The following is a 576,716-nucleotide window of genomic DNA, read 5'->3' as shown; positions in this document are numbered from 1 at the left end:
CGAGGGTGAGGGCTGTGCACCTTCTCCCACTGGAGCAACAACACGGAGCTTTGCGGGGTTCCTCCCACCTGGCTTCGGGACGTCCCCCGCGCTTCTGCTCTTACCAATGTAGCCTCTGGAAAGCAGGCAGAGTCAGAAGTAGTAGGCAGCTGGCATCCTTCTCCTCCAGGTCAAACTCCTAATTTGAGGGTGCGCTTCTATGGGTTGGTTTTTGCTCTGGAGCCCAGCAAACGTGTCTGCAAATGCACACTACGTGCAGTTACCTTGGTGTTGTACGCGGGAAGCGCGGTTATACTTCTGTGCTTCTAGAGCACGGAAAAGCCTGGGTTTGCCCCACGTGGTGGCAGGTATTTGCCAAGATGTTTGTGAGAATAAGATGTAAAAACCCCCGTTTTTAAGGATTGGCAGATGGCAGATGTGTTGGCCAGAGGAACGCCGAGTAAAAATCTCTGGGATGCTTCAGCAACCTTTTAAATTTATTGCCAGGAAATGGGCGCTGCTCGCCTTCTCTGCATCTTTTCAAAAGGTCTCTTGTGAACGCAGTCTCTTGAGTTGGGGGCAGGTGTGGAGGGGTGCGGACCGGGATAAGGGAAGGTGCCCGCGCTCTGGCCGGGCCAGACGCCGCTAATAGGTAACCAGAATCGGACCACTTCTTCTGTGTTTACACTGGGCTGCGGTATAATTTTTAAATGAGTGAAAGAGCGATTCAAAGTGGCCTTTCTTGGCGCTGGTCCACCATCTCTCAAGGCCGTGAGTCACGTCTGGGGGATTTGAGTCTGGTGCAATTAAAAACCACTTACTCTATTCCACACGAGAAGGTGCTGACAATGGATGGGTCAGTCTGTGCGAGGATGAGACACAGTATCAGAAATGATATTTAGCTGTTTGGGCCAAGACCACAGATTTAGGGGATGAACTACGTGTGTGGTACGCCACACCCCTGAGAAGGGCTAGAATGAAAATGAAATGTGGACAAGGACAAGCGCTGGAGAGGATGGACAGTGACGAGAACTCTCCCGTATGGCTCCTTGGAAAGCCCAATGGCTCAGCCACTTTGGAAAACAGTTTTGCAATTTCCTTGGAAAGCCCAATGGCTCAGCCACTTTGGAAAAACAGTTTTGCGATTTCTTATTATGTTAGGTGTATGCTTACTTTAAGACCTAAAATTCCCACTCCTAGGTAGTTGACCCCAGAGAAATTAAAACTATTTTCTCGCTAAAGCCTCTCTGTGAATGTTTGCAGGGACCTGAGTCACAATCACCAAATGTCCTTTAATTGGCAAACGGTAAACATGTTGTGGTTCACCCATGCAACCGAGAATTAGTTGGCAGGAAAGAGAAATGAGCTTCTGATCTATGTAATAACGTGATTAAATCTCAGATGTATTATGTTATGTGAAAGAATCCAGACCCAAAAGGTTATATTCTGGAGAATGCCACTTATATGACATTCTGAAAAAAAGGCACACCTAGAGGGACAGAGAACAGATCAGTGGTTGCCAGGAGCGGGGGAAGGGGGCTGTCTTTAAAGGGACACGCGGGAAATTTGGGGGGTGATGGAATTGTTCTACGTTGATCGCAGTCGTGACTGCGTGACTATGTATGTAAGTCAAAACTCACAGAATCGTGAGCTGAAAAAGAGTGAGTTTATACCCCAATAGACCTGACTTTTAATAAAGTGTGTCGTTTATTGTCCCCCAGAATCTCCTATTTTTATATCTGGCAACGTAGCCTACCTATTGGTCTGGCAACCCAATTCATTCTGCTTCTTTGAAAATGACCCTTTGTTGCTTATCCCTGCCGAAAAGGCGGGCATAGGCTGTTGCTTCTTCCAGGTGATTCCACGCTCCGAGCCTTCACTTGAAAGAATCATGGTGGACATCCACTGTGGACGGAACCAGTAACATGTTCTCTTTTGAGACTCTGCTCTAAGACACATGGAAACCACAGTCCAGAGGGTGTAGATTTTGGCTTGTAGATATGTTTTGTTTGGCCCACATAATGTTTAAAGAAATCGAATTAATTGCCAACATTAAAAAATGGGAGATTTCACATAAAAATCCAGATTTCCAGCTTCTCTTCGAGAAGTGGGAGGATCTGGTAAAACGGGCCCAGATTCCCGCCTGGAGACAACGGCTGGAGCCGAGACTCTCGCCCGCTTCCCACCAGCGCGCCCCTTCTGTGTGTGCTGCTCTTCCCCCTCCCCAGAGAGGCCACGCCGTGGCTGTGTTTCTGCTGTTAGTCGGCCTCTGGAGGAGTGTTCAGGGAAGTATGAAATCTTTCTTGCCCCTTCCACTTCTATGAAAAGTGGGAAAGTGAATGGTAAGACCATGTTTTATAAGAAATGAGAATGGGTGTACTTTTGGAAAGTAAGCTTTCACCTAACGTCATAGGACAAGTAGCCCAAATGTGTGTGTGTTGGAAGAACACAGATTTAGCTCCCTTTCTGACACGCGTGTGGCTGTCTGTGCTCCCCCGTGTTACCTGCCTGGGCTCCAGACTCACCTGGGTTTGCACTAGGCTGCTAGTCTGATGGTGGAGTAGTGGGGGTTGCTGAGGTCCTCAAGGTGGAGGTAAGTAGGCACCAAGAGCGGCTAAGCATGGGCACTCCAGTGTCCAGGGAGGGGGTACTGAGAGCCTTAGAAATAAGAAGCAAGTCTGCCCAAGTTTTACAGTTGTGTGTGTGTGTGTGTGAGAGAGAGAGAGAGAGAGAAGGGACAGATGTCCAGAGGAGAGTGTCCGTGGACTCCCTCCGGTCACTTATAGTGAGGAAGCTGGGACCTAACCCATGTCCTACACTTGACACTTCTCAAACTTTAATGTGCACCTAAGTCCCGGGGCAGTTTGTGCAAAGGCCCGATCTGATTCAGTTGGTTGGTAGCAGGGCCGGAGATTTTGCCTTCATAACAAGATCCTAGATGATGTCAGTGCCGCTGATCAGCCGATTACATTTTGAACAGCAAAGCTCCAGACGATACTTCCATAGAACCGTCCAAGTTCACCTGCCTGAAGTCTGTTTTGGAGTCATCTGCTCTCGGTGCAAGAAGTACTTGGTAAAACCAGTTTTTATTTTCCTCACTCACCGAAGAAACTCACTCCTTTTGGACAGGGGTCTAGGGAGCAAGGGAGTGTGGGCTGGCAGTCTGGGAGGCAGGAATAATTCTGCAAACAAGTGCCTGGCGTTGTCGGAGGAGTCTGGGTCAGCCGCCCAGCAGAGAGACAGCGCAGCTGGCCTGCCTGGTCTTCGTGGCTCGACTCTGTGGCCTTAGGCACAACACAGAGTGTCTGCTTTCTCACCAGTCCAAGGAGGGGAGATTTTGACCTTGGAGGCCACTGTGAAAGATTTAATTAGCATTTGCGAAGGCCTGCAAGATCTATGGAGGAAAGGTTCTTCAGGAGAACAGAGTAATTTATAGTCACTATTCTCATTTCATTATGGCTTTCGCTGATATGCCAGGCAGCCCAGCCTACGAGAAGTCTCGGCAAGATCTATGGCTCCCTCATGGTTGGAAATGCCACACTGAGGAGGGTTACGGCTCTCTGAGGACCAAGATAAAATGTGCTCCTTCTTCACAACCCTTGATATTACCCAGGTGTCTACGATTTCAGGATTTAATACGATGATTTTTTTTCATGTAAAGAAGGAAGATTCTCCTTTCAGTGGTCTCCTCCTTCCAAACAGGGGGGACGGTGATGTCTGTTTAAAACTGATGCGGCGGGGGGGGGGCGCCTGGGTGGCTGAGTGGGTTGGGCCTCTGCCTTCAGCTCAGGTCATGATCCCGGGGTCCTGGGATTGAGCCCCACATCAGGCTCCCACATTGGAGCCTGCTGCCTCCCTCCCCTGCCAACTGCCTGCCTCTCTGCCTACTTGTGATCTCGGTCTGTCAAATAAATAAATAATAAAAATCTAAAAAAAAAGAAAAAAAAGAAAACCAATGGGCTCTGGTTTGAGAGAGAGATGTACTTCCGTGTTTCTTTCTTGGAATCGGCAGTCTAGAGAAATCCGGTCCAAAACAAATACAATGTGGGCCACAGGGGCAATATATACATTTCTCCCAACCGCACCGAAAAGAGAAGAAGAATCAGATTAAGTTAATTTTACGAATGCATTTTATTGGATCTAATGTTTCTAAACTCATTTTTCAATAGGTAGAGGATATAACAATTATTAATGAGAAATTCTGTCTTTGGGGGGGAACTGTCTTTGAAATTCGGCATATGCCACGCTTCGAGTGGGATCTTAAATTTTTCTTACAGGTGTCGACTTTCTGAGACTCACACTTGAAAAAGGAGTCTCGCCTGTCCAAGCTGTTCCAAAACTTTAATTTGTTCTATTAACCAAATTAAGGATCGATTTTTAACTTTAAAAGTCAATTATAGAATAAAATAACATTTAAAAAAATCAGTTCCTCGGTCACAACGGCCGCATTTTAAGGACTCCAGAGCCGCACGTGTCCAGGGACTATCTGCTGTCGGACAGGGCAGGGCTAGTCTTTTGGGTGGGGGCGGCCGCCGGGCTGGGGCTCCAGAGGTCCTGCCCTCGCCCCCATGGCTGGCAGCGTATGTCTGTCCTTCGTCAATGGGCTTGCCTGCGAGCTGATGAGTCCTGCGTGGTGAGAAGGCCTTCCTTCTGTCCATACACATTTTTTTTAAAAGATTTTATTTATTTATTTGACAGACAGAGATCACAAGTAGGCAGAGAGGCAAGCAGAGAGAGGAAGGGAAGCAGACTCCCTGCTGAGCAGAGAGCCCGATGTGGGGCTCGATCCCAGGACCCTGAGATCATGACCTGAGCCGAAGACAGAGGCTTTAACCCACTGAGCCACCCAGGCACCCCTGTCCATACACATTATTTGTCCTCTGCGGCTCACAGAGCTGCTGTACGTGGTCCATCTGTCCCTCAGAATGAGCCGCATTCCCCAGAGGGACCTTGCAGAGGTCCAAACCGGGCACCTTGAGACTCAAACAGCTTGCATCCACCCACTACTCCACTTATCCATTCAACAAATATTTACGCAGCCAGTTTCTGTGCCTTGCCCGCTAAGCCCCGGGACTGCTTCAGCCATGAGAAAGAACAGTGGGGTCACTGCCCTCATGGAACTTCATGTCTCCAAGCAGTAGCCACTCGGTGGATTCTCACAAATCATGAGTTGATCACAATACGGTATCTCTGAAGAAAAGCAGAGGTCTCCACGAGATCCTTAGGGAACCTAATCCAGTCTGGGGTTTCAGCAAATCTCCCTTTAAAAAAAAAAAAAAAGGATGTTTCCATTGGGACCGGAAGGGGTTACATGGTGCAGCTCTGGGAGACAGGGGCCTGTTCTTGGCAGAGGAGACCGTGTGCTCCAGAAAGCGCCGGAAGGTCAGGGTGGCTGGGGTGTGGCGAGCCAGGAAGGATGGAGGGATGAGTGATGGCTAGATCTGAAGAGCCTGGAAGCCTTTGGGAAGGAGTTCCATCTTTGTCCTGAGAGCAACTGGAAGGCCACCGAAAGGTTTCAAGAGGAATGATGGAACCAGGCTTGGATCTCTCCTTTGGCTTTGAGCAGATGCCATGCAATGCAGATCTTTCTTGGGATTATCCCGGTACATTCAGCCCCAGCCGGAAATGACTGTGGGGAAAAAACAAAATGGAACAAAATATGGCATCCTCCTCTCATTGTCCTGTTGGCCAGCTGTGGACTCCTGGGCTCTCTGAGGAAGAAATAGCTCCAGACAAACTGAGGACAGACATAGTCTGCAGGCTCCAAAGGAATGAACTAGTGTGACAGAATGAAACAAACAAACAAAAAAACCCAACACACAAAACCCTGGGTATCCCAGGTCAAATTTAAATTGACTCTGAAAGGGCTAAGACTCTATGATTATATGATCATTATGGGCACTACTGCTAATCATGCAGAATGCCCGGGCTCTCCCGTCCAGTAATCTCTAAGGTGGTTCTCTGAGGGTGGGAGGGTGTCTATCACATCCCGACAAAAGGAAATGAGCTTGATCCAACCGTTAAGGTTGGAGGTCAGGGGACTTGTTTAAACTTCATTCATTACACAAAGCCTCGTTGAGCGCTAAAGGGGGAAGCATTCAGGTAGGCTGTGCCATGAGTCGTCCTAGGTGTTGAGTGGAATTCGTTCCCTTAGCCCGTTACCTTTGGTGCCAATAATTAGGCTTGCTATTGCTCTTTAAGTGGCAAAAGCTCTTGTTTCCATTCACACGATCTGTAATAGTTATTAAGCATAAGACTAGCACAAGATGGGGTTTTGAAGAGATGTGAGACACAGTCTTTGCCCTCAAAAGACCCTCCTCACCCAGGAGTTCATGCAAAGGTGAGAAAAATAGTATTATCAGGCAGCAAGTGGTGAGGGCTCTATGAGTTCGCCATGTGAATGGTGGTCAGCGGACGGGGAGAACACTTCATTCGAGAGGAGTAGAAGGTTTGGGGCTTAAACAAGAATGGGACTAGGAGGGAGGGCAGGCAGAGCAGAGAGCTCATGTCTGGCTCTGAGGGTGGAGGGGAGGTATAAGAAATCTGAATTGCCAAGCAAGGATCCAAAAAGAGTGAGAGCGTGGGGAAGGGGGGTCGTCCAGAGAGATTACTGGACAAATGAGCCATTGACTGAAGTGGGGATTTTTCTGGATGGGTGATTACTTTGGGGGGAAATGTTGACTCTGGACTTGCTAGCATGAAGGATGAGATACCCAGCAAGGGGGTTGCCTCGTTCACAGGGCCAGTCTGAGCTGGAAAGGTGCACTCAGAAGTCACTTCCAAGGCTCCTTAAAATGAGATGGGATGAGTTCTCGAGAGCTGGAGCAGGCGCAAAGCCCCGTCAAGTGGATTCAGGCTTACACCTGCCCACGAGGAGGTGGCAGGAGGAAGAGGACCGAGCGGAGGGTCTGGAGCACAGGCCCCCGGTGGTACAGTGGGGCTAGAAGGCTCTCTGCAGAAAAGAGAGTGGAGCATGTTCCCTTCTTGGCCGCCACAGAGAAGCCAAGAAAAAGCCTTGAGAGTCAGGACTGAACATGACACTTGGACGGAAGTCATCGGCCGCCTAGAGAAAGCAGCCGTGAGAGCCAGTCAGCTTGGCAGGTGTTCGCAGTGGGCGATGATGACGTAAATGGAGGGAGGAAATTTTTGCTGTTGGTGTTTTTTTTTTGTTTGTTTTTGTTTTTTTTTTTTTTTTAAGTAGGCTCTATGCCCAGGGCACAGCCAAATGCGAGGCTTGAACTCGTGACCTTGAGATCAAGACTGAGCTGAGATTGAGAGTAGGACTCTTAACCAAAGGAGCCACCCAGGTGCCCCTAGACCAGAGGTTTTTAAACGAGGTGGAAAGTTCTAATCACCTGGAGGAAACCTGAGAAATAACGACTTCCTAGGCCCCACATGAGACCTCTGAGTCAGATCTCTACAGGTGAGCTCGGGAAACAGACTGCTCATGGGCGGCTCCACAGGAGCTGGTCCCCAGATCAGTGTCTGAGAACCCTGATAGGCGGTAAGAGGTGAGCAATAGCATGTCCTTGAGGGAGAGGGGCTGAGGCCGTTCTCTTGGTGGTTTGTTTTTCCTTTAATTTCATTTTTAGAATAGAGGAGGCCTGAGCTCTTTTTCCAGACCATGGAAGAAATAGTTTGATTGAAGACACAAGACAGAGTGGGACACGGGGCAGGGTCAGGCGTCCCCACAGAGAAGGAGCCAGGTGCAGGAAATGGGAGAGGTTCTCCAAGGCCGGCGTGGGGAGCAGCCTGAGGGGAGCTGGGGTGGTGGGATGTGGGGCAGACATTCAGGAGAAAATTCAAGTCAGTGAAGGGTAACCCCTGGATTCTTTTTTTTTTTTTTAAGATTTTTAAAATATATTTATTTGACAGAGAGAAAGAGAGACATTGGGAGAGGGAACACAAGTAGGGGGAATGGGAGAGGGAACCCAATGCGGGGCTCGATCCCAGGACCCCGGGGATCCTGACCTGAGCCAAAGGCAGATGCTAAACCGACTGAGCCACCCAGGCGCCCCTTCCCCATGGATTCTTCAACGGATTCGAAATGCAGCTTGGCAGATTTTTGAAAAACAGAGTCAGTGCCCCTAAGCCCGCCTCTTGTTGACTCCTCAGGAGTGTTGAGCAAGTCATATGTCACTTTCGTCACGCCAGCTACACCCGGGAAACACAGGTTATGAAAGTCTAGAATTATGAAATGACACCCGTAGTGTGGTTACACAGGAGCTTTATCTTTCGAAAGTTTCTAATTCACAGCTTCCGAGGGGATGTGTTCTGCCTGACAGTTGATACCCGGGTTTTGGGAAGACCGGGGCTAAGATCAGAAATGCCCCCAAGATCCTGTTTTGGATTCGGGCAGCATCACCTGTGAGTCCTGATGTCAGGGCGGAAGGGGACCCCTTGGGCGCTGTGCCCGCGAGCTGTGCTGAAAGTGGGTTCTCAGCTTTGTGGCAGGAAGTATTGGGTCACGGATCACATCTCACACCCTTTTCTCACTGGCGGGCCTGGCTCCGTGTGACATTGGGTCTGTCATCTTTTCTTTCTACCTCTCCTCCCTTCTACCCAGTGTCTGCCTAGTCCAGCTGTCACCGGTGGATTGTCTTTGTTTCCAGAGAAGCATATCTAGTGTGTTCTCACGATAATCATGAACTTAGTGGCCCAGGGAGTAAAACCACTATGATGTTTTGAGCTCTTCCTGTGTGCGTTTTACCTAACATGTCCCTTTGAAATGTGTGCTGGCCACATTTCTGCTTTACTATCCTATGACCATTAAGCAATCTTTTCTTACTGTAAAAGACAATACACATATTATTACTAATAATACTGCTCACTGTATGCTGGGAGCTGTTCTAAATATTTTAGTGTCTTGAGGCACTTGAAACTCACAAGAACCCTGTGAGGTAGTCGCTTTTTAAAATTTATTTATTTTTATTTCTGAGATTTTTATTTATTTATTTGACAGAAAGATACAGAAAGAGCAAAACTGGTCAGCAGGGAGAGGGAGAGGGAGAAGCAGGCTCTCCACTGAGCAGGTAGCCCCACGTAGGACTCCATCCCGGAACCCTGGAAACATGACCTGAGCCAAAGGCAGCCGCTTCACCAACTGAACCACCCAGGTGCCCCTGATGTAGTCATTTTGATCCCCATTTTATAGAGGGGGGGCTCGAGGCTTAGAGCAATGAGATGTGTGGCTCTAAAGTCACGCCATTACTGCGAGGTGGGGGAGGGATTCAAACTCACGTCCGTCTGATACAAAGCCAGAGCTCTGTAGCTGTAAATGACGCCATGCATGGAAATATACATGCAGAAATATACATACAGAAGGGGAAGCCATGCTTGGGCGTTCCAGCTGCTTGTCCTTTTGCTCTCTGAGGTCTCAGCACCATCTCGGACAGGCGTTCTCCGGATAATCTCAGCCGAAACCTCGGCCGGAGGGGCCAGGCTGCTCTTCTTCATCCTCCACGTGCTGCTGGAATTTGGAACAACCAGTTGCATTCACCCCCTCAAAGCCTGCAGTTCCTTCCCTGAGCTTGTGTAACAGAAGAGTGAGGCTGAGGCCAGCCCTGATGCATAGATCTCAGAGAGTCGATGGACAGGGAGGCCACTCATTCATTCATTCATTCTTTCATTCATTCATTCCAGAAACAGTCCACGCCACCCCGGTGTGCCGTGTTTGCGTTGTGGAGACAGAAGTGTGGGAATATGCAGTCCCCGGAGAAAACATTCACAGGCCACTGGGGTGATCTGCCTGTGACGGCTGGATGTTCAGAGGAGGGCCCTAACCCAGACAGCAAGGTGAGTGGGAGGTGTTACTTCCTGTGAACCCAACGTTACCCCATGCATGGCGTAGGGTGAAACCCACAGATGGCGGGCTTTCAGGATTTAGGGTAGAAAGCAGTACATTCCCATGGTGCAAGGCCCATACCTAGGGGATTATCTCTCTCACCCAGAGAGCAAAGTACGACAAGGGCAGTCTCCCCAACAGCCACATCTCGAGGTGGTGGCCACTGGGTAGCGTGCCAACACCAAAAAGCTTGGGACTGAGGCTCCAACTGGGGGTCCTTTCTGTAATCAGCCGGCCGAGTGACTTTAGACAAGGTATCTAGTCCTCTGAACTTCACCTTCTTGAGATAGAAAGCTGGAGATAAGACCTCTCTCTTTGGGTTCTTGGGAGCTTAAGGAGCCAATGAATGTCATGTTCAGCCTTACTTCTGGCACATTCGCAAGAGCTAGCACTGTTTTGCATAGGTGGTTCTCAGCCGGGGGTGATTTCTCCTTCAGGGGACATCTGGCATGCTCTGGAGACATTCTGACTGTCACTCTGGGGAGGAAGTAGTTCCAGCAAGTCGGGGGTAGAGGCCAGGGATGCCGCTAAGTGTCCAAGGACGAGGCACAGGACAACCCCACAGCAGAGAGTGACCTGGGCTAAGTGTCCATAGTGACAGAATCCAGAATGTTTATTCCGTGGATATGTTAATGCACACAGTCCCCAAAGGAGCCCCCTGCAGTAGTGCTGTTCCCATTCCCGTTTTAGATCAGGACATGCTGGAGAGACTTAAACACTCTGGAATTTAAGTGACTTCCTCAAGTATCACTAGCTGGGGAGAGCTGGGATTTGCACCCCGGGCTCCCGGGTCCAGAGTGCTCAGTGGAAGGGCTTACCCTAGGACACCTTCCATGGGGCGAGGTGGAAGGGCAGGGCAGGTCGGCTAGCCAGACGCTTCCTCTCCCCTGTGCCAGTGACTCCCGAGCTCCAGTGAGTGTCAGAATGACACGAAGAGCAAACCAACCTTGCAGATCCCAGGGCCCCACATCCAGGCCATGGTGCTGTGGCTGCGTTTGGGGCACGAGGCTCTCCCCCAGCCCTCGGGGAAGCCTTCATGGAGAGCAGTGGCGTGAAACCAGACTTACAGTCGTTTGGTTGTTTTCTGAATCTCAGCTTTTCAGGAGCTACTATGTGAAGAGTTTACCATAATTTCACGACATTGTCTCAAGAAAAAAAATAAGTGCAAAAGGTTTGGGGTGGGGATGACTAGTGTCTTCTCCTAAAGGACACCCCGTCCATATGAATCTGTTCCTAGCCTATCTCCAGGTGAGGGCAGGACTATGGCACTCGGCTGTTTCTTGTCGCCTTGAATGCTCGACACTGAATTGTTCCTTCCCCTTCCCACCCTCAGCCGTTGCTTCTTATGACATTGCCCTCCTTGCTGTCTCAGCATCACCCAGGCCCCAAACATCAAGCACCTGGAATTCGCCTTCCTTCCACGAATGTGGCCAAAATTCTTCTGTCGTTACGTTTCTCCTGTTGCTTTCCTCCTCTTCCTGGCCATCTTGGCTCTCATACAGGTCAAGTCTTTACCCCCACCCTGGGGAGGGGGACCAGACTCTGCAGAAACCTTCTATGTGTTCTGCCAGCCTCAAATCCTTGTCCTCTGATGCGCCTAGCCAGAGAAATCTTCTGAAAATGCCGCTTTATGTCCTTTGCGGATCTACGGATTCATTCACTGGTACTTAACTGGGCGCTCCACTGTGCCACGTGCAGGGCTGTAGAGACAAAGATGAACGTGACTCCAGGAGGTCCCGTTCTTCCTCCATGGTGCCCAGCTCAACCTCCACCCCTAACTCATCCCTGCATTGCTCTACACAGCCTCTCCCCTCTGTCCCCACACGCTCATTTCCCAGTCTGTGGCTTTGTCACGTTCCTCAAGACCCGAGGCATCTCCTCTCTCATCCACTTACCTAATTCCTATTCATCCCTCAGAACCCTGGTCATATCTTCTTTCCACAGTGAATGCCTCCTTAACCTTCCACTCCAGGACCATCTCTCTCTTCCCATCGTCTTTACCATATCCAAAGTCACCGTTATTTTTGGAACTGCTACTTAACATACACATATGGATTCATTTTTATGCATGTCTGCTAGGGGATAAAAGGTTGCAATCTGGAACAGTTTATTGTAAAGGATTTAGTGACTCTGGGCGGCATGGTGGGTACAGACACAAAATAGGTGTCAGTCTGCCAATTGTAGTTTTAAATTCCTGTGGATGGACCTTTTCAAGCCCAGATCTGCAGGCTGCGTGCCTGGCTTACCCACTTGGACCGAGCGTGGCTGTTCAGAATGGCCCAAACCCACAGAGGCCCCGGTTAGTATCTGCGTCTGGCAATAATTCCAAGAATTTCTGGATTTGTCCTCCTGTGATTCTTCCCAGAGTTCTCTGACGGCTCAAGGGAATGAGGAATACTTCAGCAATGGCTCATGTTTATCGACTGCCTTACTATGGGCCGAGCATTGCGTGATGTGCTTTACAGGCACTGTCTTGTCTGACGCTCAGAGTCCCCACAGAAGTCTGGGACCATCATCTCCATCTTCCACGTGAACAAACCGAGGCTAAGAGAGGTTCAGGGGTTTGGACGGCCTGATCGCAGCTGCCATCAGGGAAATCCAGGCCTGTTTTTATTCTTAACTGGTGACGCTTCTAGGCAATCCGGGGTTGGGTCTAAAAACTATGAAGGCCCCCAAGTCTTTCCAATTTCTACACGGATCCTGGAACTTAGAGCCTTTGTGATCTGCGGTACTCTGTATCAAAATGAGGATGATTTTAGCAATGACATGTTCCAGGTGAAAAGACATTGTGTCCTATTCAGTCAGAGAAGATTTAAAATAATTGCTGCTTGGTCATAAGCTCGGCTCTGGATGACCGAGAGGGTAGCGGGTAAATGGGCACGTGCACTAGTTACCATGTTTTCTAGGAAAACCGAGGGATGGACTGCTCCCTGGGACATTTCACTCTGGAAATGAATACGCCTGTCGGTTCTGTTTCAAGGCTGCTAATGAAATCCTTTCTTCTGGGCACGTGCTCCTTGTCCCGGGTAGTTTTCCCTCCTGCAGGTGGTCTGGAACGCATGATGCTGCTGCTTGGGGTTCCCCACTAGCAGTGAAGGAGGGGAAGGAACATCTCCTAGCCTGCTGGAGAACAGAGCTGTGTAGCTTAGAAACGTGGAATTCGTACCCATGACCACACGTGCCAATTTTCATGGTTCTTAAGCGTCTATTTGAAGAGGCAAACTTGATGGGGGAGTGATTGCATCCTTCGAAAAATTCGCTTTGGTTGTGTTTTATAAAAATCCCGATTCGGGGGACGCCTGGGTGGCTCAGTTGGTTGGACGACTGCCTTCGGCTCAGGTCATGATCCCGGAGTCCCGGGATCGAGTCCCGCATCGGGCTCCCGGCGCCGCGGGGAGTCTGCTTCTCTCTCTGACCTTCTCCTCGCTCATGATCTCTCTCACTGTCTCTCTCTCAAATAAATAAATAAAATCTTAAAAAAAAAAAATCCCGATTCGGAGAGGCGTGTAGTGGAGACAAAGCGAGCTAACATTTTGGTCCAGAAGGAAAGGCAGACTAGAAAGATGCTCTCAGTAATTCTGAATCTTCTGAGTCTTCTCTTTGGAGTCAGTTGTACTTTTTGTGTCATTTCTTATTAAAGTAATAGCAGACACCTTGATAGTAAAACTTCATTAAAGACGGACCGGTCCCTGAGTGAATCTTGAGCACTAAGAATAATAATAAAAAATGTTTCATTGAACCTGCTTTTAAGGTCTCCGATGTTTTAATTCCCCCAGTCTCTCAGAATGCAGCTGCTTGAAGAATGCCTCACATTTACAGTTTTTCTTAATCCTGTGAAACACCAAATCACTCTTACCCTTACCTTGTAACATTGAATAAGCCTTATCACTCTTGTGTTTTCCCAGTTGAGATACTTAGAATTATGTTGGGAAAACGTAACTTAGGTTCTGCCTCTTTCAGAATTTGCTCACGTGAGAAAAGCATTTTTTAGAAAAGATTTCACCAGAGGTCACATGTGTTTCTTCAGTCTCTCAGAAGATCCAAGCAGAATGGAATGGAACACTATTCCTCTCCTGGTCCCTTGCTTCCTTTTTGTTTACTGTCCAGTATGGGGATACTATTTTGGAATCTCCAGCATGAGGTCTGTGCCAATCGAGAATTACATCTGTTTGCTGGTAGAGATCTAGCTACTCTGCTTAAGCAAGTAAGTGTTTAATGCTCTTAACTAAAAGCACAAAGACAGGGCAGTGTTTGCTTAGTAAGAAACTCCACAGTGTCATCAGGAAACCAGGTGCATTCTATATTTCTGCTCCATTAGTTGGAGACATCTATGGTTAAGGACGCCTCATCAATGAAGGTGGCTGCTAGAGCACCAGTCATTAAATATGAGTTCTTATCAGGAAAGAGAAGGGAGGACTTCTTGAAAAACTCATATATTAAGTTCTACCTTATCTTTTTTTTTTTTTTAAGATTTTATTTATTTATTTTAGAGAGATCACAAGTAGTCAGAGAGGCAGGCAGAGAGAGACGGGGGGGGGGGGGCGGGGAAGCAGGCTCCCTGCTGAGCAGTGAGCCCGATGCGGGGCTCGATCCCAGGACCCTGAGATCATGACTTGAGCCGAAGGCGGAGGCTTAACCACTGAGCCACCCAGGTGCCCCAAGTTCTACTTTATCTTGTTGGTCACATGTGGGTGATATGTCATGTCATTTTTTCACCTAGGCACATGTCCAAGATTTTAGTAGTAAGGAAGAAAGGAAGAATGGATTACCACCAGCAGTACCTAGCACAAAGTTTGTGTTTTAGTCTGGTGATTCTCTAGTTGGGCTAGATGATGCTGCAGCAACAAATTAACCCCCAGATTTTGGTGACTTGATGTAGCAAAGATATTTCCCTTGCTCGCACAAAGCCCGATGTAAGTCCCGTGGCTCTGAGGTGTTCCTCCTGTCTGTGTGATGACGGCTTCCTTTTACGCCCCCCTACCCTCAGCATGTGGCGTCTGGGATGCTGAGGCAAGGAGAGATAAAATGGGGGTTCTCACGAGGGCTTTTCACTGTCCCCTCATGAAAGTGACCCACGTCACTTCTGCTTACAGTCCTTGGGCCACAACTAGTCGTACAGACCCTTCCTAACCCAACTGGGCTAGGAAGTACCGTCTTCCTTATGGCAATGAATTTGGCTATGCAGTTCAGTCCTATTTCCAAATGAAGCCAATCGGATTCAACAGGTCCCAAAACAAAGTAAAAGCCTGGTTTTCAGCAACCCTATGTCAAGTGTTTACTATGTTCCAAAGTATGGTGTCCAGTGTTCCGGGTACAGATATGAGTAAGACCGGAATTCCCTTTCAATGAACTTACTGTCTAATAAGGAAGACATTAGCACACCTGGAGAGTAATAATGGCAAAAATAAAAGTAAATGTTGGGGGCTCTGGAAATTGAAAGTTGGGAGGATTTCTAGCTGTTGCCCAGGGAAAGTTTTTTGGAGGAGGTGATAGGCAAATGGGTCCTTGAAAGATTAGTGGAATCAAGCTGGGGGAGGTGGTCCAGTCACTAGTATCTCCCTCAAGAAGTTTTCTGAATCAGTAGGAAGGCCAGGTCATAATTTCAAGGCTACCAGCTAGGTGGTCTTAGGAAAGTTTTTCCTTCTGTAAGATGAAAGAGTTGGATAAAGTGATCTCTTTTGGCTCTCTTACCTCGAATAACTCTAATGTGATTCTCTGTTTAGTAAAAAAAAAGTCTTTTATTTATTTATTTTTACATAATCTCTACACCCAACCTGGGGCTCACACTCATGACCCCGAGATCAAGGGTTGTATACTCCACGGACTGAGACACCCAGGCATCCCCCCGTCATCTCCAGTTCTTAAACCAACATCTCAAAAGCCTAATGATGTCTCCTGAGCACTTACAGACAATAAGGCCTTCCAAACAGCATCGTCAATGCTCATGGAAACATACCTGCAAAAGAAAGAAAAAAAACAGAAGAAAAATCTGTCAGGCAATATTCACTATTGTTCTCTCATTTTATTGCCATTTCTTCCGGGAGTTTTCATGCCTAGGCTTAAAGATTTGGTTTTGCTTCTTTTTCTTTTGAACATAGTTGCCAAGTAGAGCACGGGCTCTATTAGAGATATCTTTATCTCTTAGTAGACTACCTCGAGAGTTTTCTTCTATGTTATTTCAAAGTCTTCGGGCACATGAGCAAATACGATAACTGTGACATTCAGATCCATTCCTGTGCCTCCTTCTGACAAGCTATTTAAAGACCAAGTTTCCCTCACATACCAGTGAGGCTTAGTAGAAATGAAATAATACCATAGGAACTTTAATCTTGCGAGAGCGGGCATCAGGTTGCTTTTATTATAGTTTGTTCATTAAAAAATTAGAGCTCCAGTCTGCTGGACCCCAACCACACATCAGCCACTTTAACACATGCTTCAGATAGATTATTGACTCATTGCTCCCAGCAACTGATACTTATTTTGTAGATGATCAAACTGAAACTGAGCTGACATAACTTGGTTAAGGTCTCGTAACTAGAGAGTGGCTGAACCAGGAGCCACATTTAGTTTCTGTGAGTTGTGAGTCTTTGTTAACTAGGTAGTATGGTCTGTCTGCATGGCCAATAACAGAAAATGAACTGAAGTTCACGTAGGCATAAAGGTCGGATGTAACTAAAGCCCACACAGATCTTGCAAGCTTCAGATAGGGCAGGATCCAGGTGTCCACCGAGGTTCCCTCTTGCCTCCCTTGCTCTTGTCCTGTGTTGCCATCACCTACAGTTAGGTTCTCCAGATGGCAGTCTCCAGTGGCTATCAAAGGGGGTGACTTCAGTGCCCATAGAACTTTCTATTCCAGAATGTCCAGTGGAAGTTCAGTGGTACAATCTCACTGGCTTATTTTTCCTATGTGGCCATCCCTGACCCAATTGCAGCTGTGGGGGTGGACATTTCTGGTTGCTCAGTCTCAGTCACAGTCGGTGGGGGAGGGGGTGCTAGATTTCAGTCCTGTCGGAATTTCATGGACCGAGAGGGGTTGGTGTTCTCTGAAGGAAAGGTATCAAAGAAAGGTATCAAAAGAAGGCAAAATGGGTGCTGGGCAGGCAAAACCAAGCACTGTCCTCCACACTGAGTTTCTCTTTAAGGCATTATTTTTTCCCCCATCTGCCTCTAGAAGAGCGAACACTTTGCCATGTGGTGTTACCTCCCAAGAACACTTCACTTATGTCTTAGAAAAATAAATACACAGCCAATTTGCAGATTATACCTTCCTTAGTTCTGCTATAAATTATATGACTTGTTCTTGGCAAAGCTGGAAGTTGAAGCGGGCTTTTTCTCCTCGCCCTCACCAACTCAAAGAATGAGTGGCCTTCACTAGAGTGTGTGTCCAGGGATGAATTTGCCCATCGGAAGGGGATAGCTAAATTTATGGGAAGACTCACACCTTTGCAGACGGTTCCAAGCATTAGCGACAGGGTGAGGAGCCTATAGGCAAGCAGGAGATATTTTTCCTGCTGAAACTGGGCCAAACCTTAATTTACAGTATTTAAAAAATTCATGAATCTGGAGGAAACCCATTATGGTCACCTTAGTCACATTAGAATTCCCCAATTTTTCAGCACGTCCCAGGTGGTTTGAGAAGACCAAAATGTGTAGAATTCTAGCCGCAGGAAAAGACAAAACCAGAAATTCAAAAGCCTGGGTTCTAGGCTCGACTTGGACCCTCATCAGCAGGGTGGTCTCGGACTGGTCCCTTCGTGCCCCTCACTCTTGATTTCCTCCTCTATAAATGTAGGATTTGGTTTATATGGGTTATTAAATGCTGGGGGACCCGGGCAGTCCCCGTCAGATATCCATCAGAAACACAGTGCATGGGCCATTGGAACTGTTCCTGAGGCTCAGTCCTTTCAATATTGTTATTCCAGATCTTTCAGGAGTTTCTAATCCTGGCTATATATTTCGCCTGCTTGGCACTAAGCCCTTCTCTACCTAAGTGTGCTGTAGGGACAGATTGGCTTCACCAGCAAGGAAATCTGGTTGATTTTATTTTGAGAACTTTTAGGTTTTAAGACGTCACTTGGTAGAACTGAAGGCATCTCCACGTTTAGAAATTATGGATTCAAATAGTTCATTAAGACACTTTGATATTAGGACTCTAGAACGCCCTGTCAAGGATGCTGGTGTTTATTTAGTTTTTAGCTGGGCCCCTATCCTGATACTTTATGATTTGGGGAGCAACGTGCACCAGGCTTTCCTGTTATGTCCTAAAATCAAGTATTTTTAAAAACCTCATCTATTGGGAATTTGATTGTGAGGTTCTCATATATACTCATTCATTCTCCATTTGTTGAGTGCGTATTATCCACCAGGAGCCATGGAAGAAATGTACCGACACACATTTACATAAATGGCTTTGGCAGGCAAAAGCTCTTTTTGAAGACGAGGAGGCAAACTGGGAACTCATTTTTTTAAAGGCTGATCCAATAAAATTCAATGCCACCTATCAGTCCTAACTTTCCTGTTTCTTACAGCCTTTTATACTTGTTATTTTTTTACATTGAAATATAATTCACATAAAATAAAATTCATGATTTTTAATGTGGGCATGCTAGCAGTTTTTCATATGTTCAGTGTATTATGCAATCATCACCGCTGTCTTATTCCAGAACATTCCACCCCCCCCCCAAAACCCCATATCCATTAACAGTCAGTTCTGATCCCTGTTTTCTTACCCAACCCCCCAACCACTAGTCTACTTATTTTCTTTATGGATTTGCTTATTCTGGACATTTCATGTAACAAAATCAGGCTGTATATGGCCTGTTGTGTCTGGCTGCTTTTGCATGGTCCATCCATCCACGTTGTGGTGTGAATCAGGCTTCATCTCCTTACACTGCCAAGTGATGTTCTGGTGCATGGACTGACCACGTCTTCCTCATCCACTCACCATCCGATGGGCATTTGGGTCATTTACACTTTTTGTTACAATTTTAAAAGATTTTATTTATTTATTTGGGAGAGAGAGCGCGAGTGAGCACAAGCAGGGGGAGCAGCAGAGGGAGAGGGAGAAGCAGACTCCCTACTGAGCAGGAAGCCCGATGCGGGACTCGATTCCAGAACCCTGGGATCCAAGCCAAAGGCAGACGCTTAACCGAAGGAGCCCCCAGGCGCCCCTACCTACACCTTCTGGTTATTATCAACAATGGCTGCTATGAACATTTGTGCACGCTTTTTGCGTGAATGGACGTTTCAACTCTTTTGGGTCTACATCTAGGAGGGCACTGCTGGGTTCTGTGGGGATCCTGTTTCCCTTCTAAAGGAACTACCAGACCATTTTCCCAAAGTGGATTCACTTGGATGTTCCCTAACCATCCCGGGAGTTAGTTTTCCTCCCAGTTTCCCAGTGAGAACGCTAAGGCTGTGAGCTGACAGATGCTTCCCCAGGGCCCCAGTGTGGGGTTTATGTGTATAGTTGGCTTTCCCCGAGCCCCCATTCCGTCCCCGACGTGGTTCCCAATGAGGGTCCACAGAGGAGTCAAATACGGGGTCCGCGCGGCGTTGGCCCTCGAGTCTGCGGGACTTCTGTGGGAATCCTTGAAGACACGTCCAGCCATGTGAGTTGGTTCAGATGGAACCGGCCCAGAATCAAAGGACAGACGGAAACAGACAAGCCTCCATTCCCGAGGAGTTTTGGGGGATGTTCCTCCACTGGGGATGCAGCTTCCTAGTCTCCACACTGCACCATCATTTCGGGTTTGATTTTCTTTTCTTTTTTTTTTTTAAGATTTTTTTTTTTTTAAAGATTTTATTTATTTATTTGACAGAGAGAGATCACAAGCAGGCAGAGAGGCAGGCAGAGAGACAGGAGGAAGCAGGCTCCCTGCTGAGCAGAGAGCCCGATGCGGGACTCGATCCCAGGACTCCGAGATCATGACCTGAGCCGAAGGCAGCGGCTTAACCCACTGAGCCACCCAGGCGCCCCTTTTTAAGATTTTATTTATTTGACAGAGAGAGATCACAAGTAGGCAGAGAGGCAGGCAGAGAGAGAGAGAGAGAGAGAGGAGGAAGCAGGCTCCCTACCTAGCAGAAAGCCCGATGCGGAACTTGATCCCAGGACCCTGAGATCATGACATGAACCGAAGGCAGAGGCTTAACCCACTGAGCCACCCAGGCAGCCCTCGGGTTTGATTTTCTTAAAGGAGAGAATGTGTAAGCAGCTGGCATTGGCCGTGTCTCTGAAATGAATGATTTTATAGTGAAATCACGACTATGTGGGAGTTTGGGACTATGTTGAGAAAGAATAACAATCCTGACCGTATCTATTATTCTTCCCCTTTTCCTGCACTGGTGTGTGTGTGTGTATGTGTGTGTGTGTGTGTGTGTGTTACCGCATCTCCGACCACGGTCCCGTGGGCTGGGCCGGGTGAGTGCATGCTCTTCCCCTTCCAGGGACAGTAACCGCACCTCGGGGAGGTGGAGTGATCGGCTCTGGGTCACATGGGAGAGCCAGAAGAAGCCCTTCCCAAATACTGTCCCTTGGACTGGTGCCTGGACAGGACAGAGTTTCCACAAGGCACGAGGAAATGAGACGAGGAAGGGTAAGGTAGTGAGGTTTTCACATCACTAAACTTACTCCATTTTAAGAACTGTCTTTTATTCCAAAATTAAGTACCTCTTATTGGGATGTTGGTAAACTCTCTCTCTCTCTTTTTGTTTTTGCTATTCCATGAAATCTGCCTGAGTGGGGTCAGGCTGGCTTCCAGCCTTTCTGATTAATCATGTTGCTGTTTTCCCCCTGAGTACCTCATCCTGAGTAAAGTAAGAAAGATACCTTCTCACAGATCTTGCTATTTTTCCCACATGCAGGTGTCCCATGCAATTTTGGTATCTGGCCTCCCGGTTTTCTGCTGCATTTCGTGGATTCACAGACTGGCGGGCTCACCACGCAGGCAGAAATGACTTGTTCGGTCTTCTGGTTTCTAATTGTGAGTAAATACGTCTCACTGTTGGATTTGCTAATTATTGGGATTTTTCGGGGTGTGGGGTGGGGGGAGGAGGTTGGATCTGATGTTTCTAGCAAACTGTCATGGGCTATATTTGAAGGGCTGTAACAAGTACTCATTTTCTGCCTGATTCTCCATCTGGTGCAAAGCAAGGCTCAACCCAGACAGGTTAATTAACTTGCCCACATCCCATTCCAGTGAGAGGAACTGGAAGTGGAGAGCCTTCTATTCTAAATATTACTCATCAACTTTAAGCTGTAATCGTGGGAACAACGTGCGAGTTACCAGTGGAAAAATCCACTCGACTTTCTGGAAACCCTGAGCAAAAAGACACGGCAGGATCAGAGCAATGTCAAGGCGCTGAGCGCCAGCTGCCCCTCCCCTAAAGCAGCCTTCCCCCAACTTTTCCAACTAGAATCCACCCTGCTCCCCTTGCCGCTTCTCCCTGCTGCCTTTGGGATCTCTTGAGAAGAATTAGTCTTCTCTAGAAGGTGGTGTTTCATGTGTCTTCCAGCTACTTCTCATTCCCTTCTCCTCTATAGGTAACCATGTTCTCATGCCCACTTTTCAGATGGAAAGCCCAAGGCACAGAGACGTTAAGACACTCACCCAAGGTCACACAGGGCTGGGGTCTGTACCTCAGTCTGGCTCTGAGGCCTCTGTGCTGTCCTGCCCCCTCTGGTTCCGTGGCTTTCCTCCTTTTACCTACATACAGTGTATTTCTTTACCTAAGTGAAGTCAGTCACCTAAGCTATACAATACACTGGAATTTTCCAATGTACTTGGCTTTCGCTGGAGAGACCATTGCAAATGTCCTGGAAAGACCACGGGCTCTGGAGTCAAACAGCTGGACTCACTTGTTTCTGCAGACATTTCCTAGCGGCGTGACCTTGACTGGTCAGTGAGCGGAGACAGCCTCGACCGACTCATCTGTGTGATTGAGAGAATGCCGTGACGTGTCCTGCCAAGGAGTCCATCTGAGAGTGTGAGCTCCGGCTCAGGACGGCCTGGGGCACCCTCTCTGGGGTCAACAGGTGCATGCCCATTTGCCTCCCTTTGTCCCCTCTTCCGCCCCCCTTTCTCCTACTGAAACGCTCACATAGGCTTGGTGTTTTCTCCTGACTCCCACCACCTGCTTCTTTGCTGGAAGAGGGCAAGGATGCATCCCCCGAGAGGTCCATGGCACGGACTGATACATTCAGAAAGGGTGCGAGTGTCAAATGGCGTGCTTTCTCATGGGAAATTAGAAACGCCATCAGAGAGAGAGAGAGAGAGAGAGAGAGAGAGAGAGTCAGTCTACGGAACCCTGAATTGTCCCCCATGAGCATTTGCACCACGGGGAAGTGAGAAATGGAGTTGGTGGGATGGGCGTGGAACACGAGCCCCATTCCTCACATGTTGATTGATCAGGAGGAGGCCTGTGGGCTGGGGAGGCCGCCCCTGTGGTGTGGGCTCACCGCCCAAGGAGTCCAGGCCTGCCCGCTGCCCGTCTATCCAGAGCCCTCCCCAGAAAACCTGAGGAATTTACCAAACTCAATCAGATGTTCTTGCTTCTCCGCTTTTGTTTTGAGAAATGACTATGGGTCATAATTCTTCCTGTTACTAAGACTACATCATAGGCGGAGATGGCCTGGTATGCTCTATGCCTATAGATCCTTCTGTCCCCTGGGCCAACATGAGTATATTTAACGGAAAAACAAAGGTGCTGATGTGGAATGCCCAGCATTGAAAAAACGCTTTCATCCTTTCATCTAAAGGACAAAACAACAGTATTAAAGACAATTTTGAGAATAGGCTTAAAAAATCAGCCATGATTCTGCCAGCTTAAATTTCTATGATTATTTGCGTGCATTAGATTTTAACCTTCTCCCCCAATTGCAGACATTCTGCACGAGCAGAAGCATAGTGTGGGGGAAACTAGGTGTGTCTGGGGCCTAGATTTTGCAGCCGTGTTCTTTGTAATTGTCACTTTAATGGCTTTGGTGGGAGAGGGGAGCATAGGCTCCTCTTGGGAATGAAGAAAGTGACTCCTGGGTACAATGACAGTGATGTGACATCATGTGCTAACCCATGTCCCTGTTGGTGAGTCTTGCCAGTTTTGTGCAATTCTAGGTGGTGCTGGCAAGCAGCTAGGAACAGCTTAGAGCCACAAGACACTGAGACCTAAGTCTAGTATCTTCAACACACGAAAAGAACAAAACTAAGCCAAAGGTGGGCTGCTCAGAGCTGGTCTGTTGTCGCATGGAGACATCAGTGGCCTGGGCTGTTCTTGTTTTTCTGCTTTGCCATCCTTCCCGCCTTGCTTCCGAGTTCAAGGTTACAAGATGCCTGGTACACTGAGGCCCCAGGGTCTGCATTCCAGGTGAGAAGTGGGAAGAAGAGAGCAAGGCACTTCCCCACTTCTGCTGTCTGTTCTGTTTTGTTTCTTTTCTTAAAAGAAACAATATTTATTTGAGAGAGAGAGAGAGTGAGCCCACACAAGCTGGGGAGGGGCAGATGGGCAGAGGGAGAAGCAGACTCCCCACTGAATAGGGAGGCTGACATGGGGCTCCCTCCCAGGACCCCAAGATCACTCTCTGAGCGGAAAGCAGGTGGGCTGAGCCACCCAGGGGCTCCTGTCTATTCCCTTTTAAAGAGTCTCCCCAGAAGTTCAGTGTCAGAGCCCCTCAGCTGTGTGACCTTGGGCAAATTAGACAGACTCTCTGAAGCTCATTTCCTCATCTGTAAGCTGACAGCAGCAGCTCCCGCCTCCCCGTTATGTGGGAAAGAACGCGCAGATCCAGCCCTGGCGGGGATGGGAGGATTGTGTGAAAATCGCGCTTGCAGTCGGGTGCGGGCCGCACGAGCTCGGTGTTCCTGCTGCAGAAGATCGTGGCCTGAGAATGCAGAACCACCCCCTTTCCCCATCCCGAAGTGCTGCTGGGAGGCATGGAAAGCGGAACTGGACCCTGTAAGGTTCGTGTCAAAGGGAAGTTCGGGAACGGCGAGATTCTGGCCGGAGCTGGGAGCCATCCAGTCCGTCACCCTCCAGGCCTTCGCTGTCTGGGAGGGAGACCTCGTGTTGCGAAAATGGGCCACCGCTAAACTCAGGCTGGAAAATCCTAATGCAGGCAGTTCCTCAAAAATTCACGGGCCTCCAGGCCAGTGGACAACCCCCAGCCTGTGGATGGAATGGTCCAGAACTCAGTAATCAAAATAGTAAATCACATGAACACTGAGGCCGGGTCCCTATCTGTTTACCTCTGCATTCCAGTGCCTCACACCTGGAGGCGCCTGAGCAAAGATCTATTTATTAATTCTAGCCCCTAAGACCTAGGGCCAGTCTCCTGTGTGTCCTCCTGTGTGTCTATGTCCCAGATGTGCTGCTCAGCCCCCATGGGCGCCTGGAGCAAAGAAGGACTGCCCTTGTTTGAGGCACACATTTGAACAAAGATAGTTACCGTGGGATTACAGGTAACCTGAGCACTCACTCTGTGCAGGCCCTTAGTACTCTCCACGACTTTACTCATTTAATCTCCCTGCAGTAGTGGGTATTGTAGAAGAAGAAACAGAAGCTCAGAGAGGGTGAGTGATTTGCCCAAGGTCACAAAGCTATAGGGAAAAGCAGAAACTGGCCCAGGGTTACTAAATCGGGACATAGATTTTTTTCCTGGAAAATCACTGTGAAATCCTGCAAACGGATTGTTAAGCATCCTTTAGGGAACTTTATTTCAGCTGATTCACTGGTTCTTAAATGGCACACTGTAGGCAAATGATTTAGCATCTTCAATTCTCGGTTTCCTCATCTGAAGAAAGGGAAAATAATGGCGTCTACCTCCTAGGGTTTCTGGGAGGGTGAAATGAGGTGGGTGCGTCCGCCATGCCTGGTACACCGTGAATGTTCAGTGCATCTCAACCGTCATTAGTACTGCCAATTTTGTTAATTGGATGAGTAGTTCTTCATTTGTGATGGATATCACAATCATCAGTGGATGGTTCCTTTTCACAACGTAGAAGTCTAGGTCCCGAGTGGGGCATTTTGAAAAAGTTCCCCAAGTGATTCTGATTCATATTCCTGCATGACAATCACTGTCGAGTGTGGCCCCAATATCATTAAGGGACTGTTTCGTTCATGACGCCAGGCTATGTGCTAAGATGCCTCCTGAAAGCAAAGGTCGTGTAAAATGAGCACATTCCCATAGGAGCTGAGAGGCAGGGGCAGTCAGGAAGTCTTCGTGGAGATGGCCATGACAGGGCTGGGCTCAAGGCTTGGCAGGATTAGCTCTAAGATTGGTATCAGGGTGGTGATGGAGACAAGGGACAGAGGATGTCGGTGGTGACACTTGTGGCTGGAAGATAAGGTCTGTTCTGCGGGGACTTGGGAGGTGAGGCCTGGTGGTTGGTTGGAGTCAGAGAGCAGAGGGGCTTGAATTCCTGACCAAGAGGGTCTGTACTCTGATTGGAGAAGCAGGACCAACCACTGAGTGTTTCTAAGCCAGAGAGCCAAATGCTCAGAACTCTTCCCTCGGCAGACAGATCTGGTGCCCTCACAAATCAGAACGTGAAGAACCTGCAGGCAAGAAGCACACAAGACCAGAGCCTACTCCTGCCCTGCACCTGCTAGGTCTGGAAGGATACCCATGGCCCGTCAGAGTGAAGGGACAATTACACAACCTGGAGACTCATGGTTTGGTGGGGGAGGGGTGGTGAGGGGAAGAAGAAGTGAAGATGATTTTGAGATTTGAGCCTGGGTGATGGGAAGAGCCGTGCAGTGACCAGAGAAAGGGAAGTTGGGGTATGAGCTGGGTTGGGGGTGGTAACATGACAAGTTGATGTGCTGAGTTTGAATGTCCAGGAAGTAGGTACACATATTTGGGAGTTTGGCGGAAACATGCAATTCAAAGGAGAGACTGGAGCTACACACAAGCAAATAAACAAAAACAACACTGTGGGGGCATTGCCTGGAGTCTCCGCAGTAGGAGAACTCCGAGGGAGGGAGAGTAGAGCAAGGACTTTTAGCCTAGGGTCTGTGGACGGGCTTCTTGCATGGGGAGATGCCTGTAAACCCCTCAGCATTGAGCAGAACATTATGCCTAGGAAAGAGTCCACAATGTCATTGGCTTATTTACGCTAAACAAGATTAAGAACCACTGCTATATATAGAAAGAGGGGAACTGGCATTGTGCTCGTGGAACTTTCACATAATGGATACTGGGGAAAAAAGCCCGGCCAATCTTGGCATCACTGGCGGCCATAGCTCAGACCCTGTCCTGGTTGTCCTCACCGTGGCAGAGTTTTCCATCAGAGTTGTTTCAGAAATGTTTCTTCTTGCTAAGACAATTCGGCAGGGGGTGTGGGGGGGTCATCTTTATAGTACATGGTCTTGAGAAACTGAATAATCACCTATAGAAGAATGAATCTGGATCCCTACCTCACACTGTACACAAAGTTAACTCAAAATTAGTTAAAGATGGGAGTGCCCGGGGGGTCAGTCTTGTGAAGCATACGACCCTTAAATTCCGTTCAGGTCATGATCTCTGGGTCGTGAGATGGAGCCCCGTGTCATGCTCTGCACGCATCATGGAGTCTGCTCAGAGTCTCCCTTTCCCTCTCCTTCCTTCCCTACCCTGACTCATGCACTCTCTAAATAAATAAATAAATAAAATCTTTTTAAAAATTGGTTAAAGATGTAAATATAACAGTAAAATGATAAAACTCTCAAACACTTTTAACATGTAGATCTTTGTGACTTTTGATTAGACAATGATTTCCTAGATGTGGCCCATTAAAGCACAAGAACCAAAGAATGAATTGGATTTCATCAGACTTTAAGTTTTGTGCTTTAAGGACACTATCAAGAGAGCAAAAAGAGGGACGTCTGTGTGGCTCAGCTGGTTAAGCAGCTGCCCTCGGCTTAGGTCATGATCCCAAGGTCCTGGGATCGAGCCCGCATCAGGTTCTGGGCTCAGGGGGGAGCATCCTCCTCCTTTTGCCTCCTTCCCCTCCCCACTTGTGCTCTCTCTCTCTCTCTTCACTCACTGTCTCTCAAATAAATAAGTAAATGAAAATCTTTAAGAAAGCAAAAAGACAACCCATGGGATGGTAGAAGATATTTACAAACCATATATCTAAAAAGGGCCTACTGTCCAGAATATATGTAAAGAATTCTTACAACTCAACAAGAGAAAGACAACCCAAATAAAAATGGCAGAAGACTTGAATAAACATCTCCAAACGAAATACAAAAGTAGCCAAGAAGCACATGAAAAAAACTGCTCAGTATGATTAGTCATCAGGGGATTGCAAATCAAAGCACCATGAGATACCACTTTATACCCACTAGGACAGACAACCGCATGCATGCGTTGGCAAGGATGTAACGAAATTGGAATCCTCATACGAGGCAGGTGGGCACGTTGAATGGTACGGCCATTTTGGAAAACCAATTTGGCAGTTACTGAGAAGGTGAAATATGGAGTTAGCACATGACCCAACCATTCTACTTCTACGTATATACACAGGAGAATTGAAAACAGACGATCACCCCAAAGCTTGAATACAAACATTCGTAGCAGCATTACTCATAACAGCCAAAAAGTAGGAACAATCCAAATGGCCATCAACTGATGAATGAAGAAATGAAAAGTGCGATATCCATACCGTGAAGTATTTATTCCGCCGTCAGAGGAGTGGAGTATTGATAACTGCTCATGTGTGAATGATCCTTGACAACATTGTTAAGTAAAAGATGCCAGACACTAGAGGCCACATGTATGATTCCATTTAAATGAAACATCGCAGGGTGTCTGGTGGTGCCGTCAGTTAAGCGTCTGACTCTTGATTTTGACTCAGGTCATGATCTCGGGGTCGTGAGATCAAGCCCTGCATCCAGGCTCTACTCCCAGTGGCAGGGGGTTCTGCTTGGGTTTCTCTCTCTCTCTCTCCTTCTCCCTCTCCCCCTCCCCCCACACTCATGTGTACACACTTTCTTTCTCTCTAAATAAATACATAAATAAATAAATGAAATATCTGGAATGGGCAAATTCACGGAAACAAAAAAGTGGACTAGTGATTGCCAGGAGTTGGAGGAGGAGAGGAATGGGAAACGACGGCTAATGCATAGGGGGTTTACTCGGGGGTGATAGAAATGTTCTGAAATTCGATAGTGGAGACAGTTGCATAGCCTTGTGAATATACTAAAAATCACTGATGAGTTTTACGATATGTGAAATTGTATCTCAAAGAGATGTTCTTCTGTCTTCTCTAGTTCTGATTGTCCTTCAACGGGGTGGAAACACTATACATATTCCAAGAAGAAGGAATCACATGAACAAAGTCACAAAGATGGGAGAGACAGGTGTCAGGGAGTGCTACACGTGGATGGAACACAGGTGTGTGTACAGAGGAATCGGGATGGAGCTGAAAAGTTCAGTTGGGATCAGAATGTCAAGCCAGTCAGTCAGTGAGTATTGTGTGTGTGTGTGTGTGTGTGTGTGTGTGTGTGTGTGTGTGTGTGTGTATTTAAAAACACTACTTTGGGCATTTGAACAAAAAGACCTGCCTCTCCCCACGCACTGCCCAGCAGTCTAGCTCTGGTAGCATTAAACAAATACTTAATTCAATTTCAGTTACCCAGTCATTGAGTGAAGGACCGCAAGCTCAGGTGCTTGGGAAACAGGGGATGGGGGATCCCTGCTGTGAAGGGGTCCAGGGAAGCATTCTGGGGAAAGAGGAGGTTCAAGGCCAGTCGCTTTGGGCTGACCGTGAGGGCAGCTGGGAGCCATTTAAAGGGTTGGACCTGGAGGGAGAAGGGCTGTAGGAAGACTTAGCCAGTGGTCTTTTCAACTCAGCACCCAAGGCTCTTGGCAGTGCCAATCTTGCCAGATACCTGAGTTGTATCCTTCGGACGCTCCGGGACACAGGGTCCCCTGGAGCTCCACACCAGCCCCGATCAGAGCTACACACTTGGGGTGGAGACGCCCACTTCAGGAAACCCTGCCCCAGTTCCCCACCACTGGGTGAGCCTGACTTTGGGGTTGGGTCTGGACTCAGATCCTGGGTTAGCAACTTGCAAACTGTGGGACACGAGGCGAGGGTTACTCAGCCTCTCAGAGCCATTGAGGAAAGGCTTTTTAAATGGCACATGACACTGTTTACCTGAACATTGAATACAGGCCTTTCACCGCCTTATCTCACTCAGGTGAATTAGAGATTAGAGGCAACGAGGGGGGAGGGATTTGAGGGCAAAGGGGCCTTTAAAATTTTGTTTCTGAGCATCTTAACTCCTACCCCGTAGGAAGAAAAGAAGGAAGAACACCATGACTGCTTGGGGCCGTGGCTGGGCCTCCATGTCCACGTGAACTTGAAGCCTGACTCACTTGACAGACGCTCCTGGCTTCTGTGGCTTTGCTTCCTGCTTCTGGATCAAAATTTAGTTCGGCAAGCATTGGCCAAGGGCTGGCCAGGGGCCAGGCTCTGGAAGGTTCTGAGGGACACAGATGCGGCTCACATATGGGCCTGGGCTCAGTATGTGCCCGCTCTACTGAGGGACACGTTTGGATGCTGTTATGACATGACGTGAGGGCTATGGCGACTCAAGGGAGGGAAAGGCTAGTTCCAACTGACAGAAAGGAAGAGAATTCCAGCGGGTGAACATGTCCACACCGACTTACAAGCTCCTTCAAGGGGAAAACTCCCCTTCCCACATCAGAGCTGCCGAGATGTGCTTGGGACCTGTCGCTCTATGATGAACTCAGCTGACTCACTGACAAGTCCTGCAGCCCTCGGCTTCCTGGTGCCACCTGCACGTCAGTCCCGGAAACCTTCTTTGTGGCCAGGGCTTGTGAGACAGTCTGCTGCAATTTTTGCCTTTATTTAACAAACAAACAAACATACCGTGGCAAGGAAATCTCATGAAAACAGCAAACACCTGCCTGCCTCTTTCTACCTGCTCGTCTTGCTCCCCTGTGCTCCCGGAGGATTGTAAACGCCTTGAAGCCTTGACTTCCTCCGTGGAGAGCTGGAGTTTGGCCTGTGGCCTGGGCTCCTGGCACCTATTTTTTCCTAGGATTGTCTTTCTGGAAAAGAGGGTGGCCAAGCCAGCTGGGTTGAGCACGGGGCTTTGAAAAAGTGGGAGCTTGGCAATGGAGCATGGAGCGGCCCCCTGGCTGGGAGGAGTTGCCTCTGTTAGCCATTAGGGTGCAAGGGGTCAGTCACCTGGACTGCCCCCATTGTACTGGTTGCTGTGGGCTCCTATTGTTAAAAAAACAAAACAAAACAAAAAAACAGCAAAGTGGAGGTTTGCTTAAGGAACTTTTGTTCAATGGGAAAAAGTGCTACCTTGGAACAGGAAAGGCGTAGGCAGCGGTGGGAGAAAGGGTGGACTGTCTTCTTCACAGAGAGCCACCTGCTGGCCCTTCCCTGTAAGCACGGCTCCTGGAGCTGCCTCCCTGGGGGCAGAGCTCGCTTCTGGTTCTGGGCAGGGGGAAATGGCTCCTCAGCACAAGGGAAAGTCTCCTCTCCACCACAGTGTCCCGGGCGGCTGCCCACTTTGGTCTACCTCACTGTGGCTTTCAGGGACCTACGGGCCCTGCCTGTGGGCTTCCTGACCACCCCCTCCCTCATCCCAGTCCCACCAGCCCTGCTGCCCTCCTCAGGGCCTTTGCACTTCCTTCCCTAGGCTCCGAGTTCCTCTCTCCAGGATCTTCCCAGGCTGGCTCCTTCTCATGGCTCCTGTGTCAGCTCAAATAAGCATCTCTCAGAAAGGCCCATCTGGACTCCTCCGTCTCAAGCAGTCCCCAAATCAAGGCATTCTGCACCACACTTCTTGGCTTCATTTTACTCATGTGCTGTTTCTTGGCACCAAAAATGATCTCATTCATTCACCTCTTTTCACCCTTGTGTGTCATCCGTGTTAGGTCTCAGAGAGCAAGGCCTTGTCTGTCTGTTGCATCTCTGTTTCTCTGGCATTAAAGACCATACCTGGCTTGTGTTTGGTGTCCAGTAGGCATAGGTGGAAAAACATGGATAGAACTGAAAGCATAGAACCCGGAAAGGTAGACGCTTTGGAGCCCAGACTGGTCTGTCTGAGGCTGTGCTGGATTCCTCCTCATTCCCTAGAAAAGCCTATCGAAGGGCCTCTTTCTGTGTCTGGCACCCGTGTTCCTCTGGGACTGTATCTTCGTTGCCAGGAATTTGGTTCTTTCCACCTCCTGATGTTGCTCTGTCCCTTTCTTGGTTCAGTTTGTCCCCACATGCTTTAATGGCTCGAGCAGGGGCTGTGTGGATAGGGGAAGCCACCTTCCATCTTTGAGGAGCCAGCCACCGAGACTCCCCACGCCCAGCTTCCTCAAGGAGGCTCCCTCAGATTCCAGGGAGCACCTGCTCATTGGCCCAGACTCAGTCAAAGGTGTTCCCTTATTCCTTGCTTTAGTTTCCTCCGTGTGTGTATGTGTTGTGTGTGTGTTTACAGCCCTGGTGGTACAGCCCAGGGGTGTAAACACACACACACACACACACACACACACATACACACATGGAGTCTTTGTTCCCACTGACATCTAGAAAAAAGCAGCTTCAGCCATCGATTCAACACACCGTGAATGTCCAGTGACTTCTCCACATTCTTTGGGGGTTATTTTCTTGTAATCGCCCCTGGATCCCAATTCCTGCTTTCTTCTTTTGTGGCTCAGCTCTTTCTGTTTTTCTCTTCAGCACTGGACTCATCCTTGAAATGGAGCCCATCCTTGGGTTCTGCCAACACAAACAAAAACAAGCAAACAAACAGTCCCATTCATGCATGGGACATGGGATTCCTCCAGAGGAATATGGAGGGCCTGTGAATGCAACAGGATGTAGCTGTCCGTGGAGAATCATGGTCGTGGGGTGCCTGGGTGGCGCAGTTGACCATTGGTTCCAGCTCAGGTCATGATCTCAAGGTCTTGAGATCCAGCTCCCTGTTGAGCTCCCCATTTTCCTGGCCCCTCCTTCATCCACATTTCTTTTTCTCACCCTTTCCTTCTGGGTTTCTCCCCACTAATTCCAGTTCTTGGGATGAGTTGTGCAAGCTGTCCAATGCCACGCCAGCCTCTCTTCCCACACTCTACATATCCCAACCCGTCAAGGTGCTTGGCAGATCCTGATGGTTTCCTGTTTGCTCAGAGCCCTTCTCCTCAGAAGGCAACTGTGGTCTAAACATATTTTCCTCTTTGCAAGTGAGTTCTCCCAGCGAAGGCCAGTGGGAATCTGATAGCCGGGGTATCATCCAGAGAATGAACCCGAGAAGTACTCTTCAGGGGCTGGCTCGTTGCCTACTTCCTGATTGATTCTGAGATGCTAACTGGCTCGAGGATGCTGAGGAGGGGCTGAAACCCAACTGCTGAAGTTTCTAGAACAGCTTTATCTCCACAGGCCAGCCGGGAGTCCCTGAGACCCGTTTACCCTTTTCCTGGGAGTGCTCCCCCCGCCCCCACCTAGGGTGAACCAGCAGTTTTCATGAGCTTTTCTCAGCCCGGGACTTAATACAAAGAAACACGAAAGAATCTTTCCACTTTTCATCCCAGCAGAGGCCAAGCTGGGCGGGAGGCAGAGCACTCCTTGTTTCTCAAGAGGACCGTTCTGTGCAGTGAGCCCAGGAATGAAAAGGGGATCAGAGAGGCATAGAATGTGTGAGCTCGGTGGCCTTTGGAAAACCTGCAGAGACGCACCCCCTTCTCTGTAGCTGTGGGACTCCAAGTCCAGAGCAGTGAAGCCATGAACTCCCTCAGGGTCACACATTAAGGCTATGTGATTTATAGTCCACTGTTCAGTTTGAGGAGGAAGCAGGAGTCCCCTTGGGTGGCCCTGGCTCTTGGACAGGCCCACTTAAGGGATGTCGAGGCTGCTGGAGGGAACTCGCAGCTCTTCGAAGCAAGGAAAAATGAGTCAATGGCTCGTTCTTTTGAGCTGTCGAACTTGAAACGTCTCAGCGGTGTTTCAGTACTTGAGGTGGTAGGCACTTTTGGTGAGAAAGGTCAGGAAGGATCCAGAAGATGGCGATTAGGTTCTTTGAGCCATCTGTGGGGAGGAGGAGGACAAGGGCAGGAGGTGGGTTCCTTCCCCATGGTGAGATGGAGATGCGTAGACGGGTCAATCCACTGTCCTCTCCTTCCCACCTGGACTGCTGTGCCAATGGCATCCAGTTGACTTTTTCTTCCATGGAATGGCTGCTGGGTCAACGGGAATCGGAGGAAACAATTGGTGCATAAGATTGTGACAGAGACCGTCGTGGCCAGTTTAATTCTGCTCAACAAGTAGTTCTCAGGCACCCAGGGGGCGTTGCGTGCAAAGCCAGGTGTGTTGTGGGGAACAGGAGAAAGTGTTTCCAGTCCTGTTATACCCAGCACCAAACAATCTTACGAGGAAGCCGAGACCCATCTCGGTGGCGAAGGACAGAGCATGAGACTGACGAGCTCCACTGCCACCTGTCACGGTGCAGACAATATGTGTTCTGGAAAGGCATGAAGAAAAGGGGTCAGGGGAAGGGACCACGAGGCGGTGGAACCTCAGCTCGAGTGAAAGTGTGTGCATACCCTCCCCTGAGGCTCTGCCACAGCAGGTGCTCCACAGAGACCTCCATTACGGAGGGAGAGGAGGGCAGACAGAACAGCGGAGCGGATGCGGAGGAGAGCCTATGCCAGCAAGAACCAGCCCAACCTGGAATAGCAGAGAAGGTCTGCCGCCGACCTGCTGGCAGGGTGGGAGGGCTGGACTGTCTCTAGGCAGAGTCTGGACTTGCTCTGAGGTCCAAGGAACCACAGGAGAGGCAAGGGGCGGTGCTGTTTTCTTGTTTTAATGGAAGTGTAGTTGACACACGTTACGTTAGTTTCAGGTGGACGAGATAGGGATCGGACAGCTCTGCATTATGCTGTGTTTGCCCCAAGTGCAGCTGCCATCCGTCACCAAACAATGATTCTAATTCCATGAGCTTTACTCCCTGTGCTACACCTTTCATCCCCATGACTTACTCATTCCATAACTGGAAGCCTGTACCTCCTGTTTCCCTTCCTCCATTTCGCATCTCCCCCCACCCCCTCTGGCCACCATCAGTTTGTTTATGGGTCTGTTTTTGCTTTTTCTGTTCATCCACTTTTTTTTTTTCCAGATTCCACATATGAGTGACATCATGCGGTTTTCCTCTTTCTCTGACTTGTTTCCATTAGCATCACACTCAAGGTCCATCCATGGTGTTGCAAATGGCAAGAGCTCATTCTTTTTAATGGTTGAGTAATATTCCATTGTCTGTCTGTCTATCTCTCTATCTATGTCTGTATATCGCATCTTCTTTATCCATTCACCTGTTGATGGTCACTTTGGCCACTTCCATATTGACTATTGTAATTAATGTTCCAATAAACACAGGGGTGCACATATCCTTTCAAATTAGTGTTTTTATTTTCTTTGGGGTAAAAGTCCAATAGTGCAATTGCTGGGTCATAGGGTAATTCTATTTTTACCTTCTTGAAGACCCTCCATACTCTTCCAAGTGGCTGCACCAGCTGGCATTCCCACCAAAAGTACATGAAGGCTCCTTCTTCTCCACATTTTTGCCAACACTTGTTATTTCTTGGCTTTTTGAACCTTCTGACAGGTGCAAAGTGATAGCTCATTGTGGTTTTGATTTGCATTTCCCTGATGATGAGTGATGTTGAACATCTTTTCATGTGTCTGTTGGCCACCTGGGTGTCTCCTTTGGGGAAATGTCCATTCAGATCCTCTCAGGGGATGGTCTGGACAGCCTGCTGGCCTGTAGGTTAGGGAGATGTGGTGCTAGACTGGGCTCTGCCTTTTTGATCTCTTTGCCTCAGCTTTGTGACAAGCCATATGCAAGGTTGTACTGTGAATTCTCTACGTTCTAGAGGATACACCTTAGGGCAGCGGGCAGGGTGAGCACTTGGAAGAAGAGAACTCTTTGGTTTTAGGAAGTCAGGCCTGAGGACCTGGAACCAGGCTGGTGGTTAAAGGGAACATCAGGAAGAGAAGTTTTCTAGAGATTTGGAAGTGGCTCTCAGAACGCTTCTGGGATACACTCTGTGGAGACGGAGGAAATGTAGGAAAAGAGATGTCTTGGGGGCTGCTATTTGTAGCACGAGATGACTAAGAGATCTTGGAAGGACCCAAAAATATAGGATTAGAGGTTGGGTGGGCAAAGCAGGGTTGGAAAAAGAGGGGCCTTGGTGTCAGACAAGGGGTGGTTTTGAATCCCACCTCTAAGATCGACCAGCTGTGTGACTAGGGTAGGTGACCAATTCTTCTGGTTTGCCTGGGACTTTTCCAGTTTCAGCCCTGAAAATCCCATGTCCTGGGAAACTTCCCAGTCCCAAGTGAACTGGGACAGACTGGTAGGAAAGCTGCAAGTCACATGTCCTGGGAAGTCCCTTGGGATGGTTGAATCTACTCGACCGACCAAGGTTAGCCTCAGATTCCTTGTCAGCAAGGTGGGGAGAACAATGGCGCCTTCTTCCGAGCGTCGCATGGAGGAAGTGAGAAAGTACGTGTAAAGTACTCGGCAGAAGGATTGGCGCAAAAAGGTGATAAAACAAATATTTGTTGAAAAGGATGAGTTCAGGGAATCCAGCTGATGAAGCAGCTAGAGGCAGAGGGGATGGGTAAAATAACCTGGGGTGGCCATGGGCATTTGCAGACCTAGGCTGCTTTGTGTGCAGAACCTGTGGGTTGGGATTCTACCTGTATTTGTAAAAGAGGGTCTGCCAGAAAATTCACACTGTAAACAAGGGAAATGTTAGTCCATTGGAGAGGGCAAACCGTAGCAGTAGCATTTACCTTTTGGTAATGCTCATGTTAATTGTAAGTGAACGTGTTCCTTCACGAGAGGGTTCCTGAGGCTCCCGAAAGACATGCATCCCTGCTCTCTGACCCAGTTGGCACTGCGGCTGTGGGCGCACATGAAATAAAACCGCATTTTCTTCAGTATTCATCCATTCATTTATTCCCTTGTTCAGCAAGTATTTATTTAGTATTTTTCATGTCTTGGGCTCAAAGCCAGGCTCTATGGAAACTACGAAGAGATATGAGAAGTAGCCTGTGTTCTTACAAAATTTACAACCAAACTGTTCTATCATTATGCTTCTTTCCCTTGTTTAAGCTTGAACTGTAATTCCTTCTTTCTTCTTCTTCCCCCACTGCATCAGGGCCTTCTGACAGGCATGTATATGGTTTTTAAATTTTTTTGTAAAAGATTTTTAAAAAAATTTATTTATTTGACAGAGAGAGATCACAAGGAGGCAGAGAAGCAGGCAGAGAGAGAGGAGGAAGCAGGCTCCCTGCTGAGCAGAGAGCCCAGTGTGGGCTCGATCCCAGGACCTTGAGATCATGACCTGAGCCAAAGGCAGAGGCTTAACCCACTGAGCCACCCAGGCGCCCCAGTCATGTATATGATTTTACACTGCCTCTGAAGTCCTAGAATCCAGAAAAAGAGAAATCGGAAATTCTTCATTAGGACATCTTGAAGAGATGGGCTGGGGACAAGAAAAGTAGATTCGAGGAGAGAAGGTGCGGGAACTGAGAGGAAGGGGAGCAGGCGGGAGAAAGCAGCCGGGAAAGGAGCAAGGGGGAGGGAGAGTGGGGAAGGATGAGGATGGGGAGGGAAGGGAGCAGGGGGGACTAGGTGGGAGGGAGAGCAGAGGAGAAGAGAGCAGTAGTGACTGGGAGGAAGGGGGAGGGAGAGCAGAGGAGAGCAGAACAGAGGGGAGGGTGAGCAGAGGAGAGAGGAACGGAGGGGAGGGAAAGCAGGGGGAGGAGTGAGGGGGGAGAGAGAACTGCGGGGAGAGGAAGTGGGGGAGGGGGAGAGGCAGGGAGAGCAGAGGGGAGGAAGAGTAGAGGGGAAGGGTTGGAGGGGAAAAGAGGAAGCGGGGGGGGGGGTAGGGAAACAGCAGGGAGCAGTCCTCAGGGCTGGAGTGCAGGGTTTGCAGAGGGGAAGCGGGATAAGCAGCAGGAAGACAAGGTCGGAAAGGAGGAAGGACGGCAGGGCAGGCCGTGGGAGCAGGTGGGAAGGAGAACCTGAGGGTAGAACCTATGAGCTCAGGAGGAGGCTTAGGGGTTGTGCTCACTCAGCTAACCCCCTCAACCCCCCCCCCAACTGAACAACATGTTGAAATTACACACGTGAGGGGGTTTTTTTGTTTTGTTTTAATCACGATTTTTTTTCTTTAACCACAACTGAGAGGAAACCAGAGTATAGACCAGAGCAAGGTGACGAGGGTGGGGTCCACAGCCCCTGGGGCCAGGTCTGCCTGGGCTCCCCTCAGCCAGGGCTGTGTCTCCTGCTCCCGGGGTCACTAGCTGTAGCCCGGGCAGGGCAGGAGCAAGACACAGCTGTCCCCACCTGAAGCCCTGGCTCCCTCCTGACAGAGGCCACCCCCTCCGGGGGGAGGCAGCTCCTCTGAGCTTTGCACGCCACGGCTTCCCCAAACTGCTTCCTCCTCAGAACCGCTCTGGTGCAACCCTGACCCTCCCTTCCTCCCTGATCACCTGGAGAGGCAAAGCAGGGTCAGGCAAGAGCACTTGTGTCCTCCCCCAGCCTTCCGTTTCTCTTCAGAACTTCCTCTCCCTGTCTCTTTTCCTGGGTTCTAGATCCCTGAGGCTTGCCTCAGGCAGGAGATTTGGGACCAGAAGGCCTAACACACCCTGGGTCCGAGAGTCCAAGGAGGAAAAGTCGTGGTAAATAACCAGTTCCCTTTGCCTTGGACAAGGACCAGGATGGAAGGGCCTGCAGAGCGTAACTGTTAGCCAAGAGCTGCAGACCAAAAGGTTGAAACATTCCGTGATCCCAGCCAAGTGGTCAGATGGCTGGCTGCCTCAGTCAGCAAAACACCAAGGCTGGGTCTGGCCAGCCCAAGACTAGGTCGCCATTTTGGTGCATCTTGGCACCCCCACGCTGGTTTATCTCTTGGATTATGGTGTCAAGGGGCAACACCGGTGTGGACGGTGAGCTTGAAAGGAAGCCATGCTATCACATACCAATTTGAGGAGTTAAAAGAAAAAATATATATATATGTATATATATGCATACACACACACACACACACACACACACACACACACACACACACACAACATATATATATACCCAATCTGTTTGAAAGATGCTAAGCTAGCAAGTACAATTATTCCGGCAATTCTTTTCTGAACTTGGCTCTGCTCTACATCCCAGACCCCTTGCAATTCAGGTTCTCACGTTCCCATGCCTCATTTTTGCTATGCATCACGAGACCCCCGGGATGGTTTTAGGTGTGACTCAAGTGACCGGAGAGTCTGTCTTCGGATCGAACTCACGTAGATGGCATCTGCCCAGTGTTTCCAGAGGCTCAGGGAGAGCTGGAAGACGATTACAGTCAATTATGCTTTGTACATCATGTAATGGTTTGCAAGCACTTTCCCCACGCAGTAGTTCACCGAAGCCTGGAACAGCTCTGCCAGATGGATGGACTGACTAACCCCAAGTCTTAGGGCTAGCAGCAGATCCAGATTTCCTGTCCTAAATCATATGCTTCCCCATTAAACCTATTGCCTGTCAAGAATGCAAAAATAATCATGAATATGGACCAAGTTTTTGCTGGTTACCAGACACCACGTGAAATACACTACCATGCATCACCTCATTTACTTTTTCCAACAGTTACATGGAGGACATATGATAGTGCCCATTTTACAGATGAGAAAATGAGGGCTTAGAGGAGTTGAACGCGTTGCTCGCAGTAGAGTAGGGACCTGGATCCAGTCAGTTTGATCCCAGAGCTGGCGTTCTTTATGCCCCCACCTCAGACAGCAGGCCAGCGTGTTTCACTGTCTAACCAGTTTCTTTGTCTCTTTGTTTATAGCGTCCATGCTCTGGGATAACAGAAGTCATCCTAAGTCCTCTGCAGGCAAACACAATTAAGGCCTTCTGGGTTGGGGGGACAGGAGAACGGGAGGCTCTGGGGGGCATCAGGGAGCAGGGGGCTGGAATGGAGGCGAGGAGGTTCTTTCCCATTCCAATACGGCCACGGTGACAAGGACAGAAGGGCAGGACGGTGTCATGCTTGTGCAGGGACACAGGGCCACCGCCATCCCTTTCCAGCCATATGGGTCGTTGTGGTCCTTTTTATAGCGCCACATATGGTCCTTTCTTAATTGAATTTTTTCATAATAATTGATCTGACCTGTATCATTCCGTTAGCTTTAGCAAAACAAATTCTGACAGGTTTTGATATTAGAACTAAAAATATGTTTCCAACTAGCTGAGGAGCCATAAAGCAGGCTGAAATCATACTAATGATGATGCACAATCTGCTTGCTACCATAAAGTTCTATTATTTACATGTAGCAAACCATCCAGAGATAATGTGAGCCTTGAGTCTCCTTCTAGTTTTTGCTGATCTTCTCTAATTTACTGAATGGGGGCCAGGGGGAGGGTTGAAAAAAAGGCTCCCCAGGTCACCTTCCTGCGGGGCAATGATTCTGGAAGGGCTGACACTCTGTGTCTAATCGGAGCCTGTGCCCCTCCCCATAGCAGGCTCCAGGAACTCCAGTTTCTATCCAGACACTCAGGTGTCTCCTCTGGGTCTGACTCCTTGACTCTAGCACACTCCTGTGCTCTGAGCTCTGAGGGGACAAGGAGAGGAGCTACCACAGCAGGGGGCCATGGAGGAAGCCTGGACCCGTGGCCAGAGGGGTCTCCATACCGGTGAATAAAGCTCCTAAGAGTGTGGGACAGAGCCAGGGCTGGGAGGGGATGGGGAGCAGCCTAGCACGAGGGGTCCCCTTTTCCTCATGTGTCATGTTCACAGAGAGACTCTGAAGAGTTTGAGATGTGAGCTTGGCCTTCCAGTCATTATGAAAGTTTATTTGCCAAGGCAGGAAGTTAGAACATATTGCCTTCAGCAGTGCGTTAGCTGGACTTATTCCTGTTATGTACTTAGCCATATTTCATGTGGCCCATGGGGCACAGACAGAGGCTGATGAGTTACATAGGTGGAGGGCTGGGAGAGCAGATCGTAGGGCCTCTCCTTAAAGTCCCCACGCCCACAGTGGTAAGTTCATGGAAAGAGCTCACTAAAGAAGGGGGGAGTGGGGAACTTGGCTTCTCCTTTGGATTTGCAACTGAGTAACTGAATGTCCTGGGTTAGATCTTGGTAGGTTGACAGATTTCAAAGTGTGTTCTAGACGCTGTTGCTGCCGAACAACCTTGAAAAAGGGGTTCCGTGGTCAATTTGGGAAACTTTTCTTTTTTGAGAGTCATAACGCACATTTGTATAATCAAGCCTTCCAGAAGTCCCAGAGTTTAAAAATAAGCCTGATTAATTTTAATTTACCTAGTTCCTGCACCAAGAATTTACTGGGTGTCTATCAGGGCCGTGCCGTGTGCTTTATATAGGTGCATTTTATTTAATTATCACACCAGCCCTACAATATAGGCCTTGTTAGTGTCTTTTTACAGATGCGGAAACCAGGAGTTAGAGAAGCCCACTAACCTGCTCAGAATCAGAACGGAAGCCTTGTCACCTGACTCTGGAGCCTCGTTACTTGGCTGAAGTCCATCCTCCTCTTCCAAAGCAGGCTCCTGATCTCTTTTTTTCTTGTAAGTCAGTAAGACACATTTTCTGTACTTTTCCCTTTTGGTGGTTATTACCACAGCCTCAGTGGGTTCAATGTACTTCATATTTATTAGAAAGAGACTATTTTGGGGGCGCCTGGGTGGCTCAGTGGGTTGGGGCCTCTGCCTTCAGCTTAGGTCATGATCTCAGGGTCCCGGGATCTAGTCCTGCATCAGGCTCTCTGCTCGGTGGGGAGCCTGCTTCCCTTCCTCTCTCTCTGCCTGCCTCTCTGCCTACTTGTGATCTCTGTCTGTCAAATAAATAAATAAAATCTTTAAAAAGAAAAAAAAAAAGAAAGAGACTATTTCGGGGCACCTGGGTGGCTCAGTTGGTTGGGCAGCCAACTCTTGATTTCAGCTCAGGTCTTGATCTCAGGGTCCTGAGATGGAGCCCCGCCCTCCCCGGGGATCTGCTTTTTCCTTTGTCCCTCTTCCTCTGGCTCTCTCCCTGTTTGCACACATGCTTTCTCTCAAATAAATAAATAAAAATCTTTAAAAAGGACACTATTCCTGTTTCCCATTATCAACATCCTTCTAAATTAAAAAAAAAAAAGATTTAAAAACAATGTCAAATATACAAATGGCCAACAAGCAGAAAAAAAAAAGATGTTTGATGTCATTTGTCATCAGGGAAACACAAATTAAAACTTCAATATCATTTCATACCCGCTAGGATGGATATAATCCCAAAGCCCCCCAAACAGTACACATTGGCAAGGATGTGAAGGAATGGGAACGTTCCTACACCACTGGTGGGAGTGGGAAGTAGGGCAGCCACTTTGGAAAACAACCTTGCAGTTCCTCAAAGAGTTAAACATGGAATTGCCAGATGACCCAGCAATTCCACTCCTAGGCGTGTGCCCAGAGGAAATGCAAATACTGTCTCTGCACACAAGCTTGTACATTGATGTTCATAGCATTATTAGTCTTAATAGCCAAAACTACCCAAATGCCCATCAATTGTGTGGGATATCATTCAGCCATAGAAGGAACAAAGCACTATTATCCGCTATAAGATGGGTGATCCTTGAAATCATGACGTTAACTGAAAGAAACTGAACACCGAAGAACAAATATTATATCATTTCATTTATATGAAAGGTCCAGATTAGATGAATCTATAAAAACAAAGAGAAGATTAGGGGTTGCCTAAGGTTGGGCAACATGTGGGTTTTGCGGCTGCCTGATAGTTAATGGGTTTACCTTTTTTTTTTTTTTGTGCTGATGAGAATGTTCTAGAATTGATGGTGGTACAACTAAAAGTTCCATGAAATACTAAAAACCATTTTTTTTTTTACAATTTAAATAATGGAATTATATCTCAGTAAAGCTGTTAAAGCCACAGACTCCCCACAATATTGAAGACATTTTGAGAAAGAGATGATTAGTCTAGTGCCATGGTCTTTCCCATTCCACCTGTGTTGCACACAGGTGTGTATGTGCTCATATAGTTGCTCAAATACGAGAGCAGGAAGGCTAGTAGCAATTCTGTTTCTTCACTGGTCTTTCACTGATTCAATCATTGCTCATTCTTGTTTTAATGCATCCATCCAACGCACATCCAATATAGCTCCTCCATATGCCAGGCACTATGCTAGGATTTAGCCTTAAGTGGAGTAGACAAGATCTCGGTTCATCACTTTTTTTAAATTAAAATTTTTTCCCACCATAGCACATACTCTCCCCAATGCCCATACCCAGACACCCTATCCCTCCCACCCCCTCCCTTCCAGAACCCTCAGTTTGTTTCTTGAAATTAAGAGTCTCTTATGGTTTGTCTCCATCTCTGGTTTCATCTTGTTTCATTCTTCCCTTCCTTCCCCTATGATCCTATCTTGTTTCTAAAATTCCTCATATCAGTGAGATCATATGATAATTGCCTTTCTCTGATTGACCTATTTTGCTTAGCATAATACCCTCTAGTTCCATCTATGTCATTGCAAATGGCAAGATTTTATTTTTTGGTGGCTGCATAGTATTCCATTGTATATGTGCACCACATCTTCTTTTCCCATTCATCTATTGATGGACATCTGGGTTCTTTCCATAGTTTGGCTATTGTGGGCATTGCTGCTATAAACATTGGGGTGCACGTGTCCCTTCGGATCACTATATTTGTATCTTTAGGGTAAATACCCAGTAGCACAATTGCTGGGTCACAGGGTAGCTCTATTCTCAGGTTTTTGAGGAACCTCCATGCTGTTTTCCAGAGTGGCTGCACCAGCTTAAATTCCCACCAACAGTGTAGGAGGGTTCCCCATGTTAGGGGCATAGATATTTAAAATTGTTAAATCTTCTTGTGGGAGAGACCCTTTAAGTATGATATAGTATCCTTCCTCCTCTCTTATTATAGTTTTTGGCTTAAAATCTAACTTGCCTGATATAAAGATTGCCACCCCAGCTTGCTGTCCATTAGCATGGTAAAATTTTTTCCACCCCCTCACTTTAATCTGGAGGTGTCTTTGGGTCTAAAAGGAGTTTCTTGCAGACAGCATATTGATGGGTCTTGTTGTTTTATCCATTCTGACACCCTGTGCCTTTTGATTGGGGCCTTTAGCCTATTTACATGCAGGGTAACTATTGAAAGATATGAATTTAGTGCCATTGTATTGCCTGTAAGGAGACTGTTACTGTATATTGTTTGTTTCTTTCTGGTCTGTTACTTTAGGCTCTCTCTTTGCTTAGAGGACCCCTTTCAATATTTCCTGTAGGGCTGGTTTGGTGTTTGCAAATTCTTTTAGTTTTTGTTTGTCCTGGAAGCTTTTTAATCTCTCCTTCTATTTTCAGTGACAGCCTAGCTGGATTCAGTATTCTTGGCTGCAAAATTTTAAAGAAAGAAAAACTTATATGTGTACAAGAAATAAGGTTAAATACAATGAAGGGATTGAATATGACTATAAAAATGAAAATTAAAAAAATATTTTTAAAGAGGTATTGATAAGATAAAATAGTTAAAAACGTTAAAATAGGAAAGAGGAAAAATTTAAAAACAGAGTAAGAAAAAATGAAATCTAAAACATTTAACTTTGAAAGACTAAAGAATCATGGGGAAAAAACCATGAATTCTATGTGTTGCTTTCCCCTACTCTGGAGTTCCGCATCTCGTTGATCAGTGAATTTTGTCTTGGCTGGATGTTCTTGCTGATTTTCTGGGAGAGGGGCCTGTTAGGTGATTCTCAAATGTCTTTGCCTGAGGTGGAATTGTCCCTCCCTTGCCATGGGCCAGGCTAAGCAATCTGCTCGGGTTGGTGCTTGGGAGCTTTTGTTCCCTGAAAGCTTTCTGTAGAGCTCTGGAGGACAGGAATGAAAATGGCGGCCTCCCAATCTCCAGCCAGAGGAGATGAGAGCTCGGCCCTGCTCCTCAGTGTGCCCTCCAAGAAAAGCAGTCAGTCCCTCCCATCTCCCTGGTCTCCGGCTACACTCCAAGCTTACCCAGCCTGTGACGAAACGTATCTGTCTCTGGTGCTTGGCCCTGTTTGGAGTCTCCAGACCCAGCCAATTCTTGCTGCGCTCCTGTGCCACTACCCCTGGAGGATGAAGGTGAGTTTCCCCGGATCTGCCACTTGTGGGGTCCCTGCTCAAAGAGTGGTGGTCTGACTGTGCCTTGGATCACGGTTTAAGGTAACCCCGAGCTGAGAGCCCCTCCTCAGTTCTGTCTCTACTGCCTGCTTCCCCACTCTAATACCTGGGAGCTCTGCCACCCTCCAACACCCCCGATACTTCTGTGTCCCCCTGGGACCTGAGACCACACTGTCCCTGTGGGGGCTCCACCCCCTACTTAGCCTCTGGAGCGAGGTCCCTCCACAGAGTCAATTTCTAAAACTTCCGATTTTGTGCTCCATGGCTCTACCGCTTGCCGGGAGCTTGGCCCCTGAAGCTAGCTACGGTCTAGCTTCCCATCTATCACCTTGGATTCACTTCTCTGCACGTCATACCTTCCAGAAAGTGGTCGCTTTTCTGTTCCTAGAATTGTTCTCCTTTTGAGTTTGATCTCCTTTTGAGTTTGTAAGTGTTCATAATGGTTTGATAACTATCTAGCTGAATCCCTGGGACCAGAAGAAATTTAGTTCTCCTACTCCTCTACCATCTTGTTCCTCCAGTCCAAGATCTCGGTTCAAAAGGAGCTCTTAGTTGGCTTAGGGCAGCGCAAAAATGCACAGGCAATTGCAGTGCAGGGAAAATGCTGAGACACAGAGACTTGTTGCAAGGAAGATCATGAAGTGATCTTGAAAAAGTGATGCCTCAGCTCATTGCCAAAGGGTGACATGTTGGGCAATTTCTAAGGTCGCTAAATACTCAGAGCTGGAGCAGTCAGGGAGTGGGATGAGTTAGGGTTGGAGGTGTAGGTAGAGACCAGACAAAGAAGGGCCCAATGGTTACATTAAGGAGACTGTGTTAAAATCCAATGGAAGCCAGTGAAGGCTTTAGAATAGGGCAGTGGAATATTTTCAAATTATTGTAATGGAAATAGCCATACTTAATATGGTCCCAATATTTCTGTCCTCCCCCCAAATCATATGTTGAAATCCTAATGCTTGATGTGATGGTATTAAGAGGTGGGGGTGCCTGGGTGGCTCAGTCTGCTGAGTGTCCGATTGAGCATCATGGTTTCAGCTTAAGTCATGATCTCAGGGTCATGAGATCGAGCTCCATATGTGGCTCTCTGTTCCCATGGAGTTTGCTAGAGATTCTCTCTCCCTCTCCCTTTGCCCATCTCACTCTTGCTCTCTCTGTCTCTAAAATAAATAAATAAAACTTTAAGAAAAAAAAAAAAGAAAGGTCTTATAAAAGAGGCTCCAAAGAGATTCTGAGGACCTGGGAAGATATAAGCTCCCAAGTCTGGGCTTTTTTGTTACAACAACCAAACAGACTAAGATGATGCTGTTTTTGAGTCTCCAATATCTCATTCAAAGTATTTTTTACGTTGAGACTGACACTGTTTTACTATAGTGCAGCTCAGTTGTTGGGTGTGGAGGTTTTTATTTCCAATTTTGCCCCCGTATCCCTTCCCTTATCTTAGTCAATGAAGCAGTGGGTATCCTCATTTCTTATGCATTAACCCCCCATTCTGCTCTCCATTCTGGTTAGCATTGCCATGGACATTTTACTTGTTTCTTTGATGAGTTATTTCTGGGAATACCTGTCAAAGGGCTTGAGAATCTTTCAGCTCTGACTTGGTTCCACCATTGCACTTGCTAACCGGGCTGTCAGCTGACACCTGTCACTAGCACAAGAAGAGAGGGATCATTTCTTCATTTTTCTCTTTCCTTTTTTTGGAGCAGGGGCCTTTCTTTCTGTGCATACCATTTGCCTGCATCTGCAGGCTAATCGCCCTAAAGGCCGAACCAGTCATCATAGCTTAGGCATGACATGTCAAAAAAGTGAGAAAACCATAGAGAATTTGAGACTATTAGTCAGGGATGGAGTCCCTGGAGAAGCTAGGTGTCAGGACCACGAGTTCAACAAGATAAAACTGAGCTTAAATGACTAGCATTGTTGATGAAACTTTGCCAAGTTCCCTATAGTTTTCTGTCAGAATTAATTTTTCCCCCATGAGATCCAACTATTCCCAGCTCCCATTCCCCAATTTTGGAGACTTTTGTCCATCAAGAGAATCCTACAGGGAAAGGCACTGGTCTTCGGTATAATAAAAGACTATCTAAATGGAATATGGCATTAATGCCTTCCTCTGAAATACTATCAAAATAAAGATGACATTTAAACATTCTTGCTACTACAGCATATAAAAAGAGAATTGCCTCTTATTCTGTGGAGCCCTACAAGTAATAATATTTTTTTTATGCCAGCAATAGCAATTACTTCTGTTGGATTCAGGTTTGTCTTTAGCAGGAAAAGTTGGTTCCAGGAAGGTTCTGAAAGACATTGTCCTGGCTAATGTTCTTCATGTAGGATGGAGTCTTATGTAGCATGTTGGCTGAAACATTGTTTGATACTCCATGTTGGAACCCATTGTTCCCTCTTTGAGATTAGCAGGAACACTGGCGCAGGGGAGACTTTCAAGGAATACAAAGTATGCTATCCAGAGAGTCAGGAGACCAGAGTCTAGGCTCTACTCTGCCCCTCATTGCTTCATTCAGTATCTGTAGGGTCCTGGACAAACAGCTTTGTGAGTCCCCTGATACAGTCCACATGGATTTATTGTTGGAAAGGAATGAGAGGTGGTTTAGTACTTGCATGGGAAAGGAGGGTATATTCTTCCTGCAGGTTGTCTGAACCGCTGGGTTGGCATGTGGGTAGCGAGCGCCAGGGGCCACTCAAGCTAGGCTGGCCTGTTCAGGAGGCTGGGGGATTCACGAGTGGGAATGCTGCAGGAGGAGGTCGTGTGGGGCAGCAGGAAGGGCATAGTGTGGGAATCAGGAGGCAAGACCTGGAATGGCTCCTCTTCCCCTTTACTGGAATTGAGCATTTCAAACATCTTCCCTGGCTTTTAGGGAGGCATCCTCAGCCACTGAGGGGGTGAGCTGGTTCTGTGGTACCTGGGAATTACTTCTGGCTTGGGCATCTTGTGATTCTGTGACTTCTTTCTGAGGAAGTTGCAGCCGCAGCCTCTGTGTCCATATGGAGCTCTCATAGCCTTCAGTGGACCAGCCTCTTGAGTCTCATCCAAGCGACTGTCTGTGGAACTGAGGGGACTCTCCTATGCTGTTTAGATCACACCTATGCAGTATGGTTGTGATAGCCTATGATATCATGTGTCGTCAAGTGGAAACGCTTTAGAAGCCGAGGGAGAGAAAGGCAACATTCATATTTCTTTCAGTCTCCATATGGAGATACAGATAGGGAGGTGACTCATGGGTTTGGGGACCTGGGGGATGATCACGTAGTGGTGGAAGACTCTTCTTGTGACATAAATGGCAGCAATAAGTATTCAAAGATTAGGTAGCTGGAACTAAGGAAATGTTTCAGGTGGTCCTGGTAGAAGACCCAGGACCACTATTTTGTTGAAAATAAATTTGGATCTATTCTTAGCTCAGCAAGAGAGACGCAAGAGATACTTCAATCAATGTCTCTGGCTGACAAGAGTCAGGAGATTTAGTTTCATGTGAACATCTATTCCCTTTCGGACACCATGTTTACATTTCACTCTTGTACTCTGTCTTGATGGATGCATACATGTTATAAATATTGTCATTTTTTCAGGACCGAACAACCCTTCCTAATGCATGAGCTGGTCACAAAAGTAGTTGCTTAGTGCTTGCTGGTGTATGACTAGATCAATACAACGAAAACTCTCCTTTCATTCTGTTCTTTATTGTCATTCTGATTTCCTTCTCCATATGATTAGATTTTATTCAGGTCTCAGGAAATATTTGGAGCTCTTCAACCAGGTTTCTTTCTGGAGGGTAATGGTGGAAGAGGGGTGGGGAAGTTGGGTCATTTTGTTGCATCTAGATCCTTCCCTCTGAAGAAGATTTCAATGTAGAATTAATTGGGCCTTCAGAGGTGCTTGGGTGGCTCATTCGGTTGACTGCCCAACACTTAGTCTCAGCTCAGGTCTTGATCTCAGGGTCCTGGGTTCAAGCCCTGCCTTTGGCTCCATGCTGGGTGTGGGGCCTACTTAAAAATAATAATAATTAATTGGCCTTTCAAAGAAGAACCAGTACACCTTCACTTGTTTTCTACTCCTTGTTTCGATGAAACCAGCTCAACAGTACTAACCACAGGCTCTAAGATTTAAGGCCTGGTGTTGAATTTATAAACATTCCATCTTGAAAATGTTATTCTAGGTTGAAAGAGCTCAGTTCAACGAAGAGCACGGCTTCCAAAAGTTCTCACGACGCCCACCCACCTGGTTGTGCAATGTAGGAGGAGTTTGTACTCACAGATCGAGCCTTCTTTGTGAGCAAGAGTGACAAGTCACATTATTCCTTGGCCAAGGCTGTAGGTTCGTCCCTTCAGTACTCCAGCTAAACCGTGGTAGTAGGAGGCTTCAGTAATGTGGTTCAGGTCCCTGTGGTTTGTGTTTCTGAAGGTGGTTAGCAGTGGGGGGAGTCCCCGAGATTTACCAAATAGTCCCTGCATGCAGAAGTCAGTTGCTGATTCAGGGCAATGGGGATTGTATACTGTGATGGTTAATTTTATGTGTCAACTTGACTGGACTATGGGAAGCTCAAATAAGCTGGTAAGCATTATTCCTGGGTGTATCTGTGAGGGTGTTTTGGAAAAAGTTCCTATTTGAACCAATAAAGTGAGTAAAGGAAATTACCCCCACCAATGAGACTGGGCATCATATCATTCCTTGAGGACCTGAATAGAACAAAAAGGTGGAAGAAAGGAGAATTTATTCTCTGCTTTCGCTGGGACATCCATCCTCTCCCACCCTTGGACAATCAGTGGTCCTGGTTGTCAGGCTCTGGCTTAGTCTAGGACTTACACCATTGGTTCTCCTGGTTCGTGGGTCTTCAAGTTTGGACTAGAGCTAGACATTGGCATTCTTGGGCCTCCAGATTGCAGATGGGAGATGGTGGGGCTTCTTAGCCTCCATAATCCTGTGAGCCAACACTTACAGTCAATCATCTTTCTATGTATCTCTATATATCCTGTTGGTTTTGTTTCTCTGGAAAACACTGACTGATACACACACTAAAACATCTTCAAACTATGACTGCATTATTACTTTCATTAACATACAAGCATTTTTTTTCTGAGCATGAAAATGTGTCAGTCACTGGGGACACCTCCACCTCAAAGACATGGTCCGTTCCTCAAGGCACTCTCTCTCCAGTGCGGGAGGTTCATGAGCAACCCCAAAGTACGATAGTGGAATGGGAGCAGAGAAGGGGTCTGGGCAGACCCCCAGGATCAATCAGAGCTGAGCAACCCCTGGGGAACCTGCAAGGGTCAGCGAGGGAAAGAGCTGGGTTGGGTGATCTAAGCTTGGGGGCAATGTATGCAGAAGCACCTTGAAAAGAACATGTGGGGTGGTTCCAGTACAGGTGGTGTGTGTGTATTTTGACGTAAGGTGGGATGGGTAAGTGGTGAGAGCTGAATTTGGGGAGGGAAGCAGAGACCCAGTTATGAAGGTTCTGCCTTGTGTACAGTTTGGAGGACTTTGATTTTCTGCCTCTACTTATAACACAGGGAAGCTTCCAGAGGTTTAAGCATGAGAATGGCATCCACTCGGTAACTCAACAAATACTACCGGGTCCCCACCATGTTCCAGTGCGGTGTAAGGTGCTGAGGTCACAGCAATAAACAAGACCACGTCATGACAGATGTGGTCTGATGGGCATCTTCAAAGGAGCTGGGTGGCAGCAGCGGTGGGGGAGAGGCTGGGTTTGGGGACAAGTGAGAAATGAGAATCCCAGACCCTTGTTCTCTGACCTGTATCAAGCCTGCCGGGTATGTGTCCCTCATTCTCTTCAGCAGTCCCCAGGGCAGGGCAGGGCAGGGGAGGGCAGTAGCTTATCTGAAGTACTTAAAAAAAAAAAAAAAAAAGAAACCCTGGGACCTGGGTAAATAAATATAAATGAGAAGACGGATGAATCAGCCAGCTAGGACATTTATAGAAATAAAAGTCACAGTTTTTGTAGATTACATTACTAAAAGCCAGAAACACATGAAAGCGAAAGGAAGCCATGCAAAGAGTTTGGGAAGTGATTCCCGGACATGTCCATGAGGGAGCAAGCGAGTGACGGTGGGGGTATGTGTGCCTGGAGCACCGTAGCCAATGGGGTCCGATCTCACGCGGGCGTCAGCTTCCCATTTGCCCCGCTTGTAGGCTGCCCATTCTCCTGTGTGCAGGTGTTCATGGGAAGCGGCCGTAGTGTGCTGGGATGGATGCTGAAGGCGCAGGTAGCACAGTGGTGGCATCTGCTGCAGGAGTTCGTAATCCTCGAATACTTTACATTCATTCCTAGGCCTCAGACTCTATTTGCAGTAACACGTACAACACAACAGTCCTAAGGATTAGGTTAGGTCCAGGGTCCTCGGCTGTGGGGGATTTAGCACCCCCCAGGAGCATCAACTTGTGTCTGGCATCTCTGCTTGTCCCAGCTGGGAGGGGGACGCTGCTGGCCTCTAGTCTGTAGGCCAGGGATGCTGCTAAATGTTCTGCCATGCCCCACCCCCCACAGAAACTCTTCAGTCCAAAATGTCACCAGTGCTGAGACTGAGAAACTCTGCCTTGAGTTAATGCTATTTTAGAAAAAGAACTCCCGAGTTTCAGAGAAGTCGAATCACTTTTTTGGGGGGGGGGGATTATCAACCCAGTGCATGGCCCAGACAGACTCTAAATCAAGGTTTATCTGCTTCCAAAGCCCATGCTTTTTGATTTATGTTGGTCTGCCTTCCAGAGAGAGAGAGAGAACCCGAATCCCAGAGGCTCGCTGAAGAAAATGCTGCATCAGGACTGGCCATGCCTTCTGGCCCAGGACTTCAAAGGAGCTGGCTGGAACTGGAAGGAGGTGGGGAGCAAACACCTTTCCCATCTTTCCCTGGCTTCTCTCTCGTGGGCAAGTTGGGGCAGGCTCCGCGGGCACAGATCCTGGATCCGCATACCAGGGCTGGCAAGGTGCCCTCGGCTGGAAGCCCTGACTCCTTCCCAGTGCACAAGGACGCCCTTCTCTGCCAAAGCTGGCTGGTGGTTCTTTCTGGAATGGCAACTCTTCCCATCCCCCCAGGCCTGGACAATCTTCTGGCAGGCATATGTGTTGCAGAGTTACAGGTGGTGCAGACACGGTTTGGAAGGAATCCCAGCTGGGCCTCCTCCCAGGAGCCTCCTGATCACTCACCAGATCAGAACTGGCTGCTCTCAGAATCCCGGGAGTCCTAGCTGCTCCTCGGACCCAGCTTCAAGGGCGGCAAGAGCTTCTGAGAAGCTACGAGCATCTTGGAAGCTGCCGCTGCTCTGTCCTTTTGCCTCCTTAGGTTGGAAATATTTTTTCAATACCACTGAATTCCCCGTTTTTTTTTTTTTTTTCCTCCTTAAGCTGGGGAGTGAATACCATAATTAAAAGAGGAGGGCAAAGTACGAGGGGAAGAGGGACAGGCTCGAAACTGGGGGATCTATCCAGATACCTTTGGGTCTGTGCACTTGAGTCATTTTTTTGTGGGAGTCCAAGTGTACCCCAATTTTCTCCACATGCAGGACAGGCTCTCTTTGAGAATGTCAAGCTCTCTGTAACATCAAGTCTTCTGGTCTCCAGAGCTAACCACCTGCATGGGGGAGTATGCAGCGATCCAATATGCTGGTTCCGGGCTGTTTAATCCAACATTCATTTGATGTTGGTTGGAATTCACATGTGGACCAAGTATAGAAAAACTAAGTGATTCCAGCAGTTTAAGTCCAAAGGGAAACATTAGCCATTGGTATTACATAAATTTAAACAATACCGCATCTCAGTAATGTGTTTTTGGAGGCACTAACTAGTTTACTTGTTTATTCATAATTCATTTTTTCATTTATTCAACACACAGGTTCTGAGTACTTAACTATGATTAACGCTTTTAGTAGGTGCTGTAGAGACATGAATATACGTACGATAAAGTTCTTGCCATTGAAAAGCTTAAAATCTAATGAGGAAGGAAAGACAAAGCACGAGCTCACATTGTGGGATACACATATTGCAGGAGAAGCATGAAAAACTACAGTGGTTCTTTTCGGTCCTGGGCTATGAAATACTTCTGGTGTGGTGATGTGGCAGCAAATGTGGGCTACTTTTTTTTTTTTATTAGAATAATTGGAGAGGAAGAGAAAAATAGTCCTTTCATCTGAGGGGTTGGTAGGGTTTGGGGAAAATATGGCAAGCAGGTAGGCTTGGGTCCAAAGTAATTTCTTTCCTTAAAAACTTCTCGTCCTCTTCTCCTATGATCATCTTGGTTAACTCAACTAACATTGTATTGCATATCAGCCCTGGTCCAGATGTGGCCTGTAGACCCCGCTGGCCTACAAACTATGGCTATTCCACACTGAGATAAGGACAGAAATTGATGGCAAGTGTTTAGAAATGGTTCCAGCAATTTGACAGTCCTTTCAAATCTGTTGATGCTCATCATTATACAAAATTGGGGACCGTATTTTGTATAGGTTTCAAAAATTCCGTTTTGCTAGTAGTTTATTTTTATTATGCTTTCCAAAACATCTGTCACATACTGGAAACAAAATAATATAACAGCTCTTCCTTACCCGTGGTGGATTGGGAAGCAGTGGTCCCATACATCTGTCCTCCCACCAGACTAGAAGCTTCTTCAGGAAAGGAGCTCTCTGCCCCATGTTTGTACTTGGCCCCAAGCCTGTGAATACTGTGCGTACTCCTTCAGAATTCATGGAATGAAATGAAAACTTAAATGGGGTTTAGGTACATCATCAGTGAATTATTTTCAACTGTTAGAAAACCAATTTGGATTTCTGAGCTTAAAGTAGCGCGTGGATTCCTAAGTTCATTCCGTCTTAGGAATCAGCAGTGCCTGATTTTATGGCCCTAGCAATCTATTTAAGCTTCAAGGTCGTAGTTTTGAATGCTAATGTTCTCTTCTTTTGTGAATGTGTACCTGCTCCCTTGCCTTATGTCCTCCATGAGCTGCAAGGCTGAATCCTTAGCCCTCTCTGGTTAAATGTAGTATATTGGACCTTTTCCAGTTTTATATTTTTCTTAAAGGGCAGATGCAGGAACCTCCCGCATTATTGTTCTTCTTGTAATGGCCATTGTTTGACTGAGATCTCATTTATTCATTTGATCTACCACATACATCCCAAATGGTTATTATCTACCTAATTCCATTATGTACTTGACACTGTGCTAGGCATTGGGGACACAAAGAAGAGGAACATCTGTTCCCACTCTCAAGGACTTCCAGTCTGGTGAGGAGAGGGACACACAAATATGGAAGTGCACAAAGGAATTACAGGTACCAGGCTGAGAAAGAGAAGAGGCACAAGGTCTTTAGGAGAAACAAAAGCAAGATCGGGAGTGGTCCGCTCTATGTTGGAAGCTGGAAGAGGCTTCATGGAAGAGGGGTTTCTTTCTTTCTTTCTTTCTTTTTTAAGATTTTATTTATTTATTTGACAGAGATCACAAGTTGGCAGAAAGGCAGGCAGAGAGAGAAGAGAAAGCAGCCTCCCCGCTGAGCAGAGAACCCAATGTGGGGCTTGATCTCAGGAGCCTGAGCCGAAGGCAGAGGCTTAACCCACTGAGCTACCCAGGCGCCCTGGAAGAGGGGTTTCTTGAGTTGGGTTGGAAAGGTGAGAAGGTGTTTGTCAAGGAAGACCGCACTATTGGCCAAGAGCACTCAGGGAAGATGTATTGAGGGTGACCACAGATTGTCTAGCCCGGTTCAAACCCTGACCACGCCATTCCAGCTATGTGACGAGGCCCATTAGTTAGCGGACCTGGGCCCCAGGTTTCTTATAAGTAGGATGGGAATAATAATAGCCACGGCTTCATAGGGTTTTATGAATTCTAAAGGAGTGCTTTTACATACGAAGTGTTTGTTACAAACAACCGGTGTTTAGAGAACTCTATGCATTCCAGAATGAAGGCTCAGGCAAATAAACCCAAACAAGCCTGGAGAGTTTCACTGAGGATCATATCATAGGGAACCATCTGTATATGCTAAAGGAGTTTCTACTTAGTCCTGCAGATCAGGTGGAAGGACTGAACACCCTTCACAATGACTGACTCTATCAGATCCGTGTTTTAGAGGGTCAGTCTGGCTCAGAATAGTGAATGGAGGGGTGCACTGCCAATCAGAGTCAGCAGCAGCCCTCCAGAGACTCAGCAGCAGCCCTCTGGAGACTCAGCGCTCTTCCTGCAAAGACCTGTGGAATTCGTGGATGGGGAGAGGGAAAGAAATGGTCAGTGTCACTGAGATGAAACCCGAAGGACTGAGTGGTGTGGAGGCAGGACGTAGTGGACATAGTGTCGGATGACTTTGCCATCAGCCGGCAGGTGGTTGGTGGGGAGGTGGGGCTGAGAGCTTTCACGGAGCTAGAAGCTACCGGAGAAGGAGCCATTGTTGGTGGGGAGATGATGAGTTAAAGGTGTCTTGGCATCTGCATGGCATCCACGTGGAGTTTCCCAATAATTAACTGGATCTAGGGATATGGAGTCTGGTGACAAATGTGACCTGGCTCTGTAGAGCTGAAAGCCATCCTGCTTAGAGAAGGCAGTGGAATCTGTGCAAGTGGGTGAATGACTTGGGAAATTCTTTTTGTTGCAAGGGCAATGTTGAGCAGACATTGCCCCAAAATAATTTCTTTCTTTCTTTTTTTCCAGCCCCTAAGTAGGGCTTGAACTCACGACCCTGAGATCAAAGCCTGAGCAGAGATCAAGAGTTAGATGCTTAGCCTGGACAACCCTAGGGCCTGTGTGTCTCTTCCTATAATTTACATCATCCATGATGACCCCCCTCTAGGTATGGTCCTGCTACCACCATCATCACGGCCAACCTCATCATTGCAACCACCACCATCACCAATATCATTACGTCCCCGTTCTTGCCACTCTCACCAATGCCATCCTTGGCTAATATCCACTGGTCACTTACTATGTCCTGGCACGTGCCGAGGCTTCATGGGCATTCTTCTATGACCCGCCCAGCAGGCACTCCTAATATTCCCATGTTACAGGCAAGGAAATGGAAGCACGGACCGGTCACACGACTGGCCCCACTCATGCATCTAAGAAGTGGCAGGATTCAAACTCAGGTGCACTGGATTATCCCCAGCCTGTCGTTTCCTACCTGAAAACCCGTTCCGGAACCTGAGAGCACGTGACCCGTTGGGAGCTCAGGTACGGAATTTTATCAAGGATTTTGGAGAGTCTCAGAACATTCTGTGTTACCAGTTTTGTCTTATTCATATTCTTATATCAATTATTAAAGTGAGTCACTGATAGAAATGAGGCTTGCATCCTTCAGAGCTGAAGTACCGTGAACTGTGCCAAGCACTTGGTAGGCGTTATTTTATTTGGTTTTCTCAATCAATATCCCCATTCATCAGATGGAAATATCAAGGTTCAGACTGGTGAAGTAACTCGCAACAGCCAGTCAGTGGCGCAGCAGGGATCTGATCACAGAGCTGCATTTTCATGCCATTACTGAGAAATTGGAATAAAATTTTGGACAAAATTGGATAAAATTGGACAGTGAGCATGTAGGGGAAATGTCAGCTTCGCAAATGGCTCCATCTTCCTAAAGTGCTTATTGTAGTTGGGCCTGGTGTTCCAAAGCCTGGTGAGATGAGGCAGAGGCAGAGGAAACACCCAGAGGTGTTCCCTGAGCCGGGCTCTCAGAGCTGCCTGGGGTGGTGTGGGCTCTTCCCCCATGGTTTCCTAATGCACTTGTCCTCTCCCAGCTCAGGCTCACTCACAGCTCCTGGCCAACACCGTGTCTCTTTGCCTCCCACTAATGGGTAAAGTTGTCCACTTACTTGATCCTGACAATTATGGTTTTGAAAGAGGCTTCTGAATGTTTAATCATTGGGAATGCTTAGTCACGAAGAGAATGTCTAAGAGACTTGAAAAGCAAATAAATAATCCTGCCTTACCTCCCCTAGAAGGTGTGGTGGGGGCTGATGGGGTGATAATTTTTGAAATGGATTTGTCAGATACATGCAATATGTTATTAGATCTTGACTTGTGTGCCTTCTAAGTCAGGACGCCCTGGTATGGTCATTCTGAGAGCAGATGAAGAAGTCAAGGCTGGGCAGAGAGCGGCAGGGGAGGGACACCGGGGGCGTGTTGTCAATCAGACACAGAGGCTTTCTAGTTTTGCGAACTTGGACTAATGTTCTAACACCCCTAAGCCTTGGTTTCTTTATCTGAAAAAGCGGGGATACGGAGAGAAGCTCTTCGTAGGGCTCCCGAGACGGTTGCCAAGAGTGACCACAGAAGACACAATAGCTATTCTATTATTTTTCTTAATCACGGTCTTGATCTACCTGATAATCTCATTTACACAGACCAACTGGGTGAGCCCCGAGTTGTCCCCTGCTCTTTATTTAGCCCCATTGTTCAGATGGAAGGTTAGAAGGCTGCCCGGTTGCTGACCAGGGATTTTCTTCTGCCCATTAAAATGCTATCATTTACCCGGCACCAATCATGATGAACACAGGGGCGGGACACGGGCCTCACCCCGGGTTGTCCTGAGCCTGTCCCCCGCTTTAGTGACACAGGAGGCTAAGCAGGGGTTTCACCTTACTCAGGGAGAAAAGAGTCTGCTGGTTTTGCAAGTCCGGAATTCCGCAAATTGGCCAGAGGGCTGTCCCTCTCATCACCTCTGTCCTCAGGTCCTTCTGAGAAAAAAAGAAAGAAAGAAAGAAAGAAAGAAAACTAGAAAGAAAAGGAAAAAGCCCTCCACGTCTCTCTTTTCCCAGCCTGCTTCTTTAATTGGGCAGTTTAATTGAGTGTGGCCTGGCTTACCCAGTGGCTGTGCTGGGGTTTAAAGACTCAATCAGTTGTTTGCGCTAGCACTTGTCCTAGTTATTTGATACTTTCTGCTGTAGGTCAAAGTGACTAGACATTCTGGTTTTACAGGGACTGTCCCCACTGACATGGCTCAAAGTGGTTCTTTTTAGCCACTGTATGACGTAATGGGGCCCTTGATTATCCCCCTCTCTCCACACAGACTGGAGACACGAAGGGATTGCTCTTGCAAAATGTTAATTGGGAGGATTAAATATCATCCCTTTCCCCCCGCCCCTTTCTTTAAGTAGAGGTTGGAATTAAAATGGAGAAGGTCCAGGGTCGCCTGTAATTGCAATCTGAAAAAAACTGGGGATTCTGAAAAACCAATCTGTGATGTCATTTCTGTCGGAGAAGGCAATACAGATCTTGGTCAGACCTCCTTGGAGAGGCAGGAAAGTGGCCTCATCAGAGCAAGCTGAAAACAAAGCGTCAGACCCCCTCGGAACAGAGAGTGCAAGCCAGGGCTAAGGACACTCATTAGAGGAGTGCACTCCAGTCAGGGCCCAGAAGGCGGCCCGTGGAACACGGAGCTCCAGCCTTGAACACACCCTACAGGCTTTTGAGGGAACATTCCCACCGGATCTATGGAAAAGGTTCCATTTGACTTCCAGAATGTTAAATGGATTTTTAGCCAATCAGATGCTAATGTTCTAGGATTACAAGGGAGGTCAGTGCTCCTTGTGTCCGACTCCCAGATGAGGATATTTCAAAAGTGCTTACTTGGGTCAGGCCGGGCTGTCCCTGTAAAGAGATCTAAAAGATGCCACGAGAAACTCTGCCCATTTGCCAAGTTGCCGTTGTTCTTGATTGGGTTTCTCCCCAGAGCCTGTTTTTATCATTAGACTGAGGGGAACGATGGCAGGGCAAGGTGCTTGAGGGTTATCATTGGGTTGTCTACTTGCCTTTGAGAAGTGATGCGTTAATGGGTTCAGTTGTGGACAAGATAGGCCCCTGCCGTTTTAGAAAATGCTGTGTTATAGTGTGTGTGTGTGTGTGTGTGTGTGTGTGTGTGTGTGTGTGTGTTGGGGCGTCTGGCTCAGCCTAGTCATTAGAAGCTCATGAAAGGTTGAATTAATGGTAATTAATGGTAATCTTTGGGGGTACCTGGGTGGCTTAGTCGGTTAAGCATCTGACTCTTGGTTTTAGCCCAGGTGATGATCTCAGGGTTGTGGGACTGAGCCCCATGTGTCAGGCTCTGTGCTCAGTGTAGAGCCTGTCTGAGGTTCTCTCTCTCCCTCCCCTTCTGCCCCTACCTCCTCCCCCTCTCCTCCCCCCTCTCCCTTTGCCCTTCCTCCTGCTTCCTGCTTATATGCATGTGCAAGCATGCTTTCTCTTTCTCTCTCTTTATAAAAAAAAAAAAAAGTGGTAACCTTTGTATAACTTCTGATATACTTTCTTGGGCTGAACTTTTGGATCTCATGTCATAGGGGAAATGAGTCACTGCCTAATAATAACAATGATGAAAATTATTATTATGGCAGCTAATTTTACTCAGTGCTTACCAAGTGCCAGGGACTGTTCTAAGCATAGATAGATGGGCTTATATGTATAGTATGTATGTGTGTAACTACTCATTTAATATCTGACAACATATAATCTTTACAACATCCTTCCTGCTAGAAACTATTATTATCTTTGGTTTACAAATAGGGAAATCAAGGCACAATAAAATTGAGTGACTTGGCTCCCGCTACTGAAGCCCAAGTTAGATGTGACAATATTAAAGCATATAGCCAAAGCCTTGATTCACAAGTAGGAAAGTGTGTGTGTGTGTGTGTGTGTGTGTGTGTGTGTGTGTGTGTATATATATATATATATATATATATATATATATATATATATGAAATCCTGCCATTTGCAATTGTGTGGATGGACATTGAGGGCATTATGCTATGGGGATTAGGTCAGAGAAGTTTGACTGCCACAAGATCTCACTTATATGTGGACTCTACAAACATTAGATTCAGAGCCCCAGAGCAACTGTGTTTTGGGGCTGGGCAAAATAGGGGAAAGGGGCCCAAAAGGTACAACCTTCTAGTTATAACATGAACAGTCCTGGGGAACGTATGGTACAGCAAGGCCACTCAATGAACTCAGTGAACAGTACTGCCTTGTATATTTGAAAGTTGCTAAGAGAATAGGTCTGCAAAGTCTTCACAAGAACAAAATTCGCAGTGAGGTAAGGGGGTGGATGTTAACCTTATTGTGGAAATCATGTTGCAATGTCTGCATAGATCAAGTTACCATGTTGCACCTAAAACGAATCCAATGTTCTATGTCAATTACATCTCAGTAAAACTGGAAAAAGAAGTTTATAACTTTCCATCCAAATGATGACCCCGCCTACCATTCTCAAACTTTCCTGGGTCACTGAGGGTATATTGCCTCTTTGGTGAAGATTTTTTTTTTTTTTAACTTCATTGTTCTCCAGCGATACTCCAATACTTAACACAAAATTCTGCCAAAGTGAATATTCTGACTGTTTGTGGATGACTTGTTGTATGACTGTCCTCTCAAGTGTCTTTCAACGTGGGATATGTGCCTTTCCAGGGCTCTCCCTAGGCCATTCTACCGACACGGGGTGGGCGGGCCGCAGCTGGGGACCTAGGCCTTCAGCGTATTCCTCACTCCTACCCTGCTAAGATGATACCTCCCCGTCCCAAGAGGAACTGAAGACTCAGCGTGTCCAGCTCTGACCAGCTGGTTTGTTTCCGAAGGGTCTTTGTACAGAGCTTTGCTCAGAGAGTCTCGGTTACTGAAAAAGCCTATTTTGTTTTCTTTCTCAAAAACAGGCTGTTCAGCTGACACTGGGGTCAAGTCGGGGCCAGGCCTGGCCTCTGGTCTCTATGTCTCCCAGAAGGAACCAAAGCCTACCTTGTCCCTAAAGATGGGATTACCTATCTCTCCCTCCCTGCAGAGCCAAGGGGCACTCCAGGATGAGGCCAGTTCTCAAGAATTTTCAGCCTCTCTTGGGAATCTGAGACTTAGAGTGGCATCTTTTTCGTGGAAATAGGCGGTGTCTACCCATTGTCTCTGAAAATGTAGATTGTCTGACAGATGGCATAAAGCCCCGCCTCATCCCAGTCTCCCCTTCTTCTCCTTCTCCTTCTTCTCTTTCTCCTCCTCCTCTTCCTCCTCCTCCTTCTTCTTTTTCAAGATTTATTTATTTTAGAGAGAGAGAGCAAGCAGGGGGAGGGGCAGAGGGAGAGAGAATACCAAGCAGACTCCCTGCTGAGTGTAGAACCCAGCACAGAGTTTGGTCCCAAGGCCTCAAGGTCATGACCTGAGGCAAAACTAAGAGTTGGCTGCTTAACTGACTGAGTGACCCAGGCACCCCCAGATTTTGTCTTCTTTACCTGGTAGATGGCTTTCTGGTTCTAAGTCCAGATGAAAAAACAGCAACACCACCACAACAAAAAACATGCTTTCAGCAATCAGAAGAGATCGGACAATTATTTGGTCTGGCAATTTTCTTTTTCTCTCCTTTCTTCAATCATTCAAAAAAGGTAGACTCTAACAAGAAAAGTGTATAAAGCAGATGTACAATAATACAAATGATTATAAAGCAAATAATACCTAGGTTTCACTACCCTGGCCAAGAAATAGAACATTGCTGGCATTCTGCAAGTGTCCTGGGTTTTCTTCAGAGTCACAGCTCTGTCCCTCACTCCTGAAGGGAAGCACCACCTTCAATTTCACCTGATCTTCTGTGTGATGTGACTATCAGGTCACATTATCTCTAGCATTCTCTTTTTATAGATAGGCTCATAGTACATCTGTCATTTCATGTCAGTATATTTGTAAGATTTGTATTATCGTGTGCAGCCATCACTTTGCTCCTTTTCATTTCTCTTTAGTTTTCCCATGAAGTAATATGTCAGCATTGATGAATGCATGACCCACACATAGATTGCCCATTTTGGGTTACTACCACGGTGCTGTATAGACATACTTTACACCCATGCTGGACACATACTGGCACACCTCTCTCTAGTCTAGGATGCATACCTTGCATTGGGATTGCTGGGTCATGGGGACATGTATATAAGGTCAGACTTTTCATCCTCATCACACTCTGGCCAGCACTTGCCTTCGGCAGACCTTTTAGTCTTTTGCCAATCTGGTGGATGTGCATGTAGTGGTAGTCTACTGTGGTTTGCGTTTTCATTTCTCTGATTAGCAACGGTGTTGGACAATTTTCCACATGTTTTTGACCACTTGGATTCACTCTGGGAAGTGTCTATTTATGAATGTCTTTTGCTCATTGGTTTTTCTGTCTTTTTATACTTGATTTGTAGATATTCCTTTCCTATCCTAGAGTTGCATGTCTTTCAAATAATTTCTCTCATCCCATAGCTTGGTTTTTTCCACTTGCAAGATGATGTCTTATGCTAAACCAAAATTCTTTTCTCTTTTTAAAAAGATTTATTTATTTATTTATTTATTTATTTAACAGACAGAGATCACAAGTAGGCAGAGAGGCAGGCAGAGAGAGAGGGAAAAGCAGGTTCCCTGCTGAGCAGAGAGCCTGATGTGGGGCTCAATCCCAGGACCCTGAGATCATGACCTAAGCCGAAAGCAGAGGCTTTAACCCACTGAGCCACCCAGGCACCCCTAAACCAAATTCTTTTTTTTTTTTTTAAGATTTTATTTATTTATTTGACAGACAGAGATCACAAGTAGGCAGACAGAGAGAGGAGAAAGCAGGCTCCCCTTGGAGCAGAGAACCTGATGTGGGGCTCGATCCCAGGACCCTGAGATCATGACCAGAGCTGAAGGCAGATGCTTAACCCACTGAGCCAACCAGGCACCCCTAAACCAAAATTCTTTTTTTTTTTTTTTAAAGATTTTTATTTATTTATTTATTTGACAGAGAGAGCTCACAAGTAGACAGAGAGGCAGGCAGAGAGACAGAGGGAAGCAGGCTCCCTGCTGAGCAGAGAGCCCGATGCGGGACTTGATCCCAGGACCCTGAGATCATGACCTGAGCCCAAGGCAGGGCTTAACCCACTGAGCCACCCAGGTGCCCCCCTAAACCAAAATTCTTAATTCAAATGCTCATTTGTCCATCATCTGTGATATGGATATTACTTTTTGTATCTTGTTCAGGAAATCGTTCCCTGCCTGAAGATTTCTTTAGTTTTACTCTAAGAGCTTTATAGTTTTGTCTTTCATGTTTAGTTCTTTAATTCTTATGGAGTTGATTTTTACATATGGTGTGAGTTAGGGATCCACTGGCATTTTTTTTCCCCCATGAATACCCAATTGTCTCCCTACAGTGGGACAGACCATCCTTTCCCCCTCTGGTCACCCCACTGGTTGCTGTATGTACATGTGTCTGTTTCTGAGTTCTATTGTCTTATTTTTCTATCCTTGGGTCAAGATCCCACTGGTTTAGTTCTACAGCTTTAAAATAAGGCATGGCATCTGGTAGAGCAAATTCTCTCACGTTGCTTCTCTTCTTCAAGAGTGTTTTTGCTCTTCTTTCCCCTTTGCATCCCCTTTGATAACAATATGAGAGAGAGAGAGAGCGAGCGCCAAGCTTAAAATCATGCAGGCATCAGTGGGCCATGTCTCCTAAGATCCATTTTTCTTCTGGGATCAAGAATGGTTTCCTACTTCCTCTTTGGGTGCTGAGCGACCTGCATGTGTTTGGTACCATTATACTTCCAACTTCTACCTTAATGGTCTTAACCAGGACCCCTACGAGGTCCTGATATGCTAAAATATTACCACGGAATCATCAAAGGGAATCACAAATATGATTTGTCGAAAGTGTTTGGTGAAATTGGTGAAAATGTGGAATCTTGACTCCCCCCGTCTCTGAACACAAGGCCTGGGCATAATGCTCCCCACCTATACTTTTCTTTTGATCACCTGCAATACCCTTTGGCTGCTGTGAACCCTGCTCTGCTCATTGCCCGTTGCCTTCAGAAAAATGGATTCACACACCTGGTCAACCACGTGGTCCTTGCTGCCTCCCATGCTCCCTCCCTCTTTTCCTTCTAGTAAATTATTGATTTTTGCCATTAGTCTCATGAACTAGTTTTAAACCACTAAAACATCTGACTTTCCCCGAGACTCTGCTCTAGAGGAACTAGTGAATATAATTTTTTTTTTTAAGATTTTATTTATTTGACAGACAGAGACCACAAGGAGGCAGAGAGGCAGGCAGAGAGAGAGGAGGAAGCAGGCTCCCTGCCGAGCAGAGAGCCCGATGTGGGGCTCGATCCCAGGACCTGGAGATCATGACCTGAGCCGAAGGCAGTGGCTTAACCCACTAAGCCACCCAGGCGCCCCCTGAATATAATTTTTTAAAGATGATGAGTGACCAATTAATCTCTTCCTCCGTGATGAAGGAGGATGGAGAGGGGTGGGGGGCCGGGGGACATCACATGGCACCCTGATCCAGGGTACTCGATGGCCAGGATCTCTGTTCAGTGACATGAAGCCAGAGCTAGACTTAAGGGGACATTCTTGCTTTATGAAGAGTGTAAGCTCTATGCTTCCTGCTTCCCAAGCCAAGTGGAACCCAGGCTTACGTGTAGGAGTCTCTAACAAACCATTAGGACATCATTTATTCATACATTTCTCCCTCCCAGGCCATCTAGGGAGAAGAAAACGATGATTTGTTTTTTTCCTTTCAGTGAGGAAGATGAAAAACGAAACAAGCAAAACCAAACAAACATCTGAAATCCAGTCCCTAAAATGACGACTTAGAGTTTTGCCAACAAAACAAGGATAGGAGGGCGTGGCTATGGAATTAAGGCTGCAAGGGAAGCCGGCAGACTCCCAGCTCTCAGCTCTCAACCTGGCAAAGAGGTTGTAAAGCATTATTTTCCAAATTTTGTTATGAAAACAGTGCCTTTCATTTTCTGAATGTTACAATGTATTATAATATTGAATGTGCTTTTTAAAAATGGGGTTCCTTGTCCCCCCCAATATTGGCCCCTACTACCCATCACCCTCTGCTTGAGGATCAGCGAACAACACAGGTCAGTTGCCCTACTCATCACACCAGAACTCACAGCCAATTCTGGTGAAAGTTCTCGGGGTATGCTCCACAGGAAATCCAACAGCAATCTTTGCGATACTAATGAAGTAAAGTAGGGGAAGGTCGGTGTTTCTCTAAAAATATAACATGCATACCGTGGTCCAAGTTTCTTGAGACACTTAAAAATCATCACGTGGACATGAATTATGCTCTAAGGGATCTATGACATTCCAATTGGCTATTAATACGCTTATGAGTTTTGGCTGAATGAGATTTCTCATTTAAGCTCTCCCTAAGCCTTAGAAAGAAACTTCTGATTCTTGTTTCTTGTCCTGTGGCTAGAGAAGTAGATCACTGGCTAATGAAGGAAGAGGATACAAAGAGGAAAATTTGTCCCAAGTCAAGAAATAAGTCCAAACCAAGAATTCTTCACAATTCCTCGGGCCTAATATAGTGCAGGGTGTGTAGGCGATAATCAGTAAATATGTTTAGACAAACAGTTTCCTGCCTAGACACACATACTTGAGCGCTAGTCTTGCTGCTTTTGGGGGAAAATGTTGGATGCGGTAGCAGAGGTATAGTGAGGAGAAGACAGAGATCTTGATTTCAAAGGCTGTCTCTGCTACTTACTACATGACCTTGGAGAAATTACTTAACCTTCTGAGCCTCGATCGTATCATCTGTGAAACAGGAATTATAATACTTTGTAATATTATTTATAGGGATTATAAATAAAGTATGAGAAGTGCTGGGCACATACTTGTTTCTCATTAAGTGTTAGCTATTTTTATTGTGGATAATAAAAGAATAACAATATTAACTTCAGCATTTTTTTTTTTTTTTAGGGAAAATCTTCCCTGAGCTAGCTCCCTCTTAAATCCCTATAGCGTCTGGCTTTACCCCAAATTTCTGAAACATGTAGCCTTGGTGTGAACTCTGCACCCAGTCCCTTTTCTGTAATCCCCATAGACCCCAAGTTCAGCTGACCCCAAAGTGCCCGAGTCAGAGGGGAATTAATGGGATATTTGGCCAAGAACTCTAAATGGAGATCTTCCAAGGACAGAACATTCTGGAACCCATAGAGTTTTATATCTTCTTCTCACAGTGGCCAGGGTCAGAGCAAAGCTAGAAGAAAACTGGTCTAAGGAGACCCAGACCTAAAAAGGCTGAGAGCTATGTGTGTGTGTGTGTGTGTGTGTGTGTGTGTGTTGTCAATAATATGGACTGGTATCATATTTAGATTTCTTTTGGCAAACTGGCCAATCTTATTAGTGGTGATGTTAATTTGAAAAATGAAACAACTTTTAGTAGCTGAAAAGTAATAGTTTTAAAAATTCACTGTAATGATTTGAATGTCATTTTTAATATTATTATATTAATTTTATATGCTATGGCTCCAGTGAGAGTCATTGTCCCATTTTAAATTTGATCATCTTATTCACAAATACAGTTTTTAAAAACATGGAGAGCCATATAATTGATGAAACTATTCTCTTTTAAATTCCCTCAGGTTGTCAGGGGATGGGAGAGGATTTTTTCTTAAATTAACTTAATTAGAGGACAAGTTCTTCCTTTTTTTCATCTTTGGATCAGCAGAACCTACTTAGCATAGTGACTGACATACAAAAGGTAAAAAATAAAGGTTTGTGGGATAAACGGAAGAACAAACTATGAAGATACAGCATGGGGGTGGTAGGAAGACCTCCATTTGGGCCTTGGCTCAATCACTCATTTGCTGTGTGACCTAGACAAGTGACTTAACCTCTCTGAGGCACACTCTTTCAATGGTGAGGCAAAGCAATAACAATACCCAAGGGTTGTTCTGCTCCCCTCACAAGATTGGTATTGGAGTGCAAATGAAATTGTGGAGATGCTTTGTAAACCAGAATGATGATAAAAAAATATATAGGACTCTTTGCCTTTTTTTTTTTTTTTTTTTTACTTTATTTACGTATTTGACAGAGAGTAAAAGCAAGGGGGGCGGCAGGCTAAGGGAGAGGGAGAAGCAGGCTCCTTGCATGATGTGGGACTTGATCCCAGGGCCATGGGATCATGGCCTGAGCCAAAGGCCGACGCTTAACCAACTGAGCCACCCAGCCAACCCCATCTTTGCTGTTTTTTACATTTTTAGTTGAGTTGCCTATTTGTTTCTGAGAGGACAAACAAGTTGGGGATAGCTCATATTCTCACTTAGGCCAGGCTGTAGAGTGACTTAAATAATGGTAATAATATTGATAATATCATTTATTGAGCAGGTATTATAAGCTAGATATTGTGTTAACCACAGTGCATTATTTTTAATCTGCACAACAGCTCTATAATGCAGGAATTAGTATTATTTTACGGACAATAAAATGGGGCTCAAGTGGCATCCATCATTTGGTCGGTCTGACTCCCAAAATTCATACTCTTTCCACAATGTCATAATGTCCCTCACATTTGCTCATCCCGGTCTTGCACAGGCTGCTGGAAACCTAACCCTGATCGGCTTTTCTAGCCGCAGAAATCGGGAGCCTTCATCAAATGAAGCTCAAAACAGCCCCCTCCTGATTAAACTAGCCAGGGTCGATTCTGTGTCTGGCAAATAAAAACCATCTGAGATCAGGAGTCGTGACATTCAGTCTGTACAACGTCTCGGCCACTCCAAGACTTTTCCCTCAGGTGGGTCCCCTCCACGGTCCTGTGGCCTGAGCAAAGGGCATGGGAGCACTGTTTCTCAGAGTACTTCCTGACATTGTGCTGTAGCTTCTGACAGCCCACTGGTCATTTATTAACATTTTCAGGAGTTTTGCAGGCCACCGACATTACTGGTAGAAATCAATGATGGGGGATTTCTATCACAAGCAGGCAAATGCTCCAAATCAGGTCCCTCTTACCTTCTGGAAGGTTAAACATCTACCAACCCATCACTGTTCCCATACCTTGTCATTTGTACTTTTTGCTACAGGAAATGTGAAATGTGAAATGTGCTGCTAGGTTTCATTCAGGCCCGGAGCTTCTGGAGACTTCCGCTATGAATCAATCTCCCATCTGAAAAATAGGCTTTGTAAGAACTCTGCTGTTTTCCTTCCTAAGCCTAGAAGCCCCTTTCGTGGCTCTTGTCTCCAAAACTTCAGGATCCAGAACGAATGTCACCTTTTTGGGCCTCGAGGGGCTCCCCAGGCAGAATCAGTCACGCCACATTCGAGGCCCCTGCCGTGCTGGGACATGAATGGGCTCACCTCCATCCTGCCCTTTGTAAACAGATCCTCTGTGCTTGCACATGTTCTGCTCTATTCTAAAGGCTCATGTAACCCTCATAACTGCCCAAGAAGGCAAGTGCAATTATCAGGCCCACTTTACAGGTGAGGAAACAGAGGCACCGAGTTTAAGTAACTTGCATATGGTCACGAGTGTTTGAGCTTGCCTGGTCTGTCTCAGAGTCCTTGCTCTCAGTGCTCTTGCATCTGTATCCACCCCCCTGAAGATGATGAAGGTGTATGGTTTGTCTTCTAGTTTTGTGTGTTTTGAGGCCACGGTCTGGGTCTTACTCATTTTGGTGTCTGTGCCTACTTGACCCGCACGGGGCCCTTGACCCGCATGCCCTAGAGGGTGGATGGCTCTGTGGTTTCTCGGCTGTCTCCTTCTTTTGCAAATCCTTGCATGGAAATACACTTAACAAGGAATTGGGAGGGGAGCTGCTCTGGAAGACAGGTGCCACCCCTTGGACTTCTCTGTGCCCCTTGAGGCAGGCCCTCCAGCTCTGCCCAGACCCTCTGGCTCTCACAGCATGATTTTGTGGACCGCCGGCTTGGAGCACAGCCTCCAAGTTTCTATGCAGGAAATAAGGTCTCCATGTCAGCTGTCAGGGCTGAAGACTGAGTGCCGCCAGAGCTCATGTTGTGCCCGTGATTTAGGGGGAGCGGGGCCTGCAAGGAACGAAGAGGGAAAAACCTTTGCCAGCCCAGAGAGTCCCCCCTGTGAAGGACAGCCAGTGACTCTCTGAGGTGGGACAGACCCGCAAGAAGTTCAGCTGGTAGGAGGGGAGACAGAGACAGAGTTGGAAGGATGGGGCCCCACTTCCTGGGAATACTGGATTTGCTGGGCTGCGTGAGCCACAGGGCCCCCTTGCATCTTTGAACGAATGGGCCTCCCAAGGTTAGGCCTTGGCACCAGTGGTCCCCTGCACCTGGACTGGTGGGTCCAGGATCCTGCGTACACGTTGGTGTCTCTGGGAAGGCTTTTCTTTTCCCTGTGCTACTAAGTAGATCATCAGCATCTTTGGGGAATCCATCAGAGGGCCTAGGACAGCTGCTGATATAGCAGCACTCAGTAGCTGCTTGCGGAATACCCGAGCCAGTGCCAAGGATTGGGAATACCCTTCCTGTGATGGCCTGGAGGGAGCCACACTCTCTATTGCACATGCAGCTCAGCTCTCCACCAAGTGATGGCCCTGGGGACACGGCCACAGGTGCTGCTTGGAAAGCTTGCACCCAGAGCCCTACAACCTCCTTTTCTGGCAGATGGTGACTGGGATGGTGGGAGTCATGCTTGGCTCCCATGCATGGGAAACCGTGTGTGTGTGTGTGTTGGAGGATTGCTGACCTGTCCTTCTTGCTGATGTCCTGCCTCACCAGACATCTCTCTGTATGTCACATGATGATATCTCTATACATGGCTAAGGCCATGTTCACAATCCAGCACACTGTGCAGAAGAGCCTGTTCTCCAGAACGCACCCAGCCCAAGCAAAGCATGACAAGAGATGCCCAGTGACAAGCCCAGGAACAAAGCTCCAGTCAATTTGATCTGCAGTCAGCCAAAATTCTTTCCACCTTCCACCTCTGGGGTGTCTCCAGGACCCAAGGGTTGCCTCCCATGGGTCCATCGGACAGCAAGGGGGAGCAGACCGAGAAGGAGCCCAGGTAGACACAGCATGTACAACTGCTTGGCTTATTGTTGGCCTTGGTAATAGCAACCACATGGTTCTGCGGAGATCTTGCCATGCCTGGAGGGCTCAGGTCCTGTTCTTATCCAACAAGATCTCTGACTACAGCCAGGCTGAAAGTGACATGGTCTGCTTAGTAACGCTCAATATCCTCTTACAGGATCCTCTGACTCAGAACTCATAGACAGGATGTGATCTCAGCCCCTCACAAATCCTCATGCCCATGGGCATGGCTGTGGGCTTCCTCCAGTTTTAACTGGGGTGGAAAGAAATAGTAAGCATATGTGTGTAGTAGAGCAAGAGGAATGTCTCAGGGAGGGTCTTGGGGAGGCTCCGGGAGCTCCAGAGGACCGTTTCTTCTTCCTGACTGCTTGCCCTGTCATCCAGCCCTCAGTACTTTATGCAGCGGTGACCATCCAGGAGGCACCTGGCTGGCCTCCTTTTCTTTGGTCTCATAACCTCATCGCATCTTCTGTGCAGGTACCAGAGCCTCTGTACTCAAGACCTGCTTCATCGCATCCAGCATGTTCTGTCCAACCATGCCCCTCCTCCCCCCATCCATTCTGGTCCACAAAGTTGCCCACCACCCTCTCCGCATTCCTCCCTTCCCTACCTCCTCTCACTCCCCTCTCTTGCTTCTCCACGGTCAGCTGGTCAGTTTTCTTGTGGTTGAAACCATCTATCCTGTTAGTTACTCCAACTAAGACTTGAAGTCTATCCTTGCTGGAAAACCTGTGTGGCCCACAAGCCCTTCCTGGAAGTACCGCCAACCATCGTCATTGCCACGGCTACCATCATTAAGTAGCAAGTCCTTCACATCAGGCACTGGGCTAAGGACATCACAGGAACCCATCTTCAGAATCGTCCTACAAGGTGTGCACTATTATCACACCCACTTTACACATGAGACCACCAAGGATCGAAGAGATGAAGTGATTTGTCACAGGCCTCAGGGCGTTAAGCTTACATCAGGGATTTGGACTTAGATTTGTCTAATATCAAAACCTGAGCTCGTGATCATGATAAGACACAGTCTCCCTCATCAATCCCACGCTCTTCTTACCTTGAACCCCTTCAGTGTTTATGTATGTAGTTTGGGATCCATCCTTAGATGCTTGGATTATTAGAGATGAAGAGAGGTTTTTTTTTTAAGATTTATTTATTCATTTGAGAGAGACTGAGTGTGTGTATGTGAGCAGGGGGAGCGGCAGAGGGAGAGGGAAAATCTCAAGCAGATTCCCTGAGTGCAGAGCCTGACATGGGGTTTGATCTCATGACCCTGAAATCATGACCTGTGCTGAAATCAAGAGTTGGAAGATTACACTCTGGAGAAAAGTATGGAGGTTCCTCAAGATGTTAAAAATAGAGCTTCCCTATGACCCTGCAATTGTGCTACTGGGTATTTACCCCAAAGATACAGATGTAGTGAAAAGAAGGGCCACATGCACCCCAGTGTTCATAGCAGCAATGTCCATAATAGCCAAACTGTGGAAGGAGCCGAGATGCCCTTCAACAGATGAATTCATGAAGATGTGGTCCAGGTATACAAGGGAATATTACTCAGCCATCAAAAGGATGAATACCTACCATTTACATTCATGGATGGGACTGGAGGAGATTATGCTGAGTGAAATAAGCCAAGCAGAGAAAGACAATTATCATATGGTTTCACTCATGTGTGGAACATTAGGAATAGTGTGGAAGACCACAGGGGAAGGGAGGGAAAACTGAAGGGGCAGAAATCAGAGAGGAAGATAAACCATATGAGGCTACGGACTCCAGGAAACTAACTGAGGGTTTCAGAGGGGAGGGGGTTGGAGGGTGGGGTAACAGGGATGGGTATTAAGGAGGGCACATATTAAAATGAGCACTGGGTATTACACGCAAACAATGAATCATGGAACACTACATCAAAAACTAATGAGGTACATTTAAAAAAAGGAGTTGGAGGCTTAACTGACTGAGCCACCCAGGTGCTCCAACAAAGAGAGGTTTTGGAGATCAGATGGTACAAGGCAATCTTTAAAGTTTATTTATTTATTTTTTAAATTTAGTATTTGAGAACATTGAGGATGGAGGAGCAAAGAGACTGGTCTAAGTGGGTTAATGGAGGAAACAGAATCCTACGACCTGAACCTCCCGACCCATTACATAGTCCAGGGCTTGTACTAGAAGAGCAGGTGTCCTTCCTTCGTGGTCTTGGAAATTTGTTCTTCGCCTGCTTCAAAGTGACAGAGCCTGCCTTTTCGATTACAGTATTCATTCTTGAAGGATTAGGGGTCATAGTTTCTACTTTGAAAATATGTTTCCAGTTTCACGTAAGAAGTTGAAAGTTAGTCTTGAAGGAAAGCAAGCAACAAACAAGCTGTTTGGTGGAGAAAGGACACAAATGCTTACATGGCGGTCCTTGAACGGAAAATGCAGGAGAGGCTGGCAGGGAGGATCTGGTGCATGGTAAACCCTCAGTAAGCACTTGTCAAGCGAGTGAGTGAATGAATTAAGTCACGTCAAGAACTAGAGTTGAGTTTGGTCTGGGTGGTGGTTGGCGGGGAGGTGGTGTGTTACCAGGAATATGGATGAAGTTTTGCAACACAGGACAAATAACCAGCTTTGAATGCTGCTGACAAGCTGGTCTTTAAAGAAAATCGCAACACATGTGTACGAAGAGATGAGTCAGTGAGGAAGAGTTATAGAACCGGACAGGCATGGTGAAGAGATCATCAGCAGTCTCGGATTGCTCAGTGAATGTGCTTAACATCTGTACAGCAGCCCCTGGACCATCTCTGCCTACTGGCCGGGGGGATGGGCCTCTGTGTCACATGGTGGCCTCTGGCCATTGTTCATCCCAGGGCTCCGAAAGGTGTGATTCCTGCAACGGGTAAAATGCCAGGTGTTTTAGGCATGCTGCTCTATGGTGTTATCTGGCTCGGTGCTTTTCAAACTTTAATGAGCATATGAGTCACTCGAGCATCTTTTGAAAAGGCTGACCCTAATTTAATAGATCTTGCATGGAGCCCAGGAGTCTGTATTTCTGATGAACTATCAGGTGATGTGGAGGCTGCTGGTCTGACAGCCATACCTAGAGTCTCGTGGTTCTAGAGGCAGCATGGAGAAGCACGTGGGAATGCGTCCAAAGCTGTTCTCTGTTCTGTTCATGGCACCCTCCTCTGATTAAGGATCGACACTCCATGGCCCAGATTGCCAACAACAGGCTGGCCTCCCACTTGGCTGGTGACGATCCTTCCCTTGGGACTCTGGATCCAGAGGACCGTGGGGTTATTATGGGAACAGAAATCGAGAAGCATCCAAACTCGTGCTTCTTAGAAATGCACACCAGACATCCACCCCAGGAAGGCCTTAGTCACTCAGAAATTCATGTTTATTTCCAGGGACTGGTGCATTGGAGATCATCCCCAAATGCCAAATGAACCAACAAAGGAATCGGGAGGAGGCTCTCGACAAAGAATCTATAGTCACCCTACATCTTATTAAAAGTAATTCAATGACAGGATTAAGAACTGAGCCAGAAAATCACCTAAGTAAATAAAAAAGAGATGTCTTAAAGACCTTACGTGAACTCTTGGGCATATGACTCACAGGGACATCCTACCTCCTCCGTCAAAGCCTACTTGTGCTTTCATATTTGTAAATGAGAGTCAAATAGTTTATTATCAACATAAACAGAATGATGTGGCATCTCACCTTTTGTACAATTTCATCGTCTGCTACTCGTTTAAAAATAGCTTTATTGAGATATAATTCACATGTCATAAAACTTACCCTTTAAAGCTGTTGTTTGTACTTATCTTACAACTGACTTTACAAAGCCCGGCTGTCTGTGATGGATGAGTAAAGGCAGTTGAACATGAAGCAGGAGGGGCCGCAGGCAAACGAAAAGATAGGGCTCATGGAGAGAGACAAGACAAAAATAATACTGAAAGAAACCCAGAGAAGCCCCAAGAAAGCCCAGTAATCTGGAACTGTTTAGTTCAGGGGAAACCCCTCTCTAACAGGCTTCCAAATGTCCCAAGAGGATGACTGTATACAACCCAGTAAGTAATGGATGTTCACAAGGATGTCCTCGGGAAACCCCGAGTTATACTCCGTGTCCTCTGCTCAAAAAGGCAGAGATGCCTGTGATCCATTAACACATTCTCATGGCAGTGGTAATAGTAATATATATATATATATATAACGTATATATATATATATAAAGTTTTGGGTGTTTTAGAAGTAAGTCTTCAGCTCCGTCCACAATGAGTCAATCCAGGGGGTTTCAGAAAGTTGGTATTTTACGGTATGAGGGGAGATATGTGACCTGAAGAGCCATCACATGCACTGGGTGCTGGGGGCTCGTGGGAGGGAGTTCTCTCCATTACCAAGTGCATGAACAAGGATGCCCAGGCTTCTGGGAGCTTGACTTTCTCTTCCTGATGATTGCTGGCCCTGCCCTTTTTGGCTCCTGCTGCCTCCTGAGACCCTTCTGACCATAAAACTGAAACTTTTCTGGGTGGGAATCAGAAGGGTTCCAGTTCTGAGCTGCAAAGTGAACCCTGAAAGATAACCTCTCCAGTTTTCCTTTGGATTAAAAATCTGAAACTCATCTGCTCCCCCGAGCCTTCCCCAGCCGTGCTAGGGTATAGATACAGACATGCAATGCCATGATACCATCGTTCACAGCACCTTCACTCTGACTGTGCAATGTGTTTTCTGGTCTTCTGAGGGTCTGGGCCCTTGCACTATGAGACAAACCACTTTCTGACCCTTAATTTCCTCACCTATAACATGGGGATGAGAGTCCCTGCCCGGGTACCTCGCAGGGTCAGTCTGAGATTTGTTAAGAATTTTAAACAGTAGATACAATGTATTGAGTGCTTAGTATTTTTCCAGGCACCCTGTGAAGGGCTTGGCCTATATTACCTCATTCAATCCCTCCATGAACACTTGGATGTCGGTCATGTCATTGTCCCTATTTTACAGAGGAAGATGCTTACTCCCGTGGAGGTGACTGGCTCAAGATGACCATAGCCGAGACTGAGGTTTGGAAGGAGGGCTTCTAAATGCAGAAATTAAACATGGTCATGGCTACAAAAGTGTGTTGGAAGTTGTACAGATCTCAGAAATAGATGAGATCAAGGCTCTGAGGTTATCCGACAAGACCATGTTAGAGTCTGCCTCTGACCTCCACCTTCCTAACTCACCTTCCTGGCTGGCCCCTTTCCAGGCCACAGTGGATGCTAGGACCCTACCAGCCTCCCATGTTGCTTCTGATAGCTCCGGGCCATGAGCCTCTCTGACTATGGGATCTTGGGGATCGTCACTGGGATCTGAGCCTTTGCCATCACTGATTTTGACATATCACCGGTATTGGTCTGATCCTACCAGGAAGAGATGCGTCCCCCAAATCTTTGGTAAAGAAGCATCCATACTGTCTTCTCCTTGATTTCTTATCACTGGAGAAGTGATAGGAGATACTGTTGTTTCCCTGGGTATTCACTCTGCTGATTCTCGGTTTCCTTCCCTTGGTCGATTCTACTCATCTTTGCCTGGCTATGTGACTCGCTCTGAGGGTATCTCAGTTTTATCCAGGTTCATGCAGCCCGTAAGCACAAGTTACTTCTCCTACTACATTATATACTATACTCTGCATATATATCCCAAACACTCAGAATGGTTTCCTTTCCAGGCTCGGAGCCATAGCGTTTACCATGAAACGTGCTCAACGCTGCATTCACCGTCTTCTGACTTCCACTGGTCAAAACCTCCGATGACCCCACTCCTTCACCAGCACTGTCATGCAAGCCTGACATGCGAGGATCCTTCTGACTGTGGTGGCCTGTTCCTCTTGCAGCACTGTCACCGACAGGACGCCGTGAGCTCTCCACCTTCACCATCCCCATCCAGGACCACCACGCCGAGTTCTCTCCCTCCTGCCTTGCCCTTGATACACTTGCTCCTCCGACCAAGATCAGGAAGAGCTGGTGGTGTTCCCAGAGCCCACAGCACGAACCAAGGAAGCAAACAAGGCATCCAGATGATAGCATGAATTTCCCTCGAATCAGTAATTTATTGTGACCCAGAATGTTCGAAGAAATTAAGACCCGGCCTGATGCCATACTTTACAGACAAAAGAAAATGAACAGAAGTCTAAAACGAAATATGGTTTGGGACATGGACCAAACAAAATGGAAACAGCTTGCAGAGTGAAGAAGGCTCGATAAACTTCTTTATGTTTCGATGGGATTGCTTTTGCAGAATGCAAGGGCATGGCTTAAATTTTGTTTTTGAAACCTATCTGTGTTACATAACACAGTAACTGTGCCTTTTGCCTTGTCCTTGTATGAATGCAAGTACCCTGAGATCTTACATAATGTTCACGCTGCAGTTTAATGGAAAGCAGAAGCTGAAGGCATCTATCACAGCAAATAAAATGCCGGCGAAGGAGATTATTGTCCATACACATGAGGACAGGTCCTATCTTTCTTTGGAGGTGGCCACCAGGATCAGGAATTTGGGGAATGGCTAACCGGCTTCCAAAGTCCAGGCAGCCAGAAGTGAGCACAGCGTGGGCTCCTTCCCTGCAAATGCACCCTTCCTGCGTGGCCTGTTTGCTGCTTGTCCTGCTCTCTCCTGCTCTTCTCTTAGTCCCCTCATGCTCGCAGGGGCTAAAGGTTACTTGCTACCCCTTGGCCTTGGTCACAGTGCCCCTCCCTGAATAGATGACATCTTAGCAGGCTGCATGGGACCCTCCCAGGAGAGTTTACAGGGTTCCCCATGGAGCAGAACCTCTGCTGGTCTCCATTTCCTCAGCGTGGCTCCCGTGTCCTGCGTCATCGTGGCTGAAGCCTTGTCTGAGAGCCCTGGGATCTGAGGGGCTCATGCCAAGTTCCTCCTCCCTAACCCACTCTGAGCTTTGCCGTAGAGCTTCCGTCCCTTCACGAACCTCTGATTTTCTTTTTTAACATAGAAGGTTCTTCTTAAGTATTGACAGGTTTTCTTGCTCGCCTTCTTCTCTCTTCCTTCCTTCTTCTCCCTTCCTGTGCTCCAGTGTCAAAGTTCCGCACAGGCACCGATGGTGTGTGAATATTTGCTATCGAGTAGCATTGTCACTTTATAGTAGATTAAAAAAAATTTTTTTTTTTCTCGTAAATGGAAAGGGACCAGAGCTTGAAGTCCAGGAAACATCTAGAATCTGAGAATGTAACCTGAGTGGGGAAGGGGATGTAGAAGAACAGGGAACATGGTTTGGACTTTATCCCCCACCCCACCCCTTCTTTTCCTCTTCTGGGTTCTCTCCTCCTTTACAGCTATTATTTCACTCTCTAGCTTTTATTTATTTATTATTTATAAAGGAGCCCGATGTGGAGCTCAATCCCAGGACTCCAGGATCATGACCTGAGCCAGAAGCAGACGCTTAACCCATGAGCCCCCCAGGCGCCCCCCCAACCTCTAACTTTTAAAAGAGCCCCCTCTTCCATGCCTCTATGCAGTGCAGACTCCGTTCCAGCCCCAGGACAAAATCAAAACCCTTTCTAAAAAGCAAATGCAGACTAATTTTCACAGCAGGGGAAAGGCATTTAAGAAATTAATTCATTATGCTGCTTTTGACATTTCTACTTTCAAGGATAAATATTTCTTTAATTACGGCCTCTCGAGAAAGCATTTGCTAAGATGGACCCCTGTTTATGAAATAGAAGGTTTGCAGACCACCACGGTCAATAGTCCTTGAGGGATGATGATGAGAATGTAAGGAATACACAAAAAAATCTCAGAAGCACAACACAAAAATTTTGGAACTGTTTGGAGGGAGAGACACATACATTGAACAAATCTGTTGCTTGTTCCCGCTGCCGATGTGCCGGAGTTTAATCTCAGGTGTGTTTACACACACACCTGCCCAGAAGCGATCTGTGGCCACTGGGCTCACTGGCCTTGGGTTCTGCCTCTAGGACACTGGTTGCTGATTTAGTTTGGGGGCAGGGGATTGTGGTATTTTCTCACAGGGACTTTAGGATCTTATATCAAAGATGGATGGCATGTCCTGAGTTTGACATTGTCTTTAAAGAACTTCAGCAAGGCAGCTATAAATATATTTTTGGTCACCTTCATCATGAAGATTCCCATACCTATAAATAGGTTTGAAAAAAGAAAAGCATTTTGTCAGGAGGAGGCCTGAGAGGCACTCACTCTTCATTCTTGACCAAGTGGGTCTACGTCCTACATATGTCTTAACTCCTTGGCCTTGGCTTTCCTTTGTATCCAGAGTTAGCTGTTGGCTCTGAAGATCCTCATGATAATTTAGATCAATTTTTAGTCTATTTCTTTATTGTTATTTAGGAACTGCTAAGAAAACAGCCCATCAGGGCCAGATCCGCCCCCAAGATTATAGATCTGTATAGCGTTTGATTTGCCTCCTACTTCTCTCTATCTAAAGGCACCATGGCTTATCCCAGTGACAGATACCTTTTCAAACTCCAATCTGACAAATTTCTCTCTCTTTCTTTTGAAGTATAAAAGCAACAGACCCATAAAATCGATAGCTCCGTGCTATTTTCTTATAGTGCTATCATTCCAAAATCATTGAACAGATACTGTTCAAATTGAGGTTGTTTGATGTATTTCCTGCCTCAGATCTTCTGTTGGTCATCAGTGATTTTCTTTTTGGCCTTATTTGGCCTAGTTCTAGGGTCCAGCTAAAGAGAAACTTACTGTCAAAATAATGCTGAATTTTTTAGGAAGATAGTTCATTGTATCTCTTACAATGCAGAAAAAGAAAAAAGATTTCTGTATTACCGATGATGAAGCAAGAAAATGATCAAGACAAAAAAAAAAAATAGTCATGTGATCCCTAAATGGAAGATTACAGCTCAGGCTCCTACCTGAGTAGAATTTCTGACTATCTTGGGAAAGACTCAGGGTTCTGTACTGAAGGCCATAGCCATAGATAATTTGGTTGCAGTTGCTTTGAATAAATAATAGATTTTTACCTAAGGTGGTGGACATCTCTGCCAGCAATGACCAAATGAATCAGCACAGTAGGTCAGTAATGTTTCCATGGCCAAAGGTATTCAAGACACAAATTCACAAACATATCAGCAGCCAGAATCCAATCTTTTTCAAGGCTATTCCCCTGTGCCTCTTTCCCTGTATTATACCTACTTCTGTCCCATGGAAGGAGAGCCCTGATCACACAGTGGGAAAGAGCCATGACTTTTTCTTCCTTGGGTCCTGAGAACCATGTCAGTCTCTGGTTATATTTAGGAAGACAGAGGGGTTCTCATCCTGAAAGTCCAGACCTCATTCTAACAAGTTGATTCTTGTAATTTCAACTCTTTCACTGTTGAGAAATGGCATTTGTAATTTCTCACTGGGAAAAAAAAAAGTGGGGGGAGAAGGAAAGTTGAAGCTGTCCTGATGTTACTGCAGAACTGTGGGGGTCCTCATCCGTTCACCAAACCCTCTGTATTCTTCAGCAGTGATTGTGGGAGACTGAGCTCCAGATACCCTCCATTCCCCACGAATTCTCCCAGCTCTGGTCTTCTGTGAGTCTGAGATATTGCTCTAGGTTCCTCCTCCCCAACGTCCTCACACCTAAGAATCATCTTCTGTGGCTTTACAGTCGGGTCAATCCCTTTCTCTTCTCTGGGATGGCCAGTAACTGGTTAGAGGAGGTCAACGGACCCTCATCACGTCTTCAGAGAGCCTCGACTGAACGTGTTCTTGTTGGATTTCTAGTCGTTCTCCTGCAAACTTCTGAACCTCTCTCTTCCTAGAGATTGAGGCCTGAAGTTCATATCCATGATGAGAGTGGGCAGGTGTGGTCCATGGTCCAGGTGGGGCTCCTAGATCCAGGTGCTGCGCCATCATGTATTACGATCCACGTGTCTTCCAGGCAGGAGCTGAGATAGCTGTGAGCTTTTCTCTCTTTTATTTCCTTTGTTTGTTTCATTTGAAATATAACCCTGAACAATGACTTTTCTTTTCCAGTTTGATTTCAAGTATATTACATAGTTATAGAAAATATGAGCAAACACACACACACACATTTCCATGTATTCATAGAAGAAGGTAGAAATCACCCATAATCTTACCACCCAGGAGGAGCAACTATTGACCTGGGGTCTTTGTCTTTCATGTAGCTCTGTCTCTGTCAACAGCGGGGAATTTATTTCCTCTTTCTGCTGTTTCTTTCCAGGTTGAGGAACATTGTCTTGTCATGATACTCGCAGGCTCTGACCCCACCCCTGGCTTGACTCCTGGGGTACGTGGGGTGTTCCTGGACTGGCAAGTTTGGGAGAGCACCTGGGTATGAAGGGCCCACTTCCTCCTCTTTGCATATTGGAATGTGCTCCTGCCAAGGACATGTGGCCCCACTTGCTGTCCATCATGCAGCAAACTCAGGTGGTTCAATCTGGCTGACCAGGTGTTCGGGACTAGGAAATTCCTTCACATGAAGATGTACGTCCCAACATAGGAAAACTAGTTGTTGACCAGCCCTTGCAGCAGTGAACGTGAAGGTTGAGTCTTCGTCTGCCCTCCTCTTCTGGGTTTCTGGAACCTGGTGCAGAACTCAGCAGGGGAGAGAGCTGTTGGTTACCGTGCCCCTGGAGTACCAACATCTCACTCTCTCGCTCACCTTGAGGTGTGCCGGACGGGTTGAGGGGGGACCAGACGCAGCTGGTGCTAAAAACAGCCCCCGCCTCTCCCGTCCCTGGGAATCTAGTTGCACATGATGGCACAGAGAGAGCTTTGTTTTATCATTGGTGAAGGAGGGGAGAGTTTGGATTGATGGAGAAAAGCAGAAAAGCTGCTTTTGACTCACCTTTGATTCAAGGGTGATTATCTCACCCTTGCTCAAGCATTTGTTGGGGCTTGAACTTCTGTGGTCAGAGGGATGCGGGTCCAGATTACAGAACTGTTCAATAGAAAGTGCCAGTCCTTGGGCCTAGCAGAGCTGCTTTGGGCCCTAGCGACAAAAAGTGGTACAAGATTGGAGAGGGGAATTTTTGCTAATCTCTGAATCCAACTCAGTAGTATTTGGGTTCTCTGAGGATTGGAAGTGAGCCCTTGGTGCAGAAGAACCCATTTTGCCTGTAGGCAACAATGACAGTGATGTTTCATGGGTCAGAGGGTGTGGCCAGGTGGACCAGCACAGAAAGAACTGGGAAAACGCTGAGTCTGACCCGTGGTGGGAATACATGAGATGTTCCTTCAGAGGCACCCTGAAATGACTGGTGAAAATTTTGAGAGGGCCCGATTTCTAGAAAGAATTTTGATAGGAGCCTGAGTTTGGATGGCCCTCCATTTACCTGATAAAGTACATACCATGAGCCAAATACTCTTTTTGGTTCTAAGAGTGAGCAAGATAGACAAGGCTCTAATAGGAGAGAGGGGGAGACAGAGCTAATGATGATAATGGTAACGAAGAGGGTTACTTGGACTTGCTGAGGTCTGGGACATTTGTGCACAACTGCATGTGTAATACTTGCCTATGGTGTATATACAGCCGTATACGCATTGCCAACTTTTTAATGCACTTCATATATCATCATCGTTTTTTGTAATTAAATATTGTACCAGCACACCATTTTTAATATTTCCTGCAAAGGCTGTGTCCGCCCAGCTGTAATGTTGGACGGTCGTGAATCACATCATAACTTAGGATGTTTCATCCCGATGACCAGACTCCAGGCCCACCCTTTAATGTGCCTGAGATTTTCTCCTCATCCTTGGAAGCTGATCTCATCTGTGCTCACACAGTGCCCTTCCCTGTCTCTTCTGATGCTCAGCGGCCTTGACCATCCCTTTATATGCCTCAGTTTGGGCCTAGCCAGTGGCTGCCTGACCCCTCCTTCTACCCAAGCTGGGCAGGCCCTTGAGGCAGAGTGGGGGGAACAGCCCTTTCATTCACCTGCTTAATTTCTCCCAAAAGTTTCCAAGGCAGTGGCCATTGGGCCCCAGAGTATGGCCCCGTTTGGTGACATTATTCGGTTGCTCTTCCTAGCCTCCCTCCTCCTAGGGCTCAGATGTGCCCGAGGTCCTTAAGTTGCCAATGCCAGGGAGTAAACTTCTCTTGCCTTAGTGCCTAAGGATCCGAGCCTTTGCTCCAAGGCCTGGTTTGGTTCCTCTGGCTGAACTGCTTCCCAGGACACTTTTCAGCCCCCTTCCCCACCCCGTCCCAGGTGTGGACTCCCGTGCCACCCACCAGTGACCCTGACAAACCCAGCTTCTTCTCCACCCCAGTGGTGACCCCCGTTCAGCTCAGGTTCTCTTGCGGGTCCTCCAACCAATGCTCTAAACATACTCAGACCTCCCTGAACCCCCAGCATTAAATGTGACACGGCAAGCTGCTGTCCCTGCTCCAATAGCCTTATTAGGATTATTAATCATATATCCCTGATTGTTTCTTTTTTCTCATTTGTTTGTTTATTTATTTGCAAGAGAGAGAGTGAGAGAGAACAGAAGCAGGGAGGGAGTGGCAGGCAGAGGGAGAAGCAGGCTGCCTGCTGAGCAGGTAGCCTGATGTAGGGCTCGATCCCAGGACCCTGAGATCATGCCCTGAGCCAAAGGCAGATGCTTAACCCACTGAGGCACCCAGACGCCCCATCCCTGGTTGGTTCTTAGGCTAAAATTCTTCAAAGTAAAATTACTGAGCCCAAGAATGTGACCATTTTTAAGGATTTTGATCCACGCTGCTGCATTTGGCCTGAGGTACTGTGAGTGGACGAGGCCAGCTCTGGCATCAAACTCGGAAGGAATAGAGGCTCCGTTCTGTTTGGAGCAGGACGGCGTCCGGGGCACAGACCTTATGTAAAAGCATCCACATCAGACCTCTCTTTGGCCCACTAACACAAGCATCAAAACGAAACCCAAGGTCACTGGGGACAAAAGTCACAAACAAGTCTCTCATTTTCTCCTTCCTACTCAAGCACCACCACCCCCCAACCCCGCCTTGACTGCCCTGTGGTCACACAGTTTCCCAGGGCTTCTGTCCAGTCAGGTGGGATGGCTGCTCTCTGACCTCCCAGAGAGATGGTTCCAGAGGCTCCCTTAATCAGCCTGGGACCAGTGCCTTCGTTGGACTGGGCTGCTGAGGGATTCCTGAGTGTGTCATCAAAAGATCAGGCCCTTGGATTTCTTCATCCATCTTCCTTCCTTCCTTCCTTCCTTCCTTCCTTCCTTCCTTCCTTCCTTTCCTCCTTCCCCTCTTTCCTCCTTTCTTTCCTTCCTTCTTTCTCTCTTCCTTCCTCCTTCCTTTCCTCCTTCCCCCCTTTCCTTCTTTCTTTCTTTCTTTCTTTCTTTCTTTCTTTCTTTCTTTCTTTCTTGGGTTTATTTATTTATTTGAGAGAGAAGGTAGAGCACAAGTGGGTAGGGAGGGAGCAGAGGGAGAAGTAGACTCCCTGTTGGGCAGGGAGCCAGATGGGGCTCGATCCCAGGACCCTGAGATCATAACATGAGCCGAAGGCAGATGCTTAACCCACTGACCCACCCATGCGCCCCAAGGGATTCCTTCATTTTTCTGAAAAACATCTTCTAGTGATATTCTTTGGCAATAAGGGCTAGCACTTGAAGATGATGTTTGCTGACTGTGGGGGAGGGGAGGGCTGAAGCAGCGCCTTTCCACCCGCTGCCCCGAAATCCTGCCTGCCAGGGTGACCACCTGCAGCTGTGGCACTGAGCGTCCCAGGCAAATGGGGACAGTTGGTCTCCCTGTTCCCACATAAGTGCTGCGCTGAAAGTCCCCCCCCCTTTGGGACACCAACCAGTTAGGCAAGCAGAGGTTGGGGGTGCTTTCTCTGGGGGGGTCTGATTACAAGGCGGTTGAAATAACTAGGGGCTGAAAACTGGAGGCCCAGGGTTGAGGTCTTCTCTTCCTCTTGGGATGAACTCAGCCCGGAGATCTTGGGGAGCTAACCTTCCTCCCTGTGTTCCATTTTTCTCATCTGGCAAAGCTGGGGCATGAATTTGCCCTGCCTACCACCAAGAATGGCTACAAGGATCAGATGTGACATTCCCAGAGAAAGACCTTTGGAAAGGTGAAGAGCTGGGTCAGCCAAACGCGGTTTTATTGTTCTAAGGCATCGATGGTCAATGACACATGAGTTTCGGTGGTGACTTCTTCTATTTATTCCGAATTCCATTTCTCGGCCTCGCATTCGGCTCAGGGTAAATAGGCACACACTTCCGATGCTGTACTCTGTGACTGGGGCAGAATCCACGCTGGGGACCAGGAGACGGGTTTCTAGCCGAGCAGGAAGCAGCCTCAAGGAGCTGCTGGGAGAGGCCATCCCGGTGACAAGGCTGCGTGTTTACTTTTGGGGCCCACAGACACCTCCCCCACCTGTGGTCTTCTTCCCACTGCAGTCTCAAAGGAGAGAGGATGAGTTCGGAGTGAGGACGGATGAGGATTAATTCAATTCTGGCTGTCAAAGGACAAGCTTCTCCCAAGGGCATTCAGTAAATGACTTTCGAGAGCGGCAGAAGGGGTTGCATTGCGTTTTCTTTTTTCCTTCCCTTCCTTATTTTTTCCCGTTTTGTAAGAGCCCAATTTAGAAAAATGGGCCTTTTAGTGGGATGTGTTTTAGATGAGACACTCTGTGGAGCACAAAACACGATAGGCAATGGGAGTGACTTTTTGTGCTCGGCGTTTCTGGTGCCCACATTCGCCTGACTGTAGTTCACTACTTGAGAGAGAGGAAGAGAATGGAAAATGCTGTAGGCACTACAGAGGGCCCATTATCTCAAAATAATCCTTCCCTTTTAGAAAGTCACCGCAGCGAGGCCGGGGGCAGAGAACAGATGTGGCTTCTAGTCAAGAGTACTTAGAACCCAAACCAGAAAGCCGACTACGGGAAGAGTTGACGTCCAGGAGACAAAAAGGCCATCCTCGGTTCTAACTGAGCAATAGCATCTAGGCCCTCGCAATGCAGATGCTGTTGTCTGTAGCACAAAAGTCCTGATTTTCCCTTCAACAGAGCTCCGACTATTAAAATAGCATGTCTTGTGTGTAGTTCCTGCACATTCTTTCCATTTTTTTTTTTTTCTGTGTGAGTCAGAGTGCAGATTCTCGACAAGGCCGAAAAGAAAGAAAGCCGTCTAATTTACATGGGCACAAAGTATCCACATCTGGACAGAGTTAGAGTGAGCGGGAATTACTCGCATCATTGAAATATAGGCAGAGCTTCCTTCTCTTGACCATATGAGGCATTCCCATACAATTCCATGAAAGCAAAGCCTGAAAGTCTACTTCCTCTTAAAAGGGGCTAGCGTGATTCAACCATGACGGGAACTGACCGAAACTTACAGGAACTGACCCAGACCTGAAGGTTGACCCTGAGGGGCACGTGGCCACCAGCCTCTCAGCAACCCTCTGATGCCCCGCATTAAACATGACTGTTGGAGGATGCTAGAACATGCCGTGTCTGGGCCAGGCTGCCCACGTGGTCTGAGAGCTGTCCCACTTCCAAGCACGGTAGTGAGCAGCAGATGCTGGGAAAGCTGGATGGAAACCATTGATACATCAGGCCCTATGCTGGAGGGATCTTGTGCACATTAACACCAGCTCTGACCGGCATGGTTTCAGTTCTAATTAAGTGTGGAGGAAGGGAATATGAGCATCAGATCCCTGGGCACCGGGGAAGAGACTCTCTGAAGACATGGTGTCGGCACCAGGGGAAGGGACATAGCCGCCTTTCCCGGGGAGGCTGGGGTCTCTCCAGTACCTCCTTACTGGCATCAGAGGGAGAACCACACACATTTCACAACGGAGCGGATACCTTCACTGCTGTGTAAATGGTGGTAATACTGGTAACGACCTTCATAAGGACACCAGTAGGCAACTATAGAAGAGGATGTTGTCAGAGGGCTAACAAGGCAGCAAAGAAATACCATTTTACGGACTTGTTCTTGAAACGACTCACGGGAGTGTTAAGATGATGCTCAGCTCCATGGATTAGCTGCACCCCACTTTCTCCGCATTCGATTGGTTTCAGGGGACATCTGGCAGGGTTGTACGCATCTGGCCTTGATGTCTCCATCCTTCCATGGGTCGCCTGACAGCCTCCTGAAGCAGCAGGGCAGTATTACTGCCTTGACGTTTGGCCCCGTCAGAGTTCCTTCTAAGGAGGGTATCGATCTCGATTGAGGAAAAGTTCTTGTTCGTGACAAAAGTGAGACTCTGAGGCATGGTTTCACAGTGCTGAAGGGCAGGGAAGAGAGAGGAAGCCTGTTTTACATGGGATATGGGCTGGGGAGCCTGAGTAGCTCAGTCATTAAGTGTCCAACTCCTGGTTTCAGCTCAGGTCCTGATCTCAGGGTGGTGAGATGGAGCTCCGCGTTGGGCTCGGTCCTCAGCCTGGCTTCTCCTTGAGCTTCTCTCCCTCCCCTCCCCCTCCCCTCACGTTCTTTCCCTCTCTAAAATAAATAAATAAATTTTTACACCAGATATAGGCTGACAAATAAGTGAGTGAGAGGGAGAAGGCGGTTGGAGAGGGGGCGAGTGAGCGAAGACAGTGAGTGGAGCCTGGACGAGGTCCCAGCACTGTGGCTGTCATGGTGGAGGGAGACAAGAACAGAGACACCTGCCATCTGGCTGGAGGTTGAGTGTACCGCGGGAATGGAAATCTTGCTTCCCAAAGCCATGGCTTCAGTAAGCTGACCGGCATAAATGTAAATTACTCGAGTGTGTGAATTTGGGGGATCAAGGAACTGATGCGGTGTGCAGAAATGAGTGGGAAGACACCGCATCAGCTGAGGAAGCAGGAATGTGGAGGCAGAGACACAGTAAAGGCCTTTCGGTGAATTCTGATCTCCTCTCCTTCTTTTTCCTATCTTAAAACAAAACAAAACAAAAAACCCCCCAAAAAACCAGCCTACTGAGTTTTAGTTGGGAACATCCTCATCCTTGTAGAGAACACATTTCTAAGCCTTTTTTTGTGATGTTGCACGCATGCGTGACATAAGGGAGCCAGCGGATGTGGTAGAGATGTATGGTTGACTTCCAGGTTGTGTCATTGGAAGGAACAAATGTGAACTTCCCTAATTCTTTCCCCGTTTTTTTGCTGGCTGGTAAGTGAGGGAGCAGCCACCTCCAAGGTGATTACATGTTGAGGACGGTGAAGCTGTCATACCTGTCCTGGTTCGCCAATGTCTGGATTGTCGTCCTTGAGAAGAATCTTATCTGAGATGTCATAAATTGCAGAGCACTATTATTTTACAGAGTCTTAAGAAGAACACACATGATCAATTAAGCTACGACACGGTGCTAAGATGCTATTGATTACAAGACACAGTCCCATTTTAGAATTGTTCAAAAGTAAAAAAAAAAAAAGATTTTAAAACCATTAAAATGTAGTATATCTGTCTTGTTCAAGCAACTGCGCTGTGGGTTTTCTTGTGATGGTAGCTTATGCCGTATCTTACTTAACAAAGAATTTGCTATCAGCCCTGGAGTGTTGCCATAACAAAACCATAAAATAAGTCCTGGGTAGCAGGAAGCAAAGAAAAACACTGCAAACTGGAAATCTGATGAGTCTTGTTGTACCATGGCAAAATATTTGGAAAAATTGTCTGCAATGAAGTCTTGGAAGGCAAAATGTATGGTGCTAGATCCAGAAACTTTTGGGAAACTGGTTGGGAAAACTGGAACATTCATGTGTTCTAGAAGCTCCTTGACACTTTTAGATTGATGACTTCAGGCTATTGACAAGATGCGACTCCTACTTCAATAATGTTGGAGACCCAAGACCTTCCCAGTTACTTTCCACTAACACTTCTGGTCCAGATAGTGGAAGCTAGGTTGGAAGCAAAAATCAGATGAAGAATGTTGTCTTCCTACTCAAAGCTATGGTTTCAGATAATCCCAAGGGAACTATAGTGAATCAGAAGGATGGGAAGAGAGAGAGGGAGGGAAGGAGGGAGGGGGAAAATAAAGAGGAATAAATATAAGATTAGTTAAAAAAAAACAACTCTATTTGGATAATCTCTTTGGTTGTAGCTATACCCACATGTAATCAACTGGAACCAGATAGAAGCCTGTAATTCTTCCATTCCTAAAACCCCCAAATATGTCCCAAGTAAGAAGTGCCCCCCAAAAGCTGTATGGGTCCCAAGGAAGGTCTGCTCTCCAACACTTATTTCAGATGTGCCAAGCGAGAAGAATGGAGAAGGAAGAAGGTCTCCATGGACAGAGGCAGGATTGAATCAAGGAGATTCATTCAGTCAGAGGAGAGGAATTTTGGTCACTGCTATGGGCAAGTGAGCGCTGTCTTTTCCCATCTTCCCTTTTCCTACTGGGAGTTTTACCCTGCAGTTCCTCTGCCATTTGGTCCCCACCCTTGTGCAGTGGGTGTGTATGGGGGCGGGGGCAGAGAGCCCTCCACTAGGCCCCAGACTATGGAGAACACTGCTCCGCTCTGGGGAGCCCAGACTTGGAGCTGGATACAGGGCCCCGATGGGATGTGGGCTCTAACCCCTCAGGGATGAGGCAAGTCTGTTTCATGCCACTGTGGAAAGAAGGTGTGAGTGGATCTTTGAGGGGCTGGAGAGGGGGCAGTGGTGGAGACTATGGGAGCTCTCCAGCATCTGTCCTTGCCCCGACTTTATGGATGGAATTTCCTTTTCGTGGTTAGACCTATGATGGCCCAGCTCATGACTCCAATGCCAAGTGTCTTCTGCAGTGTGCAGCATGAGAAGTTCTAGGCCACGAGATGTGGGCAGACAAGCTGTGCGCCATTCCTGGCGTGTGCCTTGGTCAGGTGTGGGCACGTGCTCTGTTCCCCTCTCCTCTCCCTGAAGTCTGGGGGACAGATGTGGCCGGAGCTGGACCAGTTTTCTGGTCTGCCAGCCTCTGCACCATTACTGAGAGAGAATAGCCTCTGACTTTGTTGAACTTTAAGTCATAAAAGCAATAACCCAAAGCATGCCTAATCCATGAACTCAAGAGATCTCATGGAAGGCTTCTGAATTAGGGATTCAGTCAAACTTATCTACATCTCAAGGGGCAGATGAGGAGAGAAGAAAAGATCCAGATCTGTGGGCCGTCCACTTCCCAGAACAGGCCAGAAAACCTAGACCGGAAGTGGAAATGCTAATACTTCCCCAGCAGCCAAACGCCGGCTCTCTCTCCACCCAAAGATGTGGGTAATTTTTATATGGTCCGTCTTTGACACTATTGCCTATAAGCCAATATTTTACTTCTGTCAGGGCAAAGAAGAGAGACCAAAACACATTTATTTTTTCCCTCCAAACAGGAAAATGAATCCGATCACTTTTAAACCGAGAGAAATGCAAAAGAAACTTCTTTCTACATTTGTCAGTCAGTAGACTAAACCGGGAAGGTTCTGTTACGGGTTTCTTGAGAGAGATGATGCAAGCCAATCATTAACATTGCCCGGGGTTCTGCAAGAGTCCCAAGATTCTTCAAGATCGCTCGGGCGCCATCTTCCTATGGAAGTGCCCCAGATGCTGTGGCCGGGAGTAAATGGACAATAGACCTTGCTGTGTAGCCTCTAGCTAGGCTGTCAGAAGCTCTGATGAAGGGCAACTAAGCAGACGGACATTTAACAAATGCTGATCCAATCGCTAATTTCCTCAACCCCCTCACGGAAATATGGACGTTTTACATCCAAAGGAGTCTCGACCAATCGCTGGGTTCCCTTTAGGTTCGGGAATGATTGAACCAATCCCCCAGGGAGGGTGTGGCTGTGGGGCTGGAGGGTGGCTTCCGGCGCCCCCGCCTGCTGTCCCATGTCCCTTGCTGTCTTGAGAACTTGCACTGGGAACCTGTCAGGGGGAGGGTCTCACAATGTCGTGCTCCCAGTGGGGTTTTTCATCAGGTAGCTCAGGGAGCTCAGAGCTGAAGCCTTGATATACCCACTCCTTGTTGTATAAATCGGGGCACGCAGAGGTTGAGTAACTAACTGGCCCCTGGTCATACAGCTAGTAAAGGCCAGAGACAAGATTCAGACCCAAGGAGGTGGTCGCCTCAGGATTTGCTTGGAGGGAGAGCCCACACTTTGAACCACCGCGCTCTACACCGCTGTGACAGTGATCTGCTGGGACACTGTCTGCAGTCTCATCTCGGGCGGGGGTCAAAGTCTTCGCCAGGTCTTCTAAGAATGGACCCCACATTTAGAAGCTGATTCTAAGTATGATCCCCAGGGTGCGGGAATCTCCCATAAACAGGAATGGTTGCTGAAGGGGATTGAAAAAAACCCCTCTGTTTTCTTTAGAACAAGAACCTCCAAGTTACATGGGAAAGCACCACATGATTTTTGTGAATTGAAGTCAATTTGGCACCAGCAGAAATAACCTTAGGAAAAAAGTTTGTATACAGTATGTTCTTACGGAAACCGCATGGGAATGCAGAGTAAACTGTTAAAGATAGACCCTTCTTTCTGGGGCTGCGTTAGCTGTCTCTGGGTGGGGACAGCAAATTGCTTCGTTTATAAGCTTTGTACATCAAAAACTAGATCTGCTTACACTTTAAAACCAAAAGGAGGAGAAAGACTTATTTTTAGCTATCTGAAATTTAAACCAAACCCAACGTTGACATATGGATGTTTCAGGCGGCAAAATGTCAGAAGATTTCTCAGAGATGACACGAGACAATGTCTGATTACAGCTGTACAGGTTCTTTTCTTGTAACCCGTTTAATAGCTACTGGACCACTGGGCTAAAGATACTGGGTTTCTCAGAATTTGGGCAGGCTGCCAGGGATTGGAGTTGTCATGTGGGGACCCAGTTCAGTCCCATGAGAATGAGAATATCAGTCAGAGAAAGAATTTTTGGTGTTGTGGGTAGGTCCGTTGTGTGGCCAAAGGCTCTATCCTTGTAAGAGGTTTAATTTTCAAAAAATTTATTTGTGGGGGCGCCTGGGTGGCTCAGTGGGTTGGGGCCTCTGCCTTCGGCTCGGGTCATGATCCCAGGGTCCTGGGATCGAGCCCCACATCGGGCACTCTGCTCAGCAGAGAGTCTGCTTCCTCCTCTTTCTCTGCCTGCCTCTCTGCCTACTTGTGATCTCTGTCTGTCAAATAAATAAATAAAATCTTTAAAAATAGAAAAAAATTATTTGTGTGCGTGTGTGTGTGTGTGTGATAGATATTATACTTAATCATTTATGTAAATTCAAAAAAAGATCTTAATCTGAAGAAATTCATCCCCTCCTCAAATAACCACTCCACATTTTGGGGTGGACCTTTCCACCTCGATAGATTTGTAAATATTGACTAGGTGAATAGATTCGAGATACAGATTGTTATGTAGACATATCCATCTGTAGATTATTTTTACTCTATAAAAAATGGGCTGAGGGGCGCCTGGGTGGCTCAGTGGGTTAAGCCGCTGCCTTCGGCTCAGGTCATGATCCCAGGTCCTGGGTTCGAGCCCCACATCGGGCTTTCTGCTCAGCAGGGAGCCTGCTTCCTCCTCTCTGTCTGCCTCTCTGTTTACTTGTGATTTCTCTCTGTCAAATAAATAAATAAAATCTTTAAAAAAAAAAATGGGCTGAAACCATCCATACAACTGGGGAGCCTGCCTTTCTTCTATTTTGATGCTTTCCAATGTGATATTTCACTGAGCGTTTTTCCATGCCATTGAGTATCTCTCAGCGCCATTACTTTTATTTATATCCCATTTTGGTTCACACATGTCCTGCGCTTTACTCAACCCAGATCTGTCGTGGTAGAGGTCACCTGAAGATCAGCATGCCCTAATCCCTGGGATCTGTGACTGTGACACGACACCACAAAAGGAATTTTACAGATGGAATTAAGGTTGCCCGTTTTCAGGGAGGGAGATTATCCTGGGTTGTCAGCTGGTCCAATGTAATCACATGGGTAGTTCCTGGCCCAAGAGGGAGGCAGTGCCCCAGGTCACAGAGATGGGGGGAGGAGGGGTTTGCGGGGGCAGGGGGGGAGGGGTGGGTGTGGCAAGGAGTGGTTCTGTGGCTCAGAACATGGAGGACGGGAACCATGGACCCGCAGATGTGAGTGGTTTCTAGAATCTGGGAGTGCCCTTAGCTGAGGTCCAGCAAGAAAATGAGGAGCTCAGTTTTGCTATGGCAAGGAAACTGGGACCGATGCTCCCCTACGACCCCCAGGAGAGAGTACAGCCCCACTGATACCTTGACCTTAGCTCAGTGAGACTCAAAGTGGAGATCCTGCCCAGCCCGCTGGATGTACACAACTGAGATAATGAACTTGGGTTGTTCTAGCCCCAGAGCCGGTTGTAATATGTTAATTGCAAGAGCAATAGAAAGCTAATGCACCCGTTGTTGGCTTTCTATGACATTTTCAATGTTTCCTTGAGGAAATAATGCCATAATGAACATCTTTGTAGCTACAACTTGGTGTGTCTCTTTGGCTATTTCTTTAAGGTAAGTTTATTTAAGGGGAGCCCCTGGGTCAGTGGTATATGAAAATTTCAGGCTTTTGATGTGTGGTCCATTGTCAGATTTAAAGAACATTAGGGACGATGCTAGGGACAGATTGGGACAAAGGACTAAGGAAGGCCACCATACCTTTCTTTCAGCTATGGGTTCTGGTCATTGGTTTCCATAGTGTGTACAAGGTAACTATCTTCCTTGTAGCTGGGTATAGTGCCTTTGTGTTTTCTACATTGATTGAAATATTCCTATGTTAGTGGAATCATTGCCAACTCAAGAACTGTTTGAGAAGCTCTCTATAGTGAAGCTGCTCCCTAAAATTTGGAACTTTAGTCTAAGTGCATCAGATGACTCTTCGAATCAAAATGGAATTTGCTGTGCTCTTCAAATACCACTTGTGCTGGCATTAGGGAAGGGTGGGTGGTAGGTCAAATACCCATTACTGGGCAAACAACCAGAAGTGTGTTTGTTTTATGGGTTCTCTCCATATATATTAGTCAGAGTTGGTCAGAGGCTAACTACCTCTTTTACGAGCCTCGAGGGTGTCTGTGCTCAAATACATGTAACACATCAGAACTGAGAATTGTTGCTTGAGGGGCACCTGGGTGGCTCAGTCATTTAAGCATCTGCCTTCTGCTCGGGTCATGATCCCGGGGACTTGGGATTAAGTCCTGCATCCGTCTCCTTGCTCAGTGGGGAGCCTGCTTCTCTCTCTCTCTCCCCGCCTCAAATAAATAAATAAATTTTTTTTTTTTTAAAAAAGGAAAAGAATTGTTGCTTGGGAGGCTGCTGATAGAGGCAAATCATTTAAGAAAAAGTGTCACCTTGGCTGACTGGGTGTCACTTTAGCTGTGTCCCCAGCTCTATGCGAGTCCCCACCTTTCATGCTGAGGATGGCTTACAGTTTGAAACAACATCAGGTTTCAGATAATGTAGTTCACATTTTGGCTGTTTATTCTTCTCTGGAGCTAAGCACCGATCACAGTTTTGGGTTTTTTTTTTTTTTTTTTTTTTAATACAAAACACATGGGGATAAACCCTGAGGACTACTCAGTGATATTCATGTCTGAAATAATGAATGATAAATAAGTAGCCACATTAAGAAATTTCACTTTACAAAAGGACCCAATTCAGTGTCTTTTTTTTTTTTTTTAGAAGATTTTATTTATTTATTTGTCAGAGAGCGAGAATACAAGCAGGGCAAGCGGTAGGCAGAGGGAGAAGGAGAGCAGGATCCCCACTGAGCAGATAGCCTGATGCAGGGCTCCATTGCAGGACCCTGAGATCATGACATGAGCCAAAGGCAGACACTTAACTGACTGAGCCACCCAGGTGCCCCTCAGTGTTCTTTTAAATACTAAAAGTCTCTGGGGATCTAACATCACACTTAGTTTGCAGAACTCAGAAGTATACATAAGTAATGTATGGTAGGGGTACATCTCTCTTTTTCTCTCTGTCTTTATTTCTGTCTGTCTGTGTGTGTGCACACACAAGGATGTGTGTGTGTGTATGTGTGTGTGTGTGTGATTTTTCAGTTTGCATGATGTCGACCAGCTATTGGTTTTTGCAAATCAGAAACTTCATCAACGGTGAATCTCTCTCCTTTCTTAAAATTGGGACTCTAGTCAGTGACTGTGGAGACAATACCATTAGCAAGTTCAGATGTAGAAAGGCAGTCCAGTTGAATGGAACGGTTTTGAATTCCACTTCCCTAACATATAACAGATGTGTTTCTTGGGGGTATTTTCTTTAAACTCTCTGAGCCTCAGTTTACTGCTTTCTAAAATGGAGACAATATTCATCTTGCAGAAAGTTTATTACTTAGCTCACTGCTTGGTACAGGTTTGGGGTTCGGTGAAGAATGACATGTTAGTTTTCTATTATTTCATAGTAATATTCAGGTGCAGGGGGCCAAATCTGTATTTCTTTTTGGATCCAAGCCATGATAGCTGGAATGGCTTACATGTAGAAGGAAGAATATAATAAATGAACAGATGAATTAACAAGAGAAATGTGGGGTTTCTCTTTAATTCATCCTAAATTCTTGTCAGCCAGTGTGTGAAGTTGCTCTAATGGAAATAATTTATTAGATAGATCAAGCCTTCTTTCATACTTTTATATAACTTCATAAACAGTTGCTGGGGGGCACCTGGGTGGCTCAGTTGGTAAGTATTGCACTCTTGGCTACAGCTCAGGTCATGATCTCAGGATCATGAGAGTGAACCCCATGCTGGGCTCCACGCTCTGTGGAGAGTCTGCTTGAGATTCTCTCTCCCTCTGCCCCTCCCCCCACATGCATTCTTCCTCTTAAAAAAATCTTTAAAAAACCCTTACTTGTTTCTTTGTTTATATATGAACACTCTCAATTAAACACACAACTTTCCCATAAATATACAATCTTAATGCATCTAATAAACTTTCTTCTCCATGAAAGAGCATTTTTAATTGGATATTTGAAATTAGAGTGTCATTTGAACCCAAACAGTCTTGTCCTGTTCAAAAGTCTTCAGTGATCTCCCATGTTTTATAACCTAAATCTATACCATTTTTTTTCTGATTTTACCTCAGTACTTAACTCTTACCATATTATTTTTTATAATTCCAATAAGCTATAAGCTATCTTTTGTTGATCTCAAGTTGGTCTATACAACATCCAAATGCATTAATGCTTTAGTGAACCTCCCTTATTTTGTCTTTTCAATAATGTCCAACAATAGCCAGTTATATGGCCTCATTGCCTAAATCCATGGTAAGCATGTAGCCCAGACGTGACTGATCAGTGTATCTTATCCTCCTGACCACAGGGATTGGTTCAGGCATGGCACTTGGGCAAGTAACCAAGTTGGTCCAATCAGAGGCAATCTTGAGATGCCTGCTGGGGCCATGGAGGAGAGAGAATATGAGCCTACAGCCAATGTTAGTTGTTATTATTATTATTATTATTTTATTATTTGCAACATTTCAGAGCCTTCCTGAATACAAAGTCAACACAGGGAAAAGCAGAACTGACAGACGGAGAGAGATACTGTTCTGGTGGTGGCAGGTGAGTCCCTAAAGATGGACCCCTGTACTACTTTTCAATGACATGAGCCAAGGAATTCCCTCTCCATCCTGAGCCAATCTGAGTTAGATATTCTGACCAACACAAATGCTTTCTTGCTGGAAACCGTGGTTCTCACTTCCCAGATCCTCTCTCTCTCTCTCAACTTCTTTACTTGCTAAGGAACTACTTTCTTTGAAGTCTTCATTTAAGTTCCAGCTCCTTGATGATGCCTTAGCCAATGACCCAGGGACACTCTTCTTGTAACCACTTGAGAATTAGTACATATGTCCTTGGACAGTCATTCAGCTCTTTGAGTGTACATTCTGCTTCCTGAGCATTCCAGTATCTTGCATGTTTTTCAGTGAGTGTTGATTGGGATGACAGTGGAATGGAATCACCAGTATGCATCTTTTCTTAAATCTTGGCTTGAAGAATTATGCTAGAGAACACAGACGGGTCTCCTTCCCTTTCATTTTCTTTTTTTCTCAGCCAAATGCCTGAAAAGAAAAAAAAAACCCAGAGTTTAGTTACAAAGTCCTTCTACACATTCATGAGAACTATTATTATGTCTGTGGGCTCAGTCCACTGAGGTGAGATAACCCATCTTTTTGGGTCAATATGTCATCTGAGCAGTAAGCCAAGAAAATTGTCCAGACACTGCATTTAGTTGAGGACAAACTGTAAAGTTCTTATTATTTATGAATGTAATGCCAAGACAATCTAGTGATACATGGACTCAAATAGAAATCAATATATTATTATATTTTATACAATATGTTCCATTTTATCTCTAAAGCTCAGCTCTCTAGAACGTTCTGTTGGACCATGCTTCTGTCCTGAGGAGCCTCTCTGTAGTCCTGAGGCACTGCAGGTCTGAAATGGTCAGACAGCTCTTGGTCACCAAAGTACTGATGCCCAGAGCCTATGGAGAAGGAGCAGAATTTGCAGTAACCCCATTTTGGGGGGTATATGGATGCCTTTCATTGTGCAGGCTATTGAGATAAGAGAAGAACTAGTTTTTGTTTTTGTTTTTTGTTTTTCTAAAATCTCCAGGTGCTTTGCCTTTCCTTTAGCATCAGCTGATCAAAAAACACAGCCTCGGAGATCGTCATCAGTAATACAGACAGAGACAGTCAGTGACCCAGTAAATTCCAAGTGGGTGTGTCATCAAAAAGAACATGGGAGCAGGAGGGGTTTAAAAGTATTGGTTTTGCTTGTTACCATCAATACAACACAGATTCATTTATTAGTCATTTGCCTCTACGATTGTCACTTTTCAATCCCTACCACCTGCCACCCCATTGGTTATTAAAACCTGATCGTGTTGTCTTTGAGACATTACTCCATCTGTCCCTCTGTCCTCATTCTCATTGTCACTGGACTAGCTTTGGTCTCAATCAAACTACTGTCCCCTTAACTGGTCTTCTTTCCTTTGTGTTCTTTTTTCAATTCTTTCTTCATATTGACAAGTTTGTTTTGCTAGAACAATGAGATGATATATGGCCTCAAACCTTCTAAAGGTTCTTTATCTTTTATTTAACACATTCCAAACTCCTGGTCATGGTCCTTGGTATTTTCCATGATGTGGTTCCAAGCTAACTTTCACATTTTATTTGCTTACTTTTGTCGTGTAAGGACATGGTGTAGGTTGAGCATTGTTTTCTTTACTCAGTAGACACATTTGTGACTAAGTCCTATGAATCAATGAAATATTTTGATGTCAGTGCTATCCTACATTTTTCGAGAACTGTTATGTGATGAAGTGTTAGAGAAAAAGAAACATCAGGCTTAATCTAACAAAGAAATGTAATTCTTAAAAATACGCTATTAAATCTGCATCACTGAGCTACAAAAACAATACAAATTTAATCAATATCCTTTGAAATAAAATGTTACCAAGCACATTGAAAAACATTGCCAAAAGCATCTTCTGGTCTTGATTTTACTAATCAATTTTAATGGAAAAGTCTTTTCTCACCAAGGGTCTGTTAATATTTCCAGGAATCAGGTCCCCAAACTCTTCTTTCCTGGAAAGTGTTGCTCAACTGTGCATTTCTAATGTAACGAGCCCAGAGATTACAAGTGAAGACCAGCAGAGATAAGGAAAGCCATAGTCTGAGCAATCCCAAAGTAAATAAATAAAACTAAATCAGCTGTTAAAATAAAAGAGAGAGAGAGAGAGAGAGAGAGAGAGAGAGAGATTTTCCAGCTTGGTTAGCAGACACAAAGAGGATTTAAGTAGGCTTGAAACAAACCCATCACTTTTTGCTAAACAGCGACTGGGACGTGGAACAAGGGATTCTGGGGGTTGAGGGCAAGGAAAGAAGTTATCTTAGAAGACCACTCTTGTTACATAGATCTCAGCAGAACAGAGTAAAATCTGCTAATCCCATCTTTTTTTTTTTTTAAACCACAAGGATGGAGTGAACATCTTCCATACATTATATATATCACGTACATGCGTAGCCAACTCCTCATGCCTCGCTATTAAAATCACCTAACACCCTCCCTTTCCTCCAGGATCATGTATTTACACATGTCATCTCTGTTCATCTCTCGCCTCTCTGTGGAAACCCAGCAGAGCAATGTTGAGGGACCCAGTCAAGGTCACAGTGTGATGAAAGTGCTTGGGAGCTGGATGAGAACCCAAGATATCCATACAGTGCCACCCGCATGAGTTCACACGGCTGGGTAAGGCACATTGCAATTGCATGCATGTTTAAGTGATAGATCAGTGTTAAATGGTAACACATGTAGTACTTCCCACTGAAGATATGTTCTTGGCTAAGTCTGTTGGAAAATATTATATGAAGATTTCTCCATGACAAAAAAAAATTTTTTTTTTCGATCAAAGTTTAAACAAAAAAGAATAAGCTCGGAAACCCAGAATATTCCCACTCCCATTTTTCCAGGAATGGCAGTGGCCCTAGCAACCTCATTTTACCAAGACTTTAAGTAGGAAGGTAGAATTGCATAGTTCTGGTATTCTTTCTAGAGAGAATCATCAAATGTAAGCAAAACCATGCCCTGAAGTAGAAAGTAATGTAACAAAGCACATTCTCCTTGGAAAGAAACAAAAACCTTTGACAACATTGTGCATTCAGGTCTCATAAATGCCTAACCAGAGCATTCCCAGCACTGGGAGATGTGTAGGAACCACAGCAGCTGACCTAGGAACCCAATCCTTTGGCAGGCTGAGAAACACTGACGTCTGCTAAAAAGGCTTTTCAGAAATGCAATAGGACTCAAGCATTTGGGGAAGGTAAAAAGGTTCCTGAGTAATCTGTTGTGGGTATAAACTAATCCATTTCTAGCATTTGTGTAGGCAAGAATCAATCTAACCATTGAAAAATGGCTGGAGAAAATCTTAAGGAGAACCAATGGGATTAACCTTCAACATCTCCCAACAGGTTAAGGTCACACGGTGGGACAGGTGCTTAGTTCTCACCGACTATCTCCTGTTTCCACATCTCTCAGCCCCTTTGTAGGTAGATGGTCAATGGGCCAAAACATTTAAAAGTTGAGGTGCTGGGAGGCAGGACTGGCTCAGTCAGGAGAACATGCAACTCTTGATCTCAGGGTGGTGGGTTTAAGCCTCCCTTTGGGCATAGAGATTACTAAAATAAAATAAAATAAAATAAAATAAATATATTTTTAAAAAGCCAATGTACTACCTTGGGCTTTCTCTTCTGATGCCATGGTGACCTTGAAACTATGATTTCATAGCTATTTCATGCAAGCAGATTGAGTCCTGAGCTGCCTGGAAGGACCTCTGCATAGGCAGAGATTTTGTGGGGCAGAGAAATAGGTAAACCAGTGAGATTTAGGGAAGTGTTTGTTTCTACAGCACAGCCTATCTTATTCAGACCAATACACAGAAGATTGAAATCACTGTTGTCCTAGAGGAACTTGAGTAATTATCATTAACATCTCAGTTTCTTAGGATTCAACTCGTGTCTTTCTCACTCTTAGGACACAGGGACATATTGTAAAATCTCAGACAATCCTTTCACATGGACAGTAAAACCCTACATTTGGTATTAAATTTACATAAAAACAAACATCGGCTCTGAAATATTTGTCTATCTCTACTGGACACATGCCTTGTTCTTTACTTGAAAATAAATTCTCAGCTGTCTTTCTGTTTTGAAATTTTCTCAAATGCACTTTGATCTACTTGACATTCAGTGGACGGCATTCTTTCTTTCTGATAAACTATTCATCTACCATCTCTTTGAAAACATCCCTTCTTACCATAACAGCATTAGGGATTTTTTCTTTTCTTTTTTTTTTTCACTAAGCTGTTAATATGACATTTCTGATGTCAGACATATTCCATTACAACAGCTATTTTATAAAATCGGGCTTTACAAGCAGAGTATTCAACCACAGATGATTATCAAACAGAGATGGTGGTTACACGGCTTGTCCCTTTGGACCACACCCCATGAATGCTACAAGGATGACCCCTACAAGGAGCTACAAGGATGCACCGTGTCAAAGGTCCACCACACAAAGCCCCAGTGGCTGAGCTCTCACATCGTCCCTGTCTAAACACTAATTTGCATGCCTTTTGGGGTTTATTTCAAAATGAAATATTTAGCTTTTGAAAAAACCAGCTTCAATTTCTAGGAAATGCTCAATAGTGACAGTTAACTACTATGGTCGCCAGCTGAACAATATAAGTAGATAGAATATGTGACAACTTCTTGTTCATTTGATCTTTAGTTTGCTAACTAAAATTATCACACTTTGGGAGTCTCTTTTTAAAATTCTTTTTGGGGGCGCCTGGGTGGCTCAGTGGGTTAAGCCGCTGCCTTCGGCTCAGGTCATGATCTCAGAGTCCTGGGATCGAGCCCCACATCGGGCTCTCTGCTCAGCAGGGAGCCTGCTTCCTCCTCTCTCTCTGCCTGCCTCTCTGCCTGCTTGTGATCTCTGTCTGTCAAATAAATAAATAAATAAAAATCTTTAAAAAAAAATAAATAAAATTCTTTTTGCATGTCATTGACATACATGTGATGTTAGTTTCAGGTATACAACATACTGGTTCAATGATTCCGTATGTTATGTTGTGCTCACCACAATGCAGGAACCATCTGTCAGCACACACACTATTACAGAAGCGCTGATGATATTCCCTCTGCTCTACCTTCCTCCCCGTGACTGACTTACTCATTTGATAACTGGAAGCCAGTATTTCCCTCTCCCCTTCACCCATTTTGCCCATCCCCCCCCCACCCCACTTCCCTCTGGCACCCATCACTTTGTTCTCTGTATGTCTCAGTCTGATTCTGTTTTTTGTTTGTTTTGCATCCTGAATTCCACACATAAGTGAAATCATAGGGTGTTTGTCTGTGTCTGAGTGACTTATCTCCCTTAACACAATACCTTCTAGATCGATCTGTGTTGTCACAAATGGCAAGATCTCATTCTTTTTTATGGCTGAGTAATATTCCATTGTATATACACGCCACATCTTCTTTATCCATTCATCTGTTGATGGACACTGGAGCAGCCTCCATATTTTGGCTCTCTTCAACAATGCTGCAGTAAACAGAGAGGTGAATTAGTGCTTGAATTAACGTTTTCGTTTTCTGTGGGTAAATACCCTGTAGTAGAATTGCTCGATGGTATGTTATTTCTATTTTTAATTTTTTGAGGAAACTCCATACTGCCTTCCACAGTGCCTGTTTTTTAAATGACTCATCTCTTAACAAATCTTTGATTGGCACACAATGCAGCAAAGCACTAGGGGACAGAAGTTCATGGCACTGATGTGTCCTTGGGTATAAGAAATGTTTTTGTCCATTTGTTGCATCTTTACAAGTGTCCCAGTTGAGTGGTGGGTAGATTTCAAACCCTGACTCCCTGCTCCTTCACCACTGCCCAACCCCCCTTCAAAATATCATAACCACCCCTGTGTTGGTCTCCTTCTGGGCCAGAGATGACTAATTGGTGACATGAAGTGTGTTCGCAAACGAGGGCTGCGGGATGAGGGCATTTTCTGGGGGTCAGCCCTAAGTTTGGTGTTCCCGCTCTTTGATGTTTTTCCTTTAACTTCTCTGACCTCTGGGCTTTGATGTTTTTCCTTTAACTTCTCTGACCTGCTGTCTTCATCTTAGATCTCTGTTTAACATCTCAGGATGTATTTGTCTCCCTAGACTTTCAGCCGATCATCTGCTCTGACATAGACGCAAGGCTTATTCTTTCTCTTTCTCGGACCTGGACTTCTCATCCACCATCTGTTCTGATCTTGGCGACTCGACTGAGACTCAGAGCCAGGTCTGAATCCTTGGCTGTACACTCTTCTGCTGTCTACACCCTGACCTGACCCATGGAGACAAGACAAACATGGGCGATGCAATTGGAGACTGTGGCACAGAAAGGGGAGGTCCATGTGGATTATAGAGATGAGGGGAGATTTTGCAGGGGGCGGGGGGTGGGACTTAAAGGGTGGATTAACTCTGCCTTCCCTCTTCCCGTTGGTAGAAATGTTGCATGAGCCCACATGCAGTCAAAAGGAATTTCTTCAGCATGCTGTAATGTTGAGGCTCTTTGAATTCCCACCAATCTTTCTAGTTTCTGCCTATTACAGGATTTTTCTGTTATCAACTTCTTGTGCTTTGAGTTGGTTGGGCATAGGATTCTGTCCGTGTGTTCTCCCCTTCCGTCGCCCTCACTTGCTTATGCACATCTGTGCTTGCTTATTTTCCATCTTTTCAGGTCATAGTTTGTGGCCCAGAAAGCTCATCTCAGAGTTAGAGCAATCCAGCCAGCCGTGTCTGCCATATTGTGTGCAACCGTCCACGTTACATACCGAACAGTGAGGTCCAGGGTGGGTCTGGTCCAGAGCACAGGAAGGTTTCCAGGGCCAAGTGGCAAGCCTGCCCTGGCTCTGCCTGGTCTGATTCAGGCCTTGGAAGGGGAGGCAGAGAACTGTGCCAGGAGCTTTCTCTAAGAGCTCCTGTTCTTAGACCTGGCAGGCCTGGCTCAGTGACAGCGACATGTGTGGGGGGCAGGATATGTGCTCCTTTACCAGGGACTTTGGCAGCTCCTACAGTTGTGGGGGCAACTCCCGAGTCTTTCCACCCATGCTAGCTTCACTTGGGGGCTCCTCTCTTACCTCTCCTGGACCCAGCAGCTCCCTTCTCCCAATGAGCTTTGCATAGTGTGTCTACCCGGTGTAGCGAGTAGGAGATTTTTGGAGAAATTAAGACCCTGCATCCTGTCCGGAGCTTTGGAATCTTAGTCACAGGGAATTCTATAGGGTGAGAAGTACTTTGCTCTTAAGAAAAGCATGCCAGATCTTTTTATTTTTTCCCCTCATTTAAGGAAACCAGATGCAGAGGTTGGGGGCTGGGAGGTAAGTGAGATGGGCTGAGCCCTCGGGCTAGGCATCCTGGGTTGGTTCGGTGTCAGTAGAGACCAACTTTGGATGTCTTCTGACAGCAGAGTGACTCAGTCAAAGCTACTCTCCATCTTTAAAATTAGCAGCGATGGAGTTACATGTAGGAGAAAGTCCGAGACCAGGAAACTGGAGCCCAACTATAACTGTAAACCAGGTCCAGGTTCCTCACTTGGCTGTAAAATGAGAGCCATGGACGATGTTCCCAAAGTCCTGTCTGTGGGACCATCCTGGGATTTACGACGCTGGCTCTGGCTTCAGTGTACCTCTGAGACCACACTGTCCCTTGCTTTGTACACCCTGCTGGCAGCTGTCCCCTTGCCCTTTCAGCCTGGTTTGGCTGATATGTCCCGTTCTCTACCTTTGCCTCTGGCCCATCATGACAGAGAGCTTTTTTGTTCAACCAGAGCATAGATACCAACAGGGTCTCTGGAGGTATCCCAAGTAGATAAGGGAACTCCTCAATGGAACAGCCAGAGTGCCCCGTGTTCTTGACCAACCCCCCAGGACACTCTATTTTCCACACCACCTTCCAGAAATCAGTTTAAAAACTTCAACTGTGGAGCCTTGCTGCCTGGATGACATGAGCAAAATAACCTCGCTTCTCCCCTGTGCCCCTGCTTTGTACCTCAATTTTCTTGTCTATAAAATAAGCCAACACTATCCACCTCGTACACACAGTATGAGGATCCCATGGGCAAATATTTTGTGACGGGTTTAGAATAAGACCTGCTATGTGGTGAGTACTTGTAAAATACACATGGAGCCATGAAACACAGCAGGTATGCTACTTTAAAAAAATCAATGAACAGGTCCCCAAATGAAATAAGCTTATTTGGAAAATCTGGTTTGATCAAAGTCAAATACATTTTTCCGCCTTTCATACTCAAAATACTTAGTGCGATGCTCGGCAGGGGAATTTTGTAACTTCATTGGAGCCTGTGGAATTTTTCTTGACACTTCCCAAGTTTCCTTAACCGTGGAGTTGTTTTAATGGAATATGTAATACTGCTGCAGGGAGCACAGGTGTGTCTCCTGGAACACAGTTTGAGAAGTGCAGCTCTGGGTACGTAGACCCTGCTCCCCAGCATGCACAACTTTCATCCAAGGTCTCTTCTGCTGGCTTGGTCCTCAGGCTCTCCTGTACCATCATTCCGCTCATAATACCATCTTCTATTTATACTGTTCACATTTGTATGTGAACATACATGCCTCACTTGAGCAATTACTTCCTAATTTTAAAGATTGAGGATAGCTTAGACAAAATCCCTCTGTTTAAAGAAGCAACCAGGGGTGCCTGGGTGGCTCAGTGGGTTGAACCTCTGCCTTCAGCTCGGGTCATGGTCTCAGGGTCCTCGGATTGAGCCCCACGCCGGGCTTCCTGCTCGGCAGGGAGCCTACTTCCCCTTCTCTCTCAGCCTGCCTTTCTGCCTACTTGTGATCTCTCTCTCTGTGTCAAATCAATAAATAAAAATCTTTAAAAAAATAAATAAAAATTAAAAAAAATAAAGAAGCAACCAAAGATTAGTGTCTACTGACATTGAGTTAGCAATAGCAGCCCCAGCCCAAGGTCATGGCCCAGCTCACCTGTTTCTGCCTGTCGCTGAACTGGTGGCTGGCTGCTGGCTCTGGTAAGAAGGAGAGGTGTTCTCTGAGCTGCTGGGGTCATTGAGACCTATGCAGCTGTATCCATGGGGTTTAGGCTTGTGTTGTTTTTGTACAGGCTGGAAATCCTTCTCCTTATACTCCTGATATGACCTCTAAACAACAAAATGTTCTTACCTACCATGTGGCTTAGTATTTCACGGTCTTCTAGAGAGCCCATGTAGCGGGGGGCTACATCTCCCGGGAAAGTATGTGCCCATGTGTGTGCGGACTCTGCCTGAGGACAATGAGAACCACAGGGATTGGGTTAGGAATTAGAGCCTCCTGGGACAAGAACCTTGGGGGCCCCTTATTACCCAAACACGTTGACCCAGGAGACAGACACTTCCCAAACCAGACCAAGTCACCTCTTTCTCTCACCTGTCGGTGATATCTTCTGGCTTACTTGCTGGGACGCCCTCCCCAGCGCCACCCTGAGCTGTTTTGCCTCTGAATCTTTGCTTGAATAACCTGGTTTTCATAAATTCTGTCAGAAATCACAGGATCTTGAGCCCAGACTCAAGATGATGCCACATGCTTCCCCACTGCCTATCCCTTCTCTGCCCATCAGGAGATCCGGGGCCCCCTCTTCTGTTTACACAGGTCTCATATACTCTGTATTCAGTCCACCCCTCCTTCTGTCTGCACTCCATCCTGGCTCTTGAGGAAGACGTGATCTCCGCTCACAGAGAATAGCATATTTGAGGGCAGGGACTGTGCTGTTTTTATCCATCTCCCCAGACACATCTTAACAGGTTTGTTCCAAAAAAATTTTTTGCTAAGTCAACTAGTGTCTATAATGTGGATTCCTCGTTGTGTCGCAGGCAACAGACATATGTCTGCTAAGCGCTATTGAATCTGTGTTGATCAGGACTTAGTCTTCTCTAAGTGTTTGTGGGCAGAGGTGATTTTTCTTAGTCTCCTAAGCTCACTAGCTGTGAAACAGTGTGTACGTGCATAAGAATGGCATTCAAGTCCCTCCACGTCTGGGCTCATTATACCTTCAAGCTCATGGAGATGGGGTATAAACTCTCCAAATTCTCTTTGACAAATAACTGGGAGTAAAGTGGGGTTTCTCGCCCTCCACGTGGTTCACATTCCGCACTGGGTCATTCTTTGCTGTGGCTAGCTGTCCTATGCGGGCTTTTAGGACCCTCCCCATCTCTACCGAGCGGAGTCAGTAGAACCATGCCCCCCATCCCCGCCCCGGAGAGAACAGTAACCCGGGTCGTGTCGGGACATTGTGAGATGTGGAGAGCACAATCACTCCTGGTTGAGAACCGGTGATCTAGAGATCTGCAGGGTTTTTCTAGGAACTTAGGAGGTATCTCCCTCATCTGGAATCCACAACAAATGAACGTGGCCAGGGTTAGGCAAATGCTTTCTCAAAAAGCAGGAATAAGCAGTGCGTGGTCTAGGTCTCACTGGTGGAGTCAGAAATAGATCACAGCATGGGGGATGTTGGGGTAAACCAAAGAAAACCGAGAGGTAGTTAGATTGGTGCTGTTCAAAGCTGTCCCTGAACCACATTCTTCAGAGAAAGGACAGAACATGGAGTTTCCTGGGCCTTTCTCTGGACCCACTATAATGAAATTTAGATTGTTAACAATTTCCAGTGGGATTCTTAGGTACCCCCAATTTAAGAATGACTGCATTAGACAATGCTGCTTATTTATTTCTTTATCTTTTAAGACATTCTTTATTTTTAAATAAATAGAGATGGTGTATTAATAGCACACACATGCGCGTGCACACACACACACACAACCCTGGGCTTTGATATAATAAAAAGTAGTGTACCTTACCTTTGTTTTCTCTTTTCCACTTGAAACTTAATTGTCTCCTAAACCCTAACACAATCCATATGTTTGTGGGGAAAAAAAAAAAAAATCCCTTCCCCCCCCTTGAATGTGAGGCTGTTCGGGCACACTTGGTTGAATCTGTCCAATCCTGAGACTGGAGGTGGGGGGGGGGGGTTGGGTCCACATTGTTTTTTCAGCGCCGTGGGGGCACCCAGAACACGCATCGCCCCATTTTCCGCTCTGCTCGGTCTGTGCTGCTTCTTCCCGACCAGGAGGAGGTATTTTGGAAACTTAGAAGGAGACATAAAAAGGAAGGCAAGCTCAGATAAGTTGCTTTTTGGCAAAAGAATAGGATAAAATGCATTGTAATTGCTACTAAATTAGTTACCTTATCTGATTCAGAGCAGTGTTTTTATAAGCAAAGCCCTAAACTCTTCACCCCCAGCCCCCCCCGGGTATACTGAAATTAAAGTCACTGCAGCTCGGAAGCTAATGAACGCATTCATTTCGGTGCCGAGACTACATGCTATTGGCGGCCTTCGATACCTTCCCCCGCCCAGCAACAGGGCTCGGATATCAGGAGATCTGTAACGTCTTGCTGATTGCAACTTAGGGCTGTACCATGTCGTGGACCCTACAGTTTGGCACCAAAAGGCATCTGGCTATCGATCTGTGCACTAAGCTACATGGAGGATTTTCCTAGGGTTCATGACAGATTGGGAGCAGGAAGGTACCCGGACAAGGCATGGACCCCTAGAAAGAGCTCATTCAGTGTCCTTGCTTCCTGGAATCGAGATAATTAGTACCCAAGAGCTTGTGTGCCTAACAGGGAAAACAGACAATGATGCTAGGGGAGATCTTTATTGAAAAGACAGACCGACCTGGTGTTGCATTGGAACGGTGTCTCTGGTTCAAAAACAGCCCCATTGTCGCCACTGCTGAGCCGACAGGTCGAAATGTAAACACAGCTATATTCAGGAATGTGACACCACCGGAGGCCTTCCCTGACTTTCTGGCCACAGTCTCTCAGATTTACGTTTCTAGGGCCTTCCTTTCTTGCTGTATTAGCACACTTGTTCCTATTTGCTGAGCAGTTAGGCTGGTGTCTGTCTGTGTGTTTGCAGCTTACAGAGTTGTAGATAAAAGACCACATGGGGACCCAGAGACCCAAAGGCAGAGGGACGAAGTTTTCACAGACATTTGCCAAATGCTCCTTCCTTGTACTGATGCTTGAGTCTAGAGACTGGAGGGATCGCTCTTGTTAGCCCGGCTTGCCTAGCATTCTGGCATCCTACAATTTTGTACATTTCTTCAGGAAAAGGGAAAGAAAAACGGTAGGGTGGGGTTGGGGAGGGTGCTTTGTCTTTCAGTGTTTTGGTTGGAGAAACAGGGAGATGTGGTGTTTTATTCATAGGCAAATTCTTCCAGCAAATCTTTTGAAAGCTGGAAGGATTTTATAGATCTTCTCTACCACTCTATTCCCTCTATGTTAGCCTTGTCCCCAAATCAGAAAGTGTCCTCGGGAGATAGAATGGTGGGCCTCAATCCTTTACCCGCACCCTTTGCCGTGTGGCTTGGTTGTCCCTCCCACAAAGGCAGAGTAAAATTTCCCATGGTCTTGTGACCTGCTTTGGCCAATGGGGTGTGATGACCACACATCGGTTCTGTACTTGGGCCGTAAGAGGTATCACTTCTCCCATCTCTAGAAGAGCTTTCTCCTACATAGCTGCATCCTGTCTGCCTGGGGACCAGAGGGATACACAGGGAATCTATGACATTGACTCAGACCTACAACTCGGGGCAGAGCTGTCCAGCTGAGCCCAGCCTCCATGATCTATCCTCGCGGGCCTGTGAGCAAGGATAAATGATTATTGTCTTAATCAGTAACAAATGATAGCCAACCAATGCAATGTCCTTAATCCTTCTAATTTCCAAGTTCATACATCAATTATCAGCTTGATAGGTTTAGAAGCAAAGATAAATTCTCTAGCCCCCTTCAAAATGCTGCAATGCTGCAAGACCTGATTCTACACCTCAGCTTCGGTGACCCACTCTGCCAGAGACCAGCTCTTCTTTCTAATTACAAATGGTCTCTGGGGGAGAGATGATGTCTTCTGATCTCTGTGTCCAGAGCACGGAGCTTGCGCACGAGACAGTAGAGTCCAGGAGGAAAGGGCTTGGCTTTGGGATCCAACAATCTTGGAATTAAGTGAAGCTTTTGTCACTTAACAATGTTGTAGCTTTGGCGAGGCCGCCTAACTCCTCTGAATCTCCTTTTCCCCATCTGGTGAGGTCATTGGGAGAGTTAGTGAAGAGAGTGTTCAGAAAGTGCCCAGTACATATTCGGTGGTAAAGAAATGGCAGCTGTCCCGTGTGCAGAATAAATCGATGTGTGCAGATTTCTGGCCATGCTGGGGACCTGGCTCCCCCCCTACCCATTCCTTCCTGCCACATTCGGCACCTGCCCTGGGCTCTTTCCAGTGCCTGGTAGATCTGTACTGTCTTCTTTCCCTAGTCCCTACTCAGTAAACTCCTTTGTGCGTGGCTGTCCCAGGCAGAGGGTGCTGACCGTTATGTGGATGACCTCTAAAGATGAATCTGAGTTCTGTCTTCTCTCTGTACTCCCCCCTCCCCAACCAGTTTTTACATTGAAGTCTTCACCTCTCATGTGAGGATATTTGGAGATCCGGCTTTTGGGAGGTATGTAAGGCTCACGAGGTCATAAGGGTGGGGCCCGGATCCCAGGTGTTGGTGTCCTTCTAATGGGAGGAGGAGACACAAACTCATTCTCTCTCCTATTCACTCTCGTGCTCTGTCTGCATGTGCCCACAGGAGAGGCTAAGTGAGGCCACAGCAGGAAGGAGGTTCTCCGTCTGCAAGCCCGGGAGCAGGTCCTCATCAAAAACCAGGCATGCTGGCCCCTGATTCCGGGCGTCCAGCTCCCAGGGCTGTGAGCAAATGAACTTCTGTTGTTTCGACCACCCAGTCTGTGGTGTTTTGTTATGGGAGCCTGGGTGGACTAACGTTCCCTGTGTGGCTGATACTGTCCCTGATGCATTTTGCAGTGAAAGATTCTGAGGTTCAGCAAGATGCCACGACTCGCCCCGCTTCCACCTCCCGCAGTTGTGAGAGCTGTGTTCCCTCTCGTGGCCTCTCTCCAGAGCTTGTGCAGGGACACTCTGTGGTTCTGGGTCCCACGGGCTCTCAGCACCTCAGCTGCCGCGGGCCATGCTCGGACCCAGGGCAGGGAACCCTCAGCCAGCCGCCCATGGAAGGCCTGATGCCATGGGGGCAGAGCCCCGGCCCTCAGCTCCACTTTCAGAGGAGGAGAGAAGCAAGAATGTGCTTTTGGTTGGAGTGGGACTTCCAGAACAGCCCAGCAATACCAGACGGGAATCCACCTAGAAAAGATGATGCCCCCAAGAAACTTTCTTTTTTTTGGTAGTAATAAATTCTTTATAGTGTAAGTAATTCCATTCAATGCATATTTTATCAAGTCTCTGCCTGGCATCAGAAAAGTAGCTGGTTATATAATATTTATAAATATTAATAGAAGTACAACAGAATATTATTTCTGCAATACCTCTCAGTTTATCTTCCCTCAGTGATAAGTTGGTTTCTCTCCCCGCACTGTTTTCACCACGGAGGTCCCAGAGGAAGCCCCAGGGCAAAAAGCTTCTTGGAAAGGGACGAGTGGGAGATGTCGGGGGAAATTTCTGTCCCACAGAGAGGCTGGGTTCGCCGTTTTGCCCCCAGTGAGATGTGGAGACAGGAGAGAAAGCCGGGTGGGGAGGTGCCCAGGGCCCTACCTCCCTGCTCACTCCACTCCCAGATAACACCCTGAGCTAGCGGGCAGGAGAGGGAGGTAGTGCTGTGTGGTAGAAACATCTAGAAGGCTGATGGTGACAGAGACTTTTGTATCCAGTGGCCTGCTTTCCTCCACGTGGAGCGGGGTGCTCTGAGCCTCGGTGACAGATTTTTCTCAACCTCAGCACAGTGGACATTTTGGGCTGAGTTATTTTGTCACAGGGGGCTGTCCTGTGCATTTTGGGATGGCTAGCAGTATCTCGGGCCTCTACCTATCAGAGGCCAATAGTGTTTTTCCAATGGCGACAACCAGAACTGTCTATTATTACCAGAACTATTATCCAGTGTGTCCCGGGGGCAAAATTGTGCCTGCTCCCCATAGGGACCGCTGTCCTGGGGACACCCAGCATCTGACTCCAAGCTGCCATGACAGTGATGCTGTGGCTTAGCAGGGAGGAGGTCATGAGTAGGTGAATTGAGGGGGGCTCCTGATGCCCTAGGACATGCACATGGTGAGCAGGAAACCCAGAAATTGCAGATGGCCCCAACAACAGGACCCAGAGGGACCAGGAAGGGCAGGGGAAGCAGAGAGCTGGAAGTGATGGCTGGGTCTGTGGCGTGCGGTGTAGCAGTCTGGGGACCTCACTGCTGAGACAGCCAGGACCGAAGCAGGGCTGTGGGTCCCAGGCCCTCATTGTCCATTTATAATGACACCTTTTTGGTGCAAGGCGCTGGCAAGGGGAGGCACTCTAGATGACATCAAGGTGATTGAGCCATCCCCCTACCACCCCAGTATTCCAACCAGAGAAGGTAAGGTACCATTAACTAACAAATTCAAAAATCCCTCCCCAACCGCCCAGTGCAGTGGGAGAACTCCTCAGGAATTTTAGATCAGTAAAGAAACAATTAAAAAGCTGTATTTTCTGGGGCGCTTGGGTGGCTCAGTGGGTGAAGCCTCTGACTTTTGATCTCAGCGTTGTGAGTTCAAGTCCCACGTTGAGTTCCACGCTGGGCATGGATTCTACTTAAAAACCAAACCAAACCAAGCAAAACAAAACAACCCAAAACACTACATTTTCTTTGAACACCTGCAGAGCAGTGTGAGGGCGCGTGAGTCCATGGTGGGGTAATAATAGGAATAAGAACAACAACACGAGCATACATTAAGCGCCTGCTGCATGCTGAGCACCTTGCAAGAGTCAACTCATTGAGCTCCTGGCGAGCAGGTCTAGGAGGTAGATGTTTCTACTGTGGCCTTTTCCTTCCCTTTGAGGAAGAAGAGGTGCCTCTGAGGTCATCTCTTGGTCCGAGGCATTGTGGCTATAAAGCGATTGACGGAGCGTGGCTCCAAACCCAGACCAGGGGACTCTGGTGCCCACGTGCCCCTCTGCTCCACCACGCTGCCGCCTTATCGCCATGGTGTTTGTATCGATGGCCCAAGTTCATCATCTGTTCCTATTTCCTAGCTGTAGGATGAATGGTGCCTTTCTGCTTCTTTCCAGCAGCTAGGCTTTAAGAGAGCGTTTCTAGGATTTGATTCCTGTTGAGCACTGATTGCTTTATCTCTCAGTAGCTCACACTCTCTCAAGACGGAGAAGGAACTAAGGGAGCGTTTGTTGCGCTAAATTATTTGTGGCGAAGAATTTGCTGCACCCAGAGGAACAAAGGTCCATTTGTGTATAGGCCACACGGGTGTGTGTCACACTTAGTCACACTGAGTACCATAAGCAGAGCGCCATCGAGGTTAACCCCTGGCTCTAAGAAGTGGCCCCCAGCAACCATGCTTTGTAGCTAAAGTTACTGGATACTTCTTAGCGTGTCCCCTGCCATTCTTTCTACAACAGGGGAGGACGGCACATTTTCAAAGATCAACGTTAATTACATGAAAATGGGTCTTTTTGTTTGTAACAGCTATCATTTACACGGTCACCATAACAGGGACCTTCCTTAGCCATCAGCTCCTTGTCTGGGTTTGAAAAGTCTGTAGGACAATCATTGGATATCCACAATGGCCTTCTCCTTTCAGGAAGGCTGTCTTTAGAGTTTTGTGCAAAAAGATTTTTTTTTTTTTCTTTTGAATCATTGGTGTCGGCTAGCTTTAATGATGTTAGAAGTTAATTTTTATTTTCTATTTAAATGTGGGCTGTGGTAGGTTAAAGACGGCTGGAAGTTTCCCAGCACTCCCCCCATGGAGCGGTGGGTTCTAGGTCTCCACCCACATCTGGGTTGGCTTGTGATGTTTGACCAATAGGATCCAGGGAAAGTGATGCTGGGCCAGCTCTGGGCCTCGCCTTTAAGAGTTCTAGCAGCTTCTCCCTTGGCCCATCAAAACGCCACTGAGGCTCCCCGTGGGGAGTCTGACTGCCATGCTGTGAGAAACAGGAGCCATGTGGGGGGCCCTGGAGGGTGAGGTGCCAAGTGTGGAGACAGAGAGAGAGGTGGAGAGAGGAAGAGGGAGGGAGAAAAGGAGGGAGGCAGACACACAGACAGCTGAGGGAAGAGCCCATCCCAGAATCCTGGAAATGGAGCCTCAGCCCCAGCTAGAGTCCACGATGAGTCATCCCGCTGAGCTCTTCCCCATTTCTTCACCCACAAAAATGGAGAGCAAAAAAATGGTTGCTTTAAGCCCCCAGGTTTGGGGTAGTCTATTACACAGTAACAGAGAACCGACTTTCCAGCTACTACCTACCGACGCGCACCGCTGTTTCTGCACCGGTGTGGTCCACGCAGAAGTTGACCGCATCACCCTCCAGTTAAAAGGGAAGAAGAAAAGACCCGGCTCCACTGCCTTCCCTCAGCTTTAAAAGCTCCTGGTGGGGAAACCTCTCTGATGTTCTGTGGCGTCCAGCTGAGGTCCAGGACCAAGTATTCTCCACCACAAAGACCCCAGGCCTACTCCGTAAAAAGTCACTTAACTTTCAGAGAGTAAATAGTTTCCAAAAATGGAGTGGGGGGGCAGCGGGAGGGGAACGTTTCCCTGTGCAAATGATGGGAATTTTATGCTTAGTGAGAAAACTGGGGAAAGTAGTTAAAAGTCATTCCCCAAAGAATACGAGGACGGAGAAAAATGGAAAGAGAGAAAAACATCAACATCAGACCAGCACTTTACAGAGCGGTTCAAGGACCATTTGCATCAGAATTACATAGGACATTTGTTAAAAATAAAGGTTCCAGAGCTCCATTCTGGACCTACAGAATCAGGCTCCGTGGGGGTGGAAAGAGAAATTTTCAGCAGCTCTCCAGGTGGTTCTTGTGCTCATTGAAGTCTGAGAATGGTTGCCTTAGATTTGTTTTACAAACAAATTTCATGAAACATTTTCTGGGAAATCAATGCAAATTTCAGCTTTGATTTATTGCATCCTTCCTAACGCCTGCATGCACACACAAGCCTGTGTACACACACGTGCACACACACACACACTCACACACGGGGTGTGTAATCTTCTATGGGAATGGGAGGAAGAGGATGGAAGTGAGCTAATTGAAATCTTCATGTGTGGTTTTTAGACCTCAAGACCCACCCGCCCTCCATGTTGGCTTATCTTCTCCCCTTTAGCGTTTCTTTTATGCATGAGGCATCCTCCCCTCCCCACCACTTTCAGGTTTTCTGGCCACAAGGGAAATTCCCAGGTACAAGAACACTCAGTCCTCAGGCTCAGGAAAGACTCTGATGTGAATCTTTGAAGATGGAGGAACTGAAACATTAAAGGGTCCAGGTGCCAAGAGATTTGAGCTGGAGTCCCAAAGGGGAATTTGTTTTCAACACAAATACTAATAATACAGTAATTGTGCCGTGAATATTTACAGTGTGTTGAGTGCTCTGATCAGCATGGCCCTTGTTCTCTTGGGGGGGGGGGGTGTCAGGGTGGGTAAGTCAGGCCGAATATGGGGAAAGTGGGACCTGGGGAATTTGTGCTGAAAGTGGATTCCTTTGTCTCCTTCCGCCGGACAGCTTTTGGTTCCAGGCCTCATCCTCATTAGCCCTTCGGTCATGGAGCCTTCTGCAAGTGGTCTTACCCAACGGAGGAGGTAAAACTGAGAACCGATCAGAAGCTGGGAAAAGCATCAGGTTAAAAACGCCTGTTTTCATTCCTTAGACACCAAACAGCCCAGTGCTGTTTAAACATTACCCACTCTTCAAGATTTAGCTCAAACGCCAAATTCTCCATGAAGCACTGTCTGTGTTACAAATAGTATTATTATAGTCTTAGGTTTATCCCGATGAATGTTATCATATTACCTCCAGCAACATAGAAATATGTTTTCATATACTTTTCATATACTTCAAAATACCAGTTTGAAGATGCTACCCTTGTTACTACACTATTTATTAATACCTATAATAATACTGCTGCTATCCAGTTAAAACAGTATGAGCTGGAGAAGAGTAACACCCACAGGGAAGCCTGGGTGGCTCAGTCAGTTAAGCGTCTGCCTTTGGCTCAGGTCATGATCTCCAGGTACTGGAATTGAGCCCCACATCGGGCTCCTTGCTATCAGGAAGTTGGCTCCTCCCTCTCCATCTGCCACTCTCCCCCACTCATGCTGGCTCTCTCTCAAATAAATAAATAAAATCTTAAAAAAAAAAAAAGTAACTATCCCTACAGCAATGGCTGACAATTACTGAGCCCTTCCTGGGTGTACTGTCTAGCCTGCCGTAAGCACCACTGAACGCTTCCCAGCATTCCATAAGGGGGGCCTCAAGGTGCTCTCCCTGCAAATGAGACAAAGCTTCTGTCAGCCACTGAATGACCAGACCACAGTTTGCACCCACAGCCCCCTCCTCCTCATCAGCTGGTCTCGTTCCTCACTCCCTTGGGGCCAGACCCTCCTCTGTCCCCGCTTTGGTGCGAGCACTTGACTTTCTGCCTTTCATTATCATGATACAGGAGTTGCCAATGCCTGGAGAGCGGAATATGGTTTGCCTCCTAGAGCCTTAGCCCCGTGCCGTGGAAATGTCTGGTTAATATTCCACACTCTGGCAGGGTCAGGCTTGCGGACGGCAGCGGCCACCCGACCGCTCCTGCATTCAGGTCCAGGAGGGAGCTGATTATTTACAACTTATTCCTAGTGATGGCAGAAGGGAATCCCTACAGGATTTCCATGCCAGTTCCTTCCTGCGAGGACCAAGGCAGTTATCACCCAAACACTTACAAAGTGTCAATCAAATTTAAGATCAGTCCTATTAAGCTATATGATACTATGATATGATATAGAAAAATGTACGGTAAGCACCTGACATGTGCTGAGTGTTCTGCTAAACCCTTTGTGAAATCATCTCATACCCCTTACCACAGCTCTTTGAAGCATATTATTATCTTTTCCCTATTGATGAAAGTCGAAGAACTTGCCCAAAGTCGTGCAGCCAGTGAGTCACAGGGTTTGGATTTGAAACCCAGTTTGACTCCCAAGTCTGTGCTTTTCATCAGTTAATCACTCTTCTAGCCAACTGATTTTGCCCTTCCTTCCTCCTTGCTTTCTTTCCAAGAACACTTAATTGAATGCTTCCTCTGTATGAGGTGTGTCCGTTGAATGATGCAAAAGTGAGCAAGCAAGTCACTGTCCTTGCCCTGACAAGATACGGGGCAGAGTCAGGAGACAGAAGAAGCAATTATGGAACTCCTTGGGGAAGGCTATGATAGAGCCTGCAGTGTAGACTGAGAACAGAGGTGGGCTGGCCACGATGCCCGGGTACCACGCTTGGTTCTCGAAGTGCAGGTGAATCTTCTTGGCTACCCTCTGGGCTCCTTGTCAGCAGCCCCACTGTGTATGACGATGCTGTGTTTCAGAGAGATTGGAGCCCTGGCTCAAGGCCACACAGACAGCAAGTGGCAGGGCCGCTCTTCCAAGCCCCGTCTGTAATACCCAAGGCTAGTGTTTTCCTTAGTAGACCAAGTCACCAGGGGCTGATAGAAAGTAATTAAAATGGAATGGCTGCCTTTTCCTATGGTAGACAATGCATTTTCTACTAAATAAAATAGAGTTAAATTTTTCCTAGGCAAACCTCATCCCTCTACACATTTTAGAGGGGAAAAAAAGTCCCCAGGTCCTATGTTTCGATGATTTTTTCTATGAGGGCCATCGAGGAAAACTTAAGATAATCAACAGACCCCCTGATAGTTATTTCAAGTTCTACTCTAATGGAGTTCACTAGGCTAGTCGTTCCTTGGTTCATATTCATCTAGTTTTCGAGCCGGCCCGTGTTGGATTAATAGCCAAGAACCAGCTTCATTTTGGGCTATGATGAACTGATCAAAGACTAGTGCTCAATGCAAGAAACACCAAGGGGCTGACGTACTTGATTGTTGGTTCCTGGGTCTTCAGACCACCGCTGTTGACTCACTTCAAGTCTTGGGACATCTAACGTCTTGCTGGTCCTCCTAATTTTCTTTATTTTATTAAAATAAACACAATGGTGTGGATTGGCTTCAGAAGAAGGGTCAATGGTCCTGCTGTTCTAAGATTATTACATATGCCCTGGAATAGGAGATGAAGGTGGTTCAGAAGCAGGATTCTTCAAGGGTCTTGGAAAACTTCCACTTCTCTGAAAATGTATTTCACGGGAGTCCATCCCAGCTTCTGAACCATTGACGAGACCATCAACAGAGCAGCACAGTCCCCAATGTAAGTCTGTGCTCCTTGATCTGAACTAGCTTCTCCACCATCATAGCAGCTACATGGGTTTACGGAGCTGTCTTTGTGCCTCTTGAGCTACTGTAGTGGTGGCAGAGGGTCCAGGAAAGCTTTCCCCAGTAAAAGTCTCTGTTAAACTTCCGCCATCCCTCGCTTGCAGACTGCTTGTCTACCCGGTAACGTTCTCAAGCATCTCCACTCTTTGCACACACCTCATACTCTGAACCGCGCCCTGCATTTTACTGGTGTCCGATTACATTTTTAAAAACTGTCCTTGTGGACAGTGTTTGGATGTGAGACAATTAATTTCCTGTGTCATGTGTGGATTTTCAGAACAATGCCAGAGGGGCTAAGAATACGGTTTCTCTCTTGACTACAAAAAATGTTTTTAACATCTGCCCAAGGGCCAGAGTTTTATCTCTCCCAGTGTATTAAAAATCCTATGCTGGAGAGTCAGTGTTAAAGGAAGGATATTTAATTAGTCGAGTGCTTTTGAAATCATCTTTTTGAGTTCTGAGATACCGCTGAAGAGTAAAAAGCCCCAGCTGGCACCACCCTACTTACCTGAAAGCAATATTTATTTATTTATTTTTAAAGATTTTATTTATTTATTTGACAGAGAGAGATCACAAGTAGACGGAGAGGAAGGCAGAGAGAGAGAGAGAGAGAGGGAAGCAGGCTTCTTGCTGAGCAGAGAGCCCGAAGTGGGACTCGATCCCAGGACCCTGAGATCATGACCTGAGCCGAAGGCAGCGGCTTAACCCACTGAGCCACCCAGGCGCCCTGAAAGCAATATTTAAACAGAGAAGTCTGGCTTCCCTCTACCCCATCCTCTTTGCCCCACCCTGTCCACTATTTTTTCATTCGCTGAAAATGAAGTTGGCCGAGTAGTTGGCCGAGGTGGTAGGCTGCCAGTTCAACAGACTAGTGAAAGTTACTCTCATCAGACCAGAGTCCAAGCAAGTTCAAGCTCAGCAGAGCTAAGCCATCATTTCTCCTTCTCCTTAGTACTCAATAAAAACACTGAGTCACCCTAATATGTCTTAAAAAAAAAGGCATTGATCTTCTGTGTATGGAAAAGATGACTCTGAGCAACACTTATCACAGTTTCTTGTGAAAGACACTACACTGTGGAAGCGTTAAGCCAGAGCCTTGTTTGCCTTACGTGATACCAAATTAGGGATACGAGGGGTCACACTGCAAGTAAAAGTGTGCTATAAACACTGCTATAAACAGGTGACTCCCGGGCTACATGGATCCCTAAATGTGTCTTGCTTGACCTACACAGAACTAGCATTTAAAATTATCTCCAGCTTCTGAAAGTAGGGAGGCAAGAAAATCCAGGAGAACATCTTTACGATCTTGTGTTAGACACAATGTCCTTAAACAAAACACCAAGATCATGATCCATGAAAGGAAAAAAAATAGAAAAGCTGCACTTTGGCAAAATTAAAAACGTATGCTTTTGAGAGGCACTCTTAGAGCAATGAAAGATCAGACACAGAGTGGAAGAAGTACTTGAAAATCACATATCCGATAAAGGCTGTATATTCAGATTAATAAGGAAACCTCAACACTCAACAATTAAAAAAGTAAGTAAATAAATAAATAACCCTATAAAAAGAGGCAGAAGATGTAAATAGACACTTCACCAAAGATGTATGGACAGCAAATAAATACACAGAAAGATGCCTAACTGAATTAGTAGTTAGGGGAATGCATGATAAAAACCAGAGTGAGACACCACTGCAGATCTATGAAAATGACTAAAATGAAAAAGACTGATCATCCCAAGTGTTAGCAGGCATGCAGAGCAAATGAGCTCTCACACATTGCTGGGGCAGTTGGGCGGGCGGGGAGCAGAGGGGGGCGGGGAATATAAGGTGGTATAGCCATTCTGGAGAGAGTTTGCTTGTTTCTTAAATATGTATCTATTGCTGGACCCAGCTGTTCTGCTCCTAGGTATTTATCCAAGAGAAACAAAAGCACATGTCCAAAGACTTACTTTATTCTAGCCCCCCGCCCCCCCCCCCCCCCCCCCCCCCCCCCCCGCCAAACTAGAAACAATCCAAACATTTGTTAACAGATGAGTGGATAAACAAATTGAGGCATACACATATAATAGAATACTACTCACCCGTTTTAAGAAGGAATGAACTACTGATACACACATCATGAATGAGTCTCAGATAATTATGCTGAATGCAAAAAAAAAAAAAAAAAGACCCAAAAAGGTACATACTCTATGATTCCAATTATATAAAATTCCAGAGAATGCAAAAGAACCTGTGGGAGCAGAAAGCAGATCTGTGCTTGTCCGGGAATGGGGATGAGGGTGAGAAGGACGGATTATAAAGGCTCACAAAATAACTCTCAGGAGTGCTGGATGTGTTCACCATCTCCAGTATGGTTCTGATTCCCAAGTGAATGTGCTTACTAAGTTGTACATTTTAAATAGGTACAATTTATTGTATGTCAATTATATTGCAACACAACTGTTAAAAATGAGTAGATTCCATCTGAAATTTTCGGATGTTACATTTATCCCCAAAATTTCTTGGCTATGGGCCTGTATCCTGTAGGACACAAAGTGGCTGGAGCTGGGAGCCCTGCTCACATTCAACATGGCATCCCTCCGTAGTGCACCACACTCTCTTAAACAGCTTGGCTTCTCCTCTTGAATGAAGCTGCCTGCTTGGCCTTTGTAGGCCCTGAGTTAAGAACCCTCAGCCTTGCCATGCCTCTCGCAGGGAGTTCAGTCTTTAAACATTGTCTTTGCTTCCCACATGAAGTTCCCCTTAGATTTCTCTAGAGTGAGCCTGGTGTCAAAGATCACATGAGAGAAGGGACTCAAAAACTTCATGAGTGCGACACACTTCTCTGGGCTCCCACAAATGTTACCTTGCCTGCTCAGGAGGCTGATTTCAATACTTCAACGTCCATCAATGACCCTGGCTAGCGTGAACCAAAAGAATGCTTTATTGAAAGAGAAGAGTTGATAAAGCTTCTATAATCTTCTATGTCTAAAATCACAAGGCTCAAAAGTTGAGCAGGGCATTCCCCCACCTGACAATCAGCCTGTCCTTGGTTGAACATTTTCTACAAGCTGGGACTTGGCTGGCCTGATTCTGTCCCTAGTCCCCTGTGGCTGCTTTGAGAATCCCTATCTGCTTCCCCAGGGTCTCTGACAAAGTCTACTTGGACTCTCTAGATTTTGGCAGGAAGAGGCCAGGAATCCCTGTGCTGATGTGGGTAATAATTATAACACTTCCCATTAACCAGGGGCAGATTAGGACTTTCCTTCTTTTGAGATCGATGCCTTCTGATTATGGCATGGAGGCATGGCCATAAACAGCAGATGTGGAGACCCTAGCATGGGGTCGTTGTGTCTGCACACCTTGACACAGCCCAGCCCTTTGAAGCTCAGAGCTCTGCCTATATCATAGGTTAGCAGCATACCAAGTTGTTGAAAACTCTCCAACCCTCCTGTGGGTCTACAGGGGAATTCTATGACTCTTCCTCAAGGGACCACTCCCCATTTACTCTGGTGCTAATTTGCTGTTGGTTTTCTCTTGTAGAAGAGTCTCAAGCCCCAGCTATCTTCAGGCATCTTTGCCTTCAAGTCCCTAAGTCCTTAATTTTTGTTTTTAAGAGCTGATCAGGCTGTGTTGGCTACTGGGAAATGCCACACCATTTTGAAAGTCAAAGCTCCACAGTCATCTCAGTCTTCCAGAACTTGTCTTCCTCCAGAATCTGCCTTCTTCAATGGAAGAGTTTCACCTGAGGCTGGAGAACATCTTCAACTTTCTGTTGAAAGTGAAAGCTTCAAAAGAAGCTAAGTGCTGTTTATCTATAGAAATTTATGCTATTTCTACAAATGCAAACTGTATGACTCCACAGAGCTTGGAGACTGGGGATGGGAAGGGAGTAACTCAGCTTGAATCTACTTTTGGCCAGATCAAATTTAGAGAAAGAATGCCACTTTCATTATTACTGTGATGATGCTTCCTTTTTGAGGGAGTCACTGTTAGTGCCTTGAGAGGAGTGTCACTTTGTCAGCGTAAGTGTGCACAATTACACTCTCCATTCTACATTTATGGGTGGACAAAGGGGTGGTTTAAGGAAAGTTTTAAAATCCTAAGGATACACACACAAAATTAGAGATGATGACTTCAAATTAATCACAGTTGTGGCCAAGCCATATTTTCCAACAAAGCTGCCAGATGCCACTGTCTGTAATGTATCTGGAACTCCTCTTTTGTTATCTTTTTTTTTTCTTTAAGATTTATTTATTTTAGAAGGAGAGAGAGACAAAGAGAAAGAGAGATTGAGAGAGAGTGAAAGGAGAGCATGAGCAGGAGGGGCAGAGGGATAGAGAATCTCAAGCTGACTCCACACTCAGTGCCTGACGGGGCTCGATCCCATGACCTTGAGATTGTGACTTGAGCCAAAACCAAGAGTTGGACTCTCAACAGACTGAGCCACTCAGGCACCCCCTTTTTGCTACCTTTTCTAAAACCTGTATTAGATTACTTTGTTTTTTGTATTTTGATTTTGGGGACTGCTCTAGGTTGAATAGTGAACCCCCAAAATTCACATCCCCGGGAAGCCTAAGAATATGGCCTAATGCAGAAGGAATCTTTGCAGACATATTGAGATGAAGTCATACCGCCTTAGGTGGTTCCTACATCCTGTATAACTGGTATCCTTATAAGAAGGAGAGAAGGAAGAGACACAGAGACAGAGGAATACAGGGAAAATGACACATGACGATGAAGGCAGAGACCAGAGTGCCCTGTATACAAACTAAGGAATGTCAAGCATTGCTAGGGACTACCAGAGCTAGGAAGAAGCAAGCAAAGAGCCTTCCCTAGAGCCTTTAGGGAGAGACACAGCCCTGCCAGTACCTTGATTTTGGACTTCTAGCCCCCATAACTATAAGAGAAAACAGTTCCGTTGTTTAAACTACTCAGTGTGTGATACACGGTCTGGCAGCCCTAGGAAGGTAATACAGGAGCTGAGCTGGATGACTGAAGGAGTAATCAAGCTCAGTAGTTCTACTGCTGATCAAAAAACACCATGATTTCATGTGTGTGGTAGGGGTTCAGTCGGTTAAGTGCCCGACTCTTGGTTTTGGCTCAGGTCTTGATCCCATGGTCCTGAGATTGAGCCCTGCACTGGGCTCTGTGCTGGGCATGAAGTCTGCTTCAGATTCTCTCTCTCCCTCTCCTTCTGCTTCTTTACCCCCTAAAAAACAAGCAAACAAATAAACAGACATGCTATCATTAACCAAACACCACGGATTTTATCTTGCAGATTTGACACTGAACTTAACAGGTAATGGCTGCCTCTGGTGGTGAGCTCTCCAAGACTAGTATCTTCAGCACTACCTCATTGATTCTCAAGAAACTGTGCTATGGTATCTTATCTCCATTGCACGAGAGAAAGAGTCTGGGGAGTTAATGGATTAAGAAATTCATCTGTGATTTTGTAGCTGGTAATGGTCAGAATGGAAAGTTTATTCCTCCTTCCCTATACCACACTACATCTCCATGTCTGAGGTTGACTTCCAAAAATGTTGGAGCAAAGGACCAATCTTGGAACTCATTGTACCATGCCCCAAGGTGACAGATTTGCATAAAATTTCTCTTGCACAGTAAGCTCTGGTTTGTGTTGGTTTGTTTAAAAATTCTCTGTTACGACTTTGCAGCCACACCTCGTCTATGTGATGTTGGATTCTCTGCCTGTCTAACTTATATCACCACTCCTTTAGGAGAGGCTGGGACTTCTTTTCCAGCTTATACAGAACTGAAGAAGCTGTCAGCACTTCGTAAATAATCAGTATCCAAGCCAGCACAGTGATTCCTACAAATTATGACCCTCAGGCTCTGAAGACTAAGAAAAATGTTCAGTTGTGCAATTTTCCACTCTTTTAATTCTCGACAGTGTGGGTCGTGTTAGTCCTAGTTTAATATTATAATCCAAAAAATATTTGACTCTGAATGCAGAATGAGGCTCAGGAACCACCCAGGCCAGTGTAATCTTAGATGACTCATGGTAGCTGGTCGGGCTGTTTTGACCTTTCCTGTGTGTGCAGACTGGTGGGACTTTTGTCCCTCCACTGCCTACATGCACTCACCACACACATGGTAATAGAATAATGGTGCCATTTTCCTTTCTCTTCTTCCTAATATCTTGTGAAGAAGGACCGGCTCAGCCTTGCAGTTGAGGTGGACAGAAGATCACCTTGTGTGTGTGCTGACATTCCACTTAGAGTGGACTTGAGCTCTACTCAACAGTGACTCTTTATCAATCTCGGCCCCCACTCGAAGAAACGGCATGTCCCTTGGGTGTGTAGGGTGATTTACAAACTGTTCTTGAGACGTTGCAAGGCTCTTTCTCTACCTGCGGTGTCTGGGGGAGGCATGTACTAGGGTTTACAATGTGGCACTAAGGGAGGATGGCCTGGGTTTGGTTCTGAGGACCAGCTTTGGCTTGAACCCAATCTGAAAACTCCCTGCATGGTAGTCTATTCTGTAAGAAGCATTTCCAGACCAGACACTTGATTTCATGCCTCCTTCTTTAAAACCTTTTCTGTGAAATACAATCTTTTGATTTGTTCCATTTTTCAACCCTCCTTTTCTATAAAGCCAGTTGTATCTATTTTTTCTTTTGAGTATCAATTCCATCATCTCTTGTTTTGTCACTCTTTGTGTTCAAAATTTGTTAATATGCAGGTGCTTTCAAGGTAGACTTCAGAATCCTGGGCCTATCATTCAAGGCCCACCTACTCCTCAATCCCTTCCCAGTTTGTGTGACGTTCACTGATTCTATGAGATGCTCAGTTTGAGAGGCTCATTGAGAGAGAATGTAGGCAAGACGTGTGACCTAGACTCTGAGGCTAAGAGACACTTTGCAGAGGAAGTGATGTCTATGCTAAAACCTGACTGTGAATTGGAGTTACCCAGGTGAAAGACAGGGAAAGGTGTTCTTGGTGGGTGGAATGCCATGTGCGAAGCCCAAAGGGGAGACAGCATAGCACACTCGGGAGCTAAAGTCAGTGTGGCATAACTGGAAGGCAGAGTGGGTCGGCCAGGTGCTGGGAAGGTGAAGACCAAAGTCAGAAAGCAGGGACCAGCTCCTGTTGGACTTGAAAGTCTGGTGCATTAGACTTTGTTCTAAGGTCAGTGAGGAACCACTGTAGGTTTTAAGAGGCTGGGGAGGGTGTGGGGGGAAGACTGTTAAGACTGAGCTTTTAAAAAGATCATTCTTGCTTCCTTGAAGATGGTAGATCAGAAGACAGCAGGATAAACAGACTGGAAGCCCAACAGGAGGCTGTAATTCAGAAACGAGATGAAGTAGGAACATGGAGAGTACAAGAACTGTGAGCAAACTAGAGAAATATGGGGTCGGGCTGGTTCCGAATACGTCACCTGAAGGCATCATGTCATATACTCCCCTGCCAGGCCACCCTTGCTCCTCTCCATGGATACAAATCCTACCCACACCGAACTCTCTCTACGTGAAGCCTTCTCTGACCTTTAGCCCCCAGAATCCATATACATACTCGTAAGCTTTCCCCCCATGCCCCTTATTTCGTAGAGAGACCTAATTTACAAAGTCAGTTCTTATTTCCATCATGTATTTCTTTTCTCCAGGGGATGGCAAGCATTGGGAACAGAAACCATGTCGGTGGTACATCTTTCTATTCCCTCCTCCTTAGTAATTCCAACCTTATCTCATGCAACTTGGATGAACCATCACAATCTGTCCTGCTGACCACCTGTGACCTTGTTTTGCTTCAAAGCATTTGCAGGTTGTTCTCATGCACGTCTCATTTTGAAGGGCACATCTAGTGGGTCAGTCTAGTGATTCATGCACCCATCCGTCCATCCCCCCACCCAACCATCCATTCATTCATTTGTTGGCTACGTTATTCTTCATTCACTTAACACGTCCTTACTAGGTGTCTGCTATGTCCCAGGCACCATTCTAGGGCAGATTCTTTGCTTTTGACCAAACTCTCCATTTTTTCTTGGAAACTGAGTTTCTCAGCACAGAGCCAGGCCCATCTCCTGTTGGCCACAGTAAATGAGTACTGAATATACTGGAAATGTTTTTGTGCTCTAAGTACCACTTAGCACGTGGTACCCAGATGAGTCACAGCACAGGAGGGGGCTAAGGTGTGGAAAGACTCCTTTGGCTTCCCAGGTGGAGCACTAGCCTTCCTATGGTTGGCTAATATCCTGCCCACGGGACTCAGACCTTAGTATTTGAATGTGTACTGGGCTGAGTTAATCCCGTCCTGTTTTTTTAAATAGTTCCTGATATTTACCCAGTTGAAAGAGAATTAAAGAGCACCAGCTACTCCCTGAAGAATGTGGGAGTCCTAATGCAAAGTTCTTCATGTCAAGAAAACTCTTGGCTCTTGCCCCTGTCACTGTCCCAGCTCTGAGCCTGCCATTTCCCTGCCCTCCGCTCTCCCAAGAATGGGCACTAGACTCACTGTGGTTTGGGAGGGAAGCTTCTGAGTTTCTAGATTCTTCTGAACTTCACTTGCTTTAAGTGATTTTCACTGTACTGTTGCATCAAAGCCCTGTTTTTGGCAAAGAAGTTGCCATATACAATTAAAAATAATTTGCGGGGGGGGGGGCAGGATCTCTACCAGGAATTGAACAAACAATGTACTGTCTGAAGCTGGTTCCAAATTCCTAATGCATCTGCTTTGTACAGTCCCCATTTCATAAAACTACAATTCCTCGTTTGTCTGAGTTCTTTCTGCTTGTGCATTGCAAGGGTCACACCCCTTTATTTCTGGCCCCAGAGGCACCTTCCCAAGTTTGGGAGAGCCTCTCATTTGAAGTCACAGAAGGTCTAAATAATGTAGTTCTTGCAAGCATCCCAGCTTAGCACTCACAAGCTCCCCTACCACTTTTCTTGACCAGGACAGATGTTGGAAAACGTCTGAATCCTCCGTTCATTTCCTGGAGAGACTTCCCAGCCCTGATCCATTTTCTGTCCAAAGACACCATCTTGGATTCTGATACTTCCCCGAGTTTCTCTCTTGAAGCTCTCCAGCTGAGCAGATATGGCCGCCCAGCTGACATCAGATGTTTTATGGAATTATTTTATCTCAAGACGAATTTTGAGTCTATGGATCAGAAGTTTGACCGTGGTCCTGGGTCTTAATCTCAGCTGTGATCGTAAAAATTTTCCCAATTTGCATATGCCTCATTTAAACTTAGATATTTGATTTTGCTTGTTTGCTTTTGACACTGACTCTCTCTATCACTGGCTCACGTTAATTTGCCAGTAACAAAATCCTAGTCTAAACTGGCTTGCACACAAAAATGCACATTGGCTTACATAACTGGAACACATAAACTGGAACATTTAGGGGACATGTTCAGGCACAGCAAGATTCAGGGTTCTGAGAGGGATTTTTGGGACTCAGTTTCTCCCCATTTCTTGGCTCTGCTGTCTGTGAGCATTGACGTCAGTCTTATATTTCATGAGCAGGAGTGGTAGGCCTTCCCAGCAATAGCGAGCACAACCTCTTTTCCAGACGCCGTAGGGAAAGGTGGGTTTCTCTGCCCTAGATGTTCAGTAGAATCCTGAACCTGACTCTGGTTGACCCATAGCATCCCTGAACCAATCACTCTCAGTAGGGGTAGGCTGATGAGCACATGACATCCCTGAGGGGAGGAGATTGGACTAGAGTCCAGGCAGAGAACCCTGAACACAACAGAAAGAAGAGACACCCACCTCAGCTCCTAAGTCAGGTGGGAACCAGGACTCCTTTTCTCTTTCCTCGATGTCTGCCCAAGGATCCAGGGTTGGGTTTGAAGAAGAGCTCATGCTGTAAAACCATTCCATGCTCAGTCATGGGGTCTGCAGGACCATAATCGTACACATGTGTATATTATATTGACATTGCTTGACATGACTTCAGTTTCTGTGTGGTGGTTATTGTGACCTTTTCCCTCCGGTTTTTGTCTTCAGCTTTCTTTCCCTTTTGTGCTATATTTAAAAATGGGGCATTCTAGAGTACATTTTCAAAATTCTTCCTTTAAAAAGTTAATATGTCGCTTTGGATGCCGTTTGTAGAGGCTGAATAAACAAATGGGAAGTGGTCACTTTTATAAAGTTTATGTAATTCAACTGTTAGAAGAGATCTGTTAGCATTATCTGAAATGAGATGGAATTGAAAGGAAGCAGAGATTAGTGTACAAGATCCTGTGACTGTCTGAGATATTTGGCTTGGTACAAATTTACTATACAAAATACTTTGTATTGCCTCAACAAAATTCACCAGAATGTCCTTCTTCCATCTCCTTATTCCCCTAAACCTCACGTGCCAGACAAAGAGGACACCAAAGCTTATCTGTGGTTATTATTCTTAGTGCTACTTGATAGGCCTGAATTCCACACATGAAATTTAAAGAGAAGTCAGCGAACTCCTACTGCCTCTGTGATTATTAGTATTACAATTACTATTACTAAGAAGTGTATTAAAGATGGCACCCAATTATTGAGTGCTTACTATGTGTACTGACTAGAGGAAGTACTTAGACTTATCACTGACCGGTTCTGGGGTGGTCCTCACTTGGTTGGTGTGTAATGTGTCTACCGTCACCCTTTGGGGACCAGGCACAGTTTTGTGCAACAGTGAGGTCCCATGTTGCTGCTCCTCACATTTGGGACCTTCGTTCCCTATCAGTCCTCTCATAAATAAGTCATTGGTAAATGCTGCTACTTGCTCCTTCCCTTGTCATATTTGGGAAAGAAGAACTTGAGGATATTGATGAAGATGGGTTGGAAATGATAGCGCTATTGATAAAACCTACATTTCTTCTATGTCATGTCTTTTTTTTTTCCATTTTGAAAGCCTGGTGGCTTGTTTATTTATTTTTAGAAAGGGGGAGAGGCAGAGGGAAAGAGAGAATCTTAAGCAGATTCTATGCCCACCACAGAGCCCAATGTGGGGCTCCATCTCATGACCCTGAGATCATGATCTGAGCCTAAATCAAAAGTCGACTGCTTAACCAACTGAGCCACCCAGGTGATCCAGCTTCATGGCTAATATTATCTTCATCCCCCAATAAACCTACAGTAGACACCCCGCCCCCCATCTGAAGCTTCGCTTTCCCAGGCTTCAGTTACCTGTGGTCAATCACAGTCTTGAAGTAGATGATCCTTCTTCTGAAATACTGTCATAAGGTCACTAGTAGTCAATAGCTGCATAACAACACCTACGTCATTGTCCTCACTTCATCTCATCACATTAGTATTTTATTATCTCACATCATTACAAGAGGAAGGGTGAGTACAGTCCAATAAAATCTATGCCATGTCTTAATCACTGGAAAAAGAAGCAGGAATCAATCCATTCCTGGACGTTAGCATCTCGAGAAGAACAGGAGGCTCTCCATTAAGAACAGGCTCAAAGTTCCAAGGTATCAGCAGGAAAGGCTGTAGCCTTGCTCAAACCAGCTTGAGCAAGACAGAGAATTTGTTGGCTAACATCATTGAAAAGCTTCAGGCACAGCTAGGTTGTAGGCTTAAATGAAGTAATCAGACATCCATGTCTTTCCACTTTTCATCTCTGCTTTTCTCTCTTGGCTTCATACTCCAGAAGGTTCTCTTCTTCCAGGAACAGAATGGCCACCAGATGCTTCATACTTACAGTCTATCAGCTTTCAAGTCCAGTAGAAAGACAGTATCTCTTTCTTAAGACTTCTAGCACAAATCCTGAGAATGATACTTTGGTTTGAGTCACACGTGCACCTCCTGAATCCATTACTGAAAGAGGGAAAGAGAACTGGCCAGTCCTAGATCGTTTGCTGTCCTCTGGAGCATAGGAGTGGGATGAACACCTCCATGGAAATGCTGGAAATGTATAGAAAGGTGGTTTTCCGAAAGAAAGTCAGGGAGAAGGAGGATCGAAAGAACAGACCAGCAAGCAAACAAACCTGAATGTCCACCACCATTTCCTAGAACTCAATTTCTCCATCTGGAAGTAAATCCACCTCCTGAATGCTGTGCTCCCAGGTACCCAATGAGGTGACAAAGCAGGCAGAGAAGGTGTGGCATGTGGGCTACTTCCAAGGGCGGGTAAGGGGACAGAAGAGTGCTCTGGACACTCTGGGGGTCCAGTAGGCCTGGAGGCTCCTGTAACAGAGATGAGAGTGGTTCCTGATTAGGGAGATGGGTGGGAGAGAAGGAGATCGGTCCCGAGGAAAACCAGACTGATTCTCAGACATCCATTTGGGGGTGGCTATTAAGTAAGCTTTGTGGAACACTTGAAAGGCCCGCACTGTGCTGTGCCCCCGCTGGGCTGCATTCTCGATGTGTGACATTGAGAGGTCACACCCACCACCACCATGATGATTAGCAAATGAGAATGAAATGACAAATTGCAGCAGCGCTAAGGACAGTCAGGAACAGGAGGGATATGGGTGGCACTGAGTGAATGAGAGGTCTTCTGGAAGGACTTGCGTTCCTACACTTTACAGAAATCACTTTTTCATCAGTTGGGTAAAAATATTTAAAAGATTTGTGATTTATGTTTCAACCTGCTTAATAAAAAAAAGAAATATAACAAAACCTAAAGAAACATCTTGTGTTCCAGTAGCCGAAAAGCGATCCTTACCCCAGGAGTGGTTTTTAATAGACAAAGCCAAGAAACCTTTGGTTCAGAGCAGGGAATCCTGGGTACAGGATAATAGAATAAATTATAGGCCATCCAGAAAAATAAAACAGAGGGCCTTGGCCACGAGGGGAAACCCATGTTGTGGAGACACTCCGTATCTTATAGCTTGTAGCAAAATAAAAATTCTTAGGACTTTTCTAAACTCAGAAACTTAATTCAGTTTCATGGTAGAGAAAAATTCTTATTGATTTCAAATTAAAAAAAAAAAAAAACCAGGAAAGAGAAACAATAAGACACCCTATGTTTTGCTTTCCCGCGCTGCGATGAGCACCAGAGGGCTGGGCTTTGGGGGCTAACTGATGCCACCCGGCGGGAATGGGTGACCTTCAACATGGACCGGGGGCAGCACCTCTCTCTTCAAGTGGATATGGGCCAAAGCAGCCAGGCCCGCGTGCCTGTCAAAGATATAAGCTCATTATGGCATATGGGATTAGAGAGGGATCATGGAACCTCAGACATTTCCAAGAAAAATGAATAATCAAAGCCCAGGCCGTGGACAATCTGCCAATCATTAACCACCCCCCACCTTTCCATAATGATGGGCAGGCTGCCGGGGATGCAGGCTGCAGATGGGAAGCATGCTTTCCTGGGGTTTTGTTCTGTTCTCTGGGCTCCTCTTAAGCACCCAAAGTATCCATTTCCTGGCACCAGCAAAGATTTGGAGCATGGGGGTCCCATTCACTCTCTGCATTGCTTGCACAGCTGGCTGGACCCTGGAACTTGAAAGGGCCAGTGGGAACCCACTGTCCTATCTCTCCACCTCTGGCTTGCTAGAGGAGGCCTCCGCTGACCTGTCCCTCCTCGACTCTCAACTTCCCGACCCACTTCGAATACTGCTGCCTGATTCACAGTCTTAGAATGATGCCCTCTGTCTCACAAACGGACAAGGACGTCCCTTTCTTTCCAGGAGAGTCCTGGAATGCCTTCCTCTCAGACAGGCCCAAGTCCCCCATCCCGGCTAGCCTTCAAACATTTTGCTTGTGCCTTTCTTCAAGTCTTCGCCTCTCCCTTCCCTGGGCCTGAATGTTCCCTCTGCACCAGCCCCAACCTGCCTGTCACCTGCCCTATTCAGACGGCCCCAGCTCCCAGGGATTGCCCTTAGACAGATTGCTTGGGTCGTGCAGAATCTCCCCTGCTCCTTGGGACATCAACTGCATCCCACTTTCTCTTTCTTTTTAGCACATTTTTATATGCTTAAGTTGGTGAGACCATCAATTTCTTCCTCTTGTATTTCTCGGAAGGGTCAACACATAATAGATGTTTACAATTATTTATTGAGTAAGTGAACAGGTAAACCAAATGGTGTCAGAAAGCACTAAACACATTCTTGTTATTTGAGTAAAATAGAGGTTAGAAAAATGATAACCTACCCCCATTTTGGCTTTTTCCGGATCTGAACTTGATTGGCTGGTAGGTCAGGGTGCCTGCCCCTGACCTGTCTTGTTCTAATCCACCTCAGGAGAAGGTACTAGAAGTATGTGCCATCAGAACATTCCCGCTGGGGATGCCTGGGTGGCTCAGTGGGTTAAAGCCTCTGCCTTCGGCTAGGGTCATGATCCCAGGGTCCTGGGATCGAGCCCCGCTTCGGGCTCTCTGCTCGGCGGGGAGCCTGCTTCCCTCTCTCTCTCTGCCTGCCTCTCTGCCTACTTGTGATCTCTGTCAAATAAATAAATAAATAAAATCTTTAAAAAAAAAAAAAAAGAACATTCGCGCTATCCATCCTCGGCTTACAGACCTCTAGTGCTTTCTTATTGGTACAAAGTCAAGAGCAAACCCACACCTCAACTTCTTGGGGGTCTCGTGGCTCTTTGCTTTTATCAGCTCCCAGCAAGCTTAGCCCGCCCGCTTCCTACCTTATTCGACTTCCCAGTTCTGACCTCACTTGAGGGGAGGGCTGATGAGCCAGCCTTTGCCACATCCCTCCCTGCGGCACCAGGCTGCCTCCCCTACCTCCTGGGCACAGAGCCGGGGCCTTCTGAAGTTTTATCTTTAAAAAGCCGAGTAAAAACTCCTCTTCTGGCTGGAGGACCAAAGGGACAGGGGAGGGGGCAGAAATCTGATTCACCATTCAGGGTCCGTGACTTGTCGAGATTAAAAAAAATAAACAAAAGCAGGCAGATTTGAAGCATTAAAGACACATCAATGACTTCCAGCTTGTGCTCTTTTCTTTTGAACTCTCATCTTGTGAATGTTGTTGTGTCCCCACTCCTCAGTGCCTTTGCCCCCTTCTGGGGTCTGAGCCCACCCTTTGAGGGAAAACTCTGCTAGGGGATGGGAAGCCGGGGAAAGCACAGCTATCCCTGAGCCAAGTTGCCCCCCTCCCCAGTGGCTCAGCAAACCCATGTGCCCATTCCCTTCCTGCTGAAGGAGCTGGTGCCCCGCCTACAGGCTGCAGATTGGGGGGGTCTAGGGTGGCTGGGACATCCAGGAGCATGTGCCCCCCCCACCCCACTTGGTGGCCCCCGAATCACAGGTGAGGGGGTTGACAGCCTTGAAAGAGAAGGAGCACTGCCTGCTCTATACTTCCCTGAGGCTTCAGGGTCATGGGCAAGGCACGGCCCTGCTCATGGTGGCCTTGAGCATCTGTGAGAAAGGCAGAGGCCAAAAGAACATTTTTGTGAAAGGGATCAGAGATGTACATCTTCCTTAGATGGACAAGAAAACAGGGGCCCAACGCTGCCTGTAAAATCGTTCTTGGAGTTTCTCATTCACTCATTCATGCCATCTGCAAATGTTTCTCTAAGGCTTGCTAGGTGCGAGGCAGGGGATACAAGGATGCGTGCTGGTTAGAAGTGGAGCTAGGAACTCGGAGGCTCTCATTCCTGGTGGTACCGTGTCCCTGACACAATAGAACAAGGCTGTGTGTTCATTAATTACTTGACTTGACCATGTGCCCCACACCTACCTGATTCCAGGCAGTGTGTGCAGCTGTTGGGTGTAATTATACCATCCTGATGGATATAGGGGGCATGAGGTCTCTGAAGCCCAGGGAGGTTGCACAGCATGTGGGATCCCACAGCTAGGAAGGGGAGGACTTGAGCTGAGCAAGAGGTCCATTGCACTGTCCTGGGCTCGTCCACTTGCTTGTCCCCAGACTCCACCCTCCCCACCGAGGGCTGCTCTGCTTTTTACCACCACACCTTGGCAAATGCAGACCCCCCACTTGGTGGGCCCTCTTTTCTCCCTCCGTACCTGTGTGTTCTCACTTGTCGCCTAGAACTCCCATCTTGATTAGCTCAGACGTTGGGACTGCTTAGGGTTGATGCAATCTGGCCACCGATCTGTGAGCCAAGCTGGCTATTCAGGGAGACATCCTTCTGATGCATTTTCTTTCGTCAGGCTCGACTCACAAGCCCGGGTCAGACTGGCAGACAGTACCACGTTGCGAACAAATGTGTGTCACTGGCCCCTCAGGAAAAGAAGGAAGACCTTGACCTGTCTTCTTTCCTCTAGCCTGGAATAAATTGCTACTTGCCTGGGACGGGGTGGTTATTGGCTAATCCTGTGGCTGTGTCAGGGAGACGGGATAATCAGATATTGCAATGACTGGATTTACATTTTGTGGGTCATCAGCTTTCAGGGAATTAGAAGAAATATGCTTACCACCAATACTGTACTAATCATAATGTGATTTTCTTGCTGGTTTTTTTGCTGCTGGTCCTGTGGTCAGCAATTACCGCTCTGATAGGAGTTGAGGTGCTACAGAAAAACCCGGGAAGCCAGGGGATCCTGCCACTAACCAGATCAGTGAGTTTGAGACATTCAGCCTTTCACTTCAGAGTTCCATTCCCTCTTCTGTAAAACAAACACGTTGAATTAGATTTGGTCGGTTAACGCGTGTTGCATGCCTGCCATCGCTCTCTGCTCCTGGGCCCATAGCAGACATCACTAATCAATTGTGGCACTCTTTCCTTTGATCTCTGATGGCCCGGGATCCTTCTAAACCCAATACTCCAGCGGCGGCCCTCCATAGATTGGAGTTGGCACGAGATTGAAAATCTATTTGCTAGATGACCTCTGGCGCCTTGGCTCTCATGAGTTGCCTGGAGCAAATCGTGCTGGATGGGAAGCTGGATGGTGCAGAGTTTGTTGGTATTATCAAGCACTGAGCATCTGACCACTCAACTGAGGTTTTTTCTTTCTTTCTCATTCTTCTCCTTCAGTTCACTGATTACCCAGGCCAACGCGGCTGTTACAAACTATGGTAGGAATATGTCTATAGTCGTGGGTGGGTAGGCCCACGTGAATGGTGACAAGGGTGGTCTGGTCAGCAAGGCTCTATGCCTAAGACTTCGGCTTCTCTCTGAAGCCCTCATTCCTCGTGGAAATAGGCAGAAACTGGCAAGCTCACACCCGAATCCCTCTGACCCACAGTACTAGGCTGGGACGTGCCATTCTGCTACCGTGAGTGGGATTTGAAATAGGACCTTCCTTAGCAGATTCAAAGCCCTCTGGGAATCAGGGAGGGGGTGCTAGTTCCCTTTTGAATTCCCAGCCTGATTCCACCACTCATAGATTGTTTGAGCTCTGATGAGCTACTTGACCCCTTTCTGTCTCAGTTCTTCATTCCTTAAACAGGAAAATAACAACAGTTTATAGGTTAGGGGTTCATCCAGCAATCAGGTGAGATCACAGATCCAAGTACTTACAAGACCGCCTATTATCACATTGTTTTTGTTCTAGTAAAATCACAGCCTATGTAGTGCAGGACAACATGGGGCGCTAACATATGGGAATGAATTTCATTTTTCAATGACCATCAGAGGTGAGCATCTGCCTTTGAAGACAGACCCAAGAACCATTGGGAAGATGAATAGGACCGACTCTGTCCACAGGATGTTGGGGAACTGAAGGGGGCAGAGTCAGAACAGAGGGTCTGGAGCCATCTGCCTCTGAGCCACCAGAAATGGCTGAGGGGAATCATGTGACAAGGGAGGAAACTCGGCTCCATTTTTTGCGCTCCCGAAGTTTTAGCATTTATAATTAGAGTCATCCATTTGTTAAAGCCTATTCACGAATCCAGAAAACGCTTCTGTGGAGACACGGCACCTTGATCTCATCAGGTCCTCAAAACAGACTTGTGAGCTCAAGCTCAAGGCAGTCCTACCCCTGTATGATTACTGAGGGGAGGCTGAGGCCCAGAGAAGTTATGCAACTTGCCCAAGAATACACAGCTTGTGAAGGACAGAGCCTGGGCTCTGACTCCAGGCTCTGCTGTCTCCTCCACTCGCCCTGCTTCCTGTTCTCTCCAGGAACATATTTCAGTTGTGGGTTTCCCGGTGGTTTTTTTTCTCATCGGCATCAAGAAAAAGCAATTTTATCAATTTAACATAAACAGTGTGTCGATCTTCCTCAAATTCTTCAACCCACGTCAAATGTCGGCTTTATTTTGTGGCTACAAGAAACCATAAATGTAGAAATGAGCAAAACGAGTCCCACCAAAGGAGTCTGCAATGCATGCCCAGGCGTGATCGTGGAAAAAGAGGACAGGAACAGCATATAATGCTTAATGAAACGTGTTAAGGGACAGAACTGGGCTTTTATTCCAAACACGATCTTCATGTTGCTGCCAAACAAAATAAAACAAGTATGAAACAGGCACAAACCACTGTTGGGCGTGTTTCCCTAAAGACTTGGATACAATGTGAAACCAGGAGTTTGCATGTTGCCCTTTTACAAAAGAATACAGAGATATGTGCCTTCTAAGCAGACAGGACTTTCAGTTTTCTTTTCCAGGCTGGGGATACAATTGCAAGGGACCGTTATCAATTCGTCCCTCATTCCTCCCGGAGACCAGGACATGCAGGAAACCCATTTTGCAAAGCTGTACCAAGTCACGATGACTTGCAATGAGAAGTTCTGAGTCACCAGAAGCCCCCATGTCTTGGCCGAGTGTAGGCACACCGTTTGTTAGATAAATTGATTAAAAAACCCTCCTACTCCAAGCTGCTTTGAGTTGATGTTTGCTCCTTAAATCCAAAGAAGTTTTTATTGGCATGGTCCAGCTTTCTCTAACAGACACACAGGTTCAGTGGCTCATTCCGATGGCCAGGAAAATGTTCTTTATTTTAATGTTTAACATGGTGATTTACTGTGTGTTTAACGTGTTCCAGAATCGGCACAAAATTTTTACTGCTGGAGCTCACTGAAGCCGCACAACCATTTGGGTCAATACGTACAATTTAGCTCACACAGTCAGCATTGATACCATTGGAACCCAAGCTAACAGAGTAGAAACTAAGAATGAGAGTCGTAACAGGTGATCTGACCCAAGTTCACACAAACAGTCCATGCCAGAGCTGCTATCAGAACCTAGAACAGGGCACATCGATTAATGTTTCTTAGCTTTGGTTTCCTAACTGCGAAATGGGACAACAGTATCTGCAAAGAAGAAATGTTTTCAGACCTAAGGACACACACATAAAAGTGCCTAACACGGGGCCTGGAACTCAGTGCTTGTTAAATATTTATTTTAAATGACAGTAAGGCAAGGATTCCTTTTCTTTTTTTTCTTTTCTTTTTTTCTTTTTCTTTTTTTTTTTTGTAAGGCAAGGATTCTTTTTTTTTTTTTTTAAGATTTTATTTATTTATTTGACAGGAATAGAGATCACAGTAGGCAGGCAGAGAGAGAGGGGAAAGCAGGCTTTCTGCTGAGCAGAGATCCTGATGTGGGGCTTGATCCCAGGAGCCTGAGATCATGACCTGAGCTGAAGGCAGAGGCTTAACTCACTGAGCCACCCAGGTGCCCCAAGGCAAGGATTCTTAATTGGGGTTCATAGATGGGCTCCAGGAGATCTGATTACTCCCCCAAATTACACACAACATTTTACATATATATCAATGTCCATTTTGGGGTGGGGCAGGGAGAAAGTGTTTGCTTCCAAGGTTTTCACACCGGTCTGTGCTGCCTACCCACCCACACCCCCGCCCAAAGCAAAAAATATATACTTAAGGAAACTTAAGATTCTCCCTTACCTGAACTCACCTCTCGCTCAGTCCCGAGAAAGAAGAGTTTTGCCAAGTTGTGAGCCAGGTGGAGATTTCATGTGATCAGTAAAGAAGAGATCAGTAAAGAAGAGAAAGGCCTGACATCTGCCCGGGCCACCCCGCCCTCTGGGCTGTGGCCTGTGTCATTTCTCTCCCTTGGTGATCTGGGTGGCTCAAACTATTGACACTGGGCTGCCTCCTCCCGTGGAGACACTGGAGGAGAGGTGGGCCTTTTAGGCCTCCCTGTCCCAGGCAAGCAAACCCTTGCAAGGTACATGGTTCTGAGCCTCACTGGTCGGGGCATGGGGGCCCAAATCTAGGGTGTGTCATCTTTTTTTGCCGGATTTCCTTATCTTGACCTCTGGTGACTTATAAGCAGGAGACAATTTGGAGATTGAGATTCCTCCTGATATCTCTCTGCCTCTCAATAGAATAATTTAACTTTTTTTTTTAAGCACCTTTTGTGATTAGACACACACACAGCGACACATACACACACACATAGGAGCAAAGTCTCAGATGGAAGGCTTCCAACCATTTGACTGGCTTTAACTGATAAAGATCTAGGCAATTTTATTTCCTATTTTAGCTTCAAAATTTGGGAAAGGAATTTCATGAAGAAAATCATAATTTTTTTGTCTCTTTTTAACATACAATCCAAATAATAGCACGAAAAGTTTATTGAGCACTTACTTTAAGCTTGCAACTAAGTTAGTGTGTTACATACGTTATTATTATTCCCCCAAGCACCCCCATGAGACTGGACATGCTATTATTCCCATTTATAGATTAAGAAACCTTGGAGAGGAGAAAGAACCTATCCAAAGTCACCTGATGGGTGTCTTACTGGAAACTTCAATTGCTCAGTTGTCACTGACTTGCCTCACCAGACAGTAGGAAGTGTGTGGTGTGGGCATGGGCCACCATCAGTGAAGACACTTGGGTTTAATTTTCACCTCTCCCCCAGCAGGAAAAATCAGTTCTTAGTGTTTTCTCCCAACAAAGCAGGTATCCTGATAGCCGCCTCCCACTACATCAAGGAGGTGACGTCTTCCTGAGTGGACACACAGGCTCCCAAAAGACAAAAGGTTACTGAGCTTAATTCATATATTCTAGATTCTTAGAGGTCAGCCAGTGATGACCTACCTTCTGAACTCTGTGGCGAAGAAAATCCAGGTTGGTTACTCTCTATTGAGCCAGCAAGTGCTAGAAATTTCAGTTTCATTAACACCCTTTATCTTCTCACTTCCCTACTCATTAAATAATAGAATTGTTGTATTAGTCAGCTTGGGTTGCCATAACAAAGTAGCATGGGCCGGGAGGTTGAGACAACACACACTAATTTCTCGCCGTTCTGGGAAATCCAAGATCAAGATCCTGGCTGGTCTGGTTCCCGATAAGGACCTTCTTCTTGGCTTCTTGCTCTGTGCTTTCTCTTTCCTCCTCTTCGTATAAGGCCATGGATGCCATCGTGAGGTCTCCCACCTGCCATGAACCCATTTAATTCCAGTTGCCTCCCAAACACTTAATATCTGGGGGCATCTGGGTGGCTCCCTCCATTAAGTGGCCAGTTCTAAATTCTAATTTATGTCATGATCTCAGAGTCATGAGATTGAAGCCCATGTTGAGCTCCATGTTCAGTGTGGAGTCTGTTTGAGGATTTTCTCTCTCTCTTTATCTCCCTATGCCCCTCTTCTGGCACACACCCTCTGTCTCTAAATAGATTAAAAAAAAATCTTAAAAAGAAAAAAATGACAAAGACCTAATATCTTTAAGAACCATCACACAAATGTTTGGAGGCGACCCAACTCAGTCCATAACAATTGGGGCTTAAAACAACGAGGGACCAACATAGGGCTGTTGACATTATTTTACTAAGTAAATAATTATTTAATTAAAGTTAATTGAATTTGATTAATTAACATGGGAATAGCCTGGAGGAAGGCCCTTTAAACAAAATGTGTGAAGCTCTGTAAAACACTCAAGCCAGTGTCCTAATTCTTCACTTCACTCTGGACTGACGGGAACTTTGTCACGAAACGAATTTTGTGAGCCATTGCTGTTGAAAGGTTTTGCGTGAGTTTACAATTAAAGAGACAGGAAGTTTGCTTTGTTTTAAACAACTTGTGCAGTTTCCCTAATTTTTGAACTGTTGGGACTCTGCTCCGAGGTGAAGATATCAGGAACAGCCCCTGATGGACATTCCAAGCTAAGGCGGGTTATTCAGCCCCATTTCCAGGACATCCTAGTGGACAATTTTCGCTCTTTATCTCTTCATGTTGTATATCATCTTTGGTTATTCAGTGTAAAATGATAATTTCAATATTTGATGAATATCTAGACTCAGAGGTATTAACCCCTGGCAGCAAATGTCTATCCCAACTAACCATATGCCTATAATATGGTTATTCTTAAAGAATAACCGTATTATTTAATGTAGCTGGAGAATTTCAGTTAGGACTCATGACATCCTGGCTCCAGCTGGGACTTCAAATCGTGTTTCCAGAACACAAAGAACACTTGATAAAGCTGGAGAGAAATATTTTCTGAAAATATGTCACCAGGCAGCTTGGGAGTGATTTAACAGAACCATCCTACGGGGTATGAATTTAACCTTTGATCTCTGAAATGAAGGTCAGCAAATTTGTTTTTACTTTACATCTCTTATAATCAACTCAATGTCCGGGTAAAGCAGTCTCTGAAGAAGAGGCTGTGTTTGTGGATAAGTGACACATTCACCCTACAATTTTTAGCCACTTAACCCCCTCTTCCCTGAATTAAATTCTACTGTTTCCCTCAACGTTTTTTTTTTTTTTTTTTTTGTGAGAAGAAATAAAAAGATACTGGTTTTTATCTGTCCATTCACTTGCTGTCTTCTTGCCAATCCATACTTTTAACCAGGATGGGCAAAGTATAGCCCACGGGCTAAGTCCAACCCACTTTCTTTGTAAATAAAGTTTTATTGGAACACAACTAGGCTTATTCATGTAAGCATCTTTTCTGACTGCTTTCATGTGGCAATGACAGTGCTGAGTAGTTGCAACAGAGACTGTTAGTCCCACAAAGCCTAAAATATTTACTTTCTGGGCCTTCACACACGATGTTTGCCAACCCCTGCTTTAAATCAAAGAGAGAGGCTTGGAGTAGTGACATTGTGAAAATACATCCTTAGCCCAGATCCAACAATGGCTTGGAGGGTAAGTGAGGATGGACACCGGTTTCAATCCAAATATTCACTTCGCAGAATCAAAGCCAGAATAACACCAAGCTGATGAAAAGAACACTAGTTGGGCATGCATTGTAATGAGGTCTAGACACAGCCGCTAAATTTATCCCTCTGATTCTCCGGCAGCCAATCTAATAAAAATACGCTAGGGTAGAGATGAACCCAGGATCCTCAGCGAATGTCAGCCATTTGGGAATACAAGTTACTTCTCCGCAGCAGATGTGTGGCCCAAAGTTCATCACAAGTGTACTCGCAGGGAGAGCACAGCATGTGTTGTTCTGGGGGGGACCAGCACTGGCCTGTCCATGGGTAAAGGACACTGGCAAACAGTGGATGTGAGGCCCAGGCAAGAACTTAGAACAAAACAGTTTTAACCCTTTCTGGGCATGACTTCAGTTACTTTTTAAATAATGATGATTCTGTATAAGACATGCCTGTAGAAATTTAAGGACAAGAATGAAACGCATTCCTCGACCATCCTTGCCAGTCATCCTTCAGGGGCCCGCGGTTCCAAACTCCAACCTCCATGCCCCTGTCTCAGAGGTGACGTGCATAGACTCCCTCAGCTTCCCTCTCCAACCCAGCTAGCCGGGTTCTCATCTCGGGCCTGGATTTGTACTTCTTTCCTGGAAGAACAAGGGCACAGACCTGCGGCTGGGCTTGTGGGTGGCCAGATTTTCCTGCTTTCTAGAGGCCGCAGCTTTGCTTCTTCAGGTCCTCCCTTCTTATAGACTCTTTTCATCTTCCTAACATGCTTGGGTCTTACCTGTACTAAAAATATGAAAAATCGGGGGGTGCCTGGGTGGCTTAGTTGGTTAAGTGTCTGCCTTCGGCTCAGATCACCATCCCAGGGTCGAGGTCCCTGCTCAGTGTGGAGTCTGCCTCTCCCTCTCAGGCTTCTGCTCCTTCTGCTCCTCGCCTGACACTTGTGCCCTCTCTCTCACTCTCAAATTAATAAAATAGAAAGTTTTTTTAAAAATGAATAATCGGGGCACCTGGGTGGCTCAGTGGATTAAGCTTCTGCTTTCTGCTCAGGTCATGACCTCGGGGTCCTGGAATCGAGCCCCACATCAGGCTCTCTGCTCAGGGGGGAGCCTGCTTCCCTCTCTCTCTCTGCCTGCCCCTCTGCCTACTTGTGATCTCTTGTCTGTCAAATAGATAAATAAAATCTTTAAAAAAATGAAAAATCAAAGCCCAGAATACACCCCTTCCTCTACTTTGCTGTTCTCTTTTCTACTTGTCTTCCTGTTGTCTCTCTGTAAACAAGAATAGGGCTAGGTTATGATGACAAACAGCCCTCCGTCTGGTTGGCCTCATAAGAATATGTTGCCTCTTCGTGCCCACAGAAGAGCAGGTGTACTGAGAAACCATCGTCCACATGCTGGGAAGGGGAGCAGAATCAGGTACTGGTGAATTCATTGATGCTTTCCGTCAAGACCAAACTTCTGTAAAGAGGTGTGTGCCCGGTGTCATAACTTCCTCCGTGTTCACTCACTGCCCCTTGGCCCATATCTTCTGAAATCTGGCCTGTGTCACCATCACTACACTCAAATTCAGAAACAACCCTTTCTCATACTGGCCTCTTAGTTGTATAACTGAATGTATTTTCTGGGTTACTTCTTCCTTGGTTTCTACAGAATTTGACCCAAACTTCAGTCTCTTTCTTCCTGAATCCCCCTTTTGGCTTACATGACAGCATTTACAGCATTTTCCAGTTTCCCCATGTCCTTTTCAACCCCCTTTGTTTGCAGAATCCTTCACTCATTTCTCTTGCTCTCCCTTCCATTCCATGTAGGAAGTCCAGAGTCTGCAGTCTGTCTTTGCACTCCCTTGGGCTTCAGCCTTCTGCTCTAAGTAACTCCCCAGACCATCCGTCCGTCCATCCATCCATCCACTCACCCATCCATCCACCTACCCATCTCTCCATCTGTTCATCCATCTGTCCATCAATCCATCCCTCCCTCCTTCCCTTCCTCTTTCCCTCCCTCCCTCCATCTGTCCATCTATCCATTCCTTTCTCCTGAGTTCGGGCTTCACTTCAAATTTTCACCTGCCTTACACTTACACTTCTAAATTAATGTAAATGCAGGGGCGCCTGGGTGGCTCAGTGGGTTAAAGCCTCTGCCTTTGGCTCAGGTCATGATACCTGGGTCCTGGGATCGAGCCCCACATATGGGCTCTCTGCTCAGCAGGGAGCCTGCTTCCTCTTCTCTCTCTGCCTGCCTCTCTGCCTACTTGTGATCTTTGTCTGTCAAATAAATAAGTAAAATCTTTAAAAAAAATAAATTAATGTAAATGCATAGTTTCTCCAAAAACCAACCTTTCCCCTGACCTAAAAATTTCTGTTAGTGGAACCGTATCAGTTAGAATGCTATGTTATGCTACAGCTACAAGTGACAGAACAGCCCAAGTCAACTGGCCTAAAATATAAGGAAACTTATTATTCTAAGTAATGAGTATTATTCTAAGTAATAAGTAATGAGTAATTATTCTAAGTAATTATTCTAAGTATTATTCTAAGTAATAAGGAAACTTATTATTCTAAGTAATGAGTATTATTCTAAATAATGAGAATTCTTATTATTCTAAAGTAATGAGAAGTCTAGGTGCTCCTCTGGGCTCTAGCCTGCCCTGCGGGTCAGTCCTGACTTGTGTTAGCTCCTGTCATGGTGGGTAGTAGACATCCACAGCAGCCCCTGGGATCACATGCACCTACACCAGCCTTCAGAAAGAGAAGCCAACTCTTCTCTGAGCTTCTTTTTAAGAGTGATAAAACATTTTCCAGAAATCTCCCTAGAAGTCTTCCTTTTGGTTCTCTAAGGAAAAAATTAGTAACAGCTTTATTGAGATATAATGGGATCAAATATCAACCTATTTAAAGTGAACAATTCAATGGTTTTTACAGTCACAGAATTGACAACCATTGCCACAATCAATTTTAGAAGATTTATATTGCCCTTGAAGAAATCCTGTGTCCACTAATAGGGACTCTGACAACTACTAACCTACCTTCTTTCTTTATGTGGATCTGCCAATTCGGAACATGTCGTTTCAATGGAGTCATATAACAAGTGGTCTTCTGTGGGGGGGTTCTTTCGCTTAGTCAAACGTTTTGAGGCCTCTCCATGTTGTTCCATGAATCAGCATTTCATTCTCTTTTTATTGTCACATAATGTTCCATTGTATGGATGTACCACATTCTGTTTATCCATTCCCTACTTGGTACATATTTAGGTTGTTTCCACTCATTTGCTTCTTTTTGCCAAGAATTTTGCCATAAGCTCATGCCCAGTCTGCTTCCTGGCCAGAAAATGGAGCCACCTGAGTGTCCTGAACAATTCAATACTCACCCCCACCCCCTGGGGCCGATCATGGGTGCGTCTTCTCTGAAACAGTGGTCACTTAGAAGAAGGTGAATATTTGAACAAAATGTTGGAAGGGGGGGTGATGGGGAATGTGGGGTAGGAATGCAAAACAAAACAAAAAACGAGGGTGTGCAATGGGAAACAGCCAACATTTTTTTAACCCTGCAACTTTGGCTCTTTCTTTTTCCTGACCAGTGATATCCAGTAAGTAGCCAGGCCTTTTTTTTTTTTTTTTTTAAGATTTCTTTCTTTCTTTGAGAGAGAGAGAGAGAAATGATGAGCAAGGAGAGGGGCAGAAGGAGAGGGAGAGACAGAGAGAATCCCAAGCAGACTCTGTGTTGCTCACAGAGCCCCATGCAGGCCTTGATCTCATGACCCTGAGATCATGACCTGAGATGAAATCAAGAGTCGGACGCTTAACCGACTAAGCCACCCAGGCAGCCACCGTCCTTGTATATTTGATCTCTGCAACGCCTCCTTCTCTCTCCCCTTCCCTCCCACATCTACCGCTCCCTCTCCAAGCCCATTGTCATGTTACTGCCCATTTGCTTTCTTCCTGAGTTGCTTACCCCAGGCTTTCTGTTGTGTCTACCTTACATATCTTGGTGAGCACAAGCTTTTCACAGCATACATCTGCTAGAAACACCACAACCCCTGTTCAAAAGTCTTCCACAGCAACACTGCCTGAAAAACCAGGTTATTTCATCATTCACACATTTAAAGTTGCCTTCGTTGTAACTTCAAATATTTTTTCTTCTATGTGACAAATTCCTTTCTCTCTTTATGAAAAGCTGGCCCATTCTTTGAGGCATCCCAAGTAATAATAACAATAGCTAACATTGATTAAGTTGTTATATTTGCCTGCCCTGTTCTAATACTTATTGAGATTATTTCATTGATTTCTCATAAGAAATCTGTGAGGTCCCTCTCCCACTTCCTCTCCCACCCCCTCCCACTCTCTCACTCTTTCTCCCGTTTCTTTTTTTTTCTTTTTAAAAGATTTTATTTATTTATTTGACAGAGAGAGAGGGAACGCAAGCAGGGGGAGTGGGAGAGGGAGAAGCAGGCTTTCCAACGAACAGGGAGCCCGATGTAGGGCTTGATCCGTCCCCTGGGACCATGACCTGAGCAGAAGGCAGATGCTTAATGACTGAGCCACCCAGGTGCCCTCTTTCTCCCATTTCTTAAAGTAGACTTCAGACTCTCAGCCCATGTTTGTGGCGACTGAATGCTCGTCCCGTGGTGATGTGATCCTTGACTTGACAGGTGCTGCAGGACTGAAGGAAGTGGGGCCACAGGGACCTCAATGGAGCCATCTTTCCCTCAAGTCACACCTCCTGGTATACAGGGCTTGACGACCTTCTGGTGTCTGTGCTCCGCGTTTCCAAGGTCCGGGCTTGAGGAGACTCAATTCCAGGTGCCACCTGCCAGGTATGACATAGCAAAGACAAGCAACGATAGTAACAAGGACTCGGGCACTGGGATGAGTGCCCTATGTGCTCCCGTCTCAGGTCTTTCCTACTTCAACTCCCCATAAGCACCCTCATTTCATCAGTGGGGAAACTGGGGCCCAGAGAGAGTAAGCAACTTGGCCAATGTAGCACAGGCAGGAAACGCCAGAGGCAGAATTGCCAACCAGGTCTGCCTGACTCCAGACCCCTTCTTCTTCATCTCCCAGCCCCAACACGCCGCCTCCACAGTTGGCAGGCCTGGTTGGACCGTGGTCTGCAAGCAATTAGCCCCAGCAGCTCTCCAGCAAACTCAAGAAACAATCCAATCTGTAGAAGGGGAGGGGAGAGCCATATTAAAAGAGAAAGCTTTTTTCCTCCCCAGCTGGCTGAGGGGGAGCACTTTGCCACAGGCTGCTAAGGGCAAGGAAGGGGCGGAATATTCACTGAACGCTCATTCTCCCAATTGTTTGTCGGTGACATTGAGCTCACACTCCAGGGAAAATGCAGGGCCTGAATTTGAAATGTCGTCCAAAGCCATTCAGCTGGGGCTTTAAAAAGAGGCTTTTGTTGGTGAAAATCTCTTCACTGTCCTGACTCTCCCTGGGCTCGAGGGTTGCCTGATAAAATACAGGATAATCCGTTCAACTTGAATTTGAGATCAACAACGAATGTTTTAGTATAAGTATGTCCCATGCAATATTTGGGACATACTCATACAAAAACAGTATTCATTGTTTATCTGAAATTCAAATTTTTTATTTGCTGAATCTGGCAACCCCGCCTGGGCTTGGAGGAGAAGCCTGATCTCTTCTGCTTTGTGCTCAACCAGAATCCAACAGGGTATGTCATTCTTGTGAAGGAAACAGAATCTAGGGACACGTTTTAGAAAGCTGCATGCCTTTGCTTAGTCTATGGTTCTACTTTAAGGAGACTTTTTAAAAATGATGCAGGCTTTGTAGGTCCTAATAACGATAATAATCCTTTCAGGAACTGGGAGATGTCCTGAGGGTTTGGGGGGAATCAGCTTTCCACTGAAGTTTCAGGAAACTGCACAGTGCCATTCATATTTAATAAAGAGCAGCCAGGGTCACTGCCTTGGCGTTTTGCTCGGGAGCAGCGCTGGCCTCCCTGGACCCCTGGACGGGAGGGCCCCTTCCCAAGACCCCTCCCCGTGGAGGATCAGGTGCAGCAGAAGGGAAAGAGGGCAGGGGAGGGAGGAGGGCTCCCTCCACCGCAGAGCTCCCGGCTTCCCTCTCCGCTCTGAATCTGAGAGCACATTCTTGGCATCAAGATTCTCCTACTTGGACCCTTCTCTTTTCTTGGTTCCTGGCACAGTGAACTTGGCCATTCGCTGTAGGGATGGGCCCTTTCAGGGAGAGCCCCATCTAACTAGCAACAGGCCAGCTGTTAGAGCAGCCTCTTCCAAAAAGAAGACACCCTGGGAGGGAGAGGATTTGCCAAGCAGCTTAGTATCCCCGTGTTTCTAGGTGTTTAGTATATGTTTGTGGGTGTGCACAGTGGGGAGTCCAAGGACCCACTGTGTTCTGGACTCTGAGGCTGGCGGAGGGCCCGGGAGCCTGGGTGGGTCTGGATTCAGGGCAACTCAACGTGTTTTCATTGAGCTTCTAAGCCGGACGCCCTGCACTCGGCCTGTAAGAAATGTGGAGATAAGACTGATCTCTGCTTTCAAGGGACTTAAATAGGGGATAAGGCAAAGAGACAGCTGCTGTAACATGCAAAGCAAGGATAAGTAGCCTCAGAAGGGGAAAGGCCAGAGCTTTTAAGATGTTCAAGAGAGGGACACCTGGGTGGCTCAGTGGTTGGGCAGCTACCTTCGGCTCAGGTCATGATCCCAGTGTCCTGGGATCGAGTCCCACATCGGGCTCCTTGATCATCAGGGAGCCTGCTTCTCCCTCTGCCTCTGCCTGCCATTCTGTCTGCCTGTTCTTGCTCTCTCTCCCTCTCTCTCTCTGACAAATAAATAAATAGAATCTTTAAAAAAAAAAATGTTCAAGAGAGACTGAAAACATTTACTGGGAGAAGAGCCCAGAGAACCATGACCGAGGGGTTGACCTTTGAGAAGAGATTTGTCGGGTGGATGAGATGGCATCAGGTGGGGCTTGGAGGGGAGGACGTAATGGCCAATGAGTGTTTTGTTGGGTTTCGCGTGGGAATGCATACATTCCTAACATAGATCCAGAATGAATCACTCCTGGTGAGCATGATCATACCAGGGGTAGGACTCAAGGCAGACCAGCACAAGCAATTTTACTCTCATACTTCCTCACCCTGAGGTAGACTTGACTAGCATGGTATCCATGGTATCAGCTGATATTAGTGCCTGGCATGGACAGCCAGACCGCAACACCATGCCCACATGTCAGCCATCCCTGTAGGTGATTAACTAATAGTTTCCTACTCTGAATGAGTAATATTCCTGGACAACAGTATCATCTCGATCACCAGATTCAGAATATGGTCAAGTCAGAACATACAAGTCCACCTCGTCCACCCACCCACCTACATTCAGGCCTTCTTCTGTGGTGTTATAACGTAATTTGTCTACTCGTTTCTTCTCTCTGAGCTTTTTTTTTTTTTTAAGGTTTTATTTATTTATTAGAGAGAGAGAGAAGAGAGAACACAAGTGAGGGGAAGAGAGGGGGGAGGAAGAAGCAGAATCCCCACTGAGTAGGGAGCCCGATATGGGGCTTGATCCCAGGACCCTGAGATCATGACCTGAGCCAAAGGCAGATGCTTACCTGACTAAGCCACCCAGGCGAGCCCCCTTTTTTTGGACATACAGTTTTTGTCTATGTGTAGATTCAGTAAAAATGACCAATAAGACTCATGTATAACCAATTCCTGCTTTTGCTCCTCCTTTATGCTGTCAAAGTCTTGCACGAGTGGAATCCTATTGCAGTGAATTTCCCCATAACATGGGTGGTGAGTTTGTGAGTCCTGGTGCTGTTGTGAAGTCTTGTTATCACAGCAGGCTCTTGTGTAAGTATCACACAATTCCTCAGTCCAGAAGTCACGCAGACTAAGTTTTTGGTGGCCTCTGATCCATCTTTTTAGGTATTTTTGATCTTCAAGTGGAGTATTGATGTGATGATTGCTGTTGAGCACCTGTATTCTGTCAATTTACTTAATTAGAGACTGCCGGAAAATGGCTGCATTTTGTCATAAACTTGTGAAGAAGAAAAGGCCACGGCTCCTTTCAGAAAGCGATGGTAGGCTGTGGCAGTCCCTGAAAACTACTGGCATTTCCTTGGTGTGGAAACCACTTTCCCTGTCAACGAAGCCTCAAGAAAGGAGGAAAAGGTAGAGCTCCGAACAGGCCCAAGTAAGCGTTTTCTGATTTAGAAAAAGCAATCCCAGGGAAACACCGTCACACAGGACTCAACGGCTGAGCTCTCGTTTTAGCTCATCTTCAAGGGATTGAACGAGTTGTGTGTGTGTGTGTGTGTGTTTTTAAACTATCAACAAAAAGAAACAATCCCCTTAAAAGTAATCTCCTGGATATAACAAGGTACTTGGTTATAGGTACTGGCTGCCTTCTCCCAGGATGGCCCTGTGCTGAGGCTGGTCAGAGAGATGGGAGCGTGAGTGAGGGCTCTCCCAGCATCCTAGGTGCAATACTTACTCTCCATATTTCACTTTCCCTCTCTAGGGAGTCTGCTTTTCTTTCTCTCCCTCTGCCTCTCCCCCTGCTTGTGCTCTCTCTCTCTCTGTCTCAAGTGAATATAATAAAATCTTAAAAAAAAAAAAAAGAAAAGAAAAAAGGAAAGAAATGGTGGTCATAGTCCTCTTAGAAATGAACCCTTGACTCTGTCAACCAAGAGAAAATGTCACTGCAGTGTTAACATATTTGTGGTGACAATATTTATATACTTGCTATTTTATCTTCCCACATAAAAAAACCATTATTCCCCCTTAAATATCGACATCCAAGGTTAACTTGAGACCACAGAAAAGATCTTCCAAGATGACATTTCTTCTAAGTCCAGACTATGAAAAAGGAGCAAAGAATGACACTTTTTGTGTACTGGAGTTTTAACTGTCATATGGTACCAACTAGACCATATTTCTAATGTACATCAAGGAACAAATCAATCAGTCAACAAACAGTTATGAAGTACGTGAGAATGTGCTTTGCTCAGGAATGCATATTGGATCCTGAGGCAATTACCCTCCAGATTTAAGTAAACAAATTATAAGACAGAGTTTTTCTCTTTGGGGTCCATGACTTTGGGGCGATCACAAGAAGTTAGTTGGCAATTCAAAACCACGTGACTTTGTTTCTTTCGAACATGACAGGGGAGCGCAGCGAGGACTTTGTGAAGAAAGTTGGTTTTCAAACACAGGTAGGGTTGAGGTGACTCATTTTCTATAACTCGTGTAGGGACACACTAGGGACAAATGTCTTCCTAGCAGTCTCAGCTGCCATGTGGTATGAAACAGACTGTATTTCTCATATTTATCAGCTAACAAATTTATCTGTCAACAAGCATTCCTTGAGTATCTGCTTTGTGCAAGGACCAATGCTGGATCTTTTACATTTGTTTTTTAATTTTGGAACTTAATGACTTTCAAGAACATATGTGTTGAATATTTGAGGACAGACTTCCAACCTCTGTAATGTTCTGGGAGAAGCTGAGCCTCACTCCCTAGAGTCAACCTCCCCCTCTCTTCCCAGAGCCTCAGAGGTTCTGTATTTGGCAACCCCCATAGGAGAGATCATTTGGAAGCCCAAAGTGTAAGAATGATGGCATCCCGCTGAGCCTTTCCGCACTCATGGGAACTTGGCATCTGAGTAAAAGGGAAGTTGAGGCTGCGAAGCTAATGAATCTTGAAGGGCCATTTCCTTAAACTTTAAAGAAGCAAAGTTCCCAGCGTCAGACAGTGGAGTGGCTTTGGTTTAGAAGGAACTCATGCAGAATAACCCGGTAATTCCCAAAGGGAAAATACAGACTTGCTCCTTGTGCATTTCCACATCTGCTGGACCCGAGCCAGAATGAAGGGGTTGGCTCACCAAGGAAGGACAGATGTTGGGACGTGCCGTGGAGCCGCCATGTTTGCTGAGGCTAGGAGTGGCTGACACAAAGTGCACACAGCGAGGAAGGAAGATGTTTGGAAATCTTTTCCAGCTTAAAGCCCCAAGATTGCAAGGGTTTTCTTAGCCTTGTGGAATTCCTCTAACTGCCTGGGGATTTCTAGGTTTCTAAAAAGCTTGAGGTGGTAGTTAACCTAATACACAGTTGAAGGGAGCCAAGGCCATCTTTCCATTCCAGCTGTGCGGTAGGCTGTCTTCTTAAAAGGATCTTTAAAATCAGGCATGTAAAGGAATCCTTCTTTCTTGAACTAGGGCCTCTGAAACTGGGTCAATGGTTCTCATCCTCATCTTCCAGCTTGTTCTGCTGAAGCACAGTGTAAGCAAATAAATATCAATGAATTGCTTAATGATTTTCATAAGGCCCCATATTTTCAAGGCAAGGGGCTCTCCTGAAATGTTTGATCTACTCCATATGAATCTGTTTTCCAAATGGCCAGCACATGTCGAGGCCTGCTGTCCTCCGGGTTATAGGAAGATGCCTTTGATGGGTTAACCGCAGAGCAAGGGAGCTCTTTTCAAGTCCTTTTCAAAAGTTCCTTTGTCCTGCTGTGGATCTTGCCACTTGCATCAGATCAGCAGGAGACTGCTCCCGGCAAAGGGTTCTAGTACATTCTCGCTCTGATCTGGGTTGGGTCCCTGCGTAATGCCATCTGTAATCTGGAGTCCCGAAGGTTGAAGTGTAAGCACCAGGCAGTTAGCAAACAATTACCAAGCTCTAGGTGGGCCACTCCGTTTGCAGCACTGTCCACCCAACTCATGCCTGAATGAATTTGCTTAAAGCCAAATGAAATCATCGTCATTCTCAACCGTCTTGGGGGAGGACTGGTCTTGCTTCTAATGAAACCTCTGGGCAGCTGCCTGATGCGGCCTTCAGTGGGATATTACTACGTTTTAAGGCCTTCCATGTTCTATGGTCTCGTCTGTTTTTTTCCCAGGCTGGGCAGAAATGTTTGCATGATAGCTTTCCTGACACTTTGCACACATTTAGTAAAAGGGTGACTTGGCTTGGTTTATTTCTACAGATTTTTATACATATTTGGATCACAGTGTAATGAGTGGACATACATGGATATTATAAAGTTGTGAGGCCATATTAGAGAAACAAAGGGGGAAGAAAAAGGCAGTTGTGGTCACTACCCCCATGTGGATACAGCGCATTGGGGACACAGGAATCATTGAGGACCAAGATACTATATTTTGTCATTTTCTATAAAAACTAAACCTTTGGTGAGCAAAGGTTTAGCAAAAAACTGAACTACTTTAAAAAAGAAGATTTATTTATTTTATTAGAGAGAGAAAGACAGAGAGAGCGAGTAGGGGGAGAGGCGGAGCGAGAGGGAGAGAGAGACTTCCAAGCAGGCTCCCAGCCGAGCTTGGAGCCCAACACGGGTCTTGATCTCACAACTCTGAGATCATGACCTGACCTGAAACCAAGAGATGGATGCTTAACCAACGGAGCCACCAGGCACCCCCAAAGTTGAACTTTTAATTAAAAAAGTGTCATAACCATTTATAAAAACATAACCAAATGTACAATAGAGTACGATGAAAGAAAATAAAAATATCTTTTCCTCTTTGCTCTGTTTTGAATATTTTTTCATCGCTAATAATACCATTATTAGGTACCTCTTAACCCTAGATTTACTATATACTTCCAAGATAAACTTTATTTTCTCTTGACGGCTGTGATTCTGGGTATTGGAAAGCAACAACAGTGTCTTCTCCATACACTCTATAAACCGCTGGTAGCTTTGGCTCAGTCCAGTAAACATTTATCAAGTGGAGACTCTGTGGGGCCTGGCCTTTAAAAGCAGATAATGTTTCTTTTGCATGTTCTCTCTCTGCCTCTCCTGATATTAATTGAAATCCAGGGATGGCGAAAGCTCGTTTTCAGGCTGCTGGCATTTGGTTCTTTTAAACTGTTACTTCCCCCTCACGCAAGAGAGCCTTGATAATTTCAGACTAGCCTTCAGATTGTATTTCCTGTTCTGATTAACTGAATCACCATCCACACAGCCACCTAGTCAGTAAGCTAGAGAAGCTCCTCTTGACTACCGTCTTCCCACCTGCAGTCAGTCACAAGGTTCTGTCGATCTTCTGTCTTGCTCAGTGCAGAAGTCCACCCTCCCGCCTGGCTCGGCTATGGGCTCTTCTCCAACCTTCCACATCTGTACCTCTTACCTGGATTTGCCTCCAAATGACCTGCTGATGGTTCTCTCTGCCTGTGTCCTCTTTCCTTTCCTCATCCGTTCTTGTCCTTTCTTGAGCAGAGCTCAGATTGTTTGTGCTGGGATTAAAACGCAGTAACTAAGACGTCATGGAGTTATGATTCAAACCCATTGGCAAAGATTTTTTTTTTTTCAAATTATGATTAGGTGTTGGATGTTACTGAATGTTTTCCATTATCTCTTGTGATACATCAATGACATGAGTTATATGATTGATTTTTTTATGTTAAACAATCCTTGCCTGCCAAATAAAATATATTTTATATACTCTTTACACACATGCTCACTTTGGATTTCTTTTCTATATTTATTTAGTATTTTTGGATCTCTGTTTATATGTGAGATTGAGTCATATTCTGCCCTCGTCTGGCTTTGACATCAGGATTATAACGGTTTTATAAAATATGTTGAGGGGGACGCCTGGGTGGTGCAGGTGGTTGGGCACCTGACTCCTGGTTTCAGCTCAGGTCGTGATCTTGGTGTGGTGGGATCAAGCCCCACATGGGGTTCCACGCTCAGCACAGAGTCTGCTTGGGATTCTCTCTCCCTCCTACTCTGCTCCTCCTGCTCATGCTCTCTCTCTCTCTCTCCCCCTCTTTAAAATAAACTTAAAAATCTTAAAAAAAAAATATGTTGGGGACTTTTCCCTCCTTTCCTATCCCTTAGAATGGTTGCTTATTAGGGGTTGTTATTTCTCTCTTGAATTTCTGGAAAAAAATTGTTTGCAAAATCTTCTGGAGCTAGTACTGCCTGTGGTATATTTTTGACAGTTGAGTTAATTTTTTCCCCCTTATTGGTTATAGGTTTATTCAGTGTCAATTTCTTCACGAGTTAATTTCCATAATTTATGCTTTCTAAAAATTGTACAGTGTATCTAAAGTCTCAAATATATTGACCTAAAGTTGTCCATGTGATTATCTCATGATTTTTTAAATATTTACTCTTCCCATTTCAATGTCTCTTTTCATATCTACTACTGTTTGTTTCTGCCTCTTAAAAAAAAAATCAATCATGCCAGGAGTTTGTCTATTTAATTACTTTTTGGAAACAACCAGCTTTTCATTTGGTTGATCAGATGACCAACTGCTCACTCTTGACACCAGCACACGAGTCATTTGTAGGGAACTCAGATCCATGTTGAAGACCCATCCGTGACTGCCCAACCCACATCCAGGCTCTGGTGCCCCAGCTACTTCACCAGCTCCCCTCTCCACATTGAGCCCTTCTGCAATCCCCTCCAGCAACGTCAGATTCCTTCGGGGCCCCCAAATGTCGGCTCATTTCATGCTCTGTGCTTTTGCGCAGACTTATCTTTTCTTCCTCTCCCCACCCTCCCGAATTACTCATTTGGTCCAAGTTTTTAAATTCCAACTCAGGCTTTCCTCCTTTGCTCTGCTTTTGTGCCTTGTATGCACTCTTATCTTTTTGTCTCCACTTCTGGACCCCGAAATCCTTGAGGGTAGGAGCAATCTATTCTTCCTCCTTATTGCTGGTACTTTTAGCTTGTTTCTGTTACCCCAGGTCACTCCTTTTTCAAACAAGAGGCATAAAAGGGACAGACAAGGTTATACTACATCTTTCTCCTCTACTTTAAGAGAGGTCGGTATCCAACCACTCCAACTGAGATGCTAACTAAATTATCTTCCCTCTTCCTTCTTTGTCAATATGCACTTAGCATTGGCTCACCTATCTGCTCACATCTTTAACCTTCCAATTTTTTAAGGCCAATATTTTCCTCTTATAAGTTCCAAACTACTTTATGTCTGGCCATTTCAATGCACTTCAAATACCAGAACAGATTTGAGTCAGGTTATCTAATGACTTCTCATTGAGAGTTTATTTCTAAATGCGCTATTTAATGAAAAGGGGTGATAATATTTCACAAGCAACCCCACTATCTTCTTACTTAGGTGGCATTGTACAAGTAGGGAATTCAAAGAAACCTCCATTCGTGTGCATAGCTTTTCTCCTCTAGGAACTTATAAGAACCCAACTCTACTACTTCACACACTAGCCGGGATTTCAACCAGTGAGAGTGTAATCAGTACAAGAGTGATAATGACACGTGACCCCCCAGATTCTCATGAGGGCTAAATCATGGAGTTGGTGGCAAAATGCCTTGCCCAGGGCTCAGAATATTGTGAGACTCACTGCTTGCCTTGTAACCGTGCAGATGATCATTTCTCATTGACAGCCTTATGACCTGGGCATCCAGCGTTAGCCTAATTAAAGGAAATTCCACCTTCCGGGTGTGGGGGAGGTTCCTCTTGCTTTCCAAACTTTTGGGCCTGGAGCAATCAATACTCTTTGCCAATGCATTCAATTTCTGTGTTTTAATCCAAGGATGATGAATCAGACCCTGGGATCTGGCAGTTTTGAGTTGTACCTGGAGCAGGCTCACACTAGCCAGTTGGGACAGTTGGCCCCCTGATGTTCTTTTGTGACTAGCTTTGCAGCACCCTGAGGTGTCACAGCATTCAGCCCTGTTCCTCCTTTCTGCCTGCTCAGCACTAACTGGCAATACTTCTTACCCCAAATCAGGCCATCAGTGTTTCTACTCACAAGACATATTCAATTCTTGTGGTATCTTCATCCCTCTGCTAACTGTGGGGCGGGGGGGAAGGTGAGTAACCAAGCCTAAATGTTCAGCAGAAAGCATTTGCCAACATCCCTTTAAAATAATGGTCTCATCCTGCCGTTGGGAAGGAAACCTTTTCTGCACTCTTTCTCTGCCTCCGCCTGAACTGCTCAGGAACCTAAAGTCATTTGGTTTTGTTGTCACCCTCACAGCTCCCTGAGCATTGCCCATTCACTCTGCTGTCTAAATCAGGGGTGAGGAGAAGTCCCGAAGGGAAGCTTGGAGAGCCTGCAGCTGCCTTTGGCCTCCTCGGCTGAGCTCTGGCCTGTGCCTTGGCCCCACCCCAGGACTGACAGAGCCTCCACTCACTCTACATTTCCCCAGCATTTGCCAGCAAAACGGAAAGACTGCCCTTGTCAGTCCTGATGGCCTCTCCATGTTCTTTGGGCCTGAGTGAACTTGTTTGGGGCAGGAAGAGAGGGAGGGGAGCTGGGCCTGGGCCAGGGTCTGCACGCTTCCAGTCTGCCTCAAGTTGTCCAGAAAACGCTGACCTATATTCCAGTGACACATACCAGCTCCAAGGAGGACACAACTGCCCCCTCCTTCTCCTCCTTCCTCTGCCAGGAAGGCAGCCAGACCTGCACGTGCGGTTCTCCCTCATCAGCCTACTGGCACAACGGGGTGCCACGGGGGCTACTGCGGGGTCAGTCCCCATGGCCCACGCCTCAGGCCCTCCCCATGCTGCCTGCCCTCCAGGAGCCCGGCAGTACCCAGAAGGGCCCAGAAAAGTCCATCCCCTGGGTTTGTTCAAAATGATTCCCTTCCAGCCTTTGTTTTTGGAATGCTTTGCTGCATTTCTTTAGAGTAGGCAGATGGCAGGATGCTGGAGGTGTAAAACAGCTACGAAAACCAAGATGATTCAAACAGAAAGAATATGTATAACCCCTGCTGGACCATCCTGATAGGAAGCGGGAGAAGGGGCGTTTTGTTTTTTTGTTTCTTTTCCAGGATCTTTGAAGTTTGCGAGCTTTCCCACCCCTCCCCCCCACAATCCCCTTTTAGAAAGGAGGATGATATGTAAATGTGCCAATTTAAGGGCTTGGGCGGGGGGGGGGGGGGGGGGGGGGGGGGGGGGGGGGGGGGACCAGTGTCATTTTTTTTTGCATTCAGTTTATTTTGAGGACTAGCCTAAGTGAAAGACATCAGGGCAAGACCAGTCGCTTCGAGTAGAGGGCCAAAAGCGAAAACGGGACTCCGGGAGAGAAGAGCAGGCGCCGGGCAACCAGGGTCTGTGCCATCCAGAGTACAGGAACCGTGCCTAAAAGAGATAATTTCAAGTCGAGCTGTGGTTTACCACAGTGTCCTCGTGATCGGTCGAGTGGTCAGATGTCAGGGGTGACTGAAAATAAGTTCATTTTCCCACAGTGGAAGAGAAAAGGAAAAAAAAAAAAAAAAAACCAACAACAACAACAACAAGCACAGCCCAGCCCATAGGAAAAAAGCCCTTGCCCATCTTGGAGTTCGGCTGGAGCAGGCTTGAACATGGACCGTCACCCATGTGACTTCTGGGAAGAAAGCTGAACGAACAACGGTTATTACTCTTGATTAGCATAAAGTGTTGCCCATCCCCCCCTTCCCTAATGATCACAAATAACCTTTCACAGCGTGATCGCTTTGCCCTGTCGTTCGCTCCATTTGAAAGAGCATTCGGGAATGAGGGTTGAGTGTCTATAGGACGATGTCGCTGGTAGGGGGAGGGGAAGGATGGCGAGTGAAGGGTCCAGTGATCGCACAGTGCGGGTGTGGGAGTTGGGCACTGACCCAGGGTCTCTAGACCTTCCGGCTTCAGCCTCTGGTGGCGCCAGGCTTTACGGGTGGTGGTGGCTGCGGAGCCCTGTGTTCATGCTGTGTGTGCCGGAGGGCTCTGGGACTCAAAGCGTTAAAGTTTCATCTGCAATGGGAAAAATGGCTTAACCACAGATTCATCCTGTGTTGGCCTAGTTATGTGTCACTGTGTGTGCGTAATTTTTTTCCCCTTTTCAAATACTATTCTCTTTCATGAGCTCATCTCCTAAAATTTCTCCTTTCTAATTCAGCGAGAGGGATTCCATGGTTCCCCACCCAGAAGAGGGTGCTTTCTTCCATCACCCAGGCCAGAAAAGCACTGAAAATCTCAAAGGTGGAAACAAGAGAGCATCAAAGCACGGAATGGAAGACCAGAGGGCTTGATTTGGAAAGCACACCCCAGGCGGCCCCAGATCCCCCGTCCCAATGCCTTTTCTTTCTCTTGTCCTTTTGTTCATAATGCATGCGTTCTGACCCCATCTCCTCCACATCCCACTGAGCCCGCACCACCTTGAGCGATTCAGTGGCTGTAAACTCCCCTGCCGACTTTGTTTTGGCTGGAATTGCAACCCATATACGGGAGAATCAAGCAGAAACATCACAGGGCTAGCGGTGCGCCTCCGTGCAGTGGTGGCTGGTCAGGACAACGAGGTGACATCATGGCTATTCCAGGACTTTGGGTCCGCAGCGCAAGTGACTTCCCTGCTGCAAAGCAGTCAGAACCTGGACTTGAGACAAAAACAACTCTTCCTTCCCATAAATATCTGCTCTGGGGCCCAAAAATATTCTAAGTGCAACAGCTCAGAAATGGTCCCTTGCCTTGGAGACCCATCTGATTTTCCAAATCCAATCACAAACTTTTTAATAGCATGTCATGAACCTCTCAGCTCATTATTTCTCTTCAAAGCCCTCCAGTGTGCCAGCTTGGAGCCTGTGGAGTGTTGTTTGATGATGTGCTGCACCATACAGAAACGCACAGGACATACTAAAAATCCACCCTTCACTACGTGGGGCTTTCCCGCTAGGAATGCTGCCATATAATCGGGGATGTGTGATTTGCGGCAATTGCTCTGAATTGAGGATGCTTTGTTTTGTGTTTTTTTTTTTTTTAAACATGTCCAGTGTGTGATGTAGGTAATATAACAGATTTATCACATTTATAGAAGTCCCGTTTTTTTCTCTTCCTCTTCCGTCCCCTCTCCTCCCACCCCCTCGCATGGTTAGGATGTGGGGAGCCAAGAGTAAGAATATAGATGAACCCCCTAAAATAGCAATCACGGCTTTAACCATTCCTTGCAGCAGGAAATCAAGGCCCTGGATAACTTAACCATGCTTTTGAGATCTGCTGTTCCCTCTAATGCTGTTAAGTCATAAGCAGACAACCGTTTTACACGTGTAACTAGCCATGAAGGTTAGCATACAGAACGAGGTTACTGCTGTAATCAAATAAAGCTCACACAAGCTAATCGGACATGTGTTGTGACTAACTTTTTTTCACCGTATGGTAATTAGGCAGACATGATAGGCAGTCAACCCAAATAATCGTCCTTGGTACCGTTTTGCTGCGAATCAGGGTGAGATTAAGATGGTTTGGGGGCAGGGACAGGGGAACACCCGAATCCTAGTCTCAATTGGCCTCCTTCCCCACCCCCGCGGCCACACAGGGTAATAGATGTATAATGATACACACAAGAACTTTTCATTAATACCTATGGCTGTGGACATTAAAGCCCTTCGAATGGCCCAAGAAGATTCGCAGGAAAAATTATAAAGTGAAGTATGTTAAGGCTTGGTATATAATAAGAGTATTGGGAGTATAAGGGAAACAGAACTGATAGGAATATAAATATATACATTTATTATAGGACCTGATTATGGTTACAGGAAACCACATGGTTATGGAGAACCCCAGGAAGTCCCACAATCTATCATCCGTAAGCCAGGGAATCCAGAAAGCCAGTGGTATAATTCAGTTCAAGTCCAAAGTCCTGAGAATTAAGGAAGGACGGGGGGTGTCAAGCCCAGTCTGAGTCTGAAAGTCTGACAACTAGGGGCACTGGCATCTGAGGGCCAGAGACAGATGTCTCAGTTCAAGCAGAGGGAGCAAATTTGCCCTTCCTCCACTTTTTTGTTCAGTCAGGCCTTCAACGGATTGGATGATGCTCCCCTGTGTTAGTGAGGCTGATCTTTAGTTAGTGGACTGATTCACAGGTTAACCTCTTCCTGAACCGTCTTCATGGACACACCCAGAAATAATGCCAGCAGTCGGGGCATCCCCTAGCCCAGTCAGATTGACCCATTAAAATTAACCATCAAAATAAGTATATGTGGTAGGTAGAATCTTTAGCCCCTCAAGGTGACCATGTCCTAATCCCCAGATTCTGAGAATATGCTAGGCTCCATGACAAGGAGGAATTAAGTTTGCTACTTGCTACCCTTAAAAGAAGAACATTATCTTGATTACCTAGATGGACCCAATAAAATCCCAGGATCTTTTAAATGTGGAAGAAGGAGGCAGAAGAGTTATTCTCCAGGTGACTGATGGGCGAAGGCTCAGCCTGCCGTTGCTGGGTCTGCAGAAGGAAGGGGCTGTGAGCCACAGGATGCAGGAACCTCCAGCAGCAGCAAAAGGCAAGACAATGGGCTCTCCCAGAGCCTCAAGAAAGGAATCCAGTCTTATCGGCATGTTAACGGCAGTCCTGTGGGACCCATTTTGGATTTCTGACCTTCAGAACTGTAAGATAATAAATTTTTGTTGTTTTGAGCCACTAAGTTTGTGGGAAGCAGGCAATAGAGTCAAGGTAAAAGCTGGCAGGGTTCAGAGGCTGCCCCGAGGCCTCAGTTCCAGTGCTTCCAGACTCCCCACTGCCACTGCTGCCTCTGTGAATCATTATCGAACTTTCTATCTTTGTGTCCCTCTGGACTGCAAATTCTGGACAGAAACATCCAGCTGGGCTTCTGCAGCTCAGACAGAAGTGGGGCCCCTTTGGCTTTCACGGTGGCTAACAGGGCTCTACTTGCCACCAAGACACAGACAGCGAGGTTCTCCTAAGAAAGAAGATACTGGGGCCCACAGGACTCCCCAGATGACAAATGTCTACTACGCTTAGTCCATTCAGGGGGCCATAAGAGAGCACCATGGTCTGGGTAGCTTCTAAAACAGAAATGTATTTCTCACAGTTCGGAAGACCGGGAAGTCCAAGATCAAGGTGCTGGCAGGTCCAGTGTCTGGTGAGGACCTGCTTCCTGTCTCACCAATGGCCATCTTTTCACTGTTTTCATGTGGCAGGAGGGACAGAGGAACTCTCCAGGGTCTCTTTTATAAGGGCAATGGTTGCATTTATGGGGGTTCCACATTTATGACCTAGTTGTCTCCCCAAAGTCCCACCTCCAAATGCCATCGTACTGGGGATTGGGTCTCAGCACATAGTTAGGGGTGGGGTGGAGGACACAAACATTCTGTCCACAGCACTGAGCTTCCGTTCGCTTGTCCATACGATGCAGATAAGCATTTCTACAGATTCGATTCCATCCCAAATGCAAGGTATGTTTCAGCTGTGGGAAGCTACTAGAAGTTTCCCGAGCAGGAACGTGCCCCTTCATACCTCTGCTGTTCCTTCTGTCTGAAATGTCATCCTTCTGGATGTGTCTTGTGACCTTCTACTCAGGCTTCAGCACCTAGTGTGCTAGTCCTTCGCCTGTTCCCCTCTTCTATTCTTTGTCTTCCTCTGCTCTGCTCTGATCTGTACTGGAAGGGACTAACCCTGGTAGGTTGTGTTTTCGAGACTTCTGGCTGGGTTAGGCCAATAGGAGGCAGTAGCAGAAGATGTTAGGGCCGGAAGAAGATACCTATTATATCCCTTGTTCCTTGGGCAGTATCTTCGGTCCCAGCTGTGTTTCTTCTTTCTGGAGGGCCTGCCTTGGTTCTAACTTCTGCCAGGCAACCCTGAACCCTGAGCTTCATTAATACCAACTATTCTCTTTGTCCCTCTGGTCTAGAGAAGGTAGCACTGTGCTCCCTGCCGTCGCTAATCTGTGGCTTGTTTCTCTGTCTTGTTTGGCTTCTTAGCAATTCCATAACTCACCGTTCTTGCTCTTGTTTCTATGTCACAAATTATCCCCAAATTCAGGGGCTTAAAACAACCACTCTAAGGTTAGGAGTTTGGAAAGGCACAGCCAAGATGGTTTATCTCTTGTCCACTCTGTCTGGGCCTCAGTGGGGAAGACAAACACTGGGGGGGGGTGACACCTGGGGGCTGGAATGGTCAGAAGGTTATTGACGCACATGTCTGGTGCCGGGGCTGGGATGACTCAAAGGCTAGGACTGCCGACCAGAGCACCCACACAGGGCTCCCCAGGGGGCGGGACTTTCTGACAACACGACAGTCTGGGAGCGGTCAGTCCAAGTCCATAGGGGCTCAGGCTTCAAGGCCAGTGTTCTGTCAAACAACAAATGGAAGTCCCCTTTTATGTCCTGACTTGTACACCAGTCCACCATCACTTTCCCCCTTCTCTGTTAGCTGAAGCAGTTACCCATCTACCCAGACTCAAGGGGTGTGGAGAAGTTGAGGGCATAGACCACAGTCCTCAATGAGAAGATGGCAAAGAAGTTCGGGGTCATATTTTTAAACCACCATAACTAGGTTACCAATTTGCAGCATAAAACTGCTCTGTTCTCCTGACTTAGAATGTCTTCTGTCTCCCTAGCTGGGCCCTGAACATGCAGCTCTATTAAAATTCCTGAAATTCCCCTGTTTGGAATTGGTGGCTCCTACCTTCGTGCTACCATGATTCACCATAAAATTTGGATAAGCCATTCTAATGACTTACATGTTTCTGGCCTGTCGGATCCTAGAGGGGCCAAGACTTATGTAACTCAGTGTCTTCCCTTGCTAGCACATGCCTGGAGCATGGTGGGCAATGACGTATATTCAGTGAATGAACACGTTTTACTCGAACCCCACGAATCAGCAGAAACCTGCTGGACTCAACGCCTGGAGAAAATTGCTTGGCAGTATCCACAGCTATGCAAAGATTTTGATCCCCGATAAGGAGCAAAGGCCGTGAACTCCAATGCCTCCAAGGTTTCACATGTGAATAAGAGAAGCAGGTGGAAACCGAGGGTAGCAGGGATGAGACGGGCTGGTGGTGAGTGTTTGCCCCGTCTAGAAAGGCCACCCCGTATCCAGCCCTGGCCAGTTCGTGCTGCCTGTGAGGGAGACTGCGGCTCAGGGTTTTGAGAACTTCTGATTTTATAGGAGAAGCTAAAATCTTCATTTTTTTTTAAAGGAGAAAAGGATAGGAGTTTAATTATAGCTTTTACACACACATGGGAGTCTTAAAAAACTTTTAACTGAAGTATAGTTGACATGCAATATTATATCAGTTGTTATATTATTATATTATATTGATACATAATATAATATATAATATACACAATATATTAATATTAATGTAATATATAATATACACTATATAGTATATTAATATATAATATTATATTATATTAGTTTCTAGTATAGAACACAATGATTCAACAATTACATGCATTATGAGATGCATACCACTTTTTTTTTTTTCTTTTTTCTTTCTTTTTTTTTTTTTTTACAGCTTTATAAACATATATTTTTATCCCCAGGGGTACAGGTCTGCGAATCGCCAGGTTTACACACTTCACAACACTCACCATAGCACATACCCTCCCCGATATCCATAACCCCACCCCCTCTCCCAACCCCCTCCCCCCATCAACCCTCAGTTTGTTTTGTGAGATTAAGAGTCACTTATGCTTTGTCTCCCTCCCAATCCCATCTTGTTTCATTTACTCTTCTCCTACCCCCTCGACCCCCCAAGATGCATACCACTTTAAGTGTAGTTACTGTCACCATGCAAAATTATTACATGTTATTGACTATATTCCTCATGCTGTGTTTTTTTTTTTTTAAGATTTTGTTTATTTATTTGACAGACAGAGATCACAAGTAGGCAGAGAGGCAGGCAGAGAGAGAGAGGGAAGCAGGCTCCCTACTGAGCAGAGAGCCCGATGTGGGGCTTGATCCCAGGACCCTGGAATCATGACCTGAGCTGAAGGCAGAGGCTTTAACCCACTGAGCCACCCAGGCGCCACCCCACCCCATGCTGTGTTTTTTATTCTTGTGACTTACTTATTTTATAACCTGAAGTTTGTACCTCTTAGTCCCCTTCACCTGTGTTGCCTGTCCCCCTGACCCCCTCCTCTCTCATGACCATGAGTTTGTTCTCTGTATTTATGAGTCTGTTTCTGGTTTTGTTTTGTTGTTTGTTTCTTTGTTTATCCATTTGTTTTTTACATTCCACATATAAGGGAAATAAATAATATGGTATTTGTCTTTCTCTGATTTATTTCACCTGGGACCTAGAAAATATTATGCTAAGTAGAATCTTTTTTTTTTTTTAATATTTTATTTATTTGACAAAGAGAGAGATCACAAGTAGGCAGAGAGGCAGGCAGAGAGAGAGAGGGGGAAGCGGGCTTCCTGCTGAGCAGAGAGCCCGATGTGGGGCTCGATCCCAGGACCCTGAGATCATAACCCTGGCCGAAGGCAGAGGCTTAACCTACTGAGCCACCCAGGTGCCCCTATGCTAAGTAGAATCTTGATTTTTATGTAATCTCCTGAGTTTTTAAGTGTTGTGAAGTAATTCACTTGGGTGACCTGGGTGGTTCAGTCGGTTAAGCGTCTGCCTTTGGCTCAGGTCATGATCCCAGGGTCCTGGGATCGAGTGCTGCATGGGGCTCCCTGCTCGACGGGATCCTGCTTCTCCCTCTCCCTCTTCAGCTCCCCCAGCTTGTGCTCTCTCTTTCTCTCTCTGTCAAATAAATAAAGTCTTAAAAACAAAAGTTTTAAAACTCTTGTGTGGGCCAGCGTTCTGCAAGCCAAGACAAACATAACAAAGACAGGATTCATCTAAGACCATTCATTTGTGTTCTGATTTAGAGTCCTTGGGAATAATCCTCAGATAGCTTCATTAACCTGAACTTTAATGACCCGAGATCATCATCCTAAAAATAGGATTTATGAGAGAGGCATATAAGTTTGTTAACTAGTTAGACTCTCACGAGTCTAAAAAGAGGCAAAAATCTAATAGAATAATACAGTAAACTGCCCGTGAATTCGTTCAATGGCTTTATTCTGCCAGCCTTGATTGCTTTAAAAGCTGTAACCCTAACATTCACCAGAGCTTTCTCTTTGTTTTTTTTTTCTTTTTCTTTTTAAAGAGTTTATTTATTTGTTTGACAGACAGAGATCACAAGTAGGCAGAAAGGCAGGCAGAGAGAGAGGAAGGGAAGCAGGCTCCCTGCAAGAGCCTGATGCGGGGCTCGATCCCCGGACCCCGGGATCACCACCCAAGCAGAAGGCAGAGGCCTTAACCCACTGAGCCACCCAGGGGCCCTCAGAGCTTTTTCTTTTGAGGACAAACTATTTGCTCCCTATTTTGCAGTTGATTAAACCTTTGCATAGTCAAGGAAAAGAAGCAGATTGTTATCAAGAGATTAGGTCACTCCTCCGGCCCCTCATAAAGACGATGGGCAGGTTGATGCCTCTCACTTACGTACCTAAAAGAACAGAAAAGGACGGCACTAGGTCAGAAGTCCGAACACCTGCCTTCCTGCGTTTGGCTGTGCCGGTGAACTCCACGCAACGCTTGGAGCCTGGTGGGCACTCAGGAGTCACACAGGAAAGAATGAGGAGACAGCTGTGAGCCTTTGCACAACTCCTCTGAGCTCTTTGTGTCCCCCAGTTAACTTACATGCAACAGGAGACATTTGAAACAGTTACTTTACTTGGCCTCTCCTGGTGCATCTGCCCAGCACACGCTCGACATCACAGGAGACAGATTCTCCTTCCATTCCTCCGACCCCGCTCTAAAATTCTAGAAACAAGGGGTTCCACGTTGTGGAGAACACACCGGCTGGTTATGCAACTACCTGAGGGACACCTCTGTCCTCTATTTTTGCATTGGCGGGGAACAGACAGAAATCTGAAAATCCGTCAGCAGTCTCAGTCTGCACACACACGCCCGTGCACACAGCCGCTGTGAAGCTGGAGTACCACATTTTGGGATGTGACATCTTCTTGTGACTTACCTCTGTGTGTTTAGGGCAGATGCTATGGCACGGAAATGTCCGGACGCCCTTTTCTAAGATCCCTTCACTCCCTCTTTCAGGGAAGCTTTGTCTGATCTTTAGCATGAGCCAGGGACCCTCTGTCTGTCTTGCAACTCTCTGGCATCCCGCAGAGCTTTTCACCCCAACTTTGAAGCCTGCTGGAGACAACAGGCGGGAAATGCTTTATTTGGCTGCACTGAACGTCTTCTTCTAAGTCCACCCATCCCCGCCCATGTCAGCAGAGAGGAAGTTGAGAGTGACCAGTGGCCAGATGACTATCTGCGGGGAGGCATCCCCTGGTGAGCGCTGTGGGTCACCTCCAGCTGCCATAATTTTCCTCTTCCTCTCACCCCCCTCCCCAGACCCTGTCCCAGCTCTGCTCTCTCTCCTCGCTCTGTCCTGCTGGACCTTCTCTCTCTCTCCACCCCTCCTCGCAGCACACAGTAGACCCCTCGTATCTGATGCGCTCTTCTGATGGATCGGAGTCCCCTGCTCAGACCCGAAGTCTGGGCAGTCCTCTACGCTCCCGATCTGAAAGTCAGATTTTGGAAAGATTCCTGGGAGGAAAACCTTTGTTTTCACTTCTGTGCGTCCAGCTCCCAGCCTTCCATGGAGATGCCCAGACCTGCTGGGAGAAGAGATGGGCCCGGCGGCTTCACCTGCCCATGTCCTCTCCTTCTTGTCTGGTCTTTGCTGGAAGACACCATCCTGGGCCCTTTATGATGCTGGTGACTGCCTGTCAGCCGCGTCCTGCACGCTGCGAACATTTGCCCCTGTGAGCATTTACCCCGCTGCGCTGCCGTTGTTTCTCAAGGCATCTTCTCCCCCGTCTGGACTGCAGATATCTTAAGGCAAGACTGAGTCTGACTCACCATTTGGTACTCAGCCCCTAGCCCAGGCACCCGGTTGGTTCTTGCCTAATGCACTGCTTTTGTGTACTCTGTAGGTCTACACCTACGCAGAGGCCCATGGCTATGAGAAAATGCTGCTCAGATCACACAGGTTCGCGGCATGACGGCCTTCGGTTCAGACCATAGTCATGGTGGGAGCAGAAAGGAAGGGTCTCTAGCATGAGAACTCAGGGTCTTCTCATGCCTGGACCTGGAAGGCTCACCCAAAGCCCTCAGGCTGCCCTGAATTTTTCTGGAGCTTTGGCCTTATACAACCCGGGGGAAGAGAAAAGCAGCATTGAAGGAAATATTTGGGCCACGTCTTGGGGCACCCAACCTGAACCATCTCAAAAAAAGTGCTTCTCCTCTGCCGACCAGGCCATGGATAAGGTCCCCGCTGTGCTTCAGAGCCCCGGGCACGGGACAGGCTGGGGGCGTGGGGCCATCCCTGGGGTCGGGGCTAACCTCCCAGAAAGCTCTCCAAGCTGCTTCATCAGGGTTTGGCTTGAACATGACAGTGACCATCTGTCCGGCCCCAGCCCAGGAGGGAGCGTTAGAAACAGCAGCATGCTGACATTCAGACTGGAGGGAGTGGGGCGCCAAAGGCCCCATGGAAAGACCTTCCCCGGATTGTCCTCATGGCAGGCAGAGGTGGGAGCTGGGAACAGAGATCCTGATGGGCTCCGCTGTGCTGGGCACAGCAGTACCTATGTCTATAGACCTGTTTCTAGGGGATTCTGGAGGGCCTTTGGAAACTGGCACGAGCCTTGTCCTGAAAACCATGTGGCCCCCTTTCTTAATGTCTCTGATGCTCTCTTATTACCAAAGGAGTTATCAGAGAGCTCACTGCCCTTTCTCTGGCCTGGAATTCACTAGCATTCCATGAAAATATGACGGAGGCTTCAGAATTCGAAGCCAGGTTTCTGCCTTTCCAGGAAGAGGGAGCCTTAGTATCCGTACCCAGAAGAACAAGAAGCTTGCCTCCAGTGCCCTTGGCCCTTTGCTGCTCCTTGCCTCCTCTCTTCCAGGCCTGGATCTGTCCCCTGGGGCCTGGCTCTCTGCCAGTTGTCAGCTAATCCTTGCTAAGGTGTTAAGTGGAAAAGGTGCAAGGGTTATTAATCCTTGCAGGAGCTTTCCACATGAAACAAAACTTTGTTATTAAATCAAAGGGCATTAAAAAATCATCACCATAACATAAAAACCATTTCTTTATGCTCCGTATAAATCTTTACCTTTAGAAAAGAATGTCTTTACGATTACAACTTATATGGGATATTGGGGTGGGGTTTTTTTTTTTTTTTCCCACATAGAAGTACATTTCACACATTACTAAATGTCCCATTTTCATCCTCCTAAGAATCTGAGGGTAACTTTTGCAGCATCTGCTGGTCTCACGACGATCCCCCACCCCCAACACACAAAACCGACAGTCCTCCCTCTCTGTCTGCCTCCCCGCCAGTGAAGTGGGCCCGGGCAGGGGGCCTTTGCTTGGCTGTGACCTTGCCTCCACCTGTGCCTAGCCCCTGTCCCAGCTGAATGAGCAGGACTAGCCCCGGATTCAAGGTGAGTCCACCTGAGTCTTTCCCCCAGAAATTAATGCCAGGAAAAAAACCATGTCTTGGGCTCTTTTTGGGTAGCTGAACTCATGACTTGTTCATTTAGGAGCTGAGAAGGGCAGAGACGACGGTGCCTCCCTGAGGCCCTGGTTTCCAAGACTCACACCTGGATCTTTTGGTTAAGCCAGGCTGGGCTCGTTCTTATCACTCTCAAGCAAGAGTCCAAAATAGTGAGGCCACGCTGAACATCTGTGGTAGACTTCACTCACACTGACTCATTCAATCCCTTTGGTTACCTAATGGATTAGCTCAGAGATGTCGGGTAATTTTCCTAGGATAATCCACCTTAATGACTTTGGCACTGGGATTTGAACCCCAATCTGTCTGATGCTACAGTCTTTGGTCTTAACTATTGATTACCTTATGTGGGTGAGTGTGTTGTCCCAGGAATGGACGAGTAGAGGGAAGAATTCAGGAATATTCCTTTCAGGAATAAATTCCAACCAGTCTAATTTCAAGGGGGCAGAAAGAAGACATGATGAAGTGGAAGCCACCAGCTGCTCGCCCCCTTCAAATAACCCCATGTTGATGGGACACCTCTTTGGGTCCTAGACCCCGGCCCCCACGCCTGGGCTTGGTAGCTCCTCGAGGAGACCACCCTTTCTCCAACAGCAAGGGAAGCGAGTGTTGAAGCCAATTCCCCTCACGGATCCTCCTCAAAAAGGGCACCTTTTTGAAGGCTCTCCTCTAGCCACCCACCCATGCCTGGACCACCTTTCCTCGCTTCTAGGCAGTATCTCCAGAAGCTCTTCAAACTAGTGCTGGCCCATCTATAAAACGTCAGTTGGCCGTCTTCTACAGCCTGTCCTAATCTCGAGCATGCAGGACAAATCAAACGCCATCTCTGCTCCCCGAGAAAGCTCAGTGGCATCTGAGGCTACTCCCTAACGATACCACATGTCGGTACCAGATGAGAGACACACCAGCTGTCTGGGGGGCGCAGAGGAAGGGGGTAACTAACTCCATCTGCGGAACTGGACTCTGGAAGCTGAGACTTGGTGCCAACCTAAGAAAAGCGAACTCACAAGCTTTAGTCTACTGTGGCAAATCATCTGTTGGGAACGCACACTGAATTGCAAGGCTGTCTTCCCCCTCAGGGGCGCCACGATCTCAGCAACAGATCGGATGGGTTAAAAAAAACAGCAACAACCCATAGCACTAAGGATTCCCAGGCAGTCATTCAGGGGGTGTTGCCCTCAGCCAAAAGAGAGTCTTTGAGCAAAGGCCTCACTTCATGGTTCTCCAAACAACAGCACCATGCTTCAGAAACATCAGTCCAGTGGAAGAAAAGGATGACTTTCCATGTACTAGACGTCTTCAAAGATGGCGGCTACGAAGCACAACTACATGCAAAACCCATCTCCCTTCAGGATGGGCGCCGTGGAGCCACACTGTAGCTGGGCCAGAGAGGCAGCTCAGGGTAGAGAAGAGAGTTTCAGGAAATTCAGACAAAATGACTCCGTTGGGAATATTTTTTAATTCCAGGCAAGTGATCGGATAGGAAAACAGTCCATGTTCCCAGTGTAAAGACTTTCCATTCCGGTATTGATCTTGTGGCGATCCAGAAAGCCGTTTTCAGGGAAACGGTCACTCTTTCCCTTTACATCATGTTCATAAATGTGCAGGCAAATTAAATGTGTCATAGATGAAAACTGCCAACCAGAGTACCACCCGGCTGTCTCCTGTGAGCCGGGTTTATGGACCCAGTGTTCTCCAGCGAGCATCGCAAATCCACATCATGTTCCCGAGGGCTAAATTTGGAGCCCTGATTTAGCTGACAGATGTTTAAAATCACATTGAGTTGGACAACTCCCTGAGGAGGACACAGCTGCAGATGTGAAAGAGAGCAAGTTATTTCCAGTTAAGGTCGGCGGGAACTCAGCCTGCGAACCTTCCGTCTCCATCGCCTTCTTCAGAGCAGTTGAGATGGGGGAAGGAACGCTGGCGTGCTGATGCCACCCACCTTGGGCCAAACCTCAGCCTCTCCTTGAACCACTGCCAAGATAAATGCAGATGGTGCATGTTGGGTGAATTATGGGTGCCCCAGGCAGTCTTCGTTGAGTACAAAGGGGGACCGTCAACCCTCTAAAAAGTGTCACAAAGCCGCATTTTGGATCCCACTTTGTCCCTCTGGTGGTATCTTAAGCCTGCCAATGAGAATGATTTTGGAATTCTGTACTCTGAGATTGGTTACTCAGAGAAGTTGAAATTCATGCGCTGAATGAGGGACAGAGATGAAATCGTGCCATTCTCCTTCCCCTCCCTCCAAAACAATTTCGCCTTCCTTTCTTAAAAACAACAAATTTAAAATTATCCTAGAAACTTCTTAACAAAATCACATATTTTAGATTTGTTTCAAGACCCAGACTGAAACGGATTTGTTTAAAAAAAAAAAATGTCTGTGCATTTGATGTGGGAGACTAATGACCTCTGGTATTTTGTGTTTAAAAAAAAAATGTTTGATGTCTAAAATTTCCCTACTGAGCTTGTATTGTTCCTGGTCTCCTTCCGTGATCTTTCCATCCTACATCATTCCCCACATTCAAAATCGGTTCTTTCTTTACTCAACAGAGGTTCTGTCATAGTTATGAACTCATCCTGATGGCAGCCTCAAATCAATGCAGATCACATTATGATGTCAAAACTGATGCGATGTGGGGGCATCTGGGTGGCTCAGTGGGTTAAGCCGCTGCCTTCGGCTCAGGTCATGATCTCAGGGTCCTGGGATTGAGCCCCGCATCGGGCTCTCTGCTCAGCGGGGAGCCTGCTTCCTCCTCTCTCTCTGCCTGCCTCTCTGCCTGCTTGTGATCTCTGTCAAATAAATAAATAAAATCTTTAAAAAAAAAAAAACAAAAAACTGATGCGATGTGAATGTAAGTTAAATGATTGTAAAATGATTTGAGGGCAGAGCCCAGGAGACATCCTCATGCTGTCAGGGGAATAGCAGAAAGAGAGGAACAGAAGATGGGCTCTATTGGTATCAGGGAGTACTATGTGCCCAAGAACTTCTCTCCCAGCTTCGGGTTCTTCTAAAGTCATTCCTACCGACCATAAAGTGTCATCAGTGGAAATTGATGGACAATTGGCAGGGTGGCAGAGTGGGTTTGGCTTATAATTCTCATGTACTTTGTTCAACAGATGCTCTCTCAAGTGGGTGACAAACCGGAAGCAGAGCAGGTTCAGCCAGTGCCAATTAATCCTGGGAGCCTACTTTGTAGATGGTCAGGTTGGGAGGCCTCTCTCTTGGGGAATTCAGACATAGGATGAATAAGAAAGTCAGGACTAGACTCTGGGCCCTGTGGGAGAAATGCCGATGGGTTCCAGTGTCGAAATTTGTAAAGATCATACTTCCTGAATTCCTGGAGGAAGTACCTTTTTCTACATGACTCAGCCATGGATTGTAGATAGAAATCCAATGTATGGATTCCCATAGTCTGGATGGAAGGTTATTTACTAATCCATGGCCATGGAAAACCTCAGAAGAATTGGAAAGGGGCAAGTGATTAACCTCAAAGACAGAGATCTAGAACATTTAGTTTGTTACAGCAAACACTTATTATTCTTTTACATGAAAAAATTCAATAACATAATTGAATTGCTTGTGCATAAAGACAGTCCTCCTCCCAAAAGAAATTTCAGTGGTTGAAGGGTCAGTCAGGAAACTGTAATTGATAGACAAATTCTTTCACCTCGTGTCTGAGAAATCATAGTATTTCTGGGAGAATAAAATGCATCAATAGATACAGGTAGCACTTTGAGAAGTTGAAAGGAAGTCTGGAATGCAAAATGTTACTGCCTTTATTCTAGGTAAGACATAAATGGTAGTTTATAAATCTTGTTGACTGACTGTGATATTAATGGTAATTCCTAGAATAGAGTCTTTTGTGCACACATTTTCAGAAGACTTTGGACACTGAAGATAAATGTTTAGGACTATGCACTGAGGATTCTATTTAACAAAATCTAATTTGACTTTGGGAAAGCATAGTCTTTAAAGTCCAATTTGAACCCTGACTCCAAAACTCACTTATTCTGACGCCTGTGGGAAAATTAGTTAATTTCTCTGAACTTCAGTGTCCTTGGCTGTCAGCAGAGAATGTAATAATGCCTTCCTCCTATGGCTGTAGTGAGAAATATATAATATGATCAATATTCACTGTGTAACTCTGGTATGTATGGGAATCATGGCCACTCACTTCACTGGGCGATTTCTAAATGAAGGGCAATTATTAATTTAATGATCACAAATAAATATTTATTCTTTGTACCAATGAACAAACTGAGGTAATGGGGAAATGATTTACTCAAAGTTGCCAAGTGAATTAAGGTGATAGTTACGAACAAATCCCAGGCCCAAGATCTGGCCCTTAGGTCATGATAGAAACCATTGAATGAAATTCCGTAGCTATAACTCTTACCTTAGGAGTATTTGGGGCTTACAATGTCTGGATGTCTGAAAATATAGGCTCGTTTTCCCACCAGGGACCTAGGGATCCTTGGCACAGGGATTAGGAGGAAGTGAGGAAAGAAAGTGGAGTCTCTAGTGCTTGACTACTAGTGAGCTCATAACCCTCAAGCTAAAGAACATTCTGGATGTCCCAAGTTCTCCTGGACATTCATCCTCTAGTTTTGGTTCATTCTACATACAAATACATTTGGTTCAATTCTAAATACAAAGGTAACAGTCAACAATACCCTCACATAATGGTTCCTTCCTACTTAGCAATGAAGTACAGAGTGGAGCATACCAAATGATTTTAATCAGATCTATGAAAGGACTGATTTGGAAAAGTACCAAGGAGTTGGCTGAGAACAACGGGCTGGGAATCCCATCTGTGGGTCTCACCTTGGGACCGGTCCATAAAGTGAAGTTACCAAGACAAAGGAAAAAGGAGTTTCCAAAGATTCCCACCTCTCGTGGAGGGAGGACAATAATCCCCATTTCCAACTTGGCAGAAGCCATCACCTCAATATTTATAGGACATTAATTTTAATTTTAATCAAAGTCATAAAAATAGGTAGTTCCACAAATGAGAAAGAAATATAATGATCCCAGGGTCCTGACATGAGCCAGAAGTTTAAAATTTCTCTTCGCCAAATGCAACTGTGCCAAGGACTTTATCAACAAAAACTCATGGAAGGTTGTAATCCATAAAACAACCATATGAAGGTAGCTATTATTTTCCCATTTTGCAGATGATAAAACTAAGACTCCAAGAAGTTAAATGATGTGGCCACAGTCATAGAACAAGGCAGAGTTTGAATTGAAACTCATTTGGCTTTGAAACCATGCTCTTAAACACTAGCTCCTACTAACCTGTCTTCTGGAGAACACTGTACGTCTCATACCTCCACAGAAGGGTCCTTGGGCTGAATTAGACGAACAACAGTGCTTTCTTTAGCCTTAAATTTCTTTTCTTTTTAAAAATTTCTAATTAACTAATTAATTTATTTTTGAGAGAGACAGAGAGAGAGGAAAAGCAAGTAGGGGGAGAGCCAGAGGGAGAAGCAGACTCCGCACTGTGCAGGGAGCCCAACACGAGGCTCAATCCCAGGACCCTGGGATGATGACCTGAGTTGAAGACAGACGTTTAATTGACTGAGCCACCCAGGTGCCCAAGCCTCAAATTTCTATTCCCTTCATCCAACCTAGTTTCACTGCTTTACCAACTCATTGATACCGATGGAAAAGAGAGTTGACTTTGTTTTTTCTTTTTCAAGTAAAAATTTCTTTAAGGAAACCGGAGCAGGCCTTAAGGACATGGTGCTAAGTGAGATAAGTCAGACAAAGAAAGACAAAAACTGTATGATATCAATTATGTGAAATCTAAAATGCATAAAAATGGAGTAGAAGGGTGGTTACCAGGGGCTGGGGGGGCGTGCGGAGAATAAGGAAAATGTTATTTGAGGGTATAAACTTGCAACTAGCAGGTACATAAGACCTGAAGATCTAATGCACGATGTAGCAATTGTAGACAACAGTACTATATTATAGACATCCACCTCGCTAAGAGACTGAATCTTAATTATGACTACCAAGCAAAAAACTGACAATTGTGATATGCTAGAGATGTTAGCTAACACTGCAAGGGTAATCATATTGCAATATATAAATGTGTCAAGCCAGCATGTTGTACAATGTTATATCAAATAAAAATAAATGAGATTCAATAGAAAATGAATAAAATATATAAAAAAGGGAACCACAGCAGCCAAAAACACCCGTTTCACATTGAGGGAAAGATACTACATTCGCTTAGCAGAAAGTCAAAAAGAGCTCTTTTCATGGCTTTAAAAAAACTTATCGCAAAACGAACACACTGATAACACACTCTTACTGCTTTTAGGAAAATACAAATACTTAATGGGTCATAACCTTACTGGGTTGCTGCTGAAGCAAACTCCAACAGCTGAGGTAGGATTAGGAAATGGAGAGGTCAGAGGATGTGGGAAGGAGTTAGAGGAGAACTTGCCTCTCAATGCTGCTGTAGCAAACATAAGATACCAGTGACTTAAAACAACAGAGATTTCTTTCTCACCCAACCTCTATGTCCAACACGTGGCAGCCGAGGGTGGCTGAGCCTTCACCCCCTTATGACCTTGCCTGCCCAAGACAAGTCCGCCATTGCAGGACCGCTTAGATGACTACACATACAGGTGGTAGAGATTGCTTCTGCTTAAATGTTGTTATTCAAAGCAAGACATGTAGCCACCCCGAAGAGCAAGAAATCTTGGTGAACACTGGTAATTTATGTCTACTCCTGCCACGCTTTCCCTTCAGGATTATTGGAGGCATTAGATGTTCATTTTTACTGTTACCCTTGTTTCCCATACTCTTAGAGGCTAGGCATTAGATGCTTGTAAAAACGAGCAGCATTGGTTCTCCGGCATTCCGCAGCTCAGAGTTTGATGGAAGGAATACTGTTAAACCATGATCCGAAACACAACAGGGTAAGTGCCCAAGACTCAGCAGCTGTGCGCTGAGCAAAGAGAAGACGGATCACACCAATTCTTCCCGTATGAAGAGGGGTCTTCACCGGAAGCTTCCCTGTGAAGGTCATCCTTCAGGGTTGTGACAAATGCATGAGCTCACCTGCTGGAGGACAGGAAGGAAACAATCCAGATGGATATGAGAGCTTGGATAAAGGCTTGGAGCCCTGAGAATTGCTATGAACTGAGTGTTTCTTTCCCCCACCCAACATTCATATGTTGACATCAAATCCCGAGTGGGATGATGTTTGAAGGTGGGGGTCTTTGCAGGGTAAGGGGGTCATGGAGGTGGAGGGAGCCCTCATGAGTGGGATTCGTGGCCTGAAAAGAAGAGCCCAGAGAGCTAGCTCCTCCTTTTTCCAGGACGTGAAGATACAACAAGAAGCAGGCAGTTTGCAACCTAGAAGAGGGTCTCACCAGACCCCAACCATGCGAACACCCAGATCTCAGACTGCCAGCCTCGGGAACTGTGAGAAATCAATGTTGTTTTGTTTGTTTAGAAGACACTGGGTTATGGGTTTCAGTTAGAGCAGCATGAGCTAGGACAAGAGTGCATAGTGAGTATTTTCTGGGAAATACAAAGACCGTGAGTCCATACAGAGGATCTGTGGGAGATGACGGTGGATAGCTAGGCAGAGCCCAGACTAATGGAAACATTCTCCATCAATGTCATAGATGGGATTTGTTTTCTTATGGAAAGATTCCTGATGCTGTGCACATGCCTATCTTAGCCACAGAACAGTGTGGTGCGGTGGAAAGTTCCCTATCCATCTGTGTTCGATTAGTTTGTTAAATGAATGAACTCATTAGCTCTGTGACCTTTGGTATTGAGGGTGCCGCTACTGTCATGGGTAAATGAAGGGTTGAACCAGGTAAATTTTGAAATTCTTTCAAACATTGAATTCAAGGAACATGACTCAGAGACACACTCTCCAGGATGCCTCAGCCTGAGTAAAAAAACTGCCAAGCTAGTTTGACCAGATCATTTAATACACACACACACACACACACACACACACACCCAACCCCCTGCCCCATTTCCTCAAATACCATTCCTGGCACCCATAATTTGATAATAACTACAAAAGCATAATACTTATGCAAAGTATTTGAATTGAGGCATTCTCCAGCTTATCCTTTCGGCTTCAAAATTTGCAGTCCAGAGAGAAAAATGTATTTTCTACCTTCAAATCGCACATTGTCCAGGTCTTTTATGTCTCAGAATTGATGATTTGACTTGAAATACGTTTTTGCTCTTGCACTATTCACAGGTGCCAAGAAGGGATTCTGAGCTAGGTATTGAGTCTGTGACTTCCAGAAGGTCTAGCCTTGATACTTGATGTTTTATCAGGACATTGTGGGGTGCCTGCGGGGAGGGGCTTGGTCCGTGAAGCCCAACTCTTGATTTCGGTTCAGGTCATGATCTCAAGGTCATGGGATTGAGCCCCACATCGACCTCCACACTCAGCCGGGAGTGTGTTTGAGATTTTCTCTCTCTCCCTCTGCCCCTGCCCCTGCTCGGGCTCTCTCTCTCTCTCTCTCAATCTCTTTCAAACAAACAAACAAATAAACAAATAAATAAATAAAATATTTTAAAAAAAGCATTGTAATTATTGTACTTAATTCTGGACTACATGAAGTTTCCTCGTGTTAAAGTCTGATTTACCCGGGCTGCTCGAAGCCCTGTGGTGCGGTAGTTAAGATTGCACATTTCAGAGACAAACTGTTTAATCTCCTAGGGCCCAGGGACCTCAGCTGAGAAGTGGCAACTGTACAAGGTTTTTTATGAGGCAATGAGAGCAAAGCTCAGAGCAGTGCTGGGCACACGTAGGATTGTTAGTTATAGATATAATAATTATCAAGAAGTTGGTAGTGAGAGGCACCACCAGAGATGCAGAGATGACACAAAGAGAGCTGGAGTTGGAGCAGGTGGTGGGATGAGTCAGAGGCAGAAAAATCATGTGGAGGTGGGAAGAGGGGGTCTCTGAGTGCCTAGAACAATGTTATTCTTCAAAGACAATTCGAAAATCATAAAAGCCCAGTTTTCCTATATTTGGATTTGAAGAAGGGTTATTCTTCTTCCTATCAATACTGTTGGCAATAATAGTGTCACAGTCAGAAATGGATTTAGTGATGAGCTAACGAAACTTAACCTTCAGGCTTCCTCACTTGTGAGGACCCCTTCTAGATTTATTTTCATTTTAATGAGGGCTGCCCCTCCCAATATATAAGCTTCTGGCCCCCCAAAACTGGATCTCTCCTGATCACAGAGACTGGGCAATGGGAAAGTGTGGGTAGGGCACCTGCTTGGAGGTCAGAACAGTGGTTGCTGTCTGGGTAGGTTTAAGCAAATTACTTTAGCACCTGAGAACCGGGTGTCCTCATCTTTCCAAGGAGGATTATGAAAATGCCTTCTAGATAGGGCTGTTCCTCTTTGAAGATGAGATCATGTAGAACAGCACAGTAAGTATCAGTCATTATAACCGGTTTATCATTCCCTTTGGGGTGTGTGGAGGGTCTGGGTGTGCTCACTGGTGATCTGAGTAGGATTTGTCAGCCCTCCCTGTTGGACTAGCATGGTGCATCACTTTCCTTTGATTCCCTTTTCTGTCCTTTTCCCAGCATCTGGCAGCTCGTGGTAGAGACTTTCGCTTAGCAAACATCATGAAGACGGTAGACATGGTGGTCATGGCTATAGGACACTCTCCTGGCAGAAGACAGGCTGGTAAAATTTGGTTTGGGTAGGCAAACTCTGAGTGCTTGTTGACCAGGTTGAAGACTGTGAGTCAGGAAGACCCTCGGAGAGGCAGGCAGAGTCCCCTCCCAGGAAAGCTCACTCCCTCTGATGACAATGATCTGCTTCTCTACAAGAACCCCTGAGAAGGTGAATACTGGATCTGTAGCAGATCTGTGCAGAAAGCCCTACGAAGAAAGAACCTCAGGGCATGGAAAAACTCTCTCCAAGCTTGTGTTCTTCAGGGCTCTGGACCTCAGATGGTAATGTCTGGGTCATTGAGGAGGACTGCTCCCAAAATAACTCCCCTGATTTCAGGCCAAAACAGAGGACTTTTCTCCGTCTATGATTAATGCAGCATGTTGGGTGCCCAGCCATCCCAGAATACTTTGCACTCTTGGCATTTCTAGGTCCATTCCTTTAAAAAGTGGTCAGCCAGGCCAAGAGCCCCAAAGCTGGGAGTGAGGCTTGGTCTCCCAGACAGAAAGATTAGATTCTGGTCTTATTATGATTTTATCATGTCACATTTCAGACCCTAATTTCCAAGACAATCTTCTTTCTTTTAAACACACACACACACACTGTATGACAAATGACTTCCACTTTAAAAATACAACACCATGTGTGGCCACTAGAAGCTGCTTGGGGAAGGTAGCTGGCTAGTGGCCAGGTGCTGAGCTGAGCAGACCGGGGGCCCGAGAGCTGGACCACTTCTGCCCAAGCCATTTCTTCCTCCCACGGGTGATCTTTGCCCCGGCGCTCAGCCAGCCTGACATCATCTCAAGGTTGTGCTCTCTGGCTCTTCCTGTCCCATTCTCCTCTCCTTTCACAGATGTTGGACCGGCTCTCCATGCCTACATCTGCTCCCCGCACTTTATCATTCACAGGCATTTCCCTTCTGCATCTAATCTCATCTCAGTGTCTGCTCCGGAACGCCACACTGATGCACCACAAATTCTATTTTTAATGACTTACAAATCTCAGAGTGAAGACCCTGGTGGTTAGGCTGATATTTGAGGATATGTGGCTGCAAACCCAAGAAGCCCCATAGAAGCAATGCTATGTTTGATGAAGTGGTTGGGTTCCTGGAGGAAATACTGGTAATATCCACTCTAAACCTTACTGGGAAGGGAACCCACAAACTGAAGGAATGTGCCCAATATGGCCAGACCTTCACATTTTGGGTTTGAGTACCTTTTGAAAAAGATGACCATTGATGGAAAGGGGGGCATGAGAAGAAGGGGGGAAGAGAAGGGAAGTAGAGAATCTGGATATGGAGACTGGGAAGGGTAGACATGATCCAGTATCCTTGCAAGGGGCTCAAGGTCACACTTGGAAAAGATGAGAGCTGGACTCAGCATTCTCAGAGAAACTTAGATTTTTGTTTTTAAGTTTTTAAAAAATTTTTGTTTATTTTTGAGAGAGCGAGAGCACAAGAAGGGGGAGGGGCTAAGGAAGAGGGAGAAGTGGACTATCCACTGAGCAGGGAGCCCCAAACGGGGCTCGATCCCAGGACCCTGGGGTCATGACCTGAGCTGAAGGCAGTTGCTCAACCGACTGAGCCACCCAGGGGCTCCAAGAGAAACTTGGATCTTAAATACCTTGGGAAGGAAATGAAATTCTAGGGGCTTATAATCATAGGGAGAAGCTCCTGGTGTAAGATTTCTCATACCATGAATGGGTGGCAGTGGGATGCTCTGGGGATAGCACCATGTTTCGTTAAGTGCTTTTCGTAGACTTTGGAATTTTATTTTCATTTTTCTAGTAAAGCAGCATTAATGATATCGCTTTGCATATCTGCCACCAGTTCTGGGGTGGATTATTTCAATAGCTAACTTTAGCCTTGAGGGTCTCTCAGTGGTAGAGTTTTGTTTGGCACCTGATGGGACCATCCTTTGTCGGGCAGGACCGTTCTGCACCTTCCAGGCCATCCAATGTCCCTGGCCCGTGTCCACTAAATTCCAGGTGCGCCCCACCAACTAGTCATTGTGACAACTGGAAAACATTCCTTGTATTTCCAAATGCCCTCCGCTGGTTCAGGAATGTGGTACCACGTCTGGTTGAGAAAAAAAGCAATTGCCACTAAGCAGATAAAGTCATAATGGGACATGGGGTGGGGAGAGGGTTGACTCCATGGTTCCCACATGTTCGCTCTCTCTCTCTTTCACTGGAATAAAAGTTCCTGAAGGACAAGGACAACAATATGTCACTTTTGTCCCTTGCGCTCACCTGGCGCCTACCACCTAATGGCCGGTCGTGGCTATGGGACCAGGCATGCTGGGGTTTAAATTCCTTCTCAGACACTCGCAAGCTATTGTGACATTAGTCACTTCCGTGTTCTTCTCGGTAAAATGGAGATGAGAGTACCAACGAGGGGCGCCTGGGTGACTCGGTTGGTTAAGTGTTGGCTCAGGTGGTGATCTCGAGGTCATGGGATCGAGCCCCAGGTCCGGTTCCGCCACTCAGCAGGGAGTCTGCTTCAGATTCTCTCTCCCTCTACCCCTCCCCTGTTCATGCAGGCTCACTCGCTCTCTCTAAAATAAATAAATAAAATTTAAAAATCTAAAAAAAAAAAAAGTATCAATGAAATGATGTGTGTAAAGCTATAGGTATAGTGCCGGGGGAAAAAAGTCTTTGATGAATAGGATTTACTACTTCTACCACTAGTACTATTACTACAGTGTTGTTAGTGGCCTAAACCTATAGAAATCAGAAGCAGCAAACATTCTTTCTTTCCAGGAAGAGCTCCACTATCATTGCATAAATTGGAACTCTTTCTGTTACAAGTGACTTAAATAAACCGAGTTGGGCTGGCATAAGCCAAACAAGAATTTATAGATTCACATAATTTAAAAGGCCAGGGCAGGATTCAGAGCGCAAATGAGGGCTCCGGGTCAGAACTGATCTGCTCCTCCTGGCTCCGCCTTCCACTGTGCTGGCTTCATTCTCCCCCTTCCCGCGGGGGTCCAGCCAGCTCTACGCTTGCCCTACATGGCAGCCCCAGGGGGCTGATCTTCTCAAGTTGAAGTCCGCTAGGAAACTCCTGCAAGGCCCTGAGCCTCAATCTGATAGAATTCATTCATTTCGTGGGTATTCAACCCCAACTTGGCCACGTGAGCAGCCAAGCCCAGGGGAGGCACCCCTTTGCTCTGGTCTAGGAGCATGTGGCCTACGCCGGACGACGCGGACTCAGGATAGGAAAAGCAAGGGCACCCAGGCGAAGTCTTTGGAAGGAGAGACAGTGGATATCAGGGAGATAACTGACAAATGTCCACTAGACTCAAAGAGTCATTGGAGTCTGTAATTAGTGAAATTCAGGAAGGAAATTCTTTGGAGAGAAAGCAATATAATGCAAACTCCGGGTAAATCAAATAACTCAGTCTTGTTGGGCCCCTTGGAAAAAATATTTGGTAACTGTGAGATTGAATAAAATGTTTTCATGCACAAAATCCTAGTTTGGCATTCACAAGGGATGGGTATGAATTGACAGTTCTCTGAATAAAAGAGTATTCACAATGGGACCCACAAGACGGGATTCTGTATATGTACCTAGGATTAGGGTACGGAACTAAGGTTCTGTGCATGAAAGCATTTTATTTATTTATTTTTTTTTCCCTTCCTCCATTTCCTATTTTTTTTCACTGCTTGTTGGACGTTGTGGCAGAAAACCAAAGCCATGGTGACATTAGCCAGGTCTGGGTTGTCGTTCTCACTCACCATCAAACAGGGCCTGGCCTAGCTCGCTCCTGGAGGGTGTGTGTGCTGAAACAGGGGCCTCAGGGTTTGCTGGGTCGGATATACTATGTGGACGACTGCCCCGTGATGGGCCAACGATGGAAGGCACAAATGTCTGTGCAGCGTTCGCACAGGTCACACATTTCCAGAACCAGGCTGGGAGGACCCGAGAATTCTCAGTTTAAACTGCACCATGAAGGGCCCTGGGAGGAACCCAGGGGAGGCCTGTTTCTCCCTAAAGAGCTGCTTCTCCTGTAACTGGTTAACTTATTTACACGACAACAGAAATTGAGTAAGGTCCTATGACTAAAGCAGACGTTGACATCCTCATTAGAATCCTTCCTATTTCTGGTGAAGGACTGAGAAGAGGCCCCTAAGCCAGCTGAGGACAGAAGCCCTTCCAAACTCCGAGGCCATTTTTAGATTCTGGGACGGAGATGACATCTTTGACAAGAGGAGAGACGAGTCCAACAGACAGTGACGTCTGTTTCTACATACACAATCTCTATCAATTGGCCTTTGTACTCGTCGGTGAGTTTTCCACTGAGAGATGCCAATTAGACATGTCTGACCTCCACTGCCCCCCACCCCGCCCCCGTTGTCAGGATCTCCTTATCTCCTTTCTATCCAACTGAGGGTCAGATCTTGTCTTCTGGCTTGTCTCCACACCTTTGCTCTGAGGTCTTAGCTGGCTTTGCCTCAGTCTTCAGGTCAGACACCCCAAGGACAATTTAGAGGTCAAGCCTCGCTTGTCAGACACTGGTTTCCTTCAGCCTCTTTTGCTGTCTTGTGCCTCAGGGGTTCTGAGGAAGCTGGATTTGGGGGAGCACGAGTCTCCTTTGTGAGCTGTGACACTGTATTGAGAGTATTGACTGGTCCATGTTCCCCCAACCAGGTGTTTTATTCTACAGGATGAGGAAGCCCTTGGGACGTCCTGTCAGGTCATTTCCTGCTAGTGAGTGAGTGACCACAGTTTTCAAATACTAATTAATGTCTCACCACTGGACAGAGGGTAGGTGCCATCCCGACTCTCAGGCAAACCCCTTTCCAGATAACCCCAGTGGAGCCCACAGGAATGAGTTCATTTCCCAGAAGGGTTTCTTTACCTAAACAGCAACTCCTTGTTTGGGGGGAATAAAGTGAGAAATGCCTTTAGAGTGTCTCTCCTCAAGCTTCTAGAAAGCCCGGCTTCTGCATGCTGAGGGGGCTTCCAAGCTGTTCATACACGAGTTGCTCTGGGCAGGCTGGAAGCCTGTTTGATAGTCTGAGGTCTGGCAAAGATTTAGCTCGAAGAGGTCACCAAGAGGTCATGGTCTCCATGATTTCCTCTGTTATTTATCTCCGGCTTGTGGTATTGGAGCCTGCCTTTGATAGAAGGCCTTTCTACCACAACGGCAGCGAATCAAGCATTTCAGGGCTTTGGTTTGAGGTGAAGGGTTGGCTTCTAGCGCCGTGAAGTGTCACTGAGTAAATCTGAGAGTGTCTCATTCTGTCCTCCTCTGGTGAGCAACTTCATTTCTGGGGCTTCACCGGCGACGTTTCCCAGGAGAAACGGCTCAGGAGAGGAAGCGTCTTGGTGAAGTTGGCAGTTTTTCGTTTGAGTAATCTCATTCTCGGTTCCTTGGGAGACTCTTCTTTCGCCGTGAGAGGGAGAGGAGAGCCTTTCTCAGGCCTGCAGGGCGCATCTCTGCCCTCTGGACAGTTCGAGACTCCCCAGCCTGGCCACTGATGCCACCTGGTTCTGGATTTCTCTTCTCAGCGTCAGCAGAACTTCCGGGTGGCTCACGAGCCAGCCACAGGGACATCCCTGCTCTGGAAAGCTCCGCAGCCTCTCGGGTCCCCAGAGCACCGGGAGGATTTTCTCAGATCCTGTCATGTGTCCTGGTGTGCGCCCCGTCCTATTCCATGCTGATTTCAGACACCTGTTCTCACCCATCTGGGGCAGAAAAGCAGGGCTTGCATAGGATTTCGACCTGACGCGAGGGGCCTGAATCAAATACCCAGCACTTTGGCCCTGAAAATTGGTTGCATTACGCCCTCTGTTCTTGTTCCCTCAAACAGAGACATCCGGGCCCTTTCCGTGAGACGTGCCCCCCTCTGCCACTGAATGCGGACAGAGACGGTGTGCTGGGCTGTGCCCTGTCTATCCGAGGAAGGAATGGGCCACGAGCTGTCGCCACTGCCATCTGTGGGAGAGGACAGCTCTGGGCACCGCCAGAAGGGCAGTGCATAAGGACAGGGAGGCACCCAGTAAGGCAAGTCCCCAGAACATCTTGTCCCTTCTCATGGCAGTCGACCTGCCCGGCCACCCTGTCCCTCCAAGTCTGGATGCGTGCAGAACCGTTGGGCTAAACCGGACCAGAGAGCAGGGGTGTATTTCACAGGCCGTATTTCATGGCTCTGTTTTTCTAGATGAAACCCAGCTCGCGTAGTGACCCCGGGCGCCGAAGCCAATGTATTACGAAATTATGGCCACTCTTCACCGTGTGTCAGCATTCTCGATCTTTTCTTTCTGGTATTAAAAAAAAACAAAAACAAAAACAAAAAAATACTTCTTGGCTCGCTAAATTGAGATTACAAACCATGTCTGAGTCACAGCCCATATTTTGAAAAGCAACACGGTACTGGTACATAAAGCAGCACCCAGGAAACTTACGTGATCTAGGTCCCAAGGCCCTTCTCCTGAGAATTCTAGTTCAGCCTCAGGGCTTCAGGGCTGCATTTTATGCTCGCCTCACTCGAATTGGACCATGCTGAGGGCAGGAAATGTTGATCCCTGATCTACCCCCACGTGTTTTGAATGGAGGCCCCTTTGGTGGATGTTGGTTGAATAAATGAACCAATGGAAAAACAGGCCTGGTGATTTAGACTCGTGCCCCAGCGATTACTGCTGTATCTGGCATGCTTTTTAATTCTTTTTTTTTTTTTTTTTTGGTGGGGTCACATTTTACTTGAATATAGTTTCAAGCTTATAGAAATAAAGACCCCCATTTATTTATCTTTCACCTAAAGTTCTAGTTTAATCTCTTTTGCATATTCTCAATCTCCTTTCCATCCATCCGTTTACATATCTATCATCTATCAATTATCTATCATCTGTCTCTATCAATGATCTATCATCTATCTATTTATCTATGTGTCTATCACCTATCTATCAGCCTTAACTAATATTTTTTTTTCTTTTGAACCATCTAAGAGTTCATTGTAGACAAAATGACCCTTTACCGCTCAAGAAACGAATTCTTGCCATTTGCAAAGACATGGATGGAATTAGAGGCTATTATGCTAAGCGGAATAAGTCCATTAGAGAAAGACAATTATCATATGATCTCACTGATGGGAGGGATTTGAGAAACAAGACAGAGGATCAAGGGGGAAGAGAGGGAAAAATGAAATAAGATGAAACCAGAGAGGGAGACAAATCATGGAAGACTCTTCATCTCAGGAAACAAACTGAGGGTTGCTGGAGGGGCGGGGGTGGGAGAGATAGGGTGACTGGGGGATGGACACTGGGGAGGGTATGTGCTATGGTTGAGTTCTATGAATTGTGTAAGACTGCTAAACATAGACCTGTACCCCTGAAGCAAATAATACATTAGATGTTAGTAAAAAACAAATACTCAGTATGTATTTTCTAAGAATGCAAAATTCCCTCCTGCAAGTTACAGTGTGAGGCCCCCCAGACCAGAGGCTAACTGCCAGCTAACTAAACAGTGGGCAAGGCTAATCTCCAAGTGACTCCGTCCTCTCTCCCAGCCCCATCCAGCACACTTCCCCTTGGATCTGTATTACTGTCTCAGATTTTATAATGCAAATAATCAGATGGTCTCTAGTCTCAGCATTTGCCTTGAGATCCCATATGGAAGCAAGCTTAAATCTTCTAATCCGGGGATTCCCAAGGGCAGAAATTATCTGCCTGCTGCCTCTGAAGGTGCTGGGGAAATTCAAATCAAATGCAAATGTCCAGACCTCAGGCCCAGAGCTTCAGTTCACGTAGATGGAGGTCTGTGCCCAGGAATGTGCGTTCTACCACCTCCCCCTCCCCTAGATGGCCCCCGTCAGCCAGGGCTGGCAAGCACAGTTCTCATGGTCCCAGCTGGTGGTCACCCAGCCTCTGCAGGGGCAGTTCTCGGGGTGGTAGACAGAAGCCCCCAGAGACTTGCTCCATGCTGGGAATTTCTGCTTGTTGCAATTGCTTTCCTGATACTCCTCCCTTCACTTGCTCTCCCGCTGCTCCTGGTCCTGGCTCTGCCCTTCGAAGCACCTTAAAGCAAGGTCAACTGGCTGCCTGGCTGGCTCATCGTAAAGCCATGGAAAAAAATATAAAATAGAGAAAAAACAGCGAAAGTATAAAAGTCACTCAAAGTCCCACCGCCATGAACACCTTGTTAAGATTTCAGTCTAGTTCCTTTGGTCTTCATACATGTCTACATGTAAAGGCACATTCTACACACCGTGTGTTTTAAGAGAATCAAGATCATAATATGTTGGTCTGAATGTTGTGTATTTTGGGTTTCTTCTCTTAACAATATATCATAAGAATTATTCCAGATAGGCAAACTTTTCAAGTGACTGCATTTCACGTCTCTGTTTTGATCTGTCGGAATTTATTCAAACATATGTTTGTGTTGACTTAGGTTGTTTCCAGTTTTTCCGCTATGAAAACTAATACCGGAAGTGCACATATTGCAAGTAAGTCATTGTCTGCATCCTTGATGATTCCTTTGAGCTGGATTCTTAGAAGTGTGATGATTGAGTCAAAAAACATGCTTAAGAAACCACATTGGATACACACTGTCAGCTTACGACGCAAAGAGGCTGTGAACATTTTAACTCCTGTCCCTTTGAATCGCTTTTTAGAATTTAGTAATTTTTTAAAAGATGCCACTTTGCATTTCACCATGGTCTTTAACCCACATGCTTTTGTTTATTCATGAAGCAGAACGAGATTGTGTGTGTGTGTGTATATATATATATATATATATATATATATATATATGTAAGTGTGCACTATTTATACATACTTGTATATAAAGTATATATTTACACTCACGTACGCATGTATACACACATCCATACCCATGTGTATATATTCTGATTACTTAGGCAAAACATGTTTATATATACTGCTTTGTGTGGGTATTTTGTTCCTCTTTTTTGGCCGTTTCTGTTAAATCGGATGTTAAGTAGGAAAGAAATACAGTGAGACAGGGGGCCTCACTCTCATACATTTGTAAATGGCCTTCTCCCCCTTTTGCAAGAAATAAATTTCTTCTTCTTTCCTTTTTTAAAAAATCGTGATAAAATATACACAACATACAAGTTACCATGTTTAAGTGCTCAGTTCTGTGGTATTAAGTACACTGATGTTGTTCTATAACCATCACAGCACTAACCTGCAATTTTTCATCCTCCCTAACTAAAGCTCTACGTACGCTAAACCCTAGCCCCCCATTCCTTCCTCCCCGCCAGCGCCCAGCAACCACCGTCTGTCTGTATCTATGAATTGGACTCCTCTAGATACCTCTTCTAAGAGATATCCGACCTACTTCATGATTGGCTTCTTTCACTCAGTATAAGATCTTCATGTTTTCATCCAGGGGTAACTTGGGTCAGCATTTCCTTCCCTGCTGAGGTGCCATGATTCTCCATGGTATGCAGACACGGTGTGTTTATGCCTTCATCCATCATGGAAGGAAGGTTCTTCTACCTTTTGGCTCTTGTGAATCAGGCAACCATGAACTTGGCTGTATACACACTTATTTCAGTCCCCGCTTTCTCTCCTTCAGCATATATGCCCAGAAGAAGGATTGCTGGGGCGTGTGGTAATTCTATATTTCAGGTTTTGAGGACCCACTATGCCGTGTCCCACCGTGGCTGTCCCATACTACCTACGCTCCCACCGGCGGTGCACAAGGGTTCCAATTTCTCCGCATCCTCGCCAGTATGTGTTACTTTCTGGTATGTTTTGCCTTTGTTTGTTTGTTTGGTTTTTTGTTTGTTTGTTGCTAGTAGCCATCTAGTGGATGTCAGGTGGTATCTCATGGTGGTTATTTGCTTTTTCAATCAAATAAAATATGACAGCTTGCCCTGATTTGCAGCAGCTGGAGGGGAAAGTCCATCTGTCATTTGGTGGGGGTGGGAGGGGGTTTGCAGACACTGCTCTCCCCACTTCTAGAATCATGCCAGCCCTTGGTGCTAGGAAATTAGAGGAATGGTCCCTAATCCAACACCACCACAATGACCGGACAGCAACCTGTCTACACTCAGGGGCTCTTGCTTCCTGGGAAACTGTGTAGACCAAGTGGTCAGGGTTCTGGCTCTACAGATGGTCTGGCCACCTCCTTAAGGGTCTGCCACTAAGTAGGTTTTCCAGTTCCATCCCCGTCCCAATATGGACCCACCTTCTTTACTCATGAGAACCCTTCAATGAACTGGCTTTAAGGTACTCTGCATAATATTTCCCTTTTATTAATTTTCAAATTATTGATTATTTAAAACAGGGAGAGGACAGAACAAATGCAACATATTCCCTTGAACTCACAACTCAGTTTTAATACATGTTAACATTATGCCTTGTAAAAACGCTTATGTAAGCACGAAAGAGACACATGCAAACATATTTATTACAACGGTTGTAATAGTAAAAATTTAAAACAAATCAATGTCCATCAGTGAGGAAATGGACAAATAAAGTCATAGATTCATTAAATGGAAGAGTGTACATTAATGAATATGGATGAACTAGATCTAAGCATATTAACATGGAAAAATATTAAATACAGAACGGGAGAAGTTCTAAATAACATAAACAATATACTGTAATTAAAAAGCTGGGGCGCCTGGGTGGCTCAGTGGGTTAAGCCGCTGCCTTCGGCTCAGGTCATGATCCCAGGTCCTGGGTTCGAGCCCCACATCCGGCTTTCTGCTCAGCAGGGAGCCTGCTTCCTCCTCTCTCTCTGCCTGCCTCTCTGCCTACTTGTGATTTCTCTCTGTCAAATAAATAAATAAATAAAATCTTTAAAAAAAAAAAAAGCTAAGAGAACACGACCATATTTTTATGAAAACATAAAGTCAAAGTATAAATATGTGGGAGTAATAAACAATTTTAAAAACCATAGAAGTAATAAAAAATATATTAATAAAAATTTTAAAATATGGGAGTAGTCTCCTTGTGAGGGAAGGGAGAGACTAAGAGGGAACAGATAGGACTTTTAGCTGCATAATTTATAATGCTTAAAAAAAAAGAAAGAAAATGTCAAAATTTTAAACTTTTTTTTTTCAAAGACTTTTTATTTATTCCTTCGAGACGGAGAGAGAGAGCATGAGTAGGGGAGAGGGGCAGAAGGAGAGAGGCAGAGGGAGAGGGAGAAGCAAACTCCCCATTGAGCAGATAATACACTTCTATTATAAATCATTTTAAAGTAATGTTTTAATAATTGATCTGTAAACTTAGCTTTTTCTTTCTGAGAGTTTTATTTTTTTAATTTTTTTATTTTTAAAGATTTTATTTATTATTTGTTTGACAGAGAGAGATCACAAGTAGACAGAGAGGCAGGCAGAGAGAGAGGAGGAAGCAGGCTCCCTGCTGAGCAGAAAGCCGGATGTGGGGCTCGAACCCAGGACCTGGGATCATGACCTGAGCCGAAGGCAGCGGCTTAACCCACTGAGCCACCCAGGCGCCCTCTTTCTGAGAGTTTTAAATATTTATCTACATTTTCCTCTATTTTTTTTAAGGGGGAGTGCATATTGTTTATATTTACCCATCTGGAAATTATCATAATGCGTGGTATAAGGATAGAATCATATCTGATTTCTTTTTTCCCTCTCTCCCTTCCTTCCTTCCTACCTATCAAAGAGCTAGCCAAATTTCCTAAATCGTTTGTTAAATAATTTGTTCTTTCTCGTTGCTTTTGAATGCTCCTTTTAATCACACTGAGTGCTTTTACAGCCATTATTTCATTGATTTGTGTTAATTCTAGAATGAATGGTAAACTTTATTTATCTAATTTTATAATATGTCATAATAGCCGATAAGTCCCATGTTTATGACCTTCTTGCTCATAAACTATTAGCTATTTTTACCTGTTAATTTCTTGATGAACTTTAGAATTTTTTTGTGTGTTAACAATGTCCATTGTGATTATGTTTAATTCACAAATTAATTAGAGGAAAATGAAAAAACTAATAATATTTACTATTCCCTTTATGGACATGGTATATCTTCCTCCTTATTCAAATTTTTAAAAAATATCATTCAGCAAAATTTCAAAAACATTTCCTTTTATAAATTCTGGATATATCTTCTCAAATATATTCCTTTGTATTCTATGTTTTTTGTTAATAAAAATATATAAAGATATATTTACATTGATTATTATACCATCTAGGAAAACTATTGGTCTTTGAATATTTGTAATTCAGCCTTTCTAGCTACTTCTCATTAATTCCAGAAATTAGTTCACCTGAGTCTTTAGGAGTGTAATCATATTAATGGCAATCGTAACTATTTTGTCTTTTTTTTTTTAAGATTTTATTTATTTATGAGACAGAGAGAGAGTATGCAAACAGGGGGAGGAGCAGAAGGAGAGCGACAAGCAGACTTTATGCTGGGCCCTGAGCCCAAAGTGGGGCTCCATCTCAGGACCCTGAGATCAAGACCTGAGGCGAAACCAAGAGTCAGAAGCTTAACACACTGAGCCACCCCCCCACTTTTTGTCTCTCTTTCCCTGTGTTCATATTGTTTAAAATACGTTCTATGTCTTAAGGCATTCCCTAGAAATTTCAAAAAATTGATGTGAGGACTTCTTCCCAATTTAATGTGGATGGTTCCAGCGATTTGTTCTTTTTTTTTCTATGAGATGTATATATATTTTTTTGCATTAAAAATTTTTTTTCTTTTCAGTGTTCCAGATTTCATTGTTTGTGCACCACACCCAGTGCTCCATGAAATACGCGCCCTCCACAATACCCACCACCAGACAGTGATTTGTTCTTAATTGAGATGTTTGTTATGGTTTTAGAATAACCTATCCCTCTAAGGGGGCCCCCTTTTCTGAGTTTACCATAAGCCTTTACCAGTAATCTATGTTCCTTTTATGACATAAGTTTCACCATTTATTGAAATAATCTTTATTTTTATTTTTGCAACTAGGAACACGGATTTTTTTTATTTTGTATTATTTTTTCATTTTATTTATTTATTTATTATTATTTATTTTATTATTTTTTGTTTTTGTTATTTCAACACAGATTATCGAACGAATGGATTTCCTAATTATAAGCACATTCTCTTAGATCTTTCTTAGAACTTACTTTTCTCAAATGAGTGACACTTGCTGATTTTTTTTCTCCACCGTGGTCTTGGTACCACTGACATTTTGTTTTCTGACAACCTTCTGGTTTGCAGCAAATAGTCTGTTTTCCGAAGGGTAAATAAACACGGCCTATTGTAATGGTTAAAACAGTGTGTGAGTTTGAGGTTGTGACCCTCGGATAGAAGTGAGTGCTATACTAGGTCTAACTCTTGTCACCTTTAAATCAATTCTAATAAAAGAAGACCAAGAGAGTGAAAATGTAAGCCAAAAAGCCTTCATTGCCTATTGTTGGTAGGACATAAACCATTGAGCAGAATTTGCTGCCATGTGAGCTGTGCTGTTTGCATGGGGAAAACATCGCTTCCCCCACTCTGGCATGCAGTGTGCTCACACAAACACACCAACCCAGAAGAAATGGACCCTGGTGCATGCTGTCTTTCTAGAAGCTTCTCCTGGCTTTTTTAGAATGTAGTACTCATTGTCACTTAGATGGTTCCTTCTTTTAGTCATTGAATTATTCAACAAAAATTTATTTAAGGTCTACTCTATGACCTATTGTGTGCTAGGTTTTGGGGAAACACATTAGATAATTTAGACAGGATCCCTGTCTTTATAGAACTTGCTTACACAGCCATAAGACTCGAGGTTTTTTCATTCTCATTTTTTGTAACTTGTCAGAATTTAGAAATTGTTTCCCATTTCTTTTGCTACATGTTTTAGGTGCATAATACAGCTTTCTAAGGGCTGGTGGTCTGAATGTTCTCGAATTAGTATTCAGTATGTGCCAGGCAAAATCCTGGATACTGGGGATTCCATAGTGAAGGAGAAAGACAAAAATCTCTGCACCATGGAGTTTGCTATATTATAGTGAAACCCCAATTCCAAAGCTTTGCAAGATTTATTCAACTTCAATATGCTATGTATACCATACGCCACAACATGCTATGTATAGGCACTAAAAAGAAAAGAAAAGAAAAGGAAAGAAAAGAAAAAATGAAGCAAGCATTCTGAAAAGGCAGCAATGCAGAAGTTGGTGCGGGAAAGGAATTTCTGGTTCATAATTATTTAAATTGGGATTCACATAACCTCCCTCTCCAGGTAATCCAATTATCTGGAGTTCTAATAAATTCATATATATATATATATATATATATATATATATATATATATCTTCAGCTTTTCAGGTAGGATAGCACAAAACAGACACAGCAGGCTCCTGTAGTCTGGCATATTACTTTGCTTGAATTTTTGGCTTCGTAGGCAGAAACCTTTAAATAGTAGGCAAAATGATGAGAAGTGAAGCCCAAGTGTTTATTAGGCAGTTTCCAATGGCAGAGCAGAGCTCCCACATCTTCCCACCCTCCAAACCAGGACTTGCCAAAAACTAGCAGGCGGCACGAAGGAGGAACTTTCTGAGATAGCCTCTCACCTCTGAAGAGGAATGAAGGAGGGGGAGTGGAGAGAAGGTACTGTTGTGATTATCTCCTCTATTGTGGATAAGGCTGGTGCATTTTTTGTTCTGTGGGATCATTCTGTATCAGCAACATTTCCCTTTGGTACTTACTAAAATTAGAATAAGAAATGTTAATTAGTTGATTTCATTTATCCTCTGGATCAACAGATTTTTGCTGTGTACTTCCTATATCTCAGGCCCTGCTTTTGTGGGTCTTGTGGTTTGGGTGGCAAGTCGATGACGAATGAGGAAGTACACACGGGACTGGTATCACAAGGGGGGGGGAGATTCGATCGGCTCACGGGACATGGGGTGCTGGGTATGTTAATGAGCATGGTAATAAGCCGCAAGCGCATTTTTTCATTCACTCAAGAGCCAACAAAAATTTCTGATCACAAATGACTCCGCGCCCAGACTTACGGTGGCACCTGAAGATAGTCCCGGGAGGATTTCACAACATTGACCCGGTTTCCTAGCTGGGGTCTAACCGACTGAGCCTCCCAGGCACCCCATCTAACTGAGGGTTAGGTTAATTTAGATTAACCACCAATGCAGTAGTAGTTATGAGAAAGGATTATTTTCTCTTCCTTTTTTTTTTTTTTTTAAGATTTTTATTTATTTATTTGAGAGAGAAAGTGAGAGAGACCACAGAGGCAGAGGGAGAAGCAGACTCGCCACTGAGCAGAGAGCCCAATGTTGGACTTGGTCCCAGGACCCTGGGATCATGACCTGAACTGAAGGCAGATGCTTGACTGACTGGGCCACCCAGGCCTCTGCAAAGAGGATTATTTTCATTAATCATAGTTCAGTAATGATAATAGTAATAGGACCAGCTAAAATTTATTGAACGCATTCTAGGTTTAGAGCACATGCTAAAGCCTTTCCATGGATATCCTATAACCCTCAGAATAACCCTAAGGTAGGTAAAATTAATATCTCCATTTTACAGATGAATGCACTGAGACTTAGAGACAAAGAAACTGGTCCAAGATCACCCACCTAGTAGGTGGTGGATTTGAGAGGTCACAGAACCCATCACCATGTCATGGAACTTACCAGGAGTTAGGTTTCATTTTTAAACGAAGGCTAGGGACAGGAAATGAATCTGCATACTTAGCCAAACATGTTAAGAATGTGAAAATAACTCACTCCCAGTTTCTACAGTGTTTCGGAGTAAATAATCTCAAGGAGCCTGTCCAAGCATGCAACTTTTTGCCCACGCGCTTGCAGAAGAGAAGACAGTGCTCATTGCAGAGAACACTCATATTTTCCACCTGCCCTACTCCTGGTAATGACCTATCCTGGTTTCTTTTCAAGGACCGCATCTGAGCAAACCACCTTACCTCCCAAGCGACAAGAGAAAGTGGTCCATGGTTGGTCTCAGGTGAACACTACCATTCTGTTACATGAAGGTTTGCAGAAACCTAGAGCTTTTAATCTTCTGTGTTTCATCGTATCTGCTATCAACACACATGCTCACCTAACTGTCAACTCTCCCAAGCATTCTGTGTAAATGCAGAGGAACCTGGTCCTAACAAGAGCCTGGAGGCACCAGGAGGATCTGTTCCTCTTCCTTCTCCTCCCATTCATCATTGCTATTAAGCATTTATTAAGCATTTACTGTGTGCCCAGCACTTTGCTATAGTTGTGGGCATATTCCTGCTTCCCAGCAATCGTATGAAAGGTACGAGATATAATGTTTGAACTCACTTCTCAGACGATGAAGCAGACTGAGGGGTTTTTTAACTGCCTCAGGGTCACACAATGAGGAGCAACGCCTGGATTAAAACACGGATCTGTTGAACTCCAGAGGACACACTCTTAACTGCAAAGCTACATGGCTGGCCTTAAAGGATTTACAATAAGGCATAGGATCAAGGAACAATGGGCCAGATGTGTGGATCTAAGATAAGCCTGTATTTACATAAAGTGATAGGGCTGAGATTTAGAGGTTCTTAATCTGGGGTTCACAGACCTCTGAGTGTCCAAAAATAGATTGCAGAGGCCTGTAACTCTCTAGGACAGGAGTCAGCAATTTTTTTTCTTAAAGAACCAGATAAGCTTTGCAGGCCCTGTGGTCTGTTGCAATCATGCATCTCTACCACTGTAATGCAAAAATGGCCACAGACAATACAAATGAATGGGCAAGGCTGTGTGTCAATAAAACTTTATTTACAAAAATAGGCAGGGGGTCAGTAGGCTCTACAATGGTGTGCGAATTCTATGTGTCTCTGTGCATTTTCATTGTTATTAGAAGAGCCATACCTTTCTACAGCTTCTCATGAAGACTGAAAATCCGAGATGGCTATGAACTAGTCTAAATGATCTCCAAGCCCTTCTAAGCCCAGACATTCCCAGATTCTGTGATTCTACATGTGTTTTAAATCAACACTCTCTTAAAGACTCTTTCTCCCTCGCAGGTCTTAAGTGGATTATAATCACCCTCCGTGAAGAAGAAAACAAAGAACCTACCACATTCTCACCTTCCCAGTCTTACCTGGCCAGATGGTACCCGCAGGAACACAAACACATTCCCGCCTGGACTATGGCAGCTCAGTCCTGCCCCAGCCTGGTGTGAGGTTTGCTGGGGCATCTTCTTCTTCCCAGAGATCACATTCTACCTTCTTCTGAGCCTTCTCCACCAAAAGCCCTCACTTGTCTTGACCACCATGATATGCAGTTTGGACTCGTGGAGTCAGCCGGGTGAGCCCAAGATGATGCCTTGGATGAGTTTGACTGACGCATCTCTGCATCTGTTCAGGGACCCCCTCCCAAGAACACCTAATTCTTTCTCTTTGGATTCCCCAGCTTGTAGAGTATATTATCTACCACCTTTGATGACACAAACACGGAGCTTATCTTGCCTCCCACTCCATGAGACTTGTCTGCTCCCAACTGGACATTGCTGATGATGCTCCGTTGTGTCCGCCACAGAGCCTGGCACCATGCTTTATGTATACTTTTTGGGTTATTAGCACCGAGATTCCCCCAAAGCTCTAGCCAGTTTTAAATTCTTGCATTACTTCTGAAAATCAAAATGACGATGGTCCAGTCACCTCAAATAACAAACCCGATTGACAGCTTTAAATTTTAAGGGGTGAAAAAGAAAAAGATATATTAAAACAGGGAATCCCAAATACTATGAATCACAAAGTGAGTGCGCTTGGATCCCTGGTTTCTGAGAATGGAGGACTGGGCCCAGAGGAAAAAGCGGGAGAAAAAGCAGAAGGGGAGAAAGGCCAGAGGGCAAGAGAAGGACACCGCGAACGACGAGCCTGGCAGGTCCACAGGGGAAGGACAGGTGCGCGTCGGTCTGCACACTCGGCCAACTGCGCCTGCGCTGGAGCTCCGCATCGCCGGAATGCCGCTGTTTGTCAGAGCAAGCGACCCCAGAGGAAGGAAATAAGCCAGCAAATGAAAATCACGGGAAGATCCATCATTTAGCCAGGACTTGTGGAGACTTTATTCCATATCAGACGCTGGTATCTATCACACCAGGGTTGGTGTCAGCTCTCTGAAATGAAGCCACGTGGTGAGGACCATATCGCCAACTAGTACTTTGGTTCAGCTTTGGTGACCATGTTCATCGGGCAGCAGTGTGGTGCCCCGTAAATAGAAATGGGTTTTGGAGGCGTGGGCTCCTCTTCTGGCATATATCTTATATGTAAAGTACGTATATAGGTATATATATATGTACTTGGATGAGTATAAAATACCAGATAAATGTAAAATTGACCTTGTTCTTTTTACTTAACAAGGTAGTGGGTAGGCGGGGGGTGGGGATGATGGCATTTCGCACAGAAGGCTTGGTGACTCAAGGAAACGTCTTTTTTTTTCCCTCGGTAATATCTGGTCTGGGATTATTACTGCTTTCGCGATGTTTCTAGACATACTTCTCCCCTTCAGAAATGCCAGAGGTGAAAAATACTATTCCGCTGCTATAATTTGTCACCCTCGCTGCCTGAGCAAGAAAGATCTGCATAGATGGTTTAGTAATTAAGCTTTTCAACACTGCATCATAAAGTTTTATTCTGGTGAAGGCTATATTTATCAGCTAACAAGTGTTAAATCACCCCACTGCTCCAGCCGTTTCTCACTTAAATATGCTCCTTTCAAAACAGAGCAGCTTTCCTTGGCTGGCTTGATTTAATAAAAGTTCGTGTTTGGAAATGCCACAGTGCTGTGTGGTCCTCTGGGCTGACAATGGCTCCACATGCTACTGACCCTGACTTCCCAGGGGTTTGCCCGGGGTCCCCTGGCCATCTGAGTTTCGTGGCCTCTTGGGATGGCTTCCAGCACAAGATATTTTTCTACCCATTTCAATTTCTGAAAGGATAGAGGTGAAGGAAAATAAAGAACACAAGCAGTGGGTACGTTTTATTTCCTTATTTGAACAGCAGGAAATTGGCCTCTTCCTCGCAGAGACGGATCTACATGTAAAATGAGTTTTTAAAACGACTCAAAATAGCGAAGCAACGATCATCTACATACTAAGCAGGCTTGAGCCTTTTCCTGTAAGTGCCATGGTTTCTCAAAACAGATGCGGAATTATCAGGGAATTAGAGGGAGTAGATATTAAAAGTCATCAGTAATGATTTAGACGAATCTTTTCTCTAAGTAACTCCCCCCGCCTTCATAGGTCCTTCCTTGCTCTTTTCTTTGGAGGATGTGGGCTTGTGGGACGAATGGAACAATTGTTCTTAAGGCTTCAGGAGGCTTTTAATCCAATGGCTCCAGGATGGCATCAGTTAAACACAAGATAGTTAACACATCTGAATGTCTTTTCTGTCATGCTTCGAGGGTAAAACCCAAAGGAAGACAAATGTTAATCAAATATGGGCCAAAATGATGAAAGAAATCTCAATATCGGTCATCTTATCAACCCAGAAATCAAATGCAGTTCCCCGTTCCTTTAGTGAGAGGTAGCTGGTGTAGAAGGCGGGAATCAATTTCTGTCCAGCCAGCGAGTGACGGGAAGCAGGTGGGTCACTGAAGCATGTGTGTGATACGCTGAACCACTAAGTTGGCAAATATTGAACTATTTTAAGTGCATCTATTTTCCAGTTCAGTAAATTTTCTTGTTGTATTAAATTCATTAAACTCAACCCAGTCTAAATGCCACAGCACATCCCGGGGACCATAGGAAGGCAGTGGCACCCGCCAGCCAGCAGAGCAAGAGGTAAAGATCAATCTATATTCTCTCAGCTTCTATTTAATTTTTACCTTTCATGTTAGGGCTGAATTTTTATTTTAAGGTGGAAAACTATGACACGACTTGGAGAGTCAACTTGGATCTGGTTATTATGTGAAAACGTGAAGAGGGGTTTCTTTATCAGTGAATTGTCTTCCAAACCACAGTCCCAGAAACGACGACATCTATGACCTATGATTCAGGATCATTTAATTACCAGAGAGAGACAGAAATTACTCTCTGTTAGCCACAGTTTGGGAAAATCTTCTAGTTCAGCAATTGGCAAAAACACTGAATCAAGGACCAACTTGAAGATTAAAAACGAGGATTGGATGATAATTATTCTTTATTTAGAATGGAAATTTTCAAAAGAATAAAGGTTTTGGAACATGAACTATTACTTTGATTGGACCTGCTTCTTTGGGAGGGTCATTTGTTATTCTTAACCACTGTTTTCCTCTAACAAGGGGGAGTCATGGCAATTCAGAAACACTGTGAAAGGTGCACGGTACAAGGAATTTTCATTCTAGCGTGGGTTGTAACTGTCAAAATCATAAAATCAATTTAATACTCCATATGAGAAATTTTCCAGTAATTTCTCTCAACAAAATAGAAACCAAAATGATCGATAACAGAAACTTGTGAAGACAAAAACCCGAAGCTCATGTAGAGAACAAAGATACAGGTACTAAATGTGGTTCTTTAAAGCTTCTAAAATACACCGGGCAGAAGTGACACAGCCATCGAAGTTGGACTGGGTGAATGCATCCCCTCCACACACAAGGAAAGGTTTGAGATGAAGAGTCAACTGGCCATGGAAGTTGGCAGCAGCGTTTGTAACCTGAAGAGGTTAAAAAACAACAACAACAACACAAAAGGATTATGGTTGATGTTCTCTGCCCTCTTGCGCTGTGATGTCAGCACCCACCTGGGGAAGTCACCATGTCTCACAAAACTGAGACCCCCTAAGCCCCTCCCCTCACCCAAGGATTCATGCTGACCTTCTCAAACGTTGACATTTTCACTTAGTTGACAAACTTAACAGAAGTGTGTTGAACCAGAAAATGAGTAGGTCATGAGAGGCTTAATTAGTTGGAAGTACAGTTGTTTTTTTTTAATAAGGGGGAAATGATATTCATGAAATCATTTACCAGTGATAGAGTCCCTGCAACATGCCAGACAAGGGAAACCAAAAACAGAGGACGGGGTCCTTAGGGAGTTTCCAGTTCAGCCCAGAGTGTGGGCATCGGACAGCATCTAAGGGCTAAGACAGGGTGAGTAAGAGCGCGCTATGGGAACGCCTGTGACACCAGGTGTCTCTCTGGATAGAGAAGCCTTCAAAGGGGAGGGGATGGGTCACTTCACTTGAAGTGAATTATACCCTGATTTTATTATGTTCAATTGCAATTTGATTTTTCCCCAGCTTTATTGAAGTAAAATTGACAAATAAAAATTGTATATATTTAATGTGTACAACTTGATGTTTTGATATACATATGTATACATTGTAAAATCATCCAGAATCAAGCTAATATATCCTGCAGCTCACATAGTTACCATTCATCTTTCCTTCCTCCCTCCCTTCTTTCTGGTGAATCACTTTAGGATCTATTGTCTTAGTGAATTTCAGGTACACAGTACAGTATTGGTAACTAAGTCATGTTGCTGCATATTAGATCCCCAGAACGGACTCACCCTATGTAATGGGTGATTTGGACAAGCATTTCATTCCCCGCTCCCACCAGCTCCTGGCCTTCACTGTTCTACCCTCTGCTTCTATGAGTCTGACTAGTTTAGATTCTGCGTAGAAGTGAGCTCATGAAACATTTGTCTTTCCATAGCTAATAATCTTTAAATCAGCTGAGAAGACCTTTGAGTGGCTAAAACAGACAGCACAGAATGTAGATACTGAAACATAGACTTCAGTTTTCTGTCAGAGCCTTTAAATTCCTACTTTGTTTTATTTTAATTTTGTAAAGATTTTATTTACTTATTTACCTGAGAGAAAGAGACTGAGAGAGCACTTGTGTGAGCAGGGGGAGGAGCAGAGGGGGAGGGAGAGGGACAAGCAGGCTCCACGCTCAGTGTGGACCCTGATACAGGGCTCGACCTCATGACCCTGAGATCATGACCTGAGCTGAAATCAAGAATCAGATGTTTAACTAAGTCAGCCACACAGATACGTCTAAATTCCTACTTTGGATAGAATTTAAACAGGTTGGATTATTTGATTTGCCAGTGAAACACTACGGGAAGAAGAAGACTGTTAGGTACTTAAACATATTGATGATTTCAGAGTGCAATAGCTGATAATCTGAAAACAAGGGATGCCATATAAACATTCAAAAACCAGATAAGACTGGGCAGAAACTTGGCAGTCTGGGGCCACTGAATAGAGGGGCAAATAATGTTCTGACTCCTATTAGGCCATGAGGGTGTTGGCTTTGTTTTCCTGCAATCACCAGCACTCCTGATGATGGCCCCAATATTCAAGGACAAGTTCTAACATGCATAAAGTATTCCTTGTTAGCATTTCTTGAAAGTGTGCAACATGACAATGCTTTACACGTGTGCCCATTTAATAAACACGGCCTCCCTGTCAGTTACTACTGTTCTCATTTTATAGAGGAGAACTCTGAGACTCAGAGATTATCACCTGCCTGAGGACAGAGATCGACGAGGTGAAGAAACAGAGATTCGAACAGAGCAAGTGGACTCCAGAACTCACCCTTGCGACACGTTCAGAAACATTTCCATGAAGACTTGATTTAAATAAAACAAAAATGTTTGATAGTCACTGATAGTTTTACGCATCTGGAAAATTCATATAAACAGGGTAACTCATTCATACACCTATACACGTATGCACATAGGTATCATACAAAGTAATGCACGGTCACATATATGTATAATTTTTAAAACAAAGCAAAAACGTTTGATGGTCTCTTAGCTTAACGCATCTAGAAAATCACATAAATGGGATAACTCATTCACAGTATTCCTATATACATACATATGTGTGTGTCTATGTATAATTTATACACACACACACACATAAATCTCCATTTGTGGTAAAGCTTTGATACATTCCAGTTGACGTTCCTGTACAGATAACCAGCACTACTGCACATTAACCAGTATTAAGCAGGAGGGAGCCAAAGGGAGAAAGCCCTGCCCAGGGTGAGCGCACAGTGTATCAGTGCCCTGTGATTCCATTCCATGAGTGGTAAATGTCAGATGCCGGGTCACGTGGCTGTGGGAGGAAATCAATCCCACTGCATTTAGGTAGAATCGCCTCTTCTGCAACAACCTAAGGAGGAAACTTTGAAACACGAAGTGTGTGTTGGCAAGCTCCTCCCCCCAAGGGAAGGAGAGAGCGAGGCAGTGGGGGGAGCCCACGAGGGCCAAAGCCACAGTCTCTCGCAGCAACTCAGCCTTTGGCTCTGCCTGCCGCCGCAGGGAGGGACCAGACCACAATGACTGTGTCGGGAGAGCTGTCAGAGCTGAGCGCCCTTTGGGAAATCCAGATGGCCTCGGCCCACATGTGCACCAAGGCTGGTCAGAAAATCCTCTCGCCACCGGCACTGATGCTCTGGGGTGACTAAGGCAATGTTTCTCTCCGCTTAGGTGATGAGCGGACTGGACATATACATCGAAGCAGAAAAAGCAGTTTTCTTTCCAAGCTGTTTCATCCCGCGTCAATGTGTTGTGTGTCTTCTCCTCACCCGCAGAATGAAAACTCCTCCCTCCCCATGGACGACCTCCATGACCAAGTCTTACACAAGCCTGCTGTCTCGTCCTTTTGCTCACCTTTGCCACATAACCTGTCTACATTCACACTGAGCTTCACACACACCCTTCTTTGTCCTGTTTCTGTGACTTTGCACCAGCCGTCCTGCGGGGTGATGTTGTACCGCTCCCCCTCTTTGCTGCTGAGGAAATGGTCGCCCTTCTAGAAGAGCCCAGAAGTCACCTGCGCTGAGGTCTTCTTGCTCCGCTGGAGCAACACTTTACAACGTGTTATTTTATGACATTACTTGTTATTTTGCACTGTCATTATGTCCAGATTTGTCTCTCTTCCTATACTACGTGCTTCAAAGAGCAGGGGCTGGGCTGCACCAATCCTTGTGTCCAAGGCTGGGGATGGTGCCCAGCCTCTATGACGTGTGCAGTGGATGTTTATGGAGATAAAAAAGAAAAGACAATATTGTACACACCATTGATCAAATGAAAGTCTTCACAGGGAACCATCTACATGGAAAGTGTTGTTCAGAGGCTCCCACTAAGCAGGCAGAAGCTCAAACGGAAGAGACTGTAATTAGAATGTTCTCAATAGCGACACATACAGGGCTATCCTCGCATCTTGGACATCTGTGAACTGTTTCATGTGAACGTCTCGTGTGCCAAGTATGATGTGGAACCACACAAAGCCGCTGATTCTGTAGGTCAGCAACGTTAAATATTGTCCGTCTCCATATGGTTTAACCTAACGATTTCTTTGTATTGTGATTATTAGTGATAAAAAACACACCCAAGAAGTCCCTTTGGTGTAAGAATGAAATTAAAGATGACAAGAGAGAGGAGCAGACCAGAAGGCTAACGGCGACTTAAAAGTGGGGATTATCGGGGCGCCTGGGTGGCTCAGTGGGTTAAGCTGCTGCCTTCGGCTCAGGTCATGATCCCAGGTCCTGGGTTCGAGCCCCACATCGGGCTTTCTGCTCAGCAGGGAGCCTGCTTCCTCCTCTCTCTCTGCCTGCCTCTCTGCCTACTTGTGATTTCTCTCTGTCAAATAAATAAATAAAATCTTTAAAAAAAAAAAAGTGGGGATTATCAACGAAGTGAAGGTGATAATTAGCAAGAAATAATCCAGTGACACACTTGGCGACGTGCATTCTTCCTTCCATACCTAAGCTCACCGCTCAGACTGTCAGGCATCTACCCAAACAGAACAATCTTGCTGTGTGGCCTCAGACATGGCTTGACTTTGGGTTGATCCATTCTGGTTGGCTGTCCACAGTCCATGATTGGGTTCCTCAAAACCAGCCTTTCTGAAATATGACACTAAGTGACATCCACGTGGTGTAGCAAGAACGGAGGTCTCACCCATTCTAGTCCTAGATGCGCAACCAACCGAGTAAGAAGATATGGACAATATTTCAACAATTAGCCCAATGCTACTGCATTTCCTCACTTGTCACGGATGTAAATTATGCCGCATTTCACTGGATCTAAGGCACAGTCAACCGGAAGAGGCACCAATAATTTGGGCGCCAATGAGGAAGAAAAATGGTGGCAGCGTGACACAAAGCTGTTGTACTTATCTACAAGTAGCTCTTCTACAAAACTAGAAAGGACATACAAGAGGAATATGGTTAAGCCTTTCCAAAAAGGTCTTCACACATAGAGCGTGACTTCTCCACTCTAACTCAGACTTGTCCACATCCATGCTTTTCCCCATGTCACAGTCTGTCCTCTGCCTCCTAGAGCATTTCTTACATGAGTGCGCCCCTGAATTGTACTTTCTGGCTTTTTCTCTGAGTCACTGATACCTGTCTTGCAAGTTCCGGTCATGTACTTTCTCTGTGGTGAGAAAGAAAAGTTTCTAGACAGCAACCAGGACTCATACCCTCTTCTCGAATGGTCCTCAAATAATTTGTTAATTAAAATATCAAGGGGTTGCCTTGGTGGTCCCACTGTTAAACCACCCCAAACAGTCAAGTTCACGTGTGAAAACAACCTCCTGACGGTGTCCTGGTGTGTACCGACACCATGCCGTCTCACAAGCAATGAAATATGGAAACATAAAATTGGGTAAGGGGGTCAGATGATGGGCATTAAGGAGGGCACTTAATGGAATGAGTCCTGGGTGTTGTATGCAACTGATGAATCACTAAATTCTACCCCTGAAACTAATTTTTTAAAAATGGGGGAAGGGGAGAAGCATGGCAAGTACTTAACCTGAGTAAATGCATTACAAGTCCAAAGGTAATGAGTGGCAGGATCCTTGAAGCGGGGCCTTTTCTGGTCACAGGGTCCCGGGGTCCCAATACGACTGTCTTCAGCACTGCTAGTTTACACCCTCCACATTCTCAGTTTACCCAAAGGACCAGCCTCAGGGGAACCGACAGAGACAGACTGGCTATCTGAGGATCGATGTGTTCTTTTTCAAAGTGTAAACGTACGGATTCCAGGACCCCGTGGGGTTGTCTTCCCAGCCCATTCATCTCCTCACTTTCTGCAATCAGGGTGACCCCTGTGGCTCATGTCCTGACAGGCGTCACTGATGGATGGTGGCATTCTTCCCCACCGAGCCCAGACGTGGCCGCAGCATCCTTCTTAACTGGTGGCTTCAGGCAGATCAGCTGGAATTGGCACTTGGGAGGAATCCTATAAAGCCATCCTGGTTCCGAAGCCTGCAGAGCAACCACGTAATTACAAATAAGCAAATTAAATGTTCTTCATTGTTTGCTTTTTTTTCTCTTTTCTCATGAAGCCAGGATAGTCTGAAGCATTGCCTTTGTCCAGACCAGACATGTTTCAGAGCCAAGAATTAGGAGACCATCAGGAGCGATTTTCTCTAGATGATGCCGGACGCCTGCTTCTCGTTTCTTCTAATAACCTTCTAATAACCATCCGCAGCCCTGAATTCCTAACGTCCTTCCACATCCCTGTCCCTCCTTGGGTCACACTGGGGCTTTGACTGCTGTGTGAGAATAAGACAGGTGCTTTGGTTCCTCCCACAGTACTGCAAAACTGGTGCATCGTAACTATCAGGGCTCGTGGGAAAAGTAGGGTTGGAGCAGATGGTTCAAAATCTACCAAACTCGGACCGGAGCGCTAACACAAACAGTACGCATCACAGTGAAGTGACCAGCACAGTGGACGTTCTCCCAGTCTCTGCATCTAGGGACATCTCTGTACCCTGAAGTCTGGGGCTCAGGCTTCCTCCTCCAAGATATAGGTCCTGGAAAGGAGTTGCTCCTAAAAGACTTTTTTTTTTTTTTTTTTTTTAAGATTTTATTTTGAGAGAGAGAGAGAGAGAAGGGAGAGGTAGATACAGGTTTCCTGCTGATCAGGGAGCCTGATGCAGGGCTCCATCCCAGGACCTAAGCCGAAGGCAGCCACCCAACCAACTAAGCCACCCAGGCACCCCTGAAAGACACCACTTTGATCTAATTTTAAATTATTTAAAATATCCAGGATGCAGCCTTCTTCCTCATTTCACTGAGGGGGGAAGGTCTTTATGATCTCTTCATCAGCAGTAACAGCTTTGCTGAAGCCCTTACAATGGTGGAAAACCTAGCAGTTGTTAAGGCCACTGTGACAAGCACAGTTTGCCCTAGAGGAAGGCACCTCTGGAGGCTTTCAGGCTTTTTTTCTTCAGACCTCCTTATTTGCTAAGGCTTCCTCTTGGTTTGTGAGGAAATTCACCCAGATTGCTTGAAAACATAAACATGTCCAATACTATTCCCAAGGACACTGATTTCCTAGTTTTCAACTGCATTTGAAATAATTCATATTAAAATAAAATAAAAAAACCAACAAGGTGCTATAAAAGACTGAGTAATTTTTTGGCTTTCTTATGTTGCCTTACATTCCTGAGGGTCACGTTAATTGGACTTGGGTATGCCTGCATCTGCACAAACAGAGATGTCTGAGCCCTCCCTTGTGCTTTTGATAATCACACTGAATGTTTTAAAGTGATTTCTAACAATTCCAGGGTTGGAGGGTAGCTCTTGCCTCTGATTGTTCCCGGCGTGCGGGGAGAGCTTACGGACTCCTAGTCCCACACTAAGGACTGGGGCAAACCCTGAGTAACTGCCCTACGGAGGTATGGCCCACACTGGCAGTATGCACCACACGGAGGACTGAGATGGCATTGGCTTGATTCTTACATTTCCTCACTTCCTCTACTCTGCAGCCAGGACGAACTTGAACCCATGCCATGGTACGTAAACAGCAGAAATTGAATATTTGGTTAACTCATTCTTTTATGGCCCTGATGCAAAGCTCAAAGGTAGTGGTTCCCAAAAGTCAATTTATGGCAAGAAGAGAAAAAAATAAGAATTATGAGCTTTTTCATGGACTGAAATGTTTTCTATTTATAAATTGGTTATGAGGTTATATCTTTACTATTTCTTTCTGTTTTCTTTTCTTTTCCTTTCTTTTCTTTTTCTTTTTTTTTTCTTTTTAAATTCTTAATGGCAGAATGCAAAGATAGCAATATTATACTTGTTCCCAAAACATTCAGAGGGATTTTGCTGGTCCATGAAATAAAAACGCTTGGAACCACAGCTGTGGGGCGAGGCACTTGATGTGGCTCAGAGAACAGAGATGCTCAGCCCAAGGAATGTTTTCTATAAAGGGGGTGGGGGGCCGGGGGAGCCGAGGCCAGCTTGGAGAAACCACCAGTAATTTCAGGTAACACCGTATAACCTTGGTCTGGACTCGGTGAATGGATGAGTAACTTTTAAAAATGGAATAAAATCTTGTGTACGACTCATTTCCCAGAAACTTGTGCAATCCTCGTCTATCCACATACTCATCTAGCTAGGACTGGAATCTGGGATAATTCATCCTTCATCCGTTCACCTGTGGCTAAGTACTCAGGTAGTAAACTTCAGGCTTTAAAGGAAAATTGGGGTCGGGGGAAAAGGCTTCATCAAATGTGGAATAAATACCCACCTTCACAATGTATGAGGCTGGAGAGAAAGTGTGGCCTGTGTTGATTCTGTGTATACATTTCCCCACCCCTACCATGTTCCCGAGGCCCTGGGCTGAAGCGTGTATCATACGCCTGTTTACAAAAACAGGCAGGAACGTAAACAAACGAAGGAGAGACCACGGCTTGTGCGTATGTTAGTGGAAATGTCTGTTTACATATTTATAGACAGGGATCAAGCCCAGGTACTCTGAAAGGATGAGACCTCACTCATGGGTCAGTGGTGAAAAATATTATCAACCCCTCAACAGAGTTTTCCTTAAGAAAAAAATTCTATGGGCCAAACGTAAAATTTAATGTTTCTCTCTCTTTCTTTTATTTCTTTAAAAGTCCCTTTGGGCACTGATGAAAATGCTGTAAAATGTTGCTGCTTCCTCTACACTTAACTCACCAAATTGCAATTTGGTAAGAAATATTTGTTATTTAAAGGCCTTGTAAGTCCTCAAAAACAGTGAGCGACAAGGGTTGTTTTGTTGAGGATTTTTTTTTTTTTTTCGTTTTCATCGTCCCTGTATCTCCTTCTCCATGTTACGTGGCTGGTGTTGAATGAATATTTGCTGAAAGGATGTGTGCACGTGGGGCCACCAAAAACTAATTCAAACTTTTCAAAGTTTTAAATTCTGTGTTCAAATGGCCTTTAAACGTGGAGGTACATTTTTTTCCTCTCTGTGATAATAATTTTCTTTAGTTTTTAGTTTCTTTAATTTTCTTTAGACAAAGTCCATGATGCTTCCAGTTCTTGTCAAAGTAGCAGTGAGCCCGCACAGACATAAAGTCTAAATATTCCTTTAAATACCTTCCCTTCTTGGGACCCGGAGAAAGCATTCTAGAAAGCTCTAGGTATCAGGGAGGAAAGAAACCAAGTCTTCTGGCTGACTTAGCCAAGTTCTGTCTGTATCTTTTAAAAATGTTCTCATTGAACAGTCACCTCTCCGTGCTCAGATGTTGTGGCACAGCCCAAGGTCCTACACATATGGAATATACTTGCATGATTAAGACACTGATGATACCGATTATTTCTAAACCATACGTTGTGTATTACTGAGAAGAAGCGACACTGAGAACTGGGATAATAATGATAAATGGGAGGGCTGATGATTCCACTTAGTCTGTTTTTAGGTATATTTTCTTTAAAAAAAAAAAAAATCACGCTTCAGGGTGCCTGGGTGGCTCAGTGGGTTAAGCCTCTGCTATTGTCTCAGGTCCTGATCCTAGGGTCCTGGGATCGAGCCCCACATCGGGCTCTCTGCTCAGCTGGGAGCCTGCTTCTCTCTCTCTCTCTGCCTGTCTCTCTGCCTATTTGTGATCTCTCTCCCTGTCAAATAAATAAATAAAATCTTTTAAAAAAATTGCACTTCTTGTGGCCCCTGGTGTTGGAGGCTTTCTGTCTGTATCAGTCTATGCCTTAGTCCTTCGTGTTCATCAGGAACATATCAACAACCGTGTGCTTTCCTGCAGAGACCAGTGCATTGCTAATGGGTTTTTAGGCATCAGGTTCATCACGTACTCCTGCCTCTGCCCAACGCGTCTCTCCGGTGTTCAATGATACTTAATGGTGATTTCACGAAACTGTCGCTTTGTTGTGCTTCAGGGAAAGGTCTGCTCATGCAGCGGGCTCCTGGCTGCAGGGCTCTGGGTCTGGGACTATGCAGTGCCGCTGTAAAATTACTATTGGTCGGAACACCCTAGGTGTGAAGAAAGTAATGTGGTTTGGTCAATTCTCAGTGGAGCTTTTCTCTTTATTGGTATTTGTCTATTCTATTTTAATAAACGAAGGGGTAGTCGCAGGGAGAAGGAGCCGCAAATCAATTATATGAGCCACGTAGCAGCTTTAGTGGGGCTTGAATGGCGAAGGACGTACTTTGCCAAAATTGTATATTCAATTCCTGAGGTCTACATTGAATCTGTTCAGATCTATTCTACCCTTCAGAGTCCTGAAAACACTGGAGCCGTCTATTTCGACGAGGAGTTGTTCACAAGCACACAATCAAGAATGAGATACTGTTTTCTCTAGTGCTCTTGCAGTAATAACAGACAAAACAATGGTTGTATTACAGTCCCCTTTACAGTTTTTAATTTAATGGGAGACTGTCCTGCCCTTCAGCCAGGTTTAGTATGTTGATGCATTAACTCTTCAAATATGTGCAGTCGGCGAGCCTGTGGAGGGTGCTGGGGGTGGAGGAGGCACCATTTTTTAGGCAAAAGGTGATCTAAAAACTGGGATCCTTTTCTTTTCATCTAAATATAAATGTTGTGCCACAGCCTCTCAAAGGATCCAGTTACTCGGGATCCTAGGATACAGAGGACAAAAAACGCTTTTGATCTGTGAGTCTAGTCATGATGCTAAAATCATCCGTCCTACTCAAGGGGGCCTAATCACTACTTCTCCCCCATTTAACAGCAGCCCAGGTCCCCACCGTTCAATTCCTTCTTCATCCCTCCCCCAACTCTGTTTCCTTTCCTTTTCTTTTTTTTTTTTTAAAGATTTTATTTATTTATTTGACAGACAGAGATCACAAGTAGGCAGAGAAGCAGGCAGAGAGAGAGAGAGAGGAGGAAGCAGGCTCCCTGCTAAGCAGAAAGCCCGATGCGGGGCTCGATCCCAGGACCCTGGGATCACGACCTGAGCCGAAGGCAGAGGCTTTAACCCACTGAGCCACCCAGGCGCCCCTCCCTTCCTTTTCTTGATGACCTAGAAGCATGACCGTTATTTCTTTCTGGTCCTCACTTGTGCTGAATGAACCTACGGGCTTTTTGTTTGGGCTACGAGATTTTGGCGGAAAGAGTGCCGCCATTTTGATCTTCAGCTCCAGAAACAACCTCCCTTCCACTTCCACTGCTGTGAGATTAAAAGAGTCAATGCTCGTGCTCCTCAGGGAAACAATAATGGAAGACAAAAAAATGAGTGGTTTGAAAAGTCAGCTTAATTGAGGTATACATTATATATGGTGAAATTCACCCTTTATGTGTACTGTTCTATAAATTTTAACAATGTACACAGTCATGTCAACTACCACAACAATGATATAGAGAACATTTCTGTTTCCCCCTCAAAATTTCCCTTCTGCCCCTTTGTAGTTCATCTCTTTCTCCAAGTCAAGGCCCCTGGTGACCATTGATCAATTTTCTGTCCCTACAGTTTTGCCTGTTTCGGGAAGCTATACAGGTAGAATGATACAATAGATAGCCTTTGTGTATGGCTGCTTTCATTTGGAAAAAGCTTCTGAGATTCACTCATGTATTGCAAATAGTAGCAGGATGTTTCATTTTATTACAGACTAGCTTTTCACGTATGTAGTTAAAACTTTCTGCCCACGTACCAGGGGACGAATATTTGGGCTATTTCCAGTTTGGGGGCAATTCTTGATAAAGTTGCTATGAACATTTGCAAATAAGTTTTTATATGGATGTATGTCTTCATTTCTCTCCTGTAAATCCCTAAGAGTGGGGTCCTTGGGTCAGATGGCAAGTGTGTATTTAATTTTGTAGGAAACTGTGAAAGTGTTTTCCAAAGGGGCTGCTGCCATTCTGCATTCCCACAGCGAGAGGGGAGGATTCCATTTACATCCTCACCAGCACTTGGTACCTTCAGAGTTTTGGATCTGAGCCATTCCAATAGGTTGCTCAGAGGATCTCATTTTAGTTTTACTTTACATTTCCTTAATGACCAATGATGGTCAGCATTTTTGTGTGTGCTTACTTGCCACCTAATCTCTTTTTGTGTGTGGGGGGTAAAATACACAAGACATTAGTGGTAGCCACTGGCAAACACTTACCAGGTTTCTGTCTCTATGGATTGGCCTATCCAAGCGATTTCATGTAAGTGGAATCATTCACCATGTAGCCTTTGTGTCTGATTTCTTTTACTCAGAACAATGTTTTCTTTATTCTTTTTTTTTTTTAATTTATTTTTTTGACACAGAGAGAGATCACAAGTAGGCAGAGAGGCAGGCAGAGAGAGGGGGAAGCAGGCTCCCTGCTGAGCAGAGAGCGCAATAGGGGACTCAATCTCAGGACCCTGAGATCATGATCAGAACCGAAGGCAGAAGCTTAACCCACTGAGCCACCCAGGCGCCCCGAGGACAATGTCTTCAAGGTTTATCCACATTGTAGCATTTATCAATACATCATTGCCTTTTTTTTTTTTTGTCCTTTAAATGTTTAATATGTGTATTTCTATATAATTTCCCCTGGGTCCTCTGATTAGAAATATGTTGAAGACATGTTTCCCACCTAACGATTGATTTTTTTTTTAAGATTTATTTATTTATTTTAGAGCGTGAGAGAGCAGGAGGAGGGGCAGACCCAATGGGGGGCTCAATCCCAGGACCCCGAGATCATCACCTGAGTTGAAACCAAGAGTCAACGCTTAACTGACTACCCAAGTGCCCCCTTAATGACTGATTTTTTTTAATTTTTTATTTTTTTATTAACATATAATGTATTATTAGCCCCAAGGGTATAGGTCTGTGAATCGCCAGGTTTACCCTTCATAGCACATACCTTCCCCAATGTCTATAACCCCACCACCCTCTCCCTACTCCCCTCCCCCCAGCAACCCTCAGTTTATTTTGTGAGATTAAGAGTCTCTTATGGTTTGTCTCCCTCCTGATCCCATCTTGTTTCATTTATTCTTTTCCTACCCCCCAAATCCCCCACGTTGCATCTCCATTTCCTCATATCAGGGGGATCATATGATAGTTGTCTTTCTCTGACTGACTTATTTCGCTAAGCATAATACCCTCTAGTTCTATCCATGTCGTCGCAAACGGCAAGATTTCATTTCTTTTGATGGCTTCATAGTATTCCTTTGTATATATATACCACATCTTCTTTATCCATTCAGCTGTTGATGGACATCTAGGTTCTTTCCATAGTTTGGCTATTGTGGACATTGCTGCTATAAACATTCAGGTGCATGTGCCCCTTCGGATCACTACATTTGTATCTTTAGGGTAAATACCTGGTAGTGCAATTGCTGGGTCATAGGGTAGCTCTATTTTCAACTTTTTGAGGAACCTCCATGCTGTTTTCCAGGGTGGTTGCACCAGCTTGCATTCCCACCAACAGGGTAGGAGGGCTCCCCTTTCTCTGCATCCTCGCCAGCATCTGAATGACTGATTTTTTAATTGAGGTATAATTCATTATTTTTTATGCTTCAATGATAATCCATCTTATGGATATACAATATTTTGTTTATCCATTCATGTCCATGATGGACATTTGGCCTATCTCCACCTTTAGTTATTGTGACTAGGGCTCCTATGAACATTTGTGGACACAGTTTTGTTTGAACATTTTCAACTCTTTTGGTTATATAGGAGGGGCATATTTTGGTTATCTTGCAATTCTCTGTATAACTTATTGAGGAACTGCCAAACTGTTTTCCACAACATCCAAACCATTTTATATGCCCACCAGCAAGGTAGGAACATCCTAATTTCTCCACATCCTTACCAGCATTTCTACTTTTCCTTTTCTTTCTTTTTTTTTTTTAATTACATTCATCTTAGTGGTTATAAGATGGTCCCTCATTGTGGTTTTCATCTGCGTTTCCCTAATGACTAAGGACACTGGGCATCTTTTCCTATGTTTCTTGACCATTCATATCTCTTCTTTGGAGAAATGTCTATTCAAGTCCTTGACCCATTTTAAAATTAGATTGTTCGATTTTTTGCTGTTGAGTTGTAAGCGTTCTTTATATATTCTGGATTGTAGACTCTTATTAGATAAGTGATTTTCAAATATCTTCTCCTATCCTATGGGCTGTCTTTTTACTTTCTTGATAATCCTTTGATGTACCCAAGTTGTGAATTTTGATGAAGTCTGAATTACTTATATTTTCTCTTCTTGTTTATGCTTTCGGTGTAATATCTAAGAAACCACTGTGAAATACAAGGTTGTGAAGATTCTCCCTTATGTTTTCTTCTAAGAGTTTATGATTTTAGCTGGCAGAGTTAGGTTCTTAATCCACTTGGGGTAAGTTTTTACATGGAGTGTGACTTAAGGTTTCAACTTCATTCTTTTGTGTGTGGATGTCCAGTTGTCCCAGCACTATGTGTTGAAGATTCTTGTTTCGCACTGAATGTTTTTGGGAACCTTATCAGAAATCAATTGGCAATAAGTGTGGGTTTATTTTGGTTCTAGTCCATTAATCTGTATGTCTATTCTTATGCCGTTACCACATTACTTGGAGTAGGGTAGCTTTGTAGTAAGTTTGGAAATCAGAAAGTGTGAGTCCTCCAGCTTTGTTCTTTTTTTGAGATTGTTTTGGCTATTTGGGGTCCCTTGCAACTCTATATAAATTTCAGCATTTCTGCAAAGGCCATTGGGAATTTAATAGTGATTACAATAAGTCTGTCACTTTGGGTGATATTGCCATTATAAAGTCTCCTGGGGACATGGCTGGCTCAGTTAGTAGAGCACAGGACTCTTTATTTCAGGGTCATGAGTTCAAGCCCCACATTGGGCACAGAGTTTAGTTAAGAAACAATAATTAAGTCTCCCAATCTATGAGCATACAGTATATTTTCCTGTATTTAAGTCTTCTTTAATTTCTTTCAGCAATGTTTTACAGTTTTTTTTAAAGATTTTTTTTTTATTATTTGAGAGAGAGACAGTGAGAGAGAGCATGAGCGAGGAGAAGGTCACAGAGAGAAGCAGACTCCCCGTGGAGCCGGGAGCCCGATGCGGGACTCGATCCCGGGACTCCAGGATCATGACCTGAGCCGAAGGCAGTCGTCCAACCAACTGAGCCACCCAGGCATCCCTAAAGATTTTATTTATTTATTTGACAGAGAGAGATCACAAGTAGACAGAGAGGCAGGCAGAGAGAGAGAGAGAGAGGGAAGCAGGCTCCCTGCTGAGCAGAGAGCCCGATGCAGGACTCGATCCCAGGACCCTGAGATCATGACCTGAGCCGAAGGCAGCGGCTTAACCCACTGAGCCACCCAGGCGCCCCAGCAATGTTTTACAGTTTTCACTGTAGATCTCTTACATCTCCATGGTTAAATTCATACCTCTCCTCTAGTACATTGCTCTTCCAAATTTTTTGTCCATTTTTAGATAATTGGGCCATTTGTTTTCTTATTACCAAATTTGTGACAGGTCTTTATATAGTCTGGATGCTATTCTCATCAGATATATGTTTTTACAAATGGTTTCTCCAATTCTGTGTCTTAACCTTTCATTTTCTTAACAGTGTCTTTCATTGTTTTTAATTTTGATCAAGCCCAGTTTATCAATTTATTTTCTTATTGTTTGTGCTTTTTGAGTCTTATCTAAGAAATGTTTGCCAAATCCAAGATCATAAAATCTTCTCCTGTTTTCACATAGAAATTTTCTAGTTTTAAGGTTTTATGGTCTATGATCCACATTTAGTTAATTTTTGCCTAGAATGTGAAATGTGGACTTTTGAATCTAAAATGAAACATTTCAATTTCTATTTTGTTACTTACTAGTTGCGTCATATTAGACAAAACCTGCAACATTAACCCCAGTTTCTTCATTTGAAGCAAAGATAGTCATATTTACTTCCTGATCTGTCAGAATTGTTGTGAGGAGCAAATGAAAAGAAGTAGAAAAGTGCTTTCTAAAATCAGAGCATAAATGTTAACTATTATTTCTAGCTGACAGCAGCAAAAGAATGATGATAGAAGAATGTGTCATAATTGGGGGAAAGCCAGAATTCAAACAATTACTGGCAGTAGAGTGAGGTGTTTGAAAGCACTGGCTTTTCAACAGACCTGTGGCTGAATTCTGGTTTTGCCACCTCTTGGGGGAAGAACCTCACGGAAAGTACTAAGCCTCTACTTCCCAACTTCCATATCTGTGCAATGGGGAAGGAGTGGACACTCCACAGGGTGCTTGCAGGCTGAAGGGGAGTTAAGTACAAAGCCCAGTGAGCTACACAGACTAGGGGATTAATAAATGGCATTTTTTGTAGGGCGCCTGGGTGGCTCAGTCGGTTGAGCATCTGACTCTTGCTTTGGCTCAGATCATGATCTCCGAGTCATGAGACTGAGCCCTGTGTCAGGCTCTACACACAGCCAAGAGTCTGCTTGAGATTCTCTCTCTCCCCTCTCCCCCTCCCCCAACTGGTACAGCATTCTCTCTCTCTAAAATAAATAAATATATTTTTAAAAATAAATAAAAAATAAATGGCATTTTTGAGAGAGAATGACTATATAGAGAGACTATCTAATGAATATATATACACACATAGTATAATAAAATGATCATGTGGGCTGTCATGTTTATACAGGTGCTTTAGACCAAGGTACAAAGATCAAGGTGAAAAGAAAGAATGCACCTTGCATTCTCCCACCTCTGGGAAAGTACACCTGCTCTTGGAACATCATTCCAACATCATTCCCTTTGCTTGTCTGACTTCATTTTCTATGATTTATTTCTAGTGACATCTTCTCTTAGGAAGTTATGTGTTACCACTCTCCTCACACTGTCTGTTCAGGCACCTGGGTGGCTCAGTTGGTTAAGCATCTGCCTTCAGCTCAGGTCATGATCCCAAGGTCCTGGGATCGAGTCCTTCATTGGGATCCCTGCTCACTGGGAAGTCTGCTTCTCCCTCTGTCCTTCCCCACTGCTCATGATCTCTCTCTGTCTCTCTCTCTCTCAATCTCAAGTAAATAAATAAACAAATACAATCTTAAAAAAAAATTCTGTGTTCACAGAGTGTATTATACATACTTTTTTTATAGCAAACCACACTATCTCATGATTATCTGCTCTTCAGTCAGCTTTGTTGATTATACAGCCAGCTCCTTGAAGGAAGGGAGCTGTCTTTGAGCCTGTCAAATCCCACATAATGTCTGGCATAGGTTAAGAGCTCAATATAGGTGTGTGAAATGGAAACTTGCATATATATTATTAATTTCTAATGTGGACATAAATAGATTTTGGCAGCTGAACTTGCTTGTTAGTTTTATAGCATAATACTGATGTTGACCCTCAATAGATCTGGTAGACTTACCTTTTATGGAACAGTTCTGGAAGAGGGCCTACTTCTCTTGGAGTGTCCACACCCGTACGGTAACACCCGTCACCAAGTTTGAAGTAATAACATGGACGACAGATGAACAGATAGAGCATTTGTCCAGGAGAAATGACACAGCCCACCTTAAAACGTTTTCCATCAACGAATGCTGCTCAAAATAATTAGTTCTTCTGAAAAACCATGATACGGAATATACGGCAAGGTTGGTCTCAGGAGTACTTAAGAAAAAAGGATTTAATTAAATGCCCATCCGTTGAAACATTTAACAGTTTGCATAATATGGAATTTTGTGAAAAGAGGAAATAGCGGCTCATAGAAACTTCCATTAAACTGTGACTGTACCTCCCTAATTCCATGCTCAGAACTTCTCAGCCAATGATCTCACACACGTGCGGCCACCTCATAATAAACTGAAGCAATCATCAGTAACGAGCTGGTGACAAATAGGTAGGAGAGGACACAATGGAATGGTTCGGGATGACACCCGTTATGTGCCTTGCTCTTGAGGGACTGGGTCATGCCAGAGTGCACCGATCCCAAAGGGCCTCTTTGTCCCACTATACTTTACCAGAAACTCATGACCCATAGGCAAGAGCACTTTTATGGCCATAGTGTCATGCCAGGAAATGTTGACTCATGGCATAAATGGCAGAAGTGTGTTTAAGTACCAAACACTAAAGAATGTGCAGGTCAGTCTGGGAATAAACAGCAAGAAGCTGAAAAATGTATAACCTTAAAAAAAAAAAAACCAAAAAACTGACAAGAGTTCCTTGCATCCACAGAAATACACGTCTTTGGTCTCACCTTGCTCTGTTATTCAACAGTCCTAATGGTGTGACTAAGGGTCATAGCACCTGGCACTGAATCAGTCCTTCAGAAACATGCCTTGTCCAAGGCTATTGGCATAAGTGAAGAAGAGAACACAGAGGAGAGAGAGCAACTCTAAAAGGAGAGTAAGAAAAACAAAAAAGTAGGAGAGCAAGTGGCCATGAAGAGAGGTAGTCAAGGGGCACCTGGGTGGCTCAGTCATTAAGCATCTGTCTTCAGCTCAGGTCATGACCTCAGGGTACTGGGATCGAGTCCTACATTGGGCTCCCTGCTCAACGGGAGTCTGCTTCTGCCTCTCCCACTTCCCCTCCTCCTGCTTGTGTTCCCTCTCTCTCTGTGTCAAATAAATAAATAAAATCTTAAGAGAGAGATAGAGAAGTAGTCAAGAAAAGAAAGCAAGTGACAGGGACACTCGAGCTAAGCACCAAGGAAATGACCCCACATCCTCTCTTGTTCCTCTTGTTACCCATTTAGTAATACCTCCTGAGAACTTGCTTCGTCCTGGCCTCTGTGGTAAATGCTTTCTACCGTGTTGCCCCATTTCAATCCAACCACAACCCTAGGAGGCAGGTTCAGTCGTTACTGGTTACAGATGGGCCCTGGAGCTGGGAGCACCAGTCTACCCTGCTCAGAGTCCCACCATGAGCTGGGCTTTGAACTGAAATCTGTCTGAAGCCAGAGTCCAAGATCACACATAATCAAATCATTAAAAATCCAGAAATTATAAAGCACAAATATGGGAGAAAAATCACAGGACCAGTGGCAGCATGATTTTACCATGTACGCGAACTAGCAAGCAACACAGGGAACGTACTTGAACTGATAAGTACAATGGTTATTATTATTTTTTTTTTAGAGTACTTATCCCGGGAGGCCATATGCTTGAATCTGTCACATTTAAGAAAAGTGTCAAAACTGACCATCCATTTTATTCAAAAGATTTAAGTCGAAATGGCTTTGTTCCTAAAACATCAAATTCAAGCTCAAATTCGAAAGACCTGATCCAACCAATGACAGGTCGAAGAATGCACACCAGGCTCTGAAAGCCGGACTCTATCGTGTTGGAATAAGGGTGTAGTTTATAAGGTGACTGACTGCTTTCAAGAGGACAATCCTTGGGGTTTATAGTTTTGGCATTTTCATACAATCAGTCACTGCCTTCTATTTCCAACCCACACAAAACAAGATATCAAGGGCGATATAATGGAAAAATGCATATAAGAAAGAAAAAAAAATGAAAATATGAACTGTCATTTGACCTTCCTGGGTTGACTTAGACACCACGACACACCCGAGATCAATCTCACGGGACAAGAGTGTAAGTACTGGGGGATCTCGGGCTCTTCTGGGTGCATACCTGTCCCCCCACGGAACCCACACAACTAAGGAAAATTCTGGCTGTAAGCTGTTGTATATTTCTTCTTCTCTCTTTTATTCTTTCTATTACTGGTGAGGACTATGCCAACTGAGGTAGTGAGGAAGCCAGAATGGGGAATGGCACTAAAAAGGGCAAAGAGGGGGTGCCTGGGTGGCTCAGTGGGTTAAGCCGCTGCCTTCGGCTCAGGTCATGATCCCAGGTCCTGGGTTCAAGCCCCACATCGGGCTTTCTGCTCAGCAGGGAGCCTGCTTCCTCCTCTCTCTCTGCCTGCCTCTCTGCCTACTTGTGATCTCTCTCTGTCAAATAAATAAATAAAAATCTTAAAAAAAAAATAAAAAATAAAAAGGGCAAAGAGTTACTTGTTTAAGAGGAAAAAAAAGGGGGCGCCTGGGTGGCTCAGTGGGTTAAAGCCGCTGCCTTCGTCTCAGGTCATGATCCCGGGGTCCTGGGATCGAGCCCCGCATCGGGCTCTCTGCTCAGCAGGGAGCCTGCTTCCCTTTCTCTCTCTCTCTCTGCCTGCCTCTCTGCCTACTTGTGATTTCTGTCTGTTAAATAAATAAAATCTTAAAAAAAAAAAAAAGAGGAAAAAAAAAAGAAAGAGGATCGAGTCAAGAGTGAAGAATGTGAACAGGAAGCTGAAGGAAGGACAGAAGGGAAGAAAAGAGAATGAGAAAAGAGACTTCCAAAAGTGCTGGCGAGGACGACAAATGTTGGCTATTCTTTAAAGTTTCAAAAAACGTACTTGTAAAGATTGGAGTTACAGGCCCACCTTGGAGATACCGAGGGTTCGGTTCTAGACCACCACAGCGAGGATTGTAATAAAGCCAGTCAAATGAAATTCTTCTGGTTTCCCATGCATATAAAAGTTATGTTTACACTATACTGTAGTCAATTATGTGTGCAGGAGCACTATGTCTTTAAAAATGTACATACCTCGATTTAGAAATATATTATTGTTACAAAACGCTCGCCATCGTCTGAGCTTTCAGCAAGACATAGTCACTGAGCACAGGGCACCATTATAAATATCATAATAAGGAAAAAGTTTGAAATATTGTGAGAATTATCAGAAGGTGACACAGAGACAGGAAGTGAGCACATTCTGTTGGAGAAAAAAATGGCGCCGGTAGATTTGCTTGACCCAGAGTTGCCAGAAATCTTAAATTTGTAAAAAAACCACAGCATCTATGACATGCAATAAAGCCAAGTGCAATAAAATAAGATATGCCTGTATTTTAAATTTCTTTTGGTTGTGGAATTGTGTTTCCCTGACTGCAACACAAGACCAGGCCATGAGTAGTTCTTGATTTATGCAGGATATAGTAGAATAACCTTTATAGCAAGTACTCTAGACGGGGGACCCAGGGGAGGACTTTAGGTTGATTATAAATCCTCATAATTGTATGAAATTTCTGTGGTCACTTGTACATGTATACTTTGAAGTGATGAGAACCTTCATGCTCATAACTTTTATCAGATTCCTTTTTTTAAAGATTTATTTATTTGAAAGAGAGTGGGGGAGGGGCAGAGAGACTGTGGAGCCAACTCCCAGCTGAGCGTGGAGGCCGACTGGAGGCTCCATCTCACTACCCTGAGATCACGACCTGAGCAGAAATCACGGGTCCGAGGCTTAATTGCGCCACCCAGGGCTCCCCAGCTTTTATCAGATCCTTAAAGAGATCGTGATTCTTCTTACAAAATATGAACAGACAGCCATTGGGGAGAGAGAAGACACCCTCTCATGGCAAAAGACCAAGTTAAAAAAAAAAATGTAACCACAGAAGAAACCTGATTTCTAATTGTACTACAAAAGCTTCAGAAGTTAGTCCAGATCCATTTATTTTGCCCGAGATACCAATGTATTCCTTCCCTCCCCGTAAATTCCTCTCCTGATTTCCTTGGTATTTGAAAATAACATTCAGTGGTGAGAGTTTCTTTTGTTGGTTGGTTTGTTTTTAAAGAAAGTACTCCATGAATGTGCTAAATAAAGCAGGGGAAGAACCACTGGCATTTTTGGGGACTCAAGAAAGGTGGAGGGAAATCAGAGTTCAACTCACAAGCACATCATTCATGGTAGTTGGAACAAGGCATTACGAGAAGCCCAGAAATCAGGGGGGAAAGCACAGCAAATATCAGTGAGTATTAGGGTCATCAGACTGATCACCTGTGCCGTTGAGGTAGACGGAAAGACATCTCCAGTGATGACTCTCCTACTGAAAGCATTAGAGCATCACGCCGGTCACAGAAGCCTTCATGCAAAGCATCATGGCTTAGACATCCCATTCTACTAACTGGAAGGACATCTAAATTCTGGAGGGCAAAGAGCGCCCATGGGAGGACTGAGAACCATGAAAACCTGCCATTGCTTGGCTAAGTTTGTTCGAACCACCTACTCAAGTGTTTTAGGTGAACCAAACGGGAGGCACAGAGCAGCTCCCGAGTCTTTCACACGCGCCATCCTCCTTCATCTGCCTCATTCCTCCTGGCAGAGCAGCACCCACAAGAACACACCATTATCTTACTCAAGACCAAAAATTCAGCTCAGGGTCTCAGGAGAAGGCCGTCAGCAAATCAGTCATAGTCTTTTGGGGTTGGGGGAGCTGAGTCCCAGGCATGCCACCGGCATTTGTTAAATGCTTATTGAGTCAATGAGTAGCTAAATGAGTAAACTACAGACCTCTTTCCCCCGTCCCGTCACTGCGGTTCTGTAACTTTCATTCTAATCCCCAGCAACTGCGAAGATGATGTGGCAGGCCTGAGGGAGAATGAAGGACTCAGCTGGTGGGAAGACTGGCTTTGTCCCTCTGAGCCAAGGGACCTTTGGGAATTTATTTCATGGCTTTGAGGCCTCAGTTTTCTCATCACTAGACTGGATTAAAACTGGCAATCTTGTCAGGCTACTTTCAATGTTAAATGAGATCCCATGTTTGAAGGGCCCAGCTCCTGGTCTGCACACTATGGGCGCTCATGCTCCCTCTCTCTCTCTCCCTCCTCTCCCCTACCCTGCACAGTGCAGAGATCGCAAAAGAAGAGAAAAAAGAGAAAAAAATAAAATGAATGGAGACAAAGGATAGGGAATCCATGCCACCCACTGCTGCCTGGGGCGGGGGACGCCAGTTCTGTGGTCCCTTGAGGATTTCATAAAATAAGGGTTTGAAGAGCTCTATTATTTGTTCATCAGAAAGAGGGGCGGGGGGAGGGGGCTGAAAGGGGTGGGAGTGTGAAGAATTAGAGCCCTTTGGGGTGGAACAGGAGAGGGGGAGGAGGAAAAGAAAAGGAACACAGGGTAGGACCCAGACTGGAAGAAGACACGGATGGGATTTTCCCAGTATGGGGACTGCACCTCTGCTCAGAGGTGAATGGAAGTTCAAAACCAAAGGGTTGTTCCTCTTTCTTTTCTGTTCCTGTTCCTACACAATCTTCCCCTTCAGTCTACACGTGTAGGAGACCATACTCATGCACGGGCATCTGTGCGCTTGTTGAAAGTAGAGCATGTGTTCTGGGATGGCAAGGGAAGAGGGGGGCACACATTTATGTCAAATTTCCAAGGTTACAATGGAGCTTTGAAAAGCACTGGCGAGATGTTCTCTTGGGATTAATAACTGAAAAGTAGTTAAATCCTATTACGTCTTTGGACCTGTCATTCCTTATTCCTTTCTTTAAGGTGATATGGGAGATAATCTGTTTATCTATCCTCTATCTGTCATCTGTCTACCTACCTACCTACTGTCCATCTACCTATCACCTACCTACCTAGCTACCTACCTATCTATCATCTATCTAGCATCACCTTCTTCTATCTCACCATGTAGGCAAGATCTCTGCCATAAAGAATAATGTTACACTCTGTAGAATGATGCGCAAGGTACTATGGGCAGGGTAGGAATATTGGAAAATTCAAACTTCTAAGTTCTAATGAAACAACTTACTCCCTTTTAGACTTTGCAGCCAATGCAGATTTTGTGACAACAGAGTTATAAATGCACTGGGCTCATTTCAAGAGAGAACATCCAAATTGTAATAAAAATCATGGCTAGGGTTTGGATGTGGTTTGTGTTATGATATTTTTGATTAAATTTTGTGATATTGCACAACTTCGGATGGGTCATTTTGTGGTTAGGGCCTATCTATTTCTATTAACACATGACGTTTGAAGAAATAAATTGATTTTAACCCATCTTTTCAGCTCATTATTTTGTGGAAGTCACAAGAATATTTACAAATTGCAAAAGAACTTGCTGTGTAATACATCCAGCTTCAAATTATAGCAACAGGATGATGTCCCTGTTTTCTTTTTCAAGCCGACCTACAATTGAGTTACTAGCACTTAAAGACATTTGCTATCGAGATGGTTTTCTTTCTTTTTTTTTTTAAAGATTTTATTTATTTGACAGAGAGAGATCACAAGTGGTCAGAGAGGCAAGCAGAGAGAGAGAGAGGAGGAAGCAGGCTCCCTGCAGAGCAGAGAGCCCGATGTGGGACTCGATCCCAGGACCCTGAGATCATGACCTGAGCTGAAGGCAGAGGCTTAACCCACTGAGCCACCCAGGTGCCCCTCGAGATGGTTTTCAATGCTTTTAAAAGGAAAGAGTAAAGTCTTCTAAAGTGACCATGATACATTTAAGTAAATATTTTCCCCAAAGGTTCCCTGTATAATTGAACTTGAGAAGACACAGGTAAACACACAGGCACGCCATAGTATTTTAGAAAGTAATTTACCATTTCCTTTGATTTTGGAAAGCCCTACCTGTAAAATATACAGAATCTGTTGCATTTTCTCACAATACCCTTTTTCCTAAAAGTTTCCCAAGTTGGGTGCCCAACAGCCCTGATCAATCAGCTAACCAACGGGCTCGGAGCTCTTAGGGGGAGAAAAATCACTGCTGCTTTTCTCCTCTGCCTTGCTCTCCACTGTCCCCCAAACGGCTTTACAATTGAGTTTACAGATCAAAAGACTTTTTCTACAAATACAAACTTCTGTTGGTATATGCAGAGATTTCCGGAAAAGTCAACATTTACTTAGTGTGAAGAGCTTGGATCTGAGCTGGTGGAGGGATCAGCAGGTTTATCTAACCCAGAAAAACAACTCGAGCAGCTGAACTACACAGGTATTCATCTTGGTCCCCCCAAGGAGCTTGGCTGGCGGCAGTCAAAACCAAAGTGGGAACTTAATAAAAATGAAAATTGTGGTAGCAAAATACACTTACCAGGTTAATGTGACCTCTTGCAGAAAATTTGGGAGGTTAAAGTGGTTTCTATGTAACCACAGTCCTGACTTAGAAAAACCCCAGAGAAACAGCTGCATTTTGATCTACAACTTGCCTTGCCTGAATACGAAACCCCAGCTTTTCAAGGTGTGTGAGTCTTGTGATGCTGGATTTTGAACATGACCTCAGGGGAAAACTGTATGCAGCTCTCATTGAGAAATAACTGGGCTAATAAGACCCGTAGAAGTTTACGGTTACACATGGGGCAAACAAATATTGGCTCCAGGGATCCCACGGTTCTGTTCTTGGACTATGGAATGACAGAGAGGAGTAAAAGGGAGTACTGATGAAGAAGATTGTGTCCTCGCACCCATGTTCTCTTACCTGCGAATGTCTCCACTTCTGGCACTGGGTCGCAACTGGCCGAGGCAGCCCTGGCAAGACACCTTCCAGCTGCTGGAAGATGAGCCCCTGCACGTCCTCGGTGTCGTGCTCCAAGTGGGTGACTCCAAAGGGGACAGTGGTGTGAACCACAACGGAAGGCCCGACTTCAGACGACTCTAGTATAAGAGGAACACAAAGACACGGCTTGAAGCAGGTCAGAGGGAAACGTCTGTCAGCCTTTCAAATCAGGGTTAAGAATGAATCACAATAAGCAGACCATAAATAGTCCATAAATAGACCATAAATAGGGGGAAACAGATTCTAATCCCTAACCACCAAGTTAAACTATCTCTGAAATTCAAAATCAAGCTTCTCTGAAGAGGAGGACAGAGTCACGATGTATATTAGAGAAAAAATTTTCAGATCCTACCAGAGAACCAGAAGGAAGGGGAAAAGGAACATCTAGTAATTTCTGCCTCAGGTAAAATCACCATCTCTCATCCACTAAATTATAAGTTCCCCAGGGCAGGAGCTGTTTCTCAGGTATCGCTTATACTCTCCTTGAATTCTGAGAACAAAGTAGATGTTCAGTAAACGCTTCTTCATTGTCTGTTAAATGGATTGCAAAATATTTTGTTGAAATCATATAAGTGACAGAATAAAATATCTTTACCACGTTCAAAAAAAAAATCAAGCTTCTCTCTAAAAATGGGCTTGACTTCCGAACATTCTTTATCTTTGAAGCAGCACTAAGAGTAAAACCGTCCTCATTCATACCACGAACTACTTTCCATTTTTGTTTGCCATGGAGTTTATGTGTTTGTTTTGCAACATTTCCATGAATTCAAATAATGCACGTCACCTTCGTCTCTTTCACTCTTTGGTGGAATACAGAAAATCGAATGAAGTTTTAGGTTGAGAGCAAAGTGGCTGAGGCATTACAAAACACAGTCTTGACAGGGACGTTAAGAGTCTGCCTGTGGTTATGATTTTAAATCATGTAGAAGAGAAAGTTGAGGGGAGGCAATCATAGATCTAAAAATGCATGAAATAGGGGCGCCTGGGTGGCTCCGTCGGTGAAGCGTCTGCCTTCGGCTCAGGTCATGATCCCAGGGTCCTGGGATGGAGCCCCGCATCAGGCTCCATGCTCAGCAGGGAGTCTGCTTCTCCCTCTACCCGCCCCCCACTTGTGATCTCTATCTCTTTCAAATAAATAAATAAATCTTTAAAAACATAAAATGCATGACATAATAAGACAGTTGGTTCTCCCCCACCCCTCGCTGAAAGAAGAGAATATTGAAGTGTGTAAGGTCTGACAGGGGCTGGCAAGCCTGATTCTGAAAATTCTCATTTTGGACTGTCGAGGGTAAGACAACGATCTAGAGGAGCCAGGTGTGTTTGAACAATTTTACACACTAAAAATATTCCGTGGCACAACATTAAGCCACTAACTTGCTACAGGCCTGCTTACCTTCTTTCCATTTCAGAGTTTTTGTTTTGTTTCATTTTCCGTAAAATCAGAATCTTAGTACCGATCTCACAGATCTGTGGTGGGGATTATGGGACGAACAGCCAGGAAGAGCTCAGCACAATTTCTGGCACCGAGCAGGGGCTTCATCGATGGGACCCACGAAAACAGAAGCAATACTCCCGATATAGACAAAAGAAAAGGTCCCGTGGTCTTGCCTGAATGATAGCGCTTTTTTTTTTTTTTTAAGTGCTTCATTTTTTCCACTGCTCTCTGCCCAGAGAATCCTGGATTGTGAATTTTACAGCAGAACGCAGGGGAAGGGGGAGTCCCAAAATGCTGTGGGCATTTTAAAGTCAAGTGAAGGCTTCCAAATATTTTTATATGCACGAGGTGGGAGAGCTGACTTTGGAATCCATGAGGTAAATACAGTGTAAGGAGCCTGTCCCCACAGGGGCTGGAACAACGTGGAGGAGGACACGGAGGGACCACCTCTGAACATTCTGTGTTAAACCCGCCAGGCTAGATGTTAGCGGGACCTTGAACAGGGAAGGACCCAGGAGTTCAAACCCTCCAATCTTGTCACCCATGGGGGACAGGAAAGGCTCAGTCCACACAGCGTGCAACTCTTGGTCTCAGGGACCTTGAGTTCAAGCCCCATGTTAGGTGTAGCAATTACTTCAAAATAAAATCTTAAAAAAAAAAAAAAATCCGGTCACCCATCTCCCCCCAGGGAGTGTTATTTTGGTTCCCAAGTAATAGATTCAGGGAGGGTTCCTCCCAGCAAGGGGGTGTCAGCCCCATCCCCCTTCTGTTGGGGACCAAATCTTCCCAAAGACAGAGAAAACTACTGGGTCAACCTTCGGAAGCACAAGAGTTGGAGTTCAGAGCTGGCTTATGGATGGCAGCCTTCCAAGAAAAGTGAATGCTAGCCGCGTGCTGGGAATCTGAAGGTTGCACTGACCCAGCCATTTTGATGGGGGGCTGGGGGGAGGGTTGGGAGTGGGGGAGACTCATAAAATGACTGAGGGCCGTGATGGTGCCTTGCCAGGTTTCTCCCATTTACATCAGCCATCCACTCTAAGAAAAACAGTAAAAAAGGAAATTTAAGACCCAAAATGAAACCATTCTTGCATGACAATGAGAGAAAACCTGGCTCTTGTTTTTATTGGAATCAAACAAAAATTTTCCAGAATTTCGATTAAAAGTTGAATCGATGCAACCCGAAGCAATGAGTTTGAAGGGAACGCTCCCTTTGCCCCCTCCTCCCAACCCCCCAAATGAAAGGGTATCTTCAGAAGCTAGGGCCCCAAAATACAAACAGCCAGCCAGAGTTTAAACGTGACTCGGGTTTGGAAAGAGACCACGGGGAAGAGCTATGAGTAAGTGAGTAGGGTTCAGAGCGTCGAGTCATTATAGTCTCCGTATTTTTAGGTCCCTGGGAAGGTGGTAATAATGTTACCTTTCTTCTCCTTCTCTTTATTCAGCTTAATAAGCTCAGCACTTCACTTTTGGCATACGAAATGTTAAGTTCACGTTAAGACAACAAACGTTTCTGTCCACTGGGAGATCAGGGGCTTTAGTGGGAAGGTAAGTACTTGAACCTGAGCACCCTAACGGCCCAGTGGTCCTGGACAACTTAATCTCTGGGGCCTCACCTTCGCACATCAATTAAAAGGGAACATTACTACGTACCTTATAAGGCTGTCACAAGTGTTAAATGGGTGAGGACACATAAACCTTTCTTCAGATAAGAAGTGCTACCCAAATGCGACAGACCCCCCAGATCATACTCTTGCTTCGGCCTCTATGCCATAGCAAGAGCCGCTTCAGAAGGGGAAAACAGTGTCGGCTTCTCTCAAAGCTTGAAGACTGATGATTGTATCAACACCCCAGCAACCGTGGCAGACTATTCCTGGATACAGACACAGCAGTTTTTATATATTTGTTTATTGTGGTAAAATAGACATAATCTAAAATTCACCACTTTAATCTGTTTTAAGTATGCAGTAGTCTCGCATTAAGTACACCCACATTGCCCTACAACCATCACGGACGTGGGTACCCAGAGCTTTTTAATCTCTCCGCATCAAGTCTACACCCAGGAAATGCGGAGCCCCTCCATCCCCATTCCCCCAGCCCCTGTCAACCACCATTCTGTTCCTCTCTCTGATTCCCACTACTTGACGTGGCTCATAGACACGGAATGATATGACATCCTTTCAGGATGGGTTTATTTCATCTAGCATGATGTCTGTAAGGCTCACCTGTGTTGCAACAAGTGTCTGAACCCCCTTCCTCTTTAAGACCGAATAATATTCCAGGGTACGGATGGACCACGTTTTGCGTACTCAGTCATCTGTCCATCCATTTATGCGTTCTTCCGCCTTCTGGCTGTTTTGAATGAGGCTGATATGAACACGGGGCACCCATATGTATTTGAGGCCCTGCTTTCCCTTCTTTTGGGTGTGTGCCCAGGTGTGGGATGGCTGGACCATATGGCAATGCTATGTTTAAATGTCTGAGGAACCACCGTATCAATTTCCCACAGAGGCTGCCCCATTTCCTCATTCCCACCAGCAAGGTACAAGCGTCCAATTTCTCTGCATCCTCGTCAACACTTGTTATTTTGTTTTATTTGTTATAATAGCCATTAGTCTACAGTTTTGAATGGGGTCAAAGAGCTAAGAGTTGGTTAACAACAGCATGAGCCCCAGCGTTAGCAGTGGGGCAGAATTTCTGTCTACGGCCGATGGAATACCGAGCTCAATAAGGCCCTCCAGGGAAATACTTACAAAACTGTCCCCTGTCCCCCAAACAAAAACTGAAATTTATCTTAAAATAATACATGAGCTGCCTCAGAGCCACGGTCAGATCAATCATAAAAAGAACCACTAAGAGGTTAAACACACTGAAAGACACAATGCTACTTAAAACAAAATACATTTGTTTAAAGACTTTATCTCTTTAGAGAGCAAAAGCGCGAGGGGTGGAGAGGGGCAGGAGCAGAGGAGAGAGCGTCTCAACCAGGCTCCACGCCCAGCGCAGAGCCTGACGCTCCATCCCACGACCCTGAGACCATGACCTGAGCTGAAATCAAGAGTCAGACACTTCACAGACTGAGCCGCCCAGACGCCCCAATAAAACCATTTTTAAAAGAAATCCTGACTCAATTGTGTTGAGTCAAAGAATGTGATCTGTATGATACTTTAAGATCTCTGGAATGGCTTCAAACATCGTCAGTTTTCCTAAGTGTTACCTGTGTGCTTGAGTGGTTTTTAGTCATTGAATTAAATTTTAGTTAAGTCTGCTAGGACAATCTTATCAACTGTGTGGTTCTAATCAACTAAGTTCTTATGAATTGTCTGCCTGATCAATTAGTGAAAGAGGTATATTAAACATCTGTCCTGAATATGGTAAAATTCCCAGTTTCTCCTTTTAGTCCTGACAATGTTTGCTTCATACTGAAGCTGTTACCAGTTTCTGGCTATTTCCTGATGCCTTTTAACAATACACTGTGAACATCTTTACATTTAGAAATGCCTTGAAGTTTATTTTCTATTTTTTATTTGTTCCACTCTTCCAACATTTGTTTCTTTTTAAAATTTTTTTTAAAAATTGCCTTCTTTTTGTTTAAACCGCTTTTACCCTTTATTTCATTTTTCCTCTTTTCTAGTTTGGACATTATATACTTGGTTTCTGTTTTTAGGGATTACCCACAGACTTCAGCATCCAAATTAAAGTCAAAAGTTAATATGTTTATCCTTCTCCAGATTCATATAAGAACCTTTGACTACTTTAATTCTGATTTTATGTTTTATGGGGTTTTTTGTCTGTTTGTTTTTATTGTTTTTGTCCAGGATTCATGAATTCAGCTTTTTAAAAATAAATTCAGTGTTTGTATTTATCTATCCACAGCTTCCTTCACGGATCTCACAGCTTGTCTCTAGAGTTATTTTCCTTTTCCCAAAGTATCTCATGTTGAAGTTCCTTAATGAGATTCTGTTGAAGGCTTTTGATTTTCTAAAAATGTCTTTATTTCACTGACATTTGCGAAAGATAGTTTTCCTTGGCATGTAATATAATACATTGAAAATATTTGCTCTCAGCACTTTAAAGATACTGTTCATATAGGTTAGCTTGTACTAATGCTCTTAAGAAGTCAACTCCATTGGACTGCAGATCCTCTGAAGGTAATTTTCCTTTTATATGTGGATGTTTCTATTGTTTTCTCTTTGCCTTTGGGGTTCTGCAGTTTGACTTGGCTATCTTGAGATGTTTCTTTTTGCTTCTGTTCTTTGACTTCCTTGAGTTTTCTTAATCTGGAGACTCAGTTTTGTCATGAATTTTGGAAACAATTCTCCCTGTTCTTTCTATTCTATCTTCGTGGAACTTGGATTAGAAATAGAGCAGACGCTCTGACTCTGTCTTCATGTGTCTTGGGTTTCTTTTTAATATTTTCCATTTCTAACTCTCCATGCTAGATTCTATGTGATTTCCTCTGATTTACCTTTCAGTCTACTCTTCTCCCTTCATCTGTGTTTTTTTCTGATATTCCATTTGCCCCTTGAATTTCAAATTTAAATATTAAATTATTTAAATAATTAAATATTAAATAAGTAACTATTTAACTTAAATATTAAATTATTCTTCATCTGTAAAAGTTGTGTTTTTCAGATCCTCATGATCCATCTGGATTGTTTCTTTCTCTTTTATTTCTCTAAACGGGGTCAATGTGTTCTACTGTGTGTTTGGTTATTCCCCAGTCTGTGGTCTTTATGAGTCTGAGTCCCCTTTTCGTTGTGAGGGATGGCTATCACCACATGCTCATGATGGTGTCTTCCTTGTCGTTTTGTGATTTCTTTTTTTTTTTTTTCCTATTGTGAGCCTAAAGTTCCTAGCAACTGCATCTGAGAAATTCTCCGAGGCCTCAGCTTAAAGAGTGTTCCTTTGGAGATTTACTTTCGCTTCTGACAGATGCCTTGGGGGCAATACTGCCCATGACTGCTTTAACTAGAATTTTGGAATATACTGGCAGAATGAATTCTTGCATCAAATCTGCCTGACGGTGGTTATGTGGTCTGGCATCTCAGGGGAGACATTTCATCTCTTTTCTTGTTTTTTCCACCCCACTCAAGGACAGGCAAGCATCTCCATTGCCTTCTTCTGCCAGATAGGCTATATCAGATACAGAGAAGTTGTTTGTTTTTATTTTTAGAGAGAGAGCGTGCGACAGTGAGCACCAGCAGGGGGAGGGGCAAAGAAACAGAGAGAAAGAGCATCTCAAGCAGGTGCAGAGCCTGACCCGGGGCTCTATCTCATGGACCTGACATCATGACCTGGGCTAAAATCAAGAGGCAGATGTTTAGGGGCACCTGGGTGGCTCAGACGGTTGAGCGTCTGCCTTCGGCTCAGGTCATAATCTCAGGGTCCTGGGATCGAGCCCCCGCATCGGGCTCCCTGCTCAGCGGGGAGCCTGCTTCTCCCTCTCCCTCTGCCTGTTGCTCCCTCTGCTTGTGCTCTTTCTCTCTCTGTCAAGTAAATAAATAAAATCTTAAAAAAAAAAAACAAAAATGAGCAGGTTGGACACATAATCCACTGAGCCACTCAGGCGTCCCCAGTGTTGAGAAACTTTTAAATCTTGAAGAAACAGAGTGATTTTTCTTGGAAGACAAAAGTTATCAAAATTATCTCAACATAAAGAAAATCAGTATAAACCAAAATATATAAAAGAAATTGAAAACACAGTCAATACATTAATTTTTTAAAAATGGTTTCAAGATCTGGTTGCTTTACTTGTGGTTTGTTTGAAATTGTCAAGCGAGCATAATGTTTATTATAGACATACACATCATATTTACACATATAAATATATACACAATACTGCAAGTTATTTCTCTATTAATATTAACAGGCACGTTTTTTCATATTAGGAGGCATAATTAAGAAAAACATGATAATCTCAATATATATATAAAAGTCATTCACTAACATTTAATATCAATTTACTGGAAAAAAGATACAACATGAGAAAAGTTACTTTCTCAAAACCTGATAGAATATCTTTCTTAAGCTGATGATTTATATCATACTTTACAATGAAATGATACAGATATTTATCAGAGTAAAATCAGCATAAACGAAGGATGCTTAGAAAGACTGGTGGTAAATAACACTGCTCTGGTCAGTGCATTAAGGTAAAAAATAGAAATAAAATTTGTAATACTAGAAAGAAAGAAGAATCATGTAATTGAAAACAACAGTGACCCAACATGAAAGCCTTCAAATAAATTTAAATATTTTTTAAAGATTTATTTATTTATTTGACAGACAGAAATCACAAGTAGGCAGAGAGGCAGGCAGAGAGAGAGGAGGAAGCAGGCTCCCTGCTCAGTGGAGAGCCCAACGTGGGGCTCGATCCCAGGACCCTGGGACAGTAACCTGAGCCGAAGGCAGAGGCTTTAACCCACTGAGCCACCCAGGTACCCCAAATTTAAAGATTTTGATGTTAAATCGATTTCCCTATATACCCACAAGAATTAGTAAGAAAAAAATATTAATTAATTACACAAGAGTTTTTTGGAATTTGAAGAAAAATGACCCTAAAGGGAAAAATAAAGCAATGAGAATATTTCCATTTTTTTTGAGAAATCAATGAGTCAAGACTTGTTTTGCCATATATTTAAATATGCTCTAAAGTCACAGCAATTAAAAATGTCCAATACTGATGGATAAGGGTAGTCAGTGAATCAAAATAGATATCTCTGGGAACATATTCTAAAATATATTTAGATGTATCCAAAATAGTGGATAACAAACTTAAAACAATGGAGAAAGACGCATTTCTTATATCGTGCTAAAAAATCTGATATGTAGAAAAAATAACTTAGAATATTCCCCTCTCACTTCTGATCAAATTTGGGACAGTTTCTGCTTTCTTACCTATGTAACCACATGAAGAATGGACATTCTTCCGTTAGGTGGCAAGCTGAAACTCCCCGGGACACCTTTATCCACATACAAGATCTTAGAGACCTCTTTTATCTGATAAACCTCCCTTTTGGGCTGGATCGATCAAGGAACAGAGGTGGAGTCATGATGGACAGACGGGTCAGGCCAGTTCTAGGTCCCACCTCTCCCAGAGAAGGAAGGAGTGGCACATACTGTAGCTGCCGGCCAAGGGCAGCGAGGCAACAGTGAAAACCTGTCTTTAGTTCCTGATGCGAAGAGCACTCAAGTGGGCGTCTAGGGTGGTGTTCAGTGCTGCAGGAAGGACATGCATGGAGGCCTTCAGGGATTGACCCACAGTCTGACACGCTGGTGAACCATTACCTGCTAACTGGTGTGGCTCGGCGGTGAAATTCAGCAGAAGGATGGATGCACATGATGGACAGCAGACTAGACAAGGCGCGCAGGTGGCCATGTTACGGCTCTTCCCCCTGCACCCTCCTGGCAGTAAAAACTGGTGGCAAGTGTCCTTCTCCCCGCTCCAAGCGGCTCTGGCTCAACAACACTTGCCCCGTAGCCATAAACACTCCGATTACAAGTTAGCCTTTTCCTATAGCGCCAAGCCCAGCAGCAAATGTCACAGACGGTAAAACGAGCACATCCCCAAGTCCAACAAAGCAATCCAGCCCCAGCTCACCCTGAGGAGGAAAGACTAGCAGGGAAAGGGAAGGATGCTGAGGGGCGGGGAGGGGAAGTGGGCTAAGATGGGAAGATGTGCCCTTCTGAGGTCTTCTCCCTTTCTCCACCTTCCTGGCAGAGCCAACCCAAACAGGAACAGAGCACTCAGCCGCCAGAATTCCAGCTCCTTGAGGTCCCCAGGGGCCTCACTATCCTAAGGGACCACTTGCAGGTTTCATTTGCTCTTTAATAAGCCCGGTCTGTTTCTTATGGGTAGACGACAGAGACCCAGATTCTTCTGAGTGCCTACCCATGTCACAGGCCATTTCATCACCTCCTACCTGGGAGCCCGGCTCGTGGACACCTTCATTACCTCCAACTGTAACCACAGCTGTGATTGTGTAGGGAGTATCTCTATTCATCTGACACGGTTTTCTGGTTTTAACTGAAGAGGAAGGTTCTGGAATTAGAGATGGCTGAAATGACAATGGGCCAGGCAAGGGGGAAAAATGGGTTTACTCACAGTTCTCCCTCTACTTATTTCATTTTTATGCTATCATCTTTGAAGAAAGAGAGTTGTTTTATTTTCTTCCTTCCTCTTTCCCTGGAAGGGGGGACCGGAATAATGGGTAATAGCGATTGTTTTAAATACCCAAGGAAAAGCACTGAAGAGGTCTGAATGAACAGCTTTATCTGGGAGACATAAATGGCAGGAAGTGTAATTCAAGTATAATTGTGGATTTTTTTCCCCTCATTCCTACTGAAGGTGGTTACCTCACTCTTCCTAGGAAACTATCATCTATCATCTAAGATTTACAGAAATTTCTGGTGCTATGTCCCCACCTAAGGAACCAGTTAAGTTTTATTTAGTATGGATGAATCAGATCCCCTGCTCCATCCTGACAGCACACTGTTTCTGAAGGACATCTGTTGAACTTTGGATCTTGACTGAGAAATTTGTCTCTCACTGCCCAGCTATGTGACTGAAGGCCGGTCATACTGTCCCTGTGATTCCTCAGGTCAGTGTTGCCAAGGGATGACTCATGCGACATATTCATAGTTATTAGGAAAAGCAAAAACAATGAAATTCTTTGGTCAAATATTTTTGAAATGCCTGTTTTAAATAAAATTAAATAAGACTTCTTAGAGTCCCTAATAGGGTTACTCCCAATGTGATCCTTTAAAGGAAAAATAGCAGGAAATTATTTTTGGTGGTTTAAAACTTTTATTTAAATTCAGAAAATATAAAAAACAAAAAGGTTACTCAAACATGGTGAAAGGGTATAAAGAGAAAAATAAGTAAAGGTATTGCTTCTAACTTAGCCCTGGCAGTCTCACTCCCCAAGGTAATGGCTGTCAACAGTTTCCCATGTATCCTTCCAGAATTTTCTACACACGAGACTGCAGATCTACTTTCCTCTTCAAAATGGAAATAAGCTCTTGCTACGCCTATGGTTCTTGAACTTGCTTTTTTTCATTTGACCTATCTGGATGGCTTTTTAACCAGTTCATGTGGGTCTGCTTAATTTAATAGTATGGAATCACCCCGGTTTGTTACCGGTCATCCTCAGCTAGATATTCCTTTTCCTTTTTTCCAGTTTCTGTGACAAGCAATGAAAGGCCGTAATGAGCACATTTATTCATGTACCTTTGGTGCACTTACATGAGACCATCTCTAGGATAAACTGCTAGAAATAAGACTGCTGAGTCAAAGAGTAAGCACATTTAAAATTATTTCAGATACAGCCAAAACGTCCTCCAAAAGGGACACTCCCCCCAGTAGCATCGGAGAGGTCTCGCGTCTCCATACTCTTACTAACACCGAGTCAGTTGTGCTAATCAGCCAGGTTGCAATGTATCTGATTTACTGTTAGTGAATCACATGTTAGTGAATTACATGTGAATGTGGCATTTTTGCATATAAACCCAATTTGTATATTCTTTTCCACTGACGTGCCTTTGTCTTGCCCTTCTGGTAAACACGGTGCCAAGCTCAGGATACCTGCACAGATGAAGACCCTGTCAAACGGTGAATTCAGAAGCTGATGTGCAGGAAACGCGCCTCGTGTGTCATTTGGAAAACCCACGGGTGGAGGCCGACTCACTCCATCTCAGAGGGCTCGGGCTCCTGAATTTCCTCGGAGCCGTGGCTCGTGCCTCCCACTTCGCTGACGGGAAGCCTCAATCTCAGGGAACGATGCATCACGGGAGGAATCTGAGTATTAACGGGGCTGTATTTAATTGTTTATTTCCTAGCTTGTCTTCCCTCTGGACTGCGAGCTACTTGAACTTATGGATCCTCTTTTGGGATTGGGCTCAGGGTGGGCAATCCACATTTGTTGGATTACCCGAATGAACAGATGGATGGAGGAACAGTTACGTTGTCTGTCTGTCCGCACCCAGGGGGCATGGAGTGGGAAGGGAAACAGGATGGGGTCAGCTCTCCGAGACAAAGCTACAGCGCATTTGCCGTGAGTGTCTTTTGGAGCATATGTATGTATGGAGGCATGCATTTGCCTTTATTTAAATAAAGGGCAGAAGGGAAATGTTAAAAACCAACGCATATGTATGTTGGTAATCCTTGTTATCCAAGGCTACATATGTTTGGATGTCTTCTGTTTAGCAAGATACACAGACATCCTCTAAACAATCCCATATAAGAGGACCATACTGATAGGCATTTAGTTAAGTATAAACAAGTGTGTAAAACCCCACACGACGAACTGAACATAAAATGAGAATTACCCTCAAGTTCATACTTCCAATTTTAGAAGATGTTTCCCCAGAGCTCTGGTATAAGGAAATGTATACAAATTCAGGAAATAACCTCCCAGTAAACAATGGAAAATTGTTCACAGAAGAGTGTGTTCTGCCTTCTCCAGCCAGCTGAGAAAGTAAATGACAACATTCGCCGGTAATCCAAGCTACTTGAAAAATAAACAGTATATTGCCTATATATTCCACCATATTCCACCATATCCTGCTGGAAGCAAGACGTGGTCAGGGGTGGGAACAGGGGCTGGGCTGGACCACTAAGTATTAGGGAGGCATCCCCAAGTCCTGAGAGTGGAGAGGAGATGGGAGAACGCAAGTTTGAGGCAAATCTTAAAAGTCAACAAGGCTTTCTAGGAGGTAAGGCAATCGGTGGAAAGAGCTGACTTATACAGGAGTGGAGGATGGCCCCAAAGGCTGGGTGTGGAGGATGGGCAGGGAGGACTCCTAGTCCCAGGAGTTGGAAGAAAAAATACACATTGCTTACACAAATTCATTTTGCTATTTCTTTTCCTCTTGGACTGGCTTTGGGTCTTATAAAGGGGCTCAAACCAGTCATAAATGGTGAAAGACTTCTACTTGGTATTCTACTTACTAGACTCAAGAAGCCCAGGAACTTAAAGGAAGGTGTGGTAGAAGATAGTCAAATACTGGCCTCCAGGCTGGTTGGGAGGATTGTGCGTGGTGAACACCACCTGCTCTGCATCTCTTGGCTCTTCTGTGGCAACAGTGCCCAAATTTTGATTGATGGGATTACACCTCCCCTACTTTGAGCTCTGACAAAGGTGGCCTAGGCTGAAGGGATCAGTGAATCCATTCACCCTGATTGGTTTGGCAGGGGGTCCAGAAGCCAGACCAATCAGCCAATGAGATTCACTTCCAAGAATACTGGTGAGCTTTTGGAAAATGGGCTCTTTTTTGTAACTTGGCACTGAGATGCTTGGTACCACCTGGTAGTTCACCATAAAGAAATCTAAGTCAGCAGAAGGTAGAGACAAGAAACAGACAGAAGCGAAGTCTTTATGATGTTGGTTGAATCAATCCAGGCAGCTTTACTGTCTTAATGTAAAGTCCTACAGCTTCACCCCTAGATTTTTCAGGAACAATACCAATAAATCCCCCTGCCCCCTTTTTTTTGCAGGAGCCATCGGAGTTGGGTTTTCTGTCACTTACAAGCTTAACAATCTTAAATGCATGAAGTACACTGATCTAACACATGTGTCCTCACTCCTACAAACATATGTTTCCTTGAATCTTTCTTATATCTCCAGTATATCAAGGTTGGATTATAGAGCAGTTTCTTTAAAAAGTTTGACCAAGTAATTATGGGGAAAACTCTTCCTGGTCCTGCTCCATTCTTCTGAGATCCTGTTAAGCTTTAATTTTCTATGAGTCTGTACAAATGGAGGGCCAGTTGGCAGTGACAGCAAGAAGGAAAGCACTTCCTTTCCCTGGCCACTCCCTGCTGTCGCCACGGTACAGACTCCTGGTCCTCAGAGACTAAAACTAGGAATCCAACAGGACCAAGAGGGTGAAACACATTTTTTTTCATCTAAGCTTTCTCAGCAGCTGGGTTTGCTCTACACTTTAGGACCTGAACCTCCATCCCACTTTGGAGCTTAAACACCATGAGCTAGTTTGTAGGATGGTGAGAAAAGGTACCATAGTGTTGAAGGACCTCTTGGTCTAATTACAGCTCTGCTAGAATACCTACAATGGTTCACGGACCACAGATCTTGGATTCTCGCACTGAAATGGAGAAATGATTCTCAGGTGTCACAGCTCTGTACACACTAATAAGAGCTAAGTGAACATACCCAGAATTGAGACTACTTAGCCTTGTGAAGGTATATTAGGATGGATTCAAGTTTATTCTGAAAATAACATTACTCTTGCCTACATGTATTTTGATGGACATGATCTTGAAAGAACACCTCAAGATATGATCTTGAAAGAGCCTCTCCGGATTCCTAATAACACTCAAGTTACCCCATGAAGTGAGCCATGAGTGTGAACGTCATTTGTCATGTGAGCAGCGGTAGGGCAGCTAGATTTCCAAATTCTTGCGCGGCCGGGTGCTGGATAGCGGCTGGTGGTGGCGGTGCTGGGAGTGCACTGGTAGGGCTGGAGGCACACGTGGACCTTTGAGGGTCTGGAGAACCCAAATCTGGGAAGGCGGAAAGGGAAGGAGCAAGTGAAACCTCAAATAACATGTTTGGTGTTATAATCTCATCTGTAGGAAATGAATTTGAAAAGCCAGTTATTTTCAATATGACAGAAAGTATAGGTTGGGGAAGAATATACAAAAGAAAGGCCTCGTTTCCAGGTATGGCTGAATCTCGGTATGTAGAAGGGTGGGTGGTGGAACCAAAGAAGTCTCCGTGGGGAGATATCATTAGGATCTCCAGGATAGAGATGCTTACTTTTATCCGAAAAGTGAGATTTAGAGACAAAGGAAGTTCAGGCTGAAGTCGTGGTTCTACTTAGACCTCAGAGCTGTAGCTTCCTCATCCATAAAGTGGGGGGAAGTGTTTACCTCATAGAACGTCGTAAAGATGAGATGTGATAAAGCCTGGAAAGCACTTAGCGCAGCTTAATAAAGATTATGGGGATGGAGTCTTCAAAGGTCAAACAAACATCATTCTGGTTCTCCTTTTATTTCTTTGTCCTTTTCAAACTCCTGACCCAGTTGTTCTAAATTCAGGCTATAGAAAACTTCTCTTTGCTTTTTTTTTTTTTAAATAAAAATGAATTGTGATGGGGGAAAAGTATATGTTCTTTTTTGTAATTTAAGACCTAATCAGCACATACCCAAGCTGCTATGTGTGCATGTACTCACACAGCAAGAGGGAAGGGGGAGACCCATGGTATCCTCAAACCCTGATACATGTTGTATACGTCGGAACTCAAAACTCATACGTATTTCTACCTCAGGAGGGTCTGAGGTAAACTTTCCCCTACTCCCCCTTCTCAGGACTTGGGACTTTGACTTTCCCAATCACAGTTACTACTGAATTGGAAATTCTGATGATCTTTCAAATAATTCTGACCCTTTCAGAGGAAGCAATTTCTTAAAGCTTCCCAGTGTGGCAAACCAAGGAGGCAAGACTTCCAGATTCCACGGCAGAGGCAGATCATTGCAGATCCACAGAATCCCTGTTACAGGGCCCTCGGGAGGTTCTGTATGAGGGAAGTTTGCCACTTGGCTGATGACTCCTGTTTGAGTCCGGCGCTCGCCATCATTCCTCACCTGACTGCGTTTATTTCTGTGTCCGAAAAGCATATCTGGTTTTGTGCCAGAGACCAGTCTCTCCTGAGGCGTTCCTTTGGGCAAGCTATGGAAATAAGGAGGCTAAACCTCAGGAGGTTGATTTTAAATTACAGAATTGTTTCTGCCTTCTTTGAGGGAGCACATATGTTTATTATTGTACCTTTAAAACAAGGTACATTTTTATATTCCTGTCAGTGTCACTCAAGGATGGCCAAAGACCCAACTAGGATTACTGGTCAGGTGAGACCATGTGCCATAGAACCATGGATAGTTCAGCTCCACCAACATTACGTAGACTTCAAAATACATAGCCTGCAAAATTTTGCAAAACTAAAACAAGGAAAAAAGAGAATATCAGATTAAAAACACTGTTGAAATTTTACTTTCAAGGAATTCTAACTTATTATCATGTTAGGATACATTTTAATGGGGGGCATGGGTTTCTCAGTCGGTTTACCATCTGACCTTGGCTCAGGTCATGATCTCAGGGTCCTGGGACTGAGCCCCGGTTGAGCTCTGTGCTCAGCAGGGAGTCTGCGTGAGGATTCTGTCTCTCTGCCTCTGCCCCTCCTTACCCTCACTCACACACACACACACTCTCTCTCTCAAATAAATAAATAAACCTCTAAAAATATATATTAAAAAGAAACACACCATAGAATTACTTTAAAATGACCCAAACTTATAAAGTATATAGAAAAGTCATGATCATAACACGAAATTATTACAAAATGAGCATTTTCCTCTACTAACCATTAAAAGTCTTTGTAGAAAAGTGTCTGGGGGAGACAGGTGAGTAAGACACCAATAATTACCACCAAAATGAGATCTTAGCATAAACGAGGTAAATTAACATGTACAAAAAGCTTTTTTAAGTCAGTAAGATACATCATTGGTAGTATGCCACTGAAATGTGTCACATCCAGTCCACGGCTGTGAAAAGCCACAGGCCTCCTTCCACTTCCTTCTGTCCTCCACGCTGACCGTGGGGGCTCACGCTCCAGACGGCAGAACTACAAGATGACGGAGAGCTGCCTGATCTGCATGGGACTTTGTGTAAGCTACAATGTGTCAAGCACACTGCCTCTGTAGCTTTAAGATCTGGGGACACACCTGTTAATTACCCTGACTCCCACCTATTGCCTATTTTGAGTGCGGAACTTTTAAAATAAAATACCTTGGAAATGAACGGATTTAAAGCATCTCATACTTCAGATTTTTGTCTTTTGAACCCAGATTTTTGTCTTTTGTTGTTTTTCATGTTTTGATTAGATCTCATTAATTCATTCTTAATGTACCAAACCTTTAATTGAGAAGTGACGCTGTGTTAAGCAGCGTGCCAGGTGCCAGAGATACAAAGATGAGCAAAGCAAATCCAGTCTTTGCATTCACGGACCTCCCAACTTGAAGGAGAAACAGACTCTAAACCAATGCAATGTACAGTGACTGACAATTAAAATACAGGGAGCTATAAAAAGACAGTTGGAAAACCGAATGAAATGTAGGAATGACATTTTACACATTTACATGCACAGAGAGAACAGAGTGCACAATGGTCTTGAGCGGGCAACACCATGGCAGGAATGAGAGGTGTGTCAGGAGGGCTAAGTGAGCTAAGGGAGGGAGGAGTTAGTGAAATCGGGACGTGCTGGGTCAGGGGTGGGCCAGCTACGGTCCTTGGGCCGGTCACTTTTGTTGGTAAATAAAGTTTTATTGGAACATAGCTGTGTCCAATCCTTTTTATAACATCTGTAGCTTTCACTACACTAGCAGAGTTGAGTAGCTATAACAGAGACTGTATAGTTCACAAACTCTAAACTAGTCACTCTTTGGCCTTTACAGAAAAAATCTGTGACCCCTGTCCTAAATCACTCAGGACCTTGCAGGTCATGATAAGGATTTGAGATTGAATCCTGTGTGCACAGGGAAAGCAGCAGAGGGCTCTGACTTGGAAACGGAGTGTTGTGAACAGACATGTGTTTTAAGAGGACCATGCTGGCTCTGTGAAGAATGAACTGGAAAGAGGCAACACAGAGAGACTAGTTATAAAATAAGGTGGTGTCTTGGCGGTGACGGCGATGACGAGAAGGGAGTTCGATGTCTGTTTTGGAAGCAAGATCAGTAGGATTTGGTCATAGATCAGATACCGGGGTAGAGAAGCCAAAGAAACCAAGGACGATTCCTGATTTTTGGCTAAGGAGCTAGGAGAAGGGTGGCTCTGTTTTCTGAAACACAGAGGATTTGAGAAGGGACAAGTTCTGAATTTTGAAGGCAGGCAATCAAGAGCCAGTGTTGCACATGTTAAGTTTGATTATAACATATGTAGCTTTTTTTTTTTTTTTTAAAGGGAGTAATGCTAGGCCAGCAAGCATATTCTGAATTCTATTTCCTGTCTAGGGCTGGGATAATCTTTCCTCTATGTTCCTCGTATTAATTCTGTAAAAAAAATGCCATAAATTCCATAGATTCTGCCCATTTCAAGAAAGGGGCCATGTTTAGTGGGACGGCATACATTTCAGGATCTGCTTGGAAGAAGCTAATTCTTTGGCTAAGACCTCCCAAATTAAAAAAAAAAAAAAAAACAAACATCTATCTATCCTGAGACACAAGGAGATCTGCAGCCTGTTGCAGCTTTTATGGGCACGGCCAAAAGGAAACACAGAAGGATTTGGATAGTCCATTAATTGGGCCTATGCAGGACCCTAGAACAGGGGATTTGTCCTAACCGTCCCTCGGATGTCCAGACCCTCGCTGGAGTTCTTCTGTGGCCTGAAAGTCCCATTTTCCTCTGATGACAACCCCTGCTCCCTGCTGCACCTGCTGCAATGAACAGCTCTCCCCTACTACGCATTGTTACTTTGGCCTACTCAACCTCGTGCCCTCTATGGAATTTGGTGTGTGAAGTGGCATCATGATTGGACCCTTTTCCCAAATTGGGCAAGGTTTCCCCCCTAACCAGCAGACTGCTCTGCCTCTAAGAATATCACTTCATTACATAGTTGGGAAGTCAGGGTCAGCTTCAGATTTCCAACTTGTTCAAAAGGATCCCGGCAGTAGATGAAATAGATCTCTAGGCCCCAGGATTTGACCTAAAGCTTTTCTTGGGTTCATCTGGTGCATTAAAGGGAAGTTTCAGTCCTGACGTTATGAAATGTTGCATTTGAATAACCGACGCTAATCGGATGGGGAAGATTTTATTTATGATTGTGTCAGAATATTTCTGGCCCTTTCCGCAGAGGAAATTTATTGGTTTACTGTGGACACTCTTATCTCCTTTACTAATGGAATTATTCTTTCTGTTATATTTTGACAGAAAAAAAAAAAGAGATCGAATCTAGCTTTGGCAAAAGTTTTTAAATCAAAGGGACTATAATCTTTATGATACTGTTAGCTCCTCTTGAGAAGCCATTGTTATGAATATAGACAGTGGAAAAGGAAACAGACATTTTATTTTTGATAAAAAAGAGTAAATTAGGTTCAGTTGAGCTCAAGGTTCTAAAATGCCCTTCCCATCCTATTAAATAATGTAAGGATATATAACATCACCAACAAAGATTTCACCAGGCATATGTGTAATAGAAATCTATTTCAGTGAGGAAAACTCTATTTTAAATTCAAGGATGCTTCATTCTTACAAACATGAATTTGGAATATTTTATACTGAAGAATTCCCTTAGTCCCATAGATCGGTTATAAATATTAATGGGATTTCAAAATATTCTTTTCAGATCCCAATGTTTAATATTCATTCATATTAGGCAGGGAATTCAATGACCTGTCCTGTACACGGATTCTTCTCGTTATCTAAATGAGCACATATATGAAGTCTGTAGGGGCAATGGTCATTAAAACTGGCAGGGCCCACATATGGTCTTTAAAGGGCATATCAAAGCCTTCTCTGCTCACTCCATAGCAAGAAAGTCACTAGTAATAAACCAAAGGGCTTTTTAGGCAAAATTGACTGAATCACGTCACATCTGGGCACTGTGATGGATTGGTGCTTCTGGACAGAGTTAAAAATGCTAACTGATATAAAGCATTTATGAAACACGATGCGGCGATTTCCTGGGGTAGGACCCTGCAGTCTGACTCGAAAACCCGCTCTTATATTCGTCTTAGCCCTTTGATCTGCTGACGGCTAACTTCGGTGTCTTACTCTTCTAGGATATGCTAGAGTGCAAATTTTTTTTGTGAATAATTCGTATGCAAAAAGTCATCTGAGATTCCATAAAAAGACGGAAGAGTGCTTCTGACTTAATGTTCTCCCAGCTTAACACCTTCTTCAGGTAAAGATTGTTTACTGGCCCTAATGACGTGTGTGATTATTTTTAACAAAAGAAAATATAACTTCATTAAACTTGTGCTGTTGGCCATTTCTGTCTCATCTCTTTCTCAGAATCAAAGAAGTTTATGTAATGGATAGACCGATAGAACGTAAAATCATTTAGATGGGACAGCAACTGTAAAAATAGCATTTACTGCTCTACTTTGTGCCAGGCTTGGTACTAGGATTTTCAGACATACCATTGCACTCAGCCCCTGAAACACTCCTGGGAGACATTATTAACCTTATACCTATGGTACAGGTAAGCGAAACTCAGATTACAAAACTTGTTCATGGTCAGAGCTCTAAGGTTGAATCACGTGAAAAAGCTGCGATTCCATCATTTTTAATCCACAGAGATTAAAGTCACACAAATGACTCAAACTAACCACAAGAGTTGACTTATAATTCGGAGCTAGGTCTCTGTGAGTGCAAAGACCACTGCATCATGCTGGCTGGTACTGGTTGTTTTTGACCAACCATGAGAATAAAAACCAAGTCATGAATTATACAATAAAGAATTCCTCACTCCCCGAGCTTGGGTTCATACGAACTCATCATTTATGGTGAGGTTCCGATGCAAGACAGCATTTCACTGAATGCCATCAGGATACAAAACAGAGACATAATTGCTAAACTGTGGCAGGGAAATAACACATTTGCAGAAGCTTATCGCATATTTTCTAAGTTCAATATTTCAGCTGGAGCCCAGTTGTTCTCCATCCGAGTATGAAAAAGAAGCATCTTTCACAAAGAGAACAGTGGGATCCTTTGAAGCGTAACCTTGGAAATCAAGGTCTGTGTCACAGGGCATCATTCAAAACAGATGTACATTCTCTAGAGACCATGGTAAATCTGTTGCTGAGAATGCTTGTAGCTCTCTGGGGAGAGGGCTCCAGGTCTTACCGGCAATCCCTCTGATACGGTCCAGTCACCTAGTCCCAGTGTTCGAGGCGTGGTCCAGAGAGCCTCCCAAGGAGGCATCAGATCATTCTGATTGCCAAGAACTCACATGTGTTTTTCAAAGGCTTCCGGATTCAGAAATTACAAAGCTAGCTCATTCATTTTATATGATCCAAAGGGCAGTGCTAACAGAACCCTAGATGGTCTTAGGGGTCAACAATCGGCTGACTAGCTATTACTTTCCGTTGCCTGCTAAGAGGGTGACCAGGGCCGAGGGCTTAATTCTTAGTGTCAGTGAAACATTAGCTCTCAGGACCAGGGAAGGGCATCTCAGAGTTACACTGAGGACGACGGGCTCGGCAAATTACCGAGCTCCAGGTCCACACTCCCGCTACGCCACGATGTTCGTGTCTATGTCTTATTTTCAGTCTGGATTCAGACAGGAGGGACCGGCTGATGAACAGCGTGAGTGACGGATGGTGGCCTGTACCCTGCTACGGGGGAGAAGCTCTAATTCTGGAGAAAGCACACAGGTTCTGCAAACAGGGCATAACAATTCTTTAGCCCCCAAGGCATTTAGATTGACCTTGGGCGGAATTCTTGACGGGGAGGAAAATGGTGAAATCTCTTCTGAGGGATCTCTAGGCAAAGGGAAGGTCCCGCCTCTCTGGGTGGATGACATTACAGGCCCAGATAAAAATGGGCCAGAATTAAGACCTGTCGAGCGCTCTCCCAGCTTGGCGTCTACACGGCCTCCCAGGACCCGGGGTTCATGAGCTGTCGGAGTGCCGCGCGGCTCTCCAAGACTGTTCTCAACTTGCAGAGGTTCTGAGATGCCTCCGGGGTGATGCAAACCATGCACTGGTCTGGGAAGCAGAGCAGAGTATATCATCCCGAGCCTCGGCTTCCAATGCACAGTGTTGACAGCCTCACTTCAAACCACAGTAAGGATTAACCTCAGGATCCTTCGAAACAGTTCAGTCTCACAGAGACAGCCTTTTCCCAATTCCCCTTCCCCCCCCCCTCGGCGGGCTGACCTGGTCACAGGTATAACGAAAGCAGCAAGTTGGACTTGGCTTTGTTCAAAGTCCAGAGGATGAGAAGGTCTGTCTTGATTCCAAATCAAGACAAATTTGCGTTCTCGACGCAAAATGTGGGCTTGCCACCCTCCAAGGGCTGGCTCGGAAACTAACCTGAAGAAATCTCACAGTTCCTATCTAATTTCGAGCTAGTTATTTCCCAAAGCGCCTGGACTATGTTGACTTTACTCAACGAGTTCCCAATAAAAAGCCAGCACGGATTTAAAGCTGTTGCTCAATCCAGAGCTGTGTTGGGTTGTAGGGAGCTGTGGGAGCCGTCACAGAGTAAATCATCCAGCAAAGACGTTACAAATCCACGCCGTGATCCCTCAGGTCAAGCCAGAGGATTTCCATCATCCAGCTGGCTTTTTCCTCTTCCCCTTCTCTGCTCCTTGCCCTCCCCGTTGTCTCAGGACATCTGAAATTTTCTCCTCAATTAGGCAAAGCAATTTAGCCCTCCCTGTTTCCACTCCCAATTGGCATCTCCTCTCTTTCGGGTGCTCGGCAGACAAAAGAACCATCCCTTAAAAGGACTGGAATCACAAATAGCCAAAATTAGGTGTCATTACATTTAATATAACAGTTTTTCCATCAGACAATAGCTACCCACCTAGTTCCATGACCTTTGTTAGCAGAGAGGACAGAAAGACCATGGCAAGTCCCGCCTGCGCACCTCTGCAGAACTTTCCCCCTCTGCTGTACACTGGTCTTCTTTCTCACCTCCTTACACAGCCAATGCAGGGCTTTCCTCTGCTTTTCCTTTTGAAATCCGCAGCAGTGATGGCAGCCTCAGTTAGTTTCTCTGTTGCTTTCGTCTACGACGTGTCAATTTCAGATCCATACACCATGGCAGGATTCTTATTCCTGCTTCCCACCCCACAAACCATGGGTAAAACCACATTCAGTCACCATCACATCTGGCTCTTGTGTTTGAGACCCCGTCTTGCCCAACGTGAGGGTCTTTGGTGAGTCTCCGCGAGACAGCCACAACTTTAGGCCAACAGCCCAGGTGAAAAGGCAGAGTGCAAGGCAGGCAGACCATGGAGGTGGAAGGTTGAAAAAAAAAAAAAGGGACTGAGGATAGTCAATGTTTAAGACTCACCTCTTAGTGTGGCTGCTCCGTAAATTTATGATTTGTCATTGTTTGCAGTTACGGAAATACCAGGAAGCTATGGGCTCCAGACTTCCCTTACCCTTCTGCTCACTGCCTCCTGGACATTTCACGACTTACTTGTATGGAACCTTTTAGCAGTTCCAGGAGAAAGTTAAATAATAGGCTGGGCTAAAGTTCCTGATTTATTCATGGATTTAAATGTTGGATGGCTCCCACCTCTCCTTTCTTCCCCTAAAGAAAGAAGAGTATGGCTTCACGTTGACCAAAGGTCTTAAGTGTTCTTGTAAAGCTTATGATGTTGTCACAAGGCAACACAACTCTCTGGTTTTGATTACAGATGGGAGTTAATGGTCTCTCTGTTGCGTCCATCCATTTATACTTAGGAAGACTCTTCCTTGACTCCAAGTCACCAGTCCCAACAGAGCCTCTGTCTCTCCTGCCTTCAGAAGTCCTCATTAGAGTGGACCACGGACCTTCGCTTTGGGAGGGTGGGGACTAAGAGCCCCTAGCTCTTAGCACAGTGCCTGGCACACATTTGTAAGTAACTGCTCAAGAAATTGGGAATGGAAACATACAAATCAAATACTTGTGAGTTCAGTTATTCTGCAAGAAACGTCCATAAAATATTTTTCCCAGTAATACTCTCCACAGGATATATTTAAAGTTTGCTTTTGATGTTCTATATTTTGCTGCTTTTCCAATTTCCCTCCATCTCTGGCATTGATTTTCCTATGAGTTAATTTGCTTGGCAAGTGGGAGGGCACGTGCTAAGTTGGATGTAAATCGTTCCCCTTGAGGAGAGCTTGATAGGGAAACCAGAGGCTGAAAGGGATCTGCTGTTTGTTTTTACTTTGTGTGCAAGTGTTCTCCTTACAAGATGGGTTCGGTAATTTCATTCTCTGAAGAAAATCCTTTTTGTTTTGAGAATTGGCAAATATTATGTGAAATGAGATCAGTGTCTTTTATGATTTTTCCCTATTGATTTAAGTGACAACAAAAGACATTTAGTTTTACGTGTACGTGTATACACACATAGAAACACGCATGTAGTTTTTCTTTTTTTTTTTTTAATTTTATTTATCGGGGTGCCTGCGTGGCTCAGTGCCTGCGTGGCTCTGCCTTCAGCCTGGGTCATGATCTCAGGGTTCTGGGATTGAGCCCTGCATTGGGCTCTCTGCTTGGCAGGGAGATAAAATAAAATAAAATAAAATAAAATCTTTAAGATTTTATTTATTTATTTGACAGAGAGAGAGATCACAAGTAGGCAGAGTGGCAGGCAGAGAGAGGGGGAAGCAGGCTCCCCGCCGACCACAGAGCCCAATGTAGGGCTCGATCCCAGGAGTGGATGGAACAAACAGCTCTGTGAAGAACATTTCTGCATCTTTTATAAAGCAGCTGTTGGAGGCAACACATGTTACACTCGTGTTGGTACTCGAGGCTCCCTAACCATACAGTCTTGGCAGGTGTACATTCCATGTGATGAAGAAGTTTGCTCCTGTGTTTGTTTCCTTTGGGGATGAACTGAACTGATTCCTTTGATGAGTTATCGAAAGCCATGTAATCATAGTCCTTGGCCATCCACATTTCTAGAATTGCAGATTGTGTTAATCTCCTTGGGTTGCTGTCTATTGGCTATTTGACTCTCATTAACTCTCGTCCAGATGGTGAACACGGAAGGAGGCTAAAACTGTGACCAACAATTTTCAGGGTAACATATATCTTACTTATTAAGGCCACGCAGCCTCCTATCTGCACTGGTATCAGAGGGCTGTTTCGCCAAAGGGAGGCCTTCTCATCTATGCCCTTTGCTTTGGAAAATATGATATCCATGTGCAAGAATGGTAGTCTTAGTCATAATAACAGGTGCCAGAGATACTGTCTTATAACTTGCTAAGTGCTGTATGGAGCTCTTTCCATGTTCAAGCCATTTCATCCCCAAATCTTTGGGGCTGGTATTGTTTTCCTCATCATATTGACCAGTAAATAGATAGTACTTTGTCCAAAATCACACAGCTAGTAAGAGATAGAACTGAGTTGAATCTAAGAAGTTACTCTTGGCCAGGCTGACTCCAAATATAAGATCTTAAGAGGGCTCTCTGAGATCGTGTTGGGAGATATGAAATAATATCTACCTATCTATATCTATCTATCTATCTATCTATCTATCTATCTATCTATCTATCATCTCTCCCCTTGGTTCCTGGCGCAGAACTCTTAAAATCTTTGTAATTTCCCAAGTGATAAGAGCACTGAAAACATCTTCTACTCTAATCTTTGCTCTTTGATCCTAGTTCCTAACACAGAGCTCTTGTTATTTTGGAATTTCTTGGAATTTCTTGAGGGACAGCAGTATGTTTTGTTCTAATGAGGCAACCCTTGGGGGTTCCAGGCTGGCTTCAAACTTCTTCCATTTCTAAAAAAAAAATCAGTATTTTTCTATCGATGGCTTCCCTACCAGCCTTTGACTCCCCTTCCCTGGCCTGCGATTCCCTTCCAGGTCTGAGGCACACATGGTGATACCACATCAGGGTTTCCCAAGGGTGTCCGGGGACACCATTTCTGTCAGATATTAATAGGTATGGTGCTCAGATAAAATACCCCTGGTCAAATACCTTTGGGAAATTCTAGATTAAATGAAATGAGAAGGTGTTTTTTTTTTTTTTTAATAAGAATATCTTTTAATAGGGCAATTATGACTGGAAACTCTTTAAATTCTAGGTAAAGTTGGGAGCATTTTGCAAACTGATGTGATGACAGAACCCCTTCTCAAAGAGCTTATCAAGGACCTGGTGTTCCATTGAGCTCTTTCTGGGAAACACAAACCAAAGGACAGTGGCTCCTGCCCCTCACTATCGGTACCTGAAGCTGGGCCTAACATGTCTTGGAATTTAGTCCTCCTGCCTAAGGAGACTTGGCTTCTTGCTGTAGCTTTCTGTGTGTACTGCCTATCCCTGACATCTGACAAATGACTACTCCTTGACCTTTGTCCTGTCTGGGCCATGAATCCTTCATCCTCTGGCTCTCTTCAAGACCTAACAACAGACCGTGTTTTGTGGACTCAACCCTGCCACTTTTTATCTTGTTGCCGCCTTACCTCCACAGCACAAAGACTCTCCCCGTCATTAGTGGAGCGCGTGTGCGTACAGTGTTCTTTCTAGATTCGATCGCACGTTCCAGCGGCAGGGTGGGTGCAGGGTAGTGTTAGTAACATAAAGACACAACTCTTACTGGTCTATCTAAATATAGCGCCAATAAAACAGAGCAGAGTTATGCTATGTGGACATTTATATCGTGTCAAGTTCACTAGACACTCTTAGCACCCTGGCCCCAGATAGTGAGGGAAAAAAAAAAAACCTAGTTGAAAGGCAAGGCAGTTAGATTTTATGTTAGGGGATGCCATTACTGGAGGCCTCCCACAATTTAAAACTCGCATAATCCAAGATTAATTTTCCATAAAACTGGCGAAGAAAGGCAGACATTTGGGGCGCCTGGGTGGCTCAGTGGGTTAAGCCGCTGCCTTCAGCTCAGGTCATGATCCCAGGTCCTGGGTTCGAGCCCCGCATCGGGCTTTCTGCTCAGCAGGGAGCCTGCTTCCTCCTCTCTCTGCCTGCCTCTCTGCCTACTTGTGATTTCTCTCTGTCAAATAAATAAATAAAAATCTTAAAAAAAAAAAAAAAAAAAAGAAAGGCAGACATTTCTTGGCCGTCTGAAGAGGCCCTGCTGGAGCAAAAGCATGATTTCCGATCCCCCCAGCCTTCCCGCTGAAGCAGGAAGAGGTCTGAAGAGGTCTAAAGACCTCTGTGGTTGTTAATACCAAAAAAAAAAAATTTATTTCTCTTATTTAAGATGCTGCCCATCATGGAAGGATTTATGTATATGCTCGTGTGGTGCTCTTTGAATTCTGTGCAGCTCTTTAACGAATGGCGACCGCGGTGTACTCGGGGGGCATCACTCACTGCCCCCTCCATCTGCACGGTGATTTAATCGGTTAGGACATATGACTGCTGTTGCTTTCCATGTGCCTCTCACGGTAGAAAATATCACTCTGTCCTACAAATGGAAGCCAACTATTTCATCTGGCCTCACCCAAAGAAACCGGAATCTATAGGATGTTGGAACGATGGCTATCCTGAATTTACTGAAAGGTATTTTACTCTCCAAAATGTCACCTAGATTTAGGGGATTTTCAAAGATAACTTTGAATCTACACGATTCTTCTCTTTATGTGTCGACGTTAGAACTTTACCTCCCATCCACCATGTAACTTTACTTGAAAATGATGGGCGCTATGTACCACCGACCTAGCATCTGCTACTCCCTTCTTTCCTCCAAACAAAACCCTACTTTATTCAGGTATCTACCCCTCATATGACCTAAGGAAGATGATCCTAACAGCAATTCCAGGAATGAATCTTGATCCATCTCGTTCATCGTGGCAGTCCCAGCCCCTCCTGCCAGTGAATGATGGGTTTCAGACTGGTCAGGTAACCTAATTCTGACCTATGACATACAAGGTAAAGTCAGTGGACGGGGCTTGGGAAAGAATTCCTTGATTCTTAGAAAGAGACAGAAACAGAATGGTTCTTCTTCTCCCTGAGCACGTTGGTGGGTTTGGACGTGATTCCAACAGTTAGTGCATCTTGTTGTCAATCCTCTGAGGAAGAGTGAAGAGAGCAGAGAAGGATAATTCTAGATCCGTGAAGCTATTGCTCAGGTCTTGAACCGATCCTTCCTGCTGTCTCCTGACGTCTTCCTCTTAGATCATGTTTTGGTAAGCTTGGACTGGCATAACAGAATGCCATAGACCGCATGGTTTCAACAATAGAAATGTATCTCTCTTCCCTCCAAGAGTCTGGGAAATTCAAGATGAAGGTGCCAGGCAATTGGGTTTCTGGTAAAGCCTCCTTTCCTGGTTGCACAGAGCCTGCTTTCCCCCACCTTCTCACCGTCCTCATACCACCTACCCTTGGTATGTGCGCAAGGAGACAGAACTTTCATCCTCATTCTGTAAGGCCGCCAATCATCCTGGATCAGGATCCCACCCTTATGACCTCATTTAACCTTCATTACATCCTCAAAGCCCTATCTCCACATGTAACACACAGGAGATGAGGGCTTCAACACATGAATTTTGGAGGGATACAATTCAGTCCACAGCACATATTATAACAAATGACCTCATGTTGTCTAAACGAGTTTAAATTGGTTTTTGTTACGTATTACTGAATACTCCCTAACAAATATTTCATATCTTATGAAGCCGTACACGAAGGATAATGTCTAATTCATGACATATAACACGAGCAGGTCAAGGGCTATTTTTTTCTCAGAACAAAGCGGTTGCAGAGTTAAAAATGGTTAATCCATTGTTGTTACAGGACATTTCATGAACTGCTGATTGTACATATATGTGAGATCATGTTAACATAAACAGTCTAGCCCTGGGAGAGTTTTAAGTTATAAAGGAAACATTTTTCTAAGATCATGTGCTCTGATACAAAAACCATACTGCAGCCCGGTTCTATCATTCTAAAGTTCTGGCAGGCCAGGAGACATTAGTTGGTGATTTTATCAAGCAAGACTAACTAACGGCGTGGTGAAACCATTACTGCACCGTATAACACAACAACGCATTGAAATGACGAGCCCCTGCACGGATGTAATCGTTTCCAATCATCACGGCGTATTCTTGAAAAAGCAGTTATCTTAGGGCTCGCTCTCATCCTGAGAAGGAGGAGACACTTTCTCCTTTATTCCTGAGATGAGCATTATGTTTATTCTTGCAATTTGAATCCAATTTTAATAATGACCTTCAGCAAGAAGGGTGAAGTGTAGATTTTAGCCCATTCTAGGGAAGAGTTTATGAAACGTTTTAGCTGTTATTTTCATCCTATTGTACACACAGTAATTTTATGCAGTCTTCTGGAGGAAAATTAAATAAATAACATTATAGTGAAGTGAAGGATTTTCATAACATAGTAAAATTCACTTTTTATTTCTAGCCTGGGAAGTGGAAAGAGCAGCACTTAGCAAATTAAAAACAAAACAAACAAACAAACAAAACAAAAACAAGGCCAAACAAACAGAAAACAAACTCCACCAAGCCACAAAGGAGGAGAAATACTTCTGCATATAGATGGACCCACATTAAAGCAACAGAACTTGGGCCACTTTGAAATCTTAAAACTTCTGACACTATGTTCACGGACTCGGTAATACAAACCATGTGGTGAATGATTTTTCTGAAAAACTTTGCTGGTTTCACTGTGTATTTTATTATTGGCCAAATGTGACATTAAATTTTATCCCCTGTGGCTTGGAGTTAAATGCTTGCTCTGTTCAGAATGGCAACACTCAATTAAACAGCATTTTTCATGATCTACACCCACCATTGTTACTGTATTTAAGGGAAATAATGGGGGTACTGACCTATATTGCGTTTCTTATTATCAATGGAGATGAAGCGTATGCAAGGATTACTGGTGATGTACTGCCCAGCCCAAGGGACATCAATCTTCGTGCCAGCTTCATAAAAGAGGCCCAGAGCGTAGCGAGAGGAGTAGCTCACAGACTCCAGTTGCCGCCTTTGGCATTCACTAATTACTGTGGAAGAAACAGTACAGGGCATTAAACTTGAAAATATCATCTTTCCTTTGAGTGCATCGAATATAAAAGTCCTCTAAACCAGTTCCAACGGGGCCCCTTAACTGTCTCACTCACTATGGGTTTTTAAAGGTAGCGCCAAACAGCATCAGCTCTAATTTCTTTTGGCAGTGATTACTGACCTTGGCACAATTGTTTTTAACCAAACTGAAGGTCCAAACTCTTTAGAATGGCATTCAAGGCTCTCAAAATCTGGCACCAAGTTGCTTTTCCAGCTTTGGATCCCAGTTAGTACCCTGGGACTGTCTGGCATCATTATACATCATTATACGTCAGATACTGGGCACTTACTAGGTGTCTGAGTCCTTGCCACACACTTGATAAAGGCATTTCAGTCTGTCCTAACAACAGTTGAATAAAGTCAAGCATTTCTCGCAACTTCCAGGCCGGGAGGCTAATGCACCACCCCTGATGAACTCTTAAATTCTTCCATGTCATATAGGGATTTGTTTGTCAGTCATCTTTCTTGCAGTGGATTATAACAATTCCTTAAGCATGGTGACCACACCTTAGGCATCTCTGTCATAAGCCTCTACCCTACTCTGTTACATGCATCCCCAAAAATAAAAGGATAAGGGAATGAACAGAAAGGCAAACACAGACACACATAGTTAGTTAAAAAGCAGGAGGTAAATCATCAATCCCCAAATGGAAAAAGACCAGGAAAGGAATTAGGCAGGTCTGGGTTCCAATTCTGATTCCACTATGTGACATCAGTCAAATTACTTGTTCTAAAGTAGTCTATAGTCTCCTTGTCTGTAGGCAGCAGTAACAGTATGTCTTGAGGATCACATCAAATAACGGGTAGCACAGTGGTTGGCATAGGACACATGTTCACCAAATAGCCACTTTTTCTATTATAGAGAAGAAAATATTTGTTCCAACCGGGATGGGGAAGGAGGTAATTTCCCTCACTTCTCAGTCTCCATCTGTCTTCCTACCTGTCATGGAATTGCTTGTTCATATATGCACAGCATTAAGAATCTGGGTTTCACAGAAGGCCACAATTCTATCCTGAAGACTTAGGCTGGTTCAGATAGGAAACATATACAAATTTTTTGTGTAAATATAGAAAACTGTCCTAATGTATAACAGGAGGGATAGGCAGACCTCAGGGATGGGCAGTATTTTAGATAAACCTTAGGGAAGTGGCTTGAGGAGGTAGGGAGAAGGTAAGAAGGTTATTCAATGAATTATTTAAGCACGATAATAATCCTATACATTACTATAGCGTATTCTTGGTTACAGAATATTTTTAGAACTAAGACCTCACAGGATCTTCACAAAAGCCTTGCAAATTAGGTGTTTTTACCAACCTTATTTTCCATCCCTAGGAAGCCGATATTCAGAGGTTAATGAACTGACCCTGAGTCACACAGCTTCCAAGTGGTGTGGCCAATGAAACCAGAACTCCCGCACTGGAGTCACATATATATCCTCTTTATTCCATGCTCTCCCTTCCTGAGCTGTAATCTGAGCTCACAAAATGTGTTCTATGCAACTAATGAATCGTTGAACACTACAACAAAAACTTACGATGTCCTATGTGTTGGTTAACAGATCATAAAAATAAATAAATAAATAAATAAATAAATAAATAAATAAATAAATTTTTTTAAAAAATGAACTTTGGCATTTCTTTGTCCTCTGACATGAACAGTTATTTTTTACTGACTTAGAAGTAACGGCATCATCGTGCCCTCTAACCATCATTGTTTGCCTTATTAAAAGCCTGAACTACTTGATGAGCAAATGATCTGACACTGGCCTTGTTATACTCAGCGTCTCTTGGGGTTCATTTTATTATTTAATTTGCTGCTACAGTTACGGCTTGATGTTACGCTTTCTGCTTCCTGAGAGGGAGGAAGGGAAGGGTGAGATTCTTTATGGCAGTTGAGTACACACTGTGTACTTGCGGGCTTATGGCTCTTTCTCATTTTTTCAATTAAAAACCAAAGCAACAGGTGCCTGGGTGGCTCAGTGGGTTAAGCCTCTGCCTTCGGCTCAGGTCATGATCTCAGGGTTCTGGGATTGAGCCCCGCATAGGGCTCTCTGCTCAGCAGGGAGCCTGCTTCCCCCCCCTCCCTTTCTCTGCCTGCCTTTCTGCCTACTTGTGATCTCTCTCTCTCTCTCTCTCTGTCATATAAATAAATAAAATATTTTAAACAAACAAACAAAACAAAACAACCACCAAAGCAACAAAACCATGTCCTCAGCTGCGTGGTCATTGAAAGGGCCTGAAACTCTCTCTCTCTCTCTCTTTTTCTCGCTCTCTCTCTGACCCCAATTGAAAGGCCAACCAGGTTGAGAACCAAGATGGGCACATTTCGCCAGATTTCAGACAAGCTTGCCAAGTGGCATACCCCACTGGGGGGCCCTGTGAAGAGGTTAACTGGTCAGTCTCTATCCAGACCCAGAAATTAACCATAAACACCCTCACCTGCTCCTGGAGCCCCACGGTTCACTCCCAGGACAGGGGCGTAGGACTTCTGACAGAAAAAAACCCTCTGTTTCTGGACATGCGTGCTTATGAAATAGTTCATTGTCAGGGCCTGGAAAGTTTTACAATTGTTGTGGAGCCCAACAAAATGGTGTCATTTTGTTTGAAAAATATTCTTCTGCAGAATGTTGAGGGGAGCATCCCTAGGTCCCAAACACATATTTTTGGCAGGAACAATGATAGATTTTCTACTGTTATGTATTCAAAAGGGTCATATATCCCCCAAACAAGGCTTGGATAAAAATGTCGAATTTCAGTATAATCAGTCTTTACCTGGATTCACCATCATTGAATTCTGAACCAGTAGCGTTATCTAATTACATTGCATGGATGGTGATGTGTGGATACATGGGGAGACAGAGGACAGGGAGAGAGAGAGATAAAGACCTAAGCTGTACTCGGAATAACATCAAGTCTTTTCATTTTCTTGTTTCTTTATTATTTTTTAAAGATTTTATTTATTTATTTGATAGACAGAGATCACAAGTAGGCAGAGAGGCAGGCAGAGAGAGAGGAGGAAGCAGGCTCCTTGCTGAGCAGAGAGCCCAATGCGGGGCTCGATCCCAGGACCCTGGGATCATGACCTGAGCCAAAGGCAGAGGCTTTAACCCACTGAGCCACCCAAGCGCCCCCATTTTCTTGTTTCTTAACCTATAAAAGAAAGCTAAACATACGTATTCTGCCCATTTCCTATATACATATTTTAAAGATTTTATTTATTGATTTGAGAGAGATAGAATGGGAATGAGCCGGGGGTGGGGAGGGGAGAAGCAGACTCCCCATTGAGCAGGGATCCCGACACTGGATTTGATCCCGGGACCCTGACATCATGACCTGAGCTGAAGGCAGATGCTTAACCAACTGAGCGACCCAGGCGTCCCTATTTCCTCTATTTTTTCGGTATTCATTCATTCATTCATTCATTCATCGCCTACTTTATGCCAGGCACTGTTCTAGATATCAGGGACATGAAGCAGAAAGTTGAAGTCTGTGCTCTCATAGAGCTCACATTCTAGTGGGGGAGAGGCCAGTTATAATCTGAGAAGCAAGTCAGTGGCGTGTCAGCTGGTGAGAAGAACTATAAAGAAAAATGAAGCAAGATAAATGGATAAACGTGACAGGTCTGGGTGGTCAGGCTGTCAGGGATCTATGTCTCCTTGGAGGATTTTATTCTGATTGACATGGGTAGTTACTGCTGGGTATGAGCCAAAGACAGATATGACCCAGCCTCTGTTTCAGAGACTATCATTCTGGCTACAGATAAAGACTCCAAGAGAGGAAGTGGGGACAGCTACTGGAGTCACATTAGAATGGAGATAACAGAGAGGCGGGTCAGAAGTGGTTCCATCTTGGATGGGATATACATGTGTGTATGTTTGTGTTGTGTGTGTGTGTGTCTATCTGGGTGTGTATAAGTGCATTTACCTTATTTATTTTATACATGTGTATATGTATGTACATATATGCCACATATACACATACACATTTATAAATACATATCATGCAATTTTTAATTTTCATGCAGAAAAGTATGCCTTGTTGAATGTTCCTACAAACAGACCAGTATAACCCCCAGCTAGATGAAGAAACAGAACATTATGAGACCCCCAGAAGGGAATCCCTCAATACTAAGTTTGTGGTATTTACAGATGCTGTCGGATGTAGCTGTAGTTCATTCCCCACTGCCGGGATAGTTCTGCTGCCCTTTCTTTACCCCTTCTGCTGCAGATGGCCATGGGGACTGCTTGCACTATTCGGCGACAACAAGCGTCACGTGAGGAACATAGCATGTGTTTCTCTCGGGTCTGTACCTAGCGCTGGGACTCCTAAACACGGGGTTCCTTTCCACTCAGCTTTCCCAGATCCTGCCAGATGTTTTCTGAAGCGATGGTGCCCATCTGCACTACCCTCCCTCACCACCCCCCTGCCCCCACCGTGGACAGAAGTTCAGTGGCTCCCCGCCTTCCTTCCTATTTGCTACTACCTATCTGCCTTCCTAATTTGGGGGTGTAATGACATCACACTGTGCGGGCATTTATTTGCATTGCTAATGACTCATGTTTGGAAAACCTGCCTTGTTTATTTGGATATCCTTTTGCAATCACCTGTTCAAATCTTTGCTCATTGTTCTTCTTGGGTTGTCTGCCTTTTTCTTATTGCTATATAGGAGTTCTTTACATATTCTGGACAGAAGTCTTGTATGTGAATTGTAGGCTTTCTTCTCCATGGCCTGAATTTTTACTGTCTTATTCGTGTGATTTGATGAACAGAGTTTTAATTTAATTTAATTTTATTTTATTTATATTTTATTTATTTATTTATTTGTCAGAGAGAGAGAGAGTGCACAAGCAGGCAGAGGCAGAGAGAGAAGCAGGCTCCCCACCGAGGAGCCCAATGTGGGACTCGATCCTAGGACCCCGGGACCACAACCTGAGCCGAAGGCAGTGGCCCAACTGACTGAGCCACCCAGGCATCCCCAGAGTTTTAATTTTAATACAATTTACCATTTTCCCCATTTGTAGTGAGCACACTTGCGTCCTACTGAAGAACTCTTTGACCTACTCCAAAGCCTTGAAGATATTTTATTTATTTACTCTTTCTGAAAGCTTTATGGGTTTACCATGCATAGGGTTTTAGACATATTTGGAAGATAAAGCAGCCATGATCCCTGTGGGCTGGCAAAGGTGGTGTGAGGGAAAGAGATCAAATGGGGAATAGAAGGGACCCTACTTCTCACCCCCTCTAGTTAAACAAACAACAGCTTTCTTATGCTCTAATTTTTGAAGTTATGATGTATAAATAAATCACTAGAGGGGTGCCTGTGTGGCTCAGTCAGTTAAGTGTCTGACTTTTAGTTTCAGCTTAGATATACTAGGGTCTTAAGATGGAGCCTCGCATTGGGTTTTGCATTCAACAGAGTCTACTTGTCCTTCTCTCTCTGCTCCCTTCCTTGCTCTCTCTCACTCATAAATAAATATTTTTTTTAAAGATTGTATTTATTTATTTGACAGAGAGAGAGAGAGACAGCGAGGGAGGGAACACAAGCAGGGGGAGTGGGAGAGGGAGAAGCAGTCTCCCCGCAGAGCAGGGAGCCGGAAGCGGGGCTCAAACCCAGGACCCTGGGATCATGACCAGAGCCAAAGGCAGATGCTTAACTGATGGAGCCCCCCAGGCGCCCCAAACAAATAATTTTTTTTTAAAAACTCACTAGGTTGTAAGCAAATTCAGGCAAGGGCCATGCCTCAGAACTTTGTGTGTCCAGGCCCTCCCAACGATGACTGGTATAATTCAATAATTTATTAAATGAAGGCTCATCATCCTTATCTTAGAATATTTGGATAGTACACAAGGCATAAATAGGTGAAAGGGGAAATAATCACCATAATCCTCCCTGTCTGGAGAAAAAGCAACTATTATTAACATTTTGGTTATTTTTTTCTTCAATATTTTCCTGGCTTTTTTCTTTAAACATGGTCGTGCTGATAGTATACATACTATTTTGCAATACTGCATTTTTGTTTACCTTAGGACAAAAAATGTCATCATAAACATGATTTTTAAAGCCCCCACAAAATGTGATGGAATGGACTTCGTGTAATTGACTTAACACTTCTACTAAGGTTGGACATTTGTTTCCTTTTTTTTTTTTTTTGGTCTGTTATAATTAAAGCTGTCATGTGTATCTTTGTGCATTGATCTTTATCTGTGCTTTTGATCATTTCCTTAAGACAGAATATTGGAAGTGGAATTACTCTTACACTGATTTTCAGAAAGACTGTACCAGCTCATACTTTCGCTAGCAAAGTATGAAAGACCCATTTCCCTGTGTCTTTGCCCTGTTAGGTTATGATCTATTTTCTTCATAATTCAGCAGGAAAACTAGATCTTATTTTGGTTTTAACATGTATTTCTGACATACTGATGGGACTAAACAGTCTTCATCTATGTATTTTCTCTTTTGCAAATAATTGGTTCATGTTGTTTTGCTAACTGGTCTACTAGATTCTTCATGCTAATAAGTGGATTCTTACTAATGGGTGAGACATTACAGAGGTTCTCCATTTACTGCACGTTATAAAAGTTTGCCTCAGTGATGTTTACTTTCTTAGTATCATATACTATGATCTAATCATATGTATGTAGATAATCTGTCAGTTGTTTTCTCTCGCTCGCTCGCTCACTTGCATGTTTAAACATGGAGAGACCAGAACCGGGTTCGCACTGGTTATTCCTGCTTCCCCACACCCACCCCTGCCCTTCTCTGTTCTGCTACGGGCTCAGGGTTACTGCCGGATTCCCTTGAGCTCTGGTTTCTGGAAGGCTGTGGCCAAAGAGAGGTATAGGCAGGAGGCGGACTATACCTATACTATATAGGGAAGGAGACAGGTTGTACCATTAATTGCTTCTCTCCTGCCTGTCCTGCCAGGTGCTGGCGAGGCTGAGCTCCTCTATGGTTAACGTTCCTTTCAAGGAGCCCCCCTTCTGTGGTTCCATCCCACATGGGGCATTAGACGCCATGTTTTCTTCCAGCTTCGGAGCAGCAATGGCTCCCTGTTGCCACTGTCCCGAGATGCCACAATATTCTTTGCTGGTGGCCTTACTCTTAAACACTGTTCTAAATGCCCTTTCTTTAAACTCCTTCAGTGAAAACCTTTTCACCACCTATTTCTTGCTGGGACCATGACTGAAACACTATTAAAGCATGCTTTCTTCTCGTTTCTTCTAGCAAAGCACTCTAAAAGCAAAGCATGCTACATTCTCTTGGGGACGGTAGACATCTACCTCTTAAAGCCAAATCCCTGGGTGCAGGAGTATGTTGAGTGAGAATTTCTTGTGGTCAAGAAGGTCTGTGTTTTCATAGGCAAACAAAGGACTGCTTTCCACTCTCTTTCTCATAATCTAATGTTGACTTTTGGGCATGACAACAAATATTTCAATGTTAATAGCAGAACAGACATCTTCTAGCTCTCCCTTGGCGTTCATTATCAATTCATTATCAATATTGTAGTTCATGCTAAAATCTTGCTCAATTTGATGGCTGGTGTTCAAAGCCTTAACCTCCTAGACGTTTGGGGGCTTATAGCCAATTATGGAGGATTGCTAATTTCCTGATTTGCCACTCGATATAAAGAATTTCAGCTCAGGGATAGTTGAAATTAAGAAATCAGGGGCGCCTGGGTGGCTCAGTGGGTTAAGCCGCTGCCTTCGGCTCAGGTCATGATCTCAGGGTCCTGGGATCGAGTCCCACATCGGGCTCTCTGCTCAGCAAGAAGCCTGCTTCCCTCTCTCTCTCTCTCTGCCTGCCTCTCCGTCTACTTGTGATCTCTCTCTGTCAAATAAATAAATAAAATCTTTAAAAAAAAAAAAAGAAATTAAGAAATCAGAATTATATTCTGAGTATTTAAGGGCTGCATGGAGGACACTAGCTGCTCTTGGTTTATTTATTATTGCTTTTTTTTACTTAATTTTTAAAAAAGATTTTATTTATTTATTTGACAGAGAGAGAAAGAGAGGGAGAGGGAGAGGTGGCGCAAGTGGGGGTGCGGCACGGAGAGGGAGAAGCAGACTCCCTGCTGAGCAGGGAGCCCAGTGTGGGACTTGATCTCAGGACCCTGAGCTCATGATCTGAGCCAAACACAGTCACTTAACCAACTGAGCCACCCAGACACCCTTAAGTTTTCATTTTAATTCTAGGTGTACAATACAGTAATTCAGCACTTCTATTTCTTTTCTTATCTTTTATGTTGAATTCCAAGAAAGGCAAATTTTATGTGCCAGCTCAACTCCTAACACTAGGCTGGCTAGTCCTGTGGGTACCTGAAGCCAATAGCATTTTTGCCAGATGAGCTGGTTCCTTTTTATTCAAAGTGGCTATAGAAACAGGGCTGAAAGACCCGTTTTCTGTAAATGGTTCTTCTGGCAGCCCAAGACAGAGTTTGAACTTTTAACATTCACGAGTCCTGCCTTTCTAGGAAGAGCATCACCGACTCGGCTCTCATTTCACACCACCTGAAATAAACCGAATGTTCCCTCGGACTCTACAGGTGGAGAAGTCATGAAGCCTGGAAGCCCAGTTTCAAAAATAGTTTTGGCAAGCAATAAATCTTGGGTTTATTGGTGACAGACTTCAGCAGGTGTATAACAAAGCGGGATTTCCCTGGGGAAATATTCTTCTTATCCGGAGAGCACCTCTAGAATCAGAAAAATTGGGGTTTGAATTCTGGTTCTGACATTTATCCATGTGACCTTGGTCAAGTGAACTAATCCCTCCAAGCTCCTGTCGCCTGGTGAAGGGAGAATAATAATACTGCCTGCTTGAAAGGATTGTTAAGAAAATTAAATTAGGTGATAGTAAGTGCTCAGCAAAGTGCCAGCCACGTAATCATTGTACTGGAAAAACCCCACACTATCATTCTAGACTTCAAAAGCCTCAAGAGGTGCCTATGTGTGTATTAGACTTTAGAAAAGTGTTTTTAAAAAGCCTTTAGAGGTAACATCCTAATAGTTCAAGCATCTCAGGATATTACTAAGTTTAAGACAGCTCTCTGGCTAGTAAAATATAGTCCATATGCTTTGCCCATCAGAGTGGAGGGTCACAAACCAAAATTTTTCTGTGAAAAGTAAGTAGTAAAGATGCCAAAAGCATTTCGGACAAAAAAAATTTTTTTTAATGAACATAAATTGGGGAATTCTTTAGCTAGCAAATTCAGGGTGCTGAATGTTTAAAGATTTATCTTTTTTTATTAACATATAATGTATTATTTGCTTCAGGGGTACAGGTCTGTGAATCACCAGTCTTACACATTTCACAGCAGTCACCACAGCACATACCCTCCCCAGTGTCCATTGCCCTGACATCCCATCCCTCCCACCCTCCTCTCCTCCAGCAACATTTATCTTTTTTTTTTTTTAAAAGATTTTATTTATTTATTTGACAGAGAGAGAGATCACAAGTAAGCAGAGAGGCAGGCAGAGAGAGAGGAGGGAGCAGGCTCCCTGCTGAGCAGAGAGCCCAATTCGGGGCTCCATCCCAGGACCCTGAGACCATGACCTGATCCGAAGGCAGAGGCTTAACCCACTGAGCCACCCAGGCGCCCAACATTTATCTTTTGAGAGGAGTGAAAGCCCACGCTCTGAGTGGTCCTTCCTGTAGTCCACCTGTGTTAGAGTTTTTAAGTCCTAATCCTATCTCACAATTGTATAAAAACAAGAGGTGCCAAAGAGATAGGTTTCTCTGTATTGTCTTTTTGCCATTTGGCAGAAAAAAAAATTTTAAGAATGTTGTTTCTTTTTTTAAGATTTTATTCATTTATTTGAGAAAGAGAGAGTGAGAGAGCGAGAGAGAGCACGAGCACAGGAAGGCACAGAGAGAGAAGCAGACTACCCCCCCCCCGCCCCCCACCGAGTACGAAGCCTGATGGGGGGCTCGATCTCCAGACTCCAGGGATCATGAGCTGAGCTGAAGACAGACACTCACCCGACTGAGCCACCCGGGCACCCTTGATAGAAATATCTAGACAAAAATTTAGGATTGAGCTGGTTTTATACCCATGTGCTGAGGAGACTGCTAATCATACACAAATACAAACTTCAATGGGCACACTTCATCTAGTTAGGCAGAGCTAATTTTTGGACTCCTCAAAATGCATTCAAAAGCACAAGCATGTTAGGACAATTCGGTTCATATCTAAGAGAAGTTTGTCTTCATGTTTCCCCAGCTTTGGGGGACCCTAACAATCAAGGCATTAAGTGGAACCGAAGAGGGAAGAAAAGAACATAAAGATACCAGAAGTTTCTAGAGTATAATCATACTTAATTGATCCTGACTTGATTTTAGTTTGTTTCCAGTAAGGATAACAATAAACAAAAATGCTTTTAGGAGCAAGTTCTCAGGCGTCCGAGATTAAACAGGCGATCCTGGGCAGATTTCCACTCCCTGCGCCCTCCCCATCCCCAAAATCATAGAAAGACGATCTGTCCGGAAAAGAGACAATGTTTTCTCCCTGCTCTCTGCTTCTGCTGCCTTCCTGCAAGCCCCATCCCGATGGCCTTTGAAAGAGACTATTCTGCTGTCTAGACAGGCCTGTAGCTGGCTTTCCATGAAGCCTCTGCCTTTCCTGCAAGCGCACGGTCTCCACTGCTTTCCAAACTCAATACCCACTCTTCCCTTTATCTGGATGGAGGGCCTGTGAAACCAAAATAAGAGCCAATTGTTTCTATGGCAACGATTTCTAACCGCGGGATTAGAAAAATAAACATTTTCCCCCTGTGCTGGAGCTGTTTTCTGAAAGAATGTGGGGTCGTTTCCCTCTGGTGTGGTTTACTATAGGCCTACTGTGTGCCCACCCCTATGCCAGTCGCTGTGAAACACCTCTTAACAACGTTGTAGAGTCTGGGGACAGGAGGTGGACTGAGACCTAAGATAATTTTACCCTGATTAGTATCTGTTTTATCCTCGGGAGGCTTCTTTTGGGATTTCAGAACAGAAACGTAGCTGGCTTTCGTGCTGTCTTTGCGCAACGTATACAGTAAGTCTAAAAACCACAAGAGTAAGGCTGGAAAGCCTACCCTTATCTTCACGCGTTCTCAGCTTTTAGACTACTGTACCGTCATTCTTCTTATAGGAAAGGCGCTGAGTTTCGGATGAGAGAGAACATGAAAAATGTCACAGAATATCAGGCATATTTTTACAACCACTCTTCCCAGACTATCCATTTAATTACTTTACGCCCGTGCCATCCATGAGCAATACGGTCATTCTAAAATTCATGATAATAAAAACTGTATTACACGTCACCTCATATTTTTATTAGATACCTATTTTTTATATTTATGGCCAGAGCGACTTTACACCGAGGCAATGACTTGGAGAATTAATACTCCAGCTCAGAACTTGTATCGTTTTTAGAAATCAGAAAGCAATGTTTCAAGGGCCTGGAATCTGGGGTATTGAGGCAAAATGTCAGAATCTGGTGGTGTAAGCTCTAAGACACTGCGAAATATGTTCATCTTGTACTTGGCAAATCCACTAGCTTCTTTTCTGTTTACATAATAACAACTCCCCACAATGCTTCGCTAAAGCCAAAGCAAATAAACTGGATGTGGGGGAAAAAATGTGTAAGTGGCACCAGCCTTCATTTAGTGGGAGCTCATGGCATTCTCCTTGCTTTAAAATCAGCACACTCCTGGGGTGCTTGGGTGGCTCAGTCTGTTAAGCGTCTGCCTCCGGCTCAGGTCATGATCCCAGGGGCTCAGGTCAGGATCCCAGGGTTATAGGATTGAGCCCCACATCCAGCTCCCTGCTTGTCGGGAAGCCTGCTTCTCCCTCTCACCCTGCTGCTTCCCCTGCTTGTGCTCTCTCTCTGTCAAATAAAATAATAAAATCTTTTTAAAAAAAATCAGTACATTCCCATTACCAACACAACCTGCCGTCTGATGAAAACTTGATTACTTTTGATCTTCATATCAGTTTACCTTTTCCTTGCAGTACTTTTAAAATTTCTTACACCCATACACTGCTCTGTACGTTAGTAAAATAATGCCCTTTTTGCTTTGTTATCTCTGTTTTGTTTCCATTTTATGTATGCTGCTAAGCTAAATGTGTTCGCTGCCGGGTTTCTGTTATTTCTCCCTATTTCTCCTCTAACTTGTACGTCACCGCGAACGCTTAACGTCAACGATCAGACGAGAGGTCATCCTGAGCCACAAATTCGCATGTCTGAGCCTTGGCAAAAACCTTGATGTGTGGAAATAAGTGTATCTCGATATAATGTGATATACGCATTTCTCCTCACTGAGCTTTACTTTCCCTTTTTGTTCAGTAGTGAGGGGTGTGACCTCACTTACAGAGTGGTCATGAGGATTAGACTAAAAATTTTATATTGGACCTATTATGAAAATTACGGGTATATGAAATACCCAGCACAGAGTAGGGACAAATTAAAAAAAAAAAAAAGATCAACAATGATCACTTCGGTTGCCATCACAAGGAAAGGGATGAACAAGACAGACTTAACTGGTATAGGAAGGTATAACTCTTAAATCAGGAGGTTCACAAGTGGGAGCCACAAAGGAAGAATACAAAGAATTTCTCCCGTCTCATCTCTAGGAAGACATGTTTTTATAGCCCAAGGTATTTGCTTCTGATCTATGATGTAACTTTAGTTAAATACCATTTTATCACAAAGTCTACTCTAGGGGCACCTGGGTGGCTTAGTCGGTGAAGCATCTGCCTTCGGCTCAGGTTATGATCTCAGGGTCCTGGGATGGAGCCCTGTGTCGGGCTCCCTGCTGAGCAGGGAGCCTGCTTCTCCCTCTCCCTTAGCCCCTACCCCCTGCTCATGCTCTCTCTCATCCTCTCTCTCAAATAAATAAAATCTTAAAAAAAAAAAAAGAAAGTTTACTCTACCAAAAATTTTCCTTGCCTGATATCTGTTTTTACTAGGCCTCTATTATCAGTCGGAGTTAGTATCTAATTGAACACTAATGCCATTAACCAAAGCACCTCGATACCCTGAAACACAGTAAGTGTCCTCCTTCCTTGTCATGATCCATGGTTCTGTCACTTGTTGTAGAATCGAAACATCAATTCTTCCTTGGCTCTCCTGCCCTAATACATCTACCTCACACACCCGTTCACCCTAGCTTGCAGGTAAACGTGTCCACCTGCTAGGGTGTGATCGCCACCACAGGATGACAAATGGAATCTTGTCACCACGGTATTTAAAGAGCAAATTCCAAAGAGCAGAACTTTCTCCACACCTGTGTCTGCTTAGGGACACTGATATGGAGCTAGTCTCACACATGACAACGAAATTTAGAGTAAAATGACCGGGTCACCCTCTGAGATCTTTCCGGACATCTCTGGTTTCCCGATAGGTCTTGGGGATCTCAAGTGCATGAGAATTCAACTGTAGATCCTCTTTCCAAGCTCTCACCGCACCCACCCTGCCCCCGTTTCTAGCTTTGGCAGCAGACAGGCTGTCTGGCTCAGATGCACCCCGAGGGCTTCCGCTGGCCACCTGCTTTCCTCCACTGCGAGGCCCAGTCATCTCCTCGCCACGTGCCCGCCTTCTCACCAAACTGCCCTGCTGTCCCATCATAGGAAGATCTCTGGTGAGCTCACCCATTGCCTTCTCTCCCCTTTCCCTTTCTTTCTACATAGGAACGAGACACGGGCCCCTACCAGCGCAGCAGGATGGACTAAATCCTTGCCCCCTAATAAACTGAAAGTGGCTTTACTAGTAAGTGATGTAGGAACAAGCAAAGCCACACAGTCGGTATTGAAATCAGAAGGAAGAAAGGACCCTTCTTGTGAGAGGGTCCTGACATTCCCTTTGGGATCTCACGGAAGACCCCATCGACTTCCTCGTCTGGCATTTCCTCAATAACCGGGGTCCACTAGCCCTTCAACAATGGTACTGTTCTCTATTTTATTTGGACAAACGGAAGTACGTCTATTTCACTCACGATAAGTAAGTTTTTGTGGGCAAGACTGAGATCGCAGATGAGATCGCTTGTTCTGTGGGAAGATCCATTCCTAATTTGAAACAACGGATTACCAGCAGAGCGGTCACCTGAGAGCCGCCGGAGTGGGAACTCATTTAGGCTCGAGTTCCTCCCTCAGCACCAATGTCACTGTGCTTGTTTGTCCCCTTGCCTCAAGATTCAGGGACGTGGTGCAAAATGAGAAAATCAGAATAGGCAGCCCATAAAAAAATTAATTCCCCTCTATCTCAAAGAATGCATAGTGAGAAATTGAATTGAATGATGCAGCAGATAAAATATTTATTTCTCAGATGCAATATAGATGAGTCAATGTCATTCTGAGAAATTTAACTTTTTAATTTGCTAACTCGGTGTTTGTATTTTATTAGCAATCGCAAAAGAATAATCTATTATTCTCTTGCAAGTGTCAAAAAGATGACGTTGCGGGGATAGCGGCTGCATCTATTACTCCAGCAGGGCTGGGAAGAGCATGTAGTCTTTACTGTTCCTTGCCAGTCCCTGAATCCTGGCCACTATCCCTGTGGCGGCAGATACCGAGATAGAGTGGGCTTCTGAGTTTGCATACCGAGATAGAGTGGGCTTCTGAGTTTGCATAACAGTGCGTATAGCAATTCAGTGGTGTAAAATGCAGAATCTTCTGCTGCAAGACTTCAGAGTCGTTAACCGCACAATTAACATTGGTAAATATCACAGGTAAACAAACATAAAATCATACATTTACATTAGTAATATGAAAAGAACCCAGATGGCTTTGGTAAAGAACATAAAACTTTCTTTCTTTCTTTCTTTCAGGATTTTATTTATTTATTTGAGAGAGCATGAGCAAGAGAGAGAGCAGGAGCAGGGGGAAGGGCAGAAGGAGAGGGAAAAGCAGCTTCCCCGCTGAGCAGGGAGCCCAAGGCAGGGCTCTGTAGATCCCGGGATCCTGAGATCATGACCTGAGCCTAAGGCAGAGGCTTTACCTACAGACCATCCAGGTGCCCCAAAACTTGTGCTCTTGTTGGAAAAATTTTTCTCTGTTTTAATGGTCTTGGTAAAAATAGTACCCTACAGGCTAATGCACTTAGCACATAAAAAAACAATATTAACACCTTCCACTTTGCCAGAGATACCAACCCATTAATTACAAATCATTTATTAAACTTAATGAATTCTTTTATACCAGAAAATTCTCTTGGAACAAAATAATATCTGTATGGCTCATTAAAATCAGACAAAATTAGCTATGCTTGAGCTTCTTACTTTCTTGAATATAATTCAAAAAATATTCTTTAAAAAGCTCAAATACAACATAAGGTGTATTCTCCACATCTCTCTCTCTCATACATACACACACACACAGAAACCAATTTTTTATTTACTTCTAAACTTATTCATTCAACCCCCAGTAGAAGACAACTAAATAGTAACTACTACAGGGGGAAGAAATGAAATTTTATGTTCAGTACAGTGCCTGCTTTAATGTTCAAGAGCGAGATAAATTAAAGAAAGGGAATTTTTTGGTTTTTGTTTATTTAAATGTGAAAATATATTGTTACTTAAGCAGAATAATTTTTCACAATAAATATTTTTTTTCAATTCTAATAAAATGGTCACTTTCTAATAGCATTTTGAGGAAAAAGAAACTCTTCCCAGGCCAAGGTTTTGCTTTTTTATATTTGTTTTTAAATTTTTAAAAAATATTTTATTTATTTATCTGAGAGAGAGAGAGACACAGATAGCAAGAGAGAGCATGAGTGGGGAGGAGAGGGAGAAGCAGGAAGCACACGTGGGGGCTGGATCCCAGGACCCCAGGACCCCAGGATCATGACCTGAGCCAAAGGCAGACTCTTAACAGACTGAGCCACCCAGTTGCCCCTGTTTTGTTTTTTTTACACTGGGGAAAAACAGTGTGATAAAATGTAGTCCAATGTCTTTGTTTTTCTCATCTTCCTTTTTAACTCCTCCACTGTTCTTTCTTCCAGAGAATGAATGACACTGGAAGAACTTTCAGTCTGATCTGGGATAAATGGTCTCAAGGTATTTGACCTGCACTTTCTTGACAACCAGTGTGGCAGGTAGATTTTTTCCACTTAGTTGCAACAATACCCCTCACCCACCACTCTCTTCTTACATCCTTTCTATCAAAAGGTAGGGGCTCTATCCCCTTCTCTTGAATCTGAGAGGGTTTGGGCCTAAGGCAGAACTGACACTACGTGACTTTTGAGTGAAGTCAATAAAAAATAAAACAATTTATGCTTGGTTCTCCTGGACACTCAGTCTTGGAACCCAGCCACCATGTTAGGAAGAATCCCGGCCCACCTGAGGGGATGCATAGGTTTCTGGTCGTTAGCTCCAGCTTCCGCCAGCATCACCCTACAGACATGTGAGTGAAGATGCCCCAGAAGCTACTATACCCCAGCTCTTGAGTTTTTCCAGCTGAGACTCTAGACATTGTAGAGGAGAGGTAAGTTGTCCCCATTGTAACATGTCCAAATTTTTATTTTATTTTATTTTATTTTTAAAGATTTTATTTATTTACTTGAGAGAGAAGGAGTGAGAGAGAGAACATGAGAGGGGAGAGTGTCAGAAGGAGAAGCAGACTTCCTGCTGACCAGGGAGCCCGATGCAGGGCTGGATCCCAAGACTCCAGGATCATGACCTGAGCTGAAGGCAGTTGTTTAACCAACTGAGCCACCTAGGCACCCCCCTCCCCTTCTTCTTAAGATTTTATTTATTTGACAGACAGAGATAACAAGTAGGCAGAGAGGCAGCGGCCTGGGCTGAGGGGTGGGGAAGCAGGCTCCCCGCTGAGCAGAGAGCCCAATGTGGAGCTCAATCCCAGGACCCTGAGATCATGACCTGAGCCGAAGGCAAACACTTAACCCACTGAGTCACCCAGGCGCCCCCGTGTCCAAATTTTTAAACTGCAGATTTCTTGATGTGATATAATGGTTGTTTTGTCACTAAATTTGGGGGTGACTTGTCATACTGCAACAGAAAACAGTAACACCCAGAGAGGTCAATCGTCTTTTCATATGTTTACCAACCATTTGAATTACTTCTACACGTTGCCTGTTCATAAACTTTGCCCATTTGGATCTGAGAGAGAGAGGTTTCATTTTGCTCATATATTCTGCATATAATCCTACACTTGTCACACATATTGTAAATATAGTCGACCGGTTGCTTGTTAGGTGATGGAACAGTTTGAACCTCACGTAGTCAAATTCTTCAATTCCTTTCAAATTTTGGTATTTTGTGTCTCTTTGAAAGAAAAGCTTTCCCAATTGAAGGTTATAAAATTAAAAAAAAAAAAAAGAAGCTTCTATTTTCTTCCAGTACCTTTCCATCCCTACATATGATCAACCCTTTCCTTTCTGAAATGTATAACTTCAATTTCTTTTCTATGCAAACTTGCGTTACTCGCATCTCCTTATACCAACCCATCTCAGACTTTAACATGTCTGCAGATTACCTAAGGATCTTGTTCGAGGGCTGACTCTGAGTCCACCAAGCTGCTGGATGACGCAGACCACATTTTGAATAGGTAGATATGTCCTACGGTAAGTAGCAGTGACGATACTAGTCTCCGTGTCTTATTCATGACCTCAGTAAGAATTCTAATTACTCACCCCACTGATAAGGATGAAGAAACAAATTTAAATATATTAAGTCACCCGACCAAGTAGCAAATGGCGGAGCAAGACTTGGCCCCACATGAATAATTTCAAAGCCCTTGTTCTTAATATTTACTCTACACTCTCTGTCTTAAAACAAAGGTTAACGTCCATCTACCAGAGGCTGTTTTACAATGTGGATCATGTGTTCACCTATTTTAGAAAAATCTTCATCAAACTTTTTACATATTCATTTTACTATAATACATATACATATACATATATATGTGTGTGTGTGTGTGTGTGTGTGTGTGTGTGTGTGTGTATATACATATATATGTATATATATATATGGGCTTTAATATTTAGTTACTGAGAATAGGGTTTGGTAAACTACATCCCATAGTTTATCTGACTCCTGCCTGTTGTTGTATGGCCCTCCAGCTGACAATGGGTTTTAAATTTTTAAATGATTCCAAAACATCAAAGGAAGAACAGTACCCTGTGCCACAGGAAAATGATAGAACATTCAAGCGTAGTATCCATACATAAAGGTTCACTGGAACCAGCCATGCTCATGTGTTCTTTACTGGTCTCCGTGCTGCCTTCCTACTGCCAGAGCAAAGCAGGGTGGTTGAGGGATAGACTATAGGCTCTCTGACCCTTGTCCAGTGCAGGGGAGAGGGGCACCGCAAACCCACGGATGCAGTTATAATTGCACTGTGGTTCATGTGCCATGCTGCCCTGAGACGTCTTTTAACATTCTTTTTTAAGTAGTGCTGCATCCTCATCATGTCAGAACAAGAAGAGAAAAGCAGACTTCCCACGGCACGGATGGTGGGGTGTGGATGACTCTGTTATCAGATTAGTTGGCCAAGCCCTGCATTTATTGTGGGATGACACCATAGCTCAAGAAATACTGTCTTCATAGGAATCAGTGGGCCTAAACACTCAGCACAACTCACAGGGAAGCAACAGTCATAAAAATAAAATAAGAAGACTGTCTCAACATAGCGTTGTGATTTTATTTTTAAACGAAGACCAAAAGTGCAAAATGAGGCTTCAAGGAAAGTGAGTTTCTAGGTGGTTCACTCGTTCTCCAAGCAAGGAGAGCCGGTTTGTCGATGGGGAGTAAATTAAATCCGGTTTGGCTATAGCAGTCAAAGAAAATGTCCTGGGAAAATAAGCCTGTTTGAGACTATTGGCTTTTCAGGGAGAACGGCTGCTTGAAGAGGTCACAGTGTCAGAAGCAACACCGTTAGTCAACAGACCAACAAGGCAAAGGCTCTCGAGTGGCTTTCCTTGGCTCTCGATGCGTGGACCGTTGTCGCTGATACTGCTCAGTTGTGATTCTTGGACGACTCAGTCCTGCCTTTGCAGTGACTAAGGAATTGGCCTCTCCTAGCAGAGTGCGTCGTAAAACAAGAGGCAGGAATATCTTCAAAGAAACTGAGAGGTCCCTAACTGAGTTCCATCTGAAGGGGAATCTTCTAAGATGTGTTCCAGTTCATGGCAGTAAAAGTATTTCTTTTTAAGCAGAAAAAAAAAAAAAAAGATTTGGCTAAAATTTTTTTAAAAAGCATTTGAAGCCTATGGATACTCAATGTATTATTCACCAGCAGGTGCTTTGTGGGAAATATTCAAATCTATCACGTGCAGTTGAAACAGTGTTCATGGCGAGCTTTGTTTTCTTCGTTTACTTTTGTGGACTTAAGTATCATCAGCTCTTGTCACACTAGAATCTGAATATCCTATTTCTCTATCACATCGCAGACCGATGGCTAAAACCTGATGGTGATTTTTTTTTTTTTTTTGAGGGCCAAGGTTGAAATTTTTGTGAATGACATGAGGCACCGTGAACTTCGGTAAGGTTTTGGAAATGAGCTTTTGTTGCCGAATTGATAGTTTCTTAATGAATAAGACCTCAAATTACAAGGCAAAATAGCACGGAAGCGTGAAACTTACACTGTGGAAGAGTCATTTCAATGACAACTAATGTTTGAATCATGCGAAATGTCAAGCTGCTTTATCCATTTCCTGTGCTGTCACAAGTGAGACCGAGAAGCAAAGCCTCCATTTCCACGAAAACGTGTACCGGGTATATCTTCGGAGCTCAAATGACAGCTCCAGGGGTGTTTTTTGGACCCTGATTCACGTGCAAAAGAAATTTCCGCATTTCAAAATCCATATAGCGGTGCCATTGAAGAGCTTCCACCCACCCTCCAGTGGTAATTAATTTATTTCATGACATGCTAAAAAAAGCAAATACCAAGATAGGAATTGAGAAGAATTCTTTAAGTGCCTCCCTCAGAATGGATGTGTTCAATTACAGTCATAGGCTCGTGGATGGACACCGGTATGTGGCAGTGCCTCTCAGTATGAAAAGGCATTTTCAAAGATGAAATATGTGAAGCCTCCTTATGAATCAGCTGGACGTGTGCTGATGACAGGAAACACTAACTTTGAGCCCCAATCCCTTCTTCACAATCAAAGACTCCCATTCACCTATGAGTAGACTTACGTCACAGAAAACTCTACTTCGTCATTATTAAGCTTACATTTTCAATGTCGCCCACAAAAATTTGTGGAAATTTGTTCTCTCTCGTTCTGTAACTGTCTCCACAATACCCTTGATTTTGCCTCTTGGCCTGCAAAGCCTACCTTATTCACAATTTTGGCTCTTTGCAGAAAAATGTTGTCAATCCTTGACCTAGAATATTCTCTCGTGGCTCTTATTGTCACAGGTGCTGAGTAGAGACACTTCTCAAAATCATTTCATAAGCACATGTTTGCTGCGTGCTTACTATGTGCAGAGCTTTTTCTTTGTGGGAGAGGCACCACTGTTTCCAGTTCGTGGTGTGGAGAGATTGAAGTTCAGGACCTTTCCTAAGGATGCATGCAAGAAACAGGGAGAAGGAGAGGGAGAGGGGGACAGGCAGACTCTGGACTGAGTAGGGAGTCCTATGCAGACCCTGCGATCAGGACCCAAGTCGACATCAAGAGTCAGACACTTAACTGACTGAACCACTGAGGTGTCCCATGAACCACAATTTAAATCTGGTCTTCCAGGCTGCAAAGCCTAGGCTGTGTGACCTTGGGAAAGGTACTTAACCTCTAAACCTGTTTCTTCATCTATAAAATGGGGATTATAACTCCAGTACCACCTGGATCGTGCATAAGGTTTATTTAAGCATTAAATTAACCGATACATGGAAAAGATTTCAGGGGAGCAGTCGTGACCTGGGCTGGAGGTCAATCATAGGAAAGAGATCAATAAAATAGTTTACTATTTAGAAAGGATTGATAGTTTGCAATTCAGCGGACAATTGGAGCTTTTCACCTATTACTGAATCTGTGCTATTTGGTTGAGGCTTTCTTTGAAAAAGAGCCCAATAAATTAGAGGCATGCAAAAATTAAGCACTACATTTAAATCTGACCCATGCAGAGCCACTGAAGTAGTTAAGAAAGCCTGCTGGATTCATATTCACCCAGCTTATTCCCAGCTTTGCTCCTTTTCAGCTGTATGACCTTGGCCAAGTCACTTAACCTCTCTGATCCTCAGTATCTTCCTTTGAAAATGCGGATTATAAATAGTCCACCATAAAGAAACATAATGATTTTTTAAAAAATGTATCAAAAGTACCTAATATAAGGTTGGTTTAAGAGTGAGTTCAGTAAATGCTAGCTCATTTTCCCTGGGCCGTAGCCCTTGTACACTGATCCACAGATTAAAAAACAAAGTACAGCTACACTAAACAACCATAAAACGAACCAAGGTTAAAAAAAAAAACAAAAAACCCAAAACATCCAAACACAAAACTCAGCTTACTGATTGGGTGGTGGAGAACAGGAAGACTCTAAGAAAGCAAAACCGGAAAGTGCCTTACTAGAGTTGCCAGCTAAAATACAGTGCATCCAGTGAAATTCGAATTTCAGAAGAAGGATGAATTTTTCATTTTAGCATGTCACCAGTATTGCATGGGGGCATAATTTATACAAAATGAGTGATTAACTGTTCATCTAAAATTCAGATGCAACCTGCTGTCCAGTATTCTTGTTTCCTAAATCGGACTCCCTAGACACGACAAAATTTAGTAAGAGATCTCTTACCCTGGACAGCCAACAAGGCTCAGAATTCAAAAGTGCCTAATGTAATTCTCTAACTGCAAAGGCGACAGGGGCCAGCCAGCCTGACTCCCACCCTCTCCATCTCTGCCAAGCAAAGAGGGGGGCCTAGATCCAGAGATCCGAGGTGAGCAATTACCAGCCCAGTCCCCCTCCAAGGTATCCAGGCGCAGAGGCTCCCAGGCCCACAGTGACAGAAGCCCAATGTCCCCCTGGGTCCCTCTGCCCCAGGCTTTCCTCCGGGTGGGGCCCTGCGGTTACTGTGTGGTGACTCTCTGTCTCTGCTCCCCTGCCACGCCCTGCTTGGTCCACCTGGTGGTCGGGGTGGAGGGGAGAAACGGGTTTGGAGGAGGGGGAAGAAAAAAAAAAGGCTTAACTTCGCATTCCTCTCAGCTGATGTGTGCTTTGCCGCCCTGGCCTGCAAAACTTTAATTATTCCTTGGCTGCTGAGTGGCTGTGGACTGTCACTGGCAGGCCTGATTTAATGGCCTGCTTGCATGGAGTCCGACCGGGATCGCTTTTGCTGCACTTTCGAACAGCTCGTGACGGTGGCTGTTTTACGTTAAGGAGGAAACTCTGTGGTTAAACTGTAGCCTAGGTATTTTTAGAGCCGTTACCATGTTAACCGAATTTCGTACATTTCACCTGCAGGATATGCAGTAGCGTTTAAGGCCCTCCCTAAACTCTTAACAAAAAAAATATGATTTCACAGTTGTTAATACCGTGTTTAGGACCCACTCCATGTTCTCAGAAAAACTACTCACCAAACAACGTGGGTTGTTCAGAATGCCTTTTGGATGGGTGGTACTGAGCCACGGGGGGAGTATTTTTCCCTTGATGCATAAGGATTTGAAGGAACCTAACCAAAAGGCTAAAATTGGTTAGTTCTAAAGGTCAGAGCCTGAAGGCAGTGACCCATTCGTTAATCATTAAGCTTTTCTAAGCTGTCTCTGACCGAATGCTGGCTTTCTGCCACTTCTCTGGTCATTTTAAGCTGCAAATTCTTGTACTGTTTCAGTTTTTAAGTAGGTAGCAAAGGTTATGAGAAAGACATCACTTGTTAGTTATTTTTCCTTATCAAATGTCTTTAGGGTTTTGGAAGGCAGAGCTGTTCTGTGTTAAGGGAATCTTCTTGGGACCCCCAGCTACATAACACAGCCTTTAAAGATGGACCCCAGGGTCCTGAGGGGGGGGGTGGGGGTGGTGGCTGCACCAGCATCGGTGGGGGAGGGCTTCTAACTATTATTCCCATGTTAATTTGCTTCCAAAGAAGCAGGAAGTGAGTGAGAGGACACCCACGTGGTGATTAGGTATGCGTTCCCAAATCACTGCTATCCCTGGTGGTTTTCACCAGTGATCCCAGCACTGAAAGCTCAAGAAAAGGGAGCATAATGGCCACTACGTATTTATTATCTTCTGTCATCAGTTAAGAGCTGGAAGAGCTATAATACATTTTGAATGAAAGGTGAAGCCCAGTGAGGTTTAAGTGATATGACGTTTCATTCCCAAATTTAATGCCAGCTTATGCTCTGGTCTGTCTGAATTAAAGTTGATTTGTACACCAAAATACGAAACAAAACAAAACCTCCTATAAACAAAACTAAATGTTATGTAGCCAAGGGACATTAAGCTGCTAAAACACTTGTTCCAATATTGAACATGGAAGAGTTGTTTTCTATTTCTCAAGGGAAAAAAAATAACAGTCAGACCTTGCTTATCCCTAACCCAAACTTCCGGTAGGCTTAAGTATTTGGAATTGCTCCAAAGACTGGAGGGGGAGGAAGGAGAGGAATGGAGAGGGAGGCAAAGCGGGGGGGGGGGGGGGGGGGGGGGGGGGGGGGGGAGGTTGGGGGAGCTGTGGGGTGGGGGGGAGAAGGGAGAGAGAGGATGAGAACCAGCAGAAAGCAAGCAAGTCAGCTTTTAGAAGTAAACGTGAAGCCTTAGCAACACAGAAAGGAGACCTGGAGGTTACATCTGATTGGCTTACCGGCTAGGAGGAATGCTGCGCTCTGATTGGCTGGTGATGATGTCTCCAAATAACCAGCCTTTTTCAGGAAAGCAAATTTATGTGGCAGAAGGGCCAGGAGACAGAAGAAGCAGGCAAGAAAAAAAGAGGAGAGAACAGGGCAAAATAAATGGCAGATTATTTGTGACGGCAGTGATGACTGTGATTTAAAGGAGAAAAAGAATAACCTTGCCTCTTGATGGAACCGGGTCCAGTTCACCAAGTGCTTTTACGTGCAATCACTGACATTGTCTTTCCCAAGACCCGCAGGGCTCCCAGAAGTTACACCGCGCGCTCCAGGTCATTCAGGCACCAAGAAAAGCAGCCGAGGTTTTCTGGCCTTAAATGCAACACTTCGAATTCCATGGGAGGGGGCGGGGGCTGGAGATGGGTGGCGAGGTGAAGTTGCCTTCACGGTCGGGGCTGCAACTGCTCTGATGGCAGAAAAGAGAATCAGAAGCCACATCGGTCTGTAGTTTACAGGAGATGCAAAGGGGGTGAAGGGCTCTCTGCCCTTGGCCGCCGCAGACCTTGACAACACAGACGTGGGGAAGAGCTCTGTGGGTATTTATTTGGAAGGGTACAGAGTGGCGGTGTCCCGCGTTCTTGGGAGCTCGAGGGCAGCTCTGAACACATGTCACGGGGTGTAGCAGGGGCTTCTCGCGCTGGTCACGGGGACTCCGGCCCCTAGTCATTCTCCCCCACCTCCCCTTGAAAGCCGGTCCTTCCTGAGGCCAGGCGCACTCCATCACTCTCCATCCCGCTGCGCAAGCTGGGAACCGGAAAGTCATCTTTGTCTGACTTTCTCCCCACGCCTCCTTCCCCAGCAATCACAAAGATGCCATCTCCAAATCGTCCCTCGAACCAGGCTCCTCCTGTCCATCTGAACTACCACCTCCCGGGCCACAGCCCCCTGGAGGATTTCTCCCCTTTCTGGTGGCTCCCCATCCTCTCCACCTCCTGCCCCTCCCCATCCCTTCCAATCCCTTCCCCACACCCTGCCAGCTCCCCGCTTCAAAGATCCCCTGAGAATAAAACTGAAAAGCCTTCCTGGGATCCGGCCCCTGTTTACTTTGTGACGCTCTGCCTGGAATCGCCCACCCTAGTCACGGAGTCCTCGTTTTAGTAGAGAAAACACGGCCATCTCCCCAGCCCAAAGACTGCTGCGCTGCCCCTCTCCGTCCTGCCATCCTCAAGGGCCCCCTCTTTCTCCTGCTTCCCCGCACAAGGAGCACCTTCCCTGGGTTCTCACTTAACAGCACCTGCTGCTTGGCTGCCTCTGACTGTCACTCTGGAATTGCATACATTTATAACTGATTCCTTGTCTATCATTCTCTTTTTATCGGTCTAACCTCCTGGTCGTCATCAGGCTCCATGAAAGCAAAGAGCACATTTTTCCCCCTCACCCCTGGATCCCGAGAGCCCCCAGCAGTGGTCCGTGGGAGGGTGGGAGGTAGTGTTTGCTTACCAGGGCCTTACCATAGCCGGCAGGGCATATCACCTTGGCGCTGGGACACTCTGTGTCCTGTTTGTGCCGTGGCATTGGTTAATTCCTGTTGCCGTTGGGGGCACTGATGCAGCTGTCATCATAAGGGCAGTTTTGTGGGATCTCAACAGCATGATTTCTGGAGAAGGGACTAGAATCTTGTTTGGAGTGGTACTCGGGGATGGTATAAATTCACTCTCAAGGTCTCTCAGTAGTAAGTGATTGAAATCCATCCTAAATCAGAGCTGTACCAGATAGCTACCGTGTAGCACACAGGAAGTCCTGATTGTGGTGGGTTTCCCGGGAGGCACGTACTGAAAGGCAGTCATTCTTTTTTAGAGCCAGAAAAGTAGAGGTCCCCACTCCCGGAGGGCCAAGAAAACCGCGTTGCCTTCTTCACAGTCTGGGGAGCTCGCACACTGGCCATAAAAAGGTCTGTGTCTATTTTCGATTTGCCAAAGTCGTGCCTGTTGATGATGAACACACCTCAGTCAAGGACACCACTCTGTAGAGATTTTATCAAATCAGGATGGCATCGATATCTTGATCAATGCCTCGCTGCTTTAATTACGTTCACTTCGGTATTCTAGTTTGGGGGCTCTTAGCTGACCTGTTCTGGGTACCTTCGGAAATGAAGTTTACCATGGTGCCCTCTGGTGGCATCAAATGTGGCCACTTTTAAAACAAGCCTTATCTAGGGAGAATGCATCACTCTCCGTTACAGAAATGGAAGAAGCAACTTGAAATAAGAACATAACATAAACTATAAGAAGCGATCTCTTGTTTTCGGAGCGGGGGGTGGAGGGGTCCGCCAGAATTACGTGCCTGGGAACACCTGCTTGCTGGCCAGTTCCGAGGTGAAGCTTGCAGGAGCTGCAGAGGAAGGGCCATCATAAAAATGCACGGAATTCCACATCCATTAGAATGAAGGCCAGGAGCCACCGCATTTCAAATCACCTGGTTCCATGCAAGCTGACTAATTATGTATTATATTCAGAAGGTCAAAAGAAGGTTATAGCTCTGAAAGGATTTGCAGGAGTATTCATAAATAGTCATGAACTCAAGAGGAAAGTAGAATTTTGTTGCAGTTGACTAAGAACTAGCCCTGGGACCACTGTCCTTAGATTCCTTAACAGTCGACACAACCACAATGAGTCCGTCAGAATGCCCAGGGTCACAGCGTTTGCCACTTGAAACGGTGGTGACCATAAAATTTAGTGATTCCTTCATAAAGCAGCTCTCGATTGATCTCCACAAGGGGACAAAGGGATGGTCGCTTGGACGCAATCTGGATTACATAACACAGGGATCCTACTCAAGGAATTTAGATCGCTGGACCAGCCAACTACAGAAAGATGTCCATGGCATTTAGAAACAAAGCCCTTCTCTGAGGACTTATGGTTTTAACACAGAGAGAAGCAGTGTTATTCTGTGTCAATCAGATTCTCTATTTGTTCATCCGAATGCCCTAAATAAAACTACCATTCAAAATATAAATTGAAAAGAAAAAAAAAAACCACCAAAGTGTTTAAACAGCTAATCCATCGAATCTGCAAATCATTTACTGATTATTTTCTATTCAAATATATATCCTGGAAAGCAGGGTGAGGGTCAGAGTAATAGTGAGTTGTGCGTGCAATACACTTACATTTCATCAAGTGTGTTGCTTTTCTTACTGGGGGCCCTTCTCTGATACTTGGCATACCTCTGATTAAAACAAAACCAAAAGCAACTACAGGCTCAGCTAAAGCAGTAGTTCTCAAAGGAGTGGTACTGCCCCCTAGGGGGTGTTTGGGGACCACTTTCTGTGGGGAGGGTGTCTCAAAGTGTCTAAGTAATTATGGGGCTATTTCTGACATGCAGCACGCAGCAGCCATGGATACAAGGAGCGGTTAGGCATCACGCTAGATTTTCCCACCAAGCATTCATGTAGATAAAAAAACCCATAGGTAATTCTCCAACCTCAGGACCAAGTTCAGTTTTATATAAAAACAGTAATATTTTTTGCAAGGTTTTAATTTTTCACAAGTGCAAATCCCATGTAAATCGAGAGACAATTAAATTTTGTTTTGTTTGGAACTTGACGGAGAACAGCTCAGCATTTTTGTAAAACTGTGGCCACACACGGTATTTGAGTACTCCAAGAGCACCCGTGTAAGCCCCATTCTGATGGACTGCCCAACTCAGAAAGATTCTACAAATAGGTGTAAATGTCTGAGTCTTCCATTGTGTCTTCTCGCGTAGCCGTACCCGGGCATTTTCAATTATTACTAATATAGTCTTTGCTTCTTTATATTGTAGTTAGGTAATTATATTGATAGTTTTGAAGCCATGTGTATTGGTAAGTTATATTACCTATGGATTTCACTTTAGGATAGCAAAGGATATCATTAAAATTATTTGTCATTGAAAGAGGACATTGGGGTGATAGTGAAAAACACCAGTGTAAGGAACTCTGAAAAGCTTGTCCTCCATAAAAGCAATGAAAACCCTAGCAAAGATTGTCAACATGTACTTTGTAGAACTCTGGAAATTAACCACAGGCTTACAGCAATCAGGGGAGCTCTTAGTCCAGAAAAATGGCTGAATATCAGTAAAAACAGTGATACTTGTTTGATTTTTACCTTGCTCCATTCCCATCACGCTCCTCCCCAGCTCTGCAATAACCTGGAAAACCATCAACCTGAAATCATCATAAAAACCAGCAGCCTGGAAGCCAGAAGAGCGGCAGAACAAGGTAGGGAGAGCTCCTTCCATGCCTCATTCCTGGGGAACTGCCATATTTGACCTCTCTGGTGGTTTCCTGGGATATACTGCTCAGAACACCGTCTATATGTGACTTGACTCAGAGCTCATCCACGCATTGTAAACAGCCTCTCTCTTATTAGAAACAATTTTCAATTGTCTGTAGGAAAAAAGTCAGGGGCCATTGTTTCACATTACAGTTACAAGAGGCAGTAGATAACAGGCAAATAACAGGCTTACCAGAAGCTTAAAATGAAAAGCTACGCAAAGATACGTCCACGGGGGTAGTTGAAAAGCAAAGGCTTATTAATGGGAATCTAGAAGGCCAAGTGCATGTACAGGGATGTGAGCTTATACATGTCCAGGGAAGACTTGAAAAGGACCTCGACTCTCACTCCTGCCTCAGCTCGAGGCTCTGCACAACCAGAAGATAAAAGCAAAGGCAGACTTGCATAGTCCCTGTTAGGGTGCTGACGATGGGCCCCAAACCCACACAGGGTCCCTTGGCAGTGACTGAGGGGCTTATTGGCCCCGGGCATTTAAGGAAATCTTTGTCCACTCCTGAGACAAACACTGGCCAGCCAGAGACTCCAGGGGCCACCCATGACAAAGGAATCAGACTGTAAAGAATTCATTCAGAAAAATCAAACCAACCAACAACGAACAGCAACGACCCCAAACCATTGTGAGGTGGGAGAATCTGACTTCAAGAATTGCCATGCTGTAGTATTTAAAATGCAGGTTTTTGGGGCACCTGGGTGGCTCAGTGGGTTAAGCCTCTGCCTTCCACTCAGGTCATGATCTCAGGGTCCTGGGATCGAGCCCCGCATCAGGCTCCCTGCTCAGCGGGGAGCCTGCTTTCCCCTCCCTCTCTCTCTCTCTGCCTGCCTCTCTGCCTACTTGTGATCTCTCTCTCTGTCAAATAAATAAATAAAATCTTAAAAAAATAAATAAATAAAATAAAATGCAGGTTTTCAACAAAAAATTAGACATGCAAAGAAACAAAAATTGTGGCCCACACATAGGATGGAAGCCGTCAGGTACCCTTGACAAAATCCAGACATTGTAATTATTAGACAAAGATTTATTGTTTATTTATTTATTTTGAAAGATTTTATTCCTTTATTTAGAGGGAGCACAAGCAGGGGGAGAGGGAGAGAAGAGAAAGAATCTCAAGCAGACTCATGCTGAGTGTAAAGCCCGAAATGGGGCTTAATCTCAGGACTCTGAGATCATGACGTGAGCTAAAACCAAGAGTCAGACAATTAAATGACTGAGCCACCCAAGTGCCCCTAGAGAAAGATTTAAATGAGCTATTTTACTTGTGTTCAAAGAACTAAAGAAAATTATATCTTAAGAAATAAAGGAGGGGAGCCTGGGTAGCTCAGTTGGTTAAGCATCCGACTCTCGATTTCAGGTCAGGTCATGATCTCAGAGTTGTGAGATAGAGCCCCGAGTCAGGATCCTCACTCAGCAGAGAGTCTGCTGGAGACTTTCTCTCTCCCTTCCTGTTCTCTGCCCCTTACCCCTACTTGAGTTCTCTAGCACTCTCTCTTTCTCTAAAAAAGAAACAGAACGGGGACGCCTGGGTGGCTCAGTTGGTTAAGCAGCTGTCTTCGGCTCAGGTCATGATCCCAGCGTCCTGGGATCGAGTCCCACATCGGGCTCCTTGCTTGGCAGCGAGCCTGCTTCTCCCTCTGCCTCTGCCTGCCACTCTGTCTGCCTGTGCTCGCTCTCGCTTCTCTCTCTATGACAAATAAATAAATAAAATCTTAAAAAAAAAAAAAAGAAAAAAAAAAAGAAACAGAACGATTTCTCACCAAAGAAGACCAATCGAGAGATAGAAATTATAAGATAGAACCAAGTGGAAATTTTGGAGTTGAGAAGGAAAATAACAGAGGTGAAAATTTCACTAGAGGGGCTCATAGAAGATGTGAGCAGGCAGAAGAAAGAATCACTCACTGGGGAAATATGGACACCGGCTAGCTATTTGATGATATTAAGCAATCAGGGGACTGCATACTCGACATTTAGAAAATTCTTGTTTAATATTTGTGGGTGTGACAGCTACTATGGTTATGGTTTTGCAAGAACACCCTCATCTTTTAGAAGTCCACACTGGACTAGATGAGATAATAGGAAGACGACCTGAGATTTCCATGAAATAATTATGGGGGAGATCGGGACTAGAGCTAAAATAAGCTTGACCACACACTGACAATTACTGAGCCTGGATTCACTGTTCTGTGCTCTCTCCTTGCACACATTTTTGTACATATCTGTATCCAATTCAGTGATGGGGAACTTATTTTGATCTAATGAAGGGTTTTGCAGATTTGGGGCGGGGATTGGGCCAACTGAAAACATAAAATTTTCCATGATAATATATCATGAAAGTCTAATTTATAATTTACAAACTAGTCATTGGAAAGATGGTATTATTTACAATAAAACAGTTTTCTATGTAATTCTTTCAGATTTGTAATATCCATACCTTTCTCGTTGGGCAGTGAAACATAAGGCATGGTTGTAAGGCTTCCATGTGTTAGAGAAGAGCATGGAAGGGGGACTCTGATGACATTGCCTTCAACCGTGCTTCTGTTCCTGGGACTCTCTGAGGTCTGGGACAAACTGTTTAATTCCTGTAAGTCCTGGTGTCATCCTTAGGAGTTGGACTTCCCTTCTATACATTTTAGGCCTCTACTATCTCTTATATGTGACATTTTGGGGGACATTGTATTCTGTGAGAAAATATGAAAGGATTTTCAAAAAAAAATTAGAAAGGTAGGAGTTTAGAACTACTTCTAAATCCTTATGTCATGGGCCAAGTCATTCGAAATAAAAGAGTAATTTACCCAGAGGACGAAACCTCTGGTTTGAGTTAGAGAAAGGGGAAAACATGACTCACGTTTACAGGAAAGATCCGAAGATCCTAGTGGATCCCGTTACTTACCGGGAAGTAGTAAAAAGGTATTACAAAGGACAATTCAAGGCTGACAATGCAAGATGCGTGAGTAACCACAGCCAAGAAGCCATGCAACAGTGCAGAGACTCAACTTGCCTTTGCTCAGAGTCCATCTCGCTTATTCTTAGGTAATTCTAGTGAAGTGCAGGATTCTTGGGATTATCCAAAGGACAGACAGAAGTGTGCAGAAAGGGTCACAAAACAGGCAAAGCTAAGGGAACCAGGATCAGTTGGCTCAGGAGAAAGAATGCTGGAGTGCAGGGAAGTTGTAATAACCATCTTCAAATAGAAAAAGAAATATTATCCGGATGAAGATACATTGCTGTGTTCGTGAGCTGGGTAGAGTCGGGGTTTGCATTACAGAAGAAAGAGTTTTCGTTAGGCTTAGGGAAAACTCCCTGGTACCCGGGAAACTGGAAATGTTCCTTCGCTGAGGATCTCTGAACACAGGGAAGACGGCAACCTTGGGATGATTCTAGTGTAGCCTCTCCTTGAAATGGTGAGGATAACTAAAAGATGCATATCTAGTGACTTAACGTTCAAATCTCATAGACGTGGGTAAGAAATAATTGCTTTGCTGTGGACTGCAGATATAAATCTGGCAGACATAGATCAGGCCTCATTTCCTCCTCTGATTCTTTCAATTTCCTGCTCCCTTGAACTATCATCATTGTCCACATCAGAAAGTTCTTATTAAGTTCTAGGTGCACGTGGAATGTGCCAGCCCACTACCAATGGAAGGACACAATCTCTCCACTACCCTAGTCCCTCTCCCCATGAAGAAACACAGCATGGAAGGGATGGCTTACAGTTCTGGTTGCTGGTTTGGTCTGGTCTGTGATTCTCCTCTCCCGTGGCTACTGTGTCTTGGGTCCCTTTATGGTTGAGAGTGAGAAAAAGAGAGATGACCACGCTATATATATAACTGATGTGTTAGGCGAGAATTAATACCAGTACAGAGGAGGAGAGCAGCGTGACCATGAGTGAAGACAACAGGAGCAATCATCATAAGAGGAAAATGGAGGGAAAGCAGCAGGAGTTAGTGCAAATAAATGAAGCAAGGCCAACGCTACTTCCTTTAGTAGGTCAACAAATATTTATTAAGGGCCAGGAGCAAAATGCAAACAGAATGGCATATTCCTAGCCCTCATGCTGCCTACCACTGTCATCCTACAGCTGCAGGCCTAAGGGATGGGATCATAATGATTGGGGCTAAGGAGGATAGCCAGGTCCCTGCTCTGAAAGCCATTATTAGAGCCCTTGGGTTTCAGTATTAGCATTAACTCTGTATTATGTGGAAATCTGTGTTTGTGCATGAATGACACTGGTGATGTGCCTGGCAACATGGGTTAACATGGAGCATAAAAATGCTTCCATCTCAGAAAATCATTATTAGGAAGAACTTGGGCTTTGCTCTCCTCTCTACTGATTGGCTGGATTTTTTTGTGTTGCTTCCCTTACTCCCATTCCCTGTTTCCATCCCAGCCCTTTAAGGATGAAAAGTGAAGAAGGCAAGTTCTTAAAGAGACCGGACACATAAACCAGAAATGCACCTGCTAAGTGTGTTTAATACCTCAGCTAAGGATGTCTAGATAGTGGCCAGAATATATCTTAAAAAGATAATCACAGTGGTTTTATGGGGAGAAGAGTTGTTGAATTAGACGGCAGCACTTTTCTTCTCCTTTTCTTTTTTCTTCTTGTGTAATCTGTGAGGATTACGCAGGGAGATGAGACTTCTCCCTTTCCACATGTTAAACAGTGAATGATCCTTTTTCCAACGATCCTTTTTACATAACTTTTTTAAAATTTTGAAATACTTTTTTTGCTTATTGCTTACTTTTTGTAAGTCTCCTGGAATCTGAAAGGATTTGAGTTGGCTTATTAGTAAATTATGTTTCTCTATGAAAAGCGTGGTTTGTTCTTACTGTGGGTATGAGTGTTTTTTTAAGATATTATATTGAGAAAAGAAACCTTATTTGAAGACCCATTTCTGGAATATGATTTAAATTAGTAGGAAAATATAATCCAAATTATTAAAAAGTTACTTTATATCAAACTGTTCAACTGTTCAAGAAACTATCTGCTGTGTCTATTTTTTTTTTTTCACACATTTGGTGTGGGTAAGAACAAATAAAGATCTCTACACAATGTCCATTTGGTGCACCGAGGCCATCATGTCCATCAGAGAGGTCAGGAATGACTTCTCATTTTCAGGTATTACCGGTGAACTTTTTCACAGTAATGTGATTGGGAAGGTAGTTTAATTACCCTTATTTCCATCTGGTATCCAAAAATCAGGAAGAAGAACACGTGTGAAAGCACACATCTCAAGCCATTAGAGATGCACTTCTCCACCCTGTGCCGTAAGAACAAAGCCCATGCACTAACATTAGATGAATCACGACTCCTTTCTTGCTTCTGCGACAGCCATCGCATATATGAATCATTAATTTCAGTTTCAAATGATTTAAATAGAGCCCAGAAAGATTTTATGAGTCATCAGGGCCCCTGACGTACAGAGCCATTTTACATCTCATCTTCTCCACTTCCTTACAAGAAATTGGTTCTAGATTGCAGACCATCACTCCTTTATCTTAAAATGAATGCCACTCATGGTTTTCAAAGGATTAAGTAACAGAGCCGAATAACTCACTATGAACGTAAGATGTCCCTTACATTAAGCTTCTAAACAAAGTTGGTGGTAGTCAAGAAATTCTACACCTAGGTGTATAAAAACATTGCTGGTGGGGCTGAAATTCATTTTGATAGCTGATAGCTTTTCCAGATCTTTTTCTTTTTCACTTTTCAAGATACACTGCCCTGAGTCTGTGGGCTCAGTAGTTCTGGGTTCTACACTTTGAAGAACAGACTTTATTGATTTGACTTAATAAGCATTGTCATGTCAAAGGCCAGCATCACTTTTCTAAAACAGGGTTTTGTGTGTCATATAGGTTTTGTTACATTATAGCACAACAGCAGTCACAAACAATACATAAATGAGTAAGTGTGCCTGTATTCCAATAAAACTTGATTTATAAAAGCAGGGGTTAAGCCAGATTTGGCCCATGGCCATGGTTTGCCAACTTTGGGTCCATATGATGGCAATATTCATAAAACCATGGAGAATACAAGAAACTTTCTCTGCCAAGTTTGATAAAGGAGTAAAAATCCAAAGCCTCTCCTAAAATGTATTTTTTTCAGTTTTATTGAGATGAAGTGATGTATAACATTGTATTAGCTTTACATGTATAATCTAATGACTGATATACTATGTATATACCATGTTGACATTTATAGTGTTGAATATTGTGACATGATCACCACAACAAATTTAGGTAACATCCATCACCGGGCATAGCTGTGAATTTTTTTCTTGTGATGAAAACTTTTAAGATTCTCTGAGCAACTTTCAAATATACGACACAGTATTGTTAACTGTAGTCACCATTTCTGTTATAATTGGAAGTTTGTGCCTTTTGACGACCTTCATCTATTTCACCCAACCCCTAACCCTGACTCTGACAACCACCGATCTGGTCTCTGTATCTTTGAGTTTGGTTTTTCAAGATTGCACTTAGAAGTGAGATCACAAAGATCTTTCAATAAGCTATTAAAAACATTAATAATTTTATTCAAAAAAATTAAACTAGAGAACTTGAAATTTTGCTCATGATTTAATATTACAGTTAATTATTTTACTCTATAATTATTCTATTTCTTATATCTCATTTCTTTTTTTTTTTTTTCCATTGCAACTTCAGAAAAGAAAACTTGAGTTTGGACCATATCAGTCTAAAAGCTCCAAAGGGTTAAATTTACAGTCACCTGTTGTCCTCTCTCGACATTTTTCTACTAAGTTCAAACAAGAAAGGTGTTCTGAGAACTGAGGTTAAATTATAATTTTGCTTCCGGGAAGTCACAAGCTAAACTAGGCTTCACAAAAATATGATGAGGTCTAAGACATAAGGTCAGTGGTCAGAGCTAAAATGTATCAGTTTGAGATATTTAACAACACAGTATCACTAGCTCTTCGTAATGTATTGAGGTGGCTGAAGGGAATCTTTAGACTAGAATTGAAAGACATGCCAACATTCAGAGATACACAAGATTCCAACATCATTCTTCTATTGGAGCTCTCATGTGGCTAAGCTCAGCTTCCTTCCTCCAAGTTGGCTAACTTCTCATGATTCCAAGACCCAAGATTTCCTGCAATTCCCTCTGCTATTTCTCACCTAAGTCAATGAGTTCTGTAGGAGCTGGTCACCACACATCCTGCTGGTCAACCCTGCAGGAATCCCTGTGGCCTTATTCTGTTTGCTCCAAATAGTTTACATATTAGCATTTGATCACTGTCCCATGTTCTAGAATGCACATACTCGTATACATTCCCTTGCTTTCGAAAACGTTGAGTCCATTTCCTTGCTGGGCTGTGTTATACACGTTTGCTGTTATGCAGACCCTAATTTTGTGCCTTCATCATTGATTCCACACATCTGCCCACTGGCCCCTGGTTGACTCCCTCTCATGTTCACACTGGCTCGAACTCCGTGCTGGTTTTTTTTTTTGTTGTTGTTGTTGTTGTTTTTTTCACTCCATCCCTGCCAAAAACACAAACTCATTGTTTATGTAATTAGGTCAACAAACATGTATTGAGCATACCAAGTGCCAGGCCCTATGAAAAGAACAGGACAGAGATACAGTCCCTCATAGAGCACACAACTAATCGGGAAGACAGATAAGCCAGATTAATGGTGAAAACATGATGTGTGCATTAGATAATACTGAAGCACTGTAAAGGTAGAGCCAATTCTGTTTGCTTTCAGAAGAATTTAAAAAGATAGAATGGTAAGCTGGATCTTGAAGAAGACACAGAATTAATCCAGCCAGGAAAGGGGGCAAAGGTTTTCAAAGTAAAGCAAGAGTCTCATGCAAAGGTAGGAAGGTGTGTGGGCACACAGAACACTCTGGGAACTATAGGTAGCTCAGGATGGCCAAAGTGAAGGGTGTGGGAGACTCTTGCGGCTGTTAATGAGGCTGCAGAGATGAGCTTGGGTCCCATCACGCTTAGGAATCTGGACTTTGCTTATCCTATAGGTCGCTGGGTTCCGCTGATGAATTTTAAGTAGGATGTGATAAGATCAGATTTGCATTTGAGAAAATCCACTGGTGAGGAACAGAATGGAGCTAGGAGTGACTGAAGGGGACTAGTGAGGAGGCCACTGATGTAACTCGGAGAGGAGATGAGGAGGACCTGAAATGAGATAAGGAGCAGGGCAGGTAGAGCAAAGGGAAACCCAAAGAGAACACATAGGTTGATCTCGTGCCTGGCGCCATGTTTTACCTTCATGAAGTCCTCACAACAACATAAGGAAGGTGATGAATGAAACTACAAGCCCCTCCTTTTACAGATGCAGGAACTACCCTGGGTTTAAATAATTTGTTCAGGTTCCTAAGATGATGAAGCGGAGATCTGTACTCACATTTCTGTGTTCCAAGTGCACTTTATAAATATTTAGAACATACTACAACATTGATAGGAAAACCAGGCAAGGCAGACGTTTTAAGCAAGAGGGAATGATCATTAATATCAAATGCTGAGTTGAAAAAAAGAAAGACCTGAACATTAACAGATTTGGACAGTCACAGATGACCTTAGACAAGTCTTGAGATCAGATGGCATGGGGAAGAGAAACCGGGAAGGGCCGAGGGGGTTACACACTTATCTCAGCCACTCTCTCAAGACACTCAGCAATGATGAAAAGGAAGGGATTCTAAACATTCTGTGGTTTCTCAATTGCTCTGTGTAGATTTTGCCTCAAACTACTGAACTATTCAACATGGATAGAGAACGTAAGCCATGCTTAGAATAGGATCTGTCAGATAGTGGGCACTCTCTAAATATTTGTTGAATGAATAAATGTTCATCTTTAGCTCCGATTCTGAAGAGAAGATTAGAAATATTTAACATCTATGTTTTGGGCACAGATCTGTTGATGGACATCCCAGCCCCAAAGGAGAAATATTTACTCACTACTGTGTTTTAGGAATCTCTTATGTCCCCTTAAAGTTGGAAGAAACTGTGAGCTCCTGTCATTAAGAGGAAAATATGAAGTCAAATTCTCTTCCTGAGGTCACATGATAATACACGAAGGCAGAAGTTGAAGATAAAGATCTGGTTCCCCCCTCAAATCCCACTCAAATCCCATATCCTTCTGTAAATGTCTTCTTCTTGATCTTTGTTTCTGCACCCCCCCTTCACCAATCTAGATCTTATGTTCCACTTCTGTTAACAGCTTTTGCTGGCCTGTAGTTTCTAGCATTCTTCCCATGAGCAAACTGGAACTCCATTCCCAACACGACGTGACATTCATTCACTCATTTGATGAATAGCAGTCAAGCAATGCTTTTGGGATGGGAAAACAGCAGTGAGTGGCAGTGTGTTCCCCTGTTTTAGAGAGATGAGTCTCCTCGTAAGAATTTCTCATCTACTTGGTCTTACACTGACGTGATCTTACACCATCCTTGCTTCATACTTATGACCTTCCTTCTAGTAGCCGACCAAACGCTCACCGCTCTATTTGCAGCTTGGCCCAAACTATTAATTAAGCATCACTAAGGTAAAACAAGGGTAGGGGTGAATCACGTTTTCCATTTAGGTTGAAGGGCCTCTTCCTTCCTTTTTCAGATGTCTCCCTTTCTGTGCATCAGTGGTTTTCTTGGTGGGCAAATCAGACTCTTTTCTTTGTCACCAATTCTCATGTTCGGATATGTTTCAGACAATTTATCTGAGTGGATCTGACCCATTCTGTTTTCTGTTCCTTTGGCAGGTGCAGATAAAATTTCCTTATGTCAGTATCTTCCACTCATTGTTTGCATTTAATAGGTAAGCCACTGAGAATCCTGACCTTATTTTGGTCCTCTCATTTTATATTTTGAACCAAAAGAAAACAGTCTCCACGTCACATCTGTACCAAAGTTAAAGATATGCAAAAAAACTTTCTATCTGAAGAAATTAGTACAAATAACATAAGTCATTTGCTTATTTAGGCTGGTTCTCTATATCCATGCCTTCCACTTTATTGTTTATTTATTTTAGAGAGGAGGTAGGGGCAGGTGGAAAGGGAGAGAGAGAGAATCTCAAGCAGACTCAGTGCTGAGAATGGAGCCTGATGCAGGGCTTGACTTCAAGACCCTGAGATCATGACCAGAGTGGAAATCAAGAGTCAGGGGCTCAACTGACTGAGCCATCCAGGTGCCCCACATGCCTTCCACTTTAAGGAAACTGTAAGGAGCTTGGTATGTTTGTTTTGTTAGTTTGTTCTTGGCACCTGGTTACCAAGAAGCAAGTCATCTGAATCCACCCAGAGGAATACAGAGAAGGCTCCTAATTTGGTCTTCCATCAACCTGAGTACATCTTGTGAGGTTGCATCATTACTCCTGCAGCGGAGCCATGACATCCAGCCTTTTGCGAGCATAAGAAAAAGGATGGTCAGAAAGTCTTAGAGCTGAAGGGACGTTAGAGATTGGGAAATTCAAATCACATGATTTTGGAAGGAAAGCTGGGAAAGATGAGGTTATTCTTCAAAGACTGGTTAAAGGAATAGTTCTCATTTCCTTTGTTTGCTCTGCAACTGCTTACAGCAGGGGATCTCAAGGCGGTATCCACATGTGTCCGTGTATACACCACTTATCCCATCCATGCTGGTGATTAAGACTGCTGTTGATTTCAGAGGCGTGGCTTTGACAATGATGTCTTCTTAGTGTGAAATCCTAAAGTATATGTGCCTATTTTGTTTACTGCTTGTATGATAAAATCACCAAAGCAGAAGGGCTCTTTTGATGTGTCCAGTCCAATGCATCCACTGGCAACCTTGTGGACCTTGTTAACTTTACTCTAATGGCATATGGGGTGGGGGTTAGAGGTTGTAAGTAGTGAGAAGGCTATCTTGCTCAGAAATGACCCCTCCAGTCAACCTGCTCATTAGGGATTCATGTAGCTAACCAAACTTGCCCTTGAAATTGATGGAAATTAGCTCAGGAGATTGCTTCTGTGCCTCTCAGATCCACTGCAATGAGGACACTGAAGTTGGATCTTGGGCAAGGAGGACTACTTTTGAGAAATCAGGCTGTGGGTGGCTACAACTCTGGAGACAAGTAGAACGGAGACTGTAGAAGTATTAAAAATCCTTTCTGATTTTCTTTTTTTTTTCTCCTTCAAAATCTATTTATTTATTTTAGAGAGACACGGGGAGGGGGTGGAGAGAATGCCATGGGGGGAGGGGTTAGAGGGAGAGGAAGAGAGGAAACCCAAGCTGACTCCACACCGAGCATGGAGCCTGATATGGGGCTCAATCTCACCATCCTGAGACCATAACCTGAGCCGAACCCAAGAGTCAGACACTTAACTGACTGCGCCACCCTGGCGCCCTCCTCCCTGGTTTCCAATGCTGCCTCCAATGGAAGCACACAGACGTACCCAGTTGGAGAGCACACAGATGCTGTAAAGTGTGTGCTTGCCAGGTAGGCCATGCTCTGGGCATGGTAAGAAGGTCTCACTTGAACACAGACACTCCAGGGTACTGGAGCGGAACTAGAGGGTCAGTGGGGAAAGTTGATGAGCATATGGGCCAATGAACCTATAAGAGATGGTTTTGCGTGATGGAAAATATTTACTTCTCTTTGCCTGTTAATGACGTCGGCTCCTACTTCTCCCCAGATAAACAACCCATGATGGAAATAACATGAGCTCATTCCGAAGCTTGGGAAAGGTGTATAGCATTTGAAAGAACTGGAATTCAAGAGTGCATTGAGGTTTTGTTCACATTCAAACAATAGATTACTAATTTTGTCTTGACTGGCAGGACTGATGATTTCATAATCAAAATTTTAACAATGCCATGCCATTTATGAAGTGGAGTTGATCTGTGCTTTTTTTGAATGGTTTTCTTCCCCACCCCCTCTATCAGTAAGGTGACTGTAATGACACTGGTCTGAGTGCCTAGAGAAACACTCAAAGAACAAAAGTTGACTTCAGACACATTTATTAGTTATATGATTGAGCAAGTGTCTTGATGTTTCTTTTTTTTTTTTTTTTAAAGATTTTGTTTATCTATTTGACAGACAGAGATCACAAGTAGGCAGAGAAGCAGGCAGAGAGAGAGAGAGGAGGAAGCAGGCTCCCTGCTGAGCAGAGAGCCCGATGCAGGGCTCAATCCCAGGACCCTGAGATCATGACCTGAGCTGAAGGCAGGCTTTAACCCACTGAGCCACCCAGGCGCCCCTTGACTTGGTATTTCTAAGCCTCAGTTTTGCTCTCTCTAAAATGGCGATAATAGCGTTCCTGTCTCATTGGGTTGCTGAGTCTCATTAGGATTCAATGAAATGTGCACCACGACCCTTAGAATAGCGCCTGGTATATAGCAAGTAGTCAGTGTCAGCCACTACATTCTGTAAAGACAATCTGTTCCTGCTCTCAGACCAGAATGCAGATGAACTGTTTAATCTGAAAGTCAAGGACGAATAGAAGAGGACACATCATTAAAGCTTCAGGGGCAGCAGTTCTGGTCCTCCAGGTCTTCTCTCTGTGACTGACCTGACTTTTGAGTTCTTCTGTGGGTCTGACCTGTGAGGCTCCTCCTGCCTTGCTCTCACTAGACCTTCAGTGCTCTGACCACGGTTAGCATGACAAAGCCTGTCTGTGCCCTGGCGTGACCCTGACCTTGATTCCTATTTCTGTATTTACATCACACAACTCTACCTTATGAGTTGATGCACATTAAAAACTCCCACTCTCTTTTCCTTAGAGAAAATGCTACAGCGAATTCTAAGTAGGTGAAGGTTTCAAAATTATTCAATCGCCACCCGATAACCTGACCTCATTTTTCCTCTTAGCTCTGCGAAGAGAAATATGAGAATTATATTAATTGGCAAAGTCTGTTGGATTTTTTTTCCCAGGGCTTTTTTTTCCCTTTATATGCATTTCTATTTTTCAAATGTTTTACAACAAAGCTATGTCATTTTGCAATAAAAAACCACCACATATGCAAATATGTTACCCTTCTGACTAAAATTTGGTTTGTCTTATGTGTCCTGACTGAAAATTGGATTAAAAAAAAAAAAAGAATGGGGGCAATTTTATAAATACCCGCATGTCCCTTTATGGTAATAGAATTGCTGAATAACCCACCGAATTTTCTAGAACCCGGGAGACAGTGTACTGGGGCCCCAAGATTATCTTTCCCCAGTTAACATCTGGGGCTTCGTTGAGGGCAAAGATCATATCTTAAAGAATTTTATGTTTATTGTTTATAAACCAGATTCTCATCCTACATAGCTCCATGAGAATTTCCGCGAGGGAGGTTTGTGAATTCTTTCGTGGATTTCCCCGTGGGAATTCTCACAGAATTGCATAGGATGAGAATCTGGCCTTCCTAGACATTATGTCTGGAGAGAGGAGTGGGAGCTCTGTTAGGTTATTTTTATTTTCTGCTGAATTCTTCTGGGGGAAGTTGTACTCTTTGAATCAAGATCTTACATGTTTCAAGATTTCCAAAGGCTTTTGAACAGCAGGGTCTAAAGAATGTAGTTGCTGTTTGGTAGCCGAAAGCTTGGATTTGTACAATGTGGTTTGAGGAGATATTTCCCCAACCTTTCAAACCGACATTTCTTTTCTTATGTGTTTCCTACAGCAAATCTCGGTATAAAGTACCATCTTCAATTTGGAATTTGGACTTAAAAGCCTGTGAATAATGAAGTAGTTCTTTTATCAATGACAAGAATCCACATTTATGGGGCATTATTATCAGTAAAGCTTTACATAGAACAGCTGTAAATAGTCAACTATATTAATTTGACAGGGAAACACACTATGCTGTGGAAGATAATGCATGTTTTCCAAAAAGGTCAAAGTGCCAACAGTGCTGAATAAAAGGGGACTCTTGTTTCCTGAGACCACTTGGAGACCAGATCTCAAAGTAGGAGTTGCATATTTAAATATCTATGTTATTGCGACAATGCCCAGGACTCAGCCGTAACATCACTATCTACCCCGGAGAAGGGGAAAAAAGAAAGTGCATTAAGAATGCTTTTCACTGGGGCGCCTGGGTGGCTCAGTGGGTTAAGCCGCTGCCTTCGGCTCAGGTCATGATCTCAGAGTCCTGGGATCGAGCCCCGCATCGGGCTCTCTGCTCGGCAGGGAGCCTGCTTCCTCCTCTCTCTCTGCCTGCCTCTCTGCCTGCTTGTGATCTCTCTGTCAAATAAATAAATAAAATCTTAAAAAAAAAAAAAAAAAAGAATGCTCTTCAGGGACGCCTGCGTGGCTCAGTTGGTTAAGCAGCTGCCTTCGGCTCAGGTCATGATCCCAGCGTCCTGGGATCGAGTCCCGCATCGGGCTCCTTACTCAGCAGGGAGCCTGCTTCTCCCTCTGCCTCTGCCTGCCATTCTGTCTGGCTGTGCTCGCTCTCTCTCCCTCTCTCTCTGACAAATAAATAAAATCTTTAAAAAAAAAAAAAAGAATGCTCTTCATTTTCAGGGCACTGAGTGGCTCAATTGGTTGAGCGTTCAATTCTTGATTTCAACTCCACTTGGGATCGCAGGGTTGTGAGATTGAGCTCCACGTTGGGCCCCAGGCTGGGTGTGGAACATGTCTGGGATTTTCTCTCTCCCTCTCCATCTGCCCCTCCCTCTGCTTTCTCTCTCTCTCAAAAACAAAAAAAAAAGAAGAAAAAGAAAAAAGATCTTCATTTTCACTTCATGAAATTTCAAGTGCAGGACCTCAACTGGTTATGGTCTCTGGAATCTTTTACGATTTTTGGCTTTTTTGTTGCCCACATGATTTTATGGATTATACTTTCTTTTTAAGGTACAGATAGGAATACAATTTTCTGTGACAGTGCTGACATCCCTGACTCACTTTACTTTCATGTATTGTGTAATTACCCACATTCCCTTTGGAGTTAGTGATTGGAAATGAATATCCATGGGTTTTTAAGATACATAAGAAGATCCACAAAAAGATCCACATAAAATGAAGCTAAGGTTCAGTATCATCCAGTAGATTCAGGGCAACAATAAACTTGGTCTTTTTTTGTTGTTTTGTTTTGTTTTTAACTCCTTGTTGAAGGTGCAGAAATCAGCAGCCATGGTTTTGCCTTGATGAAGCTAATGATTCAAAAGAAATTTTTTATTGTCCACCTCGACGTGCAAGATGCCTCACACATTATCTCTTTTGCTTCTTGCTACAACCCTGGGAAGTAATGATAATTAATCCTGTTTCATAGTGGAAGAAATAGAGTCAGAGATAAAATGACTTTCCCCAGGTCAGTCAGCTGGTGTGTGGCATGTTCAGGAACACAGTCCAACCCTAAAACTGGGTTCTGCTCGCTATAACACAGCATGGGACCGAAACGGAGTACGTTAGCAGATTATTTTGGGGAGCTGGAGAAAGCATGCCTTGTGTCGTCCACCATAGGGTGCCATCCCTGTGCACACTGATTTCGTTATGCTGTTCCTGAAAACATGGCCTTGTGTCCTCAACTTCCTCCATTTAAAATGGTAGAGTTTCCGCCAAAGGCTTACAAAATCTGATTTAAGGCATCTCCTGAATGAGTGGCTAAAAAGGTTCTCATTTAAGATAAAGATCAGACAGACACTGTTCCTCATCTGGCTCCATTAGCAAGATTCTCACAGAATTGGGCAAGGAGGGAAAATGGCCAGGAGGTTAAGTTGGTGACATCTCCATTTAGCACTCTTGCCGAGGACTCCTGGGGTAGATGTGTACACACTGAAGCACAAAGTACACTTTGCATTTACGTGACTGGGCTAAAGGCTTTGCAGATGTTCTGAAGAACTTTAGGACTGATGGATTGAGGCAAATAATCTCTCAGACCCCTTGAAGCAGCCTTCCTAGAAAGGACTGTGTCCTTAAGCATATTAGGGGTACCCCCCTGAAAAGCAGTTTCCTAAGTGACTTTACTCTGAGAGGCTGGCGTCTTCTGTCCTGCTCTTCCACCCCTGATGGCTAAGCCCCAACTTCAGTAGAGTTGCTTAAATGCTCCATTGGCTGGGCTGCCAGAAGAGCACCGGGGTTACAGAGCCCCCAGATTCCTTAGGGCTCCCTGTAGTTCTGAATGTTCCTCAGAGTGTTTGCTAAGGGCTACTGCAGGGCAAGTGTGGCTCAAAATGGGGCTTCAGCAGCCCTCGCATGCACTGGCATACTACCTACTAAAAAGAGCGTCTTTGCTATGCAAGTGACATTTCAAGGAGGTCCCCTAGCTCTTCCTTCCAAGCTAACTCCTGCTTCTGCTACCTCAAAAGCCAGACTGAGGCCAGCCACTAGGGAACAGAACGCAAGAACTCTGCCTGAGGTCATTCATGTGGCCACCGCCAGAATTTAGGGGCAACGGCTCTGTGTGGGGGTGGGGCACACTCACTCTGTCAGGATCTGAGGACTCCAGTCCATCCAGAACTTTCTCTGCCCTCTCCCTGGAGGTCTGGAGGGGAGGGGAGCAGAGCAAAACCAGGCTGGACCCACTTTTACTTTTCCTCCAAGTCATTGTCTTTATTTTCCAGGCTCAATTCCTATTGCTTCTTATTCTTTTGCTTTTCTAAAGAGGTAGCAATGTGGGTGGGGGCGGGGATGGGCAGGCAGGAAAAAAAAAAAAAAAACCTATTCAAACATTCAGATGCCTTTTGAAAAAAAAAACCATTTAAGTTAATTGCTCTATTTTCTAATTTTGAGAAGTGTTTTCCTTGAGCTCCTGTTCCCGCACGCGGGCCACGTAATAGGAAGGACATCATACTGAGCCCGAAGGTCCCACCTCGGCCCTAGCTAGAGGTGTGGATTTAGCATCATTTGGTTAACTTTTTCATCATTCATAAAATGGTGGGTTAAAGCGATCTCACTGATTTTTGGAGAGAATTAAATGAGATAATGTCTAGGGGTGCCTGGGTGGCTCAGTGGGTTAAGCCGCTGCCTTCGGCTCGGGTCATGATCTCAGGGTCCTGGGATGGAGCCCCGCATCGGGCTCTCTGCTCAGTGGGGAGCCTGCTTCCTCCTCTCTCTCTGCCTGCCTCTCTGCCTGCTTGTGATCTCTCTGTCAAATAAATAAATAAAATCTTAAAAAAAAAATGAGATAATGTCTCAGTTAGACCCCGATGGAATGCCTAGTATATAGTAGGCACTTCTTTCATAAAACCAGTATGGTTATTATCATACCTAATAGTATGCCTAGCCCACACCTATCTTGTGGGTCACTACTGCGCCCTCTAAATCGGTAAGCCTTATAGACCATGAACTCTAAAGCTGGCTGAGGTGAACTGATTTTTAAAATCGCTATCTTAGTTTCTTGATCTGCTGGAAAAACAAATCACCACACACTCAGTGGCTTGAAACAACAGAAATGCATTCTCTCATCATTCCGGAGGCCCAGAGGTCCAAAATAGAGGTGTGGGCCGGGCGGCACGCTCTACCAAGGCTCTAGGGGAGAGCATTCTCCGGCTCTTCTAGCTTCTGGCGATTGCTGGTTTTCTGGGCTTGTGGTCACCTCACCCAACTCTGCCTCTGTCACCACAGACCCCCTTCCCCTATGTTTCTCTCATAAAGACATTTATGGACTCAGGGTTCACCTGGATCACCTCTTCACCTCAGCATCCTTAACTTACAGCTGTAACCCTTCTTTCCCAAATAAGGTAACATTCCCAGATTCCAGGATTAGCTTGTAGACTTTTTTTTTTTTTGGTAGGGGGACCCATTTCATCTCCACCACTAGCAGTTAGTGCTTAGGCGCTAATGCTGGTTTGAAATATAAGGGTGTGCTTGGGTTTGGCTGTGGTTTGCTACGGAGTGGGGAGGTACTTGTGTCCGAGCAGAACACCTCCTGAATGCCAGGCTACTCTTAATCACATCAGGTCTCTACCAGCAACCCCAAAAGAGAGAGAACTCTGTTGGGTAGGCTGAGGCCAGGCCCTGCGTGTGGTCCAGGCTGTCCCTGTGGCATCCGGTAAGAGCATGAGCCATGGGCTCCTCCTATCTCTCTGGATGAGGACGGTGCTGGTCTCTTGGGAACCAGGGGCTGAAGGCATAAGCCCACCCCCTCTCCAGCAGAGCAACCACCTGGAGATGTGACCAAACCGCTTCTCTAAGGATTCCCCCTTTAGTCCCTCACTGGCTTCCGGTGGGCAGGAGCATTGTTGATTCTGCTGATGACATTTCACCCCTATCTTATGATTCTGTGGGCTCTGTCCTTTCTGTGCAAATTCTTATTCACTTGGAACGAAAAGAAGCTGCTCTTTGTTCACCTCTGGAAGAAAAAAAAATACCTTTAATCAAAGGAGCAAACATTAACAATCAAGGACCCAACATATCTCTGGTTCCTCAAACTCCAAAAAGAAGTCATTCTTGTCTCTCATGCAGTCACTCTCCAGATGTCCCCGTGTCTTCAGAAAGTTGCTTGAATGGGCCCACTCTCGCCGCCATGTTCCCTTCGGCACTGCCACACAGGTGGAGTCGTGACATGGCTTCCTAATCCCGTCTCCCATCTCAAAACACCCTCCTTTCTGTGGAGTCTCACGGCACACGTAGGTCTTTGCCCCATTCCACACAAGATTTGAGACCCTTTAATGACTGTCCTATTGCCAAGCGATGGAAATTCTGATTTCTGAGTGTGGCATTCAAGGCTCCATCGGATTCCGTCAGAACCTATTGCTCCTGCCTTTGTCCTGCTCCAGCCAGTGTGGCCCGGGTGGTGTTTCTGCCATGTTTTCTCCGACCTTTGCTGCTGGCCACTCTTTCACCTAGAATGTGCTCTACCTTTCACTCCTGCTCCTTGCAGAAGACCTCACAAGACCCTCATACCCGTGTCTTCTTTACTGCTCCTGCCACAAGGTCCCCATAGCCTCATATTTCATCTTTTATGTACCTGCCTTGTCACCTCATATTGACTCGGTTCCACAAGGGGAGGTTTTTTTTTTTTTTTTATTTTTTTTATTTCTTTCTAGGTCTGACATGTCTGCCATCCTTCTTCATAAGTAGCTAACTCTTGATAAGGATAACGCTTCGGGAGGGAGGAGCTCTGCTTCTTTTTCATTAACTTCCGCTCTATTTGAAATCGTCACCTAAGTACTAAAAGACAGCTCCAAATACTAGAGGTGGCTTTCCTCAGGAGGAGTGAGTGTGGGCTCTTCCCTGATGCTTCATCTTGCTTCCGGCTCACACTGCCTTATTCATCGCGCCCGTGATTGTAAAACTATCTTATGTTGAAGGATGGGGCACATGAATTAGAAACCCAGAAGAAAAAAGTGGTTTTCAGTCGGGATATAATATTTTACCTCAGACAGTTGCTGCCTCAGAGCCCATGCATGGCATGTAGCGAATCACTGAACATACAGTCGGTCTTGTCAGTGTTTCTTTCCAGGAACTGGAAATGGAATTTTATGATGGCCCAGATCGCTTCGAATGCAACATGGGCGGCTTCCTCGTGCTTTCTTCCAGATGCCCGGAAATTCTGAGGATTAACTGATTAAACTTCATCGGGGTCTCCTGTTTCCTAATTGTGAGTAAACCCCAGAACGTATCGCTGCTCTGTAATAGCCATGCTCCTATGCCATGATTCAGCTTTCCTCATAAGTGGCATAGAAATCCCATAAAAGATATGATTAAAAAAAAAAAAAAGACAGTGGAAGTAATCACTTTCCTTCTCTTTTTTGCTTTCATATAGTTATTGCCAGTTTTCCAATTAGTTGCTTTTTATAAAGGGAACACTTTCCAAAGTGCCAGGGGGGCTGGGGATGAATCCAAAATCAGCGAATACTGATGCAGTTTTAAGGTAAGGCACGCTTTTGTCTTCATGCTTCCAGGCCACTTTACATGAAGATAATTCCTATTTTCCCTAATAGCACTGCTGAAGGCCTTGCATTGTGAAAAAGACAGACTGGTTCGGCCTGCCCTGGGTTTGCATTTGCCCTACACACACGCTGACACACGGCCTGTCAGCGTCTCTCTTACCCCGCGAGGGCACGCTCTATTTTTCTGCTCCCAAGACTATTATTAATAGATGCCGTGGTGAAACCCATGCCCTTAACACTTCTTTAGAAATACATCTCGCCAGCATGGACAAAGGCTGACTTTGTTAAGGTTCATTACTTAGCATTGGCCACATCTAGGAATGGCAACCGAGCTGCTTTATGGAACAAGGCGTGTGATGCTGAGCTTATGGGTTTAAGCCTCCCGAAGCCGGTCCTGCTTCTAACTGTAGTAGATTTACATCGGAAACAATGATTTCAAATGGAGAATTTTATGTCAGGGCTTGCAGTCTACTGAGGGAACCGTCCTGGCAATCTTGTATTTGTCTGTTAAACCCTGCTTGTGGGTCCATCTGTTTTCAGTCAATAGGATTGGGCATTGGCTCGGCACGTTCTCGTTCATTCCTTGGGTTCTTGTACTGTGGGACTTCGTGCAGTGCTGTCTGCAGCCGTGTGGACCTCCCCTGGTGAATATGCTCAGCTATTCGTTTTAGGATGTTTTAGGATCAAGAGCCCAGCTGGGCACCATGGTAGAGCATGGGCTGTCGAGTCAGGTGGCCTGGTTTCTCACTGGCTCGGCCAGGCACCACGTAAGTGTGTGACCTTGGGCCAATTACTTGTCCCTCCTGTGCCTCAGTGTTCTCCTCTGTCATATGACACCCCATCTCCTCCCCACCACCCAGCATTCTCCTTTACCCTATTGTACATTCCTTCCTAGCTCTATGGTCATCTGGTATGCGTGAACTTGTCTGTTTGTAACCCCGCACCCACCCAAACACACACAACCTGACTCCCTCCCCTGCAGTGGAAGGTCCGTGAGCGCTGGAACTTGGTCTTCTTCACCCAATACATGCAATGGTGCCCGGCACATCGGTCAACCTGCAGAAGATGCTGGAGGGACGAATGCTGGGACCACCGACTGGAGCACAGACATTGACGCTGGTGCTCCTGAAAGACTGACCAGCTTACGCAGAGAAAAACTGACCATCTGTCACTGGAATGGGGGACACGACTGATCAGGGAGTGGGAAAATGGGAGCTTGACTGCGAGTGGAAAGAAGATGGGGAGAGGGGGCATGACAACGGGTTCGTGGACGCGCATGGATGGCGAGTGCCTTAGAGGCGGGCGGCGAGCAAAGCACAAAGCCACACGGCCTGGAAGCAGAGCCTAACGGGAGGCCCCAGCTCCCTGCCTCTCGTGACTTGAGGCAGCCCACACCAATCGGCAAGGGTTCTGTCACAGCCTAAAACAAATGGACACACAATCGAAGGCAAATGTTAACAGTGAAGGAGGCTGCTGATCTAGCTGTACACATGGCTGATGCATTACCTGGGCGCTGACAGTCACACAATGAAGAGAGATACAAATGTTAATGCATGAATGCAGAGTAGGGAGAATGCACGGGACCTGATGCTCGTGTCCAGCGTCAGAGACAACCTTGGTCCTGGGCACAAAAGCCTCTGACATCGGGGCTGCTCTGAGATTTGGAGTGATGGTTGGAAATGTGTCTCCCTTCCCCTGCACTTTAAAAAGACGCACCTGCCGGGATTTAAGCTAGGTAGCGAGAATTTCCAGGACCTTCCAGCCTCCTACACACTGACCCTTCTCTACGCGGCTTTGGATCTGGTCGCTCTGTATACTGTCGTGATCAAGATGCTCAAATACATTGCCACGCGCTGTAAATCTGGGTGGTATCCACACCACAGTCATTAGCACCATGTTCCTGAAAGGTTTGAAGAGGAGGAGGGAACTGTGCATCTAACACTTCACCCCCGTCGACGCCTTCCCCGCAGTTCTTCAGAACAGATGGCAACGAGGCATTAGTTGTCTCGTGTTTTGTTTTGAAATGTTTCTTTGTAAAATAAACAATCCTGCAGGAGGGTTTTTATTGGATGGGGCATGCGACGGCACTTACAAGTGGAATGCCCTCACCCCCGAGCCCAAGCTGGACAAAAATAAAAAGTCACGGCAAACCAAACAAAAAGCACCAGAGTAAGAAGGGACCAGTGAAGCTCCAATCCCACCTGCAACTTACATTTCCGTCTCGATGTGTTTCACACATCGGATCCTCCTGTTTACCCACAAATTAATGTGTCATCGTGCGACACGCACTAGTATTTTGCATTTTGCAGCCTGTTGAAGGTGATTTAGACCAATGACCCCAGCAACAACTACGGAGTTGTGAATGCACTGAGCATGTGCGGCGATGCGGGGGTACAGACGTGTAAGATGTGCCCACCGCTCCCAGGGACTGGAAATCCGGTAAAGGGTTTGTCTTATAAAACGATAACTAAAACCACACAACGGTATTAAACTAAAACCACAAATCCGGTAAACGGTTTGTCTTATAAAATGATAGCAAAACCACACAATCCGGGAAAGGGTTTGTCTCATAAAACGATAACTAAAACCACACAACGGTACTAAAGGGACAAGCTGATTGGTTCAGACAACAGTTGAGACAGGAGGCCAGAGGAAGGAGAAATGCTTGGAGTAGAGAAGGAGACCTTTGTTGGAGGTATGAGATGAGGCTCGGCGAAGTGGAGATGGTAGGAAAGGCATTCCAAGTGTGACAGTAAAGCACAGAGACTGAAAAATACAAGTTACGTCTGAGGCGGGGGGGGGGGGCGGCGAATCATGGCGGGCATGATGAAGCTAGGAAGGGAGGAAGACCAAAAATAGGCCATGTGAGATAGCCCTGAAGACTGAAAAGTTCCAGAATCATCCCAAAACTAACTCAGAAGTTTCCCCTGTTGCCAAACAGAGGGCTCAAGTACTATACTTTGAATGTGACTCCAACCATTCCTTCACTCGGTCAGGTGTCCCTCCACTGCCGACGGAGGGACAAGGTGCTGTGGCTCCAAGAAGTTAGGATGGGGTCTAATAGGGAATACAGAGGAATACATGTGAATTGCAACAAAGGATGGGAGTCAGCCATGTCAACACTGCAGCCACTCTCCGGGTGCCAGGGTGGCTCCATCAGTTAAGTGTCTGACTCTTGGTTTCAGTTCAGGTCGTGATCTTGAGGTGGTAACGCTGAGCCCCATGCTGGGCTCTGTGCTTGGTGGGGAGTTTGCTTGAGACTCTCCCTCTGCCCCTCCCCTGCTCTCTCTCTTTCTCTCTCAAGTAAATAAATAAATCTTGAAGGAAAAAATTGGAGCAACTTTGGTAGTCCACTAACACCCCGTTTCAATGAACTGGGATCCTGGGAAGGATAAGGAGGGCCAGCATGGAAGTCAGGAAGGAACTCTTCGTCACTCCTGTCTTCAATACTGCAACACGGGACAACTTTAGCGACAAATCTGGGGGCTGCGGGTTGTGTGTCGATAATACTTTGCCCTCTTTCTTTGACTGCTGAGAAGAAAGGCAAAGAGGAGGTCGAGGGAAAACAGCCTTCACGATAGAAAGTCAGGCCTCCCGAATAAACAGCAAGAGAGAAAGAGGAAGAGAAAACGAGACATGCCTTTTGTGACTCCTGATCGCTACCATTCGCTCATAGCTGGCGCTCCCAGATCACGTATTCCTGGCCCAGCACTGCTCAGAGTGCTCTACAGGTATTAACTAAGTTATCACGGAGCTCCAGGAGACAGGCACTATGGTTTTCCCCCGTTTTATAGCTTCCTAGTGGTCGAGTAAATTTGCCCAAGGCACCAAAGTCAGTAAGAGTTGAGAATGGGAGATTCAAATTCAGCCACGGTCTTTTTTTTTTTTTTTTTCTTCTTAAAGAATTTATTTATTTCACAGAGAGAGAGAGAGATCGAAAGTAGGCAGAGAGGCAGGCAGAGGGGGGGGGGGAAGTAGGCTTCCTGTTTAGCAGACAGCCAGATGCGGGACTCAATCCTAGGACCCTGAGATCATGACCTGAGCCAAAGGCAGAGGCTTAACCCACTGAGCCACCCAGGCACCCAACAGTCTTAATCTGCTTGGCACACACAGCCTCCTCACACCGGCAGAGATCCCATGGGCCTGCGGGGAAAGGGAGTGCTTCACAAAGAGATCCAATAAAGATCGGTTAAATCTAAGAAAAGTTAGAACAGGGGGAGCAAATTGATGTGAAGAGCCCACATTTATCTGGTTTTGTTTTGTTTTTACATTTTTTGGTTTTCATTTCCTAACACTACAGTGGTTGGAATGGGACATAAACATGAATGGCTTCTTTTAGAGAACTGACAAAAGTAGCATTTAAAAATGGATCGAGGGGCACCTGGGTGGCTCAGTGGGTTAAGCCTCAGGTCATGATCTCAGGGTCCTGGGATCAAGCCCCGAATGGAGCTCTCTACTCAGCAGGGAGTCTGCTTCCCCCCCCTCTCTCTGCCTGCCTCTCTGCCCACTTGTGATCTCTCTCTCTGTCAAATAAATAAATAAAAATCTTTAAAAAAAATGGATTGAACGTCTCTATATGAGCCTGGCACTCGGCAGTGGTATGCTTATAATCACAATTTTACATTAAGAAGAAAAGACAAGAAAACCAAGAGACTCCTGTCAAGCACAGAGAGGTCTGTTCAATTTTACCACAATCGACACAGTCAGGGAGGACTGGAACACAGGCGAGTTGCACACATCCTCACTGTCACACTGTGTGTTCACGATAACCTCTAGCATATGGGCCTTGTGGATTCTCTGGGTTTGCCTTTCTTCTATTCGTCTGCGAGGGCACCAGAAGCTTGGCTGTGCACTGAGGGGATAAGGCTGTATTTCTTTGATGGGGTGGCTGGCTCGTAAGGGCATTTGGGAACCAGAACTCTTTGGGAAGGACATGGGGGAATCCATGCCTATGTGGAAAACCATAGCTCTCTTTCCAATATCCAATACTTAATATTCTCCTTGTGAACTACTCTTTCACACTTGAGTTATTTACTGACCTGACACATTCTAAGTTCGACTATCTAGAAAGCGAACTGCAAACTGCATCTCATTTCAAGTTGCAAGAACAGAGAGCTAGGGTGCCTGGGTGGCTCAGCCGGTTAAGCGTCTGCCTTCAGCTCAGGTCATGATCTCAGGGTCCTGGGATCAAGTCCTGCATTGGGCTCTCTGCTCAGCAGGGAGCCTGATTCCCGCCACCCCCCCGCCCCTGCCTGCCTCTCTGCCTAATTGTGATCTTTCTCTATCAAATAAATAAATAAATAAAATCTTTAAAAAGGAAAAAAAAAAAAAAAAAAAGAACAGAGAGCCATAATCCTCTCCAGACAGGGGCCAGAGATTTTATGATTTCTGTTAAATTTCGGAATGCCAAAGAAGAACATACTTAGAGTTTGATCGAAGTAAAGGCATGCATATCAACAAAAGGTTAGAACAGAGATCCATATTCTTAAACTCATTAAGGAGACAGATAAAAATGATGCTTATTGGATGTCTTCTATAGGCCCATCTTTTCCCATGCTTTACAGTGACCCACCTGGTTCTCACAGGGACCCATGGATTGTGTCCTCATTTTACACACGAAATTATTGAACTTAAGCATAGTTAGGTAAGTTCCCCCCAGGCCAAATAATTGACAAGTGGCAGAGTGAATTTAGACCCATCGATGCCTTTATTTTCTTTTTTTCTTCACCAAGTGGCCGCTGCTAGGAGAAAGTAGAGAAACTAACTCTTCATTCCTCCTAGAATTGTCACAAGGATCAAAACACCCTGAACAATAACAACGGAGGCTTTAGGTAGAAATAATGCAAATCAGAAAGGACAGAAACTGTCATTAGAGTCGGTAGAGCATGAAGTAAAATATTCCACTTCCAGGCATCGTCTTCCAGATCTCTTGCCCCTTGTCGGTTTCTGAGACACCAAGCAGGGAGGACACTGAATGTGTTTTCCTAGGAAAGGATTAGACTCCGACAGACAAGGAAATACAGTTCTGCGTTTCTCTGGATAGCGTCATAAAATGCACCCTCCTGCCAAGTGTTAAATGGCCGGCTGCCACGTGAAGGGCTCGCTTCTATTCATCTACTTTTCTCAAACGTTGTCTTTCGCAATAAGCGTGCTGGTCTAAATTTGATTCCGTTAACGACATTCTCCTTCAGCTTTCAAAACGGCTTAACTGGGTCCAGAAGCACAATTGAGGAATAATCTGACCGAGACTGATAAGAGCGTTCATGTGGTTTTGACCCTCAGAGAGGATGGCGGGAGGATATTATCCTTTCTACTTTGTGCCGTTCTCAGAGGACAGTCACATATGTGTAAACAAATGTGAAAGAGAAATAAAGGGGATAGCCAGATTGCCCATTACTTTACCCCTGGGGCATGTGGCTATTACAGAACTGGGGCAAATGCCAAGAGCACTGAATTCAAAGGGAGGCTCCCTGAGGTGAGTCATCTACTGAGGCGACATCAGAGGAACAGCGGGTCAGATCCTACTGGGTGATGAGGTTACACCATGGGCATCTGGTAGTCACTTTGGGAATTACATTAATTTGCAGCAACCTGAGTACGGCATGGCAAAGTGTCATCAAAGATTAAGGCCAACTGATTTCTATTCAGAACAGAAGGGGTGGTTGGTCATGTACTTTTCCCCTTCAGCCATCCGCTTACAAACATGGATGGCGGCCATAATAGGTCTGAAAGAGAAAGGATAAATATCTACTTTGCCAAGTAATATCCTGGGGTCTTGAGAGAGTGAATGCTGTCATTAATCTTCTCATCTACCAAGAAATCACTTCTTTTTAAAGATCAGGGTCCAAATGACCATTCTATATAGAAAGGCAAAGTAAGATGGTAGAAAAACAACCAGACTCGAAGATCAGGGAACCCATGTAAGAGCTGGGCCATACCACTTTCTAGCAGGGTAACCTTGAGCAGGGGACCAACGGATCTGCAGGCCTCAGTTAATCACATGTAACGTGGACATAAAACAGAACATAATCTCCTTATAAAGTTGCTCTATAATTAATTGAGATGATATGTAGAAAATCCATGTGTAACTTGAACAGTGCTATACAAAGTGGGGTCATTCCTGCTGTATTTAAAAGGTTAAAAAGCAGAAAAAAGAAAGGATTGCCTAGCAACGTTAGTCTAGAGTGCAGTTTTCTAAACAGGAATGTTGAACAGACGTGGAGTCTGAGCTGATCTGGGAAGGACAAGGGTGGCTGGACCCATTTGCTGAACTCAAGGTAATAAATGGATCAGGGTTTTGGTGTTTTCTTTAAGAAATCTTTGCCTAATCCCAAGCCACAGAGATTTTCCCTATATTGTCTTTTAGAAACTTTTTATTGTTAGTTTTTATATGTAGGGTCTATAATCCACTTTGAGTTAATTTCCCTATGTTGTGAGTTACAGATAGATTGGAGTGCTTTGTCTTTTCTTTTAAGCGTATAGCTATCCAAGTTGATCTGGCACAACTTAATGAAAAGATATTATTTCTTTTCTTCACTGGACTGCTTTTGCATCATTGTCAAAAATCAATTGTCTATACATGGGTGGAACTATTTCTATTAGGTTCTTTTAACCTACTTGTCTACTTTCCTGCTAATGTCATGCTGTTCTGATTATGGCAACTTTATGATATTCCTGATATCAGGAAATGCTAGCTCTCCAACTTTGTTCTTTTTTTTTTTTCAAGTTGTTTTCACTCTTCCAGGTTCTTGGAATTTACATATGGATTTTAGAATGTCAATTTCCACAAAAAAGCCTGTAGGGAATTTGACTGGGGCTGAATTGAATCTGCAGATCAATGTGGGGAAAATACTGAGTCTTCCAATCTGTGAAAAAGATATATCTATTTATTTAGGTCTTCTTTAGGTTTTTCAGTGATGCTTGTACAGGTTTTAGAGCATGGGTCCTGCATATTCTTTGTCAGATATATCCCTAAGTATGAAGATTTTTTCAACGCTATTGTACATGTATAATTTAAATTTTTTTTATTTCTGATTGTTCATTGTTAGTGTATAGAAATAGAATTAAATTTCGCATATTGCTCTTATACTTTGCAATTTTGCAAAATTCACTTATCAGTTCTGCTGCTGTTTTTGGATTTCACTGGATTTTCTATAGAGACACTTAGGTTGTCTGTGAGTAAATGCAATTTTACACCTTTCCTTCCATTCTAGATACATCATATTTCTCTTCCTTGCCTGACTGTAGCGGCTAAATCTCCAGTATAATGTTGGATAAAAGTAATGACAGCAGTCAATCTTGTCTTGTTCCCGATTTTAATGGTAAAGCCTTTGGTCTTTTATTATGAGACATGGTACTAGCTACAGGTTTTTCATAGATGCCGTTATCAGATTGAGGAAGTTCTCTTCTATTTCTGGTTGGCTAGAGATTTTATAAATAATGAATACTGCTTTTCATTAAATGCTTTTTCTACATCTGTTGAAATGATCATAGATTTTTTTCTTTTTTCTTTTTTTTTTTTTTTAAAGATTTTATTTATTTATTTGACAGAGAGAGATCACAAGTAGACGGAGAGGCAGGCAGAGAGAGAGAGAGAGAGGGAAGCAGGCTCCCTGCTGAGCAGAGAGCCCGATGCGGGCCTCGATCCCAGGACCCTGAGATCATGACCTGAGCCGAAGGCAGCGGCTTAACCCACTGAGCCACCCAGGCGCCCAATCATAGATTTTTTTTCTTAAAAGGTTTCTTTATATGGTTAATTATGAGGATTTTTAAAAAAATTAAATTAACCCTGCATTCATGAGATAATTCTCATTTGGTCATGATCTTCTTTTTTTAAATTTTTTTTAAAAAGATTTTATTTATTTATTTGACACAGAGAGAGACAGCGAGAGAGGCAACATATGCAGGGGGAGTGGGAAAGGGAGAAGCAGGCTTCCCATGGAGCAGGGAGCCTAGCATGGGACTCGATCCCAGGACCCTGGGATCATGACCTGAAAGGAAGGCAGATGCTTAACAACTAAGCTACCCAGGCACCCATGGTCATGATCCTTTTTATACATAGTTGTTACCATTTGCTATAATTTTGTTCAGAAATTTTGTCTTCCTGTTCATAGGGATATTGGTCTGTGGTTTTCCTTTCTTGTAATGTCTTTGTATGTTTTTGGTATAAGGTTAATAATGCTGGTCTCTGGGGCGCCTGGGTGGCTCAGTGGGTTAAGCCGCTGCCTTCGGCTCAGGTCATGATCCCAGGTCCTGGGTTCGAGCCCCACATCGGGCTTTCTGCTCAGCGGGAAGCCTGCTTCCTCCTCTCTCTCTGCCTGCTTCTCTGCCTACTTGTGATTTCTCTCTGTCAAATAAATAAATAAAATCTTTTAAAAAAAAAATAATGCTGGTCTCATGGGATGGGTTGGGAAGTATTCCTCCTACCTCAATTTTCTGGAAGAATTATGTGGGATTGATGTTACTTATTTCTTAAATTTTTGGTAGAATTTCCTCAATGAAACTTCCTGGCCCTCGAGTTTTCTTTGTGAGAAAGTTTTAAACTATAAATTCAATTTCTTTTGTGTGTCTAAGGCTACTCAGCTTTTCTTTTTCTACTTGAGTGGGCTTTGGTAGTTTGTGTCTTTGGTAGTTTGTGAAATGTGTCCATTCATCTAAGTTGTCACATTCACAGGCATAAGTTGCTCATAATATTCCTTTATTATCCTTTCCTATCTGTAGAATTTATAATGATGTTACCTCTCCCATTACTGATATTGATAATATGTGTCTTTTCTCCTATTTTCATCATCAGTCTGGCAAGAGATTTTTATTTGATCTTCTCAAAGAACCATCTTTTGGTCATATTGATTTCTCTATTGTTTCTTTTTCCTAGTTCACTAATTTCCATTTTGATCTTTATTATTTCCTTTCTTCTGCTAAGTTTGGCTTCATTTGCTCTTTGTTTTTTTAAGGTTGAAGCTGATATGAGACCATTCTTCTTTACCAATAGAGGCCTTTAGTGCTATAAATTTCCTCCTAAGCACTGTTTTAGTGGTATGCCCAAAATTCTGATACATTGCATTTTCATATTCATTCAGTTGAAAATACTTTATAATTTCCCTTTTGATTTTTCCCTTAACCCATAGGCTATTCAGAGTGTTATGTAGTTTCCAAATATTTGGAGCTTTTCCAGAGATATTTCTGTTATTGATTTCTAATAAAATTTCACTGTATGTAGTCAGAGAACATAGCTGGTATTACTTGAATCTGTCTAAATTTACTGAGATTGCTTTTATGTCCCAGGACATGGTCTTTCTCAGTAAATCTTCCATGTGTATTCTGTTGTTGTTGGCTGGAATGTTCTGTAAGTCAATTAGATAAATGTAATTGATAAGTGACATTCAATTGTACTACATCATTCATGATTTTGTGTTTGTGTTTCCTTTTCTTTTTTTCTTTTTGTATGTGTCTCCTTTCTATAAATTCTTGACAAAGGAAAATTGATGCCTCTGACAGTTACTGTGGATTTGCCCATTTCTCCTTGCAGCTCTATCAGGTTTTTTGTTTGTTTTGTTTTCACATATTTTGAATTCATTAGGTATATATACATTTAGGATTCCTTCATCTTCTTGAATTGGCCCCCTTATTATTATGAAATGACCCTCCTTTCCCTGTTAATATTTTTTGCTCTAAAATCCATTTTGTTTAATGATAATATAGTCACATCAGCTGTATCAGTTATACCAGCTTTTGATTAGTGTTAGCGTGAGAGGTATTTTTCATACTTTCTACTTTTAATATATTTATGTCTTTATATTTAAAATGTGCTTCTTTTGGCAGCATATAGTTGCATCTTGATCTTTTAAATTCAATTTAACAATCTCTACTTTTTAATTAGGACATTTAGACCATTTACATTTAATGTCATTATTAATGTGGTTGGATTTAGGTGTATCACTTGCTATTTGATTTCTATTTTCCCCATCTGTTCTTTGTTCCATCTCTTTTTTTTTCCCCCTGTCTTCTTTTGGATTCAGTGACTATTTTAATGATTCCTATTTTATCTCCTTTGCTGGCTTTTGAACTACAACTCTTGGTTTTGTTATTTTTATTGGCTATAAAGCACTTTTTAAAGTCAAAGTTTTCAAATCAAATACCAAGGAGGATATAAATCTGACCCCCTGCAAGGAGTACATGATTATATATCTCATCTTCAATTTTTGGAGAGGCACTAAAATGAATGGGCTGAAAAGATCAAGCTGAAATGAATGTTCACAATTCATAATATTTTAAATGGAGCTAAAAATGCCAGAATACATTTTACTGCTTTTAAACCAAATTCAATCATTGCTAGTACAGAGCTGAAGTGAGATTTTGGAGCCAGCTGAATATTCTTATTTTTAAATAATGTAGAGTTCTTAGTTAGTGCCATGCTGAATTTCTTGATAAGTTTTGAAAACCAGAAATTGTGTTTACCCAGGCAAAACCCTAATAACTAGCACTCAAAATAATTGACTAAAAACTCATGTTAATCTAGTGGTCACATGGAGGAAATTATTATTTCAGTAAAATAAGGGGAAACATTAGATTCAATATTACCTATTTCTGTGATTTTTTGCTGAACACATAGGTGGGTGCGATGAGTTTAGTTGGGGGCAAAACAAAGGAATTCCAAGAGGTCTGTGATATTAGTGTCAGCGACAGTTAACTGGAATCTCCCCGATCTGTGCTCGGGGAGATGTGCTATCCAGGATAAATCACTTAATCTCTCAGAATATGTTTCCTTATCTCAATATCTAAATATCATATTATCTATCTAATATTTAAATATCATAATTCAGGTATTATACAAATATCATAATATTTATTTTACAGGATATTGATGAAGATAAAAAGTGGCAACTTTATAGACAATTATCTATGATTAATTAAGCAGTAGCAAATGTAAATGTAAATGACCATTCCTATTATTTCCTTTGTGTTTCATTGGCAAAGAAGCAGAAATTAGGCAGTAAGGAATAGGACAGAATTCCATTCTTGGAGCCCTGATAGTCATATCAATAGCTCTGTGAACAAATGGTGGCTACTGTTATTAATAGTGTTATTAACAAGTCACTAATGAAGGGGATAAGTGAGGACTTAGGTCAAATACCCTTATTCAGTAGAGGCAATGAAATTTCACTTCAGCCATGCCACTCAGTGTTGCTATTTAATGCTTTCTGCTTTTATGCTCTCCCACCCAGAGTACGAGGACCTAGGTAATTGTACTGAAATGAAATTAGTATTTGTAATGCACTTCTAATTGTTTTAGTACAGGCTTGTTAGCTTTTCTCAGTTAACAATGAGTCTCTCGGAACTCTTCAGTGCAACGTGATTGCTTAACAAAAGCTTGGTGTTATCTGAAGTGTCTACTGACACTATTAAAAATCATTCTGGTCTTCTAGACTCCCTAGTTGATTAGATTATTCAGTAAGCTTCTGATTTGTCAATGTATTCTCTTTGATTGAGCTAGTTCTCTCATTTCCAAGCACATTGCACAGCTACCTTAAAACACAGATGCATAACTTTTGGAACACTGAGGTCATATTGGAAATCTTTTGCAAACCAAAGGGCTAATTCTCTGATGTTTACTTGCAGGAAACATCAATGTGTTATTGGATATAGTCATATCAAAGATAAGCCAGGTCTTGCCATTTGGAATCTCCCAATAGAGTAGGGCGAGTGTGTGTGTGTGTGTGTGTGTGTGTGTGTGTGTATGTGTGTATGTGTGTGTGTGTGTGAGAGAGAGAGAGAAAGAGAGAGAGAGAGAGAAAACGTGCACATATATTTAACAAGGTGATTCTGAAAAAGGGATAAGAACAGAGCCAAGGAAATCAAGTTAACAAGGCTTAATACAAAGGTGCTCATTAGATGAGATGTGAATTAGGAAACTTGGATTCTACCTTAGGTGGTATTCTATGAGGTCTTGGGGTTTAGGGGCATGACATTTTTCTCTGTATCTGAGTTCTTACCGTGCCAAGCATTATTTGCTACACATGTAGAACTATTTGCCACTATTACGCCAGTTCCTGGGTGACTCACTTAACATTTCTGGGTCTGTTTTCTTATTGATAAACTGTAGACAATAGTCATAATCCCTTACAGACTGTATTGTGTGGCTCAAATGAGACATTTTTCTGTAAACTGGAAAGCCTATAATGAAAATCAGAAGAGATACTGGTTGGGAACACAAGCTGTGGCATCAGAGGATTTGTTTAGAGTAACCGGGATCTCAGATCGTTGGTCATATTCTTTTTTTTTTTTTTTTAGATTTTTTAAATTTATTTGACAGAGATCACAAGGCAGAGAGGCAGGTGGGGGGGGGGAGCAGGCTCCCCGCTGAGCAGATAGCCTGATGCAGGACTCGATCCCAGTACCCTGGGATCATGACCTGAGCCAAAGGCAGAGGCTTTAACCCACTGAGCCATCCAGGTGCCCCCATTGGTCACATTCTTGAAGCTAATTATAGTCATTTCACCTGTGAAATGGGAGTAAAAAGCAGATCAAAATGGTAGACTGAATCTAGGAATCCCTATACCCTCCCAGCAAAATCTCATGAAATGATAGAACAGATATTTTAAAAAATAGTTATAAAACCACACAGTATGCAGAAATAAGGATTTGTACTATATAAGGGCCAGAGATTTCAAAGCACTCCTGAAACTAAAAATCTGGTGGAGACTAAGATTGGAGAAAAGCATGCCTCAAAACACAAGCAGGAGAGCTCCCTGTGGAGGATAGCATGGCTAAAAGTATGCTCTGTGCTAGTGCAAACAGATACGAGTCGCAGGGGCATGTCTGTGTAACTCATTGGCAAATGAAATTCTAATCAGCTGCCCTCTTACTCCCTTACCTCAACTCCCCATTGGCTGAAACAGGGAGGAGGGGTGTCACCAGAAGGCAAGTTTCCAGCACACCACAACAAGCATATGTCTTTCCTTGCCCCTTCATTCACGAGCACCTGTAAATAGATCCCGAACCTTCTCCTACCCCCCAGCACAGCACCCAAAGATTGTCAAACCGAAAATGAACAGACAAGAATCAAACTACCAAATATTTGGAGTAAACCAAAACCCACATGAAAAATATGAATAAAAGTAAAAAAAAAAAAAATACCCCCCAAAAGCCCACAAAGAAACAGAAGTAGTAGAACTAATAGAATACTTCAATATTTACATACGAATAACAACCTAGAAGGGAATCTGGAGGACAGCAGCTCCATAAAATCAAGAGGAGATGGTTATGAAAACCAAACGATGCAAGAATCCGGAATTTAAAATTTCTAGGTGGCATAGAAAGTGTCTCCAGAGGGTTAGAAAGCAAAAGGGACACAGCTGCAGTTCAAAAGGAAAAGAATATCAAGGGGCTGTAATATTGGGATGATAATAATAGGGCCCCCCCTTTGGTGTTGTTAAAGGATTAAAGAAGAGAAAGCATGTAAGATTGCTTAGTCCAGTGGGTACTGTATAATAAAGTTACAATAAAGAGTTATTTTTTATTATTGTTATCATTAAAGCCACACTGCCCAATTCCTAGTTACTAATGTTATGACTGTTATTATATTATCACAAGAATGAGGTCTCCCTCATTGATTTATCAGCAAAGTCCTAGACCTAGCCCTGATGAGCCTGTGGGATTGAGGCTGAGATCAAGACAGAGGCGGGGAGGAGCCAGGACACGGGATGCCAGGATCCTGGGGCAGGGCAATGACCCTCACCAGAGAATTCAGGGGAGGGACTATAGGAAGCAAGGTGTGAGTACGAGAAGGAAAGGGGCATGGAAAGGTGAAGAGGAATTCCTTACTTGAGACTCAGGTAGGGGAAGCTCCTGGGCTGGTGGTGTGGGCCTCGCCTGGGTCTGGCATGATAAGCCACTGTGCAAGTGGAATGAAATTGTGATAGTATCAGGGGCTGGGGGGAGGGGGCGGCCAACATGCATCTGATGCCACATAGGAGGCCAGCATTGGACTCATCCTACAGCTTCCGGAGCCCTGCCCACCAAAACATCCCAGTGGCTCTTATGGATCAGAGGCAACCTTGGGCCAGATGGGTCTCCCAGGATGGTTCTAAATTAGAACAAGAATTCCAGGCCTCCTGTCCTAGAGCAAATCCGCAGATGTAGGAAGGTTTTCTACTTTATTTCCATCAAGGTTACGAAACCACTCAGTTATAATTTCTTAATCAATCAAAGTTTCTAACACTTATATGAATATTGGCAGCAAAGTAATTTTCAGTTTGCTTGTGAGAAATATTGCCAAGCTACAGACCATCACATGCATCCAGAAAGTTCTAATGCAGACCAACCCCTAAGTGCCTCTTAAGAGAGTTGCTTCTTTAAAACTCTCTTTTGGGCTTCAAATTGATCTCTGTCCCTCAAAATTTTATCAATTGCCCCTATAGCCAAGTAAATGTCTTTACTTTTAAGAGGGATATGCAGGAGAGCTAGGGACCCATTTCTAGACATTTTATAAAGAACTCATCCAACGAAGTATTATACTTCATTACCAGTAAGTGCCCAATAATAAAATCGGTTTGCAGATACCATCTACATTTCCATATATTATTTATACAAGCTTGAGGTTTGTAATTTCAAGACCCAAAATGTTGATAGAAATTTGCATATTATTGAAATGGCATAATTTATTGATGAGGCACAAAAAATAAAAGAGGTGATGCTTACAGCAGTTTGGAGGCTAATGCATAATTTACAGCACAAAACAACTTCACGAACAAGAGTGAAAATTGCACATTAGGCCCTGCCTGAGAAAATTTCAGCTATAAAACTAAGGCATTTTAGCTCTAGTTTTTGTAACAAGGGTACCTTCTTGGGAAGCGGATAGACCGTTGGCTTTCAATCTTCGAGCGGTGTAAAGATGCACCAGTCTGCCTGAAGACAGAGGGGAGGCAGTCATCTTCCTGTCCATCTGCCTCTCCCATCCTCCTATTATACCAACCTTTCATTAACATTTGATGCAGAAAGGATAGCCATAAAAGATTGTCCCTAAAATTCCATATGGATGGGGCTGAATTTTGTGCCGAAAATTTGCGAGGCCCATCATCTTGTGGGGCTAAAATTACTCAAATGCATAGTTTGAGATCATTCATTTTAAAATCACTGGTTGGCAATGGTGAGGGCTGGTAGGAAGGATTCGATGTGCATCAGTGGGGAAGCTGGCCGTGGCAGCCTGGCCGTGCCCTCCTCCACAGGGGTCACAGAAGTCTCGGCCACTGTGGGCTGCAGGGTCTGCAGGAAGTGCTGGAACCCAGCCAGTCTGGGCTGCTCCCTGGAGGGTGCAAGGACTGTGCCGTACCTTTCCATGAGCCAAAGAGCTTTCTGCTGATCATGCTGCTCTCACAGTAGCGCCACACCTTGAACAGGTTGATGTTGTCGATCTGGCTCTCAAAGAGGAAGTCATTGATGGTCTTCAGCTCTGTCCCTGCCTGTGAAAGGCTCTGTGTGTTGGGATTTTGCTTAATGTTCCCACCCAACACAGTTACAAACTTCTCCAATAGATGCAGGATCTGTTTGACATACATGGTGCATGTACCACATGATGGTAAGAATTACTGCAATGATTGTACCCAGAGTTTAGGGAGTGCAATGATTGTACCCAGAGTTTAGGGAGAAATCCAATTCAAAGTTTACCCAGTGGGCCAATTTGCTACAGAGAATTTCTAGATCCCGGCATAATGGACTAAGTTGGACACTGCTGAAGGCTTCTCAGTTCTCATTCCCATGCCCTACTTTTAAAAAAAAAATTATATGTGTTTATTTGAGAGAGAGAGAAAAAAAAGAGAGAGTAGGGGGAGATGGAGAGTGACAAGTAGACTCTGTACAGAGCACGGAGCCTCACGCAGGGCTCCATCCAAAGACCCTGAGATCGTGACCTGAGCTGAAATCAAGAGTCAGGTGCTTAATTGACTGAGTCACCCAGGTGCCCCCCTCCCCCAAACACACACCCTGCTTTCTAATAAAACTTTGATTGCATTCAAATACCTAGTCATTCTGCATGTGACTCATGACTCATGCAAGGCTGACTTTATCTCCATTTTCAGGGACTGGGAGAAGGATTTTATTGAGCCTAAGCAAATCAAATACATCCCATTTCCTGAGTTCGTGGATGCTACTGAGGTTCAAATCGATTCAATGGGATATAAGGGAAGTCCGCTGGGGTGCTTCTGGAAACGGTTTCTTCACTCTAAGAACGAAACTCAGGAAAAGAAGGTCTTATTCCCTTTCCAGATTTGCCATATCTGGATGCGATGCCTGAAAATGCTGCATCCATCTTGCTTGATCCAGCCAGAGGCCAACATCAATCCACTGAAGATGATGGGGGGAGGGGGCGGGTCCTGGAAACCCTTGTGGCTTGGTAACTTTCAAGAGCAGCTGATTGAACCAGTCTTAATGACTGCCCCAACTCTGGACTTCTTGTAATACAAGCTAGTAAATTCCCTCCATATTTAAGTTAAGTTGAGTACAAACTGAGGCCCCTGCAGAACTATAGGCATCATAACTAACCTAGGCATTGTTTGCCTTTTTTTTTTTTTTTTTTTTTGCCTGCCTAGCATCTCTTCCCCATCCTAATGCCACTTTTTTTGGAAACCTGCTTATTACTGATGTGTTCAAGGTAATCTTGGTGGGAGAGTATGCTTCCCCCTACCGAACCAAAAAACATCAGATCCTTTTTCTTCTTTCTCCAGGAACATCAAGAGAATGGCCTGGTGATCTGAATTTTGGCCAAAAATATGTTTCACCCCTTGCCTTTAGTCTTAAACTGCCAAAGCAAGAATGTTAAGGACCACACACAATAGTATTGACTGCAGGTGTGCTGACCAGAGGTCCACTTGGGCCTCCCCCTCCTCTGCGGCTCACTGGGAGACCCCTGGTTTCTGCACCTTCCCAAACCCAGTCCTCCTGGCTCTTCGTAATTCTCTCAGCTGCCCGCCAAATACACATCCATGCTCTCCCAGGAAGTTCCTTTTGCTTAAGTGAACCAGAATTGATTTCTGTATCTTGCCAAGAACCACCACCGGGACTGGCTGAGATCACCTATTCTCTGTACCAAAACCCGCAAGTGAACTTGTCCTGATCTATACAAGTCAATCCAATCTGTTCTTAAGTGAAACACAGTAGCCTTCTCCCTGTTACATGTTATTTTATTTCTCCTTTCTCACATATCAAAAACCACTTTAACCTTAATAGAACGACACCACACTCCAAACTCTCCTCAGTCATAAAAGAACAGGCAGTTATTGTTACCATGGATGCTTTAAATCTCCGAGGCCTGCTAGGGGACATTTAGTAAGAACATGGAATCATAAGCTCCAGGTGTCGCTGGTGCCATTTAACGCCGTCTTTCACTTAGTGCTAGTACTGTAAGCTCCAACAATTCCAAGTGACTCTGTTGGACCGTAGAAAATATAACAAGTGTCTTTCTCTTTTCCTCAGAGCAATTTTCATCTCTGAAACCAGCAGAGATGTCTTGCCAGCAAGCTTGTTCACTGGTGAAAAGATTTTTGTGAGTTAGGACAGTTTCTAGGACCTACTCAAACACCACACACACACACACACACACACACACACACATACACACTAGAAAGGAATATAGAAGTACACGATCAGGGTCAACTTTTGGCCAAAGAATATCGTAGCAATATCTGTGGTTAAAAAAAAAAAAAAAAGAAGAAGAGGTTGTATACAGCACTGGCGTCTCTTAAAGCACTTGTAGAATCATGACTCGTCAGAGTTGGAAGATCCCCTACCGATTACCCAGCCAAACTCTCAATTTACAGATCAAGAAACCAATGTCTAAAGGAGTGGGAAGGAACAGGCCCAAAGCGACAGAGGTGTAACTCAGACCCAGACCCACCCCCCCACTGTATTCCAGTACAACACTCCACATCAACATCTCGTCTTACTGTTCCTTTCAAGAAGATATTCCGACTCTCTGGACTGTCCTTTCGGTACTGCCTTTCACAGATCCTGAGAAGATGTCATTTCCTGTCTGACAGTTTCTCCAAGTCTTCCTGGAAGAAGTGACCCCGTCTGCAGTCAAAGCTCTCTAGTTACTCTGACATCAGGGATTTGTTTGTGAGCCGCTTGCAAGATGGCTGACTATGGACATGCGTGTGCGTCTGTTACCCCTACTGGAGTATATATTCCCTGATGGCAAGGATTGTGTCTTCTTCATCCTCAATTTCATTTCTTTATGGCTCCTAACATTTTATATGTGATGTATGTTGGCTGAGTCACCCTGATGTGTACCCTAGCAACACATGCCTTCCCACAAATGGTTATGGGGACTCAGGGTGGAGCTCTCAGTTCCCTTTGGCACCCTGCCAAGCACACCCATGTACACCGTGCTCCAGCTTAAAGCAGCCATTAATGGCCAAGATTGCAGGTGTGGCGTTCGACTGGTAGAAGATATCATCTGTGGCTGGTACTTCTCCAATCAAAGCACTAAGGCAGACAAAGACAGTGACTTGTAGAGTCTGCCCAGACACGGATATAAAATGGTAATCATAATGTATCAATTCAAGATGCTTTCAGATGCAAAGAAAGAAAAGCCCCGTTCACTCTGACTCAGATAATAAGGAAATCAATTCTCTCACATAATGGGAGGTCAACAAGGAGGAAAGATTTCAAGTTTGAGTAATTCACTAGCCATAGCATGTCCCCTTGGGCTAAATTCTTTTTATCCCTCTCCTCTGTAAATCTTTGGTGTTGACTCTTTCCTAGGGCTGGTGTCTCTCCTCTTCATTAGGTATCTCCTGCTAGGAATGAGACCACACCCTTCCCTATTCCTGTCGGGCATGAGAAAGAAAATCCCTCCCGCAACCATGCAATAAAAATAGTTCCCTGTGGTCTGAATCTAGGTCACATGACCAACTAACTAGCCCCATTATGGACACTACAGGAGGGCTGGATCCTACCTAGTTTAGAAATCCAAGACTGAGTCTGAAACTGGGGATGCAGCTTCCCCTGAGTCTACAGGGCTGCTTGGGGAAAGGGTGGATAGCCAAATAAATACCAGTTCTGTTTAAAAAGAAAAAGGAGGGATGGACACTGGTAGGGAATCATCTGTGCACATGATCTCAGAATGACAATTCTTCAAAGTCTCCATGAGCACAAATATTTTTAAGTTAAGGGGAATTTGTACTGAATTTTGAGTTAAGAGAAAGAAAATCTGTTTCTTTTTTATAAATAAGTGTGTGTTATAAAAAATATATATTTCGGTGTTATCTTTCCATTGGATCAAATGAGTTCTATCCTGATCACTTAAGTATTGACAGATCAGGGAAAGACTCTTCTTCATCTTGGTAATGAACTTTGGGATCTCATGGCCATTAATAAACACCAAGACAGAACAATTTCTTTATCAGAAAGTTCACTTTAATTTTCCCTTTCGATTCTTCCAAGTTCCTATGTATGCAGCACATAAAGAGAGCTCTTCCTTCCTACCTACTTATATACAAGTTGGTGGGGATTCTTAGAAACTGTGCTATGCTGACCACAGTGATTATGGAAAGAGAGGGAGGCATTACAATGCTGGGAAGTGAGCATTTTTCTCCAGATTAAAAAGAAACCTTGATCCTGAAAGGCAAATTACCTCTGGGTCCTCCCAGTCTCCTGGCGTATCCTCAACACTCAGCATGTGAATGCCAAAAATCTAGGTGCTTCATGATTTAGGATGTTTGGAATTGAGTCTGTGTCCGCAAAAATGGTTATGCTCTCTTTAGTCCCTGCCTGCTTGACCAGCACAGTAGTGAGGGCTGCCTTTCCATGGTATGCAAAGTAATCCAGGGGTACGTCCTGGGGGGAAGAAATCGTTCTCGAAGCATGTGAAATATAATCAAACAGCTAAGATGGGTTGGGAGGCAACGGTTGCTCTCAACTGTTACTGTTTATTCCATGACTAATGAACACAGAAGGGAAGTAGGGAAACTTGACAGGTCTCAGTGGGGCTCCTGAGGACGACAGCCCCCAGCTATGATGCTTTCCTTTACTTGAAGCTTCTCGTGTGCAAGAATAGAGCTGGCGGGGTTACTAGACCCTACGGTGACACCCTCCCAAAAGTTTCTGTGCAACAGGAATGACAAGCATGCATGATATGACAAGAGGCTGGGAACAATTCTTTTGGAGCTCGGAAATCGTTCTGAAGCCCTTCAGCCCAGACAGGGATCCTCGTGTGTTCTCAATCATAGGATATAAAACTGAGAAGGGGGGCGCCTGAGTGGTTCCGTTGGTTAAGTGATTGCCTTCAGCTCAGGTCATGATCCTGGAGTCCCTGGATCGAGTCCTGCATCAGGCTCCCTGCTCACCAGGGAGTCTGCTTCTCCCTCTGACCCTCTCTCTTCTCATGCTCTCTCTCTCTCTCATTCTCTCAAATAAATAAATAAAACCTTCAAAGCTGAGAAGGGGCTGATTCTCTTCTATGTAGGAGAATACATCTGTAGGATCTTGCTGTTGTTTAGTTTTGGGGCGGGGTTACAGAAAAAGCGAAGAGTTTACTGCTGCAGAACACGACTCTCCTAAGTATATTTTGTATATATTATATCAAAACCTTCTTCACTGAGGAAGAGTGTCTATCCGTACGTGTTACTAAAGCGGGTTTCCCTTATATTCATGTCATGAGTGGACTGAACCATTCGCCTGACTATCACTGGATTTTCATGCTGGGAATCAGGTTTAAAATGAAAGGAAAAAAAATCCCCAATTGATTCCCCACTCCCACTTTTGATTCATATTAATCTAGAAAAGGCAGAACTCACTACCTATTCTTTCCTGAAGCCACGGAATTCTGACCTTCCTATCTGGCTTCCGTTCACAGGAGCCATGTCACAAGGAGCTCTGGTGCCCACGGGCTCTCTCTTCTCTCTCCTGTCTCCTGGATTTTGTGTCCCCCCTCCCTTGGCTCTCCGCCGCTCCTCCCAAGAGTTCTTTCTTGCTGGCCTCTGAGGCTGCCTCTTCCTTGGCCTGTACCAGGTTCCACAGGATTTTCTTCCCTTTTGTTTCTCCGTGCTTCCACACTCCTCCTGATCGCTCATCTTGCCCCCCCTCACGCCTTTAGCAATCACACGTGACACTTCTAGCTCCAGCACCCATGTGGGCCACAGATCCTCTTGGAGAGCTGGCCAGTGGACCACTCTCCTTTGGGTCCCGTGGACACGTCACATTGAACGAGGCCAAATCTCACCTCCGTATTTGCCCTCCATGTGCCATTCCCTACAAGGAGCCTGAAACTACCGTTCACAATCACTTAAAAGTTTAGAAACTTCCTTGTTCACCTCCCTCTCCTCCACTCCCATATCCAAGGCCTGAAGATTAGGTCTCTTTCCATCTTCTGTATCTTCTCCTCCAGGTTTCATTGTCTGTATCAGGTTCTTACCACTCATCTGAACTTGGCAATAATTTTCTCACCTTCAACCCTTCTAATGGGAGATTCCCCTAAAAATGCAATTCATTCTTTGCATTTTCCACACTGGCCAGAGTGACCTTTTGAAAATCCTTTCTAAGAATTTCCTTAAAATCCTTAAATCCTTGTATAATTCTTTGTAGTTTTCATAGTTAAGTTCAAACGTCTAATGAGCACGAAAGGTCCTTCCTGATCTGTTTAGGGAATACTAATCCCATCTCTCCACTGCCTTCCCCTCAGACCACCAAAGACTCTTTACCTTTCCTAGACACAGTTAAATAGTTGCGATTTGCAAATGTGCTTCCATTTATTCATACATCCAGGTCCCTATGGATGGAATAAAAGTTTCCTTAATGTTTAACTCATTGAACACCCGAAAGTCAGCTCAAGTGTACCATCTCTAAGAACCCATTTTGTTTTGTTTTCTCCCTCATTCTGATTTATATTCTTCTCCTCTTGAGTTATCTTGGTTTACTTTCTACTTTCCTTTTATTACTTAATAGTAATTCTTATTAACTCATGAACTCATGAAGGGCAAACACTGTTGTTATTCATCTTTTTGTCAACAGCTCTTGGTGTTCAAAAATGTTTGCCTAATGAATGAATGAATGAGAAAAGAATCCAGGTGCTCTGAGGAAGACAAGAGACATCTCTGACTTATGCTCTGCCCTAAATAATCCTACATTTCATACCAGAGTTAAGAAATTAGAAGACAATTACAAAATGGAAAAACGTCTAAGTAAATACAGAAAGTGGGTATGGTGACCAGTATCCAAAATCACATTATAAAATCCAATGTATTTTTCTTTTGCTGAATTTTTAAAAAAATGTGTTAGCCTTTCTGACACTAAACTCTTTGAAGAAGGCTGAAGCTTTTTGCTTCGAGGAGTGTAGGACACAAAAGCAGCATCAAGAACAAAAATTCCAATTCTTGAGTTTCAAAATAGGTCCTTGAAATTCATGGCAGAGTCAACAGTTTTGAAAGCCAGAGAGCTTTGGTTCACAAGAGCTGGGCTTTTTGAGAGGAAAAATATATTTGTAAGTTGCAGTAGAGTCTGGAAGACTTAAAATGTGGACATTATATCAAGAATCTCCGAGCAGGGGAAGCTATAGGACTTGATGTAAAAAGACAAAGAGGGGAAAACAACACCCTTTTTGGGACAAAGGGTGGGGCTCAGAGAGAGAAAGGCAAAAGGGAGAAGAGGATGACATCGGTGCTAGATACCACAGTCTCTCCATTCCCCACCCAGAGGAATCAGATGACAGAAATAATAATAATAATAATAACAACGAAGAAGAAGGAGAAGAAGAAGAAGAAAGAGGAGGAGGAGGAGGAGATTAAGTTGGAGAGGTGGGTTTTACAAAAGGGTCTCAGGGTAAAGCCTAAAAAACCTGTGCCTTTCAGAAAATTCCCACACTTCAGATGTCTTTGTAGATGGACCTGAGGTCAGGCTTGCAAAATTCTGCAAACCTCAGCAGGAGGAAGAGCAACTCAGAGATTGCACAGTCCTTTCGTGGCAGATCCAGAAGGACTGAGAGGGGTATGAGACTAGAAGTCCCGGGAGGACCACGACTATCAGAGGAAGCCAACATAACAGCTGTGCACGCCAAAGAAAACTGAGGTCAGTGAGGAAAGAGGAGGCACACGGACCAGTTGCCTCCTTGGAACTCAGACCATCCATCAGCCAGGAGAAGGAGAAGAAAAGGAGGGGAGGGACTCTTGAATGAGTAACAATGTTCACTGTTAATCGGCACTGAAGTATCCTTCAAGGCATCCTTCCTTTCTCCATTCTGTCTGTAAATCTCCTAGTTTGATCTGATTTTGTGTTTTTTCCCGAAAATTCTCTTGGATATCATCACTTCACTCTGTGTACTCACCTGTCTCTGCTACAGTTTATTTCTTAAAGGCGGGGGTCTCTTGTCTCTGTATCCCCCCATTACTCCTACAGTATTTTGTCAATAAATACTTGTGGGATTAAAAAAAGAAGAAGAGGGGCATCTGGGTGGCTTAGTGGGTTAAGCCTCTGCCTTCGGCTCAGGTCATGTTCTCAGGGTACTGGGATGGAGCTCTGCATTGGGCTCTCTGCTCGGCAGGGAGCCTGTTTTCCTCCTCTCTCTCTGCCTGCCTCTCTGCCTACTTGTGACCTGTCAAATACATAAATAAAATATAAAAAAAAAATAAAAGAAGAACAACATATTGGATATGGGTGGTGGTCTGGAATGATGACATAGATTTCACAGAGTTCCTGGAATACAGAAGCGGAAGTGGATGCGATTGCTGATGGACGGTGCACAGAGTGAGAAGAGAAGACGGCTTATCACAGAACCTGCAGAAATGCCAACTCTTCAGGGATGGACTGAGAAAGACGAACCCATGAAAGAATGGTTGGGGAAGGAAAGAAAATTAAGGAAGGGTCACATCCTGGAAGCCTGAGGCATAGAAAAATTCAAGAAAGGCATATTCAATAGAACCAAATAATTATAAATCGGTTAAGACCAAGAAATAACTATGGGATTTGATCATTGGGAGGCCACTGGTGACTTTCCCAGGGACATTTTGGTGGTATGGTAGGAGGAAATACATTCCAAATCAGTTCTGTAGATCCAACTTTTCCTATACGTGGTTGCTCCACAGACGCCTGAGAGGTAAGTACGAAGAAGCATCACCTTCAGCGTCCTCTCCTCTGCTCCACCTTCAGCGGGGCCTGTGTTCTTTAGGAGGCTGTTGGGGTTCCACTAATAATGCTTTCATATCCACATGGCTCTCTGTGTCTATTTTCAATGGTTAGAATTTAGAGAGGTCGGATATACAATTACAACCTTCAAATCTCCCACAAGGTCAACTCTTAGTGAAAGCTATAAAGCCTAACCAGCAATTGTTCAGAGCTCAAATAAACAGAGGTGGCTAAGTCCTCGAGGGCAACATACTAGAGGCAATTACGGCTCAATATGAATGGGTTTACCAAATTTCTTTCCCCTGTGACTGAAGAAGAAAGAGGTAGAACTTGTTCCCACATAGGCGGACGAATGTGGGGGTGCCCCTGGGGTTGACGGAGAACACCTGAGCCAGGAGCAAGGATAACCTGTGTCTATTTCCCTGAGCCTCAGCTGATCAAGTCCGGACATGTTTCCTGCAGCGGAACAATCTGATCTAGGTAAATACTCTTTTTAATTCAATGCAACCAATACTTAGGAAGAACTGCTCTCTGTCAGGCACTATTTTAGGAATTGAGAAAAAAGACTGAAAAAATAAAAACATAAAAATAAGTGACATGGCTTCTGTCCACAAAGAGTTCGCAGACTAGTTGCTAGAGAAACACAGAAAAATTCAGAGGCATTGTAAGAGCGGGGTGCGACGCGACAGGGTGCCATGGAGACAGAGGCGGCAACGCTGACACCACAAGTGCTACGGGTGTGGAAGTTAGTGCTGGCGGGTTGATGAGGGTGGAGGGATACCAAAGCAGATGGGGAAAACTCCATTGTTTTCTAGAAATTAAAGTTCTGTAGTAAGAAAAGTTCTAAACCTTCTAGGGCAACACATTCAAGTCATTTAAAATCTATGCAGGGAGGGAATTATTCCTTTAATTACTCCCACCTTGAAGGCCTTAGAATTCATATTAATCTGTCCCCTTTCTCTCTTTTCACGAAGGAGAACACTAGGAAGGGACCGTTAACGTGGTATTTACATTTCAGTTAGAAATCTCTCCGAATGACTCCGTTATTTTCCAGACACCAAAACAAAAAAACCTCCCCAAATCACTTTATCCCAATGCACGCACATTCATCATTTAGTCTTTTTTTGTTTTATGTTTATAAAGTGAATACTAATCTACCTCCATTAAAAAGGCTCCCAAGGGGCCTTAGACCCAGCGAACATGAGACAGTTTTAACTGAAGGGCTTACGGGATGGAAGAGGCTGGACAAGAAGTCAGCAAGAACATTCTTTGATAAAACAAGTCCTAATCAGAATTCTTAAAATATGGAAAGGGAATCATGTTTTCTTTACTGCCAGGGGACTCTCTGATTTCCCGTTTCGACTAAGTCAATTAGGAATGGTTATTTCCACGGCAATTTCTCCCCAGGCTAGGCCCTAAATCTCAAGTTACTCCAAAATGTGTTTCCAAGAGGGCTGGATAAACCCCCAAAGCTTTAGCAGAATTAAAGTTCTTACAGCTTTCCTGAAGTATACTTCCCGCTTGTTTTTGTTATTACGTTTTCCTTGATGAGTTATATATATACACATACATGTGTATGTATATGTGTATATACGTTTTGTTTTTTTTTCTTAAAGTTGGATTGCTATCTTGGGTAGTTGGTTAAGCGTCTGACTCTTGATTTCGGTTCAGGTCATGATCTCAGGGTGGTGGGTTCAAGCCCCATGCTGGGCTCCGTGCTCAGTGGGGAGTCAGCCTGAGACTCTCTGCACCCCTCACCCGCCCTGCTCCACTGATCACACTCTCTCTTTCTCTCAAAACAAAACAAAGCAAAAATTCAATGTACTACTATCTTGGTAATGGCTATGAAATCCATATTCAAACATTTTCAAATAATACGGAGAGATAGAAGATACAAAAATGCCTATGAGATTGGCTGAGAAGGAAAAGGGACCATGGGGAATATTTACAGACAAGGTACAACTAAGGTTCTACAACTTGCCCAATGCCAAGGAGCTATTTAACAGAAGAGCTGAGACTAGCGTCCCCGTGAAGGAACCAGGCCCTCTATCAGCCACGCTATAGGCAGGGCCATGCCCTACTCAACTCAAAGGACAGCATCCACATAGTACGGGCGCCAAGACACCCCGGACGCAGCGGGGACTGGGCCTGGAGCCAAGCCTAGTGGGGGGCTGTCCTGGAACCCACAGACTCAGAGCCCCCTAGCAGTGGCCTCGTCATTCATCTCGTTGGAGATGCCTGACTAGGTGCAAAGAAGTCAAGGTAGCCTGACAATTTTGTTCTCTGTATAGGATCAGTTTCCTCGGGAAGAGGGGGGCGGCCTCGGGGTTGGCCAGTGCACCTCACCATAATAACTCTTACAATTTCCAGTGTTTTCTCCGCCGTCTTCTTGCACAATACCAGTGGCTTTTAGAAAGATCCTACTGAGTCATCCTTGTAGGATTTATATAGCAAAAGCCTTCTAGGTGGTTTGATAAAAAGCACGCAAAATAAAGGCTGCCTCCCTCTCCACCCACAGTGAAAAAAAAAAAAAAAGCATAAGTTTTAGGAAAAATCCCAGCTGGAGCTAAAGTCTTTGAAGCCCCCGGGAAGCCTCAGGGGTTTTTCTTGCCCGCCCGGGGAACCGCGCTATGATGGCACAGTGGTGGCATGAGGATGTGACCCGAGGCAGCCCTCCCCAGTGACGCTCTTGCCCGACAGTGTGCTGGATATGTCACAGCACAGTGGTGGCACCCACCCCACCTAACACACAACAGTTGCTTTTATAAAGAGTTTGGGGACTTAAGTGGCTCAGGGAGGTCATACAGTGTACGGAAATCATCATAATCAGTGTTAGCTCATTATCGGAAACACTGGTCCTCCTCAGTGAGGAAAACATCAGCAGGGGGCTGAGAAGAATGTCCCCGACGAGGATGCAAATCATTAATGCAACAGTTTGCCCCCTGGGCCGCATGACCAAGCCAGCACCAGCTGTCCCAGCCCCACATCCATGGGAAACCTAGCAGATTGCCGAATGACTGCAGGGACACTCAAACCAACGCAGGGCATTGTCTCTGGCGGGAGACATCCTTTGTACCAGACAAAGGATGTGGGGTCTACGGGGTTTTTCCGGGGGACAGCTCGCAAGTTCTAGCAGAGGATTGACGTTTTAACTCAGACCCAGCCCATTGCACGAGACTAGAATGAGTTCCTGGTCATCCTGTCAGTCTTCAGGATCTAGATGTCTTCATCCACAAAGCCTCCTGACCAGTGGCAAAGGTCGTGAAGCTAGGTTTGACCTCGGAGGCGGCAGGCAGTGTGGGGGAGGTGTGCCACTGGCTGAGGCTGAGGGTCCGTCCGGCCACACACAAGGATCAGGGTGTGTGTCTTCCTCCCTCTATCCTGGAGGGTTTGGGGCCAGCCAGACTCTCTGAAAATAATATCCCCTTTTATATGCACCCTTCAGCCTCTTGCGTGTCTCTCCAGATGCCTCTCCAGAGCTCCCAGGACATCCATTAGCAGATGAATTGGAGGTAGCCTGTGGCCCTCTGGGCTAGTCTCGCCTTCGGGCCTGGCCCATTAGCCAAGCACATTTCAAGCTCTGTCCCCCGGCCATGGTGTCGCCCTCGTGCTCCAACCTAGGAGTCTGGCCACCTCCATGCCACAGAGGCCGGGCCCTGTGTGACAGCAAATCTGCCACGTGCCGTAGGAGACAGCTCTTTTCGTCCATTCTTTTGGGTAAATTCCAACTGGGAATCTGTTGTGAAGCAATGACCCTTGTGCCTCGTTCTTTCCTCTTCTGATAAGACCTTCCCTCTCTTTGGTTCTTCTCCAGCCTTGTAGCCCCAACACTTCCCACTGGACCCCTGGGTCCAGCCCCTCAGGAGACCCCCCCTGTCGTCCTCAAGTGACATGAGCCAGAACACTTCTCCATTCTCTGCCAAACGCCGACAGACTCTTGCGGGACAACTGTTTTATGGTAGGGACACACTAGCTGGTTGGCCGATTTTCTTTTTTCTATATAGATGTTTTGAGTTCCATGAGCTATAAGCCCCCTGGAAAATGGGACATTGCCTAATATGTCCATTCTCTCTCCCTATAGAGTACTGCACACAAAGGTTCAAAGGAAGAATCGTACATTATTTGTCTACGGATTAAGACAGAGGAAAAAAAAAAACCATAATAACACTCCTCACCCCAGCTTTGAAAAGAGCAAACGTTCTAGATTTGCCCTGCTTGATATTTTAGATAGGAGCCTCTGGCTAGAAGCCAAAGGGCACATTTCCCCAAGGAACAGGAGAACATGACTTATAAAAACAAGCCGTAAAAGACTTCTCCAGTGAGGAAGGAAGGCGGGGGCGGGGGGGGGGGGAGAAGAAAGGGAAGAGGGAGGAGAGAAAAGGGACAGGCAGGGAGGACTACATCGTAGCATGGGCCCTTAGATCTGTTAACTTTAACTTAATGCTTCCAATATTTTTTCATAAACCAGAAAGTCACTGTTCAATAGAAACATATGGTGTGAAACCTTCTTTCTTTCTTTCTTTCTTTTTTTTTTGGTTGAATGGTGGGTGTAAAGAGGAAAGGGGATCCAGTGGGGGTACTGCAAGGAAGGGAGCTGGGAGAAGAAAGGGGAAGGACCTTTTACAAAAAGATTCAAGATGGATAAGGGCTTTTTCTCTCCTTTTCCTTTTTTTTTTTAATTTGGCTATTTAAAAAGATGCATTTTATAGCTTCTCTGTTTTCCAGCAGTTCTGTCCTTTGATGGAAGCATGTGCTGATGTCAACAATGATTAAGTCCGTCAGTGAGTAAATCCGGCGTTCATTTTAAGAGACAGAACCACAAGACCAAATCCACCACCTTTTATTGGGAACGTCAGGGTCAAGGGAGAGAGGCAATTCATTCCTTTTCACCCTATCTGGAGCAGTTTGCTCTGTCTGTTCAGTACCGTATTGTGGCAGAAGGGTCTTGTGTAGTGTCTCGGGGAGGAGACCCCAAACACCCCGGGATCTTGCTCGTCAGTTCTGGTTAGAGTCAACACAGCCCAAGATACTGTTAAGAAATTCAAGGTTTTCAGTGATAGTTGGAAAGGAAAACAAATGACCGGGCCTGCTCTTCTCTGTGTTTCCACTGCTGGGAGGCAGACAAATAACATTTACTGTGGACCGGGACTGCCACGTGCCCTTGACTCCTTCCCAGCGCGACTGAAACTCTCAGGTCAGCCACTGTTCGGTGCCAGGCACCTGTGCCCCGACACAGCAATGAAAGGACACTTTCTCACCCGTGTTCTGGTGCTGGTTCAATGAAGAGTAGGGCCAGCACCTTGAGCAGTCGTTGCAGGGCATGAATGAGAAGGTTTGTGTTATCTGTTCACCTGCAGTTCCTTCTGACTGTCTTTCTGCAGAGCAGCATGCTCCTCATACTTTATGTCTTAGCTTAAATGTCACTGCCTCCAGGAAGTCCTCCCAGGTTACACATCTGAAGACACATCAAATCCCTGACTTGGCATTACATTCTGCTTACCATCATCAGGGCCCCTATCCCAATATGTAATTAATCTTACTATTGTCTATCTTTCCCACAGCAGGCAGCCTCCATAAAAAAGGACTGTTCCTACTTGGCTTCTGCTCTCTACCTGGCTTGTAGCTGCTGGTCCCACATACCACTTGAGTGAATGCAAGATAAACTAGAAACAGCCACTGCAGGCACAGAGGTACCCCTCTACATCCCTTTTTTCCTCTGCCGTTTGTGGGTTCACCCCCGTGTGGCATCTTGTCCGCCCCCCCACCGCCGAGACCAGGGATCCTGGATTGTTTCCGCTGCATTGCAGCTGACACAGGAGAGGAAAGCTGACTTTGCTCCCACTCTGTAGCAAAAGAACGTGGGCTGCTTTCCTCTCGTCTCAGGGGAGAGGCCTGTCTATTTTGGACCTGAGTGAAGGAAATGGAGGTGGGTGGAAATCGAAGATCTCGTGACTTCTGGGTCTGTGGAGGGGTGGAAAGACTTAATAATGGCAGGGAAGAAATGGTTCCCATGGTGCAAAGGAACTTGCTCTGACCATGCCCTCCCAACCCACCCTCCTTGGGGAGCTTCTGAAAATGCTGCTCCACCGTGGCCAGCTGCCCTTAGTGTCTGACTCATGGCAGCAGTCCGAAGTCCTCCTTGATCCTGAACTTCTAAGCTCAGGCTCTGCCCTCCAGGTTCAGGATCTCTCCAGAGCTCAGGTGGGCAGGAAGGGGTGCCAGTGCTCACGTTGAAGAGTGGGATCAGGCCCTCGGGGGCTTTCGGTTGGGTAACCTTCAAAATCAGAGACATTTAGGGTGCCTGGGTGGCTCAGTGTGTTAAGCCTCTGCCTTCGGCTCAGGTCATGATCCCAGGGGCCTGGGATCGAGTCCCGCATCGGGCTCTCTGCTCAGCAGGGAGCCTGCTTCTCCTCATCTCTCTCTGTCTGCCTCTCTGCCTACTTATGATCTCTGTCTGTCAAATAAATAAATAAAATCTTTAAAAAAAAAAATCAGAGACATTTCGACTGTCAATTCAGAGTCAAACCCAGGTGGAAACAGATGGTCTGACCATTGCTTTAAAGAACCCACAAAATTTAAAGTAAGCAGTGGGGTGCGGACTCTTGATTTAGGCTCAGGTCAGGATCTCAAGGTTGTGAGATCGAGCCCTGCAACTGGCTCTGTGCTCATTGGGGCGTCTGCTTGAGATTCTCTCTCTCCCTCTTTCGCAGCCCCTCCCTGCTCAAATAAATAAATAAAATCTATAAAAAATAAATATAAAGAAAACAGGCTTTCTCCATGAAAGTCAGCTTCTCTTGTACTTAGGTAACCATTCAATAATCACAGATCAAAGCACAGGTCCAATATTCCTAGCCCCTGGGAAGCCATCTCGGACTGTCTCTGTGCCTTTTACAGAACTTACCTACTCTGTGTCCTAGTCACATTCTTCTGTGTCTGGGACTGTGTCCAGATTGTGGTCCCACAGAGGCAACGGGTCTCATACACTTTTGTACCCTTCAGTCAAGATCCTAGTATCTTGTCAGAGGCTAGGAATACAGCAACTATGTACAATACATAGTTGTAGGATATATATTTGAATAAGGAATTCTGGAGTTTAAGGTGACCTTGACTAGTGGTCTGATATTTTATAAAGCCAAAGAAAGATAAAGTAATTGCCCAAGGTTAGCTACACAGTAGCAGATGGGATATACTCAAGTAAATATTATTTATGACTTGAAATTAAGTTGTCATGATAAAGATTTTTCAAAAGCTTTAAAATCTAAAACAGTCTGAAATACTTTCTAATTATAATGCTTAGACTTTTAAAAAAATCACAGGGTTTCAAAAGACCATGTTTTAAACTTCTGAGAATTTCAAATAATGATTGTCCTTTAAAAACCATTGGCTTTTCTATTACCTTAAAAAATATCTCTTGATGAATACTGATTTGGGTTAATTATTTGTGTATGTTGACAAACCATTGACCAGACATTGGGTATATAGACTGTATTAGATAAAATCTGACATGGGACTTCCTCTAGGTCTAAAATAGTATGACTCTACAAACTCTTCTTCTTTTTTTTTTTTTTTAAAGATTTTATTTATTTATTTGACAGAGAGAAAGAGAGTGAGCACAAGCCAGGGGAGCAGCAGGCAGAGGGAGAGAGAGAAGCCGGCTCCCTACTGAGCAGGGAGCTGGATGTGGGACTCGATCCCAGGACCCTGAATTATGACCTGAGCCCAAGGCAGACACTTATCCGACTGAGCCACTCAAGCGTCCCAGCTCTACAAACTCTTCTATGTTGATCCCATCCTTAATGACCTTTTATTGGATGTTTACAGTATCCCAAACATTATTGGGGAAATAGGCACGCACCGTTTTATAAATAAGACAGACAACCCCTGTCTTCAAGTCACAGACAGTCTAATGGAAGAGTCAGGCAAAAAACAAACAGAGAATATTTCAATGAATGCAAAGTACTGTCATGGAGGTGTGTACTTGATGTTGTGGGGGCATAAAAGGAACAGTAACCTCCATAGGAAGCATTAGAGGATGCTGTCTTCTAAATAACCTTTTAAATAAATTGGAGTTGGAAGCTGAGGATCAAGAACTTGTCAAGAATTCATCCAGAGTAAATGAAAATATTTGTTCTGTGAGGAAAAAAAAAAAAAAGACAAGAGGAAAGCCTGTAAAACCCAAGCAGTATCTCAAGGTGATGAATCTGTTCATTACATTCTTAATCTCCAGGTAGTGTGGTCTTGAACTATAGGGAGTTTATGTAAAAGTATACAATGGGTTCAATGGTATTAAATGATTAAAGTAAATACTTGCCACTTACATTTTCTTTTCCTGATAGATGGGAAACCGTATTGTCTATATTCAGGGTTTTCCTTTTTGGTACAGCTAATCAAAGAACTAACCTTTTGGGAAGAGACAGTGTTATGGGTTGAATTCATATGTTGAAGTCCTAAGCCCCAGTAACCTCACAAAGTGACCTTATGTGGAAATATGGTCAAGGCAGATGGAACTAGTTAAGATGAGGTCATAATGAAATAGAGTGAGCCCCTAATCCAATATGACTGGTATCCCCTTATAAGAGAGGGGAACTGTGGACACAGACATCCACATAGGGAGAATGTCATGTGACGTTGAGGGCAGAAACTAGGATGATGCTTCCACCAGGCAAGGAATGCCCAAGATGATTAGCAAACCACCATGAGCTAGGTGTTGTGAACTAAACGTTTATGTATCCCCCGAATTCACGTTGAAATCCTAACACCCAAGGTGAGGAAGCAAAACCCCCAGGAATGGGATTAATGCTCTCATAAAAGGCCCCTCCAAAGAGATTTCTTGACCCTTCTGCCACATGAGAAGACAGCCACCATCTGTGAACCAGGAAGCAGGCTCCCACCAGGTGGAAACTATGGGTGCCTTGATGTTTGGACTTCCCAGCCTCCAGAACTGTGAGAAAAAGATCCCCGTTGTTTATAAGGCACCCAGTTGGTGGTACTTTGTTAGAGCAACCTGAATGGACCAAGACACCAGGGAAGAGGCTGGAACAGACGCTTCCTCTGAACTCTCGAAGGAACCAACCCTGCCAACACCTTGATCTTGCACGTTCAGCCCCCAGAACCGTGAGACCTCAAAGCTGGTTGTTCAAGCGATGGTTATTTCAGACGGTAGCCCTAGCAAACTAATACAGACTGGAAATTCTTTTGAGGGACATCATTTTAGACTAGATTGTACACAATACTGAAACATTAACTCCCTGAAAAAGAACTAAGGGAGTTGAATGATGACTACCCCTTCTTCAGTTCTGTCTATAGTAACTCCCAAAGGGCACTCAGATATGTCACATGCACTTTTGTTTTGTTTTAACTTAACTTTAGGTCAGGCTAGTGTTTGGCTAGAAAATGAAAGATGGGTTTTACGTCGCTTTCTGCTAGGCTCCTAGCAAGCCACTTGTGGTTGTGCATGTGTTACTCTTTGGGAACTTAAATCTAGGTGGACTTGGAGCTCTCAAAATAATTGGCTTTTAGCAAGTGAATTCTTTCTTTAAGTTCTCTTGCAAAGGCACAATATGGACCATTATGTCAATCTAGTAAACTGTGAGGGTGTGGAACAATGGGGAAAAAAAAAAACACTGAATCGTGTGTCTGGGGACCAGAGTCCAGCCTCGGTTTGGGCCCCAACGAACTGTGTGGCCTTGGACTGGTGCTCATTTTTAAACTGCTATCAGCTCAAGCAAAACCTGGGTCAGAGCAGCTTTTGAAACTGGCCATGATCCACTAGTTGCAAAAAAAATTTTTTAATATAAAAAATATTTTTTAATTTTTTAAAAAATTTTTTAATATCCACTGTTTGCAAAAAATTTTTTTAATATCCATGCTTCAAATGGGAAAGAACTAGCAGAAAGCTTATAAGAATAGCACTGAAAACTGCTATCATCAGCAAGGAAAAGAAGTGAGGATGAGAAAAATATCCATTTTTTTTTTCATTTCACAAAAGAATCCCGGCTTATCGTTTTCCCCCTTCTCAGCATACAGAGGCAGCCTTAAAACGTGAGTTAACCAAAGCAAACGATTCCAAGCTAATATTTTGTTGTCTTTAAAGTTATAGCGGCATCAGATGATTTTATAGCCCACTGGGGCCAGAAGATTCGCTTGGAAGCCGAGTGTACCTACGTGAACAAGTTGTACTATATAAAGTGGCAAGTGATCTTAGACAATTACAGAAACCGTCCTGTCTCAGTTGGTACCCTGGAGACAGCCGATAATGCTGGCATACACTGCTAAAACTGTCAGCAATAAGACGTGAGGAAAACCCAAACCAGAACTTTTAACAAATTACGAGGTTGTGGAAAAGAGCAGAAACGTCTTGGTAATGACTTACATTAACAATACAGCTGCCTCCTCGAGCTCCCCGAGTCATAAAACACTAACAGCTAGGGGCTGAAAGGAAAACATGTGCACGTTACAAGGAAATGAAGATCAGAGAAACGGACTTTGCACGGGGGTGTGGTGGTTGCCAAGCTAAATGCGGAAGAGCCGCGGTTCCCCTAATGCGAAAAGAGTCAACCATGACACGCACACAGGGAAGGCGGCCGAGTGGGCTTGTTTATCTCATGCACAGGCCACAGTGAAAAAGGTGGTTCAGGTGGAAATGGCTGGGTTTGAACCACCAGCATAGTGATGGGGGCTATAGCTCGGTCTCCTCATTTGTCAACTATGGCCAATGGCTTCTGTAGAGAAAGCACTTTGAGGGCACCTGGGTGGCTCAGTGGGTTAAAGCCTCTGCCTTCAGCTCAGGTCATGATCCCAGGTTCCTGGGATCGAGCCCCACATTGGGCTCTCTGCTCCGTGGGGAGCCTGCTTTCCCCCCTCTCTCTGCCTGCCTCTCTGCCTACTTGTGATCTCTGTCAAATAAATAAATAAAATCTTAAAAAAAAAAAAAAAAAGAAAAGCACTTTGAAGAGTGCCTTGTGACTGAGCACTCTGGAAATGTTAGCTGTTACTACTCTCATTTCTACTGCCACTGCTAGGAATGAGCCCTCGTCAAACAAAACCAGACTCTTTTTTCCCCCCAAAACATGAATAAAACCAGAAAGTAGATCGGATACAGACAAACGACTTCAAGAGTCAGTTAGGCACAAGTCTCTATGTTCCCACATTGTTGGTTTATTCGTTTTATTACTGATTTATACAACAAATATTCATCAAGACCTGTACTAGGGCAGGGCGCCGTGGCCTAGGATTCTGACAATGAATAAGATATAGTCTCTGACCCCAGATATAGTCTCTGACTCACAACCTGGCTGGTGGAGAGCAGACAGACAAGACATTCGGAGGAATTACGTTTGAGGTAAGGGAGGGTACAGTGGGAGGACGAAGGAGGAAGCAGGAAGGAGGAAGGCTTGATCCAGACTGTCTGGGGCAGGGGTGGGGAGTGAGGGTGGGCAATGGTCAGGCAGCATTCCCTAGAGGTGATGCCTGGACAAAAATGTGAGGTGCCACTGTTTCAGTTAGAATAGAGACGGCCAATCAGATTGAGGGTAACAGCCAGAACACCTTGAATTCCCTACCACCATTGACAAAGAACTCAAAGTGTGCTTTTGAAGTCAATGCCTACCTTTGTTCTTTCTTCCATTGGTAGTTGTTTATAGAATCTTTATGTGCCATGATTTTATATTATCTCCTCTTGCAAAGGAAATGCTACTTTTATTTATTATTTATTATTTTTTGAGAGAGAGAGAGCGCGAGCCTGCAAGTGGGGCAGGCGGGGGAGGAGGGGATGGGGAGAGGGAGAGAGAGAGAATCTTAAGCGGGCTCAGCACTGAGCCTGACCTGGCTCCCGATCTCAGGATCTCACCATCTTGAGCCGAAATCAAGAGTTGGACGCTTAGGGCGCCTGGGGGGCTCAGTGGGTTAAAGCCTCTGCCTTCAGCTCGGGTCATGATCCCAGGGTCCTGGGATCGAGCCCCACGTCCGGCTCTCTGCTCAGCGGGGAGCCTGCTTCCTTCTTTCTCTCTGCCTGCCTCTCCGCCTACTTGTGATCTCTGTCTGTTAAATTAAAAAAAAAAAAAAGTCTTTAAAAGAGTTGGACGCTTAACTGACTGAGCATCCCATAGAGGAAATAGTACTTTTCACACTAACAGCATACATTTATAAAGGGTAACTTGCCACCATCACACTATGTAAGGTCCGTCTGGATGCATGAAGTCCTGCGGGGCCTTGGGCTGACTAATACTGACCCCTAGTAAGGTTGTCCAGACTCAGGGCCCTACGGCAGAGCCACTCCGGGCCCCGGTGTGTGCAACTGGGTTTCTGTTACACCACAGCTGGGCAGGAGGTAAACTCGATGGCTGTGGCATCTGCTGTCAGAGGGAGAGGAAAGAGGTGGGGGAAAGGAACTCACTGTGAGCAGAGAGAAGGCCAATGAGGCTACAGGTGAGGTCCTGTGAGAAATCCAAGACTGCCCCGCTCAGTACGCCATCAGGGGAGCAACATAAGCCAGAGAAAGGCGCCACTTCCCTTCCGAATTCAGGGAGAGAGCGACCTCAGAAGAAGTCCTGGACACCAAGACACAGAAATCAAGATTTTTTCTAATCCTGAAATTGACCACTGTTGATTTTCACATGCACTAGGACAGAGAGATGTTTTAGAAAGCCCTGGAGAAACTATCAGCAAAAGTGTACACATAGGGAATGTGCTTCCTGTTGTTCAATGCAGCTGTCTTCTTGTGGAACTCCCCTTTGAAAAATGAACAACAGACTTGAGGATCTTCAAAGAACAGAGTTCTGCTCCACCCTCCACATCTGAAAAATGGGAAAGAACATTTTCCGTCCTTTTTATTGAGTCGTGACCCTCAAAATGCATTTCCTTAATTCAAAGAGTCCCTCAAACATTTGGTAGTTTAAACAATTGGTTTAAAATATGTGAATAACTAGGCTTCATTTGTTGGGAATCAAGACCACTTGGAGAAAAAATAGAGAGAGATGCAAAGAATGTCTGAGAATCGTGGGTATTTCATTCCTTTTAAAAACCACACTTCACTTGCTCAATGAAAAAGAAAAAAAACCTTTTATTTTTAAAGCTTCTTTCAAGCTGAAATTGTCTATGTCCAAGCCGTAGCCTAGAGCAAAATTTTACAGCTGAGTAACAAACCTCTTAAAACAGGGATTTATAATGGAATTGCTGTCCGAGAGTTAATTACAGTGGGCTCCAGAAGGGTGTAATTTTTTTCATCAGTTTGGAGAGAACGCCAACCTGGTGTGACCATATTTACCCCAAACCTCAGACTCTATTAATTCATTCCACTGGGCTATACAGCAAAAGCCAGTGTCCAGGTCCCTCCTTTTTTTTTTTCCCCCACTTTATAGCCCTAGTTTGTCTAAAAGGTTTCAGAAAAAGAAAAGTTCTTTTAATAGAGGCCAGTATCAATAACAGAGGTTTTAAATTAGGACAGCCGAAGACCAAGAACGAAGTCCTGCCTGTTCTTAAGGGAAGAAACACAAACACACTCGTACTAAAAACGAAGTTTAAAAACCTGAAATCTTAATTATCTTTAGACTTCTCTTTGGACTTTGACAGGGTAAGGTTTTCGTTCCTAGGAGGTCTGTTTTCTGAAAGTGCACCTGCTGCTTCACCGATGACTACAGGAGTTAGCCTGTGACCAAGGGAACTGGGTGAGACCAGGCACCAAAGAGCAGAATTACCGGGGGGAATTTAAAAAATAGATCTCCTGAGTTCTAACGCTAGAGGTTTAGATTCAAGCAGCCTAGGGTACAGCCTGGGGGTGGCCAAGAGATTGAAAAGTTCCCTTGTGGATTTTAACAGGGGGTCAAAACTCAGAATCAGAGCTCTGTGCCCTTCTACAAAAAGTGGGGACCATGGACCAGCAGAGCCCCGTATCATCTGGAAAGGCAGAATCTCAGGCCATGCCCTATTAGAACCGGTATTTTAGCAGGACATTTGGGGGATTTCCCTAGGGCATTAAAGTTTGGGAATCAGGGCCCTACACTACAGCTATTGCAAACAACCTGCTGATAGTCTCAGACTCAGTCTTAGAGGAGTTCCAGAATACCCACCGAAAATATGATCTGCCCGACGTTCCACGCAATAAATACAGATAGGGCGTATTCTTTCATCCGATCAGAGTTGGAGGAGAACAAAAGGATGGCACTGATGAGTTGGGTGTCCCTAAAGCTTTCTGGGCTCTGGATCCAGGACACATGCAGTCGGAAAGTGGGACGACGGGAGGGAGAGGGAGACAGCGGTTGAAACGAGTGATGATTCATCCATGTTCATAATGGAGCAGCCATTAAATATTTTGAAAATCATCTCTGTTTTTCTGTTTTGGCACACCCCAGTATGTTTCTTGTCATCACCTGAAGCATGCCAGGCTCTTTCCATCAAAGGTCCTTGCCCTAGGCTCTACTTCCCCCTGGACGCTCTTTTCCACATCTGCACGGCCAGCGACTTCTTGGCATAAATAACCCAGCTTGTCACTTGGGCAGCAAAACCCTCCTTGGCTACCAGCTAGTGTAGCCACCCAGCATTTTATAACAACATCTTCCTTTTAATTCTCTCCATAGCACTTATTCCATCTTGTTTCTTGGTTTCCTTATTTGTTGGTTTATTCTCTCTCTCCCCTCTTTAAAATGCATTCTTCATGAGAATGGGGAACGTCTTAATTCAGTGCTCTGTCTGCATTCAGTCACTCATTCAACCAGTGCTTCTTGTTCACGGGCCATCTGTTATGTGCAGGGACAGTTCTAGATGCCGGGGATCAAGAGTGCCCGCCCTAGAAGAACTGTTCAATAAATCTTGATTGTTAACCTAACTCATGCTCTTCAACAAACATTTTTAAAAGACCATTATTGACTATTCAAAGTGCTCTGAGCTAGAGGATTACAAATGTAGTTTCTAACTATAAAGACTTCATATTCTAATATAAAAAACAATAAGATAACCTGAGAAGCATTAAAGTAACCTTCAGAACAAAAAGCTTTGGGAAGGACAGGGGTGAGTCAAGAATGCTACTTAGGAAAGAGTCAAGGGGAAGCAGTGTCTGGCGATCATTTTGAGAGGAGGTGACATTTCTAGAATACGCTTAAAGGGAAATCAGGTGGGACCAGGCAGAGAAATGATAGAACATTCTAGTCAGAGGACAAGGCTAAGCAAGAGATGTGAAAGAAGATGAAATGAGTGAAATGGTCAAGAGGTTCATGGGGCCAGAGGGAAAGTGGCATTCAGGTAGAAAGTGAAAGAAATGATACTGGAAAGTCAGGTGGGGGTACAACCCTGATAGGTGTACCACCAGCAGCATTTTAATCCGGTCTACCTTTCTGGCCAATAATTTTGCTGTATGCATTAGGAATTTTTAAATTGTTCATTCTCTTGGACTCAATATTCCCATTTTTAAGGTTTGTTTTTTTTTTTTAAAGAAAATAAGCATATATCTGGACAGTGATTTATGTTTAAAATGTTTGTGGATAAAGGGTTTATAAAGCCTTTCCCTATTTCCACATGAGAATTTGACCTTTATTTACCTGGTAACCTGATGAAAGGGCGCATCAAGTATGTTGACAACTAGTCAACATGACTTATAGTAAACCTGACCGTGGGCTGTGCTGAGTGGCATCTAGGCTATGGGAACTATAAATAACGGATAGGAACCATAGCTCTGAGCTGCTCTGAGCATGTGCTCTTATAACTGGACATGTCCTTTATAAGGACCCTGAAACTTGTCCCCGTGAAACTGTTGTCAGAGCTACTGGTTCCTTGGGGGGCATAAGGCTTCTAAACCAGGACAGTTCCTGTGCTTAACTCAATGTGCATTTCATTTCTTTGCACATGACCTTCTGTGGACCACTGCAAGGAGTAGCCATTTTTGCCCTTCCAGCAAGCTCTGTTCCCGTCCTACACAACTTTGAGTAGAATGGTGTCATGTGTGTTCTTTGTGATGCTGAATGTTGAAAACCAAGAAGAATTCTTGATGCTGAATGTACAAACCAGAGCTTTTTTTTTTAAAAAGATTTTATTTATTTATTTGACAGAGAGATCACAAGCAGGCAGACAGGCAGGCAGAGAGAGAGAAGAGGAAGCAGGCTCCCTGCTAAGCAGAGAGCCCGATGCGGGGCTTGATCCCAGGACCCTGGGATCATGACCTGAGCTGAAAGCAGAGGCGTTAACCCACTGAGCCACCCAGACGCCCCAAACCAGAGCTTTATAAGGTCAAAATTAGGGACAAGCTAAATGCCTAACAATAGAGGAATATACTCTACTCATAAAGTATAGTTCATTCAAATAAGCAAGAATAAACTATTGGCATTACTTCAAAATAAAAAGCTGCACAGCAAAGGAAATGATCAATGAAATGAAAAGGTAACCTACTGAATGGAAGAAGATATTTGCAAATCACCTATCAGATAAAGGGTTATTATCCAAAATATATAAAGAACTTATACAGCTCAACACTCTCAAAAATAATCCATTTAAAAATGGGCAAAATACATAAACAGCCACTTCTCCAAACATCCAGATGGCCAAAAGACACATGAAAGGATACTCAACATCACTGATCATCAGGGAAATGCAAACCGAAACTACAATGAGATAGCACCTCACACCTGTCAGAACGGCTGAAATAAAAAACCCAAGACATGAGTGTCAGTGAGAATGTAGAGAAAAGGGAACCATCGTGCACTGCTGGTGGGAATGTAAACTGGGAACCCACTGTGGAAAACAGTATGGAGGCTCCTCAAAAAGTTAAAAATAGGGATGCCTAGGCAGCTGAGTCAGTTAAGCGTCTGCCTTTGACTCAGGTCATGATCTTGAGGTCCTGGGATGGAGCCCCGAGTAGGGCTCCCTGCTCAGCAGGGAGTCTGCTTCTCCCTCAGCCCCTGCCTCTGCTTATGCACACACACTCTCTCTCTCTATCAAATAAATAAAATATTTTTTTAAAAAGTTAAAAAAAAAAAAAACAACTACCTCATGATCCAGTAATTGCACTACTGGGTATTTACCTAAAAATTACAAAATCACTAATTCAAAAGGATATATGCACTCTTACGTTTATAGCAACATTATTTACAACAGCCAAATTATGGAAATGACCCACGTGTTCATCACTAGATGAAGGCATAAAGAAGATGTGGTATATGGAATGGAATATTACTCAGTCATAAAAAAGAAGTAAATCTTGCCATTTGCAACAACATGGATGGATCCAGAGGGTATAATGCTAGGTGAAGTAAGTCGGTCAGAGAAAGACAAAGACCACATGATTTCATTCCTTTGTGGAATTTAAGAAACAAAACAAATGAGCAAAGTAAAAAGAGAGAGAGAGAGAAAGGTAAACCAAGAAACAGGCTCTTAACTGCAGAGAACACACTGATAGTCACCAGAGGGGAGGTGGTGGGGAATGGGGGAAATAGGAGATGGGGATTAAGGAGTGCACTTGTGATGGGCCCCGGCTGACATATGGAAGCGTTGAATCCCTATATTGTACCCTTGGAACTAATACTACACTGTACGTTAACTATACTAGACTTTAAAATAAAATTTGAAAAACAAATAGATCTACTTCATTCATAAAATGGAACATGAAGCAGCTCTAAAAGTTCATGTTTCTGAAGAATAGTATCAATGGGAAATAAATGTTCATAATATATATTAACTGAAAAAGTATAATATGAGAAGGAATATGTGGTGTGAACATGTAACACATGTTTGTATGAAACAGGAAGGAGATCCAACCAGAGTACAGGAAGAGAATAAGGCCACATAAAAAGTCATCTTCTATTTTGCCATCTTTTCCCTCCTCTCTTTTCCATGGTGCAACTAATTTTCCCAACTCAGATATTGGTGATTCATGCCATTTGGGCCATCACAGAGCTCAGTACCCTGGCCACAGTATCCAACTTATGACCAAGGTCAACTGATCAGGGTTTCTTATCCCCCTCTCCATAGTCACTGCCTGGGCATGCGGGCTCAGATGGAGTCAATTAGGATCATTCCTGCAGATCTCGAAGGTACAAATACTGGGACAATAAACTGGAACTCTTGATTTGTTTTTGGATGAAGAGATGAGAAAACAGTTGTGGCTAGCGCCCAGGTTCCTGCCGTGAGCAGGGGGGGAGCAACAGTCACCTTCCATCCTGCGGGCTGCCCAGGGAGGGACGGTCAACTTGTGTAAGAGTTAGACAATCACACAATCTCAGAAATCCAGAACAAGGAGAGGATGCGACACGTGTTTGTTAAATTTAGTTCAACGACAATACTTTTCTTTTTCCTCTCTTCTTTGAAAAAACCTGCTAGCACCAAGGTCTCTCAGGTCTGCTGGTATGATCTGGTCTTAGGACCCAGAAAAGAAATGCTGCTCTAAGGAGATAATGGATCAGGCCATGGACCATGACTTTCTTCTTTGTGCTTTGTTTCATTTTCTAGATTTTTTTACAGCTAAAAATTACGCTTAATATATATGTTGAACATAGCTTTTACACAATATGCATAGGCATATATGTATGGCCTACAAGATGGTAACATGCAAATGATTTCATGATTTTCCTCTTTAGGCTTAATAATGTGCCATAAGCATCCTTCCGTGCCAGCACACAGGGCTCTATGACTCTGTCATAATCACTCTTTACTACCCTCCTGTGAACTGACGGGTACAGTCATACCGATCTTGGCCACGTGACCTCATTTCACTGCTAGGTGTCTCAGTGTTTGTCTAAGTGGGGTTAACTTACAGAGGATTTGCTATAAATCTAAGTGAAATACTGTAAGTAAAACCCTTAGCACAGGGCTGAAACAGAATGGGCTCAGTAAGTGGGAGTTCTATCACTATTTCTCTTAAGGAATTCTTACTCCATTAATATTGTCATCAGTGGATAACTAAGTTATTTCCGATTTCTGATTCAACAAACAAGACCGCAACACACAGTTTACCCTTGTGTGATTTTTATAGACTAAACTCCGAAAAGCGAGACTGCTGGGCACAGTATATACCACACACATACAAAGAGAAACGTGACAGCATACACACACGTATACACAGCATATATACAGCATGACCCCAGGACTTCGGTACACAAAGACACTCTTATGAAGAATATTTCAGGGGCTCAGAGGTTATTACCTCTTGGGAGCTGGCCAAGGACTAGTCCTAAAGACACATTTCTTTGGCAAGTGTGGGGTCTGAACAACACAGGCCTGCTGAGTTAACCCTTTTCTGCCCCCGGGGAGATGCCTTGAGCCAAGACAGAGATGTGGAAATGAATAACCCACACTTAGGGACAAAAGTGTAAACCAGTAGCGTTAAAGGGAAGGAAAGGAGCAAGAGGTCAAGTGGAAAAGTAGCTTGGCCCAAACCATGAAGAGGGTCTTCAATGCACAGAAGCACGGAGATGAGGATAACGCATCCTGGGAGTAGTTTTAAAGATAAGCTGGAGGGAAGTTTCTGGAGCCTGGGGACCCTGCCAACACCCTATGGGACAAGATGGCCTGAAGCAGTGGGAATGGAGAGGGCCTGCGCAGGAGACTGTGAGAAGCAGCCAACTTTCAAAGTCACTGAAAACGGGGACAAAGCTGAGGGGCTAGAATCCTAGAATCTTCTAGGATTCTAAGCCTATGCGGTTAGAAGTAACAGCCTCTCGTTAGCAACAGACCTGCCAGGAGAGCCTTCGGATCCTTCAACAACTGTTTATCAAGGGCCTACCAAGTGCCGAATGAACCATCATCCAAGTTTGGTTCATGAGCCCCCGCACTCCGTCCCCTGAGGAGCTTGTCGACAAAGCCTATTACACCCCCCAAGAGCTACCAAACTCAAGTCTCTAGTGCAGGGCTTGGAAATCTGCATTTTTTACAAGCTCCCCAGATATTCTCACCACTAAAGTTTGAGATTCTCTGTTCTCTCTGGTGCCCAGAAAGTCATTTACGCTGGGAATACACTGAGAATTTAAATATATCTCAAGTTGTGAAAAGAGGGAGGTAAAAAACTATAGAAACCAATAGATAGGGGGGTTTTTTGTTGGTTTTTTTTCTTCCTCCTTTTTTCCAATTCAGGATGGGAGTCTCCATGGTAGGCATAGAGTGAGGCTAAAACTACGACATTTTTCTGGGTGGCTACATATATGTGTGTGTGTGTGTGTATGTGTGTGTATGGCCTTTCTGTTAGGAAAGGATGGCTAAAATCTGCAGACGAGGAGGATGTGCAAGTGCATGGCCCTGTGTGCGATCTGTGATGAGGCCGAAACTCTTTTAACCAAGAGTGACAAGGTCTTTGCCCAGCACAACCCAAGACTGCTACAAAAAATACATGACATATATTTTGGAAATGAGCACATTAAAAGATGCCTTTATATATGGAGAAAGCAGAGAATTTTATTTAAGTTTGGGCAACCCTTTAGAACGTTCATGAACGTTTTTAAAAGCAAAGTTCCAGAGGAAGCAAACGTTGCAAGTGACAGCCCAGAGCTCAGGACGTAAGCCGAATGAAATAAAAAATCCAAGGATTTTTTGTTTTTGGTTTTCTCTCCTAACCTCTTCACCTGGCTTTCGCCTCCCCCTCCCGCATCCTTCTCCTTTCCTATAGGAGTCCTTTCCCCTCCTGGCCGACAGTGGAGTAGCAGCATGTTCCAGAATACGCAGCTCTCTTAATCTAATACAGCATTCATGGTTTCTTTCATTAAGTTTCAGCATCCTTCTGAAAATCTGGCAAATACTATGATACATGCTATCTCCGTTAAATGTATTAAAAGAACATTCAATCAGGAAATTAGTTAACTATTCTCTAAATAAATTATATTTGAGATGCTACATATAAAATATGATAATTCAGAGAGTAAATCAAATTATACATAATATTTTAATATTCTGTTGAAGAGAGTGAACAAGGCATAAGCTTTAGGGCCAGACAGAGATCAGTTTGATTTATGGCTCTAGATTCGGGGAAGTTATTTAGGCTTTCCGAATCCATTATTAGATTCTCATCCATTACCATTGTTTCCGAGATGGGCATTATCGGCATTTGAGGCAGGATAATCTTTTGTCCCATGAGGTGGTCCTCAGCATTTCTCATGGTCCTCCTCCTTTTTCTAGCTACTAGATCCCAGGAGCATTCCCAGCTCTCGCCTTGAGATACCCGAATGCAGTTACAAACCTGCAAATGCCCCCCGGGAAGGTGGCGATGCTCCCAGCTAAAAGCAGGTGCATTAAATGAATTATAATAATGCCTCTTCAAGTTGGAAACATTTTCCTGGCACTTTGGGGTAAACAAAGAGGTAGCTTAATCCCAGCCCGGTCCACAGGGGCGGCTGTGCGGAGCAAACTGCTTCATCTAAGCATCTCACCGGTAACACTGCAGTAGGAGTAAGACCCGAGGGTTGTCGTAAGAATGCAATGAAGCATCACGCACTAAGCACGGGGCAGCCAGGCTGGTGCAGTCAGGTCAGTCGCGATGGGTGCTGTCCAGATGGGAAAGCCAGATGTCAGAGACGAAGGACAGCGGAGGTGGCCAGGAAATCAGTTACCTTGTTTAAGACGTTTTGCAAAAACAGGGAAGTGGGAAGTAAAAAGTAACTAGACAATGTCGAGTTGTCAGTTTCTCTCCCGCGCCCCTCCCCTCCCCGAAAACGCTGCGTGTATTTGTCGCGTGCACTTGAAGGCCTCCGGACCAGGATGATGGGGAAAATAATGCTGGGTTTCAGGAGGATGTAAAGGGCCGCGAGGTGGCGTGAAATGATGAGGACGCCCGCTGGGCACACAGGGACGAGAGCTCACCAGCATTCTATGTGGCTTTTCCAAACTCCAGGCTGCGCTTACGTGTTCGCGGACCATGCATGTCCAATGTCCCCGAGATTTTCACCTGCTCTGCACTCTATTAACACCCGGCTCCAAGTGAGACGGCCAGCACTCATCAGAGCTGCTTAAATGAGATGAAGCTCAAGAAAAAGGAAACTGGAATGGATAGTGTGCTAGCTAAAGGAGAGGCTGAATCTACTGGGAAAGGAAGTGATCTCCTCCCTACAACCTGCTGCTGGAACCAGACCTTGGCCTCAGAACGCTGATACCCAACAGGGTTCAAGGACCACTTTTATGTTTGTTTTTTTTAAAGCACATTTTCGATGACTTTTTTTTTTTTAACCCTCAGTTGCCCTATCTTTTTCCCTCTACCTTCTTTGAGTGGCGCTAAAAAAACCTTTTGTATCTGATTCATTCCAGGATCCGTTCAGTTCCTAATCTCACTTTCTTTTGCCAAGAAGTATTTTCCAACACAATTATTGCCAAGTCATCCCTCACATAATCAGCCAAGGCTCTTCCCACATTCTCTGGGATGATTCAGAAATCATAGGAGAAATGCAGTCCCTGGCTTCTAGGAGGTGGGACTTTGTATCTTTTTGATCAACTGGTCAGTTTTTGTTTTTGTTTTTTAACTAAATGAAAAGTAACCCATGATACCAGAAAAATGGTAACATGATTACAGGGGTTTCAAAAATTTTTAAATGAGGGAAAAATTAAGTTTGAAGAACTATGGTGCTGCCCTAATGCTGTGTAAGAAGTGAGTGCAAAGCTTAAGACAGCTACCGAATAGGAGCGCCTGGGTGGCTCCCTCGGTTGAGATGCTGACTCTTGATTTCCACTCAGGTCATGATCTCAGGATCATGGGACCGAGCCTCACCTCAGGCTCCTCCCTCAGCATGAGGGCTGCTTGAGGTTCTCTCTCCCTCTCCCTCCCTCTCTCTCTCAAATAAGTAAATAAATAAATCTTAAAAAAAAAAAAAAAAAGGACAGCTATGGACTACTAACTCTTCATAAAGGTCTTCCCTAGCACAGTCCCCATTGCAGGTAATGTACAAATGCAGGGTTTTATGAGATCAGAGGCTTATCCTACCCCTCTCCTGGAGGTTAACAATGGAGTCTCAGAGGAGCCCTGAAGACATGAATTTACCCGACTTACTCCATCAGTTCCTCCCAAACCTCTTGAAGGATGGTATGCCCTTTTGTCCTAACCTTATTCATATCCCACAGTACTGGTGTTCTGTAGATCACGAAGATAAAGGACAAGAATTCTGTTTGTTTGTGTTTTGGTTATTGTGACTGCTTTTCATTTTGTTTTTTACTTTCAATCAATTGGTAAGTAAGATTTCCGCTAGATAGAAGAGCATATGTTTGAATGTCATGCCTACATCCCGTTACTATGAAAGTTTCTAAGCACATACTCTGAGTACCTGATTTATCTTGTCATTGACTGGTAGCAGGTAGTTTGCAGGAAGGCCCCGGTCCACAGACGCGCCGAGGAATGACTCCATCATTCACTGGGCACTACCCTTAACCTTAGTGGAATGCATCGTGCTAGGAAGAGGACAATGGCGAATCTAAAACAAGCTTCCACGCCCACCAACATGAATCTGTGACATATGGAAACACACTATTCCTTTCTCTTGAGGAATGCTGGTCAAAGCCACTTCCTAAATCAACAATCCAATAACATTTCAAAGCCAAAGTCTGGACAAAAATAGAAGCCATCTCCCTAAATTGCTAAGAACATTTCTGCAACATGAATCCCTTCTCCACAGATGTTAAGTATTTAGCAATATAAAAAGATGGCCAAATTCTTTCCATTATGGTTTTTTTTTTTTTTAAACCTGCACAAATGGAGTTCAGAGGCAGAGAAGGGCCAGATCTCCATTCCTTGTTTACCAGCGGACCGGCGTTCATCAAACACGCAAAGCGCAAAGCCCGGTAAAACAGCAAAGGCAAGTAACAACGCTCGCTGAATTCCAATTGAATTCAATCGTTTTTGAACAGGGATATGTCTAAGTGCTTTCTGCTGTGTTCCTTCACCACAAAAGGTAAGAATGCCACACTAGTGTGACTTTTTTTTTCCAAGCAATTAATTTGCTATAATATAAATGGAACTCAAGTTCTTGGAGTAGCCCCAGTGAGAATAATTCCAGCAAATTACATTTTTGCATCAATGTCATTAAATGATGGCTAACTATCTATTATTACAGCATGAAGAGAAGAATGACACAGTGTGACCTAAACTAACAACAACAAATCGGGACCTGTTCCACATCTAGATTTGCCCCTTAAACGGTAACATTCAGGACTTGTACACAGAAAAAACTGACTCACAGAGCAACAAAATAGGTGCTTATCATCTTGCAGAATTCCTAACCTGGAGGCCAAAAATGATGGGGCTGTAGGGGGCAGTGGGGACGATGGTGATGGTTGTGAAGGAGAGGAAGATGCTAAACAGGATGGTGATGGGGTGACAGTGATGATGGGGACTCAGAGACAGCGATCAGTGGCATCTGACTCAGTGACCATCCATGCCTGGCACTGGACTAAAGGCTCTCTATACATCCCCCCCAACCCACTTAATTCCCACGACCTTCTGGTGAGGTGGGCACTGCCCCTGTCTCTGCCTCACAGCTGGGGGATTTCAGGGTCACAGAGACACCTAATGCATATCTTTTGGATACATGCATGGAATCAGAGGAGGTCACGTGGTACACCACCTGCCTCAGACTGATGTTTACCTTGGTTAGATTTTTACCTAGTTGCTTTGTAAAAACCTACAAAACTCAAGAACTTGAAAATTATGCTGCCATCTCTTACTCTTTCCCATTTGAGGAAGAGGAACTCAGATATCTTTTTTTTCTACCCTTACAAAGGACCTATTTTCCATTCATTGTCTTTTCATATCAGCCATTCTCCTCTGTATTTTCTTTTAGTTTCTCCTTTTTTAAAGGTATAATAGAAATAAGTGGATACAACCTATGAAGAAAAACTCACCAACCGATCTTAATAAAAACATTCCTTTTTAAAACTTGTATGTTGCATTTTAAAAAACAGATTCTTTCATTGTATCAGCTTTTTACATTCATCAAGTTTTCACCCATTATTTAAGCTCTTTTTCTTTTAAATTTATGACGAGTCAGTCTTGATCCAGCATATTCTTACATTACTGCATTTTTTGCACTCTAGTTGCTTTGCCAGGACTTCATTTAATTTGTGTGGGCTTATTTTCCTATTAATAACATATTTTGAATTTTAATTCACCCTTTGAGAGCATTAGAAATGTCATTTCATATGGGACCTTTAAATCTGGTAAGCATATTCTGAGTGCTATTTCCTGGGTCATCAATTAAGTACAAGTTCTTTGACATGGTTGTGGGCTGAATTTGATAGGTTCTTCAAAGTTGATGCCTAACCATGGGTAATTATCCTTTAGGAGAAACCTCTTGTAACATTCATACTTCTCTACGATTATTATGAGACTTTAGTCAAATTCCTACTTCTGTAAGACTTAGGAGAAACCTTTAATCCAGTTAATGCTTTTTTAAGATTCTTATGGGACTGAAATCTATATTGTTCATTCCAATACTTGTGTGTGTGTGTGTGTGTGTATTACATATATTACAAATAGAACTTATACTGGTTTAGTATAACATTAACAAAGAGATGGCTGGTCATATCCAGATATTGTATGTTTTTAGTTGGTTTAAAATAACCAATTCATTTCCATGATTTGTTCTATTCCTCCTTTCAATTCTGTCAGCTTTTGCTACACGTATCCTGGTACTTTATTGTTAGGTGTGTGTATATATACTTATAATTTTGTATCTTCCTGTTCTACTGACCCTTTTGTCATTGTGAAATACTCCTCTTTCTCTCCAGCAATATTTTTTTGTTTTAAAGCCTATTTTGTGTGATATCATTATAATAACTATATATTTCTTATGGCTACTGTTTGTATAATATATCTTTTTCCATCATTTATGTAAATAAATTTATATCTTTGAATCTAATTTGTGGTCTTAGTAGACAGCATATAGTTGGATCCTGCTTTTTAAATCTAGTCTGCCAAGATGTTTAGACCATTCATATTTAATGTACATGGTTGGATTTATATATTTTTCATTTTGCTATTTGTTTTTTATATATATCCTGTCTTTTTTTGTTCTATTCCTCATTTATTTTTGGTTAAGTGTATTTTTAGTGTAGTATTCTAACTCTCTTCTTGATTTTTCTGTGATTTTACTTGAATTATTGTCTTTATGGATGCTCTAGAGATTACAATATGCATTCTGACTGCAGACTAACAGTCAATTAATTGCCGTAAAATATAGAAAACTGGGTCCTTTATAGCTCCGTTTCCTCACCATTTTGTGCTATTATTGTTATAAATATTGCCTATATATGAATGTATGCATACCTATGTATGCAAAGATAGTAATATAATATTATGATATTTAAATTATAGATTATGCCTTTTTAAGAAGTCATTAGAAGAAATGATAAAATATACTTACAGAGCCTTTTATATTAACCTACACATTTCGTATTTCTAGTGTATTCCATTTCTTTCTGTGAATTTGAGTTCTCTTCTGGTATCACTTCCTTTCAGCCCAAATGATTTCCTGTTGTATTCTCCAAAGACAGGTCTACTACCGATGTGTTCTCCCAGTATTTTTCTTTTCTTCTTTAAATCTGGGGATGATTTTATTTCTTCTTCATTTCTGAAGGTAAGTTTTGCAGATATATAATTCTTGGTATATATTTTTTTCTGTCGGCACTTTGAGTGTATCCTTCAGCTGTTTTCTGGACTCTGTTCTTTCAAATGAGAAGTCAATCATTAAGTGCACCAGATCTTCAGGTAATGATCTGTTTCTCTCTTGCTGCTTTCCAGGTTTTCTCTCTTTCTTTGGCTTTCCACAGTTTGACCATGATGTGGCTAGGTGTGAATAATTTTGTGTTTATTTTTCATGGGATTCATTGAGTTTCTTGGATCTGTAAGGGTAGTTTTCAAATTTGGGAAGTTTTGAACCATTATTTCAACAAACTTTTTGCTCTGCTGTTTTCTCTCTTTCTTCTCCTTTTGGGACTCCCATTACATGTATGTTGGTATTTTTGTTGTTGCCCTATAAATCTCCAATGCACGCTTAATTTTTCTTCTGTACCTTTTGTGTGTGCTTCAGATTGGATAATTCCTATTGATCAGTCTCAAATTCTCAGATTCTTTCTCCTGCCATCCCAAATCTGCTCTTGAATCACTCTAAATTTTTCATTTCAGGTCCTGCATTTTTAGCTTCAGAATCTCCATATGATTCTTTTTAAAAAATAATTTCTATCCACTTACTAAGATTTATTATTTGTTGATTCAGAATGTCATAATTTCCTTTGATTATTTAAAAATAATTTCATTTAGCTGCTTTGAAGTATTGGTCTACTAAATCCAACATTTGGGGAGACTCAGATAATTTCTATTGACTGCTTTCTTTCTTAGTCACACTTTCCAGTTGCCTTAACTTTTTGTGGTAAACCGAACATTTTAGATAATATATTGCAGCAACTCTGGATTCTGACTCCCCCCCCTCAACAGTGGTGGTTGTTGATTTGTATTGTTGTTTGTTTTGTTTGTTTGGCAAATTGACGGGGCTAACACAAATGAAATGTGTCTCCCCACAGAGTATAGCTAGTTATGTCCATGCTTGGTTTTCTTTTTGTTCTTGTTTTCATTTTTAAACCTGGATTCCTAGGGGTCACCCTTGCAACTGTACAGTTCAGTGGTCAGCCAATGACTGGATTGAGGTTATTCCACTCAAACATCTTGAGCTAGTAAAGTCTCCAACCTCTGATGAATAGATCCAACAGTAAATAGTTTTCCAAGCATAAAGCTTCTCAGATTATTGCATGCCTTTGGTTCATTCTACAACACTTAAGTTTTTCTTTTTTTTTTTTTTTTTCCAGCTTTATAATTGCTTTTTTGGGAGGAAGATTAACCAAGCTTCTTATTTGGTCACAGCTGGAAGTCCTTGAAATCAGGATCTTGACTTTTCATCTCTACATTCCAAGGCTTAACTCATAGTAGGCTTGCAGAAACTGTTGGCAGAGAAGTTCACTTTTTAATTTTCTTTTTTTAAGACAGATACATTTCCTAGATATTACGTGGACAATTATTTGTTACCTCTGATTTTTCAAGCTGATGGCTACTGATTCCTTGATGACATTTGCAGGTTCCCTGAAAGTCATATGATGCATATCACAGAACTTGCTTATTGAATAAATTTATTGAATTTATTGAATAAACTTAGCCTTTCTTTTTTTTTTTAATTTAGTCTTTCTTAGTACTCTCTCCCCTCCTGCCTAGTTTTATTGAGATACAATTGACATATAATTGTTTACATTTAGGTGTGTAACATGATGATTCAATACCCACACATATTGCAAAATGATTATCTTGGTACTCTTTAACTATTTCTTCTCTTGTTATAGTTGTGTTTTTTATAGTTTTACCTCTCAAAGACCAAATACAATTTTTCTTGACAATTTCTGGGTTCCCATCTTTGTTTGTTTCTCTTTGTTCACAACAATTTCCCTCAGAGAATTGATAACCTCATGCTACCTACTGTGTAAGCAGTTATACTCTAAATGAAGGAAAACTGCATGATCCTCTTACAAATTGGTGGTAATAACTGAGTGTCTTTTACAGATTACCTATTTGCAAATGAACAACCAAGTAACTATAATGAAGATAATTAGGGATATTGCATCATAATATGTATTATTTTCTTTCTTTATCTTATGCAGAGTAATATAGGTTTAACTACCTCTTGTTGAAGATACTCTTATAAATAACATCCAATTTATCAGACCTCACAATTTTTTTTTAAGATTTTATTTATTTATTTGACACAGAAAGAGAGGTCACAAGTAAGCAGAGCAGCAGGCAGAGACAGAGGGGGAAGCAGGCTCAATCCCAGGACCCTGAGATCATGACCTGAGCCAAAGGCAGAGGCTTAACCCACTGAGCCACCCACGTGCCCCCAGACCTCACAATTCTTAAAAGCCTTGTGTCGGTAACATATATATATATATATATATATATATATATATATATATATTAACTGTAATTTATACCAAGTCTTTGACAAGATGAGAACCAAAAGGAAGTTTCCATAGGAATTATTAATTTGAAGTAGGAATAACACAGAAGTTTATGAGGGCTCTCAGTAATAGCTTGTTTCAATTGCAACAGCTACCAAACCAACTCTACCAGGTAATTAACCAATGACCAATTCTAAATTTTTATTATGAAAAATCTTCTTCAAAAAGATAGGCTTCCTTCTTGAGAAATTCACTTCACATATGTTCTGAGTATTCACTGATAAGGCATATTAACAAATTTAGGAGGTACCCTTGGATAGCTATAAGTGCTTATTTGTACTTTCTTACTATTGCCAGTTGTCTGTCATTCATCCATGAAAATGCAGGACATGGAATGGGAACAAAAAGATAAGTGAAATCCCTAAACACAACATTCAATCTCTTTTTCCATAAGGGCTTTTAATAACAATGACAAAAGAATTTGAGTTCAGCCCCATTTCTCCTCTCTACCTCATCTACCCCAAAAGACACTAATGAGAACTAGAAGTGCCAGAAGGTAGACAGAAAAACAGAAGAAGAGAAAGAACAAAGTGCCTGGAGAATACATAGAGCACCTAATGATTCCATGAATAATTTATTGTAAACACTACTTTTCTAAACTTTCCATCAATCACTTTTTCATTAGTGACTGAAGGTAGAATCAAATAGCACACCTTTAAAGTTATTATATCTTAATTTCTACAAAGTTGGACTGCAACACAGAGAGGAAGGGGGGAAAAAAACAAACTTTCAAGGCAAGTAAAGCATAGCAAAATTTCTAAATGGTCGGTTGAAGCATATCTCTCTATGTATTTAGACATTTAATTTCTCTCAGCAATGTTTGTGGTTTCAGGGTATATAACTCACACATAGTCAGATTCACATCTGAGCATTTCTTAGCATTTGATGCCTGTTCTTGGGTCAAAAGACTCAATTCATTAAAGATGTCAATTTTCCCCAACTTGATATTATAGATTCAAGAAAATCCCCATCAAAATCCCAGCAAATTTGAAGCAATTGAAAAAACTGATTCTAAATTTCACCTGGAAATGCAAAGAACTGAGAGTTGATGAAGCAACTTCAAAAGGAAGAACAAAACTGGAGGAATGACACTACCTGATTTCCAGATTTATGATAAAGCAACAGAAGTGAAGACAGTGTAGCATGGGTGTAAGACAATCAGGTTAATGGAAGAGAACAGAGGGTCCAGAAATCAACCCACACATACACAGATGATTGTTTTTTTGACAAAGGTGCAAAGGCAAATCAGTGGAGAAAAAAAACAGTCTTTTCATTAAGTTGTTCTGGAATAACAACTGTATGGATATCCATATGTATAATATGACCTTTTTCCATACTACACACTAGATATAAGAATTAACTCAAAATGGGTCATAGGCATAATGTAAAACCTAAGGGCCATAACATTTCTTTGCAGTGAAGTTTGAAGAAAATCTTTGTGATACCAAAGATATAATCACAAAAAATAAATTCACAAATTCTCCTCCTTCAAATTAAAAGCCTCTATTCTTCAATAGATACTGTTAGGGAAAAAAAAATAGCCAAAACTGAGACAAAATATTTGCAAAGCATATATTTAATGAAGAACTTAAATCTAGAATACTTAAATAAAGAATTCTCAAGACTCAAAAATTTAAAAAGCAACTGAATAAAAAATGTACAAAAAATATACAAAAAAAGATATTTAAATAGTGCTCTATATCATCTGTCACTAGACAATGACACATGAAAATTAAATTAAATGTAAATTAAAGTCACAATAATATACTTCTACACACCAACTAGAACGACTAAAATGAAAAGACTATACAATGTGTTGACAAGAGGAGCTGGAACTGGAACTCTCGTACGCCACTGATGGGAATGTAAAATGGCATAAACATTTGGAAAAGAATTAGAGAATTTCTTAAAAAATTAAACCTACAATTCACCTATGATTCAGCCATTTCATTCCCAGGTACTTAACTAAGAGAACAGGAAATATGTGTTCATACAAAAACTTGCACAGGAATGGTCATGGCCGTTTGTTATAGCCCCAGACTGGAAACAACACATTATCCATCAACAGATAAATGGATAAACCCACTGTGATATACCCATATATGAATACTAATGATTAATACAAAGAAATGAGCTCTTGACACCTACTATAGCGAGGATAACTTTCAAACTAATTAGACTGAGAGAAAGAAGTGAAAAAAGGGTACAGCCTGCATGATTCCATTTATATAAAATCCTAGGTAAGTCAAGATTCTCTACGGAGACAGAAAGCAGATCAGTGGTCGCCTAGGGATGCAAGGGTAGAAGGAGTGATGGGGTGGACTGCAAAGAACCATGAGAAAATGTGGGGGATTGCGGATGCCCTTATTATTGTAAGTGGTTTTATGAGTGTACACATACATAAATCTTATGAGATTGTGCACTTATTTTTTTTTAAAGATGTATTTGTTGAGAGAGAGATAAAGCATGGGGCAGGGGGAGAGGGAGAGAACCTCAAGCAGACTCCCCATTGACATGGAGCCCAATGGGGGCCTCGATCCCAGGACCCTGAGATCATGACCTGCGCTGCAATCAAGAGTTGGATGCTTAACCAACTGAGCCACGCAGGCACCCCATACTAAATGCTTTAAATATATGTTTATTGTATGTCAAATATACCTCAATAAATTTAAGAAAAAAAAACCAGCGAAATGTTACCTGTTAAAAATGTCAAAGAGATGACTGTAAGGAAAAGGCCAATGAATGAATCAGAGAAAATATAAATATAAAGTATGAGAACACGGGTTGAACAAGGACATAAATGTGAGGAAACAGAGGTTGAAAGCTAAGAAAGCAAAAGTGCCAGAAGCCAAATTTTCCATGATTCTTGTCACAGCAATGAGGGTGCTACATTCTTACGTAAAAACAGAAAGCAAAGTAATTTGGCTTCAATTAAAATGTTTGAGGGAGGAATTTGGGTCATAGTTGTGAATGACAAAGCTACCAATGTTTAAAATGAAACGTGTGCATCTGAATATTTAAAAGACTTAAGAAAGCGTTATTCATTAGTTCAGCCTACATGGCCTCTTTTTAACCGCCACATGCTTCCTCTTCAGGACACTTGAGTGATTCAAGCGAGGACGGGGATCTATGAAAAGACCCCCTCCACACAGTGGTCTTGCTTGGAAATCCAAGAGTTCTGGGTCTTAGTCCCAATTCCATTTTTGACCTGAAGTCAGCTTGAGAGGCAAATGACTGGCCTTTTCAATATCATCCTATTTAAAAAATGGGGGGGGGGGGGAGAAGAGGACTGTGTTCTATATGGGGAGAGGCCAACTCGGGTTTTCTTTCCCTGGAGATAGTCCCTGCCCAGGTGAAGTTAGTAATTAAATGGCATCTTTGCCTTTATCACTGCTGTCCTCATAATGTAAATGTTAAGTGTCCTCTTATGCTCATTGCTTCTAGGAAGACTGCTTTTGTCTGCTGGCAAAAGGAAAGGGAGAAAGCAATCCTCCCGCACACTGACTGATGACCTGTGCATTTCAACGGCACTTAATCACCATGGTACCCGGGTACTCAGACCCTGCGATACATTGAGAACAAGAACATCAAACCCACAGCTCTGCATGACGAGGCCGGTAGGAATTCTAGGACATGAGTCCTTTGAATCTGTTCCCTTTGTGTAAACAAGCCGAAGGCCAAAACGGATGTGGAGCGTATGGTTCCCAAGGTTTTTCAGATTGAAACTGAATAGCAAGACCTCGTCAATTCGAGCTCCCCATTTTCTCCAAGAACAGATAACCTCTTGCAGCGGGGAGGCCACACCAGTGCATCAGGCCTGTCTCGGGAGACGCTCACGGCAGCAAAGTCAACCTCACGGCTATGTCTGTGGATGTGGAAGACTCGGTTCATAAGCTGAGATTTTGAAGACCATCCATGGGTATTCTCGAGCTGTTTCTACCCGGGAGCAATTCAGAATACGGAATCAGAGTATTCACACTGTCATTTCTTGTGAGACAAGATGGGAAATTCGAAAGTCTGGTCTTGATCAAACTACAAACTCTTTTCTGAAATACTGATTTTCCATATTGAGCAGCTAGACAGGCGACAATGTGAGACAGCTGCCCATTGCTCGGCTAAAGGGACCCCCCGTCTTGGAAAATTGATTAGAATGACATTAAAAGTCTCTTAAAACTCTTTGGAAAATAACCCTTCTGTATGGATTTCTGGCTGGATTTTATGGGGAGAAAACTATGTGGCAGAATGCTAATTTCAATTTGTTCACTTAGCCATCAAAAGGACCTGGTTTAAGCTGATTTGCGAGTAAGCTGCAGCAAAACATTTACCTTTTAGAAACTGAATTAGTCAAATTATTTTGCAATGCCTTGAGGTAATTCTCTAATATTTAATCTCCAAGTTTATTAAATATCAAGTAGTCAGAGGTTATTTTAAAAGAAGCACACATAGTAAGCAGTTACTTTAATTATGGTTAATCCCTTACTGTGTCATTTTCAACCAAAAGTTTTTCTTCACTCTTACCTATGAACTCTTTAACCTCGTGAGTGGGAGCACCTACAATCTTTACGTAAAAGAACCGTGTGCACACAAGGTGAACGTTAGGCATGACTCTGGCAATAAATTACTCAACAAGATCGGATGATATAGAACGTTGTCTGTTTTTAAGGTCAAGAATCCTGTTTATTCTCAGCAAATGTAAACACAGTTTTTGCAGGAGTAACGTGTTCTAGCTCTCTTAAAAATAAATTTACAAACTGCAAGTCACAGTAACAGCCCATTTAAAAAATATGACATACTCATTTTTTTAAACTGGATTTTTAAAAAAGATTTTATTTATTTATTTGACAGAGATCACAAGTAGGCAGAGAGGCAGGCGGAGAGAGAGGAAGGGAAGCAGGCTCCCCGCCAAGCAGAGAGCCTGATGCGGGGCTCGATCCCAGGACCCTGGGATCATGACCTGAGCCGAAGGCAGAGACTTTAACCCACTGAGTCACCCAGGCGCCCCTAAACTGGATTTATTTTGATGAACCATTCAAATTCTCAGAATTCTAAGGTGGTAAAATAAAGCATCAAAATATAAACCTCTTCTTAACTAAAACTGGGATTTTTTTCAAATTTTCAAATTTTGTTTTTCCTATAAGATTTCTTGAAAAGACTACAGCTATGCAATTCAGCCACAGCATACAAACTACGTAGGAGTTGTAATACAGTAAAGCCTAAAACAGGAGGGAAAAAACAACCAAACCCCTGGGGCATTCCAAACCCTTGTAAATATTTTCCTGTGTTGTGGACCCCAAAATGGATTGAAAACGGACTCTCCTCTATCAGCTTCCATTGTCTCTTGAGTATACATGAGCTAACCAATGAACTAATGTACAATTCCCCGACAGCCCATTTAGTACTCTGGCCCCTATTTCAAAACTGGATTTAATGTATCAAACTATCCTATTAAGCTGCCATTTATGAAGATTTCCTCCTTCTCATTGAGCAGTGCTGAGAGTTCTCCATCCACAGCCCTGTGTGTCTGCAGCATATGCGGAAGGAGAAGGAGCATTAATTATAATTACCCCTAATAGCGCTGCCGAACTTGAGGAGCTAAGGCTGATGTGACAGGAGGTGACGAAGGACCATGAAGGTGAAGGGCGGTCCAGTGTTTTCTGAAGTGAGACTGCCAATTCTCAGAGCTGGTAATGGTGTGAGAGTAAAATAAAAGTAAAGTAAAGTAAAACAAAACAAGTAACATAAAAGTTTGGTTTAAAAAAAAACTCAAAAGTATGTTTGAGAAAAACTAGGATAAACAAAGTTAAATAACTTGCTTGACAGCAGAACTTTCCATATACGACTATGCATCACGTGTGTCAAGAGGAAAAGAGATTATGTGAGAACCTCCTAATATTACTTTACCGGGTACTCCACAGCCCCCCTCCCACCATCCCTCAGCCTGCAGAACTTTTCTTAGGGTACCCTAGGGGAACAGGTGCCCGCTGCATTTCAGAAGGTAATGTTTGAAGTAACACTCAGTCCTCATAAGAAACAACAGGAAAAGTCCAAGAGGTGGGTATTGTGGCAGCTGTGGGAAATGGCATACAAGCTGCTAGTGTATTTATAACAGTAAAATGTAAATTATTCACCTGCTTTTGTGGGCTTTTTATATTTTCCCAACATGACTTTCCTGCTCAGTTTTGTGTGTGTGCAATTTTCTCCCCTGTTTTCAATCTCTTCAACCCCGAATATTTACAAAAAGGTGACCTGTAGATGGTTTCTAAAAGTAGGGATGCAGGGGCGCCTGAGTGGCTCAGTGGGTTGAGCCTCTGCCTTCAGCTCAGGTCATGATCTCAGGGTCCTGGGATCGAGCCCCACATCGGGCTCTCTGCTCAGCAGGGAGCCTGCTTCCCCCTCTCTCTCTGCCTGCCTCTCTGAATACTTGTGATCTCTCTCCCTCTGTCAAATAAATAAATTAACTAATTAAAAGTAGGGAGGCAGAAGACCAAACTTAGAGACAGGATAGCCTCTATTCCCTCCCTACATGTATGGCAGTCCTCCTTCCACACAGGACAAACTCCTGTGTGGGACTGAAAGTGAATAAGGTCTGAAACCATTTAACATATTTTATAACCCAGAACATTTGCAGATGAGTGCTACCTCCAATAACTGACCTTTTACGCTAGTCGACTTTTCCTGTTGTACAAGAAATTCAATCAATGCTTATTTTTCACTGTCTCACCAGCATGATTCACCTCTGGCTTTGGTGTGTGTTGACTTACAAGCCAGCTTCAAATGAACCATTACAATAATCTGATGTAGAGTCAGAAAACACAATAAACAGATATTTAATAGGAGTTACATATACTATAATTTTTTTCATCAACAATGTATATTCTGATATTCTGGCAAAGTAGATAATAAGTCAGTGGATATTTAATAGGGGCTTGAGCGGATAATAATCTGGTTTTCCCCCACCTCCCGCAGAGTATCTTCAGATGTTACCAGAAGCTATATTGGAACAGAGGGAAGCATGACACCTGAGTATCAGTCATCAGTCAATGAGCAGCTACAATGACATCAGGTGGTCTGTGATTTTGTGTAACGCTCGGCAGAGTGTCCTCCCCTGGTTCATTTTTTAATTTCTAAGTTTCCTAGGTTTTCCCCTGTACATTATTTTTGAACCAGTGAGTTCTCTACTAGTCCTTATCACTTTATAAGCCAGCTCAAGACCACAGTCTTCCATTATTGTGGGGCTATGACTATGAATTTAGGTCTGTTCACATTGTGGGAGAAGACTTACCCTTCCTTTTCCTCTCTCTCCTTCCCTGACTTTTTTTATTTTTACCTTCTTTTTTCAAGCAATAACTTAAGGCACAAATCTTACTCTCCTGATCGTTCCCTTCAATGGGATGTGGGATGTGAAGTCACTTCTCAAATCTCTATTTGTCCATGTTGTTTTTTTACCACTGCGGACGACTGGGTTATAAAAACATTCCCAAACGATTCTAACATTAGTAGAGCATAAGCAAGATGGAGAACACTGAAAGCCATTCAGATGACAATGTCTTGACCTCTGGCTCTGAAATTAACCTAAAAGAAGACAGATTATCCTTTGTCATGATAGTACAACGTAGATGCCCGTGCCTGATGTGCACAGGGCTCACACACACAAAATCAGGTAAAGGGGAAAAAGACGGCACATACGGATTCTGTTAAAATACACGCAGGGACAGTGACAGGTTTTTGAGAGGAATGCAGAAAGCAGGAGTTGAGTCAGGGTCAGGGTCAGAGTGGAGAAAGTTCCACGACAGGAAGTTGTGAGGCATCGCGTTTGACTACTATTTGTTGGCAAAAAAGTGAAAATATGAAACAAAGTTTTGTGACTTTCACTTTCTTGATCATCAGCATACAAACGGAATATTTGTTCATCTCTCCATTCAGCAAAACACTTTCTCACTCACGCTGTGAATAGGCTCTGCTTTGAGCCAGTACAGAACACAAGGATAACTACGGAGCTTAAAGTAGGAGCGAATAAAATTAACAGGAGACTCTACGATTTAATGGAACAATATTTATTATCACTTTTGCATTTTGTTGAAGGATTTATGAGAAGCTCTGCTTACTTTTCAAAAGCAGTCCTTCTGTTGTTTCTAAGGTGACCCAAAATCATTGGGAAATTAAGCGTGAGGTCTTTCTGAAGGTGAGTGGTGCCATATTGAAAAGCTAGCCTGGTAGAGGGAGTATTTTCAAAAGCTAACATTCCTAGTGATGGTGAAGCTATGTCAGAAGGGCATCAGCGGGGCGCCTGGGTGGTTCAGTTGGTTAAGAGTCTGCCTTCAGCTCAGGCCATGATCCCAGGGTCCTGGGATCAAGCCCCACTTCGGGTTCTCTGCTCACAGGGAATATTCCTCTCCCTCTGTCCCTAATCCCACTTGGGCTCGCTCTCTCAAATAAATAAGTAAAATGTTGAAGAAAGAAAGAAAGAAAGAAAGAAAGAAAGAAAGAAAGAAAGAAAGAAAGAAAGAAAGAAAGAGGCATCAGTCAGATCTGGGAGCAGAGAACATAGCCCAGGTCACGGTCCCACTGCTGTGCCAAGTACGTAATCTGGGACAACCGTACCTCCCCAAATCAGTAGTGAATCTTTCTCTAGGCCAGGGTTAATTTTTTATTCTTTTTGATTAAAAATTATGCAGAAATCTCAGGAAACCAAGACACTAGATAAAGTCACTTATATTCTAGATTCTAGAGAGTAATAAGCAACATTCAAGTATTACCTATTTCTTTGTCTTATCACTAGATAAAACGAGTGTGACAAGGGAACTCTGGGTCTGTGGCAACTGGTTGTGTGGTGTTAGACACATAAGTTAAACTTTTCAAGCTTCACTTACTATCTTTATAAGATGGAGCATAGAATACATTTGCTCTCAGTACCTCACAGAGATTGTGTCAAAACAAATCATCTCCGTTTAAGTGAGTGGAGCACACTGCAAAGAAGGGAAATCAGGGGGAGACTTCTGGAGAGGGTAAGGGAGAGGGAAATGTGGGGAGAGAGAGGATGCAGAGATGGAAATATGACAGCCAATATGGGGGAGGGGGGGGAAGCATGCCTGGGAAGGAGCAGGTAGGACAGTAGAAGAGGGAAAAGGGAAGGCATATGAAAGTGTGGTTTGGGTGTAGCGAGGGCAGAGCTAACCAACAAAGGAAGTCAAGAGTAAGAGCAACGGAAGTGGAAATGAGAGAGTACAGAGACATGTATCCCAGTATATTTTCTCTTTTGATTCAGGATTTTGGTAAGTGTCAGCTTTGAGTGGGCATTTTGAAAGGAAGAAAAGCATATTTGGAAAACTAGGGCAGGACAGAGGCAAGCAGTTATCAAAGTTGTGGTGGAGGACACAGAAGACAATAAATGGAAAGGAGGCAAACACCTTTCACCTATTTTGTCCTCCATATGGACCACAGAAGGTACGGGAGACAGAAGGAAGAGGGCAGGGAACATGGATGTAGCTTCTGGAAGGGAGAAATACTCTAGAAGGACACCTGGAAGGAAAACTATTTGTAGTCCTCTGCCTACGAAACAGGAGAGCAACTGCCCAGTAGAGCAGAGTGATTACAGGCTAGACTGCAGGAATCCAAGACTGTAACTAATGCCCCTGGGGTTTGGGAATTGACAGGATTTTCAAATTGCAAAGTTGGGTTCTCTTGATGAGAAAAGGATGGGAAAACTCCAAGAGAACTCTTCAGAATTTCAATAACCTGGCAAAAGCTAAACCCAGTAACCACTTGGAGAATGCCATAGAAGAGGAAGAGTCTGGTATTGAAGATTTATTTCTTAAGATGTTAAAATGCAAAAGAGGCAGCCTGGTTGGCTTTTAGAACAGAGAAGATGAACTTAGACCAGAACTTCAGAAAGGGAGGCAGATGCTTTTGAGAATTTGATGAAACCATAAACCCTCTCCCCCAAGAGAAATGCACAAAAGTCTGGACACAATTTCAAGGACTTCACTGGCTACCTGTGATCATGTGCTATGTCCCTTCACCATACACAACACACAACAAACTGCATTTCTTTTAAAGAATACTTGATTTCATTGAAGGGCATGGTTAAAGCTCAAGAAATGGTAGTTGTCATTCAAAAAAGCACTTCTCTGTAGGGTGCAGCTGGGGAAGGTTTCAAGTTTGAGAACTGCCAATTGACCTAGTATTTCTTAAGAGGGAGACTATATGGAATTTTTGCAAGAATACAGACATAGCTATGGAGATGGCCAAAGCACAGGACATGGTAAAATGAAGGCAAGAACAGGTACACTGAAGGTTTAGAATCTCACACTGAATGCATTGCTTCTCTGGGAAACATATCAAAATGAAAATGAAGGGAAAGCTGTGTAATGGGCACTCGTGAGAATGAACTTGACTGCTTGCAGCCACACAGATGGGGGAAGCATATGCAATCTGTGGTAAATGGAAAAATGAGCAAACTATTTGTAAAAAATGAGTTCAGAGTTGTTTTGGAAGACAAGCTGAAATTGGTAAAAATATAGAAGAAACATAACCTAAGGGGAAAAAACAGTAATACAGGTAATGAACCTAAGTCAGTTCCCTGGAAGCAGAGGTGCTAGAAAGAACAGTACAGAATTTGCTTATTTTTGCATCCCAGTGTTTGAAGATGTAAGATGACAACCACTGGGCAGTGGGCTTCAAATTCCCGCAGCCCACCTGGAAAGAGATCTTAAGAGGCTTGATGAAGGTGACCTTCCAAAGCTAAAACGGCAGAGGTAGAAGAAGGACACTACAAAGAAAGTAGAAGATTTGGAAGCTCAAAGCCATGGTTATAAAACAACGGCAACTAACAATGGGAAAGTCTTTCACGAAGGAAGCTGTTAAATGCCCACTTGAGAAACAGAAGTAGATGTGTTTCAGGATGTGGGCATTAAAGAGAAAAGATTTTTGTTTAAAACCAGGAACAGTCAGGAGAAAAACTGGGACAAAGCAGAAATGTCATGTGAAATGTCTTACATAACAAACTGATGGCTTAAGCCAATAAAAGTTTGGGAGAGAACAAGCACCTGTCCAAGGGGAAGGTGTGAGAAGGAAGAGACACAACAACACCTGGTCTATGAACATACCATGGAAGATATCTGGAACCAACGAGCTAGAATTTGGAAGAAACTCTGAGTAGAGTTATAAAATAGTGTTTTTGAGGTCATTTAGGAGAGAAAGAAGCAAAAAGTCCTGGTCAAAGCATAAAATTTATCTGGATAAGATTCAGGCAAGAATCATCCATGGATGTTCAAACCAGTGGGTTAAAGAAACAGATATTTACATAATCCAAGTATCTCCCTACAAATTACTTATTAATTACAAAGAGAAAAATTGTAACTTGACAGTAGAGAAATCTGACAAACATCCTCTTACCCAGTGATCATCACCAGTTACCACGACCAAGTTAAGTGACGGGTAAGTTAACCAGTGGTGGGGTAGAGCAGCATCACATGGCTTGTAACACAATGTTCTGAGAAACACACATCACCTCCAGCCAAAAAAGGCAAAACCTGCATCTAAACAGGAGGAAACATCAGACAAACTGAAATCAGGGGACACTTTGTATTACAATTGTTCTGTACTTTTCAATTTTTCAAAAGTACCAAGGTCATGAAAGACAAAGACTGAGGAACTGTTCCAGATTAAGAAACCCAAAACCAAAAACCCAACAACTAAAAAGACATAACAACTTAATGTAACATGCGATCCTGGATTGAATCTTGGAGTATAAAAAAAGTAATATTTTTCTGTTGTTATAAAAGGCATCCCTGAATCCACTGGCAAAATTTGAATAAAGTCTGTAGATTAGATAATATTGTATCCATGCTAATTTCCTGGTTTTGACAATTGTACTATGGTTATGTAAGAGAGTGTCCTTGTTTTAAGGAAATATGTACTGAAGTATTTAAGGATATGAAATATCACTTCTGCTACTTACTCTCAAATAGTTCAGAAAGAAATAACAATTTCAAATTATACACATACAGAGAGAGAAAGACCAAGACAGAGACAGAGAGAGACAGACAACAAATGAGGTCAAAAATTCACATTTAGGGAATCCAAGTGAAAGATACGTAAGAATTCTTTGTATTATTCTTGTAACCTTTTTTCTAACTCTGAAATCATTTCAAAATTAACAATGAAAAACTCCCTAGAGAAAGAAGCCAAACTAAAACAATTCATGAAATGGCCTTGGATCCTGCTTGGGGGTGGGGGAGTGGTGACTGGTAGGGAGACCCAGTTGTAGTTTTTTGAGAAAATTGGGGAAATCCAGATATAGACAAAATATTAGGTGAAATTACATAATAACTGATCTTTCTCAGGTTTAGTGATGGCGGTGTGCTTATGTAGAATGATGTTCTCAGTCTTAGGAGATGTGCTGGAGTGACGATAGTAAAAGCTCCACGTGTGGAGAAGGTTCCATCGTTGCTCACAAGGCATAGTGGCAGCAGTCTTACTCACCAATCTGTGGTGCTCCCCCACGCTCAATATTTCCTTTGTCCCTTAGTTGGACACAGCATTTCTCTGCTGGTGACTGCCTTGATCCCCGGGGAACAAAAGCTCCCATTTGATTATTACTCTTTTAGATGGATTTCGAAGCAGGATTTTTTGGTTCTCATGAGTTCCAAAATGTAGTGTAAATAGCCCTTCAGCATGTCCTTACAGTTCTCCTCTCTCCCTAGGATTTAGGCCTGTGTTCATCATAGCTAACACGGTACAAGCTCTCAACAAAAACTATTTGTTACTGTGACTCCTTTGTCAGGTTTTTTTTCATGAAGGAGGGGGGCATATGTTGCATTCTCCCCTACTTCTGCCCTCTCCAAGGAGGCTTCTTGGTGGCTCTGTATGTAGGTTCATTTGGACCACCTCCACAGGAACCAGGTACCTGTGAATCCCAGAAGTAGACACAGCCTGGGTTATTTCTCAAATAGCTTTTCAGGCTCTTCTCCCTCAACCAGCTCTGCAATCAATTTCTGCCAGCTCTGACCCAGCACTTTTGTCCTCATATCCCTAAAGCCCAAGTCCTGTTCATCATCCAGCTGAGATCCAAGAAGTACATATAACAAATAAGCAGATAAGCAAGAAAAATGCACTGAGGTCTAAAGAAAAGTGTCAAAGAGATAAAAGGGAGAGGCAGGAACGTTCTGCATATATTTATAAGATATGCACATCTTCAGAGATTCTCCGGTTAGCAAGATGAGGCATGGAGAATTGTGAACAATGTATACTCGTAAATATCCTTTACAATGAACCTGTAATGATTTAAAGAGGGCAAAGTTCTGCTTTGGTTAGAATACAATTTTAATAGCATTTTCTAAGCTGCTATTTCTGTTGTTGCACCAAACAGAACTTTTGACTAATGGGACATGAAATCCAAGGGTTTATCCTCAAATACCTTAGCTGTAAGTTACCTCCTGGCTGTCTGAACAGGAGGCCATCGCTTCATTATTTCACCAGAGGAGTCATCTCCCCCACCATGTCACTGCAGACAGTAAGGAGAGCCACATGCCTCACTTTCAGCATTGGGATTTAGACAGAACATTATATAACCTGTTTCAGCACTGATGTTAGACATATTCGAAAGCTGAATGAACTCACTTGTGCTCGAGAAACCTATATTTGCTAAACTAGATGCTCTGCTCTAGAATGACTTCAGGCTTTACTGGAGTTAGTTCTGGCCTATTGTTTGGGGACATATGAGGAGTCGTTAATGCTCCTGTGGTCACCTGGACTTTTAGATACATTTCAATTCTTCTATCTTTGTTTCGTTTCATTCAGGATAGAAGCAGTTCTTCAAAACCACAGAGAGAAATGAAGGAAAGCAAATCACACTATTTAGTATTGACATTTCTCTGAAATTGAGATGAGTGCTCAATTCAATCAACACCATTTATTCCAAAGATATATTTTAAATTATCCTCCTCTTCAAAAAGTTTGGATTGCTTGCTATACTTTTTCTCTGTTCTTACTCATCCCTTTAAGAGACGGTGGCTCAGTCAGTTAAGTGGCTGACTCTTGACTTCAGCTGAGGTCATGATCTCAAGGTTGTGAGATCAAATCTGGAGTCAGGCTCTGCATCGAGCGGGGAGTCTGCTTGAGCTTCTCTCTTCCCTCTTCCTCTGCCCCTCCCCCTCCCCTATCTATCTCTTTCTCAAATAAATAAACACTTCTTTAAAAATTTTTAATAACATATAATGTATTATTAGCCCCAGGGGTACAAGTTGTGAATCTCCAGGTTTACACACTTCATAGAACATACCTTTCCCAATGTCCATAACCCCACCACCCTCTCCCAACCCCCCTCCCCCAGCAACCCTCAGTTTGTTTTGTGAGATTAAGAGTCTTTTATGGTTTGTCTCCCTCCCAATCCCATCTTGTTTCATTTATTCTTTTCCTACCTCCCAACCCCCCCACATTGCCTCTCAACTTCCTCATATCAGGGAGATCATATGATAATTATCTTTCTCTGATTGACTTATTTCACCCTCTAGTTCCATCCACGTCGTCCCAAATGGCAAGATTTCATTTATTTTGATGGCTTCATAGTATTCCATTGTATATATATACCACCTCTTCTTTATCCATTCATCCGTTGATGGACATCTAGGTTCTTTCCATAGTTTGGCTATTGTGGACATTGCAGCTATAAACATTCAGGTGCACGTGCCCCTTCAGATCATTACATTTGTTTCTTTAGGGTAAATACCCAGTAGTGTGATTGCTAGGTCGTAGGGTAGCTCTATTTTCAACTTTTTGAGGAACCTCCATGCTGTTTTCCAGAGTGGTTGCACCAGCTTGCATTCCCACCAACAGTGTAGGAGGGTTCCCCTTTCTCTGCATCCTCACCAGCATCTGTCATTTCCTGACTTGTTAATTTTAGCCATTCTGACTGGTGTGAGGTGATATCTCATTGTGGTTTTGATTTGTATTTCCCTGATGCCGAGTGATGTGGAGCATTTTTTTTTTAAAGATTTTATTTATTTATTTGACAGAGAGAAATCACAAGTAGGCAGAGAGGCAGGCAGAGAGAGAGGAGGAAGCAGGCTCCCTGCTGAGCAGAAAGCCCGATGTGGGGCTTGAACCCAGGACCTGGGATCATGACCTGAGCCGAAGGCAGTGGCTTAACCCACTGAGCCACCCAGGTGCCCCTGTGGAGCATTTTTTCATGTGTCTGTTGGTCATCTGGATGTCTTCTTTGCAGAAATGTCTGTTCATATCTTCTGCCCATTTCTTGATTGGAATATTTGTTCTTTGGGTATTGAGTTTGATAACTTCTTTATAGATTTTGGATACTAGTCCTTTATGTGATATGTCGAATAAACTCTTTTTAAAAAAGATTACTCACGAGTGAGAGATAGGCAATAAAAATGTAACTCCGTCTAGCAAATGGACAAATTAGATTGCTTTCCCTTACCCTAAATGAATAATGAGATTATTGTCTTAACTCAAGAGACAATATATGATGGATCAATATATATTGAATACTATCCTTCATTTATAACTGCTCAATAAAAGTTAGTTATTATTTTGATGCTACTGAACTAGGAGAGTCTTTCTCCTGCTTGGCTATTAGAAAAAACTTAATGCCAACAATATGAATTTGATTCCACACTACCTTTGTCATTTGCATATTTTATATTCAAAGCATGTGGGTTCCTCTTTAATCAATAACCAAAAACCCTTGGGGGCGCCTGTGTGGCTCAATGGGTTAAGCCTCTGCCTTCAGCTCAGGTCATGATCCCAGTGTCCTGGGATCGAGCCTCGCATTGGGCTCTCTGCTCAGCAGGAAGCCTGCTTCCTCCTCTTTCTCTCTGCCTTCCTCTCTGCCTACTTGTGATCTCTGTCAAATAAATAAATAAAATCTTTATAAAAAAATAACCCAAAACCCTGGAACTTATCAGAGATATCATGTAAAAAATAAAAAATTTTCACAATTTGACGAAACCAGCTTGAAACATGATTCTTTAGAAAAGCAAACAATGATACATTCCTCTATATTTTCAGATATATGTTATCTTCTGCTCAACCCAACAAGAAATCTGATCTTTACTCCTTACTGAGAGCTGGTAGGATAACATGGACTCAGCCTAAGTCTTTATACGCCTGTTATAATGCTTTATGCATGTCATTCTTCTCTACTAGTTGGCAAGTCTCTTTAGGAAATACAGCATAATGTAAGAACATCACATTCATCTTTGTATCTATCATACTGCTTGATGTGTGAAAGGGCCCTCACTATAAATCTATAGAAGGGTGTATATCAAAATTGGGGCCTATTTATCACCAAAACCAGAAACACCAGGGGTATTTGCTTAAAATGCAGATTTCCTTATTCTACCAAAATGTTCTAAATGATAATTGCTGGTATTGGGACCTGGGGACATTTTAACAAGCTCTATAGGTGATTCCTGTGTATGGTAAAGTTTGGGGACTCTGTTGCAGAAGAAGGGCTATGTGTTAGAAAGTTGTGGCTCATTCTGATGACCAGAAAAGTTGTCAGTCATGGGAAGAACTGCTCATCTGCCATGTTTTGTTTTGTTTTTTTCCAATGATTAAAATCACTTATATTCCCTTACTGCAATAAATCTTGAGCAGAAAACTGAAATGAAAAGAGATAGGTTTTCTTTTTCTCTCCCCCCTTTTTTCTGACTTTTTATATTGGAAAGCTTAAAAAGTATATAAAAGTAGATAGAACAGTATAATGAGCCCCAAAGCTTCTTTCCTTCACAGAGCTTCAACAATCACCAACTTAGAGTCAGTCATTTTTTATCTATCACCTCACTCATTTCTCCCCATGCTCCCCATGCTCTCCTCATTGTCTCTTCTTTGGTTACATTTTAAAAATCATTGTCCTCAAAACGTAAAACAATAACTAAGACACTAAGTAGCATAGACATGTACGGTGATCCACTAAAATGTAATATAAGGTGTATAGTCATAGCAATTGATTTACAGCCAGGAAACTCATTAAAACTATAAAGCTATGATGTGAGAGATGTGTAGTTCTCTGGCACGGGACAGGATGGTTGTTAGCATTAAGTGAGATAATGCTTGTGATATCATATAGTACAAGTGCTATCATAGAATACGTGTTTTGAGATGAAGTCTCCGCCTTAGACAATGTGGTAGTTGTAAAAATACGTTCACACATTTTTAAAAATTAAATTATATTAAATTAAATTTTAAATTCCAATATAGTTAACATACAGTATAGTACTAGTTTCTGGCATACAATATAGTAATTCAGCAGCTCCATACATCATCCTGTGCTCATTAAGACACATGCCCTGGGCACCTGGGTGGCTCAGTGGGTTAAGCTTCTGCCTTCAGCTCAGGTCATGATCTCAGGGTCCTATGATCGAGCCCTGCATCGGGCTCTCTGCTCTGTGGGTAGCCTGCTTCCTCCTCTCTCTCTGTGTGCCTCTCTGCCTATTTGTGATCTCTGTCTGTCAAATAAATAAATAAAATCTTAAAAAAAAAAAAGAAGGGGAAATGTCCATGCATTTATTCTTGTCAAAAGAAACATAGGAAAGAAAAATAAACCTGAGACTAATAAACACAAATAGGATTAAAACGTCTCAATTTTTATTTTTATGTAATTTTTACTTTGGCCAAGTAAATATTTCACATATTCAAACATAAAATGAAATAAAAATAATTGGGAAAAAACCCTAAGATGGAATAAAAACAGGAACAACTACAATAAAATGTCTATCAAATTGATAACACAAACACAAATAAAAAATAATTTAAGACACCTTGAAGCACAGAACTCAGACTATTTACCACACTCAATACTAGACGCTGTAGTGAATTCTAAGGACACAAAATTATAAGGAAATCTTGTTTTCTTAGTAGTTCCGTTATTGTTGGTCGAAGGACCACTGCTGCAATTCTGAATCCATTCTGTGTACACTAGAGCAAATGAGTATGTATATGCTTTAATGTTTTAAGAAAAAAATTATTTTAGAGCATCAGAGTTTTCACTGCAAATGAGTGTGGGTACCAATGGGGACCAGAGGAAGGTGCATTTGATGCTGCATTTGAATTGAAGATATCAGTATGATCTCATCACTTCTGAAGGGATTAAGTCTCGGGTTTGTTCTCTGACATGAGTGACACTCCAGTATAATTAGAACCCCCCAGCACACAGATATTGGCTTCTAAATGATATTCCCTACTAAAAGGAGTCAGTTCTCCTTAAAGAAATGGCAGGTTCTGGGTCTAGAGCAGGAAAAATGCAAGGTGAGAGCTGAACATCTTTTGCCAGAAAACAAAGCAGTGCCTGATAGTAATGGCATCGTTTCAAAAGGACCCAGAAGGGGCTGTTATTGGATAAATGTGGAAAACTTTAAGACCCCAAAATAATAACAAATTTTTAAAAATCTTGATCTAAAGTGAAACCCAGAAGCAGGGTAGGTGGGAGGAAGAAAGACAGGAGGGAGAGGGGAAGAGAGGGCAGAGAGACAGCGCGCGCGAGAGAAATTGTATGTGTAGGTAGGTGTGCAGGGAGGAGAAAGAAAGAGACAGCGAGAGAGACAGGACGTGAGGGAGAGTGTAGGGGTGTCTGGACAGGGAGAGAGGAGGAGGAAGAAAGAAAATTGACGATTGACTCAGGCTAGGATTATCACTGGGTGTGCTAAAAGCAAGTTTCTAAGGAAAAGAAATTCACATTTTCTTCTCCTTATAGATTACTTATTAATTACAAAGCATCATTCCATAGATAACTTACTAATTACAAAGGAGAAAAGTGATCTTTTACATTGGAGAGATCGAGCAGTCAGTACCTTAAGCAAATGATAAGCTTATCATCAGTAGTGGAACTAGCCTCCACCTGTTGCCCTATGTTGCAAGAAGTGTACGTCGGTGATGTAAAAAATGCTTAACCCTGTGGTTTTCAAAGTGTGGTCCCCGGACCAGCAGTATCAGCATCTCCTGGGACCTTGTTAGAAATGAGTGAGTGGACCCCAACGTAGACCTATCGAATCAGGAACCCTGGGGCAGGGCAGGCAATCTGGTTTGAGAAAGCCTCCCGATGATGTAAGAGCGTGCTAGAATTGGAGAACCCGGGGCGCCTGGGTGGCTCAGTGGTTAAAGCCTCTGCCTTCAGCTCAGGTCATGATCTCAGGGTCCTGGGATCGAGTCCCGCATCGGGCTCTCTGCTCAGCAGGGAGCCTGCCTCCCCCTCCTCTCTCTCTCTGCCTGCCTCTCTGCCTACTCATGATCTGTCTGTCAAATTAAAAAAAAAAAAAAATCTTTAGAATTGGAGAACCCCTAGTTCCACCTGAATCTAATGAGGGGGAAATTAGACAAATTCAGATCAACAGATTTTCTACTGGCCTATTTGTTCACAAATAACAAAAAATTAGAGCCTGGGAGGGTTTATGGGAAGAAACCTTTAGACGGAAGCTAAAGAAATGGGGCACCTGGGAGGTTCAATAAGTTACTTGTCTGCCTTCGGCTCAGGTCATGATCTCAGGGTATTGGGATTGAGCCCTGCACTGGGCTCGCTGCTTAGTGGGGAGTGTGCTTCTCCCTCTGCCCCTCCTCCTTGTTCGTGCTCTGTCTCTCAAATAAATAAATAAAATCTTAAAAAAAAAAAAAGCTAAAGAGATCTAACAACCAAATGCAATGAATGAGATTTAACTGGATTCTGATTTCAAAAAAAAAAAGAAAGAAAGAAAGAAAAAGAAAACCTATCAAGATGTCTGCAACTTATCAACTTACTTTCAAATGATTCAGGTAAAATAAACATAAACAGATAAATTAAAATTTCCCTCTATCTGGACATAGGTAACACTCAATCTGAAAGAACACTCATAATTAATGTATATAAAAGTCATTGAGCTCTTTTTTTCAGCTTTTCTGCAATTCTGAACATTTTCCTAAGAAGCTGAACCAAAATTAATGCCAAAAGAGATCTAGGAACCGAAAGACAAAAGCCAAAAAAGCCAAGAGTCAACACACAGAATGATTCTGGGCATGCATTTTTACCAAGTGAAAGACTGAACTATCCCGAAGCAGCAAAATGCAGAGCCGAGATCCCTGGGGTGGCAGGGACCTGCGGGGGCCTGCCGGGGCCCCGTGTGCTACCCACACATGGACTATTGTCAAAAAGTGCTGTACCTCCAATTTTCCCCTCTACTACGGAGGAAATGCAGAGAGCGTTAATAACATTATCAACCATAAGCTTGCAAGATTCAGCATCCCAATAAAACTGAGGAATCTCGACTTGCAACCTCAGCAGTTAAATTACTGCCATGAAAATCCCTTGCCAATGGCCAAGTGCATGAAAGAATAATTATACATGTTTACTGTTAGCCATCAGTCAAGTCCAAGCGCCACGAGATGAACTATGAAATGCAATTAAATATGAATGCATAGTCTGAGGGCCTCCCAGCCCTCCCTCTCTCTCTCTCTCTCATACACACACACACACACACACACACACACACACACACGTACAGGAAGTGAGGCTAAGAATTCTCTTTGGATGTTCTTCCTGGTTATTTTACAAGGTTATTGAAAAACACGAAATGTAAGTCTGAAATGGCATCCTTCAAAGAAGGGGTCCAATCAGCAGCAAACAAACCAATAAAGAACGAGCTCTGTTCGTGGAAGTATTAAACCCTTCATTTCACGATCATCTGTTCTTGAGAAACTCTACAATCGACAGCAAGACACTCCCCCCGTATTTAAAGGGTATGATTTATGACTGACTTTCTTGCACAGCTTTTATGAGGAGGCATTTTTTAGCCGTCCCATGTGAGTTGCTAACATCTGCATTGATGAAAGAATTGTAAAGAGCAAAATTCACAAAGGATTACCACGATCAGATTTTTTAAAAGAGAAGCGATACATTATAATTTGATGGACTGCTCGTTTTTGAAGTACTTTCCAATGTAAACTTCAAAAGATCATAATGAATATTTAATTTCAATGCAGCACACATTGCAAGTTCAAAATTACCGGCCACTGAGAAACTAAACCCACCGATAAAAGAACGGAACCGTTTATTACGTCCATGGGCATGACTTTGAGCTGTGATTCTATGTAAATATAATGTCTGTACGACTGGTAACTGCGGGATTAACTGGGTATTTCTGCAACCTTAAAACAGGGTAAACAGTCAGTAGTGAGAGCAGTTAATCAGTTAATGGAGAGCAGTTGCAGCTGCGAAATGAATCCCCATTCTTTGAAAATCTGGATTTTAATCTTGAATGGTCTCTATACTGTAAGTAAGCACTATTTTGAAGCCTTTTATTAGTAAATCTCTTTTCCTGTCTGCAGTCGCCAGCTGTGTATCCGTGAGACTGGGGGGAAAACAGCAAAGCCCAAGTGAAAATCGGCTTGAAATGGAGGGTTCCTGAGTGAAGGTTCTCGAGTGAAACTGGGCTGCAGAGGGGAACCACAGCCTGTGGTTATGACGGTGTCCCCTGTGGTCACACACACCTGGGTTGTCATAACTGCACCACTTACAAGCTGTGCAACCTAATGAAAATCGCATGTTTTCCATGCCTTCATTTCTCCATCTGTGAGACGGGGATGTTAATAATGGTCTACCCCATTGGTAGGCTGTGATGATTCCTCGAGACAATGTGTCTTTGCCACCATTGCCCCATCACTAGCTTGTGAATCCATTGGGGTTAAGCTTGCGGTGGTGGTGGCCGCAGTCACCGTGGAGGTGGGGGAGCTCTGTGTCCTTTGGTGAAGGCCAATTTCCCATAATCCCCTCCACTGCTTTCCCCGCATTCTAGCCCATCCAGAAGGTCTATCTGAGACCTTGTGTATGCAGGAGAAAACTATGCAGAAATTTAAAGAAACACTGGCACGGATAATGTCAAATATTCTCCCTTCCAGCTTAATCCCTAAATATAACTGCTGATTTACGAGTTACTGTCACCCTCCCCCAATCCTTTCTGGGAGACACTGCATGCTTCCCTCTGGGTCCCAGGATGCAATCGTTTTTAAATGACTGTTCTTCCTTTGGTGAGGCACTTTTTGGGGAGTGGGATGTGCTGGCTCTTGAACCTCTTCCAAGATTGCCCCCATGGAGTTCTCCTGCATTCTTAAACTGAATTTCCCTTTGGTTCTTATCTGACCCCCCGCGAAGTGATACTGAACAAAGGCACAACCGTGAAGATCAATGTGACACAACTAAGGACCTAGACAGATTCATCACTTTCTCCTCTATTTGTTTGATGATGATTTTGTGGTAGGCTGGTCTCTGACCCTGGCACACAGGCGATGACTGCCCGTTATCCTAAGTGAGGGACAGAGCTGCCTTTGTGAGCTCCGTGGGACAAGGTACCACATGGACCCTGTTCCCCACTGCACTCCCAACACCTAGCAGAGCTGCTGGTGTGGCTAGGTATTGGGAAAGCATTTACCGAATGACAGAATAAATGGCAGGAAGACAGTAAGAGAGAGAGTGGACAAAAAGGGAGAAAGGATGGGCAGAAGGAAAGGAAAGAAAAGGACAATTCTAAACTCCGAATGAAATCTATAAAACATCTGATTGCTTTAAAAAAATAAAAAAGTCACCCAGGGGCACCTGGGTGGCTCCGTTGGTGAAGCCTGTGCCTTCGTCTCAAGTCATGAACCCAGGGTCCTAGGATCGAGCCCCATGCTCGGCTCCCCGCTGAACAGGAAGTCTGCTTCTCCTGTCATCCCTCCCCCTGCTCTTGCTTTCTCTCTCTCAAATAAATAAATAAAATCTCAATCTCTCTCTCTCTCTTTTTTTAAGATTTTACTTATTTGACAGAGAGAGATCACAAACAGGCAGACAGGCAGGCAGAGAGAGGGGAAGCAGGCTCCCTGCTGAGCAGAGAGCCCGATGCGGGGCTCGATCCCAGGACCCTGGGATCATGACCTGAGCCAAAGGCAGAGGCTTTAACCCACTGAGCCACCCAGGCGCCCCAATAAATAGTCTCTTAAAAAATGTCACTCAATGGTTACGCTGAATGTTTAAGAACTGCTCAGTTCAGGCAAATGAAGGATTAAGGGACAATTCAACAATAATTGTGGTGCACCTGGGAGGCTCAGTCAGGTATCTCAGCTCAGGTCATGATCTCAGGGTGGTGAGACAGCCCACATCAGACTCCACGCTCAGGCTGGAGTCAGCTTGCGATTCTCTCTTCCTCTGCTCCTTCCCCCGCTCGAGCTCATGCTCTCTCTCTCCGTTGCACACGTGTACTTGTGCCAAGTAAATGAATAAACAAAATCTTTAAAAATAAATAAATGCAAGAAGTGATTATAAAGGTGAGCTGTTCTCTACCAAGAACCCAATGTTAGGAGGGAGGCTGTCATGGTAGCACCTGGAGGGAAGGAGGCCCTCACAGCTGATCATTCAATACTATGGTAAGACACCAATGGGTCATATAATCTTTCTTCCTCAAGCATCTTTGAAAACAGGAAGAGTGATACCCATCTGCCTGGAACAATTTAGGGCCGCTTCTGCCAAGATGACTTCTCAAGCCCCATTCCAAAGCTGATAAATTTTTCATCGTCTCCTTTCCAGCTATGTCCAAATGGCCATTGTAAGTAATCTCCTAGGATATTAACATTTGGAGTACATGTGCCGACCGAGGCTTTTAATATAAATGAACATTTAGAGAATAATTTAGGATTGGAAGTCTCCACCATTTCACATTTCGTGAAAGTATGTCAAATTTATGTCAGCCTTTCACATGGAGGACTATATTTTTTCCAACAGAATAGCAGGGCATGTATAAGAATTGAATGCGCACTTGGGATATCAAGCAACCGCTGGTTTAATGCGAAAGAGGACTCCATTTGAAAAACAGAAACAAAAACATTTGGGCAGATAATCCTAGACATCCTGACATAAACTGGTGAAAAAATAGCACAGAAAAAGATAAAAGAACACTTTTAAATTTTTTTCAATTATACAAACTAGCAAGGAATTATTTAATAGTGTCAATTAAAATTTCCACAGACTCACATCAAAACAGCTTCAGAATCAAGCTTCTGCCAAACATCTCCTGCCCCTAAAATGCTTCACTCAATAGTGAACAACTTCTAGCTTCTAGCAAAATCTCTGTTAATAAAGAGGACATATTTATTATCACCAAAGATGAAAATAAAAGGTAAGCGAGTTGATATTTATTAAAGGCTTACTATATTATAGTGCCAAACACTGTATTTATTTTAAAGAGTGAGTTGTTTATTTTAGAGAGACTGGGTGTTGTGGGGAGAGAGGCAAGGGAGAGAATCTCAAGCAGACTCCCTGCTGAGTTCAGTCCAATGAGATCTCATGACCCATGAGATCATGACCTGAGCTGAGACCAAGAGTTGGACACTTAACTGACTGAGCCCCCAGGCACCCCTGTGCCAATCTCTCTATTAATTAGCACCTTACATACATTTAAAACTTTAATCCATGTCAAAAGACCGTATGAGGCATATACAATTATCATACCCACTTTATAGATTAAAAAACTGAGGTCTTAAGGGGCGCCTGGGTGGCTCAGTTGGTTAAGCTTACAACTCTTGATTTTGGTTCAGGTCCTGATCTCAGGTGCATGAGATCCCGCCACAAGTCAGGCTCCATGCTCAGCAGGGAGCCTGCTTGTCCCTCTCTCTCCCCCTCTGCCCCGCCTTGTTTCCCACAGGAGCTGCCCCTCCCCCGGCCTCTAAAATTAAATAAATAAAATCTTTGTTAAAAACCCTGATGTTTTGGATGAAAACAATGGGAAACATAGGACTATGGCTTAGGGGGAGGAAGAAATCTATCTGTTCTAAAATGTCCTTGACAAAACGACAATCACGCTGTAGATATAACTTTGTGTCCTATTTTTTCATTTGCCATTAAACACTTTTTGAAACCATATATATTTTTAAGTAGGCTCCATGCCCAATGTGGGGCTTGAACTTACGACCCCGAAATCAAGATGTGTACACTATACCTACTGAGCCAGCCAGGTGCTCCTGAAACTGTATTTTTAATGCCTATATAATACCTCTTAATATAAATGCAAAATGATTTATTTAATCAAATTGCCATTGTGGATGTTTACAGTACTTCCAATTTTTTACTTTTATAAAAAGTAACAAAGCAAAGTCATCCTTGAATGCCAATCAGTAATAACTGTCTTTAAGCATGTCCATGTGGGTATTGTAGCATGCACTAAAGCGGTACTAAACACAAGGGAAACGTTTCTTCTAAAGAGCGTATTTATAATAATCATTCACAACATTTGTATTATTTAATTATAATATTTAATTCTATGATTTAATATTAAATAGCATACTTATAATAAAATTATATAATTATAGTTAAAATATTGTAACCGAGAAATTGGGAAATTCTGGCACACAGTAATCCCTACCTACTGCCAAGTAATTTTACTAGCTATTATTATTACTTTTTAAAATTATTATTTTCTTTTTTTTTAAGATTTTATTTATTTATTTATTTGACAGACAGAGATCGCAAGTAGGCAGAGAGGCAGGCAGAGAGAGAGGGGGAAGCAGGCTCCCCGCTGAGGACAGAGCCTGATGCGGGGCTCGATCCCAGGACCCAGGATCATGACCTGAGCCGAAGTCAGAGGCTTTAACCCACTGAGCCCCTATTATTTTCTTTTTAAAAGACGGTGGGATTTAGAGAGAAGAGTGTTGACCCCCTTTTATGTCAGGAATAAGTCCCCTCTGGCCATAATTCTTGCTGCAGTAACTTGGGGAAGTTCTATTTGGGAGGCTTCTGTTACACCTAAGCAAGGTCTTCATGCATGCATATAAAATGGAGGCACGACCACTTCCAGTGAAAAGTGCTCTGTGTTCACCAAGTGTTCCCCATTCCATCACTCCACTGGCACTCAGAAAACAAGGTCAGCAAAAGCCTCCCATGAAGCTGGGTGTCCGGAATCATCGGGTCTCCCTCTTCTCTATCCTTCAGCATACAGGACTGCAAAGTAACTAATCTTGAACATCATGCCTGGCTCCCGGTGTCTGTAAGATCGTGGATACAGGTTTCCTCTGTGACATGGCCCTCGCGCTCTCCATGCGCATTCTGCACGCAGCGCTCTGCACTGCTTCCAGGTCTCCCACGAGAGCTTCCCCTTCTGGCCTCGGGCACTTCCCCTTCCGGTGGCTGTGTCCTCTCACGTTGTCTCCTCTGCTTGGAATGCAGGGCTCTCATCCATCACTACTAAGCAGATGCCCAGGGCAAAGGTCTGGGAATCAGTCAGAACTAAGTCCCTGTTCTACCTTTCTCGCATGCTCATTGTATGACCTTGAACAATCACTGAGCTTCTCAGAAACTCTTCCCCCCACCACCAGCAAATGGTGCCAATGATCTCCTCACCTTGCAAGATGGTGGTGACAATTATGCACAGTAACACATCAAAAGCGGCCCAATAACTTTCCATTATGTTTTTAAACTCTGTTTTTGAATAGACAGTAAATGCACATGATTCAAAACTCAAAAATATGTCAAATAACATCCCCCAGATGAAGTTCCCCTACCAGAGGTTATTTTTTTTTTTTCCATTTTTTTGTGGCATCCTTGTAGAGATATTATCCAGAAAGGGTGGTATACAAGCACAGTTACTGACATTTTTCTTCTCTCACTTCATAATGTATCTCGGAGAACCCTCTCTGTCTGTACACAAGCAACTGTCTTAATCTTTTTTAAAACAGCTGTAGTGATCCAGGATATGAACCACTCACCCATAGACTTTAAGATTCCTACTCATATTTTTTCTCCAACACATTATTATAAAGCTTTCCAAACATAAACAAAAGTTGAATTTAACAGTAAACACTCATATACTTACCAGCTAGATTCTATAAATAATATTTTATTATATACTTGCTTTATCCCATCCCTCGTATTTTTGTTAATTGTTAATTTCAAAATATGTTGCACATATCATGACGCCTCCCTCAAAATACTTAATGCATATCATTTATTATTAAGTAGTAAGCTTTACCATTACAATGCCACAATGAACACTTGTAGAAACCCTATTTCACATAGCGTGTCGCTATTTTCCAGAAACTGGATTGTTGGGAACGTGTGCTGATAATTTTCAGGGATATTGCCAAATTTTGCTCTATTGAGATTATAATAATTGATATTTCCACCAGCAATGTAGGCAAGTTATCTATTTCTATCTACCTTTACAATATTATTATCATCAAATTTTTATCTTTTTAATTTTTTTAGAAGACTTATCTATTTATTTGAGAGAGAAAGAGAGGAAGAAGGGTCAGGCAGAGGGATAGAGAGAATCTTAAGCAGACTCCATGGTCAGTGCTGAGCCTGACTCGGGGCTCAATCCCAGGACCCCAAGATCAAGACCGGAGCCAAAATCAAGAGGTGGATGCTTAACAGACTGAGCCACCCAGGTGCCCCATATTCTCAAATTTTTAAATATTTGCCAATACCAAAGGTAGAAATGTATAGTTTTATTTTGTATCTTTTTTTCATATGTGTAGAAGCCACCTCCATTTCTTTTCCTTTCAGTTCTCTATTCTTTGCCTATTTTTATACCAGATTACCGGCCTTTTCACTCTGAGTAGTACAACTCTCTATACTGAGGAAACTAGCCCTTTCTATTACAAGTTGTGATTGCTGTTTTCCAAGTTTGTCATTGCTATTTTGATTTTAATATGACTTACTTTTCCAATCGTGACTTTATCTTTATGTTAATTTATTTCCAGGCAGTGCTAAATATGTAGTATTTCTCCATCACTGACTGCCCCAGTCTCAACCCTCACCACTGCTTCACTCGCATTCTACTGAGTTATGTGCAAGGTCCAACTATGCAGCATCTCTCCCACCTACGGACTCTTGTCGATGTTGCTTCTTTGTGGAATGTTCTCTCAGTTCTTTTCTCCTGGATGATGGCTACCGGTCCTTCCAGACTGAGTGGAGAGGCTGCGTGGACAGCACGGTGCCCTTAATCCCCGAGGCTGGTCTCGGTGGTCTCGTCTTGTCTTGTCACAGTGCCCTATGTGCTCCCTGATTAGAACACCTTCCTTCTCTGACATGAGGATCTACTTCCTTGCTTTCTCCTCCAGATCTGCGAGGAAAAGGGCTACGATTATTCGTTCATCATTGTGTCTTCAGCCACTAGCCCAGTACCGGGCATATATGCAAGTGATCAATAAATGTTTAAGGAAAAAGGCAAGGAAATAGGAAAAGAGGGGAGAAGCAAGGGAGAGTAGGAACGATATATACAGGGTGTTGTGGCCTGAAGTGTGCCCTCCCCCAAATTCATACAACAAAGCCCTAACGCCCAGTCCCGCAGAATGTGACTGTATTTGGAGACAGGGCCTTTAAACGGTGGTTAAGGCAAAATGAGGTTGTTGATGTGGGGCCCTAATCCAATCTGACTGATGTCCTAAGAAGAGTAAATATGGACCTACAGAGAGATACCTAAAATTATGGTATTTTCCATAATATGGAAAAAAGAGCACATGAGGACATGACAAGGAGGCGGCTATTTGCAAGTCAAGGGAAGAGACCTCAGGAGCACTCAACAATACTTTGACCTTGGATTTGGAGTCTCTGGAACTGTGAAAGAGGAAATTTCTGTGATTTAAATCACCCAGTCTGTGAAATTTCCAGTATGGCAACCCTAGCACACTCATGCACAGTACCAGAAAAGCAACAGAGAGGCTTAGCGGATGCAGAAGGGAGGATGGCTGGGTTGGGGACTGTCTAAATGTGGACCATTAGAGGCACAGTGAGAGCCATACTTCTTGGCAAGTGTGTCACAATTGAGAAAGAAAGAGAGGTTCTTTATTTTCCATTCAGAACAAAGAGATGAGGCTGATTTTAAACTAAAACCTCTGTTCTCTAGATTATAATGTGAACATATAATTAAATTTGATTTTGATTGGGTAAGGCTCTCTCAAATATAATTCTCATGGATTTAAGTCATAAACTATAATGGATTTACATGGTGTGAGAATTTAGTCTGATTATAATAAGCCACTCAAGCTGAAGGAGGTACATGCATTCCCAGCAACACTGCATTGTTGGGACTGTTGAAAGATCACTATAATTTTTAGTCTGCCTATAAAGTGAAATGATATTTTTCAGATTTAGTAGTTCCCTCTTTCCCACTGGGTTAGTTTGTTTCAAAGAGATGCTTTCTTTAGAAAATGAAATCTGATACACTGCCATACTCAATGGCATTACGAGAAAAAGAAAAATTAATCATGGGACCTGAAGGCCTTGGGAGTGCTCTTGTGGCCATGCATTTCATCTGTGATGATGGCCATAATTTTGTATTAAAAACTATATGCCAACTTTGACAAACTGTTCATTTCCCTTCTTATTTTGGGTAAGTCAATATAGCTATGGCACTACATAAATCATTAAGTGAAATCAAGTAATGTCTGGTGTTCACTTGAAGTTATGATGGAAACGTGTGAAATTATATTCTGTCTCTATTATGATGGCTATGATCTGGAGGCTACATGGTTAATTTCCCTGACAGACTATAAAATCACCCAGCCAGGGACGGTGAAAGCTGTTAATCAAGAAGATAACCTTTGAAAGCCTCACTCCTTTCATAATGGTTGCTAGTTAAATATGAACATCTGGGAAATCATTATGAATTCATTGTGCATAAATCTATTGCCCTATGTACAGAACTCCTTTTTATTACAAACAGACTTTACATAATAAGGAAAGAATAAATGTATCAATTTTTTTTTTACCATGCACATATTTGATGCACCATTTATTAACGAAATTCGACATTGCCCTTGGATGCCTATAACACTGGCTATAAAATGGGGATAATAATATTTAGTTGAGAACATATCTAAAAGGTTTAATGTTTTAGCAATGCTTTGAGAATTTAAATGCTTTAAATGTGCTAATTTTTATGATGTTGTCTCAGAGGTTCATTTTGATATTTATCTTATGTGTGTACAATATAAACTGGGTGAAATAACCTTTTGTTTTATACATTTATATATACATACATAACACAAGTTGGCAAATTTAAATTGTGATTTTTCACAAGCCATTCTTTTCTTCTTCAAATATTTTTTACTGGTAATCTAGAATCTTCCAGTATGGGCATCTATACCATTCAGCAAAGAGATGTCTTCTAGATTTGTTATGGACACAGTTGTCTGAATGCCTAAGTTACTTTCGAAAAGTGAAAAAACTGAATAAAGATTTTCCCACCTAACAAGGCTTGATCACCAGTGCCAGAAGATTTTGAGAGGCAATTCTCATTCCATTTGAAAAGGAACACTGACTTTTACACAATGGGAAACAATGACCAGATTACAGTTCTGCCTAATGGTGTTAGGACACTAGGACTGTTCTGTTATAAACTTTGTTTTTCTGAAGTATGTAACTAAGACAGACCCTAATCCCAAATGAAACTTAATTGGAAGTTGTTTTTAAAAACATGGTAGGAGAGATTTCTTTTTCTAGTGTTGCCAAATAAAACTGACTCCGGACTTTTCTTCATTGTCACTTCAGCCAAGTTAGACCATAATGAGAACCAGTCTTTTTGACTTTAACTCAACCGCTTAAATAGAATTTAAAATCTAGATTCTTTATTAAAATACATTAAAAAGGGTTTTCAAAAAGCTTGGCATTGTGTACATATTTATCCATAATAGGAAGCAACATACATATGTAAATATAACCAAGGGCAAAACACGGTGTGCATTTGTTCATTTATACTTGTGGATAAGGGGTTTCTATTCCCTACAATAAGCTTTCCTGTATTAACACTGGAGAAAAATTAGTTCAATACATCAATATGAAGAAAAAATATAGCTAAAACAGAAGGCTAACATTACTGTGTAGATTAGGTTAGAAAATCCGTTAGAGACCACCATACCATGTAATTTACATCTGTGACACTGACAAAATTGTAACTGAATGAATGTTGGTATAATTGGTTTGTCGCTCATCTCCCCCATTAGACTGTGAAAGGGGGAGCTAAAGCACTTGTTTTGAAGAGTAACTGTTTACCCAGAGAGAGGAGCAGAGGATACAGGGGAGGAAGTAATGGTCATTGTTTACTACAGATCACCTCCTAGGGAGAGGTGCTTTCATTTCCTTCATTTCCTTTACTTTCCTTCATTTCCTTCATTTCCTTTACTTGCCCAGATGCCTCACAGCTCTGGGCAGCAAGAATCAGAGTCTCTATTAAGCTGCTGGGAAACTGGGAGAAAAGAGATTAACCGACTTTCTCCCTTAGCAGAGCCGAGTCCAGGACCAGACCCCAGCACCATACTTTTTCCATGTGACCACGGTTCATCCTCAGGAAAAGAAGAAATAATCCTTTGCCTTTGTTTTTTATAAAGCAGAAAATCAGCACGTTCTCCAGCCTCCAATCAATGGTTCAGAAGCTTGGCTGCTCATGAGAATCATCTGAGGAACATTTTAAAAGTATCTGGGTCCCCTAGCCAGAGATCCTGAATCAGAAGGTCTGGGATCCTCCCAGGCATTTCTATTTTTAAAAAAGCTCCACAGTTGAATATGATGCATATTCAGGCTGGAAGTTCTGTTCTTGTACAAACCTAGCAAATGTTCTAGCCCTATTCTTTCTGGTCGAAAGGAAAAGATAAGAAGTGCATGCACAGTAATACTTACTGAACATCTACTTAAGTTCCAGGCATCGTAAAAAAGGATTTCATAGATATGTATCTCCTTTAGTAGGCAGTAAACGTCAGATCAATGCTTACAGAGACCCAGTTACCATTTCTTTAAACTTATTAAAACAAAAAAATACATATCTTTTTCTAAAATACGCCTTATCTCGCTCTTTAAAGTTTCAAATATCATTATTCATTTCAAGAGTTCCTTAACAAACCAACTGACAACCAGACAAAGCCTTCTTCTAAGCCCAAGACACTTAAGAATTCATGTTGTGCTACGTCCCACCTGTTAAAACACAGTGTCTCTGATGCCCTGCAAAGCCTTTTGCAAATATTTACGACCTCTATGGTTTATCTCATGTGTGCTCTTGGCCCCATCCCCACAATGTCTGAAACCAGGCTCTGAAGTCTTCGATAGTGTCTAAGTGTGTTTATCGGCAGCCTCTGGCAGACAGATCCCTGATTTCCCACCATCACTTCCTAGACGTTGCTGCATCTGCCAAACACTGCCCATTTCCGATGGATACCACTTCTTCCCAGTGCTCTCGGGCCAATGAACCGGAGTCCTTGAAGAGCTCAAGGCGCTCTGGGCTCTCTGCAGGTCATGAGATGCAAAAGTCACTGCACGTTTCATGGGAAGTGGACAGTTGGCTGGGAATCCCGCACTCCTGGACTCAGTGTTCTTTTTTACCACACGTGCGCTACAGCAGTCTTGCCCCACAGACTTCCAAGACTTTAGGGCAGAGCTCTTTGTTTTTCTTTCAAGTTCCCTCCTGCCTACGTCTCCACAGGATTCACCAGGCCTTTCAAGTGGGAAAGGCTGGTAGACAAACCAAGCGATGGGCACTGTGATCATCTCAGTTCACGCCCAACAATCACCAAAGCTGTGTTCTTGGACTAACTCTAACTCCATCCACCCCGTGACAGCTTTTCTCTCCAGAAGTTCTGACCCGTCTCACCCATGAACTCTCTGCCAGCTGTCAGTTGTACCGGCCCCACAAGACATGCCCAGACATGTGTAGATTTGGGTAATGGGCCTGGTTTAGGTTGCAGCTAGCGACCACCACGATGTCTATGTCACTAAGAATGTGCCTCTGAGGACAAGCTAAGACAGCAAAGGGCCTACTGAGGTGGTGGAAGAGCCGAGGGGCCTCTGCGCAGCCTTCCCCTGCCTTCCTCTGTGTCTCACACGCTGAGCAGGGCCAAGCCACACAGCGAATATATATCTTACTGAACAGGTGCCAAAAAGCTTCCACCAAGAGAAGTTCTAAATCCCTGAGCGGAACTCTACCCCTGAATACCAGCCTACTGAAAACAAGCTGGAGAGAGTTGTAGGAAGCCAAGTCATAAGAGGCCAAGATGCCATGTAGACACTCGTTTATACTAATGTAGCGGGCAGCCCTGGAGTGTTCACTACTTTTTTCCATCTAGAGATCAGTGTGTCACACCCTCCTCCATCGCTCTTGTTTCTCCCTCTTAGGGCACCTTATTTATTTCCTGCCCACATGCATTGTCTTCTATAGGCTTTGCTGGGAAATGTGCTTAAAATCTTTTCTGTCCAAATCAACCTATTCTTGAATTAGCCTGTTCTGGTTCAGACTCTAACCAAGGGTACTCTTTTTCCCCGTTCTGACCTGAAGAGGTTTTGCCTTTCAGGGAACTAACTGGATGGTTCAGAAGTTGGGAGCAGTGAACAGAGGCAAGGCTCTAGAATAATCATGTTTAATATTCTGACCCCATTTTGTTCCCAGGTCTGCGTGTTCTGAAATGTTGGGAGTTCATCCTGCAGATGTGGGGGAACCACTGGAAATTTTTGAGAAGCATGATGTGATGAAATTCAGTCTTCCCATAATGGTTTAATATGGATTATGAAGGGGGGCCCCCCCAAGGCAGGTGACCCTGAGGAGAGAGCAGAATGATAGAGGGGCAGAATAAAAAAAAAATGAAGGAGGTTCTAAGTGAAGGAGGTAGATATCAGCAAAAGGAACGTAGCAATCAGGACTGGGCAATAATTTGGGAGAGAATAAAATGTACTCAATTTGAGATAAAACACATTTCAGGTAATGGTGTTTGAGATTGTTAATGGTATAGAACTGAGGCTCGGACAGGGAAGATACAAAGATAAATACAGACAAAAAGAGTTAAAACTGTAGCACAGGATCGTATCACCAAAGGAGAGAACAGAGAGAACCGAACACCAAGAACTAAATAAACGCCAGGAACACCCACAGTTACCAGAATGGAAACTGAAAAAAAGGAGATTCAGATTTTGGCCAGTAAGTGGACGTGAGAGGGTGACTTCTCTTGGAACTCTTGTTAATTGGTATTACCCAAGAAACTCCTAAGTAAGGGATGCTTCACTTTTGCCCCAGGTGTAAATGCTCAGACCAGCCCGGAAAGGCTCGGGTTCCTGGTCGCTCCAACACCAGGACATCACCCTGATGCGGTCTTCAAAGTCTCTCGTTCTAATGAAGACTTTTTTATACTTCCTTAACTACATTTCCCCATAAACAAGGCCAATGCACTCTTGCCTTGGGCTGCAATGAGGTTGCAGCAGTGATTTCAAAGGATTGATTGATATGTTAAAAATGCGCATGGGAGGACTGGCAGTGCCTGAAAAAAAATAGGAGTTCAATAAACGTATGTGGAGGGAACCAACGAGTGCCTGAACAGGGACAACTTTCCTCTGCACCAACTTGATGGAGAAGTTGGAGAACCAAATAAAATGCTAAATGGCAATGGTGTTGTAGAGCTTGGCCAAGAGAGACAACAATACAGATTCGACAGAGATGATTTTTCCTCCCGAGCCAATAAAGACTTTGCAAGCCTGGTGTTGAGTATTCATGATGCAAAAAAACCAAAAAACCAAAAACAAAACAGAAAAACCAGAACAAAACAAACAAACAAACAAACTAAACCTGTGGCCCTAAAAAACAGGGCTAAAATGAGCTGAGGACACTACAGTGTAATTTTCAAAACTGAGTTCCGTGCAAGAGTCTTTGTAGCATGTCACTGATGACTGAAGTCAATCTCACTCCATCGGGCTCAGCACCAGGCCAGCCTTCGGAAGGGCAATGATTAGCCTCCATTTTAGGTCTACAAACTGAAAACATCTATAGGATTTGGAAGGAATCCTAAGGAGACTGATCAAAGAGATGAAGGGAATTAAAAAAAAAAAAAATAGGATAATTGGCCCCCAAGAGAAAGACAAAAAATGTGGTTTATTTAACCAAAGAGAAGAGGCTGATAAGCCAAGAGTCGTCTTTAAGCATTCTGTCAATGTGGTAAGCAGCTGGTCGGCTTCCCTGTAGGTAACACAAGAGAAGACAGGCTTCCTGACAGGGGACACCAGAGTGGTTTTTCACCCAATTACTGCCTGCCTGCAGGGGCTGGATGGTGCTATCTCCTAGACTGTAACAGGAAGTTGGATTTCTTGCTCTGGACCCTCCTTAGCATGAGGGTACCACTATGGATGGAAACAGCTGTCCAAGGAAGAAGGAATAACTTTAGAGACACAGAAATCCTGTTCTATCTTTACAGCTCTGAAGTCCTCACATACACTCAGGCATCAAGAAATGTGAGAAGGAACTCTCACAAGAATGCTTTTTCTTAAGAAGCTTAAAAGGGTGGATTCTGAACCTTAAATCATAAAGATCTTTTTAAACATTGTTGTTGATTAGCTATAGGTCTGTTCTGCCAATGTCCCACTGTGCTGTTCCGAAAACAACTGTATTCAGTTGTCTATATTCCCAGCTAAGTGCAGAAGAACACTCAACGGTCTACCATCCCACAAACCTGAATGTTTACAGACTTTTGGAAAGTAAGTGACAACTTTTCTGAAAGGAATTGGTCACATGTAAGTTTCAGCCTCTAGAGCAAAATGACTAGATCGTAACTTTTATTATTGTCCTCTCCATTCTTGTCTCCTTTGGGAGTCAGGGGTCACTTTATATCAGGTTCCAAGCTCGGGAACATTCGGCTACAGTTCATCCTTCCCTTTGAGTTTAGAAAATTACAAAGAACAAAACGAAAGATTCTTTTGTTACATTCTACAATCTAGATTCATGAGTCATTGCATCTTTTTGGTCACAGACTCCATTTAAAAAAGAAGCCAAGAAAACTCCTTGTTCGGTATTGTAGGGAAATGCAGAATCTAGCTGGGGCTCGGGACCACAGTGCTTTCAGAATGTCACTGTTCAGATCACAAATTCACCCTGTCGTCTCCTCCTGCTGAGCCAGGACACTGTGTACGGGAATGAGTGAGTGGCAGGCTCACACCTCAGTCTACATCTGCTTGCTAGATGGATTTCATCTGGGCTTATGGTCACTTGGCTTAGTTTGGAACAATATTGGATCCTGTTTGAACAACAGTCTCCTGGGATGTGCCCTTCACCCTGCCAATCTTGAAACAATTTCTACTTGATTTTGGCCCTTATTTCTGTTTTAGCTTCTTGAACTCTATCTCCTGGTAATTTTTAACCATACATCATTTCTTCAAACTGATTAAATACAAATAATTCTTCAGGTCTCTTGGCTTCTGTCCTCTGTCCTTGGCTGTAGGCAATGTTCCTGATGGCTTTCTGGGCCATGTTCTTCTTTCTCTCCTGTTCTAACCTTAATTGGCCAGCTTCACGTAGATATTGTGGCCTTACAAAGTTTTCATTTATTTCAGGATGAATTCAGCAACGGAAAAGTTGCTGACCTCAACAGGTAGCGTAATACAGTTAAGTATAGAAGAGAACTTGGCGAGTACTTAGTATTTGTTGAATCGGTGTGTGAATAAATGACCTGTGTCATAGTCAAGCTACTGGCAATTTTCTGTTTTGTAAACTAGACCTGCTACTCAAAATAACTGTACTATGCAATTTATAGTCCCAGGCAATTGTAGAACATTCTATTGTCTATTAGCTATTTAGATTTATTTTTTTAAGTTCTTAATTTATCAACCCTCTTCTGAAAAATCTGCACTATGACCACAGATAAAGTCACTGCAGAATCCTTACTCCTTCTGTTGTGCAACCTATAGGTCACTTGTGCCAGCATCAACGTTGGCTTCTGCAGTCCCCCTGACTTTCTTCATTCTGTTCTTGCATTCCTTCGTCTGTTTCCTTGAGACCTTTTTTCTTCTCATACAGCCCATATCTTGCAAGTCTATGTTTGGGTTAATTTTTTTTTTTTTTTTGCATAATCCAAGGACTCCTAAATCATGCCAAAGCCAGTTGTCTTCCAACCACCAAAATGGGCTCTGAATCCAAGGACAAAGATGACATCTGGTGTGGTTTTGTACATTTTGGCTAGTTTTCCCCCAAATTTTGTCTTAAGTACTGTTGCCTTTCTGCAGTGGAGAATATCAACGTCCATTTGTTGGTCATTGGAGCAGTTCAGGTCACTGAAGTGGTTGGTTGGACATGAACTTCCTAGTCTGGACAGCTACTGTGTCGTTCATGATGGTGGCAGGCGAGCTTCAAGCAGCCAGGGAGGAAAAGGCTAGCTATTTAAATTTAAATTCATTAAAATTAAACAAAATTTCAATTCCTCAATCACACTACACATATTTGAAGTTCTCAACAGCCATATGTGGTAGCATCTACTAGATCCAACAATCAGGATACAGACCATTCCCATCACCACAGAAAGTTCTTCTGTATAGTCCTGGAGTAGACCATTTCCAAATTTATCAGTATAACATTGGCTCTCTGGATAATTTTGTCCAAATACTGACTCTATTTAGCCTTTCAATGCACCTCAAGTACTAAAAACCCTTGCCCTAGTCTGAAAGCAAATAACACTATAGTTTATTTTCCCAACCCAATGACCCAATGGTAAGAAATATCGGCAAGGAGATGGGCGCCTGGGTGGCTCAGTGGGTTAAAGCTTCTGCCTCAGGTTCGGGTCATGATCCTGGGGTCATGGGATAGGGCCCCGCATCAGGCTTTCTGCTCAGAGGTGACCTTGCTTCCCCCCATCTCTCTCTCTCTCTCTGCCTGCCTCTCTGCCTTCTTGTGATCTCTGTCAAATGGATAAATAAAATATTTTTAAAAAATATCGGCTAGAGAAACTTGACTTTTCTGCCATCTGAGTAACAAAAGAGGATGCTGCATTTTTGTTGTTGTTGTTGTATGTGTGTGTGTGTGTGTATGAAAGATATATTTGAAGCAAAGACTTCATATCATCATTAATTCATTCTACATAAAATCCTCAATCCTCATATGAAATACGCTCTAAGAGCAAAAAACCTGTAAACCTTCTCCTTTCACAGGATGATCAATGTTCTTCACATGTACAAATGCCCTGGGGTCGTCCTGGTAACTGCACGTAGAGCGCCCAAGTTCTGGAAACAGTTCAAGTGGTGGAATCCACAGTAGAGCACAACAGCCTTTGGCGCCAAGGGAAGAGGAGCATCTCTAAATAGGTTTCTAGCAAGCTTCATTTTTATTTTTAATTTATTTAGTTATTTTTGTTAACAAGAATTATGTTTACAAATAACACTCCTTGAGTTTGCAATCATAGCTTAGATGTGCAATTCTACACATACACACACATATGCCCATATCTGCATATATGCACAACTGTATATATGTACGTACACACACGTGCACACACGCACACACAAACACTGCCTGGTATTCAAATAGATCTTGTGGTGAAAGAAGTAATCCACCGTCTTCTAGATCACTGTATCTTACCAAATTAGCTATTCAGGTTTGTAATTAAGATCTTGCAAGGGCATATTCACCCACAAAGAAGAAGCACTCAGGTCAAGTGGTTGGTAAACGATATTATTTTCTATTGCTTGGACAGAGGGCTGCTGCAGGGTACAAGCAGGACCGTAAAGATGCGATTGGGTCCACTCATCTGCAGCATTAACTTTGTGGGACGACAGTTCCCAAGTGGGTCCAAGTGAATGAATGTGCACACCAAAGCTGGACTTTCACCCTTAATTAAATCTACTTCATCTTCACAATCTTGCAAAGGACCCTAGCACCTCAGCTACTGCCAAAGAAAATCAGAAACAGATTCTGCGCAATTAGCCTCTTGATCAGCTTAAAAAGATCCAAACAGTAGGAGCAATGCAGCAACTACAGCCTTGAGCAAAATGCATCAACCCCTTCGCTACCAAATTTAGAACTCATGCTAGAATGAGTCGATGCAGAAGTTTAGTAACCCAGAAACCTTGCCCCAAATGATAAAGAAGTGAGGACTTTCCAATGAAACACTACGAACAGAGCGTCCGTGTTTGTTTCTACTTCTTTACGATTTCCTACTAAAATGACATTACCCACATAAAAACAGAACAAACACAAAAGAACAAAGAACATTTGAGAAAACAGTAGGGGAGGCACGGCACCAAAAGTTCCCAAAAGTCGTTCAGTAGATGGATGCGGGGAAGTTGCCCAGGCTCATTAGAGGAGCCTGAATTCTAAGTCTGAGAAGCAGGTAAGACATGGGAAGCCAGCAGAGATGCAAAATTCCAGGAAGATTCAGGAACTGTGTCTTGGAAGGAACAGGGAGGGATGGAGAAGAAAACAAGAGTATGGTTGAGTCCTTGGGTTCCGGGGATTCCCCCCATTTTCTCCCCTGCCCCTCACGACCAGAAGACTGTGAGGTCACTCTCGGGACGCTGAGTCAGACAGGCTTGGTTATCTGGGTACTGGTTGCTCTCCTCAGTGCAACAGAGGATTAAGGGAAAGGCTACACATTCACTGGTGAGACCGTCTCCCATCCCTGGCTTTCTTCCTTTACGTGGCTCCTGGAACTCTGGCACCAGACCTTTAGACCCTCCCCACCCTCACAACCCCATCCAGCCTCGCCCCCAGGCAGAACACTGACCGTCTGAGGAAAAAGGCCTAAACACAACAACATTCAGGAGCTGGGCCCTCACAGTTTCTCAGGCAATAGACATTGCCTGAGAGGGTGAGTAAAGAATGAAATCCAGTCTTTACCCCCCATACAAGGGAGGGGGCTACCTTTTTCTAATCAGCATGAAGGCATCCACAGGTCAACAACTCATGCACTCCAGGGGATCCTTTTTTCTGATTCCTACAAAGGGGCTACATAGGTCAGCTGCAGTCCTGTTTAGTGGTCAGAACTTTGCCTCCTTCAGTGAAGTGTGCCAGCCCACAGGTCCCCTCTTCCCACTATACACACACACACACACACACACACACACGAAACTTTCAACTGGCGTTACAGCAGTGTGCCTTTAAAATAGAAACAGACGACCAAGGGTCACCGGTCCTGAAGAACACCAAGAGCCAAAAGCAAACAAACAAAAGCAGGAACCAAGACGAAAGGTAAAGGAAACTTGAAAAAAAAAAGTTTGTTATCCTCAGATGGTTAAGAGAAGCTATTGTATCTTATTTTATAAGAAAGGACACAACAATAAAAATAAAATAGTCAAAAACATGCAGCAGCAGGAAGGAAGGATAAACTGAAGAAGACTTAGAGAGTAGAAAAAAGGGGGCACCTGGGTGGCGCAGTGGGTTAAGCCTCTGCCTTTGGCTCAGGTCATGATCTCAGGGTCCTGGAATCGAGCCCCGCATTGGGTTCTCTGCTCAGCGGGGAGCCTGCTTCCCCCACCTCCTCTGCCTGCCTCTCTGCCTACCTGTGATCTCTGTCAAATAAATAAATAAAATCTTAAAAAAAAAAAAAAAGAGTAGAAAAAAGCCCCAAAGATGGAAAGCAGTAGGGAAGAGTGGGAAAAAGATGCTTCCAGAGAGGCATGGTTGAAGGGTGGATCTCCCACATACCTGTTCTCAGGAAACCATGGAGAGACGCCTTCTACCCCACCGAGGGAATGAAGCAAGCCAGCAGGAAGTAGGGCACAACAAAGGGCAGAGGTGGTGGAAAGACGGCGAATGGCAGCTCTGAGGCAGGATCACAGAGCACCTCACTCAGAGAAGAGCTCCAGAAGGGAGAGCATGAAGGGAGAGAGTCTCTCAGAAAAGGAAATAATAAATGAATTCATGAATGAAAATACATACATAAACTAATTAGTTGATAAGAATATCTGCTGTGATGGGACGGGTTGAGAGCCTGTTTCCAGATGTGCCAGTCAGGCTATGAATTAATGATATTAATGACTCATGTCCTCAAAACTCCTAGTATCCCGAGTGTCTGGAAGCCACAGAAGGAGGATTTACTCTTGTTTGAGTGGGCTTGGGAGGATTATAGAAGATTTATTCCTGACTCTTCCGACTTCCACTAGGATAATTTTCTCTAGAAACTTCCAGCCTCTCTTGCGTGCCTCAGTCTTCCACAGTCGTGAATTGAGGCCAGAGGGGCCGTGGGGAGGAGCTGGGTATAGAGAGCTCAGCTGCTTCCTCCCTCCTGCAGGAAAACTCCAGTCCGGTCTTGCCTCTCACTGGCGTAAATCTCACAGGGCAGGCCCTCCCCTCCAACAGTCCACGATTCTCCAGGGCCACCTGCTTGGCTGGATAGGTCTGTTCAGTATTAAAAGCCCACTTTTGCCACACACACCCCACCACATTCTCCAAGATGTCTTGTAAGTAGCAAATGGTGATAGTCTGATTTGCATCTGTCTGACTTCTTTGCCTTTGTCAATTTGGTTCCAAATTAGAGTGAAGGAAAGGTCTGTTAGGTACTGCTCCCCCAAACAGCAACACTGTTACAGTTTTGTGCATGCACAATGGTGGGTAGCAGTGTATTCTACAGAATGAGCCATATGTATAAAGAACAATTTAAAATTCAGGATTCAATGACTAATTTCCTAGAGTAGAGAAGAGAGAAGAGTCTCCTTCCTAGGACTGTTTCTTTGCTTTAAGAGAAAATATGTTAATTGTGAAATATTCCAAACATACAAAGAGAATAGAAAATATTACAAAAACACTCGTGAATCATCACGCAGCCATAACAAAGTGTAACATTTTTGCCATGTTTGCTTCACACCATATATTATTTTTTTAAAGATTTATTTATTTATTTGACACAGAAAGAGAGAGGAAGGGAGAACATGGGGAGGGGTGGCAGGGTCAGGGAGAATGACACGGGAATCAATCCCAGGACCCTGAGATCATGACCTGAAATGAAATCAAGAGTTGGATGCTTAACCAACTGAGCTACGCAGGCATCCCACAGACCATATACTAAAAACAAATACATAACAGATACAGCTGAAGCCCTCTGAGATCATATACTACTTCTCTCTCTTTCTCTCCAAAGATAACCACTATCTTGAAACTGGCATCGTTCTGGAATTCTGATGAATGTGTTTTCCCAATACTTTTAACCTACACTTATGTATAGGCCATATTTTTATTTTAACAAGTGGCATCATGCTGAATATACAATTCTGCAGCTCGTGTTTCCCAGGCAACATTACCGATTAAACAGTGACGCCGGTGGAGAGTATTAGGCCCAAGAACACTTGACCTGAATCAAATCCTGTCTCCAACCTTGAACCTGTGTGACTTCCGGCATGAGACCTACTCTCTCTACACTTCAGTATCCTCATTTACAGAATGGGTGTAAGAAATGTCCCCCCGCTTCGTGGGCTGTCGGTTAAGAGTCCACGAGCTGCTCTGGATAGAGAACTCAGAGCCACACCTGGCACACACCAGAACACCTGCACTGAGTCTTCCTTCTCGGTGGGACTGACGTGTTGACATGAGGTTGACTACCAACACTCTGAGTTTACGTCTGTCATCTTCTTCTGTATTTTCTTTTTTTTTTTTAAATTTTATTTATTTATTTGACAGAGAGAGATCACAAGCAGGCAGAGAGGCAGGCAGAGAGAGAGGAAGGGAAGCAGGCTTCCTGCTGAGCAGCGAGCCCGATGCGGGACTCGATCCCAGGACCCTGGGATCATGACCTGAGCTGAAGGCAGTGGCTTAACCCACTGAGCCACCCAGGCGCCCCTTCTTCTGTATTTTCTCTTCCCTTTGTTCATTTTCTTTCTTTTCTTAACTTTTATTGAACGGACATTTCCTCAATTCCATGTTCTTCCCTCTTCCAGTTTAAATATTATTTATTTATTTATTTATTTGAGAGAGAGACAGCGAGAGAGAGCATGAGCGAGAAGTCAGAGGGAGAAGAAGACTCCCTGTGGAGCTGGGAGCCCGATGCAGGACTTGATCCTGGGACTCCAGGATCATGACCTGAGCTGAAGGCAGTCACTTAACCAACTGAGCCACCCAGGCACCCCCCTCTGCCAGTTTAGAAGCTATAATTTTATCTAGTTATTTTTTTCTGGAATCACAAATTTTATCACCCATTGAACATATGCACATACAATCTCCTTGGTGGTGTCTAGCATCTTGGTTTAATGTTTTAAAAAATACGAAAAAATAGCTATTTGTTTGCAGGTGACAGTTAGTTACATGTACAAATCCACTGATGAAACTCTGTGCTCACTATTGCTTCCTGTATGTCTTATTTTTTTCCTTTGGTCTTGTTTTTCTTCCTGCTTAAGTACATCCTTTAATAATTCTCATGTGATGGTATGTAAATAATAATTATCCTTTAGCCTTTGGATAACTGAAAATGTATTCTTTTTCTCACAAACTATGGCATTCGTTCTGGATGAATATAATGCCGTGTATAGTGAAAGCTTTCTTATAATAAGAGTGTGCTGATGACAAAATAAATGAATGGGTGAGTCCATGGGAAACAGGGGAGCACCAAGGCAGGGTCATCCAAGAAACATAATACGATAACATATGGTCTCCAGAAATGCATGTTGCTTCACTCTCTAATAAACTGTTTCAAATGAGAATTTGCTGGGGAAAAAAAAGTTTCATGGTAAGACCAAAGAAGTCTGAATGAAGTATTATTTTATAGGAGTTGAACTGAGCAACTATTTCTTGATAAATGGTCCTGAAGTCATGGGTCCTAATACCTGACCCAGCTAAAGGTTAGGAAATAGCACGTTATGACTGGAGAGGAACAGAGAACAGCATCTGATTTCAGCTGTCACGATTACATGGAGGCATCGAGAAATACATCACAAGGCAGCCTTCTTTATTAAGGATGCTGCAAGTTAATAGGCATTGCTAGGGCAACAAAGAGAAACTCCAAGGCAGAAGGATAAATTCGGGTACTGAAAAGAAAGGGAAGTATAAAAAATGGTATAAAAACTCATTTCACAGACCGGTAGCCCTGGGGATAAAAATACATTATATGTTTATTAAATAAATAAATAATTTTTTTTTAAAAACCTCATTTTTGCATATGTTATCTATTTTAATTTGACCCCAGAGTATATTTATCAGAACATTTGGAAAAAACCCACATCAGGCCAGGTACACTACACTGCTACTTAGGAATAAAAGCTTTGTAAGAGAGAGCAAGGTTGTTCAAGTTATGGAGGCAATTCTTTTCTTTTTTTCCTAGTTAGATGTTAGCAACGTTGGTGGTCACCACCTCAACCCACATAGATCACAATGCCTCAACCACAGCCACACATTTCCTACCACTGTGGATTTTTGTCACCTTGATTCATTCATTGATTTTGATATATCAGCACATGCTAAGTCTGGGCATTGTCTTCTGCCAGAAATTCCCTTTAAAATGCCCATTCCAATGACCTGGCAATAGTTTTAATGGTTTTCCAATGGTATGTGAAGTATTCTTGTGACTAAATATCAAGGAGAATGACATGACTACTTTTTGCTCTCGTGTAGAATTTATTTGTTCTCCTACTGAACGGCTTTAAGTTGAGTAAGAAAGGGGTGACTGGGGAAAATGTTAGCTCAGCTCTTAAAATAAGATGAGGCAAATCTAAGGTTGACAGAATTGTCAGCTTCTCCCAAACTCAATCTCTACTTTACTTAGGAGTAAAGTAATCTGCTTAAGGCATACTCCAGTGAGATTTTTTAAAAATTTTAATTAATTAATTATTTTAAAATATTTTATTTATTTGAGAGAGCAAGAGAGAGAACACAAACAGGGGGTAGGGGCAGAGGGAGAGGCAGACTCCCTGTGGACCTGGGAGCTCAACATGAGACTTGATCCCAGGACCCTGAGATCATGACCTGAGCCAAAGATACACACTTAATCAACTGAGCCACCCAGGTGCTCATTGAGTAAAATTTTTTTAAAGAATAGAGTTATATTTTATCATTTTTAAAAGATTTTATTTTTTAAATAAAAATATATTTTATTATTAAAAATTATTATATTAAAAATATTTTTAAGTCTTTTAAGAAAAGGATTTTACTTATTTATTTGGCAGAAAGAGAGAGAGAGAGCATAAGGAGGGGGGAGTGGGAGAGGGAGAAGCAGGCTCCCTGTTGAGCAGGGACACCCCTCCACCCTGATGCAGGGCTCAATTCCAGGACTTTGGGATCATGACCCAAAGGGTCTGAAGGCAGACCCTTAACCAACTGAGCCACCCAGGGGTCCCAAAAAGAATCGGGTTATTAAAATCATCTTCCAAAGTCCCTTCTAAGTTTAGGACAGAGAAGAGAATGTTGTCAATTAGAATCTTAACTGATTTTGTGACAACTTTTACACTTAAGTTAAATAACTTAATTTATATCTTTTCATTTTATGTATATATTTTAGCACAAATAACCATTACACATCAGGTACCAATAAATATTTTACAAGATTTGGAATACACGTTTTACTTGCTATCATAGAGGATTTTAGTTATTCTATCTTTTATGAAACACTATTGTATTGGTTATATCTGAAGTTGAGTCTTTGATTTGGAATGGAAATCCTCATTAGTATAGTGCATTTATAGAAAAAAACCAATGGCCCATTTTCCATAAACTAGATGACATTGTGTCCAATGATGAGATCCAGCAAAAGGCAAAGCTTGGTTCTACTGGGGAAGCAATAGAAAACAGAATTCAACAAATACTTATTAAATTTTTACTATGTACAAGACATTTCTATGGATTCTGACAAAGGTACAGAAAAGAACAAAGCACTATTCTTGCCTTGCAAGAAACTGAAAACCTGGTAGAACAGTTATGTACTCAAACACTCAGATCATGGTAAACACCATAGAAGACCTAAGAGAAAATTGTCAGGTCATCACAGGAAGTCTTGCAAACTGTTTAATGATTACAACATCAACAGTAACCTAGTGCTAAGTGTAGGTATTGGAAACTCTGCACAGTTGCATACAGTTCGATGAAAGGAGAGACAGGGAAGAACCACTCAAATTCCATGCAAAGACACTCATAAATGAGGATCTAGTACAGAGAACCCAAGTAATTAAAGGACTGACGTGGTGCTTGTAAAATCAAGTTAATTTAAAAGGTGCTCTAAATAAAACTAAGTTTCTGAAATTTTTAAAAAAGCATTTATATTTGTGTTGCAAAAGTCAAAATCAATGTGATTGAGTCACTTTATTTTACAATTGCCAGAAAATCATGCCCAAAACCTGATCAATAATTGCTCTTTGTACTTTCCAAGAATTAGCACATAATTTCATTTATAACCTAAATTTTATTAATTATAAGGAAAATAAACTTATGTTTATAACATAATTTTCAGTTACATTTTTTAAGTTAAAGTCCCTAATCAACCCTCTTATTCTTGCCTCGTATAAAATGTTGGTCCCATTCCCCATTTGAAGTGGATTCCCTTTGATGGGACTTATCCCCTCGTGTCCATCATCCCTGGTTTAAAAGAAAGAAAAAGCTTTAGGAAAAGATTCAGAAATGGAAAAGTGTAGACACATCAGGAGAAAAAAATAGATTAATTTGATTTGAAAGATCAGTTGAAATTAGATAAAAAGGGGACACAGACGGGTCAATTTTAGTTGGTGGACATCAGGGAGCCCTCAAAGTTTATTTGGACGGGAGACTGAAATGACCCGAGGTGCCCTTACGAAGAGGACTTTGGTTTCAGTTACCAGGCTGGGTTTAAGTAGAAATGAGGAACAGGAAGAGCCCTTACAAAAGCACAGGCAAGAGGTCAATGAGGCATAGGGTCATGACAGAGAGAATGGCCAACCAATGGGATGACCCACACAGAGCAGAAAGGGAGGAACAGGTTTGGGAAGGAGAGCAAATGCCAAAATTTGCTTGGCACGAGTTGCACTCCACAGGCAGCTCCAGCCCTGGGTCTAAACCTAACACAACATAATAAAATAAAAAAAAAAAAAAGAAGAAAGAAATCACAAAGGAGAAATCAGGGCTAAAAATAAAAGGATTTGGGGTCTTCTGCACAGGAAGTCCTGGGGTAGATGAAATCACTGATGGAGAGAGAACAGAAAAAGAAGAGAGTTCAAGGCAAAGCCTTGAGTATTGGCTGTATTTTAGGAGGAAGGGGGAAGAGTCACTTACGAAGGAGAGAGAGCGTGATTGCAGTTAGAGAGAAAGCAAGGCGAGTTGAGGTGCCAAGTAGCCAGGGAAGAGGCACGCCTCAGAAGGAGGCTCTGAAGGAAGGAGGGTGAAGACTGAGAACAGGTTCATATGGGATGATGAGGTCACTGGAAGTGGACTTGAAGAGAAAGTTTTTATTAGAGAATTAACCAGAGGTTTGATTTTGTTGGATGGACCTGTTCACATACTTGTCCCCTCTGCCTGGAGACCTGCAGCGTCATGTCACAGAGAAGCAGCCCTGCACTGGGTGTGGCGAAGATGGGATCCAGCCCTGGCTTCCCAAAGTAGCCCTCGACCCGGTGCCCGTCACACACCCCTCTGGACGTGAACATTGTCACTTGTGTAACGGGAGATGGCACACACTGGGGAGAGGGGCTCACGCCCAGCTGGCATTGCATACTGACTACCATTACTAAAAAAATAAAAAGTAACATTCCTTCCCCAAGGAACATTTTAGAGGTTATTAAAAGCATTGGTTTTAGGGTGCCTGGGTGCCTCGGTGGGTTAAAGCCTCTGCCTTCAGCTCAGGTCATGGGGATCAAGCAGGCATCGGGCTCTCTGCTCAGCAGGGAGCCAGCTTCCCCCTCCCCCGCCTATCTCTCTGCCTACTTGTGATCTGTCTCTCTGTCAAATAAATAAATAAAATCTTAAAAAAAAAAAAAAAAGCATTGGTTTTAGAAGCAGATGCACTTGAGATTGGTGCTGGCTTAGGGGGCTCATAGATCTAGGGTACTAAAAAGGGATTTAGGCTCTAAACTGTGGTTTCCCCTTGGGTCAGCTGAGGTCAATACCAGTAGCTCCCCCACAGGCTGTAGTAAGAATTACAAGAGACATGGAAAGATTCTAACTAGCATAGTTCCTGGTACCTAAAAAGGTTCGTAAATATTTGTTGGCTAAATGAATAAACACCGGCTGGTATTCTTGGAAAAAGAAAAGCTAAAACAGGATAGAGTCATTCAAGGAAGAGCCATCTGAAGGAGATAAGACCTTGAAATAATACAAAGTATGAGTGGGAGGATAGAGTTTACAGGGACACTAATGAAGAGTCTCATATCATCTGGGCTCTAATATCAGCTCTTTCCCTTAATGGTAGTGTGAATTGAGCAAGTCGTCTCATTCTAAATCTTGGGGACAGGAAAAAATTGAAGCAAAAATGTCAGACTTTCTACATAAATTAAATCTGAGGATTGAGTCCATGAAGGTTAACTACATTGTTCTCAGTCCTTGTTTTGTAGATTTGTATCATAATAATCATAATTTTAAAGTTACTGATCAATTGGGACAATAATATTTGCATAACATGAGAATAATGTGAGGGTCAAATAAAATAAAGTAACAAATATAACTTTTTTCACACGGTTAGTGCTCAATACACAGTTGCTGCTGTTACTTATCACTAGAAGTATGATGACTAAGAAGTTCAAGCAAAGAGGGAGGAGTAAGCATGAGTACAATGAGCACGAGTAGGTCTACCGGGCAAGAGGCGGATGGTGCATGGGGTGGAAATGAAATGAGCTTGATTGAAACCAAGAGGGAAGCCTGGCTAACTAAAATGCTAAGTTTCTATGATTTAGAAAAAAAAAATTATATCAACTCAACAGAGTCACTCTGGTTGATTTATGTGGATCAGACATTCTCAGTGATGTAAGTTTTTCATCAATAAAATTGAAAACATAAAATACGTTGATGATCTCCTATGTATATAGATACAAGAGAGATGTATACAAATTGCTCACCAAGGGAAATCCAGAAAAATGTTCACAGGAGCGAGCACTATCTGTAGAAGCATCAACAAGAAAACTGCCCAGATATCCATCAACGGAAATGGATAAAATGTGCTAGGTCCCTACAATGTAATACTGCACAGCAGTAAGAAGAAACAATTTTGGGTGCCTGGATGGCTCAGTAGATTAGGCATTTGCTTTTGGTTCAGGGCATGATCCTGGGGTCCTGGGATCAAGCCCCACATCAGGCTCCCTGCTCCTTAGGGAGCCTGGTTCTCCCTCTTTCTCCGTCTTATGAATAAATAAATAAAATCTTAAAAAAAAAAGAAAAGAAACAATTTTAACTACATGTATCAATAAGATAACTCTTAAAAAAATGGCAAGAGAAAGAAGCTAAACACTTAAGCACATGTACTGTTTGATTTCATGTAAATGAAGCAGAGAAACAGACAAGAAAAAGTCTATGCTGCTAGAAGTTAGGCGGATAGCTAGTGGGGGATGGGAGAGCCAGTGATGGGACAGGAGTGTGAGCCGGGGCTTCTCAGGGTACTGGTGTGTCTTGTTTCTTGGGAGGGATGCTGGTTATATGGGTGTATGTTCAGTTGGCCAGAATTGATCAAGATGTGTACTTAATACACATGGATTTTTCTATATATATATTTCAGTAAAAATAAAAATAAAAGGCAGGGGAAAAGATGGTGTGAATGATGACAGTTTTATAAGTGAACTCCTTCCAAATCTAGGGGACCCTGGAGGAGAAAAGAATGAAATACTCATTGAGTCACTTGAGAATTTCAGCAGTGGAAAAATGTAATTTATGTTCAGAGATGGTTAACATAGCACAATTGTGTGGAAATAAAGAATTTATATATGAATTCAAAACAAGCCTCAGATGCAGAGATCCAGATGGGGATTTTTATTTACTTATATGTGATTCCAAAAAAATCTATCTTTGGAGATTAACCTGGAGATTAACTCCCACAAATAATGGAAGTGTCTGGCGTTCACACAGGGGAAGGTTCACTGGGGGCCCAGAAGTTGGCTGATTCTGAAATGGACTCACTACGAAAGAACTTTATTTAAAAGAGTTGAATAAAAACAGCTGCACTTTGTCATCGGAATAAAAATCCACAAGTATTCTAAGACTTCAAAAAATATGACAAACAATGTGACCTCATTAACCCTCAGAAAAGGCATTTCTGCCATGCTTGTGTTTGATCACCATTTATCTCTCCTCAAAATCTCTTGCAATGCCTGCCTTCAGAGATGCGTCCGGAAAAGTGTAAAGGGGGCAGAACTTGAAAGAAATAATAAAACACTTCGTTCCCCATGTGAAATTTGATTTTTTTCTTTTCTGAGGTTTTGCACATTCTCAGTTGCACTGAATTCAATTGCACAGTTAAGAGGGCTTAACTATGGGTTGAGGACTTTAAAATAGAAGCAAAACGAGAGGAAAACTTGAGAGATTTAGGGGTTAGTTTTAGACATTATCCTGTCATGTCCTTTGTTCCAGTTCTCCCCAAGAAGGAACCTACTTAAGAAAACACCCGTGGCTGCTGACTTAGGTTACTGAGGGAAATTATAACTCCTTCCTGGACAGTGGTTAAGAAAAAAGTCAACTGGCCCTTTTTTTAATTATTTGGAATTACTTCTCCCCAAAAGGCAGTGGCCAAATAGGGTGTCTTCCAGATTTATGACTTCATTTTGTTCCCTGTTTCCATAAACAATATTAAGAGTCTCTCTTTAATGGAGTGACACATTCTGTACCCGCCAGAGAACATAAGCTCTAAACCAGAGTGAACGTAAACTACAGTTTCAGGGGGTTTAGAAATTGTTTCTAAAAAGACTAAGTGAGGTGGACAGTGGATAAATTAACCAGCTAATTCAGGCAAAAGTATCTCTAATTTTTTGAGGGACTAAAAAAAGACCTTCAGATCAGCTAGTTGTATTATCTGCGTAACTGTGCGAGTCGAGTCTACGCTGTCCTTTGCGTTCATAAAGCTCAGATGTTTTCTGGTTGCGTAATAACACAACCTGGGAGTGAAAAGATTTTACTAGTTCACAGAATGCTCCCCCAGAGTACTCGCATGTAACAGTACATATGGGGAATACGAAGAACTTCGGGGTGGGTAGGACGCTATCACTTAGGAACAGAAGAGAATTCAGAAAATCATAGTGTATATTCTAATCAGAGAGGACTTTGGAGACCATGAGTCCAAATTCACCACACTTCAAAGGAGAGAAGAGAACCCAGGGATCTGGAATGAGAACACGTCTATGGGCCACAGGGTTGCTGCAAAGACTCCTAGTTCAGTTCATACCCTCTGGAGCCCATAGTCCATGGAGTAAGTACGCTTCCTGTTTTCCCAGCATCTCATGCATCATCAGGAACTACAGAAGTTACTCAGCACGGATGCGTTGTTTAGGTTAATTTCTGTAAATATCTAACTTGCAATGCTTTCTTGAATCCGATTTCAGATTCCTCATTTCAGAGTCCGTGTAAAACGTTCAAAAGTTAAATCATTCAAAACAGAGATTTTACAAAAGTAAACCTGTATTTACTTTCGAATGCTCCATCAAGCTATTCTGCAATGCATCAAATGTGCATGATCTAATTTGTCAATACTCACATGCATTTATCCTACTGGTAGATTTTCAGCCACCGTTCATGAACAAAATACGGTGTTATCACTTTCATAACATAAGCCACAAACTCACAAAGATGAGTTAGACTGGACACCACCTCCACCAGAATGTTAATATATTTTCAACTATAAAATTTGTATTGTGGTAAAAAATACTTCAAGTAATCACCTAGTTTCCAAAATATAATATTTTTTTCCTATTTTGCGAAGTCTTGCTTTACTAATTTGTTTTCACTACTAGAAGATGTAGTTGTGGCACAAACATGCTAGGTTATGCTATCATGATTCCTGAAAATGTCAAGATCACATATTCCTCCAGAAGTCAAAGGCAAGCATTTCATAAGCTACTGTGGCCATGAGAGCAGCAACTGTATTTGGGTTCAAGAAAGTGAAAATTTCTAAAGCAAGGTATCCACTACCTCGCTATGACACATGTAACTACAAACTATTATATATATTTTTTAAGATTTTATTTATTTGCCAGAGAGAGAGAGAGAAAGTACACAAAAGCAGGCAGAGAGGCAGGCAGAGGCAAAGAGAGAAACAGGCTCCCTGCTGAGCAAGGAGCCCGATGTGGGACTCGATCCCAGGACCCTGGGATCATGACCTGAGCCAAAGGCAGTGGCTTAATCAACTGAGCCACCCAGGCATCCCAAACTATTATATTTTTTCAACAAATACCTAAGCACTAACATATCCAGACAACTGTACTGTTTCAAAGGTGATGCCTGTTGTACCAGAGTTGTTACTATTATTCTAACCATTTTGAAAAAGTCCCCTTCTGGAACTGCTTTTAGAGAACACAGCTCATTCTTTTAACTATCTGCAAGGATGGCAAATCTTTTTCCTTTGAAAGTGGAAAATAGTCTGAGAAGAGTCAAAAATTGTTTCAGACCATGGCTAGAGAAGTAGGTGTGTATCTAAAAGAATGTGTGACTACAACAGCAATTTGAAGAATTTTTCCAGGGTGGATCCAAATTCCCAAATCCGTGTTTATGCAGTTTCAAAAAAAAAAAAAAAAAACTTTGTTCTAGTTTTATTTAAGAGAGTTGACAATAACTTTTCTTAAAAAAAAAAACTTACCCAAAATTTCAAGAAAATATTTTGAGAATTATAGAGTATGTACAAATTTCCAGAGCAAATCTCTCAAGGACACACATTGTCTTTTTTCTACGTATCTTTTCAATATTTTGATTGTGATTCAAAATTGCTATGCTTGTTTCACATCAACTGTATTTTTTTTCTTTTTATTTTTTGATCCCCTTTGCCCATATTTCTCACATCCCCACCCCCTCCCTGATTCTGGCAGCCACCAATCTGTCCTCTGTATCTATGAGCTTGTCTTTTTTTTTCCTCTTAAGATTCCACATGTAAGAGAGATCATACAGTACTTGTCTTTCTCTGTCTGACTTAGCTCACTTAGTATAATACCTCAAGTTTCGGCCATGTTGTCACAAATGGCAAGATCTCATTCTTTTTAGTGGCTGAGTAATATTCCATTTTATACATACACCACATCTTCTATATCCATTCATCACTACATGGACACTTGGGCTCTTTTCATAGTTTGGCTACTGTAGATAACAATGCAATAAATATAGAGATGTAAATATTTTTTTGAATTAGTATTTTCATTTTCTTTGGGAAAATACTCAGGAGTGGAATTGTTGGATCATATGGTAGTAGTTCTATTTTTGATTTTTTGAGGACCCTCCAGAACTATTCTCCATGGCACAAATTTACATTGCCACCAACAGTGCATAAAGGTTCCCTTTCCTTCGCTCTTGAACTTGTTATTTCCTGTCTTCTTGATAATAGTCATTCTGACAGGTGTAAGGTGATATCTCGTGGTTTTGATTTGCATTTCCCTGGTGATTAATGATGTTAAGCAGCTTTTCATGTATGTTTCTCTGGAAAATTATCTATTCGGATCTTCTGCCCATTTTTAAATCGAATTGTTTTATGTTGCTATTGAGTTGTATGCATTCTTTATATATGTTGGACATTAATTCCTTATCAGATACATGAGTTGCAAATATTTTCTCCCATTTGGTATATATTTTTTTCATTTTCTGGATGGTTTCCTTTGCTGTGAAGAAGCTTTTTAATATGATGTAGTCCCACCTACTGATGTCTGCTTTTGTTGCTTTTGCTTTAGGTGTTAGATTTTAAAAAAATCATCACCAAGACCTATGTCAAGAAGCTTATCACTTACGTTTTCTCCTAGGAGGTTTATGGTTTCAGGTCTCACATTCAAGTCTTTAATCTATTTTGAATTAATTTTTTTGTGCATGGGGTAAGACAGTGGTCTAGTTTCATTCTTTTCCAAGTGGCTGTCCAGTTTTCCCAACACCTTTTATTTCCAAAACTATCCTTTCCTCACTTATATTCTTGGCTCCTTTGTCATAAATTAATGGACCATATATATGTGAATTTACTTCTGGGCTCTCTATTCCATCCCATTGATCTGTATGTCTGTTTTTATGCCAATACCATATTGCTTTAATTACTGTAGCTTTGTAGTATAGTTCAGAATCAGGGAGGTCTCCCCACAATAAGTCTGCTGACTGTGAAAACTGCATGAGCATTTCTATTATAGAAATGTGAGCAGTTTCAGAATGCAATACATAAACTGAATTCTCTAACTAAAAGTTCTCTAAACTGTAATGAAAAGTGTAAACCCGGGAGTGGGAAAACAAGGCTACTCTGATAACAACTGAATAGAACAATGTGTCTGTGTACATGTCTTAACTCTTTTTCACCATGATGTAATTCATTTGCTTCATGTTGATTTTTGGCAAATTCTTGCTTTTCTCAATGAAAACAGATACTTGGCCATGATCTGAAATTAAATGCTGAAACAAGATGAAACACATCCTTGAATTTCTACATAGCCTTTTCTATTAATATGTAGTGTGTTATGCAAATGACCCGATGCGTCTGACACATTCAACCCCTTTGGCCTTCCACAAGTAGCAACAAAATAAGAAGCACATGAACCTTCCAGACTGTTCCAAGAATTAGTCTTGAGAACACACTGTACTACAGTGCACAGGAAATCCAGGCAGGAAAATTATGTTTGTCAAAGAAAAGAACTCTAACCTTCTTAAGCTTAAGAAGACAACTGACTCTAACAACAGCTCCTTCGTTAGCCTTGCAATTTATAGCTCTATATCCTGGTCAAATCTGGGTTGGGGTCACACTGACCCCTGAGGCAGGGAGAAATAGCCTTGTTCCACTCTGAGTCAATGCAGGGAACTAAAAAGGACTTCCTGCTGATGATGTTTATTGGATGATTCTTTTTTAAAGTTTATTTATTTATTTATTTACCTACTTATTTATTTTGGAGGAGAGACTGTTGGGGGCGGCGGAAGGAGAGGGAGAGAATCCCAAGCGGACTCCCCACTAAGCATGGAGCCCAACGCAAGGCTCAATCTCACAACCCTGAGATCATGACCTAAGCGGAAACCAAGAGTTGGGTGCTTCACTGACTGAGCCACCCAGGCTCCCTTATTTGAAGGTTTTTTATGATTGAGGAAGCCTCAGGGGTTGAAGTGTCTATCCGGTGAGGATGGAGATATGGGGACAGGGGGACTGGGGGGTTGAGGGCGTTAAATGAAACCCTCTACAGCCCACTCCAAAGGACAAGATGGGACTTTTCTGAGAGGTGGGGGCGCGGGGAGCAAAGAGGAGAGAGACACCTTTGCATCTGGCTTTGGGGACCAGTCATGTGACTGTCAGTCTCTATCCACTAAGTTTCTGCTTAATTACAAGGCATGATTAAAGACAGATCCACGTGATATAAAAATTGAAGGTTACAGTGAATGGAGAGCTAGCATATCGGACTAAAGCAGACCCCCCCTCTACAGGACCCCCTCGCCCACCCCACTCCTTGAACCTAGCATCTTGGAATCAGGTCTGAGAACTTAAGTGTGAGGCTGGATTTGAGGATGATTATTCTGTGCTGCAGGAGCCAGAGCTCTGGTGAGAAGAGAAGAAAGCCCAAGGATGTGCCTGGGAATGAGGAGTACATCTCTCCCTTTCCAGTTCTGTTGCGGACTCGGTGCCCTTGGGAAAATATGTTCTTATTTGCTTTCACTCCTTCATCTGAAATGACAACATGCCTATCTTCCAGAGGGGGTGACGTTCCCAAATCCAATGCAAACATTTTTTCTGTCAATGGGAAGTCTTCCTTGGTGTGACACCAATGACCTCCCAGGGAGGCCTGAACACGGGGTGGAAAAGATCAAGTGATTGCTTTGCCAAATTCAAGTGCTAGGAAGAGATGGGAAAATCCCAGGCAGTATAAAACAGCTATGCGCTTAAAACCTACTGTCAGGGGGCGCCTGGGTGGCTGAGTGGGTTGCGGCCTCTGCTTTCGGCTCGGGTCGTGGTCCCAGGATCCTGGGATCGAGCCCCGCGTCAGGCTCTCTGCTCAGCAGGGAGCCTGCTTTCCTTCCTCTCTCTCTGCCTGCCTCTCTGCCTACTTGTGATCTCCGTCTGTCAAATAAATTTAAAAAAAACAATTAAAAACCTACTGTCAGGAGCACTAGACAGCACTGCAGGACAGTCCACAAACCACAAGCAATGTGGAAGCCGTGAAGCGATCCGGTGGCTGGTGGCTCAGGCGAGATAATAGATGCTACCATTACTGCTGGAGAAGCAGATTTGCTTACAAAGAGACCCAAGAGCAGGAAAGCCCTTGGAAGGCTTCCCTCTGCGTTTTACAAGAAATAAGATAAGCAGCATCTCCAACTGTAATCGCAAAATATAATACAAATGCCCTCGGCCCTCATAAGACTCTTGAGTGACAGAAAACCGTTCCTTTTTTAGAACACAACGATGAAGACAGTTAGCCCCAGAGCGAGGCAAGTTCTAGTTGGCGGCGAAGACAACGTCACACAGAATATTCTTGAACTGTGGTTTTAAAACGGCTGGACTTCTTTCAGCTGACCCCGGCCTGTGCATTCCCACTTCTTTACCCTTTTCCCCTTTGTCCCCAGGCCTCGGATACAAGCATTTGCGCAGTATTTCCAGACTAACCTCTCATGCTATCTGATGACCCACATGGCTGCCAGTGGCCCCCCAACCCTGACACCCTCCCACTCCCTCTACTGCTCTTCCCTCCCTCCTCCACAGTCCCTAGGTCATTTCTGCCCTGGGTCCTGCCTAAAGTCTCTCTCTTCTCGCTTGCCAAGTGAACACTTCAGACAGGAAAAATGAAAACCTACATGTGAAAGGGGTGCCTGGCTGGCTCAGTCAGAAGAGCATGTGACTTCTGCTCTCGGGGTTGTGAGTTCGAGCCCCGTGTTGGGTGTACAGATTACATAAAAATAATAAAATCCTAAAAAATAATAATAATATCTACATGTAAAGAAATTCACTTCAATATCACAAAAAAGAAAAATCCAAACTAAAATTGGTTATCTGGAAATTCTCCATCTTCTTCTGAAATTTCTCCAATGCCACTTCACACTTTCTTGGTACATATTTTAAATCCAGATGGACCAATGGTTTGCCTGTTGGTTGTCCAGTACAATCCAAATTATCTTTCAAGAAATTATGTCTGGGGGCTCCTGGGTTGCTCAGTCAGTTAAGCATCTGACTCTTGGTTTCAGCTCATGCCGTGACCCCAGGGTCAGAAGACTGAACCCGTGTCCGGCTCCGCACCCAGCATGAAGTCTGCTTGAGATTCTCTTCTCCTCTCCCTCTGCCCCTCGCTCCCCACACCCCCTCTCTCTCTAAAATAGATAAGTACATCTTTTTTAAAAAAGAGAAATCACGTCTGGTTAAGAGAGACACAGAAGACGATGAAATGCCTCTGGAAAAGCAAACCTAAAATGCACAAAGATATTTATTTAACAGAAACAATTGGTTAAAAGGCACTAAATACACATAAACATACTTCACGCACCTTAGGTGATATTTGTAAATTAATCGTAATAAAATGCAAAGATTGTGAATGGGTTCAAATGACGACAGAAGGTATCTTTGGCCCCTGGGTTCCGACAAGCTAGTCTATGTGAGAACTGGTTCTTAAAATAGGTCTTAGTGGCCAACTGATGACTTGAAATCTGAATGACCAAGAAGCACGTGTCTGAGACACCAGAAGGCTTTTGCTTCAGAATGGATAAAGTCACAGATATTAATAGTCATGATTCTTCAGACAACACTGTCCTTGAAATACTTGTTTCCAGCGAAGTCTGACAAGTTCAAGGCACAGCCGTAGAGCAAGGGGTGTAGCCAGGCAGGCTGGGTGGGAGTCTTTGCACAGGCTCGGTCATTTACAAGCTCTGTGTCTCGGGCAAGCTACTTGACTTCTCTGTATTTCAGTTTCCTCATGAAAATGCAGACAATAATGTGAGGGTTGTTGCTAGAATTAAATTAGTTAATATACTTAAAACATTTAGAGAGGACCTGGCAAGCACTATTTAAGTGTTAGCTCTTCCTTCTTTTTCTCTTTTTCATTCAGAGAAACAGGATTTCTTTACATCCTTCTGTGTGTTTGCCTCATTTGGAAGTACCCAGTGGGAAAAAGAGAGGCCAACCGCTGTATATTGCTGTCCTTTTGGACTGGTCTTGGATGAATGCGCTCTGGTGCACTCCCTCCAATTTCTACCAGCTGGAAGGACTGCTGTCCTTGGTTCGACACGTCTCCTCGGCACTCTCCTCCTGTACCCCTTTTATTCTCACAGTACAACGGAGAAGAGTTTGGGGAACTTTGAGGCAGGAAATACATGAGGCTATCTGGCCATCAAACTAAAGGCTTTGACTTTCAAGAATCATTTCCAGGGTCTCTTACTTCAATTTAAAATGTTGCATATGGCGGGAATGAGCACTCTGAGAAGCAGGGATGCCCAGAACCACTCGATTCTGAGAAAACAAACAGCACACGTGCCTGAGTGACCTACGACCCCTCGAGAACACCCTTGACTTGGATGTGGATGACTGGTGACTTCTGGTCTTCTTTCATGATGGAGGTGGGAACTATCCCTCTGGAAAGGATGCTCTCAGAGAAAAGACGAGTTCTTCTTGGTCTGGAGTCCGATTGCTTTAAATTCAAGTTGGAAAGATGGTAGGCTGTTTGTGCCATACGATATGGATATGCAGAATCAACACGGCAGTCCTGTGACCAGGCGCCCCTGGGATCATCTCATTTGGTCGTTGTTTGATGATGAAGGTAAGGTAACGCTTCAGCGAGTTTCCAGCAGCAGCTCACAGTGCCCACAGCACTGCCTTCCCGGAGACGCCTGCTGCTCAGCTGAAGCCTCTCTTCCCTGCTTCTCTGGGAATTCCACAACATAATCTGTATTTTCCGTCCAGCAAACCAAGGAGAAGTTCCCTGTGTCTTATCCCAAACTTTTTCTCTTCATTTTTCTAGAGTACTGACTCAAAACTTAAATTGAGAAAGACTTTAGTGGAAAGGGAAAAAAGTAACAATATTGAGAAAGACTTTAGTAAGGGAAAAAAGTAACACTATAGAGTCCATATAAATTGAACAGCACAATTCGGCATTATGAGGCTCTTATTATGAACGAGCTGACAGTTCCCAGAAGTTCATTCTGTCAAAACGTATTGTTTTCTTGACAGTTTCTTCCATGATGTTTCGCTCTACATCTATCTCGAAATAGAAACAGTGTGAGAATTGCCGTTTCAGGGAAAATATCTAAATTATGCACTCGGATTAACTGGAAATTTTAAATAAAAACATTTTATCAGTAGCACTAATGAACAATAAAAGTTAACTAAGAGAATCATTCGGAGGTATTCTAAGAATTTGAATTCCATAAATAATCAGTAAATTAAAAACTACATGTATGTTCATGGGAAATGAAGTGTTCTAAATTTGGGGGTTTATTGAGGGAAAAAAATACATGTCTGGCATGTCGAGGGCTACTGAAAAGTAATTATAAAGAATGCGGAATATATTCAGTATTTACATATTGTAATGATAGGAGAATTCTGCCATTACTTTCACATCAAGAATGAAAACAAACATCCAAACCTACATAATTCTCTAACCGTCCTAAGTATATCTGACTGCCGATGCCCTACTCATAGTAACGGATAAAACACTATATTCACTTTCTATATACACCTTATTGTAAAGTCATTGGTAAATGCAAAAGAGTCTTCTGGAACTGTCACCTATTCAGAACATTGTAAATTACTGTAAAAATAAAAAAAAATGCTTTGCTGATCTTTTCACCTACTGGAACCAAAAATGAAAATTCTAAAATTCTAAAATAAATAATGGTGACTTTAAAAACTCTGAACAGTTCAAATAAAGACAGAGTTCACTGATTTATGCTGAGCACAGTTAGTAGGAGAATGAGGCTGTGCCCTTTGTGCTTACTGCAGAGACACTGGTTTGTTTATTTGTTTTCTGACTTTCATATAAGAAACAATGAACATGTCAATGAACACTCCCACTGAAAAAAACTTCTCATAATGATAGTGGTTAAAAATAGTTGATTATTGCCTTCATGCTGGAGATGAATAGATATGTTATCATCTAATCCACAATTCAGAAAACCGATGTCATATGTCGATGATCAAACAAAAAATTAACAAGGCAAGAAATGTTAAAAATTTTTCTTAACTAGCCATAAACTAATTATCGTGCAGGCCAAGTAAAATTTCTGCATAACAGGTGTTAGAAAATCCAACAATGTTACTTCAAAGACAACAAGAACTTTCAAACCCTAAACTGTTTTCTTACCAAGACTTCAAGACGATGGTTAGCTGGCAGGTTGTAGTATGTAAAAGACAAGGAAGGAATTGTTGGGGACTGCGATGTTCCAACAACAGATGTCCAGTACGCACTAACTGGACCAAATCTGCGGTGTGGGTCCAGTGCGTACTGGTGCCCAGAGGACAAAAGGCTGAGGACAAGTGAGTGTCAGCTTTTTCATTTCACTGTTCAGAAGCAATGTTCCTAAATGGGGTATCATCCCCTTGACACAACCTTCAGAGATATTATGTCCTTAGTTCAAGACTTCCTTCTTTTTTTTTTTTTAAATATTTTTCTTTATTTATTTGACAGACAGAGATCACAAGCAGGAAGAGAGGCAGGCAGAGAGAGAGGAGAAAGCAGGCTCCCCGCTGTGCAGAAAGCCCGATGCAGGCAGGGCTTGATCCCAGGACCCTGAGATCATGACCTGAGCTGAAGGCAGAGGCTTAATCTACTGAGCCACCCAGGCACCCCAAGACTTCCTTCTATTTACTTTTAAATTGTTTTCTCTTTTCACGTTGATTTGTAATGGCACTAACCTAAAGAGAACACTCCAAGTCCAAGGTCACTGAGCTCCAGGTGGAAGGAGATGGGAAAGTGCCTCCAACTGCCCGTCCTGGCATCTGCTTCTGGTAGTTCTGGTGTGCTTCCTGGAACTTTATGAATTTGGAAGCCACATTTCTTGTCAAATAATTAGTGGGGTCTTACAAAACTTACAGACAGACACATCGTTACAACATGCGAAGTGAAACTAATTGCAGATAAAATAGATTTTATCGCGGGTGAAGTAAATACATTTCCAAAAACATCAGCATTTTGAAACTTCAAAGCAATTTTGGCTTTCCCAATAATGGGCAGGATACAAGTAATCCTCTAGGAAGGGGCGACCCTTTTCACCGTAAAACAAAACAAAACAAAAAATTTAAAAATGTTCTCATTAAAAGGCCTAAATAAGTTCGTAGATCATTTCCAAGTAAATTGCTCTCAAGTTCCTTGAAACTAGTTAGACGATCAGTACTCGACTTCACAAAACTTTAAGGATGTAAACATTCCTTCAAACCGTCAGAGAAAGCAGTCAATTGGGATCATTTGTAAGAGAGAAGAGAGGCAAATTCCTCACAGTTCCTGCCTATTCCGTCAGCAATGATTATAATGTTCAATTTGATGATCATTCTCAGGTAAGAATGAGCTAGTTTCATGAAAAAACATTACTACTAATGAAAACAATTCCTGGGAATTGTAGTTTCTCATGCTGCTATAACAAATTATGACAGAGTAGCTTCGAATCCCACTCATACACTGCCTCACAGAAGTCCGAAATAGGTCTTCCAGAGCTAACAACATGGTGCCCACGAGGCTGTGTTTGCACCTCTGGAGGCTCACTGGGAGAATCTGCTTCGTGCCAAAGGCCACCCACGGTCCTGGGTCTGTAGTCCCTTTTGCCACCAAGAACATCTTTCTGAGCTTTGTTCTCACAGCACGGCTCATCTGCCTCTGATTCTCCCCGCCCGCTCTCACTTACAAGGACCTCTGAGATTACACCAGGACCCTGGATAACGGAGATCGTCTCCCTGTTTTCGGACCCTTAGCTGCATCTCCAAAGTCCCTCTCACCATGTAACACTACATACTCCCCAGTTCCAGGGGTCAGGACGGGGACATCTTTGCGGGGCTGTTCTTCTGCCTTCCACACTGAACATGAAAATACGGGAAGTGAACAACTGTCCATCTTGCTCTTCCGCTGTGGTTCTTCTACCTGCAAGCCCATGGCTCATGTGTTGGGTATGAGAAGCACATAAATAGTGAGAAGTGTGATGGAATGGGGAAGGCCTGGCCCCTGGACACAGCCTAACTGGCTCGTTCATTAACTGTGTCACCACTGCACAATCTTCTCATCTTTGAAGTGGGAATAATAAACACACTTAGATCTGAGGCACCTGGGTGGCTCAGCCGGTTAAGTGTCTGCCTTCAGCTCAGGTCATGATCTTAGGGTCCTGGGATTGAGTCCCACATTAGGCTCCCTGCTCAGCGGGGAGTCTGCTTCTCCCTCTGCCTCTGCTGGTTCTCTTCCTGCTTGTGCTCTTTCTCTCAAATAAATAAATAAAATCTGAAAAAATATATATATGTATACTTAAATCTTTTTCTCAGGGTTGCAGATCAGAGAACAGTTATGATGGCTTAGAATTATGCTCGTGTTGAAACTATGAAATCTTCCGAGAGTTGCCTACATAGGACACCAGTTTCGCCAGCAGTGACTTGAGATTTTAGTCCAATTTTCAAGTGATCGTCATCCTCTATGGCAGTGGCCTGAGAGCTAGGCATTGCAATACTGAATATGATCGTAAAAATTTAACAGAAAAGCTGAATCAGACGATAATGTCCCTTTTCTTAAATACCTTTATCTCAACGTGTCCCCAGATCTCTCCAAACAGATCTCTTTGGCTCACTACCTTGTTCTGATGAACACAGAAGAGGGGCTGGTGAGGGAGGGATGCTCCTGAGTCTGGATAAATGAACATGAGTGTAGACATCTGTTTCATGGAGCACCTGGCTTGGCCGTACCGGGACTCCTTTCCACTGAGCTGCTTTTAAGGGCAGAGACCATATTTCACCCTATGACACATAATATGGGCCACTCAAGATAGAAACATTTGATGGGCATTAAATATCACCTCAGTTTTCTTCCCCCAAATAATTTATGCAGTGCATTTCATTAGGAGTTTTAAAAACTCTCTCTGAGCAAGCTACTAGGGACCACGTGGTGGAAACGGGAACCACAGTGTCCTGAGAAATGTCTCCAAAAGCCAAAGTGTATTTATCAGTTATGTTCCCTGATCCCAGCATCCTCACAGCATCTCCGGGGTTTCTTGGCACAGCTGCATTTCAGTGGTCGAGACAGCTGAGAAAATCGTTCTCATTACCTTCCAGTCATGTTTTGTTTGTTCTTATTAGTTTCCAGACCAGTTTCCCCTGCTGGGTCGTCTGCTTGATTGAGTCACTGGCCAAGACTTCCGGTGCCCATCTCCACATACCAAAGGGCCATGACCCATGACCTCATTGGGCAGCGCTAAGAGCCAGCGGAATGACAGCTGGGACAGACACATTCCAGAGCAAAATACCGAGAAGGCAGTGTCACCATAATGACCCCTACATCGACTAATTTCAGACAGACATGGAGTACATTTAAACAATTCATTTAGGGGTGCCTCATGAGGTAATTATACCACATTTTTACATGATTACAAATATGTCCCTACCTATTGCTGAGGAAAAGTGTATTTTTTAAAAAATCCACACATTCAAATACCGACAAATGATAAGGGAGTTCATTTAACACACATGCTCCGTGGAGCCTTCCAGGAAGCCCGTGCATGGGAAGGAAGGCTTGCCCCCCGCTGGGTCACATGACAACAGCTTCAACAACAAGACCCAGAGATGCTCCTTCAGAACCATTCATAAGGGGAGCGAACTGTTCCACCTGAACAACCTCAACAGCCCGGCGAGGTCTCATTTCACAGTTAGGGGAGTGATGCTGGGAGCACTGACAGCAGATGCTCACAGACTGTGTCCAGTGTGACAAATCCTGGGGAGAGCTGCACACACGTGGGGCCAGGGAGAATGTGGGTCTCCTCGTACATCTACTGGCCTCCACTACCCCAGCTCCTAACAGTTGGTCCCATGTATGTCAAAATAAAGAACAGTGCTGATGCCTGTAAACACAGGGATAAGGCCTTGTTATATCTAAAAAAAATTTTTTTTGCTTATGATTTTACATTTGTTTCATGAGACAAGCTACAAAAGGGGAAAATACAAAAATATATTTTTTTGTTTCGAAGAGATAAACAGGAGGAAGTGAAAAGAGCAAGGGAAAAGCAGCAAAGGAGAAATACCACTTGGGGTCAAGCTGGAATGCCAGTGTTGGTATCAGACTGACAGGCTGATGTATAAAATCAGCAAACGTTTGCTGCACCAAGAACCTTAGACATCGTGTACCCCAACCCTCTCACGTCACAGTTAAGGAGACGAGGTCCAGAAAAGGAAGTGCTTTGATCTCTTTTTTTTTCCTGCATTCAGAAATTGAAATACAGTTTTTAAACTTCTCCATGCATAAAACATTATTAGATTTAAAACAACTAATATTGAAACTTACTACTGTAGGACTCAGTATTCAACCCATGAGTAGCTTCAGAATATATACAAATAATTATGTCTTTAATTCCATTTCTCTTTCAATACAATATCCACACTCACACCCACACCTAACCACCTAACCACTCATCCACCCACATAATCCCCAAACTTCCTTTTCTTTTGTTTGTTGCTATCTTTTATTGTTGCTTTAGACAAACCTTTTGGCAAATGGAGAAAAAGATCTACCCAAATTCCTTCTATATTCCATTCAGTGCGTCTATCGTACAAGTAGAACTGCTCTGTAGAAATAAAGATTACTTGTTTATATTTGGAAAACTTCAAAAAATCATTCAGCTAGCCATCAAAAACAGAGTCATTTGCTTTTCTTTCATGAGAGTTCAGTGAGGAACAAGCTAAGAGGAAGATCTTTTTTCTTCTGGTTGCTGATTTTTCTTCCTTTGGCATACCGTACGTAGCTGGCATGTGCTAAAAAGAGTACAGATTGAAAAAGTCTTACTTGTCGTCATCCCACAATGTGTAATCAAGTATACTGGGGCTCTCATCATTCAATTCATAATCCACTCATTCCAGAAATATTACAGTGGTAGGTGGCAGAGCTAGAGTAAGACTCAAGGAACTTAAGCGTAGTGGATGAAAAGAAGAAGTTAATGTTTTTGTTTTGTTTTTTGTTTTTTTTTTTTTTGAGAGAGAGAGTACAGGCTCCACGCCCAGTGCACATCTCAGTGTGGGGCTCAGTCTCACGCCTGAGATCGCCTGAGATCATGATGTGAGCAAAATCAAGAGTTGGACACTTAATCAACAGAGCCACCCAGGTGCCCCATTTTTTTTTTTTTTTTGGTTTTTAATGTGACTCTTGGTCTGAATATGAGCAGCCTTGTTCTTTCCTCTGCCCAAATCTAATGTATGCAAGGAAGGTGCAAGCTTGCTAACCAAGGTGTTTGTAAACAAGGATGAAATATTTCTCTCTCACTCACCCACTTTAACATTTTATAAACACACTTTCCGACATCTATGTCTTATGAAGTCACGTTCAAGGAACTCCCTTTTTAAGCAGCAGTTACACACACACAACTGCCTTTTTGCAGAATCGTTTCTGATTAGATTGCACACTAAATTTTAGATGTGGAAGGATCTTTGGAGACCTAGAAGTCAATGGTCTCATTTTACACTGGAGGAACATGAAGTCCAGATAGACTGGCATTTGCCCAAGGTAACCATTTAGAAGTTGATACAGAGAATCTACCTAGAATTCTAATCATTCTAATTTAATAGTTTGTTCGGTTTCTTTGCAGAAAATACACACCCACAATTTCCTCTTTCTCAAGCCAGAGACCCTTGCTACACTGAACTCAAAGGGCAATGACTGAGAAATTGAGCCACTTGGGTCAGCTGTCCATCTCCTTTAATTGTTTCCCATCTTTCTATGGCTGATGTCCTCAGGCTATCAGGGACCAAGACACACAAGGTAAAGACAGAGAAATACTCCACCAACGCAAATGCAGGTTTTCGAAGTTTACTTCTTATGACTAAAGGAAAGTCAATATATCAAAACAATCCTTTTATTAAAAATCAAAGTGATGGGGCGCCTGGGTGGCTCAGTCAGTTAAGTGTCTGCCTTCAGCTCAGGTCATGATCCCAGGGTCCTGGGATCGAGTCCTGAATCAGGCTCCACACTCAGCAGGGAGTCTGCTTCTACTTTTTCTTCTGCAATCTCTCCCGCTCTCTCTTAAATAAATGAATAACTCTTTAAAAAAAAAATCAAAGCGATGAACTTTCATCAAAAATTTTAAAATATTTCCAAAAGTCTAAAGAAAAAAAGCATTCCCCCCACCCCCTTTAAAAATAATTTGACTTTCAGTGGATACAGAAAAATCCACTGATGCAGATGGCGAGAACCGAGAACTATTTGGGGAACTCTGGTCTGTCCGTGGACTAAGAGTCACACTTATTTATAAAAATGCAGATCTCCACATCTTAGCTTGTTAATGACATCATCAGGCATCCGGATTTTGAGCATTTGAGCCTGTGCTCGAATGAGATTCTACTGCCTTGTGATCATAACACACTCGTTAAAAAAAAAAAAAAAAAAAAAAAAAAACCACAACACTTAGGGCATTTAGAATGAGAAGGGACCTTGGAAGCAATGTGTGGCCCTAAAGAGGTGACAGGCTTTCGGGTCAGTACTTCGGTTCTTCCAGTAGGTGGTGCCACAGCCGTAGACCATGACTCTTCCCTCCAGAGTCTTCCCTCAACTGTGAGGGTAATAACAACACTGGGTGGTTTCAAGGATTAAAGCCTGTAAAATATCCAGCCCATAAGGTGGAGCTCCTTCGAGGCACTTGGCTTCTAAGTTCCCAACGAGCCATGTGCTTGAAGAATGGATCAGCAGCGAGGGAATGAAAGTGGACGAAACCTCTGTGGCAGTCAGTGCCAGCTGTGTGCCCAACACAAGGGAAGAGGCTAGAGCAGAGTGGCATCCCCTGGCCCTGACCCTGTGCCAGCGCCAGACACGGTGCTGTCATCCGTGATCTCATTTACTCTTCCCAAATGAATGCCCCAACATGGTAGGAACTGTCAACTGTACAGAAGAGAAATCGGGGAGTCATGCGCTCAAGATCACCCAGCTGACAAGCAGCCGAGCCAAGACAAGGAAGGGCAGAAGAAACGACCCAACGTTGCCCTCCGCCCAACTGCACACAAGATGACACATTTCAGAAAGACTGGGAGAGAAGTCCAGCAGAGACCCATCTTCCCACTCCGGCCGAAGTTCCCGGGGCTGGGGCTCCACAGCCTACGTGAACTTGGAGTCCGGGACAGTTTCTGGAACATGCGGAGTGCTCAGTCGATGTAGGAGGATTACAACCAACTGGAATGCAATGGGCAATGTGGGCAACAAGGAATCACATCTCTCAAAGGGAAGTCTTTGCAATGAGGAGTAAATACAAAAGATGGAGGAGAGTGAACACCTCCATGAAGGACAGCAGTTACGGATGAACGATATCTTCATGTATCTACTGCCCCATAATGATGACTATGCTCACAGAGCTTTCCCACCAGCGTATTATCATGTAAGGATTCCAATCACCAAGAGTGGCGTTACCCTAAAACGTAAGGGACAATGAAGAGGAACCACACACGTATGCACGCACATACACACACGAACACACACACACATGTGTATTTGGGGGATGGCTTAAATACACTCTTGTATATGCTGTATGGAAAAGATTCTCCATTAAAGTGAATCAAAAGTTTAGTTTTCTCTTCTTTATTTTTCTATGTAATCTCTATGCCCAACATGGGGTTCGAACCGACGACCCCGAGTTCGGAGTCACTCACTCCACAGACTGAGCCAGCCAGGCGCCCCAGCTTAGTTTCCTTTCACTCAAATGCTACCTATAACTTTCAAGTCACGGCAAAATAAATTCACAATTCTGTCCGATACAGGCGGCCACATGTATACAAGTGAAGCCTCAGTAACCCGAGAGCTTGCTCTTTTGGGGAGTAGAGTAGAAGTATCATGAAAACAGAACCGGGATCTCACAGAATTTTCAAAGAAAATACCACTTTGGCCAAACCCAAATTCCCCACAGCAACAGCCGACGTCCCCACGGCCACATCCAGTGACTGAACTGTGTTTATGCTTTCCTTAAGCAATGGAGTTCGTTCTGACAATTTATCTACTGAGAACTGTGCCAGAAAACTGCCTATTCATTTTCTATATTCTGTTTGGCAAACAAAGCATGACACACAGCAATATAAAAGAAAAATATAATCCCGGGATGCATTTGCAATCATCGCAGGGAAGTGTTCTGAATCGTCGGAGGCCTGGGGCGCCGGCTTTCCGAACAGCATTTAAACACTGCCCCCTGCTGTTCCTCTGTGTGTCCTGCAGCCGGGAGCGCCACGCCTGGCCCTGGGCGGAAGGACGGACTGCAGGCTGCGAGCTCTTCCCGGCACCAACCGGTCCTGAACAAGGGACGTGTACCAACTTTAAGAAATTAGTAATTCCTGAAAAATTAATCATCTGGCTAAGATTCTGTGAAACACACCGTTGATTGCATGACAATGCAGTCTCTGTGAGCACACTGCTTCCTGTTGGAAGAGCAGAGCATCTACCGGCAAGATTTTATATAAATGGATGGAATTGACGAAGGTGTTTGAATTTCTTATTTTACAAATTTCACAACGTTTTCTCTTCATTGGTGCACATCAGTGTGGTACTGCGTAGGAACCATGCTCTTGACACGTGTTAGCGTGAGCCTAACTTTAGATACCCTGAAGCAAAGGGCAGACACTTCTAAAGGGAGGGCAACGTGAGATGCCTGTAAGGTACTTCCGGGTAGACATCGTGTTAGATTCAGTTTTCTTATCAGTCCTTTTGGGCCTGATAAGAAAGGAGAGGCTGAGAAAAATCTGTGGGGGAACGAATTAACGGATGAATGAAGAGGCACAGTTCAGAATTAGAGATATTTCTAGGGAATGACTACCAGGTCCTCAAACGACCACGTACTTCTAGTTTCCTTTTCAACAAAAATAACGTATATAGAGAAAGATTCAAAATGATAGGTCATTTTTACCTCCTCTTCCCATATTCAACAGCAGCATGAACCACAAAAAAGCACTAAAAATCCACATTCGTTTCAGTTACTTGGCTGAGAAGAACTGAACTAGGGTGTGCAATTCTGTGTTCTTATCTGAAGTCCTTAATTTTAACAAAAGCAAGCATAAAATATCGCAATTGAAAACATCTAGGTGGTACGTGACACCTGGGTGGCTCAGTGGGTGAATGGGTGAAGCTTCCAACTCTCTGATTTCAGCTCAGGTCATGATCTCAGGGCTGTGAGATCGAGCCCCACGTAGGGCTCCACACTATGCATCTCTCTCCCTCTGTCCTTCCCTGTACTCCCCTGCCACCACTCACACTCACTCTCTCCCTAAATAAAAAAAATAAATAAAATCTTTAAAATATATATATAAGTGCTAAACTAAAAAAAAAAAAAAACTTACATAGCATGCAGCATAAAGTTAATATTAACTCACTTCATTTATGTATTCATTGTCTCAAATATTTAAAATCTCGAATGCAGTTAGGGGAGAATATGAAAAACATACTGACTGGTAACCACGGACTTCGAGTGGCTCTTAGCACTACTTAGCTAGCCTACTATGTTCTACTTGGTTCACTCCCCAAAAGACACTATGACTCCTCTGCTCTCCCTTTAAACCTTTGAATCTCCTGCCCCTCCCCCATCTCAGCCGATGACCTGGCTTCTTGTTTTACTGAGAAAACACAACAACCAGAGGAGGACGTCCACAGGCTTACCTCCAGGGACCACAACCCAGCAGCCCCTGTATTCTGCAGCTTCACGTCTATACCTGCTCTATCGGGAGATCCGTCAGGCCGTTAGCAAAGGCCCCTTGAGTTAGCTCCTACTCAAAACTCTGGGTTACAACCTCGTTCTTCATCAGGTTTCCCCCATTCTACTAGATTCTTCCCATCTGCACACAAACATGTTATAATATATCCCATCTTAAAAATACAAAATAAAGATATGACCCAGCCTCCTTCTCTAGCCTCCAGCCCAATTCCTCACCTCCCCCCAACCCCACTTCACCCCCCCACAACAGGAAAACTCCTCTAAAGAATTTTCTAAATCATTCCATTCCCAATAGGGGTGATACTGCCCTCAATGGACAAAAACCGACTCTTGCAGGGTGAGAAATTCTTACTCTTTCTATGCATAAAACAAGTACATATACATACAATATATAACAAACATAAAGCCTATCAGTGATATCTGAATTTCATCAGGGAGAGGGAAGAACAATTAGGAAAAAAATGTCTAAAAAAGCTCCTTAGGGAGGTAATTATTAAAATAAGATTGACAAACACCAGTCTAAACCTACAATCTCAGTGTCTTCTCTTCCTGTTTTTTCTCAAGCCTTCTTCAATCTGTTTTTCATTTCTAGTACCCAGAGAGGAGCATCACCCCTGCCCTGTCATATTCCTAAATCCAATAGCCAATTCTTAAATGAAACTGGAGGCAGCATTTCTCATAGCTGACTACTTTTTCTTTCTTCGAACACTTTCTTGGCACCGTCAACGAGTGTGTGATTTTTCTAACTCTCTGGACCCTTGAGATCCAGTATCATGGAAAACTAATGCAAAAACTAGAGATTCTTGTACAAGAGGATTGCATCACCCTGGGACACACCCCCAACATGCTATAGCCCAAGCCGCCTGCATTTCTGGCCTGTATTTTTATAGTATCAGTCCGTCTGGTCAAGCCAGTCTTCTTACAGTCTTACTTCCACACAACGGCAGGAGAATGCCTCCTTAATCTAAGTCAGATCACGAAATGCCTTCCAGCTCTTGTGGAGTAAAAGCCAATGTCTTCATTGGAGGACAAAGCCCTCCACAGCTAGGCCTTGCTTCCTGTCCGCCCTCGTCTTCTGCCACTGGCCCTCCATGTGACTATTCACCAGCCACACGGGCCTCCTTGAGAGACTGCTCATTCTTCGTCCTTTACCATATGAGGCTGTTTCTGCTTGGATATCCCTCCAGATACCGCTGTGGCTCCCACTGTCACCACCTTCAGTTCTCGGCTGCTTGAAACTCCCATTGTCATAGAGCTGTTCACCCTGTGTACAACAGTATTCCTTATCGTGTTTTGTTCTCCCTATCCTGCTTCATTTTCTTTCCCCAGCACTTACTATTACCTCTCCTAGATATTTCTTTATTTCTCCTCCTCCCCCTGGAATAGAATATTATAAGATATTCTGTCTCCTTCCACTGGAGCAAGAGTTCCTGGCCGCTTTTATTGTTCGGTTCACTGCTGTATTTGAAGCACCCAGTTTCTAGCACATAGTGAGAGTTCAAGCAAATATCTGTACAATGATAACCCTGATTTCAACATCTAAATAAAAGACTACAACTCTCATTTTTTAACAAATAAAACTGGATTTTAATTTTCCTTCTTGAAATAAAATATCATCTCATTGGCCTGTGGCAAATAGAAGTATAAGATGCAAAAAAAAAAAAAAAAATCTAACAACTCAGAGGAATGAAAAGCAAACTCTGCTTTGGCTAGAGTGGTTTTCCTTGACTATTACGTCATAGAGGAAGTGTTAGCAGAGACCAACAATCAGACAGTTTCCTCAAACCAAGAGACTTCTACACTGGTAAACATGAAATGCTCTTTTAGAGGATCTCTCTCGCTGTTTTCTAGCAGCAAAAATTCATGTCAAAATGAGAAAATGTCAGACTCTGGAAATCACGCTTCAGAAGAATGAGAGAGGATCCAAACATCCAGTCAGCGCAGAGCCCTGTCTTGTAAATCTGGTCCAACGAATAAGAAACTTCTTAAATGGGATCCGTTTGTGAAAAAGAAAACACGTTCGGGAGAGAGTGTATCCATGCAGAAGGTTGGTACTACACCACTGCCATCTTTCCCTTCCTCTCTTTCAATGTTAATGTTTACAGCTCCTTACTTCCAAATTAGGAGTTGATGGCCGCAATGCTTTCTTCTTTGTGTGTAGCACATTTTGTCTGAATCTTCAGAGATTTCTGCTAGAAAGCTAAAAATCTCAGTTCTCAAATTTCTTGTCTCCTCCAAAGGCCTGTGTCAGCCCAGAAGGGAAAAAGTCTCATTCAAGTCACTTGGTGGCCAAGTTGGTGATAACGACGCGATTCAATAAATTACAGCTCTCAGCTCTTTCATCTCACCGCATATCTAGCTGTGGCTTTTCTTTTTAAAGCCTTTCTGTTTTCGAAGAACTCCGAATGGAAAGGAGAGTTCCCAGTCCTAAAGGAAGTGCCCAGTCAGGAAGGCAGAGTTAGGAAGGGATCTTTTCTTGAGCTCAACTAGCAACCTGGTCAGCGCATTTCAGACATCACATAGCTCTCAACAGCACGTGTCCAGGATAAAGGCCTCATTGATGCATTTATATCAAGCATGGGGAGATCACACACAATGGTGCTGGGGACAGCAGCCAAAAGGTACATGGCCTCCATCACCAGAGCCTGGAGAAGACTGGATTCCAGATGGCCACCCAACAGCTCTGTGACCTCCGGGACCTCAGACAGGTTAATGTAACCTCTTGGAGTCTTACTTTCCTCTACTGTAAAATGGGAGTAAAACACTCACGAGGCAATTGTGAAGAATGAGGGAAGAACAGTGAGGGTGAAGTGTTTGATACAATAAGTATGAACTGCTTTTGATACCAGTTCTCTTCATCTTCCAGATCCTTCCAGATGCCCTCTTACTCTTCCCTCCAACTCCAGCAGTCAGTCCCCAGAGTGGCAGGTATGGAAGGAGAGATGCTTGCTCTGTCCCACCAGGACCTGGTTGGGCAATCAGCACAGGGAGTGGTACCAAATTGCTCTAGACCCCACGATGGGTACAGGACTCTGACATTTCCACTGACTGCTGGGTTTCTGCAGGAAGGCAAAGATCAGCTTGGGCTGTCTCTTGGCTATTAAGAGAAGGAGACATCAACCAGAACCAATGCTCACTCTTCAATACTATGCAAATAATAATAAAGAAAGACAAGTAGATGAGGGAGATATAAAAGGTGAAGATCGAGACATGACAAATAAAGGGAATTTAATAGTAATAATTGGTTTTTCTAAAAATGGAGATCTCAGTTCATAAGCTTGCAGGCAGCCCAACAGAGCCGTTAATATCTGAGACGTTTCGAAACTGAATTATCTCCCCTGCTATGGAGACGGTCTGCCGGAAAAAGCAATGAAGCATGTTACCTGATGAAGAGAGGACCTTTGTTTCTTGCGCTTTTAAGCAAAATCTCTTTACCAAAATGTCAAAGAAAAATTAGGAATTTAAACTTCTTTTAGCAGAAAAGAATTGGTTCTCATTTTTCCATCAAAGATAATGGGAGATTCTAGCAGTCGTGGGAAGGAGATTGAAGGTGTTTATAGTGAGCAATATTCATCCTTTTATTTTATAGTACACGATAGGTTCTGAGATTACGTATTTTTCCAGTTCGGTTTACTGAAGTGCTAAGTGTCTATTTAAGGACAGAGAGTCTGTTCAGATGAAAAGCCTTTTGGACAACATTCCCCAAAGTCCCGCAAGGATTTCCTTCCTCTCGGTCCAGTTAGGTAAATTTATTTACCAACTCAATGTGCCCAGTCAGGTTTTAAAGGTAGAATCTGTATTTCTGATGAACTAGGACTTCTGTTCAATGGATGTCCACATCCGAGGCTCACCAATTCTGCCCCAAAACCACATTTCCAGCTTTATCTCCCTAACTTTCCCACCCCAAAGCCTTCTCTCCCACCAAGCCAGTCCATTTTCAGTCCCCAAAATATAAGATAAGCACCTCTACTTCCAGCTTTTTGCTAAGACCTTTTTTCTTCTACAAAGCATTCCCTTCCTATCCCCTGCCTGTTCTGCAAGACTTACTTCAGATAGTGCCGTCATTCATTCAGTAAACAGAGCCTGAGGGCCAGCCACAGGCGACGGGATCCTGGGAAAGCAGGACAAGGTGAGTTGGAACCAGTTCTTGTCTTCGTGTCCTTTCCATTCTTCCAGGGAAGACACACGTCACACAGTGGATTGAGCCATTAATTAAGGGCAGCTGTAGGGAGTGCTAAGCATACCAGGCACAGAAAACTGGGATTACGTACAGTAGGAGAAATGGCCTAGAGGTCAAGAAGACACTCCTGAGGAAGCAGTTTTGCTGCAAGTTGGGAAGATGAACAGGAGGCTAACGTAGGGCAGAGGGGGGCCAACAAGTCAACTTTCCCAACAGGCGCATGGTTATGATGAAATTGGAATATAGTCATAAAAGTGTGGGAAGGAAATTCCTGCCTTCCAAGTGTGAAAACTGCAATAGCAGTTCTCCCCGGCGCTCTGTGAAGCTGGGACAAAAAGCACTCATGATCCTACATTTGAAGATCGAGAGGTCACCAAGAAAAGGACCTAGCCAACCGCTCTCAGCGAATTCTGAGAACTTGCCAGTAAGACTTGGCCTTGCTCCTCTGAGCCCCACTGTCTGGTCAATATAAAGAGAAAATTCCGACAGGATGTGAAATGCCAAAGCTCAGCTTTATGGGAATGCCAGTATTCCCGGAGAGAAGCTCAACCTCCAAATCCTGGAAGCTCCCCAGAGAATAACCCAGAAACACTCCTGGAGAGGGAGTTCCAAGAAGGAGAGGCTTTGTTTTCTAACCAGGTACGTGCTGAAAGGCAGACCCCACAGGGACTGAGATGAAGCTTGGCAGGTGCCTCTAGCCCTGGAAATATTCAGTATAAAGCAGAAACCGCCCTCTGGGCCAAGAAAACACACCCCACCTTGTCTACATGTAGACCCATCCCCTAAGGGTCAGACTACAGGATGAACTCTAGGGAAGTCAAGGCCGACTCCCTCCCAGCACCAAGCAGCCAGTCACGGGACAGTCTGAAGAGAGGAGTGGGCGGATATTCAAAATCAGACCCCAGAGCCACTCTGCCAGCATCCTTGGTACCAGACAGGCCTACTTGGCATTAGGGATGGAGCAAATGAGCTCAGAGTCAAGACTAAAATAACCACAACCAAGCCTTAAAAGCCAACATTAGACTCTTCCAAAGCCAAAGGTGGCTAGAAAGTTTTTGCCAGTGACCAAGACTCCATTCAGGCCCTAACTCTGTGGAAAGACCTGGAGTTCACACCAGAGAGTCTGAAGGCCATTCCAGAAAACAATCAAGCTTTCTCACGCTTACACCCCACACATTCGACTCAGACTCCCTAAAAACAACTTATAACTACAAAGTGACTATAAGTCAAATAGCGATGGCATTGGCACAGGAATAAAACGGAACAAAACAGATATCCAAAAACAAATGTAAGTATATGTGGAACTTAACATATGGCAAATAAGGAATTTCAATTTAGTGGGAAAAATAAATTTTACGATGTTGATTAAATTGGTATTCCTATGGGGGGGAGGGAACCCCACAAAGCCAGATCACTATCTCATACTTTATAAAACACATATTACAGATAAAGATTTAAATGTAAAGCATGAGAATTAAACGTATTAAAATACTATTTAGGATATTTACAAGACTTCGGAGTGAGGGAAATGAGAAGCAAGTTGAGAAATCCAGCAGCCATGCAAGATAAACATGCTAACCAAATAATTATCTTAAGAAATTACTATGGCTGGGCGCCTGGGTGGCTCAGTGGGTTAAGCCGCTGCCTTCGGCTCAGGTCATGATCTCAGGGTCCTGGGATCGAGTCCCGCATCGGGTTCTCTGCTCGGCGGAGATCCTGCTTCCCCCCGCCCTCTCTCTCTGCCTGCCTCTCCATCTACTTGTGATCTCTCTCTGTCAAATAAATAAATAAAAAATAAAAAAAAAAAAAAAAGAAATTACTATGGCAAATGACGTTTTAAAAAAGCAAGAGACAAATAAATGATAGTCTGGAAAATATTTGTAATACTATATGAAAAATATTAATATCTTTTACATATGAAATGCTCCTAAGAGACAAAGAGCCCACTAGAAAAGTAAGCAAAAGAGTCTTGCATATTCACACGAGGGGAATCCAAATGACCAACACACATGAAAAGAGGCTCAATTTCATTTTCAGTCAAGGGAAATGCAAATTAAAACAAAAATGTACCTGTTTTCACTTATCACTATGGCAGAAATCTTAAAAGATAAATTAAAAAATATCTACTGCTAAGAGTATATGGAAAAGCAAACATTCTCAAACATTAAGAATGCATATCATTTTAAAATTTTTAGGAAATATATTACTTTCAGAAAGTGATATGGCAATATCTGTTAAAACATACAGATCTTTTGAGCCCCAAATTCCAATGCTGGCACTTTATCACTCAATCTAGCAATAAATAGGAATAAATAGAAAAAAACTAGAAAGCACATGAATGTCCGTCAACATACAATAAGGGATGAAAACTAACTTCCAAAGTACAGAAGATTATGCAGCCATTTATAGAAATAGATAAGATGTATTTATCTGAAGAAATGTCAGGTTTTTAAAAAGATTTTATTTATTTATTTTGAGAGAGAGAGAGTGTGAGAGTATGCACACAAGTAGGTCGGGAGCAGCAGAGGAAGAGGGAAAGAGACACTCTCAAGCAGACTTCCTGCTGAGTGCAGAGCCCAACATGGGGCTTAATCTCAGGACCCTGAGATCACGGCCTGAGCTGAAATCAAAGTCAGATGACCCTGAAGAAAAATCTATTTAAAGAGCCAATTTCAGGGATGCCTGGGTGGCTCAGTTGGTTAAGCAGCTGCCTTCGGCTCAGGTCATGATCCCAGCGTCCTGGGATCGAGTCCCACATCGGGCTCCTTGCTCAGCAGGGAGCCTGCTTCTCCCTCTGCCTCTGCCTGCCACTCTGTCTGCCTGTGCTCGCTCTCTCTCCCTCTCTCTCTCTGACAAATAAATAAATAAAATCTTTTATTAAAAAAAAATAAAAAAATAAATAAAGAGCCAATTTCAGGGGCTCCTGGGTGGCTCAGTGGGTTAAAGCCTCTGCTCAGGTCATGATCTCAGGGTCCTGGGATTGAACCCCACATCAGGCTCTCTGCTCTGCGGGGAGCCTGCTTCCTCCTCCCTCTCTGCCTACTTGTGATCTCTGTCTGTCAAATAAATAAATAAAATCTTTAAAAAAAAAATAAAGAGCCAATTTCAAAACAATACATTTAGAAGGCACTCTATGCCGGAGCAAGGTGTGGAAGGGCACTCGCCATACCACTAACATCAATTATCTCTGGGAAGTGGGAAGAGAGGACAGTGCAGGGAATTAATTAATAGTTCAACCTCTGATTGTTTCTTTTGTTTTCAGATTACTCATCAGCTTTTTCATATAAAGTGATAAAAAAATATTCTGGGAGAAGGAAAGTATTACCAACAACATCTAATACAGTAGGCATTCAAAAATTTTTTGTGGAATAAAGTGGAAAGGAATAGGAGGGAGATGAAACAGGTTTAAACATGTTTGTAAAGGATAAAAGGATAAGCATTCATAGAATGACAAAGAACTGTAGATCTTATAAATAAATGGCATGAGAAAAGGAAAAAGAGACACTAGATAAAGTTGGTGAAAAGAAGAAAATGGGGGGAAAAAACTACACTAAAATAAATAACAGACATCAATGGAAAAGATAAAAGTAACAGGCTATTTACCCCAATAAACGTAAAAGGGTTTAACTCCACTATCAAAAGAAACAGACCTTTCATGATGGATTTAAAAACAACTAGGTGGTTTTCTCTGAAAATGCCTAAGTAAACATAAAACAAAAGTGACATTCTTCACAATCTCCACAGACATCATAAGAGATTTCATAATAATCCTAATAAGAAATATATAAGATCTTAAAATAAAAGCTACCAAATTATACCGAAGGGCATAAAAATTCCTAGAGAACTGTTTTGTTTTTGGTGTTGCTGTTTTTGTTTTTTTTGTGTTCTTTTGGGTAGAAAGATGCACTATTGTAACAGTGTCCTTTCTCCCTAAATTAATGCTTACGTTCAATGTAATTCAAGTCAGTATTCTAACTGGAGTTTTTAATGAAACCTGATTCTAAAATAAAACATAGATTAGCCAAGAAAACTTAGAACAAAAATCATCAACAGGGCCTAACTCTACTCTATGTTAAAATTAACTGTTTCCATGAGGAAAGGAATTTAATGGAGAAAATCTTTGTTTCATATTTGCACTTAACAACACTGTGAGCATTCTGTGAGCAACACTTTATGAAACTGGAAACCTCCATGTCGATCAAACTGGTTTAACACATCAAGGTGAATCCAAAGAACAGAGATGTTAGCAACATTAATAGATATATTAAAAATAGATCCTGAGCAATTCCATAAACCTCAAGTGCACCAGTCAGGGTATCTGAAGGCAGGGGCTGGACAGGAGAAGAGAGTGTGAGACAGCATGAGGAGTTCTGCCTGCTTGCTTGTTAGGGCACCGATGTGGAGAAAAGGGACGCACACAGATAACTACTGAAAAAGCAGATATTCTCTGGGACACCTTTACAAATTTAGAAATGGACCCCCAAGATCTTAATTTTTTTTTACGATAATTCGACAATTTTTAAAATTTTTTAAATTTTGTATATTCAAATTCTTTTTTTTTTTTTATTGTGTGATGTTAGTCACCACACAATATATCATTAGTTTTTGATGCAGTGCTCCAAGACCTTTAACAGTTCATCAAAAACCTCCCATCTGTGAGTCTACTGAAAATCTTAAACTATTACATTTTGGGCAAACGAGTTATAATTTTTAAAATAGAAGCAAAGTAAGCATTTCCTTTAGACTCAGTCAAACAGATAATATTTTGTTAGAGGGCAAACTTCTCTACGACGAATTAGAGTGCATGTCCTTCATCTGAAATTATTGACTTTAAGGCTTCCAGGTTGCTGCTGCTCCTTTGGTGGTTGTATTCTAGAATTTTAAGAGCAATTCCATGTTCTCCCCATTTCCTTCTGCTAGCCTCTAGTCACATACACGCGTGACCCTTCTGTTATTACAGTGTGCCTTCTTGAGAGCTCCTGCAGCTTCGTTGTTGTTCCAGCTTTTCTATCATACAGCAACCAGAAATTCGAGAATTTACCAAGATGAGTAATTTAGGGAAAACCAACTCTCTCATCCCCACCCTCCAGTCTAGGAAAGAGATGCTCAGTGGTGTGTTTCTAAAAGTGGGGACGACCCCACCCTCACCCCACACGCAGTCAGAAGGAAGTAAAGCGTCTTTCTGTTGCAGGATTATAAAGTGGGTCAAGGTGGTGGATCCCTGAAAATGGAAAGGCAGGGGCTGGACGTGAAATGTCTAAAAGGGAGGAGTTTTGGGGGGTTCCTGTCAGGGTAGAGACCTGGCTCCCACTAGCGTGCTCTGCCTGGGAGGCAACTTGGAGCAGAATTCACAAGGAGCATGTGTCTAGGCCTGTAGGGCAGCGGAAAGGCTTCTGGGTCGGTGCATGGCTGTCCCCTGAGATGTCCGTGAGTTCTGCCAGGCTGAGCGATGTCCGAGGACTGGGCTAGGCCCAAGCTGACAGAGCAGAGGAGCGCCAATAATGCTGGCAACCTTGTGCACTTGGGAGCCATGCCCCCCACCCCCAGTTCCCTGGCACTATGGAAGCCTGGAATTCCCATTTGGCCCCAAAGGGAAAGGAAGATACCCTAATGAGGACAAGGGAGGGTTTTGTACCAGGTAGGAGGAGAGAGTAATTTGTAAACTTAGAGCGACGAAGAAACAGACATTCCTTGCACCTCAGTGTTGTAGACTCTAAGGCGAAGGGACCACACAGTTCTGGATCCAAATATGCCACTGTTTTGCACAAGAGCAAAATGTTCCCCGCTGTGTTTCCAGTATCCTTACTGATACAGGGGATTTTTCTGGCTGCCTTAATCCCCAACACCAAGCATTCCACCCCTTAAACAGATGCCCAGACCTTTTCCCTAGTGGTAAAGAAGTCACAAACATTAAAAAGTCACCAAGAGTATTAATAAAAGCAATGTGCTTACTATGTGTTCAACGCCCTGACAAGATCTGTACTCAGAGTATCTCACGGAGTCTTCGCTATGATCCCATGTGTCTGTCGATCATGTGATTTGTCCTCATTTTGTACACAAGCTCAGAGAGGTTGAGTAGCTTTCCCCATATCACCCAGACTGTGAGCAGCATGGTTGGGTTACAAATTCTGGCTCCCTCCGTCAGTGCCCTGAACTGTCCTCTGTGGAGGAGCCAATGCCAGGAGCTAAATGTAAAGACGCGGTGCTGGAGAAGTCTCCAAGGTGCTTCCCCTGAAGAGCAGAGCTGACAGAGAAGCCCAGGGAACTCTTTGGTAGGGGGGCTGGGTCCTGAAGGAGGGAGACAGAGCCCATGTCCGAGTATGGCAGGCAAAGGGAGCTTTAGGAAGAAATGCAGGAAGAACGTATGGTTCATTCCAAGAGCCCGGAACAGACTGGGATTCCTGAAGGGAGGAGACCCACTCTACGGCTGTCCTTGCCTCTCCCTCAGCTTCCTCTTAGTAACCCTTCCGATGGGCTGCATGTGGACCTTTTGCTTTCATTCATTTGCCTCTTGAAGTAATGTTCGGCAGTTTGAGGCCTTTGGTCTAAAACTAGCAGTGTTTCGCGGGTCAAGGCAGGGAAGGACTCACATGTTTTCCGCCCTGGGGCTAACTGACCATGTTTCTGCTCAGATGAACACAGTGCAGTCATGTGGTGGGAGCAGGAGTGAGTTACAGGGGGGAGTGGGGTGCTCCCTGACACGCCAGTACCTGACCTGGTTCGTGTGTTCATTCCTTCCTGTCTCAAGAAAACAAATTACCCTCCTGGTGTTAAGGATGTGAGAGAGCGTACCAAACCAGTAAGGACACAAATCCATCAGGAGACTGTAATGCACGCGTTCCTTCCATCTAGGCGTGTGGGAGGCAGTATGGCACAGGGAGCGGAACCTTCCAGGGTTCTCAAGTCTGACAGTCGCTCACCATGTCCCACCTGCTGTATTCTACACTGTTCGCCCCACAATCTCTCCACTGCCTCTGCTACGCTCCTAGCATAGCAACTGCAACAGGAAGTCCGGTATGTGGATTCAGACCCAGATGCCCTATGACAGCCCAATGAAGAGTTGTATTTAAATGTGTCGGAAGCATGGGGGCGCCTGGGTGGATTAATCGGTTAACCGTCTGACTCCTGCTTTCAGCCCATGTCATGATCTCGGGGTCTTGGGATAGAGCCCCATGTTGGGCTCCCTGCTCAGCAGGGAGTCTGTTGAGGATTCTCTCTCGCCTCCTCCCTCTGCCCCCCCTCTCTAAAATAAATAAATCTTTTTAAATAAATAAGTAAATAAATGTATAGGAAACACGAAATCAAGACAATAATATTTGAAAGGTGCCTCCTTTTCCTCAGCCGCACTTTCTCCTGCATGGTCCCCACTAAATCGTGTGATCTTGTAGAAGGCAGATCACATCTGAAACTCCTCATCTCTAAAGTCAGGGTGGCAGAAGCAATGAGCCCCGAGGTCCCTTCCGATCCTGAAACCCTCAAGGTTCACCCTTTTATCCCAGCACCCAAACGGGGAACCAAGCCAGAACCAGTGGACTCCAAGGTCATCTGACCACAAGGAGCTTATAATCAAGTTGAGGAATAAAACAGATGCTTATTCCTTCAGCACCAAGAATGGAAATAATCATAATAATAATGTCTTAGGATCACAGGAGATAATCCTGTGATATTAATACATAGAGAGCAGCACAGTTATAGAACCAAAAGGCAAATCATGAATTATAAGAGGTGGTCTACATGGGCCATAAGGATTCCCTGTTCTCCCACCTGAAATAATGTAATAAATGTAACAAGTAATTGACCAAAAAAAAAAAAAAAAATAGTAGCTCCATGTCTTCTGTAAAAAGCGAAGTGAGGAGAGAGCAGTGCATACGGGGGAAACCCAGACCACGTGTAATCAACAGGGAAGTCTCTCGCGGGAGCGATGGTATTTGCATTGATCCAAAAGGGCAGACTCGATTTAAAAGGGGGGCAGGGTGAGAAGGAAATGCAAAGAAAGCAAAGGCTCGGGGCTGCTCACAGTTGGTAGGAAGGCGAGGCCTGTCACTGACTAGCACATCTGAGCACGTTACTCAGTTATTGTGGGTCTAAGGTGATTTCCCTGTGACACTGTGGGGTTTCGTGAATTACAGTCGCGGTTTTATGTGTGTTCTGTTTTGCGCTCTTCTTCAGAGTCCGCTGGGGTTTTAAAATTCTGAGGGGACCTGCACTTCAGAAAGCGTCCACGAGGTGGCAGCACGTGGCTACGTAGATGGACGTCTTCCGCAGGGGAACTATGACGCAACCGGGTAACAATCACACAAGCACTATTTAAGGCTCTCGGGAAAACACAGAGAGAAGGCGTGAACAGTCCTCATACTGAGCTCCGCGTTGAGATTTAGAACTTAAAGGGAAACCAGATGTTTTTGAGCCCTGCGTTTTAGGGGCACCTGGGTGGCTCAGTCTGTTGAGCACTGGACTCTTGATTTCAGCTCAGGTCAGGATCTCAGTGTCAGGAGAGGGAGCCCTGCTTGGCTCCGCGCTTAGTGGGGAGTCAGCTTGAGATCCTCTCCCTCTGCCCCTCCCTCCCAAATAAATAAACAATCCCTTTGTTTTAGACCCACAGGTGGTAAAGGATTACTGTGGGGTGTTCTGTTTTAACACTTTATAGCTAGGGTGGCTTCTTTACAATGAACTAAACACAGGCTTATTTGCATGGGGTCCAATTCTGATTTGAGCTGATAAAACCCAAAGAAACTTACCCTCCCTCAAGTGTACCAAGTCAATCATTCGTAAACATTTTCTTTTTTTTTTTTTTTTTAAGATTTCATGTATTTATTTGAGAGAGAAAGAGAGAGAGCACAAGCAGGGGGAGTAGCAGGCAGAGGGAGAAGCAGACTTCCCGCTGGGCAGGAAGCCCAATGAGGGGCTCAATCCCAAGACCCTGGGATCATGACCGACCCTGAGATCATGACCGGAGCCAAAGGCAGATGCTTAACCAGCTGAGCCACCCAGGTGCCCAATGCGATCAATTCTTGTATCATAAAAACCTTCTTATCTCCAGGACGGACACAAAGAGACTGGTCTTCCTTTAGGCCAATCAACTGCATGTTCATCAAAAATATTTACGTCTTAAAAGCAAGGGTGCTAAGAACAATGTTCAACATTTAACCAGTTAAAAAAAATTCTGGGGATTTAAGTTTAACCTTGACTAACATCACAGGCAAGGCCATAGCATCAGTTTCTAAAACACGCAAATCAATAGAATCCACAATGTGCCGTTTGCTGAGAGAGTTACACTAAGTTCATGCCCCGTGAGAGGAACCCCACTCCGTGAGGTGGACGGCCAGGCCGGGACTCACAGTTTGCGATGTCACCTTGGAGCTGCAGAATCTGGGGAACCGGCATCGTGAGGACAACGATATCAAACTGCTCGGGGGGACCTGTTTCCTTGGAGACTTCCCACTTGTCATTCCGCAGGTTGACCTGAGTCACACGGTGTCTGAAGCAGACATCAGCACCTGTTCCAAAAGCAAGGTCACGTTCACATCCTCAGGGTTTCCAGTATGAACAGGCAGAGAGAGAGGAGTTACAGACTGGATCCATTCAGGGGAACTGAACAGTGAAGGCGCCCTTCTCGGGGCTCACTTCCCCATTAGGTCGGAATTCCTCTCCTTCCCTCTTAACCCGAAAAAGGTGTCTGTGAACAAGATCCAAGCTCTCGTTAGTGGATCAATTTACCTTTATTAAGAATTGGAATGAGGGGGCACCTGGGTGACTCAGTGGGTTAAAGCCTCTGCCTTCGGCTCAGGTCATGATCCCAGGGTCCTGGGATCCAGCCCCACATCAGGCTCTCTGCTCGGCAGGGATCCTTCCTCCCCCCCTCTCTCTGCCTGCCTCTCTGCCTACTTGTGATTTCTGTCAAATAAATAAAATATTAAAAAAAAAATTAGAATGAAGAGAAATACGGTTGAGAATGTCCTCTCATAGCATTTTTCTTCTTTATCACCAAGGTATTTTGGTAATTACCTGAGTAGTTATTTGACTAATATTTTCTTCCCTATTAACCTGTGAGCCCCCAGGGAAGGAACCATATCTGCTCTGTGTCTGTAAAGACCGTATCTCATACACAGTAGAGTACTCGCCACATACTGGGATTTCATAAGTACCTGTTGAAGAGGATGAATCAGGAACCATAAACCAAAAGATAAGAAAACATCCCTGGATCGCTAAGTCTCCGTGAGACCAAGCACTTACCTCACATCTCAATGACCAGAAAACTTGGATTTGTTTTTACAAATCTACTTGTATGCAGTCTCAGGAACAGAAAAGCAAGAAATGAAGAAAGAACAAGACACAAAAGCACATTGGAAGATCTCATTCATCATTTCCAGGGGACACCGTAGCATCCCAGCCACGCAACATCTGGCTTATGTCCGCCTGGCCCTGAAGCTTCCTCCTGCAGTGACTCCATCCTCCTCCCCTAGAAGGTCCCTCCGCCGTCGTTCTGATATTGATTCGGAATATCTGCCTGTGTCAGGTATGTCTTATCCAGCCAAAACCACTCATTTCCTCCATGTCACGTCTCTAGACCTCAGATGCTTTCACTGTCCCTGGAATCCCGCGGCAACACTGTGAACATTCACAGTTTTTAAATCAAACGCGAATATATTAGAAGGAACAAGGTGCTAACTAGGCCCAGGGGTCTGTCTCTTCGAGGCAATTAGCTTTCTTCTGTTCATACACTGGAGCAAGGGCTAGTAGACAGCTTCCAACCTGCCTGCTTGCCCCGAGGCCCCTTCAACTCCCACCTGCCAGCTCCAGGCCGGCCTGAATCATTCCCCTTCACTCGGTTCTATTTATTTAGGGTGCCGTGGGAAAGAGCGGTGCACGGTTGCTGGCGGTGGTGAGCAGGCGTGCATGTTTCAGGGAACTGAAGTCCACGGACCTAGAACTTCTCCATACCCAGCCAGATGTCCTGGGCATGCATCCCAAGGGTCCCAAAGTATTCTGCAAGGTGTACATCCATGCTTCTCTTAAATGTGGGCCCCAGGCCAGCAGCACTGGCGGCACCTTGCATCCTGGTACAAAGGTGCATTCTAGACCTAAGCCAGACCTACTGGACCAGCATCTCTCCTGCTCAGGCCGCTGTTCTCAGAAGTTGTTCTGCTCAACATTGGTTTTAGAGATTGGAACGCATTCGAAAGCATACGTGATTAGTCGTTTCCCACACAGATAATTTCCTAGAAGTCTGGTCCAATCAAAACCGGGCTGGTTCATCCAATAGACTGTGGAGTTATAAATTTTATCGATTCCAAACTGTAGAATAGTTTTGAAATGACTCAACAATTTGATTCTTATGCAAGGTCAACTTCATTAAGGAGATTATTTTTTTTAAACCAACATGTAGCAAAAGGTTGCTATGTACCTGGCCTACTACTTGCTTGGGTTGACAATGAATGTGTTCTATCCCACAGTCCTCACGATAACACTTTGCAGTGGGTACTGTGATTACTCTTATTTCTTCCAATGAAAGAACCAGGGTATAGATTTTTAAACTTTCCTATTATTACATAGCTAGGAAGGGGTTAGTTAGTTCCAGGTCACTCTGATTCCAGAAACTCTCTCACTTATGTTGTGGAAACATGAAAACACTCTTGTGGATCATGTAGTGGAGAGAAAACTTCACAGAAGTTTAAAGGATGTTTAAAAGGACACAATTACAAAAAAAAAAAAAAAGGACACAATTACAAAATTTAAAATAGTATAGTAAGGTCTATAAATTCTGTAACAACAGATTTGGGTAAACAGGGGAAAAAGACTCTAAGTATTATGAAGATAATATTAAAATAAATCATTTATATACACTCAAATTATATAGATCTTGAACTCGATTATGTAAAAATTCATCTTTTAAAAAAGGAGAAAGTAGGTCACAAAATGAACTTATTGTTGATGTCTACAGTGACATTTTTCCTGCGATTTTTCTGTATCTTCCAAACTTTCAACCAGTAGTATGTAATCTTTTTTAAAAATTACCTTTTGAAGTAAATAATATTTTACATAGGGATAAAAAAGTCTGTAAAACCATTGTCTCAAGAGGCTGTATAAATGGAAAATATAAACAGGTTTTTACTAAGAATTGGTTAAATTAAAACTGATAATCACCTAATATATATATTAAATGTATTTCACAACTATATTAAATACATTTAATATATACTCCAATGTACATACGTACATATACATGTATAGAAATAGATACAGAAATTTGTATATCATGATACCTACGTGCCATGTACACGGTAGGTTAAACTCTATGTGAGTCACAAATAATTAAATATGACCTCTTTTCCCTAGAGCTTCCAAAGCAAAACTGGAAGATAAAATATATATTCTCCCAAACCCCTACCAAGAGAAGGATGTAGGTACTGTGTATTCAAGGACTGTTCCTCTGCCAGAAGAACATCAGATGTAGGAGGGCAAGGACTTGGTTTTTGTATCCTTAGCACCTAACACAGCACCTGGCATATAGGAAGTACTCAGTAAGTGTTTCCTGAAGGGATGTGTGCATGCATGGACGGATGGATAGGACATATAATACAGCTAGTAAGTACTTGAGGCTTTCAGTAAATAGGCACATCCAAATTGGGTCAAATCATGATGGAAATGAGATTTTTAAAAGTTAAATGGTGGCAAGAGATGAAGCTGACGGTGACATTCTACAAAGTATCCAATGCTATCACATTCTCTAAGGGTTAATTTTATGCACTAGCTTGACTGGGTCATGGAGTCCCCCCCAAGATATTTGGTCAAATATTATTCTGGCTCTGTCTTTGACAATGATTTCGGATGAGATTAACATTTAAATTGGTAGAATGAGTAAGGTAGATTACGCTCCCTACTTAATACCCATGGCTCTCATCCAGTCGTTGGCACCTATGAAACAAAGACTGACCCTCCCCAAAAGGAAAGAATTCTTCCTGACCGACAGCCTTCAAACTGGGAGAAGGCGTTGTTGGGGGTTTTTCTACCCCTTGTATTGGGATTTGCCAATTCATCCTGCAGATCTTGAAACCTGCCAACCTCCCTAATCACAAGCCAATTCTTTATAATAAATCATATATATACAAATATATCCTATTATATATATTTCTTTATATAATACATATAAATATATATTATATTATATATTTTACATTATATATTATATATTATATGATCATATTAGATATATACATTATAATATATTGAATATATAATTATATTTAAATATTTTATATATTTATATATATTTATATAAATACACACACACACATCCTATTATATCTAGCTCCTGTTGGCTCTGTTTCTCCGGAAAATCCTAAGTAATACACCATCATTGCCTGAATTCTCGATGGAGAAGCTGTCTAACCAGAATGACATCTACTATGTCCCCATGCTGTATGTATATCGAATCTAACCGACCCCTCCCTTGCCTGCTATCAGGGATTCTTGGGGTTCTCAAAAAGTAAAACTTGATGAAGAAAATCAAAACAGTAATTATTCTTGAAATAGTTTATGGAACAAAACATCTCAGCACCTTTCATCAGTGATCTTGAATTGGGCAACTTACTTAATTTATGATTCATCAAGAAACTTACTTCTGTTTAAAGAAAACAATTAGGGGCGCCTGGGTGGCTCAGTGGGTTAAGCCTCTGCCTTCGGTTCAGGTCATGATCTCGGGGTCCTGGGATCGAGTCCCACATCAGGCTCTCTGCTCAGCAGGGAGTCTGCTTTCCCCCCTCTCTGCCTGCCTCTCTGCCTACTTGTGATCTCTCTCTCTGTCAAATAAATAAATAAATAAAATCTTTAACAACAACAACAACAACAAAATGTTGGGCTCCTGGTGGGCTCAGTCAGTGAAGCATCTGCCTTTCGCTCAGGTCATGTTCCCATGGCCTGAGATTGAGTTCTGGGTTGGGTGCCCTGCTCAACGAAGAATCTGTTTCTCCTTCTGCCTGCTGCCTCATGCACATGCGCGCTCTCTCTTTCTCTCTCTCTCTCACAAAAATAAATAAAATCTTTAAAAAATTAAAAGATTTAAAAAAAACAAATCGTTTATCATCCAAGATCATTTATCAACTATTCTAAAAAAGGTCATTTTCAAAACATTCATAAAATATGTAAAGAATAAATGAAAATCCTAATAGAAAAGGGACAAAGTCATAAATAAGAAATTCAAGAAAAAAGGTGGAAAGAGCTCACTAAAAACACAAAGATGCATGAACTCAGTCATAATTACGTAAGTACAAATCAGAACACAAAAAGACACCAGCTTTAACCTGCCCCACTGGCAAAAATTTAAAATTTTTAGTTATAAAATACCTAGATGCGCAGAGAGAGAAATTTTCATTCACTGCTTTTTAAAATTTTTAAAAAAGATTTATTTACTTATTTTAGAGAGAGAGAGAACACGAGTGGGAGGGGCAGAGGGAGAGGGAGAAACTCTCAAGCAGACTCCCCACTGAGCTCAGGGCTCCATTTCACCACCCTGAGATCATGACCTGAGCCAAAACCAAGAATCAGATGCTTAACTGACTGAGCCACCCAGGCGCCTCCTCATTACCGCTGATGAGATATTCTTTAAAAAGAGCAGAGGAACCACCTAGTTTAATTAAAAATTCACAATACCATTTGACACAGCAACTGTCCTGTTAGAAACTGGTCCTACAGATAGGCCTAAAGAAGTGTGTCACACTTAAACAATGCAGCAATATCGGTATTAGCAAAAACCAAAACAACCCCTCACCCCACCAACAACCTAAATATTTTCCAGAAAGCTAATCCTGACATAAGCAATGAATTTATTTATTCATAAAGAAATCATATAACACTGAACAGGCACTGAGAAAAATGAAGCATATTGAATTTGTTGTTATGAAAACAGACCTAAGATATGATTCAGTTGATGATGATGTATTAGGATTTTCCAGAGAAACAGAACCAATAGGAGGCAGACAGATAGATAATTGGGGGGGACTGATTTATTACAAATAGACCAAACAAGGTGTCGGTTTATGAAAAATAATCCCATTGGTATACTTAAAAAGAATAAATATAAACACACATGAATAAATAAATAGAGGCAGCCATGTAAATCAATACACAGATGCATAAAGTTCTTTCTAGAAGCATACATTGAAAACTATTATCAGGGAAGAAAGAAAATCAGCTATTGGTAAAGAGAAGAACATCTATTTTATAACTTTCTTTATAGTATTCATATTTAATTATGTTTACAACTTTTATCTTTAAATGCCAATAGTAAAAGAAAGCAGAGAAACTCCTATCCCCACCTGATTCTTTCAAGTAGTGCTTAATAATTGAAGAAACTCCTTGAGGTGCCACAAAGTTACAGTCTCCTTCTCTCATCACCATCCCTTCAATAGGAGAGGTCAGAGGCTTCAAAATGCCAAGAGCTAACAGGTCATCATAAAAACTGAAATAAATCAATATATATGATATAATTAAATGCCACTATCAGTTAGTTCAAAAATACTGTATTCTCTTCCAAGAATTCTTAGAGAGTATCACTCTACATAATGACTAGAAATCTTCATATGATTGACTCAGCGTATGTTTTATGTTAAGAAAACAATTCAAGGGGCACCTGGCTGGCTCAGTCAATAGAGCAGGGGACTCTTGCTCTTGGGGTGGTGAGTTCAAGCCCCACGTGGGGCACAGAGCTTCCTTAAAAAATCAGTAAACCATCATCCAGGTGAACAGAAACGTTTTGCGCATCTATAAATCTTGCTGACATTAGCTGAAGGCCTATTTTCTTGTATATCTCAAAATTACAGTGGACATAGAAAGGTATGCAGTTCCCCCAGGACTAGTTGTCCTCTTTGCCAACACAGCACAGTAATTCATATTTAAATTGAGCCCTGGATGTGTTGTCTCTTCCAGTCTCCAGGACCACCCTTGGGAGGCACGGACTCTGGCTTTCCCACTTTACTCAGGCTAATGCCATCAACAACGTTATTATAATATCTTCACTATATCACAAGGGGCAAGGTGTCACTCTGTTAATAATGGATGATTTCTATCTTTTTACATCCTATGGGCATGAAGATTGATTCCTGCCAACTAACTCACCTTTGGTGTTGCTTGGCATAGTGAGGCGTGCAGGTGATGTACTGGGCACCCAAGTCAACCGTGCTCTGTGGATTATAAGGACTCCTGGCTGTCGTCATTCTTCCCCCTTGGATTCATTCACAAGAAACATCTTAGTGCATCAGAATGACCCTTCAATGAACGCCTCAATTATGCAGCCCAGGGTGGGCCAAAGAGATTAGGGCTGTATTAAAAGAGGACTTTGTTGTACTTTTCTGTTTTAGTTTTGGGCTTTGTCCTCTACCATCCTTAGGACAACTTGGTCACTGCGAGGTATTTTTAAAGAGGACACATGGATGGTGCAGCGGTGTTCAGCGCTGTGCCTGGCCCCTGGATTCACACATTTAAACAACAGGAATGGGTGCGTGGAGAACATTCAACGAAATAACGCATGGGAGCATGTTTTCACTCCCGCAAACGGGTTTCGTGAGAAAAAAAGGAGTCTGTCAACTAGATCTTGGAGTCCTGGTCCAAGGGCACTTTGGGATCCTCGACATGTGCAGATGGCCTGGAAGGCACCGCCAGGCCAAGATCAAAAACAACAACAACAACAACAAAAAACAAGAAAAAAACCGCGCACTGGCCAAGGGGGTAGGCCCAAGCGGTGCAAACTGCCAGAGCTCCTGGGCTGCCCTCGGGGTGGCACACCTCCCGCTCCTCCTCCCTGACCCTGAGCGCGGGACTCCTCCCGCTCTTGGTCCCCCCCACCTGTGCTCCTCCCGCCGTGGTTCCTCCCGCTCTTCCCGGACCCTGACTAAGGTTCCCTCTCCCTGCTCCCCGTCCCCGCCACGCCTACTTCTCCAGCCCTGGGCTCCTCCTGCTCCTCCCGGACCCTGGACCCTGACCGAGGCTCCCTCTCTCCCTACCCCCCCTCTCCTCCTACCCTAGGCTCCTTCCTCCTCCCTCACCCGCGCGGGGCGCCTCCCACCTCCCGCCCCAAACCCCCACTCCTCATCCCGGGTGTCCTCCCTCCTCACGCTCCTGACCCCATGGGGATCTTCCTACTTCCCCTAGTGGCCCCCCTCCTCCTACCCAGGGCTCCTCCCGCTCCTCCCTCCCCCGCCTCGCGGGGCTCCTCCCGCTCCTCCCTTCCCCGCCCCGCGGGGCTCCTCCCACCCCCTCGCTCCCCGCCCGGCTCGGGGTCACCGCCTACTCCGCCCCCCTCGGGCCTCTCCAGGGAGCTGGAGGCTCCGGTCACGTGACCGGGAGTGCACCGCGCACATCGCCGCCGGGAGGTGGCGGCCGCGGTGACCGGATCGTCCCACAGACCTCCCGGGGTGGGCCGCCAACAGGCGCCGGCTTCCTTTCCCCGGTTTCGACCACCCCACGACCCACCTGAGTCCCCAGCCTCGTCCCACACCGTGAGGTGCACTGGACGGGGTGCCTCCTTCCTGAGCAGCGCTGCGCACAGGCTTCCCGTCAGCCCGGCGCCCACGATGAGCACCCGCGCCATGGCCCGGGGTCTCGGGGCGAGGCCGCACTCGGGTTCCGCGCTCCAGGCCCGCCCCGCCCGCGCGCAGTGCCGCCCGCCGACCTCCAGGGGGCAGACGGCTGGCGAGCGGGCCGCGGGGAGGGGCGGGGCGGGGCGGGCCACGCCCGGGTGCTCCCGAGCCTCGCGCAGGGGGCAGGGATGCAGTATGGAGCGTGACAGCGCCGCCCCAGGCCCGAGCCGCTGCGGGAGTGACCGCGCAGTCCCGCAGTGTGGAGGGAGGGACCCGGAGGGACCCGGAAGGCCGCTGCTCACCTCCTCCGGAAGCACGTGTGAGTGCAGGAGCTGTCCTTTTCAGATTGGCCCCGGGCTCTGTGGCTGCCCTGTAACCCTGAGCCTCAGTTTCAACATCTGTCAAATGGGGACCTTAACGTCTGCGTGTTAGATTTGTGACCGTTCACCAGAAAACTTGAGATCACTCGGCTCCTTGGTACATATTTTAGAACACATTCCACGTGCTCTGAGGTATATAAAGATGAGCAAGTCAAGGACACATGATCGGTTGGTTTCCCTTCAACATTGTCCTGGAAATTCTCAGTGAAACAACAAAAAGCAATGAGAACTATGAACCGTTAAAAAAAAATAAAGAATTCTGTCGGGGCGCCTGGGTGGCTCAGTGGGTTAAGCCTCTGCCTTCAGCTCAGGTCATGATCCCAGGGTCCTGGGATGGAGCCCGGCATCGAGCCCCACATGGGGCTCTCTGCTCCGCAGGGAGCCTGCCTCCACCTCTCTTTCTGCCTGCCTCTCTGTCTACTTGTGATCTCTGTCTGTCAAATAAATAAATAAAATCTTAAAAAAAAAAAAAAAAAGAATTCAGTTACCCTAGATTGTAGATAAATTATTACCTGGAAAACTAGAGAAACTGGATAGCTATGAGAAGTGCTAAGAAAGTTGACAGTGGTAGCCAGATAATGAAAACATTTAAAAATTAAAAGTTTTACTTTATACCCCCTTATGAAGAAATTACCATACATCAAGTTGGTGGTGGACCAATAGTACATATATCTGATAAAAGAAAAGAAAATATAGATGAAATATAGAAGAATTACAGCCTGTAAAAAGACATAAGAATAAAAGATAGAGCTGGACAGAAAAACATTAAATACATAGTTATTTACAACTTGTGTGTTACAAAATGCACAGGACAAAATATAAATAGCAAACCGGAGTAGAGTTTGATAATATATCAAAAATCCTAAAACTCTGTCCTTTGAATGAAACAGACCAGGTCTAGACATTTATCTGGGGGAAATAATATATAGCTATACATTAAGATTTACATAAAAATGTGTTAACCTCAATGTTATTAGAAACATTGACGTCTAGGGGCACCTGGGTGGCTCAGTTGGTTAAGCAACTGCCTTCGACTCAGGTCATGATCCCGGAGTCTAGGAATTGAGTCCTGCATCGGGCTCCCTGCTCAGCAGGGGGTCTGCTTCTCCCGCGGACCTCTCTACTCGCAGGCTCTCTCTCTCTCTCTCTCAAATAAATAAATAAAATCTTAAAAAAAAAAAAGAAACATTGATGTCTATAACCAATGAAGCTACTAAGAAAATATGGCTTTAAATGTTTAAGGACGTACAGAAAATTACTCATTCTATAATGTTGAAACACTGGCTACAAAACTAGTAAAATCCCAGAGTTTTACAAACATACACGGAGACTAGTATGACTGCAGTATTAGAGAAATTCGAGAGGAAACAGATGTATCTACATTTATCTATTAATTTCAAGGTTTTATAAAAGCATATGCATCTATTAATTTATTTGTCATAAACAAAATAAAGCTGATATTCTAGACAGAAGAATTTAATCAATCCCTGCTTTAAATTTGTTTATAGTCCAAGAGATTTCACAACCACATGCTAAAGATCTCAGAACTGCCTGGAAAGGAGATTTGAAATAATCTAGTTCAACCGCGCTCTGCCACCAGCATTTTACATAATGTAAATATAGACACTAAGTTAAAGTGAATTTGCCCAAATTTACCTAGTATTTCAAGGATGAGACCAGAGCAGGTCCTCCTGGATTGTTTTGAGTCTGTTCTCAAACAGGTCCTGCTTCCTCATTTCTTGTACAATTAGGCCTAAAACCTCATGGTCATCTTCAATAGTTTCTCTTTTGTCACTCTTATTAACTATTGGTCCTCTGGTCTTTTTGACCTTTTCTCCTCTCTTATATTCAATCCCATGCAATTCTACACCAGAAAAATCAAGCTTCACTTTTTTTCTTTTTCTTTCTTTCTTCTTCTTTTTTTGTTTTTGTTTTTGTTTTTGTTTTACTCCAGGCTCAGTTTCACGATCCTGAGCTGAATCACACCCTGACTGTGTCCTGAGCTGAAATCAAGAGTGGGACACTTAACAGACTAAGCCACCAAGCCGAGGTGCCCCAAGCAGTCATTACTTCTTAACTGGATTATTATAATGACTTTTTATTATTATAATGACTATTACTTCATTATTATTATAATGACTTTCTCCCCTTTCCTAATCTATGTTCTCCACTGAGCTTCTGGGTCAGTCACTACCATTCTCAGAAAACTTGCCGTAGCACTCAGTTTCATACAGAACCAGGTTCAACTGCTTGGCAGAAAAACTGTTCAATGATACTTCCCCAACCTATCTTTATATCTTAACCTTGGTAATCTTCGTATGTCCTGTGCTATAGCTAAATGGAATTATTTTATGTTCCCCAATAGATTTTCCACATATCTGTGAAGCCTTTGTTTATGTAGTTCTTGAGTACAGAGCATACTTTCTTTGACTTGTATTTCTGGTATTGTTCATTTGCATGAATTCTTCATTCTTTTCCTTTTCTGGTGTGATCAATAATATGTTCTTTAAAAAGTACGTAGAATTGGGGATGGTTATGAGCACTGAATGGAGGTGGCTATCATGGCTTGTGATTTCTCATTAGTCTTTAAGGACTAGTATAACCACCCACCTTACCCCCATCCCCAATCTCCAGAATGGGTTCTATCAGCCCAGAGCTATAACTCTAGCGTTGTAAGTCCACGGTTGGCTACTGGTACTAGTGCATCTTTCTGGGACATTTGAGAATGACTAGACAACTAAAGAAAGTAGTATTGCAAAATAGCTAGGACAGGCTTCTGTATTTACTCTTCCTAGCCACCTTGACCTTTTCTCTTCTTTCCTGTTCCTGATCTTTGCAAGGCTGGCTCTTTCTGTTCATTTAAGTCCCGCTTAGAAGTCACCTAAAGGAAGCCTTCTCTATTTGACTTAAAAGAACCACCCTGTGACTCTATTCCCCCAACCTGTTTCATTTTCTTCATGTTACCTAATCACTTTTAGAGTTATCTTGCTTTCTTGCCTACTTATTTGTTGTTTACTTAATAGAATTTAAGAGGACAGAAGCATTGTCATAGTCAATACGGTATCCCTGGCAACTAGAATCAAAGTCAGAATTCTCAGACACAGAGCTCAGTAACTCTTTGCCTAGAAGGTATACAAGCCGTTCAAGAATTATGCTTAAACCAAGATAGGCCGAATGGTAATTCAGTGGGTCAGTTTCAGTATTAAAAATACTTTCTCAGAGAGTGCTTTTTTATGGTATAATATGACTGTAATAATATAAAAATATCATGCCAGTCAGCAAAGGATGTCTGCTTGTGTGAGGCACAGCTCTGTCTGTTCTCACTAACCGTGTTATTGATAACTTCGATAATCATTAATGGCAAATCAGTTTTTGATGGCATAAAATCAAGGTGAATAGCCTCATAGGCTTACTTTAAGATCAGGAATTTAAGAGACTTCAATAGAAGTTACTGAAACAAATTTAACAACAACAACAAAAAAAAAATGAAGGAGGTTATTTGAAGTCTTACCTTTATCTAGAAAACAATTTTACAGAATCAAGGAAAGAGAGCTTAGAATTTTACTGGGCTTAGGTGCCTGGGTGCCTCAGTTGGTTAAATGTTTTCTTGATCTTAGCTCAGGTCTTGAACTCAGGGCTGTGAGTTCAAGCCCCATGTGCAGCCTACTTAAGAAAAAAAAAAATTATACTTGGCCTTAAGTTCATTCTGAGTTAACGGTATAATAGAGCTGTTAAGACAAAAAACTAAATATAAACCTAAGCTATGATAAATGGATTAGAGTGTGCAGAACAAGGAAGGTGATAGTCCCACACTATTTACACTGCTCAGAACACATTTAGAATACCAGGTTCAGTGCTGGACCCCAGATTTCAAAAGGATCATTGGGAAATGGGGCCATTCCAAGAAAAAATGTCCAGGATGGTAAGCGGACTTGAAATTATCTTGCTTGAATAGGTAAGAGGGATAAAGATTGCTAGATTGCTAGCCTGAAGAAAACGTCAGGAAAACATGAAAACCATCTTCAAACATGTAAAAGATCTTAAGAAAGAAAAATAATTGGATACATCAGTATACTAAAATCAGTTGAAGAAAATTATAAGAAACTAGATTCTGGCTTAAAGATATTTAAGGAATAATATAGATATTTATTATCTGTATTATATATTAAATATCTATGCTATTTATTGAGAATATAGATATTCTCAAGGAAGAAATTTAAGGAATAATTTTAAGTAGGTGCATCTAAAAATGGAACACATTTCCTCATGAAGTAGCTCTCCAGCGGGGACACCTTTGGAACGTGGATGGGCACAATGGGGGATATTGCCAAAGGAACTGAAGTACTGGATAGGACAGTGGTCCTGGGACAGCAGTCCTTAAACAGGATACATATAAGTAAATGAAGATTTTCTAAATGGTAGAATTTTAAGGAAGCCAGTTTCCACCTTCTGAACTGCTAAAAGTACTTTTCACTAATACGTCTAGAAGAGCCTTTGTGGTCAAGCAGATTCGCCTTTCCTACCTTCCCTTTCACAGTTGCTCTTTACCAGCTTTGTAAGAAATCTCAAGATTTACCACCACCATGAAACACTAGAGTTTTCTGAATTCAACTATATATTTACCTGAATAGTTTTATAGTTACTTATTATCATCCTTTTCATTTCAGCTTGAGGAAGTCCCTTTAATGGCCTGTAAGGCCCAACTAGTACCGGTGATAAAGTCCTTCAGCTTTTACTTGTCTGAAAAACTATCTTCCCTTCCAATTTGAAAGGCAGCTTTGTTGGGTTGTTGAATGTTCATGGTTGGCAGGTTCTTTTTTTTTCCTGCCCTCCTTTCTTCCCTTCCTTCTGCACTTTGAATATATATTCCATATATATTGAATAGGGGGGCCTGGGTGGCTCAGTGGGTTAAAGCCTCTGCCTTCGGCTTAGGTCATGATCCCAGGGTCCTGGGATCGAGCCCCACATCATGCTCTCTGCTCAGTGGGGAGCCTTCTCCCCCCCCCCCCGCCTGCCTCTCTGCCTACTTCTGATCTCTGTCTGTCAAATAAATAAAATAAAATCCTAAATATATATATACATATATATACATAAATATATATTTTTGCATATATATATATTTTGCAATATATATTTTGCAAAGTCTCTGCTAAAAAAATTTGCTGATAGTATTATGGGGGTTCCATTATAGATAACAAGTTCTTCTTCTTACTGTTTTAAGATTCTCTCCATCCCCCTTCCCTCCACCAAACTCAACAGCTGTTAAACATACTTCAAACGAGTGTTAGTCCAGGGAAGCCTAGGTGGCTCCATCAGTTAAGTGTCTGCCTTTGGTTCTGGTCATGATCCCAGAGTCCTGCATCTGGCTCCCCACTCAGTGGGGCGTCTGCCTCTCCCTCTGAGCCTCCCCCTTCTTGTGCTCTCTCTCTCACTCTGTTTCACACACACTCTCTCTCTCAAATAAATCAATAAAATCTTTAAAGGAAATAAACAATTGTTAGTCTGGTAAGAATATCATTACATCATTAATTCAGGTATCAATTAACTTGCAGTATATGATAAAGTTTTTGGAATTGGGCTAAACAATCCTATAATGGAGACCTCAAAGAGGGTTTTGTGCTGCGAAAGAGGACAGCTGGAAAAGCACTGATGTGGGAATGAAGCCAGAATGAATCGAATTCTTGACCGCCAACTATACATTGTGTGTCCTTAGACAAGTTAATTTTTACGGGCTTTGGTTTTCTGACCTGAAAACAGTAATATTCCCTAACTCACAGAATTATTTAAATAGTCAAATGGTATCACTTGCTGCAGTTTTAGTAGTATTAACATCTCCTTTTATATGCAGATCCCAAATGTCCTACCTTTTCAGAGTGACGTCTCTTATTTTAATCCTTGGGACTATGCAAGGTGCCTTTCTATATCGAAGAGCTCAGAACCCTGAAGTGAACATGAACATTGTAAGTTGCTAGGAAATAAATGCTAAGCTGCTGAAATAACACAGGGGATGCTACTCTTTAATTGGGGAGGGCGGGCTTTTATTTTAATAGAGCTGCAGTCAAATAAATATCCCTGTATTTATATATTTTGATATGGGTCAATGAATAGTCCCCACTTACCGTTCTGTAGCTCACAGTTTCCCCTTCACCCTTATTTTGTCCCTGGGTGAAAATATATATACCGGCATTTAAATACCTTTATGGAAGACTTATAAATTCTTTTTTGTATACATGCACATACATGCAAATTCCAGGTATAAGCTTAGCTATAATCATAGACATGCAAACATTTGTGGATAAACATATATTTTAAAATTGTATATGGCTGAGCAGGTAAAAGTTTGAGTGATTAGTAGTTAGGCAAAAAGTAATGTATAAGATTGATGTTTATAGATGTTCTTATCTATTACTGAATGAATCAGTGAACTAGTGAAAAAAAAATAGTCCTGAGGTTGAGAGACTGACTATACAAGGTCCATTATTACATTAACAGCTTAGGTTATTATCAGGTTCCATTAACTGACCAGAAATTGTATCCTAAAAGCCTTCCTTTTTCTTTATCTAGAGCCAAATTATTTCTTATTGGGGCTATCCAGATGAAGTGTATGATATTGTAACTGAAGATGGTTACATCCTTGGCCTTTATAGAATTCCTTATGGGAAGACAAACAGTGACAGTTCAGGTAATATTCAATTCAGAACAACTTGGTGACTATCTGGGCCCTCAGTGAGTGTCAGACAAGGAAAGGACTTAAAGATGAAGCCCACAGTTAACTTCTCACCCGTGTCTCTACATACCCGCAGAAGAGAGCCTGATTCTCCCCTGGCTTCTTGTTCACAGGATGGTTTTAGAGTGTGATGGAAACTAAGCTGTTCCAAATGTTCTTTGTGGGTCCCTTTACTCATTTCTGTTGATTCTTTCCAATCTTTTTGTTTCATGAAGGGTTAGAAATGGTAGCATGGTAACATAGGTTTGGAAAATGGCTGGTAAAAATGTCCTTCCTGTCTCCTCTAGTAATAGCAAAGAGATGAGTTTGGTTCTGGTTCTTTATCCCAACAATAGGTACATCACTATCCACAAGTGCGGTGAAAAAGATAAAGCACTTGAATTTGTCGCTAGGGTTATAATCCTATATCTGTCACTTACTAGAAGAATATGCAATAGATTACTTTTGCTTATTCATCTAATTGCTCAAACAAAAGCCAACTTTTTTTTTTTAGTTTTCTCTTTAGATATTTCTCCTTGAAAAAGATGTTTCTCATATTATAAAATACCCTCTCAAGTTTTAAGCATTAAAGTATATTTCAGGAAAGATACTAATTTGAAACAACCTCAATCAATGTAATTTTGGATCCTTATAAAGGTCAGAATTACCAGACAGAAAATGTTAACTTAGATTTACCATAATTATAGTAATCATTTTTCAGGGTCTGACCTAATTTTGTGAATACTGTAATAAAATATTGAAAGGTAATTTAAAAATACAGTAAGTGCTTTTGAGTTGTCTAGAAGCAGTGCCAGAGACAGGGAGTCAGGAGCATATGATTTATTGCTGGTCTACCATCAGGAGAAGGTCATGTGGAAATGGGGAGGGCAAGGAAAGGAGCTGGGGAAGGGTGTGGCTCAGCTAAGTCCAGCTAGAGTCTGATCTCAGGGGAGCTTATGGATCCAGGAACTGCATCGTGGAAGCTGTCCTTCCTTCAAGTTAAGGAGTTAGCCTTTTGCATTGCCACAGCAGCTAGTTATTGCTTAAGACTACTTTTAGTGGTGTAATCTCCTAGGTAAGGCAACTGCCATTTGCCCTGGGAGATAGAGGGGCAATAATGAGCACTTAGAAAGCAACACCCCACAACATCTGGGAGCTCCACCTACTTTGGAAAGGAAGTCTAGGTGAGCACCAAAATAACAGAGAGTGCACCTCTTACATTACACAGATCCTTTTGTTTTTCACATTACGCTTATTTCATCCAGGTACAGGTTTTCCAGGGTATGGGTAGGTCAGAATTTCTGGGGAAACTTATAAGAGGAAGGTGAGTGGAAAAAAGTATGACGTCTGCCAGTGCCACTGATCCTAACACCATGGCTGTCACTGGTGAATTCTCACCTGTACTACCCACTGTAGATTCCCCTCCCTCTCAGCTGTGTCCCCTGATGTGGCAAGCCAGGCCCTTATCCTGAAGGGTTACTGTGCCTGTAACAGGTCACAGTTGCAGTACTTGTACATTTTATAGGGAAAACAAGGCAACGGAGTAACAAAAGATGTCCCACTGAATCTCGTGAACACCAAGTATGTTTTTCCATCCTCATTCTGTATCAGGAGCCCTACCTCGTCATGATGAAGGCCAATGACTCCTGCCAACATAGTAATTCCTTTCTTTGCCCCTCCTGCCCTCTAGTCTTCTGTCATAAGGAACCCAAAGTCATAGCCTTCCAGCAGTCATGGCTTTATTATTAGGATTTTACTGTGTGAACTAGTGGACGTGTCTTATGTCTGGGGACCAGAGCCCTGGATCTATAAGAGCCTTAAATTGTGAGGACAGAAAGTACAAACCCCCAAGTGAGTTACTGGATGATAGTGAGTAAGACCATTCTTAATCTTACCCCTTTTTGCTCAGACTCCGTGTTCTCCCGATTAGAGGAAGCAGCAATATATTCAGTCATTTGTTTAAGGTATCGAATGAGTCCTTAAGGACAGGACCCCCAGTTATAGGATGTCATCTCCCAGCTGGCATCTCTACTGGGTGGTGATTTCATTGCTTAGTTGGGCTGGCAGCCTCTTGATGCTGGTTACGCCCTCAGACCAGTGGCCTTCCAAGGCCATAATACTGAGGAATGTACTCTCTTTGACCTGCAGTGATTCCCTTTATTTGAGGTATGTCAAGAGGGGTTCCATATTTGTAGATCAGACACTCCATGAACTCTTGAATAATAGTGCTGGCTGCTGTGGTCCTATGTGGAAAGAAAGGCAAATCACAGCCAAAATATATATCAATGCCAGTCATAATGGGTTGTTGACCTTTCCAGAAGAGAAAAGGTCTGATGCCCCCAACTAGTCTCCAAGTGGCTGGTTTGGTCTCCTTGAGGGGATGGTACCCTGTGAGATCTCTGTTGCAGGCAGGTCAGACATACTTTCCTAGCAGTAGTCTTGGTGAGGCACCCATGCTGGGGGGTCCAAGTTAACCTACATCTCTCTCATCATGGCTACTTCTTTCATGAGCCCACTGCACAGCACTGGGGTGGCTAAGACCAGTGTCTGGCTGACATCTACTATAATATGTTATTTTAAATGTATATGATGGAAGCATGAGTGGCTCAGTTAAATGTCCGACTCTTGTTTTTGGCTCAGGTCATGATCTCAGGGTGGTGAGCTCAAGGTCTGCGTTGGGCTCCGTGCTCAATGTGGAGTCTACTTGAGATTCTCTTTCTCCCTCCCCCTCTGCCCCTCCCCCTGCTCGCTCCCTCTCTTTCTCTAAAATAAAAATAAAATAAAATAAAATAAAATGTATATGAGTGCTCACATGACTATTAGCTATGTGAATGTTCTAATCTTAAAAGTTTATATATTTAGGGATGCCTGGGTGGCTCAGTTGGTTGAGCAGCTACCTTTGGCTCAGGTCATGATCCCAGCATCCTGGGATCGAGTCCCACATCGGGCTCCTTGCTCGGCGGGGAGCCTGCTTCTCCCTCTGCCTCTGCAGCCACTCAGCCTGCCTGTGCTCACTCGCGCTCTCTCTCCCTCTCTCTCTGGAAAATAAATAAATAAAATCTTTAAAAAAAAAAATTCCAAAAGGTCGCAGCCTTTATTAAAAAAAAAAAAAGTTTATATATTTAAGTGAGACATGACCTAATGGTATACTTGGTCATTTGAAAAAAAATTCTTTGTAAACTTTGCTAAGTTTGCAACTTTGTAAACTTTGCTAAACAACTCTGACATACAACGGGATTAAACATGAAAAATTTACCGTATTTATACAATATAAAATTTAAAAATATATTTTTAAAACTTCAAACTGTCATGTGTTAAAAGATTGAATTTCAGATGAGATATTTATACAGATACTACAACATTTAAGAAGAAATTCTCTGCATTTTTTTTCTAGCTCAGAGGCTTGTTATCTACTTGCAACATGGTTTGTTTACATCTGCCAGCAGCTGGATCTCCAATTTGCCCAACAACAGCCTGGGCTTCATTCTGGCAGATGCTGGTTACGACGTGTGGATGGGGAACAGCAGGGGGACCACCTGGTCCAGGAAACACAAGTACCTTAAGACAAATTCCAAAGAATTCTGGGCCTTCAGGTACAAATAACATCAAGTAATGTTTCATTTTATTTTATAAGTGTGTCAAATATTTTGTCTTGTGTTTGAATGAAATAAAGTAGAACAGAAGTGTCTTTTCTCAATCAGGCCTTGTAACAGACCATCACAATTTATGTCAATTTTTGCTTGAAAATGAAAGAATGCTTGCTTGACCTTAAGTGTGTTTCTTGTTTGTCAGTAGTAACCTTTATTGGCTAACCCCACCCTTCCTATTGTTTTGCTCCTTGACCTATATATTTACTTTATCTCCCTGTATGTAAAATAAACAGCCTCTTTATAAGACTGTCTTGGGGCTACTTTATTCCCTGACTTTGTGTTCTCACGGAAGTCTTTATTAAGTAGATATATTACACCATATAACCTCTTTTTTAAAAAAGATTTATTTATTTGAGAGAGAGCTGGAGAGAAAGTGCATGCACATGCACGAGTTGGGGGAGGAGCAGAGGAGAAGGAGAGAGAAGCTCAAACAGACTCCACACTGAGTGAAGAGCCAGACACAGGGCTCGACCTCACCACCCTGAGACCACGACCTGAGCTGAAATCAAGAGTCAGATACTCAACCAATTGAGCCACCTAAGGGCCCCATAAATTCTTTTTTTTTTTTAACATCTTTTTTTTTAAGATTTCATTTATTTATTTGACAAAGATCACAAGTAGGTAGAGAGGCAGGCAGAGAGAGAGAGGTGGAAGCAGGCTCCCTGCTGAGCAGAGAGCCCGATGCGGGACTCAATCCCAGGACTCTAGGACCATGACCTGAGCTGAAGGCAGAGGCTTTAACCCACTGTGCCACCCAGGCGCCCCGCCCCATAACTTCTTGATAATACCTAAAGAGATTTGAAAATTGTTTGCCTTCACTTACCTGTTCATTATCTTCAAGGGTTAGCATCACATTCTAGAAGCAAGAGGATTTCAACTTCCCTTTTTCTTTTGTAGTTTTGATGAGATGGCAAAATATGACCTCCCAGCCTCCATCGACTTCATCGTGAAGCACACGGGACAAGAGGAGATATTTTATATAGGCCATTCCCAGGGCACCACTGTTGGTATGGCCAGAAGGAGTATGCAATATCTTTTGTAGGGTTTGCAGACACACCTCCTACAGATGTGGACAAGCTCCCAGAGCTACAAGTGACACAAAACAGAGCTCCGGGAAGAGGACCCACAGCCCGGCCCTGGACGCTAACCCCCTTCCTTCTTCTACCTTGTCTTCTCCAGTCACAAAGAATCCATTGTAATAACAGGTTGTCTTTGTTCCCAAGTGTTCAGAAGTTGGATATCCATTTTGGGATCAAAGTGAGATCATAACTACCCCTTGTTCCACAAATAGAAATTTCATACTTATAATTGTCATTTAAGTGTGGCAAAGGACCTCATGAGGGAGAGACATGAGAAGGCCATTAATGCTTACGCATTTAGGACAGATTAAACTTTAGACATGCACGAAGATGGACCTAAGTCTTCATGTGTTTAAAGAGACTAAAAAAGAACTTCTTTCAACTCACAGCAACAATGCTTCCATCTAGTACATAATAGTTTCACTTTCAGAAAATAAAAGAATTCTCTAAAACCCAACATAATTCTTTTACATGATGTGGTAAACCTTCTTACTCCCACTCTTTCTACTGGGGAAGTTACAAAGCCCACTTGATAATAGCAACCAGTATTCACGGAGTCTTTTCTAGGCTGAAAAATGATCATTTTCTTATAGGAATAAGCCACATCCTGCTTTAAAAGAGTGTGTTGAAGAACAGTCTAATCTGATTTTCCACAGATCTTTTCTCTGACATTTATTAATCATGTGTGTGACTTGCAGTCTGGATTTTCCAGCTGTTACAGTTTTCTGGAACCAGGAATCTTGGAAAATTATTAAATAAGAAAGAAGTGGCTATGTGCTAGAATTTACTGACTTCTAATATGTTATATGATTCTCTGGTTGTGTGCCTTCTTAGAACTCAGAAAACAGAAAAGCTATAAAAATAAAAAAGATGTGCAAGAATGTAGCTTGATAAGATGTCATAAAAGGGAAAACTATTTGTCATATTAATGACTCTAAACTAACAATAAAATATAAACTAGTATCCTCCGCACAATAAGGCAAGGATGTTTTAAAATATATTAAAAGTAAATATAAAAACAATTTGACATGTATTGATTGGATCTGTCACCTAAAGTGTAAGATTCAAATATCCAAAAAGCTCACTAACCTATTTTCAGCATTGCCAGTTATAGAAATGTTCAATATTGTTTCTGATTTCTCAACTATGGTGTTACGAGACTCTTTTATTGTTGATTTATCATTGTTTATGGTCTAGACATTGTTTTTAATATTAATCATCAGTAGATGCTTGATCGATATGTATGTCTCATACTGGGTGATCGAGAAATGTTTGATAAGGGAATTGAGAAATGAATGAGTCAATTAAGCGGTTGTGACATATTGAATTTACTCTCACTTGCCATGGTATCGTTTCTTACATGCTAGTAATGGTGTAAGAATAGTTAATTTCTGTCTCATTTTCTTTCAGCTTTCATAACATTTTCCACAATACCACAAATAGCTGAGAGAATCAAAATATTTTTTGCCTTAGCTCCAGTTTTTTCTATCAAATACTCAAAGAGCCCTTTAATTAAATTGGCATACAAATGGAGGTCAGTGTTAAAGGTATGTTATTCCTTTCCTTTACATAGCTGATAATACAAAATGACAATGATTCTGTCCTTTCAAAATAAAAGGTCTTGACTATGTTTGCATGAATTTAATTTTTTGGTTTCAGCGACACTGGATTCGTTCTTTTGTTTTTACAAAGGAATAAGATTTTATTTATAATAGCTTCGGACATCTCATTTTGAAGGAAAATCCAGTAGTCAGCTTATCTCTATCTCCTGCTTCCAAGTTTTGCCCTTAATTTGAATGTATTTCTTTTAGGGCGCCTGGGTGGCTCAGTGGGTTAAAGCCTCTGCCTTCGGCTCAGGTCATGATCGCAGGGTCCTGGGATCGAGCCTCACATTGGGTGCTCTGCTCAGTGGGGAACCTGCTTCCTCCTCTCTCTGCCTGCTTCTCTGCCTACTTGTGATCTCTGTCTGTCAAATGAATAAATAAAATCTTTAAAAAATAAATAAATGTATTTCTTTTAAAGGTTTTATTTAATTATTTATTTGAAAGAGAGAGAGAGAACACAAGGGCAAGGGAGGCAGGGTAGGGCAGAGAGAGGGACAAGCAGACTGCTCTGAGCATGGACCCAACATGGGACTCTATCTCATGACCCTGAGCCAAAATCAAGAGTCACCCACTTAACCGACTGAGCCACCCAGGCACCTCTCTCATTTAAATATTTTGAACTAATGTGAGACAGTGCATTTCATTATAAATATAATGAGCTCATTGCACCATTCCTTGATTAATTATTTTGGTTTTCCAAATATGAATAAAGTAAACTTGTTTTACAGGCTTTTTTTGGCAACAAAGACTTCCTACCTAATACCTCATTCAAAAGATTTGTTGGCTCAAAGCTGTGTCCACTGAAGATTATTGGTAAGATTTGCCGTGATATCTTGTTTATGATATATGGATATGACCAGGAGAACTTAAATATGGTGAGAACAAATTGAATTTGAAATGTACTTTGTCCATTTTTAGAAAGCAGCTCTTAATAGTACTTACTTTATGTCTTGCATGTCATTGTATGATTTATCCACATGTACTGATAGATTTTTAGCCTTCCTGGTTTGAGGACTACACCAACATTCTGAAACTAATCAGCATGAGCATGCTGGGATTATTTTGCATTCCGATTTGTCTTGCCCTCTGTAGAGAACAGAGAGCAGGTGCTGTGCTATCAAGATCAATGTGCAGATTTTGCGTGAACACGAGTCTTTACCCCCTTTCGATAAATACCAAGGAGTGCGATTGCTGGATCGTGTGACAAGGATATCTTTTGTTTTATAAGAGACCACTAAACTGTTTTTCCAAAGGGGTTGTACTATTGTGCATTCCCACCAGCCGTGAATGAGAGTTCCAGTGACTTTTTCCTCACAAGCACTTGGTGCTGTCAATGTTTCAGACCTTTGTCATTTTCATAGGTGTGTAATGGTATCTCATTGTTTTCTTAAATTGCATTTCCCTGATGGTGTATGATGCAGAGCATCTTTTCATGGTCATTTGCTATCTGTTTATTCAGTGAGCTGTCTGTTAAGGTCTTTGGCCCATTTTTAAATCAGGTTATTTTCTCATTGTTGAGTTTGAAGAGTTCTTTGTACATTTTGGGTAACAGTCTTTCATAGATATGTCTTTTGCAAATATTTTCTTCCAGTTCATGGCCTGTCTTCTAATTCTCTTTGTCTTTTGCAAAGTGGCTGTTTTTGACTTGGAAGAAGCTCAGCTTGTCAGTTATTTCTTTCATAGGTTGTGCCTTTGGTGTTTTATCTACAAAGCCATCACTAGACCCAAAGTCAACTAGATTTTCTCTACTAGGTCATCTTCTAGGACTTTCATAGTTTTGAGTTTGACATTTAGATCTGTGTTCTATTTTGAGTTAACTCTCGCGAAGGGTGTGAGGTCTGTGCCTCAATTCTTTTTTTTTCTTTTTCTTTTCCATGTCGTTGTCTAGTTGTTCCAGAACCATTTGTTGAAGACACCATTGTTTCTTGATTGTATTGCCTTTTCTCTTTTTCAAAGATCTGTTGACTATTTTAGGGCCCTCTTTCCATTCTATGGATCTGTTTGTCTATTCTTCCACCAGTACCCCACTTCTTGATTACTGTAGGTTGAGAGTACATCTTGAAGTTGTGTATGTCCATCCTCCAACTTTGTTCCTCCCTTATAATACTGTATTGGCTGTCCTGGGTCTTCCGCTTCTCCATCTGAGAAGCAATTTGTTGATATCCTTATGAGAACTTGCTGACATTTTGATAGGACAACATTGACATTGTAATTCTTGCTCACTGACTAAGGTTTCCAGGGACATTGTAGTTAATTCAAACCTTGATGACAGGTTGACATGAAAGCTGCTGCATTTCTGATTATTTCACTGGGAGTTGTGTAGCATTTCAGGAGCCCAGTTCATCATGGAAAGGGTTTCTTTTTAAATCTCCTAATCACCCTTGGCAGGCCCTGGGGTAATTTTTTTGTTTGTTTGTTTGTTTTCCTCAACTAGCTTAGTTCTCACAATAAAACTTTAGATTCCCTGGGATTGGCAAATAACTTGAAGGAAAAACTGGCTTTAGTACTTTGCTTTTTTGAGAGTTTTTTTGTTTTCCTTTTCCATTTCTCCTGGTAATTTCTATCTTTTCAGTCCTTTGTGCTCTCAAAAGGGGTCTGTATGTGAGTCCTAAGAGTTTAGATTGTTTTCAGTATGGGATGACAGACTATATAACTCAAAAATCCAATAATAGCTTCTATGTTAATGTAAAATTACACATTTAGTAAGGACATTTATGTACTTAATTAAAATATAATTTTATATTTTATTTATATTATTTGTTTAAAATTACTTTAAATTTTATTGAAATTATTTAGTGTAGTAAATATCAAAAGTTACGCTATCTCTGGATGGACTAAGTATAAAAATAATTTTTTAACCCCTCAGAGTCGTGTGGATGTGTATTTGTCACATAACCCAGCAGGGACATCTGTTCAAAATATGCTACACTGGAGTCAGGTATAACTTTTCAAGTGCTTTTTAGTACAATTTTATTTATACTACTCGTGGTTTACCCCATCATTCTGAGAATCATGCCATTGTCATAGGATGATAAATTTAGAAGGATAAAATGTAACTATTACATATTTATGTAATTCTTCATGGTTTCTAATATGTTAAAATCATGATCTATTAGGTCTTCTAACCCTAAGCAATAATCAGAGCAATATACCTATTTTCTGTTTTACAAATGAGAAAATGTTAATTTGGAATAGTAGACTAGGAACCATTGGGCCATGTTTATCATTTGACTTGCCCAAAGATTCAGAGCTATTCCTTTAAAAACACCTAAGACTAATAATAATAATAACAATAATAATAAAATTTTAAACACCTAAGACTAAAACACAGGTATCCCAATGCCTAGTCTCTCACTAGACTTCATTCTCTCCTCCATTCACTTGTGAACTCCATAAGGCCTATGAGCAAGTTTTATTCACTTCTATATTTGCAAGGCCAAGAGTTCTGGGCAAACAACAGATACTCAAGAATATATGTTACGTGAATATTAATGAAGAAAAAAATCCAGTATGAATATCATCTTAAGGTTGAGAGCCAGGATAAAATCTTAGAAGGAACAGTATACTTGAGATCAAAATATCAGGCACTGAATCTTTTCTCTGAAACTTACTGGTAGTGAGACACTCAGCAAGCTCACTTACTCCTTATGAAGTCAGTTTCCTTAATTTTTTTTTTAAGGATTTTTTATTTATTTATTTGAGAGAGAGACAGTGAGAGAGAGCATGAGCGAGGAGAAGGTCAGAGGGAGAAGCATACTCCCCATGGAGCCGGGAGCCCGATGTGGGACTCGATCCCGGGACCCCGGGATCACGACCCGAGCCGAAGGCAGTCGTCCAACCAACTGAACCACCCAGGCTTCCCAATAAACTAGCGCCAGTTTCCTTAATTTTAAAAATGGAGTTAATAATAATGCTCTGACTTAACTAACAAAAATATTATGAGAGTTCAACAGGGTGATGATCAAGAGTGTTGTTTAAATTTAATGAACACTAATGAACTCAAGTATCATTGAGATATTGGGAAGGACTTTCTCACTTAACATGTTTAAATCTACTAAGTGATTGTTTTGAGGTAAATTATTAAAAATCTTTAACTTATATTTAGATTTAGTTCATTCCTGGTGATAACTAGGCCAGGAAAGTTTAAGCAACCTTTGCATCTATTCATCTATTGAAACAATATTTATTGAGTACCAACTATGTGCCCTGTACTGTTCTATGCTCAGGGTACACATCAGTGAACAAAGTAAATATTCCTGTCCTCCTTAAGCTGACATTCTAGCAGTTAGATATACAGACAGTAAACATTAAGCATAGCAAATAAGTAGATTATTAAAACTTTAGAAGGGAATAGAAACTATGGAAAAATAAAGGGGAAAAAGCAAGATAAAGAGATTAGACACAGTGGGTAGTGAGTTGTGTTTTTGAACAGAGAGGTTAGGCCAGCCTCAATGAGATGGTGACATTCGAGAAGAGATTTAGAGAAGCCGAGAAAGTTAGCGGTGTGAACAACCTGGAGGAAGAACATTCCAGACAGAATAACCAACGCAAAGCCCTTTATTTAGTTAGGAGCATTTCTGAGAGGCATGGCTAAAAGGTCAGTGTGGCTGATGTCAGCAATTAAGGGAGAAAGAAGTAAGGGAAAGGGGGCAGAAATGTACTAGAGCCAGAAAGGAACAAGTACTTCATTGGAAGGACTTTGGCTTTCTGGCTAAGTGAGCAGCCACTGCAGGTTTTTGAGCAGGGAGCGGAAATGATATGACTTACATTTTTAAAGGAATGCTTAGGGGACGCCTCACTGGCTCAGTCAACAGAGCATGTGATTCTTGATCTCGGGGTTGTGAGTTCAAGCACCACATTAGGGGTAGAGTTTACTTGGGGGAAAAAAAGAATGCTTTGGGTGCCATGTTGGGTAGATCGAAGTGGAAACAATGAGAAATTTCGGAGACCACCATAATCCAGATTGATGATGGCCTGCACAGATGTGTTTCCAGGAAGGGTGCCGAAGAGGGTTGGGTTCTGAATGTACGTGTGTATTGTAAACATGCAGCCAAAGACATTTAATATGGATTCTGTGAAAGGAGAGAGGGAAGAGTCTTGGATGATTCCAGATTTTCTGGCCTAAGCAAGGAAAATATGCAATTGCCATTAAAGGAGATAGGGACATTTGGTGGCAGTGCAGGTTTGAGGGACAGAGAAGATGTTCACATTTGGAGATGTTAAGTGTGAGGCATCCCAGTGTGTAACTTGAATAAGCAGTTGTGTATAGGAGTCTAGTATTTAGATGAGACTTACAGAAGAGGATAAACATTCTTAGTATGGACACCACTGAAAACCAAGAAACTGGATGAGAACACACACAGAGCGAATACAGATGGGGAGAAGAGGAGCACGGGTAGAAGGCTGAGACATGGAAGGATTCAAATGTCAGGCAGTGGCGGCTGGATGGATACAGCAAAGAAACCAAAAAGGAGCTGGGAGTGAAAAATGAAGATCAAGAAATGACGGTATTAGACAAACCATAAGAGACTCTTAAGGTCACAAAACAAACTGAGTGTGCCTTGGGGAGGGGGGTCGGGAGAAGGTGGTGGGGTTACAGACATTGGGGAGGGTCTGTGCTATGGTGAGTGCTGTGAAGTGTGTAAACCTGGCGATTCACAGACCTGTACCCCTGGGGCGAATAATACGTTATATGTTTATAAAAAATTTTAAAAAATTATTAAAAAAAAAAAAAAAAGAAATGACGGTATTCCAGAAGCTAAGTGGAGAAAAGCTCTAGGATAGAAATGAACAGCTGGGTCCAATGGCATCATGGGTAATGTGAGGAAATTCCTCAGAATCGACAAGTTTTACAAATGCTAAGATCATGAATAACCTCAGCCGGTTTTGTGGAAGGAAAGCACTGCAGGGTACGAAGTGTTGTTGGGGGAAATCAGGTTGTCCAGAGAGAAGGAAGGTAAAGGAACCCATCAGAGATGGGTTTTAAGATATACGCTAACGATGGAATTCCAGGTGGTAGAGAGAGTTTGAGAAGTCGGGAGGAGTTAGGAGAAGCTAACATGGTGGGTGCATGGAGACCTGTCAGGGTTAGAGTCCGAGAGAAGATCTGTAAGCTGAGAGTCTGAAACTTCCTGCAATGAAAACATTATCAGGGGGAGAAAAGGATATGATCAGATTAGACCTAAGAGGCTCACAGCAGGTGGTGGTGGTGAGGCTACAGTTATGAAAGGTGAAGCAAGGGGTGGCTTCTGGAACATGCTCTAGAGAGATGTTGTTTGAAGCAAGGATGTTTAGGGGTGTGTCATTTCAGTTCTAGTGCACCTAGTCCTAGATACTTTTTTTTTGTTTTTAAAGATTTTATTTATTTATTTGACAGAGAGAGATCACAAGCAGGCAGAGAGGCAGGCAGAGAGAGAGGAAGAAGCAGGCTCCCTGCTGAGCAGAGAGCCCGATGCGGGGCTCGATCCCAGGACCCTGAGATCATGACCCGAACCGAAGGCAGCGGCTTAACCCACTGAGCCACCCAGGCGCCCCCTTAGATACTTTTTTTAAAAGATATATATTTTAAGATATATTTATATTTATATATATTTTTAAGAGATATTTATTTATTTTAGAGAGAGAGTGTGAGCACAGGGAGGGGCAGAGGAAGAGGGAGAGGGAGAATCTTCAAGCAGACTCCCTACTGAGTGCGGAGCCCAACGTGGGGCTCAATCCCACAACCCTGAGATCATGACCTGAGCTGAAGCCAAGAGTTGGACGCTCAACAGACTCAGCCACGTAGGTGCCCATAGACACTCACTTTTGTCCTCTGTAGATGGAGCTGAGGCTTTCCGGGGAGGGCTGATGAGCACACAGGCTCCTGTTAACAAGATAAAAGGACTTGGGGGAACATACATTTATATGTAACTTATAGAATCACGTTCCGTAGACACCCTTGCCCCTCACCACCTCCCCCCCTCCATTTCTTGCCCTTTTCAAAGGAAGAGAGAAGCAAAGACATGTCCCTGCACATATATATTCCAACAGGCCCCATACAGAGGGACAGTATATGCAATGCACACCTCACTTTACCAGCTGCACTGTAGGAAACAGATGAGTATAATCTTGCTTTAATTTTTTTTTTTCTTTCAGGTTTTCCATTCTAGTCACTTGAGAGCTTTTGATTGGGGCAGTCCTGTTCTGAACTTGGTTCATTTTAATCAGGTACATAATTATGCATAAGCTAAAAACTATCTCCTGGGTCAGTTCAGAGGAGGTGGCTACAGAGAAGGGCTCATGTAAAGCCCGAGAGGATAATAACAGTGAGAAGGACCAGCAGGCAAAGGCTGCCATGATTTGGCTCCATAGTCTCACATCCAACGGGGGCTTTTCCAGATTTTCTATGTATTTTAACCACAAATACCTCAGTTAAGCCTGGAGAAGTTTGACAGGCTGTAGAGTAATTCATCCTCCCTCAGGAGAAAAAATATTGTGTGTATAATACGCGTAGCTCCGTGGTTGGTTAAATAAGAAATAAAAGGCATGATATGGTTCTTGACCTTAAAAGCTCTTGATTGTATTTGGGAAGATAAGACAAACCCATAATTATGAGGAAAAGACAAAAGTTAATGAGAAGATGGTACTATTGTATGAAGAAGATGACAGAAATCTTGAGGTATTAGAACCCAAGTCTGCCATCTTCAAAATTATTCTTTCCCATTATCCTCTTCTGCCTTAGCTAGACTTCATGCCTGGTGTGGTTTGCTTGTGTAAAACTCCGAAGTAAAATGGAAAGATTAAAATCAATAAAATCAGACTTGCTCCCCCCTTCAATATTTACCATTTATTGATAAATAATTGGCAGCTATACAACTACAGAAATTTTTTTTTTAAGATTTTGTTTATTTATTAAAGAGAGAGTGAGAGAGGGAACATAAGCAGGGGGAGTGGGAAAGAGAGAAGCAGGCTTCCCGCTGAGCTGGGAGCCCGATGCCGGGCTCCATCCCAGGACCCCGGGATCATGACCTGAGCCAAAGGCAGACGCCCAGCAACTAAGCCACCCAGACAACCCAGCTGCAGAAAATTTTGATTAAAATACTTTCGTGCCTTATAAATAAAACTGAAATTCCTTCTGTGGCATGTTTGAACACCCTGAATTAGAGCAAATGCTCTAGTTTTGATTTGTATCTGATCTATTTCTAAGTAAAAACCATAATAAGGATTCTTTCAATATTCCTTGCTTCCATCGTAGTAATTATTTTAGATTCAACTTACTTTAAAATTGTATTAATTAATCATTTAAAGAATAGTAAAGAACACCTTCTATGTATCATTTTCTGCGAACACCCTCTACATTTAGTCCACTTCTCCATTTTACGACGTGAGGAACATGAACGTATCGACAGCGACTTGGAACGGGGGCAATGACTTGTTGGCCGATCCTCAAGATGTGAAAAATCTACTTTCTGAAATTACAAACCCTATTTACCATAAAACTATTTCTTGCTACAATCATATAGACTTTTTGTTCGGTTTAGATGCATATCAGCAAGTTTACCGTGAAATCATTGACATTATCCAAGGCAGTCTATAAAGAACTACAGTAGTCTGTGTTGAAGGATCCATTTCATTTCTCTTAAAAGCCAATCATTATTTTCTTGCTATGTATGTTTTTCCTGTTATTTAAATAAAGTCTGGAATTTTCCCCTGTTTTTCTTCACTGCCCCAGGCCTTCCATTCATTAAATCAGTGACATTTGTCATATGAGGGGAAATGGCAGATTCCAACACGGCCCGAAGAAGTCTGTTGTGTTTTAAGTAACTAAAAGCATAATTTTAAAGGGATGATTTTTTTGAGAAAGGTGCTTTCTTTTCTTCAAAGATGAGCATATATGATATAAAAAGAGTTTGGGAGAATGCTTGTGGATATGAAAGCTAATTTTTCTCTATGCTGAATGAACAGTAGAAACACTTTTGAGCTATGTAAAGGAGTTCGGGGGAGAAAAAAAGGGAAGAAAGAGCCTAGATACCAGTGTGATAGGGCTGCGTCTGCCCCACTTCTGGCCAAGCTTCTGGCCAAGTAGGGAGATCATAAAAGCCTTAGAGGGTTTGCGCCTCACTTCCTGGGTGTATAGCTGGCCTTTCCAGAAAGTGTGTGCAAAGAGTTGCAATGGTTGTTGGGGCGCCTGGGTGGCTCAGTCGGCTAAGCGTCTGCCTTCGGCTCAGGTCATGATCCTGGAGCCCTGGGATCAGTGGACATCAGAGGGCGGTACAGGGGACATCACATACAAGGACTTAGACCCCAGTCCTTCCAACTCCTCTATAATGCATAATTTCACAGTCTTTTCTTAGTCCCTGGGGACAGCAAGATGAAAAGGGAGAGTTCTAGAATTGAGTGTAAATTTATCCCATAAAGACTGAAAAAAAAAATATATAATTTCCTGGATTGGAAAATTAAGTTTCCTGCCCAAGGCAAAATGGAGGTTGGAAGCCAAGCCCAGTCCAGTTCACTCTGTGGTTGCTAACTCTGTGTTCCACACATGCTTATGGGCCTTAAAAAGTCTTGTACCAAAAATAATGGAATACGCAGAGATAGGGAGAAAAAAATAAAATACATGCATATAAGATTATTGGAATGCAGCTAAGAGAAGACACATAACTTTAAAGGACACAGTTCAGGCTACAGGTCCGTCCTTCCTTTTTTTGGTACCAAAACAGTAAAGCACTGAGAATAGATACACATTTAGAGATGTCTTTTTAAAGAATTTAAGAATGTGAATGAATATAGTGTAAGTGTTGCTTCAAAGTTTTCAAATGACCCTTCAAATAAGACAAATGGGAGACGCAATTATGCAGAATTACTTAGGCTGAGATTTAAAAAATAAGTTGGGGGTATCTGGTAATGGTGGACTGGGACAATGTGAAAAACATTTATTTGAAGAAACGGAGAACTAAAAATGCAGGGAAGAATTACAGGGTCAAGAAGAAGAAGCCCAGGACAGTAAGCCTGGCATTTTAATTGTTTATATCCCAGCAACATCTGCTTATTTCCGGTGTATAATTAAAATCCTGAAAATAATTAGTTGAGAAAAAAATTGTAATTCAGCTTACCAAAGGGAAGTTTCTCTGATTAACCTTGATCTTCAGACTTTAGACTGGAACCTCAAAATACTATACCCTAAGAATAAAGTCAAACCAGAAATTGATGACCCTTTCAGAAACTGCAGACCACCTTTGAATCTTAAGAATTCTTAATGTACAAAGATGATTTAGGAATACCGATGCCCTAGCCATCTGTCAAAAACAAAAGTAAGTCTTCTCTGAAGGAAGATCAAGTCATCTAAGATGCTAGAAATAATGCTAAAATCTTACAATGTTTCAGGATAGGTTGGGTTACAAAAATAAGTTGTGTCTTTATATACTAATGTCAAATAATTGCAAAATGATACTTCAAATATACCATTTACAATATTACAGACAGTTATAATACTTAGGGACACAGATAAACAAATGTGCTCAGGTTGAAAGGCAATGTTATTAAGATACCCGCTCTTTCAAATGTATCCATGTATTCAAAGAAATTGCAATCAAAATTCCACAGGGTTTTGTTTTTTTTTCTGGAAATGGTTATACTGATTCTAAACTTTTTATAGAATTACAATTAATCTAGAATTGTCAAAGTAATTTTTAAAAATGTTGGAGGATTTGTACTACCAAATTGCAAGATTTAAATCACAAAGCTTCCTTAATTAAGACTGTGTGGAGTTAATATAAAAAGACTTCTAGATCCATGGGACAATTCAGAGTTCAGAGAGAGGCTACATGTATGTAGTCAGTTGGTCTTCAGTGGGTAAAGATTGTTTTCCAAGGTGGATGTGATTACAGAAAAAAGATGAACTTTGACCTCTATATTACATCACACATAAAATTTAATTTGAAATGAACATAGACCTCAATCCAAAACCCAAAACTCTAGAAATTCTAGAAGAAACAGAGGAGAAATTCTCTGCAACTTGGGGGTAGGCTAAAATATCCCAGCTGAAACAGAGCATGAGCAGTCATAAAGAAAATTTTGATAATTATAATTAAAATCTCCTGCCTGTCAAGTGACACTTCAAGAGAATGACAGACAAACTACCACCCAAGAAAAAAAATATATACAACAAATAAATCTGACAGAAGCTATTTATCTGAAATACATAAAAATCATTCTCAAACTCAGTCAGAAGAAAAGGAACCCAAGAAAATTTAAGCAAAAGGCTTAAACAGACTCTTCATAGAAGATGTAAGAATGACCAACGAAACAGATATAGGGAAATGTGTTCAACATCATTAATCAACATGGAAATGAAAATCAAAACCACAATGAGATAGCACCTCACATCTGTGGGGATGGCTAGAATCAAAAACTCAAACAATAACAAGTATTGGCAAGAATGGACAGAAAAGAGAAACTTAAATCCATTGTTGATGAGAATATAAATCAGTAGGGTCACTATAGAAAGTATTCTGGAGGTTTCTGAAAAATTAAAAATAGAGCTACCACAGAATCCAATAACCTCACAACTGGCTATATATCCAAAGGAAATAAAATCACTATCTCAAAGAGATATCTGCACTTCTATGTTCATTGTATCATTATTCCCAGTGGTTGAGATATGAAAACAGCCCGTGTCTGTTGATGGATGCAAGGATGAAGATCATTTTTCTGTCTAGGTGTACATATAGATAGATGTTTATGTACTAGCATCAGGTTTATAATCATCATTATCAATATACACTAATTATATATGCATATAAAATTCGGCCTTAAAAAAGAGGGAAATCCTGCCATTTACAAAGATGTGGAAACCTGGATGAGCCTGGAGGACTTTACACTAAATGAAATAAGTCAGAGAAAGACAAATGCTATATTATCACATTTATGTGTAGAATCTAAAAAAGTCAAACTCATAGTAACAGGGAGTAGAATGGTGGCTACCAGGGCTTGTGAGAAATAGGGAGATGTTGGTTAAAGGATACAAACTGTCAGATATAAGATGAGTAAGTTCGGGGCACCTGGGTGGCTCAGTGGGTTAAGCCTCTGCCTTCGGCTCAGGTCATGATCTCAGGGACCTGGGATCAAGCCCTGCATCAGGCTCTCTGCTTGGTGGGGAACCTGCTTCCCTCTGTCTGTCTGCCTCTCTGCCTACTTGTGATTTCTGTCTGTCAAATAAATAAAATCTTAAAAAAAAATAAGTTCAAAAAAAGATGAGTAAGAGACCTATATATGAGTAAGAGACGTATATATGGTGACTATAGTTAATAATGTACTGTATTCTAAATAAAAAATAATAATAATATACTGTATTCAAGAAAGTTACAAAGGAGGTGGATCGCAAGCATCCTCACCACACGCACAAAAGATAATGACATGAAGTGATAGTTATGTTCCGTAGCTTGATTGTGGTCATCATAGAACATACACATACAACAAAATATCAAAATTTACACCTTAAATATATACAATTTTTGTCAATCATACCTCAATATAGCTGTGGGGGAAAAAGGGAATGGCCAATCAGCCTCTGAAAAGATTTTCAGCATTATGAGTCATCAAAGAACCACAAATTAAAACAGTATGAAGTATTTCATAGTCACCAGAATGGCAAAATAAAAAAGAGGTTATTGCTAAGTATTGGGAAGATTGTGGAATAATAAGAATCCTTATACATTGCAAAACAATCTAGTGATTTCTTATAAAAGTAAAAATATACTTAACATGTAACCCAGCAGTTCCATTCTTGGGTATCTACTCAAGGGAAAAGAAAACAGGAGTGAGTGCTGTGAAGTATAAACCTGGCGATTCACAGACCTGTACCCCTGGGGCCAATAATACATTATATGTTAATATAAATAAATAAATAAATAATTAAATAAGAAATAACAGAAAACAGATAAGAAAAAAGAGCAAGCACAACTCTGAAACCACTATGCACATTTCTGTATACTTCTCTTTCTTCTACACACAGATGTGTATATTTTAATTAAAGAAAAAAAAAAACAGGAATGCCTGAATATTGACAACCAGTAATGAAATCACCATATTAAGATTATAAGGGGAGCCATATGATCCTTTTAATAAATGAGAAGAAGTATTTAACAAAATTTAAAATCTACTTATGATAATAACTCTTGAAGTAAGAATAAAGTTTTCTTAATCTGACAAAGAGTATTTAGAACATAATCTACATCAAACCTCATAGTGACTGATGGAGAATCAAAAGCTTTCCTGCTGAAGCCGGGACGGACAATATGCCCCATCACATACTCATGTCAACGTTGCAGTATAGATCCTAGCCAGTGCAATAGCACAAGAGTAGGAAACAAAGGTGTGAAGGTTAGTAAAATGAAAAACAAAGCTCATTATTCCCAGTTAATATGACTGAATACATAGAAAATTGAAATGGATTTACATATAAATCATTAGAATTAATCAGTGAGTTTAGCAAAGTTACTTTGACTTAAGGTCAGTCTTAAAAACATTATATTCACATGGACCATTTATATGGAAGCAGAACTGACACATTGCCTCACCACCATTGTCAATAAGCGTACACAGTACATTTGTGGCCAAAAAGGGGGGAAAATGGCTTTTTACCCTGGGATAAAAAAGAATTGGGTCACCCTACCTCAGTGTAGGTCTCAAAATAAATGTAACCTGGAGCTTCTCTCATAAATTGCTGACTCTTGATTAAAAAAAAAAACTTGATTACTGCCCTGTATAGTGCTGTTGTCTGAATAAATTTCACAATCTTTGTGGATATGATAATTACACGAAAACATTGCTGTTTTCCCAACATGAATGAACTAATATAACCAATACAACCTTTGTAATCTTGGTTTTTCTCCTTTCAAATACTCATTATATTTCTTATTTGATAAGCCAGGCCTTCTAAAGTCTCTCCTTGTACTTTATGAAAGAAAACCCCTAATTTTCTTTTCTAATATAATTTCTCTCTGAGTTATCTATCCGTCTATGTCCAGAGAGACTTGCCTACCAAGAGTTGAAACTGACAGCGTGCCAAGTGAAGCTTCCATTGGCCCCTGACATCAAGGCAAGCCTTTACTTGGCTTTTGAGGTGATCTTATGTAGTCATAGAATTCTCTCTTTTCCTCCCACCCTTCTGTTTTCTACCTCTTATTCTAATTCGGTTCCAGACTATGTGCAGTTCTCGGTCCAGCCTGGTTCTGGTCGGGGGACTGATTTGTGTGTGTGGCCAAATATGTCTCTCTCGATGCTGGGATGAAGATATTTGGCTCAAGGATCTGATCATCTGGCAACCACTGTTTTTGGAAGAAATGTAGAGAATCACCTTATTGGTAAAGGGCTGCATGGATAACTTCCTAAATATTGATTCTATAGCAACTAAATGAAGAGTTCTTATCTTTGGTCAGCCAGTTGACATGATCATTACAAACGGACACTTGTCAGACGGTCCCAAGGGCTATAATCAGGAATGCCAGCATATTTTCCATGCAGAAGCTGATTACTTTCTGGAGGGAGACTGCCTAACTCAACACCGGGTGAAGAACCATTTATGCAGGACAAAATATACTCTAATGAAAAATGTCTTTCCCAGTAATTTTTTTGCAATGCTGATGTCTGAAAAAATATGATTTCTGGGGATGTAATGATTATGGGAAGAAGTAGCTATTTTTCTACCATAAACAGTCTGATGATGATCTTGCTATTTTTTTTAAACACCTACTGGATTGTTTTTTTCAGTTTGGGGAGCTGGTACTTCTAATTTCTGACTTCTTATATTAATTGCAAGTAAACGTCTCTTAAAAATGCTTTTTCTTCTAGCTCATTTTTTTCTAACCAGAATAAACATACAGCAAATTTTTCAGAAGTATGCTATGTACAATAATATCAAAAATAGGGGCGCCTGGGTGGCTCAGTGGGTTAAAGCCTCTGCCTTCGGCTTAGGTCATGATCCCAGGGTTCTGGGATCGAGCCCCTCTCTGCTCAGCAAGGAACCTCTTCCTCCTCTCTCTCTGCCTGCTTCTCTGCCTACTTGTGATCTCTGTCTGTCAAATAAATAAATAAAATCTTTAAAAAAAGTCTTTAAAAAATATCAAATATCTTGGAAAAAATATAATAAAAGTTGTCTGAGACCTCTACACAGAGGAAACTACTTTCCTAATAGGTTTCTCACTGTTTAAAGATGAATAGTTAACGGATAGATCTACCATGTGCAAGGATTGGGGAGAGTAACATTGTAAAGGTGTCAATTCTCTTATTATAAAGCAACAGTAATTAATGCAGGGATTAGTTGATGGAAAAGAAGAACTTCTTCTTATCAAAGCAGTTGAGATAACAAAAAGCCAGTCACATAGTAGGAGATAAACATTATAACACATGCAAGGGAAATGGGCTCCAAACTATAGTACATGAATAATTTCTACAAGTCTGCATGGGCAAGGGTTAGCTTAGCAGGCCAGTGTTGCTCAAATTCTGCACAGTCCCAAGAAAGGCTTGTCTTCAGGACTGGCCAGACTCTGAGCCTTTGGAAAATTCTACCTGATGAGACTATTTTTGTAAACCCGAGGCCTGGGCCATGTGGTACGGGTTGGATCAGGTAGCTTGTGCAAAGAGTGTGACTTAACAGTGACGCCTGTTTTTCTCTGGGGGCTGGAGTCTGAGCGGCCAAGGCCAGTCACGCAAACACTGCATGTTTACAGAGTTTCAGACATTATTTCTGGGGGAAGGAAACAAAGCCCCATGTAACTCCACTGGGAGAAGGCAGCTGGAAACTTGCCCCTGGTTTGTCCTCAACTTCACCCCGGGGCCTTTACCTTTGCTGATACTCACCTGGATCCATTCTCTGTACGAGTATAACTGGTTTTCTGTAGCTTGAAAGTCCTTCTAGTGAAATACGGAGTCTAAGCATGGCCTTGGGGACTTCCAACACAAACCAAAATGGAAAATGACAGATAACCCAATAATAAAAGAGGCCAGAGACTTGAACAGACTTTCATAAAAGAGAAAATCCCAAATTCCATGAAACCTTTCAAAACAGGCTCCACATTTGAAAGCTTTGAAAAGATGCAAAATAAAACTATAACAAGATGAGAGAATAACTGAAATTAAAAAGCCTGGAAATGCCAAGTGTTGGTCAAGGATATGGAACAAATGGAAATGTCATGCACTGTTGGCAAGAATATAAATTGATTAAACTATTTTGCAAAACCTTGGCATTGACTGCTGACGATGAATAATAACTACTGACTGTAATTCCATATATCCAACAAAACTGAAGGCAGATGTGGACCAAAAATGTAAAAAAATGTTCATGACAGCATTATCCTTAATAGCAAAGACTGGAAACACAACAAATAGCCATCAACACCAGCAGAAAGTATAAATGAAATGTTGTATCCATCCAACACTGTTGTGCGGTAATGAACATGAATGAAGCATTGCTATACACAGGAAACATATGAGTCTCAAAAGCCTAATCTTCGGTAAGACCATGAGAATGCCTGGTTTAATTAATATAGTCTTCAAAAACGAAACTGTAGGACACCTGGGTGGCTCAGTGGGTTAAGCCTCTGCCTTCGGCTCAGGTCATGATCTCAGAGTCCTGGGATTGAGTCCCCCATTGGCTCTTTGCTCAACAGGGAGCCTGCTTCTCCCTCTCTCTCTGCCTGCCTCTCTGCCTACTTGAGATCTCTGTCTGTCAAATAAATAAATAAAATCTTAAAAAAAAATGAATCTGTAATGTTAGAAGTTGAGATAGTTAGAAAGAGAAGGTTCTGGAAAGAAAGCTAGGAGTAAATGGGTCAAGGCTTGGGGCCTATTTCTTGCGTGTCAGTAGGGTTGGGTTTATTGATCTGGATGGTGGCTACACGATTGCATTCATTTGTGATAACTCATTGATTCATGCCCTTGTGGTGTGTAGATTTTGCTGTTTTTGTTATACATCAACCCAGAAGTTAAGAAATAAAAGAAAAATAAAGAGCTTAGTTATAATTATGGGAAAAAATTCAGTTAAGTGATTCTTAGGGGATGACTAATTATAATGGGAATGTAGTGAATTCACTAGCGGGGTGATATAGGAAATATTAGAGATAAAGAACCCTTAACACTTGTTATGAGAAAATGGTAGCCAAAAGAATTTTCAGAAACTTAAACATGACAGTCTTATTCAGTCTCCCTATGAATAAAGTATAGTCAATAATAACTAAGGAAATGACACTATTTTTTTTAAAGATTTTATTTTTAAATAACCTCCACACCCAACATGGGGCTCGAACGCATAAACCCAAGATCAAGAATCACATGCTCTACAGACTTAGCCAGCCAGGAACTCCAGGAAATCACATTATTATCTTATGGAATATTGAATATTTGTTCATGTCTTAAGAAGCTATATTGGCACATGTGAGGCATGACAAACACACACTGTTTTCTTCTACATTTGTTGTTATAACTTTCTCCCTTAGGACTTTATGTTTGCATTCTACTCTGATAGGGTTTGGTTTATATTTGCTTTGCTTTTTCTCATGCATTTACTCCTCCACTATCTTTCTCATAGATAATTATTTTCTCCCACATTCAAATATTTATTTAAGATCCCTATTGTTTAAGCACATGCTCTTGGTGCTGGGCTGCCTTACTGAGAACAGAGAGAACATTAAGAGCTGGAAACCTCTGTATCTTCTCCCTCTAAAGCATAGAATCCCTTCATTTCTTCATCCTTTCTTTCCACACTTCCCTACTTTTTAAAAATTATAGTCCATGATCCTGTTGATTCTATGACCTGTACCCATATTCTTTCTCTTCCCCCTTTCTTTCTCTTCTAGGATCTCGTTCTATTTATCATCTCCCTTTTGCATCTTCAATCATTTTTTGTTTACAACGTCATTTTCTCTCATCAAATGATATGCTTAGGTCTTCACAGAACTGACTACGTAACTTACAGAGTTCAGTACAAAAGCAAACCCAAGGACCCTTGTTTTAAAATTACTAAGTTTTTCAAGGACAAAGTGATGGTAATGCATTAAACCAAGGATGGGCTCTTTTTAATGTGGGATGCTGTGTCACTTTGCAGGTCCCACCTTCATGATACCATCACATGTCTTCATTGACTTAAATGAAAATCTATTCAACTGCATTGCCCTCTGTAACTGCTCTTCTGCTTTAGTCCTTGTTTCCAGGATAGCAATGCAAGGTACCCTCTCCTGAAAAGAGATCACATCTTCTTGATAATGCAGTAAGAAGGAGAGGATGGGAAAACTTAGAAATTAATTAACCGTGAAAATAAAGTAGTTATTCAGTTTAATAGGAATGTGTTGTAGCAAAGTGTGATCACTCAGTGAATATAGTTGTCACTAAATCAACCTGAAATAGATGTATTTATACATGTCAACCATCTCATTTACACCTTCCAAAGACTTACTTAAGAATCACCTATTTTGGGGCACCTGGGTGGCTCAGTCAGGTGGCACCTGACCTTCGGCTTAGGTCACAATCTCAGGGTCCTGGGATCAAGCCCTGCATCAGGCTCTCTGCTCACCAGGGAGCCTGCTTCCTCCTGTCTCTCTCTGTCTCTCTCTCTGCCTGCCTCTCTGTCTACTTGTGATCTCTGTCTGTCAAATAAATAAATAAAATCTTTAAAAAAAGAATTACCTATTTAAAAAATGCTAAATTTTCCTAGTATAATGCTGACTTTTAGCCTGTCTTTACTTATAAAACTACTCTTCTCTTACGCTCCACTCCTGAACCTCCTAGAGAGATAACACGGACTGTCTTGGAAAGGACTAAGGCTGGAAGTGTCCTAGAATGTCTGGTATGGTGTGAACAAGGGGAAGATAATAGAATGTGGACATCAAGGTGATAGCAGGAGGTAAGTCACATGGTGCAGCATCTTAGAAGCCATTGTTAGAATGTAAGATTTCCTTAGAATGGAATGAGGAGCCATTGCTGTGGTTATAGTTGGGAGGGACATGGTCTGGCTAAACATGTCTTCAAAAGGGTCATTCTGGCTCTTTCATTAGAATGGACTCAAGGAGACTCGAGTGAGAGCCAAGAGACCAGTTAAGAAGACATGGCAGTAATCTTCAGGGAACAGTGATGGCTTGCTGAGTGGAACCGGTGCAGGTGTAAAAAGTAAATTATTGTGCTAGCTAATGCAATAAAACACTACAAAGAAAAAAATAAAAGGTATGCATATTGGGAAGGAAGAAATAAACTATCTTTGTGTGCAGATGACATAATTGTCTATGCAGAAAATATGAAAGAATTAAAAAAAAATACCTAGAAGTAATAAACAATGACAGCAAGATTGTAGGATACAATACTAATACACAAAAGCCAATCAATTCCTTATATGCCAGTAATTAACCACTGGAATTGGAAATTAAAGGCATAATATCATTTAAATAACACCCAAAAATAAAATACTTAGATATAAATATCACAAAAGCAGTACAAGATCTATATTAGAAAGACTACAAAACTCTGATGAATGAAATAAAAAAACTAAACAAATGCAGAGATATCACATGTTCATGGATAGGAGGACGCAATGTTGTCAAAATGTCAGTTCTTCCCAACTTGATCTATAGCTTTCATGCAATCCCAATCAAAATCACAGCAACATATTTTGCAGATATTGAAAGACTTATTTTAAAGTTGTGCTATATGGAGAGGCAAAAGAGCTAGAATAGCCAACACAACACTGAAGGAGAAGTATGATGTTGGAGGGTCAACATTACCTAACCTCAAGACTCACTGTACTTACTTATAAAGCTATAATAATCAAGACAGTGTAGTATTGGTGAAAGAATAGATAAATAGATCAATGGAACAAAATAAAGAGCCCAGAAACAGACTTCTGTAAATATAGCCAACTGATCTTGGACAAGGGAGCAAAGGCAATGCAATGGAGCAAAGACTCATTTCCACAGATGGTGTAGGCACACACATCCACACACACAAATAAATCTAGACACAAAAATTAAATCAAAGTAGATCCTACCTGAATATGAAATGGAAAACTGTAAAACTCCTAAAAAATAACACAGAGGAAGCATAGATGACCTTGAATATGTAGATGACCTTGAGTATGTAGATGACCTTGGATATGTAGATGAGTCCTTAGATACAACACCAAAGACTTGATCCATAAAAGAAACAATGGAGCTCAAGCCCCATAAAATTAGAAATTCTGCTCTGTGAAAGACCATGTCAAGAAAATGAGAAGATAAGAACAGACTCGGAGAAAATACTTGTAAAAGCACACCTGATAGAGGACTGTTATCCAAAATATACAAAGAACTTTTCAAATTGAACAATAAGAAAAATCAGGTTTTAAAACCTGATTTTAAAAACGGGCCAAAGATCTGAACAGACACCTCACCAAAGATGATATACAGGTGGCAAATAAGCCTATGAAAAGATGTTCCACATCATATGTTATCAGGGAAACACAATCTAAAACAACAATGAGAAAACACTGCACACCTATGAGAACAACCAAAATCTGCAGCTCTGTCAGCATCAAATACTAGTGAGAACATGGACAAGGAGGAATTCTCCTTCATTGTTAGTGGACACATGAAATGGCATAGCCGCCTAGAGGACATTTTGACAGTTTCTCACAAAACTAAACATAGCCTTACCATACAACCCCGCAATTTCACTCCTTGATATTTATACACAAAAGTCTGCAGCAGCGGGGCGCCTGGGTGGCTCAGTGGGTTGGGCCTCTGCCTTCGGCTCGGGTCATGATCCCAGGGTCCTGGGATCGAGCCCCGCATCGGGCTCCCTGCTCAGCGGGGAGCCTGCCTCCACCTCTCTCTCTGCCTGCCTCTCTGCCTACTTGTGATCTCTGTCTGTCAAATAAATAAATAAAATCTAAAAAAAAAAAAAAATCTAAGGATTCTCCTATAAAAAAAAAAAGTCTGCAGCAGCTTGCAATTCTTTCTGGTACATCCATTTTACTCAAATAGTAAATTATCTCAATTTTCATTGTATTGTGCCCATGTAAGGACTAGAACACAAAAGTCATATAAGTGTTGAATGTCAACTGAGAACTTGCAACTTCTCACTTGAGGACTCCCACCAGAGTGTGGCAGGATGAGGAAACCATTCTCCCATGAGTCTAAAGTTGGAGAGCACTAGTGAGAGTTGGGTGTTTATTTGGTGGGAGAGGGAACTGTGGTATACGGGAGGATATTTTGTATCTGACTCTCAAGGGGGGAAAACACCCTGATTTGCAGAGTTTGCCTATCTTCCTGGTGAAAATAATTCTTGGCAGAACTGCTTTCAAGCTACCACCTTGGAGGGGCTCCACGCAGAACTGGTGAAGGGAATGCACCCTCGGTTCTCCCCCAAACTATAGGAACAGGTCCCAGCACTGCATGGGAATCGGGAAGAGGCTAGAAGTTAAGGAAGATCATGGAGAGTAGTCCTCTCTGCTGAACTTTATCCTGCCAACAACAGAGAGACAGAGTGTGTTCTAGAACTATGGATTGGGTCTCATGTTATAATTTAGAAATTTCTCTTCTTGAACAACAGGAAGGAAAGGCTGTCTCCGAGACCAAACTGAACAAAGATGACTTGGTAAGAATGTAACAATCCAGATGAGAGAAAGAAAGGACTGGATGGAGGAAAGGTAGCAAAGGGGAGACTGATCATGATAACAGCTCCTTTTATCCCCAATTAATGAATTCATCCAACAGTTCCTTCCTGAGCACTCGCTATGTGCTAGGCGCTCTGCTAGTCTCAGGGAGACAGATTTAAGGAAACACAATCTGTTCTAAGGGATGCTATATTCTAATAGGTTGAGACAGACCATAAGTAAAAGAAACAGGGAAATCATAGATGGGGTTGGAAAGGGATATGTGCAATGGGGAAAAATACAGTGAGGGGTGGGTGGTATCAGACTAGTGTTAAAATTTTTGTAAAGATGTTCCGGTTAAAGTTTCACTGAGGCAGTGGCATCGCACTCAAGACTTGAAGGAAATGTCTGAATGACAGTTTTATCATAAGCATAAATTAGATCTAGTAGTGGAGAACACATTGAACGTTCAGCACGGTCCAATGCACAACTCAGAGTTCCCATTTTCACCTCCTAGGTAGGGGCTGCCGCTGATAGCGGAGACTACAAGGTCACATACTTGGGTGTGGAGGGAAAGGGAAGGAGTGTTTGCTCTCTCTGACACTCAGCAAAATGCTCCAGTGGAGGGCAGGACAAGTGAGGGTCAGCAGGAGTACCCCAAGATAAGGGGCTTAGTGGGGTGAGAGTGACACAGGGAGAAAGCCAAAGGACAAATATTACCTTTTACACTTTGGCTAACCTTGTCATTGTGAGAGAGGTTTTCAGGAAAGCAGGAGTTCCAGGCTGGACTCAAAAAACCATGCAGGGTCTGGTTAACATGTTTCTCATGAACCTTTTCTATTTTCCTCTGTCCACCCACCAGTTTCTCGTGCAATCCGAAATGCAAATACTGTTTTGGAGATTTGTTAAAGTATGTGCTCCTCTCTACTGGCATTTAGGGATTCTTGGATCAGACAGTTTAGATGTTTCTGGGCTTTGTAACTTCAGATCAGAAGTCTGCTATCTCAGAAGTATCTCCATGCTCCCCCCCTCCACGCAGTGGCTTTTCCCCTTAGAATGGGTGAGCAGGGAGGATTTCTCATTTAAGAGTGAGATCTCAGGGTGCCTGCAAGGCTCAGTCTGTCAAGTGTCCAACTGTTGATTTCGTCTCAGGTCATGATCTCAGGGTCCACACTCAGCGCAGAGTCTGCTTGGGACTCTCTTTCCCTTCTCCTTTTACCCGTACCCCTTAGGTGCTCTCTAAATAAATAAATAAAATCGTTAAAAAAAAAAAAAAAAAGAAGAGTGAGAACAAAAACCCTATCAAAAAGAATTACAGACCAATATCCCTGATGAACATGGATGCCAAAATACTCACCAAAATACTAACCAATAGTACTTTAAAAGGATTATTCACAACAAGGTGGGATTTATCCCTGGGATGCAAGGGTGTTTCCACATTCACAAATCAATCAACATGGTACAGCACATCAATAAAAGAAAAGAACCATATGATCTTCTCAACAGGTACAGAAAAAGCATTGGACAGAATATGGCATCCTTTCTTGATTAAAACTCTTCAAAGTATAGGGATAGAGGGTACATACCTCCATATCATCAAAGCCATCTATGAAAAGCCCACAGCGAATATCATTCTCAATGGAGAAACTGAGAGCTTTTCCCTTAAGGTCAGGAACATGACAGGGATGTCTACTCTCACCACTTTTGTTCAACCCAGTACTAGAAGTCCTAGCCTCAGCAATCAGCTGAGAAATAACAAAAAGAAATAAAAAGCATCTAAATTGGTAAGGAAGTCACTCTCCCTCTTTGCAGATGACATGATACTTTATGTGGAAAACCCGAAGACTCCACCCCAAAATTTCTAGAACTCATTCAGCAATTCAGCAACATGGCAGGATACAAAATCAATGTACAGAAATCAGTTGCATTTCTGTATACCAATGATGTGACTGAAGAAAGAGAAATTAGGGAATTGATCCCACATTATCATTGTACCAAAAAACCATAAGATACCTAGGAATAAACCTAACCAAAGGGGTAAAGGATCTGTACTCCAAAACTACCAAACATTTATGAAAGAAATGGAGAAAGACACAAAGAGATGGAAAAACATTCCATGCTCATGGACTGGAAGCAAAAACATTATTAAAATGTCCATGCTGCCCAGAGAAATCGACACATTCAATGCGATCCCTATCAAAATACCATCAACCTTTTTCAGAGCTGGAACAAACAAACCTAAAATTTATATGAACCAGAAAAGACCCCGAATCACCAGGGGAACGTTGAAATGAAAACCGAAGCTGGTGGCATCACAATGTCTGACTGCAAGCTCTATTACAAAGCTGTGATCGTCAAGATAGTATGGTCCTGGCACAAAAACAGACACACAGACCAATGGAATGGAGTAGAGAGTCCAGATATGGACCCACAAATCGATGGTCAACTAATCTTCGACAACGCAGGAAACAAAACCCAGTGGAAAAAAGGATAGTCGCTTCAATAAATGTGTGCTGTTTGTTTTCCTTTAAGTGTGCTACATCCAAGTCCTTAATCAGATATAATTTGCAAATATTTTTTCCCAGACTATGACTTGTCTCTTCTTAAGTGTCTTTTGACACTTAAGTTTTAAGTTTTGATAAAGTCAATTCATCAATTTCTCCTTTTATGGATCATTCTTTTGATATTTGTATTTAAAAAATCTTTGTCTAATCCAAAATCACATTTTAACCATATTTTCTTTTATCATTTTTATAGTTTATGTTCTACATTTAAATCTATGATCCATTTTGAGCTAATATTTGTGTATCATGTAACCTATTCATTAAAGTTTGCTGTTTCATATATGAATAACTTTATTTTGGCGACATTTGTTGAAACAACTATCTTTTTCTCTCTGAAATGTCTCTGCAACCTTGGAAAAGTCAATTCCTCATAAAGATGTGGAATTATTTCTGAACTCTTCATCCTTATCTATTGATCAACTTGTGTATCATTATATCAATACTGTACTTTAAAATATATTTTGAAATCAAGTCATGTGAGTCTTGAACATGTTCTTTTTCAAAATTGTTTGTCTCTCTTGGTTCATTTGCTTTTTCATATATATTTTAGAGTTAGCTTGTCAAGAACTACAATAGGACCCTCCAGAGACTTTGACTGAGACTGTGTAGAATTCTATAGATTAATTTAAAGATAATTACACCCAGTACAGTAACACAAAATATTTCTTTTGAATATGATTTATTTCTCCATTGATTTGGGTATTTTTCATTTCTTTCTTTTTGTATAGTTTCTGGCATATAGATCTCATACCCATTTTTTAAAAACTTATCATTAAATATTTCCTGTCTTCTACTGTTATTGTAAGTGTATTTTTTATTTTATTTTTTCAGTGTTCCAAAATTCATTGTTTATGCATCACACCCAGTGCTCCATGCAATATGTCCCTCCTTAATACTCACCACCAGACAGAGGGGGAGACAAAGCATGTAAAGGTATTTTTAAAATATTTCCATTTGTTTTAGCTAACATATAAAAATACATTGGATATTTTTGCATCCTACAACCTTATTAAACTCACATTATTTCTAACAGCTTTTGGGGGTAGATTCTTTGGGATTTTTAACAGCGGAAATTGAAAGGAAGATTCCTTTTCAATCTTAGGCCTCTTTTTTTTTTTTTTTTTTTGGTCTTTCTATATTGCACTAACATACAGGTGGTGCTATGCAGGTGATGATGCTGATACAGGTGGTGAAAGGAGACATCCTTGCTTTGTTCCATATCTCGGAAGGAAAACACTCAGTTTTTTCACAATTAAGTATTCACACCTACACCTATTAAATACTCACACTTATTTCTAAAAGTCAGACACACTGATAAATAAAATTTTTTAAGTTCCTAACTTTTAGACAAATAAAGCAAACCAAGAATTAACTATTAACTTAAAAAACTTTGTAAGTATAATATCTCGCAGAGATTTCAAGATATTAGTATGCCAGGATACTGAGCCAGGGGTATAAGAGATACAGAGATAAAATTAGACTAATGGACAGTAAGATTTGATAAAGTAATCAATTTAGCTTTACCTGACCACTGATTTTATTTTTTTAATAATATATATTTTATAAAATAAAATGTTTATAGTAAATACATTTTACTAGTTTGATTTTTATTTATTTAAATAGCATTCCATTCCTGTAAGTGTAATTACTTTTATGATTGAATCTGGTGTGACTGGCCTTCCCTATTCTTTTTTTTTTTTTTTTTTTTTGCCTTCCCTATTCTTAAGTACATTGGTCTACATGAGAGGTAAGTATGGATTTTTTTTTTAAGATTTTATTTATTTATTTCAGAAAGAGAGAGAGACAGAGCACAGGCATGAACAGGGTCAGGGACAGAGGGAGAAGCAGACTTATCGCTGAAGGGAGCCCCATGCGGGACCCTGGGATCATGACCTGAGCCAAAAGCAGATGCTTAACTGACTGAGCCACTGAGGCACTCAAAGTGTGTATTTTTTTAATGTCCCCAAAGGACACCTAAATTTTAGTGCAGTTTTATTCTTTTTAGTAATTAGAGAAAAGAAAGTTGAGATTCTATGTGGACAATAATTTCTCAGTTTTCCATTTGACTCCTTTAGTGTCATTTCTTTGTGATACTTCCTTAAGAAAAAATGTAATTCTTGAATTTTAAAAAGTTTAAAAATAGTAGGCAATTTCTGGTGATCACAAAATGTCAGAGGACCTAGCTAAAAGACTTCTATGTTAAATATCAAAGTCTATAGTTGGGTCTTTTCAAGAAATAAAACTAAGATTGTTTGACAACAAAGAAACTAATAATCTCACTAAATGTGGGCTCTGAAGTTGCTTATTTAGCATTTCACTGTTCCCAGCAGAATGTTTCAGAAAATAAATTTGCCAAGTCTTTAGAATTCTGCCAGTTAATGCTCTGAATGCTCCAGTGCATATGACAACCCTTGATTTCCACTCATGTATCTCTAGATATTTGAAGATTCCAATCTTCTGATTTCCTCCAAGGCACAAAATTTCCAGTCAAGTTGTTAGCTTACTAATTCAAGATCTATAGACTCTTGAACACTAACTCCCTCCAGTGCCAAACATCCCATGTGACTTCCATGATTTTGGAAATCTGAGCCAACACTTCTGATCCTAGGAAGACTCATTAAGTCATAAAAAGAAGCAAGTTTATAAGCTGAGTTTGGAGATTGGCCTCTCATTTGCTTTGCCCTGAAAATTTTCTCAGAAGTCGTTGGCTGGCAAGTGAACTACTTACACCTGCTGGCTTTATAGGGGCCCAATCCAGTGCGACTGGTGTGCTTGTAAGAAGAGGAAGCTTGGACACAGACAGGTACAGAAGGAACATGATGTAAAGACACAGGGAGAAGGCGGTCATCAGCAAACCAAGAAGAGAGGGCTCAGATGAAACCAACGTTGCCAGTACCTTGATGTCTGACTTCTACTGCTATGGTTCAAGACACCCAGACTGTGGTATTGGTCATGGCAGCCCTAGTAAGCGAATGCAGTGACTTTTGTTAAATGCTGCAGAGAACCCTCAGGGTCACCCAGAAGGTGAACTGTATATAAAACCTGAAGCTCTTCTCCTAGCTTCTCCAGTCACTAACTGTACACCCTTAGCCAAACGAACGTCGCTGAGCTGGTTCAATTAGAGGTGTCAGTTACAGGTGATCCCTACTGACTGTCTCACAGGTTGGCTCTAGAGATTGTATATCCTAATACAAGTGAAAACACATAAAATATACAACGTGTCTTCTGAAGCTAACAGAGTCTTAATATTTTTTAATCTCTTCAACCTACTCTAAGCATTGAATGACACAACCAAAGACAACTTTGTTCTCACGCTTTTGTCATATATTTGACACTGACTGAGCGGCAGATTCTGTTTCTAAACTCTTAGTCAACATATCCAAGAGTTTTCTCTCACCAAAGTAGTTTTCCATAACACTATCCCAGTACCTCTCTCTTGGCCAATGCACCCTCAATTTCCTTCCTCCACTGTCCCCACTTGCCTCCATTGTTTTGTTAAGGACCCTTCTAAACTTGCCTTACCCAAGTGGGGGCAGCACTGGAAGAGGGCAGGGACAAGTCTCAGCAGGGTTAGGGCAGGACTCCTTGAATCTAAGAGTAGATCAACACCCTTATCTCTGGACCTAAAGGATCAATTCAAGACAAATTGACCAGAATAGGAAAATAGCTATCAACCCAAACTGGTCTTTATCTAGAAATTCCAAAACACACCTCTCTTTGTTTTTTTGAGAGTGCCAACAAAGCAGATCCGGTTTGATTTTTAATCATCTATTTTACTGTTGCTTTAAGGATTAGGAATAAAAATATTGTCTCTCCCTTATTCTGCACTTGTGTGTAGAAGGGCACCAAAGCTTGCCAGGTATAGTGGGCCTGCTCTGATATGGAACTTTTCACTGGCCCACACACAAGGGGCCTTTTTTCCAGAAGCTATATGTATATATATATATATATATATATATATATATATATATATATATATTTTAGCTATATATTTTAACACCAACTCACTTTCACTAATAATAAAAATAACGTAAATAAAATACACCTTCTCTTCTAATGAAACAGTTTTACAAAGACCCAATGTTGCTTCCAAGTGCGATTATTCATGAAAATTCTTTATGTTCATTTAGCTTGTTCCTCCACGGTACTGTGTGACGAGGGCTGCACTGTGGATGGAAAAAAGTCCTGTGTCTGAAACTAAAGATGTCAGCAACATACTGTGTCAGATTCCTAACCTCATTCACCTTGTATCTATACCTTCTACAACCAATTGGATTGGCTTGTAGTGTAGTGTAGACATGAAGCACTTCAGGATATTAAGTATGAAATTTACAAAATTATTGACCTAATAAAGAAAACTCTACCAGATGCAAAGTTCTGGAATTTTCTTAATTGACAATGGAATTTTTTTCCTTAATGCTATTGTTTATTTTTCATGTTCTTTTACAATTATTTCTTAAGTTTGACTGTACTATTTTGGTTTTACAAAATAGTTACAGAAATCGGGGCACCTGGGTGGCTCAGTGGGTTAAGCTGCTGCCTTCGGCTCAGGTCATGATCTCAGGGTCCTGGGATCGAGTCCCGCATCGGGCTCTCTGCTCAGCAGGGAGCCTGCTTCCCTCTCTTTCTCTCTCTCTGCCTGCCTCTCTGTCTACTTGTGATCTCTCTCTGTCAAATAAATAAATCTTTAAAAAAAATAGTTACAGAAATAATCATTACTATATCTATCATCAATACTATTTTTTCAGTGCTGACATTGAATTCATAGTATGCATAAAATAACCTTCTACATCATCTTTTTTTTTCTTTTGTTTTCTTCTTCTTCTTTTTTTTTTTAACCTAGAGGGAATCCTTCTATCCTTGTAAATATTCTGCTTTTCATTGCCATTCAGTCTTATTGGACATGTACTTATTGAGCATTTTGTTAATTGTTATATGAAGGATTGTTAGACATGACCCTAGTCTCAATGATATATTTTTTAAAATATTTATTTATTTATTTGTCAGAGAAAGAGAGAGTGAGAGAGCACAAGCAAGGGGAGCAGCAGGCAGAGGGAGAAGCAGGCTCTCTGTTGGGCAAGGAACCTGATGTGGGACTTGATCCCAGGACCCTGGGATCATGACCTGAGCCAAACTCATAGTCTCAAAGAGTATTAACTTTTCTATAGATGAAGGATAAATTTGAGAATTTAATGGAAATCATGGAACTACTCACCTTAGAAATCTACATATTTACATAGGCCCCAGGTCATGAACATTTGTCCCTTACAATGTCAGTGTCAACTATTCAGAGTAATGAGGTTTCTAAGAGGAAGTTTCTAGGTTTCTAAGAGGAGCTGTAAAGACAACGTTATCACTGCCAAGTGATAAAGAAACTGGAATTTTATGGGGACAGTCAAATAAACTCATTTCCTAAGCACCAAGAGTTGTCTCCTGTATTTGTGAAATGATGCAGGAAATAAGCTAATTCATTAATATCTAAAATACTAAGCACCTGCTGATTGAAAAGCCCTTTGCCATGTTCTATAGTGATATAAATATGTGTTCTAATGGAGTTCATCTCGTTGAGTTAATAAAGCATTTTCGGAAGTCATTAAGAAGCAATACAGAACAGCAGAGACACATGAGCCAAAATGAATTTTACTGTCACCAAAGTACAATAGAAAATCATAAGAAAAAGAGAGATCAGTTGGCAATGGGAACTTTAGGAACACTCCACTCCTCAAACATAAGAGTTCTCCAAAAAATATCCCTATTCTGTTGATGAAATACATTCTTTTCTGTTTGAATTCCATTCAAACAGATGGTGGGCGCCATTGCAAATTTTCAAGCCAAAAAGTGATACCATTTAGCTTGCACTTTGGACTCAACCTGGGCTCATCCAACTGGTTTCATACATGCCAACTGACTCAAAGCAGGAGCGGTCACCTCTACTTTAAAGCCAAATTCAATGCTGAGCTACAACATGGGTGTGAGTCTTCATGGAAAGCCCTTCTGAGCTGGAAAGACCAGGATTAAGAGCAGTGAATGTTGGCAGCAAATGTGGGAGGAGGCCACAAATCATGCTCTGAGGGGTGAGAGAATTTGGAATACCCACAAGAGGACAGATGTCTCGGAGCGAATAATTTCCTGTTCTATCGCATTGCATGTGAATGTCAGAGTGGAGTGGAAGCTCTTAGACTATTTGATCCAACCAAGAAGCCGTGAAAGTGTGAAGGAGTCATGAACCACATGCTTCACTCACTTCTCCCATCTTGGGGCAACAAATAAGGCAAAATACCTCAGAATATGAGGGAAGATTATGGCCACTTCTTAGAAAGTGGCCATAATGTGGGCCTGCCGCAGGGCTGTATTTGATTCCACATTTGATTTACAATCCAGGGGACACTGTGACTCAGTGGGAAGGCCACTAGGCCAATTAGGCATCTGCACGGAACAAAATTAACATCGACCCTTCCTCTCTACAAATATAAAAATCAAATTGACATGGATCACAAACCTAAATGTGAAAAGGTAAACCAATAAGATTTTTAGAGGAAAACAGAATTCCATGACCTTGGTGCAGGCAAAGATTTTTTACATGTGACAGAGAAGCACCATTCATCAAAATGAATGCTCGTTTCACCAAAAGATACCATTCAGAGACTGTGAAAGCAAACCCCTAGGAAACTAGGAGAAAATATTCATGCCACATGCATCTGACAAAGACCGACATCCAAAATATAGGGACAATTCCCACAAATCAATAATAAAAAGAATTCAATTAAATCAACTGAATGATGGAAACAGAAACTTCAAAAGAAGATCAAAATGTTTAGTAAGTCTACGAAAATGTCTTTTATTATTAATCAGGGAAAGGAAAATTAAAACCGCAATGAAATATCATTTCACAGCTACCGGAATGTTTAAAAGGGAAAGGAATGACCGTACTATGTGTTAGCGAGTATATAGAAAAACTGGAACTCTCATTTCTTGCTGGAGGAGGTGTAAGTTAGCACAACTCTGGAAAACTGTGTGTCAAAATCTAATGACCTTAGAGGTGCACATATCCTAATGAAACAGTAATCCCATCCCTAAGAATGGACCCAGTAAAGGAGAAATCTATGTCCATCAAAAGACAAGGATAGCAACTTCATTCGTGAGTGCCGAGAACTACCTCTGAGCAGAAGAGTGGATGAATTGTGGCAAATTCGTACAATCACAGACTGTAGAATTAGAAAAAGAACAAATCACTTGTATGGGAAGGAACGACGGGTGCAGCTCACAGAAATAATGTTGGACAAGGGCGCCTGGGTGGCTCAGTGGGTTAAGCCGCTGCCTTCGGCTCAGGTCATGGTCTCAGGGTCCTGGGATCGAGTCCCACATCGGGCTCTCTGCTCAGCAAGAAGCCTGCTTCCCTCTCTCTCTCTCTGCCTGCCTCTCCGTCTACTTGTGATCTCTCTCTGTCAAATGAATAAATAAAATCTTTAAAAAAAAAAAACCTTTTAAGAGATTATGCTGAGTGAAATAAGTCAAGCAGAGAGAGTCAATTATCATATGGTTTCACTTATTTGTGGAGCATAACAAATAGCATGGAGGACAAGGGGAGATGGAGAGGAGAAGGGAGTTGAGGGAAATTGGAAGGGGAGGTGAACCATGAGAGACTATGGACTCTGAAAAACGATCTGAGAATTTTGAAGGGGTGGGGGGTGGGAGGTTGGGGGCACCAGGTGGTGGGTATTGTAGAGGGCACGGATTGCATGGAGCACTGGGTGTGGTGCAAAAATAATGAATACTGTTATGCTGAAAAAAATAAAAAAATTAAAAAAAAAAAACCTTTTAAAGAAATAATGTTGGACAAAAGAAGCATGACACAAAGAATACAGCCTAGAGAATTCCACTGATAGGGAGTTTTAAAATGTGCAAAACAAACCCATCCATATTGTCTAAGTCAGAAAGCAGTTACTTCCCGAAGGAGAGGGAGATAAGAACCTCCAAGGAGCCTAAGAGATCCTTATGGAATTTTGGAAACGTTCCATATCTCCACCTGGACCGTGGTTACTCGAATATGGACATGTACACAAAGTAATCAAACGTGGACCCGATATGTATATACTTTATCATTTGTATATACAGTTCAATAAGAAATCAGTATAAGAACACCGTATCTGTCCTCACCATACCTGACCCTTTAGTGACCCTGAAGCCAGTTAGTCACACTTTTTCATTACAGTCTCTTGAGGGGCCCAAATCTGTTGTGAGACCTACCTGGCAGCTCTTTGTGAGGTCCCTTTGCTAAGGACCTTTTGGTGTCTAGGCACTGCCATGCCTTAGAGCTCAGTCTGGGACCATCTTCCCTTCTCTCTCTGCAATTTCTCCCTGGGTTGGTGGTTTTCAGGTCTCAGAAATGCATCAGAATTAACATAAAGTGGTTTTGTTGTTGTTGTTGTTGTTGTTGTTGTTGAATGCCAAGGTTTGGTTAGCACCCTAGGGCTGATTCAGTGGATGGGGACTGGAGACTCGCCATCAGTACTTAAAAGTTTTCTAGATGATTCCATGTGTAACCAAAATTGAGAGCTGCTCTTCTAGGTGATCCCATCTGTAGATGCCATCTGTATACTAATCATGGCCACATTTGTATCTCCAATACAGTACTTCTTGAACTCCAGTCTCATATGAAAACTGCCTACTTATAATTATCATCAATGTGTCAAATATATAAAAAAATGAATGCGTTGGCTTCCTACCTTCACCCCTTACCTGTTCCTTCGTTACACTTCTCATCTATGCAGCCATCACCATTTCCCCCCAGACCATCAGAGCAAAAACCTTTGATCACCCTTGTTTCCTCTCTTACCTCCATCCCAATCCCTGCTAAATCAAATGGGTTAGCAAATTCTGTAAGAACAGAGTATATCTTGAATCGGTTCTTCTTACCTTCTCTACTAGCACTCTGATCAAAACCTGTATTATCTCTCAGTAGAACATTGCAGAAGTTTCCAACTGGTGTTCCTGTTCTTGTTCTTACCTCCCCCCACCATTTTTTTAAAAACATAGCTTCTAGGTTGATTGTTAATGCATATATAACAAGTTAAGGCCTTCCCCTGCTCAAAGCCTTTCAACTCTTCAAATGAAATCAGAATTGTTTATCACAGATTAAATGAGCCCCAGGAGTGGCTCCTGTCTCTCACCCTTGCCCATCAGATCCCTGCCACACCAGCCTCTTCGATGTCCTTCCAATGTGACAAGTCCTTTTGTACTTCATGCTCTTTGAACTTGCTCTTACCCCTGCCCTTTTTCACGGACTCTTCACAAGGCTGGCTATTTCTTGTCACCTGGCCCCGGCTCTGTCCTCGGAGAAACATTCCCAACCCGTCCTTCCTAAATAGTGTGGCTCTTCTCTTTCAAAGAGCCCTTGACTTCCTCAAGCCTTTGTACAATCCACCAAGACTTGTATCCATTTCTTTAACACCTTCCTGTGCCTCCAAACCAAAGCTTCTAGAGAGCATGAACCTGGCTTGCCCTTTGTAAGATCTTCTTTCTGGCTTCTGAGAGTTTCAAGCATATAATAAGCACTCAAGAGAAAAACTGGGGAATGAAGCCTTCAGCAATTGGTCAAATTGCTCATTATAAAAAATTTAAAGGATCATTTACTAAGAATTTATGCCATGCCTGATGCAATGGAGAGTGTAGAACTTACTTATTTTTATTGAAGCCATCTGAGAGGTAGGCACTATCATCCTGACTTTCCTGACTGTCCAAATCCATTGAGACAATAGGTGACTGTTGGACTTAGTGGGTTTGACCCTAAAGCTATCCGTTTAGACCTGTACTCTTCTTCCCTCTGCCCAGAAATAAGCATGAGAAATTCCCCCACTCTATATGGGACAGCACCCGCAGGCTGGTGTCACCTTAGGGGTCTTATGGACACTACTGAAAACACTATCTTCTATTTGCTTCTCTAGCTCTTTAAGTTTCCCAAACCATTTGCTTTTGTTTTATTTCCTTTGATCTCTGTTCATGGGTTCATCCAACTACCTATCTGTTATGTCTCTCAGCAGACACCATCTGGACAGGAAAACAGCTTAGATTTAAAATATGGAAAGTGTCAGTGCACAGGGACCAATAAGGACCTAGAACAATGAGGAGACGGAACCACTGACTCAACAGGGAGATTCAGATGTGACCACGGAGGTGACATTTGGAGTGAACCCCAAATCTTGAAGAAAAGATACGAAGCAACAAAAGAAAATCGGTATATTTCTGTGAGAAGCCCACCAGGTAGTTGGGTAGGTGTTGCTACTGTTATAGAGTTTATTACACAAACTAAGGCCCGGTGAGTAAGTGTTTTGCCTTGAGTCACCTAACATAAGGTTATATAGGTACAACAATTCCTCCTGCCCTTAACTTCTTCTCTCAACAGTTCAGTCTTACTCAAAGACACTTTCCACACCAGAGTCATGTTTTCATGTGTCCTAATTAAAGACACAAACATTAATTGCATCGGTGGATTCTGATAACGTCTAACCCAAAGACTGTGTCAAGGTGGTTTCCATGGAACAATTGGTACAACTCCTAAATTATGACTTTTCTTTCAGCAGCTTATAAATGGCTTTCTGTTATCATTAGTAAAATCTCTTATTATGAGCATAAAAATAAGAGATAGTAATAATTTAATACATATATTTTTCTTGTGTATATTTTGATATCCTCTTTTCATTTGATTTACATTCAATTAATCAGATTTTTAAAATATCCACCAGGTAGTTTAATATTATAAAGAGTATTTGGTATGCTTATGCATGTGTATAGATGACTTGGCAATTCTTTTTCTTTCCTTAATGATTTTTTTCATCAGATACCTATGGATTGTGTACTTTGTTCCAGACAAGGGGTAGGCACTGGGGATAGAATAGTGATTGAACAAGGTGAAGCCCTTACAGTTACAGAGTTTATGTTGTGTGTTGTGTGCCAGGGAAGAGATCTGACAAAGCCCATTGATCAGTAAGTCCTATGATAGGGATGACCATAGGGTTCCATTGCAGTGCATATAAAAGGACGAAGCCCAATATGGAGAAACGATAAGCACTGTCAGGAAAATACAGACTGAGCTGAGACCTGTATATACATGAAGGACAGTTGCAAGGGGAAAAGGACAGTGAGCAGTGTGAGGGAGGTTAGAGGGGCTGATATAGTACAGAAGGCAATATGTTTCCTCGTGGCCCTTAGTATATGCTGCACACTGGACCCTAACTCCCCTTTCCTAGTTTCTATGACTACCACAATTACCCCTAATGAATCAGAATTTAAGGTACTTATAAAGAAACAATTGGCCAATTGGCTGCATTGTTATGGCAAGAATTATGGGTCTCTTTAAAAGATCCCTAGTGTTTAGATATACCACACTCTGACTCCAAACGCTTTTCAGCTACAATAAAAGGCCAAGGGAACACGTCCTGCATTCTCTTTTTGCATGAGTACACATGATGACATAAAAAACGTGGTCAAGCTCTTTCCTTCCTGCTGGGGACGTAAATTCAGATTGCATTAGGATAGCAAGCAACACCTTCCCATTCCACATTGACCCTAGGAGATTGTGCGACTCTCTTTTCAAAAATCTCCTATTGTCAATGACAATCAACCAGAGCTGAGTGAAGCTGAGATATTAGAAACATAAGCATATGCAAATACTTGTGGTACTGGCTATGCCCTAACTTTTTCCTAGTTTGTTCAAATCAAGTACATCTGCTCAGTTGTATGATGGTACTTGGTGAAAGTTGCTGTCATAGCCCACCGTTGTGTTCCTTCCAGCAATGATTATTTCTTCACAATTTCTGCAGGTAATATAAGTGCTACTGAAAAAATGATGATTCCTAAAAATAAATTTGCAAACTATCTTAAGAAGTCAAAACACGATTCTCTTTTTCTCTCACTATAAGCTATGGGTGCTCATGGTGGTTATAAAGGATGAACTGTGTTTTTAAATATTAAGTTTTTTTTTAAAGATTTTATTTATTTGACAGAGAGAGATCACAAGTGGGCAGAGAGAGAGAGAGAGGAGGAAGCAGGCTCCCCGCAGAGCAGAGAGCCCGATGTGGGACTCGATCCCAGGACCCTGAGATCATGACCTGAGCTGAAGGCAGAGGCTTAACCACTGAGCCACCCAGGTGCCCCCTAAATATTAAGTTTTTAATTGCACAAGTCATTTATTAACACAATGACATTGTTCAAACTCCAAGTAATGATTTTATATGAAGAAAATGATACCATCCACATGTTTTTAAAGGGCAGCAGTGGGGTTTTCTATGTGAGCTAGATCATTATCTGCTGAGTTAGAGACCCTGATCAAAGACCATAATAAAACACTAATCCTTGCTGATTACATTCAATTGCAGGAGGTTATGTAAGTATCCAGTCAGAAGAGTTTATGTGCCATATTTTTAAAGAACAAGAGGAGGCCTTTTATTATCTTAGGTCCCTTTATCTGAGCTACACTACATAATCATTTGTCTTATACCTTTGGTTCAACATTCTTTATATGTTTAAGCTATCAAGAATCATTTTTAATGTTTCCTAAATCCCTTTTGGGCATGACTCCTTTGGCCAATATTTGTGTTTGTTAGAAATTAAAGGTGTGATCTCGATAATATGTGAAAATCAATGCAGTATTTGATTTTTAGGTTTGTCCTCTGATAATTAGATGATGTCCAGGTATTAAGATTAATGGAATGTAATCAGTGGCTGAGTAATTCTGGCCATTATTGGAAGTTTTGTATATAAGAAGGAAATGCAACGTTCACCAAGATACTAAACATCAAGAGAAATACGAGCTTGTTTCTGAGGAGATCGTGAGTATAACTTCTGCTGGGCAAAATTCGTATTTGAATTATTGAACTCATTTTTTTCCTATAAACCCTTGAATTTTTTAAGAGCTTTAATATTTGTTGCATATTCACCTATATAAATGTATATATATAATGTATATATATTCATCTATATAAATGTGTCTATTTAAGTTAAAGCTCATTCTTTAAAATCCTACTTATTTTTTCTTGGATTTTTTATTTATATGTGAACTTATTAATTACTAGATGACAGATTTGCTTATTACTTCAGCATTTTTATAGCGAATGCCTAATGTGAACATTTATCTCTCTCTCTTTTTTTTTTAAGATTTTATTTATTTATTTGACAGACAGAGATCACAGGCAGGCAGAGAGGCAAGCAGAGAGAGGAAGGGAAGCAGGCTCCCCGCTGAGCAGAGAGCCCGACGTGGGGCTCGATCCCAGGACCCTGGGATCATGACCTGAGCCAAAGGCAGAGGCTTTAACCCGCTGAGCCACCCAGGCGCCCCGAACATTTATCTCTCTTATTTTTCCTTCTGAGAAGCAAAAATCAGTTCTCTAGCATCATGAGTTAGCTGTATTAATATACTATATTGAATAATTTAATTTTATCCAAGTGCTATTGAATCAACCTTTATTAATACCATTGCTAAAATTCAGAGGCTACTAATGCATTTCTTCAAATTATACACCTCTCCAAATAACTTTAGACCAAATTATATAAACCCCTGGTCGATGTCCCAAGCAGCTCCTTATAGACGTTGGCCTTAGGGCATCCTAAAGAGGCCTTATAGTGGAGAACATAATCATTGGAGACAGACTACCTAGTCTCAAACATGGGGTCAATTTCTTTCAAGTTACCTGTTGGTAAAGCCCTTTTTTTAGCCTCACCTCACTTATCCATAAAATGGGGACTGAAATGCTATCTACTGCATAGGGTTATCATGAGAATCAAATGGGATGACTGTAATAGTAACTGTATTTATTCAGAGTTTATGATGTGCATGCCATGTTGTTAAGAACTTTCATTATCTTCGTGGGCTTGGATAATAACTTTGGGACATGCACCATTACTGGCTGTATTTTCTCAAAAAGGGAACCATCTCAGAGAAGGTAATTCAACATGTGTGACACCCTGCCCAGGACACAGTGAACCCTCTGCAGATGTTAGTTACTGGTACCATCTTAGAGCTGGCCCATGGCATTTTGAGTACACTTAACCTGCCCCTGAACGTCTCTGAGCTCATGTTTATGACTGGGTTGTTGGGACATCCTATAACTTAAACCATAGGTAAAGTGTCCTCACTTTACGATGCCAAATCACTTAATGAGGCAATAAAAGGTGAAAATTATGGCTCCTAGACATATTTGATCAGATCTTTCTGGTTTGAATGTTAAAACACTGTTGGTTGTTCTTTATGTATGAGTTTGTCCCTTTCTAAAATATCTTTGTAAAGACATGTAAAGACATTTGTAAGAGACACTACTATATCTAACCCTACAGTAAAGAAGTGGTCACACTTAGACCAGAGGGTCAGGTTGAGGTCTGGAGACCTTTAGTCTGGCTCTCCTGTAAGCTGCAAACTATACTAAGCGTTCTACGTGTATGATGACAAATGGTTATACTGCCTTTGTTGAAACATCAGCAACTGAGAAATCACCACTTTCCAAAGAATCCCACTTGAGTCCAATGACCCGAATCTTACAAAGCTCTTCTCTATACAGAATGAAAATCTTTCCATGTGTGACCTCCAAATACTGCTCCTAGTACTCACTAGTTTCTTTCTTTCTTTCTTTTAGATTATTTATTTCTTTACTTGCAAGAGAGAACATGAGTGGGTGGGAGGGGCAGAGGGAAAGGGAGTTGCAGACTCCCCACTGAGCAATGGAGCCCAATGCTGGGTCTTGACCACAGGATTCTGAGATCATGACCTGAGCCGAAGGCAGATGCTTAACCCACTGAGTTTCCCAGGTGCCCCGGCACTTAGTAGTTCCTTAACGAATATTTATTGAATGACTTATTTCTGATGCTCTAAAAATGAATTGATTTGAAACTGTCCTTCACATGGCGTCTCTTCAAATATTTGGGGACAAACATTACTTCTCCCTTGAGGCTTTTTCCCCAGCTTAATATCTGAAGACCTGTAGTTGGCGATTACAACATAGAAGGGACTTCAGATGTTCTGGGTCCAATGTCAAATAGTCTGTCTATGCTGATAAATAAGTGATAATTGCCATCACAAGATCAGAAAAGTAAAGGGCTATGAAAGTGCTCCTTTGGAAAAGGTTTGTAAATTGCAATTTCTATAAAAATGCAGAAATGGTAAAGAACATCAGTTTAGTTCTAATAAGTTTGAGTATAAGCGGGATTCCTTATTTTCCTAGAGAAAATGCTGACCAGCTGTCCCAGCTACCACATGTTGACAAGCAAGACTGATAAATTTTAAATTGGGCAACCCCAGTAACTCAGAATAAAAAAAAAAATCATTCCTTTTATAACCAGCAGATTTTGTCACTGGGCAGTATGGCTTTATAACCAAGATTATAACCAACTATATAACCAACCAGCTATATAACCAACAATTTTGGTGTTCTAGTTTCACTTTTCAGATGAGACCTTTTTAATTTTATAAATGGTACTACACAGACTGTATTAGATAAACCAAATGAACTGTATTCTGTGCCTTTTTTTTTACAACCAGTTCAGAGAAATTTTCATATAAATATATACATACTATCTCACTTTTTTCTCTTTGGGAAGTATTATAGTATTTCTTCTTTTTATTTTGTAATTTAAATACAATTGCTATATAACAGTATATCAGTTTTAATGTACACCATTAATGAGTCAATATTTCTATATATTGCAAAATGATTACCAAACTAACTCTATTTAACATCCGTCACCACACATAGTTACAGAATTATTTGTTCTTGTGATGAAAACCTTTAAGATCCACTCTCTCAGCAACTTTAAAAAATACAATACAGTATTGTTATCAACTATAGTCCCCATGCTGTACATTATATCCCCCTGACTTATTTATTTTATAGCCGGGAGTTTGTACTTTTTAATCCATCTCTCTCATTTCATTCCCCCTCTACCTCCCTGCCTCTGGTAAACACCCCTGTGTTCTCTGTATCCATGAGTTCAGTTGTTTAGGTTTTGTTTGGGGTTTTTTGTTTGTTTGTTTGTTTTAGATACCACACCTAAATAAGATCATATAGTATTCATCTTTCTCCGTCTGACTTATTTCACGTAGCATGATGCCCTTGAGGTCTATCCATGTTGTCACAAAAGGCAAGATTTCCTTCTTTTTAAAGGCTGAATAGTATTCCAGTGTGTGTGTGTGTGTGTGTGTGTGTGTCACATTTTCTTTATCCATCTTTCCATCAGTAGACACTTACAGTGCTTCCATGTCTTAACTACCATAAATAATTCTGCAGTGAACATGGGGGTGCCAATATTTTTTGAGTTAGTGTGTTTTTTCCCCCTTTGGATAAATACTCAGAAGTGGAATTGTTGAATTATATGACCGTTCTATTTATAATTCTTTTGAAGAACCTCCATACTGTTTGTGCACCAATTTACATCCCCATCAACAGTGCACAAGGTCTCCCATTTCTCCACACCCAGGTCAACACTTGTCATTTCTTGTCTTTTTGATAATGGCCATGCTAACAGGTGTGAGGTATTTCATTGCAGTTTTGATTTGCATCTCACTTTTTTAAAACAAGAAGTATCACATTCTGTTGTATGGTTTGCACGATAATTTATAAGATTATGTTCTCTACTGATAGGCACTTACTTAAGTCATTCCCAATCTTTCCTGTTATAAACAATGCTGTAGTGAACATCCTCATACATATAGATGGTTTTAGACACATTTGTGGTTATAGCTGAGATTAAAATCTAAACGTGGAATAGAAGAGTTATGCATTTTAAATTTTCATAAATATTGCCAGGTTCCTCTTGAAAGACCTAGCAAAAATTACACTACCACAAACACTTAGGTCTCTGTTTCACCCAATTTTGCCATCACTATGAATTATCAAACTTGATTTGATAGGTATTATAACATTATAGTTTTAATTTACATTTCATTGATTATAAATGTAACAGAATATTTACAAATGTTTTTAAGTTGTAAGGTTTTAGGCCACTTTTCTCTCTAGGAAAGCTTTTGCATGTGCTCAACCAGTATTTATTGATTTGTTGGTCTTTTTTCTTACTGATTAATTAAAGCTAATAGATATTAAAGAAAGTAATCTATTGTCATAGAAGCTACAGATATTTTATGGAAGCAACATTTTTTTTACTTTTGTAAAAAGACTTATTTTAGAAAGAGTAAGAGAGAAACAAAAAAGCAGGATGGGCAGAGTTAGAGGGAGAGAGAATGTCCAGCAGACTCCCTGCTGCCCGTGGAGCCTGACGTGGGGCTCGATCTCACCACCCTGAGATCAAGACCTGAGCCCAAACCAAGAGTCAGGCACTTAACCAACAGCACCACCCAGGAGCCCCTGTTTTTTGACTTTATAAAATAGCTTATAAAAGCCTACCAAATTTGAGAGGACATTATGTGAAAGACTGATCAAGTACATAATAGCAGTAATGTGGTCCACTTGAAATTATCTTTAACTTCTCTTAGAAGTAGGTTGTTGTTTCTTACCTATAGAATATGAGGGGGTTGAATTAGAAAATCACTAAAATTCTTTTAATATCATGATACGGGTTTTCCTCTTTGTTAGATACTTTGTTGTTAGATATTTTAAGCAACTGATGGTGGCCATTAAGTCCATATAATTACCTCAGATTAATAAGCATTTATGGAGTGGCTATCATAAACAATATTAAAGACATCATGATGGGTTTGAACGCTTGTTGTATTGAGATTGAATCTAAAAGAATCAAATGTTGACACAATGCCACCCAACCCTAACACACACACATAACTTGGGGCTCTCAGAAAGAGTTGACAAAAGCCTTAAACATAAGGCATAATAAGAACATAATATTATGCCAGACAATTAGAAGACATTTTGATCAATTAAGATGAGCTCAATATGACTTGAAAACCAAGTAGGAAATGTTCTTAAAAGGCATCAAGGAGAGTGAAACATGTGAAGCATTAAAATACCTATGCCGACCATCACATGTCCCAGTTTATTGCCCAAAACAGAACATAATCAAACCTTGCATGAAGGTAAAACTAGCACAGAATACAAGTATTATGAAAGTGTCATAGGCTAACCACTGCCATGGTTTCTTCTGTTTTAGACAAGAGCAAAATGTGGTTGCTATTAACTGTGGCAAGTTTGATATCTGCACTTGGAACCACACATGCTTACTTTGGAAAATTACATCCTATAAGCCCTGAAGTGACCATGAATATTGTAAGTTACCAGAGTTGTGGGGCGGGGAACCCATAGAACCAAGAGCTACTACCATGACTTAGAATCATGGCCAGCTGAAGCTTTTACATGACCAGTCAAGAATAACTTATCTACTTACTAGATGCATTTAAAAACTCAACTGAAACTAGAAGCTTTGTTTTTCTTCATCAGAGTCAGATGATCTCCTACTGGGGTTACCCAAGTGAAGAGTATGATGTCATAACGGAAGATGGTTATATCCTTGGGATCAACAGAATTCCTTATGGGAAGAAAAATTCAGAGAATATAGGTATAATCCTCCCTCCCTTCCTTTTTTTCTCTTCCTCCTTCCCACTCTCTTTTCTTCCCTTCATTCCATCCTTGTTTCTTTCCTTCCTCCCTTCCTCCTTTCAGTTCTCCCTAAGGACTTAGTGAGTCTTGCTCATTCTAGAAATGAAACCATGATGAAACTTTATCTCCAGTCTTCAGAGAGATCACCATGAAGTCCGTGGAATCATGAACAGATAGTTATAGTGATACGTGATAAGTGCAATGTTAGAACTCTGCAGAGGACATTAAACCAGAAGTTCTGGTACAGATGCCTAACTCAGCTGGTGGAGATCAAGGAAAACTTGCTCTAGAAATAATGACTTAGCTGACTCCTGGAGGATCAGGAAGAGTTAGCCAGGGTGTGTGTGACCATGGGGAGGAAAGGGAGGCAATCTGAGAGGCTCATTTCCTCACTTAAACAAAAATTTTATCTTGTTCTCATCGCAGGAAAATTGTGAAGTACAAGGAGAATAAAATTAAGCAAGATCACCTATCACTTTACCACTCACAAGCCACTTAAATTAACATCACACTAAATTTCCTCAGAATATAAGTTTCTCAATAGCCTTCCGAGGTTAAACTGCACTATCTAATACATTGTGTCGCTTGAGAAACCACCACCATAATTAAAATGATATATTCAAATATTCAACTCAATCAAGCAAAAGTATTTCATTCTAGTCGTCCAAAAGTCTATATCCTGTCTCCATGATTATCTGAGAATGAGGAATGAGGATATAAAGCTTGGATATGATTTTTTCCCTCAGGCCGGAGACCTGTCGCGTTTCTGCAACATGGTTTGCTCGCGTCAGCCACAAACTGGATCTCCAATTTGCCCAACAACAGCCTGGCCTTCATTCTGGCAGACGCGGGCTACGACGTGTGGCTGGGGAACAGCAGGGGGAACACCTGGGCCAGGAGAAACCTATACTTCTCCCCAGACTCCGTGGAATTCTGGGCTTTCAGGTAAAGAAAAGGGACAAGGAAAAATGGACAATGAAAAATAAAATCGAGTTTAAAAAGAGTGGGTATTCATGTTTGCCTGTTCCAATCCAGTCCCATTTTAATACATTACACTCTCAGGAGGGAAGAAGCAAGTCCTTTTTATTCGAATACCTTTTTGGATTCTGAGTCCAAGGGTAGCTTTTCCTCCACCAGTACGTGTGTGCTCAGTACGTGTGATGAGCAGATTCCCTTTTCAAATGGAATGAGCAAAATGACCGAAGCAAGGAAATTTGGTGCCTTAACAGATTCCAAAAGGAAGATCCATCGAGATTTGGGAGGATATCCAAGCTCAGTTGGGGTTTCAAGAACCCAAGTCACCATCAATAGTGAGGAGGGTGGGAGGGAGTTAATATGGACACCATGGCCAGCTTTTCAAAGGTTTCCTTTCTCCAGCCCTCTCATGCCCCATCCCTAAAAAGTGCTGATGGAGGGGGAAACAGAAGAGATTTCGGTGGTGCCGCTAAAGCATAAAAAAGTGCTCTGAGTGTTCTAGGGCCCGCAAGGAAGCTCATGTCTCTGGGGGAGTGAGAAAGAGAGACAGGTCAGGCGGGCTCCGCGGGCCACACTGAGGCCTTCAGAGCTCACCCTGTGCACAATGAGAAGTCGCTGAGCAGTTTCCAAAAAGGCAGTGGCCTTTTCCCATTTCCATTTTCCAAAGACCATTCTGGCTGATCTCTGGGGAGTAAAAGAAAGGGCACTCTGACTCATCTCAATTGACCCCAGATTGTGTACAATCTGTGTACAAATGATGATTAAACCTGACATTCATTTTTAGGGATAGCAAGAATCCCCACCAACAGAGGCTATCTTGTTTGGATTAAGCTGAGCTGTAATGCTCCGTTTCAGAAATGACATCAGCTCTTGATAAGAAGCCAGCCCCCCAAAAGCACCTGACACTCCTTCCCGGTCTATAAGCAACGATGCTTAGAGAAGCCAGTTTTCTATTTTCCCAGAGGGAAGCTTAGCTATAAATAGGCTTGACTTTTAGAAATTATAGCAAGGGAATGAATGTATTCAGCTTTATTTTGTCTTCGTTTTTCTTGCAGCTTTGATGAGATGGCTAAATACGACCTCCCAGCCACGATTGACTTCATTTTAAAGAAAACTGGACAGGATAAGCTGCACTATGTTGGCCATTCCCAGGGCACAACCATTGGTAGGTAAAAGCAGCTGAAGCAGGGGCCTTTTGTTTGTACAGACCCCTTCCCAGCGGTTATGCAGGCGTGTTGGTCATTGTGCTAACTGCTTTCCATCCATCATATGAAGGAATGGCTACGACAATCCAATGATACAGGGACAATGGTCAAATCTGTTGTATATATGAGGAAATAAGACAGGAGGAGAAATAGCTTGTGCAAGGTAACACAGGTAGGACGAATAGGGTAGCTCAGATCCCAGCTCAGGCCATCCTACTCCCAAGCCCGTAATCTTAGACACTGCACCTCCTGGCCTCTGGACTGAACATTCTATCCACTCAACCACATGAGTGGAACATCTGCAATGTGTCCTAAGAATATAGCAATAAATAAAGGAGATGAAAATTTTTGTCCTTGTGCTGCAGATACTCTAGCGGGGAGGCAGAGAAAGTAACAAGGGTTATAAAGTAAAATACAGAGTAGGTTAAATAATGGTAATGATATGGGAAGCAAATAAATCAGGAAAGGCTATGAGGGAGCATCAGAGGGCACACGGCGAGTTCAGATAGAGGATACCCCTAGCACTCTCTGAGTAAAGGCGTGAAGGAGATGGGGGGACTGGGGTGTGAGTCATGTGTACGCCTGAAAGACTGATGTTCTGGAAAGAGGGAAAATCAAGTGCAAAGGGCCGGAGGTTGCAGACTTTTCAAGGAATGGTGAGAGGTGGTTCATTGCGTAGCTGAATCAGACACAAAGCAAGGGACGAGATGCGGGCACGGTCTAAGGAGGGCAGACTGTTCAGAGCTTTTGGGGTGTTATAGGGATTTCAGGTTTTACTCTAAGTAAAGGGAAACCAGAGCAAAGTTTTGAAGATGGGAGTACCAGGATCTGACCTCAAGGCCCTCAACAGGATCAGAAGTTACACAGTCCCATTAACAGAATCCCCGCAGCTGCTGATGAGGAGCAAGGGTAGGGGTAGAGGAACCGGTTCAGGGATTCTTAGAGTGACCCACGAGAGGCATGATCGTGACCTGGATGCGGGTGGGTAGCTGTGGTGTACGGTTAGGTTCTAGATGTGTTCTGGAAGAGGAACCTATAGGACTTGCCTCCACATTGGATATGGGGCATAAGGGAAAGAAAGGGGTCAAGAATGATGCGAGATTTGTGTTCTGAGCACCTGGAGTGATGGAGATGCCCAGTCCACAAGGGGGATGGCTGTGAGAACAACGGATACGATCCAGGGGGCCAGGGGGCTCTGTTTTCTCGCTGTTAGGTGCCGGACACCTGCTGGAGATCTGAATGTACAAAATGTACGAGAAACAGGGTGCGATAACCAGTAAAGTGAGTTCAGACCGGAAAGGGGAGGAGCCCAAGGATGAAGCCCGGACTGCTCTTAGTCTAGAAGATGAGGAGGAATCAGACAAAGGAGCTGGGACGTCATGGTGACAGTGCTATGAGGGAGCCAGGAGTACCTCGTGTTCTGGAAGTCAAGGGCAGAAAGTGTTTCAAGAATGAGAAGGTGGTCAGCTGTGGAAGAGGATACTGATGAGTCATGGGAACTGAAGTCTAAGAAGGGACCATTGGATTTGGCAGCCAGAAAGGTGGAGGGACCTTCCGAACAGCAACCTCAGAGGAGTGGTTGGGATAAAGCATAATCAGGTGAGCTCCAGAGCACGTGAGAGAAAGCTTTAAGGGGAAGGAAAAGGTGGAAGCAAAAGGGGAAGGAGGGGTCACAGAGGAGGAATAATGACATATTTTATGCTAGTCTCTGCTCTCAGCCAATGACTGGATTCCGTGCTGGGAAGCTAAGCAATCAGTAGGTCCATATATAAACGTCGATGCAGGGAAGTGGTTGAAGTTGGTGGTGGGCGCATGGTCTCACCTATAGAATTTTAAAGAGTTTATTTATTTGAGAGAGAGAAGGAGAAGCAGAATCCTTGCTGAGCAAGGAGCCCGATGCCAGACTCGATCCTAGGACTCTGGGATCATGACCTGAGGAGAAGGCAGACACTTAACCAACTGAGCTAACTCACCTATAAAATTTTAGAGAAAAATGTCAGTGAGGAAGAGCTTCCCAGTGTCCTTTGTCATTATGTCATAGGTCATGTTCCCAAGGAGATGAGGACTAGTATTCAGGTTGTTTTATAAATAAACACTGCTAGGGTAAAGGGAAGAAGGCAAGACTAGGCAGAGGGAGCAGCGGGGACGTGACACAGTTCCAAAAAGCTCTTGGTCAATTCTGTATGAGAAGGCTCTTGAGAGTCTCTGAGTGGAACTGGGTGGCTGGGCCTTTTTGGCCACTGGTTGACCCGCCATTCAGTGAAGACTGCCCGGGGAAGGGATTCTTTAGAATTCTTTGAGAACCATGGATTCTCTTGAGCAAAAGCAAAATCAGACAGGAGTCACAAATTCTCTGCTACTGGGGTTAGATAAATGCCTCAGACAGGAGGAGGAATCTGGGCAGGTACAGCACAGCATGTATCCCACATGGTCAAAAATTGAGTCAATATCCTTTTTTTTTTTTTTAAAGATTTACTTATTTTAAAGAGAGAAAACATGCACATGCATACGCAGGGACAGGGGCAGAGGGAGAAGGAGAGAGAGAATCTCAAGCAGACGTTCCACTGGGCATGGAGTCCCACAGGGGCTCGATCTCATGACCCTGAGATAATGAACTGAGCCAAAACCAAGAGTCAGGTGCTCAACCGACTGAGCCACCCAGGTGCTCCTCAAAATCCTTTGTTAAAAAAGGGGAGATGTTCTAGATTACCAAAATTGACTCCTTCGATTTCCAAAACCATACAAAAGTTGCATCATTTTGGAGGGAAATCTGCCTTAACTTATGACACAATGTTGTTTTTTTTTTTTAATAGCACACACTGAACAGAGTTTAACCTTTCCTCAATGATCTACGGTTATAAAATTATTTCCTCGAGATGCAATGCAATGATTTCCTAGGATTTATGGAGATGAGTAAAACTGACACTAAGTGACTCCAAACTACCACTCTTTGGAGTCATTTGAATTTTGAACATTCCATCCTTCTTTGTCACTAATGGATAACATGTCATCACTGTCGCCACACACATAGATTTCTGGAAGGTGTTTCTGCTTTGCATTTGCATCTTCTAATCTTCTGTGTACTGGGAAGTCAGATAAATGTCCCTTTTAGGATTGTGTCACAAATAGGGTGGTTTATTCTAAGCAAGGAAGTGTATTCTGAAAAGTTACCTGTCCTAACTGTGCTGGGACCTATAGATACCCACGCTGTCTCTTCCTGTGTGATTCTTGCTTTCTCTGGGTGATAGGCTGGCTGTAATCTGCAGAATTAGGCAATCAGGTAAAGAATCCCTTAGCAAATGCCATTCTTCCTTAAGTAGAATTAGGCAGAGGTAGGTGAGGTAAGTGTTCACATTTGAAAGTCTTTTTGTTGTTGTTGTTCAGAACTCTTTTGTCTAATCAATATGCTATTATTAACCATGGGGAGAGATTATCCTATGTAGTTTGATTGTATAGAGTTTAGCTTAATGACTCTTTGATCACATCCCAGTCTACTAATATGCTACCATTCAAAACAGCAATTAATTACAGACAAGAGCTGAGTATATTTACAGAGCGTAGATGTTTGAATTATTGTGGCTGGTCTCTTGTCCAGCATTTACAATGTGCTTAGTGTCCTGGTAAATACCTTCTATAATTCACCTCACTTGGTTTCTTAAAAAACCCTATTAAAGCACTCATTTTTAGTCCCATATTTCAGATGAGGAAAATGAGGCTTTCGGTGCTTAGGTGACCTGTCCAAGGTAACAAATCCAATATACCCCATAGCCAGGATTCAAATATTGTTTGGTCAGTTTCAAAACCTTTTCAATCTTTCCCACTTGCATACCCTCCTCATATGAAGTGCTAATTATCTCACTGTGATGACATGAATCTGAACTCATCAAAATCTGTTTGCAGTATAAGTAGTTCTTCCTCACCCCACATGAATCTTAAAATTGGCCTGCTTTCTAAAGTCAGATGAAAGAATTTAACTTTTTACAAGTTCTAGCCTCCTGTTCCTAGAGGGAATCTACGAAAATAAAATAAGTATACTAAAATTTGATCACTCTGAACAAGCAGAGGTGGTCAGTTTCTCTCTCTTAGTGTACAGCACTCTGAGCAAATCCAAATAATGTCCCACTTGTAAAACACACACACACACACGCACACAACCCTTCTTTACTGGTTCCTTGTCGTTCTGTTTCAGGTTTCATCGCCTTTTCTACCAACCCCAAGCTGGCTAAAAGAATCAAAACCTTCTATGCTTTAGCTCCCGTTGCCACCGTGAAATACACCAAAACCCTTCTGAACAAACTCATGCTTCTTCCTTCAACCATCTTCAAGGTATGTGATTCTCTTCAACTGAATCTAAGATGTCGAGTTGTCTGTGGGTCTCACAGGGACAGAAGGAGAAGGGAAACACCGCGCGGACACCCGTGCTTCTGGCCAAGAATGGAAATGGGCAGAAGCATGTTTTAGTTCCTGCCTAGCAATGGCTGAATCCCCATGACAACCGGGGAGATCCGCCTTTCTATCCGAATCCTTGGTAGCTTTACGTGGGTTAGCGATACCGGGAGCGTCGGTCCCCTTCATAGACGTTTCGTTTCCTTCGTATGTATGAAAACCGCGATTCAGGGAGAGAGAAATAAGAACAAACGCAAGAAAACCAGAAAGGGGAAGAGAAGAAAAGAAAGGGAAGGAGAGGGGAAAGGAGAAAAAGGGGAAGGAGAGCAACGCTCCTGGAGACAAGGATCTTGAGAACCTTCATCAAATGCCCTTGACTTTCCAAACCTTTAAAAGGGGTCCCAGAGGGCAGGAGTGTAGGTTGCAATAAATAGGAAATATTCAGTGTCTTATATAGTAGGCACACACTGGAGGGAATTAATGATCCTTGTTTTCCCAACACTTAATCACCTACTTCTCCCACCTACCTAAACCGACACACACGGACACCAATACTGCTTCCTTCAGGAGAATAGTTTTACTGCAGGCTGTAAAACGTAATGATGCTATTTCCTTCCATGGTTTTGTACTATTCATTTCTTTTTACTCTGAACTAACTTGTGTGTTGAAAGCCCAAGGGACTCTATCTACAGTCAAACTACATACGTAAAGCTTTTGCTCAAAACGTGAAAAATTTGTGATGACCTTGAGAATCATTACTGGCTGCGCTACTGCAGGTGTTTCTTTCCTACTTGGGCTCAGGTTTTCTGATAGGCAATGTAGATAGTTGGTTTAAAAATAATAATTAAAAAGTGTTAGACCTTAAGTCAGGGGTTTGAGGCTTAGATCAAGATGGTAGCTTTATAGAATCTGTGAACTTTATAGTCAGTTCTAGGTAAGCACAAGATCTCAACTATTTCTTAGCCTCCTGTTTCCTCCCATATAATATGGGGATAACCCATGTCTATTTTCCTCAAGAAGATTTGAGGCAAATAATCAAGCTCCCGAGCCTCATTGTCTTTCCAAAGGTTTTCCTGAAAATACAATGGGGTCACCATTTCGGCTTCTGATCTTTTGATGTTTTGTTGCATCACTTATGACATCCTACCATGTTGTTTTATGATTTTTATTTCGTGACACTTATTAGCCCAACTAGACTGTAACTCTTCGTGTCTTACACATCTCCTCATCAGCCGCTACGTTTCTCAATGGAACAATAAATATTCAATGTTGGTCATCTGCCCTGTCCATTCCCCAACTTTATAGTGGGAATTAAATGAGAAAAAGAGTTTGAAATTCCTGAAACAATGTAAAGAAATACGAAAATCTCACCAGCTAATTTGCACCAGCCAATTTGCAACTAGATAAATTTATGAGTCTTCTTCGCCACTTCATGTTTACAAAACTCTCCCAATGCTTTTATTTTTCAGCTTGTATTTGGTGACAAAATATTCTACCCACACCACTTTTTTGATCAGTTTCTTGCTACTGAGGTATGCTCCCGGGAGACGGTGGATCTCCTCTGCAGCAATGCCTTATTCATCATTTGTGGATTTGACACTAAGAACTTGAACATGGTTTGTATGCATTGACATTTTTTAATTATTTTTATTTTTTATAAACATATAATATATTTTTATCCCCAGGGGTAGAGGTCTGTGAATCGCCAGGTTTACACACTTCACAGCACTCACCATGGCACATACCGTCCCCAATGTCCATAACCCCATCCCCCTTCTCCCAACCCCCCTCCCCCCAGCAATCCTCTGTTTGTTTTGTGAGATTAAGAGTCACTTATGGTTTGTCTCCCTCCCAATCCCATCTTGTTTCATTTATTCTTCTCCTACCCCCTTACCCCCATGTCCCTACCCCCTTAACCCCCCATGTCCCCCATGTTCCATGAAATGAGGAAGTGGAGATGCAACTTGCATTGACATTTTGATTCTGAATATTTTGAGCAACATTTTGAGGACTTGTTCTACCATGACTTAGACACGGTACTTTGAAAAACTAGGAGGAGTGGGGGCCTGGGTGGCTCAGTTGTTTAAGCATCCAACTCTTGATCTCAGCTCAGGTCTTGATCTGAGGGTTGTAAGTTCAAGCTCCACGTGGGGCTCCACACTGGGTATGGAGTCCACTCAAAAACAAACAAACAAAAAAACTAGGAGTAGCTTCAGAATTGTGTCCGTGCTTTGTAGATAAGCCCAAGGGAAGTCACATCATTGCTACCAGTTTCGTTCCCTCCAGCTCCCTGCTGTCACCCAAGTGCTCCCTAAAGTAAACAGCATGTAGAAAAAATAGTAGATAGTGAGCTCTACTCACTTCTGACCCCCTAAGTAATTGGTGTAACACTTAAATTCTGTGAGGGGAGGCACTGAACCATATATTTTAGCAGGCTTCTCTGCTGACGTCTAAGCATTGACTGAATGTTCTTAATGTTGATAGTCACTCCCATAAATTTAATAAAATTTTTTTCAGAGCAACTATTTATGTTAGCTTTTGTCCATACTCTTTATCTAGCTATTTCCATTGTTTTGAATTGGGTTTGGGTTTTAAAAACATATATGAAAAAGTGCAATATCAAAAGGAGTTAAGAATATAAATTCTGGTTAAGAGCCTAAACTCCAATCCTTTCTTTGGAGCTGAGTTACAGTCATCTGTCTTGGTTTCCTTGTCCACCAAGTGTATTAGTGTGGAGAATAAATGAACTAATTTGTGTAAAGTTTAGAGAACATAGTTCAAAGTATATGGCTCATAGGAATTGCATATGTTTTGCTACTAATACTATTATATTTTGACAATTATCCTCACTCCGAATTGTTGGTTTACCAAGTTCATTGATAAGAAGATATAATTCTACCTCCAGGTATCTACTTACTAAACAGTATTTACTAGGACACTACTAAGTGTTGTAGCTACTGGGGACATAATGGTGAAATCACAGATACCTTCCTGCCCTCATGGAAATCAAGGACACCCAGTCCTCTTTCTCAGTGTTGGTCAGAATCTGTGGATATTTTAGAATATATGTGAACAAAGGGAAATTTCCTCAGTTTCTGTTTTGGATGGTAAGTAGAAGACTCATCCCTCTGTCTTGCAAGCAAGTCCCTCTCCTTGGCTCTGGGAATGGCTGCCATTTTGTATGTGCAGTATGATGGAACCGTCTACCCTTGTCACACTAAGAAAAGGCAGAACAGATTACTGCATTCCATCTGTGAGAATCTTCTGAGGAAATTCATAGTGAAATAGAGACAAGGAGCAAAGGGAATTAGAGAGTTCATCCTTCTGCATGAACATTATGTGCCAAGGTATTTCATTCTTCTATGATGATGGTCCATTTGTTTGACCCTAGCCATGGTCCTCTATACAGTGGCACTAAGACCTACTATGAACCAGTCTATACAAGCTGAGACATGATTTCAGTTTGTTGTCTGGGGTCTGGTCACGGTGGATTAGAGCAGTGATAGGATAGCAGGATAGCACAACGATTGTAAATATCCTGTACGTGTATTCTGACTACATATATATATACATATTCTGAATATATATGTCATATATACATATATGACTATCATATATGATGTACACATACACATGCCTCACTATATGTGCATACATAGGTCCACAGAGCAAGAGGCTTCTATGTGGACATTACATCTACTGTACTCTGACACTGGGTAGAGAGGAGTGAAAGCTGAGAAGCTAGAGATCTAGATTAAAATCTCTGGCTCCATCCTGATATGAGCTGCGTGACATTGGACATTTCTCTAAAATTCTCTGAGCCCCAATTTCCATTTTGATCAAAGGGATGATCAGCTCTCCTCATTGAGAGGTGACAAATCAAACAACTGTCTCATGCAATTACGCTTTGCTAACTCTCCAACAGCATACAACTATGTTGCTCAGCTCCTTTGGTGAACACTGCATTTAGGCACTTGACCTGGATCACAAAAATTGAAATCTTAGCTATTTTAAGAAACCCAATATACATATGTGTGTGCCTTTGCTTTCTAGAGTCGCTTGGATGTGTATCTATCACATAATCCAGCAGGAACTTCAGTTCAGGATGTCCTCCACTGGTCTCAGGTATCATTTCTCAAATGCTCTTAAAACTTCTTTTGTGTGCCTGAACCCCTGGCCCTTTCCCTAAAGCACAGTCTTGAAATACTCTGTCAAATGCTCCTAGCAGGGAATTTTCCTGGCATGTGGCTGCCAGCTGAAAATAGCTATTCTGTCCATGTAAATGAAATCCTATGAGGGGCTCCTGGGTGGCTGAGTTGGTTAAGCTTCTGACTCTTGATTTTGGCTTAGATCATGATCTTGGGGTCATGAGCTCAAGCCTTGCATCAGACTCTGCACTGAATGTGTAACCTGCTTAAGATTCTCTCTCTCTTCCTCTCCTTCTGCCCCTCCCCACCCCTCTCGCATGGGTGCATTCTCTCTCTCTAAAAAAAATAAAAATAAAATCCTATGAAAACAATCACTTTGGGTAGCAAAGAAGTGAATGATTTTTTTATGACTTGGCATGTGAGAAAAAAATTATTTCAAGCAAAGCCACAGTTAAATTTGCATAAATATCTGGTCCTGGATGAACAATAGTCTTAATTTTGGGAAGGAGAAAAATGTTTTTCAAAAATTGTCTAAATTGAAAGTAAACTACCTGGAAGGGTTTGAATTTTGTTTTTCACGTAGCAGGGAGAGTTTTTATTTCCTCGTATTATTCATTTCTCTCCATTAGGCTGTAAAGTCTGGGGAGTTCCAAGCTTTTGACTGGGGAAGCCCAGCTCTGAACATGCTGCACTTTCACCAGGTAAGCTTCTTAAAGTTGGAATTGTTCACATTTTGAAAGACAAAGATATAAAACTTTAAAGGTGAAATTATGATCATCAGGCATGTGTTCTCCAAAGGAATGTTGGTGTCCAGACTCATCCTTAAGGAAATTAGAAAGTAGATGGTAATTTCCTCGGAATCCATTCATCATGCCAGACATCACCCTGTCTCCATACTCTCTCTGTGAACTCAGCTCCTGTGGCTGCATTCAGGGAACCGCACCTCCACTTGGGAGAACCTCCTAGAATTCATCACCCCGCATCTCCTTACACAACCCTGCCCTGGACACCAGTGCCCAGCACACGGCCCTCTCCTTTCAGAAGTGCAGTTCACAGATACAACAAGCTGACAATTCAAACTGTTTAGGAGAAAAAGCTGGAATCTCTGGTCTTCTTAAACAATAGCCCTTCCTTGGTCAACAGCCAGAGAAGTGATGCCACCATATTCCCAGAGATAAGATGTGAGGATGGCGTGCTCGCAGATCAAGGCTGGAGATACTCCTTGGCAGACAGGGGCCTTGTTGGAGAGGCGGACATACTGGCCACCCCTTGCCCTTCTTGCTGCACAAAGAAGCCAGGCTTTGGGTCCATCCCGTCTGGGGCCCCGTGGGCATTCAGATAGGAATTTCTTCTTTGCCCCACCTAAATATGTAATGAGAACACATCTGCAAGCCCTCAGGTTAGGGTACACCTGCAGACCATCACTGGCTACATTTGAATGAGAGAGCTACTCTGCAGTTTTTGTAATCTTCTCCCCTTCCTTCTTCTCCCACCCCGGAGTTTCCACCCACGTACTGGCCAAACAGCCCTACTGATTTTCATCTGCTTCCACAACTCGATGTTTAGAAGGGATTTCTATCTCTTCACGACAATATCTCATGTGTAGAGATGTCCCGCTTTTGCAACAATTTTTGATGTCTTTAAAGAGGCACAATCAGATCAAACACCATTGAAAACACTTTTTCTCCAAACATCGCCTCCTCAAACTCCCAAAACACAGTCATTCTTTGCATCTACCTTTCTCCTGGGCTCTACTACCAGTAATCAGTGGCATCCATCTTAGGGGACCTGAAATAACAAATCCCAAGCCCACCCTCCCTCCACCAAGCCATAGAACAACACAGATGGTCTTCAACTAACTGAGCCCTGACACTAATTTAAGAGCCAGAAGGTAACATCCAGAAAACTCTTTGAACAACGGAGCATGAATAAAAGAAGGTAGGTTTATTATTATTATGAATATTCTCCACATTTTACCCTTCTCTCCACTAAAATAAATTATTAAAATATTATGGAAAATTATATATGATGAAATATTTTCCTATGACAAGTTGACTATTATATAAGGTGAGATATGGAAAAATTTAGTTTATTGGATTAGTATTCTGCAGAGTAGGATCTAAAAAACCAAAAAAATTCTCCGTGGATAGTGGTAAAATTGGTGATGGTTTTTTTATTCCCTTGTCTTGCTTTATAAGCCTCTTTAAAATCTATGTATAAATGTTGATTTTTTAGAAATAGCAAATGGGACTGATGATAGCTTTTCTCAGAATTGTATCCAATATTTAGTAAAATCAGCCAAGTATTCAACAAAACAACCCCTTCAATGAACTGACTGACCTGCTAACTGACCATACTGGTAAGTCAGTACAAAGCCAAAATAAATGACTCAAGACATTTCGAGATCATATTTTGGAGTGTCTGGGTAGAAACAGTCTATTATAGTCAGAATCCAATCAAATCCACTTTCTTGATTTGGGGTAGAAATCTAAATTTTTAATTTGTAAGAAATGTGATCTAAAGATTTGCTATTCAATGCATGGTCCAGGACCAACAGTATCAGCATTCATCTGGGAATGCAGAATCCTGGCTCCTCCCCTAGATGTACCGAATCAGAATCTTCATCTTACCAAGATCCCCAGGTGTTTCACAGGCCCTTTCAAGTTTGAGAAGCACTGACCTAAAACACTGCATCCACTTTGCTCTGTGAATAAAGGTGACTTTCTCTGAGCAATCACTGCTAAGAATCTACTTCTATAACCCGACCATGCCATGTGCAACAACATGGATCAAACTCGAAGGCATTATACTAAGTGAAATAAGTCCAGACAGAGAAAGTCACATTCTGTATGATCTCACTTATATGTGGAATCTGAAAACAAAACCAACAGCTGAGTTTGCAGATACAGAGAACAGATGGGTGGCTGCCAGCGGCGTGGGGTAGAGGGTGGGTGATATGGGTGAAGAGGCACAAATTTCCAGTTTATACGATAAAGCCTTGAAATAAATAAAGTCATGTACAACATGGTGACTACAATGAAAAATGCTGTATTGTATATTTGGAAGTTGCCAAGAAAGTAGACCTTAAGGAACACCTGGGTGGCTCAGTTGGTTGGGCAACTGCTTTTGGCTCAGATCCTGATCCTGGAGTCCCAGGATGGAGTCCTACATCAGGCTCCCTGCTCTGCGGGGAGTCTGTTTTTCCTCGTGACCCTCCCCCCTCATGCTCTCTCTCTCATTCTCTCTTCAAATAAATAAATAAAATCTTTTTAAAAAAGAGAGACAGAGAAAAAAAAACTTTCAAGTAGATCTTGAAAGTTCTCATCATAAGAAAAAAAACTGTAACCATGTGTGTGATGGACAATAACTAGACTTAATGGGGATGATTATTTCACAATATATGCATCTATTAAAGCATTATGTTATACACCTGAAATTAATACAATGTTATGTGTCAATACACCTCAACAGAAAAAAATCATCAACCAGTGCGATATCCTCTAGCCAAGAAATAAGTATTGGGGTTTAAGGTGCAGTTACTTATAAACACTGGGGTTCTTTCTCTCTTATGTTTTAGCCCACACCTCCCTACTACAACTTGACAGACATGCACGTGCCAATTGCAGTGTGGAACGGAGGCAATGACTTGCTGGCTGACCCTCGAGATGTTGACCTTCTGCTTTCCAAACTCCCCAACCTCATTTATCACAGAAAGATCCCTCCTTACAATCACTTGGATTTTATCTGGGCCATGGATGCCCCTCAAGTACTTTACAATGAAATCGTTTCTATGATGGGAGAAAATAACTAGTAGTTCCCCATTTAAAGACTTAACCATTTATTGTTCCAAAATAAGTTCCTCTCTCACACATGGTTTTCTACTGTGTTTGGGATAGAGTGATTCTTTCTGTAATTTTCACTTCAGAAATAAATCAGCATCAACAATCTTTCCAGTTGTCATTTTTAATGTCAAATAAGTTTTATATTTTTTGTTTTTCACTTAAGATGGGTCTGGAAACACTTGGAAGGACACATTCCTGGGGAGGTGAAATGTCTCTTCCTGTCCTCCCATTCCACTGATCTTCTAAACTCAACATAGATTGTGAGACGTGAATCATGAGTGTTGCCAAAAGGCCCTTGTGGGATTGAATACTGAACCCTCTGGTGTATGCTTGAGATTGAGTACAGTGCTTTCTACTTGCTGAAGCTCATTTTCTCTCTCTGTTCACTGCTGATATTCCTTGCTGATATTCCTTGTCGTTTTGCATATTTAATCCCATGAAAAGGCAAATTAAGCTATCAGCTGAATGAAAGTCAGCTCACTTTCACTTCCTAGAGGGAAGAGGGCAACAAATAATAGGGAGCCATGGTTCTGGAAGTTGGGGTACAAAGTGTGTCCTTCATCCCTCCTGCTGTTCTACCCCCATCCCTGGACCTTGACCACAGAACATGGGACAACGAGCCAAAAGATTTTTTTACGTCACTGCCACCATTCTGGCACCCACACGATCCAGAAACTCTGCCACTGGTAAATTTCAGTCAGAAGATACAATTGCCACCAGTTGGTGCACTCGCCCCGCAGAATGGCTCCTCCAAATTTCTAGACTCTCCAGTAAACACAGCCTCCCCTGAGAAATTCTATCAACCCTGTAATAGTGTGACCTCATATTTTATAAATCAAGCTTTTTGGGTCACATGTTTCATGCTATAAAATACAAATGAGATCAAGACTATCTTGTACCCACATCTCATGGTGAAGCATAGGAAGTATTCACAAAAATCTGTTAACGATTTTTATTATACTGCCACATCCTTCAACCTTTGCTAGAAAGCCCGAAGCCTTCTTGTTTGTTTTAACCCCCACCCTTTATTTCAAAAGTGGTAACAAGAAATTGCTTTAAAAAGATCGTTTGAAAGTCTATTTCAATGAACTTTGACGGCGGGCTTTAGGAAACGGACATGAGAATCTCAGGGAGTAGCGACCAGTATTCATGGTGGTGGAGAAGGTTAAGGAGGCATCCTTCTCAAGAAAACAGCAATCATTCTATTTGTACAGTCTCCTGCGCTTTTGTAGCTAACTACCTTTCTTCTAGTCTGCAGTTAGGAAACATGGGCAACTTTGGTTTTAGGTGTTGGATCAGGAGGAAGACAAATCATAAGAGACTCTTCATCTCACAAAACAAACTGAGGGTTGTCGGGGGGGAGGAGGGATAGGGAGAGGGGGGTGGGGTTATGGACAGTGGGGAGGGTATGTGCTATGGTGAGTGCTATGAAGTGTGTAAGCCTGACAATTCACAGACCTGTACTCCTGGGGCTAATAATACATTATATGTTAATAAAAAATTAAAAATTAAAAATTAAAAAAAGCCAAAGCCACAAGTAAATATATTTGTTCCCACAGAAGCTCTGCTCATGTTCCTCATTCCTAAATCCAAATTTTCAGCCTCTCAGCTGATCTTCAAGGACTCATTTCCCTAGCTATTACCTTGCTCCCATATTGACTTGAAGCAAATTTAAGATGTTACCTTTTTCACCCATGAGTATTTCAGATTGTACTTCTAGAAGATCAAGTCACTTTTTTGTAACCTAACAAAACCATTATCACATCCAAAATATTCTTAATATCATTAAACTTCCAGTCAGGGTTCAAATTTCCAAATATGTCATGAAGTGTCAAAGTTTTATACAGTTTGTTTCAATCGGAATCCAAATAAGCTCTTTGCCTTGATTTTGTTGTTGTTGTTGTTGTTGTTTAAGATTTTATTTATTTGACAGAGAAAGAGAGAGACAGTGAGAGAGGGAACGCAAGCAGGGGAAGCAGGAGAGGGAGAAGCAGGCTCTCCGGGGAGAAGGGAGCCCGATGTGGACCCAGGACCCTGGGATCATGACCTGAGCCAAAGGCAGATGCCTAATGACCAAGCCACCCAGGCTGCCCAGCTCTTCACCCTGTATTGGTTGATCTGCCTCTTATCTCTTTAGGTCTATAGATCATCTGGCCCCCTTCTTTTTAATTCTTGAATTTTTTGGTTATTGTTAATGACACTGTGTCTTTGGCTTGTAATTTCATACCACTGAGATTTTGCTCATTACAGACCAGTTGTATTATTTAACATGTTCCTCTCCACTTCACAATTCCCTTAAGTCAGGATTTCTAACTACAGCACTAAGGACATTCTATTTGCCAGATAATTATGCCCAGATGATCCTGGGCATCCCCGGATTTAGTAGCATCTCTGGCCTCTGCCCACCAGGTGTCAGCGGCGTACGCACCCGAATGAGTGACAACTAAGAATGTCTCCAGATATTGCCAAATAATCACCTTAAGGGAAAAACTGAACCTCCTCCCTACCAAGAACCATTTTTATGAATTATATATAACCTTGATCACATCGAGATCTTTTTTGGAAAAGCTCTTCATAGACGGTATTGTGTTTCTCTAGAACGAGGATCCTAACGCAGAACAGCTCATCATTGACGATGTCGGTAGCCACGTCTTCGAAGCATCCGGATTCAGGTGCTCATTAGGGGTTAGGGAGCGATGATATTCTAGCTGAATCATTTTTTCTTCATTTCTTAGCTGGGATATTTCCACAGGAGAAAAGTTTCTTCATGTACTGTTTGGCTGCCGAAAATATATGACTCTTTCCTTCTTTCAATTTCCAAAATTAATTTTCCTTCTTTTAGTATCATAATCCATTTGTGATCCTTTGCATATTTGATGTGTTTCAATGCAAGGCAGTTTGTAGTCTTAGTGATATTAAAATGATTCCCTTCTATTGCTTGTGAGAGCCTCTATGAATGGTTCCGGTGTCCTTGTGACCTAACTGTCCTCTTGTGCATTTGCTTCCCTGCTCTGGAATCAATTATTTTTCCGAGAAGTCCTGGCTCCTTTTAGGAAAGAACCATATACTACGAGTGACAGTGATCATTGTTATTGGGTTGGTCATTGTTTTGAGGTTTTTTCAATTAAGAGAGCTAGGCTTTTTTTTTTTTTTTTTTTTTTTTTTAACTACATCATGGAGTACCTGGGTGGCTCAGTCAGTTAAGTGTCCAACTCTTGGTTTCAGTTCAGGTGATGATCTCAGGATCGTGAGACTGAGTTCTGCATCTGGCTCCTACTCCTTGCAGAAATCTCCCGGAGATTCTCTCCTTCTCCCTCTGCCCCTTCCCCCTTCCCCCTTCCACACTCTCTAAATAGATAGATAGATAGATAGATAAAATCTTTAAGATAAAAATATATCAGGTGTTCATATTCATTTTTCTGTCAATTTTTAAACAAATATTAGCTCTTCATCTCCTTCTCCACCGTATCTATAAACACATAATGCTTGAACTGTTGCAGTAGCAACTGAAATGATCTTCCTTTCTCTAGTCTCTCTGCTTAATATTCCAAATTGATTCCTAAGATCCTCTCCATTCTTCAATTTCTTAAATTCAAATTCTCCAACCTGCCATACCAAGTCCTTCTAAGTCTAGAGTTACTTATCAATACTCTCTCTTCCCCATCTACTTTAACCAGTAGCCTTCCTTCTAGTCAAATCATCTCTTCCTTATGCCTCCTCTCAACTTGCACCTTCATATTGTTCCTCACATTCCCCTCCAAATTTCTTCCTATTTGGGGTTGCAAGTAGATTTCTATGTTCTGCGCATAACTCACATGAAGACCAATATAAAGGAACAGATAAGCATGTTGTCATTGACAACTTACCAGAAATAATGCAATTCCTGTTTTTAAACATCATGGTATTTTAAAATTAAAAGATCTAAGCAACTACCCACTTTAATCCCAACATTCTCCCAGTGAGGCTACTGGAGTTCGCAGAGACGAGTCCTTTAATAAACGTCACACAATAGGCACCATGAGGGCTGAAAGCCACATACCCTACTCCAAGGGTTCTTCTCTTTTTGCCGCAAAAAGCTGACATAAACAGCTCTGTTATGCTGCTAGAGTTACCTGAGGGATAAGAGTTATCTGAGGGAAGGAAATAGGGAACTGCTGAGGATTTTGTGAAGCCTTATTCAGGATCACATTGGGTATCTGAGCTCCTAAGCTCGACACACATATCTGGTGAGAGAAAAATGCCAGCTGAATGTCATCTTTCTCTGAAAGTGTGAAGTAAACTAGCAGTAGCTGGGTAGACATTAGGATGAGAAAGAAGAGTGGAGCCTGGGTGGCTCAGTCGGTTGAAGGTCTGACTCTTAGTTTTGGCTCAGGTCATGATCTCCGGGTCATGATCTCAGGGTTGTGAGATCAAGCCCCATGTGTCAGGCTCTGCACTCAGCCGGGAGTCTGCTTGGGATTCTCTACCTCCCCTTCTGCCCCTCTCCTCGCTCACGCTCACTCTTTCTCACTCTCTCTCAATTACGTAAATAAAATATTTTTTTTTAAAGATGAGAAATAAATGGAGCCAAGAAAATAGTCAAGAGAGCAAGATATTGAAGGTACAGGAAGGGATTTGAACCTCCAGATACAAACCTCACCTGCTTTGCCCTGTTTCAACATGGCCAACTCAGAGACCGTAAAAGCCATATGACCCAAGTCAACAGGGAAAAGCATTTAAGGCCTACAAGTAAGATGCCATTCTAGAATTTTCTTTTGAAAGCAACACACACACACACACACACACACACACACAAATACAGATGAGATGAGCTACCCGCTCAAATAACCCACCCTATGAAGTAGTTTTCAAATAGGCTGCCGATAATAGCAATAAGTCCAAAACCTCATCAAGAATATTAAATCAGGGCACCTGGGTGGCTCAGTGGGTTAAAGCCTCTGCCTTCGGCTCAGGTCGTGGTCCTGGGATCGAGCCCCACATCGGGCTCCCTGCTCAGCGGGGAGCCTGCTTCCCCCTCTCTCTCTGCCTGCCTCTCTGCCTACTTGTGATTTCTGACTGTCAAATAAATAAATAAAATCTTTAAAAAAAAAAAGAATATTAAATCAAAAGCTCAAATAAACTATAAAACAATTTAAGGCATCTTAACACGCTGATGTTGTAATAAGGTCTACAGTAAGTAGGGATATTTGGGAACCTAAATATGAGTATATTCTAGGCCCTTTTCAGGTAGAGAAGGATATATACATTTTCAAGCAGGGTAAAAAATTGTAAACATGAACTAAGATATCAGCTTGACTGGAGTTCAAGTATAGATCTATGATGTATTTTATGGAAAAGGGTGTTGTCTTCCCAAGACTCAGTTTCCTCCAGTGGAAATAATGAAAGTACTTAATTCATGGAGTCGTGATGATTTCTGTATTCATTTATTGAACAAATATCTATTGCATGGCCTCTCTATGCCAGACATTCTGATATAGCTAGTGTATGATCCCTGGTACCACCCAATCAATATTACTTATTAATACTTTTATAGCTCCAAGGCACTATTAAGATCATTTTCCTTGGCTCTTATGTCCCAGACAAACTTCTTATAGCAATTTACCTTCAATGTAGAATAACTACTGGGGCACCTGGGTTGCTTAGTTGGTTGGGTGTCCAACTCTTGATCTCAGGTTTGTGAGTTCAAGCCTGGCATTCGGCTCCACACTAGGCACACAGCCTACATAACATTATAATAATAATTTTTTTAAAAAGCTCCTGAAAGGGAAATGCAAATCAAAATCACAGTGAGATACCACCTCACACCAGTCAGAATGGCTAAAATTAACAAGTGAGGAAACGACAGATGTTGGCGAGGAAGCAGAGAAAGGGGAACCCTCCTACACTGTCGGTGGGAGTGCAAGCTGGTACAGCCACTCTGGAAAATGATTTGGAGTCTCCTCAAAAAGTTAAAAATAGAGCTACCCTATGACTCAGCAAATGCACTACTGGATATTTACCCTAAAGACACAAACGTAGTGATCCAAAGGGGCACGGGCACCTGAACGTTTATAGCAGCAAATGTCCACAATAGCCAAACTATGGCAAGAGCCCAGATGTCCATCAACAGATGAATGGATAAAGAAGACGTGGTGTATATATATACAATGGAATACTGTGCAGCCATCAAAACCCCAAAATCTTGCCATTTACAAAGATGTGGATGGAACTAGAGGGTGTTATGCTAAGCAAAACTGGTCAATCAGAGAAAGACAATTATCACATGATTTCACTGATAAGAGGAATTTGAGAAACAAGACAGGATTATAGAGGAAGGGAGGGAAAAATGAAACAAGATGAAACCAGAGAGGGAGACAATCCATAAGAGACTCTTAATCTCAGGAAACAAACTGAGGGTTGCCGGAATGGAGGCAGGTGAGAGGGATGGGGTGGCTGGGGGATGGACACTGGGGAGGGCATGTGCTATGGTGAGTGCTGTGAATTGTGTAAGACTGATGATTCACAGACCTGTATCCCTGAAACAAATACTATATTATATGTTAATTTGAAACAAACGAACAATAACAACAACAAAAGCTCCTGCAAGATAGACTAACTACTAAGTGAGAAGCTCATAACTACTAAGTGAGAAACTACTAAGAGAGCAGCCAAGGTAAGTGCTGGATCTATTACATAACAGGTAAGTTCTCTGCACACATAAAGCATTGATATTCTGGCATATCGGGTCTTTTCTGTGATTTTGGTTAGCATAAATCCTTTCTTCAAAGCCTGATCATCTTCAAGTAAACTGATGAAGTCATAATAATGAAAACAAAAAACTGAAGTTTCTGCACAATTATGAAGCCAAGTTAGACTCAGTCTTGGGAACCAGCTGGCCTCCATCTGATTATTTCGTTTTAATAATTACCCACATTTTACATTTCTTAATGAATTATCTCTCTCTGAATTTAGATACTCTCATGTAATTATTTCAAGGTGTATTTCCAAGACTGAAAAACATCTGGAAACTTCTTTCTTTTTCCTGCGTTCATTTGGTTTGCCTGCTCATTCTTCCCAGCTTCTCCTCTATCGTATCACCCAGTTGGCTCTCCAAACCAAGGCTCCTTATCTTGCCATATCTGTGAGCTCAGCTTTTAAGAGAAGCATTAACACTTTTTTGAAGTTCCTCAAATCAAGGTCTCCCCAGCAATCCACTACTTTTTATTCAAGTGAATACAATTCGTGGATTCCAGTACATTCAATAGCACCAGACCACCTCACTTACCATCACTGTGTTGTTCGATTTGTGTCATTGTAACGAGGTCAGTCCCCACTAAGTACAGAGGAGAATTGAGTAGCTCTGTTTGTGAACCCTTATCTCCTTACCTTCACATTAGATCAGCTTATGGAACACGGAAGAATATATGCACATTGTATGTATGTCTAAAAATATATATCTGAGTATATTTACAAATGCATGTTATATATTGTATGCGTGTATATATGTCTTATACATAATAAACTTTGTATAATATACATATACTTATAATGCATATATTTATACACACGTATACTACTTAGAATATGTGCGCAAAGACACAGGCACACAGTCAGAAAGAATTACTTTCCCTTGAGTAAATATTCTGCCAAACAATTTTAATTATCTAAGCATTAATATACCCTTTCTAGTGACCTTAAGATTCTGTGTTTCAAACCTTCATTTTGAAGCATCTTATCACAAAATGTGGCTGAATTTATCAAACAGGCCAAAATGGATCTATTAGATTAAATTTTTTAAAAAGCTTCTTGGTCTATGAAACCTGTACTGCTTGTGGAAAATATTTATATTCATTTAATAAGCCTAAGTTACATACAATATATGATATTCATATTCATTTAACAAATATTTATGTTCAATAAAAAATTACAGAGCTCAACACTGTTGTAGGGGCAGGAACAAAAGACAATAAAACTTATATTTTAATGGTAAAACTTGGTAATGAATTATAAACAGATGTATATTATGGTATCAGGTCATAGTAATCACTGATAATAAAGATATAGCAGGTGCGGGAGTAGGAAGGACAAAAGGTACTATGTTAAACAGAGCAACCAAGAGAGTCCCCTGTGGGAAGTGACACCTGAGCAGAGAATGGACCAAAATGAGAGAGATGCCATTTACTTGAGCATCTGGTTCACAAGCTCTACACCATCAAGGATGGAGAGGGTCTTACAAGGTAGCAAGTTAGCCTGCCACAATGTCATCAATGCTGGGAAAAGATAAGAAATTCCCAGGTCAGAGACAAAGGACTGTGTTACTCATAGCACAGCAGACCTCACGACCTCCACCTTGCCCTTGTTCCCCAGCCCTGGGAGGATGTAAAAGCTGACCCAGGTCAATGTTGCCCATAGAGAATGGGTCTATGCCATAATGAGGAACCCCAAGCATAGGGAACCCCCAATCTTATAAAGGGGGCTGCTAGACAACCTATCCAGTCCCCGCCCCAGACAGGGACACTGTCTTTATTACACTGGTCAGCAACGAACCTGCCCCATATCCTGTAAAGAGATACTACCTCTGTTTTCTAAGGCTATGCAAGCATCCTTGAAAAGAATCCGAAACAAAAACTGATCTGAGATGTACAGACGTGTCCGGGAGAATAGTCTCATGTCAGCTTTTAACAAACACCAGAATCACCAGGAAGGCTTGTTCCAACACATATTGCTAGGGCTAGCTCCCAGTGCTCCTGACTGAGGCAAGTCTCAGTGCTTGCATTTCCTAAAGTTCCCGGGAGACAGTGATACTGCTGATCAGGAATCCATACTTTGAAAATCACTGCTTTAAGTCTATTAAACAGACCGTGTTTTGTTGTGTTGTCCCCTGATTTGCTTCCATTTCGCTCTGCTTTCTAATGAGAAAATCACGATTCTAAATTGCGTCTGCATCTTGGGATCTTTCATTTCATTAAATCTGGTAAGTAGTATCTCTTATTAGAAACAATTCTCATATCTTATAATATGGTTCAGCTCACCGACTTTTATAGTCCATTCCAGACGCGAAACAAAGGAGACAGTTGCAATAATAGAGAAAAAAGAATCCTGTTTACAAAATTACCTCAGTAATTTTATCATCTGAATAGTAACCTTGTGCCTAGAGTTGATATTAATGACATTCCAGTTTTTAGCTACAAGATGCCTTGATGGAAACACAGATGTCTGCATTGTCTAAAGAGCACTGATCATTTCCATTTTCTGTAACCTACACTTGGTTACTGCCGCTCTAAAAATTTTTTGAGGTCAAAATTGATCTTTAAATGACCTAATAATATTAGATATTTCAGATTACACACATGTCCATAAAGCTATACCATTAACGCATAAATATGCCTTACAGCTATGTCAAAATTGTCTCAAACACCGCGGTGTTTTGTTGTTACAGCTCGAAAATCTAACCGTTCTATGAAATTAATTCCATAAAGCTCACAGACATGCAGTTTATTCTTACGAGAAAAACACTCATTCCTATTTAAAATATTTTCACATTCACCATCTATTTTAACAAAGAGATTTTGTAGGAATTATCGCATTACCCAAATTTTCCACCAGAACGTAGATTTGGAGATTTGCTTTCGGTTTCTCTTAATCCAAGGCATTGACTCTATTTCACCTATAGATGGCGCTTGTGCCCATTTTACTTAGCATTGTAGCAAAATTTGTGAAAAGTTCTCTCTTAAAAAAAAAAGTTGGCATTAAGTCTTAGAGCAGTTCACAAACAGAAAGTAGGGCAAACTCTCACTTGATATATGACATCACAATTCCCGCAAAAATACTACAAAATTGACAATATATCAAGGATGCAGAGAATAAATTGTGTGTGCACGTTCTCCCTCTCCCTGCAAACAGTGGAAGCGGAATTTGAACTCAGGTCGGCTTGACCCCAGTTTGTCAGTATCTCATACCAAACACCAAGTCCTAATACACAGAAATCCTTCAAATGATGCTCTGCTACAAAGTACATTTTTGCCTTTGTTACCACTCTTCCCTCTTTGTGTTGGACCTCAGGGATGTGTAACAGTTTTTATCACAGCTTCTCCCTCTGCCCCTCCCCCAGGCTCATGCTCTCTCTCAAACTCTCTTAAATAAATAAATAAAAGATTTTTTAAAATAACTTTTTAAAAAGTTTTCAAGCCCAAAAATTGAGAAAGTAGCGGAGCCCCCAAAGATCTCTCAGCCAATCTATCCATATTTCATCTTAAATCCCATGGCCAATTTTATTTCATCTCTACTCCCAACATAATGAGCAACAGATTGTTTTAAAGCAAACTTCCAGACATCATATCATTTCATCTAGAAATGTTTTATGATGTAGATCTAAAGCATAAAAAAATTTTTTAGAACATAACCACAATGTCAGTACCACCCCTAAAAACCAAGCAAATAATGAATTCCTTAATATTATCAAATATCCATGCAATATTCACATTTCTGTGATTGTCTCATAAATGTATTTTTTATAGTTTGTCCAAATCAAGAATAAACACTCCCATATACTGCATTTGGTTTATAGGCATCTTAAGATTCCACGTGGGACACCTGGCTGGCTCACTTGGTATAGCATGTGATTGTTGATCTCAGAGTCATGAGTTTGAGTCCCATGCTGGGTGTAGACATTACTTTAAAAACAAACAAACAAACAAAAAGACTCTATCTACACCAGTTTCCTTCCTGTTTTCTTATTTCTTTATGCCCATATGTTTACTGATGGTATCCCCCAATCCCAATAATGTAATTTATCCTTGAGAATACTCTCTATTGATTCCTTTTCTGTAGAGTGCGATCTGTTTCCTCTAAGACAATAAAGTATATCCAATTTATATCCCCATTTTACCTTTCAATGATTATCTTCTTTCCCCAAATGGCCATGTTAAACTCAGTCTATCCAAGCACTATACCCCTAATCCAGTTCCACCCCTCAGTCCGTCCCAGCAATCACCTCCTCCCACACCACGTCCACACCACAAAGCTCCCATCCTCAACCTCACACCAGGGCTGGAATACCTAAGGTTCCTTTTTTGTGATCCCCATCTCTCCTGACCAGATGCTACACAAGGAGCCACTCACACCTTCTAGCAGTTGACTTAACCCAACAGAGGGCTTACTTCCTAAATCAGAATCAGATTTATTTTGGAATTTCTCTTGAAAAGGTCTTTTTTCATTGTGATAGGAAAAATCCAAGAAGGTGTTGCCATTCCCTGAATTTTCACCCTCCTATCAATATATCAAGGTATGCCTTCAAGAATAATTAGTATGTGATGGGGCGGTTTTTCTTCCCGGTCTTGTTTGGTTACTCCTTTTTCCATGTCAGGATTTGATTTCATTTACACCACCTCCAAATGAGCTAACTAACCTCACTGACTACTAAAAACTGTTTCTGGAATCTCTCTTACACTGAAAGAATGCACAGCATGGTGGAATCAGAAAGACGCTTCTGTCCAAAGGAGCTCTGGTCATCAAGGACACAGTAAGGTGGTTGCTTGAAAAGCATATTGTCTGCCATTCGTCCTGAAGGAAGACACCAGACCAAAGTCATTTGTGTGTGTTCTCAAGGTATTAAGCGAACGTTCTCTTCAAAATCATCTCTTGGGTGCTCCTTGCAAATGGTCCAGGATAGAGCTCTTGGATTTGAAAGCTGAACTCAATGCATACAAAAAACAACTGAGCTCTTAATAACAGAACTTTGACCATTAAAATACTTGAAAATACTTATTGCTCTTAAAGCCATGGTTGGTTTGTCCAGAAGATATAAACACAAGCTGATGAGAATTTTTTCTCACTTGGGATGCCTGGGTGGCTCAGTCAGTTAAGCATCTGCTTTTGGCTCGGGTCATGGTCCCTGGGTCCTGGGATCAAGTCCCTTTCTCAGCAGGGAGCCTCCTTCTCCCTCTACCTGCTCTGCCTAAGGCTCCCCCTGCTTGTGGTCTCTCTCTGTCTCTGACAAATAAATAAATAATATCTTAAAACAAACAAAAGAATTTTTCCCACTGTTTTTTCCTTATCACTTTTTTTTTATTATTGCAAGAAAGAATAGTAGAACACAGGCTTTAGAACCTGGACTGAATCCAGATTCCAATTCATGACTAATGATGTCCATTATTTTTTTAAGATTTTATTTATTTATTTGTCAGAGAAAGAGAGAGCCTGAGCAGGCAGAGTAGCAGGCAGAGGCTGAGAGAGAAGCAAGCTCCCCGCTGAGCAGAGAACCTGATGTGGGACTCGATCTCAGCACCCTGGGATCATGACCTGAGCCAAAGGCAGCAGGTTAACCAACTGAGCCACCCAGGCATCCCAATGATGTCCATTTTTGATAGCCTTTCTATCACCTCAAAATTCAATTCAAGATGGCTAAGACCCATCTTGTTACTCTCATTTGAATATTTTTAACAAATTAGTCTTAAATATTCTCAAATAGTCTTATCCTTTTAGTCTTAGTAGAATTTATACTTTCAGCAAGTTCCCAAAAATAATTGCTGGGATTTTTATTAAATCTATGTTAAAACTTTTCAATAATTCTTAGGGTGCCAGGGTGGCTCAGTCGTTAAGTGTCTGCCTGGCTCAGGTCATGATCCCCAGGTCCCAGGATTGAGCCCCACATTGGGCTCCCTGTTTGGCAAGAACCCTGCTTCTCCCTCTCCCACGCCCTCTGCTTGTGTTCTCTCTCTTAATGTGTCTCTCTCTGTCAAATAAATAAAATATTTTTTAAAAATTTTTTCAATAATTCTTAAAATATTGATAATTTTTCAAGTAGAATCTTCTTCAAAATAGTGTTTCTGGACTTCTGTTCAAGTTGTCTTCTACGTCCCTTAGTAAAAGTATATAATTTCCTATATATAGGTCTCTCTCATTTCTTATCCAAGAAATGGAATTTTATGATTTTGTGGGTAACATGAATTAGATTTTATTCTATTCTGGTATATATCTCATGAGTTATAGCTGGTGTAGAGCTGTGATCATCAACCAAAGAGTTACAAAATCACTTGTGGGATTTTTTCCAAACGATATTCCCTTGACATTCAGGGATTCTGGTCTATCTTCTAGAATACAGTCCCCCACCACCTTATTTATGAGTGTATATATTGCCCTCAGGAGCAGGAGCAGGGAGCGATATTAACTGTTGAGAAGTAAAACAAAGCTATGGGGTCATTGTTTTTCTTTTTGTTTGTTGTTGCATGGAATCACTTCATTATTCTCCTATTCTGAAAGTTTTCTTTTGCATTGAGCAATTTGATTTCTAAAATAAACCTCAAGCATTTCCTCTATTAATCAATAATCAGTGAATGTAATGTGTGATAAAGCCTGTACTGAATGCTTCAAGGATACACAAACCTAAAGATCTGAATTTGCCTTTGATCAATCAGGTTTGGGTAGGAAGTGGTACGTAACAGTTGGGTTAATTGCGCTAAGCTGAAAACAGAGCAACAACAGAGAGAAGCATGTGCGTTTTCATGATCCCTACTAATAGTCTGTCCTTCTGCATATAGGCATCAGGAAAGTAAAAATAATTGTTGAAGGAGCATACCAAGGCAGGAAAAAACCTAAATTCTGAAAAAAAAAGTCAAATTTCACATTTCTGCACATCCTATAATTTCATTTATATATATAAATCAGATGTGCATGGAAACCTTATGTTGACCAAGGATGTCAGCTAGATCATTCTCTTGAGGCTGGGAGAGGTGTAGGGGAGACTTTACCGTTGATCTGGCCCTTGGAGAGAGCATCCACAGCCCTCTACCTAAAGAAGGGATTAGCTCTTCTCTTCATAAAGCCAGCACTGTCTACACTAATAATGGGCCATCTCTGAATGCTGATTTCTAAATGGTTCATTTGGAATTTGCAACACATTTTCCTATGAAAATGATGCGTTATAGCAGAGCTTCTCAGACTTCAGTCTACAGCACAGTCTCCTAGAGAGCTAGGTAAAACACAGAGACTCAAGTCCAGGATGTTGATTGTGGACACAGGGAGCAGGCCCCAAAGAAATTGCATTTGTGTTGATTGCCAACAAATATAAACACGCACATGCTTGTTTCCTGCCTCCTGAAGCCACTCCTCCCTCTACCCAGTTTCAGGCAACCACGAAGGCAGGTGCAGAGCCCCTGACAGTAGTCTTGCTGCTGGTCAGAAATAAAAGGCAGTTTGGGCAATTGGAGAGGATTAAGACATGTGGGCTGAGTGGAGGAAGTGTCAGCCGTTGTTCTACTGAAGGATTAGGTGGGAGGGAGGAAGGTTGCAGGACTGGGGTCCCTTTGGTAACTACACTCAGCAGATCCATGGGAACTGGACCATGAGGGTCTATGCCCATCAATCGCAATAACTTCTGGGTAAATGGAGTAGATCTAGTGGGAAGGAAAAATATGGGATTCCAGGATGCCCCATCTCCCAATTCTTGTCAACTCATGATGACACTCATGATGACACCCTTCCCAAAGAGGAGAGGGGAGACTGACATTTATTTAACACCTATTAAACATCAAGCACAATCCTATGCACCTGGGCTCCTCATCACACTTAGTTTTCATCCTCACAGCGTGAACCAATTAAGAGTCTGCTGGGCAGAGAGCACAACTCCCACCCCTGCCTGGTGAGTGGCTTTTAATAAGTTACTTGACCTCTTCAAGCACAGTTTGTTTTTCAGTCTGTACATGAGAGCAATCATTCAGACTTTGTAGGGATTATTGTGAGGATTAAAATATATAGCTCAAAAACTCAGCACGGTGCCTCGCCCACAGCTGACGTTCCATAAATGGTAGCTAGAGCATCATAATGATCATAATTGTCTTCATTACCAAAAAACAAGAACAAAAACAAAGCAGAAAAGACATCAAGTGGACCTTGCTTAAGCAACAGAATCTAAATTTGAATCTAGTCACTTTTTTCCAAAACTCATGGCCTTTACCCTAGCCTTGCTACTCAAAGCCTGGGCCACATTCTCAGTAGCTTATTAGAAATGGAGAATCTCAGATTCCACCTGCACTACCCAAATCAGAATCTACCTTTTACACAATCAGATCTGTAACACATTAAGGTTTGTGAAGCACAGATCTATCAAATTTGTGCTTTCATTTACTTGTCTGGCAGAGCGTTATGCTGAGTTAAATTGATGCTGAAAATGAGCTCTGTCCTCTTGGCTACGTCTAGAATGGAAGTTCAACACGGGTTAAGATTTTTATTTGTTCATGGCTGAATTCCACTGCCTGAAAATAAAAATCTGGTATATGTTGTAGAAGCTCAGTATATGTCTAATGAGTAAATAAATTTGAAGCAAAATTGCGGGGAAATATTTTTGGAACTGTTTTACATACTGAAGCAGAAGGAAGCATTGTTCCATAGGCATAATATATTGTCAATCAAGGTCCGAATAAATTGATTCTCCCCATTCCATTTGCCAGATACTAGAGGAAAGAAGGAAAGAACTGGTTATTCTTGCTGCCCTAGCCCATTACCTTTGTGCAGACTAATCGACAAATCACCCCAGAAGCTTAAAGTTGTCCACATACTGCTGTGTTCAGAACTTTCCTTTCAGAGCACTTGGTTTCCGTGATCAACCCCTACCTCTGTTGTGGCAAAGGGACTTAGACCTTGGACTCCACAATCAACTTTTGAAATGAAAACCAGACAAATGGATAAAGAAGATGTGGTCCATACATACAATGGACTATTACTCAGCCATCAGAAAGGATGGATGAATACCCAACTTTTGCATCAACATGGATGGGACTAGAGGGGATTATGCTGAGTGAAATAAGTCAAGCAGAGAGAATCAATTAGCATATGGTTTCACTTTCTTGTGGAGCATAAGGAATAACATGGAGGACATTAGGAGAAGGGAGGGAAAAATGAAGGGGGGGAAATCGGAGTGGGAGATGAACCATGAGAGACTGTGGACTCTGGGAAACAAACTGAGGGTTTTAGAGGGGTGGGGGTGGAGGGATGGGTTAGGCCAGTGATGGGTATTAAGGAGGGCACGTATTGCACGAGCACTGGGTGTTATACGTAAATAATGAATCTTGGAACACTGCATCAAAAACTGATGATGTACTATATGGTGACTAACATAACATAATAAAAAAATAATTAAAAGAAAACCTTCATCAAGAAGATACCTAAATTTAACTAATACAATGAGCTCTGCTCAGTGGGGAGCCTGCTTCCCCCTCTCTCTCTGCCTGCCTCTCTGCCTACTTGTGAGCTCTCTCTGTCAAATAAAAAATAAAATCTTAAAAAAAAAACCAGCAAAAGTGACTTTCTGAGTTTTGTTATAGTTACTTGTGCACATTTCAAATTTCTACCACTAAATTTATGTCTCTCAATGAGTAAATCTCTTTCAAAAATATCCTATAATATTTGATAAATTCGAAAGAATACGTGCCACACGTGTGAGCTACAAAACATAACAAATATAACATTCCACATCCAGACCCGACATGAGAAGAAAGAGACCGGTTCTCTTGCATCACCTGCATGCCTGTGGTTGGCTGGGGGAAAAATTGTCCCTCAGAGACATATTTATTTCACAGTCTCCAGAATCTGTGAAGGGTCTCTGAGGATTCTGTGTGTGCACATGTCTGCATGCAGGGATATGTACATGTAATATCCCTTGTGACTTTCAGTTATGGGATATGTAATTGAGTAAAACTAACAACAAACCTGAAATCAGTTGTAGCCTTAGCTCTGACACAAACTTTCAGTTAATCATAACTTCTTAGAAGTTACAGTTGAAATAAAGAACTATATGAGTACTTAATCTCTGAGGACCCCACGAGCCCTAAACAGCACTGTTCTCTGAAGAAGTTTTGTGAAGACTCAGAATAAAGACAGAGAAGAGAAATAAGATAAAGTTTAAGAGGACTGTCCATCGAATTGGGAAACAAACTTCTCCTTTGATGTAAAATTTACATGCAAGTATTTAATGAAAGAAAAGTGATCAACAACTTTTATTGGCACTTCAGAAATGAAATGATTGTTAATGAGCCAGATACCTATGTAACTGCTCTCTTTAATAAACTCAAAGAGGGCAAACTTTTTTTAAAGATTTTTTAAAAATTTATTTGACAGAGAGAGTCACAGAGAAAGAGGGAACACAAGCAGGAGGAGTGGGAGAGGGAGAAGCAGGATTCCCGCTGAGCAGGGAGCCCGATGCAGCGCTCATTCCCAGGACCCTGGGATCATGACCTGAGCCAAAGGCAGATGCTTAACGACGGAACCACCCAGGCACCCCAAAGAGGGCAAACTTTAACATCGTAAATATTCTTGCTTTTATACTTTACTGCACTCGAATGAAACAATAGCCATACCCTTCAGAAGCTCAGAATCTCATGGGAGAAACACACAAACATATGAATTATGTGTTAGCTTAACCCACTGCTGGATAACACAAACCTAGTGACTTCACACAACACAAATTTACTATCTTACAGTTCTGGAGGTCAGAACTCCAAGATGACTTTCGGTAGGCTAAAATTAACGAATAAATTCTTAGATGTGTTATAGCTATAGGGGACATTAAAATGGAAACTTCTACTGAGACCTAATACTCCCGAGTGGAGGGCTAGAGTCCCAGGGAGGACCTGCGCTAAAGATAGGAGAAATCATTTGACCCTCAGATTGTTGTTTCATGAGCTGGCCCCTCCACAGAGGACAAGGAGAGGCTGCTGCAGATTGGCAGGCGGTGGGAGTGTTTTTGTTTACTTTTTGGATGTCATTCACTTATTATAAAAGAGACACATGGACCTGTCCACCTGATGACAATCTCAGAATTCAGTGGAAGGGGCAAGCTTCATGTGAGGCCATCTTGGTAGTTAGTTACTACTTCTCCATGCTCGGCAAGAGGGCCACCCCTCTCAATAAGAAATGATCCTGGCCATCTAGATCTACTTTGGTGGCTCCCTCTTCTGGGACGTCGATCCCCAACTTTGACGTGAACCTGTGGAATCTGTTCGCCTCTTTCCTTCAGAGCCCGGTCCAACGGTTTCTACTATTGCCTGCAGTGCTCTTCCCCGAGATTTTTCTGGAAGCATACACCTCTTTGTTGATATTTCAGCTGCACCCCTTTTAGGGGACAACATTTTCTACATGCCTGTCCCACCAGCAGTTTGTAGCCTGCTCTCAGGATGTGCGCCCCTGGGGTGGTGGGTGGCAGGCTTAATAAGCCGAGAGACTTAACTTTTTCAAGTTTGGTAGATCTCCACACATGATTTTAAAAGAATCTTAAAAGTTGCTATAGAGGGCTTGCCTGGATTCCGTGTAAGTACGCAGTCCCACTTGAACATCACTTGAACTCCGCTGGGCTCTGCTCCTGGGCTGCTTCCAGAGCGGGGAAGGAGAGGGAGCACACGTTTCAGGGACTCAGAGGAGGTGAAGAGCCTCCGGGTGCTGGGTCCAGCTTGAGTCCAGCTTGCCGGTCAACCAGGGGTCATGTCCTCTCGGTGACAGCCTCCAACACAGCCTCAAAGTTCTCAAAAGATCAGAGATTGTGAATTTCAGGGGCGGGTTTTTGGAAAAATTTATTACCGCGCTCTGAATCCCACCACTTCCTCTCCTTCCGGATTCACCCTCTTCCCAGGGTCACGGAGGCACATGCTTGCCCTTCAGTTCAGGCCAAAAGGACTTGGAGAGCATAATGCATATACCCTGCACTTTGGGAATCAGCAACCTGCTGTCTAACTCCACTTGCAAAGCTAAGGATGGAGGAATGCCTTGTGTGGCTGCTTTCTAGGCTAAAGTGGGCTAGATGGGGCCTGGGAGAGGCAGTCCCCGTATGCTCGTCTTTCATCTAGAGGACTACCTGGAAGACCAAGAACCATCAGCAGGAAGAGACCGGAGGTATCACCAAATAACTTGGAGCTGCAGGTAAGTGCGGGTCTATCATAAAGTTGTTGAGCCTTCAGTCTAAGGAGCTACAGACAGGCTTCTCCAAAGAATCCCACAAGAGAGTCAGTTTTCAGTATAATCAAGCCACATAGTAAAATGCATTAGGACAAGTAGTAAGAGCTTTAAACTTTTTATCTTCGGTGTCTCCCCTTTTATCTTCTGTGTACCAGTTTAGGGGGACCAGAAACCAAAGTTTGAGAACTCAAAAAGAAAGGGTAGAAATACCCAGAGAGAGTGTGTGAGCCAACATACTCCCTGTCCTAAACAGACTTCTGATCTCAGGCTGGTGGAACATGGGCTCAGAAGGTGCAGAAACTTTAATTTTAAATCCAGATTGAAATGCGATCCTTCTTGGAGACATTGTGGGATTTTCCTGAGTTTTCATCCAGACGGGAAAAATTAGCTCCATATGGCAGATGTATAAAAGCAGTAAGAAATAAAAAGGGGTTGTTCCACTAACACCTCACTGGTTCAGTGTAATGGCCCTAGAATTCTGGGCTGGAAGGCCTGAGATGCCTGCTTACCCCGACCTTGTCCTCGATTGACACTGCACATGTAAGCCTCACCGGGCTCCCAGACCTCAACCACGGGCCCTACCGAGGTCACTGATAATCACGTACTGTCTTTTATTTGCTGGTTCCGAAGTACTCCTTATATATAAAGATTACTAACTCTATTCCATAAGAGGTAAACATTTTTCTAACTTCATTGCTTTTTGAAATTCTTTATGCTGCTTTTAGGAATGCAGACCTAATTTTATATGGCTTAATTAATGATTTATTGTCATAATTCCTGCCTTTGGTCATATTTAGAAAGCCCTCCCTCACTCAAATATTATAAAAAATATTTACCTACATTTCCTTACAACTTGATATTATTATATTTTGCATCTAAATTCTTAATTTACATGGACTTTCTTTTCGGATTTGGAATGATGCAAGTGTTTAACTTTATTAACAAATATTTACTCAATTATTCTGATGCCGTTGGGGAACAATTCTTTGTCCGCACATCTCGAACAAGGTTTTATTGTGTTCAAAGTCTAGGCATTTAGATGCATTTTCACAGTGAAAGTTTTTATTATATTATATACTTTTGCACAGCTAGAAGGAATCCATGGTGGTGTATTATATTTGCTAACTTTTTCTTTAACGTTGATGTATCACCATTTATACATAAGCATGGTCTGTAGTTGCCTTTAACTTTTTTTGATTCTTTTGTTTTCTATGAGGGTTATTCTAATAAGATGCCTTAGAAAAATCTTCTTGATGCTCTGTAATAGTTTAGATAGCCTACGAATTATCTGTTCTTTCATGATTTGATAGAACTCTAATCTACGATTCCTTTAAATATGATGTCTTTTCCACGAAGGGATCTTTCGCTGCCTTTTAAATTTTTTCTAAGATCTATTCGGGTTTTCTATTGCTTCTAGATTTAATGTTAATCATTTATGTTTCACAATAAAGCTTCCATTTCACCCAAAAGCATCCATAAAGCTAACGTGCCTTATGAATATCTAAGTATGACATAAAGGGTTCTTACACGTTTCTGAATCTTTTGTTGTTGTTCAATCTTTCTGTAGGACTATTGTTCTAAGTTATACACTTTGGAAAATGCTAACACCATGTCCTAAAACATTCCCTTAAATTTGTTTTTAAATTCTCTCTGAACAAAGAATTGTATTCCCTTTCTTATTCTGAATCTTGTATATTGCTTTTCTTCTATTTTATACAGTTATTTTTACTCAAAGAATTAGTTTTTGAATATGGGTGTTCATTCTTCTGTTTTTCAAACTCTTTAAAAAATTTTTCTTTCTCCCTTACGGGAAAAGGGAAAAGAAATTGAAATCAGGAATTCACAAGGAATTTGTTTCATAAAACCGAATTGGATGTACTTTTAAGTATTTAAACTAAATAAAATAAAAGGAAGCTAGAAGAATGAACAGGTATACAACATAAAGGTTTGAGTTACATATATTGTGAAATGATGTCATGGTAAGTTCAGGTAGTATCCATCATCTCATACAGGTACAATAAATAGAAATGGAAAAAAAAGAGGGGAAAAAAGTCTCTCCTTGTAATGAGAACTCTTGGCTTCATTCTCTTAACTTTCTAATAAGTAACAACAGAAGCAGTAACTACAGTCATCATGCTGTACATTATATCCCTGCATTTATTTATTTTAAGTGGAAGATATCATTGGATCACCTTCTCTCAATTCCCTCTGCCCACCTCCCAGCCTCTGCTAACCCCAAATCTGATCTCTTTTCCTATGAGCCTGTTTTTTTCCCCTTAGATTCCACATGTAAGTGAGATCATATAGTATTTGCTTTTCTTGATCTGACTTATTTCACTGAGCATAATGTCTTCAAGATCCTCCCATGTAAATGGCGTGATTTATCTTTCCTTCTTAGGATTGCTTTGGCTATTTAGGATCTTTTATGGTTCCATATAAATTTTAAGATTGTTTTTTTCTACTTCTAAAAAAACCATGGAATCTGGATAGGGATTGCATTGAACCTATTGATAGCTTTTGCCAGTATTAACATTCTAACAATATTATTTCTTCCAATCCCTGAACATCGGATACTTTTCCATATATTTGTGTCTTCTTTTATTTCTTTTATCATTGTCTTATAGTTTTCAGAATTCAGATCTTTTCCTTATTTGGTTAGATTCATACCTAAGTATTTTACTATTTTTGATGTTATTGTAAAGGGCATTGATTTTCTTTTTATTCATTTATTTTTCAGAGAATTCATTGTTAATGAACAGAAATGCTATTTATTTTTGTACTTTAATTTTGTATCCTGCAACTTCGCTGAATTTGTTGATTAGATCTAACAGTCTTTTGGTTGAGTCTATGATTTTATATATTAAAAACATGTCAACTGCGAATACAAACAACTATACTTCTTCCTTTTCAATTCCAATGCCCTTTACTTCTTTTTCTTATCTGATTCCTCTGTCCAGGACTTCCAGTACTATGTTGAATAGAAGTGGGGAAAGGAGGCAACCTTGTCTTTTTTGTGATCTTAGAGGAAAAGCTTTCAACCTTTTTCCATTAAGTATGGTGTTTCTATGGGCCTGTCATATATAGGCTTTATTATGTTGAAATATGTTCCTTCTATTCCTATTTTGCTAAGTGTTTTTATTGTGAATGGATGTTGAATTTTGTCAGATGTTTTTACTGCATATACTGATATGACCATAGGTTAATATGGTATTATCATGTTGATTAATTTGTGTATATTGAACCATCCCTGCGTCTCAGGGATAAATTCCTTTTTTTTTTTTAAGATTTTATTTATTTATTTGACAGAGAGATCACAAGCAGGCAGAGAGGCAGGCAGAGAGAGAGGAGGAAGCAGGCTCCCTGCTGAGCAGAGAGCCCGATGCGGGGCTCGATCCCAGGACTCTGAGACCATGACCTGAGCTGAAGGCAGCTTAACCCACTGAGCCACCCAGGCACCCCGGATAAATTCCTTTTAATGTGCTGCTGAATTCAGTTTGCTAATACTTTGTTGAGAATATTTGCATCTATATCCATCTAGAATATTGGCCTATAGTTTTCTTTTGTAGTAATGTCCTTTTCTGGATTTGGTATTAGGGTAATGCTGGCCTCCTTTAAAAATATGAATTCTCCGGGACACCTGGGTGGCTCAGTTGGTTAAGCAGCTGCCTTCGGCTCAGGTCATGATCCCAGCGTCCTGGGATCGAGTCCCACATCGGGCTCCTGGCTTGGCGGGGAGCCTGCTTCTCCCTCTGCCTCTGCCTGCCATTCTGTCCACCTGTGCTCGCTCTCTCTCCCTCTCTCTCTGACAAATAAATAAAATCTTTAAAAAAAAAATATGAATTCTCCAGTTGCTTGTAAAGATAGGTACCAGAGACAATTAGTCCACAGATAAAATATTTTGAGTGGAAGAGGAATTCTTTTCTCTTTTTGCCTCTTCCATTTTACAAAACAGACAGACTTGATGCTGTCTGTATATACAGCTTATTGGATAATAACACAAACGTAGTTAAACATTGACTTAGAAACCCCATTTGGGCTGAATGATACTTTTTTCTGTATTTCAAACATATGGACTGTCTACAAATGACCATTTTGACTATGGGACCTATAACAAAATATCAAATATCTATGTAAGAGGGCAATTCAGGCATTTGGTGTTAGGAATTAAATGTTTTGGAGAGTCTTATTTGTCCTCTCCCCCCCCCCCAGCTAGTTCTCTAAGTATTTATAACTTCTAGGAATTGTTTTCTCACCTGTAAAATGAACATTTTAATATCTACTGAACAGGGTTTAGGTGACAATTTGAGTTAAAGGGTTGGTCTCAGTATCCTATTTCCAGTAGCTATGGCCTTTTAAGGCCCCTACGAAATTTTAAAAAGCGATCTTTGGGGCTTGCAGAATCCTGGTTGATTTCACTTCATGATATATCAAAACATGCAAGTGTTTCAACCTATAGATATATCTGAATTGTGAAGCAAATTCTTACAAAGATCTTATGGTCTAAGCCTTGTGATTTAACTCAGTGTGGCTGAATTATAATCTACATTTCATGGATTTCAAAATGCCTTTTTTTTTCTTTTTTTTTTTTTTACATTTTCATATCTCGGTACTCAGAATGTTTCTTACAATTGATGTCCTATGAGTATGGCTAATGTTTTGTTTCTTTCCTAGGAGTACATGATATAATGAAAGTTACAACTTACGAATGAGGACATCTTAGATTCAACAAAATAGTGTAAGTTCTTTAGTCTTTTCAAATTTAACACCCCCCTCCCTGGGAAAATCCATAGGCCTTAATGAATTACTGCAGTCATCAAGAGAGGGAGTGAGTTTTGATGTTTGTTTTGTCCATGTGCCTTGTTTCCCTGTGACTCATTATCTCCAGCACACTCCAGCCCACAAAATAGCAGGTGCCTATACACAAAGACACATACAAAACAGCTTCAGCGCACACCTTTGGAGGATGACATCCCCTAAAATAACAATCTTGAATCTCACAGGTACTTTAGGTCCCTGCCAACCCACAACAATACTGCCCCAGGGGAGAGTACACAAAAACAATAAACCAACACAATACAAGTCAGTACAACATCACTGCACACACCAAGGTGTAGAATATCATTGATGAAACAATACCAGATCCCTGGCTCCGGCTTAAAGGCACAGACTTTTATTTTATTTTGAAGACAACGTTTTTAGCTCAGTTTTAGGTTCACAGCAAAATGGAGAGGAAGGTACCGAGATTTCCCATTTATTACCTGTCTCCACAGGTGCATAGGTAGCCTCCCCATCATCATTATTCCCTGACCAGAGCGGTCCAGTTATAACTGATGAACCTACTTTGACACATGGTCATCATGTGAATACCTCATTCACTGTAAGTCTCCAAACATCATCAAAATCCACAGTTTATTTTAGGGTTCAGTCTTGTAAACTGTTGTGAATTCTACTAGTTTCAGCAAATGTGTAATGATTTGCATCCAGTATACTACCTGGATAGTACAATACAGAGTATTTTCATTTCGCTCAAAACCCTCCGAAGGCCCAGATTTTAAAATGGGCTCAGACTGGGGACCCAGCTCCCGTCCCGTCCAAAGTGAATGTTGCAATCCCTTTAAGACTTTCCTTACCCCCTAGCCCCTGGAGCACGGTTGCTAGATAGACTCACAGACACACACTACCAGGATGAGCCTATAACGTGAATCAGGCAGGGATTACCCTCTTCTTTCCCTTGCTCTGTCCTAATGCCCTAGAGCTTTTAGAAATCATGATGAAAGAGGAAGGAAGTGTTCCTAAAAGAGCACGTACTCCTCCAGCAGAAGGCCGGAAGAAGAAGCAGCAGAGTAAGATGGGCCCTACCCCCAAACAGAGGGAAAGCAACTTTGTCCTGTGCCTCGGTGATCTAGGGGTTGGGAAAGAGGCTTAAAGAAGATCCCGAAAGCACGAATATGCATGTAAAAGTAAATATGTAAACAGAGTTGGACTTCTGTTCACTGAGTCAAGTCATAGATGAAAGGAATAGAGAAATGACAGATTGACAGAGAGGTTTACATCAGCACAACTAGCAAAAGAGGTAGAGAAGTAAATGAGTACTTTCAGCACTGTGGATGGGTTCCTACAGCCTATTCTAGAATAGTCTGGCATCATACAGTAAAATTGAGCAAACAGTATGACGTGTGACCAAAAGATCTCACTTTTAGGAATAGATCTCAAAGAAATTCTTACACATTTGATAATGGGGAGTGTAAATGCTAATGTTTTTAACAGTGAGGATTTTGCAGAAATAAAATTGTATGTCTGACTCAGGGGAGACAGGATACTTAAAAAAGAGATATCGCAGGGGCACCTGGGTGGCTCAGTTGGTTAAGCACCTGCCTTGGGCTCAAGTCATGATCCCGAGATCCTGGGATCGAGCCCCGCATCGGGGTCCCAGCTCAGTGGGGAGCCTACTTCTCCCTCTTCCTCTGCCTGACAACACAGGATGCCATGCTGAAAAGCGATGAAGAATTTCTGTCTCTCTGCCTACTTGTGCCCTCTATCTTTCTGTCAAATAAATACATAAAATCTTAAAAAAAAAAACAACACAGATACTGCGGAATTCTGTGGGACGGTAATTAAAAACGAACCAATGTACAGACAGGAACATGCTGTGTTCTCACAAGCAGGGCTGACTTGATATTTACGTCACATATGCAAAGCTTAGGGCCCCGTGCTCAGATGTTCTCTCACTGTTTACTCCTCGGCTGCCTACATCTTGGAATTCTTCATTTGCTTTTCAGCACGGCATCCTGCGTTGTCACTTTGCACTGACTCTCGTCTGTTAGGCTGTCAGTCCTGCTCATAGGAATAGCATAGAGAAAAGTAAGAAACGGGATGAGATTTAATACAAAATACCATACAGAAAGGTAATATACTGTATTCTTTACAATGATATGCTACAGTGACAGGTTATGGTAGAAAGGTCAGGCGTGTGGGAGTAGGGATCAGAGACAAAGGTCAAAGTTAAATAAGAATAAACAAAACCACAAAGGGCCCTTATATGGGTGAATAACTCATTCACTGTAAGTCTCCAAACAACAACGATTTGGATTTTCTTTGGGTAAAGGGTGGCCTGCAGAAAACTCTGGGTAAAGTAGTTTAATAATGCAGTCATTGAAAACTTCAATTCAAAATTAAAATACTTTAATGCAATACTTGAAAACTTCACCTTTCCATTTCTTTTTGCCTCAGAGTATTTAATTTTCTAGCATGGACTAGATTCCAGACGTTTCTATATTGCCAACACATGAACCATCTTTCCAGTGGGTGTTGTTTTTCTTCTCAAGACTCAAAATGGCAGGCTGGTAAAACACATTACTTTTTAAGTGGAACTGCCTATGAAAAACATAGAGATATAAAATTTTTCTAATAAAACAAGTCAATCTCTAAAACATTTTAATTAACTGCCAAAACTATTACAGGACAGGAGCAAAACCAATGCTGATACAATTTTTAATCAAATCGAGTCTAATCTTATTACTCACAGACACAATCCAAAGAGACTTGTTGGTGTTGAAATCAGCCTCATGCCACACAGTCCTGACTGACTGACCCCACGAAACTGCAAGTTTTGCTTTTGTGTGGGGGTTTTGGGGGTTTGTTTTTTTTTTGTTTTTTTGTTTTTTTGTTTTTTTGAAGATTTATTTGTTTGAAAGATAGCACAAGAGTTGGGGGGAGAGGCAGAGGGAGAGAGAAACTCCTCAAGCAGACGTCCCATTGAGCACAGAGCCTGACTCGGGACTCGATCTCACGACCCTGAGATCACAACCCACGGTGAAATCAAGAGTGGGCTGCTTAACCGACTGAGCTACCCTGCAAGTCGTATTGTGACTTCGCAACCATGTCCTGTGCTCTGAGTGGCCACAGAGATGCCAGAACCAATGGGGAAAACTCAGGAGCTAATTCAGGGAGACTTCATTGTTCTTCAGATGACTTTCAAGCATGTCAAATGTTAGTGTTTGTATCGTTTTAGAAGTTTGCTTGGTTTAGTGTCATCAGATTGGATCTGCAGCCTCCCAGTTGTGAAAACAGAAAGCAGGTCTCTACATAGGTCTAACACTACCCGCAGGTTACATCCCACACCCCTCCAGCCCCCCACCCCCACCCCCCAGTGCAGACCCAGGAGCTGCTCATCCAGTAGGAAAGACACTGGTTGGAGAGAGCAAAAAGCCCCTGCTTCTGCCGTTAGCTGGCTGGAGACCTTGAATGAGACGCAGTGTTTCTAGGCTTCCGTTGAAAGACTTGGATACACTTTCTCTGTTTCCTGCTTGTTCTAATACTCAGTTTACATAAGAAGGTAGAGAAAATTTGGGAAAGCCAAGGCAGGAATTGGGAATGAATAGCACCACAGGTGTTGCAACTAATGGTGCGGGGCGGGGGGGGGGGGTGAGGCATTTTATGAAGATGCTTGTATGACTGGGTCATGGCATCCATTCTTGGGTGGAACTATTTTCTGGATGGAGAGTCTGTGTTCTGCTGAGAAGTTTCCAATCCATCTGATCCCTTGAGGCACAGAACCTGGGGACCGGCTTGGCAGGAGCAAGGTTTTAGTCCATTCATACTTCTTTTTTCTGCCCAGCTAAGAACTCACCAGACAAGGTTGCCTGGGCAGCCTCTGTCATATTTGAAGCCATGATTAATCTGCCCCGAGTTGAGAAGTTTCTGGTTGCGACATCTTCCTGGCTGGCTGGAACAGAGCATGTTCTCCTGGCAACTGCTTCGGAAGGAGCTGGAATCCATCTGAAGCTCCCAGGGCTTGAAGCAGATCCCTTTGTCCCAGAGACTTCAGGGATCAGGTAGGTAATGATTACTGATCTATTTGCAGAGCCTGAGTCCTAGTATTTCAATGAGACTTGGGAAATATTTGGAGGCACAGAAACATCATATGTGGGTGAGGAATGTTGTATTTGTTTCTACCTCATGAAGCAAGAGATAATGCAGGTATAATGGCACCACTGAGAAGACAGGATGCAGAGTTTTCCTGAGAGAATATCATAGCGAGTTTCAGAAAGCTGTAGCATTTGGATAGGAGATGTATCTATATTTGAGTCTCCTCAAGAGGAGGTATTGTAAGTCCACAGTTGGAAAAGGCAAGTGACAGATTTCATGGATTTAAGAGACCATTCTCTTGGATTGTGCATCTAGGGCTTTGGGAAAGAATGTTTGGATAATGTTTTCAAATTTTGGGGAATTTTCAAAAAGCCTTTTATTGTCTCCTTCCAATGGCCTTGAGCATGAATATTCCTTCTTAAAAGCAGAGTCACTGTGGGAAAATGTGGGGCCAAGTGACTGGCTGGCGTTGCTGTACTAAGTGACATTCTTATTTATGGAAATTATGAACATTCTTCCAACAATATGTGAGGACGTGTCATTCTCCCTTTCTGTTGCTTTGTAATGAGTAGCCTCACTGGGCAAGGAGTGAAAAAGTGGTTCCTATGAATGCTGATATAAGAGTCAAGTGCTCCTCCAACCCTCATAATTGCAGACCTGTGTGAATCCCCCGGGGAATCAGAGATGAAATGATGGTCCTTTCAATCCACACGTCAAAGCCAAAGGTTTATTTTCTTGCTTTTACAATATCCCTATCTTTTATTCTCTGTTTTCAGAAACAAGAAAGTTGTTACCAGACTTTCATGTTTGGAAAAAGACAGCTGTTCAAATATAGAATCCCCTGAGCCCACTTAACACTTCAGACCAGAAATATGACACCTTGTGGAGCTAACTGGGGGATAGGAAAATGGCGTCAAAGGAGTCATTTTACTCTAACACAACCAGCTTTAATGTTCCTTCACTGACCTATTCTATGTTTCCTTTACTTCATAAAAGAATTATCCCTTCCACAGCTCCTCCTTTGTTATCTTACTTTTTATAAATTTTGATGCAACAGTTTTTCAGAGTTCAAGGGCTTTGTCCTCAACGTAGTAGAAGAAATATGAAAATGCAATGCCCTCTAGTGTTTGCTCTTTTTCCTTTTCCTCGTGAGCATTTTATTCCCCATACAGCCTGAAAGTCTTTTTATTTTATTTTATTTTTTCAGTGTTCCAAGATTCATTGTTTATGCACCACACCCCGTGCTCCCTGTGTTACGTGCCGTCCATAATACCCACCACCAGGCCCTTCAACAGATGAATGGATAAAGAAGATTTGAAAATCTTTTCTGTTGGAATTCCCCTGGCCTTAAGCCCAGAGCTATTAGCCTCTCAACCCCATTTGTAGATCCTGTCAAAGCTTCGGGAGTCCTTCCTTTGACACGAAGTGCTAAATCCTCACATCCCAGATTTGCAGGCCTGGCTGTCCTGTTGTGTAATGATTTCCTCCCATTCACTTGTTGATAATAATGTCCTCACTCTTCCCCATTCCCTCTTTCACTCTGGGTGGAGGACTTCAGGAAACAGAGAACCAGATTGGATCCAGATTCTGATTAACCCGGTTGCTAAATAGTGATTTAGCCTTGTGAGTCACACTTCTTTGGTAAGAGATAAGAATATCAGAGCTTTGTGAAGGATGCTGAGGAAAGGATGAGACAGAATTTAAATTTTTGTAAACGCCCCATTGGTTTTGGATAGAATATGTCGGATGAAAAGGGAAAGTGTGGCAAACACCAAAACGTCTTCACTGACAGACAACAGTCTTCCTGCCAACACAGTCATTGGCATCACTGCCCAGAATCCTGTAATCAACAAAAAGTGAGGGGGGATAGGGAGCTGCTGATATGGTTATTACAAAACAGAAATACTAAAACGTGTCAACTTTGCCCCCTCGGAAGACTTCTAATGAAGCAGGAGAGTGAGGCTCTTGTCTCACTGGGTCGGAGAATGAAATCTCATGGACAAAATAGAGTTTTATTAGGCAAGGATATAGAAAAAGCTCTCAGGAGTGAGAGGGGTCCCTCACTGAGTTGCCAATGTGGGCCTCCATCCACAATCTTTTATTTGGAACTGACCCGGGAGCTTGTGCCCTTATCATTGTTGTGATGTCTCGTTTTGAGTGAGAACTGGAGATAGCAAGTTTAAGGGCTTACTTCTTTGGGGTCTGGTCACAGTGTGACTGCTACAAAAAGACCCCACCTCTGAGGCTCAGGGCGGGGTGGTCTGGTTTGTTCCTTTATCTCTGGTTTTGTTACACCTCAGCATTTCTGGGATTTCTGTGAGCCTGATCCTGTAGCCCCCTACCTACCTCTCCCTACCTAGCCCCGCCTGTCCCTTACTGCATGAGACCCTTCAGATGTATGGTGGGTCATACACTTGAGAGATGATTGCCAACATGTATCCTGGGGGTAGAGATAAAGGAAGTTTCTGAAGGAATTTTTGTATGTTAAGGTAGACTTGCAGGATCCTGGGGGTCAAGGCTAAGATTGCCTATTGCCCAGGCAGGTGAGTCCCTTAGAGGAATGTGTCTCTGCCTGCTTCAAGGACTTGACAATGGGCTGTAAGTAGTAAGGAAATTTAGTCATTTTTCTTCTGCGTTTGTCTCCCACATCACTAGGGCATTTACGCAGAGGTCACTGGGTTTAAATTTATACCTAATTATTTATAAATGTCTTCAGTGTATTTCTATTATAAGAGAATTCAACATAATAAAGCCATCAAGGAAAAATGTATAACCAATAAGTAGCAAAAGAGGGGAAGTGTTTATTCCTAGAATCCAAATATAATCATTATCATTTTGGAATAATCCTTCCAGTCTTTTTGAAGATCATACTTTTCGGTTTATTTTTTTGAGATCTTTTGAAAGTATATATTTAAAAATATATCTGTAATTTGCTTAAAAATTGTTTTTGCCTCTATCGTCCCAAATTGGGCAAGACTCCACAAATATGTACAAACTTTTAGGTTGACATAAAATTGTTTTTATCATAATTTTAATTATTTTTTAAAGATTTTTTTAATTTATTCATTTGACAGAGAGACAAAGATCACAAGTAGGCAGAGAGGCTGGCAGGGAGAGAGAGGGAAGCAGGCTCCCCGCTGAGCAGAGATCCCAGGACTTCAAGATCATGACCTGAGCCGAAAGCAGAGGCTTAACCCACTGAGCCACCCAGGCGCCCCTATCATAATTTTAAATGATTGCAAGGGATGCACCTTAAGGCATATTGTAGACAGTTTAAATTGAAATTATTACACAATTTTAAAAATATATCCAATAGAATGTGATTTGAAACTTAATATCATCTATTAGAAAAAATCTCTTGTTTAATGTATTAAAAAATTATATCTTTTGTTTGTTCCTTGAATTCATATTCCCATTCCACTTTTTTTCTTCAGGTGCTTTATATATTTCTCTAAATGTATATCCAAATGTATTTGTCTGCTTAACAAGTCTTTTATTGATCAATTGGTGCTTCTCTGCAGCTGAAACAGTGGATATGCATTGAAATTAGAATTGTTTTTATTTTCTGATCATAAAGTTGCATTTTCTTTTAATTTTTTAATGACTTGCCATTGTAACTTTCATTAGCATGTAATCAAAGGATCATAAATATATTAAAGGTTTAATGAATAATTATTAAGCATTTAAACCAAATTTTTTAGGAATGAATCTCTTTAAGATTTTATTTATTTATTTGACAGACAGAGATCACAAGTAGGCAGAGAAGCAGGCAAAGAGAGAGAGAGGAGGAAGCAGGCTCCCTGCTGAGCAGAGAGCCCGATGTGGGGCTCAATCCCAGGCACCCCTAGGAATGAATCTCTCAACGACATGAATGGAATTTCACTTTTTAATCCATACACCCACTGATGATGATTATTTATTAACAGATGAAACACAATTCAGCATCAATTATTTTCCATTTATTCAACAGATGTAAGTGCTGAAAAAACTTGTTTATGTAAGTGTTATTCAGTTCCTCGAATTCTTTCTGAAGCTCTCTGTCACAAATCAGATGGTAATGCATCCACAAAAATCATTTTTAATGATTGACCTCCCTCAAGTAGATTTTTTTCCAATTTTTTGAAAGCAAAGAATTAAAAACCAACACATTTGCAGACGTAACTTGCCCTTGGAAAAAGATTTTTTGCTACTTTATCAGCATTGCTTTTGCCAATACCAGTGTTGATATTGTCAAGTGTTCCTCTGTGCGATTTGCGGTCCTAGGATTCAGGAGATGGGACAGGTAGACCTTCCCTTTGTGGAGTTCAAAAAGGGAAACCTGCTTGAAGTCAGAAATTCTCAGATCATATCAGTTTTAGGAAAGAATATACAGGAGTCAAAGATCTATAATCTGATTTTTTTTAAAAAACTATTTACATGCCTACATATTTCTTGGAAAATCATTGCATACCCTGGAGTGAAGACCACTGGTGTGTACAATTCTTCCTCCCGACAATTTTTTCCTCACCTAATGTAATATCCTAAGTGTGTCTTCATGTCATTATGTAGTTTTCATGAACATTTTCATGATTTTTCTCTACAATATTTAATCAATCATCTAACATATTATATTTTATTTAAGCAGCCCTTTTCAATTGAACATCTGTTTTTGTTTCATTTATTTCAAATAACAAGCCTGAAAACAACTTTGTAAAAAAGATGCCTCCCCAGCCCCACCTTCAAAGTGAAAGATATATTCTCTTAGTATCTATTTATTGAGTGGAACCTCTGGGACATAAGATATGAATAGTATGAAGGAGTCCTGGTAAATGTAGCAGTATTGTTTACCAACTGACTTGCACTAATTTACTCCAGAACTAGTAATCATTGAGAACACCTGCTTTGCAACATAGTTTCCAGTTTTTTTAATCGAGTTGTAATTATATACAATAAAAATGCACAAATCTTAAGTGTGCAGTTTGGTGAGTCTTGACAATCATCCTGGTCAAGATATAGAGCACTGTCATCACTCAGAAGCTCTTGTACCTTTCCAGTCAATGCCACCACCAAACACTATTGTTTTTTCTATTCCAACACATTTATTTTACCTGTCCTTTTTTTCCCCTTAGATTTTGTTTTTAAGTCATCTTTACACCCAACGCAGGGCTCGAACTCACAGCCCTCTGGCATCAAGAGTCATATGCTCCACCGACTGAACCAGCCAGGAGCCCCTCATTTTACCTGTTCTGGTCTTCGTAGAGAAAGAATTATCAGGTAAGCGTTCTTTTGTGTTTGGCTTCTTTCACTCAGCAAACGTTTGTGAGATTTATCTATGCCATGTGTGTCAATGAGTTGCACTGTATAAATGTAATCTAATTGTGTGTCCCTTCTAATATTGATGGACATTTGGGCTATTTTCAGTAATTCTCTATTCTGAAGAAGCTTCAAGAAACAAGTTTGTAAACAAGTTTTTATATAGACCTGTATTTTCTTTCATTTTGAGCAACTACCTCAATATGGAATTGCAGTCTTATAGGGTTTTAAGAAATTGCCTGTTTTGACAGTTGTAATATTATAAACTCCCCTTAGCAATGTATGAGCGATCTGATTGCTCCTCCTTCTCTCCACTATTTACTATTATCAGTTTTGCTTGTTTGTTTTTAAAGATTTATTTATTTGAGGGCGGAAGGGGGAGGACAGAGAAGAAGGAGAGAGAATCCCAAGCAGGCTCCATGCCATGTGGGGAGTCCAGTGTAGGGCTCGACCCCAGGACTCTGAGATCATGACCAGAGCTGAAACCAAGAGCTGGATTCTTAACCCACTGAACCCCCTAGGAGCCCCTATTGCCGGTCTTTTTAATGTTAACCAATGTAGTGAGTATGCAGTAGTAGCTCATGAGGGTTTTAATTGGCATTTTTCTGATGACTAACAATATTGAACATCTTTTTTGTGTTTATTGGCTCTTCATATATCCTTTCGTGAAGTGACTATCCAAGTATTTTGCTAATTTTAAATTTGTTACTTATTATTACTTAAATTTTTAAAAATCCTACACATACGTACTTTATAAACCAGGTATCGATTGAAAAGTTTTTATATTGTCTGTGATCTGCTTTTTTATTTTCTTAATGGTGTTGTTGATGACCAGAAGTTTATTTAAAGAAAAACTTGTTTAGGGGCGCCTGGGTGGCTCAGTGGGTTAAGCCCCTGCCTTCGGCTCAGGTCATGATCTCAGGGTCCTGGGATCGAGTCCCGCATCGGGCTCTCTGCTCAGCAGGGAGCCTGCTTCCCTCTCTCTCTCTCTCTGCCTGCCTCTCTGTTTACTTGTGATCTCTCTCTGTCAAATAAATAAATAAAATCTTTAAAAAAAAAAAGAAAAACTTGTTTATAATATTTTAAGGAAGACCCATTTATAATATTTTTTCTTTTATAATTAGTTGTCTATCCCAAATTTCTAAAGTTGTTATCTTCTGACTTCTTCTAAGAGCTTTGTAGTTTAGTTTTCACTTTTTTATTTGCAATACATCTCAAGTATATTTTAAGTCTGGTTTAAGAAATGTAGCAAGTTTTTTTTTCAAAATTGATATCCAACTGGATATTAAAGCTCCAATGAAATAATTATTGAAAATGCTTTTCTCTTCTCATTGAACTTCATTAGAACATCTGTCAAAAGCTATTAGATTACATATAATTTGGTCTATTTCTGTGTACTCTGTTCTTTTTCTTTTTTGTACTCTACTCTTTTAATGGATCTTCCTCAATCCTTTTGCCATACCACATTGTCTTGATTACAGTGATTCCATAGTAAATCTTTAAATTGTATAATGTAAGTCCTCCAACTTTGTTATTCTTTTTTAAAATAGCTTAGGCTGGGGCGCCTGGGTGGCTCAGTGGGTTAAGCCGCTGCCTTCGGCTCAGGTCATGATCTCAGGGTCCTGGGATCGAGTCCCACATCGGGCTCTCTGCTCAGCAAGAAGCCTGCTTCCCTCTCTCTCTCTCTGCCTGCCTCTCCATCTACTTGTGATCTCTCTCTGTCAAATAAATAAATAAAATCTTTAAAAAAAAATAAAAATAAAATAGCTTAGGCTACTATAAGGTCTTTATATTTCTATATAAATTATAAAACCAGCTTGTCATTTTTTATTAAGAAGTCTGGCCAAATTGTCCCTGACACTTAATCCATTTATAGTTCAACTTGGGAACTGACAGCTTAGCAATATGGAGTCTTTAATGTATAAAGCAGGTAATATCTCTCCACTCATTTAGGTTTCTTTAAGTTTTGCAGTTTTCAGTGTGAAGATCTTGCTGGTCTTTTGTTAAAGCTGTTACTTATGATTTTTGTTTTTTATGCTATTTAACTCGTATTTTAAAATTTTTGTTTGATAAGAATTTTTTTGTTAGCATAAGATAAATAATTGCTTATTTTTATGTTGATCTTGTGTTCTGATACTTCTCTGCATTTACTCATGATATCTAGTAATTTTTGTGCAGATTAGGATTTTCTAAATGCACTATCATGTCATTTGCAAATGCCTTTTCACTTCTACTTTCCCACCTTTTTCTGCTTTTTGGTTTTGTTTTTCCCTTCTTTTCACTCTATTTTATTTAATGACACCTGCTGTACCATGCTGAATAGATATGATCAGAGCACATACCCAGTCTTTTGTCCCATTCTTAAGGTGAAAATATTCAGCATTTTACTGTTGATTATAATTGCAGTTGGAAGATTTTTCATCAGAGTCTTTCAACTAATTGAGGAATTTCTATTTCTACTTTGCTGACAAGTTTTGGTTAGGAAGAGAAGTTGAGCTTTGTCAAATCTATTTTCCAGTTTTGAAACTGATCTTTTATTTGCTAATTTGATTAATTTCCATATTCTTCTAATAATCTTGGCTACCAAGGATCCACTCAAAAGATTAAGAACAATTTATCAGGAAGGAAAGTACACCAACTGAGCTCTCTCGTTAAAATCAGATTTTCTTTTCTTACTTTTTAAAGAGATAAGAAATGTACATTTCAGTAATATTTTCAGCTGAAAGAGTTAAAACCAGCAATGACAACAACCACTAAAAACACAAGTAATTTACATTTACTTGCTTACCATTCTCACATTTATTCAGCAAATCCATATTGTAGACCTGCCAAGTGTTACCTGTTCATGGCCTGAATTCTGGTAACAGTGAACAGAAAAAGTGCTTGCTATAAATATATTACAGCATCCTCAGAATAATTCCTGATTATTCCAGACAGTGTGTTTTTATTATTCCAGACTCCACGCTGTGAGTCATTTGAGCCAAAGTTTGTTTTCCTCTTCTCATTAACCACAGCACCTGTTCAGCCTAATTACAGCCTTTGTGGGTATCTAAATCTGATTTATTCATGCAGTTTCCACTTTTCAGTTCTGTTTATTGGCCTCAGAGAAAATAGTCCTATTTAAAACCCATTATTTCTTTTAAGAGTTTATTTACTTATTTATTGTAGAGAGAAGAGGGGGAGAGAGAAAACTCAAGCAGACTTCTGCTGAGCCGGCCGTGGGGCTCGATCCCACCAATCTGAGATCACAACCTGAGCCAAAATTAAGAGTCAGAGGCTTAACCAACTGAGCCACCCAGGCGCCCCTAAAAGCCCTTTAAAACCCAAACGCTGATGTGATTCTTCCTGCTACAGAGAAGGGAAGGAGGGCAGAAGGGAAAAAGAGAATGACGTAGAGAGAAGGAAAAAGAAGGAAAGAAAAGGAGGGAAGACGGGAGGGAAAGAGGAAGATACTGAGAAAAAAAAAAAGCAAACCCTTTGAGATGGTGTGCAGAAATGATGAGTAATTTCTCCTTCTATTGAATAAAGAAGTTTTCCTTTTTTTTTTTTTTTTTTTTTTTTTTTTACCAGAGGGCCAGGAATGAGGAAGCAGCAAGGTGACCAACGTCTTTGAATTAGATTGTTAGCTTGTAAACTTTTATATTAAATTACTGAAAATTCCATGAAACGTGGTCTTGCTGCTAGTCACGAAGAGATGACCTGATCCAAGGTCCCAGCACACACAGGAGAGGCAGTACGCAGTGGTGATGGGCCGCAGTGTCTTGAATCAAAGACTCTCCATCCTGCAAAGTGTCCCCCTGTGTTATTTCTGTGATCGTTTCCTTGCATGTTGCTTTTAAACTTAAGTGGTTTCAAAGCCAAATGGGGAATATAATCATCTTTTCTCCCCCACCATTCTGAGAATTTTCTATTTGAAAAGTAACTTCTTTTTTATGACAAAGTAATACTGGATATTTAAAAAATATATACTATAAAGCATGGAAAGTCCAGAAAAATGAGACACTAATCACCCAAATATTCACCATCCAGATATAACCGTAATTAAAATTTTGTGTTTAGGCAACTGAGTGAGTTTGTTGCTTGGTGAGTCACAGAGAGAAACTACACCAGGTGTGTTGTCGCACAAAGAAAATGTCATTTGCCCCGAATAAGGAGATCGCAGGGAATCATAACTTCCGAAGCTGGGACCCCGGAGCAAGGGTGGATGTGTTCCTTTTACTCAGGGTGACGATGAGTACTTACATACAGGAGCCTTGTCGTCGGACCTACTAGAGGCAGGGATGAGGTTGAGCATACGCCCTGAGGAGCCTTGTCTGCACATACATTGCACGTTATGTAAATAAGCTTGTGCCCCCCTTGAGTGGAGATTTTCGCGTTATAAGGAGGTAGAGGCAACCAGGTCACTCCACGGTCCATCTGCGCTGGCGTGAGTCTGGGTTTAAGCTCACACCCGTTAGGGTGCTCTGGGCGACCGGAGCTCTTCTTCTGGACAATTGTTATTGCTTGAGGGGTGTAGTTTGGGTTTCTATCATAGAGTGCTGTGCCCATCATGGTCCCCACCGCCCCACCCCGGCTTAAGAGATAGGCTGTAAAAAAGAACTTAAGGGAAATGTCGGTCGAATGTGGGTGGGTACGTGCAGCGGGCAAAGTCAGGTCTTAGGGTCAGTCATGAGGGGTTTGGCAGGGGACAGTCTTTTTTTCTCTCTTTGTCATTTGCTTTTTTTCATTGGGCTCAACATATGTGCACAATTCACATTGCTTTTCCCTTAATATTATATAATAGAGATTTCACATAACACTTATAAACATTGTACTTGATGGCTGGATAATACCATTCTTCCTCGCCCATAATTTATTTTATCAATCTCTTAGTTGGTAAATTTCTCTATATTAAGATATATAATCAGGAGTGATTTTATAATATGTATTTCTTTATTATTATGTATATTATTTTTCCTTTGGATAGACTGCTGGAAACAGAATCGCTGAGTGAAAAGTATGAATATTTTTAAATTTGTAAGTCATGGTAATAAATTTCTCTCTGTAAAGTTTGTGCCAGTGCTTACTCCTATGATCAGAAAAAAAGGAATTAATTCATTTGATAACTAGAGATATTGAATGTGCTTCATGAATATATTGGCCACTATATTTCTTTCTCAGCAAATTCTACATTCCCTTCTTTTGTCCAGCTGTATAGTGGAGACTTATTTGATGTTTATGTTTTCCTTCCTTCCTTCCTTCTTTCCTTCCTTCCTTCTTTCTTTTCTCACTAAAGATTCATAATTTCAGATTTTTCTTGGAATTAGTCTTGAATATTAAGTTTATTGCTTGCTAAAGCACAACCTAGAATCATGTTTCTACTCTCTCCTGCAGTCGTATTACAGAAGGATTACACAAAGTTCACTTGTAGCATTCTCTCTGATGACAAATATATTAATATTTCCTTTCCCAGGCAGACCCCAAATGCAGCAGCTTTTAGCAACAGCATACTGGATGCTTCTTCTTGGACCTGTATATGGTTTTCACAAGAAAGGAAGTATCACAAATCCTGAAGCTAATATGAATATTGTAAGTCCTTCATGAAAAACAAACATTAAGATAAGAAATTATTAATGTATCATCTTTTTAGATCTAATTGGTGTGCTTGTCTACAACCAGTTCTGCATTGACTAAATCTGTGTCGTGCCCCTGTTCCCTGGCATGGGCTAACCAGGTCTGGAAGTTGCTAATCTAAACTTTTAAAGATATGAGCCAAGTTGAGGCAGTATAATATTCCCTTTCCTGGTGGTTGGAGCTACATCTGATGGTGGTTTCCTGAAGAACAGTTCCATGAGTTCATACTGAGGACCTCCACAGATTATCTCTGCATTCTCCCTGAAGTTCTTTCTAAAGTCATTTATTTAATTTGTGAGCTGTTTCAGTGTTTTTCTTAGTTTAATAAGCCAGACATGGTTTCTGTTGTTTATAACTGAAAGTATCTTAACATATAGAAATTTATACCAGAGGTGAAAAGGAATAGAGTGGAATGGAACAGTGTTAGTCAAAAAAGAAGAGGAAAGAAAGAAAGGGGGGGAGGGAGAGAGAGAGAGAGGAAGGAAGGAAGGAAAAGAAAAGAATAGAAAAGAAAGGCGGGGCACCTGGGTGGCTCAGTGGGTTAAAGCCTCTGCCTTCGGCTCAGGTTATGATCCCAAGGTCCTGGGATCCAGCCCCACATCGGGCTCCCTGCTCGGCAGGGAGCCTGCTTCCCCCCACCCCACCTGCCTCTCTGCCTGACTCTCAGCCTACTTGTGATCTTTCTCTTTCTCAAAAAAATTAAATAAATAAGTAAATAAATAAATAAGAAAAGAAAGGGAAGGAAAGAAAGAAAGAAAAGAAAAAGGAAGAAAGGTGGAAAGGGAAGGAAAGAGGAAGGAAGTGAAAGGAAAGGAAAAGAAAGGAAAGGAAGAAAGAAAAAGAAGGAAGGAAAGAAAATGACCAGTTTCCACCATAGCCTTCATTCCAGTGGGTTACTCCATACTCTTGCACACATTGATGTCCTCACCCATGTCAAGGCTGTGTTAGGACTTTGAGAAGAATGCAACTGTCACAGTGTCTAATTAGTGTCTCCTGTTGTTCCTCTCCCCATGGTAAGCAGCAGGCACCCCTAACCTCCTACACAGCTGACCTCACAGTCCGTGACTATATGTCGTCATATGGAATTTTCCCTCCTTCTCTCATATTCACACACATTCTCTTCCCTCCTGGTCTGGGTGTTTTGGGGGATCTTAATTATTCTATAAAGATAATGAGAATGATAAACATCTCCAGAGCACTTGCTGGGTGCCAGGCACTGTTCTAGATACTTTATGTGAAGTCCCCAGAACAAGTCTGTGAAGAGATACTAGTATTGTTTTTATTTTACAGTTGAGGGACAAAAGGGTTAAATAAGTTGTCCAGAGTTGCCCAGCTAAGAAGAGAAAGAGCTAGCTTTCAATGCCATGTGGTTTGTCTCTAGAGTCTAGGCTCATAACCACTGCTTTAAATGCATATGCACATCTTTCGTGCACTTTGCATGAGTACCTGCGTAATCCCGTGGTAAAGCCATGCACTTTGGGGCTAAGCTTCCTTATGCTTTAATTTTGTCTTTCTCTCTTCCTAGCATACAATCTCAGATAGATTGTGCAGCTCGCTGACACTCCCTTCTCTCCGTTGTAAGTGGGTGTGACCCCATCTCAAAGGCTCGTTGTAAGGATTAATAAAGCAGAACATATCCACCACACTCTTTCTGCAGAAGATGACCAGCAAACAACATTTCCCCTCCTGTCTGTGTATCTGTGCAGGAGGTATCTTTCATTTGGGTTCATTCTCTCTTCTTTGCATCTTTCCCTCTGCTGAAGAAGCTGACCTAGGTCCACAAGCTCCTTTGACATTGACTTCAGTTCAGTTCAGCCCTTTGAAATCTTAAGCAGAGATCAGAAGGACAAGAGGGAGGTCGGATGGTTCATTGCCCTTGTTTCCTCCACGTGGTCACCTTAGGTGGGCTGTCTCCTTCTTCTCCATGTGGCCCTTTCTACCTATCTCATTCTGGGCCTGGTGACTACTTTCTCCCACCTCCCTTTAAGGTTGTCTAGTCATAGCTCACTTGTTACCTGCCATGGGGTCCTATACAATCCCCATGGCTTCCCTCAGTAGCTGACCATGACCATACAATTTTTTTTTTCCAAACATTTTGAGAGTGAACCTGGGTGGCATTAATAATACCAGGAGGTATGGTCACCCTACCTTGCCTTCCCCTGCCTTTGCATGCAACCTTCTTCTAAAATCTTCCTCAAGTGATGCTGATTTTCCTGCTACATTCTGTCCCAGTACTTAGCTGAACAGTAGGTTGTGTAATTCAAAGTGCTATACTGCAGTGTAGGTATACGAACCGAGAGGTGACATCATGGTTGTGTCTGTTTTCTTCTTCTCTTTTCAGAGCCAGATTATTTCCTACTGGGGTTACCCTTGCGAAGAGTATAATGTTGTGACCAAAGATGGTTATGTCCTCGGAATTTACCGGATTCCTCATGGAAGAGGATGTCCCAGAACAAGTAGGATTTATTTTGTTATGGAAGGAAGAATGCCTACGGCAGAGATTCCTAGAGGTGCTGAGAGAAGCAGAGCAGAGGCAGCTTTGGTTCTGAAATAAGGAACTCATCACCTCCACCAGTCTTGCTCCATTTCGCTCGTAGAATCTTCTGGAGTTTTTCAAGCATTTAGATACGCAGTTGGATCAAACAACACGGGAGTTAGGGACACCACTACCCCCACTCCAAACAGCTGAAAACTCACATGTAACTTTTGGCTCCCCCAAAACTTAGCTACTGATAGCCTACTGTTGACCACAAGCCTCAACAATAACATAAATAGTCAATTAACACATACTTTGTCTGTTATGGGCATCATATACTGTATTCTTACAGTGAAGTGGGGTAGAGAAAAAGAAATGTTTAGAAAATCATAAGGAATAGAAGATACATTTATAGGACTGTACTGGATTTATCAAAAAAAATCCACGTATAAGTGGACCCATGTTGTTCAAAGGTCAACTCTATACTGTTTATTTAATCTTTTTATACTCCATCACATTTTTCTTCCCAAAAAACATGAAAGAAAACTTGGTCTTGTTCTGGAGATACCCTTTTCAGGCTTAACAATCAGACCCTAGGAGTCAACTTGATGCTTTCTTCTCCGTCACTTCCTATATGCAGTGAGTCGTCAAGAGCTATCAGTTTTGGGCGCCTGGGTGGCTCAGTGGGTTAAAGCCTCTGCCTTCAGCTCAGGTCATGATCCCAGGGTCCTGGTATCAAGCCCCGCATTGGGCTCTCTGCTCTGCAGGGAGCCTGCTTCCTCCCCTCTCTCTCTGCCTACTTGTGATCTCTGTCTATCAAATAAATAAATAAAATCTTTAAAAAAAAAAAAAAAAGCTATCAGTTTTGCCTCCAATCTGTCTTTCATCTGAAAACTTCTCTCCGCTTCAGTATTCCTCAAGTCTAGGCTTGGACATGATCACTGCCTTTTGCTTCAGCTATCTTGACAGCTTTCCAACTTACTTCATTTGTAATTAGTTCTCTTCTTAAGTCATTGGGACTTCATGTTTTAAGTAAATCTGACCTGATTTTTTAAAAGATTATATTTTATTTATGTATTTGAAAGACAGAGAGAAAGAGAGAAAGGGAGAGAACTCATTAGCAGTGGGGAGGGATAGAGGGAGAAGCAGACTCCCCCCTGAGCCAGGAACCCAATGTGGGACTCAATCCCAGGACCCTGGGATCATGACCCAAGCCAAAGGCAGATGCTTAACTGACTGAGCACCCAGGGGCCCTAAGTTGGGCCCAATTAGTGCTATACTTAACGTTGATTAATGAGCCACTCCTAGCTCCCTACAACACAGACTGATCTCTGTAGAGAAAGGGGGAATTCATCCGGCAAGAATGTTGCTTTCTTCTCTCAAATCTTAGCTCCTTTGATCCTCTGGAGTCTTGTATAATGAATCTTACCCAAATCAGAATGCTTTATCGTGTAAAGAGAAAAATCTAGATTCTAGGTAACCTCATTACCTTTGAAAATAGTCATTGAGAACTTTGCCCAGACTTTTATTTTGGTTCACCAGCTAGCTGCTGAAATGCGTGAGCTGGACAGTTGACTACAGTGAGAAGATCCGGGGTGGGCTATGGCTTATGACTGCTCTTTGGCAATAACTGAGCAGAATTAGTAACACCCCTTTCTTTCCATTTCCTCCAAAGGTAGACTGAATGAACATAGAATTTAGTTTCTTGCGTCTGGGTGACAGAAGGCTCTCTGGGACCCCGGTGTAGCTGCCCGATCCCCGGGAACTGGCCAGCCCAGGGGAGCTGAGGGGGTCCTGGGTACCAGCACAGTTACAAACCCTTTGTAAAAGACAAGAACACCGTTGTCACTTTCTCTCTTGTCTGTGTCTCAATACCACTTCTTGCCTTCTTCTTCATCAAGCTGTCCCAGTTCTACATTGTGAACAGGACTTTGCAATTTCGCTTTGTGTAACATGCTCCTGAACACCTTGCCTTTTGCTGTTTTGCTTTCTGACAATGTGAATGAGACCATGTGGCGTGTGTAAAATCGAGCCTAGTGCCTGGCACTCAGTCAATATTCACAAATGGCACTTTTTAATGTTATTATTTCGAGAAAAATTTAGTTTGGTAGTCAGAAGCTCTGTGAGACAGCAAGCCTTATTGATATGCATAATCAGAGAGAAATGATTCATTATGCTGGACAATCTTTTATGTATTTTTTAAAGATTTGTTTATTTATTTTAGAGAGAGAGTGAGAGAGGGTAAGTGTAGGGGGGGAGCAGAGATGAAGAGAATCCTGAAGCAGACATCCCTCCCCCCACTGAGTGCGGAGCCCAACACAGGGCTCCATCCCAGGACCTTGAGATCATGACCTCAGCCAAAGGCAGACACTTAACTGACTGAACCATCCACGCGCCCCTAAGTATTTTAATTCTAATTTAATTCTTTCGACTACACTAGGAGATAGCATTTGTTATCACTGCGCATTATACAGATAAGTTACCTGAGGCACAAAGGGTTAATGTGTAGCAGAATCGACTTTGAGCAAGAACAACCTGACTCCAGTGCCACAGAACATAAAACAGTATATATAATCCAAATTTTACAAAGAGAAAAACAAGACAGAAGACGACAAATTACTTGCCCAAGTAAGTTGTTCACAGAGGACTCGAAGCCAGGTTTGCCTGGATGCCAAATGCCATCCCTTGCCCTCTGTTCTGCTAGAGGAAGTCAGGAAGGAGGATTCCCCTACAGACCCTGAGGGCATGGGGACCTGAGAGTCTTGTTGCCCATGTGTGTTTCAGCTCCGAGACCTGTCGTGTATTTGCAACATGGCTTAATTGCGTCTGCCACTAACTGGATATGCAACCTCCCGAACAACAGCCTGGCTTTCCTTCTGGCAGATCGCGGTTATGACGTGTGGATGGGGAACAGCCGGGGCAACACCTGGTCCAGGAAACACTTGAAATTCTCACCCAAATCTCGAGAATACTGGGCCTTCAGGTAAGGAGCTGCGTCCTAATAAATAAAGGGTATACCTTGTTCATGGACACGAACACCCTCGGGTTTTCCCCTTTCTGTGCACACACAACCCAGTGGAATCCATAAGAAGGAAACAAATGTTTCTTCCTCTACCCAGGCTCTGGAGAAATGCCCTTATTCACTGCATTGCTGTTTGTTTTAAAAACCCCGCTTGCTGGTGTATGTGTGTGTGTGCAAAGTATATATGCAAAAAGAAAAATCAAAATGCAGAGATCATTTTTAGGAAGGTTAATTCCAGGACTATCACTTGGCCACTGTGGACCCCAAAGGAAGCTTACATGGGGTGCTTGCTCAAGTGGAAATTGATGGAGAAATGGGACCAGAAACAAGGTTCTGGGTGCAAATGTTGAGGCCCCGATATGTATGATAAGCCAAGAGTGAGCCCTGGGTGAGTCTGCACAAGTGGTACCTCCAATGTTTGTTCACTGAGGAGGAATAAACCATCAGCTGGCGGGGCTGAGACCTGGGCCTGGAGTCGGGGTCCCGGGGGAAATAAAAAGAAAGCCTGAGAGCACAGAATGACAGAAGGGCAGAGTTGCCAACAACAGCACCTGGGGCACGGTCTGCTCTAGCAGCCAGGGACCACCGTCCATCCTGGCCCAGGAGCTAAGAAGCATGCCTTACGGGCCACTAAAGCCATTGATGCCTTTCTCGGTATTTCCTCATTCCTCACCCCAGTGCCACCCTGTGACGGCACGAGTACAGGTACCACGATCATTCCCTAGGTGAGCGTTTTCCCAGTTACATCAGCAAAGCAGCTGATGTGATTGATAAATACACAGATCGCTGTGCTGCTTCCCTGGAAATTCTGATTCCGTCTGTCTGGGCTGACGCCTGCAGATCTGCTTGCTTTAGTCTGCTTTTAAAATAAGCATCCCAGGCACTGTTCTTTTCAAGGGGGGTTGGTAAATCTGCCATAGAATTTAGTGAACTATGACAAGGCTTACAGGAAAATGCTCTCTGGGCCTTTGCAAAGCAGATTTTTCCAATTCTGATCTCTTCACCATGTGACTCTTACAATCAAGGGGACATCCCCAAAACTTGCCGAGATGCCGAAAGTTCTATATTGACTCTAGTCTTAAACTGACAAAAGCTATGTCTCTATGCCTCCAATCAACATGTTTAAACATTGTAGGCCTGACAGTGGATGGTTTCTTTTCCCAGTTTCGTTGTTCTTTCTCTTTGGCAGTGTGGACGAGATGGCTGGCTATGACCTTCCGGCCACAATCGATTTTATCGTAGAGAAAACTGGACAAGAGCGAATCTATTATGTGGGCCACTCACAAGGCACCACCATCGGTATGTTTGGGGCAGGTGGGATCTGAGAGTGTCAGAGAACCTTCCAGATTCATGAAAGGATTCAGGACTTCTTCCCTCTGTGCAGTCTCGAGCTTGAGGACTTGGCCTGGGAAACCGTTTCCTCTGACTGGTTTCTGAAGAGTAAATAAAGTGAGGAGGATACCAGGGATTTCTGCTGCCCCAGGACTGAATTTGGAAATGGACAGATAAGCCTGAGGGAGAGGGACTTATTCACGTGTGTATATACCATACATGGTTGCTGGACGCTGGTTTAGACGCGGGGAAGGCCGAGATAAAAATGATACAGTCTTTCCCTTAAAGAGCTTTCAATTGAATGAGGACACCAAAAAGAAATCAGAGAATTACAAACTGTGGAAATCATATGCCATAATTATTGTTTCTTTTTGTTCCCAGAGGCCCTGGGATAGGCTAGAGGTAGATGGGGCCATGTTGACAATGGCATGAGGCACTTCACCCCCTGCCCTGCTTCCCATGTAGCTAGACACCTCAACAATACTAACAGCATCTCCACCAGGCTCTTTTCTGCATCTGAATCCTAACCAGGTTTCTGGTGTAAAGTAGGTCTTTGGATGCTATGCATCTTACGTACCATCTCTCATGGCAACCTAGAAACATTTGAGACCATTATCCTCCATGTTTTACAAATGGCTGAATTTGGAAATCCTTCCCAATGGCGAGAATGCCAAAGAATACCTTCCGTTTTATATATATGTGATTCAAAAGAATCATCCTGTGAGGATTCTCTTTTCCACATTTACAGTTTGAGCAAACTAAGACTTGCCACGGCTAGTGAATGGGAAGCCAAAATTGTGGGCCAAGCATTGTCTGATACCAAAGAGTATGGTCAAGGTAGAATGGCCCTTGAAGTCTACCTGGCCATGCCCCCCAGTGGATGTTTGAACCCTTTCTGCAGCACTATGAGTAGACTTAAATTCTCCAGGGACAGGAAAGTCATTGCATTTTGAATTACCCGATTTTCTTCTTGAGAAGTTTAGGAAAGTTTCCCTTACCAATGGTAGTTATTTTGAGTTGTTTTTGTAGTGGCTGTTGTTGCTTTTAACATGCCTCCTTTTGCTCTCATTTATGGTGAATGAAGAATTGTTTTAGATCTATAGACTCGTGTGTTCTTCCCCTTCAGCCTTCATAGCATTCTCTACCAATCCAGAGCTGGCTAAAAGGATTAAGATATTTTTTGCATTGGCTCCAGTCATCACGGTGAAATACACCCAAAGTCCTATGAAAAAATTCAAAACTCTTTCCAGAGAAGTAGTCAAGGTATGTGACTCCTCCAAGTTTAAATCTATAGTTACTAAAACTAGTTCTATTTTTACTGATTTCAAGAGAAGAAAACCTTAGACAAAATGGCATTTTACAAGCTTCTGAGACTATCACAGATGTAAGATGTCTACATAGATCTGTTGATCACGAAATTTTACCAACAGGGTTCAAGGAGCTCACACCGATACCATCCTACCCTATTGTCTAAATCTTACATCAGGGGATTCTATCCCATGTCGTTTCTCACAGATAAAGCCAATGTTGAGGTGCTTAATTGATTTGTTTAATCTTGTGGGTTAAATTTCTTTCTAGTGGCCTCTGGTTTTTTAGGAGCAATATGGGATAGGGATTGAGAACACAGCATGGCAGTGGGTGGAATGTGGTTGGATCCTAGCTGGCTGGGTAACTTTGGTCAAGACCTTATGGGTTTTGTGAATCATGTTCTTCACCCATAAAGACAGGATTTATTTTTTAAGATTTTATTTATTTGACAGACAGAGATCACAAGTAGGCAGAGAGGCAGGCAGAGAGAGGAGGAAGCAAGCTCCCTACAGGGAGCCCGAAGTGGGGCTCAATCCTAGGACCCTGAGATCATGACCTGAGCAGAAGACAGAGGCTTTAACCCACTGAGCCACCCAAGTGCCCCAAAGAGGGAATATTAATAGTTCCTACTCCTCAGGCTGCTGTGAAGATTGAGTTCAGACTTGAGAATCCCTTAGAATCTGGGGTCTTGCACATTATAAAATTTGAATAAATGTCAGCTACTCACTGCTATCAGGATTTGCCTAGAACCTACTTTCTTCCCACCTGAAAAGTCCAACCTTTTTAAAAAAATATTTATTTATTTATTTATTTATTTATTTATTTGAGAGAGAGAGAGAGCAAGCATGAGCAGGAGGGGCAGAGGGAGAGGAGAGAGAATCTGAAGCAGACTCCCCACTAAACACGGAGCCTGATGTGGGGCTCGATCTCCCAACCCTGAGATCACCACCTGAGCTGAAAGTAAGAGTCAGATCCTTACCCAACTGTGTCACACAGGCGCCCCACTAAAAGCCCAACCTTACTCAACTGCCCATGCTTCATAGACTAGTCTGTCGACTCCTCAAAATCTGGGCAATATCCTGAACTTCAGATTCCCTCTGTGCACTGACAGCTCACTAATCTGATCAGTTACTCTGTTGAAATGAATTGGTGTAATGAACAGATTAATATGGGCTTCTCCCACGGAGACTGAAAGTGATTGTTGCATTCAGTGATTTCACTTAAAGCAGATGGAAGGGAGAACATTTTTATAGAAGCCAGGAATTCTGACTTGTGAGAAATAAGTAAATTAGCCCATGGTGATTCAGTTCCATACCTATACAACCCAGAAAGATGCAAATAAATAAAAAGATACCCTGTGTTCACAGATTGGAAGGATTAATATCACTAATGTGCCCATACAACCCAGAGCGAACTGCAGATTCGGTGCTATCCCTATCAAAATTCCAATGGCAATTTTCACAGAACTGGAAAAAACGATCCTAAAATTTGTACGGAAATACAAAGGCCCCAAATAGCCCAACCAGTCTTGTGAAAGCAGAGCAAAAGTGGAGGCATCCCCCTTCCCGATTTCAAACTCTCTTACAAAGCTACAGTCATCAAAACAGTATTGTACTAGCATAAAAACAGGTGCGTAGACCAGTGGGATAGAAGAGGGAACCAGAAATAAACCCACACTTATGGTCTACTGATCTCTGACAAGGGTACTATGAACACTCAAAGGCGAAAAAACAATCCCTTCAATACATGGTATTGGGGTACTGGACAGCCACATGCAAAAGAATGAGGGGAACCTGGGTGGCTCAGTTGGTTAAGCATCTGCCTTCGGCTCAGGTCATGATCCCAGGATCCTGGAATCGAGTCCTCTGCCTGCCGCTCCCCCTGCTTGCGCGCTCTCTCTCTCTCTCTTTTGTCAAATAAAATCTTAAAAAAATAAAATCTTAAAAAAAGAATGAAACAGAACCGCTATGTTACACCACTCACAAAAATTAACTCAAAGTAGATTAAAAACTTACACTGAAGGGGCACCTGGGTGGCTCAGTGGGTTAAGCCGCTGCCTTCGGCTCAGGTCATGATCTCAGGGTCCTGGGATCGAGCCCCGCATCGGGCTCTCTGCTCAGTGGGGAGCCTGCTTCCTCCTCTCTCTCTGTCTGCCTCTCTACCTGCTTGTGATCTCTCTCTGTCAAATAAATAAATAAAATCTTAAAAAAAAAAAAAAAAACTTACACTGAAGATCTGAAACCATAAAACTCCTAGAAAAAAGCATAGGGAGGGGCACCTGGGTTGCTCAGTGGGTTAAGCCTCTGCCTTTGGCTCGGGTCATGATCCCAGGGTCCTGGGGCCCCACATCAGGCTCTCTGCTCAGCGGGGAGCCTGCTTCCCCCTCTCTCTCTCTGCCTGCCTCTCTGCCTACCTATGATCTCTCTCTCTGTCAAATAAATAAATAAAATCTTTAAAAAAAAAAAGCATAGGGAAAAGTCTCCTTGACGTTGGTCTTGCTGATGATTTTTCTGGATAAAACACCAAGAGTACCGGCAATATCAGCAAATGGGACTAACTAAAAAGCTTCAACAGCAAAAGTAGTGATTAATATATTGAAAATGCAGCCTACGGAATGGGAGAAAATCTTTGCAAACCATGTATCTGATCAGGAGTTAATTACCAAAATATATAAAAAGCTCATACAATTCAATAGCCAAAAAAACAAGTAATCCAATTAAAAATGGGCAAAGGACAAGAATGCACATTTTCCCAAAGAAGGTATGTAAATGACCAGCAGACACATGGAAAGATGTGCAGCCTCACTCATCATCAGGGAGATGGAAACCAAAACCACAATGAAGCATTGCCTCATACTCGTTAGATGGGTTTTACCAAAAAGACAAGAAATAAATGTTGGCAAGGATGTTGAGAAAAGCGAACCCTTGTACACTACTGGTGAAACTGTAAATTAGTGTAGCTCTTCTGGAAAACAGTAAAGACAAATTAAAATGGGAAAATTTAAAAGAACATAAAAAAGTCAAAAGAGAATAAGGAAACCAGATGAAACTAGTGGGCACAACACTAAGTGAAATAAGCCAGACAGAGAATGACAAATACTGTACTGAATCACTTATATGTAGGATCTAATATTAAAAAACCAATTTCATAGAAAAGGGGAATAGAATGGTAGTTAGTAGGGGCTGGAGGAGGGGGAAATGGGGAAATGTAGGTCAAAGCGTACAAACTTCCACTTATAAGACACTTACTGTCTTATGATATCAATTATTCCTCAGTAAAGTTGAAAATGAATGAATGGGTTTTTATAAAAGGGTAAGATTTGTCAAATTTTTTTGGAGATTGATTGAGACGATATATGTTTAAGCATCGTATCTGGCTTATAGCAGGTGCTCAGTCTAGTATTATTATTTGAGTTTATTTTAGATTCAAAACCTCAGCACTTGGTGCTTCAGATCTCCTAATTACCAACTGCTTATCCTCTCCACATCTTCCACCCCTGTTTCACCCCTGAGCATTTCTGTGTTCTTGCCCCTCTATCTTTGTTCTGACCTACAGCTTGCTTTGACCCTTTCCTCTTTGCATGTTATCTATAGTAGTAAGGATTGTTAGTATTGTCTTCCTTTCTTCCATCCTTTCTCTATTTCTTTTTTTCTTCCTCTCTTTAGAGGCAGAGGGAGAGAAAGAATCCAAAGCAGGCTCCACACTCAGCACAGAGCCCAAGGTGGGCCTCGATCTCACAACCCTGAGATCATGACCTGAGCCAAAATCAAGAGTTGGATGCTTAACCGACTGAGCCAACAAAGCGCCCGTCTTCATTTCTAAAAGAAGAACCTGTGGCTCAAAAAGGCTAAGCACCCTGTCCCAAATGACCCAGCGAATGGGTGGTGGCACCAGAACCTGAACCCAGATCTGACCAGGCCATCTATGGTCGATGTTCTTTCTTCTACATAGTTATTTCCCCTCCTTTCCAATGCCAACCTGAAAAAGTCAGTTCTGGATCCTTATACAGCCATGCACATGGTGCCCAGCTCAGCAGGCCATCGAGATCTGCATCCAGCCCACGGTCTGCTTGGCAAACCACGTGACCTGGCATGGGGCCCTGTACCTAGAAGGAACACCTTAAAATCACAGCGGCTAGAACTATATGCTGCTACGTGACAAGTACGCCCCCTCCAGAACCAACTTGGAATTACAGTCTACACGTCCCGTTGACTACACCGTAGGGATGGGAGCTGCGTGGCGGGCTGGCCTGCATTGCTATCCTTTCTCTTTGGGTCAGGGTGAAGGAGCGGTTGTCTGGCTTCAGCTCAGGCAATGATCTCAGGGTCGAGCTACCAGGCTCCGCACTCGACAGGGAATCTGCTTGTTTCCTTCCTCTTCCTCTGCCCCTCCTGCCGCTCTCCTTTTCTCTCAAATAAACACATAAAGTCTTTTTTTTAGAATATTTTCATCCTTCTATCTAATTTAAGATTATAAAACAAGTTATTGTGAAACAAAGGCAAGATTCATCTTCTATGCACAGGAATTAGATATGAATTTGTGTTCTAATTTGAGGGGATTCCTAAAGTTCAGAAGGTAAATTCAACTCACTGACAACATTGCCTGAAATTCCATTAGTAGAGATTGATTTGGGGGAGTTAAGCTTTTGCCTCTGGAAGAGTTCGCTGAAAGATTCTGGAACAATCATTCATTAATTATAATAGCAGTTATTGTTTGAGGAGTGTTCACTAGATTCTAGAAACTGCAGAAGGCTCCTTTTTTTAAAAGATTGTATTTATTTATTTGACAGAGGGAGAGATCACAAGTAGGCAGAGAGGCAGGCAGGTGGGAGGGCAGCAGGGTCCCTACTCAGCAGAAAGCCTGATGTGGGGCTTGATCCCGGGACCCTGAGATCATGACCTGAGCTGAAGGCAGAGGCTTAACCCACTGAGCCACCCAGGTGCCCCCAGAAGGCTCCTTTTAAACGTGACCTATTATCTTCACAAGAGTCCTACATACTGCATATTAATTTTTCATGTCATTGTTGGGAAACTTCTGGATAATTGAAATTCAATATTTCCTTAAGGTATAAGAAACAGAGTCCAGAATTGAACCAAGGTATCCCCCACTCCAAAGACTTACCAGTTCCCTACAAGGACTGGTTTCACAAGGGGCATTCTCAAAACACCCCAAGTAGAGGATCTTGGGAAAAGGCATCAAGAGGAAAGTTGGGAAGACCACTAGGGTGGGTTGGGAGAACCAAAGACAAAATTTAACAGAGCTCTCCATTTCACTGAGAACTAGTGTCGTGCAGATACCACTGCTGTCCAGCCCTTGTCTGTCCCTTTCCACTCTTGATGTCCACATCCATGAAATCTGATGGTGTCTTATACTCATCCTGCAGGCACTATTTGGTGACAAGATGTTCTACCCTCATACGTTTTTTGACCAATTCATTGCCACCAAGGTGTGCAACCGGAAGCTATTTCGTCATATTTGCAGCAACTTCCTGTTTACTTTGAGTGGATTTGACCCGAAAAACTTAAACATGGTATGTGTAAGTAGTCAGAGCCAAGAAAACAATTGTTTTGTTGCACAGAGGTGAGGAGAATTTGTACTGAATCATGTGGAGACCACATTTCAAGACCTTTCTTTTCTTTTTTTTTTTTTCTTTGTCTTATGAATTGAAGATACATGGTGGTGGTTTCCAGCCAAAGCTGGGGAGTCCACCTGCTTTAGTAGGAGGATCTGAGGAGAAGGCTTGGCCACTGAACATTCTCACCAACTCTTGCTATTGGCCAACATGCCGCCCTTGGAAAGTCCTTCACTTACATGAAAGCTATGATTTTGAAATTTATCTTGCTATGCCTAAATGCTACCCCACACCTACCAAAGTAGAATCTCAGGGAGTAAGCTCAGGCGTCTGTTTTTGAACCAGTCTTCCTCTTTCATAGGTGACTTGGAAATAGTCATTTTGTGAACCACTTACTTTTTTAATCCAAAGAGATTAAGGGGTGGCTTTCCAATGTTAAGTATAGATTCACTGTTCAAGGGACACTGAGAGGGATAAGCTGGGTTACTGGTGATTTCTCTCCAGATGAAATCTTTTTCTTCCTTGGTCCCCACTAGCTGAGCCAAAGAGTCAGCTACTGTCCACTGTGTACAGTTTACTCCCCAGCCAGAGAGGAAGTATCTTTGAAACCAGAGGCAGGACAAAGCTGAAAATGGTCTTCGACTATCTCCCAGACTTCTTCCCAGAGTCTAGTCTCCCTCTGTTAGTGGAAGGCACTGATAACACCTCTCTTGCTTTCAGGCAAGACTTATAAAAGGCGGTTTATGGAAAGCGTGCCTTAGTCACTGGCTTTCCACATTCCTCCCCTACGTTATTCTCAGTTTACTGAAGGGAACTGTGCTTGTTTATCACTTAGATGGAGGCATATCATGTAGGCAGAGCTGAGTAAGAGGACTTTTACGCACACCCAATTGAGATCATTTCAAAAGTACCTTCGAGGCATGGCCTAAGAGCTTGCTAAAGAATAACACCGACGGAGGGCCTTCATTGTACACTTTTACAGTCAGATTGGCCATTTTTTTTCACTGTTGGGGACCATCCTATGGAAAATTACAGTCTCTACAAGAATGTTTTAGTGGATAAGCAGGGGTGGATACGCATAAGTAAGAGTTTGTGGAACTTTGAAAAACTTCACAAGTCCAGAACTCACCCCTAGAACTTTTAATATTGACTCAATAGGTTTGGGTAGCTAATGAGGGATTGTGTTTTTTTAAAAGCTCCATGATGCTTCTAGTAGGCTTACTTTGGTGGAAATATATAACTCTTTCGTATATGCAAAAAAATATGCAATGGAAAATACGGAAAAAAAATTTTTTTTAATCCAGAAAAAAATCTAAATGTTAATGGAAGCTACAACACTGGTTGGGTTATGTCCCACAAACTTTCAGAGAGCCCTATAGAATATTGACCATGTTGTTAAAATCAGAAAGCAAACATTCAGATCTTTTGTCAATGCCTCATGATAAACAACTCTCTGGGAATGTCTTTGGGACTCAACCCAGGGTGAGGAAGGTCACTGTGGCTTTTACCCCTTGGCCCCCTGGACTGTCGGACCTGTCTGAGGTGAGGCTGGAGAGAACATGTGTTAGTGCCTTCGACCCTGCAGGATGGCCTCTGGACTTTCGGAAGGCTGCACAGGGCAGACTAGAGCCAAGGGAGGAGAAAGTTCTTCAAGAGGGTATGGTACATGTTTATTCCTGACAGAGAGAATATTCAGGTTTATCTGTGGTGTGGTCACATGAGTAGCCTCCAGATGAGGAAAAATTCTCTCCTTTGCAGAGTCGCTTGGATGTTTACTTGGCACAGAGCTCCGCGGGCACGTCTGTTCAGAATATGCTGCACTGGGCCCAGGTAAGAGCTTTCTATTCCTGAGATGAGGTCCACGGAGGTCTCGGAAACCCCTGAGGAGTTGGTCTCACAGAGCCCACTGTGGGGTTGTGCAGCGACTTCCTGTTCTCTCTTCTGTTCATGTCCTCAATAGTGTCTGGTGTTACAGGCCTGGTTCCCACAGATTCTGACTGAACTCTGATTGTTGGATCCCTCCAAACTGCCTTTCCTGGGAAAGCTTGTATTTCCTCTTTTGGAAAATTGTCAGTTCTTTTTTTTTTTTTTTTTAAGATTTTATTTATTTATTTGACAGAGAGAGATCACAAGTAGGCAGAGAGGCAGGCAGAGAGAGAGAGAGAGAGGGAGAGGGAAGCAGTCTCCCTGCCGAGCAGAGAGCCCGATGTGGGACTCGATCCCAGGACCCTGAGATCATGACCTGAGCCGAAGGCAGCGGCTTAACCCACTGAGCCACCCAGGCGCCCTGAAAATTGTCAGTTCTAACAGAACTTTATACAGCATGATATGGGCTGTTCCAGAAAGATCTGCTCAACCTCCTATTGGCATGTGGGCCATTTCAGAGTATGGAAATCATGCTTCATTCTGAGCAAATTAAATGTTAGAGAGGGACTAAACTAGATTAATGGTTTCTGGTTTTACCCTCAGTTTCAAAATTTTTTAAGTGTTCTACTTATCCTATTACTCAATATTCAGCAAGTGTAGAGACAAGTCAAATTCAATTGGTAGAGCTTTCTGAGCCAAGTATGTATGAACGTGTGTGTGTATGAGGGGGGAAAGGAAGGAGGAGAAAAACGTCTTCCCAGAGTTTTAATATATCTAAGATCCCTAGGAATCTTTAACTTCCACCCAAATAAATTTGCTCCATGGTTTAAGGTTGAGAAGCACTGCTCTAGATAGCCTGAAATACTAGTTGAGGATTTCTGAACTCCTCTGAAGAGTTGTACCCCCCAGGAGCTAAGCCTTCAAGTTCCTGCAGGAAAAAGGCCACAGGGCCTCCTCCTGGTGAGGAGACGGTTGGAGCCTGTGATGGGCATGGCCTTCCAGGTGACATGACCTCAATTTCACATTTACTGAACACTTACTATGTGTTCTTGCTACTCATATGTGTGATTTCATTCAGTCTCACTGAATTCTTAATAACAGTCTTTCCATGGAGGTGTTGGGACCCCCATTCTACAGATGTCCTAGTCAGTCCCTTACGCATCTCCCAGCTGACTGCTCTTCAGAAGGTCTCTTCTCCTGTGACAGAAAATCCTCTTCGGACAGAAATAAGTCAGGACAATGTGGGGAGGGGATGAGATAAATCACGTGGCCATAAGTTACTCAGACAGCCAAGGCAGGGGTGATGAGGCTGATGCTGACGGTGGTAATTAGGTGTCACCCACTTCATATGCATTACCCTATTTATTTATTTTATCTTGTTGTGTTACCCTATTTAATCTTCACAACCAAAAAGAAAAAAAAAAAAAAAAAACAAATCTCCATAGCCCCGTGAAGAGGATGTTGTGATTCCCATTTCACAGATGAGCATTGGGGAAGATGACCTAAGTAGCCCACGATAGTGCCTCCCATTGCCAAAACCCTGCAAAATTCCCACAGCAACAGACTACTGCGTCTCTCCTTAGACATCACGATGGGACTAATTTTAAACTAAAAATCAGGATTAAATCAACGAGGGTGGGAAAAAAATCAGAGTCAAGTTAAGAAAAAACCCTTGGAGTAGCCTGAGAATCATTTCATGAAGCCCTTGAGACAAATATGAACATTACCTGCTTCCTGGCAAATCACGAAGAAGGAACCCTTAGGTGTAGAGGCTTATGAATGTTTCTATTCTAATAGCCAAAGTCTAAACATTAAAATACAAATATGGGTGCGTGTGGTGTCTCAGACCTGGAGGCTGTGGCCACAGGAACAGATGAACGTGGGAGACACAGGCTGCCTGGCCCTGCAGATAGGGGACAGCAGCACTGTACCTCAAACAGAAAGCGCTGAGGAGACTCCGAGTGAACATTCCTTGCAATGGCAACAAAAAATGTTTAAGAATAGGAATATGGTCCTAATATCCTAGACCACCTGCCTAGGATAACGTACAAACCTGTTTGTACATGAAAACAGTCACTTTTCAATGTAGGAGATGTCCAACTGCTGCCTTTTAAAAAAAAGTATTAAAATTCCTGAAGCGGGTGCCTGGGTGGCTCAGTTGGTTGAGCGACTGCCTTCGGCTCAGGTCATGATCCTGGACTTCTGGGATCGAGTCCTGCATCGGGCTCCCAGCTCCTTGGGGAGTCTGCTTCTCCCTCTGACCTTCTCCTCTCTCATGCTCTCTCTCACTCATTCTCCCTCAAATAAATAAATAAAATCTTTAAAATAAAATAAAATAAAATAAAATTCCTGAAGCTACGATATTCAAGAATCATCCGACCCAGCATCCTTGTAATCATTTCATAGGCATTAGAACATTCAAGGACATTGCTGTCTGAGGATTTTCGTGCGAGAAGTATGGGGGAAGGGATTGAAAGATGGTCAGTTCTGTGAATTGGTATATCAATATTTACCATTTATATGATCGGGTTTATTCCTCTCTACTGGGTTTTAGCTCTTGTTCCCAAACAGTGGGATGTGATGTCATCCTCTTTGTATATTTTCTGTTTATTGTCTTTCAATGTGTGCTGTCTTCTCATGTCATGGTAATGCATTTTTATTTTTATTTTATTACAGGCTGCTAATTCTGGTCTGTTCCAAGCTTTTGATTGGGGAAATGCTGATCAGAACATGAGGCACTTCCACCAGGTACAGAGATGACAATAATTATCAGGGGCACCTGCTTGCAAACTAATAAAGTAGTATTCACTCGTTAAACACCAACACTACCCCAGATGTTGTCTATCAGTCAGATGCTACTTCTTGGTTTCCTGCCAGGTTCCACATCATTACTGTGATCCTCACGAGGACCGTGCAAGGCAAATATGATTGTCCTCATACGTAACCTCAGAGAGGTTATGTAAATTGCCAAATTGCCAAAATTATTTAGCTAGTAATGACTATGACCCAGGGTTCCTGGATTTTGTATCCATTCTTCTTCCACTGCACTTCTTCCTTCTCAAAAAATAGAAACTCTAAGTGCTTTGGGACAGTTCTTTGGGATGCCATGTATGACTCATAAAAACAGTAACAACAACAACAGTATATGGATCACTAAAGATATACCAGACAGAACTATCACTCTAAGGAAGAAGTGCTGTTATCTGTCAGAGATACAGTGAGTCAAGATACTTCCTAACACAATCTCTGAAAACTTTTGGGGCCAAAGTTCTATATTAAATGGCAATAGGTTACGTTCTATTTGTTGTTATTTTTTCCAGCATTGGAACAATAGGTTACGTTCTATTTGTTGCTATTTTTTCCAGCATCGATAAGGAAATCTGTATATGATTTTGGCCTCATGCTAATAGACTGAGCTCAAATTAAAGAAGTAGTCATCAAAGACACATGAGTTCCTCAAATCAGGAATACGGAAAAAAATGGAATTGTTTTAAAAAGCAAATTTTCAGTACTACCCCAACTGCAGTATTGAAATTGCAAAATTTTGGCTGGTGTGAAAAATCCAATTTTCCTCCCGAACTTCTATAATTTTCTCCTAAACTGCTGGCCATCCAGAGACTCACCCACTATGTCCCAAGTGACATCTACTCTTGTAATCAATTGATTCCTTGTCCTCTCAAGAGTAGATAGTTGCTCAAAGGAAAGTGTCTTAGTTGATGAACTTATCTGTGGCCTCAGATATCAATTTGGTTGAGAGCTGAGTCACAAGGCTTAGCTTTACCATTGTGCTCACAGATCCTCAGAAGACTGGGTGGAGAGAGGGAGTAGCTCAAGTTCCTTTACAATCTTTTACTTGGGACCTTGGAGGGAATGAATAATGGAAAATCCCAAACTGAGGGTAGACAACATCAAGTGTACAAAGCAATAGCTTTTGTCACAAGGATAAGTAATAGCCCTAAATTAGGCAGGCGTGATTATCAATGGAATCACCAATCCTTTATTACCACGAGAGTAAAAAAGAATTTCTTGGCCCAAAGCCAGCACGTCTTATTTGCAACCTGATTCTCAGGTTCATGTTTGCTTTGCCATCTTCTGGGCCCCCTTTCGTCCTTCATGGGGTCCTAAATCATTGCGGAGACCCAGTCTGTTGCCATAAACTTGCGAGCACGTGCTGCTCCCTCTGGGTTGTGCTCTCGCCATCCTTGCATCCGGGTCGTGCCGTGTATAATCCCGCCGAGAAACCCACAGAGTCCGGGGAAGCGCGTCTCTCCTTGCCTCTGCTGTTCTTTGCCTTTGGGCACTGCACCGGCTCCCCTGAGCCCTTCTGTTCCCCTGAGCCCTTCTGCTCACAGCCGACCTGCACTCACTTGCTTCCCGGCCTTTCTCACTCCCTGTTGCAGTTACACCTTCTCACTGACCCCTTGCTTCTAAGCCCAAGGCCACAGTCTCCCAGCAGTATAGCATACATGGAAACAGTAAGATATTTAGCGATGCGAAGACCCAGACACCAACACATGGACTGCCAGTGACTTCTGTAATGACTAAAGCCGTGCTCTCTGCCTGAATACCGCCCTGCTCAGGGAACTCCAGGTGCACATTCGCCGAGTTAGGGACGGCCCCCCCGTGTGCATTTCTCATCTAGGAAACCTCTCCCGGGCAAGGTTACAAGTTCCTAAGGATCTGTACCTTTGTCCGTATGACCTTTTCTTCCTAATGTTGCTGCCAAAATTAATGATGGTGCATTTTCTTTTTTAAGGATGTATTTATTTATTTTTAGAGAAAAGAGAGAGAGCATGAGTGGGAGGGGCAGAGACGGAGGGAGAGAATCTCAAGCAGGCTCTGCTCCCAGCATGGAGCCTCAGGCAGGGCCTTGATCTCAAGACCCCAAGTTGACCACCTGAGCCAAAACCAAGAGTTGGAGGCTTAAGCAGAAGACAGCTCTATTTTAGGTTTAAAAAATATAAAAGCAGTATGCTTTACTGAGCTAAGAAGTGTGGTGGGAAATTCACAATAGGTAGAAACTTAAACACTGTCCTCCGGGCTCTCCAGCTCCCTCTATCCCTCCCTGTCTCTCTCCCACTTCTGCCTGTGTATGCCCTTTCCCTGCTTAAGCTATTTTAAAAAATAGTAGTGAAAGGGTGCCTGGATGTACTTAGCTCATAGCATTCTTCCAACCGCAAACCCAAAGAAAAAGCCAGTATGTTTCTCAATTGCTCTAGCAGAAAGTTCCAGAGAGAGCTCTGGCTTGGTTTTTAGCCATGTACCTGTCTCTTATCCAGTCACGGAGGCCAGAAGGATGAAGGACGGATTGGCCAGGCCTAGTCATCTTGGATCCTGATAAACTGGAGGATGAAATTTGTCGGTTCCGCGTGAGAAACGCTGTATGTCCAGAAAGAAGGGGCAAGAGATTAATACCACAGCCACTGTTCTCTGGAACAGGCTGTCTCCTGCTTAATCTAGTATTTCAAATATTTTCATCTGTTGGTCTCAATGCCCCCACAAGAGCCTGCTCAAGTGTCAGTAACCCCTTGTCCAGATTTCTGTGTATGAGAAGAAGCATTTACATGTATCCAATACATAAACACGTCTATTTTGTTAGAAAAGGTCATAGTCCCCATGCAAGTGTTACTAGAAAGATAGAAATAAGGGAGGGTCCTCTTCCCCTAGAATTCTTTCCTATTTTCCTCTAAGTGCAAATCAGGAATAAAATGGTTGTGGGGTTTTGTGTTTTGTTTTTTTTTTTTGTCATTGTTGTTCATTTGCTCACAATTGAAATTATTGCACAAAAGTGTTTTTAAGTACTTAGAACATTTTAATGTTTATAGATCACTAAGTGTATTCTTTTTTTTTTTTTTAAGATTTTATTTATTTGACAGAGAGAGATCACAAGTAGGCAGAGAGGCAGGCAGAGAGAGAGAGGGAAGCAGGTTCCCGGCTGAGCAGAGAGCCCGATGTGGGGCTCGATCCCAGGACCCTGAGATCATGACCTGAGCCGAAGGCAGAGGCTTTAACCCACTGAGCCACCCAGGCGCCCCCACTAAGTGTATTCTAACTGCACACTTGGAGCATTTAAAGAACTTGCTTAACAATTAATAGTTAATTCTACTTCATTAGGTGGTTTTCTGTAAAAACTGTTTTTTTTTCCCCTCCATCTCTTTACTTGTAACTAGCTTATACCTCCCTTATATGACGTCACAAAGATGGAAGTACCAACGGCTGTGTGGAGTGGAGGACAAGACCGTGTGGCTGATCTCAAAGATGTTGAGAATTTACTCCCTAAGATTACCAGGCTTATTTACTACAAGTTGATCCCACACTACAATCATGTGGATTTTTACCTCGGACAGGACGCGCCCAAGGAAATTTATCAAGACCTTTTTAGACTGATGGAAGAATGTTTGCAAAAGTAAATGCATTTTCCTTTCTCTAAGTAAGTGGATTCTCAAACTAATAACGTGGCACACAAACCCCTAAGGTGACCCCTCCAGTGATTTTCACCTACTAGTGTCCACATTTGGGGTAATCCTCTCCCCCTGAGTATGGGAGGGCCCTGAGACTTGCTTCTGACCAACAGAACTGGCAAAGGTAACAGTGCCACGCCCTTGGTTAGATCGTGTTTATGGCAAAGGTGATGGGACATCACTTCCTGATTGCGTTATATTGCCTGAGACTCCATCTAAGTAGACTGGAGAAGAGCTTCCTCTTGTCGGCTTGATGAAGTGAACAGATACGGAAGCTCACGTGGCAAGGAGCCACGTGTGACATCTGGCATCTGCAGGTGGCCTCCAGCCCACAACCAGCAAACTGACGGATCCTCAGTCGGACAGCAGCGGGATGAATTAGAGCCAGCTCTTGGGTGAGCTGGAAGCCCATTATTCCCCAGTGCAGCCTCTAGTGGAAAAAGCAGACTGGCCACACCTCGTGTGCAGCCCAGGGAGTCCCTGAGCAGAGGAGGTTGCTGCACCATGTCCAGACTGTGGACCCACAGCAAGAGTGAGAAAATAAATGGATATTCTTTTAAACCTCCACATTTGTGGTTAATTTCTTTTTCTTTTTTATTTTTAAAGGTTTTTATTTATTTATTTGACAGAGATCACAAGTAGGCAGAAAGGCAGGCAGAGAGAGAGGGGGGAAGCAGGCTCACTGCTGAACAGGGAGCCCGATGCGGGGCTCGATCCCAGGACTCTGGGATCATGACCTGAGCTGAAGGCAGAGGTTTAGCCCACTGAGCCACCCAGGTACCCCTTGTGGTTAATTTCTTACCAGGAATAGCGAACTACTGTTGATAGTAATAACAAACCATTACTATTATTATTATTATTATTATTATTATTTTGTCTTTTTGGTTAAAAACTTGAGAGACCCTGTTCCTTACTACCTTTATTTCCTTCTTTCTCTTGTTTTGATGAACTTCCTTAAACATTTCTTGTTTTGCAGATCTGCTAGCGATCAATTGACAGTGTTTGTCTGAAAAAAATCTTTGTTTTGCCATCACTTAAGGTTGGATTATATTCCCTTATATGTATGTTTAAAGTAGATCTTCTTGTTCCATTCATCCATCTATAGACATTTAGGTGGTTTCCATATCTTGGCCACCGCAAATAATGTTGGGATGACCTTGGAAGTACGTGTATCTTTTTAAGATCCTAATTTCTTTTTTTTTTAAGTTTTATTTATTTATTTGACACAGATTGAGAGAGATCACAAGTAGGCAGGCAGGGAGAGAGGAGGAAGCAGGCTCAGAAAGCCTGATGTGGGGCTTGATCCCAGGATCCTGAGATCATGACCTGAGCAGAAGGCAGAGGTTTAACCCACTGAACAACCCAGGCACCCCTTAAGATCCTAATTTCAATTCTTTTGAATATATACCCAGAAGTGTGAATCCTGGATCATGGAGGAGTTCTGTTTTTAATATTTTGAGGAACTTCCATACCATTTTCTATAGTGGCTGCACCATTTTATAATCCCACTGACATTGTGTAATGGTGCAATTTCTCTACATCCCACCAACACTTATTTCTTTGTCTTTTGTTTTATTGGTAGTAGTGTTGTTGTTATAGCCATCCCAGCAGTTGCGAGAAGATAGCTTTTCATGGTTCTGATTTGCATTTCCCTGATGGTCAGCAATGAACAGAGAAGGTGCATGGCCCTGGGACCTGTCCCCCAGGAGCAAGCAAGAGAAGTGGCAATGCATACATCCTTAGGAAAAGTTTGAGAGGCTCCCAGAATCTCCACCTGGGCTGATCGGTGAAGGTATTTTGCCTTCATTTCTAAAATTTTTTTTTTTCGGGACGCCTGGGTGGCTCGGTGGGTTGAGCCGCTGCCTTCGGCTCAGGTCGTGATCCCAGGGTCCTGGGATCGAGTCCCACGTCGGGCTCCTTGCTCGGCGGGGAGCCTGCTTCTCTCGCTGCTTCTGCCTGCCTCTCTGCCTGCTTGTGTGTACTCGCTTGCTCTCTCTCTCTCTCTGGCAAATAAATAAAATCTTAAAAAAAAATTTTTTTTTCTAGTAAGAGGATCTTGGACAGATAGGCTTCCTATTTTGTTATTCTCACAGGGTTTTTTTTTAAGATTATATTCATTTATTTTAAAGAACAAGAGAGAGCGTGTGCACTCACGTGTAAGTGGGGGGAGAGGCAGCAGGAGAGAGAGATCATCTTGAGCAGACTCTGTGCTGAGCGAGGAGCCTGATGCAGGGCTCAATCCCAGGACCCTGAGATCATAACTTGAGCCAAATCCAAGACTCAGATGCTTAACCAACTGAGCCACCCAGGCACCGCTCTTGCAATGTTTTTTAA

General features: G+C 43.1%; 4 protein-coding genes across 21 annotated transcripts; 3 read left to right on the top strand and 1 right to left on the bottom strand.

Moving 5' to 3' along the window:
- Positions 1-186,760: 186,760 nt before the first annotated feature.
- Positions 186,761-455,231, bottom strand: RNLS (renalase, FAD dependent amine oxidase). 8 transcript variants are annotated; one of them, XM_047703023.1, is made up of 8 exons: positions 442,866-442,995; positions 441,513-441,618; positions 440,714-440,856; positions 434,738-434,896; positions 249,592-249,765; positions 220,606-220,781; positions 195,764-195,914; positions 186,761-186,798 (listed from the first exon to the last, which is right to left on the bottom strand). In XM_047703023.1, coding segments are annotated over exons 1-8 (1,029 nt in total). In that variant the 5' UTR covers positions 442,984-442,995; the 3' UTR covers positions 186,761-186,796. The 8 variants fall into 8 exon arrangements, with proteins under 8 accessions (XP_047558979.1, XP_047558984.1, XP_047558986.1 ...); XM_047703028.1 differs by lacking the exons at positions 186,761-186,798; positions 442,866-442,995 and adding exons at positions 443,275-443,370; positions 454,532-455,231 and having other exon boundaries at positions 192,380-195,914; XM_047703030.1 differs by lacking the exon at positions 186,761-186,798 and adding an exon at positions 212,785-212,818 and having other exon boundaries at positions 195,793-195,914.
- Positions 442,967-465,003, top strand: LOC125084989 (lipase member J-like). Its single transcript, XM_047703032.1, has 10 exons — positions 442,967-443,289; positions 449,201-449,312; positions 449,917-450,034; positions 453,453-453,651; positions 454,606-454,715; positions 456,198-456,334; positions 457,120-457,266; positions 459,258-459,329; positions 463,526-463,597; positions 464,733-465,003. Exons 1-10 carry the CDS (start codon positions 442,967-442,969, stop codon positions 464,964-464,966), a joined length of 1,524 nt encoding a protein of 507 aa, XP_047558988.1. The 3' UTR covers positions 464,967-465,003.
- Positions 465,004-482,254: 17,251 nt separating this feature from the next.
- Positions 482,255-513,750, top strand: LIPF (lipase F, gastric type). 8 transcript variants are annotated; one of them, XM_047703018.1, is made up of 12 exons: positions 482,255-482,294; positions 490,585-490,807; positions 493,207-493,374; positions 498,650-498,765; positions 498,937-499,054; positions 499,842-500,040; positions 501,126-501,235; positions 505,465-505,601; positions 507,131-507,277; positions 509,715-509,786; positions 510,439-510,510; positions 513,387-513,750. In XM_047703018.1, the coding sequence occupies exons 4-12, from the start codon at positions 498,661-498,663 to the stop codon at positions 513,618-513,620; spliced, it is 1,194 nt and encodes a 397-aa protein (XP_047558974.1). In that variant the 5' UTR covers positions 482,255-482,294; positions 490,585-490,807; positions 493,207-493,374; positions 498,650-498,660; the 3' UTR covers positions 513,621-513,750. The 8 variants fall into 8 exon arrangements, with proteins under 8 accessions (XP_047558974.1, XP_047558970.1, XP_047558975.1 ...); XM_047703014.1 differs by having other exon boundaries at positions 490,585-490,815; XM_047703015.1 differs by lacking the exon at positions 482,255-482,294 and adding an exon at positions 488,583-488,611 and having other exon boundaries at positions 490,585-490,815.
- Positions 513,751-539,088: 25,338 nt separating this feature from the next.
- LIPK (lipase family member K) lies at positions 539,089-574,902 on the top strand. Of its 4 annotated transcripts, XM_047703235.1 has the most exons (12): positions 539,089-540,189; positions 541,190-541,406; positions 546,549-546,693; positions 552,185-552,300; positions 554,687-554,801; positions 557,606-557,804; positions 559,033-559,142; positions 560,302-560,438; positions 565,867-566,013; positions 567,814-567,885; positions 570,598-570,669; positions 574,092-574,902. In XM_047703235.1, exons 4-12 carry the CDS (start codon positions 552,196-552,198, stop codon positions 574,329-574,331), a joined length of 1,197 nt encoding a protein of 398 aa, XP_047559191.1. In that variant the 5' UTR covers positions 539,089-540,189; positions 541,190-541,406; positions 546,549-546,693; positions 552,185-552,195; the 3' UTR covers positions 574,332-574,902. The 4 variants fall into 4 exon arrangements, with proteins under 4 accessions (XP_047559191.1, XP_047559193.1, XP_047559189.1 ...); XM_047703237.1 differs by lacking the exon at positions 539,089-540,189 and having other exon boundaries at positions 541,001-541,406; positions 557,705-557,804; XM_047703233.1 differs by lacking the exon at positions 539,089-540,189 and having other exon boundaries at positions 541,001-541,406.
- The last annotated feature ends 1,814 nt before the right edge of the window (positions 574,903-576,716 follow it).

The sequence above is a fragment of the Lutra lutra genome, chromosome 14, assembly GCF_902655055.1.
Source record: "Lutra lutra chromosome 14, mLutLut1.2, whole genome shotgun sequence".
In the NCBI taxonomy this organism is placed as follows: Eukaryota; Metazoa; Chordata; class Mammalia; order Carnivora; family Mustelidae; genus Lutra; species Lutra lutra.
The sequence above is the reverse complement of the archived record's forward strand: the minus strand, read 5'-3'. Positions and strand labels throughout refer to the sequence as shown.

What these genes read in the sequence shown, in the direction of transcription:
- LOC125084989 (XM_047703032.1), top strand. Translation starts at nt 442,967, where the DNA reads ATGAGCACCCGCGCCATGGCCCGGGGTCTCGGGGCGAGGCCGCACTCG. An exon ending in AATGGAGGTCAGTGTTAAAG is followed by an intron (nt 456,335 to 457,119) that starts GTATGTTATTCC and finishes CTTGTTTTACAG; the next exon opens with GCTTTTTTTGGCAACAAAGA. An exon ending in ACTTGGTTCATTTTAATCAG is followed by an intron (nt 463,598 to 464,732) that starts GTACATAATTAT and finishes CTCTACATTTAG; the next exon opens with TCCACTTCTCCATTTTACGA.
- RNLS (XM_047703023.1), bottom strand. Translation starts at nt 442,983, where the DNA reads ATGGCGCGGGTGCTCATCGTGGGCGCCGGGCTGACGGGAAGCCTGTGC. An exon ending in GGACGAGGCTGGGGACTCAG is followed by an intron (nt 441,619 to 442,865) that starts GTGGGTCGTGGG and finishes AATGAATCCAAG; the next exon opens with GGGGAAGAATGACGACAGCC. An exon ending in GCACTACTTGAAAGAATCAG is followed by an intron (nt 434,897 to 440,713) that starts GTGGGGATAGGA and finishes CTTTTGGAACAG; the next exon opens with GTGCTGATGTCTGCTTCAGA.
- LIPF (XM_047703019.1), top strand. Translation starts at nt 498,661, where the DNA reads ATGTGGTTGCTATTAACTGTGGCAAGTTTGATATCTGCACTTGGAACC. An exon ending in TTCCCAGGGCACAACCATTG is followed by an intron (nt 501,236 to 505,464) that starts GTAGGTAAAAGC and finishes GTTCTGTTTCAG; the next exon opens with GTTTCATCGCCTTTTCTACC. An exon ending in ACATGCTGCACTTTCACCAG is followed by an intron (nt 510,511 to 513,386) that starts GTAAGCTTCTTA and finishes CTTATGTTTTAG; the next exon opens with CCCACACCTCCCTACTACAA.
- LIPK (XM_047703235.1), top strand. Translation starts at nt 552,196, where the DNA reads ATGCAGCAGCTTTTAGCAACAGCATACTGGATGCTTCTTCTTGGACCT. An exon ending in CGAGAATACTGGGCCTTCAG is followed by an intron (nt 557,805 to 559,032) that starts GTAAGGAGCTGC and finishes TCTCTTTGGCAG; the next exon opens with TGTGGACGAGATGGCTGGCT. An exon ending in ACCCGAAAAACTTAAACATG is followed by an intron (nt 566,014 to 567,813) that starts GTATGTGTAAGT and finishes TCTCCTTTGCAG; the next exon opens with AGTCGCTTGGATGTTTACTT.